Genomic DNA, 576716 nt, shown 5'->3' with positions numbered 1-576716 from the left:
AATGAGTGATTATGGGCTAGGTTGATGTGGGCCCTTGAGATCAACATACCATAAAAATTTCTTCATCCTCGGTGCCACGGTTCAGGTAGTTATTTAGGAAAAACTGCATTTTTTGGGTTTCGGGGGGCCCAGCGCGGAGGGGGAGTGGCCCCCGGGGACCAAACGAAATTTTTCCGTAAAAGTCTAGTGGGGCTACATACCCACCAAATTTCATGTGCCCCGGGTATCGTTGACCAAAATTTCAGGAGGTAGATGACGAAAAAGAAAAAAAAAGAAAAAAAAAAAAAACTTTGACAATCCCTATATGACCGCTTCGCTAGCGGCGGTCATAATAATACCCTGGTAGTAGGCAGACAATCTGTTATGTTTTGCGAGCAAATACATTTAGCAAATAGTATATACACGGAATAAAGCTCCTTAAAAATTCACACAGAGGTCTGGTTTGATAGCCTGGAAAATCCAGACCCTGATAATCTAGGAAGATTAAGGGTCTGGCAAAGATATGGCCCAACTCAAGGGGCGGCAAGCATGCATTTAAAAATCTCACTGCACGCAATTGGATAACACTAGACCATGTTTACTCTGAATGATTTCGGACTTCGACGCAATCAGATACACTACGACCAATGTGTATTGTCCTCCAACGTTGCAGTGCTGTCTTCATCAGTTTAGCTGGTTCCCCGCCCGGAATGCCATAGATATATACACTAGATGTCGCCTTCTGCTTCTCAGCATGCGTCAACACCGCCGCCATCTTTATACAGGGATCTGAAGCGCTAAACTAGTTCTCCTGTATTGTCAGCGTTACCTATTTAGCGACGTTTGGCCATCCCCAGCGATAGAAAACCTTTTTAGCGATTAGCGACAAATTTGGGAACTTCTCACAATGATGGCAGATCGGCTTCTTTGTTGTTGAAACGTAAGAAAATCACCTTTCTCATGGCTTTGTCATTTATGAATTCAGCTACATCTCGTTTGCCCATGGCACTGACCCATGATTATAAAAGTAACGACTGGCGTAGCCTATGTAGTAGCAGAGGTAAATGTTCTACAGATCTACAGCAGCTTCTGGTGAGATTACAATTTACATGAGTAAACGAGACGAGGGGTATGTGGCCTCAACCAGAGCCTGTCTAGAAGAGCCTGTTTACTTTCATTGTATCGAACCTGGTTGCAGTTTACTCATTGTTCCTCTAGGGGCCGCCGCTAGCTAGTGCAGAATGAATGGGAGTCTATGGGGCTAGACGGGTAAAATGTATCTTTATTATCGTCTTAAGCTTAGTTTTCTCTAGACTCAACCATAAATACATGCCTGTCAGTTGGAACAACCCAAAAAACTAGATAATTGCTTGAGATTTTGACGATTTATGGTGATTTTATTTTCGCTAGATCTTTGCCCAGATTGACGCTAATGCATTATAGAGGAGTGGATCACTGAAGCAAGATGGCGTCTCGATTGACGCATTCGTTCCAATGAACAGCAGTAGTCAAGGCGACATCTAGTGTATGTCTATGCCGGAATGCAAGGGGAAAAAGTAACGTGCATCATTGCTCTTTGCCAGAGTGTCTCGCAGAGACAATTCCATTGTGCTCTCGCGAGAACTCTGAATTTCCAGGGTACTGGTTTGAATGACCGCTAGCTGAACCAATAAGACAACATAATTAGCATTTGAATTAACTTAGCTTGGCTGTTTAGCTTGTCTGCTTCCCAGCTTAATCCTTTATCTAAGTTTTGTGAAATGCTCAGATTGGCCCTGGTTGTTTTTGTTGCCGTTTTTGGAACCTGGGCTGTAACGTGAGTTCAGTTGTTTTCCCTCATTTTGATCGCTTTCTTTTTCCTGTTCTTGTTTTTGTTTTTTTCAACCCAACTTGGTTTTCTTGGAGAAAGACATTGCCAGTAGCACAACAATTAGCACCCCCCAGGCTACTAGCGATGCTCAACTACATAAACGAAATGAGATACCTTATGAATCGTTGTGCAGGCGGACTAAACCATTTTGCGCTTTAGCGTGTGAGTGTGAGTGACCTTAGATCAGGGGCCTGTACTACGAAGCGGGGTTTCTGGCTTATCTGGGTAACTTCGAGAGTAACTTGATCACGTGTGGCGTAACTTCCCGATTAACCCGTACTACGAAAAGTGGATAGGTTTTAACCGAGGTATGCTGCCATGGCAATTTATGCTGCATCTCAAACCTGCTCCGACCAGGTTATGTTCTTGGTTAACCCGAGGTTTCCGTTAACCACACCCTTTATAAGTACCACCCCTCCACTAACAATTTCTCCCGAGACATGTCGGCGTACCTGGATGATCCATAGGCCTACGACATTGGAGCGCAAATCGTGAGGGACTCTCTTCGCAGGGCGAGGGGTTTTAGAGACCGCCAGAAAATATATATAGCCTACCCGGACGATATTCTCTATGAAGATATAGATTGTCAGCCGAGGGAATTAGTTATCTTTGTCAGATGATCTAGGAAGACGTCTCATAGCAATGCCCGTACGTGGACATTCATGTATTCAATCGGTGATGCAAGAATACTGTATGTCCTAAAATAAATCGGACATAGGCCTACAATAAATCGGACATAGGCCTACAGTATATAGGCCTACCTTTTTCTTGTTAGCTGTAAAACAGAGGCCAAGTGAAGGCTATAAGCATAGGCCTACATGTTTTCATAATTAAGAAATATTAATGCAAGCTATGACTATATAAACCACTATTCTGAATAATGTGTTTGTGTTTCATTTTCACCTGCTGCCATTTGCGTTTGGCAATGGTGTTGCATCTGAAATGTTCACACACTAAATCAGTCAATGGGGCTACTTAGACATTCAATTATCCTTATTACTGTAATCTATATGCCCACTTCTAAATTGTGTTGCATCTGTAGGCATTTCTATGAACTAAAAATAAGTAATTTAATTATTTCAACTCATTAAATACATTCCGCAAGCTATTAATCCTCCGTAGGCTATTTGAAGAACATGTGGAAATAAAACTTTACTTTTAGGCATTTAGGATCTGCAATACGTTGCCAACAGCCTTGCCAGCTTGCTTTGTTCACTGCCGACGTATTTGATTTTTGTCGTTGAGTGGGTTTTAATTCCTCATAACTTGTCATAAATAATTGTGCATTCCTCATCCGTAAAATAAGGTGAACGCGTCATCACTGAAAGTGGTGATTTGCGCTGCAACCCGCCCCTTTTATGTGAACGCGCACAAACTCCAATGAGGTTAACCCCGGCTCAACAAATCAACTTCATAATCAGCGTCGTAGTACCGATTAACACCACTAAAGATAACCAGGTTTTGTCAACCCCGGTTTAACAAAGTAACCCTGGGTTACATCTGGGTAGGTTAAGCTCCCTTCGTAGTACAGGCCCCTGTTGGCAACGTATTGCAGATCGGGTAGCCTAAATGCCTAAAAGTAAAGTTTTATTCCCACATGTTCTTCAAATATGTGTCACGGAGGATTAGTAGCTTACGGAATGTCTGAAATGAGTTGAAATAATTAAATAGCCTAATTTGAGTTCATAGAAAGGCCTACAGATGCAACTCAATTCAGAAGTGGGCATATAGATTACAGTAATAAGGATAATTGAATGTTTAAGTAGCCCCCATTGACTGATTTAGTGTGTGCCTAATCCTGTGAACATTTCAGATGCAACACGATTGGCAAACGCACATGGCAGCAGGTGAAAATGAAACACAAACACATTATTCAGAATAGTAGGTTTATATAGTTATAGCTTGCATTAATATTTCTTAATTATGAAAACATGTAGGCCTATGCTTATAGCCTTCACTTGGCCTCTGTTTTACAGCTAACAAGAAACAGGTGTCTTCGAACACTGTAGGAGGAAAGGCACCAGAGTGTTTTACAGTAGCAGAGGAGTTGGCCATCGCAAATAATAGTGGAAGGCCGATTATGGAGGGGGTTGAGGGAGGCATTCGGTCGGATTCTGGTGCTGTGGAAATGTGTAGCCTTTATGAGCAGGGTACAGTAATATGACATTCAATTCAACGTTCAAAAGTTTGTTAAAATGGTGATTTTTATTTATTAGGCCTACTGTAGGCTATGTCCGATTTATTTTAGGACATAGCCTACAGTATTCTTGCATCACCGATTGAATACATGAATGTCCACGTACGGGCATTGCTATGAGACGTCTTCCTAGATCATCTGACAAAGATAACGAATTCCCTCGGCTGACAATCTATATCTTCATATGAGAATATCGTCCGGGTAGGCTATATATATTTTCTGGCGGTCTCTAAAACCCCTCGCCCTGCGAAGAGAGTCCCTCACGATTTGCGCTCCAATGTCGTATGTCTCGGGAGAAATTGTTAGTGGAGGGGAGGGGTGGTAGCCTACTTATAAAGGGTGTGGTTAACGGAAACCTCGGGTTAACCAAGAACATAACCTGGTCGGAGCAGGTTTGAGATGCAGCGTAAATTGCCATGGCAGCATACCTCGGTTAAAACCTATCCACCTTTCGTAGTAGCCTACGGGTTAATCGGGAAGTTACGCCACACGTGATCAAGTTACTCTCGAAGTTACCCAGATAAGCCAGTAACCGCTTCGTAGTACAGGCCCTTGCTCTTTCTCTCTTGAAATGCCCTACTTCCATGTTAGTTTTTCTGCTTCTTCCTTCCTGAGGATGGTTTGTAGTGCTAGGTTTAATCAATTTATCATAATATAGAGATATTGCTTATTATTACACATTGTTGAAGACAGCTGGATGTGAATATCTTTTTTCTAATTTTCCCTTCCTACCTAAAACATCTGGGGGGCCGTATAAAACCTGCTGGCGGGCCTGATCTGATCCCGGGCCTTACATATGTTTGACAGCCCTGCTTAGACAGTCTTTTTCACTATTTTTTGTATACAGAAGTCAGTCAGTCAGACTTTACATTTCATCTGACATTCATTTTGACATTTAATTTGTAAATGAAAATATTCAGGTAAAATAAAATATAATCCTTTTAAAGGGCCCTATCTTCCATTGGGGTCCTAGTAATCAGTCCCACTTTCTCCCTACGCCCTTGGATCTGCTGAACTCCTTTCCAACAGTTTCAGTTTCTCTCTGAAACTTAACATGGGCCTGCCTGCCTCAGCTGCCTGTGAGCAGCTTCTCAGTTGTGATGGATTACTGTTCACTGCAAAGCGAGCAAGGATGAGCATGATTTTTCACATAGATCTCCGTTTCCCGAGTTTCATCGAGTAGGCTACTGTGGTACAAAAAACCCCAGACAACAATCGGTTTTACCTACCTTGAGTAGCTGCAGCCAGCAGTTAAGGCAGCCAGGCAGCTACAGCGCTACACACACATGAACATGGGGGCTCACGAACATGCCCCCAGAGTGTAGCGCTGTAGCTGCCTGGCTGCTTTAGCTCCTGGCTGCAGCGACTTGAGCTAGGTAAAAACAAAAAACAAAAAAAAAGTAACTGAGTAACTTTTACTTAAAGGAATTATCCGGAGTACATACGTTGAGTTGACATCAAAATCATATAATTCGGATGTGTTTTGAGAAAGTTCGATTTTACCGTTTTTAGTCAAAACTCGTTAGCCTGGAAGTGACCCGGGCATGTCATTTCGCCGCTACAAAACGCTATTTTTATACCTCTTCTACAGTTCCAAACAACATTACACTTACGTGGTAGTGAGTAGAGGGGCCCTAAAGCCAAACCAAAGTATCCCGAGGTCTTTATGTGGTCGGATAGAGAGTCCAGAATTAATTTCATCAAGCCAGTACCTTTCCGGAAATATTGCTGCAGCAGCTGCCATCTTTAGGGGAAAGTCCGTAGGAGTCGAATGCCGAGTGTGAAGTAACACGCTCTGGAAATTCACAATTTTGTCGCCGTTTTTTTTTTTTTTTTTAAATACATAGTCCCATAGCCTAGAAATCTAGACGCGCCCCTAGCAGCTAGTCTAGCAACTCTCCGTTGACAATGTGAGCTCTAGAAATCGAAACTTAATCTGGCATTGAAATCGTGTATAGAGTTGTTGGGCTTAACATAATGATTGATGGCAGAGTTGCAACGGTTTGGCTTGAATTCCCTGCTACTTGAAAACAAATATCCTATTGCGTCCTATTGCGTGCAGAGGGAATTTGAAAGACAACTGATTATCCCGCACCTCGGACTGAGCACTGCGAACGGTGAGTGCCCAGACCCTACATTTTAATGTGGGTCTGGCTCACCAGGCTAACATAGTCCAGTATTTCTTTCGAAATTGAAATGAAGTTGTATGCAACAGCAAACCCTATCTTACTAACAGGTTGGAATTTTGAAATGTCACGTGACGTGATGTCGACTCCAATCGACTCCTACGGACTTTCCCCTAAAGATGGCAGCTGCTGCAGCAACATTTCTGGAAAGGCACTGGCTTGATGGCTTTGACAACTCCTTTTCCCACAATTCCAACGCTGGACTATTTGAACTTTCTGACACTAAATTAGGATTAATGCATTATCATACCAGATATGTAATCATCCCACCTCTTGTAACTTTCATTCTCTACACCTGACTATCATATGAATTTGTCATGTATACAGACCTTACTGTCCTGTATTTGACCCTAGGCAGATGGGTCAGGCCCTTGAGTCGTGGATCTGCTCGAGGTTTCATCCTATATGTATCTCCAATTCTAGGGAGTTTTTCCTCGCCCCTGTTACCCATGGGCCTTCTTTTCTTTTCTTTTTTTTTTCTTTCTCTGATTGTCTACACTCTGTAAAGCGCCATGATACATGTGTAATGTTTTGCTGCTCTATAAGCACAATTAAATTGAAATTGAAATTGAATTAGCTTACTTGCTTGTGAACTTTGCATCATCATTCTGGGGGATGTTAATTCGTATATGTATGAGAGGAGCTGCAACTTATGAGTATGTCACATTGTGGCATAAGGCTTAGGTAGTTAGCTTGCTAACCCTGGCAGAAATCTCTGGTGTTCTTGCTCCATGTACTTTCGCGTTGCAGCCACAGGGTTGCATCAACAGCACGTAGCCTAGATAGCGTAGATGGATGGAGCCTAGTTGTAGGCAAGATAAGAGTAATTGGGGCGAAAACAAGGATGGATATTCCACAGCTCCTTGAACCCATCAATCAGCAAGTTTATTTTTTTTTATTTTTTTATGTTGACCCGAAATCCTGGAAACCCAGGAACATCACGTTGTTGGGCAGTGAATGGATGTAGGCTTAACTAGATTGTTGTGGATCAATCATATTGCCCTCTTAAATCGTAAAATATTCTGTGGTCTCGGTTTACTGTTGAATGGGTAGGCCTAGCCTATCCTATGCTTGCTCAAAATATATGCTTTGTCTAGTAGAGGTGCTTAAAATTGGCGCTTTTAAAAATCGCCTACTCAGAATATGTAGAAGTCGGGTCAGGGCAATTCCGCGCAAAACTGTCACATCCATAACGCCAACATAATGCCATGGTAGCCTATTTAGTTGGCGTTACGGACGTGACAGTTTTGCGTGGCATTGCCCCCGTATTGTTAGGCTATATAAAGCTCTGTTCTCGCAGTCTAGCTTTCTCCTCTTTGAACAATCAATGATCTGTAAATAACATATTTATCCTAACTTAGATATCCATCTGATTGTTTCTCGTCCCGTCTCCTCTCCTCACTTGTTTCAGGCTATCAGTGAGTGTCTTCACCATAGTAACTTTACTCACTGACTCAACTTTATCAGATTGCACAGATTTCACTGGCTGAGTAGCAGCAAGCGAAATGATGGTTCCTGAAGCTAGAAATGCTGTTATCATAACCTACGAAACATTTAGAGCAGCTTGAAAATCTAAATTAGGCTATTATGGTCCGGGTCCGGATAGGATCACGTCAGGGTCCGGACTCGGACCACGGTCCGCCATTTGACGACCCCTGATTTAGACCTTGGTTACCTGACTGACCTGTCCCCAATTAGCCTACTCAGTTTGACTTGATGGCAGCAAAGATGGCATCATAGATGGCAACATTTCCGGAAAGATACTGGCTTGATGAAATTTATTCTGGACTCTATCCGACCACATAAAGACCTCGGGATACTTCGGTTTGGCTTTTTTTTTTTAAAACTCCAGGCTGATTGTTTTTTTGGGAAAACTCCGTTTGTTCGTTTGCGTCTAAAGAAGTACAAACGGAGATTTATGTGATGAGGCGGAGATTTTTTAGTCAGTTCAAAAGAGAAAGAGGAAGTGATTTGTTGCTGTTGTTCAGCTTGAGTTTCTTGTTACACTGCCACGTACAGGTTTGGCATGTTCTTGAAGGCATATACCCGGGTTATTGTAAAGGAACATTTTTCTAAAAACTGACAAGTGTGCACAATGTTATTTTTGAAAACGGAGAGGGTGAAATGTCCGTTTATGAAAATAGCCAGCCATGTGTAAACATAGCATTATATAGCCTACATTTATACGTGACTGGCTATTTTCATAAAGGTACATTTCACCCTCTCCGTTCTTAAAAACAACATTGTGCACACCTGTAAGTTTGAACTGCAAAAGCAACAGACAAGAAGGGTTTGCACCAACATTAAGTGATTGCTACTCTGAAATCCATGATATCCGTAGAAAATGTAAACATAGGTTGCACTTTGGTGCAGGTGCAAGTTCTGGTGCATACTATGACATTGGCTGCCTAAAACTCTTCTCAGTTTACATGCAAACGTACACACAAAGTTTTCCAAAATCAGATATGTGCCTCTCCTAATCATGTCCAAAGAATAGACACAGGTGGAAGTTGTAGAAGTATCTCAAAGACCATTGATAGAAGTAGAATGCACCAGAGTTCAATAGACCCTATGCACGAAAGGTAGCTCATTTGTTTCCGGTGGAGCGTTAGCTGTGTTGTAACGGCATCTTTTGTTATATTCTGTTCCTTACATGTTCACTCAGACGATGAAAATATTGTGTGCCCAATAATAACAATTTTAACGCACGCCACGCATGAATCCTTTTACATCGTAACGTGGTGATTCACTAGGTGCAACAACCAACCGGGTCTGTGTAGACATTAATTACATTAACAATAGCGATAGCCTACAGGTTCAACACACCTTCACTGGAAACAAATAAGCTAAAAGCCTTTTGTACATAAGGTCTATTGCCAGCATCATAACAAAGGGTCTGAATACTTATGTAAATGGGATATTTCAGTCTTTTATTTTTATTTTTTTGCAATGTACAAAACACTCCAAACACCAGTTTTTTGTTTGTGGAGTATAGCCTACATGGATTTCTATGCAACGTCACGAAAACATGCGTGCGCAACCAAGAGGCAGAAAGCAACATAGAACAGAGCAATGCAAAAGAGCAAAAGAATAAAATGAGTTTTTGTGCTGAAAACTGCACCAATTCGAAATCACGATGGTTAGAGAATATGTTCAATATCCCTAACGGAATACAAAAAAATCTGATTGTAGCTTACAGCAGCCGACTATTTAGGTTAATTTTATAACATTGTGGATGGCCACCAAGCGTCTTCTGCCCCATGTCTGCGCGCACATCTAGTTTTGTTGGTAAACGGGAAACCCGTGTATTGGAGCATTGTATGTGTAGATTGATGGGAAAATAATTTAATCCATTTTAAGATGAGTCTGAAACAAAACAAAAATATGGAAAACTTGAAAGGGTCTGAAAACTTTCGGTTGCACTGTAATATTTTATGACATGCCAAAAAAACTATTTCCCCAACATTTATTTTTGGAGTGAAACTAAATAAGGTTGACCAACATTGCTATTCCAGCTGCTTCAACTGCTTTCTGCATAATAAGATAGCATAACACTACATCACATACCGTAGCCTAGCCTAGCCTACATAACAATGATTCTCACATGTGTGTCAAACATATTGATAGAGCTATATACACAACTGCAAGGCTTAGTTGGGGGTTTTTTTGTACCTTTTAGGGCTGTAACGATAATACCATTCGAAACCGAAATCACGACACTCATATCCACGAACCTGTGTGGTGTGAAAAGGCAGAATATACCCTTTCTATAGCCTAGTGTTTTCACTCAGTGCTTTGCAGCTTATGCGGCCACAAGCAACACATATCCCACTTTACTTAGGCCTACCGGTAGCCTAAGTTGTCCAAAAATAAATAAATACATAATCATTTTTCTACCTTTCGTTGCTTTCATTGTAGACTGTGTTCAACTTTAGCCTACCAAACAGTAAACCCCCTCTCCTTACCGCGCTCTCTCCCTCTTCTGCTTAGCTACTCGGCCAACATAATCCAAATAAAACACTCACAATCGTGAAAGCAAGGACGCATACTGTAGAAGACAACTAGCTAAATTACTATTAAATCCGGGGAGCGTACCTATGTTCCCCGCTTTGTATGGGACCGGGGAACATAGGACCCTTTTTTAAAATCCTAATCATAACCCTAACCCTAACCCCGAGCGGGGAACATAGGACCCGGGGAACATAGGACCTGGGGAACATAGGGATGACCCCGGAATGACAAGGACCGCCCCTATGGCTACTTTGTTGTTCCCACAGCAAGTGTTCATGTGCTTTGCCGTCGGAATGTGTGGCAAACACGGATGCCACAACAAAGGTTAAAACATACACTCACTAATCCTAAATAAACAACTGTACTTGCTTAAAATATAGTGTAAGACGCTTGTGAAAGAAAGATATGCAGCTTTCAAGTGACAAAAACAGCAAATTCCCAAGTTCACATTAAAACTGTTGGACATGAAAGGCCACATGGACTACAAACAAACTACAACGTGACGACAAAAGTGATGACAAGGCCCTAACTGGGCAACTCTGTTAGCAAAATCTAGCCCCAGTTTCCGACCTCTGACCAGAGACTTTCTAATGAGGAGACACAGCACTCAAAAAATCCTCCATAGAAATGCATGGGGTTAGTTTGTAATGCCAATATGTCCGTTTTGCCGTGGAAGGGGCGTGATATGTGTAGACAATGCCAATATGTCCGTTGTCTACACATATCACGCCCCTTCCACGGCAAAACGTCAACATGTGAATACATTGAGCCAATCATGTGCTGTGTTGTGAATACATTGAGCCAATAATGTGGTGTGTTGTGAAGACATCGTGCCAATCATGTGTTGTGATCTCGCCGCTGGAGCAAGATTGGTGTCGTGAAGCCTTGCGCACGCGCATTTGTGCCGAAATGGATGCCCGATGAGTGCCGAAAAAGCATTGCCATATGGCTGCCGAGTGGAGCGACTTTCCTAAAAGGACTTTGCTCTGACTCACACATTAGCCTATGCGACGTGAATGATACGGAATGATGATGTTTTCACTGGGAAAAAGGTTTTTCTGAAGCCCATGAACGCTAGGTAAGTTAGGTTACAACATGGCATTAGTCACATAGCTCTTAACCAATCACAGCTGAAACTGAGTTTGCCAAACTCTCTCCATTTACGTCTCTGGTTGAGACTCACTTTTTGTCTGTATAGCACAAAGGAACCAACCTCAACTTTTATCCATACTTGTATCTCATCCTGACCTGGGGCCTCATGTACAAAGACTTGCGTGGATTTCATACTAAAACATTGCGTACGCGCAAACCTGAAAAGGCACAAAAAAATCCTGATGTATGAAACTGTGCGTACGCAGCATTCCACGCAGCTTTTCTTTGTACATCCCAATTAACGTGAAATTAAGCGTACATGCACGAGCATTACACTCCACCCTCTCTCCTCCCTCAATCACACTCATTTTAATATGCTAACTAGAAGGACATTCGAGAGCGCAGACCTCTGCGAAGACAAAATGGCCTATCCCGCAATATTAATAACAATGAAAACTCATCTGTGGATCCATTCATACTGAAACCTGTTGCAATTTGCAAAGTTTAATAATTGAAATCATCAAATGAATAAAAAGTTTATTTCCAGCGAATGCGAGGTAGAAGTGCTTATCTGACGAAATGGCAAGAATCTTATGTCTTTATATCATCTGTAATTAATTAATAACAAAACAAAAACAGTAGTGGCAGAGCGTGGCAGTGGCTAGGCTGAGACCGTGGCAGAATTATTGGTCAGTCTGCAAGTAGGTGACAGGGTTCGCATAACTGGGTTGAATGCATTTGGACCATGACAACATAACTGCATTTATTAAAAAATCATTAAATAAATCGTGTCCAAGTACCACGCATCGTGCACCCGAATGGAATAAACTCAGTTGATCCAGGCCACCTCGCCACAACATTACGATTTCTGGATCATATCCCTATATTTGCACACAAGTGTGACAATAATGCGAATGCTTACTCAAGGAAAGTCAAAGTAGCCATGCAGTCAATCAGGGAAATATCTTATATTCGCACTTATTAGTCAGCCTATCTATTCACATGCATGATCCTGTCCCATATGTATTTCTTTTAAAATAAAAACTATCGGAGATATGAAGGGAAAACACTCGGCAAATGTTAAGACATGGGCAAATGCGTGAAGCCGACCCCATTTTTCACAGGTTTTGTGGAAAGCTCTTCAGAATCTGAAATGTTTGATAAGCCAGTCATCAACAATCGCGTAACCAAATATCGGGGCTGTGTAGGCTGTTTCACATTCCCTTTTAATTCTTATCCTCTAATAAGTCTACAGTTGTCATCATAGATAGGTTGTTGCATAAGTTAGTAGAATTTGCGCATGATGCATGTCCAAATTTAGAAACATAGGTCTATTTTCGAAGTGTTATCATTTTTAACAATATACTGTGCAAATAAAGGCCTAGACTCGCGATCAACTAATGTTGTTGCGCTGCATTGCCTCTAAGTGTCGCCAACTGACGATACACATTGGAAATGTGCGTACGCCAGACATGAAGTTTGCGTGGAGGACCGCACATTCTCACGTTCAAGTCAGTCTTCGTACATCCGGGCGTGAGAAGTGGCGTACGCAGCATTTTTGTACGTACGCAAGCTTTGTACATGAGGCCCCAGGTATTGCACTATGTAACATTTGTCACTTTTTGATGCACTGCTGTTGTGTGCACTCCACTGCCCCCTGCTGCTCAAGCAGTGACAGTGCAGCAGCCATTTTTGCAGCACTACCACTGTAGATGGTGTGGATAATAGTCCAGTGCTGTATGTTTCCACTTTCTATTTTTACTTTGGGGTAAGGTCACAAGTTTTTTTTTTTTAATACTGTACAATTCATTCTTAATATTAGATAATGTCTACTATATTAAAATGTCAGTGTGTTATAGTAGAATACCTTTGTTTGGAGGAGGATCTGGTGGGGGTCCTAGGAGGCAAAGAGACAGAATTTGTCATGACACTTTGTTACAGGCCACTAAAAAAGTTTCACAATTATTATCAAGTTGTTATTCTTTGCGTGTATTCCTCTGAAGTGTGGCCAAGACTGAGAAGTACTGTACTCATGCCCCAAGTCTATTTGAACAATGAAAGCAGTAATCTAATCAAGTCATTATTACCTCTGTTTAAGTCTGAGTAGGCTACTGGTGAGAATAAGTAGTGTACAATGAAAGATCTTTTCACAAAATAAATCAAAAGTATATATTTTTAGATTGGCATGTGAACACCCTAAAGGGGTGTTCACATGCAACTGCAACATTAGAAGCCCTATACTTGATAAAAAGAACATGCAAGGAAACTTAAAAACCATAAACTACTCAACCAGAGACGTAGACGTTGCCAGTGATGTTGTTGCCAGTGACATTTGTCCCGATGTTGCCTGACACATTGATGTTGCCCCAAGTTGTGGTCTTGGGTTCAGCTACATCATTGCCCTGTGGCGCACTATACAAGGAATCAAACAACACACACAGTGAGGATTTAGAAATGATTTAGTTTGTGACACACCAAGGATCAACATGGATATCATACTGTAGTATGGCATGATCCATATGTAAGTAAAATGGGACTTTCCTGTGCAAGTGTCCTAGAAAATCTGAAAAAGTTATTCTGTTGTCCAACTCCAGACCTACACAACGGTTATTTCAACATGTCTGTACGTTAAGCGGTTAGAGTCGCATTAATTCTTGAAAAGGTAAAAAGAAAAGGTTATAAGAAGAAGAAGCCAGGAGATTTCAAGATAGTGGATTCCATCCACTATGACGGGCGTTACATACATTATCCCGCTTATTATATGGCTACTAGCCAAAATAATAAAAAAAACTTCACTACTGGCTTTATTCATCCTCTCTTTTTACATTAATTTGTTACCGTTTCGTCATGGCCTTTGCTGAGAAACAAATAGTTTGCAATTTATAGACCAGCTGGAGGAGACAGATAAATACTGTACCTGTTTTCCTTTTTCTGTGACATGGTTAGCTGAAATCACCTGAAAGATATGATGGTATATCATGCAGTGTTATATGATGAGCAACAGAAGAGAGAAGGGTTACTACAGTAGTGATAGATTTCAGGTTACGCAGGTAAAGCATGTTGTATAAAACTTTAAAAAAATACCACAATCACCACTGAAGTTAAATGGCATAAACAGACTGATACATAGTAGACATTTCTCCAGCAGATAGTTAATTCTAACTGTCTTACGAATATTATTAACAAAGAAATATGTTACTACAAAGCAGCAGTGCAGAGCATAGTGTGAAGAGAGTTAGTACAGACCTATGTGTTTAGCACTGGAATTCTAGAGTACCTGTCTCTTCTTTCTCTGTGAAGTTGTGATGATATAAGTCCTCGTAAAGTATCTGTGTGTGTGTGTGTGTGTGTGTGTGTGTGTGGGGGGGGGGGGGGGGGGGGGCGGGATTACACGTGGAACAGTAACACTTACAGGAAGACCAGTCTATCAAACATCAGATGTGTCAAATGCCTTTTTTAGACTTTATTTCTCTACATATGTAATGTTTCAATAGCTGGAAACTCATGGACATTACATGTCATTACACAAAAACACTTTGCATCTGAATATTCCAAAGTGGTTATCAATATCCTCTAGAAAGACAGGATTAAGGGAGTTATTATACAAACATAAATATACACATAATCCCTTTTTCTGTTCAAAACCTTCCATAATACCACCAGGAGCAGGTCATTCCGTGTCAAAAAGGTAGATTTTGTTCAAACCTTGTCTATATGAATGGGTCCCAAAACCAAGCCTGTCAAGTTCTCTCTTCACGTATGTATGTATGTTTTCATATTATTTTCAGCCCTGTTTCAGTTCGGTTTTACAGCCTGGAAAACACTTTATCTGGGAAGCAATGTTTGGCATTAATATCATGAAACGTTTTATTCATATAGCCAGCCAAAACATTGTTGGATGGATGGCAAACATGTTCTTAATACCATTACAAGTTTGTACTTGATGACTTCAATGATTTTTCACAAATCCCTATACAGTTGGAAGAAGTGCAAAAAGAGTGACATTACTAAACCTGTTTTGTATAAGCATTTGGTAGCAATAATTTTTCCTTTCTGTACATACAATACAGTATTCATTGGATTAAAATAGTATGTAGCAGGCACATAGAAATATGTGTGGATGTCACTGTAGTGTTTGGGCATGCAGTAGCAATAACTAGTTTTATTTTGCCTGGCTGGGAATAATACTTTGAAATACAGTAATGCCCAAACATGGCCACCAAAATAAGGCATTTCTGAGTGTGTAAAAATTATGATTATTATTTTTTTTTTTTTTTTTTTTTATTTTTTTTTTTTTTTTTATTTTACATGTCTCAGTTTTGAGACCTAAACATTATGTAGAAAAAACATTTTCCTGGATTCTGTTTGATTTGACACAGAATAACTCAGGCCTAAACAGACACCTCATAGAAATAGGTAAAACTTGTATGAGGCTGAAGTCTGATTTATGTAGAAAGTGAAAGCACACACATTCAAGTTAATTAGTGACTAACCCCTGTAAAACAAATGATCAGAGCATAATACCTTGTGTCCTACAAAAAGAGCAGCATATTCTCTATTCTCCTTTATTAAAATTCATATTCCAAAAATAGTATCTACATCCATGCTGGCATACAGAACTCGTCAGTTCAGTTGATTTAAAATACTATACGTGACCCACATACTGTATACTCTAATGTGTACGTGTTCCATTCAGTATGACCCAGGCAGGTGTTGTGATCAGGTGTTAAACGTTATGCCTCTCACCAGGTTAACAACATGATAACAATCAGATCTGTGATCAAATAGCGGCTTTTACTCTGCATTGCATCACTAGATGGCATCTGTAAAATGATGTTTTATAATCCTTTTAAACATGGTCAGCCAAGTTTACACAAAATGCCTTTGTATATGTACTGAAGGCTATTATCAGAGTATACGACTAAAATAATAAGACTCCTCTCTTTAAAGAGCTTTGTGTTTAGTATTGACCATAAAGTCTTGAAGATAAAGTGCCGTACGTACTTATGAAGAGTATTCAGTCGGCATCTACATCAACGACGACCGTGTGGAGAGAGAACACTCCTCCAAGTACCTTGGCATCCTCATCTCCGATGACCTCACCTGGACAGCCAACACTAACGCAACTAAGGCAACTCAGAGGCTTCAGCTCCCTGCTGTTAGCCTGGCTGTTAGCCTGAAGCATGGTGGTGGCAGCATCATGCTGTGGGGATGTTTTTCAGCTGCAGGAAGAAAACCTGCTCCAGAGCGCTCTTGACCTCAGACTGGGGCAACAGTTCATCTTTCAACAGGACAACGACCCTAAGCACACAGCCAAGATATCGAAGGAGTGGCGTCAAGACAATTCTGTGAATGTCCTAGTGTGGCCCAGCCAGAGCCCAGACTTGAATCCCATTGAACCCAGCCAACCTGATGGAAAGAGAGTTTCTGTAAAGAGGAATGGGCGAAACTGGCCAAAGATAGGTGTACCAAGCTTGTGGTTTCATATTCCGAAAGACTTGAGGCTGTAATTCCTGCCAAAGGTGCCACAACAAAGTATTGAGCAAAGTGAATAGTAACTTATGTACATATTATATTTTCGTTCTTTATTTCTAATACATTTCTTTTTTAAAAATCATGTTGCCATTATGGGGTAGGCTATTGTGTGTAGAATTTTGAGGGGAAAAATAATTGAATCCATTTTGGAATAAGGCTGTAACATAACAAAATATGGAAGAAGTGAAGCGCTGTGAATACTTTCCTTATATACAAAAGCAAACGCACACATGCACACACTCATTTACATGCACAAAAGTTGCAAGAGTAGGCGATGGAGATGGAGACAAGTTGACAAGCGTGATATATTTTTGCAGAGAGAATGTGCAGGACTGAGCGGCTGTGATATTTTGTACCACTTTGTGGTACATATAGTTTATTTATTGATTTAGATGTTTATTTATTTATTTATTTGTCTTGTATTTATTTATGTATTTATTTATTTTATATTTATATATTTTTCTCTCAATCTCTCTTGCTACTTGCCCCACACCCCTCAATACAGCTACACCACCCTCACTCACACACACCATTAACCCCCACACACACACTCACACACCATTACACCATATCCCCAAACACACACCACACCTACAGTGGGTAGGGTTGGCACATGCACTGGAATTCCCAGGATTGTTCTCTTTTTTGAGTGACTGTCCCGGATAATTAACAATATTTCCGGGGACACAAATTGTCCCGGTTTTAGGTGAAAATGAACTTCTGACAATAATTTCTGCTAGTTTCAAACGGTTTTGTTCTTGGTTGTGTTTACCGTACATCAAATCCAGTGTAGCCTATGTACACAGACATAAAAGGCATGCTTTTTGTTGATAGGCAGCAAAAATAGAGTTTACAATATTACCTAGCAACTGCCGCGCAACTACAGACCCATTGTAGTTACACGCGCCTGTCTAGGGCTGGGCGATATAAACGGTATAAGCGGTATGCGATAAAAATTTGGCCAACGATAGAGATTTTTGTTATACCGGCATATTGCGATAGGTCATTATGTCATCAAATTGCAACACGCTTGGCCTGCCGGGACCGGCAGCAACCACGAGGAGGCCACAGGTGTGGAAAAATGGCAGCGAGCGGTGAAGGTGTTGTAACGATTTGATAGCGACACAGACAGTTGTCCAATAGGGCGTGGGATCCGCGTTGCATTGTGGGACGTGGCGGCCATGTTGATGGCTACGCGAACGTTAAAATAACTCTGACATAACGTTGTTGAATGAAGATATGTAGCTAGAAGTAGAGTTGAGAAAGAATAGATAGAAAAATAGATAGAAGAAATTTTAAAATCCCGAAAAGGATCTGGAATAATCCCGAAAAGGATCTGGAATTTACCGGGACGCATTCAATAGAGAAGCCAGGTACCGGTATGTTGACAAAATCAGCATTATTAACGGCTGAGAGGGAGTACATTACGCAGTAGTCATAGGCAGTAGTCTGAGTAGCGGTAAAGGAGGCAATCAACATGGCGGAGTAATTACGTCATGACGCCCACACCCTATCAAAAGGTTTAGCTGAGAACGAGAGCAGGGACACAGACCCAGAACACAATACACACGGAGTAGGTCAAGTACACACACACGCTACACATACAGGGGTGGACGCAGCCCCCCACACAAAAAGGATCACACATGAGGGAGAACTAAAAGGGAAACATGTCACGATAAAGACGCTAACTTTAGACTTATAACTTAGGAGAAATACAGACATAAACCCCCAAACAGGCCGTGAGGCCCCTTTGAAAATCAGAGGTTTACAGGCCAAGGTGGCTGTGATGAATAGTCTTAGTTTGATCAGCCACCTGATTGGTTCATGTGTGAACATGTATGAGACATGCGCAAATACGAATAGTTAATAAACTAACAGTTCAGCAACATGGTTGTGCAGCGTGCTTTATGACATGGTGTCAGAAGCGGTTTAGTGCTCAGTCATATCGTCAAAGTTATTGTGAAACGCCTGTCTTAAGTGAAGATGCTCAAGTTCACGCCGCCGGAAAGTTTCCCGTTTGAGAGGCCGAGTGAATGGCCAGAATGGAGACAGAGGTTTGAACGGTACAGAATTGCAACGAAACTTTCTTTAGAAGATGGCGACGTGCAGGTCAGTGCTCTAGTGTACTCAATGGGAAAGGAGGCTGAGAACGTCTTTAAGTCATTTGTGTTTGACCAGGACGATGATAAGGATAATTATGAGGTCGTGATACAGAAGTTTGATGAGCACTTCATTCCCCGGAGAAATGTGATATATGAACGTGCGCGATTTCATCAACGCCGTCAGGGTGAAGGGGAGACAGTGGAGGCATTCGTGAGAGGGCTCTACGAGCTCTCTGAACATTGTAATTTTGGCGAATTGAAAGATGAATACATCAGGGACAGAATTGTTATCGGATTAAGAGACAAATCTCTATCAGAAAAGTTGCAGTTACAAGGAGCACTGACGTTGGCCAGAGCAATTGAGATGGCACGGAGCCACGAGCTCATTAAGACTCAAAATTACGAGCAAAACGGAACTAAACTGGAGGAGGTTAAATTCTCCCAACGAAATCGCGGTAGAGGCAGAGGAATGAAAAATAATGCTGATAGCCAGAGAAAAAGACAAGGCAAAGACAATGAATATAGTGAAAGAAAGAAATGCACAAGATGTAACAATCCACACGGGTTTAAAGAATACTGCCCTGCTAAAAAAGCTGAGTGTCGTAAATGTAACAAGATTGGCCATTTTGCAGTGGTTTGCCACACAAAAGTGGTTCAAGAAGTAACATCTTATGAAGATGAGGGTTCAGAGTTGTTCCTTGGTTCAGTCCAGTGTCAAAGTGCACCAGTTCCACCATGGATGGCCGATATCATATTTGATGGGCAAATTATCAGTTTTAAAATTGATTCAGGTGCAGATGCTACTGTAATGTCTGAAATAAGCTACAAAGGACTGAGAAGTAAAATACCACTGAACAAAACCAATGTCATTCTCAACAGTCCAGGAGGCAAGCTGGAATGTCTAGGCCAACTGAAAACAAAAGTGAGCGCAAATGGAAAGCCTTATGTGATTGATGCCTATGTAGTGAGAGGGGCCCATGTAGGAAATTTGCTTGGACGCAGCACTGCCATACAGATGGGGCTAATTAAAAGAATAGAGGAAGTAAGTGAGAATGTGTTTGGCTCATTGGGATTGCTAGCATGCAAACCAGTTAGAATAATGCTCAAAAGCACAGTCGAACCATATAGCATCCATGTAGCTCGCAGAGTACCGATCCCATTGCTAACAAAAGTCAAACAAGAACTGGATCGGATGGAGCGGTTGGGCGTGATTGAAGAAGTTTCAGAGCCCACTCCATGGTGTGCCCCAATGGTACCTGTTGCCAAAAAGAATGGGGAAATCAGAATATGTGTGGATCTCAAGCGACTAAACGAGGCTGTAATTCGCGAGAAGTATGTGCTGCCAACGCTAGAAGACATTATCTCTAAGTTGTCTGGGGCAACAGTCTTCTCCAGTTTGGATGCTGCAAGCGGATTTTGGCAGATCCCATTAGACGATGACAGTAGGAAATTGACCACCTTTATAACTCCCTTCAAGAGGTACTGCTTCCGTAGATTACCTTTCGGAATCACAAGTGCTCCCGAAATTTTTCAGAAACTCATGACGGAGCTGCTTCGGGACACGGAGGGGGTTTGCTGCTTCATGGACGATGTCCTGGTATATGGCCGCACGCGTGAGGAACATGACCGCAGGCTTGCGGAGGTGTTGCGGACCATTGAAGCCTCAGGGCTAAAGTTGAAGAAGGAAAAGTGCTTCTTCGGTCAAAAGGAGTTGAGCTTTGTAGGCCATCGGCTAAGCGAAGCGGGCATTAGCCCTGACCCCGACAAGGTTCGTGCTATTCGAGACCTAGGTAGGCCCCAAAATCGGACTGAATTGAAACGGATATTGGGCATGATAAACTACCTTTGCCGCTACCTGCCTCACAGTGCTACTGTGCTTCAGCCACTGAACGAGCTGCTAAGAGCTGACTCAGTATGGCGTTGGGACAGGACTCAAGAGGCGGCATTTGCTAAGGTGAAAGACATGTTGGTCACAGCACCAGCATTAGCTTATTATGATGTGAACAAGCCGACCGTCGTCACAGCGGATGCTAGTAGTTATGGGATAGGTGGCGCCTTGCTCCAGGAGCATGATGGAAAGATGCTCCCAGTGGCTTTTTGTTCACGTACTCTCACCGGAGCGGAGAAACGCTACGCTCAAATAGAAAAGGAGTGTCTGGCTTCGGTGTGGACGTGTGAGAAACTGTCACGATATCTCTGTGGCCTGGAGTCGTTCAAGGTGCTAACGGACCATAAACCTTTGGTTCCCTTGATTAATCTGAAAAACCTTGATGAAGTTCCCATCCGCTGTCAGCGACTCTTAATTAGGATGATGCGTTTCAATCCTGTGGCAGTGTATACCCCAGGAAAGTCTTTACTTATCGCGGATACACTGTCCAGGCACCCCTTGACAGAGACAGAGCGGTCCGACTTCGAAGAGGAAGTTGAGGCTTACATAGCCAGCGTGGAAGAACATCTGCCTGCTTCTCCACAAAAGTTACTGGAAATAGTGCAGGCTACCAGCACTGATGAGGAAATGAAAAGAGTTCTCAAATATGTCCAGCAGGGGTGGCCTAAACATTTCAAAATGTTACCTGTCCATTTGCGTGCCTACTTTAACCAGCAGGGGCTCTTGAGCGAGTCCAAAGGTCTTCTCTTACATGGAACAAGAATTGTGATTCCAACCAAAATGAGAGATGAAGTATTGGATCGCATCCACGAAGGCCACCAAGGCCTCAGTAAGTGCCGTGAGAGGGCACGCCTCTCTGTGTGGTGGCCAGGCATTGGTGCCGATCTAAAACGCAAAGTGAGTGAATGCCAGACATGCCAGATCAATAGGCCAACGCAATGCAAAGAGCCGCTGTTAACCACAGACTTACCACCAGGCCCTTGGAGACATCTTGGAGCTGATATCTGTGAAACAAATGGCCAGCAATACCTTGTTGTCGTGGATTATTATTCAAGATTTATTGAAATCTCCCATTTGATGGACATGACGAGTAGGAGAGTGATTGGCAAACTGAAGAGCATGTTTGCGCGGTTTGGCATTCCGGAACGGCTATGTTCTGACAACGCACGCCAGTTTACATCTGCCGGGTTTAAGGCATTTGCAAGACAGTATGGCTTTGTCCATGTGACATCTAGTCCTCACTATCCGCAATCAAATGGTGAGGCGGAACGGGCTGTTCAGACAGCTAAGAAAATACTGAAGCTGAATGACCCTTTCTTAGCTCTCCTCGCATACCGAGCAACTCCAATTGCATCCACAGGCTGCAGTCCATCACAACTGCTTATGGGGAGACACCTGAGGACAACGGTTCCAACAATAGCAAGCAACTTGGTCCCTGCATGGCCCGATTTGAGAAGTGTGGAAGAAAAGGATCGTAAAGCAAAAGAATCTTACCAGTACTTCTACAATCGCCGTCATGGTGCCAGGTCCTTGTCGCCATTGCATCCAGGTGACCCTGTGAGGATAAAGCTCGATGGTGAAAAGGGGTGGACAACAAAAGGAACGGTCAGTCGTCAGGCCGAACAGCCAAGGTCTTACTACATCACAACTGACCAAGGAGAGTTCCGGAGGAATCGTAAACATCTACAAGCCATACCCGGGCAAAGTCAACACGAACCGGTATCACCTGATTGTGCAACGGACGCTGAGGAAGAGGGCCCACCCGTGGTTCTGAGTGAGCCACTACTTGTGAAGAGCAAAGGGACACCCTCTCCCAGAGCCGAGGCTACCATGGCCATTCCCCATACCCCAGAACAGGCTTCGCCCAAGACCACACGCTGTGGACGTGTGATAAGGAAACCACTACGCTTCCAGCCGTAAACAGGACAATGGGAAATCTTTAGAAAGTCTCTATTGAGCTATCCTTAGTTGTAGCCTAGTTTATTTTATTTTCATAAGAATAAGACTGGGGAATAGATAGGTTGTATAAGAAGTGATGTTTAACATATTTGCAGTAAAGCACTCCAATGTGTTGCTTCTTTTGTTTTGTCAGAGATGACAGTTGATCTTTAAAAGGGGGGAGATGTGATGAATAGTCTTAGTTTGATCAGCCACCTGATTGGTTCATGTGTGAACATGTATGAGACATGCGCAAATACGAATAGTTAATAAACTAACAGTTCAGCAACATGGTTGTGCAGCGTGCTTTATGACAGTGGCCTTGGTGCCCCCTTCTTTCAATATTCTGCTTTGCGTCCTACTAATAGCGATTTTTATTTAGCCTGTATGGCCTGTCAAAATAATCTAAGCATTCACAGCGCAAATTAATTGAGTATTTTACGCAGTGGAGAAAGTGACAGTGCAAGAAAGAAAGTTCGTCCAAATTCCATTCATCTCAGTTGAACTACTCGCGAAGTAGCCTATTCATCACACAGACATCACAAGTATCACATGAAAGAGCCTTTTTTCTCAGCTTTTAAACGATGTTACCCGATAATTGCTTAGTTGAACGGTTCGCGAAAAAGTAAATAATATAATTCAATTTAATCATACTGAAAGTTTTGCGTCCCATGATCTCCCAACCCATTCATCTCGGATACTTCACGAACCCTTCTTTTAACACACGACAAACCTCATATCAAAATAAACAGCAGACCTTACAGAACACAAAGGTGTCAGCAGTCCCCTGTACAGTTAGCCGTTCCAGAGTAATCCAGTTTTGAATTTGCAGTAAATTTCGACATGCATGGATGTCTCCAAATTTGGGCTTTAAGTTTTACAATGTGTTTAAATTGTTCCACATGATTTCATAACGGGCCAAATACAAAAAATATGTTACAAATATCGCCTAGATATTGGTAAATCAGAGGACAGCTGACTGAGTTTGTGAAAGTAGCCTTAGCCTAATGATCACAAAATGCTAAGCATGCATCTAGGCTATTTGAGTTTCTTAAAGCTGAGCTGTGGTTAAATTGTTCAATACATGATTTTATAACAGGCCAAATATAAAATAAATGTTATAGCCTAGATATCTGTAAATATTAGATGATCAGATGATTTACAGTTCTATGTAATATGTCATGTTTCATGTTTTTGTAATGTTTCATACAGTGATGTCTACTGCAGTGAATAGGCTAAATAAAACTTTGATCATTTTTATAGCCAGTAAATGTTTAAATAAGTAACAATCTTGACTATTTTATGCAAGAACCTGCTAGACCTATATTGAAATTCACACACCAAATTATACCGCAATATATAGGCTACCGTTTACCGTATGTGTCCCAAATTATACCGCAATATGAATTTTAGGCCATATCGCCCACCCCTACGCCTGTCCTAGTTGCTCTGTAGGCTAATAGAAAGGGACAGCCGCAGGGAAAGGAGTCCAAAGCAAGTGTGTGTGCCTGCGTCAATGAGTGCATCAGGGCAAATATAGGTAAGAAACTATAGGAAATGTTTCAACATTGTATTCACCACGCGCATCACGCACAAGGGCACCAAGGGACAGAGGGGGTACCAAAATATAGCCAATAAATAGCTTTACTGCTAACTGCTTGTCTCTCTTGGAGATGTTTACGATGTCAAAATGCACCAACTTCGTGTTACATGCAAGGATGATAATGCAGCAGCATCTAACTTGAACGTTACTTGCTCTAATTAATTGGGAAACGCATCTTGAGTGCGCATCAGAGAGTGAGAGATAGACTGGCAGGTTCCAGGTGTCATTGTTGATATCACCCTTTTAATAGCCTATATGAAACTTATAACTGCTTGTAACAACTTAAAATTATGCATAGCATAGTATGGTAACACTTTATTTTAATGTGTCGCTGTTACAGTGTACTTACCTAATTAGGTACAGTGGTACAACCTGTGTAACAACATGTACTATCAGGTACTATCATTGTACTTGCATTATGTATTTGTGGGTACCTACATATAGTTGTTACATTGTAATACTGAGTGCTTTTACAAAACTTTGCCAATTTGCCTACATTTTCATCAGAGGCAAAGAGCTGACCTGAGACCTGCTGGATGGGGTAAATCTGGTCATGATAGATTTGATATACAAATCATTCTTAGCTCCAGTCAAGGCCTCATTGTCTTCAGTGTACATGTAACAGCTGTGCTGCTACAACCTTGTTACTCTTTGATACAGTGGAATAAACCTATTAAGTGTACCAGTTAATTACTTACATGTACATATGACATGTATGTTATGTCTTCGATGTCTTGGAGCAGGTCTACTAATTCACATGTACTGTGTGGTGTAACAGCAGACACGTTTCAACACATCAATTACAGGATGCATGACATCATTGACAGGATGTATATAATATGTCCATGTAAGTACTTAACTGGTGCACTTTATTTTAATGGGTTTATTCCACTGTATCAAAAGAGTAATACATGTGTACCAACACAGTTGATACGTGTACTACAGTATGTAGGGTAATGGTAGCCTGGTAAACCAGACCCTGGAATCTTTCAGATTAAGGGTCTGGCCACGAGTAATGAAAATGGCCCAATTTGAGGGGCGGCACCAAGCATGCATTTGAAACTCTCACTGCACGCAGTTGGATAACGCTACGACCAATCACAACAATTCACGGTGTGACGTATCCAGTTCTTGCAAAAGAACGATTTGAGGGCGATTTTCTGCTCCTCTTTTAGTTGAAAAGCCAAATCTAAATCCTTTATTGTAGCGGCCAAAGCCGTTTCAAACAACTGGTGTTCATCGGTAGCTATCTTGCAATGTTTTCTAGATGATTCCGGACATCGCAGCACCGTCGTCATCAGTGCAGCTCGCCTTTGTCCCGCCTACACCGATTTGATTGGTCCCTCTCGCTCGAGAGGTAGAAGAAATTTGGATCATTGCTCGTGGCCAGAGTATCTTGCGGGCACAATTCAAATTGTGCTCTCGCGAGAACTCTGGATTTCCAGGGTAGGGTAATGGCAGACATGTTCCAAGAGACCAATGACACAACATACATGTAATATGTAATTGTAAGTACTTAACTGGTACACTTCATTTTAATGGGTTTGTGTCACTGTATCAAAGAGCAATAAGTGTGTACCAACACAGTTGATATATGTACTATGTAGTGAATTAGTAGACCTGTTCCAAGACATCGAAGACACAACACAACATACATGTCATATGTACATGTAAGTAATTAACTGGTACACTTAATATGTTTATTCTACTGTATCAAAGAGTAGAAGGTTGTAGCAGCACAGGTTGGAGCTAAGAATGGTTTGTACAAATCTATCATGACCAGATTTACCCCATCCAGCAGGTCTCAGGTCAGCTCTTTGCCTCTGATGAAAATTTAGACAAATTGGCAAAGTTTTGTAAAAGCACTCAGTATTACAATGTAACAACTATATGTAGGTACCCACAAATACATAATGCAAGTACAATGATAGTACCTGATAGTACATGTTGTTACACAGGTTGTACCACTGTACCTAATTAGGTAGGTACACTGTAACAGCGACACATTCAAATAAAGTGTTACCCATAGTATTGTATTGTGTTATTAATGTGGCACAAACAAACAAGGCTAGAGTTTTTGGATTAGCCTTAGGCTATATCTTACAAGAGCTGGTGAAAGGGTTTCATGAGAAAGCTTAGACTGAGCGACCTTAAAGTGACAATGCACATACAAGTTATGCTTAAAGACCCAGTCAGTAAAAATGTAAGAAAAAGTATTGATGATGTGACCTAGCAAAACCCCTCCCCTTAAGAGAAAAGTCAAATTCAATATGGCCGCTAGTTGTCAAGACTGAAATTTAATTTCATCAGAGATGAAGTTTCAATTGGAATTGAAGCAGTAGGTCTAATCTACCTTTCATAAAGAAAATAAAGCTACCTTTTATAACCAAAATAAAGTGTTGTAATCAATCTCAATTAGTTGATATTCTTTTTATAAGAGAGTGATGTCAAAGCACAACCGGGTTCATACTGGTGTTTTAAGCCCCCGTCATCTTCCAGGCAGCACTGCATGAAGGCACTAAGGTTAGGGTTATGTGCCTTAAGGTTAGGGTTATGTGCCTTGAAGTTTAAAACACCATTGAGTGTTCATACTGGTGTACATCACTGTCATGTTGGAAGTGTGTCACATGTGCAGATCTACCAAGTGTTTTTGTGGTCATTAAGATTATCCTGTCAGTGTTGTCTTGACCAAGGCGGGTGTTGTTGTCAGGTGTAAGTTACAATCAGGTCTGTTATAAATCGATTGCCTTTACTCTGATCTTGTAAAAATCTATAAGGCAAGAATTGGCATTCAACAATAGTTTCACCTTAGCCAATTGATAGAAATAGGTCAAGATTGTGAAGTAAAAAATCTCAAATAAAACAATAATAATCAAGATATACTAACACACATGCACGGCAAGCGGATAATATCTTTGTTGTGTTAATCATTATCAAGATTAGCCTGTCACTGTTGTCACACTTTCTCTTTCATTCCCTGATATACCCTTGGTTACACTTTACTTGCAGGTATCTACAGAAGAGTGACATGATATTGTCATGAACGTGTCATAAACATTATAAACAAGTCATAAACATTTATGACATAACGCTTCTGTCACTCTGACAAGTTAGAGTTAGTGTTGGGGTTATGACAGTGTCATGTCACTCTTAATGTAGAAACCTGAAGTAAAGTGTTACCTTTATTGCTACAATTATTTTATATGTTCAAGGCTCAAAATTGATTGTGTTTGAACCCTTAGCCATGTCACATTTAAGGAGTCACCTTTGTCTGTGGCTCGAGTGCAGATACTGCATAATCCTTTGACTCATGGTTTACAGTCTTTCTGTCAAAGCAGAGATTGATTGTCTCTGTGCAGAGACATCTACACATAATCCCTGTTTCACACTGCATGAACTGTTCTTCTGTTGTATGTGGAGAACGTTTTGATTTCCAGTGATTTTCATTAAAAGCGAGAAAAGAAAGTGCCTGAAATGTGCTTCGTATGCAGGCAGCATGGATTCTCTATCCTGATATGGGAGCCAAAATAAAAATGAAAATCAACAGGTATCCTGCCATAAAATACAGGCAGTATGAAATGGGCCTCACTGATGGCTTCAGGTGTCTATCTTTCATACCACTGCTGATGATATCTCAAATTTGATGAGGCTGAAGTCTGATAAGTGTAAAAGCACACATGTTCAAGTTAATTAGTGACTAACAGTAATGACTATATGAACTTTTTCAATGACAAAATTGAAACAATTAGAGATAAGATTAATATCCAGTCAGTCTCACCAAATATTCATACTCCATTGCTGAACGGTAGCGAAAACATAATTGAATCACAGATGAGACGAACAACGTTGAATTCATTTACACCTATTGACATATTAGACCTCACTTCCACAATCTCTTCATCAAAATCTACAACTAGTCTACTAGATCCTATTCCTATTCATCTCCTGAAGACTGCTCTTCCTTTCTTGGATAATGCTTTGCTCCAGATTATAAATAACTCACTGCTATCACGCCATGTACCACAGTCGTTTAAGTTATCTGTCATTAAGCCATCCCTCAAAAAGCCTACCCTTGACCCTAACAACCTGGCCAACTATTGGCCTATATCTAATCTCCCTTTTTTGTCAAAAATACTAGAAAAAATAGTGTCGAAATAAATTGGTACCTTGCATATGAATAAAATCCAAGAATTTTATCAGTCTGGTTTCAGAGCTCACCACAGTACTGAATCAGCCTTAGTTAAAGTTTTTAATGACCTCCTCATCGCTGCCGATAATGGACATATATCAATATTGGTCCTCCTGGACCTCAGTGCTGCCTTTGACACCATAAACCACAACATACTACTCCACAGGCTTGAACATTCGATAGGCATTAAAGACTCAGCACTCGCTTGGTTTAGATCATACCTTTCCAACCGCAGACAATTTGTACAGGTTCACAATGAACCATCTACCCAGACTATGGTAAAATATGGGGTGCCTTAAGGCTCAGTACTAGGGCCCCTGTTATTTTCTCTCTATATGCTTCCTCTAGGCTCAGAAATTAGGAAACATGGCATTAAATTTCATTCTTATGCAGACGATACACAACTATACCTTTCCATAAAACCTGGCGAATTGACTCCGTTAGCCAAACTTGACACATGTATACGAGACATAAAGACATGGATGACAAACAATTTCCTGCTTTTGAACTCCGATAAAACAGAAGTCATGGTTTTAGGTCCTAAAAAGATGAGGGATATCCTATCCTCATCACAGGCTACATTTACTGATCTCCGACTATCCTCATCCACATGTGTTAAAAATCTAGGAGTTACAATTGACCAAGACCTATCACTAAGTAATCACATAAAACAGATTACCAAAGTTTCATTCTATCATTTAAGGAACATTTCAAAGATAAGGAAGTCTTTATCCCTACCAGACGCTGAGAAATTAATCCATGCTTTTGTCACCTCAAGGATTGATTATTGCAATGCTCTATACACTGGCTGCAATAACACCTGTCTAAAGAGCTTACAGCTTATACAAAATGCAGCTGCTCGCACACTCACTTGAACTAAAAAAATATGAACATATTTCCCCTATCCTGGCATCTCTACACTGGCTGCCTGTTAGAAGTCGCATTGACTTCAAAATATTACTTCCAACATACAAAGCCATTAATGGCCAGGCACCAGAATATATGAAAGATCTCCTAGTCCCATATAACCCACCCAGACCGCTATGATCACAGAATACTGGCCTTCTTGTAATTCCAAGAATCTCAAAAACAGAGCTTTCAGCTATCGCGCACCCCTCCACTGGAATAATCTTCCTACCTCAATTCGACTATTTTTAAGTCTAGACTTAAAACATAGCTCTTTACTGCCTCCCATAGTTAGGTATGGTGCGTGGAAATTCTCCCACCTCAGGGTTTTTTGGAATGGACCACCCTGCTGAGTCCTCGTGTGACTGCAACCCCAGTCGCGCGTGCAATGGTGGTCACTGACCATACCTGCGCTGGTGTCGACTACCCCTCACCATGCCTTAGTTATGCTGCTATAGCATAGTGCTGTCATGGACTTTTCATGTGTCACGCCGTACAACCCCCCCCTCTCCTCTCTCAACTCTCCCTCTCTTGCCTATTCCCACCATGGTATACTGTAACAATATATAGTACTACTGATTACTTATTGACATTAACCATTTTGATTTTCAGTAATACTAACCCACTCTACATCTCTCTTTCTTCCCCCTTACTGTACCTCACTTGTGAGGTATATCATCACCAGTCATCAACCATCCGTGTGTTGGCCCTCCTCTCACCCATCTCACCTGAAGTCCCATCCTCGACTGCCCTATTACTGCCCCCTACCTGGACTCCTGGCCCGTACAGCCTAGCGACCCACCACCAGCCTATGACAACTCTGCCCGGATTACTGGCCCGTCTGCCAACCCACCACATGCCCCTCAACAACTCCCTTCCCCTGGACAATTCCAACGCGGGACTATTGAACTTTCTGTCACTAAATCAGGAATAATGAATTACCATTACTCTTGTAACTTTCAGCTCAAGTGCTTAACACCATGTCTTATTCTCTACACCCGACTATCATATGCATTTGTCATGTATACAGACCTTACTGTCATGTACTGACCCTAGGCAGATGGGTCAGGCCCTTGAGTCGTGGATCTGCTCGAGGTTTCTTCCTATATATATCTCCAATTCTAGGGAGTTTTTCCTCGCCCCTGTTACCCATTGGCCTCTCTCTTGCTTTTCTTTTCTTCCTTTCTTTCCTTCTTTCTCTGATTGCCTACATTCTGTAAAGCGCCATGATACATGTGTTATGTTTTGGCGCTCTATAAGCACAATAAATTGAAATTGAATTGAATTAACCATCATGACGCAAACAACTTCAATTGTCATAATGTAATACCTTGTGTCCTGCAAAACAAGGAGAATATTCTCTTTTTTCTATTTTATGTTACTGTTCAGCCTGTTGTGTAAACAAATTTGCATGAACGCTTTGCAAAAAAGGAAGTATACCCCAGGCCTTAAGCAAGAATTTTCACCTCATCCAACCGACAAAGAAGGGTCAATAGATTGTGAAGAAATAATGTTTTAATCAGGTTTTACTACCACACATGCACAGCACACTCCAAGCGGATGATGTCTTTGTTGTGCTAATCATTAAAGATTCTGTCACTGATGTCCTGGCAGTGGCACACTTTCTCTTTTATTCCCTGACATACCCTTTGCTCCATGTTATGATCTAAGAAGGGGTCTAGGATAAGATTTATTGCTACAATTATTTTATATGTTCAAGGTTCAGACTTGATTGTCAAGTCAAGTCAAGTCAGATTTATTTGTATAGCGCATTTAACATGCACAGAGTGCAACCCAAAGCGCTCCACATATAAGACATTGTCATTGACACAGACTAACAAAGACAATAGATGCCGGACGGAGCGGCGTAGTCGCCAGCGTACCCGTGACACCAAGACATACAAGACATACAACAAACAAATTAATATATAAAATAAATAAAAATTAAAAATAAAATTAGTCCAATTTCCAACCGGCTGAAAATGTCCAAGGGCAAAGATGACCCGCGTGAAAACTGCGCACAGCTGTGTCTTCACGATGCAACACCAACAAAGTTCTTTAACTGACCAACCCGGAGAATTCACTGGCAGTCTGGAGAGCACTGGGAGGACAAGACAGTCCGAATTTGTGATGGGCGACCCTGCTGATTATCAACTCGGTGGTCCTAGACAGTGACCGTTTGTTGTTTCATGGTTGACGCTGTCATCAGAGTTTCTTAGCACTCAATCCAGACTCCAGGCACCGGTAGATGCTAGTATGGCAGCTCGCAAGTCAGCCGCAGCTCGGTGGTCGTGGCAGCTGCAGATCTCTTGCAGATTGACGTTAGGCCCCCTTGCTGAGCAATCCCTCCGTCCAGACATTGGATGTGCATCGTCACGGATGCATGAGGGACTTCAGAGACATAAGGCAGGCTAGCCAAGGCGCTCATCAGCCCAATGGAAGCTGGTTAACGTTAACTTGACGTTGATGGTGTCAGCCGAGTTTGTTAAACAGAAAAAAGGACTAAGAATAACACAAAAACGATCGAAAATAACATGAATAAATAGTGATTACATTTAACTAGAAAAATAAATACAAAAAATTAACAGAACATTACATAAAATTACGAACATTACATAAATACAAACAAAAACATGATGCCAGACGGAGCGGCGTGTCTCGCCAGCGTCCCCGTAACCTAGCAACGGGATATTTGTGATTTATAGTACAGCGGCTAAGCACCAGAATCGTTCAGTTTTTGTAGAAAGCACAAAACTTGTGCACCCCCTAGTGGCCACCATCTTGAATTCAAATATGGCCATATTCTTAATATCATTGTTGATTCAACTTCAAAATTAAGCAAGATAAAGAAAGTATTTTAAGTTCTAACACTTCATTTCAGGGTCAAGAAAGCTATTGACAAGATTTCCAAACAAACGTGATGTTGGCCATTTTGAAATCCAATATGGCGGATACCAAATGTGAAAATACTGACCCTCTCTATTGTTATTCGTGATTAAAATTGTTTTAAGTTTGAAAAGTCATTTGATCAGATGACCTCAAAAATATCAGAGGCATCAAGTATAATCTGTTAAGATTCCAATATGGCCACCATGTGTATTAGAATAAGACAATTATTTTTGTTGATGGAAGTACCTATATCATCAGTAAATTCATATTTTACCTTCTTCTCTTTCTGAGCAAAATTTAACTCTTACTATACACTGTTCAAAAAAATTAAAGGAATTCTTTGAAAACACAGCAGATCTCAATGGAAAAAACACCATGCTGGATATCTACAGTATACTGATATGGACTGGGTAATGCGTTAGGAACAAAAGGATGCCACAATGTTTTTTGGGGATGAACATAACCAATTTACAGAGGACTGAATTCAAAGAGTTCTATATAAACAAAGTGAAATATAGCCGCAAGCGGCAATGGCGGGCCCGAGCATCTGCGGGCCGCAACCCGTGACATTTCAGAATCCAACAAAGCACCGACGTGGTGCATTTGTAAAATGTACATATTTGATGTGTGTGCTATTTTGCATGTTATTTTCTGGCACATTTACTTGCTTGGCCAGATGGGGGCGCAATGCAAGGCAGGCCCATTGTGTGTCATCATAATCATAATATAAATTAACCTGAGAAATTTCAGATTATTCATTTTAAGCAAAGAACATTTCTGATACACTTTTTGGCCAGATGGTGGCGATATTTTAGGCATTTGAATTGCACATGTGAATATCATCACAATAATGATATTCAATATTTTGCAAAGTTTCAGATCAACCAAGGCATTACCAATTTCTGGCATATTTTCCTGCTTGGCCAGGTGGTGGCGCTATGACAGGCAGGCCCATAGGGTCTCTGGATATCATCATAATTATAATATCTATTAACCTGAGAAGTTTCAGACCATTCATTCAATGCACTGTGACTTTATGACACATTTCCTGTTTATATGGTGAGATATTAAAATCATGACATATTACAACATATCAAAAATCCCTTCGCAATTTATCATCAGCAACATCCTGGCATTTGCCAAATTTCACATGAATCTGACAAACCGTCTAGGAGGAGTATGCTAAAATTGATCATGTGACATCAGTGTAATTGCCATTCTTTCTGTTGCCAGGTGATGGCACTATGCCAAATATGCATTATGGGCATGTGAATATCATCACTGCCATGGTATTCAAAGACCTGTGAAATTTAAAACATGTCAAACCATGCATGGTGAATTAAGACACATTTATTGTTTATGTGGAAGGGTATTCAAATTCATAGTTTCGCCATTTCGTCAAATTACAACATATCAAAAAAAGCTTCACAATTAAGAATCGGAAGTATATTGGCATCATGTATACAACTTTCACATGAATCGGATCAACCGTCTAGGAGGAGTACGTTAAAATAGATCATGTCCACAATGCACAAAATCCCAATTACCTCACTTCCTGTGGGCGTGGCTAATGGCATGTTAATTAGTGATGGGCAAATGAAGCTTTGGTGAACCACTAAACCACAGCAGTGTGAAGCTAGCAACACTAATGAAAAAATCCAATATGGCTGCCACATGTAGATTTTTCAACATAAAAGTCCTTACCCAAACCAGTATATGTAACCAAAAATATTGGTTTGCTAAGGACTTTTATGTTGAAAAATGTATGTGTGGCGGCCATCTTTTTGCTTTTCAGCTAGTGTCGCTAGGTTCACACTGCTGTGGTTCAGTGGTTCACCAAAGCTTCATTTGCCCATCACTAATGTTAATACAAAAGTTGATTGTTTTTGGGAGTTACATACACCCACCAAATTTGGTGAGTGTATCTAAAACTATATGCCAACCACAAGTCACAGTGACATAAGGGGGCTGTGAAAAGGTAGCCCCTCCTTTTCCCCAACTCACCTGACATTCCCCGCGACATTTAAGCTGACTACCTTCTCCTACACGATCAAACACGCTTACATGCACGCACGCATTTAGTTTCAAATGTTTGTAATTACACGCGGTGCCGGCAACCACGACGCAATTCATTCAGGCGCGATCGTTATTTACACATCTGTTACTCACCCAACATCTGCAAACATCATAGCGAACGACGTGGTACCCGTCGATTCTGCTCCATAACCCATTGCATTTCGTTAGTCCATACATTGTGCACACAAACATTAACAATACACTGATAGCTCTTACTTTCACTTCCTGGTCCTGCATCACTTTGTTTCCCCAAGGAACACGATCCCCAGGGCAATGGCTATTTTATTCCCTGTTTGGGACAGGGGAAAGTGTTGTTTTGAGTGGGGGAAACTATTGTTGCAATATAAAGTGATTATCTGCACTGTAGTGTAATTATTATTTAATTATACATATATTGAAATGTTATTATTGTATAATATGGACATTATGTTGAATTATGCTCCATGAATGATTGTGATCTATGCATAAGGGATGATTATCATTGTATAGAGGAAATGACCCTGGTATATTGGTATCTACCAATTAGAGGTGATGGATGGCTTTATTTAAAGCGAGGGATTTTTGCCCTCAGGGTGGAGTCTGGAGAGTATCAGCTTGCTGAGAGGTTGGATACAGAGTGTTATTGGAATTACGAAGTGTGCTTGAATTGAGAAACCGGTTGGTTGAATTTTGTTTATTTTTTTCGGAAAAGTATTTTTTGTTGGCATTGTGCCGGAGCACGTTTTTTATAGCACTGTAAATAAATCTGCACTTTTCACCACAATCCACGTTTGCTGTTTGCTGTGTCTTCACCCCATCACCGCCCAACCTCAGTGTGTCCTTGTCGCCACCATCCTGTGTGGACGTGGGTTGCAAGGCCCATTTTTCACAGGGGCGCTATGGAGTTTCTGGGCCAAGCCCAGTGCCAAGGCTTTTCCCCTGTGTATTCATGGTACCTCTTGACGTGTGCCAAATGTCATGCGTTTTCAGCGATGGGAAGCACCTCTTTTGGCATCAGAATTCATCACAGTTTAGTCCGTACAAAATCCCAAATACCTCACTTCCTGTTGTGCATGGCTAATGCATTGTACGAAAGTTGTTCATCTTGGGGAGATACGGGGCCAAGCCTTAATGTCTGTGTAGCCATTGTGATACCAGATGTGTGTGCCAGGGGGCAGTCAAAGATTCAATTCATTCATCCTCCAGAATCTACCTGCACACTCTCGCTACATGTGGCCGGCCATTGTTGTGCACCAGGAAGAACCCAAGGCCCACTGCACCAGTACAGGGTCAGACAATGGGTCTGAACATTCATGTGGATACTAATTGTTCTTACACATCTTAACTCTGTATTGGACTGTTTTAGTTTGACACAGCATGTTGACTTTCCCACTCACACTCATGGCCACACGTTGGATCTGCTCTGCTCTTCTGGTCTGAATGACATCTCTGTCTCTGGTTCTATATCTCTGGTGTCTCTGACCATAAGCTCATTGAATGCCGTTTTCATATGATCTCTCCTCCTCCCTCCTCTATACAAGAAAACTGGCGTTACAATTCACTCCATGCTCTACACCGAACATATTCAGACATATAGGGATGCACTTAATGCTGCCCGCTCAAACTACTACTCATCACTCATAACCTCCTCCGTGTCCAGGCCAAAAACCCTATTCAGGACTGTGGACAAACTCCTAAAACCCCCTGTCACTGTCCTAAGACCCCTGAGCAGTGACAGGCCTTCTTACACTTCTTTGACGATAAAATTAGCCAAATCTACCACTCCTTCAACCCCAATGCTATCTCTCTCTCTTCTCCTCCTTCTCTGGGCCCTCAGCTAGGGCTGGGCGATATGGCTGAAAACTCACGATATAAGTATTTCATATCGGTCGATATCAATAATTATTGATTTTTTTTTAAATCTATTTCAGATAAGGACCAGAAGGGGAAAAAAAGTTCAATTTAAACACTTTTAAACACTTTTATTTTAAACTTAACCTTCTGATTTGAATCACCTCAGTTATCAATCAAAGCAAACAGGGAAAAGAAATAGCAACACAATCATGAAAAACACTCAAATAATTAATTGTGCACATAAATCTGAATGAGCAGCACTGGTTAAAGCCTGGAAATATTGTAAACAAAGTAATTTGCTAGTTTATCATAGTCTACTGGTTAGACTGTTTAGTTTCCCCACGTGTGTTTAAGTTTCAAATGAATACTTTTTCTCCTTGGGACAGGCCCGTTTGAGTCTTGGAAAATACTTTTCCATTTGCATCGGGATTGAGTTGATTATTTAGCAGTCAATTTGAATGCAACAGTTTTGAACAAATTCGTGCAGCGTGCTAATGATGCTAACCGGATTTAATAGCAATTCAGTCGTCTTGCACGATTGTGAATGTTTGGATTACATACGCATGCTGAGGAGGGATGCACCTAGAGAGAAAGAGAGAGAGAGAGAGAGCGCACGGGGCAAGGACTCATTGAGAGTCTGTGTTGAGGTAGGCCTACTTCTATCGTCTACTCTGGTAGAGTTGCACATACTAGCTACAATGCAAGATATATTTAGCCTATTTATTTATGGACAACGTAAGGCGGGAGGTGTGTGTTGCTTTTAATTATCGAATGTTCTATCGAACACATTTTTTATTGATATCGATTACATGTCTATTGCGGTACATATCGCTATTGTTTTATCGCCCAGCCCTACCCTCAGCTCTCTCATTTCACCGCTACTGTCTCCCTCACCATCACTGACATCATTAGTCCAACTCCTCATCGTGTCAGCTTGACCCTGCCCCCACCCCTCTACTTAAAGCCTGCTCCACATCCCTGTCTGAACCCATTACATTGATTGTTAACACCTGCCTCAACTCTGGTGTGGAGCCTGCTGCCCTAAAGACTGCTGCAGTTACACCCATTCTCAAAAAACCTGACTCCGACCCTACATCACTAATAAACTACCGCCCTATCTCCAACCTCCCCTTCCTGGCCAAGGTACTGGAAAGAGTGGTGGCCTCACAACTACACACCTTTCTTAACCACCACGACCTGTATGAGCTCTTTCAATCTGGCTTCCGCTCATGTCACAGTACAGAGACTGCCCTTCTACACATAGTTAACAACCTCCTCCTGTCTGCTGACTCTGGTTCACTTAACATTCTCATTCTCCTTGACCTTAGTGCTGCTTTCGATACCATCAACCACAATGTTCTAATCTCCCGTCTGTCTGCTATTGGTGTTTCTGGCACAGCCCTCAATTGACCTGTCGCTAAGCGCCACCCTTAGAACGCTGATGAGCCAATGACAGTCCAGCCTCAACTGGACTCGGACATCAGCTCGGACAACTCCATAGGAAACAACAGGGAGCAGGCATAAAATGACAAATTAATGGTTATTTATGGAGTTTATTAACTCAAAAAAACCCAGACGGATAACCATGGTCAAACGTTTTGCATGGGGGACGTGTAATACTGATAGCCGGTACCCCGAGAGGCTAGAAAACGAGGTATATTTTCATCAACAGTAGCCTACAGGATGTCTCTCGCGTTTGCAACAGCTCGACGTAGGCTAATGTAGGCTACTTAGCCAACAACGTGGGCACAGGTTCCCTGTTAAGTCCCAAGATGAAAATGCTCATTAACCAACTACTATATTCTTACTACATCAAATATTAACTTAACCTAACATATCTTAGTATCAATCTTCCACTAGCTAGCTAGCTAGCATTAACGTCAGTGGTTTTTGCACGGTGATTTGCACAGCTACTCGCCACAACTGCTTGTCACCTTGTATGTATTCTAAAGTTTTGAATACACCCCTCCATAGCATAATTAAGTCCCTTTTGATAGCTTCTGGAGGAAAGTAAATCCTTTTATCGATCAAAACGTCCTCAAAGCCTGCCTTCATATACTGTCAGCTGCCATTGTCCACAATGTATTTCTAATCAAGTCTGGTTTGTTTGTCCGAGTTTTCACACGGTAACAGTGGGGGGCGGGGCTTAGCGACAGGTCAATTGGTTTCAGTCATACCTCACCAACAGAAAGCAGTTTGTAACACTTGGTTCACATCAGTCCCCCAAGTCCCCTGTCACTCGTGGTGTTCCCCAGGGTTCTGTACTTGGGCCTCTCCTCTTTCTCATATACATCCTCCCTCTTGGCCAGATTATTCGCAGCCACGGTCTCAACTTCCACTGCTATGCAGATGACATCCAACTCTATCTTACCACTCCCTCTCCCTCTGACCCCTCACCACGCTCCCTCACTGAATGCCTCTCTGACTTAAAATTATGGATGCAAAACAATTTTCTCAAGCTCAACACAGGCAAAACCGAAATTCTGCTGATTGGCCCTAAAAGCATCCTCACCAAATCTCCCCATCTCACTCTCAACATTGATGGCTCATCTGTCCACTCCACCCCTGTTGTTAAAAACCTTGCCATTCAGCTTGACTCCACCCTTAGCTTTGATCCTCATATCAAATCACTCACTAAGATTGCTTTTTTTCACCTCCGTAACATTGCATGCCTCCGACCCTTCCTCTCTGCTAGTGATGCACAGACTTTGGTTCACTCTTTCATTATGTCCCGTTTAGATTACTGCAACTCACTTTTCCTTGGTCTCCCCACTAAAACCCTTCAAAGACTGCAATATATTCAAAACTCTGCAGCCAGGCTCCTCACCCATACCAGACGATCAGCACACATCACCCCCATTCTCCATCAACTCCATTGGCTACCAGTTCCGTCCCGGATCAAATACAAAGTACTACTACTCACCTTCAAAGCCCTCCACAACCTTGCTCCCCCCTACATCTGCGACCTCCTGACCCCTTACACTCCTTCCCGCTCACTCAGATCCTCTGACCAAAACCTCTTGGCTATCCCCCGCTCTAGACTCTCCACCCTGGGTGGCAGGTCCTTCAGTGCCTTGGCCCCCAAACTCTGGAACTCCCCCAACCCCTTCGTGCCTGTCCTTCTCTTCCTTTCTTCAAAGCACATCTCAAGACCTTTCTGTTTAATGATCACTCCTCCTCCACACCCTTCACATAGTTCCACACAGATAACTTGTCTTTGTTGTATTGTTTGTTTGTTTGTTATTGTGTTTCCCTGCCTTCCTACTATGTAAAGCGACCTTGGGTTTGAGAAAGGCGCTATATAAAATAAACTTATTATTATTATTTTTATGAAGATTTCATCCCGATACCTACATGTAAGAGCAGTGAGGGTGCCGTTGTCTTGCCCGTAGAGGTCTGTGCGTCCTTCCAAGGATATGCCTCCCTGGACCATCACTGGCCCACCACCAAACCGGTCATTCTGGATGATGTTGCAGGCAGCAAAACGTCTCATATGTGCTCAGAGTGAACCTGCTCTCAACTGTGAAAAGCACAGGGCGCCAGTGGCGAACCGGCCAATTTTGTATTCTAATGCAAATGCCAATTGAGCCAAAGTGATGGGCAGTGTGCCTCTAAAGGCCATCGGGCCCTCAGGCCACCCTCCTCACACCATTCACACATTTGACCTGCTGGAGGTCATTTTGTAGGGCTCTGGCAGGGCTCCTACTGTTCCTCCTTTCACAAAGGAGCAGATACTGGTCCTGCTGCTGGGTTAAGGACCTTCTACCCAGCTCTCCTAGAGCAACTGCCTGTCTCCTGAGTCTGCTCCTGAGACTGCGCTGGGAGACACAGCAATCCTTCTGGCAATGGAACGTATTGGTGTTCCATTCTGGAGGAGTTGGACTACCTGTGCAACCTTTGTAGGCTCCAGGTACTGGCTTATGCTACCAGTAGTGACACTGACCTTAGCCAAATGCAGAACTAGTGAAAAATCAGTCAAGAAGGATAAAGATGGAAAAATTATCAGTTGCCACCACCTGTAAACCCATTCCTGTTTTGGGGGCCGTCTCATTGTTGTCCTATAGTACACCTGTTGTGAATTTCGTTGACACCAAAGCAGGTGAAACTGATTCACAACCTCTGTTATTATGACCGCCGCACAGCGAAACATATAGGTTTAGTCATTTAGTCATAGTAAATGACTAGTAAATCATAGTAGGCCCTATATTTTTTTTTTTCACATGCAATTTTCCATCAAGGATATCCGGAACACTGAAAGACCGGGATGCACGAAACTTGGTGGGCATGTAGCCCCACAAGAATAGCATGGAACAATTGTTTTTCGTTTTGATCTGTAGCCTCATTCTGGCTTACAATGGTTGCCGGATGAATAAGGCGAATTGCTCAGTGCATAGACCTTTGAAGTTCGCCTATAAAAATGCTGCCATTTTTGAGATCCGGTATCTGCCGATTTTTTTTTATATGGGAAAATAACATGAATAACATGACATGAATTATCGCAACTGTTAAACTCTCGCGGGGACGAAAAAGTCTAAAATGCAGACGTTTTCCTGAACACACTTTTGCCCTCTGCCTTCGAGTACTCTGATCTCCGGTACGTGAAGGCGGCACACTTTGATTTTTGCTATGGCCAAAAATGGTAGCTTTTTTGTAGGCGAACTTCAAAGGTCTATTCAGTTCATACCCACTCATCACTTGACACCTGCAGCTTCAGGGAATTATAGAAAATCACCCAACACCACCATCTAGTGCTTAATAATGAAAACCATCCAAGTAACTGAAAATTGAGGTTGCAGCAGTAATTGAATGCAGTGATTTTAAATAGATCTTCTGTACATTAAATACTGTATGTAAGGAAAGGAAATGAGATAGGAATAAGTTTGAGAAATAAGAAAGGAATAAGTTTGAGAAAGCAGGAGGAACGATAAATTGCACTCCACCCAGGGCTGTAGTGGAGGCAACAACAAACCTCCACCATCATCAGACATGTTCTAAATGCCTCTGCACATGGCACAGTCCAACCTGATCACATAATTCAGTTGCCACCTGTTATTATGACCTCTGCTCAGTGAAGCGGCGGTCAGGTTTAGTCAGAGTTTTTTTCTTCCGGATCCCCACCCCCCTTTTTTTTTTCTTCAGTAATTTTGTGTCAACGATTCCCGGGACACTGAAAGACCAGGGTGCACAAAACTTGGTGGACATGGAGCCCCACAAGGATGACACGGAACCATTTTTTTCATTTTGATCTGTCGTCTCCCTGCTGGACAGGAGGGTAGGGCGGACACAGTTTTCTGTTAATATCTCGAGAACCGTAGGGCCCCCCTAGGAGAACCACAGTTTTTTGTATGTTGGTCTCAAGGGGCCATGTCAACCTATCCCATATAACCACTCATTTGATGTGTAGCGTCACCTACTGTAGATAAAAATGAAAAAGCAAAAGTTAAGTGTTGTAATCACCGGTATCTCTGGTTGACATGGTAAAAACTGCACGAAATTGGAGGTGTAGGATCATTATGACCCTCTCAATGCATGCCAAGTTTCATGGAATTCCGTTCATGGGGGACCATACAATAAATTAATGTGTACATTTAGTGACACTACTACACTACGCATGCACACACACACACACACACACGAATGAACACATGCAAACACACACATAAAGATGCATGAACACACATGCAGGCACACATACACACACACTGTAAACACACACACACAAACAGGTACGCACACACTCACACACAAACACACACACACAGTAGACATGCAGGCATACGTACACACAACGCATTCACATGCACACACACAGGCACGCACGCACAGACTCTCTCACACGCACACATTAAACACAAACACGTACACGCACACATGCACACACATACACACACACACAAATATGCACACACACACACATACAAAACACACACACACCATTACCCCCACTCACAAGCGAACACACACAGAGACAAATAAAACACACACACATGCAGGTGTAACCCCTTCTACTTGTCTGCGTTGTGTTTTCCCAAGAAATGGAAAAGAGACGTGGGACCAGTTCGTCATTTATTGACCTGGCATGAGAGATGACACTTTGGGATTCCGTAGCAAGGCAGCAGCATGGATTTTAACACAGTATGCGCTGGCTCTAATCCTCAAACTATCTCGTATTTATGAATAAAGTAAAAATGCATACAGATATACTAACAAATTATATAACATGTACCTGGCATGAGAGATAACACTTTGGGATTCCGTAGCAAAGCAGCAGCATGGATTTTAACACAGTATGCTAATATGAGAGGGAGAAGAAATATTAGCTATCCACACATGTGATTTGAAACTTTGACGTAAAATGTCTTCTAATGTACAAAAACACTACACAAAATACACAGGTTACATTGGCAAAGGAAGTGCATAACACCTCGAGAGGTGTTGATTTGGAATGTTAGTAATGAATTCTAATTTAATTATGTGGGAGCTCTGTTTACATACAACTTACCGCTGGCTCTAATCCTCAAACTATGAGGAAAGCCACGCAGTTTTACTTGTATGACCACTAGAGGCCAGTACTCAACCAACTGTTACCAGTATGTAAGAAAACAACTCAAAAATGAGTGCAAGTGGAAGAAACCAAATCATCACTGTTACATTCTCCCCCTCTTAATTCCACTTGCACAAAAAAACCAAGAAAACAAATCACCCACACCCCTGCAAAGGACATCCCCTAATAACAATTCTACATGAAATCTCAGCTCATAACATGGAAAAATGACCAGGTACAAAGACAACAGCATTCTAGGCATATACAATTATACACAATACACATCACAAACAACTATCACAGTACATTCCTGAATTGAAATAGGCATCTCTCGCATACCTCTGTCAACCAAAAGGCTGTTCACTAAAGAACTCATGAGGGTTAGTGCAGCGCTAATCACAAACCCTTCAATGAAGACCCATAAAGTGCCATTTACACTTCACATATTCAACTCATCCATAAGCAACTCATCCAGTGCGCCATATCAGTGCCACAAAAGCATCAAGCCACTGTATTCAAACAAAAGAAAATAAACAAACAAACAAAAAAGAAAGAAAGAAGGGAAGAGTTTACCCTAACCAATAGTTCTTACACTGAGAACTGAACTAGCCCATTTCCTAAGTCTATGTGCTGGTGAAATTTTCTGGGCTGACATATTGTAAAGAAGCCTATTTACAGGTCTAATAATACGACCTACTCTGGACCTATGTGTAAAAGTGTCAGAAAGGTGGGCCTGGGCCTGTGAGGAATCAGGGGAATGTAGGAGCTCAGTGTGTGTGTGTGGTGCAGTCTGGCCCAAACATATATCACCAACTGCCTGTCCAGTATCTGTGTCAGAAACACAGATCTCCTGATCCTGCACAGCAATATCAACCTCAACACTATTGGTCGCAGAGTCATGTCCCACAGTTAATACAGCCATATCTTGAGTCTGTGAATGGGTATCACCATCAGGGCTTGTATGCAATCTGTCAGGCTCCTCAACAGGGATCTGAGAAACCCATTCCTTAGTGCGGACGGTTTTGTCTACGCGCTCTGTGTGTTGGTTAGAAGAAACATTGGTGTCACAGTCACCTTCGACACTGCAGGAGGAATACAAAGAGACACCCTCTTCCTCTGCTTCGGCCATGACAGGAAGAAAATTGACACATAAGAGCATGTTGCGATGAACAACTTTAGTCTGTCCAGTGACTGGATTGAGAATTTTGAAAATGTGGGTCTTAGGATCACAGTCAGTCACGGTATAAACAACATTTTCCCATTTATCAGCCAATTTCTTTCGGCCTCTCTCACCCTTTTGTGTCAACGATTCCCGGGACACTGAAAGACCAGGGTGCACAAAACTTGGTGGACATGGAGCCCCACAAGGATGACACGGAACCATTTTTTTCATTTTGATCTGTCGTCTCCCTGCTGGACAGGAGGGTAGGGCGGACACAGTTTTCTGTTAATATCTCGAGAACCGTAGGGCCCCCCTAGGAGAACCACAGTTTTTTGTATGTTGGTCTCAAGGGGCCATGTCAACCTATCCCATATAACCACTCATTTGATGTGTAGCGTCACCTACTGTAGATAAAAATGAAAAAGCAAAAGTTAAGTGTTGTAATCACCGGTATCTCTGGTTGACATGGTAAAAACTGCACGAAATTGGAGGTGTAGGATCATTATGACCCTCTCAATGCATGCCAAGTTTCATGGAATTCCGTTCATGGGGGACCATACAATAAATTAATGTGTACATTTAGTGACACTACTACACTACGCATGCACACACACACACACACACACGAATGAACACATGCAAACACACACATAAAGATGCATGAACACACATGCAGGCACACATACACACACACTGTAAACACACACACACAAACAGGTACGCACACACTCACACACAAACACACACACACAGTAGACATGCAGGCATACGTACACACAACGCATTCACATGCACACACACAGGCACGCACGCACAGACTCTCTCACACGCACACATTAAACACAAACACGTACACGCACACATGCACACACATACACACACACACAAATATGCACACACACACACATACAAAACACACACACACCATTACCCCCACTCACAAGCGAACACACACAGAGACAAATAAAACACACACACATGCAGGTGTAACCCCTTCTACTTGTCTGCGTTGTGTTTTCCCAAGAAATGGAAAAGAGACGTGGGACCAGTTCGTCATTTATTGACCTGGCATGAGAGATGACACTTTGGGATTCCGTAGCAAGGCAGCAGCATGGATTTTAACACAGTATGCGCTGGCTCTAATCCTCAAACTATCTCGTATTTATGAATAAAGTAAAAATGCATACAGATATACTAACAAATTATATAACATGTACCTGGCATGAGAGATAACACTTTGGGATTCCGTAGCAAAGCAGCAGCATGGATTTTAACACAGTATGCTAATATGAGAGGGAGAAGAAATATTAGCTATCCACACATGTGATTTGAAACTTTGACGTAAAATGTCTTCTAATGTACAAAAACACTACACAAAATACACAGGTTACATTGGCAAAGGAAGTGCATAACACCTCGAGAGGTGTTGATTTGGAATGTTAGTAATGAATTCTAATTTAATTATGTGGGAGCTCTGTTTACATACAACTTACCGCTGGCTCTAATCCTCAAACTATGAGGAAAGCCACGCAGTTTTACTTGTATGACCACTAGAGGCCAGTACTCAACCAACTGTTACCAGTATGTAAGAAAACAACTCAAAAATGAGTGCAAGTGGAAGAAACCAAATCATCACTGTTACATTCTCCCCCTCTTAATTCCACTTGCACAAAAAAACCAAGAAAACAAATCACCCACACCCCTGCAAAGGACATCCCCTAATAACAATTCTACATGAAATCTCAGCTCATAACATGGAAAAATGACCAGGTACAAAGACAACAGCATTCTAGGCATATACAATTATACACAATACACATCACAAACAACTATCACAGTACATTCCTGAATTGAAATAGGCATCTCTCGCATACCTCTGTCAACCAAAAGGCTGTTCACTAAAGAACTCATGAGGGTTAGTGCAGCGCTAATCACAAACCCTTCAATGAAGACCCATAAAGTGCCATTTACACTTCACATATTCAACTCATCCATAAGCAACTCATCCAGTGCGCCATATCAGTGCCACAAAAGCATCAAGCCACTGTATTCAAACAAAAGAAAATAAACAAACAAACAAAAAAGAAAGAAAGAAGGGAAGAGTTTACCCTAACCAATAGTTCTTACACTGAGAACTGAACTAGCCCATTTCCTAAGTCTATGTGCTGGTGAAATTTTCTGGGCTGACATATTGTAAAGAAGCCTATTTACAGGTCTAATAATACGACCTACTCTGGACCTATGTGTAAAAGTGTCAGAAAGGTGGGCCTGGGCCTGTGAGGAATCAGGGGAATGTAGGAGCTCAGTGTGTGTGTGTGGTGCAGTCTGGCCCAAACATATATCACCAACTGCCTGTCCAGTATCTGTGTCAGAAACACAGATCTCCTGATCCTGCACAGCAATATCAACCTCAACACTATTGGTCGCAGAGTCATGTCCCACAGTTAATACAGCCATATCTTGAGTCTGTGAATGGGTATCACCATCAGGGCTTGTATGCAATCTGTCAGGCTCCTCAACAGGGATCTGAGAAACCCATTCCTTAGTGCGGACGGTTTTGTCTACGCGCTCTGTGTGTTGGTTAGAAGAAACATTGGTGTCACAGTCACCTTCGACACTGCAGGAGGAATACAAAGAGACACCCTCTTCCTCTGCTTCGGCCATGACAGGAAGAAAATTGACACATAAGAGCATGTTGCGATGAACAACTTTAGTCTGTCCAGTGACTGGATTGAGAATTTTGAAAATGTGGGTCTTAGGATCACAGTCAGTCACGGTATAAACAACATTTTCCCATTTATCAGCCAATTTCTTTCGGCCTCTCTCACCCTTGTTAGCGAGCAACACCCTGTCTCCACACACAATCTGACCACCCTTCACCCGTCTGTTGTAGATTCAAGCTTGATGTTTCTGCTCTCTGCCTGTATTCTTTTCGACAAGAACCATTGCCTCCCTGAGATCTCTTTGGAGGGAGTCAACAAACTTGAGGGTAAGCAGCATCACCATCTTCCCTCAGTACAGACTTAAACAACACATCCACGGGAAGCCGTGGGATGCGGCCAAACATTAGATAGAATGGGGGAAAACCGGTTGTCTCATGGACAGTACAGTTGTACATAAACGCCAGTGTGTGTAGCATCTAAAGACTTTTTCTCTCTGGGTGGAAGCGTCCTGATCATGTTACTGAGTGTACGGTTAAACCGCTCAGCAAGACCATTACCCATAGGGTGATAGGCAGTTGTGTGGGATTTTTTCACGCCCGAGATCTGAAGAAGGGCAGCAATTAGATCACTCTCGAAGTTCGCACCTTGATCTGAGTGTATGCGCTCAGGAAAGCCATAGAAGCAAAAGAAATTATCCCACAGCTTCCGAGCGACCTGTTTTGCCGTCTGGTCTGGGCAGCAGAATGCTTGGGACATCTTTGTGTAGTGATCAGTCACGACTAAGACGTCGACGGTTCTGTTATTCGCATCCTCTGCGGTCCAAAAATCAATGCAGACTAACTCTAGGGGCGAAGTTGTTTTGACACATTCAAGAGGAGCGCGACCCTCAGGCTCTGGTGTTTTGCTCACCACACATCTGGTGCAACATTTCACATGGTGCCCAACATCCCTTTCCATACTGTTCCAATAAAACCTCTTTACCAGGTGTAACGTTCGAAGCTGACCCTGGTGTCCAGCATCTTCATGGCAGCCTTGAAGAACATCTGGCTTCAGGGATTGAGGCACAACGTACTGAAATCTTTTCTTACCAATGGCTAGATCTTTTGACACTCTATATACGATCTCATCTAATAAAGCCAATTTCTCCCACTGCTTTAGAAGCCTCAGTGTAGTCCAGTTCTCCTGTGCCCGTTCATGTCTGGAAGGCCGCCGCTTTCGCCCAACATAAAAAATGACACGAGCAAGGTCAGCATCATCACGTTGCCTCTCTTGTAACTCACATGCTGAGAAGGATGGCAATGTATTCTGACCTATGTCAGTCAATCCCTGAAGATGACTGGCTAAGGGAATAGCTCTCACTCTTGTAGACATCAACCAATCAGTGTGGCCACTTATAACTGCAGCAACTTCCACAGCAGACACTGAAGCAACAGCAGAATGTTGATCGTTCGACCCTCCGGCTTCACAAATATGCTGAGTTGCTTGACAGACTGTAGACTGACGGAACAAGTCCTGTAATTCAGCGCCAGGCAGATGTTCTGATGCTGAAAGAAGTGCAGAGTAAGGTTCGTGAATAAGACGGTGACTCACTGTCTTTGCTGCAAAAGGGGTCCGGCTCAGCGCGTCAGCAACTACATTTTTAGTTCCAGGGACGTATTTGACATCAAATTCATAGGCTGCAAGCTTAGCCACCCAGCGTTGCTCACATGCGTCCAACCTGGGCTTTGTCAGAATATGGGTGAGCGGATTGTTGTCTGTCCATGCTGTGAATTTGTGGCCCTTCAGCCAATGACTAAACTTTTCACAGACTGCCCATTTCAAAGCAAAAAACTCAAGGCGGTGGGCGGGATACTTGCTCTGGGCCTTATTCAAAGTTTTGCTAGCAAAGGCTATAGGGCGGGCTCGATCTTCCCCTGGCATGACCTGAGACAAGACGGCACCCAAGCCATCGGAAGAAGCATCTGTAGACAATATAAAAGGCTTGGTGAAATCGGGGTGTGCCAACACAACATTTGCGAGCAGAGACCCTTTCAGCTGATGCAAGGCTTGCTCACAGACAGGGGTCCAATCAGCTGCAGTTAACTGTCTGGATGCAGAAGTCTGTTTTCTCCTTCCCCCTTTTCTCATCCCGACCCTCTTACATCCAGAGACAAGACTATAAAGTGGCTTAGCTATGGTGGAGCAGTTTTCAATATATCGCTGGTACCACATGACTAGTCCTAAAAATGACTGAATCTTCCTGGCATCAGGAGTCAGTCCATCAGCTTTCATAAGATCCACCCTGGTCACACCAGTGATCGCCTCTACTTTGGCTGGGTCAGTAGAGATACCTTGACTATCTATGACATGACCAAGAAAGCGCACAGAACGTCGGAGCAGAAAGCATTTTTAGGCGCGAGCTTCAGATTGTGTAAACGCAGCCTCTGAAAAATCATTTCAAGCCTCTTCAAAGCCTCTGACTCATTCGGGGCGAATGTCATGAGATCGTCAAGATAGCAGAGCAAACTCATGAAATTTTGGTCACCAAAAATGGACATCATCATCCTCATGAAGCTTGCGGGGCTATTGCAGAGCCCTTGAGGGAGTCTGTTATATTCATGTAGGCCAACAGGAGAGGAAAAAGCAGTAAACTTTTTATCATCTTCATGAAGAGGAATATTATAGAAGCCCGAGGTTAAGTCCAGTGTACTGAAAAACACATTCCCGCCTAATGCAGCAAGGCAGTCTTCCTGGTGGGGCAGTGGGTGCGCATCCTTGACTGTACGCGCATTCAGCCACCGAAAGTCTGTACAGAGCCTCAGATCTCCATTCTTTTTCCACACAAGAACCAGTGGGGATGCAAATTCACTCGAGGACTTTCTAATAATCTCTCTCTCCTCCATTTCATTCAGTACAACTCGAAGTTTCTGATAGTCAGCGGGAGGCACTCGCCTGTATGGCAACCTGAATGGCTTACTATCCACCAAATGGATATGGTGGACAAAATCTTTCACCTCACCACAGTCTAAGCTATGCTTGGAAAAAAATTCTGAATAAGTCACTGCAAGTTTACACATGTCATTTTTCCAGCTCTCGGACACTTCACAAGAATCAATATCCAGATCATTGAGGCCATGCTCTTTTAATGTTTCCGCAATGCTGGCGACTGGCACCCGTGTGTTGCTAATGTGTTGGCTACTAGATACAAGGCGGGACAGCTCACCATCTTGCATGTCCTCCAATGCCAAGCAGGGATGGACATCGGCCACTTTTGCATTTCTCCTAAGCACAACAGGCTTATCAGTGGGATTCATTATTTTCATGGGAACCCACCCATCACCCCATAATGGCGTTACCACACGACCAACTAGGATGTTTCTAGGGACTGCTCGTGATGAGGTTGGCTCAACCATAACTGTGGAACCTGGGGGGCCACGCAAGTTTTCTGGGAGTTTGCCCCAGACCAGATGCTCATGGCCCGGGAGAAGTGTAACAGCTTGGCGGAGCTTCACTGTACCCACTTTATCTGGGAGATCATCACCTTTCCATTGGCGCACGCCAGCAAGCATGGCAACAAAGTCATCCTGGCCGTCTCCAACATCTGAATTGAACTGGGTGGAGACCACTTTCCAATACATGTCATTGTCCTTGAATTTATGGGTCAAAAACTTAATTACATTCGTACCAATGATCAAATCATCAACCTGACCGGGCACTACCAGTGTGGGCACAACAACAGTACATCCATAAAGGTCAAATTGGAGGTCACAGACTGTCTTAGGATACACAAGCTTTCCTCCACAGCCTACTAAGACAATATCAGTGTCGGACTTCACATTACAATCCAAAGAATCGTCCTCAGTTAATTTTCTCTCAACATCTTCGTTTATGGTGCATGTCATCGATCCTGTATCAAGTATGGCTCTCACAGTAGTCGATCCATTTATAACAACGGGAGTATAAAACAAACTGTCACTTGTGCGTAAACGTGATGTATTCTGCATGATGACTGTGGCAGTGCTTGGCAAGGACTGCTTAACTGATTCAAACATGGTCTCTAAATCAAGAGAATGATCGAGGGATGTACTAAAAACGCCCACATTGACCCTCACCGAATGCGGGCTATTTAGTTTAACTGAGGGGATAACGATGGCACATTTGCTGGAGAAGCCTGAGGAGCTGAAGGACAGGACTGTCGCAGGTGACCAGGCTTATGACAACCAAAACACAGGCGGTGGTTTCTGCAGTGTTCAAGTGTTGAGTGAGATCCCTCACCACATATTCGACATCTGCCACGTTCTTTCCTATCACGCCGTGGAGCACTGAAAGTGTTAGCAGCATGGAGGGCATTGAGACTTTCTAGGACTTTACTGAGCATGTCAGTCATGTTGGCCACACCATGCTGTGAAGTGAGCCCAGACTCATCAGAGTTGCGAGGCTGCTCTACTTTATGATGTTTTCTAAACAAAGTTCGGGAGGAGCCTGCGGGATGATTGACAGCAATTAACTCACCCACTGCCGCCGCAGGGTATGCCTATTTAAGCCGACCTCCTTTTCCATACGTCACACGCTCCGACGTTCGCGAAATCATTGGAGTCGCAAAGCCTCGGTAGGCAGACGTAATGGAGCTGGGTTTTTCACTACTAACCATCCGAAAGCTACATCCAGTCCATGGGCTACAGCCACCCGGTTCACCAGCGTTTTCAGGTCACTGCTCAGAGCAAGGGTAGGCTACAACTATCGATTATCCTATAGCCTGCTCACCCCAGCATACTTCAAGGCTCTAACATCAAGCTGCTCCAAGCTCGCGTTTCACGTCGCAAGATTATCCAGGTAACTCGAAATGCTCTAAATTCCACATGGCTCGGCACGCCAAGCGTCTGAAGTTTGTAGGCTATCCACTATCCAGCGGAGGCCTATCTTCCGAAGATCACTCAATCCGTAATCCGTGTTGGCATCGGAAACGAACAGGTCTTGTTAATTCACTCCTCTAGTCGTCCAGTGACTTCTCATAAACTGATACTAGCGTTGTTGGATATTTAAGCTACTTATAACGAACTGACAAGCCTCAACCTTAAGTGCCCAGTATTTCGCTGGCTCGTTCTGCAGTCTGTTTAAACAATGGCGCTGCGTCGCAGACGTCAGCAATTATTAAAGCGATAGTACACCTTGTAATTCGCGTCAGGCGACGCAGAGAGCAAGGACCCTGATTGTCAACTCGTCCTGTGTCGATGGCCGACTATTCATGTAGCTTCTACGGGGTATAGCAACAAGCTAGTTCACTGATATAAGCTTTGCAAATAAACTCAAGTCATTTTGGTTACAATGACTGGTTATTTGTATGTCTTAAAATTAGCACTTCGCCAGCAAGCAGTGCTTTGTGGGCAGTTGCGTTTGCTCTCAGGAGGCCCTCAAACCCCAGTCTACAGCCAGAATATATTAATGAAACTCTTTGAACATCGGTTTATTGTTTCATTCCATGCCAACACCGACAGGAGGGAGTTTACAGTATTGCACTGTAAATAAATGTTTACAGCAAACCCAAAGCAGTTTGCCCAGACAGCCAGGAGATGGCAGCAAAATTCACTGCTTAACACTTGTGTTTTAATGTTAAGACACTACAAGCAATACTACAATTAGTGCTTTCCTGCACCACACGCTCCAGAGCGTATCACTCCGCTGCCTCAGCCACAGCCACGCCAGCGGCCCAGGTTCTTAACCACCGACTTCCTTCCCGCAGCATCTCCGCCGTACTTCCGGATCCGACTCCACTTCTTCAGACGGCCCCGGTAGCGACAGCGTCGCTACTCCCTCCGCCCCCTCTTCCCCTTCCCCACCCACTTCCCCCAGCCAGGACCCGGTCCAGGGCTGCCCCTCTTCCAGTCGTTCCGACGACTGCTCCCTCCCTTCCCCCTTTTTTCCCCCTCCCCATTCCATTCCCGGAGTCACGTCTGTACAGCACGCCACGACTCACGAAGAGGCGTCCATTCAAACTCCCCTCGCTAGCTCCCTATTTTCTTTACAAGTTAGTGAGCACCTGCTCTCAGCCGGCTCCGGTAGCGACAGCATCGCTACTCCCTCCGCCCCCTCCTCCCCTTCCCCGCCCACTTCCCCCAGCCAGGACCCGGTCCAGGGCTGCCCCTCTTCCAGTCGTTCCGACGACTGCTCCCTCCCTTCCCCCCTACCCCTACCCATCCCCTCCCCGGCTCCGCGCTAGACCAGCCCGCCACAGCGGGTTATCAGCACTCCGCGAGTGCTTCGGATCACGACGTCCCATTCCGGCTCCCCAGCCATTCACTAGCCACAGCAAAGGCCTTCGACCACCCAGCTATTCATTGGCCACAGCCATTTCATTCCATCTGGATACCCACCATTCATGCTATTCATGCCTTATCATGCTTATCTGCTTATCATGTTTATGTGTCGTATGTCGTATCATGCTGAATATGTCATGTTTATCAGGTAACGGTATTCTAAAAGTCTCTTCAGCCCAGGTTGAATTATTAAGGCTGCCACAGATGGTACGGAATGAGCTTGGACCCGATGCAACAACAGCTTCAGGGAGACCCATGCAGCAACTGCTCCGCTGAGCCCCTGCTACAACGGCTCCACTGAGCCCAAAGAGCCAAGCTGCAACAACTAAGCCGAGATCCAGGACCCATGCAACTTCGGCTCCACCAAGCCTCGAGAACCATGCAGCAACAGCTACGCTGAGCTCCAAGACCCATGCAATGTCGGCTCCACCAAGCCCCGAGAACGGCTCGCATCCGCAGCACTCTCCATTCCCGCGGCACCGCGTTCCGTAGGTCTGATAGGAAGTTCCATCTCCTCCGCCTTCTAACGCAGTCGGATAGCCCGGTCTTTTCGCCCTCCCGCTCCCTCCCTTTGTTTTCCTCCCCAGACCAGGAAGCAAGCTGCTCCTTCTGGCATCCCGGCGCGGTTCCTTCCGCCGGCCATTCAGCCGGACGAAGCACACACCACCAGCCACCTCGCGAACCGGGCACGCCGACAGCACTTTCCGGCACCACACCTTCAGAGCGTAGCATTCCGCTGCTTCAGCCACAGCCACTGCCACGTCAGCGGCTCAGGCCCATTCCCACCGCATCTCCGCCGTATTTCTGGGTCCAACCCCACTTCGCCAGACGGCCCCGGTAGCGACAGCGTCGCTATTCCCCCCACCCCTTCTTTCCCTCCCCCATCCACCTCCCCTAGCCAGGACTCGGTCCAGGGCTGCCCCACCTCCAGTCGTCCGTCGACTGCTCCCTCCCTCCCCCCTTTTCCCCCTCCCCTTTCCATTCCGGGAGCCAAGTCTGTACTGCACGCCTCAACTCACGAAGCGTCAGTTCGAAGATTCACCTCGCTAGCTCCCCATATCTCTTACGAGCTAGCGAGCACCTGGTCTCAGCCGGCGCCGATACCCCCCCCCCCCTAACCCTCCTTCCTTCCCCGTCCCACTTCCCGCGACCCAGGTTGCTCCCCTTCCGGTCGCGTTAGCGACCGCTCCCTCCCTCCCCCCCTTTTCTCCCTTCCCATTTCTTCCCCGGCTCCGCGCTAGACCAGCCCGCCGCAGCGGGTCATCAGCATTCAGCGAGTGCTTTGGATCACGACGTCCCATCCCGGCTTCCAAGCTATTCATTAGCCACAGCAAAGGCCTTGCCACCGCCTCCTCACGCTGCAGCATTTGAACCACCACCCGTCACAGCGTCCACCAGGAACCTCATTTGTCAGGTGCAGACGTAGACCTTTCTACCATTCGTCCCTCCCTTCCTATTCCCTCTCATAACCGGGAATTAGTTGCGGCGAACTGGTTTGTCTTTAAAACATTCTGGCCCAGCATCAAAGATTCTGTCATTCCCCAAGTTCACCGTAGCTTTACCAACTACACAGAACTCATCTGTTTCATGTTCCCCAGCCGACGCAAAGAGCTAAATGACTACCTGGCCATCATCGCCGGCCTAGCCGTGTCCTACGGGGGAGCCCATTTGTATACGTACCACCGGCTGTTTCCAGCAAAATGCGCTGCCAGAGTCGGCCTCTGGAACCAAACCCCTACTGGGGCGCGCTCGATATGGAGCTCCATAACCGCGCTTTCCTAGGACTCAAGCCATCTTGTCCTCTCTGCAATAGCCCAGTCACGGCGCGGTCGAGTGTCCACTAGTCAACTCATTCCCCAGGGCCGCCCTTTCATCTCGCATCTCATAAACTGCGCCTCAGCAACCCCATCTCTTGAAGATGTCGTATCTCTACATGCCCAGTGTCTGGCCGATATCAAACACTGGAGGATGTTTTAGACGAATGGAATGGTCTGTGCATGTTCTACGACGACTGCCAATCATCTCCAGAAGACCTCCAGTTGTACACCGACGCAGCCCCCCCAACAGGCTTCGGAGGCTTTTCAAAAGGCGCTGGTTTGCATCCCCTTGGCCACTAGAGTTCAGAGAGCTAACAACTGAAAACGAATCGTCAGCCGTGTTCGAACTCTACCCCGTAGCCATCACGGCCCTACTGGGGGAATGAGTGGACCTCCAAGAGTGTGCCAATCCACAGCGACAACGAAGCCGTAGTGCACGTCATTAATAACTCGAGCTCAAATCGCCTGTGCTTTCCCCTCTTATTAGGCGTCTAATCTGGATAGCAGCCAGCTACCAGTTTATTATAAGAGCCGCGCACGTCCCCGGTCGCCACAATGAAATTGCTGACTCTCTCTCTCGTCTTAGCTTCTGAATCTCTGGAATTTATCTTCAGCCCATCACGGCCGACCTAGCCCTTCAAGCCCTCGCACCCAGGACCATGCAGTCCCGGACTGCTTGGTCGTGCTTCAAACAGTTCCACGCAAAGCACTCACTACCATTTCCCAGTTCGATGCTGTCACCATATCATCATTATTACCTACGCCCACACTTCACTCGGGATCAAAGTCTCTTCCATTAGAGTCTACCTAGCCGGCATTCATTTCTTCTACAAACGCCTCCACGGCTCCGAATGCCCTTCCTTCTCCGACACCAGGATAGGCTTGTTATTAAAGGTATCCTTAGGCAACAGCCAGTCCCCCAAGACTCCCGCCTTCCCATTACCTCAAGCATTCTCGCCACCTGCCTCGCTACCCTTCGCAAAGGATTCATGTCACCGCATTCCGATTCCACCATCTCCATTATGCTTCACTGGCCTTTTGGGCTGCTGAGATGTAGCGAGTCTACATGCCCTTCGTCTCTCTTCATTCCCGATGTCCACCCGTGCATCGCAGATCTAGAGCAGCTAGACCAAGACACCATTCGATTTACCATCAAACAGAGTAAAACCGATCAGTCCCGAAAGGAAACTCCATATCCATTTTAACTCCGCCTCAGATCTTCAGCCTTTCCAATACCTATCTCACTACATCTCATATCGGTCAGCTCAAGCTTCGTCTACTAGCCCGCTCTTCGTGTCAGACGAAGGGCTACCCATCACTCGCCACAGATTCCAGACACTCTTAAAATCATTCTAGTCAAATCTGGTTTCCCGCGGATCGCTACTCCGCACACTCCTTCAGGATAGGAGCTGCCACAACAGCTGCGCTCAACGGCTTATCGGAGCAACAAATTAAAATACTGGGCCGTTGGTCCTCGGATGCCTACCAGTCTTACATCCGCTCCAATCTAGTGGATTTATGACTCGCTCAGCAACCACTTATGTACTTGGTAGCGGCCAGCGGCCTTTCTCTGTGATCTTTGGGGTGCAAGCGGTCATCGCTCTATCGCGATATCCGCTCCAGGCACTCCAGGACCACGGACAGCTACCTTGCCAAACACGCACTTCTCCCATACATTCTAGTCTAGCTGAAGCAATCATATCGAAGGGCGAACTAGTGAAATTATGTTTTCTAAACAAAGTTCGGGAGGAGCCTGCGGGATGATTGACTCACCCACTGCCGCCGCAGGGTATGCCTATTTAAGCCGACCTCCTTTTCCATACGTCACACGCTCCGACGTTCGCGAAATCATCCCCCCTCCTCCCCCTACTCCTCCATTTCACCAATTGCCCTATTACTCATCCTCCTTACACAGGGGGTGCAAGCGGTCATCGCTCTATCGCGATATCCGCTCCAGGCACTCCAGGACCACGGACAGCTACCTTGCCAAACACGCACTTCTCCCATACATTCTAGTCTAGCTGAAGCAATCATATCGAAGGGCGAACTAGTGAACTGCCTACAGGACTGCAATCCATAATCTGAAACATTCGCACTGTGGCCCTGTTCATGGCCATGCATGAGCGCGGTGTCCTGCCTGGGCAAGCAGCTGACATTTACACGCTTATGGTCTCTAATCCTGACCTCACTCTGATGCTCATCAATTCTTTCCTGGACCTCTTTAGCCGTCCACTGTTCAACAAGCTTACTCTTGAACACCATGGCGAGAGACTGATCAGGGCAGTGGCGCACAAACATCATTGCCACCTCCTTGTTCATGTCCTCCATCCGCTTATCCTGACGCTGAAGGCACTCATCAGCTACATCTGCAGCCTTGTTCAGGCGGACCCAATAATCAAGAACGCCCTCCTTTTGTGCAGGCAACGTGCTGTAAAAGTCTGCGAGTGGCATACATGAATATGAATTAGCACTGAAGTGCTGTTTAAGAATCATATAGATAACTTCAGGATGCTGGGCTGCATCACGAGAGGGGTCACTTCTAAGTGCTATTTTGACCACGTCCTTAGCCCTGCCCATTAGTTTGCTTAGTATCTCGTCTGCTTTGTCAGCGAGGACAACTTTTCTTTTCTTAAGAAATATCTCCATTAAATCCACCCACTCACCCACAGTGCATTTCTCCGTCCCATCACCACGAAACGTGGGTGGGTCTTTGACCTCCGACTTCACCACCACATTAAGTTGGGACATATCCACCATGGTACTCTGGGGCTGGTGGCTATTATCAGTGCTGTGAACCTGTGGGCCTACATGATTCCGGTCAGAAATCAAATGAGCTGTAACCGTGTCACCTATGTGTTTGCCTATTTCAGCAATCAAAACACCTAGATGTCTCATTGTGGTCTCTGTCTCAGATGAACTGACGGGGGTGGATGTGAGGGGCACTGGACCATTACCAGGAAACAATACACTACCTCCACACGCGCCCTCATTATGCATATTACCAGCATCCACTAAATCTACAGGGCCAGGTGTAGCAGCTAACCACCCAGGAAAACATGGCTGAGCCCCCCCACGACCTCTCCCAGGTGTAGCATATGCCCTCCCTTGACTCTCAAAATGACTTGCCCTCCCAATACCCAGCCTGCTAATATCAGCCCTATTATCCATCACTGAAGGAAAGTAGGGAAACAAATTAGAAAAACGATATATAGGCTACAGCCTATTAATACAGTGGCAAATGCAAAACAAAAAGTAGAGTACTAAATCAGTGGCAAAAAGATCAAACTACACTTAACATATTAACAGTCAATTCAAAGGTCAATGTACATTAACGCTTTATGAAAGTTATCTCAACACTCGTCATAGAACATGCGTCATATAAAAATGCGTAGCTAAACTGTATGGTGTCATTCAAGTTAGCAGTGCTACCAGTGTGTAAACTATCTCGCCTCGGAATCCCACGTCGTCGGATGAAAATGGCTCCGTTGTCCCACGAAGATCAGCAAACGCTGAAGAATTGAAGCGTCCGGGTCACGGCACCATTGTAACCCCTTCTACTTGTCTGCGTTGTGTTTTCCCAAGAAAAATGGCAAAGAGACGTGGGACCAGTTCGTCATTTATTGACCTGGCATGAGAGATGACACTTTGGGATTCCGTAGCAAGGCAGCAGCATGGATTTTAACACAGTATGCGCTGGCTCTAATCCTCAAACTATCTTGTATTTATGAATAAAGTAAAAATGCATACAGATATACTAACAAATTATATAACATGTACCTGGCATGAGAGATAACACTTTGGGATTCCGTAGCAAGGCAGCAGCATGGATTTTAACACAGTATGCTAATATGAGAGGGAGAAGAAATATTGGCTATCCACACGTGTGATTTGAAACTTTGACGTAAAATGTCTTCTAATGTACAAAAACACTACACAAAATACACAGGTTACATTGGCAAAGGAAGTGCATAACACCTCGAGACCATAGGTGTTGATTTGGAATGTTAGTAATTCATTCTAATTTAATTATGTGGGAGCTCTGTTTACATACAACTTACCGCTGGCTCTAATCCTCAAACTATGAGGAAAGCCACGCAGTGTCCCATACAGAAAAATAATATATTCACATATATGCAGCTTGCACATATTCCAGTATAAGCACATCTATGTTAAATAAATATATTTACATCTATGTGAAATATTTCCATGTATGTATCAATATATTTCAAAATATAAGTAAATATTCAATATTGGCCACTTTCTTATATTTTATGCATATAATTAAATATATTTAAATATATGGCAGTAAGAAGCATGATCACATGACCCTTGATGAAGATTCTGATCACATGATCTATATATTTCAGACATATATTTCTCTAATATAGTTCATATTCTACTATGGTTTGATATTTTCCGCATTGATCATTAAATATTTCACTATTGTGTTTACTTAAAATTAACCATAGTATCAGTATAAAGAGGAAGAAACACACAACACTTCTGTTATCTTTTATTCTATTTTATTGAAAATCTTTGTTTTTGTTATGGAACCTCAGTTCTGTCACTTTGGCATTTATTGCCTGGCCCAGCAATCTGGAGTGAGTGTCTGGCCTGGGAACTGCTTCAGGGTGGCCTCTGAATAAGACAGAACATATACAAATAGAACATGCAAAATATTAGTGACACAAATACAGATGCTAAAGTGCATAATTGGAGATAAATACAAAGTGAGTTGGAGAGAAAGACATACAAATAAAATAAACTCACCAATTATCGTCTTAGTCCTCTCAGGGTCCAGGCATTCCCTCTAAGTGCATCCTAAAAAATAGCACAATCAATTAGGACCTCAAATAGTTACAGTTTACTAACACAGAAAAGATCTATGATGGTGAGGCGAAAATGGGAAGCAGTCCACACAGACAGCCTAACACTTTTAAATGAGACAACACAACTAATATATCATATACACAGAAGAGAGAAGCACACAGATACACACTGAAAGGAAAAGTTAGTTTCATCCTCAAATTTTTACTAAACTTGTACAACCAAGAAGCTGCTATTTCATTAAAGTTAAACATGTACATTTTAATGTAAAAGTTCACATCTGTATGAAAACACTCTACAAACCATGTTGAATAAAAGCCTTCAGACAACTTCCTCTTGGAGAGCCATTATCGCCACCTCTTCTGTAGGTGGTTGTCAGTTCTTGGTTATCTCCCACAGCTCACACTCATAGAGAGCTCTACCAGCCTTCTCTGAAACCTGCAAGTAAACAGAATATACAGCATTAATGAGAGTGGCGTTGGTAAAGGGTATACTCGCGTAATATGTAATGTCCTGGGATATTCCCACTCATGAAGTGTCTCCCATCCGAGACTGCTATCTGAGACTGTAGGGAAGCTGTACCAACCATCATAGAAAGATATGGTTGGAAAGGTATATTTTCAGTTCACTTTGTGTTCCCAGTAGCTTGAAGCTAATTTCTTGTCATTCAAAAGATCAAAACTACTCAAACAAATGTATAAATTCTCAGAAACAAAAGGTTATGTTCTGCATTCGAAAATAGACCTTTAACAAAAAAGTTATATTCATAAGTAAACATTAATTTTTGATTACCTTTGGTCTATGTGATGATGAAGCATCAACATTTGTCAGTGAAGCATACTATGGGTTGGGCTTGGGTCGTCTTGGTCTCAGGTCTTCTGGTCCATCCTCCGGTGTCCTTGATGTAGCTTTCGAGTGTTGCCTCTCTAAAATGTAAAAAAAAGGGGTGTCAGTGCTCAAATGCACTACATGACCATACATGGTCCTTTTCAATACAATTCAACTTTTACATTTCCATAATTTAGCATGGGTGTGAATGGTTTTGCAAGAATGTCAGTGCAGTCAAAGCATGACAAAGTAGTTTGATAGTGCACAAAAACAAAACACATTACTTGCAATACCATTTCCATGAAATTAAGCACAGTACTTGTGTCTTCAATTTCTACACGTCCACTCTAATACTCTCCAGCACATAACGTTACCACATTACATCCTATCTAAAAAAAAAAAGAAGCTAATGTTAGCTCTAAGTGTTGTCCATGATGCAACAATAGCAGCTAGCTAGCTAAACCACAGTGCATAGAATGTCTAGCAGCTACACCTTAGGCTAGTAATGTTAACCGTTACATTTTCTCTCTTGCATGACAAATCATAAGTTAGCTTCTATCTATGCCTATCAATCTACATGCCAGAGGCAAATATACTACCAAATATGGCCGGGAGACAGGTTAAATTGGTATTTCACTCTGTCATTACAAGTCGTTTTCATTAATTGTCCAAACGTTTCTCAGTGAATTTATTTTTCAAACCCCTTACAGGTGTAAAAAAATAAAGCTAGCGCTGGCTAATTTATGCTAGTGCTAACGTTAATGTTACAGAAAGTAGCAAAGGTTAGCTCCCAGCTTCCACCAATAATACCATTTTTAATTCGGACATTAACTTCTGCAAATGTTATATGAAAGCAATTTAGCATACAACGAAGATCTACTTACCAGCAATTTTGACCACCATGGCCTCGAAAACCGGCCAACTACCTCTTGGCTGCCTTTCTCCCCTCCACCACATAGTTTCTAGCAAGATGTTGTCCCATAACGTTACAGACCCGTTGAAAAAGTCTTCCTAATTAACGTTAGGTTTACTAATGCAGTCAGTCGGCAAAATGCTGGTTTTGCCCTCATACTTCCCGCCAATCCACTAAACCAGGGCAAACGTTTTACATTTGGACTAGTAGTAGCTGTTAGTTATGCTTATGTAGTGAAAAAGCTGCAAACATTTTAACCGTTATTCCAACGACCTTACAGTACGTTGGTAGTGACGTATTTTGAAGTTGAAGGTAGCCTTTTTTGTAAACCCCACCCATCACTGCCTGTGTGCAAATAAGTTAATTGAATATATTCACCATATATGTTCATGTAAGATATCCACATATATGTTACATTGCTGGGTCCCACATATACTTGCATATATACATTCTTGTACTATATACAGCGGGGAAAATAAGTATTGAACACGTCAATATTTTTTTCAGTAAGTATACTTCCAGTGAGGCTATTCGCATGAAATCTTCACCGGACATTATCATTAACTTAGGTAACGTTAATCCACACATATATAAAAATCCAAACATTAATGTCTAAAAGTAGAGTTATGAATAAAAAAGTGGAATGGCACAGGGAAAAAGTATTGAACACGCTAAGAAAAAGCAGTACACAAAGGCAAGAAATGGCAAGGAACAAACTGGAATCTATAAGTAGTTAGAGAAATTATCCCTCCTATCTGTGCAAATTGATATAAGCTGGGTTAATACATACTGGTGGGCTATAAAAAGGTTTTTTCTTACCAAGGTGTCAAACAAGAAGCATTTCATAATGGGTAAAAGCAAAGAGCTCTCCCAAGACCTTTGCAACCTTATTGTTGCAAAACATATCAATGGAACTGGTTACAGATGCACATCAAAACTTCCGAAGCATCCAGCAAGCAGTATTGGAGCCATTATCTGCATGTGGAAGGAACATCACTGCATCATCACTGGCCATGCACAGGATCTCCTTGCAAGATTTCTGACCAGGAAGTCAGAAGGATAGTCAGAAGAGTAGCCCAAGAGCCAAGGACCACTCGGAGAAAGCTCCAAAAAGACTTGGTGCAGTTGTTACAGAGAAAATCATAGGTAATGCACTCCACCGCCATGGCCTCTATGCACACTCATCCCACATGACTCTATTGCTGAAGAAAAACATGTCAAAGCTCTTTGAAAGTTTGCTACACAACATTTGGACAATCCTATGAAATACTGAGAGAATGTATTTTGGTCAGGCGAGAGCAAAATTGAACTTTTTGGATGCCATACTACACACCATATTTGGAGGAGAAATGGCACTGTGCATCACTCTAAAAATACCCTACCAACAGTGAGGTTTGGAGGTGGTGGCATCATGGTATGGGCTGTTTTTCATCTCATGGTACTAGCAGACTTCATACAGTTGAAGGAATGATGAATTGAGTCATTTTGTTCCGGGAGAATCTTGACCATCCACCAAGATGATGAGGATGAGACATGGCTAGACCTTCCAGCAGGACAATGATCCAAACCATTCAGCAAAGGAAACTCTCAATTGGTTTCAGAGAAAGGAAATCAAGGTCCTGACTTCAATCCAATTGAACAGTTTTGGAAGTAAACTAAAGATCAGGATTCACAAGAGGGACCCCTGGAATCTTCAATATTAAAGGACTATCTGTTGAAAAGAATGGGCCAAAATCACACCAGAATACTGTAACTGGTTAGTTTCGTCATACAGGAAATGCCTTGAAGCTGTCATTACGAATAAAGGCTTTTCCACAAAGTATTTAAGACATTTCAGCAGGCGTGTTCAATACTTTTTTCCTGTGTCATTCCACTTTATTACACATAACTCTACCTATGGACTTTAATGTTTGGATTTTTTTATATGGGTGGATTATCTGAGTTAATACTAGTGTCTGGTGAAAATGTCATGCAAGTAGCCTCATTGGAAGTATACTTACTGAAAAAAATGTTGACGTGTTCAATACTTATTTTCCCCGCTGTATGTATTAAATATATTGTAGCCATCTATTTAAATATAAGCTGGATGTAGCTGCATATGTGAATATATTTTTTCCCTTGATTTTTCTGTATGGGGTTACGTGTATGACCACTATGCCAGTAGTATAAAACTGTGCTGGATAAAACAATATGCCTTAATTTACAAACGGCACCCCATAGTACTCAACCAACTGTTTTCTTACATACAACAGTATAGAAAACAACTCAAAAATGAGTGCAAGTGGAAGAAACCAAATCATCACTGTTACACAGGCAAGCAGACACGTGCACACACACGCACACCCCATACCCACACACACACACAGAGAGAAGCACACACAAAAGCAAACGCACACATGCACACACTCATTAACATACACAAAAGTTGCAAGAATATAGGAGATGGAGACATATTGACTAGTGCGATTTATTTTTGCTGAGAGAATGTGCAGGATTGGGCGGTGGTCATATTTTGTACCGCTCTGCCGTACATCTACCACTAGGCTACTGTCCCACCTGCTACAAATAGCGTATGCTTACATACTCTGCTGAAAGGAAATATGATTGATATGGGATGCTCTCAGGGGTGGTTAAATAAAGGGTGGGTAAAAAATGAATTCTGTGATCATGGTGAGGTGGACTATTGCGCCATGCGGTATCGTATTTGTAGATAAACTCTATAGACCCTTTCAAGAAAGTTCTATTATCAGCATCATAGTTGGCCCCACAAGACTTCCTTTTTAACATTCCATATATGTTATCTTAATGCAGAGGAAGTAGATTGGGGCCCAAATAGAATGTTCAAGCATTGTTTTTGTTTTTATTGTTGAAAGGGTCTATTTCTGAAATTTCAGAGGTGGATAAACTGCGTTTAGCCTACTTGCGTTTAGCCTCCACTACAGCCCTGGATGCTCTGCTAAAAAAGTTTCATAGGAGGGTTTATTATCTAATCCTTTTTTTCATGAACACGGTTGTGGTTTTGTGCTGTAGCTCCAAGCAAAGACGCGGCGTATTGACGTCTGATCTTTTATTCTGCGAACTGCTGCTGTAGCAATGCACTCCGGAAGTCATATTTGACATTTTGGTCACGTGGCCTTCTACGATTGGCAAGTTGCATGAGCTGCTTGCTGACGGTGATGGTACCGTATCATTGTAGTAGATTTTGTACGGTATAACAGATATCTCAGGGACGACAACATCAGGCAAGTTGTTAAGATCTACTTGTATGGTGCAGGTGTAAAGGTACAAACTCATTGTGATGTTCGTCATTGATATCTCGCGTACATGGCCAACTTGATGCTAACTTGCGTGGTTAGCTAACTCATTTTGGGATCTTCTTTATAACGTTACAGTCTATGGTTAGGAGGATGCATTTTATCTGACAGTAGATAGATAGGACGTAGACATTGTAAAACTGGTCGACCCAATAGCAAGATGGACAATTTATCATGTTGTTCCACTGACGAAAAAAATCGGTGAATTATCTCTTGACAGGCTTTCTTGAGCATTGCTGTACCTTGTATCTATTTAGAATGCATACCTTTACCGCAAATTAACTCACTGTTAGCTGAGCCTCCAGATAGTGTCATCTACCATTGTGGTTGTTCACTAGACTAGCGTTACCAAAGGGATCCTGTCCTATCGCCTGTCTGCATGTTAGCTGAGGCATATGTAAATGTGCAGGTAAATGAGATATACTGTACACGTCTCTTTTGAACAGGAGTTGAAATGAGAGCAATATTAACGTTAATAATTGTGTACTACACATCCTCGTCGCTGGTCGGTGCCACCTTATCCAAAACAGATGGCAAAAAGGCCTCTAAAGCACAAAACACAGAGGTGAGTTTTAAACTTGATTGGTTTGATTTTGTGTGTGAATGTCATTTTAAAATAGTATCTGAGTGTCTGACTGTTCTCTCTCACACCATGTGTGTTTCAGACTTCAGTAGCTGACCGACCGGTTCTGGAGCGAGGTCTCATCGTGAACGACCCTCAGTGGAGAGACATTGTCCGAGAGGAGAGAAGGTTCTGTCCTCAGGCTGTAGCCAAGCGCCAGTTCCAAGGATCAGTTCTAGGTTACATCACCCCAGTGAGTCCACACACAGATAGGGAACACAATTTGATTGAAAGCAAGTTATGGTCTGTGTGTGTGTGTGTGTGTGTGTGTGCACATTTGACATTTGGGTGCTTTCACTATGTCATTGGAGTGATAGGTCTTGAAGAGAGCGTTGATGTGATGCCCTGCTTCTCTCTCTCTATCTCTCTATCTCTTAAACTCTCAGTGGAATTCCCATGGTTACGACATTGCTAAGCTCTTTGGTCCCAAACTGACTTCGGTGTCTCCGGTGTGGCTTCAGCTCCGACGTAGAGGTCCTGAGAGCTTCCACATCACCGGCCTTCATGACCATGACCCTGGTACGTACACACACACAGATACACTATTTTTCTCTACTACTCTTAGCTACACTGCATGCAAGTCTTTGCACTCTATTCTACTGTAGACTCAAGTGCTCCTGAATCCAGCTGTGGTTTCATCCCCTAGGCCTAGACTATACACTTCATCCAGCTATACTTTTACTTTCTCACTGGCCTCATTTCCACTGTTCTTTTTCTGGGTTTCAGGTTGGGTTAAAGCTGTTCGAAAAGCCAACAAAAAGAACAGAATATGTGAGTATGGCTGTAGTGGAATACTCTGAGGTCGAACTCCAGACATGAGAAAAGAAATAAGTTACTTGTGTTTTCAGTTGTCATGCACAAATTGTTAATCTTTCTCCCTCTCTCTCTCTCCCTCCCTCTCTCTCTCTCCCTCCCTCCCTCTCTGTCCCTCCCTCCCTCTCTGTCCCAGTGCCTCGTCTGCTGTTTGACGGCTGGTCCTACCAGGACTTCATGAGTGTGCTGGACAGTGAGGATGAGATTGAGGAGCTGGGCAGAGAGGTGGTGGAGGTGGGGAAGGTGGGTGTCTGAGAACCGTTTGGTTCCTATATAAATAGTTCCTGTAGGTGTATAAAGACTGAAACATTTGGTTTTGAGTAAATGGTTTCTGTAGGTGTGTGAAGACAGAACCCTTTGGTCCTGTGTAAAGGCTTGCTGAGGAGAGAACTGTTTGGCTCCTGTTTTAAGGGTTCCTGTGGGTGTCTTGAGGATAAACATATGTCCGGTTACATATGTCTAGACACATTGTGGACTTAGTTGGGCTGTTTGTCAAATGAGAACTGTGTGAAGGAATAAGTGTTTTATACAGACATATTATATGATGGCGATGCTGATAGCATAGTGAATATATATACATGAAAGCATAGCAAAGCAAAGTGCTCCACAAGCAAAGCAGAGAAGCTGCTTTTATCCATTATGCATCGAAGCTATGGAACACCCTGCCTTTATACATCAAACAGGCAATTTTGTAAACATCTTCATAAAAGACCTGGGGCCATATTCACAAAGCCTTTTATCTTACCACTAGCAGTAAAATTTTTTAGCTAGGAGTTTTCTCTTAAAAGTTATTCACAAAGCCTTTCAGATCTACTCTTAGTAAGGAAAAATGACAACTCCTAAACTAAGAGTGAGTCTTCGTTGCTATGGATGACGTCATTACTCATGCACAAGCTTGACTGAAGTGACCACCTTGATTGGCTGATGATTGTAACGCGGGAATGATTCCAAACACCTCCCTTACGATGATGAGCGACCGGTGACAGGTCTGAGAATGCGTGCGCTACACAAGTAGTGTGAAGGACGGAAGATGATGAATAACTGAATAAAAAGGCCTAGCCTAAATGGATAAAGAGGCAAAACAAATAGCCTAGTAGCCTAATAAAACATAGGCCTACGGATTGATGCAGTAGGCTAGGCTATCTTTGCAACATTATTAAATTAATCTGTTACCATATGCCTATGTTTGCAAAGAGGAGAACATTTTAATTTGATTCACAATGAGACGTTACATTTAATTTACATGTTGACAATGAGTAGTTTTGGTTGTTGTTGGTGGCGTTATAGCATCCCTTTTATGGCTACAATGCAAAATTGTTCCCTCGCGATTGGAAGCTCCTGTTGCGCATACCCATTTCAAAACATCGCAATGTGAAATGCCACAAAAAGCTGTTTGTGAATAGGTCTTAGTGAGTTAGGAGTCCTCTCGACTTCTTTTAGGCTGTCCCAGACTTAGGTGCTACTTTTAGGTCTAAAATGCTTCGTGAATTACTTTTAGTGAAAAAAATTAGGAGTCCTTAAGTTAGGAGTGACATGCCCATTTTTTTAGGAGTTGCTCCTAAATTTGCCACTTAGGAGCTACTTTTAGCCTTAAAATTATTTGTGAATACGGCCCCTGAAAACATACCTGTATATGATAAATATCTGTCTTTTAGTTAACTCACTTTTATTTTGTAGCCTATTTCTTCACATTATTTTACATGCTACTGTTGGTATTCACAGGTTCTTCCTATTTTCATTGCATTAGTTGTATTGTATGTGTTGTTGTATCTATCTCCTTACCATCTTGTGAATTCTCATTTTTACTTCATTCTAAATCTCTGATGTTTTATTTATTGTTTTGTTTGTTTGTTTGTTTGTATTATTACAGTTTGTTCTCTATCACTGTGCTAAATGCTCCAAATGTAAAGCACTTTGAGCTACATTCTGTGTATGGAAGGTGCTATACAAATAAAGCTTATTATTATTATTATTATTATTATTATTATTATAGGGATGATAGCTGAAAACATAGAGGTGAAAGCTTAGGGATAATGTTATTTATATTTATTTGACTTTGCAGGGAGAACATTTTGATGGCTTTACTCTGGAGCTGTGGAGTCAGCTAGGAGGAAACCAGAGGAAGTGAGTACATGTGTGTCTGTGGTTTTTCACACAAAATATTTAGTAAAATATAAAGTTATCTTTTTCTATTCTTTTACATTTTATATTTCTTTATATTCCTAGTATTTAACACAGCTGCAAACATGTTTTTTTACATGTGAACATCATTTCTCTGACTCAAAATATGAATAACCCATGCTTGGGTCTACCAGTGGGCTTTGAGATTCTTATGCACCTGGTGAAACAACCTCAAAGGGAACATTCTGCTGCCCCATCGGCAGGATTTTGTTAATGTTTGTGTGTGTGTGTGTGTGTGTGTGTGTGTGTGTGTGTGTGTGTGTGTGTGTGTGTGTGTCACAGAGAGCTGGTGCACCTGATTACACACCTGTGTGAGGCTCTGCAGGCTGGGAAGCTGACCTGTGTGCTGGTCATCCCACCTGCTGTGGCTCCAGGGTAAAACTCACACTTCCAGATACACCCAAAGAGACACTGCTAACCTGAGTGAACCCAGACAAACCTGTTAGCCAATTTGAATTGGCTCTGCAGGTCGGTCTGGAAAAGAGCCCATTGATATCCGCTTTTGAATCACCAAAAACCCAGGAATGTGTATTTTCTTTGGTAAGATGTAAATGTACAAATTTAAGTCTTAATTTCTCTGCTGGTTACGCCCCTGGAACACAGGAAGTTTGTAAATCAGGAAGTTTGGAAAAGGCGTCAACGGGATCCTTTCCAGACGGGACCTGCAGAGCCAATTCAAATTTGTTAACAGGTTTGTCTGGGTTCACCCAGGCTAACACTGCCTATTTTGCTTATGCACTGAAATATGGGTCACACTATGGTCTTTGGTACATATAGTAATGCTCATGTTCATTCTTTGCATATCTTTAGAATCACATCTTCAGTGAAAGGATGCTGTGTATTGTGTGTGTGTGTGTGTGTATGTGTGTGTGTGTCAACCCCCTCCAGGTCAGGCCAGCCAGGAATGTTTGGGAGGGAGGAGTTTGAGAAGTTGGCCCCTGTGGTGGACGGCTTCAGCCTTATGACGTATGACTACTCTAGCCCTGACAGGTAAGACACACACACACTCCAACTCTATTACTCACGCACTCACACTCAGGCCCTTTCTGAAATTAATCCCTACCCACTCCCCCTCGATTACCGAGTGAATGCGGGTGGGAAGCACCCTTGCAGCTAAATTAAATTCCCTTGATTAGCGCGTAATACTGCACGAACTACACTCTCCCTGGCGGAAGCTGGTAATCACCATGGATTTGTTTACAGGCATGGGCTACTCACGCGGAACTAACAATTTGAAACATCCTCCATGACGTGCCGTATTAATTGGCACACACCCTCGACAAGTGACCATCGGTGTTCACTTGGCGTTGAAGGCTTTATAACACACTAGCACTTAACAGTAATTGGTTTGGGATGGCCCTTCATATGGCGGAGCCTCCGTGTGAGCGTGCAAACGAGGTGTAAGTGGCTAGGGAGAGGGCCAAGTCTCTCGTTTCAGAAAGGGCCTCATTCACTCACTCACTCACTCATTCATTCACTCACTCACTCACTCACTCACTCACTCACACACTCACTCACACACACACTCACTCACTCACTCACTCACACACACTCACTCACTCTCCTCTCCTCCTTCGTGTGCTGTGAGGCAGGCCGGGCCCCAGTGCTCCGCTGCACTGGATGCAGGACTGTGTGCTGCAGCTGGACCCGCACAGCCAGTGGAGACAGAAGATTCTGCTGGGCTTAAACCTTTACGGCCTGGACTTCTCTACACAGGGCGGAGCAGAACCACTGCTGGGGAACCGGTTAGTCTCTCTCTCTTTCTCATTCCTACAGACACACACACACACACACACACACACACACAATTAGGGTGGGGGTTAGTCTCATACATTTATACAGACATACATACCGTATTTTCCGGACTATAAGTCGCACTTTTTTTCATAGTTTGGCTGGTCCTGCGACTTATAGTCAGGTGCGACTTATATATGAAAAAAATTATATAATTGAACATGTTTTTAAATGTTAATTTATATTAACTGACATGAACCCTACATGAAACATTATCGTCTACAGCCTTGAGAGAGCGCGCTCAAATGCACAAGTCGTGAAACACACGAATCCTCAAATTACTGCCATAGCTGGGCCTCAGATTCGGACAAATAAAAGCCAGTATAATTTTGTTTCAATTTAACAAATTAAATTTTTAATTTTTAACAATTAAAATAGCTCTTCTTAATAATTTATATTGTTGGTTGGTTTAATATTGTTGCCAACAAAGTCATTGTCCTACACCATGAGTCTCCAACACATTGCTCTCAAGCTACCAGTAGCACGCAGCCCCAACACAATTGTTGCTGCCAGGCATCAGCCTACGAATTTTATAAAAAGTAAATCATGCATAATTTAAAAAATAACTAAATTTAGGCTATCTTAGACCTCTTTGGCTATACGGAATAAGGTTTCCCTTGCAGCACAGCACACGTTCCATGAATAAATGAATGAATGAAAGCGGATGCCTTATCTCGCAATAAGCGGATGGACATCCCGACACTCTTTCATACATGAAACTTAATAGTGACCCAATGCCATTGATAGCCTACCGGTATGCTGCTCCAAACGAAAAGTATAGGCCTGTGTCTCACAGTAAAACGCAAGAAATGAAGGCCTATAGCTGACTCGAAGGCTACAAGCCATGGTCCAAATAAAGGTGCTGTGCTTTGCCCAGCCATAAATTCAGGATTCACGATAGTCTGTCCCCTAAACATTCCTCACCCGTTATCTGGACATGCATGAAAACATTTGGAAACAAAACTCACTGCCATGTAATATTTGATCGCTGTTTTGCTACTAATTATCTTTCACGTGAATACGCACAGAAAGTGAAAGTAGGCCTATGCGCTCCGTGTCTGTAGCTGTCTGTTCACGTCCGCAATCGATTATAACGTTCCTCAAATGGAGAACACATCCATGTTCTCTCGCGTTATATTATAGGCTGTCATGCTTCTGTGTTTGCGGTTCCTGATCGCTAAACGTTTGTTTTCCTTTCCTGTCGATAGCGGTTGATGTAGAAGCACGTAATAGGCTATAATAATTTGACTTTAGCGGTGATAAATCCTGCTGAGAGAGAGACAGAGCAAAGAGAGAGAGGCACCCCCAAAGTGGTCCTGCGCGCGCGTGTGTGTGTCTCTGCATGGGGTTCATTTGAAGTCAGAGTTGGTCCGCTTTCAGGCCGCTCCATTATTAGATTAACGTCAGACAACGCTGTAAAATGTGTGGGAATTTCTCGCATTATAATGGCTAGCGTTGCGGGACTTTTATTAGTATGCTCAATATTTAGTAATAATTTATGCGCAATCCCGCGCTGAAATTTAGGCCCTGGTTTTAGCATCTTTTTTTCTCTCGCTCTCTCGGCGAGCATTTGTTCTGCTTCCAGCTTGTGCCAATACGCTATATCGTCCAAAATGCTTGATTGCATTGCATTCTCCACATTTTTAGCTAAAATTTCATGTACCACATCAGCATTTTTGTTCAGTAAATCTTTTGTAAATTGCTTTACAATAGCGTCGGGCACTTGTCAGCAGCCTTCGGCTTGCCTCTTGCCACTATTCACTCCTTAGTCTTCAATATTCCCTGTAGAATTCTCAATATTTTTGGCCTCAATTTGTTCAGTTACATAGTCCGACTCTGTCTGTTCTTAGTCTTGGATTTTGTGAAATAAATTTCTAAATATCACCTGCTTGCTGCAGCTTCGGTCTGCACGTCCTTTTAAAACCGCATATTTTTCTCTCTCGAGCATTTAATCTGCTGCCGGCTTGTCTCTCCACATCGTCCAAAATGCTTGATTGCATTGCATTCTCCACATTTTTAGCTAAATTTTCATGTACCATATAAGCATTTTTGTTCAGTGAATCTTTTGTAAATTGCTTTACAATTACCGTCGGGCCTATATGCCTATTGCCTGGCTTGCCTCAGCTTCGGTCACGTCCTTTTAAAACCGTCTTTTTCTCTATCGTGAGCATTTAATCTGGTGCCAGCTTGTGACTCCACATCGCCCAAAATGCTTGATTGCATTGCATTCTCCACATTTTTGTATCATATCAGCATTTTTGTTCAGTGAATCTTTTGTAAATTGCTTTACAATTACCGTCGGGCCTGGCCTATCGCCTGGCTTGCTTCAGTCATGTCTACAACTGCATCTTTTTCTCCCTTATGTGAGCATTTAATCTGCTGCCAGCCTGTGACTCCACATCGCCCAAAATGCTTGATTGCATTGTATTCTCCACATTTTAGATACATTTTGGTGTACCACATGGTATTTTCTTTCAGTGAATCTTTTACCTTCCTGTCCTCCTCTTGGCTGCCTTCACTCCTTCGTCTTCATTATTAATCTTTTTGGCCTCAATAATCCAGTTACATAGTCTCTGTTTTTGGTTTTGGATTTTGTGAAATGCATTTTTTGACTAATGCGACTTATACTCAGGAGCGACTTATAGTCCGGAAAATACGGTACATACATACATACAGCGGGGAAAATAAGTATTGAACACGTCAAAAACATTTTCAGTAAGTATACTTCCAGTGAGGCTATTTGCATGAAATTTTCACCAGACATTAGTATTAACTTAGGTAATCCACACAACTTATTAAAAATTCCAAACATTAATGTTCACAAGTAGAGTTATGAGTAAAAAAGTGGAATGGCACAGGGAAAAAGTATTGAACACGCTAAGAAAAAGCAGTACAGCAGTTATCCCTCCTATCTGTGCAAATTAATGTAAGCTGGGTTAGTACATATTGATGAGCTATAAAAAGGTTTTTCGTTACCAAGTTGTCACACAAGAAACATTTCATGATGGGTAAAAGCAAAGAGCTCTTCCAAGACCTTTGCAACATTATTGTTGCAAAACATATCAATGGAACTGGTTACAGATGCATTTCAAAACTTCAGAATCATCCAGTAAGCAGTATTGGAGCCATTATCTGCAAGTGGAAGGAACACCACTGCATCATCAATCGGCCATGCACAGGATCTCCTCACAAGGTTTCTGACCAATAAGTCAGAAGGATAGTCAGAAGGACCACTCCAGAAAGACTTGGAGGCAGCAGGTTCAATTGTTACAGAGAAAATGCACTCGGTAATGCACTCCACCTCTATGGGCCTCTATGCACGCTCATCCCGCATGACTATTACTGAAGAAAAACATGTCGAAGCTCATTGAAAGTTTGCTACACAACATTTGGACAAGCCTATGAAATACTGAGAGAATGTATTCTGGTCAGGTGAGAGCAAAATGTAACTCTTTGGATGTCATACTACACACCATATTTGGAGGAGAAATGGCACTGTGCATCACCCTAAAAATACCATACCAACAGTGAAGTTTGGAGGTGGAGGCATCACGGTGTGGGGCTGTTTTTCATCTCATGGTACTGGCAGACTTCATACAGTTGAAGAAATAATGAATGGAGCCATTTTTTTCTGGGAGAATCTTGCAATCCACCAGGACAATGAGGATGAGACATAGCTAGACCTTCCAGCAGGATCCTAAGCATTCAGCAAAGGAAACTTACAATTGGTTTCAGAGAAAGGAAATCAAGGCCCTGACCTAAATCCAATTTAACAGTTTTGGAAGTTACCTAAAGATCAGGATTTACAAGAGGGACCCCTGGAATCTTCAATATTAGAAGACTATCTGTTTAAAAGAATGGGCCAAAATCACACCTGAATACTGTGACTGATTAGTTTTGTCATAGAGGAAATGCCTTGAAGTTCTCATTACAAATAAAGGGTTTCAGTAGGCGTGTTCAATACTTTTTTCCTGTGGCATTCCACTTTTTTACTCATAACTCTACTTTTACTAATGTTTGGATTTTTTAATATATGTGGATTACCTAAGTTAATACTAATGTCTGTAGAAAATTTCATGCGAATAGCCTCACTGGAAGTATACTTATTTTCCTCGCTGTGCATACATACATACATACATACATACATACATACATACATACATACATACATGCATACATGCATGCATACACACAAACACTCTCACACAAGCACACACACATGCATGCACACTCAGGGAGGACAGTTAGTTACATACACACACACATAGTTGCGGTAGTGGGAGTTTTAACAGTTATGTCACCTAAAATGGAGTTCTACATTTTTACAACTTTGCATGTCAGCTCTATTGACATCCTCAAATCATCTCTGATAACTGTCTGTCTGAATGTACTTCTACAGATACATTGAGCTGCTCATATTGACATCCTCAAATCATTTCTGATAACTGTCTGTCTGAATGTACTTCTACAGATACATTGAGCTGCTCATATTGACATCCTCAAATCATCTTTGATAACTGTCTGTCTGAATGTACTTCTACAGATACATTGAGCTGCTCAGAGAAATCCGACCGAAAATCCAGTGGGACGAACAGGCAGGAGAGCATTACTTCAACTACAAGAGGTGTGTGTTTATTTGTGCGTGTGTGTGAGAGAGAGAGAGAGGTGTGTGTTTGTTTGTTTGTGTGTGTGTGTGTGTGAGTGACAGAGAGAGAGAGAATCTGACCTGACCTGCTCTTCTTGTTTCTTTGATTCTTCACATTTTAGCAGTAACGGGGTTAAACACGTGGTCTACTACCCAACACTGAAGGTAAGAGAAACACTCATTTAAGAAAATGTATACACTAAAGGGAACTTCTCCACTATTCTTGGTGAAGAGAAAGATAGTGCAAGATTGAGAGTTAGAGATTGCGAATTGCGATTGTGGCATACTGTAGCTGCAGGAAGGTGTGAACTCCATTATGTGTCTTATGTGAGTAGTCTTCACTAGTAGAAGGCTTATGATTAATGTGAGGATGTACAAAGGAAGTGTCCTAAGGATGCCAGGTCATGTAGAAGAGTATTCCATTTTCTCTTTCTTTCCTTTTCTCCCCTCCCTCTCCTCCCTTCTCAGTCTTTTCATCTCAGAGTGAAGCTGGCCACCGAGCTGGGCACTGGCATCTCCATGTGGGAGCTTGGCCAAGGCCTGGACTACTTCTACGACCTCCTTTGATCAATGGTACAGGGACCAAACACACGTTAGCCGTGTGTGTGTGTGTGTGTGTGTGTGTGTGTGTGTGTGTGTGTGTGTGTGTGTGTGTGTGTGTGTGTGTGTGTGTGTGTGTGTGTGTGTGTGTGTGTGTGTGTGTGTGTGTGTGTGTGTGTGTGTGTGTGTGTGTGTGTGTGTGTGTGTGTGTGTGTGTGTGTGTGTGTGTGTGTGTGTGTGTGTGTGTGTGTGTGTGTGAGTGAGTGAGTGAGTGAGTGAGAGAGAGATTGTTCAGGGATTACCACGGCACCCTAGCTGTCAGGGAGGCCAACTTGATAGCTTCCATGAAGGACAATAAGAAATTAAGACTTGGATACAGATATTATGTGTTATCATCACCCTCACAAAGCATGGTAATAAAACAACAGCTGGGTCATCCAGGAAGTTATTTTCCTTCAGAGCTGGAGCATACCGATTGGAAATAACCCTCACATCACATCCAGTGCTGTTAGAGGAAAGATGTCATTTTGAGTAGGAGTTGTTCCGGACAGCTCAGCCAATCATGTTCCAATATCTATGGTTACCTTGGAAACAAGTCATACATCAGGATGGTCATGTTCATTTTTATTCATTTGAATAAAAATCAATGTTTTACATACAGTGTAATACTGTGAACATGGAGGAAATGAGAGCACATGTATTTGGGCGGCAAACACACACGACTTGATGACACTGGGTGGGGACATAGCGTGATGGTTAGAGGATGTAAGGCTTTTAACGATACTATTAGCTCAGAAGGAAGCTGGTCATCACATGGTTTCCTGTGAAATAGCCACAGAGGAAGTTCATGTCATACCTTTCTTTGCGGTTTTACACCATTTACTCAGCTACGCCAAATACTGTATGTATCTTTCAGGCACTTAACAGAAGAATGGTTGGAAACATTTCTCTCTCTTTTCATTTAAAGATACAGTTGGCAGTTTTCTTCTAGATAAATAATGCACCATGAGGAATAGTATAAAGATGGTCCACGGTATGGCTGTGCAATGTATGTTTCTTGTGTCTTTTGGAGTGTTTTCAATATGAGTAATACAACGCAACCATAAATCATCAACAGTCTAGAAACGCTTTCACTCACTGAAGAAAAACTGCCGACAGCATCTTAATATGCTGATTCAACAACTCCAACTCTAATAAGGAATCATAACTACAATACTGTGGAACACGTGACAATGTCCAAACATGACAAAATTGGTCCTCATATCGGTGTGCGATTGGTCCTGTCTGAATCCGCTGTGCTGTACTGAGTCTGGCGGGCGCAAGCTAGCGTTAGCGGCCGCTATTGCACAGGAGGATGAGGTTGTGGATGGCTGCAGTGGTGGACTGGAGATTCTGACCGGTCACCAGGTGCCTGTCCAGAACTACGTGCAAAGCATCCTCTTGGCTCGCTATGGAAACAAGGTAAAGTGATGAGAGTGATCAGTATAGGCTGAGTGGGTGTGGGGACAAGAACTAACATCTGCAGGGCTTATAGCCTAGTTCTCAGGTACTGTGCCTGAATTCAGCCATAAATGGTGCAGGCCATTTAATATCTACTTGTAAATATATATTATATAATGCCTTTGAATATTTCTTTAAAAAAAACTATCTGAAAACACCTGATTAACTGAAATGCTCCTTTTTTGAAGCCCTGCGTCTGAAACTGACAACATATTTGCTAGTGGCGGTGTATGTTTAGCTTCAGAAATGTTTTACAGGTCACTGGCTTTAGCAGCACAGAGCTGACTCAGGTTTCCATAGTAACAAAGCTGAAAACAAAACTTTAAAAAGTTCCTCTTCCTAATAAACTACAATTTATTTGAGGCATAAGGAGAAATTTGTATCCAACTTGAGCAATTAAAAATGATGGGAACCAATAACAAATTCCCTGTCTTTTACCTATACAAAAATAAATAACGAGGAGGCTATTAGATTCCTTGCAACACTGCAGCAGTTATAGCTTACACCTCCTTGAGTTGAGTCCCTCCCTTACCTGTGTAGGAGCCCCCACTGTCCTTCACAAAGTCTTCTACAATGAGGGGCAGGTTGGCAAAGTCTGGGGAGCGAACAAGCTCAAAGACGGAAGGCTAGAAGAGATTACATCAACACTGAGTGGTTATTTACACATCCATAAATATAGATTTCCTATTTACTAATGACATCTCAGTTTTCAACCAAGCGAGAGACAGGCAGGTCAATCATCTACAGTAGACCAGTGTTTCTCAAAGTGTGGTCCGGGTGGTCTGCGAGCTAAGTATGTAAGTATACTCTTTTGATCCCATGGGGGAAATTTGGTCTCTGCATTTATCCCAATCCGTGAATTAGTGAAACACACTCAGCACATAGTGAACACACAGTGAGGTGAAGCACACACTAATCCCGTTGCAGTGAGCTGCCTGCAACAACAGCGGCGCTCGGTGAGCAGTGAGGGGTTAGGTGCCTTGCTCAAGGGCACTTCAGCTGTGCCTACTGGTCGGGGTTCGAACCGGCAACCCTCCGGTTACAAGTCAGAAGCACTAACCAGTAGGCCACGGCTGCCCCACAAAGCTATCCCAAGTAGTCTGCAAGCAGTCGTGGTAAAATATAATATAGATGAGTTGTTTGCAATATGTTGATCCTTAATGTAAATCCAAACAGTTCTGCAACACTGTCTATGTAAGATATGCCAGTTTAAATCATATGAATCCTCTGACATAATAAGCAAGGTAAAAAGACAATCAGCAAGGTGGTAGGCTACTGTTAAAGTAGGTCTACTCTTTTTTTTAGCTAGGTGGTCCGTAAGGGGTTTTTTTATTGGTTAAGTGGTCCTTGGTCTGAAAAAGTTTGAGAAACACTGATCTAAAACAAAGAGAAACTCTACAGCAGTGGTTCTTAACTGGTCTGGCTTTGGCACCCACAATTTCCCATGTTCATAGTCACGACCCATATCGTTTTTTAGCGTTCAAACGGATATGGTGAGCTACATGGTAAGACACGCAAAGTGCCTGCAGCCTACTTATGTTTACCACTATGTCTAACATGACCCGTCACATAAACATTATCTATGTCCATGGCAATGACTGATGCAGGCTATGAATAAATTATCAAAAAAAAGGTCCAATATTAGATCTGATAAGGTAGCATTTTAAATTGGCGATTTTTTAAAATGTATTTTTAACCATAAGCTCCGCGACCCACTTTTGGGTCCTGACCCACCAGTTAAGAAACACTGCTCTACAGCATGCTGCTGCCCTCTGCTGGTCATCGGGAGGTAATGACTCACCCCAGTGAGGCTGTAGCCGTTGAACAGCCACCGCTGGCCCTCAATGGCACAACACAGTGCTGACACTCCCTGCCCTATGGCACACACTGGCTCTGGACAGACACACACACACACAAACATGTCTATATCACAGTATCATTGTTTCAGTATGTGAGGGGGTAACAGAAGGGGGTAACAGAAAAAGCAAGTGTGTGTGTGTGTGTGTCTTACTCTGTTGGGAGGTGAAATGAGTGAGGATCCGAGCCAGAGAACCGCTGTGAGCAAGATCAGTAAGAGCACCAGGGCAATCTGGGATCAACAGGGCCTGGTAGCGAGCTCCTACACACACACACACATGCACAGACTAGATCAGTCAAAGCACTGGGATACTCTGTGGTCAACCGGCCCCTAAAAAATCATGAAGTGCCCTCTTAGAAGCCCATATTTAATGGATTCAGTGTAGACAGACATACAAGACAGTCGCTCACCCGGATCCTATTAGAACATGGTATTAGCACTGTGCACTATGAAGTGCCCTTGTAATAGAAAGAAACAAATCCTAGTAAAATGAGATGCAGTGCCCTACAGTCTTCCATACCATGTGCCCTCTAGGGGAGGTTTTCCCAAAATATTGTCTCAAAATAATCATGTAGGAAGACTGAGATATGGGGTCTCTCACAGGGGTTATGTGATATGTCTTAATAGGACCCCTCAATCATATACCCTGGGCTATGGTATTCACCCCTGATATCTGAATGAGGCCCCTCAGTCAAATAACACAGTTCATGCTGAGGTGTGATAATCATGCTTTGTAACTGGTATCTTTTTTTCACAGCAAGATGTCTTAAATATGTTGATGTTTATGTCATATTTGTCGTATGTCAATTTTATTTCCACAAAACCCGGCAGAAGTAATCATTTAAGGGGTTATTTTTCTAAATGTGCTGTGCACGCCACTGTGTATGAAGACTCTTTCTGTCTCTCAAGGGTGGTCTCTCACCGTCTATGGACTCCAGCTTCGCTGGGGTGGCGTAAGGCTTCACACTGAAGTCCTGCACCCACCGTGCTGTGCTCTCATCCACACCCACAAAATCAATGGGCTTCCCCTGGTACAAACGCAAAGACAACACACATGCATGCATGAGTTACTGTTGAGGCATACAGTGGACTCCCCAAATACAAACAAACACATGTTACACAAATAAACACTGACTGTTTCATGCCAGGGCACCTAGCTGCAGAGGAACCGGTGTCTTATTAACTTCTTATTAACTTAACTTCTTTAAGAACGGGCCCTTATTTTGTCTTTTCCCCCCAAAATTTCACTGTGCCTACTTCAGAGGGCACTGTTCCCACCTCTTTTGGCCTACCATCAAATACTTGACCATTATAGAATTAAGCAACATAGCACGAGTGAGAGTGGGGTTGGTCATGGATATTCCCACGGGTGTTGTTCGGCCGTAGCCACGAGGCCGGTGAACCCAATTGTTGTATAATATAGAATATATTCTCTGGCAATATGGTTTAGAATATTGGGGGGAGGTGTTCCAATTTTGGAACTGTTCTTTAAAAGGTTAAATGAGTTCTGTGCTCCTCACCCCAGGAGTAGCAGTTTGCAGGTTAAACACAGGGCTGCACAGCGTAAAAGCCTGATGAAACGAGCGAGCATTCACCCCTGGTGGGATGACAAAAAAGTCACTGAAAAACCTCTACCTCTAAGCATAGAAAAACACATAATGTACATTTACTAAAATTACCTTGCTGTCTTTGTATGATACATTATGTATAAATAAATAAATACATATTTTCTAACAACAGAAGTTGACATTCTATATTCTATACATGCTGATTTAGGTATTATGCCAGCACTACCTACAGTTAAGGACAAAATTATTCATACCCCTGGCAAATACTGATTTAAAGTTGATTTTCTCTTGACTTATATGTTTCTCCTGACTGCCACAAGACAAAAGGTTGTAAGACAATGTGGTAGAAGCATGGAATCAAAAAAAGAAGTGTTTTTGTCTTTTTTTAATTTTTTATGAATAATGGTGTGTCCAAAATTATTCATACCCTTTTTAACAATCACTGGAAACATCTTTATTTGCATTCACAGCTCTCAAAATGGTTCATATAATACCTACCAAGCCTCACCATGTCTCCACAATGATTCTAGACCACACCTTTTTAGCAGCAACCAGGTTTTGAGGCAGGAAAGATTATTTGCCATCACTCTGGCCTCGTGCTCACTTTTTTGACGGATTGGGGTTTGGACTATGGCTAGGCCACTCTAAATGTTGATATTGTTCTCTGTTAACCATTTCTTGTTTTTGGCTGTATGTTTTGGATCATTGTGTGGTTTAATGGTCAAATGCCGCCTATTGTGTCAGGGCTCTTGGCACACTGCCTGATCTTTCCCTCCAGAATCTTAACGTAGCCTCTTGTTTTAGTGTTACCGTTTACTCTGAGAAAGTCACTAGGTCGCCCTGGTTGAAAAACATCCCAAAAGAATAATTTTCTCACCCCCACAATTGAAATAGTCATGGCGTCATTTGGGTTTAATGCTTCCTTTTTTATCCCAATCTTAGGCCATGTCCCTGGGTCAAAAAACAATCCAGTGAAAGCTAAATTCTTTGTCCAGGTGTACCAATATAAAGGTTAAGCTGAATTGTGCATGTTTGGAGAAGAGTGATCCATGATCAGTATCCATGATGACCAAGTGATCCATTTTGGGATGGGGTGAAATTTTCAACCACCAAAACACCATCCAAAGTGGAGAGTATCTATAAATGTATTAGTTTTGGGTGTTTTTCAGACAATGGGACTTGGTAAACTTCTCAAAGTAAACGGTAACACTAAAACAAGGGGCTACATTAAGAATATTGGAGGAAAAGATCAGGCAGTCTGCTGAGAGACCTGCCAATAGGCAGCATTTGACCATTAAGCCACACAATGATCCAAAATATACAGCCAAACAAGGCAAGAAATGGTTAACAGAGAACAATATCAACACACTAGAGTGTCAGAGCCAGAGTCCATACCTCAATCTGTCAAAAAAGTGAGCACAAGGCCAGAGTGATGGCAAATAATATTTCCTGACTCAAAACCCGGATTGCTCTTAAAAAGGTACAGTCTAGAATCATTGTGGAGCCATGGCTTGGTAGGTATTATATGAACCATTTTGAGAGCTGTGAATGCAAATAAAGATGTTTCTATTGATTATTTGAAAAGGGTATGAATAATTTTGGACACACCAAAAAATGTCATAAAATTGTTAAAAAAGATGAAAACGCTTCTTTTTTTGGATTACATGTTTGTCCCACATTGTTGTTTTGCAACCTTTTGGCATGTGACAGTGTCATTTTCAGTCAGAACAAACATATCAAGAGAAAATCAACATTAAATCAATATTTGCCAGGGGTATGAATAATTTTGTTCTTAACTGTACTAGACCCTAAACAGGTTTAGGTTAGCATTATGGCGAATCACAGACATTGGTGCTTTCTTGCAACATTCAATGTATTTAAGATAGCAAAACGCTACTCACCTTGAGGTGCAGCACTTGCCACAATAAGACAAGTAGGTTTAGCGGACATGTCAGTTGCCGGAGTGTTAATAAACCAATATAATTAATATATATATTGTATCAAGTTGACTCTCTTGCCAGCAACGTCTCCAGCACTCTCATAGAGGGGACCTGTCAACCTATAACGTTAGCTTAATCATTTCTTCCGTTTTGACGCAGTAAGAGAGCTGCCGCCAGATTCACTATTTACTGCCTAGAGAGTATTATATTCATATTCTATTATAATCCTAAAAGTTAAAAATACAGTCTTAAATCAATTCATACGCATTCAGTTCGTTCGCAAGGACTGCTTTGTGTCAGCTGACAGTGTTATCACTGGTGTTATGATAATGTGATTGCAATGTCCGTCAGTAAATGTCTTCCCCTATGAAACCAAATAGATATATTTTGTTCCGTAAACGGAGTTGGTCAAACGCTGTTGGATACTTTGTAGCTACCAATACCTCCATGGTAGCTACAGTGTAGCCTAATGAAATTCCACCGCGGTTGAAATAACTGTTAAAGAAACATACAACTAAACTATATACACAACTAAAATTATGTAGTGTATGAAGTCACAGCATGATAACCTACCTTCATTTCGGTGCTTTGTAATAATCCTTATGAAACAATGAGACACATTTCAGTAAGAGCTGTTTGTATTTCTGTATTGCCATGATCCTCACTTAGGATGATGTGTTATATACATGTGATACAAAAATCCTAGGATGCATTATCTAAAAATAGAAAGGAAAATGTATAATTTTCTGTGAATTGTAACAGTAAGAATGACAGTACACATCCTGTGACATTCAAGCAAAGCATTCACCAGATACAGTCAATATATGGCTCAGAGGCCAAGTATCTAGTGGGTTATAGCCTAGGCTACTACAGTGTATCCCCACGACTCCATTTTGGATTCACTTGTACTATGAACTTCCTGTTTACGTTAAAATATTGGCAAATATGGCTTTTTTTCTATAGTTATTGTTTTCAGGACCTCGTCTCATTGCAATGTAGACCAAGTTTGTGAAAATGTTGTGTGCCACTCCCTCCAGCAAACATGAAAAGGGATTAAAATGTTCTTAACCTTAATCAAGCAACTGATGTTACTGAACTGGTTGGATAACTTAAGCTATGTTGTTCAATAAGAAATAGCCTACTATAATAAAACTGACAGGCTAGTAATCTGTCATTTTCTGTCATAGCCTACTGTGTACAGTATAAACAGGAAGTTGACTGTCCAATAGGAAGGAAATCCAAAATGTAGTCCTGCATAGAGTCCATTGCTGTCTCTCATTACCTATTTAGAAATTATTCCTGTTAAGCAGCCTTACATGTCTGATAGCAAAAGGGGAATTTTTTATTTAAAGTTACAGAAAGCGTGATTAGTCGTCCAGCAGCAACAATGTTTCATTTTCCTCCAAGGCTTCTCCTCTTTCTGCTTGGGGATTTGGATTTGCTTATTCATGCTGGCCCATCTTTTCCTTCATCTTCCTTTTTGTTATGTACACAACACATTCAGACAAAGAGAATGCTCCAGAAAAGGGGGTTGTCCACATTCTGGAAGGGTCAGTAGGGGTCCTCCTTCAAGCTTTGGTAAAGACAGCAGGTGAATATCATCCCCACCAGCTGACAAATACAGAAGACACAACAGACGCTCAGAAATGGGCTCATATCAGCAGCTAAACTCACACACAGTGATACAAAGTATAAAGTATACAGCAGTGAAAAAAATGGAAATTGAAATTATAGCCAGATGATTGCAATGAATCACTCCTTTTTCCAAGAATATCCAGAATGTAGTAACTTGTACAGAATGCCTCCCTGCCACTGACCAGTATCGGACTCACAGCATAACATAACAGTCGGGACTCGGGATACACCGGGTGTGCAACTGAAGTACTCTGCTCACTGTTTCTAGTGCTCTGCTAATTTTTTCAAATCTACGCGCTGCTCTCGCGTCTGCTGTAGCCAGTTCTATTGATGGCAGTGGGAGCTTTTGTTGCAGCATATACTATGGAACACTTCAGTTGCACATCTGGTGTGGCATGTCAGTGCAGTATATGGCTATTCATAACACCTTCATATCAATGTAGCATAAGGACTGGGTTTGTTGTTTGTGATGTCACTGGTTATAGGCCTACTTAGTTTCTGCTAACTGTACTATTAGAAGTTACTGTGCACAAAGACAGGTTCTCATTGGTTCTGAGGGGATGTACCTGGATGAAGGCAAGGCCGATGCCAACGCCTCCCAGAATCTGCAGGTGCTGCAGCAGGAACTCTTCCAACTTACCAATACAGCCTCCCTGTGGAAGACACGGGAAGACATACAGTACAGTGTGTCATAGTCTCCAGGCAACAGCAACAAAGGAGAAGAGTGTGAGCGCAACAACCACAACAACATACATCCAGACTGACATTTCCACAGTCAAAGATAAGCTCTCATGTATGTGCAGTGTGCAAACTGATTCAGCACATAATGGGTGAACCATTTCTCCATAATAAATTGTTTACGATTAATAACAACCTCATTAGCTGATAATTAATAGTCACTCTTAGCTTCCACACCTCCACATTGTAGATGTTGGAAGGGTGGTGTCTACGCCCACAGCGATCTGATGGGGTCTTGCAACAGCTGTCAGGAACCACCCTATCACCAGCCCGATCCTTGATCCACGCCCCATCCCTCCAATCAGTGTAGTTGATACTGCCACAGCACTTCAGCTACAAGCAGGAAAGCAGAAAGAAAGAAAGAAAGAGGGATGGGTACTTCATTAACAGAAAGTAAAATAATTCCAACACCTGGCTATGTCTTGAATTGAGGTTGGAATTAGCCATGGTTGATCTAGTTTACACAACTGACACTAAATCAGTTATTCTTCAATCTTTCAATGACCTGTTCCTTCAAAAATGCTTATCAACAGCATCTGTTATTGTAGAGGCTTTATAATATATGAGGGTTTGGGTTTAATAAATATTGGGACAATAAATATTCATCATTTTGATATTGGGTAAGCTTTAGTTAGTGTTCTGTATATTAAGTGAAAGATACATTAATTGTGTTAATGATATGGTCCACAACAGACGTATATTGTGCTTGTGAATTTTGAAAATGTGACTACAGATTGGACAAAAGTATGTCAGCATGGTAAAAATCTCTACATATTTAGAAAAATAGGTAAATACATCACAGACGTTATCTAACATGTATAAGACAACATTTAATGCATATCCTATGTGAAACATCCTATGTGACTAGTAATGTGTATTTATGATATTATGATATTAATGTGTATCCTAGGGGTCTGGTCATGTACATCTTATGTGTACAAGATCAATCAAAAACTGAGAAAACTCCATGCACTAAGAAAACACAATGCAACATGTATTGAGCAAACCAACACTCTAACACTGGTAATATGTATGCTGTGGTGTTGGTAATGTGTAGTACTCACATCCTGGTGTAGTTTGTCCACTGCCTTAGTGACATGCTCCTGACCAGGCTGATCATACTTATTCACCATAGTCTCCTTCAGGTTCACTCTCAGCTCATCGCTCAGCTGGTGGAAACACACACAAACACACACACACACACACACACACACACACACACACACACACACACACACACACACACACACACACACACACACACACACACACACACAAGCATGCACATACACAATGCACAACCACGCAGACACATACAAACATATACATACATACACAAACACACATTCACAGCACCCACACAGACAAACACAGTGACATTTTGAAGAGAAACAATGCACTTCTAAAAGATACATGCACAATCAGCTACAATCCACAAATCACAACATAATCATAATTATATTTCTAATTTCCAGCACTGCCTCCAGAGAACTAGTTCTAATAACAGACACTGTATCTTCCCCTGTCACACTAACTCCACATACCTGCCTGTCACCATTACCACACTGAAACCAATCTATTCAGCTGCAGCTAACCAGATAGCTCAGGGCTCTCTTACCACATGCCTCAGTCACCTCCATGCAGCATGCAGGCTATCAGATACCCCACAACACCCCTGACTACCCTGGACAGGATAGGGATGGTATCCTAGCAGGCTTTTAAATTATGGCTGCTGCTCTCCTTACCCCCTGTGGAGATACCTAGACTTCTCTCTGTTGAGGTTATCTTAGCCCTCAGTTATGTTCCCCTGTATGGACTTACAGTCATCAGTCTAAATGGATCACACACCCCATACATCCTTCACTGTCATTCCACAGCCTCAGGCATCTTGAGCTCTGAAGCCTTTTTAAGTGAGACATCACCATCCAACCTGGATGTGTCACTTCATGACATGTGGTCTAAAACTGCACCTCTTCTCTTGCATGTTATCCAGCAGAACCGACGTATGACTCACTAATATAGTGTACAACTTCCCACACATTCCACTGCAAATCTATGCAAACTACTTAAGACCTGAGCATATAACAGAAATTACATGTCTGAAAACTGACAGAGAACATCCACAGAGGAATGAACTGGTGAAGGTGCTAAACAGCAGGTTGGAGATTGAGGACAGATGGAGGACAGATAGGGTGTTTACCTGATAGCAGAGAGGGAAACACTGGATGAAGACGAGGAGGAAGAGAGAGGGGGATGTAGACGAGGACGAAGAGGACAAAAAGGAAGAAGAAGAGAAGTGTTTATAAGAATGGAAAGAACGGGGAGCTGGTTAATGGAAAGCATGCAGATGATGTTAAATGCACAGAGAATAAAAACAAACATTCAAAAACAAAACATGCTATTCATAGAAAAAGATATTCCTGGCTCAGAGCATTTTTTCAAAGGGTGTTAAACACAGTATTATGGGAGTGATTAAAAGCTTGCAGACACTGAATGAAAAAGGGGGGAGGGGCTGAAACAAAATTCAGAAGAAAGAAATTTAGAAAAATAAATAGAAAAGAATGTGCTTAAAACCAGAGGAAGATTCATTGTACATTCGCGTAGCAAGGTGGGGTGTCTCATGCTGTGCCTAGAAAAGACTGAGATTTCCTATTGCTTAGGAAACAAAAAAAACATCTGGAGAAACTTCCCAGTCACTGAGCGACACCTCCCTTCTGCAGCAGGCTATAAATTTATATTATGACACACAGTTAAGCATTCTGAGAGATTCAGCAAACTCCACCCAGAGAGTTCCTGGCACACAAAAGTTCTGTTCCAGAGGAAAAGTCAGGACAGCAGTTGCTATACAGGATGAATGGTTTTGTCTTATGGGAGCAAAAGTGACTTTGGTGACTCAGGGTCTATTGGAAAATAATGTATACATAACTTCACCTGCACTCTTCATGTCCAAAGGATACTAACCCCCTCTATGTGCAATTATTACAGAACGAAATCACACTATACAAATAAGGTCACTGCCTTTTTTCATTACAGGACAAATACAAAACAAATCCAGTGAAACACTTCAAATGGACAAAACATTACATCTATCATGCAGAATAGTTGCAGACAACACACTCCATATGGCACCCTAAAAATGAAATACTGAGTGTAAAATGTAATACTACTAAAATGTTATACTGAGTGTAAAAATGTAATATACTCAAATGTTATACGGAGTGTAAAAATGTTCAATACTACACAAATGTTATGCTGAGTGTAAAAATGTTCAATACTACACAAATGTTATGCTGAGTGTAAAAATGTAATACTACTCAGATGTTACACTGAGTGTCTGCTCTGTGGCACTCTGAGCCCAAATGATCCTGTGCTGAAGGCAAGCCAGAGAGAAGCTGACTGGAATGGGTCAGGCCTTCACCTACTGTGGATCCAGCTCGTTACCGTGGAGACAGGGAGGAAGGGGAGGGAAAGAGAACAATACCTCCTGGTAGTAGACATACGCCAACACCCCAGCCGTGATCTCCAACAGGAAAATAAACAGGAGCAGGATGAAGTACTGCCAAAGAGAAGCGCATACGAATACGCACACGCACACACACACACTTATAAAATGCTAAAAGAAACAATGGCAGGAATACTTGCTCATTCAATTGAATGCTTACATAATTACTCATCATATGGGCTACAAACAGTTCCTATATTTTCATATTGTACTCATATTCATATTCACAACAGATATGAGACACTGAGATAAAACCTCAGTAGTGAGGCCTAGATTTGTTGTTGAATGCAGAGAATAGCAGAAGTACATACAGTATGTGGCTCAACGTGCTCTGACAATCTGTGTGTGTGTGTGTGTGTGTGTGTGTGTGTGTGTGTGTGTGTGTGTGTGTGTGTGTGTGTGGCCTATCAACTGTAAAAAACAGAAACACTTGTGTCGCCTCCTCTCAGACAAAATAGCGCATTCATCACACGCCTTCTCACGTCTCCCTAAACTACTCACACACACACACATTGAAAATGACACTCTCCTTCTGTTCTGACCTAACTTCTTTTCATGTCTGTGGTCTCAGCTGTAGCTAATTTTCAGCTCCTCCTTCTTGTCTTGGACTCTCGCTTTTTCTCTTTTTGTGTATGCCTCAAACACTTTCTCACCTCTATTTCTGTTCTCTCTCACACACCCTCTCTCTCGATTGTTCTAACACTAACTCAACCCTTCTCTGCCTCTCGCCTCTCTCCTTCCTCTCTCTGTCTCTTCCAACAACTTTCTCTCTCTCTCCATGCTCTCTTCTCTCCCTCTCTCTCTCCACTCCCCCACCCCTCTCTCCTCCCCTGACTCCCTCTGATACTTTCCATTCTTTCACTCTGACTCATTGCCCCAATGTGAGCTCTTAAAGACACACAGCTTATAATATCATACACTAAATCCGCTCTACATGTGTGGAGTGGACTGTACACACACAAGGGTGTTTAATCCCCCTGCCCCCTCAGGACCTCTGCTTGCTCAGATGAAGACAGAGTGCAGAGATCTAACACCTCACTGATAACGGATGTGTAGTAGAGCACACACTCTCTCTCTCTCTCACACACACACACACACACACACACACACACGTTGCTATGGGAGAACAGAACACAGAATGCGTGGCATATACCCAATCCTGTCTGCTTGATGTTTTGGGAACAGATGGATTAGATTTGGCCTCTGAGGGTTTTTTGTGACCACTCACTCATGCCATCTTAAAAAAACACTCCCATGCCAACTTTTATTTTCTCCGAGTCAGAGTCATCTGGAGGAAAACCAGTGAGGCAGTGTTCCAACGTTAGAATAAAGGCAGTGTGTGTGTGTGTGTGTGTGTGTGTGTGTGTGTGTGTGTGTGTGTGTGTGTGTGTGTGTGTGTGTGTGTGTGTGTGTGTGTGTTTGTTGTAGGGGGTCAGCTGCAACAGCAAAGTCTGTTGAGAGCTGTAACTCTAACCCCCACAATCTGTGCCGAGATGGTAAAGTATGATTAAACCTGTAGAGCTCATTAGTAAAACACAAGCTGTCATTAATTGCTAGTGGAAAATGTCCCTTCTTGTTGCAGGAAGGGAGGGGACATCAAGTGTGATTATGAATGTTTTCCACGACTATTTTTAGTGTGAAATCTGGGCCAGTTCCTGCTATCCCCGTGCCCTTTCCTCTGCTCACAGATAAGCACAGAGACAGACTCCCTAACGGACAGGGCACATTCTCACCCAGGGGAATCTGAGCTGAGAGTGACACAGCACATTTCAGGCTATGTGTTAAACTCATGCTTTTGTTAGTGTTTTTACAGAGTTGTTTAGAGGAATAGTAGTCCTGTTTCCTGTACTATCTGCTGCTTGTGGTGTATAGTGTCTGGGCAGCACAGACACTACTGTGTTTTCCTAGTCAGTGAGTCTACTCCTGTTTCAGACTTTCATCACAGGGCAGGACACATGAGTCTCTCTCTCTCTGTGTGTGTGTGTGTGTGTGTGTGTGTGTGTGTGTGCACGTGTGTGTGTGTGCATGTGTGTGTGTGTGTGTGTGTGTGTGCCCATGCATGTATGCACGTGTGTATGTGCATGTATGTAACTGTGTGTGTGTGTGTGCGTGTATGTATCTAACTGTGTGTGTGTGTGTGTATGTGTGTGTGTGCACATGCATTTGTGCGCATGTGTGTGTGTGTATGTATGTGTGTGTGTGTGTGTGTGTGTGTTTGTGGCATTGCTCTGTGTCTTCACTTGGAGTGTTGAATGTCCTTGTACACTCCTGCTGCTATTTGTTGAGATATTTAAGCCCATACTGACATACATGACTGCATGGTGACATTGGATGTCAGTTTACTCACTGTGTGACTGTATGTGCATGTGTGTATGTGTGTGTGTGTGTGTGTGCAGATTAGTTGCTAGAGCAATTCTTACCACTATCAGGAATCCCCTGTGCTCCTTAATGGTGGCACAACAACCAAGTATTCCTGTTGCCACGACAACAACCCCTGCCAAGATGAGGACGTAAGCAGAGGCAGAGTATGCACTGGAGGCCAGCAGGCTGATGTACTCGCTCTTATCCACCAAGGTCCACACACCCACTGCAGCCACAGCACCCCCTGCCAACTGGGAGGGCACAATGCAGGAAGATAAATCACAGACCAGGCCAAACCAGGGTCAAGTTCATATGCATTCAAAAAAGCTGCGGTACAGCTGGGGTATTCTGTGAAAGTATTCTAGCACTGACATTGTGTTACATTTGAATTTTGTGTTTCTGTGCAACAAATTGATTTTGTTGAGTTCCTTAAGTAAAATTAAAAGTCTTATAATTTTAGTTTGGAGCTGCACATTGACCTTACAGATTGCCAAAGAAGTATTAGAGATTAGAGGAATCAGCACAACCACAAACACTGAAGTTGTTGTTGTCGTTGTATGCCTTGGATGCAGATCAAACGCAAGATGGTGATGTCAGAGTGCCAGACATGCATCACTCTTGACATTATAATCACTCAGAGACTTCAGCACCACAACGTCATCATGTTTGGTCTGGTAGATGTTTTTAAAATATTCTGATTTTGGTTATATAAACTGGGATGCATAGACTGTTGTTCAAAAGTTTGGGGTCACATAGAAACTCCATTATAGACAGAATACCAGCTGAGATCAGTTGCATTTTTTTTTTTTTTTTTTAATCTGGGCAGCAGTTTTCCGATTATATTATATTTTTTCAGTTAGCCTTTTAAAAATGATATCAGATTAGTAAACAGAATGTGCCTTTAGAACATTGGATGAATGGTTGCTGATAATGGGCAACTGTATAGTTATGTAGAGATAAGCCATTTCTTTCTACAACAGTAATTTACAACAATAATGATGAAAACAAAAGGCATTTCTAAGTGACTCCAAACTTTTGAACGGTACTAACACCAATGCACATACATTTACTCTACTTCATGTGGTATGAATTGTTCTGATGGCACCATATCAAAATTTGTGTTCTATATACTCCCTGTGCTGCATGGCCTACCACCACATGTGCCCATGTGTGCCATCTTTGCGGTCATGTCAACAAGCCATTTTTACTGAAACAACACCAGTGTACTAAAATGCCAATTTTAGACACATGCAAACATGTGTTCACTCTCTATACCTCTCTCTCTTACTTACTTACACACACACAAAATCTCTCACTTACCCAAAAGATAAAGTTGAATGTGAAGAGTAGATATTTCAGGCAGATAGTCCCACATGTGTTTGTCTTTTCTTCCGCCCCCATGCTGAGAGGTAGACAAGATTATTGGACACACAATAACCGCCACATGTGTCAGAGATGGACCATCCCATGAACATATAACCCTACATATCCCCTTAACAATGATGCATGCAGACATTAATATTCATTTATCGTGTTGAGTGCAGGATCATTCGGTTCTGTATTTTCTTTCACACCTGCCATACCATTTGGTGCACTGGGACATGATAAAGACAAATACTTGCATGGTCTCTGGAATTATATCTGAGAGGCTTTATAAAAGGGTACACATTTTCAACATCAGTCAGTCTAAAGCAGTGTTTCTCAAAGTGTGGTCCGGGGACCACTGGTGGTCCGCAAGCTAGCCCAAGTGGTCCGTGAGCAGACGTGGTAAAATATAATATAGATGAGTTGTTTGCAATATTGAACCAAGTTGTATGTAAATCCAAACATTTCTGCAACACTGCCTATGTAAGGCATGCCAGTTTAAATCATATAAATTCTCTGACACAATAAGCAAGGTGCAAAGACAATCAGTGAGTAGGCCTATTGTGTAATTTACTGTTGAAGTAGGTCTACTTTTTTTTTTTTTAGCTAGGTGGTCCGTGAGGCTATTTTTATTGATTAAGTGGTCCTTGGTCTGAAAAAGTTTGAGAAACACTGGTCTAAAGAGTCTCTCCCCTCTCTCTCTCTCTCTCTCTCTCTGTGTGCGCGCACTCAACGGGAAACGAAGGGCAGATCTCGGCGGTGGAATCACTCTTTCACGCTCTGCGTCACATACTCTGCGCTGTCACGTTCTCTTCGCGCGCTCCCCCGCCCTCACCTATGTAACGGGATATGGGAGTCATGCCGAGTGAGACATTAAAATAACTTTACAACCGTGACCTCACCTTTAATTTAGTCTCTGTGTGTGTAAATTCGTCTCTGTCCCCGTAACTGTAGAACATTTCACACGCAATAAAGATGCACTACAACTTTCTACGGTAGGGTAGCCTACACCGCGGATATCTACAAATCATTGTGGCTTTGTTGTGTTCTGCCAGTTCCGTGGTTTCAACAAGCAGGCAGGAAGTCCACGACAGGTAGCTCATTGATTTGTCTCTCTCACTTGTCTGTAATGTCTGTCTGATGACTCACAACGGTTAGGTAGCCCACCCACACCTCTGCTTCGAAGCACGACCTAGGCTACGCTTCCAGAGAAAGTGCATTCAAGTCCAATGGCTAACACTCGGTTGAAGACAAAGTTAATTGATTTGAATCTAATATGATTTGTCATTTGTGCAGGAAATCAGATCAGAATCAGAAAAAGGCCAAAAAATAAAATGCTTTGAAACGTTTAAACCCGGACTGGCTACTTTGATTTACAACAAGAAATGCTTTACGACACCAGTGTGCTCCAGTGGCGAGTTCACAAGGCCGGGAGGTCACTGTTTACCACAATGACCAGTTAATAGTCAAGTTGGCTGGAAAAAACAGTGAAGTTTACCCAAAACAGAACGGGATCTTTTAAAGCATGATATGTTGTTTTTAAAAGGTTTCTGTATAGGCCTAGGCCTACTTAAGTCGCATGTTCGCCAAGTTCTTTAAGAAAATGTGTTGAACGGCAAGATTTGTCAGGAAAAAACACACGTTTGTAGTATACCTCCCCTCACACCACGCCGTGTCAGGAATCCGCGGAATCCAGCCTTGTAATTCATTGCAGATAGCGGGCTGCGCTTTGGAGCGGATCTGCCTCGCCAAATCCTAATAATATATGCCTTCACGTCACGGAAATGTCAGTCTCTAACATCAAACCGAACTGAAAGTTTACATGACAAAAAAAATAACAGTTTTTGTCACATAACAGGCACATTACATTAACTGTTTATAGGTTCGTTTTGTATTTCTTTCCCCCAGTTTCCGCTGCAACAGGCTATTGTGATACCTCTAATATAAAATAGGCTACATTTCAAGTGCCAAAAGAAATATCCAATGTTAAAGCCGCCTAACACGTAGAATAGTCCTAAATAGGACTTCGCCCACAAGCGTACGAGTCAGTTTGAGGAAAAACATATGAGACAAATAACCGTTACCTTGGTCCAAACAAGTATTTCTGTCGTGTCTTTCCAAAGAGGCTTGTCAGCGTGCGTATCCGCCTGTGTTTGTTGTGGGAAGTATCCTACGTCTGACTGTAGCGCAACCCAGCCCCGGAGCGCGAGCGAGCGCGAGTCTGTCTCTTCCCCCCTCGCGCTAAAAAAAGCGCATTTCTGCACCAGACTGGGCAATGCTGCTGTTGACCTGTAGGCTGTGGCGCCAGTTGACTACTCTGGTGGGGAGACATGAACAGCATTATTGCAGCTTGTTTACAGTTTGCTGTCAGCTGATGGCGTTTCACATTTTATTTAGTTGATAACTTATTACAGCCCATTGATTCTTCTAAAAGGGTTTACGATAAAGCGGAATAAACCATAGGGAATTGGAAAAGTTTTTAGGCCCACGTCAATATTTGCTACATGTCCTCGGGTCTGGAGATTTTGAAGGAATTAACACTAGATGCTGGTTCTGCATTGACCTTACTTCAACCTGTAGGCACTGATAGGCCAATAAATACTACAACATATCAAGTTATATGGTAGTGTATAATACCTTTATGATGTTCTGTAATATCCTATTACCGGTATGTAGTCTACGGTGAACGACCGAGGTGAAGTTAGTTTGATATTTGATATTCGGATATTCGACAGATTTTCAAAAATATATTTTATATAATATATAAACTAGGTCACATGGCTTGGGAGGTATTGAAAAAAAGGAGACTGTTTCTTATATGAAATAATGTATTTTCTTTAAAATATTAATGTAAAATACAGTGTGCATACAGTGACCATAAAAAGAGGTGTGCCCGATGAGTCCCATATAGGATAACAATTCTGCATTGGTTTGGAGTCACTAGGTCACATGACCTGGGAGGTATTGAAAAAAAGGAGACTGTTTCTTATATGAAATAATGTATTATCTTTAAAATATTCATATAAAATACAGTGTGCATACAGTGGCCATAAAAAGAGGTGTGCCCGATGAGTCCCATATAGGATAACTATTCTGCATTGGTTTGGAGTCACTAGGTCACATGACCTGGGAGGTATTGAAAAAAAGAGACTGTTTCTTATATGAAATAATGTATTTTCTTTAAAATATTCATATAAAATACAGTGTGCATACAGTGACTATAAAAAGAGGTGTGTCTGATGAGTCCCATATAGGATAACTATTTTGAATTGGTTTGGAGTCACTAGGTCACATGATGTCAAAGCTATTGACAAAAAAGACTATGAAGGTAATTCAGAAGGTACTTTTTAGACGGTCCCTATGGTCGGCTGGGAGCAAGTAGACAGGTCATCTGTTTGTACATTGTCTGCAAACACCTGTTGAAACCGGCCGCATAATTTTTTTTTTGAATATCTGTCGAATATCCGAATATCAAATATCAAACTAACTTCACCTCGGTCGTAGACCGCAGGTATACGCCGTATACCCACCTCAAAATGTTGGTTATTTCAGTATACCCACCTAAAATGTTCAGTATACCCACTTAAAATTTTTCAATATTTAGAATAGCACAGCCACGTTTCATCATCGACCACTTCTCGTGGAAGCCTTGTAATTTAACAACACGATATTACACTTTACAATATTCATTCGGAGATTGCGGCAGTCAATCTCCCATGGATTCTCCGTCAGTTGTTTCCAGATATGAAACCATGCATCGTTGACACTGACACTGCTTTCTATGGGGACGAATGGCTGAATGTCAGATCACCGCCATGTTTAACCGTATTGCCAGCATCAATCACATATTGCCAGCATCAATCAGCCTTCCCCCCGACCCCGAGCTGCCAGGTTAAAGCAGCAGCACAGCAGCGTTCCAGGTTTTTAGTTGGGGACGACGAGGATGGTCAGGCGCAAAGGACAGCAAGACCTTCGGAACTTTTTAAATAAGGTTGCCCGACCTGACGTTTCCGAAGGTAAGTTAAGAGTCAAAAACATCATTCACGCTTTTTATGAGACTTGTATTGCTACCAAGTTACCCTTCTAGGTTGTTTAATTTGTGGACATAACACGGTAATAACACAGGCTAGTCATGCTGTAGCCTAGTCTAGCTTTCGTTCTTCTCTCAATACTAGCAAGCTAACGTACTCTGATCCACGTTACCCTACTTAGTTTTAATTTCTGGGCGTTTGTTTATCTGGGATTCTTCTTTGGGAATAACTCCTAATCGCCATGTAAACGGTCTACATGATGCAGGGCTGCCAACTTTTCGAAAAACCTTGGAGTGAGATTTGGTGGGGCCAACCAAAATTTTGCTGCGGAAATTTTTGTTTGGCTCATTCAGCATTATACCGTACAGTAAAAAAAACGTACATCAGTGGTTCTCAGGTGTAGGGACCAAGCATGGACGGATTATGAACTTTCGGTCCCCTGGGCCCACATGTATTAAGGGCTCCCCACTAATTGTCGCATATGTGGAAAGGGGAATTTTTTTTAATTAGTTTGATGTGATTTCCTGTATTCTGGTGCATTTTGGTAGCCTATAATCTAGACACACCCTAGCGGCAGCAAATTACATTTGCTTCCAGGGCTAGTCTAGCAACTCTCCGTTGACTTGTGAGCTCGAAAAATTAAACTTCTATCAGGCCAATCAAATCGTCTATAGAGTCGTTAGGGGGGCATAACATAATGATTGATGGCAGAGTTGCAACGGTTTGGCTTGAATTCCCTGCTTACTTGAAAACAAAGAAGATGGATATTGCTGTTGGCCAACAGTGTGACATGAGTTAAGCTTGTTTTGAGATGGCAAAAGTTTGAACTAGCCAACTAGCTCCGCTGGTGGGAAAACGCATGGGACTCAGTGCTGTCCTATTGCGTGCAGAGGGAATTTGAAAGGCAACCGATTATCCCGCCCCTCGGACTGAGCACTGCGAACGGTGAGTGCCCAGATCCTACATTTTAATGTGGGTCTGGCTCGTCAGGCTAGCATTTTTGGGATGGCTAATACTAAATTCAATCAGATTCATAGCCTACATCCTGATGTGTTGATATTAAGGCAATGATAACATGCAAAGGCTTGGGCTTCAGGGCCCCCTGACACCTTGGGCCCTGGGTCTGGGCCCGGAAGGCCCGTGCAGTAATCCATCCCTAGGACCAGGGTCCCAGAGTTAAATGAAAATTGGTATAAAAAGAGGGTCTAGCCTACTACTAGGCGTAGTCGGAGGCATTGTGAAAGTGGGTGGGACATTTCAGCGGGGGTTATGGGGGTCATCCCCCAGAAAAACATTTTTGGACGATGCAATTTCCTCAATTCTGGTACATTTTAACAGGTTATTTAGATACTTCTATATAACAAAATAAAGCCAGCCTACGAAATTAATAAAAAGTAAATCATGCATAATTTAAAAATAACTCAATAGGCTACTTGGCTACGCAATAAGGTTTCCATTAGCACCGCGGATGTTCAATGAACGCATGAAAGTGGATGGTTTGTTTGAAATCCCGACTCTTTCACTCGATTTCAGTGCCCATCAGTCCCAACATTTAACAATATAATCAAACAGTCCAAAAGTAAATTAAATATCAAACAAAACCGAAAATGTCATGCTTTTGAAGGCCTACCAGTATGCCGCTCCAAGAAACGCATGTCTCAAAATAAAACTCGCTTAAGAAATAAAGGGCTGTCTCGAATACAATCCTGCCCCTAAAGGCCTGTACTTTGTCTTAAGACCCCGGCCATAATTTGAGGATTTACAGTATCTAAGTAGACAAACTGGCTTCAGATATCCAACAGAGTGAATAGAGATTGTGCAGTCTTAACTGTGGTTAGTGACGTGATGCTGTTAATGGGGAGTTTTACATAGCCTAGCGTAAACCTATAGGTTATTATTTATTTGGCGTACCAATAAGGCTTTTTACCTTATCAAAAGTGAGGGGGGCGACTGATCTCTTCAACACTGCGGGGGATTTGGCGCTTGTCACTGTGTGTGTGACAGAATAGGAATAGGAGAATGCGTGTAACAAAAAAAAAAAGTTTATGAGCGATTTACGCGCAAATGGGAGAATCCAATTCACAGTTCAGAAATGTACAAAAATGTGTGTACATTTCAGCACTCCATGAAATTATGCAGAAGTGGTCACCTGTGTTATTCAGCTAGTTTATTTAAGATAATATATTGGTCATTGTAATGGCCATAGCCTATAGCCTACATGTAGAGATGTCCGATAATATCGGCCCACCGTTATTATCGGCCCACCGATATTATCGGCCCGATATTAGCATAAAAATTTAATATCTGTTAATATCGTTATCGGTATCAGTATTTTGCCTTAAAACCGATAAAATAATGCTTGTGTTACACCCAAATAGTGCCTATGCGCTCCTGAAGTGTTTACCGGCGCACAGATGATGACCTCATCAAGCTGCGTCTTGAAGCATACAAACAAGCGTGGATGGCTGCAGTAACAAACTTGCTCGCTCTGTTTCAACATTATGTCTGTGGTTTGGAATTGGCCATGGCCGTCGTAGCCCCTTGAGTTGGCCGTGACGCCCCTTTGAAAATCAGAGGTTTACAGGCCACGGTGGCTTTGGTGCCCCCTTCTTTAAATATTCTGCTTTGCGTCCTACTAATAGCGATATATATTTAGCCTATGGCCAAATTACGCAGTGGAGAAAGTGACAGCGCAAGAAAGTGCGTCCAAATTAACCCATTCTTCTCAGTTGAACTACTTGCGAAGTAGCCTACTCATCACACAGACATCACAAGTATCACATGAAAGAGCTTTTTCTCAGCTTTTAAACGATGTTAGCCGCTATTGCTGTGGTGAACGGTTCGCGAGAAAAGTAAATAATATCATTCAATCATAAATTCTACTGAAGGTTTTGCGTCCATCTCCCTACCCATTCATCTCGGTGGAATACTTCAGAACCCTTTGTTTAACATATGACAAACCATATATCAGAATAAACAGCAGACCTTACCGAACAGAAAGGTGTAAATCAGTCCCCTGTACAGTTAGCCGTTCCAGACTAATCCCGTTTTGAATTTGCAGTAAATTTCAACATACATGGATGTCTCCAAATTTGGGATTTAAGTTTTACACTGTGTTGTTCCACATTATTTCATAACAGGCTAAATACAAAACAAATATTACAAATGTCGCCTAGATATCGGTAAATCAGAGGACAGCTGACTGTAAGAGTTTGTGAAAGTAGCCTTAATGATCACAAAATGCTAAGCATGCATCTAGGCTATTTGAGTTTCTTAAAGCTGAGCTGTGCTTAAATTGTTCAATACATGATTTCATAACAGGCCAAATATAAAATAAATGTTAAATATAGCCTAGATATCTGAAAATATTAGATGATCAGATGATTTACAGTTATATGTAATATGTCATGTTTTATGTTTTTGTATACAGTGATGCAGGTCTACTGCAGTGAATACAACTTTGATCATTTTTATAGCCTACTACTGTATAGTTAACTTTGGCCTTGGTGCCCTGACATGTGGCCTTTGTGCCCCCCACCAAATATGCCCAACTGAAGGCCAAGTGGCCTTGCCCCTAAAATGGTGAAATTCCAAGCCTGATTGTGGGTAAGGCCCGTTATGTACTTCACCTCAAGCCTGAAGTATTTTTTGTAGCTCAAACAAATGTTTTCAAAATTGTGCAGTATAGTTGCTTGCCACATTGTAATTGACTCATATTTGTGCATTCATTCAATTAAGGTGATTGAGTTTTAGTTAAAGAAACAGTTCATGAAGCATCCTACAAATGCAGGCTCATTTAACACAGAAAAAGGGTAGCCTGTCATACACTATGCCTGTTATTGGGGGCCAAGCAGCGAAGCTGCAGGGCAACCCTTAGTGATTCTATGTTTTCTTCCCTATTATTATTACGCTTCCGCCATTGAAGTCTATGGCAGCCTATAGAACCGACTGGTGAAAAGTTGTGAAATTTGGCACACTGATTGGGGATATGCCAATAATTAATTGCACCAAGTTTCATGCCGGCACCACCAGCGCTCTAGCGCCACCAACAGGCCAAAGTTGGACGTGCGTTCACGCACGTAACATTTGACTCGTATGCCCAATTGCCATTAATGAGGTATCTTTGGAATCCTTGGACCAAGCCGAGTTCAACGCACCCTATGACGTCATTTTCCGCCATGATGGATTTTCCGCCATTTTGGATTTTGTAAAAAACCTTTAAAAAGTTTCACGCCTCACATAGTTTGTCCGATTTTAACGAAACTTAGTACATATGATCTTCAGACCAATCCGCACAAAAGTTATCGATTTTTGTCTTCGGAACTAAAACCGTTCGCCCGTAACAGCCAATCGAAATTTGCGGCGAAGCCGCCAAACAGGAAGTGAGCTCATATCTCAGCAACCCATTCATCTATCATAACCAAACTTAGTACATGGACTTATAACCCCATCAGTAGGGCACTCAAAAAATCTGGTGACCTTTGACCTCTAGGGGGCGCTGTAATTAAGAAATATGCCTATTGGCCTGTAGCTGCAGTTGTGCTTAGAATTAAAACGCACTAGTGGTGTCTGACAATACTGTGGAAGGTCCTTAGGCCGACCCAAGCCAACTTGTGATGTCATCGTAATTGATTTGGTCGCCATATTGGATTTAATCAAAAACATGAATAAGTATTCGCAAGTCACAAATTTCAGCTGATTCTCACCAAAATTGGCAGAGACCATCCTCAGACCATGCCTTATCAGTGTATTTTTTTCTGGAACAATTGACCGAAGCGTTTGCCTGTAACAGCCAATCGAAATTTGCGGCGAGGCCGCCAAACAGGAAGTGAGCTCATATCTCAGCAATGCTTTCATGTATCAAAACCAAACTTAGTACATGGTCCTCAGGACCCACCAGGAGGACGCTCAAGAAATTTGGTGACCTTTGACCTCTAGGGGGCTCTGTAATTGGCAAAAATGTATTTTGGCCTGTAGTTGCTGCATTATTCTGCAATGGAGGTCAATGGCAGCCCATAGAACCGTCTGGTTCATCCTGATGATGCACAAATAATTTGGTGACCTTTGACCTCTATGGGGGCATTGAAATCACAGCAAGCATGATAATATCTCAATCGATCTTTTATTTTTGATGTGAAACTGATGACAGCGAGGTTCCATCCAGTTAATTCTAAAGCGTGCGTGCAAAGGTGGGGTAGGGTGGGACGGGCAGGGGCGATTGCGGCGCTGGGTTGGCTGGGTGAGGGGGCGGCGACACTCAGCCCTGGTTCAGCCAAACAAAATCAGTTATGTTTTGATGTGAAACTTGACCTTGTAACTCAGCCAATCTTGGGTTGTTTGACATGGAACTTGCTGTGACTGCTTAATGCTATATGCCTGATGCCACGGCATTGAGTTGCATGGCAAATCTGGCCTGCTGAACTGCCTGCTTGGCCCCCACATTGCTGCTTGCAGCTATATTTTTAGTTGGCTTTACATTCTGCTATGTTGCACATAGTTGTTCAGGTGCAATGTTTTATCATTTGTGAAGAAGTCAAATTTGCCCTATTTGTTGTGGGCATTGTCAAGATTATCTCAGGGAGAGTGTAATCCAAACTGTTGTTTGAGACAATTAAAAAATAAAAAATAAACATGGCACTTTTTCCCTAAATTAAGTTGAAGTATTTTTCTTATTTTGCACAGACAATGTTAACATTTGGAAAGCCTTGTTGCATTCAAGAATGCATCCAGTGGGGCATCACAATAACATTAAGCATGTTGTGTTAATTCCACAACAGGAGATATGTGATGTTACCTAAATTAGTTTTTAAGAAAAATAACCCACATATCGACATCGGTATCGGCTGATATCGGAATCGAAATTTGAGAGTTGGACAATATCGGCATATCGGATATCGGCAAAAAAGCCAATATCGGACATCCCTACCTACATGCTATTCCTTTTTCAGGATGTACCCATATCTGCATGATGTGAATGTTTGCATATGGCTTATGTCAGGCTTTATATCAATATTTGTGTCTCGTTATTTGATTTTCTTCATATTTTTGCATTAATGTCACTAGGAAGCATGCCAATATAAATATATTCATTTATCTGTAATGGGATTGGCTGGAACCGTTCGGTTACGGGTGTAACCTTTGTTCTCTGAGTGAAGAGACTATCTCTCCACCCATTACATATTCCATATGTATGGGGAATTGATCTACCGGATCATGTAACGTGAATACTTCTTTAACCCTTTAGGCGCCAGAGGTTTTTTTTCGAAACGTTCGATTTTGACATCTTCATTTCAAAAGGCTATATCTTAAAAGTGATAAGAGATACAGACTTTCTGTAAATTAGAGAAATATTAAAGCCTGTGTTGCAGGTTAACCACCACTGTTGATTAATGGGTACATAAAGCACTCAATATATGTATATCATTTTTAAAAATGTCTCCAAATGGTGTTAAATGCCAGTTTTTGTTGTTTTTAGCATTAGCAGGTTTTTTGTACGCAATTCGGTGATGACGTCACTTTGGGGACTACTTGATCTGCGCTTCATTCATTTCAATGCATTTCAATGGACATCGCGTTTACACTTTCAACATAAAGTTTGTATATTTACACTTCGAATTTCGTCACAGCATTTATATCACAGCTACCCTATGATCTACCAATGGTAATAACGGTGCCTGATATCAATTTAGTAATTTTTCTGAATTTCGGGAGGTCTCGTTTTGGAGGGTATGTTTTACATTCATTCCTATGGGAAACGGTCGCGGTTACACTTTCAACATAAAGTTTGTATATTTACACTTCGAATTTCGTTACAGCATTTATATGACAACGACCCTATGGTTTAACAAAGATAACAATGTCTTCCGATTTTAGTTTAATGCAATTTTCTGAATTTGAGAGGCCTCGTTATGAGGCTACATTTAATGTACCTATTCAGTTCAATGTATTATGCTTATTACGACACTTTTTTTGTTACTGTCAGTGAACAGCGCCGAATGAAAGTCAACATTTTCTTTATATCTAGTGATAGTGATCATGTCGTTAGTTCAGATAAGTAGGCTACCGGGCAAACTTAGTCAGAAGATCAGAATATGAAGCATCATGATAGCTAGCTGGGCTAACTTTTTAGTCCCACCTGTGAGCCACCCCAGTTACTTAGCTTCTAGCCGCCGCCGATTAGGCTGGTTGTGTCTTCAGCATGAATATTTTCGATAATTACTGCTCGTGATTGATACTGCTCGTATTCAGTACCGCATCTTGTCGACTATAGTCGACTGTGGCGCATAGAGGGTTAAGACACACCGGTGGCACCGGCCACGCCCTCGATTAGTGTTGTTTAAAACACCTGTGCTGGCGTGAGGTTAGTGCTTAAATATTGATCGACACACCACCTCCGAGCGGCGTAGAGGTGGAGAGATAGTCTCTTCACTCAGAGAACAAAGGTTACACCCGTAACCGAACGTTCTCTATCGTATCGAGACTATCTCTCCACCCATTACATATTCCATATGTATGGGGAACCTCTGTAAGACACACCGTGAGGAGTCAGTGCAGATCAGGCACCCGCGTAAATAGATAGATAGATAAATGAATGAACTATTTACACTATTTACAACCCCCAGGCTTGTGAGCACTGCCAGACGCAAGTGTTCCTACCTTCGACTCAGTCGCAAGACGCTATCCGGGGCCTACCAGCCCTGCAAGACGCAAGGGCATACAGTAGTGGAGAGGTGAAGGTTGCTCAACCCCCCCGCCAGACGCAAAAGGGGTTGAGGTAACAAAAATGGACAGCCCCTAGGGCCATAGAAAGGAAAATTAAGTTTAAACCCCAGGTGCTCCCAACACCCGCTCCCCAAAAGACGGGCTGGCTGCCACATTAAGGGAGTAATACTTTGCAAAAGTTGCTGGTGTTGACCATGTAGCAGCTGTACAAATGTCCTGCAAGGAGGCACCTCGCCATAACGCCCATGAGGCTGCCGTACCCCTAGTTGAGTGAGAACGGATCTCTGGTAGAGCCGGCCCTTCCGTCTCAGCATAGGCTCGTTGTATGGCTTCCACCACCCACCGGGAGAGTGTTGATTTTGAGGCTGGATCCCCCAAGCGTTCCGGCTTAAAACATACAAACAGCTGATCTGTCTTGCGCACTGCCTCTGTGTGCTTCAAGTAGGCTGATAGTGCCCTGACAGGACATAGAACCGAGGCCTGAAGCCCACTGTCGCCATCTGCTTGAGTGGGAGGCAATGAACGTAGGTTGATAACTTGGTTTAGGCTCATGTCACTACAAACCTTTGGGAGGAAGGCAGGGTTTGGCCGAAGAGTGACACCAGTACCACCTGGCGCAAACCTACAGCAGTCCTGGTTCACAGATAGAGCATGTAGCTCACCGACCCTCTTTGCGGAGCAAACTGCCAGAAGCAGAGTGATCTTAAGCGATAGCCACTTGAGTTCTACAGAATCGATTGGTTCAAAAGGGGGCCGTCGGAGTGCTGTCAGCACCCTATCCAGATCCCACTGGGGCACACCTGGAGATCTCTTTCGTGGCATACACCGTTGGGCCCCTTTCAGAAATTGAGAAATCAGTGCACAGCAGCGTTCAGGTAGACTACGGTTTCCTACTCTCGATGCCTTGATAGCAGCTACTATACCTCTGAGGGTAGCAGCAGACTTCCCTTGCTCCAACTGCCCTTGCAGAAACTGAAGAATATGCTGTGAAGTGGATTCAAGGGGGTCCACCTGATGGGTTTCGCACCAAGATGTGAATCTGCCCCAGCGAAAGGCGTAGGCTGCACGGGTCGATTGTGCCCTTGCCGACTTCAATGTTTGGATTACTGGATCTGAGAGGCCTAGGGCCTGAAACTCTGCCCTTTCAGGGGCCACGCCCACAACCTCAGGCCCCGTGGGAATGGGTGAAACAGGGACCCCTGTGCCTGTGTCAACAGATCCCTCCGAATGGGGAGCTCCCAAGGGGTGCCATTCAGAAGCAGAACAATCTCTGAGAACCACAGCATGTGAGGCCAGTTCGGGGCTATCAGGATTACGTCCGCACTCCCGGTCCTGATCATCCATAAAAGAGGATGAAGAAGGCCGAAGGGGGGAAACGCATAGAGCAGACCCAGAGGCCACTGATGGGCCAGAGCATCCATCCCTAAGGGCGGGTCGTCCCTCCTCAGAGAGAAGAACATGGCACAATGAGTCGTCTCCCTCGAGGCAAACAGATCTGCTATGGCGACCCCAAAGCGTCGCCATATCTGCGCAACCACCTCTGGATGGAGTCTCCACTCCCCTGGCTGAGGCCCTCCCCTGGACAACAAGTCTGCCACAGTGTTCAGGGAGCCTGGTAAGTACGTGGCCCTCAGGGACAGAAACCGTGGGTAAGCCCAACTCCACAACTCGCTGGCCAGGCATCCTAGGATAGGAGAGCCAAGCCCCCCCTGCCTGTTGACATAAGCAGCTGCCACTGTGCTGTCAGTTTTGACTAACACATGGTGGCCCCTCAAGCGTGGGAGGAAACTTTGGAGTGCAAGGCGAATTGCTGTCAGTTCCAGTGCATTGATGTGTTGGCTCAACTGTTTGCCGGTCCAGACACCTCTGACCCCGAATCCCGCATGCACCGCCCCCCAACCTTCTTGTGAGGCATCCGTTGCCAGTAGTTGGCGATGCGTCACTGGGCCCAGCCTGCTGCCTCTCTCCAAGTTCCCTGGGTACCTCCACCATTGGAGAGCAGTGGAGAGACGCCCCGTCACCCGAACTCTGGCTGACGAGGGGGACTGGGGGTTCAGACCCAGACTTAGAAAGCAACGTTGTACAGGCCGCATATGCAGCAAGCTGAGAGGAACCACATGAACAGTAGCCGCCATCAGACCCAACAGGCGGAGACATAGTCTCCAGCTCACCTTCCTGTGAGGGCGAAAGAGAGAGAGACAGGACCTGATGGTCTCCTTCCGCACCGGAGTCAGGGAGATCTGAGCAGCCCTGGAGTCCAGAGTCGTACCTAGGAACTTGATGACCTGTGATGGCTCCAGTCTGCTCTTTCTTACGTTCAGACGAAGCCCTAGACTTAGAAGATGTTGTAGCAGCCTGGATATGTGTTCGCGGCACTGCTGCTGTGACTGTGCACATAGCAGCCAGTCGGCCAGATAATTCAAAATCCGGATGCCTTGCCGGCGGAGGGGACCAAGGACGGCGTCCATGCACCTCGTGAAAGTGCGGGGTGCCAGTGAAATTCCAAAAGGCAGGACCATGAACTCGTAAGTCCTGCACCCGAGTCGGAACCGAAGGAAGCGCCAGTGCCCCCTCCAAATGGGAATTTGAAAATAGGCGTCCTGGAGGTCGATTGTAGCGAACCAATCGCCTTGGTTTATGGCCTGACGCACTCTTGGAATTGTGAGCATCCTGCATCGGAGGGGGCGCAGATATTTGTTTAGGCCTCTCAGGTCCAGCACTGGACGAAGACCGCCGTCTTTTTTGGGATGAGAAAGTAGTGTGAGAAGAACCCCACCTGCTGGTCGGTCTTCCCCACCTCCCTGATGGCACCTTTGGAGAGGAGTGTGGCCACTTCTTCCTCCAGTATCTGCCTGTGTCCCCCGTCTCGCACTGGTCGCTGAGGGCCGGGTGGAGAGAGTGGAGGTGGGTGCAAAAATTGAAGTCGATACCCTTCGGTCATGGTAGAAAGGACCCATGGGTTTGCCCCTAGTGCTGCCCAAGCTTTGGCTCGGCCCGACTGAAGGCCTGGGCAGCTGAGGCACTGCGCACCGTCAGGACTGAGGTGGTGGCCGTTGATGCCCTTGGCGACGGCCAGCCTCGCTTCGTCTACCCTGGCGCTGAGTGGTTTGCCCGCGATGGTATTCCAGCCTATGCCTAAGGTCTCCTGGGCCCCAGCCAGGTTGAGATGGTGGGGCCTGGGTCATCTGGGCTCGGGGGTATCGACCCCTCTGACGAAAGGCTGGTGAGCCTGCTAACTCATGGGCATAGCGCCTCGCTGCTTGGGCCTCCTGTAGCATCGTCAATGCACCAGAGCCGAACATGGCAGAGGGTTCAACCGGCGGCCCAACAAGAGAACTACGGTCTGTCAGCTGAAGTCGGGACTGTGATAGCCACAGATGACGCCTTGCCACCCAAAATGCAGCCATAGCTCCCCCTGCTGCCACAGCCTGTTCTTTCATTGCTGTTGCAAGGAGGGAAGAGACGAGCCGAACCTCCTCCATGGACTCCTCAGTGCCACGAGATAAATGCCGGAGGTACAGTGACAAAATAGCTGCAGTGTTGGCCAGTTTCGTTTGAACCGCCATTGCACTGTGCACTCTAAGCAGCAAGCTGTCCATTGTCCTGCAGTTCCTGCTCGGGCAGCTTGTCCGGTCCAATGCCAACTGCGCTGATGATACGAAAGCGGTCAGTGACTGATCAAGTGGAGGTGGACGATCGCAACCAATGCGCCCGGCCCCGCTGACATTGGCTAGCCGCCGGCTGACAGAGGACCATCGTCGTGGTGCTGCTGGTGAGCTGAACTGTGCCAAGATCACAGCCTCAAAGTCCGGCAGGAGGGGGACCCCCGCCGACACTGGCCGAGATGGAGGGGGGTGTGTGTCCTCAGGCAAAGTGAGCTCTAAGGCCATTGCTGCCCGGCCCAGAACCTCTCTGAACTGGGAAACTGCTGGTAGCTCTGGCGGCTCTGGCCCGATTTCGGCCGATGGGCTTCCCTGACCTGCTGCCATCATACTCTGTCCATCAGAAGGAGACAGAGAGAGCACGTCAACATCAGAGTCCTCACCCATATGTGTTTCAAGGAGAGGCTCCTCCGCCGTGGGTGTACCCTGGGAGGAGAGCGCATCGCTCCGGTCAGAGGAGTCATTCCTCTGCCGCTTGGGAGCATCACCATCACCAGGCGGAGAGTGGGGTCGTTTACCCATAAAAAAATGGAAACGGGCCTCCCTTGTGCATGGATTATAAAACAATCCATGCATGTCGCTGGGTTATTCCTTGCGGCTTCAGCATGTCGGAAACCCAAGCACCTAATGCATTTGTCATGTCCATCTTCCATGGGCAATGTAACTGCACATGCCACACAAGCGTGAGTGGGAGGATTGGCAATAACCAGATCCTTTCAGTGCACTGTTTAGAATACACTTACCTGTTTGATTTCCTTATTTATTTTTTTTAACGCCACGCCTGGCCACAAGGGTCTGTTTACCACAAAGTTTGTGTGAGCTTAAGCAGCTATGGAGTCTGCGCGTTCGCAGCTCACTTCTCACAGTCTGTAGCAGGTGGAGGAAAGGCAGGCAATTGCCTGGGCCTCGCACCCAGTCTCCTCGGCCGCGTTAACCACACTACATAATAGTACTTTTAAATTATTGAAATATGCAGATGATATGGCACTGGTGGGACTGTTTCACAAGGACGACAGTATATCTGATTATGTTGAACATGTTTTCAAGCTAGAACAGTGGTGTAAGACCAGCTCACTTTTACTCAATGCAGGTAAAACAAAGGAGCTAATTCTTAATCAAACAGGTTCTCCAACACCACTGACATTAACCAATCAAACTGTTGAAATTGTTAACTGTTTTAAGTATTTGGGAATATACATTGATGATAAGTTGAATTATACTGAAAATGCTGATGCTATAAGCAAAAAGGCCAGCCAAAGACTGTTTTTAATTAGGAAATTGAAGGGATTTGGAGTCAGCTGTAATATTCTTGAGAGGATATATGTCAGTTTAGTGGAGAGCATCCTTACTTATAACATTTCTGTCTGGTATGGTCACTTGACTTTACACAATAAGAACAAGCTGTCCAGAATTGTTAAAATGGCAGGGAAAATCATAGGGCGACCTCAAAAAACACCAGATAATCTATACAGCACTGCAGTACACAGAAAAGCCATGAACATACTAGATGATGACACACACCCCCTCCATTCTGAATTTGAGCTGCTCCCCCTAGGGCGGCGCTACAGAGTACACATGGCAAGGAAAAATATACAAAAACTCTTTTATTCCAAATGCAATTTCCATGGTCAACAAACAATGGAAAAACTAGACAGAAGCGAGGTGTAGCCAAGAGCACTACAAATGGGCTGGAACTGGTGCTTTTTGCCTTGTATCTGATGTGGATGCATGTGTGTGTGGGCCAGAGGGAGGGGATACATGTGATGTGCTGTGTTCATCCTGTGGCTATATGTCTGTGTGTAATGGAATGAATTGTCTACTCTATGTTTCCTATGTGTTTTATACTATTCCTATCAGTGAGACCAAAGACAATTTTCATGCAGGCATGACAATAAAGTATATTCTATTCTATTCTATTCTATTCTATTGGTTAAGGGGTTTATGGCGCGAAATGTTTTGGATACTTGAAGATGAGTCGTGAAAAAAACTTTTCACTTCAGTCGTACATGTTGACATGGACCGCCAGATGCCACCTGCACTTCGTTGGAGTTTACCTCGACTGGAAACCACACAGCTGGATAAACTGAGGTAATATATATTTTTACATCGTTTCTAGTTATGGTTAATCTTAACTATAGAATCTTTGATGGGGCTGTGCCACTGATCTTTATAGATCCGTGGGCTGTGCACAGTAGTGTAACATTTATTCACCATATAATAATAAAGTTGAAGTGGCTCTGCAATGTAGGCTATGTTTCCATTTTTTGGCAGCACCATGTTCCTTACACGACATGGCCCAGTGTCCTTGTAACATGATCATGCATGCAAGTCTATCTAGCACAGCTAATATTAATATAAGTGAATCACACTCGCCTCCCGTTTAAGTTTGTCACCCAACAAAGCTAGACATGAGTTTTTATACATGTGTCTCCATGTCATACTGCAGTCTTTCAACGGATTGTAAATGATTGTAAATTAATTTAGTTCCGTGGCTCTCTAAAAGAGCCTCGTGCTGTAACTTTTACAGTCTTAACAGCTACTGTACCATTGAATTTCTAGACAGCTCCGTTCTGAGTTTGAGGGGCGTAGTAACAATAACTAGGGGGCGTGGCTTTTGTCAATTAACTGAAAGAAGATAAATATTTTTCGTTAGATTTGGAAGTTTATTTTTACGTAGCCTACAATGGCCAGTTCCGACAAAGCCGAAATTAGCCTAGGCCTACTCCTTTCGAAACAATGAGTGAGCAAGCCACCATTTGTATGGTTATATTGCTTGACGGGGGGATCCCAAGTAGCTTTCAACCATAATATAAGGCTACTTTGAGAACATTTCCTAATTCACCCGGCACTGATATTCAAAATGTTGAAAACTATTTTGACATACAAGCAGTTTAATTAAATGTAATTTTCGTTGTAAACAAACGGGCTACTTGGTGAGGCTTGGCACAGATGCGCTCGTGCCTTAGATGGCAAGAAAAATCTTCACGTTATAGGCCTATACATACAGTCTGCAACTAGTCATAATCGTGGTTACCGCCCCCAGTTGCCGTGGTTACCGTGGCTGAAAAGCCCACGAGGGGGAAAACATTTGTTTCGATTGCATGTAATCTAATGGAGGTGCACCGGCTTGAGTACAGAAAGCACCTACAGTATAAAAATATTAAATCTTTTAGCAAACATCACTAAACGGCACAAACACGTTTCAACTGAGAGTTATCTGTGTGTCAAGGAGGTTAAGGGTAACATTAAGTTCCCTCATTTTGCTAATTCCAGTTAAACGGCCAGAACTGTCTCATGTGTACTCATTGTAGAACTGCTTTCAATGGCCGGACTGTGTAGCTCGGTTTAGCAAGCTAACCCTTTTGCCTTAACATCACATACACGTAAGTTGCATCTGAATTTATTCTCACATGAATGCACATTCCCTACAATGGCAGTGGGAATAGTTTTAACAAGTAATGTGTACCAGTTGGTTATGTTACACTGACGATATAAAATTAGCCAGTTAGCAACCTAATGATGCTACCATTGAATATAGCTTCCAGAGAAATTTGTCGTCAACATTGGGCAATCGAGGGTGAATTAAGTTGTTAGCATACACTGGGCAGTTAAGTAAACACAATTCCTTCAAATTATTGTGTTCAGAAACAAGCAGAACTCCACCTGAATGTAAAACGAATGTATAAAGTCTAACTGTTAGCTAGTTCGCGCATTGACTTCCATTGTGTTAGGTTAGCATGCTTTCCCCCTCGTGGGGGGCGGTAACCTTTCCGAACGTCTTAACCGACTGTATCTAATAGACTAACGGCTCCCACACACAGCTGCGTTCCGTCAACGCATTCCAGTGGGTGTTCCCGACGGTAGCTATGCAAATGACTTGAAGTAAAACCGTAATGTGATTGGTTGGTGCCGTCCGTAGATTGGCTTGATTGGCCGGTGCCGTCTGTCGGTGCAGCAACAGCTGAACTCCTCAAGAAACGCGACGCGACGGACCCACAATTCAGTTCGGCAACGGATCACGTGAGCCCATTTAAAGTGAATGGGATGCGTCTCCAGCAACGCGATCAGGGCATGAAATTGGCACCCGCCCACACGCCAAATGCGGGTAACTTTTGTGATTGGCGGGTGAAACTGTCAATCTACCTGCCACGTTGGCGGGTAGCCAATAAGACAACACAACACTGAGCAAGGAGATGCACTGTCGGGATTGCCGTAGGAAATGTACTCTTTACTCCGCTACATTTTCAATTGCCTTTCGTTACGAAAACAAGTTTATTATTGGAGAAAGTATCTCAAGGGAGAAAAGAGCACCTCTCCCCGGTACACAACGGCGTGGGAGAAAAGAAACAGGGCTTCAGAAAGCATTGCTACGTTTCCCCGCGATTATAAAAGTAATGGCTGGCCTATGTAGCCTACTACACAGAAGTAGATGTTCTATATAGCTAACAACTCAGTTAACGCAATGACGGCTGCCAGTTGCTGCATCTTCTGGCGAGGCTGCCAGAGTGCCAACGAGACTAGAGGTATGACATGATCCACATATATTCATTTCTGGCCAGCATCGTTCAACAAGCACATTGGACAAGGAAAGTAGGCCTACAACTTAATTTACAAGCAAAGCAAATGCACTGGAAATCGAGCATACAAGTTAGAAAAAGCCTAGCATTCATTTATGTAGCCTCAATGTTGCAGGACATGACATGAGACGGTCGGCTGAGAAAACAGATAGCCTGCTCTGTCGCTCTGCCCGAGTTGATAGGCTATTATAGCCTAAATATAGGTCTACCCATAATATAGCCATTGTTTTTAGGTTACATTGTCTGTATAGTTAAGTTATAACCAGACTTCTAGCAATGCAAAGCAGAAGAATCAGCTGCAATGTATTGGAAGACTGCTTTTCAATCCATAGCCACTAATGCTTATTCTGGCTATGACAAAGTATATTAAATAAAATATATTTGATTTGGGCTTTTAAAATATGTTTGACTATATGATTAGCCTACAGAGGAGGAGAAAAGCAAATAGGCATAAAGGATACTTTTGTATCCCTTTAAAGGTCCATCAAAAATATAAAAATGTAGGCCTACAAAAAAGTAACTTGTTAGGCCTACTTGAGTAATTTATTAACAAAGTACTTTTTTACTTTTACTTGAGTACTGTAATGTGTATTCTGTACAAGTTCAAGAACCATTCGTATGCATTTTCTGAGTCGTTCACCTTTATTTTTGGGCACAAAATAATTTTGGCTGGTAAAAAACCACTGTGGCAGGTGGATTTCAAAATTCACCTGCCACAGTGGCTGGTGGCCAAAAAAGTTAACTTCAGGCCCTGAACGCGATGCACGCAGCCATAGACATAATCTACATAGACGCTGCATTGGTTGCTGGAAACAAGAAATGCGGCCCCCATCTTGGACCGGTATACTCCTCGTTGCGTTGCAGCAGAAAACACAAGATGACAGCACTGTGCAGCATGTTCCTGCTCAAATCGGCGGACCATACTCGGGGGATTTACTTTTCACAAGTAAGATTTAACATTACCGTACTATTGGTTGTATTTTGTATTTTCGAACAATGTGGCCTGTATCATAGCTACATCTATGACCTTTGCAGCAAAAAAAACTGCGTGAAAATCTGTTCGGTATTCAGTGAGATATGATTAATTAAGTGCGCTGACAGCTCATCGCACCGGCCAAACAGATTACACTGAGTGGAGTGGATGACCGGTCCAAGATGGCGGCTCCACGTCTCGTCAGCGCTAGTAGGGAGTAGCGGTCGATGCAGCGTCTATAGTATATTATGTCTATGCACGCAGCTGTGTGTGGGAGCCGTAACTGACCGCCAGATTCATGTTGGCTGGGGGGCAGGGCATAGCCGTGGGAAGTGGGGGTGCGGCAGCACCCCCTGCAGGAAAGCACGCGTATTTATGTGTCATACCACTCACGATCAGAAAAAAAAGAAGCTCTCCGTCCCCCTGTCTATTATTCTATTATGCACTAAAAAATGTTACATTAGACCTGGGAGATCTAAACAAAAACTAAACAAATTAACAAAGCAAACCTGAGGGAGATATTCTATGACGCTAGCTTTATGGTACGACAATATGCCATATTAAGTAGCTGAATATTACCGTGAGTTTCCCAAGGAGCTGAACACGGGCCGCCTCAATCTTCAGCTTAAAATGATGCATAGTGTTATCGGGGAGTCTTGGTGCACCACGGTGAAAGGTGGCATGAATATTGAGTAAGCTCCATCCACAAACAAGAGCTCTCTTCAGCGAGGTAGATAAACTTATTCATCTGCCTTTGCGTGGCTGTTTCAGTAGCCTCCTCAGAGCGTTCTTTCTCTTCTTTTTGAAAGTGTAGGTTAAAGGCTACACTGTGCGTTTATGATGTCAGCATTTGTTGTAGGCTATATTTGTGATATGTGGATCAATTTAATGTAGGCTAGCCTATGAATATTGCGTTGTGTAGGCCTATGTTATGCATATGTTTTGAGTCAATGTGTTCTGTCTAATATGCTGTGCGATAGGGTCTTTAGCCTGTTTTGACACCCATGTCAGAAGCGTCAATAGCGTTATTACGTTTTATTAATGTTGGTGTTCAACAGTTTTATATTTCACATGTTCACCGTCGATTTCGGTGCAAGGCTACAGCAACTTTGTTACCTTACTAGTGTAGCGTCAGATAGCAGACGGTTACATTGTTTGCGTTAGTATCAATCTGTGGTTTGCGACATTTTGTCACATTTTTTCTGTAGTGTAGCCATAATGTTCTTGACAGTGATGTATGCCTGTGCTGTGTGTCATGCAATGCCAGTATGCTGTTGTCCATTAGCAGAGAAAGGCGTTTAAATAAAATACCCCCCCCCCCCCCGACTAAAGCACCCCCAACCAAAACTCACTTCCCACGGCCCTGGGGCAGGGGGGCCCACCAGACATTTGTGCCCAGGGGTCTATAAATTGTAAATCCGGCCCTGCCCCCAACAAATCGCACCTTTAAACCTCTGGGACAGCTAAAAGAAGTCGAGAGGACTCCTAACTCAGTAAGACCTATTCACAAACCGTTCACGTCGCGATGTTTTGAAATTCTATACGGCTACAGGATCTTCCAATCTCGAGGAAACAATTTTGCAACCACATTTTGCAAAAACAACCAAAACTAGGCTACTCATTGTCAACATGTAAATTAAATGTAACGTTATTTGTTTTGCCTTACTCTTGAATAATATAGGCTAGGACTTTTTATTCAGTTATTCACCATCTTCCATCCTTGTGTAGCGCATGCATTCTCAGACCTGTCACCAGTCACTCATCATCGTAAGGGAGGTGTTTTGAATTATTCCCGCGTTACAATCATCGGTCAGTCAAGGTGGTCACTTCAGTGAAGCTCGAGTAATGATGTCATCCATAGCAACGAAGACTCACTCTTAGTTTAGGAGTTGTCATTTTTCCTCACTAAGAGTAGGTCTGAAAGGCTTTCTGAATAACTTTTAAGAGACAACTCATTTAGTGCGATTTATGAGTACTCCTAGTGGTAAGATAAAATGCTTTGTGAATATGGCCCCTGGTGTCTAACCCAATGCATAGCCCATTTACACAAAATAATGGTTGAATATTACTGATGATATGGTGATCTGAGCCTGGCTCCAGGCTTCAGAGGAGACTCCCGGGCTGCTCTGCAGCCGCGGACTTGGAGGAGGGCCTGGCCTGTGCTACTTCCAAGGCGGGGCCCCTTCGTCGCTACCGATGGCTCAACGTTGCGGCAGCCTGGTTCGGCCCTCTCTGGGACCCCGAGCGTCGAGGTGACTTTTGGGTGGGGAAGAGGGTGGGTGCCCTCTGAACTGCTTGAACTGTGAGCAAGCCGTTGGGTGCCGGCGCCTTTTTGAGGAAAAAAAAGAAAACAAAAAGTTTGTTTTGTGGAGTCCGAAAGCACGGGCCAGAGAGGGGGTCGAGCCTTCGTCGTGGCTGTGATAGAGTGGACCGGCCCGGGAATGGTGGAGAACAGCTCTGCGACAAGGCAGCAAGAGGAGGGACGCTGAACATCGATAGCCTGAGCGTGCAGCGTGGTCCGGCTGCAACGGAGCTGTGATTCGCCTGCCCCGGCTGGCGAGACGGCAGAGTAGAGCAACGGAGGTGCGGTGCCAGCTGACCCGGGTGTTCCGGTGCTCAGTGCCAGGGAGTCTTGGGCAGTGGAGGCCACTCTGGGCCTCGCCAGGTGTTGGAGGAGCGTTGCGGTGTGGCACACCTGAGGGCGATCGCTGGAAGGGATCTGAGGACTTGCGACGACAGCCAGGTGACTGCCAGCACGCCCGCGTTGGGCCGCTGGTGGTTGTGCTTCCCCGGGAATGTGAGAAGAGCTCCTGCGGTGTGTGCACCCCATGTGCTGTGTGGGGGTGCCAGAGACTCTGTTGTGCATCCCATGTGCTGTGTGGGGGTGCCAGAGACTCTGTTGTGCACCCCATGTGCTGTGTGGGGGTGCCAGAGACTCTGTTGGACTGTGTGTGAGAACGCCCGCACCGACGTTGGCTGCAGGGGGCTGTGTAACGTTGGTGCGCTGGACTGTGTTGAAGGAGCTCCCACAATGCACTGCTGCTGGATTCCGGGAGAACTTTGGAGGGGGGATTATTGTTTTTTTCAGTAGTGTGTATCCCTCTTTGGTTCTGCCTCTTGTGACCCTTCTTGTCGGTGTGCCTGTGTTCAACCATGTGTGTGTAATGTATGAGTGTTATTGACTTCCCTAGCGTGTGCTATGTTCTGTGTCCCTGCTCCTGACCTAGCAATAAAGCTTTGTGTTTTGAAACAAGTGGGCAATCACAGATTCCAAACAAACAAGGGAACAACATATCACAATGCAAAAGTGAAACCGGAGTTTTCCAACATATTCACTTTGGTACACACAATCAATGAGCGCGGTTCTATGCAGCCAATAAGCGGTTTCGAATCAGTTTATTGGGAATAAACCGAATATGCGTGTGTCTTGTAAACACCTTATTCTGATTGAAATAAACAGAAAAAGGCTATATTCGGTTTACTAATAAACCGTTTGCACACCCTAACATATGCCTGTTTTAAACAGAATATTGGGTCATGAAAACACCTTAAACGGAATATTCTCCCAGAAGGAAGAGTAGTAGGCCTGCGCATGCTCAATTCGAATTAGGATAAAATGAACCAATTGTCTCTCAAGCACTTTCCTAATCATGGTGAAACAACACACACACTTTTGGAAAAACGAGGAGACAAACTTATGTCTTGCAAACATGCAAATGTCATGGAGTTCATCGATGGGAGAAAATATCGTAATAGCGAGGTTTTTAAAAAGATTTGTACAAACCTTAATGAGGCTGGCTATCGACATACGCCTGAACAAGTGAAATACAGGTGGAAGACCCTGAAGACGCTGTATTATTCAGCCAAAAGAGGGAATTCCACCAGCGGAGATTTACGTCATGACGTTGGGAGCCTATTTGTGGGCTGCGTTGCTGACTTATTCGGAATAATGTCGATTGCTATGTAAACAGGAATATGCTCAAAATGTGACATTCATGTAACACATGTGACTTGCATGTAAACAGGTTAAACGGAATTTTGGCAATAAACTGATTCAAAACAGTTTATTCCCGGCATGAAAATGTGCTCAATGTGGGATTCTTTGGACGCACAAAACATTTCGTGACATTGTGTCCATAGGGGGTGCTACAGCTGCCACATGTCTAAATCTCATCTCAATTCACAGAGATATAAAAATTGGTGTGCTAATACTTATACTACCCATTTCCTCGGTGACCTTCAACCTGCTGGGCAGTTCCCGATTTACCGAATTACCGATTGCAGTTATATTTTATTATTTTGTTTGTGTGTGGTTTAGGTGAATGTTGTTAGCAAAGTTGTCAAAACGTGGGAAGAGGGTGATGTTGTTGACAGAAAGTGGTCATGACAAAGGCTACATACATTATTGCAGATGCCACTGCAAGCATCCCGCTGACCGTTTGGGGCAACACTGTCCTAAATGTGGACCATTGGTATGGTTTTTCAAACGTGTCAGACGTACATATATTTGTAGGAAACACAGTGATCACAACTACAGCTGAAACAACCATTAACACGGTGGAAGAGCAGGCTGCAAGTGTCATTGTGAATGAAGAGGCCATCAAGATCATCCATGGGGATATTGCTTCGTCTGAAACAAAAGTTGTTTGTCCAAGGCGACATGAATTGACATGAATTGAATTTTTTTATTTGATCTCCGGGATCAGCAGCAAAAGGAAAATACGAGTGGGAAATTGGGAAGCAAGCAGACAATGCAGTGGGCTACAAAAATTGCACTGTAAATTAATTGGGGGAAAAAATGGTCTGACGTGAAGGTGGAGGAACTACTGCTCAACAGCGAGGAGTGTGTAGGGCGGCCAGCGGAACAGGCCTGGCTGAGCTCATGCCATTTGAGCACCAAGTTGCAGCTGTGCTAGGCGACACTGTCCTCTCCTGCGTGATGTCCGTAGACAGATAGGCCTACTCCAATTACACCCACAATGAAGGTCAATTGTTTTCCATTTACTTGCTGAACTTTCCTGTAACCTAATAGCTTATATTTGCCTTGATGGGTTTTAATTAATAGCCGCCCAAAAGCATACAGGATGGTTTTTGAGATAATTATGACAAATGATCCCAATTGTGCAGAGCAGCATCCAGTGGCACACACTCCACACCTCTCCACTCCACTCCACACACTGAAGCAGACCCTCCGGACTAGCCTGGTGTCTCCAGTGTTTCCTGTGCTCTTTCCACCCAGGTGAGAAAAAAATATGCTTAAATATACTAAATCTTGTCATTGTCATCTTGTCATTGTCATCATGTCAGTTTCAGTTTCTAGGTTGATAGGCTCACAGCTCACCGCCTAGTTTAGCCACGGCCACTGTACTTATGTATTGTACTCACCTGCCAAAGTTCAGTAAATTCCACAAAAGGAGGATTCTTTGTCGTGTGAAGTCATTTAACCCACGTCAGACAAGCAGCGCATTGCTCATCCAAGCAGTCACAACACGACAATATATTGCATGTTGTACTATATAGGCTACTTTTTAGGTGACCAGTGCACGAACAAAACCAGTAAACGGACAAATATTATTAAGGCTTTGAATGTTTCCGTGTGTGCACGGGGGTGTCTGTAGATCAGTGTGCATAGCATTCATTCCTGCAGGCCTGTGACCATCCATGCGCCCTTAAAATAGCATCTGAATTTGCGCCACTGACTTTAGACCATGATTTTCCTGGTCTGTGGCGGACATTTTTTTCTGAAACGGAAAAAAATATAAACAGGGAACGTTTGCGCCGGAACACGCCTCCTCTTTTCGCTGAACCGCCCCCGTGGGCGCAATTGCATTCCCTAATTTACCGATGTGTGCCTGTGGAGGGAAAATTCCAATATGCGCTGAATGCAAAATAGGAAAGACAAAAGCGCCAGTATACAAAGTCAATTGCGCTCGAGTGCACAATAAGGCCCTTAAGCTCAAGGGTGCATTTCTAGAAAGGGTTGTTGTCTAACTTCCATCACAATTACTGTATATGGTAGTTAGAACCATCGTTCATGCATTTGGTGTTTATAGAAAGGGTAGCCTAGTCCGATCAAACACAAAAAGTTTGGTGGTTGGAATGACAGATCGAGACTAGTCGTTGAAGCGTAATTCATGGATATTTCACAGTTGTTAACGCATTTAAATTGCATTAATGTGACAAGATTGACCATCTATTTTAATACTTGAACAATGGTGGTTAGGCACAAATGCGTCCACAGTATCCACTCATTCATGCTTGCCCATGGGCAAAGGTTGTAGTAAATAAAACATTCGGACAATATTGAATACAATTTTCTTCCAGTCATATAATGGTTTTGCTTTCTCAAAAATGTATGATGAACTCAGGATAATTTATTTTCACTGGACAGTGTTTTAAACAACGGAACTCACTATTTTCAACCAACAACAACACTTTCTAGACACAGCTGTTGAAAGGATGTTGTTTCAGCGAAAGTTGTATCGCACCACGGTGGTTTAGCAATGACAAAGCTATCTTTTACAAACACACTTGAGGAGTTGTTGTTCCAATCTCCAAACTTTGCATCCGTGTTTGCGATTAATCATTGGAACTTACCTTTCTAGAAACACCAAATCCAAGAATGACAGCTATTACCATCAAGATTGTGATGGAAGTTAGTCAACGACCCTTTTCTAGAAATGTATAAAAGTGATGTGTTAAAATGGCTCATCGTGTGTGAGCTCAGGGACAACACAATATCAATTTCAACACAGCAATTGTGTGGCTGGGTTAAAGGTTAAAGATAAATTTCAGCTATCTAACAAAATGTATCTTTCAGCCAGCCACACAATTGGCGTGTTAAAATTGACACAAAATGTGTTGTCCCTGAGCACACTCAGCAGTGTCAATGTGTCATTTTCAACACATCACTTTTTAGAGTGTACCCCTGGCCTGTGTGTGAGCAGAGGCTGTACTTTAGAAAATATTGGGAGATGACAAATATCCCCACCCAAACACACAACTTACCCCACACTCCCCATTAAGTATAGTATAAGTACTCTTTTGATCCCGTGAGGGAAATTTGGTCTCTGCATTTATCCCAATTTGTGAATTAGTGAACACAGCACACAGTAAATACACAGTGAGGTGAAGCACACACTAATCCCGGCGCAGTGAGCTGCCTGCAACAACAGCGGCGCTCGGGGAGCAGTGAGGGGTTAGGTGCCTTGCTCAAGGGCACTTCAGCCGTGCCTACTGGTCGGGGTTCGAAACGGCAACCCTCCGGTTACAAGTCCGAAGCGCTAACCAGTAGGCCACACACCATATCCCCCCATACTCACACAATATATATACCTTTTTAATTACTACTTTTGATTTATTATTTAAAGTTTAGCTGGCTCTTGAGCAACATGACAGTAAACTACTTTAACTTGAGGGCACTTAGAATGCTACACTTCATAGGATTTCTATAGAAAATAGACACGGCCAGCACAAAACAATTGTTTGGTGAACACAGGCCTTAATGATATCTCAGTAATGGATAAATTAAACACGGCTATAACTTTACAATAACGGTCCATCAAAAAAAGATTTGCATTAAGACAAAACAGATATTATTCCCTAATACACATTACACAACTAAATATGAAGAGGATGTGACACTAAATAAAGTTGTGATCAAACATTGTTTAGTATTAGTAATGCACTAAAGTATGTACATCTAATGCATTTAATTCTTAAATAATAAGACTATTCAATATTACAATAAGCTACATTGGTAATTATTAACAATCATCAACAAACTATAAATATATGAATCTTTTCCCATGAATATACTTGCCATATGGAGGGCATTTATCTTTATAAAGTCTGCATTTGGGCATCTGAGCACTAGGGGGCAGTATAGTAGAGGGTATGTGAGTTGTTTTGTGATGCATCTTGAAGGAAAAAGTGTGTGTATGTCCCAAAACAGGATCTAAATAAAACCAGGCCCTATACCCCTATACGTTTTTTCATTGCAAAATATCCCTTTTCATAGAAACTCTGGATTCCTTATATAATTCCGTTTTAATTTGAAGTTGTATCAATAGGAAAGATTCTTTAAAGTTGTATCGTTTATGTCTGAATGTTTACCATCCCCTCTTTCAAAAAAATCTCCCAATTAATAAAAGAAAACAGGTCAAATATTAGGTATGTGATCTGGTTACAGGTATGAAGGCTTTTTATGCAATGCCCACACTTGAGAAAGGCCAATCAAAGATATACTGGTAACACATTGTTGCTGCTCTTCTAAATGCTTTAAGAGAGAAAGTGTCAGTTAATAAGCACACTATTAGAATACCACCAGCCAAGAAATGTGTCAAGAACTACAATATATCAACACTTGTGTGAGTAACTGACCGTTGTCTGATTTTGTGTCATTGAATATTCATTTGATTTGTTTTCCTGTTTATGTTTCAAAATGTATGTTTAAATGGACCTGTGATAGTTTTATATGCCATCCATGTCATGATGATTTAATCATTTTCAGATGGTTTCGTCTATGTCCAGTTCAATTTGGGTAACTTTAAAATTAGACCTCCCTTCTTCTTTCCTCTCTCAACAATGAAACACAACTTTCTCATTGGACTGCCATTCTTACAGATGTTTACAGGTTCAGGAGACTTGACCACAACACCTCTTTCAAATTGAAACAATGTGGCCTGTTGCGTTCAGACCAATTTTTTGTGAGACCTTTTGAACTGAAAGTAACACCAGTAGCCACCTTGTCTCATTGAGAAGCCCTTTATATGGGAAGTGTCTGAGTTGATTCAGGTCATAAGCTTGCTGAGTGTTGAACAGCTGCTAAATGTTAGTGGTCAGCTTAGCCTCCTAAAGCCAGTTTTTAGCATGTAAGCTGAAGAGGAATCCCCTGAGCATTGTTTGGGTCAGATCACACACGCTGTTCATTAACACAAGGGTCTATGCCTTTCAATCAACCTGAAATTAGACCCAGTGACCAGAATGGTTACAGTCTGGGATGCCTAACATTACAGTGGAGCTCTGTAGCCATAAATTCACTGTATAAACACATGGGCGATGGTGCAGATCTGTACTGGGAAATAGATAAATGAAGATACCTTATGAGGAACCCGTAAACAAACAACATAAGCACTTTTTGATAGCTAACTTCTGTCAGACTTGGACACCAAAGAAGTCCATCTTTGTGGACCTTATACTGTAGTGCACCTGCAGAAGTACAAGTGATGCCAGTCTCCTTTGGGATATGCGATTGGCCCATTCATAGCCATAAATTAATTGCTGGAGATAACAGGGCCCAGGGGAATCCCAGAGAACCTTTTTGCGGTCGCTATCAAAATGTAATGTCTAGCTTCATCACTTATCACAGCTGACACTTGGAAATAGCCAACGTTATTAACTATTTAAGACATAAGTGGAGTAACTCATTCAAATTCAGTAATTCAAAGTGTTACTAAAATAGTATATGTGTCCTTGGTAGAGCACACCTGAACTCAATACCCAGATCTCTCTCAACCCAGGTCATTGTAATTCATAATTCAGTAATTCATAGTTTGTAATTAAGTATATTTTTAAAATACTAAATCTTCCGCTATGAAACCTTTCAGTGGAATATCAGGGGTTTTATTTAATCATGAATCATAAATAAGTAAGCATGTTTGCAATGCCACACATGCATGATGTGTGTCATCATCTGTAGTTAGAACAGACATATTTACCTTCTTGGCTTTGCCAACACCAGTGATCTTGTAAATAAATACCAATCATCTTTCTCTAGAAGAACACCTTGATATATTCTGTACAGAAAGCTCTTTGATTATGTAATCCATTTACTCCACTATACTTTTCCCAGTAAGAAAGCTTGTTGGGGTCAGTTGATATAACTTTAACAGAGTAGAATTGTATGTTCATTTGACAATTTATGATATGCAGTACAAATGAAATACAAAAATGTCTCTTTCACCAGGTCTCTTATCCTGACATCCAGTGGTAATGTTTGAAACCACAGCATGTGCTGAGGCATGGGAGTACAGCGAACAAAAACAAATGTAGCCTGTGGTGAATCAGCAGATAAGCTCACCATTGACTAAGGGGAAGAGCATGGCTGCCACAGAAGAGAGGCTAGTGTTGTGTGGTGAAGAAGAGGTGTTTATATGGATCCTACTTGAGTCACAAGAAGAACATTCACCAGAGCACATGTCTTTGGAATGGGTTACTTTTTGTCATTCAACTCCTTCCCTCTCTTTTGTGGTTTAAGGTTCCCTTTTTGCCACAGATTTGTTGACATGGAATGCACAGACATTTGAGGTTGACTGTTTCATACTTGTCTAAGCTGGAAACGATGACAGCTCTGTCTAGGAGACAAACTGTCCCACAGCACTAGCCATGCTGTCCTAACATGGTGACACATATTTGTGTGGCTTTCTAACTGTCACCAGAACTGAGTTAAGACCGCCAGCAAATGCATACAATTGGACAGGACATTAGTCAGATAGTGTCTCATTAGATTTGTGTTGACTTGTCATTTGTTTAAACTAAGCAGTGCTATGTGTACAACATGGTTAGGTGAACGTGTAAAGGCACACATAGGCACATTTTTATGTGTGATAGAATACAATATCTGTGTGAGTTGAAATGCACTTTATGTAAAGAAGTTTCACTTTTATTTCCATAGTACGGGAACCAATGTGATCAGTTTTGTGCTAGCCTACCAAGTGAACCACTAAATAACATAATAAATAATGTAAGCCCATACCATTCAGCCCATCAGCATCTGAGTTTTATGAGAGAAATGATTGATGGTGTGCAGATACCCTGTGTGCTGAGGTGGGTTTGGCTGGCAAACCCTCTGGTTACTGGATGCTGAGTCATAAGAGTGAGGAAGGAATGTGGATGTGCCTCCCATATGAACTGCTCTGTTTGAAGGTTATGAAAACGCCTTTTACACATTTCCTTTTTTCACTTGTCCCAACTACCAGAGACCGGCAAAGACACTGATCTTATGGTTCCATGGCCACCGCTTCTACTCACAATCCCTGTCCAGCAGCAACCCATAGGCGAAGCATTTTACAATTTTAAAATGATCTATTGTCATGGTGACTGCTCATGGTGTCATCTTCTCTAGTGTTCATTTCCTCTCTTGGTACCACCCTGCCCGTCGGGAAGCAGAGAGAGAGAGATTGCATGCACGAGTTGCCAAAAGGTTAACGGCGCTGTGTTTTTGACCTTTGCCCCTCCTGGAGGGGAGTTGGGTATGTTGTAGGACCATGCTGAGCGGGACTGCACTGAGGCACTCTATAAATCAGACCCTCTCCGCATAGCACAAGCCCATGTGGGTAGTAATTGAAACCACATTTGAGAAGCAGAAGATGTGTCAAGAGGAGGCAGCCAAAGGGGGCTTCCCGTGCATGGGCCCTCCGGACCAGATGCTGTTATGGGTGAGGCGGGTGGGAGCCATAAGGACGAAAGGATCCGTGCCTGTATATCTGGAGAGGTGCATATCTCTTACCGTGCCTTACTTAATAAATGCTCCTCACTTACGCTCAGTTGGGCACATGTGCATCATTTATGTGTGCTGTGTATTTAATCTTAGCACCGTCATGAAGAGCCAACATTTTTATTCTTTTTACTTCCAATGAATAATTCCACTGCACTGGTGGCCCAGGGGGAGGGGTTGTCCTGTGAGGTGCTTTTCAGATTAAATGAAATGTCTAAATGTAATTTTTTTTTTCACATTCAAGATCTACAATCGATGTGGAATGAAGAGTAGATTCCTTTATGCTCAACAGTTATATTCAGCAGTCTTAGGGATGGAATTTGTGAAGAGAAACTGTATTTCATGGCAATGTAATTCCAGAAAATCTGGACATCCTTTGCATATACATTTTCAGATACTGAGACACAAAAATCCCAACAAATTCAGGCTACCCTCACTGTGAAGTTAAGGTACTGTTGATATTCTTGCCCCCACTCTGGTAACATAACATAAGTTGACACTATTTAGTGGTATCATATTACCTTGACCCTACACGTCATTACCAATTTTGGGAGAAGGACAGATGAGTCCCTTTGAACACCTCACTGCTCCCTCCACTTTCTTTTAGCAGTGGTCATTTCACATTATTCATCCTGCGGTGGAAGCGGTGTAAACAGCACACATATTCTCTTTTTCCAACCCCTCCCCCTCCCCCCCCCCCATTCTCTGTAGGGGTGCAGAATGTTGCGCTATCTTTATGCATGGGAACACATGGAGGTGTGAGTTTTGTTTGTGGTTTCTGCAGCTTTGCCAAACCGCTCAGGCTTATGTTTGATGAACAATGACGAATGGCAGTCCTGTATGATGAGACAACCCCACACATTTTCATAAGTCCAGTGGCTTAATCCAGGGAGTGTTGAGAGGCTTACACAATAATTATCTCACAAATGTGTACTGGTGTCGCCAAGTCTAAGATTTTTCTAGCTACAATCATCTGATATGTTAAACGGTGTCCTCATTTTATCCGTGTTTAAACAACCAGTCACTTTAAAAATGATCAGCCCTGTTTTCTATTCACCATGTGATGAATTTCACAGTAGAGACCCACAATTGTGTGGATTATTTATCCTTTGTATACCTCCTTCTGCAAGCTAATGTACAGAGATGAATTGAACACAAACAACATCATGTCATTATGATTATGAGAGAAAGTGGTTAGTAGTAGTTGTGTCATTCATGAGGTATAGAGGGTTTACCATCCTCACCCACCACTACAGCACAGTGTAGTTATGTTCATCTTGTTATTTTCACTATAGCAAGATTCAGGACTGTATTATGTCTGATAGATTGAACAAATGAATGTGTTTAAGTAAAGAAAGAAGAAAGGCATGTAGCAAAAAGTAAGACCTCCTTGTCCAAGCGTTTGAACACAGGGGGCAAGCTGATATGAAGTACATATTTGGGAATGATATAGCGTCTGGAGCTGAGCCAGAAGTCCTATTAGAAGCCATCTTCTCTGCAGACTCCATTCAGATAACTGGTTGGATTGAGATTTCCATTGCTGCTGCTCTGAGTAGCAGAGGTGGCAGAAGTACACACTTTCTATACTCAAGTTGAAACACAGATACTTGTCTTTAAAAAGACTGTTAAAAGTAAGAACTGATTTTTACTCAAGTGAATATAACTAAATATGGGGTCTAAGTATAAGTACATAAGTAAAAGGTATCCTTGCCTTCCTAGCCTACCTGTAGGCCTAATCATTCATCCAGACTTCTCTTTCGTCTCGCGTGCATTTTCCCTTTTCTATTCTGTGCCCTTGATATATTCAATTTATCTTCACTGGTTCCATCTTGAGTTAAACATTGTTTTTAAGATGACATACAACAGTAATTTTGTAGCATTGCTTCGTTGGAGCCAGTTATGGAGTGCATGCCAAATACAGGCCTGTATCTGTAGTTAAAATAAGAAGTTAAAGATAAATGAATGAAAGCTATGTTTTCCATTGTCACATAACCATTGTTTTGGCATCCCTGCCCCTTAATATGTTGTGCCACTATCAATTTAGGTTGATATTGATCTATATGTCTGGATTAAAAAAACACCAGCAGTAGAGTGAAACGGCAGCAGAGTACAAAGTATTCCCTGTAAACCTTCATTACTCTCCTTCACTTTCTTCCAGTGTGTCCTCTGTTGCTGTACTGCTCCGTGTTCTCATTCCATTCAGTCTCACTGGAGGGGGTTAACATGAACTGCAACTAGTGGTGAGTCCAGCAGTAACACCTAATGACACGTAGTAAATTACTGTCTGCAGTTCTGTTGCATATGTGAGGAAGCATCCCTATTCAGTCCCAATCATTTACTTTGCTGGTTTTATAGTCATGACATAAACCTTTGATCTTTTCAACTGCTCTGTTCATAAAATTCTAACATTTGTTATGGATAATCAAATATTGTTTATACACTCAGTGTGATCTAGACTTCTGTGGCCTCATTTACTGAGTCAGTGTATTAAATGCTAAAAAATGTAATTTTGTGTCATTTTGCATAGGTTATTTTATAAATTGATTGTTAAAACTAATAATACTAAGGCAACTTCATTAACATTAAATATTTGGAAATCAAAACCATGCAATTTTCATAATTTCCTCCTGGGAGAAATGTTCCAATCAAGGAACTACTTTTTAGCAGACCTGTCTTTACTTTTCTTTACAAGTCTCCATACATGCGTTTCCACCAATTTCAGTCACTCAGAATCTTCCACCTCAGACGGTAAGGGGACCCAGCTTCTTTAGATTTACAATGTAATTTCTCTGGCCCTTATCTTCTGTTTTAACATCAAACTCGAGACCAGTTAACAGAGGAACTCCCTTAACTGTCAGGTCTAAAATATGACCTTTTTGAGATCTGTCTCACAGAGTCGATGGTTATGGTGATTTAGCACCACTGTGCTTCTAACGATACCTCTTAACAAGGATGGAAAGAAACACTGACACAGTAACTGGATATTATATCCTTTTATGCAGAGCCTCGACCAGGGCAGACAGCAATGGGGTGAACTTTGAAGTGCCCTAATGGTCTTCATGGTCCCTCGACCATGGGTGTTTTTATGAAAAGTGCCATTGGAGCCTGGCTGAAGCAGCGTGACCCATTAGGTTTAATTGGCACTGGTCTTCGGTCAGCTGGTTAAGTGCTCCAAACACTCCAAACACTGAGCTCCACTTACTCCCCAAACACTCTGTTTATTTATCCCAAAATGCTCTTCCAATGAAAGTGGTCCAGCCCTCGCGTTCGATCGTATCAGTGGCGCTTTGGCTCTGGGTTTTATTTGTCAGACTTTCATTCTTCATCCCTCAATGTAAAAAAAAAAAATCCTCAGAAAAAATGTGACTTTCTCATCTCAGTGTTTAGGTTGTCATACGGGGATGAGAAGCAAACCTGAGGGACCACAGTGAAAGCCAAAAACCTACAAAAGTGCTCGAAGAGATTCTGGGCTGCCAGCAAAGGAGTATACAGCACATTGCCAGGCCATTTTCCCAGATGGATTTATTTGGAAACCTTCCAGTCCCATTCGGAAAGCTGTCAAGTCCTGGTGGCGGCTTTATTGGGTGACAAGCTCTGCGCTGGCTGTCTGCTGTGCAGTATGGAATGGCTCCCAAAATTACAACAGTGAAGAACAGTGCGATTGTTTCTGTAGCCAATGAAGAATGTTGGATCACTATACTTCCATTCCTTCATGCCCTGTCAGTTTAGGACATGAATTGCTATGGTTTGTTTTCTTGACTCCAACTTTTTTAATCTCCTCTTTCATTTGTAAGAATGCAGTTCCTCAGATGAAGTGGCCTACTAATAATAACATGAAAAGCCGCCTGTCCAACTCATTCTTCCTCTTTTTCCTTTCTCTATTCTTTATCTTACCCTTTCTGACTCCTGAAACCAAGAGAAGAATTTTGTCTTGTGACTTGAAATCTGATTCAAAGGGCAGAGCTTTGATTTGTTTACTTTTTGAACCAGGGTTGCGAAGCCACTGACAGCCTCTCCTGACATTGTCCATGGCAGCAGTTGTAGGATATCGATCACATGGAGGCATTTAGGGGCCTATCAGAGCAATTCGGCTAAAATTGTGGATAATGGTATGAAATAAGAGGCAACCCAGGAGAGTGGGCTGCTCAGATTAGGGTTGCTTGAGTGTATTTAGGCCACAGTCTTGAAGCGCTTGATGGAACTTCAGCCAAACAGCAGTGACCACGATCTCTGCCTGTGTCTTTATCTCAGTGTGGAAAACCCACATTAAAGTCTCTCATCTGATCTTTTCTTCTTCCACATACCATATGGGCCAATTCAGACATGGAGAGTGTATTTGGTGGACCAGGTTCCGTTGGATCTCTGTTTCCATGCTATTAATGCCTGTTATGTGTGTCCTTGAGACTGGTGGAAAGAATGGGTCTTTCTCTGGACGAGTGGTACGTTTTTTTCCCCCCAACAGAAACAGTACTTCAACCATGGCCTGGTGGATTGACTAATAGCCTACTATCTTTTATGACCTAATTAGTAACCTATAATATGTTTAATGAACATGTTAGAATATTCTCCCTCTGTGTAGATTAAATGTGTTCCCAACAACAGCTGTGCAGAGAAATAAAAAAGGGAGAATCAGGGGTCCACTTATTTTTTTCTTGACATTTTATCTGATTATTGTCCATTTTTCTACTATACGGTCATATTAATTATAATTACTTGATAAATGTGTTCTAACACATTTACACATGTACAGTGTTTTTATTGATTATTTTTTAAGTAAAAAAAAAATCACATTTGTTAACATACGTGTGAGAGTATGATTAACATGAAAACATTATGTGTGCACTTATTTGACTACCACAAGGTTATACTCTCTGTGTGTTTCAAACATAGATCAGATGGTTCAAAAGGTCATCTGTAATCCTGTCTCCAACTGCTTTATACTATACTTATACTATACTTATGGAATTTCTTTAGATGTCTGTTTGAATGAGGTGTACTGTGAGTATATGGGTTTTGGTGCAGTTTAGTAATATTTGACACTGCATTCCAACCATAGACTGTATAAAGAAGATTCCACACAAAACAATTTCTAGAGAAGCATTACAAAGTTCTGCGGAGTTTTATTTCAGTTGACATTATTTTATGCTTCTGAACCTGAAGTCACCAAGTTCAAATTGGGAGAATGGTGAACTTCCAGTGACAGCACACCCATACGCTGCCTCTTCATAAGGGGGCAACATTCGATCCTCTCAGCACGGCACTGATGACCACTGAGTTTGACGTCTGATCGTGTTAGAGGCCATTTGGCCAATCAAAGGCAGTTTTAAAAATAGCATATGAGTCAGTGGTAAATGTCTGAGAAACTGTCACTCTCACACCCATCACTGTGAGCTATTTTCTGGGATCACTTTACATTGACCTCATATTGGCACTTCTACAAAGAATCCCTCTGGCTTTTTCATACACAAGAAAAAAAGCATTTTTAAAGACCCTGAAATCTGGAATTTTTAGATTAATTTTGCTTTGCTACTTTGTTCATACAGCACTTTTCTGCCAGCATTGTTCTCTTCTGTTTTATTTTGGTTGCTTATTGACATTCAACTCTTTGAAAAATGATTTCTTCACCACAACCACAGTAGGTTCAAGTTAAATTTGTTTTATTTTTCAATTTTGCGAAAATTCTCACTTTTTTCTTGTGAGAGACAAAATAAGATGTTTTTTTTTTCATCCACTGAAAAGTAAAATGACCGTTTCAAATGTATAAGTGCAATAACTTATTACAAGGACATACAGAATTACTTAAAGTCACAAATAAGATTAGAAATATCAGAATATTATTTGGTAGCAAAAACTCAAAAAGCCATGAAGCAAAAAAGAGTACTTTAAATCCACAAAATCTGGCTAATGTCCAGTCAAACAAAACAAACTGTGGAATCGTACTCAAAAGCAAATTAGTTACAATGTAAAGCATACAGATCTAACACACTTGAAGTTCATCATTTGTTAATGTTACACAAAAAAGCTGATTCGTAAAAATGCACATCCTGTATAAACACATAAAAATGCAATCATTGTCAACTGCCCAGTTTCAGTAGTATCAAAATGAAGGGGGATTCATAGGAGCAGTGCTTTTCATTGTAAGATAGAGGGTTGTAGTCAATGGAGATGGTTTGACTTTCTTTCACCAACAAAATATAGACTATACCTTAAACAAGATAAGTATGGCTTCATAGAGGTGATGGCTTTCTACAGGGTCAATATTTCACAAAGAGAGGGAGAGAGAGACAGAGCGGGAGAGAGAGAGAGTCTGTGTATATGTCTCTGAAGTTTTGTACAGGAAACTTATATGTGGTAACGTGAAACTCATGGGGATCAAGGTTCTTAAGTGTTGGTGGAGTTTTCTGGATTCTTTAAAGTGCTCGCTCTCTCTTCTGATTGTTGACTTTGGAGGCATCCTCCACTGTACTCATTTAATATATGCATGCAGGCTTGTGGTCCAGTTTATAAAGCTGACAGTAGTCAAGACAGGTTAATGATATCAAGAAAGACACTAATGGGTTGATTGTGATACAAATGAATGTGGGAGAAGCAGAAAATGTCTGTTGCTCAATAACGAATGTGGTTTTCATTTAGAAGTTTGGAAATGGGCTCACAGACCAGAGATGGAGTATCAGGTTTGGCCCCAAATTCGAAACAGCTTTGTTTCACCTCTATCAACATCTGATAAAAACGGCCAAAAACATGGAGCATAATTGAGTTTCCTCTCCCCTCCGTCACCACCCCGCTCACATCATCTCTCAGTGTACTGAAACGCCGGTCAGCTTATGATATGTCCTGATAAATCCATGGCGTTCCCAAATCTGGAGGTGAACCTCAGCGGGGGAGCGAGGAGGAGTAACCTGCCCTGTCCAGCGCTCCTCTAAGTGGGGTGAAACTGGACACCGAAGCTGGAGGCCTCCACGGGGAGTGCAGGCCAGGAACTTTAATGAAGTCAGCCTCGGGTCCCAGCTCCGGTGACAGCACTGTCACTCTGGTAAAGGCAGAACATTCTCTCAGCATTCCCCTAATCAACTGGGCGACGGTGGGCTTATTACCTTGGGTTCAGAGAATGCGGAGCATGTTCAGGGTTGTGGAATGGGTATTACCAACACCCTGACAGGGACGGGACACCCAATACTCCGTGTGGGCAGCTGGTGGGTATGTCATTGGTTGATTCGCTGGGTTTTTGGGCATGGCATGAATTTCCTGTTTTTGTCATCAGAGCTTGCATTTGAACTGCATTTTTTTGTATGCCCTGTTGAAATGTGTTATGAAAAATGTGTGCTTGGCTACTTAATAGGTGATGATCGAAAATGACTCCCAGTTAAATGCTGCTTGGAACAAAAGAATCAAATTCTCTGATTCGCTGATGTAAAAAGAAAAAAAAAATACTTCTTGGTACATGATCTGGGACTTGCTGTGGTTGTCTCAAAAATTTGGAGTGCTGATTGCGACAGGTGCCCCTGCGGGGATTGCCCTTTCTAAACAAACTCTCTTGAGTCTGAATTGATCTCGACTCGCCGAGCCTGAAATGCGGCCTGGCTCCATCGCGCGATGCTGATTGGGAGTGTCTGTGTGATGCTCGTCGAGGCCGTCTCTGCGAGCTGGCGCTGAAGGCTGCTGCTGTGTGTTATTCCTGGCGACGGGGCAGCGGGGACACAGTTTCCTGTAACACTAGCCCCTTGCACAGGGAGGGGGACCTGAGGATATGGCCTCTGTGGGGAAGTGACTTGTTCACTCGAAATCACTGCCAATCTCACACCCTCTCTTTCCCTCCTCCTCCTCCTCCTCCTCCTGAAGTTTGCCTCTGTGTGTCTCCCCACACAGTGAGTGAAACTTTGGTGGGGGACAGAATACACCAAAGCAGGCACAGACCGTATAAACGTCTGCTATTCAGTCTCCTACAGTAAGAGAAGTGAATTAAAAAAGTCACCAATGAAAAAGCACTTACATGCAAATGCCACCACTCAAACCCTAACATGATACCGTGTTGCGTTAAAGCTGTGCTGACAGCATCCAGGGCACCTAAACTGAATGGCTACTAATACTGAGAGGAGGAGCTTCTGGGGATCCCTGGAACGGAGAAGGTGGCTTTGGCCCACGTCCGAAGCAGCTGCAGCAAATTGTCACTGACCTGCAGCCATGCAGTTGAACACACACACAACGTTCAGTGTTATATATATTTATATTTATATATATATATATATACGTCTTCTCAACCGTCATGTGTCATTCCTTCGTGCACTGTACACAGGGATGCCAGTAAAAGCAAAGTAGTGCAGACGTTAGTCTTAGCCCTGTGAGGTCACATCCTTGCAGCCTTGGCAACAACCTCACCAGCCAAATCCACCCCCCCCCACCTCTCTTACACCCCCAACCCCTACCCCCACCCCTACCCTCACCCCCACAACCACTACAACAACAACAACAAAACAGACAGACTACTCTCTCCCCTTCCTAGTAAAAAGTAAACTAAAGAAAAAAAAATGTTGACCACTCTCTTTTCATCTCCCTCTCTCTTTCTATAAACATTCTTAACGTAATCCTCCTGTAATTACTGCCACTCTCTCTCTCTATAGTCTGGCTTGCGATTATATTTCAACTGAAAATCCATGGAGCTGGGCATAGAGAGGAAGCTCTGTTGACAGTCGGAGGGCTGGGGGGTAGGGTGAGGGGGTGTCTGTGTGTGTTTGTCCCAGTCCAGGGCATCATGTGGCCCAGGAGATGGCCGCGCTGTGCTCCTTGGCCTTCATTCGCAGCGTGGCGATGCTGGACGACTTGCGATCGGGGTCCACGTTGAGGTCGTAGCCATTGATGGCTCCGCCCATGCCAGGGCCCCCGAACAGGCTGCCCATGTGCGTCTGTCCCATGTGGCCCCCTGGGTTGGGCACGCCCAGGAAGTCGCTCACGCCGCTGCCAGGGTGCGGGTGGGGGGTCATGCAGGGCGCCACGCTGTCACAGGGCACCACGCAGCCGGGGACTGGAGACGCACCGCTGCTGCCTCCTATCCATGACGGATTCTGGATCTGGCCAAGAGAACAAATGTTACGTCAGACAAATTTGAGCCCTCAGCCATGGGGTCAGCTTTATACACACTTTTATATGGCTCACAGAGCTCTCTACCTAAACATGGCTGCAAAACAAGGTAATAACTCATCTTGTGCATCTCACAAGCTTATTATTGCCATAATTGCTCATTGTGGTTGACTTTTCATTGTGGTTGACTCTTCGTTGTAGATATAGCCCTTGAAATGGGGCATGAAGCTGTACCTGTGCATAGTTCTCTGGTCGGGTGAGTAGAGGCAGCTCATAGGCAGAGGAGAAGTGAGTGCGGACCTGCTGCATCTGGCCAAAGCGCTCTCGCTTTCTCCATTTTGCCCGGCGGTTCTGGAACCATACCTGCAGATGAGAGAGAAAAGTGAGTATGTCAACATTACACTGTAGATCAAAAGATAGTTCATGTATTCATTGGATTTACGACTTGGCAAGCAAACATTTACAACTTACAGGCCTGGGGTAAGCAGAACCCAATTGATGCAAATAATAGCAAACAATTATACGCTTTGGCCCCAGCAGTGGCGCGACTGGCTGGGGCACCTGCACCGTACGCCGGCGACCCGGGTTCGATTCCCGCCCCAGATCCCACCCCGACTCTCTCTCCCACTCACTTCCTGTCAATCTCCACTATCCTATCTGATTAAAGGCATAAAAAGCCCAAAAAATATAAAAACAAAAAAAAAACATTCATATGTATACAACATATGGACAACAACGTACAAGATGTGTCAACTCTCAAGACATTTAATCTGTCATATAATATTGGTCACATATGACATGCCACACTCGTGCCACACAACAGTACCAGTTTCCACCATTCACTCAAGTCAATACCTTAATGCACATGACGGCTTTTAATCAATGCTACTTTATTGGAACCTAAATATAAAAGCAATGTTACAGTACAGTTCAGTAAAATATCCGACATTTAAACAGCTCTTTCCAACGCTTGACACAAGTTCAAGCAGAGCTGCAATGCGGCTAGGTCGTAAATAAGCCGAGACTGCTGGTGCTGGGGTTGGTTGGTACACTAGCCATAGATCTCCGAGCTGAACCACACTGTGATGGATGAGGACAGGCTGCCCTCAGTGGTGGCTCTGCAGAGCTGAGTTGGTGAGCGCTGGATGTGAGGTGCAGAAGCCTCTCAGCTGTCTGTCACATGCGCACCATCTTCACTAGAGCCATTTTTATGCAGTTCAGGATGTTATTGTACCATTTGAGAGCGCTGGACATAGGGACTAGACCATAGGAAGTGGATCATCTGATGTCATTATTTCAAGGATCTACAGTATGGATGTTTCTCTCATGTGCAATCCATTAACATATGTTTTATGACTGCTGTGCGTTATTGTTGATGATTGTGTGACTCCTCCATCTGCCGAAGACAGCTTATACCCGCAATCAGCTGTAGATCACCGGAGATGGCCGTGCGTAATGATCTAAACCAGGAAATTCCTTGACTCTCCGACGGGTCCGAGGCGAAGGAACAGGAGAGGGTGAGAGCGAGTAGAGCTATAAATTATCCTGCACTTGAAAGCCCCGCCACAGGTTCCCCCCGCTTGACATCCGTAATCTGCTGTCCACACTGAGCTATTTATGCGCCGCTCTGAACTCTTCCCCCGTCCTCGGCAGCAGCAGCTCGGCCGCTGGCGCTTTGTTTTTCGGGGGTCTTCTGCTTCCCCTCAGCCATCGGCTGCTGGCTGCTCTGCGTCTGGGGCCGCCGTGGCCCATTAATCACCCGGCCGAGCGCAGAAAAGCACGCTCTCTCTCTATCTCTCTCTCTTTCACGTGCACGCGTGCACACTTGCTCTCTGTCTCTCTCGCCAGTCAGCATAGAGAAACCAAAGCCACAGTATTTGCAGGCTAGTGGAACACATGAAAATGCCAAGGTGAAAAAGGTTATTCACTCGTTACAAATGCAGCGCAACTCATCTCAACTAGGTGGCAGTGGTTGGATTCAAATGGTTCTGAATGGAGCATGCTGGTCCTTAAGAAAGCATGTGATGAAATGGAATGTTGTCTAAAATAAAAATCTATGAGGAGATCATTGTTCATAGACAGCATGCATATGGGAGGCAGACTGTGCTGTGAATGTTTGTGCATGTGTGTGTGTGTGTGTGTGTGTGTGTGTGTGTGTGTGTGTGTGTGTGTGTGTGAGACAGAGAGATTATCATAACGTCCAACAAAAGTAATAACAATAAGGAAAGTATGAGTATTTTGAGAAGGCAAAATGTATCAAATGTAATAAGTCAAATATAGTGATGTCTACCTGTAACATTAGTTCTAAAAGTATGTCATGCATTTATGTCATCTAATGTCATGTCCACAAAATATAATCCTTAAAATCTATTTCATTTTTAGATTGCTTGAGTATTGTATGTACTATATGTCCAGATTATAGTTATTCATTGGTCAAGCAGCCAAGTTCCAAAGTCACCAGATGTTATTGTCTCACAGTTGGTTTTCAAATGTCAGAATTGTAACTCATAATTGTAGTATCACTACAGGATAACATTCTGCAGTTTAGCCTGGATGGATTGAATGTCTGAATACAGCCTCCACCCACCTAGCTGGTATTCATCACTATTGGGACTGGGATGTTTGGCTTCAGAAAGATTGAACAGACTATCGTCACATATGGGAGTTCGTCCAGCACAGCACTGGACAGGTCGGCAGAATCATATTAAGATAGCAAGTAGTGGTGCATGTTTTTTATTCTTCTGTGTATCAATCTGATTTTGTAAGTCCGACCTAACAATGTCAAATTCTTCATTCGTCAAATTCAGTCTTCACAAATTCAGTCTCCACAGTCACCACAAAATCAAGAGTCCTATTTGATTTGATATTTTTTGATTTGATATTTTCAGAAGTAAATCATGTGTAAGGTGCATTCAGTAGGAGTAAGACTGAGCTCATTCGGTCCTGGAGCTGTAGGCAAATGGGGGATAGAAGAGAGGATGTGGAAGGAGGAGCTCTAGTGAAACAAAAGATAAAGATAAAGCCACAACGCCAAGCTGCAGCGCAGAGCTGACACAGAGGAAAGACATCCCTTTAAATACTTCTTGCTCAATACAACCAAATGACAGGAAGAGTAAAACACTTAAAGTAGATCCTTTCCAGACAGACCAATCATTTCTCCCATGTGCTACATAATATTATAATTTAATAATATCTTGAACTAACCTCCCAGAGTGAAGTCTCTTATTACAATCCAATTCTCAATAACAGTTACCAGCAGGAATGGAGGAGTGGCAGCCTAGTGGTATAAAACGCTGGCCTGTCTTTGTAGAACCACCACCATGTATGAACACTCATGCTAAAAGAGTGCACACACCCACTAATGCAAGCCTGCAAATATGCTGTCTTTATTTGACAGCCTTTGGCTCCCAGTGCAGGGCTGCTTAATGGATGCTTTCGCCTCTCATGTGGAGGATGGTGATCTCCAGTTATTAAAAGAATATTATGCTTCTTTTTATCTGCCATATTACCCTTCACCCTAATGCCATAAAAACAAAGCCGCAAATCGTTACTCTTTCTTTATTATGCATAAATGCGAGTCAGCGGACGGAGAGCTATGCAAGAGGGAGAGTTTACGTGCCACTTGTGGGAAAGTGACAGCGACCACGTCATCCTCGGTCACATGGTCAGGCACACTGCATCGTCGTTTTTTCCTCTGCTCCGAGGGATTCCGCTGAGCAAATTAAAGAGAGAGGAAAAATAGCTGGGGTTCTTTTTTTCTTTTTTTGTTTAGCTTTCATTCATTCATTTGTCAATTGTCTATAAGTCCTATTCTCCGGAGGGGGAAAGGGAGACATCTTCAAAGCCAAGACGCAATCTCGGCCCGACACGGAGTTTGAACTTGGATTGTGGGATGAGCCTCTGCCCAATCAAAGTGTGGTTTTCACCATCCCTGATGGGCAATTTCCCCTTCTAGCATGCAACACTCTCCCAACCTACTCTCTCTCTCCCTCTCTCTCAAACACACACACACACACACACACACACACACACAACACACACACACACACACACACACACACACACACACAGAATGTACAGGCTGTAGGTAGGAACAACAAGTTAACATGGACACTTTTAGCATAGGGCTCATAGTAATATAAAGCAACAAAAATGTTCTTGGGCATAAGGCGGAAGGGTCATCTGTCATGTTGTCTAACAGCTGCACTCCTCATAGATGATAAAGAAGGACAGCACCCCTACACACACCCCACCCGTTCCCCCAGCACATGCTGACTTCAAGCGACTGCATGGAGACATTCACCATGATGGCTCACATGTTTGAATTTCTGTCAGAGGAGATTTTGTTTGAGGCTGGCAAGTTTTTGGCTCAGATTGTGTTTTCTGCTGAGTCGTCTCTTCTCGTGAGATGTTACACGAGCCCATCGTGTGTTGTGACTGAATTCTGACGTCACATGTTTTGAGTGGCTTTTGAAATGTGACTCTGTGGTCACTTTTGTTTGGACTGGTCAGGTCATTTTTCTGTACGTGAGCTGAACCAAGGACTGAAAATACCCCAACTTGATGAGCGACCAGTTCAGTATTTGCACAACGTCTTGCTGAGCTTATGAGTTCTATCTCCAAATATGTAAGAAAGAGTCAAATGACGAGAATCCTGCCCGTACAATGGGGTTTGGCTGATAAAAAATCTATTCAAATTCCCAGCTTCTCTCTCCCTCTATCTCTCTCTCACACACACAAACACACACACACAAACACCCACCCACCCACACACACACTCACTCTTACTCTCTTTCTTTCGTTCTCTATCTCCCTCTATTTTGCTCCCTTTTCCCTCTCCCTTTTCTTCTTTCTTTCCTCCTCTTTAAGTCTGAGAGGAAGTGGGGATATTGGAAAGTGAGATGGGAGAATGTTCAAACTGGGGCTTGTTTTCATTTCATGTTTAATTTCCTGACGCCTAAGCCCCCGGCTTTCCATGGCCGCCCCCTCTGACCTCTGAGAGACTCACAGACAAGAACAGCGCAGCAGCAACACAGACAAATACACACACACACACATACTGTACACACACGCGCGCACACACACACACACACACACACACACACACACACACACACACACACACACACACACAAACCAACCCACACCGCGCATATGCACACATTCATAATCATTACACACACATAGTGATGCATTCAACCTCACACACAAATGAATGCACAAACACAATCACACAATCACACCCACTCATGGGCACACACACAGATGCACAAACATCAACATATCTACTGTCAGACAAATAAAGATGAATTAACCATTACTAAGGTACACCACCATGACTTTCATACATTTATAAACATTGTCATCGTGCCAAATAGCTGAGAGGAAAGATCATCGATACATTTGGCAAGACTGAGTGTGTCCTATTCATTGCTCAGCCGTCTCTCCGCATAGAACAGCAGCTTGTCACATGTCATCCCAGCATTCTTTGGCTTTTAAAGAGTGTGCAGTAACAAATATGCACCTCTTAATTATTGTATTTTTTTATTTGATACATGCTGGGCAGCAGAAAACTGGAGAGAGATGCATTGAAGACTGAAGTCGCTGACTACCTACCAAAGCCATTAAAGAGCTTTATTTATGTTCCTGCTATGGGAGTGAAGGGGGGAGAAAACCCTTTGAGCTTTGAAGTCTGAAGTCTGACAGGCTAACCCCAACTCTCTCTCTCTCTCTCTCTCTCTCTCTCTCTCTCTCTCTCTCTCTCTCTCTCTCTCTCCCTCTATCTCTTTCTCCTTCTGCCTGTCCACGCTGGGAGCATGGCAACTGATAGATCGCCGCTGCTGTCATTCAAACGCAACCTCTGTTTGACCCAGTCCAGAGCGAAGTTCAAGTCCAAAGCTGTGCACTGCAGTGACAATGCCTTTCAAAGACCGTGGACAAGTAATAGCCAGAATTTTGTGATTAAATTAAAAGGGAAGGGGAAAAAAGCTTTGATGCTTTGAAATGATTGTCCCACGAATGGTAGCATTTAATCTGTTGTTTCCAATTCCTAAATTCTGAAATAATCTTTTGCAGGATGAGAGTATAGAGTTTGGGACAAAGCTGGGTAAAAGAGAGAGGGGTGGGTGGGGGAGGGGGGTGGTCTCTCTCAGCTACAATCCAAAAAGGGAAAAAGTGAGGGCTTTTGTGTGGATTGCGTATGTCTGTAAGGTATGTTTTTGAAATGCGGGTCAAACCCCACAGTCACTCAACAGAGTCTGCTGTGTGTTGTCAGACTGCAGACTTAATTAGATTCATCTGGAGGCACGGATGGCCCTGTTTGGATTCCAAATGAATGCAGTTATTTCACTGTACCCCCGACGCAGGGCCAGGTTCCCCCTCCTGACAGTGTCTCTGTGTGCACATGGAAATTGGACGTGGCATCTAAAAGTGTTTTTTTTTATTCCCCAGCCAATTGGCTTTGATGTTTTTCTGGTTGCCCCTCGAACATCGTGCGGTGAGGCAGCCCGAACACGGACTGGAAGTTTTGAAAAATGTTTGACCCTTGGCCTTATGGTGGCGTCTGGAGCATGTAGAGTGAAATTCTCTCACCAGGCCAACCACTCACCCCCATGTCTCTTTCTCTCTCTCTCTCCCTCTCTCTCTCTCTCTCTCACTCTCTCTCTCTCGCATACACACACAAACATGCACACACACACACATACTCTCACACACGCGCGCACACACACACACACACACACATACTCACACATCCACACATGCACATGCACATGCACATGCACACACACACACACACACACACACACACACGCACACACACACACATACACACACACACACACACACCAAACACTCTTGAACCTGGCAGGCAGTACTTGCATACAAGACAACAATGGTCTCCAATGGATTCCTGCCAGTGTTTGAGTTAACCCTCAGTTGACCAGATTTAAGCAGTCCCCGAGCCCTCCAAAAAAGCCCTCATACTGCGATAAACTAAACACAGTACTGCGAATAAACAGGTCCAATAGTTAGAATTCAGAAAACAGAACTCGACTGACCTGTACCCGGGCCTCTGTGAGGTCAGTCCTCAGGGCGAGCTGCTCGCGGGCGTAGACGTCGGGGTAGTGCGTCTTCTGGAAGACTTTCTCCAGCTCCTCCAGCTGGTAGCTGGTGAAGGTGGTGCGGTTGCGCCTCTTCTTGCCCTTGTTGCTCTCGGCCTCGCTCTTCTCCATGGGGCTGGTCAGCTCAGAGCCGGGCCGCTCCGAGGGGCCTTTCACACCCGGGTCCTTCACGTTGAGGTAACTGCCATCCATCCCCGTGGGGTCAGAGCTCGGGGGCAATTCTGAGTCTGTCAATCCAGTGCCGTCTTTACCTATATGGGGTCATTAACAGAGATGTTAGGAGAGGACACAGTTGGTTGGTAAGTTGGTTACAAAAGTAACCAACTTACCAACAAAAGATTTTTTGGTGTGAATGTGTCAGCCATGTGGTCGATAGTGAGAGATATATCCATAAACATCCATTGTAAAAACCAACAACAAAACATAAAATTGTACAGATAAATAAGGGCATGGACAACCAATCACATTGTTGAGTCAATATGAATTCTATTACATAGGCTGGAGAAGCAATCAATGCTGTCTGCCTATGCTCCAGTGCCCAGTATCTTCCAACTGAGTCAAATGCCACTATAGTGCCACTTTAAGCTCCATGCCTACTCCGCAGTCAAAAGCCAAGCCTCCTCCACACACGCACTGCTTTACTTTTTGTCACCCGAGATTTCAAGAGAGACCGTTCTGTCACAGACCTCTCTTTGTCCCGCTCTTTTAAAAAATACAGTTTTATATGGCTGAATCAAGCGCCCTCGCTCTGTGTACACAAATAGCCGTATAAATAAATCATCCAGGAGGGGTCTGGTTTGGATTCGGGAGCACAGCACTTTTCTGTCAGACGCCGCAGAGGCTGCAGCCAATTCCTGCAACCTGTCAGAAACAGAGATGGGAGTTTTTTTTTTTTGAAACTGTACTGGCCCCCACAATGGCCCCACCTGCCCAGTGCTGACGCATCCTGTTGCCCCTGGTGGAAACAGGCATATTTACATGAATGTATTTTTTCCTTGTCCTTTGCTTCTTTCAAACATAAGTGTTTACTCAACTTTACTCAACTGCAGTGTAGTAGTAGTGAGGGACATGGTGAGGGAGAACTAGAGACCCGGAATGGCTGTCTCCTGTCTGTTGTTGTGTGCTCCACCATATTTGGAGCAGACCTTCTCTCCTCTCCTGAGGAGTAGGAGCAAGAGAGGGAATGAAAGACTGATTCTGTCTGCTCCTCCCCATGTCAAGCCCAGCACAGACAAGAGGCTTGCTTTTGTCTGTTCTCAAATGTGTGGCGCCTGGCCGTGAGAACAGTTTCATGTGGGTCCAAGCGTATAGTTGGGGCTTTAGCGGAGATAGAGCGAGAGTACCGTTTTTACTGCTGTGAGGTTCCCCCCTCTGTTCAGACACCTAAGTGATCCAGCAGGGGTGAGACAATCCCCCGGAGGATAGGGAGAGTACAACTCAGGACATCCAACTGGATGCAGTGACGTCATCCGCATGTCTGTCACTCACCTACGCTGACCACACATGCTAGCCTCCTATCTAAATTACCTGTTTCCTCTCACTCTCATTTCAACACCTTTAATCGTTGGTTCATTGTACTTCTCTTACTTCCTCCCTCCCTAGTTTTCTCTCTCTTTCTCTGAGACTCTATCCCTCTCTCACTCTTATGGTTTGGATACTAACTGAAGCGCAGAGAATGCACATTGTCTTCATGAATATTTCAAAGGTGCAACCAGTGAGGACCAGCCCTGCATTCCCCCTCCTCAGTCCCTTTCCCCTCCAAAGACTTCCTCTGCCTTTGCTCGGTTCCTCCAAGGATTCCTGGCATGGCAGCGTGAGGATGCTTGTGGTGAACTCTTCAAATCCCCACCCTTTAAAGTCTCAGAATCCGCACATTGATAGTTGTGCTGAATCTGCTGCAACCAAACAATGTGTTGAAACAGACCCAGAGCACATTTTTCACTCGGAGCCGAGGCTCCTAAAGTGTTGCTTCAAGTTCTCGCACTGACAGCAGACTAAGTCAGGATTTGAGAGCGATTCTCTGAACATTTAGAGTTTTGTAGGATCCAAAAGAATGCCATTCCTACACTCCAGATGGATCAATTAGCTGAAACCAGTGTTGAGATGAACATGGAGAAATCAATTTTCAGATGAGGAACAATCACTGCCATCTGATGAGAAATGTGGCTTTAGGTTTCTAGATAGATCTCCTGAAATTACATATGACAATGCTTGATAATGAACCAGCCTGTGTGCTATCTGTGGAGGGTATTTTCATGCACTTGTCATTCCTTGGAGGAAATGAAATTATGCCGTAAGGGAACCGTCTACTTCCCAAGTCCTCTTTCGAATGATGTATTCCCAGTTTAAGCCTTCCAATTGCTCACAAACTGGAGATTGGCAACTTGAACCTGAGAGAACAATGGCGGCGAGGCTCACCTCTGTACGTTGGCAGACCCTTTGAGTTAGCATAGGTCAAATGTTTAAGGAGGTCAGACATTTAATCACTGTTAGAAACAAGAGGAAAACATCAAAGTGTAATTTAACTGGCTGTTAAGCGGCAGGACGTCCCCTCTGCTTTTATGGAGAGTGATGGGCAGGGTCAGCTAAAGGCAAATTAAAGAAACGCTATAAATTAGGCACTCTTAAGATGCCTGGGAAGGGTTAATGACCTACCATTCCAAAATTAAAGGACGTTTTTAACACACATATAAACGTAGGGCTTTTTTTCTTCACCGGTGACTGTTAAGCGGGCATGGACGGCCCTAGATCATCTGGCACAACTGAGAAAATATGTTAGCAGTTCGGCAACTCTGTCTTTTTAGTGTGTGGTGATTTCACAAATAGTTTTCTAAGATTTGTTTCTTTGCTGTCATCTAGTCAGCCAATCCTATAAGTCTGGGGAGACTGCGTGTTGCTTCATACAAGAATGTGTTATGACTTCAAATCCTTGTAAAGCTACATTGTTTTTTCCTTCACTGCTGATGTGCAAGGAAGGACTCCATCTGAAATTCCTTTGTTCTGTTTCTGTCTCAGCCTTACAAGATGCAGTAAAACAAGTTGCTATAGTCAAATGTATGCGAGCAAGACACAGGTAGTTCTGAAGTTCCCAGATGTTTCCAGCAGAAGATCTATGCCAGCAGATTGCACAGGAATGCAGATTCCATGGGAAACGAGCGGTGTTTCCGTTAAACTGCAGAATGTGATAAATTGCCTCTCATAAGACACCCCTGTCCTATAGAGATCTCACCCAGTCAGCTTTCAGAACATGACTGGCATTGATCCAGCATGCTGTGTCCATCTATTCAACAATGAGGAGCATTCTAGGACACAAAGCAACAAAAAGAGCTGGTAAGAGGTGTCACTGCTGAGTTGTCCTGCATGTGTTCAATGTTCCCCTGTTCTTACAAACAAAAGGTGATCTGTGGCTCCGATAAAGGTGGAATTTCTTCATCAACGTCAGGGGTATTTGTTGCAGGTAGCAGTCCATATTTGATTTATCATGTCTTTAAACCATTTACAGCTTACTGTTATGACATCATGCAATCATCAAGCTCAGGTTTTTGGAATACTTCCCAGTGTGCTTTGCACAAACAATTTGTCTACTCCCATCGAAAAAGAATGTATGGAAAACGCAATTTAGCCTCCAGGGCTTTGGTAATTTGTGTGGTTTTGCACTCACTTGAAAGTTCTGGTCCTCTGATAGCATTCTGGTATTGTACTACAGCACTGCACTGCCCGCGCTTGGCTTGGCTGAATTTGTGCAAAATCACCGGAGCTGGAGGGGAGCATGGAAACTTCTGTGGGTCCCACAAAAAATGCCAATGTTAACCCAGAGGACAGGATCTCTGCACGTTTACCACCTGGGTAGAACTACAAAAATCACTCTTTCTCTGAGAAAACGAGGGAAGAGAGAGAGGAGCAGTGTATTTCTGATAGAGCAGTTCTCAGAGAAGCTGAAGTCTCACCATGCCTGAGTCATGACGGGCAGGAAGGCAGATGAGCAAGAGACAGATGAAACGGTTATTGTTTTGGAGTGGTGGAGTATGTGCATATGTGTCAAGTGGGGATGGCAGGCCGCCATGCTTTGTTAACACTAAGAGTGAGAAGACACTCACACACTCATATGGTGACATACAGTAATAAACATACTGTATCTAAACACTCCTGACCTTCCCATACACACACACACACAAACACAGACACACACACACACACACACACACACGCACACAATCAATATATCTGTGATCTGCAAAAATAATTATTATAATACTATGGCAGACAGCTCATCTCCAAAATTAAAATGCTTGATAAACATCAATCAATAATGTACATGACTACATGGAAAACATGGAAAACAAACAAGTTGCTCTACATTTTCCAAAGCTTACTCTCATATGCCACAGATGATCAGAGGAAACTTGCTAAAAGTTGTCAGTTTTGTGCGTTGAAGCGACAACGTCTATGATACCTTCACCTTATCCTACTGCCCAAGTCTTTTCTCTTAATCTCTTCCCTTGCCTTTTCCTTTGCACATATGTTTGCCTTCGCTGAGTCTACATCACATTTTTCTTTTTCACAATATGGTAGTCATCAGCACATACACTACCCCTGACATCATCCTCCAGATCCTTAAACACATACTTACAGTGTGCCCTTTTGACAGGATGTCTTTGAACTTATGCTTTGTGAAGCTCCTCCAGCTCCCACGCTGGTAAAAGTATGTATTCTACTCTGTGTCCCATTGAACATGCATTGGCTTTTGAAGATCATATGTGAAGTTTAAGAATCCTATCTTCAAAATAAATATGATTTTCTGGGAGCAGATATCTCCCATCTGCATGACCAACCGCTCACTGAAATGCACATGAAAAACTCAGAAATTCATATGTGAACCAAAATGTGCAACTTTCAGTTCAATGGCTGGGTTTAAAATAGTAAATCCTGTTTGTATTCTCCAGTCACGGTTTCTGTCTCATTAATATTGTTTTTAGGGTATCAGGAAAAGTGACTTGTTTTTGGTCCGAATAGTGTAGCTGCAGCTTCTCTTCTCAACCATCTGACAACAAGCCAAACAGGCGCTCCTCAGTATTTCCAGTGATGCTTCAACTCTGCAAGCATTTTGCTGTTTCTGCGCCTGTCTTCGCTCTAGGCTCTCAGTCCAGCACAGTGACAGCTCAGAACGCTTCTCCTGATGTTACATAAATACCGTGTACCGTGATGTAAGGGAAAGTGCATGTTCATATTCACACAGCCCAAAAATACAAATAAAAAATAAAAATGCAGAAACACACACTGGCGCATCTGTCAACCAAGGCTGCATTAACATCTTGAGGAGCCTGTTTGGATTTCTCCAATCACTCCAAAGTAAGCTCTCCCTAAACAACCTGTCTCTAACTGTGTTTATTGATGTGGGGCATTATTTACGGCAGGGTTACGCAAACCAGTCGCCCCATGTCATTTCAGGGGGAGTCCCTAAGGTATTGGGGGGGCTATACTCTTTGAGTATGAATAATGGTTTTGGGAGCATGAGCTATGATCTGCCACAGATTAATAGCAAACTCTCCTGTAATGTTGGCCTGCTTTCCTGTCTACTCCTGAGTGCTTGACCAGTCTGTGCCTTTAGATTTTAATCAGCACTCTGGTCAGGTACATGCCGTCGCTCTGCATGAGACTCCTCCTGTTCGCATTCCTCATCCCCACAGGTAGGAGTTCCATAGGTGTACCACCCACTTTTGTCTGCTATGGCATCAGTGTAGCAGTTTCACAAAGATCTTTGGCCTTCCATCGAAAGTCTCACACTCATTTGACCTATTCGATATCAGAAATGATGAAGCTTCACAAATAAAAGAAATAGCCACAATGACCTCGCCCATACATGCAGTCTTTAAAACAAAACTTAAAACGTAAGCGCTAAATAGCACTGAATGAAAAGCATCATTTGCCAGGATAATTGTGGTGCAGGTGTGCTCCAGCAGAGGTGTGAACATATAGTAATACCCACTTGCACTCCCATGCCAAGTGCTCTACATTTACCAGTGCTGCTATTATTCTTAATTCACAGCTCCCTGCAATAATTGTGAGAAATGTGTTTCCACTTTTGTCAGGCAGTACAAAGCAGAGGCTCAGCACATACTTAATCCTTAAAGTCTAGCTTGTCTTCCCGTTTAGTCTCAATTATTTGTTGAATGCAGAACTTTCTCCTATCAATTATAGTTACCCCTGCCAGGTGGGACCACGATGTATTTTAAAGGTTGTGCTGACCACAGGTAGGCCTATGGCAGCATTTCTCAATATAGCCCATACCTCCAGGCAAAACCGGCCACTTCCTGCAGGAACCATGAGCATTTCTTTTTTGGCTTACAGGGCATTATTCAGGTGGATGTCACTGCACGGGTTGAGTTCAGACTAGGCCTAGCAGTTGTGCAATAGTCTATCTTGCAGTGACTCCAAGACCACAGTTTACAAAAAGCCTGTTAACGCTTGAGGCTTTGGCCATCTCCCAGCACAACCATCCTCGCTAAAAAGATGTAATGCATGCATCTGGCTGACGCCTTGACTCCACTTAAATACAACAGCATAACGCTCCACATGGGAGACGTTCCGTCAATAATGACTGCAAATCGCTAATTGTGCTTGCCAAATATCCTGCTGTTGAGAGCTGGCTTGCTCCACTTTTGCTAGTGGTAGCACAATGTTATGAATTCATGGCAAAAACACTCAGAAAACAAATAGTGATCAAAATTAGGCTATAGAACATGGTTAGAAAATTTGTGAGAGGGCAGTTGTTCATTGTATGACAAGTAATGACAAAACCAATCCATTCTTAATGATTAAGTATAAAATGTCAATGATAGCTGAAAATGATCAGTATGATTTTATAACACTGCAGTTTGACGCACCAATCGGAATGTAACGTCTATCTATCAATAACAACATTTAGGCTTATTTACTTTTTCTATATATTTTATTTCGTTTATTTTACGAATCCTATAGCAGTTAATTAGCCTGAGCCAAACACTGAATGATAATGGTTAACAACATCAATAATAATAATAATAATAATAATAATAATAATACATATTTCAGTTTTCAGCCACCAACACTCCATAAATTGAAGAGTTAATTCGCTATTCCACATTTTTTTTATGTATTCCTGTCTTTAGTGGCTTCAACTTAAATCTCCCAAGGCCCTGTAAAAAAAGATGAAGTAATTCAGGAAGATAAGAGTCGTGCATTCTCTTCAAATGTCGCGTATTTGTTCACCAATGCGCGGTCTATTAAAATAACATCTGCACAACAGTCCGCCTTTAAAACGCATTTTATACTTAAATGTAAATGAAGATGAGAGACAAGAGGAATTGATTGGTTTTGCTTTATATGGTAATTAAACGTTTATTAAAATACTCACACTATTGATATTGATATTCACAATATCTATTTTGCTATTTGTTCATATTGCGTTAGTAACCCTTATTTTCTTATTTAACTTGTCTTTTATTATTATTATTATTATTATTGTTATTATTATTATTATTACTAGCCTAATAATACGAATAATGATAATAATAATAATATCAAGGTTATTGCCTTGTGTGAAGTGTAACAGCCATAAGGAACTGCCTTCAGCATGGACATGACTAATGGATCATTTAAGGCGAGAGTAGCCCCACTGCGCATAATGCTGTCAATCCCAATGATTTATTGTGAATTTCGCGACTTCATCAGCCTGCTTATTGTATTAACAACGTGAACAGGATTTGATTAAAAGGGAGTAGCCTATTCATCCCTTCCTTTTACAGTAGGCTAACTTTAATTTATATAAAGTATTGTTCATATATTTACTTAAAGAAAACAAATAGTGATCAAAATTAGGCTAACATGGTTAGAACATATGTCACTTTATGCAAATAATCCTAAAATGGCCCTGCATCTTCTCGTGTGCTAACACAGGAGTTTATATTAAGCATGCAGTTTTCGTTGGGTCATGATAATTGATATTGATCACAGGTCTGGTCCAACAACTAAAAATGTTTTTTTTTTCTACTCATCACATGAATGAAACGGGTAGTGAATTGTGAATTGTGTTTTGCTCTGTTTTACCGTCATGCAGTTTATTTCCATTTCATTATATTTCCAACATTATGCAATTTATTTCCATCTCCATTTTGAATATTTCCATGCGTCTAGGCCTGCTATTTTACATACATTTTAGACCACAAACTAATATACTTTTATAAATCAATGATTGTTTTACCTTTCATCCATGCATTTTGTGAATTGCAAAGCCTGTCCTTGCACTTAGATTTCAACTTATCAAATCAGAAGCGGCAAGCAAAGATGATTTCAATCCATAATCTAAGCCGAATTTTCATGCATGATGGATATACCCAAATAGGCTTGGCACATAGGAAAAATGTATGAATGTTTGTAAGTAAGCCTGTGTGTAACAATAGAGAAAATACGCAATATTATGCTATCGGCTATATTATAATTGTTCTATAACCTGTTCCCATCTGCTCGCATTGACCAACTTTTCACACGCCCCTTGTTTGCTTTCTATTCTTAAGGGCCTCGACCTTTTAGGCTATGGTCAGTCGTCTTGTTTTTATGTTGTCGGGATTAATACTAGCATATTTAAAGTAATGTGATGTTAGTAAAATTGTTACATTTCGAAACGTATCTTAATTTTCTGTTGAACTGGTGGACACACTAAACCTGCGTGTTTTACATTATCTCCTGATTTATGACCACGGTGAAGGGTTTCCATGCTCTTTTGGTCCTCAGAAGATCAGATGATCATGAGAACATGCCATTTTCTTTTGTGACTGAAAGAAACCATATTACGTGGAGACGCTTTTCTCTGTGCACAGGCAAAATCAGAGTCGGCAATAGCTTATCCGTCTTTTAGGCCTTTTCGCTGGCCTGCTCTTTCCTGACAAAGCTACTAAAATGAGCATAGTAAACATCTGTGTAACAGATATAGACACAGTCAATCATTGTGCAAATTAGCCCAGAGTGTGTATGGCAAATATATCATTTCTGAATAACATATTCACCGCCATGATAAATCAATTGCATCGGCTTTATTGCTGTGGTAGTGATTGGGCACACTGCATGTACAATATAGCGCCAAAAGGACTCAAGTGGGATGAGCGAAACAACACGGGTAAAACAACGATAGCCAATATGTTATTAAGTTCAACAGTGGGCCATGGTGACTGCAAACTATTATGAATCAACACTATTGCCAATTCTATTTCGAAAGATGTTTTAATATATTAAAGTAAAGTTCAAGTGAAAGCCTGTGCTACTTGTTACCACGCCGACGCATAGTGTTTCTATTGCTATCTGCAAACTTGTTAATTCAATTGTCTGATTCATTTCCAATAATGAGGATTGTAGTCCAGATTATCGCATTACTTAATTCAATTTCATTGTCGAAGAGAAACGTCAATGAAGTCAATGATGTCGTCCACATAGCGTTAATTGTGTTGACGGCTAAATGAGGTTGTACAATAAAGTAAATATGATTAGATGCAGCAAGTGAATGACAGCCAACGTAATGATAGACTACTACTGCGAAATCGGAAAATAGTTGCAGGCGGAATCACATTTAAAGTCCCCGGCCACTAAGAAATCCCGGGATAACTTCTGCGAGAAGCCATTACCATTTCGAGCCAGACATATTCTCACAATAACAAAGTTCTCGTATACAAACAGTGAGCATAAAAACCCAGTATCAATGCAGTTTTACTTAAGAAGGAGTCTGGAAGAACGTACCATAGCAGGAGATGAGTGCGCCGTTGTGCCCGCTGTCCTGGTGGAGTTTGTTGCCTTCCGGGGGTGTTTTGCAAGTAGGTCTCTGCATGAAGAGGTGGTATTTGTTAAAGGTGCCTTCCCCACCCGGAGCATCCAATGACTGGCACTCCTGTTGGAAAGGACTCCGCGACTTCTCCCCGTAAGCTTGACCTTTGCTGGGGAGGAAAGCGGGGCTGTATTTGTTGTCACTTGGCTGGAATGTCCTGAAAGGATTGGCCTGCTGATCCCTACCTTGCGCCGTGGACGGGCTATAATATGAATCCATGGATGTCATATCGCAGTATGAAACGCACGTATCTGCGTTCATTCCTAAAAAACTTGGTAGCAAGTACGTCCAAACTTTTTTTCTGTCTTTCCTGAAGAACGCCTCACACGCTCATGCACAGACAACCACGCACTCGCATGGATTCACACACGCACGCACACACACACTCACACACCCACACTGGAGCAGCAGCTGGAGTTGGTTAAAAATGATTCAGATGTTTTCCAGAGACTAGGCTGAGCAAATGCTAAAAAGCCCCCTTAAGGTTTAGTGGGGTAACAAAATGCGTGTCTACAGAGGATGCTGCGAATACGGCCCCTACCATACTACTCAATGTACCACTCGAAACTGAATGAAGTCTTTACCCAATGTTGCTGTGTAACTTAGACGCGATAAATAGGGAGGTTAGGCCATTGCACACAGGAAAAGAGGGACACTATTTTTTCTACAAACACGTGGGACACACAACACATGACATTAATGCGATTAAGACTGAATATATAACTGACACAACTTGCAGAGGGAGGGCGCGTGTAATCGTTCTGAGATTCTGAGCTTGTGTAAAAATAAATCTGTATTAGAGACAAGAGAGGATTTTTGTACACATTTGGATGTGACTGTTTTTTGTCATTCAGTGTCAAAAGGAATACTCAAATCCCACATTTGTTTCATAGGAAACAACATGTTGGAAAGCGGTGTCAATGTTTTAAATTTGGGCGATGCTTGAATAATCTTTCAGATGTAGCCTAACTTTGTTTTTACGCAATCCGCAAACCCCACTTAATGCACGTTGCATGTACGCGTCCCTCATAAATACGCCATAGGGTCCGCTGATAAAGAACCACCTAACCCTGCATTTGGGCCCATTAGGCCTATATTTTCAATTATTTTTTTATTAAGGTAAGATACAAAGTACCACAACAGTAGCACTTTTAAACTTACATAGTCGATCAGGTGTTTAATTGATGACAATTACTGTCAAAGGCATCACATCTAAACATGCGTTGCGTTATTTGCTTCTGACTATTGAGTATGAAAAATACTTTTCCAGACATTAATATATAAACGACAATCTTGGCTTGTGGTAGCCTATTAATTGCCAAACAATTTGCAAAGACCGACGCGTATGGCACGTTTAGGTTTCTTACTGGTGCCCCTAAAATCCCAGTGCAGATTTGGGCGCAGCTAGAAAACACGGCAGAATTATAGGATTGTAATCTCTCATTTATCGTCTTCAGTAAGAAGGTTACTCGACAAAAACATCAAATGTAGTTTCTCAGCATGTCACCAGTCAATTTCCCTAATGTCATTCTGCGTTTGCAACAGAACACTCGGATTCTTCTCATTTTCTAATTTATGATAAGATGCTTTAGTGAGTGGAGAACCAATTGGATTGCAGATTGGACTGATCGGCCACATTTTGTCCCTGTCTAATCTTTAGACTATTTGTATGATCACTTATTAACTAACCTTTAACTAAGACTGACGGGAATATAAATAATCATATGTTAATCCACAAAAAACCTTTTGACATTTCTTCCTTTTTGTCGGCGACAATGGGTTACTATTTTGCAGAACCAATTCAACGAATATTACTTGTGTTATATTTAATGCATTTGATTAGTGTTTCTTCAACCAGTGTATCACTTCGCAAGTCAAAGAAATAGGGTTATTCTGCTATTGTATGGGTTTGTTATTCCATGTGCATTAGCTCCGTGTATTTTAATGTAAAACGACAGAACACCCTTATTAGCACACTTGTATTGTTATACCGGCAATAAATGTATTATTTTACAGCCCTCTGCACACAAAATGTATCGCAAAAAACAAAGTCGCAAATGGCTACAGCTCTTGTATCTGGTCTGATGTGATTATCTGTCTCTGTTTTATTATGACATGTCATGTGTAAACGTTATAAGCATTATAAGGTCTTGCGCTACACAAATTAAATGTAGGCCTATTATTATTATAATCTTAATAGACTACACCATACTATTATAGGACTATTGTGTTCTGTACCAGTTTCCTAATTTAAATGAATAATAAATAAAAAGCAATTTATAAACATAACATTTTATGTCTTAGGAGATACTGTCATCCTATTTATAGGTATAGGTAGGAAGCTGCTCTTTTATTAGTGGACTGTTGTCCTCCTAGATTACACTGGAGCAGATTAGATCAGTCCAGGTTCTCATTTCATTTGTCACTGGGCTAAATCTGAGCAGGGAAAACAACTGCCAACGAGGGGGTCGTCAGGAGTTTTTCACTGAACATGGCAGCTGTGTTTCTTTAGGTTCTCCATTACATCTGTTACTTTGTATATTTGTACTACAACACTGGGTAGTCTTAACCAGGGCTGCTACTAACTGTTTGTGATATATGTTATTCATTACACATGTATGATCAACATAACCGTATTCAGTTCCATTTATATCTTTACTAGAGCATAGGCAAGCTTGCCGTCATCTGAATGGTGGTAGACATTATGCAATTGTTATTACGTATAAATATGATGTATATCATGATGTACAATTCTAGCTATTCAGAATGAATCATATAAAAACATTTTATATTGCTGATGTCTAATACAAGGTGAGGGTATACACTGTCTATATGCTTTTGTTCAAATCAATATAACTTTACTTCCCTCCTGTAAACATCAAACTACATACAAAACAGCCTCCTTAAATTCTAACAAATAATATTTTTTGTCAGAGCATGAAACTTATTCATTGGAACCAATAATAACAGCACATAAACCACATTTGCCTCATTGTTCTTTTATGCTTTTCTGTTTCTTCTCTTATTTATTTATTTATTGAAGAAGTATTAATTTTAAAGGGGTATAGTCATTAGAATAGTGCTACCCATAAGCCTGTCTGGGAAGAAATGCTTTGGTTAAATATAAGATATTTGCAGTGAAAGAAAAATGGTGAAAATGGTTGGTCCCTTGCCCACAGTGGAGTCACTGGTATTACTGCTGGCACCTCTCATGCTGTGCAGGTATTCATTAATGAGGCTTTGAATGTATGTTGTTTTTCTATAATTGCTGACCACCATTAAATGTAGTGTTTCCCCCAGCCAACATAATGAGACAGATTTGGCAGTAAAGGTACAATTCTCTTTTTGTTTTAGTGATGAGTGTACCCGATGTTAGAAGGTCACAATGCAGCATTGAGAATCCATTTGTTGTATGTGGCTGCAGTAGGAAATGCTAAATAATGGAGTTCAATATTCAATGTTTTCAAATACTGTGTCCACTTTATGATGATAGGAGTTTAGCAAATTCTGAATAACATTAGAAAATAGTCTCCTTCTGTATTTTTACGACAGATCTGGACAGAATGAGGAGAACGAAGCCATTTTTTTTTTAAAAGGGAACTCTGTGTCTACTTACAGAAAACTAGCCTTTATGAAGTGTACTGTCCTGTTGCATACAGCAATTTTACTTTTATGTAGAATCATGAAAAGGGAATCAAGAGGACAGGTTGTTCCCATCAGTTTCTCAGCAGTGTCAGCCTACTCCACCAGGTCAGAGACCAGCCCAGCGCATTGAGCAATAGCCTGGAGCACAGTTGTCTTTCTCTGGCCTATGACTGCAATAACAATCCAATGTTACAGGGAGGGATTCATCTACAGTGTTCTACATCAGTAAGACTCAGACGATTAGCTTAGAGGACGCTAATTAACAAAGAGACAAAACAAAGATTTAATGTGTGTAACACAAACATCGTAACAAGGAACTATGATGAAACTGTAAGTTACCATAAGGTTTTGTAGGCCAGATATTTTCCTTCACTCTGCTAATAAGTCCTCCCAAAAGATTGTGGAGGGAAAGCTAGTCAGGAAAAAACAAAGAAAGAAAAATATTGTTCTTTCATTACATTTATTTAATGTTTCTATAATATTGCTACTTTAATATTGCTAATAATAAAAGCTGTAATATACTGTGGTCTTTCCCCTTATAGTTGAGGTCTCTCAGCTTTTTACAAAGACTTAAAAGGTATACTTAGAGATGATTACTTGGGACGAGTGTTTCCCAAACCATCTCTTAAAACGTAAGATGTTTACTAAAGACATTGTTTTCTTAGTGCCATGACCGATGCCTCTTAATCGAGTAGGCTACTACAGGACTGAGGTAGGAGCTCATTTAGTTTATGAAACCACAGCCACATCGCTTGTGTTGGGTCAGACATTATTGTGTGACTGAAAGGAATACCTCAATGCGAGAGAGGAACTGCAACTGTAGGTCCTTTGAAGAAAGCATTTGTTTAAAATATCATGGTTGAATGACACACTGATCTGTGGTGACTTGGTTATGACCTAGTGGTATGCTTTGTGTTAACTCACTTTCTTTCTCTCTCTCCCTCCCACTCTGTCTCTTTCCCTACTCTGTATATGTGTGTGTGGTTAGTATGTAGGCCCCTAAAGTGCAGAGACAGAGAGAGATTGGTTCAAGGATTTATATGATACCTTGGAGCAGGGTAGGAAGTCAAAACAGACACTATAAGTGAACATCTCTCAAGGCATCTCAGCTCTGTACATATGCTCAATGATAATACTGCTCACATAAAATTCATAGTTTAACACAAACACACTCAATTTTATTTATGTAAAGGTATTTTGTTCACACATACACAATCCCATTCAGGTTCCATTGGAAAGCAATTCAAAGTTTACAGTATTAGATGTGTGTTTCCTAGAGCCTTCTTGACACTGCTTCATTTTAAGTTTCCCAGAGCATCTTTGGCCAAGATACACCTTCTGTAAGACATGCTTCTGTGGTAGGTCGGGATTATTCTTATCTATGTTTTCATAATTAAACCGTTTCAAGCTGTGTCAATCTCTAGTGCTATGCATTGAGTCTAGTGCCAATCTGAGTCATGCCCATCATACTCATGCACACTCAAACCCAATTGGAACTTGATCGATTTCAGAAGCATGCACTCAGCCTCTTCAGGTATATGTTGGAAGGTGTCTCTCAGAAAAACACGGACATGTTATAGTTGTGGATAGTAAGAGCGAATGCTTCATAGTATAAACAAACACCTATATTCAGTCTTCATGGGATAGATAGTGTTGTGATGTGCTCATATTATAATACATTCTCAAATAGATTAAAAGTCTGCACGTCAGAAATTGTCCATCAGACACAACACCCTCACTGGCCTTGGCATCACTGTCCCCTCTCACTGGGACAGGGAGGAAGACATAGCCAGGGAGGGAGAGGGAGAGCAAGAGAGAAATGAAGAAATATGTTCCCTCTTATGCCAGTGACAGACACCAGGACTGGTCTTGGACTCTGTGAAGTCAGGCCAGCCTCAGCTCCTGATGTCGGACTAATTAAAGGAACGCTGAGAATTTGTGAAATACCAGCTGAACTTCAACAAATAGCCATTCAGTCCGCGCCCAATATCCCCGCACAGAGGAGGCCTATATGGGCCAGCACAGATAGAATCAGTCAGTCATTTGTACCCGGCTTTATTTGATACTGGCCTTTCTGAGTTTATCACACTCCACTTAAGTGCTATCTTGACCTTGTTTTGTTCTACCAGTCTGCATGAGCAATCACAAGAAAAAATGTTTGATGTGCCCTCAAAATTTCCATTGGCAGCAATTCAAGGAGCAAACATTAGCACCAGGCCACATCCTAATTTTAACCTCTTAACGGGTAGAAATAGTATTATGCGTTGGACAGTAGCTACTTTGATACTGTAGTCAAAGCACTCACTGAAATCTTGACAGAAGCGTTCATTCTATAAACATATGAATTTCTCAGGAAAATTATATTTGTATATGTATCTTTAAGACTTATTGTGATTTAATAACATTTTGAGATCAGATTGGAATTAAACATCTACTGTGCTTATCTTGAATTAATCTATGCAACACAATGTAAGACATATGCAATTACATCTCTTTCAATCAAAAACTGTAAAACTAAATAATTAATTTATTATAATTTCAACATGAAAGATCTGAATATATTTTAGGTTTATATAATGACTGATTATTAGGAGCTGTTAAGTAATCAACATAATCTCATAGAGTATACATATGATAACACATTTGAAAAAAATGTATTCTGGATTCATTGATGGTAACTCTTCTCTTTTGGTCAACTTCATGCAAAAATCCAACACAGATCAATATGGTTCCAGCTGATTAAGGAGTTCATTTTGTATGTGATAAAGCAATCATTTTAGTTGACTTCATTTGATTTATTAAATCGATTTTTCCAGATAGCTGTTTTATCTGGATGGCACAAGATAGACCCATTATATGGTGGCAGTTGGACATATATTTTTCTGACTAGAAACATTGATGATAGTTTGTATTATGTTTCATTATGTTTAATAGTGTTTTTAAATCAAATTGAGACAATGTCTGAGAAGACTAGTGTTTCTCACAAAGGTGGATGTTATTGTGTGAATTTAGCTGAATTGAACTTACATAAATACCACAATGCAAGTAACACACATGGAATCTCGCGCAAAAATAATTGAAATAACCACAGAGTGCCTCCGTCTGGCAAACTGTTAAGTAGCCTCCCTAGCTACAGTGTTGACTTCTCACTGTGGTAACTAGACAGGCCAAGACATAACACAGGGCATCACACGCCTGTTTATCGGCATCCCAAAGCCAACGTTGCTCAGCGATGCTCATTACTTTGTCATCGTTGACTATGTAGTGCGTGTCATCATCACAATCGCCCACCCTATGCGCCTTTGTTGACGACGCTGAGATCATGCTGCGATTTTTCAATTTGTGCATCCACCATACACAGTGACAATCTGTGTGCAACTTTAATTCCCCGCTTCTTTGAGGGGCTTTTCAAGTGCGCGATATTCAGTCAGTGTCTGATTCATCACAGAAAAAGGACTCACTCTGTGTCTGTGTGGATGACAAGCGGATGCTGCGTAGGATGCACACAGTGACCTCTACTTACATGGAACGCAAAGATCTAGCCCAGGGTGTGCTTTTTTTTTGTTCACAGGGCTGGGCCTTGTCCGGAGGGGCCCGTAGCAGTCAATCCCACTCCCCTCTCTCTGTCTCTCAGAGAGGGCCGTCTCACTGCCCCTCCATGCCGATTCTTATGTGAAGCTGAAATTGGTTTCACATGAGTTGGGCACAGACTGCGTCAGCAGATTCTCTGATCAAATTAAACAGGGAGGAGGGTGGGGGGGTGGGGGGTGTTGAGGGAGGGGAGAAAAAGAGCCAGTGGTTGTACTGATCTTTAATTTAATAAACAGTGCCAAGTCTAGAGACAGAAAAGTGCACTATTCTGTCTGCATCTGAGCACTCGTACACAAGCAAATATGCCTTAGTGGAGAAACACACAGGGATGCTCTATGTCTTACCTCTTAAGTACAATTGTAACTTCAAGTTAAAAATAACAGAGACCATTCTCATATCATACTTAGTTAAGTTCCTGAACCTCACATACTGTGGAGGAATCACTTATAAGAGAACTGACAGACAGGTCTCACTTGCAAAAAAAAAAGATGTTTCCCATATGTGGCAGGCATTCTCATTTTGGCAGCCCCCCCCCAAGTGCAACAATCCCTACAGTGATATGATCTGTTGGGGAAATCATCGAGCTTCATTAAATTCAGAGCACACACCACTCAGAGGCACAGAGAAATGAACAGACGAGGGGGGGGGGGGGGGGCATGTGCAACAAATTGAGGTCTTGTCATCTGTATTTTCTTTTCCACTCACCAGAGATCATCAAAGAGGATGAACAGTACAGTATAACCCCTTCCTCGCCAGCACCTTCGAGCAACTGTTTGCTTTAGCGTAAACTATTGCGCATGTGTTAAGTGCCCACTGAGAAGAACTCAGTTCACTTGTGTTGTGAAGCAGAGACAGAGTGGACAGAGAGGTTCATGGTTAGGATTGTTTTTTTATTCACAATATTTGACTAATATGACTAATTCATGATACAATGTTGCTTAAATGTTATAATTTGATCATTTGACATGATCTTCAGTGTTATTCAGCAGAGCGTTTTTTAATTTACAAAACACCTGTCCAATGGAATCACTATTATTGTAATCACTTCAGTTAGTATGTGAATTGCCTGTGATTTCTATAATGGCTTTAATTTTTGGAGAGATCAGCAGGCAAATTGCCCAGGAAATCCCAAGGCTTGTTCAAGTGCTTTTGTTTTTTACCTCATGCTTGAAAAGTAGTAGAAGCTTCAAACAGGCATTTTATAAATAATATTCCCTAAGCACTAAGGCATCCTCAGTTTGAAAACAAAACTCACTTAGGGAATTAACTGTAATAATTACAGTATGCAAACATATATGATATTTATCTCTTCTTCAAGCATTTCTTTGTCCCAAAAGACGACCCCAAACCTATATGCAGTGTACATGGGAGTACAATTATGTCTGTTTTTAGACTGAAAGAAAACAGAAAACTCTGGGACATCACAAAATGTTTACTTTTGGTTGCAATGAGTGTCATGTGATTTTGCTGTACGTCCTTCTGATAAAAAAAAACATTTAACTGTATCAGAAATGTTACTTAATTGTTTGAAAATATATACATAACATTTAAAAGAGCTGTATTTTCTCTGTCTCTTTCTCTCTGACTGTGTCCTCCCCTGTGTGTGTGTGTCTGTGTGTCTATGTGCATGCGTACCACATGTCTACAAGTATCTTATGTGTACACCTAATTGGTATGTGTGCGTGCGTTTTCTGTGGTATCTCTCTGTGTTATGTGTGTACCATTGTCACATTCAAGTACTGTGCTGTCATACATGTATATTATGTAGACTGGATAAACATTTACTGGTGAAATCATTCTAACATGTCCTTAGTAAATGTAGAAGGTTCACTATTCTAAGTCTGTGATGCTGTCAGATAATGTGGAAAAGTGGAAACGGTGAGCTGAGTTTATGCTCCTCTTAACTCATCATTAAAACCTACAGTATATGAACGATTCAAGCCCACAGGCATAAACCACCCTCAGACAGTCACCAACAGACAAGGTAAGAGCTACAAACAAACATCCAAAATGCTCTCTGTGTCCCTGGTTGTTCTTCTTACTTCATGTGATGCGGCCCTTCCTGTGTGTTTGGACGGTAACTGAATCCTGCTTGTGTGCCGACCCGGCCTGATCTTCCCACAGCAGTGGAGGGCCGAGGGATCCGCTGGGTACTGGAGAGGCAGGGTGGGGAGGGAGGCCTGGGGCCCGAGGAGCAGGCCTCTCAATTAGAGTTCAGCGTGGCCAAACAGAGCCTGTCCAGCACGCCTCCACACAGACAACGCTCTGCATTCCCCCAAAATGAGCTTCTTTTGGGATAAAAGGTCGGTGTGATCTCACAGGGTGACCCATAACCCTGCTATGTTTTCATAGAGGGAACCTTGATCCCAGGAGCTTTTCTTCTCTCTCCCTGTCTGCTCTGTGAGGCTCTGTAGCAGGTTCTGAGAGAGAGACAGAGGCTGTGCTGAGGGTGGTCAACCTGACTAATAAGATCCTTGTCCTGTGTTTGGCTTGTGGCACAGGAAGACAGGCCCAGAGCCTCCCAGATAGGCAATCAATAGCCACAGGGCTGACCTTCAACCCTATAGGTCTAGAGTCTCGATCAGAGGTTGAGGTTGTGACCAGTCGACAAATCTCAGAAAGAGAACCTCTAAAAAGGTTGCAAAAAGTGACCACATTACAAAAAGAACAATTAATGTGAATGTCCTTCATATTAATTGGTTAAACTTTTAAAGTGAAGAAACGTGATTTTCCTTTGACAATGACTTTTTGGTTGGATTTTACAGTAACATGTATGTGTAGACATGAGCACCGTGACAGAACACAAGGAAGGAGGCTGTCTGTGGTGGTTTACATGTCAGTTGTGTGGAAAGGACCTGTCAGCAGGAAGTTGTTAGTTAGGGTTATCTCCATGCCATAGAGAGGCTGCTGACACCATGATGTACACAGCTACTGGTAGCCCACCCTTGTATGAAGAGGAGACTCTCAAAAGATTGCTCTGGGGATTCCTTCAGTGACTGCCACACATGCTTTTGGTATCTGGGCCAAAAGGAACCTCTTACCTTGTTCAAAAATGTAAGATCCAGAAACATAGCATTCTTGCTACTGACAACATATGACAGCCATTTATGTGTAACTTTGGGGACAAAAGTGCCCCCATTAATGTACAGTCTTTTCTCATTATGAGTTCTCCAGGAAACTCCAACATGTTCAGAATATGTACTGTATTGCATTATCAAACATGAATAAGCCTTTAACCCTAACCCAGAGAAATCAAAAGTAATGCAAATTCCAGCTTTATTAGAAACAGTCCGGGGAACTTCCTCCACTGCCACCAGGGCTACCATCACCCTTCACAATCCAGCTCCAGGGCCTGGGCTAATCAGATTAGGGATGGGGCCTCTTGTGTGGGTTTAGCAGGAAGAGGATGCCCATCAGGGGCAAGTCAGTCAATCAAAAAGCTCAGACTCAGTACTCTCCAATTTAGCATCTCCAACGTAGCATCATCAGTTCAGTGCTTAATAACTATTCTATTGGTTAATTGATATTTTATGAATATTCAACTATGGTATTGTTTGCTTCAGTATGTTGTTACCTTTTTATATTAGGTTGATTATGTATGTTCTTGAATCACTTGAATCCTTAATTTGTCTATATAATGTCATTAGACACAATACTAATTGTTAGTGCCTTGCAGCAGAAATCCCAGTAATCTCAGTAATTACATTAATACACAGGATTAGGTTATAATCCCTTGTGCCAAAATCCAAGGTAAAAACACATGCCCCTGCCCTAATCAACTTTAAAAAAAGCACGCTAACCACCAATCTGCCAACCAATGGTCACAAACACAAGACAAATGGCCCATCTAACAGCAGTATGCAGCATGCCATTGGGGTTATCAAATAGGCACCCTCATTCACCGATGTTACGTTAAGTTAGGCCCACGACACCTCATGAAGGCTTAACAGTGAAACCAGCGTCCTGGAAGACACTCCCCTACATGTTGCCACCTTTGCCACATTGAAATATCCAATATACTGTATATATCCAAAATACTCTTACCCAACCTAGGCATGGTCTAGGTTGGTTAGGTTGGTCCATATCAGAATTCACAATTACTGTATCAGAAATCAACTTGTGTTAAATATTTCCAACTTGACTAAATGTAAATTATGAAAAGAGTGAGTTTTGTGTTGTGCTCAAAGATTCTCATATTTGCTTAGTAACAGTCTCTCTCATTTCCACACTCATGCTATACAACTCTTACCCAGAGTTGTTTATTGTCTATTTCCCAGATTGAAGCTCAGTGCTGCCAAGTCTCAGACACACCTTCAAAGAGTATGAAAAGGTGTATTATAACTTTAAGTATTCTGGCAGTGTTTAATGTGACTGAGCAAATCTGAGTTAAAGTGTTCCTTTGGAGATGAGATAGCCCACTTGTGTAAAGCCACAGACTTTCAGATGGTTGTTTGTTTTTTCCTGCGGAGATTTTAATTGGCACTGTTAAACTCTCTCACATACTTATTTACGTCTGTAAAGTGGTGTTGCTCCCAGTTAATGACAACACAGGCAGCAATTAGACATAATAACACTTTAAAACAAACACAAAAAGTAAGTCTTTGAACAGAAAAGATAGCCTCCCATTCATTGTAGCATTCTCTCTCCTCACTCAAGGGTCCTATTTTATACATAATAAAACAAGTACAACTAAAGTGGTCACAGAGTTTGAATGGAAAAATCTTGCACAAGTTAACACAGAGAATTAAGTCATAGATCATAGAAGTGATCAGTCTATCTACATGTTTTTATATTTCTATCTATTTCTCATGATGTAGTTCTGAGGTGAAAGGTCAATGGATCTCATCCTCTTCATTCCTGAAAGAGTGAAAGGGATTCATGTGTCTGCCCCGCACCTGCACATTCATTTGTGTTGTTTTTTTTGCCTGCTGAATGGCCTCTGTCTGTTTACCCATCCGAGTTGCATGTTTGTACTGATGGGATCATATGGAGCCAGGCCTCTCCTCCGCGCTGCTCCAGGTACTGCAACATCACTGACCCCTGGACCCGAGGTCGCAACGAGAGGAGAGAACAGAGGAGCCTTCTCATGCATCTAATGCCTTGGAATGTCCTGAGAGAGACAAGAAAGGGCCTCTTTCATATAGGCCATAATCAGAATCATGCTGCTTGAGTTAATTTTGGGAGGACACTTGTTGAACAAGTGCCTTGTCTCCATTCAGATGGCTGAGAAAGGGTAGCGCAGGGAGACTGATGCGTTGTGTCCCGCTCACCCCTAGACACTGACATAAGACGACTAATGCCCACAGAGTTTAACCCCATCAGTCGACCACCCCCAAACTCCACTCGCTAGACTTTGCCAATTGCGTCCAATACCGGACAGACGCCCGAGCCAACATTACATTCTTCCGGCAAAATTCCATAGGCATACAATGATCGTTGTCCATTTACATTCAAACAAAGGGGCGGTATTGCTTGGCACAGTTTTTAACAGGAATTACAGCAACACTCTGGTGCATTAGATTACTCTTGGAATGAAGGAGATGATCCAACTTTTATATTTAGGCTGAGAGCTACAATCATTTGTCCAAAGCCTTGTAATAATGGCCTGCCTGGCTCCTCGGAAAACAGCAGGAGAGTAGTATGAGTGTACCCTAAAAAAAGCACTAATGGTATCCAACATTCAGGTTTCCAAGCAAACGGAGGTCTCGCAAACTTCCAGGGGTTGTGAGATGTATCAATAAAAACTTGGGGGGAAAATCATCAATTAACATAGTGAGATAATGTTCATGCTGTTTGGGGAAAATCTGTTTTTTATTACTTTGTGTGTTTGTTTTCTTCCTTGTTTGTTTTGCTGGAGTATTTCGGTCATAGTTTGTAATGGGCTTGTTATCATGTCAGCTATGTGGGGCTGGCCTATTGTTTTCTCTTGTCAAATTAGGGAAAGTAAACATAAAAGAGTTCTGGGCTAAACAAACAAGATATAGAAAACCTCTTCCAGGTGATTCAACTGTATGTTGAAATCTGTTGACGAGTCATTACTCTGAAATTCTTTAAACATAATGTGGCAAAACATAGATACCACTGAATGATAATAATGCACGTATATGGAATCACTAGAGTCCTCTGAATCCTCTCATGGATTTCAGGTGTTAAGCGCAGTCTCAGACCCAACCATCTGTCTTCAACCATTCAGCCATACTGCCTTGTGATGGGCAAGGCTTTAATGACAATAATACAAAAATAACTACAATATTCATTCCTATGGCTAAGGTCCTGTGTGTGTTGCTGGTAAAGGGAATTGCATTTTGAAGCTCTAATACTTTTCCCAAGCCTCCCCCTGGCCTCAAACATGTCAGTTATTATGATGCCGAGATCAGAGCGCATAGGGCACGATTTGGAAAACCCATAATGGTTACGAGAGCGAATGCTTGTGGAAACACCAAGCCACTAACATTCCCCAAGGAATATCATTCAGACGCCAGTCAACAGGACCTGATCATGGGCCCGCCGACAGCTGAGGGGAAGTGGATGCCGCCGAAGCGTGAACTATACGTGTTGGGCTCCAGAGCGGGTCACGATGGACAGAGGCATTTAGGTGCAGTCTGGCCACTGGCCAGTTGCCCAGCAGGCCCCATGATTCAGGCCTTGAGGTTGCAGCCAAGGCCGGGGGTCACAAACAAAGGGCTCACTGAGCCGTGCTCCCTGCTTTACGCCTCAAACTCACGCGCACTGCCCTTCGATCGCTTATTGAATTACACTTAATCCCTCAATTGATGTCACATGGAAGCACAACGAGAAAAAAAGGTCCTCAGCCAAGCCACTGGTCTTGAAATAACTGTTTAAGTGCTACTTGAGAGCTGTTTTGGTTCTGAAAGTTTGTAATCCTCCATATGAAAAATAGCACGGGCAAGTGCATTTCTGTCACAGTTCACCTATACGATAAAATTATATATGTTGTATTCTGACTATGTATGATTATGAGCAAGCTCACACACATTGCATATGTCTTTGCATATATTATATGAGATAGAATAAATCAGACGTTTAAAAAATACACTTGTATTATGTATTCCATCCTTCGTCTGCATCACATGGACCTGCCTCAGACCCTTTGAGGCAAACCAAGTACAAAAGTGATCAGTCAGCTGAGTGTGTACCCTCAGCTTTGCATAGTCACTGTCCTCTGATCTCGTAGGTCTACATCACATATTTCTTTTATATGAATTACTGATGACATATTGATGTAAATACCATGCCTCAGTGAATTTCTGATATCATCAAGTTACTTTTATGACTTAATTTGCTTGATTCATTTTTTAATAGGAGACTGTATAATGTCACAAATATTGCAACCTGGCAAGATTTTTTCAAATAAAGTCAAATAGCTAGAATATGCTAGAATAAGCTAGAATCTTGAATGGTCCTCTTATTCCTCCCAAGATATAATTAAGTAATGGGGGTATATTTATCCAGCAGGCTATAGCAATGGGCAAAAGACGAGCCAACAGTCTCTCTTAAACAGTGTTTATGTCAGAGAAGCTGTTTTGCTTGTGTGATCATTTTGGATTGATTATTGAGAGAGAGCCTTGATTGTTTTCAGGTTTATATCATTAATTTGCTCTTTTCGACCCAAAACAGTCCTTCAGAGTTCACAGAGCCAAATTAGTCCAAATTCCCTTGTATTAGTGTTCTGGTTATAAAACATTTCCTATGACTGTAACTCATTTGATTTCTGGTATGTCACCCTACATTTACTGAGCTATTCCTTCACCTGCCATATGGGCAAAGTTGAAGAGACACAATACCTCTGAGCAGAGCTTTACATCACTGGCTAACTTTTCTGTGGACAAAGGTTTCAATTACTGTTTTCATAGCTTTTCTAAGCAGGAGTGTTCTTTGAAATGGTTCACTGCCATTATGAGTCTTGAATCCAGGTCTGTTAGTGGAAATAGATTTTTGGAAAAAAGCTGTTGTGTTTTAACTGTGCTGTTCCTGATCAAATAGGTGCCCTAAGCCCTTACTGGTTTATTAACAGGGACAGAACAGAAAAGGGAAGTTTTCCCCCTGGCCCCTGCCACATTAGTGCTAATTCTAGGGGGGTGAAGTTCAAGTTCAAGCTGGGCTCTGTAAAGCACCTTTAGATATACCCATATGTTATGGTAGCCTGGCAGACACAAGACTGATTCTCAAATCTCAACTGAGATTTAGACTTGGTCTGGGGGTGCTTCACCTCTGGTTTCCAAAGGGTAAAGTAAAACCTAAATTACATTAAACTCTTACCAAGTATTTTTGGAAACACAGTATACACATCATCTCTTGAATGCAATTGTTGACTCAATTCTAAAGAAAGCACAAGTCTTTGTCGTTTAACACTGATGCCATAAGCACAGCCATAGGTACTGATCAACACTGCTTACCTTACTCCTCTGTCTGTCATCATAAGAAGCCCGCCCCATGCCGGATAAGCAGTTATGATTGGTTCCTGGGTTTTTGATCATTTGGAAATCAGCTCGAATGGGAAGGTGGTCAGATGGACCTGTAGAGCACATTAAACTGCGCTCATGGATTTGCCTGGGTTCACCCAGCAATGTTATGTTATGTTAACCTGTATAGATACAAATTGAATTGTAGTATTGGTGTGGTCTATTTTTGGCACTATATTGTTGAGTTACACCACCAAAGGAGATCATTTGGATCTGCACACATTACAACCTCGGCCTAAAGGGAGCAGAGGGACAAAACAAATAACACAGTGTTGTGCTTAAAAAAATAGTTCAACATGTCCTCAGTCCCATCTCAGATGAGAGAGAGGGGCCGTGTGAGGGGTGCTTTGGGAACATACCTCCCACTGCGCGAAGGTCGGTTGGAATCTGTTCCCTGGTTCCTCCAAGTAGTTTAACTCAACTGTTTGCCAATCACTGTCATATGCGTCAAACTCTAAAAGTTCAACACATTTGCCATATGGTCTGGTATGTACACAGTCTCAACATGCGTGATGGACAGATAGAGCATCTGTGACGATCTGCCAATTCATACACTTTGTTGAGTTGAGTGCAGAAAAAAGTGCCTTTTGTTGTGTGATTTTTTATAGAACCTTCTTCCACACTGCTTGTCAAGAACACCATGTGAAATGCTTCCATGCCTGCAACTTAAAGTGAGTTCTCATGAATTGAAAAGCCAGTTCTCCTACAAAAGGTCTTGCCCATACACAAATATGTCCAGTATATAAGTTTGGTATCATCCTCCCTCCTCTGTCCTGATCTGTCTCTCCCCGTCGCGACCTTTTCTCTGTCCATGTGTGTGCGCCACATGCTCTCCGGCGCAGCCCCTAATGAGAGAGCAGCCCGCTGCTGCTGCTGCAGGGGTAGCGCTCACCGCGCTGGGAGGAAATGGGGCCTGGCATGTTGACTCAGGAGAAAATCCCTGTGGACCTCTCAATGGGCCGCTATTAAAGTTTAATCGCCCCACTCATCCCCGAGAGCGGAGGGGATCGCTGGGTGGCTGGGCCCGGGGAGCATCTTTGCCGTGAACCCACTGTGGACAGAACCACTGACCAAGGATGAAATGCAATATCGGAGATTTCAGCAAGGACTCTCAGTCTTGTTCTCTCTCTCTCTCCCTGTTTCTCTCTCTCCCTTTGTCTCTCTCCCTCACTCTCTCTCTCTCTAACCACAGCTATCAGTGCCGCTGTGAAGCCAAGGACGCTCTTCTTTGCAGGCAAAGTGGGTTTTGCGGAATGAGGGGAAGATGTTTAACGTCAGAACCAGGCCTGTTCTGCAAGTCTCTGTTTGGTGCATCTGAACATTGTTGTGAGAGCCTTTGCATAATGGACACTGATGGGTCTTAATTCCCCTCTGTGCTTTTGTGTCTGAAGATTGCGCAGAGCCATTTTCCAGGGCCATGGCATATGCCAGAGAGGAGGAAAAAGAACCGGGCTTTCATGTCAAGACACTTTGATTGTGTTACAGATTGGTTCCAGGTGAACCAGCTCCTTAGGACGTGGTGAGAGGAAAGTTGTATAAGATTGGAGACAGGATAGTATTCTTTAATTCCAATGTTGTGTTAATCAGTGTGTGTGTGTGTGTGTGTGTGTGTGTGTGTGTGTGTGTGTGTGTGTGTGTGTGTGTGTGCTCTTACTTGTGTATTTGTGTGTGTAAGCATGCAATTTAATGTGTGAACTTAAATTGCAGGTGGTTGAAAGTATCAGTGTCATATAGAAACTGGTGAGAATTTATGGTTCAGTTTAAAATTTCTATATTTACCATTTGTGTGTGGGGGGGGGGGCAGGGGTGCTTGAGTGAGTGAGCATGAGTGAGTGGGGGTGTGTCAGCCAAAATTGCACAGGTACATAGACAGTTTGGTGATCAAACCAGCTTTCATGGTCTTCTGAAGCCCAGAGCGCCTTTGCCTGGCACGCGAGGTCCAGTGCTTTGTTTTAGGCTGATTAGAAGCAGGTCTAGCGTGGGAAGTCCAATTAGGAAGGGAAATTGCAGTGTGCCCAAATGCAGCAATGCCAAGCCCTTGCCATTTACCATCACTTACCTGCACTTGAAAATGGTCCCAGGCACTGCAACATCTGTATGTATTTTGAGGAAAGAATAGCCTTTTTCCACAATCCTAATTGGACCTTCCCCTCACTTCAGTGAATTACTTATGCCCCATTTTTTTTAAGAGAACAAGAAAGGAGAATGAACAAGTGATTATTTCTTTTTATATTAATGATATGGTGGGGAAGTCATCAACTGGACTTCAAAACAAAAGCGTCCACCATAAAATATCCCTGTGAAAGTCAACGCGAGGAGCATAATTCCCTCTGTCACTATGGCAATTCCCTACTCCTGCTGTCTCACTGTGGCTTGGCACCTCAGTGCAATCCAATTAGAAGCTGTTGAACTAGTTATCTGCAATATTGTTTTAACAGAGCTATTGCTGAGGAGAACAAAGATGAATACTGTTTGGGGATGGTTTCTGTCTGGAAAGGTGATGGAACTGTCTTCCCTCTTATACATTTCTTGTTTATGGGAGACCCCCCCCCCCCCCTCTCTCTCTATCTCACTCTCACTCATTCTCTCTCTTTCTCTCTCCCTGTCGGTCTCTCCTCTTCTTTCACAATGACCACTGCACAGCAAGGCCACACAAACTACAGAGACTGTGAGACCTGCTATTGTTCAAAGAGCAGTCTGGGGATCTGGAGGGACTGATCCGGTAATGAAAAGAAAATAAAGGCCTTGTTCCCAGGACAGCCAGGCCAGGGCAAGTCCCACAGCCAAGGTTCACACCTCTGGTCCTGCCAGAGTCATATCTCTGGCTCCAGCATCGACATCACTGATGAAGTCATTTCCTGTATGAGCTTACTCTGATCACACATAGAGTCCCAGATGTCGTGATCAGGAGCCAGTCTACATGCAGATGTTGGGTCCATGCTGAAATACCCACACTGTAGATCAGGATGGGATGAATGCCTGAATGCCTTTTTACCAAGACAGGTCATTTCAATGGTTGGATGAATTCTTAAATATGGGTTATTATTAAATGGGTATAGATTAATTATGTACATATGCATTACACCTAACAGTCTATGAATAATAAACTGATAACCTTTCCTTTAAAACACTGACATTTGTCCTGTGAACACAATACATTTTAAAGGATCGTATAACATATTACAAGAGCTTTTGACTGCTTGGCAACTGGCGTAAGGCATCTGGAGAAGTTTTTGGATGGATGTAATGGTGAAAGCTGAGATCATGTTAAATGGCCTTTTATATCTAATATTAGCAAGCACTGAAGTGGAGATGAGCAAACAATGAAGCAACCTGTCACAGTGACATTGTGATGGAGGAGGTGTGTGATGACGGAGAGAGATAAGGATGAGGAACATCAGAGAGACCCAGAGTGCCGCAGTGATGGGCTGTGCTGGTGAGGAATGGAGAGGCCCAAGTGATGGATCGTACAAAATTCCCAGGATAATGAAAACCATTTATTTCGACATTGTTGGACAGAGCCGGGTTTAGCACTGTTCTTCTGACTCTGTAAATCCCGGTCCTCACGTTTTCAACTTTGACCTGCAACCAATTTCCGCCTTGGGATGGCCGCAGACTGTGCGGTGCTTAAAGGAATGTTTAGCGTGTCGCCATAGAAAGAATAAAATGTAGTCCCTTGTCCAAGTATGCAAAATAATAACTCAGTGGTTCCCAGAATACCTCACAAGACCTCCCTTGATTACAGTATTATCCATATTTTGTGTGGTCTCCCCGGTTCAAAGGAGCGCAGATGCATGTAATTATTACTCTACGAGAAGACGCTCTGCGAACAAACAACATGGGGGTAGTGTGTCTTCTGTCTGTGTGTGTGGAGGGTGTGTGTGTGTACAACTGACTGCACATGTGAAGCACCACCACAGAGAGACTTGATTTTTTTTCCCGTTTAGCATAGTTTTAAGTTCAGTCTAAAAAACGTCACTAAAAAATGTCCCGAAACGTCACATGTGGTGAATAAAAAGAAAAAAATTAATGGAGCTCTAGTGTGCGGACTTTTTTGTCATTTTGTCATTTTAAGTTCAGTCTAAACCAATCACCCATCGCCCACACACCTACCATGCCCAGGGCTTCCTTGGCTGTTATCTGGTTCAATCTTCAGACACAACATTACGGGTGACCCCTCCATGTGCTCCTGACTCAGTGGTGGCAGCTGACTTTCTAATCACACAGGCAAATCTGTGGAGGTCAGACCCTTTCAGACAGCCTGCCTGACTGACCTGAGACCTCACGGAAGAGAGGCGTCTCACACCAGCCCACTAGTGCCAACAGCTGGAGACAGCAGCACCAAACCAAAAGAAGCAAAGACCCACCCCAAACTGACATGGCTGCAAAAATTGACAAAGATTCATCCCAAATTGACGAGCACAAGAAGCTTCTTGTGTGGTGGAAGGACCCACGCCAAAACAGAGCAGTATTTTTCCTCTGTTTGTGTATCCCTCCAAAGGTCACCCTGATTCAGCTGTCATTTCTTGTGTGCCCAGATTGGTATGATTAGAATTTAAAAACTACATCACAAAAATAGAAAACAGGGAAATATTAACACTGGTATCAACAACAACAAAACTGCCATACTGCCTGCTTCGGATTGAGAACATTGCAATATTCTTGGCAGGGTCTGCTGTTGTTGATGTTTACAATAAGATGCTTTGTGTCTCAAGGGAAACTGTATTTCTTCTTCTACTGAAAAAAACCTTTGAACATGCTCACATTTTTAGCTGAATGAAGCGTCTGGTATGAATCTGTTCTGCACACAGTCAGAATCCAGTGATGTTGGCGGTCCCAAGTCATTCCTTGAAAAGGAAAGGGACACAGTAATTTTGCCTCTGAGAACACAGACTAGAAAGGTGCTCTGAGGGGCTTATCCAGTAGCACAAAAGCTCTAGCGAGTCTCTGAACACTCTCTCCTCGCTGTGAGGGGGGCCCAGGGGCTGAATCTCCATGCACACTGTCCTTGGGTCAGCTGGAGCCAGCAACCCTTCACATATGGTGATCATTTGAGAGAGAGAAAACGACTTGCTATCCAAGAAACATGTGTAAAAGCCATCGACGGGATTGTGAGAGATTTACATCCAGCGGCAGAGCCGCGTCAGCATTTGTTCTCATCTGTTAGACCCCCCCACGCCCATGTTTGTGAGAGAATGGGTGATAGTGGGTGGGGGGGTTGATAGTGTCATTTGAGCCGTCATCCTCTGAAGTTGATGGGAGTGTGAAAGCCTGCCTACTCTTGTCTCACACAGACACACACACACACACACACACAACCATCAATGATCCTAAAATGTCCACTCATACACTTAGACACATAGCCGCCCGAGTACACATGCCTATCAACAGTGATGTCAAAACTGATCACCTCAAATCATGCCCTTAAACATTAATCCCTCCAGAAAACTCTCTCTCTTTCTCTTCTCAGCAAACACCCCATCCCCTACCCCCACAGTCACACACACACACACACACACACACACACACACACACACACACACACGCACCCAATCATAAGCAGGGGAGTACATTTCACTCTTCAGATGCCTGGTGTAGGGCCCTACTTGCTTTATCACTGGGGTGATGATGCTTTGAGAGGGAGAGTGAAAATCACAGCCTAACCGCATGCTAATGGCCTGGCCCGCCTCTGCCTTCTCCGTTTGCACGCGTATGGCTGCGCGCTGTGTGATGGATGTCTGTGGTAATCATGGTTATCCTGCCCAGTCCTCCAGCTGGGCACCATGTCAGACCAGACAAGCCTGGACGCTCACATGTGGCAGGCAGCCACCGGCTCCACATAGTGATTATCTTTATAACTTCTGTATTATGAGAAACAGTCAGCAAGAGATTTCAAAGATTCATTTTTGCTCTAATGCAAGTCCAGTGTGTTTCAACCAGTCCTGTAGAATGTGCACAGCTGTCCATGGACGCATGCAGCTATCTTGCTTGTAGATTTATTTGTCTGGTCCTGAAGAAGCGATTCTTCCAAAAAGACACAAGGGCGCTGTCAGAATGCCTCAGCTATGCGACTTGGGTTTCAGATGATGTCAAAGAAGCCCTTCATGTTGTGTTTAATTTTTGTCTTCTTGATACTCTGAGGATGGATTGAGATAGGATGAGGAAAGAAAGCAAAAGAAAAGACATACATCAAGTGGGAGAGATTGGAAATAATCAATTAGAGAAAGACAGAAAATAATGTGCGCAGACTTGTGCAGTTTCAACTTTTAGGGAGTATTTTCAGGAAAAACAAACGAAGACAAGAGGTGTGAATGTGAGCCAAAGGACACAAATGAGAGAACACATAAAGAAAGACGCACTGCTTGGGGAAGGGAAACTGGAGAGGGCTGGGGATAAGATAAGAGCGCTAGAAAAAAAAAACGAGAAAACCCAGAAGAAGACACTGGGGCCCCACCATCACTTATAACTCTAGCGCAGTGCACAGTCATTGGGTTCAAACATATAACAGTGAGAGCAGTGCATGATGAACTATTATTACTCACCACTCAACACTGTTAATGCAGAGAGATGCTGTTTGCACCCAGCAGCATGCAACGCGCCATCTAGACTGCTCAGTTCAGACTGCTGCTGCCTCCAAAGTTAATCTGAAATAGACAAAGGAAGACAATGTCTGAACGAGAGGACCCCCACATTCTCCCTGTTTTTTAACTACATGGGACTCATGAAGTGCAAATGCAAATTCTGAATATGTTCTGAAGGATTACTCTGATGTTGTCAGTTTGTACATGCTGCAGATCAGTTATTTGACATTGACGATTGCTAAATCTATAGCACTGACATTTGCCTAGGCATGTGATTTGGATTCAGGAAAGGGATATAAATATATAGGTATATATATGTATATGAATATGTAGGTTATTCAGTCAATCATTCACAGCTAATTATCATATAGGCAAACATGTCACTTGAGTTTAAATAAGAACAAAACAATTCACAGACACAAAACCTTTTTCATCCATTTGTATTAGTAATCATTCATACTGCATGTATATCACATAAAAAACACAAGAAGCCTAAAATCACACCACCTCAAATATTTGTTAGTCAGAGGTATTGTATTGTGCCCTCTGCTGATCAAAACATATATTTGTGTCTACCTTGAATATCTTGTTTTTAGTTCTGGCTCTCATGTGTTTCTGTGTGTGTGCGTGTGTGTGTGTGTGTGTGTGTGTGTGTGTGTGTGTGTGTGTGTGTGTCTGTGTGTGTGTGTGTGTGTGTGTGTGTGTGTGTGTGTGTGTGTGTGTGTGTGTGTGTGTGTATGTGTCTGTGCGTATGTGTGTGTGGTGTGCCTTTGAGTGTGTATGTTTTTGTGCCTGGCGACACAAGTAGACAAGCTGCAGGCCTCTCTTGTACACACAAACACGCAGCTACACTCCCTTCCTTGTGTGCAGCTGTGGCAGGGGTGAGAGAGAGAGAGAGAGAGAGAGAGAGAGAGAGAGAGAGAGAGAGAGAAAGAGAGAGAGAGAGAGAGAGATGACACAAGACACACAGTGAAGGAGCTCAATGTCTGAGTCAGTGATGGCTTCTGGTAAAGCTCAGCTCCAGCCTGGTGGTTAGAGAAGCAGATCCATAGGATTGAAAGCAGCTCCCCATGCAAACACAGACCCACCCACCCAAACACCATCCCAATGCTGCCCTCTGAGTCGGTGGCAAACCCAAATGGATCCTGTGGCACGATGACAGAGAAACGAGTCTCCAAGTCACCTTGAACTTCATGAACTCCAGGGATGGGTGGGCCAGCAATATCTGGATCAAGGAACCTGTCAACATACATACAACAGATGCAGAATGGTATGTTTAGATGTCACCACACGACTCCAGGTCTTCAAATTCAATCAATGAGATCTGTGTCTGTGGGTGTTTTTGAGTGATCTACAACAGAGTTACTTCTTGCTGTACTGGTCATATTTGTACATCGAAATACAATGTATGTACTATTTATGTATATGTAATATTTATTATTTATAATACAAGATCTTGTGTGTGGCTATTCAACACTGTATATATTTTTTGTCTACGTTGGGATGGTGCGATATTTTTTGTCTACGTTGGGATTGTGCAATATTGATATTTTTAACACAACATGTTAGAATTCACTAAATTGATTGTGTGCGGATCATCCCATATTATTTGGAAACCTCCAATACAATCCATACTATTACACACACACACACACACACACATATATATATATATAACAGTAGAGAGAGAGAAATAAAAGCTATAATAATAATATATATATAAAGACATATTGCTAAAACATTACTTGGCATGTTTCACAGAACAGGGGAGAGGCCCTGGACAAATGGAATCAAATCAAGGAAACAAGCACACAGGAGTAAGATGGATGATACTTTTATGGACCCAAAAGGTAATGATGATTTCCTGTCAAAGCCATCACTTTGATTATTTGCAGGCTGTGATCGCAGTTTCTCTGCGATATTAGACATCTGTGTGCAGGGCTCAGACCAGCACTGAAACAAACCACTCTTCCTGCTTTACATGCCAGTCACTGCAACCTCTATTGGATGTCCTGCAAAGCCTGTTTTAAAATACACACAGAAATATCTTAGAGCTGATAGCTAAGTAGATTCCCTTTGTGTTTCAGACTTCTCCTGTCTCCTGAACTACTGCCTAAAAACTAGCTCCAGAGAGAGACGACTCAAGTGTAGCTCCAGTCTTGTACATCCAAATCTTCAATTGCTTGATGGCATCTGTTGGTTTTGCCACTTCCTAATATTGTGACAGAGTCACAACTCCTCACAGGACCTTGCATGAACATGCTGATAGACACAATTTGCTATGCAAGCACTTCTCTTCCCGTTAAGAACTGAGAGCTGATTGGGTGTTATTCATTATTACATAACATTGGACAGATGATAGCATGGTCAGGTGGAGCTGAAAGTAGAAAGGGTCACCAGTACAAAGATTAGCAAAGTGAGATCTGGTTGTAATGACATGGCAGGAAGTTCATCTAAGTACTGAGTTTCATTTCTCTATTTCTGAAGTAGCTGTCTTTAAGCGTCCCCCTCACAGGAAACTTTTGACCAACTGGGACCAAGAGTTTGTATGTTTCAAAGTCAGGCAATGCTTGAATTGTGAATTTAAAGTTACTACTGAAAGGTTTCCCCTTCATGTCCCTGATTATGGACTCTCCTCAACAGTGTCAGTGGTCATAAATCCGCCTCAGGATGTGATGATGTCTGAAGGTAAACTGGTGTGAACTCCTTTAAAATGTAAGACAACTATGGAAATGCAGACAGCAAGGACTGGGAAGCAGGGGAAAATCTCCCCTGCAATTATTTATCTTCAAAAAGACATTTGCATGCAGCGAGAATGTTTAATTTACAATTATAATTTAGGTGAAACTTTCCTTTCTGTTTAATGATCACTTCCCCTCCACACCCAACACATAGCTCCATACAGATAACTTGTCTTTGTTGTATTGTTTGTTTGTTGTTGTGTTTCCTTGCCTTCCTACTATGTAAAGCGACCTTGGGTTTGAGAAAGGGGCTATATAAAATAAACTTATTATTATCATTTATTATAAAGTCAGTTTCATGGAGGATTTCCACATTAAATTACAGTGAGGAGAAATACCCATGACAACACAAGATTTTGTAGTAAAACAGAGATGCCAAATAAAATCCTCTAGTGACCTCCTCTGGTGAATGAAAGAATAGCAGGAAGTGCTTCCACAGAATGTTGTACTACATTCTTCTTTTGAATGATAGTGATTTTGGTAGATGCCATGTTTTTCATCCCTACCAGTAAGTTAGCAATTGCATATTGCAGGCATCAATCATAATAGTAAATATGACAAAATAACAAGATTATTTTCCAGCGCCATGTCATTATATTTTTTAGTATTTTGCTAAGAAATAACATTATAAAAACAAATAACTGTAAACTTATTTATTTGAACATTTTAACAAAGTTGTTTCAAATGTTATAGACAAGTTATAAGGACACTCATCAGAAGCTGTCATCTCTTACAATATTTACATCTTTCAACAAAACTCAAATGACTTGCGATGCAGCATTATTGCCTATATCAAAGCACTGTCCTTTTTGCATTCAGAAAGACAAGCCTTTACTAGGGCCTCGTGTCTTGTGGTGTGAGTGCTGGTGAACATTCTTGTCAACCTGGTGACAGGCCAGCGCTGAAGCTGCCCAAGTTAGCTTCTTTCGGAGATTTCAAAAGTAGCACACTTTTCATACCGCTTCTTCAACACACCGCTATGCATCTGAGGTGGCAAAGGGTTAAATGGAGAGGCGACACGATGCAAAAACATTCCCCTACATATTGCTGTTGAGCTTTGTCCACTCAAAAATATCCTGCTCACAAACAATGTCTGTGTTGATGAGCAGGTAACGGTCTCCCACACAGAAATGCTTCTGGCAGGCTGCACACTTGAAGCACTCCAGGTGGTAGACCTTGTCCCGCACTCGCATAGTCATCTCAAAAGCACGGATCCGCTTATCGCAAGACGCACAGAGCCCATCCTGACCAAATAGCCTGCAGGAATAAGAGAGAGTGTGTTAGGATGAACACTCTATATGAGATTGGAGCAAATCTTTTGCATATGGTTATTCTGGGTTTGAATATGTTGATTTATTGATACTTTTTCATGGATTTCAAAAAGATTCCAAGTATGTAACCTTTGTTCCACTATTGAGTACAGTAAAACACAAGTATCATCAACCTGTCACAGCACATTGATACTAGGCTTGTGCAACACCCTATCCCTAGAGATTAGTCCTTATCTTTTTATGCAAACACAATACGATTTATTTACTTACTCAATATATTATTACTCTGTTACTCTACAACAATAGTCATATCATCACCAGATTCCTTATGTCTCTACCTTCCAGGCCAGACTAGAAGAATTCTTAACCCCTCTGACTTAACCCTTTTTCATATCATCAACATGGCCTGCATTGCCATCTTTCCAAAATAAAGCATTGTCCATTCAACAACTTGTCCTATCAGGTGCTTTGAATTACAATATAGGTTTTATACTACAGTGTATGTTTGTTCAGGTTGTCATAACCAATCAACAACCCATTTGTCACTTTGTCAACAAGGAGAAATGCATAGAGACTTAAGTAGAAGTACAGACAGACTATGGTCAACTTTTGTTCTCTATTCATTGCCAGGAAGTTGAAGGTTAGGCAAGCTTTTGACAAGCATGTGTAAAAAGCTGATAGTTAACTTCTACTTTTACGTGTATGGGCCATAACAAATCTTTTGAAATGTATCAAATGTGTGCAGGAGACAAAGCATTTCAGAAGAACCCAGCTGTGAAAAGACTTGAAACAAAGAGATATTAGTTGTAAGTAGCCTACCTCAGGTAATCTCGTCGGCACAGCTTGCGTCCCAGTTTATAGTAGAGCCTCCGGCCAACCTCGCCAAGGCGGCATCCACACAGGTCACAGCTCAGGCAGTCCTCGTGCCAGTACTGTTCTATCGCCTTCAGGAAGAAACGGTCGCCAATGCTCTGCTGGCAGCCACCACAAGTCAGCAGCGATGGCGGCATCTGGAGGACCTCATCAACTGGCTCCCTGAGAAAATGAAGCCGGTGTGAATGAAGAAGCCACAAAAGATTCACTGTGCTCCTACTATGCTTGAGCTATATGTTGAGTTCATGTCATTAATGTTTTCCCTTTATTTGCATTGAATGAATAAACACAGTGACTGGTTCTCTCGTGCTTCCTACAGCCTATGATGGTGTAACCAACAGTTCATTTCACTTTAAGGAAGTTCAGGTTTGTCAGACTAATTTTAATATTTCAGGGTTGTGGTACATGAAACATAAGTTTCAAAATAAAAATGTTGAATGCTGGATTCAAATGAAATTAAACAGTTGATCCATATACTTAGGCTACATAAGTAGGCTTTATGGTCAGTGTAATATGCTATCATATTTCAAGAATATTAATTTTGTCAGTTCAAGCTTTTCTTCATGTTCTTCTTCCTTCTGATAGTAGCCTATCTGTGTTGTATTAATTGTTCCATGTCATTTCAATCAAGTTTTTGAAAACCTTTTCATAGCCATGGTCCAAAATTCTGTAGGCCTAGTTAAGTAGCTGCAGTAAATGCGCAGCTGAAAATGTGGACGCTGAGGTTCACAGAAGAGATATGAAACAATGTAGGCAGCTAGTGGTTAGGCTATATCAAATTCTGTGACTTCGTTGTGTTGACCACTGGCAAGCTCGCAGGGCAAACACAAACTCTACAGCCTATGTCAAGTGCAGTTTAGATGGTCCCTTATAACCTGACATGCATTAGAAAAATTAGACTACGTTACTACCAAATGGTTCTGGTACTCACTCGTTTGTCTCCAATGTCTTTCTTTCAATTGTAGATGCCATTCCAAAATGCTTCCGACAGAGCATCAAGCTGCTCTCTGAATAATGTTGCACACTGAGAGCACACCCCCTTTCTCCTTTACATTTAATTTCACGATTTAAAATCGCGGCATGGCATAACGCATCCTTGAGTGTAAGGTGCGTTTTTGAAAGCAAATAGATAGAAGAAAGCACCTGTCCAGTCACCCGGCTACTCAGCAGTCAGTGGATGTCATGATTCCGTCCCTGTAAAGAATTAGATCAGTTAATTATTGCTCTATTAAGAATAAGTGTTCCCATTGCAATCCGTTGTTAACACGGTCAACGTAATGTCTGTCTAGCTCTGTGATAATTGATAGACTACCGTATGCCAATTTCCCTCAAGGGTCAATTTTGTGTTTTGACCAGGGGTACCTGCGATAGGCTATTGACGAATAGACCCGCGCGTTTTTTACGTCCTTGTTATCCCGCGTAATGTTTCTCTTAGAGAGGAAAATCTGTCCCAGTTATTCTACATCAGGTATTTTTAAATGGCCCTGCCCCCTCGGGTTCTGGTTTCGTTCCCCTCTTCCTGCTCACGACTATTTGACAATGGCAGGAAATTGCTCTTAAAGAGGCAGATAGCCAAGCTACAGACTGGCAATGATCACACAGAAATCGGCTATGGAGTCGAGTCGTCGTGACTAGGCTACTGGGTATGCTACAGCCTAACAGATCACGACTTCAGATCTTATGTTCAGCTGCTGACTGTATGTTCAAAACTTGGTTGTAGGAGGCTCAGATGTGAAGCGATAGATTTGCTTTTTTATTATGCCCATCACATAGCTTAATCGACTACTAGCCTGCCTAATTCACTATTGATATTTTCTTAGGCCTCCACAGAGATTTTAAAGTATTTCAAATAACGTTTTAGTTGCAATGGAAAAGTCACTAATTTCACATGGGTGATGTGTTTTGCTATAGGTTTCCATGTCATTACAGCTGCAGCTTCCTATGCTGTTTCCTGTTTTGAGTTATTGTGTTTATAACTTTATTTTCCTGATGATATTTTTGTTTCTCAGCCCTCATATATCAGCAACATCCAGACACAATGAACTTAGCATTTATCAGCACTCAGCACATAACTGCCTGTATGGCAATATGTTTCATTAGGCTGACATGAATTTAACAAATACAGTAGCCTAGATTTATCAATCCATTTGACAGGCCTAATTGTAAAGGGGTCTAAGGGTATTCATATTGCATGCAAAAGTTCTGATTTAACTGCTTTAAATGTATTTAATGTAAAATAATTTGTAGATTAGGTTGACAGTATCACCACACTAGGCCTACTTGTTTTTCAAAACACATTACTGTTATAATATGCTCATTCAACAATTCAACTTATCAAATACCATATCAAATACACACTTTCTGCTACCGAAAGAAACAGAAAGAGTAAGAGTTGTTTTTTCAGTGTGTGTGTGTGTGTTTTCTTTTTTCAGTCTAATCTATCACGGTACACTCATCTTCAGTTTGTGCTGTTGGGGGGCAACCTCTGTTATCTCCTGCCAGACCCTTGGGGCTGCCTGATGGTGTTGCGGGCTGAGTTTGCTGTTAAACTGGGCTTGCCGATAAAGAACCAGCCATCTAAATGCTTAAGTGATCCCATACACTGGACACCAGTCCATGCCAGCTCCTCTGAGCGAGAGAAGCAACAAGAGTGGCCAACTGGGATGTGCAGCCAGAGTCCAATGTAGATCAAACAGATCCAGGAGTTTTCCACTTCCACTTGTGTATATGTGTATAATTTACATGAACCTGTATGATGGAAGCTTGAAAGTCCTTATACAGATGTCTTGGTGCAGGGGTGGGAGTGGCATACAAACCAAACCTTGAGCAATAGCAAAATACTGTAATCATACATTTAGCTGTATTTGGGCAAAATGTTTATTACCTCTAGAGGCCTCATAATATTGAAACTAGAGACTCAAAAACTGTTTCCTGCTGGACAGAGCAGCCTAAAAAGCTGTACAGGATGCGAGAACACATGAGTTTTGGCAGGGGGTGGCCTGAGACTTCCTGGTGTCCTGGCCTTGCTATCCTGCTTCATCCTGATAGGCGGGGTTCACCCCAGATGGCGCACCTGATAGGAGCATTGGGGCTTCAACCAGTCCCACAGAAACCCCTGTCTGTCAGTCTCGCTGTGTGGTTAGGAGGCGGGAAAACCCTTCTCTGGCCCTCCGATTTCCTCTTCATGTCACACAGGAGATGATGGGTCAGAAATGATGGATATTTTCTTATGCTGAGAGTTGACAGTGCTATAACAGAAACTGGTCTGACCAGCAAGAGGGTTGGACAGAAAGGATGTGACAGGGGGTGACAGGTGAATGATAGGTGTGTTATATATGCCATAAACCATTAAAATTGGTTTAAAGATGATGCAAACTTTGGTTGCCTTTAAAAAAGTGGTATAAATGGCTATGATACCTATATTATTATCAAGTGCTTTACAATGTCACTGAGAGAATTTACTTTGCATTTCACAAAATGTTGGATAATGACAATGAAATAAACAATGCGTTAAATAGGATTTTCATCTGATACACATAAAAAAAATAAGGATAGACTTTCTCTCAGCCTATTATTATTCCTGAAATGAGCTCTAGATTGGTCACATTGCTTTGGGCCAGTGGAAGAGATCATTTCACACGTCATTGTTACTTTAGATGACTTATTGTTTGACGCTGCATGGAATTTCCGGCCATGCGCCTGTGGAAAAAATGAAAACAGTTGCATGGTGACATTTTCAAGCCTATTTTTTTGAAGGTGTGATGGTAGTACTTGTAGGACTCAGTGCTAATTACATATTTATCAGTTGTTTTGGCCTGGAGGAGATGTGGTAATCCATCACTAGCTGATTAGAGTTAACAGACTCCTTTCCTGTAAGTAGCGGGCCAAGCATATTGTTGACTCTCCGATAGCACATTCTCTGGAACACAGCAATTGTGAAGCAACTGTTTCCTGTCTAATCTGAAGTAAGATGATTATTGGCTCCACATTGAGTACTGTGTCACTTGACCTGGCAGCTTTGATGAAGGGAAGACCCAAAACTGATCATTCTCCACCCTCTCCGGTCTGCTGTAAGCAGGACGCCTGGACAGTGGGTAGGGGTGCCCTGCACTCTGATTGAAACAAAGCCTGCGGAAATGAGTCACTCGTTGAAGGGAGTTTCTCATGGGATTCTCCACTAATCTGTATTATCCCCTCAAAAACATGCTTTCAATAGGACAGTGCAATCAAAGAGCAGTGCAGCCATGTTAACTGTTTCCTGTATTTGCCAAACTCTCTCATATGGGAGCAGATTCCACATTCCTTGTCTCTGTCTTTTATTTGCACAGCAGAATTTCACAGACAATAAAAGCCCAAATCTAAATTTCAAAACCTTACCATTATAGATAGATAGATATACTTTAATTATCCCACAGGGAAATTCAGTTGTTTCAGCAGCCTTAAGAACATACAGCAAGCACACATCATGTATAGTCATAAACAAAAAATTACTTTCACCCACAAGACATAGCATGTGGTAGCTGTCAAGGTACCATACACATCCAAGTACTAAAGTGTAACTGCCTAATAAGACATGAATCAAGACAATTGCCTCCATATTAGATATAAAAGATTAAAAGATAAGTCGTCTCTCTCTACTCAAAGGAGCTATTGCTGTGGGTAAGAAAGTTTTCTTATATCTGTCCTTACTGCAACTGAGTTGGCGAAACCGCCAACTAAAAACACTTTGTTATTTTGCCAGTGTACTGTGTAGGGGATGTGATGCATTGTGCATGATGTGTAACAATTTCTGCAACATCCTCCTGTCCACCACCAACTCTAGAGGCTCTAGTAGTCCCCAGCACAGAGCCTGCTTTACTAATCAGCTTATTCAGTCTGTTAGAGTCACTGGCCCTGATACTGCTACCCTAGCAGATGACAGCAAAGAAAATTGCACTTGCTACCACAGACTGATAAAACATCTTAGTGCACATCATCTTAGTGCACACATTAAAAGACTTAAGCTTCCTCAAGAAATAGAGCCTGCTTTGATTATTATAATTATTTGAAATGATTATTGTAAAGCAAATGCTCTCTATATCCTTTTTATAAAAAATGTTCCGTTGTTTCAGCATGGTTTATAAAATACATAAGTGCATTGATTGTTGAGAAATGGGAAAAAACATAGCAGTTATGCTATCAGGTTAAATCAAATTTTACATTGTAAATAGAAGGATTAATAATAGAATCAACTCATCCTAAATTCTTAAATCTGTGACACAACTTCTCATGTCCAGATGGTTTCAACTATTCATAAATACATTTCAACAATGATTCCAGGAGACTTTTTCATGAGAAAGAAACAAAAAATGTAAAAATATTTTATTGAACAAGATTGCTTCCCAAATCACACTGTTTCACAGAATCCACACTTTTTAAGAAAAACATCATCAGACAAAATGTTATAATATTAGACAATATAAGGGAAACTGTCAATCTGGAGGTTCCCATGAAAGAGATTGTGTGGCTTAATCATCACATTACAGATTATACTGAAATATATGAATCATCACATAGAGATTATACTGAAATATATGCATGCAACCTAATTTGTCATATCAGGTTTGTTTTATTTGCATCATGTTTTGTCTCATTTTTCAATAATCTGTGAGAAGTTATTGGTAGGGCAATTATACTGTCAGATTCCCGCCTTCTTCAATATGCCAATACTGTTGACATTCTGAAAGCAGTCAAATTGATATGAGTCTGCACAGCCATAGCAGGCTGCCATATAGGCACCTGGAACAGCTCTCTACTGCCCCCTGGTGACTGTGAAGCTGGCAAAATAACACTACAGTCACCATGCACAGGAACCAATGAAATCCATTCTGTTGACAACAAATGTGATAATATTTTCATTTTATCATAGCCCCTATTTATTATTTATTTCATTATATGTATTTATTATTATTTATTTACTTATTTCAATCACACAGTTTTCATAGAACATGCTAACTTTTGGGGAAATTAGCTTATTTGCCGTATACTTCAGAATTAGATAAAAAGATACACCCTTCTCCTCTCTGTGCGTGCAATAACCCACGGAGTCTGACACTAGCCTAGCTGAGCATAATTAACAGGAAGTGGGTTACACCAGTTAGCATATAGCTCCCAGCTATGAAATAAACAACAATGAAAATATATAAAAATAGACAAATATGGACAACAGTGCATAAGCTAGAAAACAAACGTGTACTAAAAATGGTACACGTTTGTTTCGTAAACACGAAACACGTTCGTTTGGTAAACGATTCCCGGGACACCAAAACATTGGCGTACATGAAACTTGGTGGGCATGTAGCCCCACTGGACTTTTACAGAATTTTTTAGTTTGGTCCCCAAGGGGCATTTCAACTTCTCAGCCTCTGGGGGTATGCCAAGTTTCGAGGAATTTCATCCATGGGGGGGCCATACAATAAATTAATTTATGTGTACATTTAGTGATTGACTGTACACCCATCAGCCTGTAGATTTAACAGGGTGTAGCGAAGGGTTGCTGGTAAAGGAGGATGATGTTGAAATGTACTTACTACGGCAGGACTGTCACACACTCTCACACCAGTGGCGATTGCTGCTCTTTGGAACAGGGGAAGCTCTGATAAAAATGGTAAATTATTAAATTAATATTATTAAGGTGCTATATTGTTCTTTGAGGGCAAAAAGTATCCCAAACAGTAGGCTATAGAGTTGGCATGGCAGACATGGCATGTAGCCTACACACGCTACCTAATTTAGCCTAAATACACAACTGGAACAAAAGCAAGTCACAAACTCTGTAACTCCACATTACGGATTTTATTTACAGTATGCTATTTACAAAGACAAATAGAAACCGACTGTATTGCTCCCAAATTATGAGAATTTGAGCTGTAACTTGCCTTGTCTCGGCTTCACCTGCCAACACTAACGTTAAGCATCCCTGCCTTGAACTTGAACCACTTCCTGTCAGATCGCGACATATGCTGTCAATCAAAAAGAGCCAATCATCATACAGAAGCTCGGCGTCCGGGCCGCGTATTTTTTTTTTGTAGGGTGGTAGCGGAAGATTCATGAATATTCATTAGGGAACGTGTCTCCGATTGGCCAGTCAGCTCTAAGGTTCTGGTCGACTCAATTACGTTACGGTCGAAGAGTAAACATGCTACAGCCTCGTTTGTAGCGCTTAACCTACCGTTAAACATGCTACAGCCTCGTTTGTAGTTACTCGGTCAAAACCATATGAGTACTTAACATTGTAACCATATTGCCAGCATTTCCTCCTTTGTTAAGGACCAGAATTGTTCATTAAATAAATGTTCGCTACGTAATTAACTCGCAGCTATAACGTTAGCTTATTCATTTGAACAGAGAATGGGAGACGATGCAAGCCTCTTACAAGTCTACTTTATTTACTGTGTGTGTGTGTGTGTCTAATACATTTGATGTAGAAAGCACAGTGTACAGAAATGCTGTGAAATAAACCATTTTGCTTGCTTAAAATGCATATGTGATCATCTTAACTGCTGCCAGGAGAAAGTATAGAACTTAGGGTATTTGGGGATGCGATTTTAAGTGCCTAAAACAGTGAAGAAATACTAGGTCTACATTAATATAACCTAATTGATATACAGTAACAAGTTTACGCTATCAGTAATGAGTCAGTGGTGTCAAGGTGTCAAGATGTCCTGCTGCCTACTGTGGTCATCTGAAATAGTGGATCCCAGCATCTTCAGATCGGTCACCGACAATGGGGAAAAAAGAAAGGTAAGATTTAACACATGCGTTGTGACAAGCACTTTGCATTTGTAATCTATGATCAGAAAGCACAATTAAAATTACGACAAATGTGTATCACGCTAATAGATGATTGGAAAGACTACAACTCAAGCACTGACATCATCTATGCAAAGTCAATCACATGAAGATAAACTCTGCTGCAGACCAGAATCTCCGCAAAACCTACATCTGTCAATGTTTACTTCTTAGACCAATCTAAAACTCCACTTAAGGAAACAAATTAATTACTGAAATCTGACATCACCTTTGCCCTGCTTTCCAAAACGCATCATTTAGCCTACATTGTGGTTATCCTACACGAGACATATAGACTGATTCTATAGATCGTCTCGTGCGATATAGTCTGCTTAAATATTCAGTAAGTTAAATTATTGCTTTTGTGGGTTTTGACGGTTGGAGAGAAACATTTGCAGATAGAGAGACTGAGATATAACGTTAGATAGCATTATATTAGGATATGTTATAGATATCATTAAGAGATAACATATTAGGATAAGTTACAATAGGTTATAGTCATAATATAGTCATACAAGTTTTAGCATTTTAAGTAAGCACTTGTACTTAGATTAGAAATTAGATAGCTAACGTTAGCTTCTAATTTTTGTTATAGTGATAACGTTACTGTACTATACTAGTGTAGTATAGTATATTATTCATTCCATTTCTGTGTCGTTGACTTGTCAGATCTAAGGTAAGTGATATGATACAGAAAGGTATTTTGTTATTCTAGTGATTTGACATTCTCTATGACGCTAATGGTAATAACCTTCGGGTAAATCTCTGACATAACTAGCACTATGAGGCTAGCTTCAGTCAAAATCATAACGCTAACGGTAGTGTGCATCCATGACAACTGCCTTTGGTCTTGTGTCCTCTTCAACGTCATTTAAGCTAACACATAGACTGTATATATAGAACTGGACAGTGTGCCGTCTGTTAAGAGTGATGCGAGCGCTAGTCCAGAGCCCCCTGGTGGCTGGTTGCAGTACAATGTGTAACTCCGCCCATCCCCATGTATTTCAATGGCCAAGTAGCCAACTTTCCGTGTCACTTTTCTCACCTAAAACTATTTTTGTATCTACAACTTTTTATTCGAAAAAATAGTTTTCAAGATGCTTCAATACACACAATTTTTCTTTTCTCGCTGAAATTATTTTTTTTAATGTTATATTAACAAATCTAAAAAGGGCGTGTTTACACCTATGATTGACAGCTGCCTGGCTGCAGACACGACGCTTTGTCCATTATGTTTTAACGTCTAGGCTGCAGACACTACCACGTCATCGCTCACTTATTTTAACGACACCTGATTTCGACACATAATCTAACCTAAATAAGTGTTGCTGTCATTATCATTAGGCTATATCTTATCACAGTCTGACTAAATACAAAATTGATAGTCATACATTGTGTAGTTGTTTGTAAGAGACATCGTTGTTAGTTGTGACAGATTCTTTGTGAAAAAAGATATGTGCTGTTCTTTCGTAGATGCTAAGTATATTAGCTCATAGCATGCTACATCATGCTAGCATTAGCCAGTTGATAGGTAAAGTAAAAGGGCTCTGCTATATTGAAGTGACGTTAGCCAGTCACCATCATTTACAGTCCTACTTGTTTCAAATGGTTTAACGTAACCAGTGATTCCCGCCATCATCGTTGCAACTTCATTTGAATACACTTAAGTCACTGGAGAAGGCGATGTTAAGTTTCATTAACGTTAACTCTTGCTTAGTTTTGCGAATGGCAATAAACGCCACCTAGCCTGCTAGGTCGACAACCTCGGTATGCCCATTTATGAATCAGCCCGACAAATAACGTTACTTGTGTTTTAGTGAACACATTATTGGACCATAGCTTAACGTGAGGAGGGATTCAAAGTTACAAATGCTTAGTATGCTCAGAACAGCGGTATCTGAAAATGCTGTTAAGGTATCGTTGTTACCTGCGATTGCACTGCTGGAGAAGCATTTTGCATTGGTATGATTTGATCAGGTCTTGCCAGTGATGTGTAATCCTCTCGTAGACGTACATCATTTCAAAATAATACGTCTAAATGTAAAACTGTGACAATTCATTGATAGGCTCTCTCAATATGTCTGTAATCGTATGCCTCTACCACAGGCTTGCTAGTCAGAGAGGGTGCTCCATTATAAATCAAAAATGTAATATTGCAGCCTTCATGTCAGCTGTAAAAATATGAGAACATGGACCTACTACATCAGGATACTCTGTAAACATCAGGAAGCTACTTTGCTGTTCAGTGTGTGATGTGTTTAAAGTGGTACTACGTTTAAAGAAAGATTTTTATTCTTTGTTTCAAGTGCATAAGAAAATACCACATTATGATGATGGTTATGGTTACCCTTAACAAATACAAAACAATATAATACTTAAAACAGGGATCAATCAATAGCCTAATGAAATAAACAATTAAAATGAGGGGGGAAAGCAATAATAAATAATAATGCCCATTCAATCAATAATATAATAACAATAACATGGTAAGACTACATTAAGGAGAATATCAATAATAAACAATGTCAAATTAATCAACAGCCTATAATGAAAATAAAACAGTACTACTGCATACAAACCATAATGTATAAGAAGTGCTTAAAAGACCAAAAACTATCACAAGAACGAAGAGCACTGGGCAACTCATTCCACCAACATGGAACCACTGAGGAAAAGAGTCTTGAATTTGACCTAGCGTTTAAGACTGGTCGACACAACAGAAGCTCATCAGAAGACCACAGTGGGCGGTTGGGGATGTATATCTTGATCATTGAATTAAAATAACAAGGAGCAGATCCAGTCAGTGTCCTATAGGCCAAAGTGAGAGATTTAAATTTAATTCTGGCTACTGTAGGGAGCCAATGGAGAGTAACTAGGAGAGGAGTTACGATGTGTCCTCTTTGGCTGATTGAAGACCAGTCATGTTGCAACATTCTGAATGATATATCACACAAAAGAAATTAAAAAAAACCATTCAATATTGATTTAGTATCAACCAATAATTATTCTGATATTAATATTCTTGTAACGTCTACATCTTTGTGTAGGCTACAGTTAAATACTAAGCAATGGCCTCTGACTTAAATACCAAGGCAGTTAAATGACCGTGGTATGGTATAGTCTACGTGATACACAGGACTACACAGTAAACCCATTTAAAAAGCATCATCATCTCAGTATACCCATTTAAAATAGGCAAGGATACGTATTCAATAACATTTGGGGTTGCTCACAGTATACCCACCACTGCAACTAACTAACTAGACTACACCACTGGTTAAATGGCGCATTGCAATTTAAAATTTGTGTGAGTTCAGGGGCATACAGAAAGTTGAAGTTTGGGTGACATCAATAAAGAAAATAGAAACAAAGGGATGTGTACAGCCTCAAGTATGAATGATGTCACATTAACAGAAGGTTCAGAGCAGCGGCAGACCTTTCTTGGTGCCACGCAAGTTATTGAAAGTCATGTGTTTTCATAACGTAGTGGTGCTGTGCCATGTCCCATGTATAAGGGGCTTCAGGTTGATCCAGTGACGGTGGGTGATGTCAGGGAGATGGATGTCAGGGGACTTGGAGAAAGGAGGAGGACATGCCACCTCAGACCACCCCACCCAAACCACTTCACGTAGGCATTCCCTTGCTTGCAGACTAATGTAGACCATGGAGACCACCTTGCCGCCACCTCCAGTACATTCAGCCATCTTACCTGCAAAAAGGAAAGTTACAATAAAGTTAGTCAGACAATTTTACAACATTACAAAGCATCTAATCAGGCACTCAACACCACTAATACCAATTAATTAAATATATGTGTGCAATAAACTTCACAGCCTACCTAATGTTAACTACACATTTAAATATGCGGTGGGAATGTTATTAACTTGCGTCAGCTTGAAAAATAACGTTATCAGTATGACTGATCATGGACGTTAGATGACAAACTAAGGTCTTTCTCAAATGTTCACCGATATCCCTGGGAAGTGACTGGTTCTTGGCGTAGTGTTTAATGCAGGCATTTCATTTATCAATCATTCACTTATGCGGTCTACAACTATCGACCTACCGATCTATTTTTTACAGTCTATGCTACCGACCTACCATCACAGAAGTAGCTCTAACAGAGGTGTCTGTCGTTAACGTTAGAAAAAAATGCAACGCTGGCAAACTGGCTAGTAGTTACATTAACATGACGGGTTGATGAGGTCCATGCTTCACATTACGTTAACGTTAACTTGCGTTGCTTTATCACATCATACCGTTGCTTTATCACATCATATACTGTACTGACTGTCTAGTGTTATTAATCCCCATGTACAGTCAATGGTTACTCCATGTTGAGATGGCATACATTAAGATTGAGATATTTGAAAACAGCAACAACTAATAAAACCAAGTATATCATGCATCGACTGTTACGGGAGCTGGGTGCTAATCTTCACTTCAACGACTAACTTAGCCTTGTAGCTGCTAACGTTAGCATGTAATTCGCTGTCCGTATTTCTGTTGTTAGCTCATTAGTATTCACCATACTAAATTGTCACAGTCTATAATCAACATAATAAGCTCTCTTAGACGTATTTAAGAACAACAATAGACAAAAAAAACTTTTCAGTTGATACGCAACACTTACCAGACAAGAACAAACCGATTGTTGATTGTACTCTTTAGCTAACTCACAGCCGCAAAAAATTCATCCAGCCAGCTAGCCTTCGGCGCCAAGTCGACCTGCGTTGTGGAAAGGAGAAGGGGGCGGGTTTCACTTGACAAGGGGCGTGTTTAACTCGCTGAGTGGCAACTGAGTGGGCGTGCCTGACCGCGACTCCTCTTCACTGCGCATGCTTCAACTTCTGCTGCGCAGCCGCACTTCAAATTGGTTGCAAATTTTCCAAGATGGCGTCGCCTCGGCGGCTTCAATTCCATAGAACACTGCTGAATGCAACCACACTGTCCAGTTCTATATATACAGTCTATGAGCTAACATTAGCTATTGCCTAGGAGCTGTAACTTAGCGCGAAAAAAACGTAATTTATATAAGGACAGTTGCACAATGATGCTGATCTAATATTAATAACACTGTTCCCCAATGGTGAAAATTACCCTAACAGCTAACACTAGCTATTCAATATTTGCCCTACAGTTCATTTCAAAGCTAAGTAACGGCGATCAAGTGACCCAACTGGCTATCGGAGTTGGCCACAGGACATGTCGGTCCATGCTATAATTAGCGAATCTTATAGCACATTAGCTAGAAGCTATACTAAGAGTATCTAGGCACATACCACAAGTGTATATTCCGTTACTCGGCACGCCTTCACCTTACTTCATTCAGCAGGTTACACCAAACTGCAAAAAAGTACAAAGTTAGTAAGCAACAGTATACTGTTAAGGTGAATACTACCTAAAGATTTTTAAAACAATATTTGTTGTTCGGTCTATCGACCAAATGTAATCAAGACTTACCTGTATTTTCCAACGACATTGACCGCAAATCACCAAGGATTCTGTTTGCTGCAAGCTATTCGCGGGAATGAAGGAGGGGTGCAAACATTGTACGTAGTTGATGCTGATGTGACGTCATGCTTTAGGAAAAAGTTCTACCAATCACATTAATCCTGAATTATTACCTCCGAGCCAGTGACAATGTTCTTAGAAATCTACCAAGATTACCTAAAAGATTATCCTTTGCTTTTAATGATTTCAGTGTCAGAGCACCATAATTGTTAACTGTTGTCATAACCTTGTAACAGGCCTACAACACACTAATATATTTAACTAGGTTACTGGTAACAGTTGCCCTACTATTGTCAACAACAGGCCTAAATCTTAAATCATGTCATTAGTTTGTCACCATAATCAGATATATGTGATGCAAGCCTGTTATTATTTTAAAGTGTCTATGTATTGGTTTCTTCCATTCAAGGGTCCATTCTGTTGTTTCTAGAAGTGGAGCATAATGGCAGGATTTATTAAAGCTTGCAACATTTGCCAGACACTTTACAACTTTGAGGAAATGAAGCTGCTGGAGGTTAGATGTAGATGGATAAGAATGAAATGAAATAAAATGTTGAAGCAAGGTTAATGTTAAACGTCTTATCTTAATGGTGCTCCATGTCTCATTAGGTCATTAGCAAACACATATCATTATTTATTTTATATGTACCCTAGCAACGCTATATACATTTACTGACCTGACCAACATATGTGTGATTTTTGGCTAAAAATTGAAAATGGCTAAATGTCAAATAGTCAAAAAAGTATTTTTTGCAGACACAATGCTTTATGTTACAGCTAAAGGGATGAAACTTTGCATGCTCCATGTGGGTCATGTGCAGAAGGTCTGACTTGAATTTCAGCCTCATAGCTCCATGCTACCACCCACAACTCCACCTCTGAAGTGGGAGTGGTCAACTTTTTTAATGTTTTTCCTTCACAGTTTTTTTTGTGGGTGTTTCAGAGATCCCACCTTTGGAACAGTTGTCAGGGGCCTCAAGGCGGTTCCTTGCGTCTTGGTCCCATCCCTCTAGCACCTAGCGTTACTGTGCCAGAAGAGGGAAACCTTGTACATTTCGAACTCTTTATCTCCTACCTGGAATAATCCATTGACTCCAAACTCAGTCTAGCTTGTTTGTGATGTCCCGTTGTTCAACATAGTCTGATTTCATATTGATCGGACCAACATAAATGAGTTTTTTCGCTTAAAATGTAAAAATGGTTAAACGTTACCAATTCCACTACTTTGTTATTTTGCATAGCAACAACCATATGTACCCTAGCAACACCTTGTATAATGTCAAGCTAGCAACCACCATAGCAACCAACATGCTTACCCTAACAACCACCATAGCAACCGTGTTATTTTGCATAGCATCCACCATATCTACCCTAGCAACACCTTAGCAACCATTCAAATTACCCTAGCAACAACCACAAAATGTCCATAGTAACCACGACAGCAACCACGGTATTTAGCATAGTAAACGCTCAAGTGGCTGACATCGGTGTTCAAACCTCTTTTGGGGGGTTCGCTCCCAAAACTCACTCATTCACTCAATGGGTTTTAAATGTATAGGTCATTTGCATAGTGTATTTGGAGGCTATTGGGCAAAAGCACCACCTAAACGATTTAAACAAACATTGACATAAGTAAAATCAAAGCAATTTATGCCATCCGTGCATGGAGCACACTCACTTAAAGGCAGAGATAGTTTACAGAATGTAATGTTACTTTCAGATGTTACTTTCTCTACACCATATTTGCTTACTCTTTAATTGTCTTTGGTGCTTCAACAGAAACTTTTCCCTGAGGACTATGAACATCATATCTGCTCATTCGAGCCTCTTGAGGGCAATAACTGCAACATTTCCCTAAAACTAAGGGTACACACTGAGGAGGAGGTTCACAGATGGCTTCAAGCCTTTCAAAAGTCATCTCAAACAACATGGCGGGTGAACAAAACCTACCCTGCGGAACGTCAAAGACAGAACATGTACAGAGTAAGTCATTGCATAGTTGCATTCATTTATTTTTGCAAGGGTTGAGCCAAAACTTAATTGAATGTGTTTGAAGGTGGACCTAAGATGCCAACACAACACGCGTCATTCAAAAACCTCAAAAAAAAATACATCCTGTCCTGCTGTGATGTATATTGTCCTGAAGAAGGAAAGCTTTTCGCAGAACAGAAAGTCCAGGTTAGATCTAAAAATATTTGTTCTACCAAAAAATAACAGGCTGCTTGCTGTTTTGTGAAAAAGTCACTCTCTGTCCAAAATACTTTAAATAATGTTTTTAAATAATGTAATAATATATAATATAATAATAATAATATATACAAATAATAATATATAATATATATAATAATTGTATTGTTCTCAGATCTGCTGATTTACACATACATGAAGGACTGTGTCTCTACATCAACCTAAAACTTCGGCATAATCACCTGCTCATGTGTGCTGAGGCTATGGGGTACCGCGATGTAGCACCTGACACAGTACAGAAACTACAAAATCTTTTTCAAAGTGGACACTCTCCCTCTTCTGCTTTAAGCACGCTGAAATATGACCTTCAGGAGGAGATGGGTGACTCCTATGTGTTTGCTTCTGCGGATCGCTCCATCTGCCCTGATCTGAATTTTTGCTTCAGGTGAACTTTATGAGAATTTATCATTTGAGTAGTTTAACAAGGAGCATATTCATGTAGGTGCACCTATGTGAATATGTCGAAAATGTTTATTACTGTGATTTAAGATTTAGGATTGTCTATTTGCTGTTGGCTAGACATAAGCTGTTATTTAGTAAGTTGTGTGTGTTTTTTTTATTACCATTACAGACTATACTACAACATATTCAAAAGAGCCTATGGAGAACTTGGTGGGGATGCCATGCTCTGCAGCCTCCAGGTATCTATTGATGCCTACAATGAGCAACAGGGAGAGGTATGCGCTCAAATGAAACAAGATGACAATCAAACCATTATTGCCATCTGCAGTCCTCTTATGAAGCGTGTGCATGCTCTTGTTCGGCACAGTGCCGAGATTGTCTTCGTAGACTCGTCTGGTAACTGTGACCGAACCAACAGCCGAATATTTCTCCTCCTAACACATTCGGCTGCTGGTGGGCTGCCCCTGGGAGTGGTTATCACAACCTCCGAGTCGCAGAACACCATCACTGCAGGACTGAAGTTGCTGAAAGCCATTCTCCCACAGGAAGCTTTTTTTGGGAGAGGAGACCTTGGCCCACAGGTAGTAATGACCGATGACTGCCAAGCATTGCGTCAGGCTATTCTGGACACCTACCCTCAAACCCACCCCATTCTCTGTGTCTTTCATATATTACAAGCGATGTGGAGATGGCTTTGGGATGCCCATAATGGGGTCCCAAAAACCCACCGTCAGCATTTATTGAATTTATTTAAACAACTTGTTTATGCCAGGTCCCCATTGGACCTGGAAGCCTCATATAATCTGGCAGTCCAGGACTCCATAGCAGGCAGGTATTCAAAGTACACAAACCATCTGGCGGCGGTTTTCAAGAGGCGAGAGTTGTGGGCACTCTGTCTACGTTCCCATCTCCCAACACGAGGGAACAACACCAACAACTTTGTGGAGAGTGCAATGAGAGTACTCAAGGACCAGATCTTCTACAGGCTTAAAGCATACAACATCACGCAACTGGTGGACTTCATCACCTGCAGGCTGGAAGCCTACTACAATCGAAGGCTTGTGGATATGGCTAACAACAGAAGCACAAAAAAGCTGCCAAAACCAAAGGGGCATGTGAGCACAGACGGCATTGTCAAGGTTTGAAATTATTAGTTGGTCATTGCATTCTTTAACCAAAAAATTATATTATTAAGCAATGCATTCAAATCACTTATGCTGTGTGATTATGACATTGTTTGTCACAATCACACAGCATAAGTGTAATAAATAATATGCTTCTCTTTCTTGTGACACCATAGGAGGATGAAGTGAATTTCACAGTCCCCAGTGCCTCAACTAATGCCACATACCACGTAAATGTGTCCTTGGGGACTTGCACCTGCCCAGATGGCAGCACTGGTGCTTTCTGCTCTCACCAGTATGCAGTGATGCAGGCCTTCCAAATGCAAGACAACAACCCTTTCATAATTGCCACACCTGCCGCAAGGAAGTTGTTCTACCAGATCGCAACAGGTGTACTGTTGATTTACTCTGCCTATTTTCACAACTGTTGATTACTTTAACCACAACGGTACAGCCCAAACAATGTTGTTATGAAATGACACAGCCATAAATGTATAGTAGGTTAGAAATAGCAAACATAACTCTTACTTTTTGCTGTCTATGTTCTTCTCTCCTCTCTCCAAAAAGGAAAGAACAATGTGCCAGACAACTGGTTCATGAGTATGGAGGAAGTGGAGGAAATTCCATCTGATGCAGGTGACCATGTCTCATTTTGTTATTTATGTACAAGAATAACAATTCATAATGTTCACTTAACAGCCTTATACAACTGCAGAATCACTCACTCACTTCACTCTCATTCTTCTATTTAGATCCCCAGAAACAGCAAGCCTTATCCACTGAAGGGTCATCAGCGGATGAAGACACGGTTAATTGTTCGCCTGATGAGAGCTTGCTAGCTGTTGAAGGCTCATCTGCCCAAGTGACAGAACTTGAGTCTCGTGCCAAGAGTATGTTTGAGGGCCTGCTGGTAAAAGTAAAAACAGATTCGGATTTCCAGACAGCAGTTAAAAAAATGGTTTGTTCTTACGAGAAGATGACTGACAGTCAGCTAATTTCAGCTATGTCCACGTTTGGCAAATCAGGCAAAAATACTGCAGCCAAACTGCTTAAGAAGAGGGCAAGAAAATGCTTGCAGATGAGTGTGGCAATTGGCGTGCAACCATCAGCAGTGGCTCGCCGTAAGGCCCCACTTGGAGGTAGACGCGCACTAATCACTGGGCGTCCTCCTAAAAGTGCCCGGAGAGACCACAGCTACGGGAGAGTTGTCGGGGCAAATGCACTGCCCAAACGGCCGGTGCCACACTCATTCGCTCAATGTGTTTCTGACTGTGTGACTCTGGGTCGTAAACACAGCAAATAAAATATTTGTGATGTATTTGCCTGTAATGTCTTTTATAATGTGGTAAATGGTACTCAATGCATTTGTCTGTACACGTACGCAAACATAACTACATGCTAGTAATATTGCAGTTCTAGTGATAGATAGATAGATAGATAGATAGATAGATAGATAGTGTACAACACTTTTATGATATTCTGTAATGCCTCTATAATATCCTTCATCATCATTGCTTTCACCTCCAACAAAATAATCATCAATAACAATGTGAATCATTTTTTATGGGTTTGACCAAGTAACTATAAACAAGGCTGTAGCTTGTGTACACTTCAATGAATTTCCCCCTAAAAGTAGGCCTAACATGCATCACTGAATAGGGTAAGATGTAAGATTTAATTTGGTATATGACACATAATCAGGAAAACCATGGATCAGAGGTATTGACATTTTAAAAGTCTACTTCACTCTTTACTTTTACTTTTCTTCACGTTTACTTTAACGTTAAATCCTCCGGTTTGGTCTGAAGACACAGCTGTAGCTACATATCATTGCCATTGGACTGAGTGGGACTAACGTTAAGTTAACACGGACTTTTCTTTATTTTATTTTCTTATTTATTTTATGTAAAAAAACATAAAAATAACATAAAAAAATGACATGCAGGGTCAGATGGTATTGCATGGTTACTGGTTATTGTTTACACCAATATCAGTGGTAGGCGACTAAATCCTTCCTAGAGTGGATTCGGTGCATAAACTCATGAGAGGTGGATTTTTTTTAAAGGTATGCTGTGCAAACGGTGTTTACTTGCGTTCAGTCTCAACTACAGGCTTGCGTGACCTAGGCTTGACCACAATTCTATAGCTACCTTTCTGTAAGTGACAAAACAAACGTTATCGTGATGCTAACGCGTGCAAAAACAATGTCTGTAGGCTACATGCCTTTTGAGCACGACCCCGTAGGTAACATGTCAAGTGGGGATAGCGTAGACTGTATATGCAGCGATCTGAAGACTGCATCAAATCCATTAACAAAACCAGAAAACAATTCGCTGCCATAGTGGGGATAGCGTAGACTGTAGAAAATACGCAGCGATCTGACATATAATTGTTTGGGGTTACCATGGTTTCTCGGAACGTTAGAGTATTCTTCAGAATTCTTTAGAACGTTAGCACATTCACCTAACGTTCCCTAATGAATATTCATGAATCTTCCGCTACCACCCTACAAAAAAAAAATTCGCGTCCGGGCCATCCCACTGTCCCATTAGGGGAGTTCGACTTGCGGCAGATCCAAAGATTGTTAAGGCGGAGCAAGATACTTCATCAGGAGCCACTTCCGGGAACCCGGATCGCACGAGGGGGGGTCAAAAATCCCCCTTTATGCAGAGCAGAGGCAGCGACTGCTCCATTGAAGTCTATGGGCATAGCTCAGAATTTTACCACATATGCTAAGGTCTTAGTTCTATAGAGTTAGGAATGTGAATTTCGGGCACGTTTTCATGATCCTCAAACCCTTGTGAACATTTCAGGTAAATTTTTAGCATTTTTGAGCATTCCAGTCTGGAGAAAATCGACTTTATATCAGGTGTGCGCCGGTTATTTATGCCGCTGCTGTTGGCGGGTTGCAACGTACGCTCATCAATACGTCATCAACACGCCTCTTTATGCAGACAGGATTCGAGCCCCATTTCGCGCCCATAGACATGAACTACGACGAAGTATCTTGCTCCGCCTTAACAATAGGCTTGTTTGACTTCGGCTGAGTCTGACTTGGTCTGGCTTACTACGTAAACGTGATCTTCAGAGCCTAGCCGGGAGAAGCTACAACAGAGGGCAGCTCATCCCGGACAGAAAGGCTACAGTCTGCCTGACGTGACTCGCGGGAGACATCGCGGGAGATATCGCGGAATGTTGTTTGCAATAAACACAGCAGAACTTTCATTCTTACTCATTAAAATGAGCATGATGACTGACGAAATGAATTCTTATGATGTAGTTTAAATAAACCAATGTTGTCATACAGTTAACAGGCCTGCATTGTAGCACATAAATTCAATATCAAGTGTTTTCCCTATATGTGTGTCTATCTATTTAGCCAACAGCAGAAAATAACAGAATATCCAAACGTTTTCAGTAGGCTAGCCTACCATTGTTGCAGAAATCACGTATAAGAAGGTATCCCTTCGATTTCTGTTTATTTTCGCATATTCCAACATAAGGAGGCAGCATGAGCCTCTAGTCATAATCGTCATGAGGACATTCCTCCCAAATGGCCCTATCACGTCTTTGAACTGACGTCATGAGGGCGTGTTTCAGCTCGTGCAGCTCGTGGAAGGCAACTGCAAGATCTGTCTGCAGGCTAAGGGTGCATTCAGAGCACCTCGGAATGACAAGGACCGCCCCCATGGCTACTTTGTTTTTCCGACAGCAAGTGTTCAAGTGCTTAGCCATCGAATGTGTGACAAACACAGATGCCACAACAAAGGTTAAAACATACACTCACTAATCCTAAACAAACAATTGTATTTGCTTAAAATATAGTGTAAGATGCTCGTGAAAGAAAGATATGCAGCTTTTCAAGTGATAAAAAGGGCAAATTCCCAAGTTCACATTAAAACTGTTGGACATGAAAGGCCACATGGACTACAAACGAACTACAACGTGACGACAAAAGTGATGACGAGCCCCTAACTGGGCAACTCTGTTAGCAAAATCTAGCCCCAGTTTCCGACCTCTGACTCACACATTAAGTGACGTGAATGACGCGGAATGATGATGTTTTCACTCGGAGAAAGGTTTTTACGAAGCCCATGAACGCTAGGTAAGACTCCCGCGATATTTTAAGGCCATGTGACATGGTGTCACGGTGGTAAGTCCTTCCCCGGCTGACAGAAGTCGGACAGAATTTCTAACCAGTATGCATTGCGTCCATCCCAGTATGCATTGTGTTCAACCCAGCATGCATCACATCAAGTCAGATCTGCACAGATCTGCCGCAAGTCGAACTCCCCTACTACATGTCAATGATATAGGATGGCCCGCCAGGCTACTAGCTAGCCATTCAGAGCTCCGGAAAGTTCCCAGCTATTTTAACACCTGTTAGCAATATCTGATGTCGGAATATTCGATGGCTACCCGACAATATCTCAGTGCAAACTCTAAAATTGTTCGTCTATTAAATTTTCCACGGTTCAACACATTAGCCTACTAGAACATCGTTTGGCTGGCTTTATTCATTTCTGCCAGTTAGTGCTTTTCCCCCTGTGTATAAGTTACACTACATGCATTATTGTGTTTGACACTGAGGATAGCCTATCTGAGACGGTGGTCTAGTTTAAATGAGTTACGTTGTGAAATTGAGAATGGCACAGACTAAATCGTTTAGTCTATTTCTTTGTATTGTGAAATTAAAATGAGATATGGACTATTACAATCAATAATATTTTGAAATTAATTAAAAGTAATCAATTTCTATGAACAATCTATGTCTGTTGTGTGCGTGTGTCAAGGTAAAGCCTAGGCCTACCGTGCGCATATACTGTACTGCGCAAAAGCGCCACTTGCACCTAGGCTATTTCATTGTATCGCCTTGTTAGGCTATGCGCGGGGTGTGCCAACTTTTTATGAGATAGAGAGACCCCCTTAAAGACAAAAAGATAATTCGAGCCCTGACACACATGCATGCAAACACACCAGTGGTGGAATGTAACGAAGTACAAATACTTCGTTACTGTACTATAAGTAAATTTTCCACGTATTTGTACTTTACTTTTGACTTTTGACTTTTATCTGTACTTTTACTCCGCTACATTTCTACAACACCATCGTTCCTTTTTACGATACATTTTATGATCACATTTATTTTCTCTCTGACAAACACGTTTGTTTTAGCAGGGGGCGGGGTTGCTATTCTGGAGCGCTATGTGCCCAGCTTCTAAATCTTTGAAACATAAGCTTCTAGTCTAGACCAGGCAAAGCGTGAGCTTGTAGCCATCTGCATTCGGTAGGCTATATTCACCAGACCCATGGCTACACTGGACATGCAACTGTGTTCTGTGCCTTTCTCTGTCTGTTATCTGCAGCGTTAGGGCCTCCTCTCCGATGAGATTGCTATCCGCGGATCAGCGAAGTTACAGGCTATGCCCATGCTTCTGTCACACGTCTGATCATTTGCGGCACAAATGAATGGTAGACTATTATAGAACCGCTGGCCGAAAAAAACGTAGCATTTTCCAGATTAGGAAATATTTCTTAATTGTGTGTGTGATCAAATAAAAAGGCATAGCCTACAATTGGGGGCTAGAAATGTGAGCGCTCATTCAATGTCTATGTGCGTCTGCGCAAGTGAAACTGAACCTAATCATAAAGACACCTTTCTCAGCAACTTTTCTGTCCAATCAGCAGAATTGGCATTACGATCCACCCAACGTTTCCCTGGTCTACCCCGTTAAACTTCAGGCTCTCGTGTTTTGCTGAATGATATACTCAGCAGATCACCCTAGTAGATAACCAGAATTACAGTCTCTAGAATTGTAGGTCAGAATGTAAACTGGGCCACAGATGGTAAGCACAATTGCATTAGCTTAAAACTATCTAGTCGAGTATAACCTAAAACTAGCTTAATTAAAATGCCACAGCCCATACAAATTTTTCTTTTAGAATATAGATATTAAGAGAATAAATCATTATGCAAATACTTTTACTTTTAATACTTAAAGTACATTTAAAAGCAGGTACTTTTTACTTTTAGGGTTGTCATTGTGGTACTTTTACTTTTACTAAAGTAAATATTTCTCTGTGTATTTGTACTTTTACTTAAGTACTGAGATTCAGTACTTCCTCCACCACTGAAACACACACACACAGGTACATACACACACACAAAAACACGCCGCACATGCACACATACACACACACACTTAAAGACACACGTGTGTACACACACACACATGTATGCATACACATGCACGCATGCTCACACAGGCACGCATACACTCACATGCACGCACACACACACACATAAACACACCCACACGCATACACACATAAAGACACACCCACACATAAACACACACACACAAGCACACACACACACACACAGACAAACACACACCATTACCCCCCCCAACACATAGACACTCACAAGCAAACACACACACATACACACACACACACAGAAGCACACATATACACAAAAGCAAACACACACATGCATACACTCATTTACATGGAGTAGGAGATGGAGACAAATTGAGAAGCGTGATATATTTTTGTGGAGCAAATGTGCAGGACTGAGCGGCGGTCATATTTTGTACTGCTATACAGTTAACCTTGGTCATTTTGCAGACGTTTTTTATCCCAAGGAATTACCAGAGCATGAAAATGCAAAAAATATGATTTAAATATCATACGGAGTAAAAACAAATATCAGATATAGTTACAATAGTGTGTCTAGGGTACATACGATGGTTGTTATGCCAAATTAAGTGGTTTCTATACTGGTTGCTAGGGTAATCCTGTATGTTGCTATGGTGGTTGCTAGGTTGACATTGTGGTGGTTGCTAGGCTGTTGCTAGGGTATTTATCATGGTTGCTATCCTGTTGCTAGGGTACTTGAGGTGGTTGCAAGGCTGTTGCTAGGTTAGTTGTGGTGGTTGCTATGCTGGTTGCTAGGTTAAACTCATTGGTTGTTATATTGGTTGCTAGGTTGTAACTGTGGAAGTAGTTGCTAGGCTGTTGCTAGGGTATTTGACATGGTTGCTAGGCTGTTGCTAGGGTACATTAGGTGGTTGCTATGCTGTTGCTTGGGTACTTGAGGTGGTTGCTATGCTGGTTGCTAGGTCAAACTCCTTGGTTGCTATGTTGGTTACTAGATTGTAACTGTGGAAGTGGTTGCTAGGCTGTTGCTAGGGTATTTAACATGGTTGCTAGGCTGTTCTTATATTTTTTTATATTATATTGCTAGACTGTTGCTAGGGTATCTGACATCGTTGCTAGGCTGTTGCTAGGGTAGTTATGGTGGTTGCTATGCTGTTGCTAGGGTACTTAAGGTGGTTGCTATGCTGTTGCTAGGTTAGTTGTGGTGGTTGCTATGCTGGTTGCTAGGTTAAACTCATTGGTTGCTATATTGGTTGCTAGATTATAACTGTGGAAGTGGTTGCTAGGCTGTTGCTAGGGTATTTGACATGGTTGCTAGACTGTTGCTAGGGTATCTGACATCGTTGCTAGGCTGTTGCTAGGGTAGTTATGGTGGTTGCTATGCTGTTGCTAGGGTACTTAAGGTGGTTGCTAGGCTGTTGCTAGGTTAGTTGTGGTGGTTGCTATGCTGGTTGCTAGGTTAAACTCATTGGTTGCTATGTTGGTTGCTAGGTTATAACTGTGGAAGTGGTTGCTAGGCTGTTGCTAGGGTATTTGACATGGTTGCTAGGCTGTTGCTAGGCTACTTGAGGTGGTTGCTATATTGGTTGCTAGGTAGATGAAGTTTAATGTAGTTGGAATGACTGAACAGTTAAATAGGTGGATCGTTTAAATGGTTATATTATTTGCTAGGTAGATGAGGTATAATATAGTTGGAATGCCTGAACTAGGTAAATGAGGTTTAATATAGTTGGAATGACTGAACTAGGTAGATGAGGTTTAATATAGTTGGAATGACTGAACAGTTAAATAGGTGAATAGTTTAAAAGGTTAAATTATTTGCAGATAGTTGGAATGACTGAACAGTTAAATAGGTGGATAGTTTAAATGGTTAAATTATTTGCTAGGTAGATGAGGTTTAATATAGTTGGAATGACTGAACTAGGTAGATGAGGTTAAATATAGTTGGAATGACTGAACAGTTGAACAGTATTTTTGCATAAATCTATGTATATTTTAACCCTACTTTGTTTTTAGGGAATTTTCACTACCTTTATTCATAAGGATTTATTCTGGTCATTGTATGTGCCACACACATCATATATAGGGGGGGTTTTTCAGCAGAATCTAGGCTATCCAGATCTGCCATCATGTCATGTATTAGTACTAGCATTGATTTTATTTTGATTTTTAAAGAATTAAAATATAAAAAGCGTATTATAAAAATTCTTATATTTTGATATGTATCTCACCACAGCAAGCTAGCTCTACATGCATTTCATGTGTGTGTGTAGGGCAGACTGTCCTGAATCTGGCAATGTCATTGCCATGGTGGAGGAATTCTCTGGGGCTGAGCAATTTACAGACATATGTGGTATGTGCCTTACAGAAATAGTGATTAGTGATTGAATGACTTTTCGGCGCTCCATATCTGTGACACGAACTAACCCGACCCGACTTGACCCGAGTTTACGCGTACTCATGATTCTCTACAACTTTTTACTGCATTGCCATGAACAAAGTAAAGACAAAAAAGGTGTTTCTTTGCCGAACAATTGGGATGCAATACGAGCCTTGAATTGGATGCCATGCAGGAATTTGGTAGGATCTCAAAACGGGATTATGAACATTCTTTGCCATAGAAAACACACAATAGCGGATTATAAACATGCTTTGCTACAAAAACAGACAAAAACGTGAGGTAGTCGAGCTATATGAAGTTATTATTTTGCTGTCACTTCGTCTGTTTTATAACCCAGAAGGATGTACTTGGTATCAAATGATAGCTCCGTGTCTCCTCTTTCATCTGACATGCGTGGCATATCTATCCGATCACATGTCCGCGAGTAATTCAAACGAGAGTAATGGGTGTGCAGCATTGGTTTTTGTACATGACGTTATTATTTTGTAGTCACTTCGTCTAATTTCATAAGCCAGAAAGATCAACATACTTGTTATCAAATGATAGCCCCATGTCTCCTCTTTCATCTGATATGCTTGTCATATCTATGCGTTCACGGGTTCGCGAGTAATTCAAATGAGAGTAATGGGTGCGCAGGTGAACGCAGAGAAGTAAAGACTGTAAATATGGTGCAATTTGATTTCATTTCATGATTTTTATTTTCATACTTTAACGTACAGACAAGTGCGTTGTCTCATTGGAAAGCCCAACTTCAGCTCTGTCACACAATAAAGGTTTCATCTCACTGCGATGAACAGTTGCGGAGCAATGTAACAGAGAAGAAAGGGTGTGTTTTTTTACGCACTTTGCGTCAATCGGGTTCTAAGGGTTAAAATCTCACGTACCCCCTGGAGTGCCTTCACGTACCCCCAGGGGTACGCGTACCCCCATTTGAGGACCACTGGTTTAAAAGGTTAAATCATTTGCGAGGTAGATGAGGTTTAATATAGTTGGAATGACTGAACTATGTAGATGAGGTTTAATAAAGTTGGAATGACTGAACAGTTAAATAGGTGGATAGTTTAAAAGGTTAGATTATTTGCTAGGTAGATGAGGTTTAATATAGTTGTGGAATGACTGAACAGTTAAATAGGTGGATATTTTAAAAGGTTAAATTATTTGTGAGGTAGATGAGGTTTAATATAGTTGGAATGACTGAACAGTTAAATAGGTGGATAGTTTAAAAGGTTAAATCATTTGCGAGGTAGATGAGGTTTAATATAGTTGGAATGACTGAACTAGGTAGTGAGGTTTAATATAGTTGGAATGACTGAACAGTTAAATAGGTGGATCGTTTATATGGTTAAATTATTTGCTAGGTAGAAGAGGTTTAATCTAGTTGGAATGACTGAACAGTTAAATAGGTGGATAGTTTAAATGGTTAAATTATTTAGGTAGATAGACCATAACTGACAATTTGAATGGCTTTAATGTTTGCTAGCAGTTATGCTAACTATGTTAACAAAGATAATAATGTTAACCAAGTTACTTAGCTAACTTAGCTAATGTTTTCTAGCAGTTATTTTTTTTTAAATGCTAATAATGCTAATACTGTTAACTATGCTAACAATGTTAACTATATTAACCATGTGACTTAGCTAACTTAGCTAATCATTTTCTTATCTCTCAGTTATGCTAAAATGCTAACTATGTTAACAATGCTAACATGCTAACTATGCTAACCATTTGACTTAGCTAACTTAGCTAATAATTTTTAGCAGTTATGCTAACAATGTTAACTATGCTTACATGTTAACTATGCTAACCATGTTACTTAGCTGACTTAGCTAATGTTTTCTAGCAGATTTGTCAAAAATGTTAACTATGCTAACCATATGACTTAGCTAACTTAGCTAATAATTTTTAGCAGTTATGCTAACAATGTTAACTATGCTTACATGTTAACTATGCTAACCATGTTACTTAGCTGACTTAGCTAATGTTTTCTAGCAGATTTGTCAAAAATGTTAACTATGCTAACCATATGACTTAGCTAACTTAGCTAATCATTTTTAGCAGTTATGCTAACTATGTTAACTATGTTAAAATGTTAACTATGCTAACCATGTTACTTAGCTAACTTAGCTAATCATTTTAGCAGTTATACTAGCAATATTAGCTATGCTAACATATTAACTATGCTAAATATGTTACTTAGCTAACTTAGCTAATGTTTTCTACCAGATTTGTCAAAAATGTGAACTATGCTAACTATGTTAACTATGCTAACCATGTGACTTAGCTAACTTAGCTAATCATTTTTAGCAGTTATGCTAACTATGCTAACTAAATTAACAATGCTAACTATGCTAACCATGTTACTTAGCTAACTTAGCTAATCATTTTTAGTAGTTTTGCTAAAAATGCTAACAATGTTAGCAATGCTAACTATGCTAACCATGCTAACTAGCTACAGTAGGTAGGAGTCATAGTTGATGACAAGTAACAGTTACAATGGCTGAACAGTTAAAAAGTTCAGTAGTTTAAAGGGTTAAATTGTTTAACAGTGAAATATTGTAGTGAGGACTTTTATTTTGAAACAGTTTTTGGCAGAGGAAGCAGTTGAACAGGATGTGTAGTCTTAATAGAGCCAGTTTGTATGCTTAAAGCCTGAGACTGGCAGTTGATCCAGGTGGCCTGACCACCTGGCATAGGATTCTAATTGCTTAATGGCTCTATTGTGATGTCATCAGCCCAATGTTAAGTCTATGGGGAAATTTTGAGTAGTTTTTAATTAATAGTTTAAAAAGTATAAAAGTTACAAAGATGAAACATACATAGCACTCATGTCCTAAGTAAGACCTACGTAACATAGTTTGAATGAAGTTTCTACGTTAAACGGTTGAAGCTGCATTTAACGCGTTAGAAGAAGAAGAAGAAGAAGAAGAAGCCTAGGAAGAACAGTACAGTGCATTTTTTATGCACTGTAATAAGAACAGCGATAATAGTCCATTGCATTTACATGCAATGCAATAAGAAGAACAGCGATAATAGTCCATTGCATTTACATGAAATGCAATAAGCAAGGTGGTTCAGTGAGTAGGCCTATTGTGTGGCTATAGCCTACTGTTGAAGTAGGTCTAATCTTTTTTTTTTTTAGCTAGATGGTCGGTCCATGCTTTTCTTTTTTATTGGTTGGATAAGTGGTCCTTCGCCAGAAAAAGTTTGAGAAACACTGTACGTAGACCCAAGTATTAATGTTTTACTCCGCCATGCTAGATGGCGATATGCGCCCAAACGCAACACATTCCCCAAACACTCCATATAAGCTAACTTGCTAGCGAACTTTCCATATTAGCTTACTTGCTAGCAAACTTGGCATCATCAGTGTAACTAGTTAAATAGATGACATTATTTGCTAAACATTTTCTTATGGACATTCTGGGGATGTTAATTTGTATATGTATGAGAGAAGCTTTAACTTCTGGGTATGTAGTTTCGTGTTGCAGCCACAGGGTTGCAGCAACAGCACGTAGACTAGCCTACAGGAAAGCTGCTGCGCATTAAGTCGTTCGGAATATTTTAAAAACGTAACAGCTAGATATTCTGTCTTCTCATTTTGTAGACGAAAATGAAGAGAGATTTTATCTTAGTTTTTATTTCATGCAAAGTTTGTCTGAAAAAAAATGTTAGTCTCATCTTTTTTCGTCAACAATAATGCATCTTAGCATGCATCTTAGTCTGTGTTTTAGGACATTAGTGCAGTCTCGTCATCGTCTCACCTTAGTCATGAAAAAAAAAAGGTAATTGACATCTCATCTGACAAAATTAACACTAGCCTACATTTCTGGCCAGGTCTGAACTGGAGTCCTTTCTTGAAATTGTTAAAAGATTGGATAACAAAAAAGCTACAACATTGCTTAAACATTACAATAATGTTCTTGTTAATTCCCCTTGTTAATTGTCTTTTTTCTTTTCCTGTTTTTTTTTTTCATTTATTTACTTATTAATTTTTGTCTTTGTTTTGTGCAACTTGTAATTTTATTTTGTATAATTGTAACCGTACTGTTTCACTTTTGTATTATCTTCATTTGTATATTTGTATTATGTCTTTAATGACATTGTATGTAGATAGATAGATAGATAGATAGATAGATACTTTATTGATCCCCAGGGGAAATTCAAGGTAGTAGCATACAGACAACACACACACATTCACTGACAGCAGAAAAAGTAATTAAAAGTATATAATATAAAAAACACAACTAAGCAATAAGGAAAGCAGAATATAAAGAATATACTAAATATACTAAAATACAAATTATACTAACTAACACTTAATCTAAATCAACTCTAAAAACAGTATCCACATAGTGGGTGATTAATCAATCAAGAGGCGCTTGCAATGACTGAGGCAGGGACTGAGCCTGTGATTCTCTGTGCATAGTAAGGTAAGGTAAGGTGCTCTGTGTGAGTGAGTGCCATGGTGATAGTGCAAATGAGTAAGTCCAACAGTGCAAGAATAAAGTCTATATATCTATATATATAACTATATTAAAGGGGTGATAGAATGATGATATAGGGTATTTTGTGCTGGTCCTTGAAGGTCTCTGAATAGGGTGTGTAACATTGGTTGGGCTGAAAATGGCATATGTGCTGTTCTATGTGCCCTAATGCAAGCCTGGTTGAAAGCCCTAGAATGAAACGAGAGGTTTTCTTCCTTGTATGGTATGCTCATGAATATTTATATAAACTGCGTGCTGATTGGTTGGTTTACAACGAGGGAAGCTCCCGAGCAAAGACGCAAACATGGCCAACAGCACTCACTGAAACAGCCAAGGTGGAAATACTATGGAGACATAGGTGTTGAACAGCATATTTGACCCTGAATCAGAGGAAGAATCTGAAATAGAGGAGCAACCAGTCGCCCAGAGATTGGAAATGACTACTTCAGAGTGGTAAGTTTTGTCATTTACTTTTCGCCACACGTAGCCCAGTTAGCTAGCTGTAATACTACGTTAGTGTCGTAGACTAAGCTAAACATTAGGTTCATTTTTAGCATTGTAAGCAACAGAAGTTATTTATTTGCACACAAACAAATGTTTTACAACTTGTACCCTTGTGCAATTTTTGTCGAGATGTCCAGTTAGAAGCTAGCTGAAAAGTTCGTAGCCAGTCGTGGGCAGTTCAGGCTATGCTGTAACGGTAGTGAAAGGAGTGCTGCTTGCAAGGAAAGTAGCTGCTACTCGTTTTAGTCAGTAAGTAACGTTATATTCTCCTGCTGAATAGGTAATCTGATTAGGAGTTACATACATTATTGTAGTGGTAATATGCGATCTTACAACAGGACGTCCAGTTAGCTGGGCAGGAGCTCTGTGCAGTTCGTAGGCTATATGGCTGAAGTGAAACGAGTAGCCTACTGCTCGCGTCAATGAAAATATTACGTTTATGTCAGTAGGTCTAATGTACTCGTGTAACTATCCTGCTGATTAAGTCATCTGATTATCGAGATTTTTACCTTCTTTCCATGTATACTGTATGATCTTACAACGGGACGTCCAGTTAGCTGGGAGCTCTGTGCAGTTTGTAGCCTATGGCTGAAGTGAAACGAGGTCAACGAAGATATTACTAGGCCTACTCTCGTTTGTGTCAATTCAAAAACACTTTTATTTATCCCCATTTACATACCATGGAGTAGAGTACAATAATCAAAAATCCTATAAATATCACTGTTTAAAATACAGTAGGTACAGTCAGTAGGTCTAATGTAATCTTGTAACTATCCTATTGACATCTGATTGAGATTATTACCTTCTTTCCATGTAGTAGCCTATGTGATCTTACAACTCTGGTAACTAAAACTGGAGACATTTACTTAAGCTACTTTGTGCTTCCTGCTCATTCAAAATTACGAAATAACAGCAGGGAAATTATGTTTGTTTTTACAGGTTATGAGAATGGCCCAGGTTCCTGAGGAGCTGACCTGAATGACCATCATGGCCTCGATCCGTTGTGCCTCTATATTTATTCTTTGCAAAATGCAATGAATATTTACAGAGCTGACCATGGCCGTTTGAGAATCAGAGGGAAGGAAAGGTGAGGACAATTTGATACAAGTGTTAGCAGTTACAGTATATAAATAAAATATTTTTAACCAATACACATTTATTATTGGTTCAGCATATTGCAAAAACACAGTTTGATCAACAAACAAAATGACAAATTTGCTTTTCCACCCTGTTCTCGTTGCAGGCAATGAAGTGACTTGGCCTACAGGTCTTTTGTGAGCAGGTGCTGGGGTTTCCTTAGAAGAAGCGTCCGTGTCATGATCCCCTTGTGTGTGGTGCTACGTATATAGAGGGAGCGTCCGGATACTTCAGGACAGTACGTTGGATTCAGACCCCTTGTCGACTGAACCGAGACTCATGTTCAGCAACAGCATCCTCCATGGAAGGTCTGTCATGCTGAGCACACCAGTCTTGGGGCACAGGAATCCGCTGGACGGCATCCCAATCAGGAAGAGGGTCTTTGATGATCTCGAAGAGGACAAGAAAGAGGACTTATATTGGATACTGTAACACAGTGCATTGTAGGCTGTATACTGTACAATAAACAAATTATATGGCCCTGAACATTGTGCTTTGTTTACAGTACTGACGATGATTGACACCAGTAGCATCAGGTCTAAGACAGCCTGTTGTGTGTGAATCAATAAGTTATTTTTAGTGCCTATACTGTTGCACATTTTGATTTGTTGTTTGTGATAAAAAAAGTATATTTTATTAAACTTACAAATTGTTTGGCAAGTCTGTACATAGTTTCTCCTTGGCTGTCTTCTGTTGTGGGGACTCAGCATTCTCATTGAAGTGCATGGCTGCAAGATAAAAACCTAAACCAAACAACAGAAATGTTGTAACACAAGTGAAAGTCACTTTTGCATGCACACACCAAGCTGTTAACTCACAGCAAAAGCATTTGCTAATATTCTAAGCCCCACAAGATGCCACACTTGGAGCATCTGTTTGGCATGCTGCGTTTGTCATGTTGTCATTCTTGTAATGTTCTAAAATAAGAACGTGCAAATAAATCCATTGTATTTAGACAACACAGTTTTCAACATATCGACTAGATATCATTTGAATTGATAACGTGAAGTTGTTTCCACTTCTGACGTCAAAAACGTAGCAGCTATGTGGGTTATATTACAACTTAGCAACCAAACTATCGTGTTACTCAGCTTCAGTTAGCTATCTTGCTGAGAACATAACCTGTCAGAGATCTCGACAAACATGCATAGTAAAATGTAGGTTAACATGACAACACGGGTTTTATCCGAATGACACACAGGAAAATTAAATAGCCTTGCCAATGAACTAAATCACACATTCTACTTCCTAGATACACGTTAGCATAACTGCTTAGCGACAAAATAATACTTACAGCATGCGGTTGTGATGACCTTACGGTCGGAACAGCCCCTCGTTTCAGTAACAGCAGCTTAGCAAATCCATCTTTAAACTGTCCAAGGTTTTGCAAATTAATAACGGAGTGTCGAACTTTGCAGGGATCTTCTGGTAGAAAAACATTATCCATGCCCCTCGAACTTCGAATCCTTGGGAAGACTATGGAGTCTCCGCTTTCTTTGTAGCCTAAGTTTCAGCCTGGAACACTGCATTTATGACCGTGGCTCATTTTTCGATATTCTTGAAGAACTGTCTGCTTTATAATTCCTGTGGAAGTAAACGAGCAGGCAGCTAAACTAGTGTTTGTCTCATCTTCGCTCTCCATTCACGTTCCTGGGCTCAGAGCACCAGTGGGCTGGTCTGTATGTAAATTTTGAGGCGTGACAAATGTACAGGCCAGAGCCAAATAAGGTACCACCTGCGAGTTTGCGTAAACTCGCAGCTTCTTTTGGATTCGCCCGTTTTATGGCGGGAGTTTCGAATTGTGAGATTTGCATAGGAAGGAGGTGTCGATGGGGTTTTGAAGTTCTCTGTATCTCCATTTCACCCACTGAACTATCGCTATTGATCTATGACAAGGTAAACTCGGTTTTGCATTCTATGACCCCTTTAAGAAAAGGTATAAGTGTGGCCACAGTTTGGCTGTGGCATGGAGGGAGGGGTTATGCATATGTGCTAATATAGCACGCAAACAGTGAGGCAGAAAGACAGTGGTAAAAAGTGGCTAGTGGACAGACAGTATCCAAACATGGAGGGGGTGAAGAGGCAGACAGACTATGCAGATAAGTCTATCTCTCCTCTCCCCTTAAGTCAGTGTTTCTCAAACTTTTTTTCTGGGGACCCACTTTTTGAAAATGACAGACTATCGCGACCGTGACTGTGGTAGTTAACAAACTAGATCCTTATAGAAAGCTGTTAGCTTTCCTAAGCTATATAAGGTATAAGGAACCAATGAGCTAGACAACAAATTCTCATTATGTTATTGTGTAGCTAAGTACCCTGTGAGTGAGACAGCTATAAGTTAGTGTCTTGAGAGTGAGACAGTTGTCTGCGTGACTTTCTGAGTCACTCCTTAGAGCAGTGGTTCTCAAACGTTTTCTTTCATTCCCCACTTTGATCAAGGGGGCATTCTCGAGCCCCACCTGTCCCTCATCGCACTAAGAAAGTGGTAGGTCAACCTTAAAATTGTCAAATTTATTGAAATAATGACAAGTTCTAAATATATCCTCTTCAACAGAGTTAAAATCAGCTGGTGCTGCAGATATAATAATAAATAAATAAATACATAATAACACACATATTTCTGTTTTCCAGCAACATATTAGGAAACATAGGCCATTTTACAGCATTGTACAATATATTCAATGAAATACCAACATGATGCATTAAATGGATCCATAATCCAGTCATACAGAGCACTGCTGGTTGGGAAATATTTGAAATAAACTTTGCAGGGATGTGATGTAGGCCTACTGTTTAACACATGGGAATCACAAGAGGCTCCCGAATCAGACGTTTCAGCGATTTCGCTCAGAAATCTCAAAGGCATAATACTGTCGCGATCGAGGCGCCTGTCCCATACCTCAAGTTTTTTTGGTGAATGCAGTAATCTTATTTGCTAGGTGAAGTAGGTGCTTGTCTTTGCCTTGTAACTGGACATTTAACTCATGTATCGCTAAGATATATCAAATATATCGCTAAGATAGGCCAGCTTCGTCAAGAAATGTTCATTAGTGAACGTGCGTGCAGATTCAAACATGCGCTCTTCCTCCAAGAAGAGGCGACTCGGAGCTCAAACACGCACGACAGCACTTTACCTCGGGAAAGCCACCTTGCCTCGCTGTGAAACAGTACAGCCTTTTGGTCAGCTACCATCTCTTCGCAAAGTGCGGAGAATAGACGCGATTTTAAGGACCGGGTTTTGATGAAATTCATCACTCTCACAACAACGTTCAAAATCTCATGTAGGTCGGGACTAACTAAGCTGCCTTGACACGAGCGCTTCCCTATGAATAACACAGTGCGTCCATTGCGCATCGGGTGCTACCTGGGCCTAGGCTACAAATAAAAAATAAAATAAAATAAAACTCCTGGCCCTGGGGACAAATTACTTCCTCAGTCTGTCTGTTGTGCAAGGCAGTGAGTGAAGTCTCCAGCTGATCAGGCTCTTCTGCTTAACAATAGTGCTGTGGAGTGGGTGACACTCATTGTCCAAGATGTTGATCAGTTTGTTCAGGGTCCTTTTGTCAGATATTGAAGTGATGCACTCCAGTCCAGCTCCCACTACAGAGCCAGCTTTCCTTACCAGCCTGTCAAGTCGCCCCGCATCCTTCTTCTTTGTGCTTCCTCCCCAGCATACCACTGCATAGAAGAGGACGCTGGCAACAACAGACTGGTAGAACATCCCGAGGAGCTTGCTGCACACATTGAAGGACCGCAGCCTCCTCAGGAAGTACAGCCTGCTCTGCCCTTTCTTGTAGAGTGCGTCAGTGTTGGCTGATTGTCCAGGTGGAGACCCAGATACTTGTAGGTGCTTACCACCTCCACATTGACCCCATCAATGGGGACTGGTAGCAGAGTGGGCTTAGACCTGCGGAAATCCACCACCATCTCCTTGATCTTTGAAGTGTTGAGTTGAAGATGATTGAGTTTGCACCATTGCACCAAGTCCTCCACCAGGCTCCTGTACTCCTCCTCCTGCACGTTCCTGATATACCCCACAATTGCAGTATCGTCAGAAAACTTCTGCATGTGGCATGACTCGGTGTTGTAGCAGAAGTCAGATGTGTACAGGGTGAACAGGACTGGAGAGAGCACAGTTCCCTGTGGCGCTCCGGTGCTGCTGATCACAGTGTCAGAGACAGTTCTTCAGTCTGACGAACTGTGGTCGCTCGGTCAGGTAATCTGTAATCCAGGTTACCAGGTGAGCGTCCACACCTATCTGCAAGAGCTGTCTCCCAGTCTGAGGGGTTGGATGGTGTTAAAAGCACTTGAGAAATCAAAGAACATGATTCTCACAGCACTTTTCCCCTTGTCTTGTAATTCTCATACATTTGCAACACAACACACAGTGATATCCCTGCCCATAGTGTCCAAAAAAGGTTAATAATGTTTGTGTGCACAAGTGAATGATACAGAAAGTTATTATGTTGTGTGCTAAAATGAGTTATCTTGTGGGCACAAGATAGCCTATAATACATCTTCTGTTCCAGCCATCTATGTGTCTGATTTGAACTTTGTTTCTGTTTCCATGCCTAAACGTTTGGGGTGGGCAACTATCAAACAGGCATCACAAAATATTTGCAGTTACAGTAAATGTTTAGGTTTAACCAGAGAAACTATGCAAAATCATTAAGTCACTCCCATAATGGCAGCACGGCAAAAGTAAGTAAGTAAGCCTACTTCAAATGCACTTCGCTACTTGTGCAAATACAGTGTACGTACTTCATCCTCCTTGCCAGTCTGGCAGTAATAATGCCATCAATTCGAGTTAAAATAATTTCAATTCATTTCGTGGAGAAAATGTAACACCACACGCGCATATGAGAAAGACGATTTACGAAATGTCCTACTTCAGCTCTGGCACATCGAGGGCAGCTTTCCAAAGGGCCCTTCTCGTTATAAAGCGTTTACTCCCCCTCCAGTCGATCTCAGTTGTCGGTGAGGCCGGCGGGGCGGATCCCACAGAAAATTGAAAGAGAAAATAAAGCAACACAACTAAAGCCAAGGCTATTTTGACTCCAGTCGATTATTCAACTCCCTTGTGGACAGATTGACCAATAAGGTAGTAATGGGTACAAACTTAGTTACCCGTTCATCAGTAGTAAACTGGTAGTGTTCAAAATGTGAAAAGTAACATTGTCAAAACGTTGCTTGTTAGCATGTATGGCTAGCCTATTTGCTACTAACCATTCTGCTAACATTAGCTTGCTAGCCAGTTTGACTTCGATGAGCGCATTGCGTTTTATGTTAAATCGTAAGACATGTCGCTGAAATCCAAGATGATCGTGTTACTGAGATGTCTGTGTTTGTCATACTAATCACAAGTTAAGTGTTAATGAACGGTATATGTAACATGTACTTTAAAATTAACATTAGCCGGTAAAGTAAAACTACCCGATTAATATTAGCGTCTTCGTGCTAGTTAGCACAGCATGCTGTGGCTACTAGATACCATTTGGTAAAGAATGAGCTAGAACCTTGTGTAGGATTGGACACGCCGAATGTGGACACTGGACATACGCTTCTTTGCGGGATGTTTCCCCTTACGTTTCGTTAACACCATGAAAAGGCTGTTCAGACAGATATTACAATTATTTTTTAAGTTTGACGTCAATGAATGGCTAGGAGTGAAAATAGAAGAACTGATGCTTCTTCATCGATGATGGCTGCAGTCTTCAGTGCCTCGCGTCAACGCTAACGCTATCGTAACAAAACGTAGTTTAAGATCCTCAGAATTGATTATCGTTTTAATACAAAATTCTGGATCGAGCTATTTATGCGTATCTACAAGTGAAACAAAACGAATTTTGTGTAATACACTTGATCCTGAATTAGTAACGGGTTCGTTTAGCTTCAACTGGCCTTTGGGAAGCCAGCATCCACGGGATTGCGCATTTGGGCATATCGCTTTGTGTAGCCAGTTACGAATACAATGATGTAGATGGAATGGTGTGAAGGCCTTCTGCTGGTTTAACCTTAACTCATCCATCTACTTTTATCAAAGCTTTTGATCGGAGCGGTGATCACGTTTGATTCGGCTATAGATACATGGTCATAGATACATTAAAGTGGAGTGCCTTTTAAATGTTTCAGCAGCACTCTGGATTTGATCGACATGAACACTGCTTGTCTCTTCAACTTAAAGTGTTTTTGGATACCTTTCCATTCTGATCTGTCAATGTGTTCACAGATGCCCTCAGCGACAAATGGCACCAGGACTGTCAAGTCCGCCAGCCCGGAGGTGGGATCCGCTCCTGGATCAGCGGGCCAGATCCTCATCAATAACCAGACATCTGGAGGCCACACAGAAGCCATGAAGCAGGTGTTGGGTATTATTGAGAAGAAAGTCCGCAACATGGAGAAGAAAAAGGTATGTGCTTTCTTCATGCGTTTGTAAGAATGTCACATCATTACATGTACCACAAGATGGTCTTCGATTAGAGAAAAAGTGCTGAAGTTAAATCTGACTAGTGTAGATTTAGCTAGGCTGCTAACTAATGTTAGCCAGAACTACACGGAGTGACATGGCTCATAGTACTTTATCAATTGTTTACATACGAAATATAAATGTGTTGCAATCAGCATACTGTATATGACAGCTTTGTACGTTTTGATAAGTCTATCATTTGGTTTGGAACTAAGCGCTTCGGGAAAACGGCACATGGGCCAAAACTAATATGGCGGCGCCTCTCCCCCAAAACACGAATGATGTATGACTATTTCGATTAGAAATAATGTCAAACTATTGGAGTAGTTTTTAATGTATGAATTAAGGCAGCGCTACGCATTCAAGGTAGACAGTGATTTAGCTGATAATTGTAATCTTTTCGCTGTGAGTATGATGTGCGTACGACGCTGTGCTGAGATGCCAAGTCTCTGAATAACAGTGCTGTATTACGGCAGGTGCGTGTGTCCTCGTACGTAACGAAGTTAGACTGCTTAAGCGCCTTTGGGCAGCATTCTGTGTTTGGCACAGATCTGCAGTCAGGAGTTTCAGCATGGTTACATTGCCATCTTTAAATTGTTCATAAAGCTTCCCGTGTAAATTGGTGTCTGCACTACACACACTATATTTTGCACAATACAAATGTCAAGCTTTGTGTTCCCGCTCTAGCTGCATTGCATTATCTGTTCAGGTGTATTTCCATTAAACCATTCACTTATTTTATTTAAAATATGAATTCTGAAAATAACTTTTATAAACTCGTAAAAAGTTTTATTTTAGTTCCCAGTTTTAATGGTCTAATTTTATGTGTGTATTGGACTTAAAACTGTGTTCATAATTGCTTATAGTGGCTCTGTAATTTCCTGTGACCAGGTGCTCTTGTGTAAGCCGCTTGTTCTAACATTTGGCTCATATGCAGTGCGACAACATTTAACAGATATGTTTCAGTGCATTGTTTTTTTTGGGTTTTTTTTTTGCTGCTCACACAAACTGAGAGTTCACAACATGTTCATAATGGTCCTTTGTGAGTATGAGCAAGTGAGCAAGTGCGCTGTGTATCACGGGTTGATCTTCCAGACAGAGGCTTTTCCTCAGATTTACTTGCCAGTGCTGCTGATGAGATTATCTCGAAACACGCTCTGCTCGGCCCTGAGCTTTTCATTTTCACTGCAAAAAGTTTTAATTTGATCTGAACAGACTTTTTCTCCATCCTGCCATCTGAAATAAATATTTGTTTGGTTAACCCCTTGCAACAATTTAATAATTCTGTTGTCTTGAAACTACATTTTATCTGTCAGTATTGCGGTGTACTGGTTTGATCATACTTGTTGTGTGATATTATGTCAAAATATAACTTTATTTGAGTGTTAATCTGAGCATGGTGCCTTTCTCTTTGTAGGGCAAGCTTGATGACTACCAGGCCAGGCATAACAAAGGAGAGCGTCTCAACCAGGACCAGCTGGTGGGTGAAAAAAACTATTGTTCCATGGCAGGTTGTCCTTTGCTCAGCTTCAGTGAGCTAAAAAGCTTCCCCTATGTACATGCTTGTGCTTTATGTGAGAACTAAATATAAAGCTAGAGCTCTTTTAAATGTTCATCCGTCATTGATTACTTTGGTAATGAAATGTCTTGATTTGTATCATTTCATTTCAGTCATTTCGTTAATTTTAGTTGAGAGAAACTCCTGACTGCTTGGAAATGGGGCAAGCTAGTGTCATGTGGTCTCACAGCATTTTGTAACTTCTGTGCAGTCCATTAATTCTGCTGCCGCTGTTAATGCTTTCTAACCTTTTTCCTTCTCATCTCATCCTTGTAGGAAGCTCTTTCAAAGTATCAAGAAGTGACTCATAACCTGGAGTTTGCCCGGGAGCTGCTGAAGAATTTTCTGGCATTGGGGCAAGATGTAAGTACATGGACAAGGAGTGGAAGTTGGAAGGTTCTGGATTTCTATCTGGCCTGATGTGAGCATGTTACTGTAGGTTAGAAATAGTCTGGAGGAATATCTGTATTCCACACTTTGATCAGACGGTTTGTTTCTGGTTTCTGACAGTGTGTTCTGATTTTGACTTTGGTTCATGACCTAATGTTTTCAGTGATGTTGATAGGCATACAGCATTTTTTTAGCTGCACTGGCTTCTTTGAAATAGCTGTGTACACTTCAAGCATCGTCTTCTGTCTCACAGCAAATGTCTTGAAATCTGAATTGTTTTGTGAATTGATTACGTAAGGGATAATGGACGACATGGTGGTCTGTTCACAGAAGTTAATGCACCATTATGTTATACCACCATTAGGTTATGGAGTCCATTATCCCGCTTATTCCACTGTTGCCACTTGCGTTGTGTTCATTTCCTGTTACAATTTAAACGTTTTAATCGCTAAAACTGTCTTGTTTGTAGAACTAATTTCTTCCGACACATATCAACTAATTTCTCAACTTGCAGGACAAACTGCCACTACTGTTACTAGTTCTAAATGGATAGTTGCTACGGCCAAAGGCCAGTCGTTAGTTCTATCTCTCCTGTTGTCAAGCGGGCGTATCCCAAGATTCGGATGAACTTTAGCTTTGAAACATCGCTATTTTACTTAGCCTGCTGTCATCCATCTAGCTAAAACAGGGTACCCGCGGAGTCTTAAAAGTATTAAAAAGTATTACATTTCATTTTCCTAAATTAAGGCCTTAAAAAGTATTGAATTTCACCTCAAAGTCTGGAATTTTTTCAAATCAGTAGATTTAGTCTAATATCCTCACGTAGCGTAAATCACAAGGATTAAAGTTCTCCGTCGTACGACGGATTTCCGTCAAATTGATTTTAGAAATGTCATATTTGAGATCGATGCAGATCCGGCGAGAAAAAAAAATAGGAGGGGGGGGGTCGTCTATCACCTTTTCTTTTCCTTTTTTTAAGGCAACTACAAATATTAGGTCCGATGAATGAATGTGTGTGATGGTAAATGTTTAAAGACCTAATAGTGTTCTTGAGAACTTTCTGTGTCTCAGAGATCGCTCAAGAAGATACGTCAGCTATGAGTTTCGCTTTGTTTATGTTGTACACGCTTGTCTCATTGGCCTGGGGCGGTTGCTTAAAAAAAAAGAACACGTCTGGAGGACGGTCTAAAAGTTGGATTATAGTGACACAATTGAGACAGCTGATGAGGTTGCCCAATCAGTTTTTTTTTTTTTTTTGGATAGGCCTATGCTATTGTGAGCTCTGTGCGAATTCGGAGGCTGTGTTCTTTCCATGCATCAATGTAGACAATTTCTTACTATCGCGAACTCTTGTCAGGGGAGGTCATTCATTTTGGGTGTCACCTATGACTTGAACAGATAGCCTGCTATGCCACCCGATGTACTATTATTGTTACAGTTTTTAATCAATGCAACTAACATTATGTGTAAAGCGACGCAATATTAACCGTAGCCTATGCCTCCCGTCTGTTATGACATGTACAACAATGTTTTTCACAATTTGCGACGGAAGGTTTTGACTGAGCGTGTTAACAGTTCGCGACATTATTATTTTATGTTGAGTAAGGGGGTCAGTCGTGTTTATGACGCACAGACAGCCTTGTAGCCTGCTTAGGCCTCACTTTTAACGACAGTAGGAGCGTATGTTGACAAAAAAAAACCATGCAATTAAAATAGTCAACTTAAAACTTGGCTATTATTAATGTATAGCACAAAACCATAACCAGTAGGCCTACCAGAACCTCTCATATTAGCGTCATGATTTGTGTACGTTTATCTATGGCTGATTTTTTTTACATTTTTGCGCTAAGTAGGCTACGCATGTTCTTTCATAGCGCAACACGACCTGTCCCTCACCATATCGCAACCTCTTGTCAACCTTATACAATCTGTTGCTGAAGACAAAAGCGCCCTCTCCAGATTGTCGTTATCAGATGCGCAGACCTCCTGCATGAGCACACACAGTATTGCTGCTCATTGGAAAACTGAGTTGTCTAAAACTCAAAATTACCATGTTTTCATTAAATGCGGATGAGGCAACAAATGGAAATATGAACAATATCTAGACTGTTCTGATTTGTTACTTTGATGAGGAAATGTGAAGTCTTGCAAACTTGATTTTATAGATTTTACTTGGTGTTGAATTGCATATTAACAAGAAAAAAAAATCTCCCCTTTAAATACTTTTGGCCTGAAGTAATTAAATAAGAGTGTAAGTTAAAGCTACAATATTGCTGCAGTAGAATAGAAAAGCAATGGCTAATCAGCAATGGTCAGGGATGGTATTGAAATATTATTTTGTTCATCAGGAAAACTCAATCGCAATCAAGAACACTCTCAATTCGCTTATTCACATGGCAGCCATTGGCAGCTAAAACGAGGCTACAGGGTACACAAACCATAGGATTGTTATGTTCTATGCATTCACCTGTAGGTGGCATTAATTATATAGTAACTTAAAAGTACCCTGTAGCCTCGTTTTGGTCTTTATTTGGTGCTTTACTTTGCTGTTTGCATCTTTTTTTTTTTTTTTTTTTAAAGTATATTTTTTGGGCTTTTTTTTATGCCTTTACTCAGATAGGATAGTGGAGACTGACAGGAAGTGAGTGGGAGAGAGAGTCGGGGTGGGATCCGGAAAGGACCACGGGGCGGGAATCGAACCCGGGTCGCCGGCGTACGGTGCAGGTGCCCCAGCCAGTCGCGCCACTGCTGGGGCCGCTGTTTGCATCTTTTTGTACATTAAAAACCAATAAGTCGCGACCGCAAAAGGGGTGCTATCTCTATAGGTAGATATGAACAACGTATGACTTATGGCTTGAAAAAAGTTTTTTTTTTTTTTCACTTTAATCCCTGAAATCAACTAGGTTCTATTCCGTGTAAATTTGTCCATGAAGCAGGACATTCAGTCACGTTACTACCGCGACAAATCTTTGCGTTGCCACTGCACTGCTGTCATGTTCATGTTGGCATGTTACACAACAGTAATTATCTGCAGGGATGGATTACTGCACAGGCCTACCAGGCCCAGGGGCCAAAGGGGTCAGGGGGCCCTGAAGCTCAAGCCTTTGCATGGAATCATTGCCTCAATATCAACAAATCAGGATGTAGGCTATGAATCTGATTGAATTTAGTATTGGCCATCCCCAAAATGCACCAGAATACAGGAAATCACATCAAACAAATTAAAACATTTATGGGGGAGGACCCCCAAAACCCCCTCCCACATATACGACAATTAGTGGGGGGCCCTTAATACATCTGGGCCCAGGGGACCGAAAGTTCATAATCCGCCCATGATTATTTGAGGTTTAATCTTACCTTTAATATTATTTATTCTATCCGAATGGGTGCGATGTAGGTATTAAATTTCATCTGAAGTGGTATTAAAAAGGTCTTTAAAAGTCTTAAATTTAGGTCTGACAATTCTGGGGGTACCCTGTAAAAGCCACCTCCGTCATATGCTACAATGTTGCCATGTTCTGAACGTCTGCATTTTACAGCTCGGATGCAACGTGACGGTTCATTTAAACTTCACAACGAGTTCGGCGAATTAATATACAAGTGTGATAGGGCCAAAAAAATGGATCTACTTCATAGGTGTGCAAATAACATACGGTTAATGGTCGTTTTAAATTACGTAGGACAATGGGAAATTCAACCAAGCAGTGGAATAAGCTGTGGTTATATTTGACTCATATTTTATATTAAAAAACGGGGCCCTTTTTTCTCTTTGGGCACACTTTGTTGTCCCCCTCCAAATATGTGTACTTCCTGCGGAAACTCAGGCGAGCAAGTGCTCCACCAGCCATCATGACCACATTCTACCGAGGCACCATTGAGAGCATCCTCTCCAGCTGTATCGCTGTGTGGGGCGGAAGCTGCACTGAATACAACAGGAAAGCCCTGCAGCGCATAGTGAACACAGCTGGAAGGATTATTGGTGCTTCACTCCCCTCCCTGAAGGACATTTACACCACCCACCTCACCCGCAAGGCGACCAAAATTGTGAGTGATGCAAGTCACCCCGCTCACAATCTGTTTGATCTACTGCCCTCTGGGAAGAGGTACAGAAGCCTGCGCTCCCGCACTACCAGACTCACCAACAGCTTCATACACCAAGCTGTTAGGATGCTGAACTCTCTCCCTCCTCTCCCCCCTCCACCCTCAGCTACATAACATCCTGGACATTGGACCCACAAATGGCCGCCTGCACCACTCCACTTGCACACTTGTACACTTTGCAACTTGTTGTTGTTGTCCTGGAAACACAACACTTCTGCTGCTCTTACATAACTTGCACCACTATGCCACTTTATTTCTTACTTAGGTCAAACAGAACTACCTCAGCCTCTTATTGGCCTGACTTTGCACTAGTATTTTATTTTATTGACTGTCTATGCACAATTTCAACCAAATTTTGCTGCTCTTATTTTTTCATTATATGTGCCCTCTTATTTACTTATTTACTTACTTTTTTGTTTACTTGAATGTTATGTTTGTCTGTGGACTTAAAATTGTTAAAATATGTCTTGTCTCCACCGTGGGATAGTGAGAAACGTAATTTCGATCTCTTTGTATGTCTGGAACATGTGAAGAAATTGACAATAAAGCTGACTTTGACTTTGACTTTGACTTTGATGTGTGTGCATGGCTTTGGTTTAATCTGTGTCTGTGAGAGGCAGATGGTCACTGTCGCTCCTGTCCCCACCCAGATTCAGAAGGCGGTAAAGAAGACGAGCAGGCGGGAGCAGCTGCAGAGGGAGGAGGCCGAGCAGAAGCGCCTGAAGAAAGTTCTGGAGCTGCAGTTCCTCCTGGACCGCTTGGGGGAGGAGAGTGTGAGGCAGGAGCTGTTGCAGGGGGCAGGGGGTCCCTCACTGCTCAATGAGGGGGACCTTACCGCTCTGGACGAGTTCTACAAGTTGGTGGGGCCTGAACGTGACCAAAACATCAGGTAAGAGCAAGGGGGTATTCCATCAACCTCGCTAAAGGCCAAACCTGGCTTATTTTGATAAGTCTCGCTAATTTTAGTGAGAATTCCTATGGAATTCCGTAAATGAGGTTAACGTGAATCCCAGCTTGGTAACTATGGGAATTTATGCCACAGAACTAACCTGCTCCGTAGCAGGTTAACGTTAAAGCTAAATTAAGCTGTGCTGCAAAAAAAACCAATCAGTCAGAAAACGAGTCCAGAAAGATGGTTCCGTCAACCTGTGCTTTCGTCACCTGTAGCCTACAACTTCAAAAATAGAAGTAGACAGTGTCACCAAGCATGGATTTACACATCCACTTGCTCCAAATAATTTATGAAGATTATGCGACTGAAAATGTTTTAACTTCACGTGCGTGTGGTTCTAGGGATCTTGATAGGCCTACTCTACGCATACGTTCTGTGGGGGTGTAACGTGCAGCGAGACGATCCAGCAAAGGAGTTATATTCTTGCGTGTTCACAGGTTCGCTTCCCATACGAAGTATTAAGGCTACATGGCTTATCACCTTGATAATGACATTTTTAGTTTAGATAAAGGGTCATGCACATTTGGTAGGCTGTTCATTGACAGTAGTATGCTTTGCCAGTGGGCTATATTATATCTGATGCAAGCCAAAGGATAATTCTGTAGCCTGTAGGCCTATAGGCAGCTAATAATTAAAACTGCTTCATGTGTCGACGATTGTTCATGAATGTCAAATCAACTGTGTGCTACACAGATTAAATACTAGGCATAAACAAAGTCCTTTTAGGCAAGTCCCTCCACTCGGCGGCCATATACCAACGTTTTATGGGCACTCATCGGGCACAGTCTTTGGGTCGAACTGCGCACTTTGCGTCAATCAGGTTCTAAAAAAACGCGTATGCTTGGTCCTTACTGCATCGCGATTAACATGTTATGGCAGACAGCCCTAATACAAACCTAGAAACGTTAACCATCTCCTTGCTTAACTAGTTGTAACTGTTGCTAGCTAGCTGAAGTTTACTATTGTAGATGTAGCAAACCATGTTCAATCTTTCTGCCAATTAACATTAGCCTACTCTAACTTCATTGAGTAGCCTAGGCTAAATGCCGAACTCCGATGTTGATCCGTCATCACTGCACCCTCGATTGACGTTTACCACAGTAGCCAAAATATGTGCGGATTCTTTGAACTCTTTTGAACACAGATCCGCTGTTTATAAGGCCATAGCATAGGGCCTACATATGTACAGATGTACTGTTTGTACAACAACAGGACAGGAGCACGCAAAATACATCGTTCAATCTCTATGGACGAAAATCTCACTTGTCCCACCGGCAAACGCGCTAAAGACCAGGTCGGGGGCCCCCTAGCGGCTCGAGGTTCCAAGCAGTTGCTTGGTTTGCCTGTTGACAAGGTGCTCCTCTGGTTCTACCTCGTGCACGAGCAGAGATGAAGCTGAACTAAACCTTGCTTGAATAAACGAGGCCAAGATGCTGCTAACTTCAGTTAATGGAACAGCTTCAGCCCCAAGTGAAAGTCTACGCTAGTTCAAGCCAGGCTATTTCTGTTAAGCGCCGCCTTCATTAGCAAGGTTGATGGAATACCCCTCAAGTCTCATTTACACAGTTATGGCTACACATCAAATCGTGAGTGTAGCTAAAGCATTTTTTTAGATGGACTTTGGATCTGTTTATTGTGTACAAATAAATCACTTAGCAGATGGACAAAGCTTTTAGGTTGGTATAAAGTGTACCAGCTGTTCAGATGAGAACCTTGCACATGTTGACCCCACCCAGACTCATACTGTTCACTTAGTGGTCTACTTAGGAACCAATTAAACATTTTATAAAGACAGAACTGTTTCATTTTGTCAGTGTTGTGTTACATTTTGTCAGTCAGTGTTCCAAAATTTAAATCCGATTCATGGTGAATGAATCTAATTTCACAATGGACTGCTGTTCTGCTTCCTGTCCAAGCTAGGGGTTTTAGTTGCATCATTTATTGCTACAGTTTTGGCAGTGTCTTCCTCTGCTGCTGCCTATGGAAAATTTGTGGCCACATCCAGTCAAAAGCGATCTTATCAGAGGACTGTGGCCTCTTATCTGCAGTTACAGGCCCCTTGACCTGGATGTGTGTAATTGTGTTTAAGGACACAGCTTGTTTGACAAATCAAGTTTACTGTGATATGTGCAAGTGACTGACAAATTGACTTGATTTGTTTGAAGTTATAGAAGTTACATAGTTAGAAAAGGGGTTGATATTAAAAGATCAATCCAAGCAGTTTTGGACCTGAATCATTTGTTTACCCCTGATTTCACAGTTAACTGCTCATACCCCTTTTTTAATTTTTATTTTGAAGTGAGTAAATATTCTTGTTTGTTAAAGGTGGTACAAGGAAACATTTGTTTTTGTTCCTGAATCTTGTGATTTGGTAGATGGAACAAGACGAGTGGCTGGTCTCATTGTTCTTGTTTTGGTAATGCTGTATGTCTTTTTGCCTACGGTTTTGTGCTATCTCTGTTTACCACTCTCAGGTTGACTGACCAGTATCAAGAGGCATCACAGCACTTATGGGAACTGTTGGAGGGGAAGGACAAACCTGTGGCAGGAACCACATGTAGGTCAAAAAGCTCTATTGCTCCATCTGTTCTGCAGGGTTTCCATGGTCATGGAATTTCTAGAATATCATGGAATTTTGGAAAGTCTATTCCAGACATGGAAAATCAGGGAATTTTATCATTTTAGGGCAAAGTCATGGAATATCAGGGAATTTTGTTGTAGCAAATGAACATTTACTTGCCAAAATACATTAATACAAATATTTCCATGAAGAACTGGTGTAAATCTTGTTATTTGCTTTACTGCTTCCTTGAGTATTCCAACTTTGTTTATTCAATGCCTGTTTATTCAATGCCTATTTATACCTCCCACTTAAAAAAGTAAAATATTCTTGAACGCTATACGTTAGTAAATAGCAAGTCATGAAATTTCAGTTTTTTGTCAGGGAAAAGTCATGGAATTTTACATTTGACCCTGGTTCTGAAATGCCAGTCGCTACCTCTTAAATGTTTGTTACTGTTGGGGAATTGTTCTTGACTTTGTCAAACTCCCTTGTGTGTTGCTTTTAGATTTTAAGGCTTTTTTCAGGTCTACATTAATCTTTCTTACACTTAAATCACAAGCAATTTCAAAGTTAAAAAGAGAGCACAATACAAACATATGAGATGGATGAAACCGATGATCAGAGCTTTAACTTGTAATCATTAAAAGGTGTGTCACTAAGCCTTACTTCAGATTCATCATACTGGAACAAAGAAACTGGGGATTTGCGGGGGGAAAAAAGAGTTGAGGTAGTCAATGTGCATGAAAGACCAGAAGGGAAAGAATGCGTGCCATGGAAGTGGTCATGGAGGTTTTAAGAATCATGGAGTGGTTTGACTGCACTCTGGTAGATCTTGATATTGAGGATTACGGTTGTCCAGATGCAAAATAAGTGCCTATAGGCCCTAATCTTCCTGCTATGATTTTAGTCAGGTCAGCATGTAGAGTTATGAGAGTACTGCTGATTGGTTATCCATTATATACCTTAGATACAACGATGATCCATTATTTGCACTATACTTCTAGCAGACTTGCATAATTTCATTAGGAACCATGTTTGAATATTGACAGCAATAACTGCATCACTTCTATACGGCCATAATATGAGGTGTGGTAAGGTGTTGAACCCATCATCACTGTAACCTTTAAAATAGTGCTGCTATCCTCATGTAGGTCAAGTGCCAGTGGGTACAATGTGCTATTGTAGGAAAGGATGGCTCATTGAAAAGCATCATTGCTTTTACAGGAGTGTGGGAGAACTCCTGTATAGAGTCAAACGCATCAAACGTCTTGTCTTATTCTCTTACGGCTTCTACACAAACTGAATTGTGGGTCCGTTGCATCGCATTTCTCCTTTTGCTCGCGTTGAGAAGTTCAGCTGTTGCTGCACCGACAGACGGCACCGGCCAATCAAGCCATTCGACGGACGCCACCAACCAATCAAATTATGCGTTGATGGAAATCAACTGTGTGTAGAAGCCGTTACAGACTCTGTTTTCTGCTCCGAATAGACACCATGTTGGATACCACAGTGTTGCATTCTGAAAGTATTGGGGTCATAGAGATTAGTATATTGTATGTCGCAACCCATTCCCCTTGTAAGCACCCGGTGTGGAGTGGTATAGAGGCTTTTCTGGCCGAGCTGAGCGGCACTGTGTTGCATTGTGCTGGTGGTCAGTGTAAAGGCGCCCGCCTCTCCTGACTCAGCACGGGGGCAGTGTGCCAGCTGCCTGTGCCCAGAGGCCTGGCCGCACCGGACCAGCACGCCAGCAGAAATAGGACCAAAGCATCTTTTAGACCATCCTGCTGACCCTAGATGGCCTGACCAGGCTTGGCCTCTCTCACTCTGCTCAGATTCCCCCCACCCTGCCACTCGCCATCCAGGGATAACTCCAGCAGGTGTTGGTGTCTCGGGGAGAAATATAAATACATATGGAGGACGTGGACAACATGACCGTGCCTCTTTGGACATGAAAAATGCTGACGTAGGAGTAGTAGGAGTAGTAGGAGTAGTAGTAGCACTTTAGCAACAAATCAAGTTACTTTGTGGTCTGTTAAATGAACCTTAAATCAGTCTAGCAGCTTATCTTGTACAACGAATGAATTGGCCATGTTGTTGCTCATTTAGGATGTGCTCACATATGCTCGTTCAAATTGAACTCCGCAGTGGAGCAATTTTTCTTAATATGCCAGACCTAGAAATATTGCCTCTACAATGTCCATGGAGCACACTGAAAGGGACAGCGTGGCATATCAACAAAGATCAATGATTATTTTTCTAAACACACATTGTGTAGTGTAAGGAGAGACTTATCCACTCAGTGCTTGGTGTAGACTGGTTGTACAGATCAACAAAAGTGCTGGCGGAATGGCAGCATAATTGGATTTCCAGGTTTTAGGTCTTGTCCTCCACGGTGGAACTCATGGCCTCCTTTCATGGTTCACACCATTCACTAGTAAAATACTTCACCATTCCACCGCACCTTCCCAGTAGAACATGTGACTATTGTCAAGGGAGGAGTAACGGAGATGTGTCTGGATCCATTTCTCACCCAAATGACTGAGTGTAGTTATGGCAAAGACCAAAGTATGATAAAGATGTCATCACAAACAAATAACGGATATGCTCTTGACACAACTAAATAACTCTAAATTACTGGTTAGTGAGGTTTTTTTCTTTGTATTTAGTCTATACCTTATGAGATTCTTCTCTTCTCTACCAGACAAAGCCCTTAAGGACACCCTGGAGCGGGTGATGCAGAGTGGTTATTTTGACACGGCACAGAACCATCAGAACGGAGTGTGCGCGGAGGAGGAGGAGGAGGAGGAGGAGGAGCAGGTGATGACTACGGCTGTGGAGTCTTCAGAAGCGGAGGAGCAGGCTGTGGACACAGGTCTGGTTCAAGACTACTCATGAGCGATGGCACTTTAGCACAGTAGTCTAACACAGTAGGACTTGCATACAATAAGCAGCATTAGGCTCGTCATAACAATGTATTTAAATATGTACTTCCTAGTAGCACTGTTTCTTGTAGCCTTTCACCTTCTCAAATATCATTGTATTATTTCCAGAGGGTGAGCTGGTGGAGGAGTATGCTGAGCCGTTAGCAGTGGAGGCAACAGAGGTGAGTAGTGTTGAGGGCTTATGTTCCATTCTTCTCTTCCTCTATTCCATGAATACACCAGCATGCCATGGCAGATAGCATTTATCTCTCATAAGTATGACATTTTTTCCCCTTTGTAGCCTAATATTGGTGTTCTGCTTGCAGTTTGTTAACAGACAGTTCATTCCAGAGAGCACGTACAGCAACAGCAACCAGGAGCAAAGCGAGGAGTGGAGTTCTGAATCAGAGGTACACCTACCCATTTGTGTTAACACTGAAGTCACCTATCTATTCTCACAATATGACATAAGGACAAATGTATTGTCTTCTGGTGGTCAAACATGGTCTGCTCTGGGAGATGGGATTGTGTAACTTTTGTCCTAGTCCTATGCCTCATCTGATCAGGAATTATCTTGGATTTTGTAGGCGGTGAGTTCGCTGCAACAGCAACCGCCCGTTCAGACGGCCCCTTCTCCCGTGGTGTCTGAACCCCATCCGCTGACCACGGTGACTCCCACGCCCCCCGCGGACCCCATCCTGCGGAAGCAGGTGGTGCAGGACCTCATGGCGCAGATGCAGGGGCCCTACAACTTCATGCAGGTAAGGGAGCGTCCTGACGGACCAACACATGGTGCATTATCTGGCCTGGCATTATGCTGTCAACTCTTATGATGATGCTAGTGTTATTCTGGCATGTTCTGGCACATTCCCATAGATTTCGGGCAACGTTCCTTCTGGAGAACTTTAATCATCATCACATTATCACATCGCAAATTACACACAAGAACTGGTATTGTGGTTGCCCATGAAGTTGCAATGTATCATCTGTAACTGAACCTCCCCTGTTTCCCTCCAGGACTCTATGCTGGAGTTTGACGGCCCACCCATTGACCCTGCCATTGTGTCCGCACAGCCTATGAAGCCTGCGCAGAGCATGGACATGCCCCAGATGGTTTGTCCCCCAGGTTGGTATTGCAACTGGTTGCGTTAGTAGGACTCACTTTTACCTGTAATGATTTTGCCATTTTTTAAGTTGTGGTGGTGATGGGATTTGTGTCTCTCTCGTAGTTCATCCAGACACGCGCCTTGCACAGCCCAACACTGTTCCTGTACAGCCTGAACCAACACAAGTGAGTGGAGAGAAACGCTATATACCACATAAGTCTCAAATATGTTTCTGATGTATAGAAGGGAATTAAGAGATGTCCTCAGTATTTGATTAGGTTTTCTTGTTGTCCAGGTCCCCATGGGCGCTCCCTCACCAGAGGCCTTCTCCACACCATCCCCCATGTATCAGTCTCCCCACCCTGCTGACCCACGACCACAGCCTGAAGCTATCGACCCAATCCAGGTAAGCTCTCTGGAGCACATGGCGCTAATTGAACGTTTTCTCGTTTGGGACAGGCTTCTTGTCTGATTGTTTGATTGTCTGCTATAACGTGTTCTTTTGGTCTGTGTATCCAGGCCTCCATGTCCTTGTCCACAGAGCAGCCCCCTCCCTCTGCTCTGCCCCCCGCCTCCCAGACACAAGTGTTCCAGCCCAGCTCCAAGCCTTTGCACAGCAGTGGCATCAACGTCAACGCCGCACCATTCCAGTCCATGCAGACGGTGGGTGGAGTCACATCATGTATTCTGTCGTGTGTGTGTGTGTGTGTGTGTGTGTGTGTGTGTGTGTGTGTGTGTGTGTGTGGGGAAAACATGGCATGAGAATTTAATTGGTATCTTAACATTAACCTAATGTTTAAACATAATATAAATACTATCTGTGTACAAACTAATTGGTAAGCCTGCAATGCATTTATTTGGTCACTTCTGTTTTAATTTACTTCTAATCTTTTATTTTAACTGAAGTGTTCGTCCACAAAATGTCATTCAAAATATTTTGTATTGGACTAGTGACTCTTGGTGTCTGTGGACAGTGGTCACCCACACATGTGATATCAAACTGTAAATCACTGATAATTACTGACCCTTTTTTGATGTGATGTGTGTCTAACTGCGTTTATCCACCAGGATTTTAAGTGTTTGGTCAAATCTGTAAATGTATTTCAGGAGTATGGAAGGAAGGGTGTAATAGGGACTTATCAACAACATATTGTAAAACTGCACCGTGAACGGCATCTTTAATGTTGATTGAAAAGTGGTGTTGCTATTGCTTTTGCGTTGGTGGATAAGAAGACTGAGTTGGAACAGCAGCATTTTAGTCCAGATTTTCCAATCCTGGCAACATCTTAGAACAGCGCTGAAACTGAGCTCATTTGTCATCTTTGGTTGTATAAAAGGGGATTTTGATGATCCAGACAATGCTTATCTAAGATTATAACTTCAGAAGAACTTGAGCCTGATTATACTATTCAGTGTTCCCACGCACCCTGAAACACAGGAGGTTCAGTTCAGGAAAACCCCTCAACCCTAGAGAGATAAATGGCAAATATCATTGTTATATCTTGTTAACAAATTAATGTCTTTATTTCTATAACTCTTTTGGTTGTCCATAATGACTAAATTTTCTGATTTGTTAGAAATGGATGTTTTATTGTGAACAGTGATCACCATTTTTGCCAATTTCCTCTAAACAGTACCTGTCCCTCTGACCCTCTCAGGTATTCAATCTCAACGCGCCTGTGCCTCCGGCCAATGAGACGGACTCCCTGAAGCAGCCCAGCCAGTACCCGAACAGCTACAGCCAGGGATTCAGCAACCAAACGCAGCACCCACTGGAGCAGCCAGAGATGCAGCCGGACCAGCTGCAGTCTGGTGAGCAGGGTCTGTCCCCGAGCAAAAGATGACAACTAGCCACTTAAATACCCTAATGCAAGCTTATTTTGTGCACTTGCAGTGCAGTATGTTTGCTTTCATTTTGGTGACCAAAAACCCTCTGGTGTGCATGCGGATTGTCTCAAGTGTTTAAAATGAATGAACGATGTAAACACATATATCTGATATGGGCCACTCTTAAAAGTAGATGTAAACAGGCAGTCCAAAAAATCGGATATAGGCGGAAAATTGGAACAACTGCATCAGGTGCATCAAGGCCTGCCGGTGTAAATGCAGCCTTTGGTTCTGCCTATGTGGGGTGATTTGTCAGCATCTATCTATAAATTGCAGGAACGTGTGTGTGTGCCGCTTATCTGACAAACTTCGCCCGATTGATTTCAGACTTACCAGGTGTTTCGCTACGGGCACAAGTAAGTGCAGTGCCAAGTTTGACGTTTTGGATAAGAAATGCAAAAGATATCGGTAAATATATCTGTAAAATAGGCACGTATTGGCTTTCGCCACTCTACTGTAGCCACTCCCCCATCTGTGAGTTTGTGTGTTAACCACCGCACATGTACACACATAGGCACGCACACATAAAAACACACATGCAGGCACGCACACATAAAAACACACATGCAGGCACACACACATACTCCATTACCCCCCCACACACACTCACAAGCGAACAAACACACACAGAAGCACACATACACAAAAACAAGCACACACTCATTTACATATACAAAAATAGGGGATGGAGTAGGAGATGGAGACATTGACAAGCGTGATTTATTTTTGAGGAGAGAATGTGCAGGACTGGGCTGTCATATTTTGTACTGCTCTGCGGTACAACTACTTATAATATAATATTCAGTTTTAAATGCTTAGCTGAAATAATGTTTTCCCCATCATCTTATTTTTAAAGGTCCCCTGTGTAACGTTTTCAGATGTTTGTTAACAAAATCAACATTTCCCATACATAAATGTGGCCCCATTCATGTTTAATTACCACCACCAACAACTCGAAGCATACCTATTGGCTTAGAAATCCTCATTTACATTTACATAGCGCCGTGTCGACTCGCTATGTACGTGCGCCATGTTAAAATACCGGTGGCCAGCAAGGGACATATGCGAAATACAGCTCAGTCTGTCCGACAATGAAATTGTATTTTCCAATGAAATAAATAAAGAGAAAAATAACTTTGTTTGTGATCTGTCACCAGCTCACTTGATCTCTAGTTTCTAGACCCAGAGACAGTTTACAACCTAACCTAACATAGTTATGCTAGGACTAGTAGACCACAAAGTTGCTGAACGTGTTATTTCAGTTTAGTTTGCAACAATATACAAGTCCTTAGCTGCAGTTCCCATTCACTTTCGGTTTACTGTGCTAACGATAGCTAGCTAGCGAGCTCGGTCCGAAAGAGTTTCATTGGCATCACACACAAGCAATGGCAATAAAATAGTACACAATGTTATTAATATGTTGTTATTGCTTATTCAAGCGTAACTCTCACCAAAATGCATTCTAGGGTGTTTTTGCTTTCGTGAATGGGCGTCGTAGGGGCACTACTATTTTGATACGTGGTTGCGTCAAAATTGCTATTTTTAAAACACTAAGAAGGCTCGACACCTGAAACTTTGATCGAAGTATCAACACAGTGTCTCTACACATGAACTTGAGCATTGAGAACATTGTTAGTGTACACATAGTTTACTAAAAAGAAAGGTTTTTGACAACTCATTCCTTGACTGGCATGATGGCTACGAGCAGAAAACCCAAGTGAGTTGGTCTAAACCTTTCTTTCACACTGTGTACACGAACAATGTTCTCAATGCTCGAGTTCATGTGTAGACACTGATGATCCTTCGATCAAAGTTTTATGTTGTGTCGAGCCTTCTTGGTGTTTTAAAAATAGGGATTTTGACGCGATCATGTATCAAAAAATGGTTCCCATTCAAAACTCCATTTGACCTAAAAACGACAACACGGACAAGCTTGAAAGTGGCGCTTCAGACGTAATTATGCTTTTAAACGAAAGTTTGACTTGTGTACATTCACAAAAACACCCTAGCGTGCATTTTGGCGAGAGTTACGCTTTCAGAGAGAAGTTTATGCTTCAACGTGCTAGGAGTCCAGAACTAGTGTCAGTTTTGATGTGTGACTGCTCCCGTAGTTCTAAACGAGACAGCGCTTGAGAGGTTGGTTGCTATATAACTCCTAACCACTAGATGGGAGAATTTCTTACACAGGGGGGCTTTAAAGCAGACCTACCTGCGGCCATATAATTGGGCTACAGGTTTTCTACAGGAATATCATGTTTGAACGGACACTGCTCTAGTGTATTGAATTCCAGCACAACTCCTTGAACTTGAGATTTTGTTCCACAAGTATGCCCCCTCACATGGCAGTCTGAACAGACCTGGTTCTAGTTGCTAGTTAAAGGGTTAATGTCCCTGGGTGACCTTCTCAAGGCTCAGACTGGAGTCCCCTCAGACAGTCTGTTGAAAGGCCTGATGTTCATGGTTCACTGATTCCACCCAGTGTAATAAAGCTTGAGCAATCTACAAAGCACTTGGCAAAAACAAATGTTCAGAAATGGCAGTCTGGGCCATGAAACAAAATAGGCAGTTGGGGTGTTAGTGGAGTTTTGATTTGTTTTAAGGGTTGTTTACATGATATTTAAACCAGCAGAGTTCATGTCTGGAAAAAAAACTGGATAAATCATGGAATTTGAGGCCTGGAAACATTTTTGAAAAATAAATACACCTGTCAAGTTTTGGGGGGAAATAATGGAGATTTGCCTCACACAGTGTAATAATAAGTGGTTAATTTATTCAATGAGAAATCTAATTTTGAACAACATTGTGACAGATCAGGGTGCACACTTCCTTTACACTTGGATAAGTATAAGATATGTAGTGTTTACCATAAATCTGTCCAGTGTATTTGAACTGTTTTGTCGTTGTGTCCTTTCCCCTGTAGTGGTTGGAGCTTTCCACTCTCAAGACCAATCACTCCCCAGTGCAGGAGGCCACCAAACCATGTCTCCGCAATCTGCGGGACAGGGCACCGGGTTCGGCCGACCCGCCCAGTCTTTCTACAACAGCAGAGCCATGTCACGTGGCGGGCCCAGAAACTCCCGTGGCATGATTAATGGCTACAGGGGACCGTCCAACGGTTTTAGAGGTATTAAGCCAAATGGCAGACAATCTAGAATTTGTCCTTGGAACTTTTTTAATTTGTTTTTTTATCAACACTTTCGCTCCACAAACTGTAGATGTTTTATGACTACTCCGCAATATTTACTTTCTAAAGCATCGCTCTTAAGGGTTGACTGATAAAAACGTTAAAAATGTACAGAAATTAAGTGAGTGAAAGTAATTTTTTTCTGTGAAATCTTGCAAAACATTTGCTGTATAGTGTCTATCAGCTTTTTTAACGGTGTTCTGTATCCTCTTAGGCGGGTATGATGGTTATCGCCCTCCCTTCTCCAACACTCCAAACTCTGGCTATGGACAGACCCAGTTCAGTGCACCACGGGACTACTCCAACAGCAACTATCAGAGGGTAAGTGCTGCTCTTGATGGCTCCTGAACACAGTGAAGAATGCTATTAAAATTGTCTCCTTAATTCCAAATGGAGACACAGTTGACCGAGTAGATTCCAGAGTAGTTAAGAGCAGGTAAAACTGGCTTGCGAAAGAATAGTTCTTTATTCTGGATGTAACAACAGAGTTCTGGTAACCCTGTTGTACTCACAGCACAGCACAGTGTTGCAAGGTGAAGCCAAGGTAATGAACTGAAGCAAAGATCTGGGAAACTTCTGGCTAATTATAATACCAGAATATACATTCACGTCTGGGGTCAAATTGGAGGGGGGGAAACAGGCAGTGATATAGCCTTAGGGCCTGTCCACACGGAGACGCTTTTTAGGTTAAACGCAGAGGTTTTGCTTCGTCTTGGCCGAGCGTCCAAACCAGAGGTGGGACCAAGTCACTGTTTGGCAAGTCACAAGTAAGTCCCAAGTCTTAGCAGTCAAGTCCAAGTCAAGTCCCAAGTAAATACAGAGAAGGGCAAGTCGAGTCCAAGTCCAAGTCACATCAAAGCCAAGTCGAGTCCAAGTCCAAGTCCCAATCTTTTTCAAGTCCTGAACAAGTCATCAGGTACTCTTCACTTAATAATGCCATTATTAGACTGTCGATCATAATTTTAGCACTTCCATCTAATCCACAGTAGTTTTTGTTTATAAATACAGATTAAAATATGTTCAATGTTTCTGTCTTGTAATCTTTTACGACATATGCATGTGCATACCTGTGTAATATACACATGTGCATACCTGAGTAATCTGTAAACGGATAGCTACATAACACTCAGCACAGCTGCAAATATATATATATTGTTTTTCCAAATTTGCGGAGCCCACTGTAAGGATGAGTAATAATTTGACTGACGGCAGTTCACTGCGCTAGGCCACAGATTTGCCTGCAAACAATTGATTAGGCTGTCTGGCAGTGGCGACTCATAAGGGAAGCCAAGGTCAACACTTTTATATTATTTAAAAGATAATAATGACAGTAATTTTGTTTTAAAGTATTCATTTCTACTACACATTTGATGCTGTTTATCTCATTTGTAAATGGTGCACTGTCACTTTAAGCCCATTGTGTCATTGTGTGCCACTGTCCACACGTTCTCATAATGATCTTTTTTTACCAGCTCCGTTCAAATAGCCTATAGCCTAGGGCTAGTCCACAAACTCAAACATTGTTTGTGCCACATGTATAGCACAATATTAACAACTAGAAAAGCATTTCCTGAAGGAAATACAGTGCATGAAAATGCAAAAATATGATGAGTTCATATGGTTAAATTATTTGCTTGGTAGATAAGGTTTACTATAGTTGGAATGACTGAACAGTTAAATAGGTTGATAATTGAAATGGTTAAATTATTTAGGCAGATAGTTGACGATAACTAACAGTTGGAATGGCTCCAATGTTTGCTAGTAGTTATGCTAACTATGTTAAAGATAATAATGGTAACCAAGTAACTATGCTAACTAGCATGCTAACAATATTAAAATGTTAACTATGTTAACCATATGACTTAGCTAACCTAGCTAATAATTTTTATTAGTTATGATAACTATGCTAATTAACATGCTAACATGCTAATTATGTTAACCATGTGACTTAGCTAACTTCGCTTATCATTTTTAACAGTAATGCTAACTAGCATGCTAACATGCTAACCATGTGACTTAGCTAACTTAGCTAATCATTTTTAGCAGTTTTGCTAAAAAATGCTAACTAGCATGCTAGCATGCTAACTATGCTAACCATATGACTTAGCTAACTTAGCTAATCATTTTTAGCAGTTTTGCTAAAAAATGCTAACTAGCATGCTAACATGCTAGCATGCTAACTATGCTAACCATGTGACTTAGCTAACTTAGCTAATCGTTTTTAACAGTTTTGCTAAAAATGCTAACTAGCATGCTAACTAGCATGCTAACTATGCTAACCAAGTTACTTAGCTATCTTAGCTAACTAGCTACAGTGGGTAGGAGTCATAGTTGATGACAAGTAACAGTTACAATGGCTGAACAGATAAAAGTTCAGTAGTTTAAAGGGTTAAATTGTTTAACAGTGAAATATTGTAGTGAGGACTTTTATTTTGAAACAGTTTTTGGCAGAGGAAGCAGTTGAACAGGATGTGTAGTCTTAATAGGGCCAGTTTGTATGCTTAAAGCCTGAGACTGGCAGTTGATGCAGCTGGCCCGAACACCTGCCATAGGATTCTAATTGCTTAACGGCTCTATTGTGATGTCATCAGCCCATGTTAAGTCTATGGGGAAATTTTGAACAGTTTTTAATTAATAGTTTAAAAAGTATAAAAGTTACAAAGCTGAAAAATACAAAGCACCCATGTCCTAAGTAAGACCTACGTAACATAGTTTGAATGAAGTTTCTACGTTAAGCGGTTGAAGCTGCATTAATTGCGTTAGAAGAAGAAGAATAAGAAGCCTAGGAAGAACAGTACAGTGCATTTTCATGCACTGTAATGATAAGCATGATATTAAGTTGGCACAAAGAGCTTTCATTCCCTTGGAAAGAGAAGCATGTATGACATGATGCTTGCTTGACATTTTCTGTTTGCAATTAAAAGTGAATTATGAGCGCGGTAGCCAGTAGCCACCTAGCTACAGTAGCTGAGTGAAATGCGTTTCAATCGGCATATCATGTGCTTCATGTAAATAAATTATTGAATACTTCAAGACTCACCAGTTCCATTACACAAGGCAAAGACAACTCTTCATAATATTCTTGTCCACTTTCCAAATCACAGTGAGTGCAGCTATGTCATAGTGACCTGGATCTCATAGTTTATAACAGTACAGTAGGCTAGGGAGAACCGGATAAATTAACAATCTCCTCTAATCTCGTATTTGTTGCCTTCACGATTTCCTTTTATATGTTTCTTATATTTAAAAGAAGATATCAATCATCATCAACAATGACAAGCCAGCTGGAACCTACTCATTTTCTCTCCCTCTCGTGCGTGCTTAGATGCGTTCTCAATTAAATGCAGTATAGGCTAGCATAAGTTCAAATTGGATCTTAATGGAGAGGACTCGAAAAGTATTAACTTTATGTAACATGCTGTTGGTGCTTTTTGACATTAAACGTTCTCTAACAAGAGTGCAAATCAGTTTGCAGTAAAGCTACTAGTGATTGGCTAAATGTTGGTCCTTCCTCTGTCTGGTCCCCTACAAACAGTGCGTAACGCGTGTGGGGGTAGTGGCAGTACTGTACTGTGCTCTGGCCGCTTGTCTCCGCTATTTATTTTTTTTTAGTCGCGGGAAAGCGTCTGTGGGGTGACTGGTCCACGATCAGGAAATTTAGTTTTTGATTCGAGACATGTCAAGACATCACAAGTCAAAGAGGCAAAGTCCGAGTCAAGTCTCAAGTGAATAGTATTCAAGTCCAAGTCGAGTCGCAAGTCATGGCGAATTTTATCAAGTCAAGTCTGAAGTCATTAAAATCATGACTCGAGTCTGACTCGAGTCCAAGTCATGTGACTCGAGTCCACATGTCTGGTCCAAACGAATCCTGTAAACGCACTGCCCGAAACCGCACTTTTTTGAAACCTGGTCCCAGAGTGGAAAAATCTGAAAACGTAGCCCGTTTGAATTCGTTTAGACAGCGAAACCGCACATCCTGCTCGCGTATCGATGATGTCATTGCCACACCTCAGCTGCCCTGGACTTATAGTATTGCCTAACAATACTAGTTTTCATACATGACATTACCTACGATTACACTTATAGCTTATGACTTGGTGGACTGAACACTGTTTTTCCCGGTGTCTTTTTATGCATTCTAGCTACTGTCAGTGACGCGAGAGAACTTAAGTTATTAGGAAAGTGCGGTGTAAGTTTAGGCTACATTAATTTGTGCGTAGTACCAGTGTCATTCATTTATTTTACATGTCTTACAACATATATACATGCATTCACAGTCGAGTGAAATCAGATATAAGCATACAAAGACGCTTAGAACTCACGTTAAGCCGATGGTAGCACACTGAATGCGAATGCGCGATTTGATGCAGGCAAGGTTTTATAGCAATATTATAAATGTGGCGGCAGAATAGCCTAGAACTTGGGTAAGCCTTGTGTTTAGTAGCCTAATTGCGGTGATGGCCAAAACTAATGTGAATCACGGACTCCTACAACCAAAGAAAGTAAAGGTGATTAGTAGGCCTACCTGCGTTGGCCAAATAAAGGACGGGACTGCACCCTTCACAAACCGTAAAATAAAGTTTATTAGTTTTACAGTTGACTACAGTTGACAGTTCACCATCAGTCCACACAAACAATTCTGGTTTCCTTGCACTAGCCATTTCGTCGTAGCCTATTCTGTCTGTAAAGCTCAAGTTTTGGTCAATTTCTGTAAAGAAACAGTGCCACCTATAGGCCTGGGGTATGAAGTAACGTGTTGAGTCGTGTTGAGATGGATCCGTTTGGACGCAAATATTCTTGATACGGTTCCAGGGAAGACGGAGGAAAAAAAGATCAGTTTGGTACGTGTGGACTAGGCCTTATTCAATTAAGATGTCTCTTGTGGGGGAACAATTAGTTAGGTACACCATTTGCTATTGTAAGGTGACAACATCCTGTCTGCTTACAATAAACGTCCTGTCCCTGCAGTATTAAACAAAGAACCAAAAGAATGACATACAGAAAACCACTAAAATCTAACAACAGTGAGGACTTCAATTTGAACGATTTATTCCAAAGTTTTGAAGAATGAATTCAGGTTTGTGACAATCTCGCTGTAGCTGAAATGTGCTCTGTGGCTGCTCATGTTGAATGTGTGACTTGGGGGTTAATCCGCTTCTTTTTCTCTCTCACCAGGATGGCTACCAACAGAACTACAAACGTGGAGCCGGCCCGGGCCCACGTGGCTCTGCTCGTGGCAACTCTCAAGCCATTCGCACCTGAGGACCTGGCAGACTGACCACTCAGCCCACATTGAACATTCAAAAAATTGCATTTTATCCCAGTTCACCCCTTTTCTTTGTTTTTTGTTTTGTTTGTTTGTTTTTATCATCAGTGGTATCTTTTCTCTTCTGGCACCTCTCGAGTAAGCCTGCTTTGACGGTATTTAAGAAAAAAAGAGAACCATTTTAATGAGTCTGAACACAAGCAAAGCTGAGGATACTCAGTTTCAATATTTTAAGCCTGTGTTTGTATCAAATATTCCTGTAAACTTGAAAGATTTCATTAATTTATTTTTTTGTATAAAATAAAAGCAAAAATACCTACCACTGCTGGTCTAAACCCTGGGAGTCCTTTTTCTGTTTTCCCCCCGTTTCTTTTTTTTTTTTTTTTGTTCTTGCCCACTCGTTTTAGTTCTCAACACATTTATTTTCTTTTTGGTACATTTTGAAGAAGCTCCCAATCTCAGTTTGTAAATTGATGTTGCTTCAGAAGTTTCAATAAAGATGTGTTGCATTAACCACTGTCTCTGTTTGCTGTGCTGTGCACAAGGAAGTTTATTGTCACATGCATATAGTAACTGGAAGTAAGAAATGCAGTGAAATTATGTCTGGTGTCATCCTATTTGTGCTTTAGATTGAGTGGCAAGGGCTGCATAAGAAAGGTGGGGGAGGATTGGGATTGGGGGGGGACCAACAAGGAGCAGTTTTATTGAATTTTGAATTTCTTGTTAGCCTAGAAATCTAGACGCACCCTAGCGGCGGCAAATTAATTTGTTCAGCTTGTACGTCTAGTATCGAACCATAGGAATTTCTATTGGCTTAACACCGTGGATGACGGCCAATCACAGCGCTCTATTTCGTTAGAGAGTCTTAAGGCGGGCTTAACAGGATAACGACATCCTGCGACGGTGAACAAGGAAGCTGGCTATGGCAAACGAAGAGCGGTTGTTTGAATCGGCGTTGGCGTCAACTTTGGAGGAGTTGGACTTGTGCTTTTCTTTGAAAGTAGATCAACACAATGCACTTAAGTCATTCCTTTCGAAGAAGGATGTATTTGCCGTTTTGCCGACCGGATACGTATGGTCGTAGCGCTGGCCTATTGCATGCCTAGGCAGTTTGAAAGACAATTCTCTGCCCGCCCCTTGGATTAAGCGAGGTGAATGATTCGATGCCAGACTATACATGTCAATGATATAGGATGGCCCCGCCAGGCTAATTTCTTGTAGTTTGGAAAGTGAGTTTGACGTTAGACATCACTTCTGTTTTGTACAATAAAAAAAAGCAAGTTGTGTACAAATCACTTCAACAGAGTACATATAAATATTGGAAAAGGATTGCGACAGCTAAGATGGCCAATATGCAGAAAGATGAATAAAATGCTGCCCAGCATTCTCTAAACTTCAGGGAAGTTCCCAAAAGGTTCCTTGACAGTTGCACAAAAACAGCTGTAAAAGGACGTTTCAGGAACGTTCTCTGAAGGCTACACAACAATACCTTTAGAGGATGTTCCCAGAAGGTCTTCTAAAGGTGCACAGTTATGTGCAGAATAATAGCAGTATGTTTTAAAAAATTGAATAAAGCTCAAAATCCTTAGAATAGCTGTTAATTCCATCATATCAAGCATTGGGAACACCACATTCAATTTCAAATCAAAACATGACCAAAATTGATCAAGTTTGTGTTATACCTTTACAGAAAGTGAAGAATAAGGAATGTTAGGCTGTTCAAAAAAAGCAGTGTGTCTCAAGCTTTACTTTGAATCACTGCACTTATCTAGTTGCATTACCATTATTATGACCGCCGCGCAGCGAAGCGGCGGTCATATAGGTTTAGTCAGATTTTTTTTTCTTTTTTTTTTTTTCGCATGCCCAAATTTCTGTCAATGATTCCCGGGACATTGAAAGACCGGGGTACACGAAACTTGGTGGGCATGTAACCCCACATGGATAGCATGGAACCGTAATTTTTCGTTTTGATCTGTAGCCCCCCGCTGGACTGGACCCCCCGAAAGGAGGGTAGGGCAGACACAGTTCTCTGTGAATATCTTGAGAACTGTAGGGCCTAGGATGACCATTTTTTTCCGTATGTTTGCCTCCAGGGGTCATGTTAACCCATTTCATGTGCACACATGTGCACAAACAGATACACACACACACACACATACATTCACAGTAATCATACGTATGACACATACTCACACAGTAGACATATGTACGCTTGCATGCACAGGCACATACGCAGGCATACACACAAGCACGCACACACACACACACACACACACACGCATAACATAAACATGTACATGCACACATGCACACAATTCAAGAATTTCTCAGAATTATGAACAGGCAAGATGGAGGTGGGGTTGTATAAAATGAATTTTACATGTGAAATCTATGAACTAATCATGTTTTGGTACTTGTTGTCTAGCAGATACCAGTGAGAATTGAGTGTGGATAATGCAATTTAGTGAGATAGTTAGAATCATATAGGCCTTTCAGCGTGATTTATTTTTGTGGAAAAAATGTGCTGGACTGGGCGGCGGTCATATTTTGTACCGCTCTGCGGTACATCTAGTTTCTGAGAGTTGCTGCAGATCTGTGTTGCATGGAGTCGACCAACTACTGGCACCTGTGAACAGGTATTCCAGCCCAGGACAAATTGAACTACATTCCACAATTCCTCTGCATTTTTTGGGTTTTGCCTCAGAAACCGCATTTTTGATGTCACCCCACAAGTTTTCTATAGGATTGAGGTCTGGGGATCGGGCTGGCAACTCCATAACGTCAATCTTGTTAGTCTGGTTTATGGTCTGGAACCACTTTGCTCGCGGTGTGTTTTGGCTCATTGTCTTGTTACCCTTTTCAAAGGCAGTTCCTCTTCAGCATAAGACAACATGACCTCTTCAAATGTTATGATGTACCGTTATTGAAATTGATCCATGATCTCTGGTGTGCGATAAATACGTCCAACACCACAGTATGAGAAACATCCCCATAACATGAATTGATGATTGAAGATAATGCTTCAATCTAAGCGTCCTATTTCCCTGATATAGCCTAGGCCTATTCTAAACATTTGGAAATGTAGGCATAGCCAACATAGGCTACATACAGTCCAGTAGAGCAACAGCACTTTCATTCCAAGTGAGAATCCGTCTAGCTGACTGGAGTCTGTTGCCTACACGCCCCCATCATCCATACTACGCTCGAGGGAAAACCGTCTGCAGTTTGTCTCCACGGTTTCTATGTGGATGGAAACATGGATCTACCTGAGCCGTTAAGGCAACGACTGGGAGGACTCACAAGAACCGTGTTTATTGACCAGAATCGTACACAACCAACGCCAGAAGATCAATGTGTTTTTCTGAGTAAAGGTAACGTTAACTTAACTGCAATTCGAAATAAAGATAACCAGCAGAGGGACTCATAATGAGCTCAAGTTAACTTAGGCAGATGGGCTGCCTCGGCAGCAAAATAGCAATTGCTAGCTGGCAGATTTGTGTAAAACTTTAGTGACCTGTCACATTTGCTGATTTATTTGTCGTGGCTCTTGAACGGTTAACGAACGTTTAAGTTGGATAGCGTCAGCCGGCTAGTAGCTATGACTATGGACCAGGCAAGCTAAGCTAGCCTGCTATACTAGTTGGTTAGCATGATAAACATTGGTATCCCTAACAATAAGCACTCCCCATGTTCTGAACTTCTTAGACGATGAAGTTGTCTCCAGTCTCCCTCTTCAGATGTCCCTTTACTTTAACCTGTGGTTTTTCCCTATGTGGTGGGTATGTGAAGTCATCATGCTCCACCTAAAGGTACGGATAGGCTATTTGTCTGTTTGTTAGTCCTGTCCTGTTGATTCACAACCTTTTTGTTTCCAAGGCCACCAGCTGTGTCCACCGAAATATTCCATATGTGCACACTTAGAAGTCCAATGCAGTTAGTTAAACATTCAAAACCAACTTTCTTCGTTCCAATAATCTTCAAATATCACGACATAATTTCCACATCGACAGATCATAAAACGTCTATTGTATGATATATGTATTCGTTTATTTCAATTACGTATTATCCTGCTTGAAACTTTATAAAAAGGGTCTCATTTGTTACTTTGAAAGTGCATAGGTGCTACAATCTCAAATCAAGGCCTCCCTTGCAGCTACCCGAGATCCCCCTGTGAGTCAGACCCCCATGTTGAGAACATTAAGAACCCTGCTGCACAAAATGGATCTCCATGTTACTTGAATTCCATCTAACATGTTTCTCCCATGCAGTATCCAGCCCTTCCTGACTACTACAAGTTTATTCTGGTTACTGTCCTAATATTGATGACCCTTATTGAGGGAATTAGGCTTTACCTTGGCTATGTTGGAAACTTACAAGAGAAGGTACATTTATTTCTCTAGAGTAAATAATTGTTCGTCAAATGAAATAAAACTGAAATCGTTTAACATCTGGTGCTTCCTCTACAGGTACCAGAGCTGGCTGGCTTTTGGTTGTTGAGTCTACTTTTGCAGTTCCCTCTCATTTTGTTTCAACTTTTTAATGAGTCCATCCTTGTTCAGCCACTGGAAAGAGGGGTCCATATAGTGCTGTCCTTGTTCGTTCTTACAGAGGTAACGGGCGATTTGTAAGCTGGTCAGTTCACTCTTCAAAAAGTTGATAGTTTTTAGTTATAATTTTTTCAAGTTATAATTTCACTCACTTTTTTGATTGATGGTGTTAATGCAGAAAACTAATTATGTTTCTTATGTAAAAGATAATTGATTTATTTTTGCCTTTTATCTGTACAGGCTCTGTCAGGTTTTGTGGCCCTTCGAGAAATGGTACATCACACAGAAAGCCATTTCCATCTTCAGCAGTTCGCTGGTGTCCAGGAGCTGAGAACATGATTGAGAACTATCAGCAGTAGAGATTTAATAACAGAACGATCACTCTGCACTAATTAAGTGTCCTTGTCATTTTTACATAAATCATTCATGGAGAATGCATTAAACATTTAAATAGAGCTTTTACATTAGTTTGGTGAAGGTCATATTGCCAATGAATTTCAGTGGAATTGAACAGAATGGCTTCCAAGGAAATTCATATCCACATGTAAATATCTGAGTGGCCAGCAAGTATCAAAGGTTTTATTTCTTAATTTAATATTGTAAAATAAATAAATTTATTTGTTGAATACAACAGGGAAAAATAAATCATAATAATGTTAAATAAACAGACCAACAAACTCAAAAGCAATGGTTGTGTGTTTATTAACAAAAATTAAGTATAGTCTACTGCATACCTCAACAAACAAGTCCTGTGTATTATACAAATGTGCATTTACCCAAATTATAAAATAAAATCTACCTGGAGGCAATACCAACACATGCATCTGTGCCACCCTTACCTAAAGTACCAGTAAGACTGAGATACACACCGATGATAGACCATGCTGGCAAACTTGATCATCAACTCAGTACTTAACAACTTTGTCTATCTGTGTTGCAAAAAGTTCCTTAGGAAGTGGCTGTTCTCCGTTTTTGTCCGGTTTATAGGGTTTGTCACACTCTGCAGATGTGTCAGGGGAAGAGTCACCTGCGATAACAGAAATGTCTTATGGTCATCTGCCAGAGGTCTTAAGGTAAACCTGTGTAAAGAAATGACACTTATGATTTGCTTACTTTATTGCAAGAAAAAGAAGTTGGGTTTAAAATCATTGGACCAGCCTAACCAAACATTTTGATCAGTCTGGGATTCCAAATGTTCCTTCCTACTTAACACCTTGCAAGCTGATGATAACCCACATTGGCAGTAAGGAAACAATGTATTTAACTTTTAATGTATACATTTACACATTCTTGTTCTTTGATGTTTGCTGGCCTTTCTATTACTGTTATATTGATTTGTCTAGCTCTAACACTGCCACCACTGATTTGAATGTGTGAACTGTTCACTGCAATGGCATCCTCACTGGTCGCTGATTGGTCTATCCTGGTGACTGAGTGTATGCTACTACTGTGTCCAAGGCTGCTTAGGGTCTGTGCTGCTGAACTGAGGGAGCCACTGAAGCACATCTTCAACCTGTGTCTCCGTCTCGGAAGAGTCCCAACACTGGAAGACATCATGTCTCATCCCCGTCCCCTAGAAGCCACACCCAAGTGAGCTCAATGACTTCAGGCCGGTCGCTCTTAACATCAGACGTGATGAAGACCATGGAGCGACTGGTTTTGGGGATACTCAGACCTCAGGTACGCCATTCACTAGACCCGCTACAGTTTGCATACCAGGAGAAAGTGGGCGTGGACGATGCCATCACATATCTCCTACACAGGACACATTCTCCCCTGGACAAGGGGAAAAGTCCTGTGAGAATCATGTTCTTTGACTTCTCCAGTGCTTTTAACAGCATCCAACCCCTCAGACTGGATGACAAGCTCCTGTAGATGGGTGTGGATGCTCACCTGGTATCCTGGATTGCAGACTACCTGACAGAGCGGCCACAGTTCGTCAGACTGAAGAACTGCCTCTCCGACACAGTTCAGCAGCATCAGTTGTAGTGTATGTTGTGTGTGGTGTCTTAAAGGTTGTATCAGCGATAGCGGGGATACGTCACTTCTGTTGATGTTCAAACAAAACAGAGAGCTAGCTCGCTACTCCCTCCCCCTCCCTCCCATGCAATTAAAACTCCGCTAAACGTGCATCTCGTCGGTTATTGGTTGAAACACTTTATTTTGCCTTTGAGTGGTTGCCACCCTTGTTGGTAGCAATTGTTTTTGTGTACAGATCTTGGAGCCTAGGCTGCCTACAGAGACGCGTTTTTTGACGGCCTGCTTATGGGGCAGACTGCTAGCGGATCGTTAGGAAAGATTAGATGAATGTGATCATTTATGTTTGGGCCTTTTTTTGGGCTTGAAATCGCTGATACAACATTTAAAGGTTGTATCAGCGATTGCAGGCCCAAAAAAGGCCCAAACATAAATGATGGGACCTTGAATTTCCCCTTGGGGATCAATAAAGTACCTATCTATCTATCTATCTATCTATCTATCTACAGAAGGACAGAGCCAGTCTATTAAGTCTAACCCTTTATCATTTATCTCTGAAATGTTTGGCGGTTGTTATTGTACTTCCCATAACTACACTATATACACTGATTACTGTATACACAAGCCTCAATTCATGATGACTCAAGGTCATTCTGCATGGCTGACAGTGGAGTAACTGACTCTCCCTGCTTTAATCATGTATGGAAGAGTTGTTTTTAGCCAAATAGTGAGCTGGGTTTCTTTTGTGATATTTGTATCATCCCTGTAACTGGATAAGAACATGAGCACAATGGCCAGGTTTCAGTTTCAGTGTGTGTTCAAATCAGGGGTCTATTCACAGACAGATGAATAGGAAGCTCTTTGACAGTACCTTTTCTCAGATGGTGCTAGGACCATCCTTGGAATGTTCTGACCGATGCTTCCCCTCAGTTCTGTTAATTTTCCTGTGTCCAGCTTGATCATACCCAATCCTGCCTGGTCACCTGGCGGTTGACCATGGCTGAAAGAGACAGTGTTCGGAGAAAGATAAAAGTTACAAAAACATGGGGAGACAAATTAGTTTTACTTCCCCAATGGGGCATATATGGAAGAGCAAAGTTAAACACTAGCAGAGAAAACAAATGCTACATTCTAATGTTCTATGACTATTTTAATGTTGACAATTTGCGTGTGGTTACCATGGGGGAAAAAAGTTATTCCATAGCTGCCCCAATTTCACAAATTAACAGCTCTCAAAATTGGCTAAATGTTTCTCAAACTATGACTGTATCTAGGACTAAGCTTAAATTAGTGATAAAGCGCTCAAAACAAAATGCAGCTAAAAGGACACTCGGTGAGTGCAGACCTCCAAGGGGCAAATTCCCCATCTCGCAATGTTAATGTAAAATTGCACTGCACTTGCCAAGAGTGAAAAATTATTTGTGGAGCTTCCTCAAAATGTAATGGTATCTACCCAGCAAACAATTTTCATTTTGGGGGACGTTTCGCAGACGTTCGCTGAAGGATGCGGCAACGTTCGCTGCTAACTTTCCCTCAAGGTCATTCAGAAAAGTTTTCTTGACAGTGCCGGAACGTTCCTTGAAAAATCGATTCCGTGAATGTTCACGGGACGTTCCTTGAACCGTGTTTAAAACTCGAGCAGAGAAAAAATGAAGTCTACTGAGCATGATTTCATTTGAGAGATAGCCTATATCAGCCTACGATAGGAGAGAGACGAAGTGCATATATGAAATTTAATTGTCATTGATTTATTATTAATATTTTTCCTGCTATTTGTGAGTGACAGGTGCTTGAGGTGCTTACCTCATGCCAGTGATAGCGATAACTGCACCACCCCTCTAAGTTATAAAGGCAAAGAATCAGCTGGATATTTATACCAGGTTATACCTAGTACTTTCACGTTTACGATGTCTTTCTTCACAATAAACTAGCCTAACTAAACCATTTTCAATGGGCATATGCCGTCATGTTATTGTTCAAAACACCAGCAAGGGAAGGCTAAACTGTTTCAACCATAAAATCAAAACAATAGAGCATCACAGTCCCGCCCCTCCTCCGAGAGAGCTTAGTTTCCGGAAGTAAATTTCCCATTCATTTCTCCCATTGACGTTTTGGAAAAATCCGTATCTAAAGAGTTTTAGAGCATGTCTTAGGCTAATCAGCTACGGCGTAACTCATAAGCATACAACATATCATTTCGAGTGAAAAAACGAATAGAAAGTTCAAAAAAAGTCAAAGGTACAAGGCTGTGTACATATTTTCATTTCTGAGCGAAGGAACTACTCATCCCATAAACCACCGTGCCTCACTGAAAAATATATAAGCAGCACGAACCAGCTGGAAATCATTCATTTCCAACCAGCGACAGCAGCGAACCCTCTCCTCCAAACAATGATTTTTATATAGTTAATAGCAGTTATTTCAGGAGTAATCATGTAAATAATAGTGTTTTGGTATTGAATGTTATATTTACCATCGTGTATTTTATATCGTGTGTGTGAAAGCGGTTAACGTTAACGTTAGCAACATTGTGCAGTGCTTCGTATCTGACTGCCATCCTGATGCATGGACCGGTGCATGGTCTGCTCTTGGACCACCATATTCAGTTTATTAACTTGAATTATTACACAAAATGTTCATTAAATGTACGAAGAAGTATTTCTAGGTTAATGATTGATATAGCTCGTACAGTATGAAGGCTACAGTAGCCTAGCTAATGTTAACTAGCATTACCAACCTCCCTGCAAAACTCACCACACAACTTCGTAAGTTTGATAGGTCTTGTTCCTCATGCTGGCCCATACAAAACCCACAAGCTGACCCTCAACACACAAGTCAATAATGTGACCCGATTTAAAGTGGTTTTCACCCGCTGATCGCTTTCATCGCTGATTCAAGTTTCAAACTATCACTGAACGGCCTTTCCACCAATCAGAGGCATCACTGTGGGATTGTTCAGGATTGTGGGTAATGAAGTACTTACAAATATGTGTATAGAACTTTTGGTGTCTATATGAGCATACACAATCGCTTAGTACAGCCGTAGCTGGTTTTGAGTCTACCATGTGCAGTTAAGTTTTTATGGCTTATACCCGAATTGTCAATGGAGAAATTGCATTGAATTCTTACTTCCGGAAACTCCTGTGGGCGGGACTGTGATGCTCTATAAATGCGGCAACTGACTTTCAATGCATGCTGGGAACTAATAGGCCTAAAAGGCCTAAAGCTAAATTATTGTAACCTCAACATGAAAGACGCTTCCAAATCAGCACAGCTCCGGTGCTTTAGTGAATCCATTGTCAAACCAGACAGAGAGCTAAAAGTATAATGCTCGCCTATCTTTGGTTGAACCTTTGGGTCGAGCTAACATAATTATTGTTGTCAGGCAACCCCCACGACGAGTTTCTCTCTCTCTCTCACACAGGCACGTTAGGCAAAATCAGTTTCGTATGACACGATGATAGATCTACTCCAACGATTATACAAAAGTTCGACCTTAATTAATCCTTCAGGGAACGTTCCCAAAAGGTTCCCTGACAGTTGCACAAAACTATACCTTTAGAGAACGTTCTGGGAACGTCAGTTAAAGGATAAAAAATGTATCCTTAATATAACCATCAGGGAACATTCCCAAAAGGTTCCCTGACAGTTGCACAAAAACAGCTGTAAGAGGACGTTCCAGGAACGTTCTCTGAAGGCTACACAACACAATACCTTTAGAGGACGTTCCCAGAACATCTTCTAAAGGTGTATTTTTGTGTGATCTTCAGGGTACTTTTAGGAAACGTTTCCGGAACATCGGGTGTTTCCTGGGTTCCTTGGCTCATGTTTCTTCATAGCCTCAGAGAACCCGGACAAACCTGTAAGCAATGTCAATTGAGCAGTCGGAGGTGCGTTCTAATTACATACAGTACATACTTATAAACATAGGCGAACGTTTGCAAACAGTTTGCCTTGAGTTCTCGGCGAACACTTGTGAACACTTGCAAACAGTATGAGAAGGTAGTTTTCCATGAATATACAGTGGAGCTGGACAAAGTGTTACTGTTACAATGGAATGTAACAAATCGTTAAAAAAAACTGTTCAGAGAAAACATATTCAGCACAAACGTTCGTCACTGTTTGATGAATTTGAATGCACCTCTGGTGTCATCCAGGCTTGTTCACCAAATGAAATGAAAAATGGCCCAGTGTGTGCAATCTTGTTGACAAACAGGCAAATCAAACCGAAAACATGATCTCCTTGGCGGAGGTAGTGAGATGTACCTTTTACCATAAATGTCCATGCAGTGCAAATCAGGAAGGAAAGTGCTGCTGCATATTTTAGGTTTACTGCTGGCAGCTTCATGGGTCTTTGTCATATTTAAGTCTTTGTCACCATTCTTCACAGTCATAGACTGGGAGAGACCTGTAAGGAAACATTTAAGGAGATGTCTAGTATTTTGAACTTGGGCCCTGGTTGTTAATTACTTTTTGTGCCTAAATTTTTGCTAGAGACACTAACAGACAATACTGGTCTGGCATTAAGTTAGAACACTGAAACTGTCAACCTCGGGAAGGCTAAGAAAGCACATGGGGAAATGTCTAAGTATACCACCAGTTTTTGCCACTGACCAGGCACAAAAATTTTACAGATTTACACAAACTGAAAATTAGGGTTAAAATAGATTATGTTATTAGAGAGGATGTCACTAATTTCTATACACATATTTGTATATTTATACAGGTTTACACTTTAAGTACTTTATCATCAAGCTAGCGGTATCTTGTACTGTAAAGTACACATTAATGCTCACCCATAGTATAATTTTCTTGACCTGTCCCGTGTTTTCCCCTCTGACGGATGGAGTTGATGGCTGGTCCTGACTCAGGTAAGTAGTATCTGATGGAGACTTTGGCTACAGTCCTGTGTTTATTGCAGGGAGGTATCTGGCGCTGAGATCTGGCCAAGTAGAAACAAACCGACCTGCAGGTCCCCAGCCAGCTGCTGGGCATACTCTCTGGGACCACCCTGAGACAGTCACAGACAAACATTCAAATCCAGAAACTGGTAACAAGTATCTCAAACAGTGAAGTGCATTTGTGTCTACATATCTGTCCCATATGCTAACAATAAAACCACATCTACTTACCTATGTGCTGGGAGAGTATAATGTCGAGGCTTTCCTGAAGGGGGTAGAATACAGTAACTGTAACAATACAATTGTACTGTAAACTGTAACAATAATTAACATAAAACATGTATGCATCAACTGTGGCACAAATTTAACTGATACACAATGACAACCAAAAAAGCAAATTTGACTTGAGTCACTTGAGTGCCGGAAGAGAATAACAGTCATAACATCCATAAAATCTGACCTTGGTGGGCTTTAACTCGGGGGCAGAGCGTCATGGCAGACAGATGCATTGACTGTAACTGCCTGTCCTTAACTCCAGACTGCTTTACAGCACCAACGCTGACTGGGCGACGTGGGACAGAGGGCGCAGCCTCATCTACTCGTTTGGGGACCGATGACAAACCAAAAACATTCTTTTAACGTTAGTTATGTGGATTTGTCAAATACACCTATGGGCCCTTATTTGAATGATGGGCAACGTGCGAAGTCTTCAATCTAACTAAAGTTAATTTTATAAAAAGGCAAAATCAACTTGCAAATTTAACACCATGGGTAAGACTTTAACGTGTGAATGGTGATAAGTCTGTTGCAATGCTGCCACATGCAAAATTATATTTATAGTTCTTGCATGAGAACTTTGTTATCGCACTTTGCCCACCTTTTAAATTAGGGCCCATAAGTTCGATACAATATGTACCAATTTCTCAAAATTCTCAACATGTAAATACATCAGTACCCCCAGTTGCTCCACCTCTGCACAAGTCGTGTGTTGTCTCAGCCCCCTGCAACAGAGTTGATGTTTTCAAGTGCCACTCAAAATCACTTGAGAGGAAAGTCATACAATCACCAATCAAAAACATTTCTATTCTTCCTTGAAGGTCTCTGCACTATTCTTATACACCAACACTTGAGAGATCAGAAAAGGACTGTGAATGCCCCTGGCCACTACTGTGGTCAGCTACATTGACATGGTGAGGGATCCATGCACTTCCGCTCTGTTGTGCTGCACATCTCAAGCGAAGACCACGGTGAGCACAAATGGTGCAGTGTGGTGTAAATGCTTTTGCATACTGTTGATAACCACAAATAATTATGTTTTATATTTGAAGAAGTATAAGTTGTATCTGCATCATTCTGCACATGGTTTAACACATATCACTGAAGCAGTACCCAGATAGCAAGAGGCTGGCGGACCGCTGGCATTTTATCAGTTCTCTGGTGGTCCGCTGGCGGGTTGCAGACAAATTGCCAAATATTTTGCCACTAATAGTCTAAAATATTTTTAATTTGTTCAGTTATACTCCATATATCATTTTATTTACTTTTCCTAATATTTATGACAAGTTAAATTTAAGAGATGGTGGTCCAATGGCAGACCACAAGTGGCACGCCACCGGCGGCATATCACCAGCGGTCCACTATCTGCCAATCTGATTTTGCTATCTGGGTAGTTGGTCAGACAAACATAACAAACCACACTTCCCCTACCATCTGTCTGGTTTCTGTCTCTTTCACCATGGCCAAAGTATCCTGAGCCTTTTTCACAGGCACACTGCAGGGTGGAGATTCCTGTACAAAATGAGTATTGTTCATTTAGTCCTGATAAATGTAGAATAGTTGTACTGAGTATGTTGGTGTGAATAGTTTCTGATTACTGTGTTTTTTTGGACAGCCTTAGATATCGTCTTGCGTCCTAGACTGTGATGCAGCCGATCTCTTTCCTTACGACTTCGGAGGTGCCTTTTCTGTGGCTGGATTTTATTTGAACACAGAAAAAAACCTAGTAGTGTTAGTACTGAAATGCTGCTTGCAACCAGAAGAAATAATAGTTTAGAAAAAAGGCACTACATACCTGATCTGGGGTATTCATTAGGTGAACTGGGGGGCCATCTGACTCTGAACTGTTAGAGCCGCTGGTGCTGCAGAAAGACAATCCAATTTCAGTCTGATTCATGTGCCTGATCATTTATTGATCAACATAACTTCTAAGTGTGTAAGGGACAGTGTTGGGCAAGTTACTTCAAAATCATAATGTATTATGTATTACTTATTACTGTCTTTTAAAAGTAATTTGTTACATTATAATATTACTGTCTCTGAATTGTAAGGCATTACACTACTATTGCATTACTTTTAAGTTACTTTCACCAAAATATCTAGAAATATGGATTTGCCATTCTAAATGCAGTTTATTACGCTCAATGCAGCTTGCTCTTCCAATGGAGGGAGATGTGGTTTAGCATAATGAGTGAGCTAGGTTTAAGGCTAACAACAGTAGAATGCAATAGGCGCAGTGCTCATGATGCAATACAAGGAACATCATAGTCAGAATTTTGTTAAAAACCAACAAAAGGTCAAAGTCTGCTAAATTGTGATAGAAATACTGTAACTTTAAGGCCTAGGCCTACTCATTAAAATCAATAGAGAGCCTACTATATTGTAAATCAAAGCTTAAAGGAACCGTATGTAAGATTGTGGCCAAAACTGGTACTACAATCACTTTCAAATTACTGTAGAGCGGTGTATCCCCTTCCCCTCCCCTCTGACTGGCAGAGTTGGCAACCGGATGACGAAACACTACTGACTTTGTGATTAGTAGATAGGTGGAGGGTGGCGCATTAGGCCAAAACACAACATGACAACATCAACATCAGTTGAGGGCTGCAACTTCACTTTTTAAATGACAATATCCTGGCCAGACTACTGTTGTCAGTGATGTAAGTATTTGAAATGAACATGATATCTTAATGTCTAGTGACATATCAGGGCAATTTTATGATTCATTGAAATACATTTTTTACATACGGTTCCTTTAATAAAGACATGTCAAGATGGTGGCCTGCTGGCCATTTCGGTGCCCTAAGTGAGTAGCTTTGAGTGAGTGACATTTAAATGATAACTCAAACACTCAAACACCTGTGTGTTTTTAAACATTAATTTCTGAAGAAATTATGTTTTACCTATAAATGGTGCACTTTCACTTTAAGAGCATTGATCTTTACGTTGTCATAATGCCCTTTTGCCAGCTCTTGTTTAGGCTACAAGCCTTATTTGTTTGAGTTACATTGATAGCACAATATTAACAATAATATGCACAATGTTAAGTTGTTTGAAGCAACCTTCATTGCTTTGGAAATGGAAGTATGCAATGACATGTTGCTTCACATTTCGTTTTGCGAATACAAGTGAATGAGCCTGGTATCCACCTAGCTATCTGAATGGAATGCGTTTCAGTCGACTCAGCATATCATGTGCTTCATGTAGCCTAAATGCTTGGAAAACGAATTATTGAAGACCCACCAATTCTAGTAGGCTACAACGTGGTGATTGAGAGAACCCAAAAGGTATCAAACTTGCATGTAACATCGTGTTAGTGCATTTTGACATTGTAAACGTTATTGATGAAGAGTGAAACGCAGTTTGCAATAAAGCTACTATTCATTGGTTACATTTGGGTGCCCCCTCTGTCCTTTGGTGCCCAACGCAACGTGCGTGATGCGCGTGGTGGGAGCGGTGGCACTGCCAGGCTACACAATCTTTTTCTGCATTTCTATCCCGTTATTCTCTTCAATTCAAGTTCACAGCACAAAGCTGACATGCACAACAGCATAGTTTGTGTTTTATCAAGAATCAAAAAGATTAGCGTGGCACTACTTTAGATGTTTCATTAATTTACTTGTGCTATTTCGCGAGGCATAGAGAGATCTTTCGGTTTCGCACACAAAGTGCACTAACTATTATGTTCTTCATAGCCTTGTCTCTGACAAGCTGAAAATAATGAGCGTAGGCTTATGTCCATCCCGCAAATAGAGTCCGCCTGCGAGTTTGCTGCAGCAATCATATTCAACCAGTATCAGGAGATAACGTTCTACTATTTTGCGCTGATTTTTTCTCCTCTGTTGTTCTCGCGTGGTGTGGTGGCAAATATGTATCAAAACAAAACAATTTCGGGTTAAATGCATTGTAACGCGCGTTACTGAAGTTTGTACCGAGTAAAATATTACCCAATTTTTTTTTGTAATGCCTTACATTACCACGTTACCGCAAACAACAATATATTACAGTAATTACATTACTTTTGTAACGCGTTACACCCAACACTGGTAAGGGATTTTCTTTTGAGGTAAATCTAGATGTTGTCATTACCTAGATTCAATGTCAGAGACTGAGACACCACCAAGGGATAAGCTGGAGTCCAAATCCTGACCAAGCCTCCTTCTGATATCCAGCCTCAGCAAGGCACTCAGCTCAGCTAGACACTGGTTTGTCTGAGAAAAATAAAAAATATTTCTAAAGCTGTTCCTTCTATAATTACTGTCTTACTAATTCAAAGATGAACAAAACAAACTCAATAAATCACAAACCAGCCAAAAACAAACATATACCAGTATATAACTGGTTAAACAGGTTTCTACTGAAGGCACAATGTTAAAATGTGACACATCTATAGACAAGCTCATAATAACGCACATACGGTTTGATATAGTGCATAAACTTGGCTACCTTGGTTGTATCTGGGTCACAGTAGTCCAACAGTGTGTCGCAAAGGTAATACCCTATTGACTTCAGGTCTTGAGTGGTGAAATGTGTACCTGTCCTATTACCTGCAAACAGACCATAACTATCAGTAGGAAGACTTCTTCTTATGGTCCTCCTAACTGTGAAAAAAACATGATAATGATGACATGATAACTGGTGAACCCTTAACCACCCTACTACAGTGTAGCCTACATCCCACTACTGAAGCTAACGGAGGGCTTCAATGCTAAAAAGAACATTAGAAGATACAAAAGGAATGAGAATAGTATTTAATAGTAGAAGTTAGTGACACCCTACCAAGTGTGGAGCCACCAAAGGTTGACTCCATGGTATAGCTGTTTCTAATTCCAAGCTTCCACATGACAATGCGGCCAGTGCCTTCTTTGCTTTTCTGAACTTTAAACTTACAACTCCTGAAAGAGAACTAGGGGAACAAAAGAAGCACAATTTCACCAAGATCCAACATCAGCATGTAAATCAATAATATCTGTAGTACTTGAACTATGCAAAACAGTGGGCCTTAATTTAAATACTGGGTCTAAAGTCTAAAGTCTAACTAAAGCTTGATTGCTTAATGACTATGCAAAATCTATTTACAAATGTAATATCATGAGAAAGGTCCTAAGCAGAAACAGTAGTGGGTCAGCTAAAAGCTGTCTCACATGGTGCCATTACTTCATGCACAGGAACTTTGCCCATAAACTGACTTTGCACTTTTCCCAGAATTTATATATATATATTATATAAGGCCCTGTATCTTATGAACTCATAAACACAAAGTAAACAGCAGGAGCACACATTCTAGCATGTTTATGTTTCACCTTGTCATGAGCATTCTTGCTCATCATCAGAGGGAAGACCCTTTCCTGGAGGTTTACTGAGCTACTGCTCCTACTGTCACAGCCATACATGAAGACATTGTTTTTCCTGCTGTGTCCATGAAGGTCACAGTACAGTACAACTTCTCTTTCTGACAGCAGCCTGGGGATCAGAGGAACAACTCAAGTTAAAAGCCTAGTCAAATCCTCTATACACAAAACATAAACCCTTTGTCCAATGCCAATGCTATTACAAACAATAGGCAGCAGCTCCTAAACCACTCAATCATGCCACTATCTAAAACCCTACAACCAGCTGTCTTCAGTGTCAGGTAAAAGCACAATCTTCGACATCGTAAGCTGTTTGTTTTCTACCACAGCTGTCCATTCACCTTTTCACCATATTGCGAGTATGCCAAACACAGGGGAAGGACTCCTGCAGCAGTGTGCGATAGTTGCGGTTGAGGTCACGGCCAGCCAGTGAGCAGCGGTAGTTCCCCACCACCACTCCATCAGGGTTGAGCATGGGCACTACCTTTAACACACAGAGGCACACTGATCACCATGAACATGTGAATATTCATTTATTGCTCGGCAAAATGAACATTGCTTTTCTGACCTTGAAGACAAACATCTCTCGAAGCAAACAGGCATCAGGAGAGTCACCAAGAAGGAAGTCGAGGAAGCCCTGCATTATCCACGAGCTGTTGGTCTCTCCTGGGTGAACCCTCGCCGTCACCACAACAGCCTGCTTAACGTGTCTCTCACCCAAGCTGCCGCCTGGGGCCGTGATGGTCAGCACATAGACCGGGTTTCCTGCCAGGCTACGGCACAACACCCGCAGCTTGCAGCAGGCCGCTTTGCTTGGCTGCCGCATCACGCTACACAAATAGCGCTGGAGGTCTGAGTAGGTATAAGGGTAGCAGTGTGCCAAATAGCACGTGTCCCCCTCATGTGGGAACTCCAAGGTCCAGGTCAGGGAGTACAGAGGTCGGCCATCCTGCTCCCGATTGTTGCGGTAGTACTTGATGCTGGCCCCTGTTCGGGTCCATCCTTGGCCATGCTCCCTCGCAGACTGCTCTGAGTACAGGAGTGGACGCATGCCTGAGCAGTACAGGCTACTAGACTTGAGCAGGTTGATGATGGTGAAGCGGTAAGTAATGCCAGCTTTCATGTTCTGCACCCGAAAGTAGAACCACTGTGTGTGCTTAGTAGTGTAGAGATCGTGCCGAAGTGTGAGCTCGTAGTCATGGACACCTCTGGACAAAAAAGCAAAATAGATCTATGATTTTAAGTCCTGTTTGTCTTCCAAGTGTAAACTGGCTGACTGCAAAGTCTTGCACTTACACCTGCACTGCTTTCTGAAGGTTGCCACTCTCAAAGCGGGACTCAAAGGCCAGGGGAGGCTCCTGGCTGCTGGAACAGTGGACGTCCTTTATGGGGCCCTGGCTGCCTCCCACACGGGAGCATGTGAAGTGAGCCGTCTTTGTAGCTGTAGTGTCAGCATGCAGGGATTCACACAAACAAGACAAACTGATCATCCAGGAGGACATTTTGTTATAATGAGAGAGGCAGGGCGGCTCCATACTGCGAGCGATTAGTCACCTTTTATGTCCAAATTTGTCTAAGATACAAAATAAGAACTTTTTTTTTTCGAAAGGTTGCACCTTGTATGACTGCAAAGTCATGTCTTACATCACTGTAGAAATACTAGGGTTTCCATTTGTAGCCTATGGTTGATGTGTTTTCCCAAAAGCCACTTTTGCAGAAAAAAAAACCCCTATGTTGTCAGCTAGATGGTGCAGCATTGGATGTGTCTGAGGTAAATACAGATGTCATTTGTAAATGTTGTGGATCATGATAAATGTGAATATAAAACATCATACCTGGATTGATTAAATAAACTACATTTCCTTTTTCCTCTCCTACGGTCATTGGTGTCCTTTCGTGACCAGTGCACTGGTAGAAAGGCTCTGCCTTTGGTGGGTCCCATTCTACAGAGTATAACATGGTTATAAATGTCATGTGAAACCCACGTTAGAACACTCCAAATATGCCTACTCCATCGCTCATAATTGACTATATTCAGGGTTCCCTAATAGGCTAAGCAATATCAAGTAGAAACTGTATCACACTGTCGAAATCCATAAAAGAGTACAATGTCATTCATTCATTCATTCTCATTAGACCTATATGCTAAATTGCATGGCTTGTCCTTCACATTCTGTGAATTTACAGCATTTCATGACTTTTTCAGTCCTGAAAAAGGGATCTTAAAATGCCATGACTTTTCCAGGATATCCATGACAAGATTTTAAATCTACATTTATTAATTTGGCATTCTATTGAGTTACCCCATAATATGCAGACTTTTGGTTTGGTTTACTCTTACAAAAACACAGACTATGTTCTTCCTGTTTTAAGGATAACAAAGCTCTATTCAGAGGCAGCTATTTATTGGACATAACTGTAGTCTCTGACACAGCCTGCCAACAGCCCTCAGATATTGAGTTCCAATAGAAGCCGTGAATTGCATTGTCTATGAAATGTGCTGTTCAACTGACAGCTTGACTTGCTGACAGACTTACTGATTAATGTCAATCCTTTTTTTTTTGTTACGGACTTCCCTTAAGTATCAATTCATATCAGTAGCCTACCTGTGTGGTAGATGTGTCCAACAGTGACTTCACACTCAACAGGCCAGCGCACACCCTGAAATGGACTGGAGCAGGATGGAATGGCGAAGAGATCACGAGGCTCCCGGAGACGAGGAATGGGGCGACCCCCATCAAAATCAATCAGCAGCTGCCTAGTCCTGAGAGCCTTGGGCAGACGCAAGGGGACTAGCAAAGATGCAACACAGAACATGCGTTAAATAGTCGGTCAAAGTAAGGTAACACGTAACATACTAATTAGCTTAAAATGCTGACGTAAAATGATCATCTTGTAAAGGTAATCAGCAACCTCTAAAAGACTAAATCATTTTGATATCCACAACCAGACACATTTGACAAAGAACTGGCAACAGGGTCCCCAGCCCGCCAGTGAAAGACTAGCAAATCGACACTAATATAAACTACTAATTTCTAGACTGAGCAGTAATTTCACAGTCACAGTCAGTCTGTAGATCAATAAAAGGCCGATGTAACATTAAGCCAACATAATTCAACATCAAAACACACAAATGGAATGGATACATCCTCATCCCATGGCTTCAAAAAAGGCCACTAACAGGTCGATCAATTAAAGCCCTCACATGTTTTTTCTGTATCTAGTTCATCCCCTGAATTGGAGTCCGGGCTGTCAGGTGAATGGGTGTCAGACTGACAGTCTTGACTAACTGACCATCTGTCATAGGATGGAGCACTGGTCTGAGGAGGACAGGTAACCCTACCTGAAGAGAATGAAGAAATTAAAATGCTGAGAAAACATGATACACAAACAGGCTGCAACAGACCCCCCACTAAAACCAAATGAGGTGCAACATGCAATACAGAGAATTCACATCCGACTAGGTCTAGCCATGTAACCTTAAAGTTACTACAATAACTCTGGAATCCTTTCAGAGAGATCTAATAATGCCTCATGCCTACCGGTAAACAGACCGTAGTGCTGAAGGTGTCGTAAAATGAATTTGTCGTATGCATCATCAGAGGTCTAGATCAGACAAGAACTGCATTGTTATAATTGTCAAGCATTTTGTATTGTGAAAGCATTTTTTAATGTTAGACTATACTATAATGGGTCCACATAGTTTCGAAATTATCTTGTTTAAACGTAAATTAGACCCACCTGCATTGAAGAATCCGGTTCCAACGCGGGATTCATCCTCGTTTGCAACGGTAACGTTATGCCTGACGGACGATCTGTTGCAGATTAGCAGCTAACAACTTTTGCATGACCCAAATGTCCTAAAGCCAACTCAACTCTTTAACGTTAACTTTGGGTACCATTAAAAAAAAGGTTGATAACTTTAGCTTGCTATGGCGATGCAGCATTGTCTGAGTTCCAAAACTCTAAGCTTCCGCATTTAAGGTGCCTTCAATAGTCCAAATATGAAGTTTACTGGATACTAGCAACTCCGTTGTTTTAATTTTAAAGTTGCTACCAGATTGAACGTCTACCCTTGTCTTCTCAGTTCACCTCAACAGAATCAAAATCTTGCCTGAACACAGTACGTTGCTAAGCAACCATGGTAAAGTCACGTGGTCTATGCAATTACAAGCGCCCCCTCTCTAGATTTTTAAGAACTACTGAAAGCATGACGGGAATAAGTCCCAGTGTTAATAATCCCTCAAACCTTGGAAGGTATTGGAAAAAGCTGTACTTACTCAATTGTCCTTCACAGCACAGAAACTAAGGGTTTATCATCATGCATGACTTCTTGCAATGTTAATGCATGTAGCTAATAATGACCTATACCTGTAATCAGTGTTGGGTGTAACGCGTTACAAAAGTAATGTAATTACTGTAATATATTGTTGTTTGCGGTAACGTGGTAATGTAAGGCATTACAAAAAAAAATTGGGTAATATTTTACTCGGTACAAACTTCAGTAACGCGCGTTACAATGCATTTAACCCGAAATTGTTTTGTTTTGATACATATTTGCCACCACACCACGCGAGAACAACAGAGGAGAAAAAATCAGCGCAAAATAGTAGAACGTTATCTCCTGATACTGGTTGAATATGATTGCTGCAGCAAACTCGCAGGCGGACTCTATTTGCGGGATGGACATAAGCCTACGCTAAATGCAGAAAAAGATTGTGTAGCCTGGCAGTGCCACCGCTCCCACCACGCGCATCACGCACGTTGCGTTGGGCACCAAAGGACAGAGGGGGCACCCAAATGTAACCAATGAATAGTAGCTTTATTGCAAACTGCGTTTCACTATTCATCAATAACGTTTACAATGTCAAAATGCACTAACACGATGTTACATGCAAGTTTGATACCTTTTGGGTTCTCTCAATCACCACGTTGTAGCCTACTAGAATTGGTGGGTCTTCAATAATTCGTTTTCCAAGCATTTAGGCTACATGAAGCACATGATATGCTGAGTCGACTGAAACGCATTCCATTCAGATAGCTAGGTGGATACCAGGCTCATTCACTTGTATTCGCAAAACGAAATGTGAAGCAACATGTCATTGCATACTTCCATTTCCAAAGCAATGAAGGTTGCTTCAAACAACTTAACATTGTGCATATTATTGTTAATATTGTGCTATCAATGTAACTCAAACAAATAAGGCTTGTAGCCTAAACAAGAGCTGGCAAAAGGGCATTATGACAACGTAAAGATCGATCAATGCTCTTAAAGTGAAAGTACACCATTTATAGGTAAAACATAATTTCTTCAGAAATTAATGTTTAAAAACACACAGGTGTTTGAGTGTTTGAGTTATCATTTAAATGTCACTCACTCAAAGCCACTCACTTAGGGCACCGAAATGGCCAGCAGGCCACCATCTTGACATGTCTTTATTAAAGGAACCGTATGTAAAAAATGTATTTCAATGAATCATAAAATTGCCCTGATATGTCACTAGACATTAAGATATCATGTTCATTTCAAATACTTACATCACTGACAACAGTAGTCTGGCCAGGATATTGTCATTTAAAAAGTGAAGTTGCAGCCCTCAACTGATGTTGATGTTGTCATGTTGTGTTTTGGCCTAATGCGCCACCCTCCACCTATCTACTAATCACAAAGTCAGTAGTGTTTCGTCATCCGGTTGCCAACTCTGCCAGTCAGAGGGGAGGGGAAGGGGATACACCGCTCTACAGTAATTTGAAAGTGATTGTAGTACCAGTTTTGGCCACAATCTTACATACGGTTCCTTTAAGCTTTGATTTACAATATAGTAGGCTCTCTATTGATTTTAATGAGTAGGCCTAGGCCTTAAAGTTACAGTATTTCTATCACAATTTAGCAGACTTTGACCTTTTGTTGGTTTTTAACAAAATTCTGACTATGATGTTCCTTGTATTGCATCATGAGCACTGCGCCTATTGCATTCTACTGTTGTTAGCCTTAAACCTAGCTCACTCATTATGCTAAACCACATCTCCCTCCATTGGAAGAGCAAGCTGCATTGAGCGTAATAAACTGCATTTAGAATGGCAAATCCATATTTCTAGATATTTTGGTGAAAGTAACTTAAAAGTAATGCAATAGTAGTGTAATGCCTTACAATTCAGAGACAGTAATATTATAATGTAACAAATTACTTTTAAAAGACAGTAATAAGTAATACATAATACATTATGATTTTGAAGTAACTTGCCCAACACTGCCTGTAATGCCCCTCATATGGATTTTTGCTGCCAGAGTCCTTATATCAAGCCCTAAAGAACTTGGGTGTGATCATGGACAGGGATCTAGCATTTGCCAAACAAATAACCTCTGATCAAATCTAGCTTTTCTCCTTTGCTTTCTTGCAAATGCATGAACCCATTCAAGCCTCCCTTCACTGGCTCCCAGTACATTATAGGATTAACCTAAGAATCTTACAGTTAACTTACATCTTTGAAAGGTCAAGCCCCCACCTAACTTTCAGATTTGTTACATAATTATACCCCAGCAAGAACACACAGATCCTCTGACCAATTTCTCCTAACTATCCCCAAAACTAATTTCAAATATCGAGGAAATCACACTTTTGCAGCTGTAGCCCTACAACTGTGGAATAATCTGCCCTTTCATGTCAGGTTGGCCCCTACACGGTCCTCAATCAATAAAAGGTAATTTTTTGAGTGAAGGTAGGCAAATTCAGAATTTTACCAGCATGTTAATGCATTACATCATGCACACACATTTCTTATTGCCTCCTCAAGAACAAGTTTATTCCAAAAAATTATTTAGAAAAATCTCAAATGCATCACTCTAGGTGCCACATCTTAAAAATAAATACAATGCACATAAGGTTAACAGAAGTGGCAAAAACTTTATCGTTATTTACACATTAAAAAATGTTTCTTGGCGTTTTTAATAACACAAGTTATCTTACTGTAAATAGAGTATAATGTGAGACATACAATGTCAGTGTCCACTAAAATAACATCCTTTGCGGTCTTGGTGTTATAAGGTGGAAATGGACAGAAAAAAAAAATGGTTCCAGCAGGCATTGGCACATATAGAAGTTGCTTGATACATTCTGTTCATTTGAAAGTGGATAATGGAATTACGTGATATATCTGTGAAAACAGTTATGATTTCCAGACAAAGCTTGTTAATGTACTATTGTAATTGACACGAGAAATCACTGCATGTAGATGTAACAATAGTGAGTGTTAAACTGGTCCTCGTTTACCTTTAACGTCATAGTTGTACTAATAAAAGTAATATATCACCAAAGAGATATTACTTCAAACCAATGTGGAGTGTGTGTGTGTATGTGTAAAAGGTAATGGAACCCTGTAGAAAAAAATAATCAATTGCTTCATGAGTATGGCATACCAACTGCATAAAAGACTAGGAGCCATAAGTAACTTGAATAGGGCTCTAATGCCTGATGGACACTAAACAGTTATATACAGTAAACTGAACATTCAGATTTCTTCAGGCATATCCTTAAGATACGTTGGGTGACTTGAGCAGGCCACAGAAAGAGTCCACTGATTATTAGTACAAGTATGTGAGCAATTTGATCTGGCTTTCATTTTTACAAACTCTGCATCATTTTCCTTTTCTTCAGCAGGCGTTCCCTCCAGTCGTCGGGTAGGACCTCAAAGTTAGCGTTTTTCTCTGCTTTCCCCCTGCAAAATTGAACATGCCAGTTGAACATGAAATTAGTCATTCAGTCACCACAACTAAGTGCCACTTTGCCACAATGCCACATTGTAATTCCATTTCCATTATCTGAATCTCTCTCCATGGTAATAAAGGCAAGTATATGATGTCGGGAAAATGCATACGTGAGGAGTTGCTGGTGCTTCCACTCTTCAATGCGCCGGCTGTTCAACTGGTCACGGTCTTCATCACTAGAGCTGCTCTTCTCCTCCTCATCAAGCTCTTTCTGGATGTTCTGCCACTTCTTCACTAAGGATGGCATCTTAGTCTTGCTTTTCTTTGTCTACAAACAAATTAATGTGATGTATAACAGCATAATCATCCTATCTTCTCAGTAGCATTTAGCTCTAGTAAGGGAGAACTGGGGAAGTTAAGACACTATTTTCTTAGGTTGACCTATAACTATGGGAGTATGAGGCACAAATAAGACTAAAGCATACAATACATAGGTGTGTCTTCAACCAAATCCTTAGCAGTGTGCCTGACTCAGAGACAAGATAAGAGCAGAGACTTTCTAATGGAGACAGCACTCAAAGAATCTCCAATAGAAATGTATGGGGTTAGTTCGTAACGCAAACACGGCAGTCGTCTACACATATTCCGCCGCCAAAAGTTGCCATGTGAATACATCATGCCAATCATGTGGTATGGTGTGAATACAACGTGCCAATTATCTGTTGTGATCTTGTAGCTGGAACGAGCTTGATGCCGTGAAGCCTTGCGCAAGCACAGTTCTGCCCGAAAAAGATGCCTGACAAGTGCCCAAAATGCGTTATCATGTTCAATATAGATGCTCAACTGTTTGACAACATTAGCAATATTTATAAACAGATCATAAATAACATCATGCTCTGAATATTTGCAACTGAAAATGGCAAAACAAGACAGACGTTGCCCGCAAGATGGTAAAAAAAACTAGGGCTAACTACTAACATAGCACTATGGGCCATGGATTTTCTTCTGTCATTTTGTGGCACAATAGCTGCTATGCCACATTTAAAATATGAAAAATAATGTTAGTTTGTTATGGGTAGAATGCGACACACAATTTAAATATTTCACTTAAATGTATGTAAACATGAGCTGGTAAGAACGACCACTGGTTGGCTTAATAAGACTCACAGCTATGAGGTTGGGAAAAGTGCCCACATAGTTCACACATACAGCAAGTAATGTCTAGAACATTTCTAATGTCTAGAAAAAGGGAAAAAGATTCACGCTAAATTCACAGGGCCCTACAAGGCATCGGCGGAGAGGTTTACTCATTGCGCAGCTCTGTACCCAGTACCACTGGCTACCGTAACAACTCCTGCTGGTATCTTTCCCTCGAAATATCGACTGCTCGCCATTAACATTGGATCAAACTTTAGGTCAAACCTAGTGTAGATTTCAAGCACTAACGGTGCTTACACACAGTTGCGTTCCGTCACCACATGCCAGTGGGTGTTCCCGACGGTCAAGGGTGTGTAGCCTACTATGCAAATGCCTTGAAGTAGGCCTATAACCATAATTTGATTGGCTGGTGCCTTCCGTTGCTCTCCGTCAGTGCAGCAAAAGTTGAACTTTTCGACGGGGGCGACAGGAGCAACGAGATGCAACGGACCCACAATTCAGTTCGGCGTCGGATGATGTAAGCCCATGTAAAGTGGACGAGATACGTCTCCAGCACTGCACTGCACGCAACTGTGTGTAAACACTAACTCAGTAGCTGCAGAGCAAATCCCAGTCATTCTCATCCATTCACAAACACACACCTTTTCCTTCTTAGACTTCTTGGTCTTGTCCACCGGCACTGCCTTGGCCGTCTCTAGTTCCGGAGCAGCTGGCAGCTGGGAGGCTGGAGGCGGGGCTTGAGCTGGAGGAGCTGGGGGAGCAGCGGCCTCAGGGAGCACAGCTGCAGCAGACACTCCCCAGTAGGCCCCTCCAGCCAGCACAGGAGCTGCAGAGTACAAACAGCCCATGAGAACAGTGCAATACTGCAGCAGCACAAACAGCCCATGAGAACAGTGCAATACTGCAGCTTGTGTGCCACAACTAGAAATATTGAAATTGTAGAACTACTTGTCCGTTTCTCTGAATCTTGTTAATTATCTAAATAATAAAATGAAGGTGTATTAACTTCAAACGTACATTTCAGATTTAAGATTACTTAGTTAACGGTGATATTGGGAATGACATGGTAAGAGCCATTTGTCTAGCTGGAGCTTTACATTTTCAACCAATAATCTGTACTTTTATTTGCTTAAAGCGGAGTCAACCATGGCTATATGGGTAAGCACTCCAGAAATGTTGTGTAGCTATAGACTACAACCTTAATCTGGCAATATAGTCTGTCAGGACCTATTGTACACTCATTAACACTTCATGACGACCCTCACCTGCTATGGTAGATGACTGGGTATAAAGGACAGCACTGCTCCCAATGGTGACTGTTTTGTTTGTCTGCCCACTGCCAGGGGCTTTGCGTTTCTGAGCTTTGACCGTGATTCCCAATGAGGCTGCTGCTTCTGCAGACTGCAACACACAAACACAAGAACACATTCATTTTGTTGAGTCTTATCAAAATTTCCTAAAGTATGGTACAAATATGAAAACTCTGATCAGTAGGTATGCTTCCCATGACCTTGGTGTTGTTCACACCATGTTCAACCAGTTGACCTACAGGAAGACAGGCACACCTTTATAAATGGTCCCAGTCTACCCCTAGTAGCGTTGCAATAACATCATACCTCTGCGTCATGTCAAGCTACACAACTTGACATAGATACGAAATTTACTGCATCACCTGGTCACCAGGATTTTCAATCCCAGGGTCATTGCTTGACAAATCAGACAGAGTCCAGGAAAATGGTTGCCGCAGCACACGTTTCACTAATGTGATCATGTTTAGATATTACAATTAAATTCCAATGTTTTCATTATTTTTTTTCACCCTCAATTATAAACCTGCATAAACCTCATCTTAGGAACTTGAGCTAAGATTATTAGAGCACAGACAGACCTTGCTGTCTTCTGTTCCCGGGGCTGGTGGCTCTCCTTCTTCATCCTCCATCTCCACTTCTTCGATCTCTCCATCATCACTGAGGGGGGGAGGGGGAGGAGGGGGAGGCGACTCTGGGGGTGGCGGGGGAGGGGGCGGAGCCTCAGAGGGAGGGGGGGGGTCCTCTGGAGGCAGAGGTGGCTGTGGAGGCTGGGGCGGCTGCGAGGTTGGAGCCATTGGCCAGTAGGATGTTGGTGCTAAGGCAATAGATGAGGGGAATGTTAATTATAAACTTTCAAAAGCATTTCTCACATAAAATAACGGATTTATATATGACTGCAACATGTGTTAACACATCAGTGGAGCGTGCCCCCAAACTGGTCTGCACCTGTCAGTGCACTGGTGGAGTTGGTCAGTGCTGCTCCATCTTGCTGGGTGCTGGAATTGGCGGTTTTGTTCCCCTCTTCCTCTTCCTCTTCCTCCACCATGGGGAAGTCCCACTGGGAGGCATTGGTCCGGTCATTCACATAGAAGTATCGCCTTTGTTCTCTAGAGGTGGAGAGACAGAGACACAGGTGCATCTCAAAAGCTGCACTCCCAACCAACCACTTGCACCAGAGCAGGAGAATAAGGGGGTGTCTGTATTACCCCACTGAACTGTGGTTGAAGTGTAGGATGTGCTGAGAGGGTATGTTCCAGCCCAACATAGGAGCCAGGAGGATCGGGGTAAGGATGCTGGGGATACCAATTGGCAACCCACCCTCTAATGTTTTTCTTTTTTTAAATTAACCAAAATAATAATAATAATGAAGAAAAAAAAAAAAACATTTCCCTGGAGGGCCTGAAAAGCTGATTGACATAACATGTTCAAAGTTTGTTGACATCACACAGTCAGTTTGAAATCATACTCACACAGACAAGCACACAGTCCCCCAAGATGCCGAGAGAAAGCATCTTCAAAACGCGCAGGGGGGGGGGGGGGGGGCAACAGGAGATTTTTTTCTTTACAATGGCATCATGTAAAAGCAGTATGAAACAATGTAAGAGAATTTGTCTGACCTGTTGGATTCCACGTCAAGGCAGTCTTCGGTTGTGACACGCCCCTCTTCCAGGAAGTCACTCAGTGTAACCCAATCTCCTGCATTTGTAGGGGGGGGGGGCAGTAGTCCTGCAAAGTGCAAAGCTTTCGCACGCGCAACCACCTCTGCTACGAGCTACCACAAAAATTCTGTCCTCTGACACACGAAAGGTCTAGGGGGTTCCTCTCTGTTCTGCTTGGCCAAGAAGGCTAGCCATTTTTGATGCTCCCTTACGTCAGCTAGAGCACACCACCACCTCAAGTGTCTCTTAAAAATCCACCGTTCGTTGACACTCCCCTTTTAGGTATGTGAGCACATCGTGGTCAGGGTTTACTTTCTGCCCGCTATCAAGGGCAATCATATCAGAGGTCACAGTTGTACGGGAGGGGCGGAGGGTTCGGGGGAGGGGTGAAAGATGTGAAAGGTAAGGAACGCGTACCTGTCCCAGTGGCAGGACCAGCCTTTAGGGGCGGCGTTAAGTTCATAATGTTTTATATGCTCGGCAGCTTCCTGCAGCCTGCGCCGGAGGTAGGATCCATTCAACGCACCCTCTCGCCAGTCTGCTATGCGCGTCTGTAGAGGGGACAGGGAGGAGGAGGAGGAGGAGGAGGAGGAAGAAGCAATGGTTTTAACATAACAAACAGAAGAGTAGGGAGGGGAAAAAGAAGGAGGGGTGGAGAAGTGGGAATGTCAAAACTGCAATATCTGAAATAATTTAACAATGTCTGTTCAACAGGGATGCTCCGATCAGTTCTGGGGCCGATCACTGAAATCAGTATCTGCCGATAACGATTACCTATCACAGGATGGGCATAGAAAGAGAGTGCAGAGCTCTACATTAACTTTGTGTTTCCAGGAGCACTTGTGCCAAAGTTAGCAAATTTAGGCATACAGTCCTGCACTTAACAACTTACACATAATGTAACATTACACTGCAGCGACCAGGTGCAATGGATTAAGAATGACTGACAACATTTACAGGAAACAAAATTTAAGCATATTAATGCCTACTTTATTTTTGGTCAGTTTTATTTTTCTATATTTTGTTTTAATATCATGAATTCTCATATATTCAGTCTGTCTATCAAGTATCCTGCAAAATGTAATATATTTGTGAATCCATCTGTGGCAAATCCAAATGTCCATTGTGATCCATCTAATTCCATACTGCAGGCCTACTACTACTACTACTACTACTAAAATAAATAGCGCATTTTCCCTTCCACAAAACCCAGCATAGCCTAATCAAAGATATTTATTTTAAATGACCCCATAACAGGTTCTTTAATTTAAGCAATGTATCTGTTTATAAATAATATTCTTGATAATGTAGGCCAGATGTGTTTATTCCAAGGTATTTCCAAGGTAACAAGCGCAGAATCAAAAACGTAGAAAGCTAAAGGATTTGGGTTTAGCAACAATGACATCAACTGTAACCTAGCAAACTAATCAACTAATAATCATGTCCGTTCTTTGCCTTAGGCCTAGCCCATTCCAAAATCTTTATTAATCTCATTAGCTCTGCACACACAATGGCACAATAAGTCATTTTTATGATTTGTTTTCACAGACACTAACTTACATTGACATTGGCAAAATATTTTTTCATTTATGTACTTTTGCTGAAGCTTTGGCTTTCCCCCTAAACTCTAATTATTTTAGTATAAAGATCATTTGGGCATGTATCATTTGGTCATTTTTTTTCCACTCGCAGGCCATCATTTTTAGTGAATGAAATGGGCGCAGTGTAGAGCGTCCAGAATTTTGCATCATTTGGTCGGCTTTTCCAATCGGTCTTCAGAGAGTACTCCGATCAAACTATTTTGAGTGAATATCGGCCGATAATGATCAGCAGCAGACTGATCGGAGCATCCCTACTATTCAACCAGTGTCTTGACAACAGCTCACCTCTGTCTGTAGCAAAAGGAGTTGAAAGTTAGATATGGCCTTTTTGTTGATCCCCAAAAATTCCATTTTGCTGGTTAAAGTGTTAGCAAGCTCTCCAATCTGGAACTGAGAATAAGATACGAATCAACAACACAGTTACATAGTTACCTTCTTATTTCCACTACCGTTATTGATAAATGCTGAATTTAGAAATAAATTCTGGTTAGCAAGCAAACCAGAAGAAACCACTGTAGTGTAAAATTAAAAATGAATTTGATTAATTCTTGAATCCATCACATTACTAAAGAGATAGTAAATTAAACCAGTAATTGATACAACGTCTGAAACAAGCCCTGGGTCTAAGCCCCCAACATCGTCTTCCAGGCAGCGCTGCATGGAAGGCACTAGGGTTATGGTTAGGGTTAGGTGCCTTGAAGTCGACGGTAGCAGCGCTGCCTTGAAGTCAACGGTGGGGGCTTAAAACACCATCAAGCCTGAAACTGCTATTAGGCCATGTTTCAATGAGATCATAAAAGTAAGAAAAAAGTGTTATGTTTGATATACAGGTCACTTTAGGTCAGGCAAAATCTCACAGGCTCATCTGTAAATTGCACATTTCTGGTTACGCCCCTGCTATAGACTACCATTGCCCAACCGTTAAAGTTGTATGTTGCATATGCCCACTAAATCAACCGAACAATATGTAGAATTTTCAAGACTCAATAATGCATCAATAAAATTATGTACAGACTGGTGTCTGGTGATATGCATGAATTGTATTAGTGAGATCATATTGAGTTTGAGTGTGTTAAACTTAGAAGTCCCTATGTACTAAGGCAGGGTTCAGAAAGCATCATTAGACCGAAACATGTCATAGATTCATTACACCCCAACAAAATATGACAAAGGCGTGCAACCACTCTTACTGCAGTGCTATAAACAAACCAAGCGATGATGAGATCTACCTTGAGGTCTGCAGGCTCTTCCTCTTCTTTGGGCTGCAATCTGGAGATAACCTTCTCCTTGTCATCCTCATCGGGCTTGTCCAAAGATTTGGAATGTGCTGGACAGAAGACAGTAGATGTATCAATACCATGCGGGCAACATGGATAAATGTTGTATGCTGTTGATGTAAATGCTTACATTTTGAGACAGATGTGTATTAATATGCCAAGGATTGTTCATTGCGAAGATAGAGGTACTGAGGTAGCCTTGCTCAGCCAGTTTTTTGTCAGAATCATTTGGATTTGATTATGGTGAGTGTTTCAACCTTGCCCGAAAGCCAACACAAATTTACCCCACCCCATTTGAGGATGTCAAATGCCTTAATCACTGTTTTCTGTTCGTAAGTTATTGCGCTGTCAAATATCTTGTAGAACAGAGGCTGACAGAATCTAATCATCTCGTTTCTCCAGTGGCAGCGATTTTGTTGTCAACTAAATCAACTCAAGCGTGCTAAGGTGACGTAGATCAGTGGTTCTCAAATGGGGGTACGCGTACCCCTGGGGGTATGTGAAGGCACTCCAGGGGGTACGTGAGATTTTAACCCTTAGAAGCCGATTGACGCAACGTGCGTCAAAAAACACACCCTTTCTTCTCTGTTACATTGCTCCGCTGTTCATAGCAGCGAGATGAAGCCTTTATTGCGTGACAGAGCAGAAGTGGGGCTTTCCAACGAGACCACGCACTTGTCTGTACGTTAAAGTATGAAGATTAAAACAAATCATGAAATTAAATCAAAATTGCATCATATTTACAGTCTATACTTCTCTGCGTTCACCTGCACACCCATTACTCTCGTTTGAATTACTCGCGAACCCGTGAACGCATAGATAGAACGCAAGCATATCAGATGAAAGAGGAGACACAAGGCTATCCATTGGTACCAAGTATGTCGATACTTCTGGCTTATGAAAACAGACTAACTGACTGCAAAATAATAACATCATGTACAAAAACCAACTGCACACCCATTACGCTCGTTTGAATTACTCGCAGACCTGTGTTCGGATAGATATGCCACGCATGTCAGATGAAAGAGGAGACACATAGCTATCATTTGATACCAAGTACATCCTTCTGGGTTATAAAACAGACGAAGTGACAGCAAAATAATAACTTCATATAGCTCGATTTACCTCACGTATTTGTCTGTTTTTGTGGCAAAGCATGTTTATAATCCAACGCTATTGTGTGTTTCTTTATGGCAAAGAATGTTCATAATCCGGTTTTGAGATCCTAGCAAATTCCTGCATGGCATCCAATTCAAGGCTCACATTGAATCCCAATTTGTTCGACAAAGAAACACCTTTTTTGCCTTTACTTTGTTCATGGCAATGCAGTAAAAAGTTGTAGAGAACCATGAGTGCAGAACGCGAACACGTAAACTCGGGTCAAGTCAGGTCAGATCAGATCAGTTCGTGTCACAGATATGGAGCGCAGAAAGGTCATTTTTGATCACTAAATAAAAAAAATGGCATTCATTTCTGTAAGGCGCACACCACATATGTCTGTAAATTGCTTAGCCCCAGAGAATCCTTCCACCATGGCAATGATATTGCCAGATTCAGGACAGTCTGCCCTACACACACATGAAATGCATGTAGAGCTATGAGCTTGCTGTGGTGAGATACATGTCAAAATATAAGAATTTGTATAATACACTTTTTATATTTTAATTCTTTAAAAACCACAACATATAAACAATATATAATATGGGTGTGTGGCACTTACAATGACCAGAATAAATCCTTATTAATAAAGGTAGTGAAAATGCCCTAAAAACAGCTTAGAATCCATGCAAAAATACTTAAAAAACAATTATTTAATAAATATATATTATAAATATATATTAAATATTGTATGTGTTTATCAGTTCCAAAGTTTAATAAATTAGACACTGATGGCACAGTGCTCTGTTTTAAGTCTTTTTTTCAACTAAAAATGCTTTGCGCTGGTTAGGTAACAACCCATCCAAACGATCTGATTGGCCCGAACACATCCTATTTGAGCATAGAGACTTCTTGATGGAGTGACTCCAGACCAAATTTCCTGCCCTCAAACTTTGCGGGTGGGATAAATTCGGGCTGACTTCCAGGCTAAGACAGTGGCACAAACACTACAAACTTACTCAACAAAACAACAGACAGAAGGAAAGTGAGACGATATCTGATCTGATAAAATTGTAGGAGCTGAAGGAGCAAACAATCAGTGTTAATAATCTAATAGTAAAGTTTGTGTTTGCCTGATGTTATCCTCTTGCACTAGTTAGTAGATGGAATTGATTAGCTATAATGTGCTATAAACAGGCGTATTTTGACTTTAGATTAGGCATCTTGCCATAACTTCTCTTGAGTAGTTTGGTCACCTCAATTGACCGATCCCAAGCCCCTCCTCCCACTGTCAGTCCCATAGTTACTGTTGCTAAGTCGGACAAGTTTGCAGGAAAGTGTGCGAGAACGCGTGTTCAACATGGGGACGCAGCACCCCCATTTAGCCGAGTGCAACAGTATGCTGGATTTCTGGGCGTCAAGTAATATTGATATATTCAAAAAACAGAGGTCAGAAAAGCCTTCAGTATGCAGATGGACACATTCACAATGTCCGCTGTTATCAACGAGGTGGAACACCACAAATTGAGGACAAACCAATCCGGTGTCGTCAGACATCCCAACCTGCAAAAAGCCATTTCAGGGAGGTACCCCCCCCCCCCAAAAAAAAATAAATAAAAATAAGTAAATAAATAAAAAATTAAATAAATATCAATAAAAAATTACTTTAGCCTTCTTAGATACTGAAATAGTGATGAATAGCCTATGTTTGTTAATTAATTGTCTCTACTCAGCACACCAAATAAGGAAGGCCTATTAGAAATTGTGATAATAAAATATGTAGATTTTGGTAGTTTGGTCTTTATGTAGCCTTGGCAAATAGCCAGTAGGCTAGTCTGGAATAATATGCAGATGAAATGACACTTGTTAAACTCACCTCAGCATGTCTTTTGCAATCATTTAACCCGCCAAAGTCACTGTTAGCCTACAAACAGTGCAGCATGCAAGACTATTGTTATTTTGAACTCTTATGAGACAAGGGTACACTTTCGTGTAGTCTGATGTGAAATGGGTCCTTTTTGGGGGGCACTCTGCCTCTGCCATGACGCTCCTGTTCCTACTGAACAGAACATGAAACAGGCCAATCAGGATGCTCTCTGTCTTGAACAGCCACACACGCACTACATCTCTCTCTCCATCCCCGTCGTGTGCGCGCTACACTCAGATGCACACACGATTTGAAGTTTCGGTCTCGTGTGCGCGCTCTTGCTCGCTCGCTCTAGATTCCGGGAGATTTTATCTAATTTGCGGGCATCAGGGAGCCGTTATCAATATGCGGGAGACTCCCGGAACTTCCGGGAGACTTGGGATGTCTGTGTCGTGGATCTTATGGGATGCATGTTAACTGGGGATAAACAATTAGCACGTTATCACGAGCAGGTAGTTTACCGTATTTGCTGCAGATGTGACTCTGATTCAATAAACAGGTCTGTGCAAAAATATGTTGTCGACGTGTCCATAACAAAATCTAACCATATTTCGAGGATTAATAAGACGGGACCAAGTGCTGCAGATCCAAGTTCCCACGCAACTTAGGAGAGTGACTAGCCTGTTAAGCAGCTCATGTTGGGGTGGAGAGATAGCTTCTCTTCGGTAGGCCGATAGCCTACTTATTATTTTGAATGGCTGCTTTAGAAGGAAGAGTTCAAATAAACATGATACAAGTGTATTGAAAAGAAACCACTCCGAGTTCAAACCCATATCACGCATGACATATGTTTGCAGACGTGATTTGTCTTGCACTAGACTTCATCAGTGCCCGCTTATGCTATAATTAATTTAAACATAGGCAATGTAGTAGCCTAGGTCTAATATTGGCGATTTCGAGACTGCATAGCCTATATAGCAAGGCATAGTTTTAAATTTGCACGATTCGATCTTTAGAAGACATTGGCTATCTCTCGTTCAGCCATGCAGTAGGCTATTATTGCGTTCATGTGAAAAAATGATCGTTAGCTTATTTCTGTGAACAGTCTTCTATCCCAAGTTAAACATGGCAAGGTAGCAAAGCTGAAAGTAGGCTTATTCTTGTTGTGTGTAAGGCAATACGTGATTGAAGGTGTAGCCTTTTGCGCGTCTTTCGTATGAATGTGCGAGTTCAGTTCCTGCAAGGTAGGTATAATTTTTTGCGTAGGCTTATGTTGTCGTTTCATCAGTGGAAACCAGATTTAGTTATGTTTTTGTGTGTAGTTATGAACACAAATAAAGGCAACATTTTCGTACACACTCAGATTTCTTTACTGAAAAGTAGCTATCCAAAGTTATGCAAAGTTAGGCCTATGCTATGTGTGTTAACGTTTCACACGGTCAGGATATCGGATGTCACTTCTACAAGTATCCCAGGCTTATCTTTGAACCTTTTTGAGCTCTTTAGTTATTTAGTTACTTAGGCTACTCGCAAAAGAAGCATTATAGCATTCGCATAACCGGCGTATTGTCATACAGAATGGACACTAGAAAATTCAAAATTGACCGAGGTCCTCCGAAGTCCTCATTGTGACATAGTAAAAGGGGGCGGGGCTTGGGATCGGTCAAATTGACATTTGAATAGAGTCCCGAAGTGTGACGTAGCGGCAGAATCACTGGATCTAAACAAACTTTCGAAGTGGCACAAATAGCATTGAATGTAGACATGTGGCATCATTTCTAGCTAATAAAAATAAATATATCAATTTAAACGTGTTTTACCTGCTAGGCAGCAGCTTAGCCACATAACACGGGTTCCCTGGCAGGTGTAATAGAAAGAAACAAAATTCCAGTGGATATTTCACGTCTTCTCAAAGACTGGCGGCTGTTAAGAGTGACATTTTTTGCCAAAAAAATAAAGCCAAAACACGTCCGTGAATTTAAGGATTTTAACCGCATGCTGTGAAGTTACATGCAGGTCTCTTTTACGGAGGAAACCCATGCTAAAATAAAACTCTGTAGTCACGAATTTGATCGTGTTGGTATGAATACATGTTGTAGTATGTGATTCCTACAGTGTAAAACATATATACTAACGTCTTAGAAACGTTGTAAAATTATTGAAATAGATTAAGAAAGCCACCGCTATGGTGATTTCTAATGGTAGATTGATTTGTTTAGATCCAGTGAAATTGCTGCCTTGGCAACGCTACGTCATGGCTTCGGTACTCTATTAGAGCCCGACCGATCTATCGGCGGGCTGATATTATCGGCCGATATTAGGCATTTTCCAAACTATCGGTATCGGCATTTATAATGGCCGATAAATGAATATTTTAAAAATAAAATAAAAACGGACGAAACACCCTTCAACCATGTCATGAGTGTTGGCGTTGTATAGTTTGTCCTCCAGAGGGCACTCTACACCGTCCCTGCTGGCAACACTCGTGTATAACGCGCCACACATCCTGCAACCTGCTGATCCAGCCAGAGTCGGGCAGAGAGAAAGTTATCCGCAAGTGAGGTGAAGTGTGTTCATGGTGATTTGGTCACGAGACATACATTGCTTGAAATAACAATTAAAAGAACATCCCCATCAGTTCTCTTAACTCAAATAAGCATGACAAAATTCGTGAAAACAAAGTCCAGTTTTGCTGCTGTTAAATAAGCCGAGAGTGAAGCGGAATTAGCTAGTTACGTTGTTACAGTGTAGTTGACTGTCTGTCCTTTTAACTTTTGACAATGTGACTGAAGATGTATTTCTTTAATAGTGTGACAGTTATAGCAGTGAGACGTATCATCTCTCCCCGGCCTGTTATTTTGAAAGCGTATGTTTTACAATTTGCAGTATGACGTTATCCATTGCTAAATTAGTGCTCATCATAGACTAGCTAACCACAAAGCTAGCTAATGCTATGAATATCAGTGGAAGACCGCTAACGTTAACAAAATGAGCTTGGAAACCACAACGAACTTATTCTGCCTAAATAAAGTAATGATTTATTACTAGTATATCTGTAGTTACAGTCCCTGCATTGTAAAATGTAAATTAGACGTGAAAGGAGTGAACATTTAGACATAGAGAAAAAGTATCAAACGTAGCTTGTGCAAAACGTAGCTTGTGCATAAAAGTTAGCTTTTCTTTTACACGTGTGTGAAATCCAATGATGCAAAGTGTGCATTTCAGACTGTCGTTCAGCCGCAGCAGAGTTACATAATGGATTTAGATCACTAAATAGTAGGTTTTAGAAGACAGGCAGCAACAGATGATTGAAAATGGTTTGATGTAGCTTGATGGAAATAATTTTAAAAGTGCAGGTAAAGGGATAAGCAAGCTGACATTGTAATTATAAGGTAGCTTATAAAAGGCAATAGGGACTAATTATTACACACGCACACTCAAACATTTAAGAGTGACCCTTATCTTGTTTAATGATAATACAAATGATGATGATAGTAATAATGTCATCATTATTTTTTCTTGTTAAGTTTCTATTTTTATACATTTTATTTATCAGAACTTTAATATATTTCGATGTTCCTCTGTTCCACTGTGACAATATTATTTAAAAATTTAACACGTTTTTGAAATGCATTATCATATTATTTTAGTCAATACTCATAAATAACTACAAATAACTAATGTTAGGGAAATCTGTTAATGTTTTGTTGAGCGTTTCTGAAAAAAAAATATATATATCGGAATATCGGATTTTTAAATCAACAAATATTTGTATCGGTATCGGCCTTCAAAATCCTTTATCGGTCGGGCTCTAATTTGAATGCAGTAGTTATAATTTCAGCGTGGTTCATGATGCTACCTATTAGTGAACCGACTGCACGAGCACAGACACACACACAACCCAATCTGCTTGAGTGCAGCTTAAAGAACCAGTGTGCTGCAGGAGTTGATATTGTATCTATTTCTAAAACGCTATTTCTAAAAAGAATGTTTTTTTTCCTTGATCCTTCTCTTACTATAAGCTCGTAAAATATACATTTTGGTGTTATTCCAGATCTAATTAGACACCAAGATATCACAAAATCAGTGCATTTATTCTTACTACTGTCACTCTGTTCTTGTGTGTCCAACCCAGTCTTGTCAGAGCTTCGGCTAGTGGAGTCTGGGCTCAGGGGACGCAAGAAAGTCTTCCACTTCTTCTTGGTGGCCAAGTTGTGGGGGCCTTCTTGACTAGCTTCAGAGCAGGGGCTGGAGCCTCCAGCACTGCCATCCCCTTCTTCAAGAGCACGGAGCTCAGCCTACAGTTTTGAAAAAACAAAGGTACGTTTACAACTAATTATTTAGCAGACACTCTAGTCAGAACGTACATAGAATATCATACAGTATCTATGTACATTATTTGTCAAGACCCTTGCTCTATCAGCTACAAAAACATGTCCTTTCCATTTTACAGTTTATCAATTTTACATTTTGGACTCCAAATATATGTCTAACCTTTTTCCTCTCTAGAGCCAGCTCCAATTCTATTGTGTCTTCCTCTGCCTCCGAGTTCACTGGTGACTGACTCCTGCTTGGCTGGTTGCTACAGGAGACGCTGTCCAAGTCTCTTGGTGCTGGTGACCCAGAGGGGTGGGTACCATCGTCATCCCCATCTGTGTTGTCCATCTTCCCTTCCACAGCAATCACTCTCTTCCTCCATTTCTCTTCCGCCTCTTTTACCTCATCTGGAATTAATGGTGCAAGGAGAGAGGCTGCAACACCTCTCCTCTCCTCCTCCTCACTGGTTAGGGCCACAACACTCTCCATCACTTCCTAAAAGGAAATTAAACAAAAATGTATAAAGCTAAAAGCTTCTGAAATGAGTAAAAACTGAAATTTGAAATTGAAGTCCCTAATCAGTCTATGCATAATGAACACCATTTGTGTACAGCATGTAGAATTTCTGATGTGTTCTTTTAATGTGTATAATGCAGACGTCCACAGTGCTGATCAGGGGTGTGATTGGCAAAGGTAAAAAACTTTAGTGCATTGGTTCCCAAAGACTGGGTCGCAGGAGATTTTATTTGGGTCGCCAGCATAGCCTAGTGACAATTTATGTTGTGTAATAGGCCTAGCTTTCTTTTAGGATCTAGTTTGTTAACAGTCACGGTTTTGTCATAACTCCTTCTGTGCATTTTTGCATTTAGAATAGCTCTAAAACTAGGGGGCGAACACATTGCAGAGGGGACGCCAGAGCGTGGATATCTCACTGGCAAAATTAAACAATATTTCTGTCGGGCGTTATTTGCTGTTTACATCGGAATTGTCCACGGTGTTATGGATCCATTTGTCTGCAACGCAACATAGGCTACAAGAACATCTAGAAATACAAGAGCAGCTTACTGCTGAAGAGTGATGATTGCGTAGCATGCCAGAATATCCCCAAACTCTTGGATGTACATTAAAATGGATCTTTTTGGTAAGCTAGTCATTTCCAAGCTGATGGTGCTCAAAATGCAACACAACCGTGTTCAAAGCAGGATGAGGACAACCTAAGGTTGTGTGTGTGTACAAAACTGAGCTAGAACATGAACTGAATATATTTAACATTGTCTCATGAGTGTAATTGAGATTGCAGAATTGTGGGAAAACTGAGGAGCCAGTGCATCACCAAACCCTAGTAGTGGGCCAGACCAGGCGCTAGATATCTATCCAACCACTTAGATATGGCACTGTAGAAAGGTTATAGAAAAGTTTGAGAACCTGTGGCCTAAAACATCGACATTTTGGTCAATATTGGTGCATGGTTGCATGTTAGGTCTGAAGTGAATTGGGTCGCGATAGTCTGTCATTTTAAAAAAGTGGGTACCCAGAAAAAAAGTTTGGGAAACACTGCTTTAGTGTACTATAGTGTTGGCTACCGTATATATAATTAATTTACCTATCACCTACACTTCATAAAATACATGGGGGAAATCCTATGCAAGGTGGCACTAGAAAAGGGCCTTAAAGAAAATATATTTGGGGCATATGCTAGGGGGGTCCGCCCCCCCCCTTAAAAAAAACTCATCGGATCTTTACGAATTGTGTGGGTCTCATTCTCAAACGGAATTCCGTTTAAAAACGGAAGAATCACACCCCTGGCTGATATCATTTGAGCTTTTCAACATAGAACTTCAGTTTGTGCATCAGCACTTTATGAACATCAACACATTGTAATATTAATAACCAAGAGAATTTGTCACTGTAATCCCTATAATCATGATAGATTTTCGTACCATTTTATTGTTAACACACTACAAAACCAAGCTTAACAACAACCACTCAGCAATACTACAACTTACTTTCTTTTTTGCCTCCTTCTTCACGATTGGGTCGCTGGCAGAAACGGCCGCATGTTGTTCAGAGTAATATGCTGCAGTTTGCGATACACCATTACCATTGACTGCGGAGCTGTGGAGCCACAAGGGGAACTCATCTTAACACAACATACTTTGCAAATCACTATCCACAATACGTTATGTAGTCTAATCAAGTTGAAGGTGCAGTCAGTGATTTTAACTCAACACCTTTACCTTCTATCCGCCTTGTGGACTCACCTGTCTGTGTAATGCTGTAGGTCCTGTACCTGGTGGGCTAGGTAATGAGGTAGTTCCCATGCTACCTCATTAGTCTGGGTGTTCCAATAGTAGTAACACCCAGTATTCTCATCCCATACCTCCTGCCAATCACCCATCTCAACACCAACTGCAAAAACCAAACATTTTTACATTGACATTAATTGACAGATGTTATCCAAAGCACCTTAGACAAAATGCACTCCAACAAGCTGTACAGCTGCAGCTCCCTGGGTATTGAAATCATGTTTTAAGTGTAGACAGCACTTTTCTGTAGAGCTACAGGAGCAAACTAGAATGGCACTCCGTAGGGAGCATATCTGTGCCAACTGCACCTCAGATCTACTGGCCAGATTTTCATGAAGGATAGTGGAAACTTTGCTTTCTGTAATTCTACTGCCACAGTTTCAACTCATGACGCAAGATGGGTATTGATCTTTATCCATTTAATTACGCATTTACAGAGACCTATTACAGTCTCACTGGAGCAACTTGTGGTTAAGTAACAGGAATCAAACCCATGACTTTTTGGCTTCCGCTTTGTTATAGCAAAGCCAAACTATGTACACATTTACCCCCACATTCTTCTTTCCCCACATTGTTAGCCAGCTTGCATCATGCAAAGAAATGCAAAGTCAATCATGTCAATCCTTTCCTGAAACTGTCCGTTTAGATCCTTGCATAATTATGCTGAAGTACATTTTTGAGTATAAAATCCATTGAAGTTTTGCTTTAATCTTTCATCATGGCCGGAATAGTCTTCAAACAAGTTGAAGTGGAATGGCCTGCCTACAGTACTGCCACCTGCACTCACCACCAGCCAGTGAATACTGCGTGTTGTACTGGAACGCTTGAGCTTCTCCGTTCTGCTCATGTGTCTGCTGCTCTGGTTTGGGTTCAGGGCGTGGAGGAGTAGGGGCTGGAGCAGTGCTCTCAGCAGGAGCCTCATCTGGTGGAGCTGGCTGCGTAGTTATGGCATCAATTTCCTGCACATGACATGACATTTGCATTTACATTTATCCAAAGCAACTCCCTGGGTATCAAACACTGTTCAGATCACAATTATTCAACACAATTACGCAAAAAAAAAAAAAAAAAAGTGAATTAAATTTAATTTTAAACTTAAGCTCAATTCAACTGAAAAACACATTAAAAAATATACATGCAAAAGAAATAATGCACACAACAGTTACCGGTGGGAAAAGGGGTGCGACAAAAGCAGGGTATTATTGCAAAACAAAATGCACCAAAAGCATTGTTATATTTCCATCATGTTGTATTCTTAATCAATGAAAGTAATAATTGACGAGTAATCAATTCATTTCATCAACTACACAATCCCAAAGCAATATTGAATTTGACATACAAACAATGCTGACCCTCAGGCTGGGGAAAAAAACATAAAATTCCCATCTATATAATGCAGAAAACGAATTGGAATATCAAGCAAATTACTAATTCAATCCGATCCATTAAACCAGGAATGCCAGACTCATAATTCAGTGGGCCGGTTTTGTTGGAATAAGAACTAGTGAGGGCCGTCGCTGTCAGTCATTCTCATGGTCGTCATCAATTTTTTGCATGGGTATCATATTGTTGATTGATAATATACTCCTTTACTATACCCACATACGAGCAAACAAGGCATAAAGGTACTGCGATATAAAGAATAAAGAAAAAAATATTAAAAAAATCTTTGTATATTCCCACAAGGTGTTTAGGTGCTCTGAAAATGAGAACCAAAGTGATTTTTTAGACTTGTAAGGTCTGCTGTTCAGACCCTGAAGGAATTTATTTTATGTTCATTGTTTTTTGTGAGAGTGTTTCTACTTATCTCAGTAAGGAAAATAAATCAAGAGCCTATGTTGAGTACAAATATGTCTTCTGAAGGCTTAAACAGAGCCCAGCCAAAAACTCCAATAACATTTGTATCAACTTTGAGGGACAGCTATGACCATGCAGGATTATCCAGACCAAACTTGACGATTTTGCTACATACTATTCCTATTTATGTACCAGCATGCAAAATTTGAGCCTCCTACATGGTTTAGTTCTTGCGCTGTGGGCTTGTGAACTTTGACAAAAAAAGAGCCCGAACAAAATCGACACCCCCCTCCCTCTGTAAAACTGGCTGTATCTTGGAAAGTATTGATCTTACATAAGAGTAATTTTACAGTGTGTCTCCTGAGTAACATAGGTACACCTGGTAATTTTTTCGGAATTTTTTGAGACCTAAGTGCGTGGGCCCTGGTTGAATTGACGTGGAATGACCCAACTGGATGTAAATATCAAAACCATATGTGTTTTTCCCCCCATATGGACAGTACTCTGTAACTTCAAACAACAGGGCCCTATGTTGAACACAACAGGAGTTCCGCTTGAAGTTATTGAATCACTATCAGACCTATGGCAGACAACAATTCGGAGCAACTAGGAAATTACTTTTTGCAGGTTAGGATGTGCAACAAATGACATGGTGTAATCATACTTACAGCCATAAAATTAGCTAAGGTGCTGTCGATGTCTGCTGACTGGTTGAGTTTAGTCTTTGGAGCAGATGGCTGGATATCCACTTCATCCTCTTCATCACTATCTTCATATGCCCCAAGAAGGGATAAACCCTCTGAAGAAAATAGAAGTAATCTCAGATAAACATACTTTTCATAATTTACATCAACCATTTTGTTCGGCTATGAAACAGCCTACATTTTCTTTTATTATTATTATTATTATTATTATTATTTTCAGGAAAGGATAACAAAAGTGGATTATTGCATGATTGTGCCCTAACGTTAGCAAACACCAAAAGTAAGATTAGATTAGATAGTAGGAAATAACCAGGAGACATCAGGCTTTGGGGTGAGAGAAATCACTTCGAGGAGAATGAAGGGGTTGATGTGGCGATACTCACGTGTGGTTTTCACTGCTGGTGTATTCATCTCTTTAATAGTTTCTCTCAAGATTTCCTGTCCATCACCTTCTTGTTCGTCTGAAAAACACATTGTTCTTATTTAACAACATCGACCTCTTTTTTATAGGCTCTTCGTCAAACGATGCCAGAGGCTGTCGCGACACCGTAGAATACTGTCAACGTTAGATAACAATTAACTGCTACATGTGGTAATAATGGTTATTTTAATGCATTTCCTGATAGATAAAATGACAAGTGAGGCCAAATGTTACAATGTTACAGCTAGTTATCCCGGCGCCTTGCTTCGCAAAACCATGCATAGGTAATGTTAACGTTGACTTATCAGCTTGTTAACTACTCAATGGATTTCAGAGAAATGCCGAAATAGCTTCTACAGATCTATATTAATGTAAAAATGATTGAAAATCACATTGATTTGAAAAATGCGTAACGCCATTTACCAAATTAACAGGTTTTTGCATAACATTACAAAACACTAACGTAAATGTTACGTTACACTAAAATGGTCATGACTAGCTTGTCGGTTTAGTAAACGTTAGCCAAACTGCATAACTCTGCGCCCATTAATGTAATTTTAAGAAAACAGCTGTACATTATGGACAGACTAGAAGTAAACGTCACTTGTATAATATACATATATATAAATATAAGTGGTATTGGGCACAATCTAGAGCAGCAAAGGTTGGAACTTACATAGTGTTGGCTAAGCTAGGCTTTGACAAGAGGCCCAAATAGCCAACACAGCATTCTTTTCAACATCGCGTGCTGATTCAGGTTAGCCAACTTCAAGCGTAACCGGTGGTCTACAACGCAGCTTTTGTTAAACGATAGATTACGAACGATTCACTAATGTTAGAACTAGTTGTGAGTGGTCCGCATGCTAGCTAGCAACGATCTGCATTGACGAACTCGGCTATCTGAACTTCCTACATCGCGGCCTAGCATGAACACAGCTAAGTTGTGTCACTTGCTAACATTAGCTGCTAGCTTCTAAACAATAGCATGGAGCGGCACTCGTTGCAAGCTGCTGTTGAATATCTTAGGCCTGGTCTTGTATTTGAGACCAAATACCACATATAAGCTAACGCAGCATAATTCACAACAAAACAATAATCTTTACTGAAGTAACTTAACATTAGCTACCATCTGATCCTGATCCCAACACGTCTTCTCGTCCACTCGACGTGCCTGCGCGATGTCCAGGTGGAGAGAGCTGTAGAATTGTTCTTCGCCCAGTTCCTGAGCGATTTTTCTTCCCCATAGTTGAACCTCTGAAGCAAGCCGTCAGATGTCGATGGTTTCGGTCTGAAATTGACAACATCTGTGATGTTCTTCATTGACCACTAGAGGGAGTTGGTTCTAAAACCAATTGTGTAACTGCGCAGGTAATAAATAGGCCTAGAAACTATTTATTCCCACATTTCCCAAACTACTATCATGTGTGTCACCCTTGCCCGTCGTTTTGTGCCAATGTAGCCTAGCCTACCTGCTATTATGTTAGAATGGTAATGGCCCTTATGGCGAATTATATATTGTACAACCTAGTGATGGGGACGAGACCGCCTATGCCGAGTCCGAGTCAAGACCGAGTCTTTGAAGGGTCGAGACCGAGTCTGTTGGTTTTCAAATACAGTCGAGTCCGAGTCAAGACCGAGTCTTTGAGGAAGCAAGTCGGAGTCGAGACCGAGTCCTTTAGGAGTCGAGACCGAGTCGAGACCAAGACCATAAAAAAATGTCAGTTTTCATATTCATAATTTAATATCAGCCCAGTTAATAATCAACCATTAGGCCTACAGACTAAGCTAGATTGGGAATTGTTTAAAGGAGCAGTCTTAACGTCTTAATATGGACTATGCTGACCTACAGACACTCACCGGCAGCAGAGCCATAGAGATAAATAAACGGCTCTGATGGCAGTATCTTTGCATTGCACCATGGGATGTCATTTTCAAATAATGCCGGTCAACATTGCATTTTATTATTATTGTTGTTATGTGTTGTGTGTTTTTTTATATGAACATAAAAAATGTGTTGGTCTCGAGGACTGAAATTACGAGTCCTTCTCCTCCCACTGTGGTCCGAGACAGAGTCAAGACCGAGTCTTTGAAGGAACGAGTCCGAGACGAGACCGAGAAAGCAGAAATTGGTCTCGAGACCGGACTCGAGTACTACATCACTAGTACAACCCCAAAACAGAAAAAGTTGGGACGTTGTGTAAAATGCAAATAAAAACAGAATGTCATAATATACAAGTCTTGTAAACCCATTATTTAGCAGCAAAAAGAACATAGAAAACATATCAAATGTTGAAAATGAAAATGTGGACTATTTCATGGAAAGTATATGTTAATTTTGAATTTGATGCCAGCAACATGTTTTAAAAAAAGTTGGGACGGGAGCATGTTTACCACTGTGCTGCACCTCTTCATTTAACACAATTCTATAAATGTTTAGGAACTGAGGAGACCATTTGCTACAGTTTTGATAATGAAATGTTGTCCCATTACTCCCCGATATAGGATTTCAGTTGCTCAACAGTATGGGGTATTCTTAGTCATGCTTTCCATTCCATTATGCACCTAATTTGACAAATCTGGACTGCAGACAGGCCATCTTAGCATCTGGACTCTTCCTCTATGGAGAAATACTATGTGCAGAATTCATTTTGTCATTGTTTTCCTGAAATATTCAAGGTCGTCCCTGGAAAAGACATTGCCTGGATGGCAGTATATGTTGCTCAAAACCTGTATACATCATTCAGAATTGATTGTGCTTTGCCAAATGTGCAAGATGCCCATGCTGTAGGCATTAATGCTCCTCCACACCGTCATAGATGTTGGGTTTTGAACTGAGCACTAAAACAAGTTGGATAGGTTGGATACTTGGATAGGCCCTCTCCTTTTTAGCCCAGATGAGTCCATGATTTCCAAAAAGAATGGCAAACTTTGATTGGTCTAACCACAGGACCTTTTTCCACATTACCTCAGTCCATTTTAAACAAGCTCAGGCCCAGATAAGAGGGTGGTATTTTCTGTATCATGTCTCAATACAATTTTAGCTGTTACAATTTTGGCTGCAGTTTTTGAATTGAGTATCAAACTGGGCACATAGACAATGGTTATCAGAGGTTTTCCTGAGCCCATACAATGACAGGTCTGGAAACAGGTCTGGTGTTGATGCAGTGCCATCTGAGGGTCCAAAAGACCACGGCTATCCAATTTGTTTTTCAGCTATTTCCCCTGTTTGCAAAGATTTCTCTGGACTCTCTGAATATTTTAATAATAGTATGTCCTGTAGATGATGAACTCCCTAAATACGTCACAATTACATGTTAAGAAGCATTAAAATGACATTGTTTCATCATTTGTGCACACAGGTTTACACAGAGTGATGAATACCCCTACATCTTTACTTCTAAGAGACCCTACCTCTCTGGGATGCTCTTTTTCATACCCAATCGTGTTGCCAGTTACCCTAATTAGTTGTGAAACATTCTTCCTTTTGTTTTCTTTATCTTTTTTTAAACATGTTGCTGGTGTCAAATTCAAAATTAACATATATTTTCCATGAAGTAGTCAAATTTGTCATTTTCAACATTTGATAATTGTCTGTGTCCTTTTTGCAACTAAATATGAGTTTAAGAGATTTGCAGATTATTACATTCTGTTTTTATTCACATTTTACACAACGTCCCAACTTTTTCTGTTTTGGGGTTGTATATTATATTATATTGGGGCAGCGGTGGCCTACTGGCTTTGGGCATGGAACCGAAGGGTTGCCGGTTCGATCCCCGGCCCACTAGGAAAAATGTGGGCGGGGGAAGTGGTTAAGCACTGCTCTCCCATGCCCACATCCACGGCTGAAGTGCCCTTGAGCAAGGCACCTAACCCCTCACTGCTCCCCGAGAGCGCCACTGTAGCAGGCAGCTCACTGCTCCGGATTAGTGTGTGCTTCACAGCTGTGTGTTCACTGTGTGTGTTTCACTAATTCACGGATTGGGATAAATGCAGAGACCAAATTTCCCTCATGGGATCAAAAGAGTATATATACACTTATACTTATATATAAACACATAATAGGCCTAGGCCTAAAATACTCTGACTCTCTTTCGCCTATAGCACGATCATTGCCTGTTTTCAAGACATCAGTATAATGTTAGCTTAGTATTATTTATGATGACTATGAATAACTAACAGAATAGGACAATAAAGACTCTATACTATACTACTATACTATACTATACTCCAGCCAACACACTTTCACCCTCTCCGACGATCTATACCTTGCTGCAAGAGCATTTGTTTTAGATAGTATGTTCTTCCACAGCATACATGTTTCTCCCAGTACCTTTTTTCATCTACGGAATATTGCAAGATTACGTCCCCCAGCCCTCTCTCAGCATGGTGCAAAAGTGCTGGTCAATGTTAGGCCTGACTATTCCATCCTGTCTGGCATCCTTAATAAACTAGCCTACTTCACAGGCTCTAATTGAAAATTCTGCAGAAAGGATCATCATGCCCTCCAAATCAACCAGCATCTTACACTTTCACTGGCTTCCATGTTGCCTATAGTTTTAAATTAAATTTAAAATCCTGCTTCTCACATTTAAGGCCCTACAGTACATAGACCTCATCATGCTCCCACAACCTCCATGGAGAACAGCACTGCCTACCTGCTCATAAGGATCCTCTTCAGTATGATCCGCACAAATACCAGCCATGAACCTCAACACCATGGATGGAAAATCTTTTTGTCCCACCAGATACGGCATTGTGAACCTCTTCAGAACCCCTCCAGACTTGAAAAGGAATATAAAAACCTAAGAAATCTACAAATCTAGCATGTTCATCATGGTTACTTACAGTATTACTTCTTTAATTAGTATCACTTGTATTTCTGCTGTATTTATTATATAATAATAACAACAACAACAACCATCATTATTATTATAATTGTTGTTATTGTTATTCATATATATATTATACATTTACAGAGATAAGGAAGTCAGGGGCTCATCAACAAAGAACACAAAATGAGAAGATCATAAAAATGCATAATTCAAAGCTCACCCCCAAATCTGTCTACCCAGGCTGTCACACTTGTACTATGGGTCTGGAAAAGATTCATTGACCTATGACTTCCAACAGGGGCTTAACTAGCAGTGAAATTAAACTTAAATTGGTACATTAAACTCTACGTTAAATAATTTCAAAAGTGTAGCAATCTTGTAAATGAAGGTTTGAAATGCAGTTGCTTACTCTATCCCCAAAAAATACACGTCCATGCCGGATTAGCGATTGTATTTGCCCATGTTTTGCCCATGTTTTAGGGACATTGGAAATGGGCTTCAATGGCCTCTTGACCAGGCGGACCTGCAAAGCAAATCCCAAATTTGTCGAAAGGTCGTATGGGTATTCCCAGGCTAAAATCTGTCAAGAATTATACAGGAATCAAGATTACAAATACACAGTAATGTAGGTTAAGTCATCCATTAATGCTGCACACAGGTCTGTTGAGGAAGAAGGTTCTGAGAACAATTTATTTAAATCAAAGATGTTTGTGTCACTTTTGCATCCTTGAATATATTTACCTAGACAATATTGCACATGGTTTAGTAAAATAATGTAATCAAATGCAATAAATGTATAATGCATAAATGTATCATGATTTGTGTCCAAATCAGTTGCATGAAGGGTTACTTTACTATTTGTAAATTAGATTTGATATTTGGGCATACAAACAAAATCATACAATTAACATTCTGATTACTGATTTGCTTGACTACTACAAAAGTTCATTGAGGTCAGGGGCTACCACTGTCTCTGATTTTGTGTCATTTTCTGGAATATGCTCCTTTGCCTCCCCAAAAGGCTCTGACAGCACTTTTCCCATATCCTCATCATCCTCATCATCATCGCAGTCTGCCCAGCGGCCAACTCGTCTTACACCCTCTCCAACCACTGGTACATTCACACAGGGGTTATGGTCGTATATAATTAGCTTCAGCGCTTGCAAATGGGACAGGCAGGGAAAGTGACGAATGCGATTGCGGTCCACATCAATCACTTCCAGGAAGTGCATCTCCAGTAGCACTGTTGGAAACTCACTCAGCAAGTTGCCTGCCAGCCAAATACTGCGCAGCTCTTCCAGCCCGCTTAACTCAGTGGGCAAGGTACGGATTTGGTTGTAGCCCAGATGGAGTGTCTTGAGGTTTGGGAGCTGACAAATCACGTCGGGAAAAATAGTGAGGCAGTTACTCTCCAACCACAGGGTCTTCAGCTCTTTCAGTTTTGTCATTTCCTGAGGAAGATCAGCCAAACGGTTGTTACCAAGGTAAAGAATATTAAGCTCTGGCAAGCTACATATAGCAACAGGAAACTCTTCAAAGCAGTTGAAGTCCAGGGCCAGCAGTTGTAGCTTGCACAATCTTTTCAAATCTGGCGGAAGGCTGCTCAGATGGTTGTCACTTAGGTACAGCTTAACCAGCTCATTAAAAACACAGATTCTGTTTGGAAAGTGTCTTAACTGGCGGCAACTCAGATCCAGTGTACAATCCAAGGGCATCTCCTTAATGTCACCCACCAAGAATTGCTGACAGCGCTCTGTGGGTATGAAGGCCACAATACCACGCAGGACATTACCCATTCTACCCACTAAAATGCATTGTTTTAAAAGTCAAGTTTCAAGAAAGAGATTGAAAATGTCTCATTTAAATGCTGTTCTCATGTCTACATAATTCTGACTTGTAAGCTCAAAATTAATTCCTTTCCATTGTCACTACTTACTAATGTGGATGATTCCATATAAGTTTATTCCAGAGTTAATTCTTCAGAAAAGTTGCAGATGTTGGCATTTACATCAACATTCTCCTCTGTTCTCTGCTCCTGTAAAAGGTTCAGTGGGGAAAAATGTATCCTTCTTCATGAGACCTGCTAAGACCACTGTTTCCTTGGTTCCTATGCCTAAAATATGAGCAAATGATGATCGAACAGTAAACTCCTTCCTAACAGCAAACTCCTTCCCACTGCCACAGGGTCCTGCCAGCAACCAGACTCACACTTAACCCTTTGGTAGGATTGTCCCAGAGCCAACTAGCGATCCCAAATCAATCCCATCAAATAATGCACCTCTTTTCCAAAAGGATGTGAACAATCTGAATTATGTGTCCTATAAGCACACATTTTCTCATTCCATGTTGACATTACACTAATAAAGTTTGACTCCCAAACTCTTTGCTGCTGGATTTGACAGTGCGAGAGTTTGGTTTTGCACTGCACCTCTGTGGGTAGAGGACTGTTGCTACCCTCCTGCTGTAAGTGTTTGGTGATGACATTGAAAGGGCTTAAGAGCAGTCAAAAGTCACATGGCGTCACACTGAACAATGGTGACATATTTTGTCTTGAATTAGCCGACACCTCTTCAAATCATTAAAGTTATAAAATGTTCAACAGCAAAATCAAAGGAACAAACAAAACAACTTCAGTGAATGTGTCTCTGTGGTATCAGCAAAACAGCTATACTCAAACATCTCAGTGACTGCTTAACCACCCTTTATTCTGTCCTAATGGTGTGCTGCATTTATTAATATCTTTAGTACTGTTATTACAGCAATTTTCCAAGTTGATAAAACAGAGGAATTCTGTTTTCTTTATCAGGGCTGTGTCTCAGGTCCTTAGCCTATGCTGATAGACTGTTTTTAGCTGCTACCACTTATAGCTCATAAGAGCATCCCTGCAAGGGCCTCTGTCCCACATGGAAACTGATAAGAAAGAAAATGTAGATAATGTCCAATAAGTGGCTTGTCTTTTTTTTATCATACATGCTTAAACTGCATCATGTTACAGAAATATGAGCAAAACAAAGACGTCAAAGAAGACAAAGACAAACAAACAAACAAGTCAATAAATTCCTTTAAATTACAATAAATCAGAAACCATAACAAATAATGCGGCATTGTGCCAAAGTCTTTAACAAAAGACATGATCAAAAAGGAAACAATGTGCATGCATCCTTTATACCTTGCCATTTCATGACATGTGCTAAGATAACAGAAGCATTCATTTCTGAATCACCCTGAGGCTATGACTGAAATCAGCAAGTCATAAACTGAACAAATTTGTAATATCGAATTTATATCACAATTATATAATTTATATATAGTTTAATTGAAATATGTAAGACAAATATGAAGTTGCGTTGAATGTTTGGAAAGTGAACCTGGGATCAATAAGATGCTTGTCTTCATTGAATATACACTCTTCTTGGGTACATCATTTTTTGTGAAATGTTTAGGCTTCATCAAAGAATAATCACAGACATCCTCTCTGTGAATCCTCTGCTTTTCCCAAGAAGCTTGGAAATTGGACTGTCAATCTAGAGTGGTGCAGGCCTAGTGTCTATGTCCAAATGATGTCTAGGAGAAATGTATCAAACCAAGAGGTCATGTAGGCCTAGGCTATAGCCTACTGTGTGTGTCTGTGTGTGTGTGTGTGTGTGTGTTATTAAAGAAAAGTAGACACTAGATGCAACATCACAGCAATACTCATTGAAGGAGTGTGAAGGTCATGTATAATGTTATGATGGGGTCAAAGGGTAAAGGGTGCTCACCCAGGATTCTCTATCGTAGAATCCACAGCCATCTTGGATCTGCGAGAAGGGAAATTGATGTGGTGAGTTCCATGTCTTTCTTTTATCCAAAACGTTCACGCTTTTAGGTGGAGGGACACAATTGCTACATGGTCATTCAGAGCCGTTTGTAGTCAAATTGCGAGTGATGTATAATCGGAGTGAGTGAAGTGAGTAAACATTTCTGAGCATTAGAAATAACAGTTTTGTCTGAGGTACCTGGTTAGCTTGATAGCTAGCTAGTTAGCTACTGTTAGCATGCTTACGAAGTATTGCCTCGAAGCAGGCCTTGCATTTTGAAATATCTGTTTAGTGTATTTAGTAAAAGACGATGGTAGTGTGAACTATTTAAACTCACATTAACTTACTGTCCTAACAGCTGATGAAGAAACTTAGTTGGAGTCACGCGGACCAGTTGCATTATCCGATAACTAGCTTGCCATAGCTGCCTCGGCACTTGTCCCATCCATAGCTTGGTGTTTAGCTAGTTAGCAACGTAACTACTGTTGATCTGGGCTATCTGTTATGATGGGGTTGTGTAATGTTTTATATGAATTCGAATATAACCAGTAGTAATGTTTTTAGTTAATGAGGCAATCAGCTTGTCAAGTTAGTCACTGCAGCTCTGTCACTTATGCTGGATTGTAATCGTGTTTGGTTTCATTTGGTATGACAGTATTTTGATGGGTCCTAAAAACAGTGGCAGCTAACGTTAGCCCACTGTCACTGGACATTTCAGCTATCTTAGCTTTGTGAGTTAGCTTAATTCCACTGAAGCCTCAACATGGTTAGATAACTTTTCTTTATTGCAGAGTACTACCTTGATGATTGTAGTGTGGTGGCTGCTTTCGTAGTTAAGTAGTTTAGTAGCTTATATGGCATCTGCATTTGTAGTAGCTGCTATTTGCATGTTCACTACTTTACCTATTGTGTGTTACAAAGAGTTAGCATGTTGCATTTGCAATCTCCGATTTGGTATCAACCCAGAGGAGTCCACGTTATTATTATGTTAAGAGTGATAATTCAGTCCTATTTTAAGTTACCATCAGTTAACTTGATCAAAGCCGGTGTAGGTGAAGGATGCCCTAACTTTAAACAAGTAGTATTATTTATTATGATTACCGGCTGGTGTATACTGATGTTACAACTCATTTGTTGTTATGGCTGGTCAGACAATTGATTCAATTGAATCAATTTTAGTGTTCGCCATATTTCCATAACAAACAGATGGATTAATGCTTTCTTCAGTATACCCATGAGTAAGGAATATAGATGATGTAGCATTTAGATGCTTAGGCGAACTCCAGTTTACAATGTATCTTAATAACGGTCTCCTATAATTAGCCCTCTATGGCATGAATTTTATTTATTTTTTTCAGAAAAAAATGCCCCACCTTTAGAGAGCTTGGGGGTCCCTGTTGACATATCAATCATAAAATTAATAAAATAAGATCATTGTTAATGATGGTTTGTATTACAAATTAATGAACATGTTTGACCTGTAGTGGTTTTAAGGAGGCATGTCAGACATTGAGTTTCACTTTTCCTCATTTCTAATGGAGTACTAGGCCCTGTAATGGAGTACTAGACCCTGTAATGGAGTACTAGGCCTCTTCTCCAGAATGAGATCAAGCATGCAGGTTTTCTAGTGTTCCCTTCTATCTTTTTTAGTTTTGAATTACGCAATCATACACAATCCATAATTTTTCATGTGATTTATAGTGCTAGTGTCACTTATTAATACATATATTTTATAAGGCATGTATTAGGCCTAATTTTATAACTTTGACTGTTATAAAATGTAAAACCTGTTCTCTGGGCTTATGTTGTGCTGTTTTTAATTTAATAATCTTTTTTTTTTTTGAAGATCAATTAATAAGACCAACTGACTCAACATTTTATTACTAGGTGACAAACGGCATGTTTAGTGCTACAAGAAAGAAGTTTGGAGAGGGAGTCGATAGTGACTACCCTGATGACAGTATGTACTATGGCCAGCCATCAATGTTTCAGCATCGATCAGAAAAAGACGTAAGTACAGGCCTGTGTGTCCTTATTATTTTGTATTCTTATAAGATCAAACATAAAAAGTAAAATATTAGGTTAGTGTTGCCTCACATTACATTGCCACACACACAACAGTAGCTTATATATGTCAAGTATATGTATAAGTGCAGTGTTAGCGCCTGATATTCTATGGGATGACTTTTCCAGTAGGGAGAGAGTCTATTATGCTGTGGTGTAATGAACATCTCTGTTGTGTCCTCTCTAGATGCTTGCATCTCCTTCACCCTCATCATCAGGACAGTTGTCACAACTGGGTGCAAGTCTATACGGGCCCCAAAGTAAGTCAAACCTTGCACGTTATCTGTCTGAACCTCTTCAGTTAACTGGCTTTCAATTAATCCTCTGTGGATGTCTTTTACAGTGATTGCTACACATTGCCATCTAGTTTGCTGCACATTAAATTTAGTCAGTTTTGTTGGTAAACTCACAGTAGTTTGTTGTCTGTTCCAGGCGCACTAGGGTTCTCTATAAGGGGCATGAGCAATAATACCCCACAACTAAATCGCAGCCTAACACAAAGCGTCCAACTACCGAGCCATATTACTCCAACAACAGGGGTTCCAACAGTGTCCCTCCATACTCCACCCTCACCTAACAGGTAAGTATTATTAGTTTATTATGGAGTTGAATGCCTTGTTGTAGGGGCTCATTCTCTTAAAGATGTTAAAAGGTTAAAATACAAGATCCTTCTATGAAAGTGCACACAACTATCAGAATTGTTGTAGATATTGTTTATTCATAACCAGAATTTTCACCCCAAAATCCTGGTGTGGTCAACAGAGGGATCCTGCCCATGAACACCAGAAACATGATTAACCACTCGCAGGTTGGCCCTGGCCTGGGCATGAGTGGCAGGACCAACAGCATGGGTAGTTCAGGACTGGGCAGCCCCAACCGTAGCTCGCCCAGCATCATCTGCATGCCCAAGCAGCAGCCAGCACGCCAGCCATTCACCATCAACAGGTAAAGCTCACACACACACACACACACACACACACACACACACACACACACAATGCATGTTGGGAAAGCATGAATGACACCAAAACTTCTACATTTGCACATTGCACTATGACTATGCCTAATAGGTCAAGTCTATTGGAGTTTGTTATTGGGTTGGTCTTCTGCATGTTCTATAAAATAGTACGAGGGTAGGCCATTAATTGAAATGTATTTAATGGAGCCTATTTATGCATGCTATATGCAATAGTTTAAGAATAAGCTCAAAAACGATTTGGCAAATAGTCTCTTACACACCAAATGTTTGAGAAATTAATAACTGGCTGTAAGGTATTTTTGTCTGGGACTGTTTCAGTCTGTGATTTTGAAATGTTAATTTTAGATTGAGCCCTGTTTTAAGAAACATTTCATTCTGTAAACGTACTTAATGCATGCCTTGGAAAGTGTCCAACTTGTTTTATTTAAGGAATGGTTTGACTGTTGCTGTCATTAATAGCCGATCATTTGTGTTTCCCATAGTATGTCTGGGTTTGGAATGAACAGGAACCAGGCATTTGGGATGAACAGCTCTCTATCAAGTAATATCTTCAACGGAACAGGTTAGTGTCCAAGTAGCAGAAATCTCAGACCCAATTTATGGTTCCATTACTGACTCTTCTGAGTTCAAACACATTCTGAAGGCACACATTTTTAAGAGTGAGTATGGTTAGAGAAACGTATCTGGTTGTTAAGTCATGATGCAATAACGTGCCAATAATTCTTTCTCCGGGTCCAACTGCTCCCAGTAAGTAATAAAAAAACGTTTTTTTTCAGCTATTTAAAGTTAGCCTGGCCACGCTCGCTTAGTTCTCCTTTCAGGGAGATACTAGCCTGGAACACCATCGTTCACTAACGTTTCCATTGGTCGGCAGATTGCCTGCCCAATCAGCAATGGGAGAGGATGACGCTATAGTTTTGAAATCGAAAGTGGCTGTGGTAAACGGTAGTAGCAACGCCTGCAAACATCAAAAATTGCAGTTGGTAGAATGTGTAAATTTATTTACAGCAAAGGTAGGCACACATACATTGTTTCCTGACTGCCGATGCTGTTTATTGTCAGTTTGTAAAGTTTAGGTAAAGTAGGAAGTAACGTTTGGAATCCCTGATTAATGTCACTAGTGCAGTGCCTGTTTAAACATGTAGAAACTGTAGAAAACCCGTAGCCCAATTACATGCCCGCAGGTATGCCTGCTTTAAAAATAGAATGATGGGGAAAAACATCATTTCAGCTAAGCATTCAATAATGAATACTGAATATTATAATACATTAGCCTATAATAAATGTGCAGTGAGCATAATTTAGGCATGGCTGCATGTGACATTTTTACAGATCAAAAGGACATAAGCCTAACAGCTGTTTTGAGTTAAGGCTATATGTTTATTGTTAAGCTTATTGAATAACTTCCTGATCGAGAGGACAAACCATTTTGTGGAATGATGCATTATTGTATGAAATTTGCAACGATTTGAATCCAAAACAATCTGTAGTAGCCTATAAGTAACATCACGTTCTGTCTGCCACTCGTCTATAGCTGATCAAAATGACATAAGCCTACATGTAAAGCTTTGATGTAAGGCTATATGTTTAGCCTATTGAATAACTTAATGATATAGAACAGGGGTTTTCAACTGATTTGGAACCAGGGACCATCATTCTGACTAATTACTTAACACCTGGACCACCACTGAATAAAAATACTGTCCTCGTGGTGTGTGAGAGAGGGAGTAGCTACAGTAGAGTGGAGAAAGCCAATGTGTGCTTCTTTTACTGATATATTTAACAATATATTTTGCATTAATTATTCAATTATTATTGGCTCTGCACTTACTCATGCCTGTAGCACCAGGCTAATTCAGAGTAGCGATAAGAAAATTGGCATTCTACTACTCACTTGCTCCCTCAACCTTACAAAATCCTATTTTTCGTGGAGGCCTGGAAGACGTTACCCTTGATTATATGATATGGCTACAGCTACACTAATTACTCTGTTTTTTACCTTCACTAAAACGGAGATGATTGGTAAAACCGGTTTGCCGCGCTAGTAAACGTTTGTGGACGAAAAAGCTGTTGGACCTAGTACCAGTTACTATTAACAAAGCTAAAGAGACAACGTTTAAATTGTGTAACACAGTTTTTTTTTTTATGTTTCTCATTCTGTGACAGATGGGAGTGAAAATGTGACGGGACTAGATCTTTCAGACTTTCCAGCTTTGGCAGACAGAACTCGGAGGGAAGGAGGTGGCAATCCTACTCCATTGCACAACCCACTGGCGGGGAGAGCCCCCTATGGTACGCATACATGGATGTGTAATGTTTACATTTAGTATGTGCATTTTTTTTATTGATTTTAATGGTGATTGTATAGATATCTGATTACACATGGTCTCTTTTGGCTTTAGTTGGGATGGTCACTAAACCATCAAATGAACAGTCTCAGGATTTCTCCATCCACAATGAGGACTTCCCTGCACTTCCTGGGCCTAATTATAAGGATCCCACATTAACCAGTGATGACAGCAAATCAGTAAGTTATACTGTACCTGTATATAAAAGCACCCTAAAGGCAAATGTGTTGTCCAGGTGACAAGTGATGTTTGTCACCTGGACTACAAATTGACCTTTATACCAAACTCTTTTTCTGTTCGAAAACTTATTAATTAGCAAGCGAACATAGTATTGACAGACCATCATGAAATTAACCACCACACTTTCTTATCATAATCACCTATAATGAGAGAATTTAGAATTAATTAACATCAGTGTTTCCCATACATTGGCTTATTTGTGGCGGCCCACCACAATATCAACAGTGACCACCACACAATGATTTTCCATGTTGTACTGTTTAAATTGTATGGAATTCGTTCTTTGAAGCGCTATGTACACCTTTGCGCAGCCTCTCCTTGTCTCTCAACAAACCTACATTCACATTTAAAGAAAACATTAACAATCCTGCAATTGTTGGCATAAAAATCGACTGGCTAAATTGTGCTTAAATCTGCATCATAACCACGCTGCGCTAATTGGTTAAAAACTGTTGCTTTCAAGTTAATTCTGTAAACCTACCACCACAAATAGAATTGAATTCTGTGGGAAACACTGAACATAATGTGAACACAAAAGCAATGGTTACAAAAATGGACCTTTGTATAGACACACTCATGTATGGCTCATTTTTATTTTTACATTGTAGAACAAAACAAAAAACTCACTAAACTAAATAACACAAATGGGGTCATGTTTCATGAATCAGATTCTTTGTTTACCTTCATGACTGCTTGGTCCACCATTGGCATCATCATAAGCAGATTCATGAGATGGTCATCAACAATGCTTCTGCTTTGTTTACTACATAACCCCACCTGTGCTATTTTATAGCTTTGAGTTTTGACTTCTACAATGTAAAAATAGTGAGAAAAAGAAAGACCCATAAATGAGTAGGTCTGTCCAAACTTTTGACTGGTAGTGTACATACATTTCTGCTCTTGTTCACACACTCTGGCAGCATTTGTAAAAACGTGTACCATTCTTTTAAGAAGATATATTTATTTGTAATTATTTATTTATTGGTAGGGATTAAAAGTATCACAGCATAGATGTAGTATTAATTGCTACCTAAGGTTTGCTATGCATTGGAGCTTGAATGTTTTTCCTTATTTTTGTAAGTGGCTTTGCATAAAAGTGGCTGCTAAATGAGAAAGTGTAAATGTAAATGGGACATCATTGGCACAGAAATTACTTTTTCTAAGAACCCAACCATGCTGCACGTTTATGTGCAAGTCCCTCCTTATTGTGGAAACAGTCACCCCACTTGCTTGCCTGTATTTTAGCTTGAGGATTTTTCTTTGCATCCTGACCAATTTTTTTGACAGTTGAAGCTGAAATCTTTGTTTATTCATGTAGCGAAGTGCTCTCCCTAGCAGTCACCTCACTGGCCTCAAACCCAGATGAACCAAACCTGCAGCTTGAGCGCAACAAGATCCAGGCTTGTTGATGTGGCAGTGGGAGCGCATACTCAACCATACTGACTGCACTCAGTCATACTACCTTCCCCTTTGTGAACCGTGCCCATGCGCACACTGGCATCTCATACACCCACCAGCCATACTTCTCTCATCCCAGGGTGCCCCCTACACTAGTCCCGCATCTCTGGGGTTCCTCACACAAGGGAAGTCGTGTGGGATGTTGCAGGATATCAGCACTCATGGAATCCCTGTCGTCCAATCCGATATTAATAAATATTTAGATTGGACCTAACTTTTGTTTAGTATCACTTATTCTTTTTTTTATTATCATGCTTGATTTCCATTTTAGCTTTCATTTGATGTGAAGCAAGCCATGTCTATTTCTCAAAGTTAATTTACAGTACATTTTGTATGGTCACAGGTGGTGGATTTCTTTTTTTTATGCTCAAGGGTGACAAAGTGGCTTTGATGCCTTTGATCAACAGCAACTACTGGTTTTCAGGATGGTGATATACAGGGTTCCCACGGGTCATGGAATTTCTGGAATATCATGGAAATTTGATAAAGTCTATTCCAGAAATGAAAAGTTAGGGAATTTTTTCATTTGTGGGGCAGTCATGGAATATCTTGGAATAATATATTGTTAGCAGTTCAATATGTACTTAACAAAATGCATTAATGCAAATATATTTCCAGGTAAAATTTGTGTATATCTGGTAATTAGCTTTACTGCTGTCTTAAGTGGTTGTGCACTTGCAAATGTGCACTGAAGCATAGCACAACTGTGTTACACCAAAGATGATGCTTATACTCTGCATTAAAACTGCATTGCACAGAGATCACACTTGCAGAAGAACTAGAATTGCAAAGTGCGTGTAAATGCAATTCATGTGCATGCATGTGAATGAGCAAGGCTTCGCAGTTCGCACATCAACTTTGTCCAGGGCATCGCCCTCCCTTCAACAGCCCTGGGTTCCATATATGAACCAGGCTTAAAACACTTTTGATATACTTAACAAGTATGTCATTTAGGATTAATAGTGTCCCTGAGCCATGTTATGCATAACATATTGTTTGTGATTAATGACAGTGAGTCCAACATGCCCTTTTTTCCGTTGAACAGAATCTAAACTCATCAGGCAAGAACAGTTCTAGTGTGGATGGTCCCAAGTTCCCTGGTGATAAGGCATCATCAACACAGAACAACAACCAGCAAAAGAAAGGAATTCAGGTTTTACCTGATGGTGAGCTGTTGTCTAGTAAACCATTAAAACAAGAGTACATTCTAGTAGGTAGTATTAAAAAGTTGTATGCTTGTGTAACATAGCTGGTAGAGAAAGGTGTTTAGAACACCAAAGTCGCAAGTTACATGTCAATGTATCCGACATATTGATTAAATGTACAGTATATTTTTACCACTGTAAATTGAAAATGTCATGAGTAAATTCCCTGGTCATGTAGCGTAGATGTAGTAGATGTAGCTGTATTAGTGATATGATAGACAGGGAATAATACAGATAACGCTAACCATAGATGGACAGCTAATTTTTTTTTGTCTGTCACTACTATGATGCTTAGGCAAGGTGACCAACATTCCCTCTGGGATGGTAACAGACCAGTTTGGCATGATTGGACTGTTGACCTTCATCCGGGCAGCCGAGACAGACCCTGGGATGGTTCATTTGGCACTAGGAAGTGACCTAACAACACTAGGACTCAATCTCAATTCACCTGAGTAAGATTTATTTGTGATATATATGCACCACCCCCTCATAATGGCCATATTTACACTGATCTTTAAAAATGGTGCTTCTGCTGCCTTGGCTAAGTTGGCTATTGTGCTTGACCAATCAATATGTAAGTATGTCAGTCATGGTTTCTATGTCCAGGGAAAAGACCTTACCCTGAAGTAGAAGCTAAAATAGTTATAGGAACTGCAGTCAGAGGAACTACAATCGCCCCCAGTTCCATGCAGTGCGAATGCGCAGAAAATGGGTAATTTTTCAAAAGGTTCTATGGACTGCATAAAATCCGCCCAATACAAAAACGCCTATATTTTTTTCCTTACCGTTTTCACACCTTTAAAGGAATGTTCCGGAGCAAGGTTCAAAATGTTGTTTGAGAGCATAATTACGTTAATTTGTAGAGTTTTGAACAATAACATTGTTTGCATTAACACCAAATTGTCTTACAGTGAAAGCGAACCGGGCATAAACACGTCAAAAACAAACTATTTTAACTAGTATTTAATACATTGTAGGTGTGTAGGTTTAAGTTTAGTTACTGTCACTTTAAGATTGTCTAGGTAGTGTGTAGGTCTAATTGAGTGCATGTCACTTTAAGACTGTTGTGAGGGAGGAACTCTGTAACTGTATGTTTTTAACCAGAGCCTGTCTACGGAGAGCCTGGCCACTCCGTATTAAAGGAAAATTCCGTTTTTTAGCACTTTAAGGCCCTTTTCTGGTTTGTTTTGGATGAACTAGAGTGGTGGACACCGAAATTTTGACGATTGGTCCTGTCTCGACTTTTCTGACTCGTTTTGAATCGCCTTTTCACCTCTCAGGGTGGCTGGCAATGGGCATACTGTAGTAGGCTACTCAAACATGTCCTAAAACAACCCTTAACGTTCGTTTTCAAAACTGTGCAACTCACCGAGTGGTTAGTGGTGTTCGTTGATGTTCCAAAACAAGTAGCGTAGCGAAATACAGTTTCTGTCGTCTTTTATTTGGCATTTTGTAAAATCCCATTGATTTCTGTTGGAAGACTCATTGCACGTTGCGCCACCGTCTATGCTTCAGGTTCAAATACGAATCATACATTGCGCCGATATATTTGCTTTTAATAGTCAACGAACTCCACTAACCACTCGGTGAGTTGCACAGTTTTGAAAACGAACGTTAAGGGTTGTTTTAGGACATGTTTGAGTAGCCTACTACAGTATGCCCATTGCCAGCCACCCTGAGAAGTGAAAAGGCGATTCAAAACGAGTCAGAAAAGTCGAGACAGGACCAATAGTCAAAATTTCGGTGTCCACCACTCTAGTTCATCCAAAACAAACCAGAAAAGGGCCTTAAAGTGCTAAAAACCGGAATTTTCCTTTAAGTCCCATTGTACCGAATTTTGGTTGCAGTTGCACTAGAGTTCCACTGGGGGCGATCTCCATGAGTGCAGAATGAATGGGAGTCAATGGAGCTAGACGGCTAAATTTGTCTCTCACCTGATTGTCGTTGACAAATCTCAGATTTGATTGTAGTTTGTATAACTTCAACATGGGTTATAGGTCAAAAGTTAAATGAACGAGTACTTATGTCCTTTTGATTTCTTACAGGTTGGGTCGTTGTTGCCCATAACACGCTAGCATTGTGCTAATGAATGACGTCATTGACACGTTTGAAAGGCTTTTTAGAACAATTAAGTGACTTTAAAAAAATATACTCAACCAAGTGTATTTTCTTTGCCTCCCCTTTCGAATACAATATTCAAATTACTTTTTAAAAAATTATAACCCGAGAAAAGTGGATTTTGAGGGGTACAGCTCCATAGACCTCCATGCATTATGCACTTGTGGACGAACGCCCTCATGTGGAACCACAGAAGGAACTGCAACCAGTTCAGAAACCGGAAGTTTTCCGAGAGTGGCAGTTCTCCCCTTATTAGACATTCTCTGGTTTTAACACAGTTAAAGGCTGCTGATATGTGTGGATACAATTCATAATGTTTTCTATGTAGTTAGTTAAAATAAAGGTTCATACATATTCTCCTTGGGATAAGCACTTTTGAGTCTTGGAAAACACTTCCATTTACATTGGGATTTTGCAAACATTCAGTGTCAGAGTCAATAAAATGAATAGAGCCCGGCACAAGTAACCTAGTCGAAATTGACTAACTAAGCATGCTAAGCTCGACATCCAAACAGTATTCTAAGGTTAGCTTAGAGATACGGCTTGATTGCATAACTTAACTTACAGTAACTTCCTGTGTATAGAGAATAGAGAAAGAGAATTTTTTAAGCCTTAGGGGAAGGCCCAGGAGAATTTTTTTGGCCTGGGGGGGCGCCGAGGAATTTTTTTTTTTCCTGATCCATGATATTTTTTTTCCCTGATCAATGATCCGTTTTCGATATTTTAAAAGGTTTGTAGGCCAAAACATGATTCACGGCTCTTTGACAGAGTGGGCGAGTCCAAAAAGTCGCAACCCTACCTGAATCTCCCACAACCCCCCTCGTAAGCTTGTCACCCGCGGTTATGAGTCATAAACAAAATATTTTAATGATATTCGGGTCATTTGCGGGCGGGTCAGTTAAAATTAATTAAATATATATTTTCTACAAATAGGCCTACTTAAAATATCACGAGAAGGCTAGCATCAATACAGTAAAATAAGCGGATCGGATCGCGGGTCGGGTATAATTTTGTCCTAATTAATATTCACGGTCCGAGTTGCGGTCGGGTTGATTAAAATATCGGGCGACTGCGGGCCGCTTGTGACCAAACCCGCGCAACACTGGTGTGTAGCCTACCCGTGTGTGTGTATGTGTGCTTATGACATTTGCTGGCCGTTTTAACCTTGTAAACGTTATTTTTCGACCAGTTTTATTTGATTCACGTATGGGGGAGGGCCTAGGAGAATTTTTTTGAGCCGGGGGGAGGCCCCTGGAAAAAAAAATTTGACCAGGGGGAGGGCCAAGCAGAAAATGTTTAACCCGATCGTCTGGCGACCGGCCCTCCCCCCGGTAAATATCGTACAGTCCCTTAGCCTGTTGTTTTCTATGCAATGCTTCTATGTGCTTCTAGTTCTATGCTTCTAAGTTAACCGGTGGTTTTTCAAAGGTCATAGGTTACACAACTTATTTTTATGCAATGAAATATTTCTGTATTTATTTTGCAAGTACAGTAACATGTCACCATAACCAGAGTCTCCTTTGACAGAAATCTGTACCCCAAGTTTGCCTCTCCTTGGGCCTCGGCACCGTGTCGACCACAGGACATTGGTAAGAGCCGATCCTATCTACTCTGAGCCATGGGAGGCTTCACATTTATCAACTTATTCAACATAAATTATTTCATGTCATGTCAAACCCGTTCAACTTTTATATTTTTATTTTTAAGACTTTCATGTCCCGTCAGAGTACTTGACCAACATCCACATAAGGGATAAGGTATGTGTCCAATAGTATTTGCTTGTTATTTGGTAAACCTATTTGTTTTTAAATGGCTATGTGTAGAATTTGAGTCTTAGAATTTGAATGCACTATTGCTTGCGCTGCAGCAGTCTTCTATGTATTGATAAAGCACCTCTTCAGGTACAAAGTGGTATTACAAAATGAGTGCAGCCCAAAGCTAGCTGGTTAGCATGCTTACTTTAATGGATCTGAGCAGCAAAGAGCAAATTACTTTACATTCTGTTGCTACTGTATTTCTAGGTCATTTTGAACGTTTTAAACTAAAAACACATAGTCACACATAGCAGAATCAATGAACAGCGTTTCCTCATGATTATGGAGTTATGCATGTTAGGTTATTTTCAGTTTAAAGTGAATATGCTGAATACAGACATGCCTAAAATCACAGGGAATATTTCTAATTCACTCTGTTTCTACTCCAATAGCTGGCTGCCATAAAGTTGGCTCGTTATGGCGAAGATCTTCTTTTCTACCTGTATTACATGAATGGAGGAGATCTCTTGCAACTCCTAGCAGCAGTAGAGCTGTAAGTGTAGTTTTGTTCCAAATGTTCACAAGTTGCCAGGGGTGCAATGCACCGATCCAATATCAGATATTAGTATAATACTGGTTCAAATAGCTGGATTGGGATCAGTGACACTGGAGCCAATTCATGGGCCCAATCTATTAAATTGAATTCTATGTTAATATATGTACACGTACTGCATCCAGCATCTGCACTACTTTTGCTAAAAGGAGAGATAACATTGCATGGAGGGAGCTAAAAATATTTTAAATAAACAGTTCTATGTCTAATTGTTATGGTTATTTAGTCTTAACACTAATAAAATGCTGGTATCAAATAGGTACTTGGAATCAGTTGACCCAAAGTCGGGAATGGAAAAGTCAGATTGGTCCACCATCATAAAAAAGTAAAAAGAAAACAGTATATCATGGTACAAATCGTGGTCTGAGCTTACACTTCCCAATAAAAATAAGCTTACTATGTACTAACTGCATATTTTAAATGAAATTGGAACTGGTTCACCATATTGGATATGCATTAATAGAATATGTCGAGACCAGCTGTATAAGCATGGACACCTCGGCCCTAGTTTACGAGACAAACATACAACATAAACAGGCATTTGGTTGTTTCCACACAAAGCCTGGCATTTATCAATCTGGACATGAGTGGAGGCTATAATGAAAGTCTAAACTCATGTGCACACGTTTTTAATTTGGCATGGGCTTGCGGTACAGCATATTAAATCTGGCGCAGTATTGTAGAGTAGGAGAATAGTTAGTTGGGCAGTTTCTTATTTTTTGGAATCCATCTGATTCCAAACCTGTTTACTCAGTAGATAAAGGCCAGCCTCAGAGACCAGATTAGCTATTCTATTCAAAGTATAGAATTTCAAAGTAGCCTCCATTACTGCTCATCATCAATCTATGCAAACATTCCAACTGATATGTGATCAGTTATGTACACCAGACTTTGTTGCCAGTCAGCTCATTTCTGCTTAAAAACAGTATTGCTCACAGATCATTTTTGGTATTGTTTGGCCTTCTGTGCTTAAAGTTTCAATAGGGACTGGAGGTACCATAAGGAGGAGCGGGTTTGGATCACAAGGGCCCCAGGCATGGAGCCCACACTGAAGACCAACACTTATGAGAGGGGGACATATTACTTCTTTGACTGTCTTAACTGGAGGAAGGTAGCTAAGGTAAAGCCAATGACTTTGCTTTTCTTCCCCAACACTCTTTTCCCCATACCAGGCAGTGCATAGAGATAGGTTGCCTAGAAAACTGATCTCTGGACTGGAGAGTCCAACTGTGCCATGTCTTCTAATCTTTGTTGGCAAAGATGGCAATGACAACAATAAATGATCACAATTGTTTGTTGTCAAGCTAATTAAGACACAATGTTAATTAGTCACTCATTAAACACTGAAAGATCAAAGTAGTTTGTTGTATGAGCATTTCTGACAATTTTCCCCAGTATTCAAAGTGCAGTGTATTCACATGCACGATTCTGCAGATAGAATCATATAATAAGTTGTTTGGATTACTCAGTTTACTGGTTTGTGTGTTGTGTTATGACTCATACAGTAGATAGTAGAGATATTTGAAACATTGCAGTTAACAACGTACAAACATTTAGAAATGGTAATAAACCTCATAGTATCACATAAGGCAGTTATTCACAATGTTTGCCATTCAAAGACTTTGAATCAAATACAAAATGTCTTTTTGTGTAAAAAAAATTATCCATCAAATAAATGTCATAATCAAGACATTGATTAATAGATAAGTTAGAAACAATGCCTTACATTTGACATGGGTTTGTACTCAAAATCCACTTACAGCAATTACATCCTTGTAGACCTTTGACATTCTAGTTATAGTCTGCCAAAATGTCCCCTAGTGCTTCCTGAAGCACAGCCCACAGGTTGAATTGGCTTGATGGGTACTTCATTGGATCTTCCAGTCAGACTGCTAAGTGGTTCTTGTGACTGCCTGTTTCAGACTAAATATCAGCTGACTGATTCTACACTAAATACTTCATCTTCAGATGCACAGACATAACTGTGAAACACTTTTATTGTAATTACTTTGGCTTTTGAGTGAATATTGTAGACAATATTGATATTCTGTTTTTTAAAATCCGGCATTTACAGCTACACAAAAGGGGATATACATGTCATTTTGTACTGTAGTGGTGTATATGATCCGATAAAACTGTCAAAATGTTTTTGTGGCTTGAAATTTAGTGTGTGAATTTGAGTAATGATCATGTTTACAGTATAAATGTCTATCTCCCAGGAATTTCACCTTGAGTATGACAAGCTAGAGGAACGGCCACATGTTCCAACAACCTTTAACTACAACCCAGCACAGCAGGCCTTCTGAAGCTGCCCTGCTGCTGAGATGGCGAGTGTAAGCAGAGGGGCTGCCCGCTCAAAGACCACTGCTGCTCAGTGCTTCTGGTTGTAAAGTCCACACCAAACCTGGTAAAGGACTGGGAAGGGCATGGCTGGACTGGATTACCACCAAAGGGGAGAAAGGCCCTGCCTCACCACCTCCATGCTACTCTCCAGCATCCCATTCATTCATTTTTTAATCCCCCCCCATCCCCCATGTTGACTTCTCATTTCAGCAGGGTCTGTGTTTTGTTTACGCCTCAAGCCAGATGACCATCTGACTCAAGGCACAAGAAATGACCGTATAGCACATGCCTAAGTGACGGAACAAAAGCGGTATGCTTTAGTTTTTCAAAGCGTACAGAACTGAAATCAGCAGCACGGAGAAGTACAGCAATTACAACATTGTCAAAACCGATGGGTTAGAAGACATGCAGTGTTCATTGTTGCTCTACTTGATAATAAAGGAACACGAAAGTTGTCCTTTTTTTACGTGGGAAAATGTTCAGTTCTCTCTTTCATCTTTACTTCTTCCTGACCTATTAGTGTGACACATTCCCACAACTCAGCAGTATGGTCCCAGAAGCACTCTGTGGAGGAACTTGATCTGAATGGCTACTCAGCCCACCTCAAGTAATTACAAACCAGAGACTGTTTAAGTGACCGTTTCACACAACCTGTGGACAATCCTTCATGGAAAGGTTGTGAAATCACCAAGCGTCATCATTGCAGACTGAATGATAAACACTTTCCAGTCTTTGTTACAATTTTGTAATAAATGTGTACATTTTTTAATTTTTGGACATCACATAAATAAAGATATGTATGTATGAATGTGTATATATATAATATATAAGTATATATATATATATATATATATATATATAGTGATATCTATATATATTCAATGTCTATTTTGGAAAGAAAAAAGCCCTGCCGCCTCGTTTTTATGAGGGTAGCAAGGTTGGCATTATGTTGTTAAAAAAAGGATATTGGTGGAAGTGATGGACAAGTGTTTGCATCAGTCACCCTGTGCACTTATGACCAAGACAATTACGCAAGACTGAAAGGAAGGCCTGATTTAAGCTATCCAAGGACATCTAAATCCAAAGTGATCAGGTCGGAGATGTTTCATGACCAGCTTTTAAATTGGCAGCCTTTCATAGGTAAAGCAGAATTGCTAGTACTACTTAAAAAAAAAAAACAATCTTGTATTTTCTGGCCACGTTCCAAGTTCTTTTATTTGTAATAAAGCTACAAGTTTTCCTCAATGATTGTGTGAGTTCTATTTTTCAATCTCATTACAAGGTTATAGTATAGGGTTTTGTTCTCTGATCATGACATGTCATCAGCATCATGTTCATATGATGTCTATTTGTTCTCATTCTTGTGTCAAGTGCTTAATGAAATAAACATGTGTTTACCAAGCTGGTAAAAGAGGATTCACAGATATGCAATCCCATTCTTTTTCATTGATTCTTTACTCATGTTATTTGGACAAATAGGCATATAAATATTTTCAAACATTACAAAAGGCAAGAAAGAAATACTTCGGAATGTTATGGAACAAACTACCCAAAACAGTTTGAGCCAGCAGGGTACTTGGTAGCTATGTTACGCAAATGTCATTAACTATTCATTCATACGTTTTTTTTTTCTGATCCACTAGTATGGCCGTGAATAAAATAATTTATTTAATCTTCCAAGACCAAGTGATGCTGAAGAATAAAGAATAAAGGTACATAAGGCATCCATAGAGAGAACAAGAGACATTTTACACAGACAGCCACTCAACTCAATCTAGGACAGACATGGAGCCCATAGCTCAATGTAGTTTCGGAATGATCTAACTGTGATGTGTTAAACAACACTGAACAAAAAAAAAAAAGTATGTAAAAGTAACCTGATTATTTGCTGCAATAGCTCCGGTGTATCCTGTTGTTATAGATAGAAAAAACAGCAAATACATATTCAGCATATAAGTTCAAATAACTGATTACTCAAGTCTAACACATTTTGTGATGGAAAAGGTTTTAAATCATTTGTTTGAGCAACTCCCAACAGTGCTTTGATCTTGGTATATTTAATCTTGATATCTGAAGTAGAAAGTATTATTTGACTATTATGTCAAAGCAGGAGTTCCCCAGACATGTACATGTATATCCGTTTGGACATGGGGCTATCAAAAGGACAAACAAACAAAGCGTCAGTGGTACCAGCTAATCATCTTTTTAGTAGAACTTACCAAATTACAACAAATGAGCAGAAGCACTGCATACAGACAGAATGATCAAGAAAGAATGTACATTAATATATATAGTCAAAATAGTCTATTAGTCAAAATCTTCATCTCTCTGATCCAACTGAGAGCTCAGGAACACTTGCAAAGTTAATTTGTTTTTTCTACCCATATCAACTCAGATTTTCCTGTAAGTCTTCCTCAGAAACTATCTCTGCTCAGGCAATTTTGACCCAAACTACCGGTGTGTATTGGTCTTCACATTCATAGGTCGAGTCCATTCACAGTTCTTAGGCAGTATTGGGCAGAGTTGCAATCATTTTGTGCTTGACTCAGAAGATGTACCCTCAGTAGATGTAGCGCTGCTTTTTGTGACTTCTACAAGGAAACAATCAATTTATTCAGTCATTTACTCAAATCAGTGTATTATACTGAACAATTTCACTGCAAATTCTTTTTTGACTATTCTTTACACATACAGCCTCAAAATCTTATACCAGTAACATGAATTGACACAAGGTAAAATGAAAACATGCCTTGCTGACGTGAGGTAAAATGAAAACATGCCTTGCTGACGTGAGGTAAAATGAAAACATGCCTTGCTGACGTGAGGTAAAATGAACACGCCTTGCTGTAGAACACCTCACTCACCTCTGTCCTTTTTTTCTTGTGTCTCTTCAGCTGCCGTCTTGTCAGCCCTGAAGAAAATCCGTGCACTACTCAAGGAGAAATAGAGTAGCTCAAACTCCTGTAGGCAAAGAGAAGGGTTTGTAGTCCAGTCCATCAATAGTTTTTATTTAAGTTTCACTGAGCCCAATTTTGAAGAGTCTGTCATCACTAGTACAAACACAGCATCAAGCCAGAAGCCACAAAAAAAAGCAATTTTCTTAATTTCATAGATGTAACAGATGTGCCGTGGCCTACTGGTTAGCGTTTCGGACTTGTAACCGGAGGGTTGCCGGTTCGAAACCCGACCAGTAGGAAAGGCTGAAGTGCCCTTGAGCAAGGCAACTAACACCTCACTGTGTCAGGATTAGTGTGTTCTGAAGTGCCCTTGAGCAAGGCACCTAACACCTCACTGTGTGCTGAGTGTGTTTCACTAATTCACGGATTGGGGGATCAAAAGAGTATATATACTTATACTATACTGTAACTACTGTATTGACTGAAAACACCCTTCACCCTTTCCTCAGTATAAGTGCTCCCTGGGTATTGAAGCCATACCCTTGCATGTTGTACTACTCAGTATAAGTGCTCCCTGGGTATTGAGTACATACTCTTGCATGTTGTACTACTCAGCATAAGTGCTCCCTGGGTATTGAGTACATACTCTTGCATGTTGTACTACTCAGCATAAGTGCTCCCTGGGTATTGAAGCCATACCCTTGCATGTTGTACTACTCAGCATAAGTGCTCCCTGGGTATTGAAGCCATACTTATACCCTTGCATGTTGTACTACCAGTTGTGCCACAGCATTATTCTCTTCTCATGTATGTCAGATTCCTACCTGCAGGTAGATATCCAGCCTCTTCTGGGTGAGATTCATAGTCTGCATGAGCTTCTCATCCTGGCTGGTGGCCTGGACATTTTGCTCCTTGACCACAGCATTCATCTCCTTCAAATACTTATCCCGCACTGCCTGGAACCAGTGGAGGGAGTCAAACTCCTGGTACTGGTCCAAGAGCTTCAAGATGTAGGCCACTCCTATGGCGTTCACAAACATACATGGCATATCAACCACTGAAATGTAGGACCACTGAAATGCATGCTGAATAGAGAAGAATTACTATTCAGGTCACACACAACCTGGACACAAACAGTTTACTTACCCATGGCAAAGCCATCATCTGTGAAGGCTGCCCCACCCTTGTTTTTCTTGTTCAACTTCTCTTTGCAACCAATTGAGTGCTCAACAAAATTTACAGTCTGAAAAATAGAGTATGGTAGATTCAAACAGAGTCTGAGTTCTTGTCTATATCAATCAACAGGATAAGAAGTGCAAGACTAACCAGAGGTGGGACAATCATGTAGAAGTTCCTGAGGTGCATGTTCTTCACACTGCGAAATTCTGGAGAAAACACTCCTACCAGCATCTTGAAGTATTCAGTGCCCTCTGCAGAGTTACTGGTCAAATCACCAAGGACGGAGTCTAGAACACTGGAAGTCACAGGATGCTTTGAATGCCACTTCAGAAACATTTAGATGGACACACCCATGTCTTTGGGCAACTACTCAATGAGAATTACCTGGCAGCTTTTTGAGTCTCCTCTGACAGGCCTTCCTCTTTAACCAGTTCCTCAAAGTTTACTATATCCTCCAGGTCTGGAACAAATCTTTTAAAAAGTCCAAAAATGCCCAAACTTAGCCTAGTCAACATAATGTATGTGTACATTTAAATGTTGTAAGCGAATGGAATGGGAAACACTTTCTTGAAGACGGTAAGAAACATGTTGGTGAGAAGATATTATAAACAACCCTTTTTTTAAATCAATTGATCAACAAGGCCTTCCCTTTACTTACAATTTACCTGATAGGACACCTTCTACAGAGTATACACTTTAGACCAACATAAAGACATTTTTAGAGATTTTGTTTTTAGAGAGAAAAAAATCAAAATAAGACTGACCCTTTCACACTCATCTCTGAAATTCATTTGAATTTATTTTTACCTGATAGCACTGCTGCAGCAATGTAGGCCCCCAGAGCGAATCATCCGCACATAGCCCATCGCATTGCCTGTAAGACACAGAGCCATTTAAAGAGACAATGTAGAGTTTTATAATAAGGCAATATATTTGGCCACATTGTGCTGTAATAACCTGGACAGCTAGAAGGAACATACAGTCTCTTATCATATCCATATAACAGCAAAATCTATTTTAAGGTAAAACTACAAAGAGTGTCTAAAAATATGTAGTTTCAATATAGGAAGGGAGTAATGCTGAGCCATTACAATATGTTATGATCTGATTATGTGTGTCAGCTTAAAGCAACACCAAAGAACTTTCCCTCTGTCGCACGCACGCTATTTGTTTATCCAGCACCGGCTTTGCGAATAAAGTCCACAGACAAGGTAGAATATTTTGCATGACTTATAAAAGTACGATGTATTGCGACATCAGATGCAAGTCAAATTTGTAGTTTCTTATGTCTCATTCCATCGAACTACAGATCCGCTACCCGATCTGGCAAACTTACATAGTGCGGTTATAGCCGATAGAGGGCTGCGAAGCGAATGCAGAAGTGCCGTTCACCCTGTTACGAGTTGATGAACCACTGAAACGATTTTGGAAACATTATTTTAAGGTATAAAAAACTCTTTGGTGTTGCTTTAATAGTGTTCTGCAGTTCACTCACCTATCTGGCTAATCAGCTGTCTGAACTGATCCAGGTAGCTCTGGCCATCTGGTGTGATGCCCAGCTTTCTGATGCCTCGGTTGAATTTCTCTGCTCTCTCAAAGGGATACTATAGAACACCCAAAATAAAAAGAAACAGAAAGATCAACCGAGAATCAATCATGTGACTAAAAACAACTATATCAACAGACCATAATATCATACAAGAAAGAAAAAAAACACAAAATATACTTGAAACAGGAACTTGCCTTCTGATCTGACTCATCTTTGGTCTCCCTGAAGAAGCGAATGTCCTTGATGAGTCTGGACTTGATATGCTCATCATACATGAATTGACTGAAAATGTAGAACTTCTTCCGAAGAAACTGGTATGTGAAGTTAACCTAGAGATCAAAAGCTTGCTTTAGCAGGGTAATGCTTGAACCTACAGTACTCAGGCCAATAAGTAGAACACATGTCTAATTTGCTGAATCTGAACTAGTAAATGATGACATTGGACTATCTGAACTATGTCATCTTATCATTATGGCTATGCTCCCATGTCTATTTATTAAAACAAGTTACTGTGGTGTTCATGATTCCAGTTCCATGGGTACGGATAGAGTTAGCAATGTGTCGGATGTTGATTGTGTTCAGATGCTTATTGTTGCTTGTCTTCTCAATGAAGATCTGTATGAAAATAAAAATAAAAACATTGTAAGCTTCTATGTTTATTATTAGTTAAAAACATTCAAAATGCCCTAAATCAGCAACAGAATGTGATGAAATGCTTGTACTGACCTGGTTGTTGAGATTGTAGTTGTAGCGTGACACAAATACGTGGATATTTCTCATAATTTCTAAGACATCCAGTCCCTATTAGAAGGTAACAGTACCGAGATTAGAACTTGATAGTAGAATGCAACCATGAGTCATGATTCATGAGTCTCTCGCTGGCTGACCTGTTCTAGGGTTTGGCTGGGGAGATGGGCCTCAGTCATCATCAGTCCATAGCGCTGAGTAGCAAGGTTCCTCATCTCACTGTATGTGGCCCAGTCATGCAGAGCCACAGTAGTAAGATTGTAGAAGGTTTTGTCCAAGTAATGAGTTACATATGCTGTAAAGACAAGCCATTTACAACCATATCAAGCAACCTCCTGAGTCTGAACAAACTCATGAATTTGTGCTCCACCAAAAAAAGATGGCCCAACAGATTCCCTTTCTAGAAAGTGTTGGCGATTAAAAGTTTTAAAGAGAACTGAGAGTGCTGTCCTTGCTTACTTCATACACTTTCTAGAAAAAACACAGAAGTCATTGCTGAATGAACAACTAACTTATGAGTTATGTTGTGTCCCAAAATGTCCCTACCTTTGATATCAATGAAACGATTGAAGAACCGGATGGGTTTCAGGGTGAAAAAGTGGGCCAGGTCTTTCAGGCCCACTTTGAATGGGTTTCGGTCATCTAGTTTGAGGTGTGTATGCACAGAGAGGCGCAAGTCCTTTTCAATTTCCTTGCAAAGCTTGTCCAACAAATGCTGGAAAAGACAGGAGAGGATGGAAGAGGAGGAAAGAAGGAAGAGAAATCAAATGTAAACCCTGAAATCCTGATTGTCCTCCAGAACATTGCAGGTTGCCTTATGCTATTTCTTTCTTGTCTCTAACCTCCTTGAAAACGTCCATGATTTCAGTGTCATAGCTTTCCAGCAGCTGATCACACGAATCCATGTGCTTGGAATGCATCATTGTTGGCACACTGTCTCTGAGGGCGCTGAACATGTACTAAAAAGTCAAAGAGATAGACAAATGACTAAAAACATTACAGAAACCGAGTGGAACAACTAAACGATGCTTTAAATAGCCTTACATGTATCCGTGCAGCGTCCACAGCATGGTCATACACATCGTCCAAGTAGATGGGGAAAACTGCACGGTGCCAGTACAGAAAACTGCAATCACACTGCACTTTCACCCTGGGAGAAAGAGAGCTCTTAGTCTGCAATGTTGTATCTGAATATTTGTTATCTACCATTAATTATTTAAAATGGTAATGAATTTATCACAGTCAAACAGTGTCTGACTTCACTGTGGAAGTGACTTTTACTGCCTTCTACCTTTCTCTTAGTTCACTGATCAGGTCCAGCTTCTTAAGAACCAACTGTAAGGGTAGAAGCTCTTCATCTCTGAAGGTTTTCTGTAATAGAATAGTATTAAACAAGGAGACTATTTACATCTAGTCATGGGAAGCAGCTGTTATACAAAGTGAGCAACAGTACAATCAGGACAGACATGATCAGTATAGCATTTCCTAGGTATTGATCCCATAAACTTGCTGTTTAGGGACCTTGCAGAGAGAAATGGTTGTAGTCCAAGCTAAAGAATAAGCATGGACTGATAGGAGGTGTGATATGTGTATGTGTGTATGTAGACTAACCAGATAATAGTATTGCACAGTATTTATGTGCATTCTATGCTTGGTGGTTCTTTGTTTTAGGTGTTTCCTAGGGATTTATGATTTATTTACTTTTGACCAGAGAAATGTAACCGGATGCCATACAAGGCCTAAAACAAAAAAACAAATAATGTGTAGAAAACTATTTAGATAGATAGATAGATAGATACTTTATTGATCCCCAGGGGAAATTCAAGGTTCATGTAAGGTTGTGATTTCATCACACCCTTACAATCACATTGCTGTTTAAACCCTATGGGCCCTATTTTGGCAATCTAAAACTCAGAGCATAGCGTATTCTTATCACAACGCAAAGTTTATTCCTATCTTACACTCAAATTTTTCGCCATGCCCTTCTCCTTTATTACACAATGTGCCCAGGGGTATGACAATTAACAACCTAAGGTCTGGTCCGGCGTGTGATCTAAAAATCGCTATTTTACACCATCTAAAAAGCATTATGCCACTGACCAAGAAAACCCTAGTCTATAGCGAAAGGCGCATATGAAGCACAGCTGAAGAAGACGCACTGTCACGAGATGTAAGCAGCAACTCCTCTGCAGGATAAATGTCCTTTGGTTTTTTATTCAGTCATAACATTATTGGGGTAAGCGTTGCTTTTTTCGATGGTAACCCATTGTCAGTCAATAGTGAAAGTAATTAACTGTGTATAACTTTTGTTGTTGACTATGACACCACAATGAAGTTAGTTTCACTTTGCTTATGAGTTAAAATAATAGACGAGTACAGATGTGTGTAGGCTATACTCTGCTAGGTTTTAGTAAAGCATGGTTTAGTGGAATACCTGTTCTGTATGGTGTCACGTGCAAGCAGATTCATTCAAATGTGCCGCTGACTATCAAAATACCAATGCGCTTTTTGAAGTTGCGCTGCTTGCTGTTAAAGGGAATGACAGATGTAATTTTCATTGGTTTAAAGGATGTTACACCCAAAACACACCCATGACTGATTACGAAACATAAGACCAACCTTTTTGCACTAGGCGCCCGACGTTTGATAACAAAACCACCCCCAATGTGGACTGAACACACCCCTAAATGTATTTAAGCTATTCGCCAGTGACCATGCGTTTTAGATCGCCAAGATAGGGCCCTACATGCTTCCCCACGGTCCTCACAGGAGCAATGCCTTACCATCTGCGTTCCCACACTGAGTGCCAGTGACACCACCAGTCTACGCTCCTTGGTGCTTGGCCCATTCAGAGTGTTCTCAGCCAATACCAAAGCAGAGAGAACGTCCAGCCGCTGCTCACTGTACTTCTTGTCTGATATTACTCTTTTCTGCCATGGGATTGAAGACAACATGTGAACACTATTTGGCCAGACAACATGAGATCAAAGCACATCTGCTCATTAGCAGGAAACGACTATTGAGCTTTAAAAAGTGAGTGATTTTAGGTTTGCAGTTCTAACAACCAAGCATTCTTCCACATTGCAAATGTTTGGATGAAGAATATCTTTTCTCAGATGATCTCAGGTGCAGTTGATGCTCACCTTGGCAGTGGCAATGGCTGTGAGGGCCTGTGACTGCAACTGCTGGGTGATGTGAGACACAGAATCAGCCACAACCATGGAGCGCCGGTGAAACGTGTGTTCTACCGCCTGAAAAAAAAACACCAGTCATCAAATACTCCGACATGCAGACTTATTTGACAATTTACTTGCTTACCCACTTTTTTATTTACTTAATAAGATATCAGTAACCATGGCTTACTTTCAACAGCTCCACCAGCCGACATAAGGCTTTCACCGAGGTCTTGGTCATGGGCCTCTGCATGGACATGTACATGTTCATGGTGGTTTTGATGATGGTGCTCAGGCTGTAGGCATAAAGGATACCCTAGAAGGGGGGGAGGGTTAATGAGGGTAACTGTGATGAAATACTACGTACATGTTTCTGACATTGGGCATTTGTGCCACTGGATTAAAACCATTAAAACTAATTTTCACTCCAAAAGTACAACCTAAACATATGACTAATAATGTATCCACAACCACACCAGATAACAGCGGAAATGGCAACAGCACTCTACTCACCTGCACAAACACGTTGCACCTGCTGCTCAGATCCTCTGCCAGTTTCTCAGGCCGTTGCTCTTTAGATAAGATGGACTCCATCTTCATCATCCAGGATGTCACAAAGACATAATAAGACTGGACGTCCCTGTGTAAGGAACAAAATATGCTGTAGAAAATGCCACTGGAATCTGTCCATTTAATCCTGAAAAGTTTTTTTAGACATTTTTAAAGAGTTGCTGGTTTGTTTTTGTTATTTCACCATTATATAAGTACCTTATATAAACACTATATCTTTAAGTCTTTTGGAGTGCAGTTGTGGGGAAAAGATTTGGCAGTGACACACATTTTGTATTTTGCAAACTTTGTAGCTTCAGTTTATGTGGTGGTGATTCCCATTGTTTCTAGATTATTGTGCAGAGTGATCAGATGCATGTTACCAGTTATTCATTGCAAATAGCTTCATTAGCATAAAATTCAACTTTTTTTCCCTGTAGGGGGAGTCATTCTGACTGAATTATACAATTATTGCTAAAAATGGAGGGAAGTGCTTAAAATCAATCAAATGCTTATAATTGTTAGTATTATAAAATAATACCTGTAAAATGGGGGGTAACCCCAACAACCCAGTTACACAAACTTTACTGAAGCAGTAACTTTTGGCAACAAAAATAACAGCAGCAGGCAAGCCATATGGAGCGGCGTGGCTCAGCTGCTGTAACGTTAGAAGGTAAGAATGTCTTATTTCAAAGTATTCTGACCATTATACTGGTATTTTGTCCTTTAAGACACATTTCCTTTTCTACATAACTAAAATACTTCTACCTATTTCCAAGGCTGGAATAGTTAATGGAAATGGAAACAAAAAGACAATGATCAACTACAAACATCTTCTGCAGGAAGGGCTTTCACTTACTTGGTGAGGGACTGTGCTTTCTGCTGTAAAAAAGTGTCTCTATGTGCGCGGATGCTCTGTAAACTCTTCTTGTCCATCAGTTTGGCTGCAGGAGGAACCTTATTGATGAGAAACGCATCAGGGAACCAGATGATGTTGGCTGTCAGAGTCACTGCAGGGACCTGCAGAAAGGATGTGCAGAAAAAATAAATACTAATACTGTACATGTAGAAGAAAACTCACACACAAATATTGAAGTAAAATTCCACAAAAATAAACACACTACAAACTTTTTTGCAAACATCCAGCAGAGATTTGTACAGCTTCTTGTCCACAGTCCTGAAAATGTGAAAATGCAGAACAAACAGGCCGGAGACTCCAGCATACTTGTCCCGCTGGTCAATCTCTGAAGGCTCCCCTGAATAGTTCAATCCAAGCCACAAAAGAAAATAAATATTTATCAGAAAGAGTCATTTAAATGAATTCTCAAACTGCATGGCTGTTTGTTATTTTACAAAACACTTGGGTTATAGAATGCCAAGCCCAAAAATGGTGTTTAACAGTTATTTTCTGGACCAAAATATATTTGTGGGGGTATTTCTCGAGTGTACACTTACCAAGCTTTGACTCAACATTGGCAAAAATTGTGCGGATGTTATGACCAAACTCCTCAGCAAACAAAGTGTTTTTAGAGACAGACACACCTTCCCCTGGATCATCAAACCTCTGGTCCACACAAGCCTATTTGGAAAACCATAGGGTAACATTAAGGCCCTGTATCCAGTATACTGCAGTACTTCTACAGATCCAGTATACTGGGTTTGTAAGGGCAATGGCAAACCCACCTGAAATATCATGCCATCCAGCAACTGTCCTTCTAGCTTCAGAAGCAGTTTCTCAAATGGCTTTAGCTTCTCTTCTGAGATGGCAAACTTGGATGGGTTGTGATGCACTGATTTCAGTAACCTGAAAATGTTTAAATACAAAGAATGAACTGACAGACTCACCTGGCAGCCATTTTGATCTTTTGTACCATTGGATTGTCTTGTAATGGGGACGTTGAGAATAATTTTGCTCTGTCATGTTTTTTTGTTTTGTTTGTTTGTTTGTTTTTTGTTCGATTTTCAGCATTTATAATATTATTTTGTTCTTCTACCAAATATCACTATAACATTACCGTAGACCTGCTGTGCTACTCCACAGAGCTAAACTGCAAATATAGCAGTACTCACCTCTTGTACATCTTCCAGTGGTCTTTCAAGGTTGTGTGATTCTCCATGATCTCATCCAAAGTAATGAGAATCACAAGCAACTCACCCAGGTGCTCATATACTGTCTGCAGACATGAAATTGTGGATTTTACATGAAAAAGCATGTGTAACACAAACTAAATATGCCAATACACTAAACTCATTTTGTTACATCCACTATTTGAAATCTAGAGGACATAAATAGAGGAAACATATCACAAGTACCTGAAAGTGAACACCAGTAGACTCAATAATTTTTGTGGCAGCCCTACAAAAAACACAAAAATTAAATGTGTGCTTAAAAAACACTGGTTTCAACAGTTAAAACAACCAAATGCAAACACACTTACTTATTACTGTTGTAAAGAGCTGCTAACTGATGAACCATGTTGACCACAACCTCGAAACAGCGAGACACAAAACATGACAGCTCCTGAATTGGACACAGAAAAGAAAGATTTTTCAAACTGTCCAAACATTACCTAATGAAAAATAATATCGACTCCATTTTCCTCAGGCTAAAACATATCAGCAAAAAAATCTGGAATTCTGGAACAAATCACCAAAAAAATAAAATAATAATAATACATTCGTGCCTTCAGAATTATGTAAATGTAGATCACATTATGAACCCAGTTGCTACAATACTCACTTGTAAAAAAGAAATGAATCTGCCCATCTGGATCTGTGATTCTCCCTCCACCACACTGGTATCTGATGCTGTAATACATCAAGAACAACTTGTGAACTACACGTCCGCTAGGGTGCATCATCCACCTTGACGTATGCAAATTAATCTGTCCCTATGCTTATTATGTTCCAATTATCGAAAAAACATTCCTGGTAAATTTTGAAGTAAATTGGATAATATTTAGGTGGCCCACCATCAACCTTTATGAATGGTCGAAATCGTTGTCAAATTCAGGAAATCACCTCACAATATGAGGATCTATGGGGGTATATTTCACATTATTTCACTATTATCATTTTTTTAGCCAGTAGTTATTTGAATAATAACTGTATTAAGGGCATAAAGCACACAGCTCATTGGATAAACATTGGGTTTCTTTATGTTGTCATACATATTTTGGTGATTTTTCTTAAAAAAAATTTTTTTTCTATTTTGAATATGTTATTTGATGAAAAACACATTAATGTGTATTGTAACAATTGTCATTAATCATTTAATTTAACTGTTGTTGCTTTGGTGTTATAAAAATCTCATAATTCCAAATCAGATATAGTCTACATGCGTGGGACTATTCTGTTTAGTGTAGAGTAGTAGTTGTATCACACAGGATTACATGAACTTTCTTGCAACATGGCTTCTAGTGGAGAGTGTATTAGTAATGTAGCCTAGAAATCTAGACGCACCCTAGCGGCAGCGAATTACATTTGCTGCCAGGGCTAGTCTAGCAACTCTCCGTTGGCTTGTGAGCTGGAAAAATTAAACTTCTATCAGGCCAATCAAATGCGTATAAAGACGTTAGGCGGGCTTAACATAATGATTGATGGCAGAGTTGCAACGGTTTGGCTTGAATTCCCTGCTACTTGAAAACAAAGAAGATGGATGTTGCTGTTGACGAACAGCGTGACACGTTAAGCTTTTTTTTAAGTTGGCAAAAGTTTGAACTAGCCAACTAGCTCCGCTGGTGGGAAAACGCATGGGACTCGTAGCGCTGTCAGCACTGTCCTATTGTGTGCAGAGGGAATTTGAAAGGAATTTGAGGAGAAGCAGAGGCAGTACAAGGGGCTACTGGAAGAGTGGCTGGCGAGTTTGTCCTCACAGGAGAGAGCCACCTACAAGGAGTATAACTCACAGAAAAGATTACTGGGGATTATCCCACCCCTTGGACTGAGCACTGCCAACGGTGAGTGCCCAAACCCTACATTTTAATGTGGGTCTGGCTCGTCAGGCTATTAGTAATGCCAATCCACAGTCTTCAAAATTTACTCTGTCTATAAGACAATCGTCTTGGATATTTGGTTTGGGCAGTGGCCTTGTTCAGGATGACTCGATTATCACTGGATCCCGTCTTCCAAACTGTCGCCAAGTTCTCAGTTGCTTTGTGTGGTATCTTTCGGATGGTTCATCAGAAAACAGGACAAAGTGGGAATCAGCAAATATCGTACTGTCCCAGGTGTCCAGCTTTTATAAAAAGGCCAACATTCCTTTGATATCAGAAAGGAAAGCCTGTGAAAAAATCATCAAACTTTTAAGTATAAGTATATATACACTCTTTTCATCCCGTGAGGGAAATTTGGTCTCTGCATTTATCCCAATCCGTGAATTAGTGAAACACACTCCACACACAGTGAACATACAGTGAGGTGAAGCACACACTACTCCCGACGCAGTGAGCTTCCTGCTACAGCGGCACTCGGGGAGCATTGAGGGGTTAGGTGCCTTGCTCAAGGGCACTTCAGCCGTGGATGTGGGCACCCTTCGGTTACAAGCCCAAAGCCCTAACCAGTAGGCAGCGGCTGCCCCCAAATGGCATGAATGGCATTGATTTGGATGAAAATGCCACTCTGAGCTATCCCACTGAAACGACGGACCAGCCCATCTACTGGAGAAACTTCAGAAGATGGAGAAAAACTGACAAGTTTTGCTCTGTGGCCAGAGAACGCTGAACGCTTGGTGAAGAACAAGGAGGACTTGTTATTTCTGGAGTCTATGAAAAATGACCGCCAGGCCTCATTTGGTTCATTCGATAAGGCATTAGCTGACCACATTAATTTTTTTCCAGCCTTCAAATTTTGGTACTGGCAAAACCCATGACAGCAAGCTTTTATTGATAGTTTACTTTCATGTTGTTTATTGAAAATGCCTGGCAAAGGCATTTTTTATTGCATCTTCCCCGAAAATGTACACTACTGCCATATCTCAGGAAGTAATAAAGATAGAGACACACGACTCACACCAAATTATGCGAAAATTCCATATTTATATTCAACTTCCATTGACATTATAGGACTAGACCCATTATTTTTGGCGTTATTTAAGAAAAAAGGATATTTACAGCCTAGCTTTATGGACGTCTTTAGTTGGAAACTTTAGAGGCTCTGTGGGCCACCTAAACATCAATAGAATTCAATAACATTTCTCATGGAAGTTTTATTTGGTTAAAGGAACAAAATTATTCTAGGGCCAGATTGATTATCAAATTTTTTTCAAAAAATGAGGCGGATGATGCACCCTAACGTCCGTCAAACACTGCATATTATGATCACAGCAGGCTGTTGCCTCCAACAATATGAATGAAATAGAGTATACCTCTATGCACACGGGTGTGTATGTGCATACGTGTATGTTTACATGTGTGTGTGCATTCCTGTTCCTCTGTGTCAGCTTTTTGGTGAATAGATGATAACATAGAATGGAAAACTGTTTCCACCTTGGCTTTGCTGTATAAGGAGTTTAGTGCATGGTCACAATGCCACCATGAACCAGAAACACTGTTTTTCCTTCTCCATAATCAAATCTTAGACTTTGAAATGACTACTAAAAACGGATAACTCTGATCACACTCTGACACTCTGACTGTGACACAGACTGTTACGTTACCACTTGAAGTTGGATATTCAAGTTGAAGTCGCCTATGGAACAGCGTAAAGCTTCCTTAATTATTAATTTGGGTGCCAGATAAGCATGAGGGGCGCTAGATCTATGCACCTGAACATGTTTTGCCAGACCACATTTGCATACCCTCTGTGTTAACATCAGAGAACAAGGTCAAATACTCTGTTCATCCATTCTCTGTCATCTTTAAGAGTATGTTGTATTCTGTATGTATTTTTCATTCATGTATTCTCACCCACTCTCCCCTTCTTCTCACTTTGGAGTTCTGAGACACTTTTAGGGTGTCTTGTCTACACTTCATGTTAAATATTTACACCTGTTTCAATTATGCTTGTGCATTATGGAGCTTTGGTCTAAATTCGAAAATGCCCTGTAGCATTCTTTTCCTTTACTTAACTTTTTCATTACTTTTTTCTGAAGTTGTTCAAAGTGTATTTATAAGTATGCTAGGGATCACTTGTCCTATTGCAGAAACCATCTTAAAGACTTCAGTGACTTGAGTGAGTATGCTACTGAAGGTTATCGAAGGTTATCAAATCTCAAAGAAGAATAGATTCAACTGCATGCTTAACGGCTATCAATAGGTTATTTTCATTCAATGTTGCTCCTTTTTATTCCAAATATATCTTTGGTGATTGTGGCCAAACAATACCAATTTAACAATTTCAACATTTCACTTATTTCGTAAAGCACCCTGGCTTACACAGATGTTGCTTTGCATATTTCACACATTGATTTTTGTGATTAGGTCTGGTGATTAGGATTGGTAAAGCTCTCTGATGACCCTTGCAGACACAGTTTTGTGTGAGCAATAGGCCTAATGCACTGGAGGGGTGCACCACCACACTTTTATCAGGTCAACTCTCCTGCAGGTCAATGAATCATATGAAGGGTGCCCAACAGACACACACATATTTATATTAAAGTTTTCTTCCAGATCTCATGACAATAATATCTTAGTTAGATTTTAGTGTGCTTTATTAGCATCAAACAGCTTCAATGCTTGACCTGACTTAGAAGTTCCAAAGAGTCAAATAATGCCTACTGTATGTTCTTGTCTTTCGAAGTGTAAGAGTGCCCAAAGCATTGCACATGATAAAATAACTTTTAATATTTTCTTATTTTTTCTATTACCATGAAATATGCAATCATGCATAAACATTTGGTATGGTATGGCCATGCAAACATTTAATCCATAATTACATCCAGATTTCAGTAAAAGGTCTCATTCTCTCTTTACACACAATGTTCATTTTGTGGTATGCTGTGGTACTTTTGGCATAATTTGGTTGCATATGGTCAAAGACTGTTTAAAGGACTTGTTTAACACCAAAACTCTGTAATGTTTCTTCAATGAAATGTGCATTCATTATTGCACAATGTAGCGAAGGGAGAGAGCAGTGACCCCACCCAGTCATCAACCCGGGTCTCCGGGGCACTAAACCTGCAGCTTGACCGCAACGCTAAAGAGCCAGGCCCGTTGGTATGGCAGTCAGAGCACATACTCAACTGTAGTGACGGTACACACAACAATACACACACAATAATATCAACAGTAAAAATGTAACAGATGACAACACATCAGTGGGAAAAAAAATATTACCTCCTTCACCATAGTAGAGTAGACCATTATAAAACTTATTCTCAGCCTACAGAGGAAATAATGAGATGTTCATTTATCATGATTCAGGTGTCGAAAGCCACTATTATTTATTATATTGATAATTTGTCGTTTATGAAAGCAATTCCATACCTCATATTTTAGCTTCTTTACTTCGCTGCACAAGGCGGCATACACAGTGATTACTTTGTTGAGTACCTTAAGAAAAGAAAAAAACACAGGCTTGACAAAAGGAAGAGATCACAATAGTGCCATTATTAACCTTGATGTTACAATTGACCAACAGAAATACTTTAAGGAGGATATACCTTATTTTCTGTTTTAATCAACTCCAACAATGATGACTGTTCATGTGGTACAAGCTGTAGGCGAGAATAGATTAAAAAAGCAAATCATGCAAAAGTTAGACCAAATTTTTATGTCAACTGTTGGTTCCTGTTTTTTCCTGGTTTTACAACAGTTAATACAAAAACAATTAGCTGAATGGCAATTTATGAAAAGGCAACAGTTTTTTTTTTTTATTGCAAAAACATTTCATGGAAGATAACACATTACCCTTACATTACCAAGTGGCAAATAATATGAATAATTCCTATCTGAGTATTTAGGAGTCATTATTTAAGGCGTTTTACCTGTAGTGCAATAGGGTCTAAGGTGAAGTCCCACACATCACCAATAGTATCATCTAAGGCTTCCTCGATGCCCTTAAGTTGTGATGTGTATTCTTCCAGGAACTTCCCATAGTTCTTCAATTGCACTTCGGTGTGTATTTCTTTAAACAGACGATGAGACATATTAGTCCATATTAACACGTAGGTGTTATATTTTCAGTGGTATGAACTTTTGGTGGCGTTAATTACTTTGTGGTGTAGGCTTAGCCTCATTGCGATGCTATGTTGGCCTTTACAACCTGAACCGAATCAGAAATATGATACTATGTACAAGCGGTCGTTTCGACAACCTGGCTGCGATGTCCGTGGCGCATCATAAAATTTGCAGTATGGTATTTAAAAGTCATTTTAACCATTAACGTTACCCTGAAATATCAACAGTTAACATCGCAAAAGGTTAATGCTATAAAATGAAGAATTGCTGCTCACTGGTATTAAATACCGTGACTGCTGCACGAACTGATCACGGCAACCAACGTTTGGTGAATGGCAGTGAAAGGAAAATAGTTACCGTCAAATCAACCTGTCACCTGTTCACTGGCAGGTTAATTGTCCTGTGACAACTTAACGATACCAACCACCACTAGCTGCTAGCTAGCCTACAATGCAAGCTGGCATGTTAGCTCCCAAGTTAGCATTTAATATTTGGCATCTGCCATACCATAGCCAAGTGTCACTTCACAATAAAGACTTACTCTGTGAACCATCATCAAAACGGTCAAATTCCCAGTCAGGGGAGATAGCCTCCACAGCCATGGTGTTGTTTGACACAATGGGCTAACTATGTCTACATCTAAATAAGATAGGCATACAAAACAGACTTCTCACTGAAAGCTACGATGTGACCACAGGACGTGACGGTCCCATGATTTAACCCATGACGAAAGAATTGGGAAATGTAGTTTTTTTGCTGAGCACATAGTCTAATTAAAAGTCCTCGCTTGCAAGTAGTCTACTGGCCCACACGTTCTTCTGTATTTTCAATATGCTGGGCTAACCTACATGCAAAAATGCACCACATCAATTATTATCATTATCATTATTATTATTATTGCAGGCCTACGTTTAGCTTATGTCAGGAATTATTCAGTAGGCTAGGCAGCATACATGTATATCTATGCTAGGCAGGCTATGCGACGCTCCTCATGAATATAAGAAGTTATAGAACTAAGCTGGAGTAGCCTACGCCTTACAACAAAATATGGGCGTGTACTTCAGTTAGGCAAGTTGTCACTTCAGGACTTGTCATTACGGCCGTAAGGAGAAACGAAGAATCCACTAACTTTGATACCAACATGTCGTCAGGTCAGAGATTTTTCATTCAGTTTGTATATTAACAATAATCTTTTTTTTTTTTTTTTCCGCAAAATGACTTTCTAAAGCTGACTAAGTGTAACTGTTATTTTGGATTGCCTTTTCAAATACATTTCCCATGAGGATAGGCTGTAGCCTAACTATTATTTGACGGACCAAATTTGTGACCAGGTGTGATAGGCTAGGCAACTAACGCAATTTGGGTGGTTCAGTATCATTTGGCTTCATAACCTTTAGAGGGAAAAACGGATTGTAGAAATAGACCAAAATGAAGGCATTTAACTATTAAGAATACCCGGCTACATGATAGACAACCCCAAAAATGAATAGCCTATAATTAGCTATCCTAACCTTATTTGTTCAATTGATGGAATTATAACAGAATTTCCGCCCGGTTCACATTTCAACCTTTTGGGGGTGTAACAGAGCCATAGAATGATTTCTTTATAGTTTGTAGACCTTGATGGTAAGACCTAGTTATCTAGCATGCAACCTAAATAACAGTGTGTGGACTCTAACAGGGTGGAAAGTTTTGAGTCATCAACGTTTAACAAATTGTCCCTCTACAGATGAACATAACTTCTATAGGCCCTATACCAAATAGGCTATGTTTTCTTAAATGTTCTGATTGGATCAACATTCTCCATAGGGTGTAACTTTAAGAGTGCTCCAATATGGATAGCATTTCAAAAACTACAACAAAAAGGTTAGAGTGAAAGTTTTCCAACTGAAAAAGAATGCTATCACTGTCTGAAAATAGCCAGTAGCCTAGGCTAAACGAAGAAAATGTTGATTTGTATGGAGTCTATCAAACATTTAAAGAATATTTTTATGTTTTTATTACATTTTGGTTAATAGTTCTTATGGAAGTTGATTTGCACTGCATACCTAATACAAATGTAATGCATTGCATAGGCTATCATTTAGCAGACGCTTCTATCCAATCCATTTTACAATAGTGTGTAAAATGAGAAAATATGTGTTTAAGTGATCCCCAGGGAAATATAGGATAGGAACCCATAACCTAGTGGGGCTATATAGCCTAACCATCAAGTCTCATGTTCCCAGGTGGGAATCGTCTACCAAAAATTGGTATGAAAAAACTTTGACAAAACCCAGGCCTATATGACCACCATAGAGTAGCCTAAATCATTGGAACCAGGATACCAGGAATCACCCTTTTGCTGTTTGATAGTTAATAAGGCTATAGCCTAGGCTTACAATATTTAGCAAAGGAAAACAAAAAGTTCCTGAACATACTCCAGTGGAAAAAGTCCACAATTTATTCTACAGGCTTAATCACAACCATTATGAAGACAGTAGACCAAGACGAGTCGGCCACAAAGTCAGGTGGGGAGATGTCAGGTGTGTGGGAGCATTGGCCTACACCTCTTTGCATAAAGGATCTGCGTGTGGTATTTTGGCAAGTTATTGAACTATTCATTCATTCATTCATTTTCATTCATTCAACCATCATTTATTGTCGGAGGTTCATTGAGGGTAGTCCTCATTTTCAGTGAACCCAAGATAAAATAGAGAAAAATAGCCAAACAGCATATGGAGCAGCAAAGTCGCCAGTGTACCCGTTAGGTAATCAACATAGGAATTAGATAGGAATTAACCTACGTCATTTTTGCTTGTTGCCTGACTTTTCCCTGTAAATTTAGGGTCCAGTGTATTCATTTAAAAGGTGTTTCTTAGTCTATATTGTGTTCTGCAATACCTTAATATTGCTTCACCGCTAGGAGGCACTGCTGTATTATAAGTGTGCATGTATTTACGCAAAAAGGGAGAAGAAGAATGAATTAAGATGGTGGCTATGTATGAACCTTTACCAAAGTCCTTTTAGGCAAGTCCCTCCACTCAGCGGCCATATTGTGATACTTTTTGGGCACTTATCGGGCATCTATTTCGGCAGAAATGCGCGTGTGCAAGGCTTCACGACACCAACCTTGCTCCAGTGGCGAGATCACAACACGTGATTGGAACAATGTATTCACAACACACCACATGATTAGCACAATGTATTCACATGTTGACTTTTTTGACACAGAAGGGGCGGAATATGTGTAGACAACTGCCATATTGCAGTTAAAATCTAACCCCATGCATTTCTATGGAGGATTTATGAGTGCTTTGTTTCGTCATTAGAAAGTCTCTGCCTTTACTGCTTACAGAAGACACTACAATGCCACAGCCTATAATTAAACACATGTACCTGTGCTTCCTTTGTGTTTCAGATAAACATCCAACATATAGGCCTACAAATGAGGACAGTTGCCATGAGGAAATGTAGGGAGATAGCCTCCAGCTTTGTGTTTGTTGCCTAATAAAATCCCAGGCTAGCCCAAACCATGATGGAGAGATGTGTTTGACTGATTGGATGCCCTTCTGATTGACAGTATGAGCACAGCTGTGGCTTATCATGAACTAGAAGAGGCTCTTGAGGGTCCTGAGACACTCACAGGCGGGTCCCTTAGCCTCTCTGATCATAAAATCAGAGACTACTCAGAAATTGATCCTTTGCTGCGAAGTAGCCGTTCACACAGGCTGCAGTTGGATAATGATAATGATGACCACAGCTCACTTTCTGGGCATATGCCCAGTGAGTCTGTTCGTGCCATGCTGCTTCAGATCCTGGTGCCCTTCCTGCTTGCAGGGATTGGCACTGTGTCGGCTGGAATGCTGCTGGATGTGGTTCAGGTGAGTTCTGCGAGTGATGTTTCAGAGTGTAGGGTATTGACAACTGTTTATGAACCTGTCTTTCTGTTTGTCTTTGTGTCACAGTACTGGGATGTATTTGTGAACATCACAGAGATCTTCATTCTGGTACCCTCTCTTCTTGGTCTAAAAGGAAACCTGGAGATGACTTTGGCCTCAAGGCTGTCCACGGCTGTAAGCAAACTTAGAAACACACACACACACACACACACTCATAAACAAACTGCCTGTTACATTCTTTCATTTGCATCACATGCTCTCTGCTCCCCTCTGTGAAATCTAACAGAGACTTGTTGAGAAAACAATGTGGCTATGCTGTTAAGTTTAGGAATATAGCAGGAGCAGTATAGTTTGGTTGTAAAAGCAGTAGGCATGTTCCCCAGGTAATAAAGACAAAACTGGGGGGATTATTCCAGTGTCTGTCTGTGTAATGAATCTGCATTTTTATTGTCAGGTTAATGTTGGAAAGATTACAAATCCAAGAGAAATGCGTAACTTGGTCATTGGGAACCTGGCACTCAAGCAAGTAAACAGTTTTTCCTCATTGTCAATCTGTAATGTTATTTTGATTCCAAAATGAAACACATACTGTAACTATGAATGTAGATCTTTTGAGTGGCACCACATGCTTTTGTTTCCGAGGTGCAAGCCACTGTGCTGGGCTTCCTGGCTGCTATAGCTGCCTGTGTCCTGGGCTGGGCTCTGACAGAGGACCTGACCGTTAGCCATGCAGCAGTGTTGTGCTGTTCCAGTGTGGTGACCGCCTTCACTGCCTCCCTCTTACAGGGTAGGTCCCCCTCAACTCACTGCCTGACCTGTCTGCCAAACCCAGTGACACAGCGCATACAGTTTTGTGCTCTTTAGGATAGCAATCAATGTCTTATATCTGCACAGTAGTGCCAGGTCAGTAGACTCTATGCCACATCATGGTCGACCACTTCAGCAGTTCTACAATGTTCAACAATGTACCATCCATCCCTTACCTTTTAAGGAGAGACTCTGATTTCCCAATAGGCATCCTCATGGTGGGAGTCATTGTTGGGTCCAAGAAGATGGGTATCAACCCTGATAATGTAGCCACACCAATAGCAGCAAGCTTTGGAGACCTGATCACACTAACAATTTTAGCATTTGTTGGTCAAGGGCTGTATGACTGCACTGGTAAGAAGAATTGGATAAAGATTGAGAAAGGTCATTTAATAAATAAAATACTCTCTCTCCCTTCATTACTGTCTTTTCTGCTCTCACTGTTTGTTATAGGTTCGTACCCCTATGTTTCCTATCTACTTTGTGTACTCTTGCTCTGCCTGATCCCAGTATGGGTTGTAGTATCTTTTCTACACCCTGAGAGTCGAAAACTGCTGTATACTGGCTGGGAACCAATCATCACTGCTTTGTTTATCAGCAGGTCAGTAATTCACATTTTCTGACAGATAGACTTTGACAAGTAAAATCAGCTGTAGTAACAATATTTTGGATCATAAAGTTATGTTTAAATTGCCTGTCACTATGTAATTATGTTTTATATGAATAAAGTGTGCCCCATACCCCAAGAGCCACAGTTCATTTACTTTTTACCACAGCATGGGTGGACTTATTCTGGATAGAACCGTGTCAGACCCAAACCTTGAGGGAATGGTGGTATACACCCCTGTCATCAATGGTAATGTTAGCAAACACATCAAATATTTCCACAGGAATATCATAACACAGGCCATGCATCCATGTTTTGACTTTGATTTCAGATAAAAAAAAAGTTACACATTTGGGCAACAAGCACTGAAAGCACTTTTTGAGACAACCTGCTAATCAATCTTGCTGCTGGCAAAGAGCATGGGGGCTGTTTTATCCAAAATGACTGCATCAGGTCATGGAAAATTAAGTAGAAATTCGCAACCATATGGAGAATGTAAAAAAGGAATCACAGTTGTCATGTATAATATTGCATGATAAATCTAAAGAGCTTACTATACATTTTATACGATAATGCCCTCCAACATGCAAGGTAGGTCACAGAACATGTATATTTGTATATGTCACTGCATGTGAAAGGGGCCATAATTATGCCTGTTAATACATTGTTATAGTATACAATATAATAATGAACCTATACAGTTTTTCCATTTGTGTTTTTCCTTCATCATCCGAGAGTCAGTAAATGTGATTTACTGAGTAAAATCAGCTTTGCTGAGCTGATCCAATTACTTTAGACGTTGGACTTTATTTGGATTAAAATCGCAATTAATCTGTCCAAACCAAATAAATCTGATATGGCATTTTAGGCCAGCAAAATATTGTAGTATGATTTTGTATCACTGGCTAATATCATTAAAAACTATTATCCCTTCCTCTTGTCCTCTCACCAAGGTATTGGTGGTAATCTTGTCGCAATTCAGTCCAGTCGCATTGCCACATATCTACACTTCCACTCTGTCCTTGGAGTCCTGCCCACAGATGCTAGAGGCAACCATTGCCCTTGCCATACCTTCTGTGGCAAAGGTACAGATCTTACCAGTATGATATTATTTGAGTATGTTATCTTGCGTATGTTAATGTATGTATAGTTATAGTTTAGTATGTCAACTTCTATCTGCTAGTTGAACAGTTGCAAATACCCACATTCCATGTTTTCTGGATTTCTGTTGTTTTTGTCACTAATGGAAGTAGGCCTCCTAGCAAATATTAGTGCTTGAAAAGTACCGGAACTCCCCTCTAAATTGAAATGCAGGTCAAGTGGTTGCAAGGACCAACATCCTGATTGTGTATCATGTGAAGGTCAGGAAGAGCACTGTAATGTTCAAAATGAGTCTTAATCAATTTTGAAGCTGCTGTATGTTTTTGTCAGTCTTTTATCATTCACCTTTATGGCACTACTTCTTTTCTGAGAGGATTTTCAGCAGAACCTGATCTGTAATATATAAATTAACCCAGTGGTTGTTCAATCATCTTATTGCTTAGTACATTAATCTTATTGTGTATCATTGCTGTCAGACCAAATTGTGTACTGTATGTGTATCATAAGGCCCAAACCAGCGGTCTGCTCAAGTTCTACTGCTGTTGGTGATCCCAGGTCACCTGATCTTCATTTATGTCATTCACCTCATACAAAGTGGCCATACACCTCTGACGCCCATCTTCATTACACTCTTCTTGACTGCTGCTCTTATGCAGGTGGGTGTACTAAGTGTTCTCAAGCTGTTTTAGTCATTTTAAAGGTGCCAGGGCAAGGTTTTGTAGCCTGTCCTTAATTAGTGATGTTGGTAAAAAGCAAAGATTAGTTATGCAGGGATCACTGTGAGACATGTTTGGTGAGTTGCTTGCCATGCTGACATGCATGGGTACTCTATAAACTCTTGTCGTTGTGGTGTATGCAAGTGTTAAGCTGACCAGATATCCAATTGGAAAAACATTACATTAAATAGATAAAGCCCATTTTGAAGGATGACCACTGTGGCCAGATTTCACTTGAGTGAGAACACTGAGCAGACATTCAGGTTGTGGATTTGTATGTATTTCTAAAAATGCCTTCATTTATTATCCTCATCAGGTGTTCCTACTGCTGTGTATAGCTAACTGGATGGTGCACTGTCTGTGGCGAATTAGAAGAGACCCAGATACTTGTTCCATTCCCTATCTAACAGCTTTGGGAGACCTCTTAGGGACTGCTTTCTTAGCTTTAACTTTCCACCTCCTGTACATCATTGTGGACAAGGAAAGTGACACAGGAAACTGAGCTGACTGCTTGTGAAGATTTACAGCTGCACACAGCATGATCTGTACTCCATCTAGACATTATTCTATTTGTACCTAATGTCTTCCTATTCAGGTAGCATACTCCTGGTTTCAAATATGACTATGGACTTCAACATAACACAAACATCAGCGGTTTTTGGGGAAAAAACATATTGTTTTGTGTTATCAACCTTGTCATGTGTGTCCTGTGGAGGAAATATTTAATTGTTGTGTGTTTTTATGTATGAGTGGTCAGCCTTACACACTGACAAGGCTGATCCTAGCTCACCATGTCTCTGTATCTACCTGTGCCTCCACATCCCAATGCTTGTCTCTCAGTTTTTTTTTATTCCATGCTGTATTCCGATGTAGCAAATCAACGTAATATCTTGTATAAGCACATCTTCTATCCAAATGATATATTTGTAGTTCCTTTTTTTGAACAAAATGCCATTTGTAACCATTTGTTTGAACAAAATGCCATTTGTTAGGTTGGGCCTGCCTGGGGCTCAGTCCTGGCACCCTACAGTTTACTGGTTATCAGGCCCTGCAGGGGACAGTCATTCTTGCACATCCTCTGTAACACACTTTTCTCGTCCTAATTATGCTAATATAATATTATTATAATAAGAACGAGATATAATAGTTATAGTTATAATAATACTGTATTCCTTATTGAACAATATGAACAATAGTAATACTGTAGGATATTATCCCTAAATACTCCACCGTGTTCTTTTTCATAAGGGTTAATGGGTTAGTATCCTTCCATAAAATGAAAATTGATGAAATTTGATGTTTGTAATTTCACCTCACAAAACATGATGGTGTGATTTATCATTACTTTGAAGTAATATATTACATTGATGGTATTGATGATGTGATATTGAGCATTAATGGGATGTTTGATTTTTTTTTTGATTTTTAATCAGATTATTTTATTTAAATCCACCATTATTTTATTTAATAATCCACCTGTAGTAAGTAGCCACGTTTACATGGACAGTTTTTTTGTCATTCTGATTAAACTATTCCGATTGAAAAAATCGTGCCGTCTGTTTACATGGGGTAGAATCTTTTCTGATCTCTCAGTGCTTTAGAATCTTTGATCGGAGGCCATTGTTGCCTACTTTTCCTTGAGAAGACACAGCAGTCAATCTGAATGACCGTATACATGGGTGTTAATTCGGAATAGGAGCAGACTACACCACCTCTTTCATTCCGATTAAAATTCTGATGAGATCAGGAATTTTCATTCCTATTGAGGTGTTTATAGAAGTGTCCATGGCTACTGATTGTAGTGATTTTCAATCTGTTGATACCAAAAACATAAACAGATCTTACACTTGGTCAAAAAGTTATAGTACCTAATTACATAATATTTGTGTTGCTTTATTTATACTTTATGTGTTATGGTTTCATGAAAGGTTATTGACATTTGACCTCAATAGGCAAATAAAGCATCTCTCTCTTCCATGCTCCTGAAGCACCATGTTGATTGCTGGTTATGGCTTGGTCTGAGTCACTTCATAATGAATACTGTTAAGAGGCAGGTGTGATACAGTTCCCAGAAATTTGTTTTCTGCATTTCACCTTTCTGTCAACACTCATATTAGATGCACACAAGGAGCATGCATGCAAGAGGAGTGAGTGAGTACACATAGGCTACACCTGGAGCAGTGGGGAGCCATTGCTGTGGAGCCCAGGGAGCAGTTGAGGGCCTTGCTCAAGCCTTTAGGCCATGGCCCATTCAGGCAGGACTGTGAGAACACCTGAATAGACAGGAAGTGGAGTGACCATTTGTCCAGACAGTCCAGCTTTCAATCCCACTGATCAGACCTGCTGAGGTGGAAAGTTCAGCTTCAGAAAGTAAAAGCTGATTCTAATTAGCACAACTCTTCATCCAGGTAAAGCAGCTAATTGGTGAGATAACCTGTTTAGTGTAGGCTACAGGTAGATCTAATACATGGTTGAACTTTTACTTTCTGAAGCTGGATTTATTGTTAGGCCTATTGCTGTTTATTCTTATGAAGTAAATAGGACTTCTATTTTGACGAAATCAATTGAATACATGCAGCTGGAAGTCCGCTCATTTGACGTACTGGCAGCTCCGCCCGCAGGAGCGTTTTAAATTCCATTCATCGTGTAGTAGCCTACCTGTTTCAATATTCTTTGCTAGATGGAGGTCCAGTCACTTGTAGATTTGTGAGTATACAAACACTAGGCTACACAAATATGTTCACCTATCCGCTAAATAGTTAAAGGCTAGCTACATATTTCATAGCCAGCCTAACTTAGAGCAAACCACCTAGCCTACTAGCTTTAACATTATTGAAATTATTACTGCATCCTACTGCCAAGTGTGTTGTTCTCTTTACACTTTGCTGCAGCAGGGGTGTCAAACTCATTAGGCAGTGGTTAGATTTGTTCGAATGAGGCCTCGTGGGGACCGTCATTCATGGTGATTCTCAGTTTTCTGCATGGGTGTGTTAGAGTGTTAGCTTTATATATGATATAGCTATGGCGTTATTTAGCTGACTTAATTATGCGAGTGTAACGCTGTTTACCGATAGACTCTGGGTTAGCACTATTATCAAGTACATTCTGTAATATCTCTCGGTGGATTCACTCAGGAGGGGCGCTGCTAGATAATTTGGGCCAGACAACTTTGAAACCACATCAATGCATGCACGCCACTCAGTGGGGATGAAAAAAAAACAGCCAGAATAATTTAAAAAAATAAACCAAAACTGCTCTTCTTGGAAATCTTCAAGGTGTCAGTCACAACTTCTAGTTTATCCTATGAGTTCTGTGTTGTATCTATGCGATTATGAGCTATTGGTCATAAATCTTTATCAAATATTTTTGTGAAATCTCCGTATCTGGTGGATGTTGGAATAGAGAGGGGAAATAAAGTATCGTTTCTCCTTAAGAGGAGTGTCCGTCTGACAATACCCCATTACTAATACTAGTCTAAAGTGAGGGACTATTCACTTTTAAGTTGGTGAAACTAATGAGTGTCACACGAGCGCATAAAGAATGAAAACAAGCGCATACAAGAATCAAGAGCGTTACAGAAACTGTATACAAGTACACAAGTGTAACAATTATGATCGAGAGAGCACAGAAATGACATTCGCATTGCATCTGTGCTCATTTTCATACTTAAGCATAAGCTCGCATAATTAAGTCAGCTAAATAACATATATACCCAATTATGAGCAAACAAGTAGAAATCATGTACTGCTGTCATATACTACTCTTTCTCTCTTGAAAAATACCCTATGCTCATGTCATTGTTTCCAGCCTCTTCCTTCCTGAGTATGGTTAGGTTTAATCAATTTATCATACGATGTAGATATTGCTTATTACACATCGTTGAAGACCACTGGATGGGAATATCTTTTTTTTTCTTTCTAATTTTCCCTTCCTTTCCCAAAACTTCTGGGGGGCCATATGAAACTTCTGGCGGGCCTATGTTTGACACCCAGCTATGTTTGACATAGCTTTACAGTATACTGGAATGATCTAACTGCAGCATTAACACAATGTTACATAAGTGCACCACAGTGATGATCCTGTTATAACTGACTAATAGAATATGCTGACTTCTTTTTCACTTGTATGTTTGGCAACTTAATTATTTTAAATTATATCCACAGGAGCGTTGACTATGTAGCCCGGCGCGCCGAAAATTGCTATAAAAAGGACCTAAGAGATTTGCCTGAAAACATCAAGGATAAAGTAGTGCGCATTATGAGCCTCCGTGGAACACTTACCGACTCCAATATCAGCCAGGTAGATCCTACTGAAAACAAACTGGCCTTTAAAGGCCCTGACTTGCATCATGGAGGGAGTATAGTGCCCAGGGTTCTGTTCCCTACCTCTAACTAGGATGGGTTTTATGTTCTCACTTTATTTCCCCCAGGCCAAATGTTGAACGTAGTTTGGATATGCTATTTCTGTGGATCAATGGGATCCAAATCTCCCATCTAGGATATAGATTTGCCTGACAGATTAACCTGTCTTGAAAATCACATTCTGGGGGAGCTTTGGTGCAACTGGCTACAGTGACTGTACCGAATTTGGGTCCAAATGCCCATGGGGACACAAGTTCACGTCCAACCCGGGTCATTTCCTGATCCCACTCCGTCTCTCTCTCCCACTCACTTACTGTCTCTCTCTTCAATGTCCTGTCACAATAAAGGCAGAAAGCCCAAAAATATACTTTAAAACAGAAGAAAATCACAAAATTAAAAGGTCAAGTGTAATATGATATAGGAGTCTTTGGAGGATGTGTTCTTCTTTTTCTTTTTTATGGAAGAGAAGAGGACTTTATTTTTGGCTGTGGTGGAGTCATGTACTTATTGGTGTTTTTTTATTTTTCTCATCTTTTTTGTGTGTGTGCAGGGGTGGGGTAGCATGGGAAAACCCAGACGAACCTGTTAGTCTGACAAGGAGGCCATACCGAGCGTTCATGGGCTTCGGAAAAACCTTTCTCCGAGTGAAAACATCATCATTCCGCGTCATTCACGTCACTTAATGTGTGAGTCAGAGGTCGGAAACTGGGGCTAGGTTTTGCTAACAGAGTTGCCCAGTTAGGGGCTCGTCATCACTTTTGTCGTCACGTTGTAGTTCGTTTGTAGTCCATGTGGCCTTTCACAGGGCTGCCAACTTTTCAAAAAACCTTGGAGTGAGATTTGGTGGGGCCAACCAAAATTTTGCTGCGGAAATTTTTATTTGGGTCATTCAGCATTATACCGTACAGTAAAAAAAACGTACATCAGTGGTTCTCAGGTGTAGGGACCAGGCATGGACGGATTATGAACTTTCGGGCCCCTGGGCCCACATGTATTAAGGGCTCCCCACTAATTGTCGCATATGTGGAAGGTTTTTTTTGATGTGATTTCCTGTATTCTGGTGCATTTTGGGGATGGCCAATACTAAATTCATTCAGATTCATAGCCTACATCCTGATGTGTTGATATTGAGGCAATGATTCCATGCAAAGGCTTGGGCTTCAGGGCCCTCTGACACCTTGGGCCCCTGGGTCTGGACCCGGAAGGCCCGTGCAGTAATCCATCCCTGGTACCAGGGTCCCAGAGTTAAATTAACATTGGTATCAAAGGGATCTAGCCTACTACTAGGACCATGGGCGTCGGAGGCATTCTGAAAGTGGGTGGGACATTTCAGTGAGGGGTATGGGGGTCAGACTTGCTTATTTTTATGGAAATATTTGAGCTGTAGCCTAAGCTATTTTGCACTTCAGAATTATAACCATGCATACACAGGTGGAATAGTTATGGCGATATTGCAATAAGTTAACAACCACAAAAACATATGCTACATTTCACAGTTCAGAAATTTTCAAAAATGTGTGTACATTTCAGCACTCCATGAAATTATGCAGAAGTGGTCAACTGTGTTATTCAGCTAGTTCATTTAAGATAATATATTGGTCATTGTAATGGCCATAGCCTATAGCCTACATGCTAGTCCTTTTTCAGGATGTACCCATATCTGCATGATGTGAATGTTTGCATATGGCTTATGTCAGGCTTTATATCAATATTTGTGTCTCGTTATTTGATTTTCTTCATATTTTTGCATTAATGTCACTAGGAGGCATGCAAATATAAATATATTCATGTATCTGTTTAAGTGGGATTGGCTGGAACCTGACAATATAAGAACTGCTGACAAACTGACAAATAGTTTACATCAGAATACATTATAATTTCGCACCAATGAGGCTATGTAGAAATGTGTTGCAATTTCAAAACTGGATTACTCAGGAACCACTTATTGCACAGAGGCATGCTTTATATCCTTGTATTCGGTATGGTTTGCTGTTTATTGTGATATTGGGTTTGCCACGTGTTGTGTGAAGGGTTAGTGAGATATTAAACCGAGAGTAATGGGTGTGCACTGTGTGCAAAATGCAAATATGATTAGCCTAAATTGCACGTTGGTTCAATGATGATTTTCTCGCGAACCATTTATCACAGCAACTTGGCGCTAATATCATTGGAAAGCTTAGATTAGAAGCTTAGGTTTAGTTTAGTTGAACCTCATCATGGTTTCCCCGTGAAATTTCACCTACCACAACAGTCCCTCGCGCAGAATATTGAGTCAGATGCCACACTCACTTCTGCAGACACCAGAGATCTGCCCTATAACTTGTTCACTCTGCAGTTTTGATGACAATAAATGGAAGGCTAACGTTAATGATCTGCTTTACTTGCATCTCTCAACATGGTGTTGCTAACCTACATAGGCTATGAAAGTAAGTTAATTAAGGCTTACTTGGTTTACTGACATTTGAGTAGGCTACAATATGCAACCAATTGGCAAACGTTTACACCTGGAGATGTCCTTTTAGCGCGTGTCATGTTTGCTAGCTTGTGGGCTCAGTTTGTGTAGTGCTACCAAAATCATAGAAATTAATAACATTGTAAGAAATGTACCTCTTCTATGATCCAAGAATGATTTCATACGAGTTATTTTTTAACATTTATTTTAACTAATGACAGAAAACCATCCACATATGGTAATGCACTAAGCAAAAAGTTATTTCCAGTCGTAGCCGAACACAGTGAGACGCAAGCGTTCCAATCCACTTAAAAATGTTATTACGCTACTCACGTCCAACACACCACCCAAAATCAGTAGTAATATATGTTCTTACCTTAACTTTCACGAGTTGAGTCATACCTCTCCCGCGTCGGTATGTGCACTCAAACGCTCTGGCGCGCGGCGAGAATGTGTTAGCATGTTGCTATGCTAGCGGGCTCTGCCGTAGCCGTAGAGGGAGTAAGATGGCATTAATCAAACACATCCACATTTTCCCTACTTAAATACAGTTGCTCAAGTAGTTGATTAAAAATGTTAGGTCACACAACATGAAACGTGACGATTTTCCAAGCGAATAAACAGGAGAACTACAACGTCTGGCGCAATAGCACTTGGGAGTACTTCGACCTAGGTAGTAATATTAATTAACACCTAATTGTAGATCCACCACAGAGTTTAGAATCCATGCTTGATCAACCCCTCAGCCTCCCCCTCCCCTCTGAGCGAGAGAGAGGCACACACACTAGAGATGCGCTGATGGGCTATTATTTCAACCATAACTGCATAACAAAACTTAATCCATCCATCAGTTTTTTGACCAATTTTCATAACCGCACCCGCCCCGCCATCCGCTGTGTTTTAATGTATATGGGATGCGGCGCTGACGTGAGGCTAGAAAGCTCTTGTCTGTTCTTTCTAGAAAGACTGATCCAATGCAGCAAATATATTAAAAGGCTAAAGTCCTACATTGGCTATGTTGTAGCCTATGCCCAGAATATCAGCAGCAAACTCAGTCTCTGTCTCGCAAAACAGTCTCGCACATCGGCCTGTTGCCTAGCCTATTCTGTATGCCAATATAGCCTATCGTCCAAAATGCTTGATTGAATTGCATTCTCCACATTTTTAGCTACATTTTCATGTACCACATCAGCATTTTTGTTCCGTGAATCTTTTGTAAATTGCTTTACAATTACTACTGATTTTGGGTGGCGTGTTCCTTTAAAGTGGCAGGCAGTCAATTAGACTTACACACCACCAATGTAATAACATTAAAGAAAAGTGTAGTCTAATAGTTTAAATCAATATGAAATTACTAGATACTTAGTTGGCTATTAGTAATTATGCAAATCACAGAATATGAATTATTAAAAATATATGAACTTAATATGAATTACAACATATATGAATGTATTGAAACATATGATATGATGCTATCTCTTTAGGGGCTGTCTTTTTTGGACAGTTCTACGAAAGGTTATACCGCTTTGTCAAAATGTTTACACAAAAAAAGTAGGCCTCCTTTGATTTTCTGTTACTATTTACCTTTACTTATCCTTTTTAATAAGCATCAAGATGATCAGTGTAATTTTGGTCTTACTAACCTTAATTATCCTCAGTTAAAAAATAGGAATAAAAAAAAATCGCAACTATTTTTGCAATTTTCACTACCTCTCGCAATTTCTTCACAACAAACAGCTAAAAACACTAACTTCCATCGCAATTTTTTTAGAAAAGTTGTTGCGAAATCAGGCATTTTAGATCGCAACAATCACAAAAAATCCTCGCGAAATCCTGGAGGGACTGTCTATTGTCACCCATTTCCAATGTTCTAAAAACCCAGGCACCAATCACAATCGCTAATCTGGCATGGGGCAGGCCACCAATAACTGTGCCGATGGCGACAGGGTTAAACCGATATGGACTTGCATTGAGTAAACAACTGCATTTGAAACCTTCATTTAGAAGAAAGATTTGATTGCTGCACTTTTGAAACAATTTGGTAAGAGTTATTTGAACCCAGGGTCTTTTTCACCATGACAAGTCACAGTGAAAAACGTATTTTTAATAAAATCCCGGTACACTTACTATGTTCTTGATGCTTCGTTTTATGTGTAGGGACCCTGTTCATACTACTGCAGAAGTGTGGTGCTATTTTGAGCATTATTAGTGGTTAAAAATGGCAGTTTGGATACGTTTTTACGCACTGTCCTTAGTACTTGCACTTTACACTTTAATGCACCAATTTATGTTTAATTTCACTGGAAGCCATAAGTCCCATAATTTAGTCTTCCAGACCCACTCTCAATCTCAACTGAGATACGATCTGTTGCCAATGAGGCTAGGGGTGGGGCCCTCCGATTCCTATTGCAGACAAGTTTTAGCTCAGTGCTCCTTCACTTGGCAAATGGATCAGCACTTGAACATGAGCAGGACAGTATTGAGCAGCCCAATATTGTATAGGACTAGTGTACCCCCACAAACATTTAAGTGAAATTACAAACTAATTGTTACAACTACACAGTCACAGTTTTTTGACAAGTAGCTAATTATTTTATGCCAAGTAAGAAATGTTACAGTAATATAATAATAATAATAATAATAATAATAATAATAATAATAATAAGCTTTATTTGTATAGCACCTTTCATACACAGAATGCAGCTCAAAGTGCTTTACATTTGAAGCATGTAGCAAAATAATAGTCAGTCAGTCATTATCAATCACATTTCTTCATTGCTGGGGCCGTTTATGATCCACTCAGCAACATATCAAAAATATAGAAAATGACATGTCATAAGACTGGCAGCCTTAAACCTCTTACCCCCCACAAGCACGCCATATGGCAACTGTGGCAAGGAAAAACTCCCATATTCCAGGAAGAAACCTTGAGCAGAACCTGACTTAATAGGGGGAGCCCATCTGCTTCTGGCTGGCTGCGCCCTCCAATAGCAGCAGATGTAGAATAATCTGAAAAAGTAGTCTACAGGATAAGACGAGTTAACTAAAAGCTTTCCTGTACAGGTATGTTTTCAGAGTACATGCCTCTGTACATGTTGATGTACAGAGGCAGGGTGTTCCATAGTTTGGGGGCATAATGGATAAAAGCAGCTTCTCCACTTTGTTTGTGGAGCACTTTGGGTACGATTAAAAGATTAGAATTGGATGATCTAAGTTTCCTTTGTGGTTGATAAGATATTAAAAGCTCAGAGATATATGAAGGTGCTGTGCCATTCAGAGCTTTGTAAGTAATTAACATAACCTTAAAATCAATTCTATAGGAAATAGGGAGCCAGTGCAGTTCAGCCAACACAGGGGTGATGTGTTCTCTCTTCTTAGTCTTAGTTAAAAGTCTAGCCGCAGAGTTCTGTATGAGTGCCAATTTCTTTAGATGTTTTTTGGGAAGACCAGTGAAAAGTGCATTGCAGTAGTCTAACCTGCTAGTGATTAAAGGCGTGAATTAGTTTTTCTGCATCTTGTTGAGTTAAAAAGGGCCGCACTTTGGCAATGTTTCTCAAGTGGAAATAGGCTGTTTGAGTAACTTTACTGATATGGGGCTTAAAACTTAACTCTGCATCTAAGATGACACCGAGGCTTGTTACTTTTGGTTTGACCTGGTGTGCCAAGTTCCCCAGATTACTAAGAACAATATCTCGCTTAAGTTTTGGTCCCACCAAAAGTACCTCTGTTTTGTCATCATTTAGTTTCAGAAAATTTTTGCTCATCCACTGATTAATGGAGGTTAGGCATGCAGTCATTTTCTATATTTTTGATATGTTGCTGAGTGGATCATAAACGGCCCCAGCAATGAAGAAATGTGATTGATAATGACTGACTGACTATTATTTTGCTACATGCTTCAAATGTAAAGCACTTTGAGCTGCATTCTGTGTATGAAAGGTGCTATACAAATAAAGCTTATTATTATTATTATTATTATTATATTACTCAGGGTATATGCAGGAATCATAGAGTTGAATTTACTACTTTTTACTACCTTTTTTACTACCTCCACAATATTTTTTACTACCAACACGACATCAAGCAGCAGCCCTTTTTTTTGGGGGGGGGGGGGGGGGGGTGGTACCACTTACTAAGGTATAAATCATAAATATTAGGTACACTAATAATTTCTAATTGTGATCATTAAGTATGGTCATTGTCAATGACAATGTTTTTTTGTAGTGTCGAGGAGTTCAGTTTCAGTTGTCCTTACCTTAACCCTAGCTCTTGAGTTATCCTAACCAGCCCTTAGCCCTAATAAGGTGAATGATAACCTTGGCACAAATGACGCTAAAACACCAAACATGTGTGGTGAAAAATGAAGAACAAACACCGACTACCCCGCCCCCCCCCCCAAAAAAAAAAAAAAAAAAAAAAACAACTCCAGTCTAAGGATAGGCCCAGAAATCTATTTATATGGATAAAGCCATTATTATTGATATGGTATTGTTGTTGCACATTTGACACAAAGCAGTCCGTGAAAACATGCACATCAGTGGACTGCTTTACTGATGCAAAATTGAAAACTATTATTTCATTGCATTACTCAGCATGGATGCACGATGCTTGCATGATAAATACTTCCCAAAACAACAGTTAGGTAGGTAGGTAAGGATGCCATTTAGGAGTGTAAATCAAGTTTAATCACAATTTGATAAAATATAGATTCTTTAAGCCATTGATGATTCTTTTCAATACTTCAAAATGTGTAGCAATGCGATTCGATGCATTACTGGTCTGTTGTCGATAGGAAATGATAGATTTTGGTTAGTTTTCATGGATTCAAATGCCAATATTATAGGCTAAATTATAGGCCAAATACTGAACATTGACTGTGGAATCAAGTAGGTTACAGAGTTTCTTTCCCCCCCTAAAACCTCCTGTCACTAGCTAGATGCTTTCAAATTTAACATGGTTTTAAACTCATATGTTGCAGTTTTCTGTCACTGCAATAAAACTAGCCTATTTGGAATATTTTGTAGGCCTGCTGCTCCTTTTATGAGAACAATTTAACTGATCAAGTTTTCATAGGCTATTGAATGATTTAAATGTGAATGCCATAAACTTAATTCGCCATCAACTTTAGCGTGGTTCTTCACGCAGTTGTCATCTAAATGCAGTGTTTTGTAGGCTATTCAAAGAATTTCACGTTCATCACTCAGTTGTGGTGTAGGTCTGTCTTGAGTGATCGCTGTCCCTTTAAATGTCTGGGACTTTAAATAACGGGACTTTTAAACTGCATGCTGTTTTTGTTGATGCACCGTCTTTGATTCAGTTTTCTACCGTTTTAATACATGATACGCGCACTTGCGTGGTTAAAACTAAGGAATTGTTTTCACTCGTTTTCTTGCAATTACGTAACATTAGATACTAGGTCTAGGTTACGTTAAAAAAATGTTGTCGGTTACTATGTCAGTGACTAGTTCGAACTTTGTTACTGATGGGATAGGTGGAATTTTATTGCACGGTTCTGGATGATCACAGTCAGATGGCAGCGCTACCGTCAGCTGAACGAAAGCTTACACTAGTCAAGTCCACAGTTGTTAAAACTTCCAGCTGAAGTAGCCTAGTGTAAACCGAGAGAGTTGCCTCCTAACGGAGTGAGTGTAGCCTATATTTTTTTAGCTGCTATCAGAGTGATAGGCTAGCCTAGGCCTACATCTACCGCTCCTTTGTTACATGAACAAATATTATTAGATGAGTGACAGAAGCACCGGACACCGGACCAGCAGGCCCATATGATAAACGCTGGTCTGGTAGCCTGCGGTAGGGCCTAGATAGATGACGTGAAAAACGCGAGAGTCGCCGAAAAGCATCCCTGCATCCCTGGCCCCTAAAAAACTCTTCGGATCTGCACGATTCATATAAGTCGCCCAAAGCAACGTGAAGGAGTCACCGAAAAGCGCGTTGTTTGTATCCCTGTAATATCAACTGAAGCAAAAAGGCGAAAATGTTGTTTGTTGGCGTCGCTGATAGGCTGTCAACCACGGAACTCTACACAGTTTACTTCTACATCATTGCTATCGACTCCGACTCACTCAGGTCCTGTTAGCACGTATATATTTTTTAATTAGGCAAGATGCAGTTAAAACATGTAGACACAAATATTAAGCAAAAAATGTAAAATCATATATTGAGGTGGTGATGAAAAATTTACTACCAAGTCAAATTGCATTTATTACCTTTTACTACCTTTCAAGGGCCTTAATTTTGGTAGATTCTATTTACTACCTTTTACTACCTTTTACAACCGCGCGGACACCCTGTTACTGTAACATTTCTTACTTGGCATAAAATAATTAGCTACTTGTCACAAAACTGTGACTGTGTAGTTGTAACAATTAGTTTGTAATTTCACTTAAATGTTTGTGGGGGTACACTAGTCCTATACAATATTGGCAAAGGCCATCTGGGTTAGTTGGCTCCACAGAAATATACAATTGGGTATCATCTGCGTAGCTATGGAAGTTTACATTATGCTGACTTATGACATTTCCCAATGGAAGCATATATAGGGAAAATAGCAGGGGACCAAGGCAGCTCCCCTGGGCCACACCAAAAGGCAAGTCATGTTTTTCAGATACATGATCTCCTAGACTGATATACAAATCTCTGCCAGTAATGTAGGTTTGAAACCAGTTTAGAGCATTATCAGAGAGACCCACCCACTTCGCAAGGCGGTGAATTAGGATGCTATGATCAATGGTGTCAAATGCCGCACTCAAATCCAGAAGAATAAGGATTGAGACTTTGTTTGAGTCAGTAGCCAGTCTGAGATCATTGACTATTTTTACTAGAGCCGTTTCTGTGCTGTGATTTGATCTAAAACCTGATTGGAATTTTTCAAGGATACTGTTTTCGTTGAGGAAGGTATTTAACTGATTACAAACAACTTTTTCAAGTACTTTGCTCAGGAACGGTAGATTTGATATAGGCCTGTAGTTGCTCAGATTGGTATGGTCGAGATTTGACTTTTTAAGTAAAGGTTTCACAACAGCGGTTTTAAAAGCAGTTGGAAATATACCTGTTTCTAATGAGGTATTTATTACCTTGAGAATAAAGGGAGCTAAGCTATCATATACTTTTTTGAGGAATCTAGTAGGGATTGAATCTAAAACACATGTTGAGGAGCCGGTTTGAGTTATAATTTTATCAAGCTCAGATTGAGTAATATTGCTAAAGGACCTTAATTTTGGGGGGCTGTTTTTGGGTGTACTATCAAACATATTACTTGTGTTACCAATAGCCTCCCTTATAGAAATTACTTTGTCTTTGAAGAAGTCTTCGCATCTTAGAGAGGATGCCTGACTGAGTGTATCAAAAGGTGTTTGATGCAATAGCCTATCAATGGTAGAGAACAACACCCTAGAGTTTCCACTGTTTTCAGCAATTACCTTAGAGAAGTGGTTCCTTCTCAGTAGCCAGTACAATGTCTTGTTACAGTAGCATGCGGGTAGATTGCTGTGCCCTATGGATGTATCTCCCACCCATTTAGCAGATGTTTTTATCCAGAGCATCGGGGACTTACAATGTAACCTGAGCCAACCTTTTTTCAGACAGAGAGGCTACTGCTCCACTATACCTCTAACTACTTAAGTAACTAGCTGCCTCTCCATTATTTCTGCTGCACTGTTGTGCTTTTCCATGAGTTTTCAGATCATCCAATTTAAGATGGGCAACACAGGACACAAAAATAGAGAATCCCATTATCATAGAGACAATACAAAACTGGGGAACAAATCCTGAGAGCATAAAACAGAACATAAAAGACCCCCTCATGGGTGATTTCATTGGCTAAGTAGCACTTATATGATATGATACACTGTCTCATATATTTAAACAAGCGTAGGAATAGAAATATTCTCCTTTTGTGTCTTAAGGTGTTGCATTCAGGAATAAAAACACTTGACTTGCACAACTGCAGGCTTTCTGACGTGGCATTGCAAAAAATCTCCTGCTGGCATTTAAATCGAATATGCCTCTCCAACTCTACAGAAATTACATCAAGAGGTAGGCTACTAGAAAAATATTTCTTTTTTTACTTATTTTATGTAGGCAAATATTTCCTACATTTTCCCAGGAATAACCTTAAATTAGTGAGAAGATATATACATATATAAAAAGAAATGCAATAAAAATATGAATGAATGAAATTACTTGTGTCCCCACAGGCTTAGGAGCGCTTGCATCCTCCTGTCCAAACCTGAAATGGGTAGACCTGTCTGGCTGTGTGTCGGTGACAGATTCAGGTGTTCAGGTCCTGGCACGCTGCTGCACAGGACTGGAAGTTATCTGTCTTGTGGGCTGCACAGCTCTAAGTGACAAAGCCATTCAAGAGCTAGGAGCTAACTGCCATATGCTCCACGCAGTTTCTATCTCAGACACCTTGGTAAGAGATATTTGAGCTACTGAGACTGTCTAAAAACAGTTGTGTTTACTTACAGCCAGAGCCAGACAGTAATGGAGTACATTTACTTGAGTACAGTACAATTTTGAGGGATCTGTACTTTACTCGAGTATCATTTTTGGGGAGTACTCATGACTTTACTCAAGTACATTTGAGAGGCAAATATTGTACTCTTTACTCCACTACATTTCTATCCATAAATGTGAGTACCCGTTACTTCTAAAAAAAAAAGGAAAAAATAAAAATCTCGGAAACCCTCAATTTGTTTTTTCCCTCTCAAACGTGATTGGATTGTGCAAGCACCACTGATTTGGGATAGCCTATCAGCAATCACCTTCAGCTTTCCGCCAAAGTCAACTCCATGTTCAGATTTAGATAAGAGACGAAACCATGGACGAAACAATGGATGAAGACGCAGCAGGTCCATCCCGGGAATGTACCAACCCCGTGGCCTCACCTCACCAGACTATTTCAATTTTCTGAACAATTTCATGATAGTTTTCGCTTCAAGTGTTTCAATTACAAAATAGTATTTTCTATTTGAAATACGTATTTTAAATACATGTATTAGAAATACTGCCCATCCCTGGCAACATGGTAAAAAGATGAAAATGACTTTATTTTACTTTCAATTCCTTTTACATTCTCCAGGGTATTAAAATTAACATTTTTCATAACTCCATGTAGGACGTTTCTGTACATAAATGTAAGCACTGTGGCAGTAGTAATGCAATATTTAGAAAATGTAGGCTACTCTTGATACTCAAGTACTTTTAAAAACAAGTACTTTAGTACTTTTACTTAAGTAGACATCTGACTGTTGTACTTTTACTTGTACTTGAGTAAAATTTACCAAAGGGTATCTGTACTTTTACTCAAGTAATGAAGCTGTGTACTCTGTCCGCCTCTGCTTACAGCAGAGGAATGCTTGAAAGCTGAAACCATCAAATAATGCTACTGAAACCTGAGTATTGTGTAATAATGTAATCATTATTATTCCTTTTGAGTTCTTTGTTTGTAATGCACTCCTTTTATTTTCTCTGATCCCCAACCAGTTTTGATCTATAACAAATGCTCATTAAGGAGAGTGTGTCATAATGCTGTCTTTTCTTGACATGCATTAGTTTACAGATGTGGGTGTCATCAGCCTTGCAACAGGAGTGTGCTCCAACAGTTTGAAGGTGAGAGTATGTGAGGGATACAATGCCTTGCAAAAGTATTCAACCCTTTGTCAGTAGGCCTAAATTCTCAATTATAAAAGATAATTCACTTTATTCACCTGGCGGCTATTTGTAAACCTAAACAAGGCTGAGGGCCGGAGGGTATGAAAACCAGGAAGTTGTTTAGATGCGAGTCCAGAGTGCGTCAGTCGCACTGATCTATATGTAGCACCATACAAATGAACTGATTCCTTCGTCAGTTTAACTTGTATTGTATTTAATAATCAAATTAGAACATTACAAAGCAAAGATGTAAGTCATGTGTGGCGTGAGATCGAGTGAGCCAACTACTGTCCAGGGGCTGGGGGACTGCCTTGATAGGCTTGTTTTAGTGAGGCAATGCATACATGCTTATCCAGACACAAACTATTAGTGGCAGGGTTCCCACGGGTCATGGAATTTCTGGGGCAAAGTTATGGAATATCAGGGAATTTTGATGTAGGAGTTTAAAATGTACTTGCCAAAATACATCGCATATCTGGTAATTTGTTTTACTGCTTCCTTGAGTATCCCAACATTGTTTATTCAGTGCCCATTTATGAATCTCTCACTCTAAAAAGTAAAATGTTCTTGAACGCTATACGTTAGTAAGTAGTATCATAAGTCATGGAAATTCATTTTTTTTGTCAGGGAAAGTCAGGGAAAAGTCATGGAATTTTACATTTGACTTAGAGTGGGAACCCTGTAGTGGTGACCATGTGACAAGGGTCAGGTTGAATACCTTTGCAGGCAAAGTGTGTGTTGTATGTGTGCTGTATGTGTCCTCATACTGATGAAAATAAATATATGTACTGTACTAAATGAATACATCTAAATAATGAATCATCTAAATAGTGATTCAGATGTTAATGGCTTGAACATTTGATGTGGATTGATAATTAAGAGACCTCATGGTATTGTGGAATACATTTTGTGACTTTTCCCTATATGTGTTAAACCTTTTGTTTTTCCATTAGGCTGTACAATGCATATTATTTTAATTCAGGCTTATTTACAATATGTTACATATGGGAAGAATTGGTGTTCTCTATTTCAGTATCTCACTAATGCAACACACATGTCTGGGTATCCAACCTGCGCTCTCCAGGAGCTGCTTTGTAATATGATCAAGATGATCATGCAACGCTCATTGTTAGAATAGTGAGGGCTTTCCTCTTGGCAGGCAAATGACTATGTGTGCATTGCCTATACTTCTCCAGACAAAAGTTGATGAAATGTAATTAACATCATGTGATGCAGCCTACGATAGTGAAAGGATTCATATGGTCTGTTGTGCTTGAGTTTTCTATTGTCTCTGCTGGAAACTACAGAGTAATACCTGTAGTTGTGGGGTTTTTTATCCATGAAGTGTCCATGAATTGTCATAATATTATGTATGTATGTAAGGGTTTTATCTACAAATTTGTGTGAGGAACTGGTATAAGATGGGTAATCTTGTGTTGCTGGTAACATGTCTTCGGTCCTGATTGCCTTGACCATCCCCAATCATATGTATTGCAGGAAATCCATATGTCAGGATGTACAAAGCTGACAGACGAGGCAGTGATTTTTGTTCTCACAAATTGCACCAAGATCAGAACATTTGTCTTCCATGGATGTCCACTAATTACAGGTTGGAACATGTGATAATTTATGCTGGTACCTTAAAAATCATTAAAATATTTTGTATACATTTTTTTTTTAACTACATGTACTTTTGTTCTTTGTCTCATGACCATTCACGTCATCTTATGTGCTTTCAAGATCGGTCCAGAGAGGCCCTACAAACCCACACTGGTAGGGACAAGATAAAACATGTGACCTGGACAATTTACTGAGGAAACATCCATGTGCTACAATATTGTTCATCAGTTCCCCTTTCTGACTTCTGAGTTCAACTTAAACATGTGAAGACGTGCCGTTTGTGTGCATTCAATAGTGGGAATACTATACATAATGGTGACTTTAAATATGCATGGTAATTTTTGATTGTGCACTGTTCTCATTAGAAGCATTATTTATTTGAAGCTTTTATTGACATGATTTATATTAATTTAAACATTTATTGTGTAACATATAAACACATGTATATCCTCTGTTATTTTGTTCTGGTATTATCTGTTTCATTCCAATTTATTGCCATGACTAACTGTGTGCACAATAATAAAATATGAGCTGTCTACCATGGTATAGAGGGAAAAATATGTTTTTAGGTCTGGCAGGTAACTGCCATGATACCTTCTGTTTGAGTTTGTGATTCACAAAGTTAACATTGAGTTTCTAATTTACCCATTGCAATGGTTTTAATGGTCTTACTTTATCCTTCTACAGGCGCCCGATACTTGTGCAAAAGCTAAAAAAAAGAATCCATCAGAACTGATTGACCTGCTCTAAAGAGAGAATTTGGACAAGTGCACGCAAGGGTTACACATCTGGTTTGTAAAGCCAAACAGTACTACTGGTTAGTCCATAGTTCTCCTCTCTAACTGATTCTGGTAATGTGTACTGGGCCAGTAATTTGATGAAGTTTTTAATCCTGTGGTTTTCAAACTCTGCACGTCCAGGGTCACCAATGTACACTTGCGTGTTGTGGACTTTGATGCACATCTGCAGCCAAGTATGCAAACTGTCAGCCAGGTCTTCATCATAGAACATGTCTCCAAGCAAGATGAGATCCCAGTGCTCAGGTTCAGATCCAATGAGATTGTCAGTGACACAGGGAATCGGCTCCAGATTGTTAAATTCACAGTTCAGCTGAATAGCTACAGCAGCAACTGTCATGAGAGAACAGACTTTCATCCTTAGATACAACATGCCTCAGATTTATCTTTCTTTCATTGGCAACTGGCCTACAGGACATAGCCGAGTATTTACATTTGGACCACATTTGTCTTCAAATGTCATTGTTACATGCAAATTTTGTGCAACTTGGCGACTGGGTTTTACCTGTATCTATGTCATTGGCAACCACATGAGCAGCACTGCACATCTTTGCAGCAATAGCTGATGCTCCACAACCACTACCGAGATCCAGCACTTTTTTCCCTCTGGAGACCTCAGGGTTATCTAACAAATACCTGAAGGATGGATTTGAATCCAAGTTAGATACAGTCAAATGTTCCAGAACTATTACTTAAGTGTAAGAAGACATTTAAAAAAAGACATAATGCGTTAAATGCATTAGTAATTATTAAATTACAGACGTTAATGCGTTAAATGCATTAGTTTTATAATGACAGCCTCTCTGTCAAAACATAATTCAAATTCATACCTTGAAAGCGCTTGCCCTCCAGGCCAGTATATTGCCCAATAAGGGTCTGAAAAGGGCCATGTATCTGGCCGTGCTTGCCAAAATCGGCACTTGGGAGTGAAGAGGCTCAAACGGATTTCAGGGGTTAAAGTATTGTCGCTAACAATTTCGGTGTTTTCCATGACAAATTGATTAATGTCAGAATTCCTCGTGTAGATAAAACGATAGAGTCCCCTGAAAAGCCGAGTGTCAGCTATCGAATGTCTGAAACTGGCCAACATAATTTGAATCTCTGAAAACAAAATCAAATTCGCGAATTGTCTGCGACCATTACTGTCCGTACTGCACATAGATACGGCACCGTAGCCTCGTGCATTCAATCAGAAAGGGCTCAGGTTCTAAATGTTACTTTTATGCTACATTCCATCCTGGAAATTCTGAAACATTAGGCTCATTCAACTTAATACCTTGCTGCGCAGACCTGGCTGAACGTAATGTATAGCATGGACTTTTACACAATAGAAACATACTTTGTGTTATTGTTTCTTTTACTTTCTATGGTGTTTTGTCCTGCATGCATCACGTTCAGACCATAGACGGTATCAGTTGCATGAAGTCGAATACGCCTAGTGTATGATGACTCAAAACTTCCGGCTTGAAGACACTATACCAAAACAAAAGCAACTACTGGAAAATAGTCAATAAATGCCACACAATGATCACCAAAAATAATGCAAAACAAACCAACTAGCTGGCAATAATATGCTAAAAGCTAAGGAAAGCTAAAAACAAAATATGCTGCTCGGATGAAGGGGGGGAACCTGACAGCCTATATTATGAAAAGTTCTTGGCCTGATGGCATATATCGGTCCTTTTCGTTCAAAAAACAAACTAACTATACAGGCTATAGCAGAGAACTTCTAATAAGAGGACTATGTGACCTATATAATTACAATTACAATTATATAGGTGTTAAAACTGCTTAAGCAATGCTAAAACTGCTTAAGGTCCCTGGTCGTCTTACATTTTGCGTCACATGATTTCTAAAGGAAATGTGTCTTCTGCTACTGTCGGTGGTTGGTGCTCTTAAACAAGCTTAACAGTTTTTGGCAGTGTTAGCGGATACCGATTTGGACACAGTATATGATACAAAGGTACGAAATACACATTAAAAGCAGGTATACCCATTTATTCACTTACCATAAAGGTAATTTGCTAAATTGGTAACTTTGAGCAAGGTAAGCTAACTTGCGCTAGGTCAGACTTCCAGTCACTCATACGTCAAAACACCGCCGTTTTCTTTAGAGTTAATAACCTTGCAAAATTGCCCCTGTAGATTTTTAAATCGGATATATGTTCTGTGTTTGACGAATTTTTCTACAGGGTTTCCAATGGATCCAACTGCCTCGGGTGTCTTTTGCAGCAGAATGCTTAGCATGGTCAACTCTGAGGATGTAAATGCTATCATTCAAGCACAAAGACATATGTAAGTTCATAATGCTACATTTAATGTTTTGAATCGAACATGGTTGCGCTCTGATAACAACAAACGTAAAGTTCAGTGTGTGTGGGGAAATGTGATATGTGTGATTTTATTATTATCAGAGAATGTCTAATAAGGGGAGAACCTTCACTCTTTAATTAATTAATAGAGTGGGGAGGCTCTCCGTAGACGGGCTCTGTTATTATGTTCATTTGTATACAATATTACAATATTGATAACCAAAATGTTGGCGACCTAAATTCTGTCCGTTTCAGTTCCCCTTTAACGTTAATGTTTGATTCGTTGGCCTATCGCTGTCTCCAGTGTCTAGGCAGAGCCCGTCTACGGAGAGCCTCCCCACTCTATTAATCCCATACAAACCGAATTTGGCTGCAGTTCACCTAGATGGCGATCGCGGGCGAGTCCAAAATACATGGGGTCCTATGGAGCTACCCAGCTAACACACAACTAAACAGCCACGTTGCCTATAAGTTGCCAGTTGGTCACGGCCAACTAACATTCTGGCAACCTTCCTGCAACGTGGCCACAACGTTGCCACTATGAAGTGGCCATTTGGTGACTTGAGCAACGTGGCCACAACGTGGCGCTAAGGTCATTTGGTAATGTTGCCGTTTGGTGGTGTAAATAACGTGGCCATAACGTGGCCCTATGGTCATTTGGTAACGTTGCCATTTGGTGACTTGAGCAACGTGGCCCTATGGTAATTTGGTAACGTTGCCATTTGGTGGTGTAAATAACGTGGCCGCAACGTGGCGCTATGGTCATTTGGTAACGTTGCCATTTGTTATAGTATACTACTTAAACGGCACCGACAATCAAAAAATCCAGTGGAAACTATATGGCAGAAGTGTGTAGGCCAATCTGCCCACCAGCTTTTTCAACTTCGCTACCTACAGATGTTTTACCGGTATGATACGCACCCGACCGGTAGCGCGACAATGTGACGTCAAAATGACGTAGATCTCTCTGGCGCGCCAGGGTTTGGGCCGTGTAGCACACGGTAGCGCACCACTCATTTTTTTTCAGACGTGCGCGACAAGGCGGAAACAGGAAGATGGACTAGTTCGAGGGCAAGCTAGAGTTGCAGTGTTTTGTTACAGTTGTGAATTTTTAATAGTTTGCTGGATAAGTTAACAAAGTTACCAGCGAGAGTTGCAACACATGGAATTAAGAGGAAAAAATATAAACTATTTATTTTCAAACAAAGGATATCTAATAAGGCCTGAACAAAATCTCTTTCCACTTCAGGAAATTACACAAACTCAGCCAGCTGCTAGCTAGCTAGCCAGCTAACTAAACTGTTTAAATTATTAAAATTTCCTAAAAGTTACTAAAGTATCTATCTATATATCCATCTATCTATCTATCTATCTACCTGTGCACACACCTTGGAAACTAGATGATAATGATGATGGTAGTTGTGAATAGTAGCAACCAAAGTCTGAAGTACCATCACAGAGGCTAGCTAATAGCAGAGCCCGTTTACATTCTCTGCTACTAGTGTTTCTTAATGCAGCTTCTTCTGCTGTGTAACGTAGTTAGCGTTAATCTTTTTACAACAGCGACACCTCTGTTCAGGAGAATATTGCAACTAGTGTCGCGACCACCACGCGCGAGTATAAATGGTTACGGCGCTTCTGTGACGTCACATTGTCGCGCTACAGGTCGGGTGCGTCGAGTATGTGGCGCACTTAAGAGGGTGGCGATAATGCACATAAAGTCCTTCCCTTATAACAAGAAGAAGAAAAAGTTGCTCGGGAACACGCATGGAGTCCGAGTGGAGTCGCCCTGAAGCGCAACTTAATTTCATTGGATAACACAGCGGCTCTAACTAAGAGCGGTCTGCCTGCTGTCCTGCTGCAATGCATTTGAACTAGGGATGTCCGATATTGGCTTTTTTGCCGATATCCGATATGCCGATATTGTCCAACTCTCAAATTTCGATTCCGATATCAGCCGATACCGATGTCGATATGTGGGTTTTTTTTCCTCAAAACTAATTTAGGTAACATCACATATCTCCTGTTGTGGAATTAACACAACATGCTTAATGTTATTGTGATGCCCCACTGGATGCATTCTTGAATGCAACAAGGCTTTCCAAATGTTAACATTGTCTGTGCAAAATAAGAAAAATACTTCAACTTAATGTAGGGAAAAAGTGCCATGTTTATTTATTTTTTTTTTAATTGTCTCAAACAACAGTTTGGATTACACTCTCCCTGAGATAATCTTGACAATGCCCACAACAAATAGGGCAAATTTGACTTCTTCACAAATGATAAAACATTGTACCTGAACAACTATGTGCAACATAGCAGAATGTAAAGCCAACTAAAACTAGATGTACTGCAGAGCGGTACAAAATATGACCGCCGCCCAGTCCAGCACATTTTGCTGCGCGGCGGTCATAATAACAGGCATAGTGTATGACAGGCTACCCTTTTTCTGTGTTAAATGAGCCTGCATTTGTAGGATGCTTCATGAACTGTTTCTTTAACTAAAACGCAATCACCTTAATTGAATGAATGCACAAATATGAGTCAATTACAATGTGGCAACTATACTGCACAATTTTGAAAACATTTCTTTGAGCTACAAAAAATACTTCAGGCTTGAGGTGAAGTACAAAAAATGAAACATTTAAGGTGTACAAATCTAAGCAGCCTGTGTCCCTAGCCCATTACTTGGGCTAATGCAATCATTTAAATTATAAACTGGGCTCAATCAGCACTGCTCTACATGAGCAACAACAAAGAGATGCAACATTAAGGTAGTGTGCAATAAGAACAAGGAAGGCACAAAGTTTCAGTCCAGACCTTCCAGAGTAGTAAACAAAGTCCTCCTTTAGTATTAGTCCAATGAACGGGGCTAAAAGACTGACTGGCCTTCATAACGGGCCATACCCACAATCAGGCTTAGAATTTCACCATTTTAGGGGCAAGGCCACTTGGCCTTCAGTTGGGCATATTTGGTGGGGGGCACAAAGGCCACATGTCAGGGCACCAAAGCCAAAGTTAACTATACAGTAGTAGGCTATAAACATGATCAAAGTTGTATTCACTGCAGTAGACCTGCATCACTGTATGAAACATTACAAAAACATAAAACATGCCATATTACATATAACTGTAAATCATCTGATCATCTAATATTTTCAGATATCTAGGCTATATTTAACATTTATTTTATATTTGGCCTGTTATGAAATCATGTATTGAACAATTTAAGCACAGCTCAGCTTTAAGAAACTCAATAGATGCATGCTTAGCATTTTGTGATCATGAAGGCTACTTTCACAAACTCTTATAGTCAGCTGTCCTCTGATTTACCGATATCTAGGCGACATTTGTAATATTTGTTTTGTATTTGGCCCGTTATGAAATAATGTTGAACAATTTAAACACAGTGTAAAACTTAAATCCCAAATTTGGGGACATCCATGTATGTTGAAATTTACTGCAAATTCAAAACGGGATTAGTCTGGAACGGCTAACTGTACAGCTTTACACCTTTCTGTTCGGTAAGGTCTGCTGTTTATTCTGATATATGGTTTGTCATATGTTAAACGAAGGGTTCTGAAGTATTCCACCGAGATGAATGGGTAGGGAGATGGACGCAAAACCTTCGGTAGAATTTATGATTAAATTGAATGATATTATTTACTTTTCTCGCGAACCGTTCACCACAGCAATTAGCGGCTAACATCGTTTAAAAGCTGAGAAAAAGCTCTTTCATGTGATACTTGTGATGTCTGTGTGATGATGGGTTAATTTGGACGCACTTTCTTTCTTGCGCTGTCACTTTCTCCACTGCGTAATTAGGCCATAGGCTAAATATATATCGCTATTAGTAGGACGCAAAGCAGAATATTTAAAGAAGGGGGCACCAAGGCCACCGTGGCCTGTAAACCTCTGATTTTCAAAGGGGCGTCACGGCCAACGCAAGGGGCTACTACGGCCACGAGCAAGTTTGTTACTGCAGCCATCCCATAGAGCCATCCACGCTTGTTTGCATAGACAGTAAAAGAAATTGCTCATTTTGTTTCATAAACGAACTACAAAAAAGCCACGTGACTTTACCCTTCCACGTTACTCACGTAGCATGGTTTGTTTAGTAGCCTGGTTAGCATTGCCACTTAACACTTACTGCCAGCTCTTCATGTGAGTAGAAGCACAACACTAGTTATCCAGACATAAAGGTTATCACCACGCGGTTTACATCACCTTCCGTTATTACAAAAATATGTAAGCCAGTTAAGCAAATTGCCGTATTGATCAGTTAGAGATGAAGCGCCCAAACCTGTGACGTCACATGCAACTGTAGTTTGTTATCACCATGTTACGACAAAGACTCAAAACAATTCAACTGATCCTAAAAATAAGGTATGACCACTTGAAGCAATAGAGGTGACCCCAGTGCCTAACATATGTAAGGCATTAAATTAAGATCCCAATGTGCACCGAGATATATTTTTTCTAAAAAAAAAATCCCATCCCCTCCACTAAACTCTAGGAACGCAACCACTAGATGGCGATGAGATTACTTTCCCTCCCTATAGGCACTATTTGGGTGTAACGCAAGCATTATTTTATCGGTTTTAAGGCAAAAAAAATCCGATAACGATATTAACAGATATTACATTTTTATGCTAATATCGGGCCGATAATATCGGTTGGCCGATATTATCGGACATCTCTAATTTGAACATGACGTGAACTATCCGTAGTCGAACTATAAATAAACTATTCGGTTTTTAGTGCCAAGTGTAGCGCATTTTTACAGTCTATGATTAGTTTTTATTTTTTATTTTATTGTTTGCCATCTCATAGCGGGTGCTCTAAACGTATTCTAGCGTTGGCCCATGACCAAATCAAGCCAATAATAGCCAGTAGCCACAATAATGACTAGAGCCAGAGCCCTCAATAGCCACCCTGTTTTGAAAATAATATTGAAGATATTCAATATTATTGAAGATAGTATTGAAGATAACGCACAGAACGGTCAGCCTGAGCGGACAATTACGTCCCCAACTCATCTAAAATGTGGTGTCTTTACTTTGAGTTGTAGGCTACACCGCAGATGGTAAAGTAACAGTTAAAGAGAATGTTGTCTGCAGACTCAGCAAAAAACAGTTTACTTACGCATCCACGACATCCAATCTTCGCGCTCACCTGTGGAGTTACCATCCAAATGAGGCAGCGGTGTCAGAGGCACAGTAGACGGCCAGAGCATCGCCAGGCGTCCAACATCGTATGATTGCATACTTTCCGTAAATCCTAAATTATGTCCAGGGTCTGCTATTTACTTAGGCTGCAAAGCACAGGTATTTATTTGAGGTAGGCTTATTCGAGGCAGACCTTTATTTCTTACATTGTACGTTATTGTGAGACATGCGTTTTGTTTGGAGCGGCATACCAGGCTATCAAACGCAGACGATTTTCGGTTTTGGTATGGGATTTAATTTACTTTTTGACTTTTATTATATAGTATATTATAGTATAATGTTGAGACTGATGGGCATTTAAATCTAGAGGGTATTTGATGATCACTGTAAAGTTTCGTGTAGTTGAAAAAGTGTTGGAATTTCCAGCTGTTTATTGCGAGACAAGGCCTTTCCTTCATTCACTGAACGTGCGCTATGCTCTAATAGATTAAGATTACATTACATTTAGCAGACACTTCTTGATCAAAGTGACTTACATATGTCAGCTATATTACAAGGGATCACATTGTCCCCGGAGCAACTTGGGGTTAAGTGCCTTGCTCAAGGGCACAACGGTGGAAGCCGGGAATTGAACCGACAACTTTCAGACTACTGCACGCTAGCCCAACCTTATTGCATAGCGAAGTAGCCTAAATTGAGTTTTTTTTTAAATTATGCATGGTTTACTTTTTGTTAAATTCGTAGGCTGGAATGCCTCGCGGCAATAATTGTGTTTAAATGTAGTAGCCTAGTGCTTCAGCCTCTGGCAAGCTCCAAAGGGGGCGGCTATAGGTTGAGAGCAACGTGTTGAAGACCCATGGTGTAACGAGACAAGGTCTTTATGCCGCCGTATAATTTATTGTCTTTAATCATGTTTAGGCTATGTTTGTTTGGGACAAACAAGATCAATACAATTTAATTTATTTGTTTATTTGTCATATGATGGATAAACAACCATAATATTGTAACAAACGGCAAGGTTGTCTCAGAATGGTTTTTATTGGTTATGCACCAAAACACACGAACACGTAATTCTGGGCCAGACCTGGCCCTTATGCTCCAGCACTAAACATCTATCTTAGGCTGTATCTAAAACACACACCAATCAACCCTAGTTATGAACAATGTAACCAGCTGCAAACATAAACACAACAGACAGAACGTACAACGTTGTCAACCCACCTGGTTTAGAACATAAACATTACACACATACACACACCGCACAGCATCATGGGAGCACAGTCATGAACAGCTAGGCTCAGATCATTACACAGCCCCCGCGAGACTTAGTCCATGTCCCCTTGACTCAAGTCTTACCCTACATCAGTCCGTGAGCCTGGCTGGGACGCGACGCTGGCGTTGTGGGCGCCCCGCTGTCGCGGCGGTGACTTCCGGTGAAGGCTGCACGGTGACCGGTGTTAGAGCCACAGCTCCATTGTCACCAAGTTCCACAGAGTCAGTGTCAAAGTCTCCACGACCCTCAGCTGAGGCCAGGGGTCGATACGGGGCCAGTCGATCACGGTGGAGAGCCACAACTCTCCGACGCTTAATCAGTCTTACATGATAAACCACATCAGACAGCTTCTCTAAGACATCGCACGGCCCGACCCACTGGCTAGTGAGTTTCGGGGAAATGCCTTTCTTTCTCTCCGGGCAGTACACCCACACTTTATCGCCGGTCTGGAACTCCTGGCCGCGACAGCGCGTATCGTAAGCTCGCTTTTGACGTATTCCAGCTTCACCCATAGCCTGCCTGGCCAACTTGTGTACTCCTTTCAGTCTCTCGCGTAGCTGCTTGTAGTATTCCAGCCCTGGCTTACCTCCAATCTCCGCTTCTGGAGGCGAACCGAACACCAAGTCCACCGGCGTGCGTAGCTCTCGCCCGAACATCAGAGCTGCCGGTGTGCATTTCGTTGACTCTTGCACCGCTGTGCGATATGCCCAGAGCACCAGGGGCAAGTGTAAGTCCCAGTCCTTTTGTCAGCGGTCGGCCAATATGGCCAGCTGCACTGCTAGCGTCCGGTTAAACCGTTCCACCAGCCCGTCGCTTTGTGGATGCAGAGGTGTTGTTTTCGTTTTCCGGATGTCCATGCGCTGGCAAACCTCAGCAAACACCTCTGCCTCGAAATTCCGCCCTTGGTCGCTGTGGAGCTCTTCTGGTGCCCGAACCGGCAGAACATCTCAGTGACCAGTCTGTCCGCTGTCGTGTGGGCGCTCTGATCTGGCACTGCATACGCCTCCGGCCACTTAGTGAAATAGTCCATGGCCATGAGCACGTAGCGATTTCCCTGCTCTGTGACTGGCAGTGGGCCCATGACATCGACGGCTACCCGCTCCATGGGAGCCCCGACTGCGTATTGCTGCAGCGGAGCGTGCGAGCGTCGCGTGGGGCCCTTCTTTGCTGTTCAGGCGTCACAGCAGTGAACATGCAGCAGTTCAACGTCCAGCCTACATCCCGGCCAATAGAAGTGGCCTCTCAGCCGACGAAGAGTCTTTGCAATGCCGAAATGAACCCCCACTGCCCCATGCACATGTTCCAGTACACAGGCTCGTAATCCAGCAGGAACCAGTAACTGGAAAATGTCAGATTGTCTATCGGGAGCTCGCCAGTGTCTATACAACAGTCCTTGACGTGCTACTATTCCCGGCCACTGTGAATAAATCGCTTTGGTCTCTGGATCGAGTGCTGATACGTCAGTCCATGGCGGTCGCTGACCGGCTTCGATCCATGACCACACTCGGCCGAGCGTGGCGTCTTCCGATTGCGCCTTCCGGATCTCCTCCCTCGACATCATGTCCACCGGCAACTGCGCGTCCGTGGCCCCAGCTGCCGCTCTGCAGTGCTGCGTCGTGGTGTTGGGCTGCGGTGCGTTGTCTCCGGTCTCTCGATCACTGTAGCTGGTAGCGGAAGGCGGTGAGACGACCTCGGGGTGCTGCTGGCGGGCGTTGACTCTCTCGCTGGCGTAAAGCTGGCGAGCGGTGGCTCTCTTGATGGCGCGGTGCTGGCGAGCGTTGAGTCTCTCGCTGGCGTGCTGCTGACGAGCGTTGGCTCCCTCACTGGCGTGCTGTTGGCGAGCGTTGACCCTCTCGTTGGCGCGACGCTGGCTAGCGTTGAAAACAGCGACTCTCTCTCTGCCAGCAATGCCAGGCACTTTTTCGGGTGCGGTTTGAGCCCAGCACCTCGTATGGCGTCGAACACCTTCTCCGGTGAAGTCCGTTGCATCACACAGGATGTCGTCGAGGTAAACCACGCAGCATGTTCGTGGAATGCCCGCCAGGACACGCTCCATCAGCCGCTCGAAGTTCGCTGGCCCGTTGCATAGGCCGAACGGAAGTACCCGGAACTGCCACAGCCCTTGCCCGATGGTGAACGCTGTCTTCGGCCGAGCTTCCGGGGCTAGCTCAATCTGCCAGTAGCCACTGCGCAAGTCCAGCGAGCTAAACCAGCAGGAGCCGGCAATGCTGTCCAGCGCATCGTCAATGCGGGGAAGCGGGTAGGAGTCTTTCCGGGTTACCTGGTTGAGGCGCCTGTAGTCAACACAGAACCGACACGAGCCGTCCTTCTTCCGGACGAGTACAGCTGGCGCAGCCCAGGGACTACTGCTTGGCTCTATTACTCCTGCCGCGGCCATCTCCTTTATCTTTTCTTCAGCTGCTTGTCGTTTGGCGAACGGTAAGCGATGAGGTTGAAGTCGGATGGGCCGGGCATTTCCGGTGTCGATATCATGTTGGACCAGACTCGTTCGGGTGCAGTCCTCATCTCTTGCGCCAAAGATGTCGGTGTACGCTGCTAGTAGCCTCCGCACCTGGCTACCCTGTGCTTCACTCAGCCCCTCACAGCTACGAGTGCAGAGTTCATTTTACGGCTTGCTTTGTCTCTACAGAGGGCCGTGCTCTCTGAGCGGAGAGTGGTGATTGCTCAACCCGCTCTCCTGGCTCCTCTCTAGTGGGCGTGAGCTGAGCAGTGGCGGACTCAACAAGCGGACCTGGATGAGGCCTGTTGTTTTCGCGGGCTTGAGTTTCGCGGGCTTGTGTGGGGAGGGGCGGAGACTCCGCAAGCGGACCTGGATGAGACCTGTTGTTTTCGCGGGCTTGAGTTTCGCGGGCTTGTGTGAGAAGGGGCGGAGTCTTGGATGGCGAGCACTCTTTGCGAGTTTGCTTTCTGCGGGCTTGTGTGGAGCGAGTTGGAGAGTTCTTCGTCGCGCCAGCTCTCCGCACTTCGTGCTCTGTCTTCCCCGCCGTGTGCAACACTACGCTGCTCGTCCCTAAGTGTAGTGTGAACCGGGAAATGTCCACCACAGCCCCCCATTTCTCTAGCACGTCCAGGCGAGCTGGCGGCTCGCCGTCTCACCGTTGATGCACACACACACCACTTTTTGTCCATACAGTTCCGCTCGCTCTTCGGTAACTGTGGTGATGCGTGTTTTTGTCTCTTCCCAGCCGCTGGGTCTGGCTACCAGCGTGCCGGGTAAGAGACCGGGGCGCACCAGCGAGATGGTGGAGCCAGTATCGATCAAGGCGCGACACCGAGTCCCGTCTAGCGTACAGTCCACATAGAGTCCTTTTGTTTGGCCGATCCGGCCCAGCCGTATGCAGTCCATAGCCAGGGAGGTAGTGAAACTTGAAGGTGGCATCCCTCCCGCCGTGCCACCTCCCTCTAGTTTGACTGGGGCGCGCGCGTGAGGGGTGCTGGGGCGGGACAGTACCTCGCGATGTGCCCCGGCTCGCCACACCAGTAGCATCCGTCTCCACTGGCCGGCCTCTTCCATTCGCGTGGGCGGTGCTGTAGTCTGTCGCGTCGTCTCCAACTCCCCCCCCCGTCTTCCTCCATCGATGTCTGGCGTACGCAATGCCTCGACTCCGTTGTGTGGAAGATGTTTTCCACCCGTTCGGCCTCCGCCAGCGCCACGGCCAGCGAGCTGGGGGCGCTCAGGCGAAGGTGTTCTCTCAGCCGCTCCGGGTGGATGCCTCGCACAAACGCTTCCAGTGCCATCTCTTCATGTAGACTCTGGCTGTACGTTGGGTAGCCCCGCCGGCCATACAGCTGCAGGTCAGCCGCGAACTTGCCCAGTCTCTCGCCCTTGTGTCGCCGTCTGGAAGCGAGTTGTTCTCGAGCATCGCTGGTGAAGATTCTCTGGCCGAATCGTCATTGCAGAGCGGCTTTGATTGCGGTCCAGCTTGCTTGCTCTGCCGGTGGCAGGTCTTCTAATACTTGTAGCGCTTCCACCTCCAGAGCCAACGCCACCTGTACGCCCGTTCTCCCCGCCGACCAGCCATTCAGCTCGGCTGCCAGACGGACCTGCACCAGGTATGTCGCCAGCGGCCTCTCACCATTGTAGCGGGGCAACTTGGCGTTGGAGCGCCCTTCCGCCGCCGTCGCGCCGGGGACCGGCCGATTTCCCTCGCTCCCGTGTGGAGCGGGTTCCAGTGGCGGGATGCCGCCATCAGCCCGGTTCGTCTCCTCCTGTGGCCTGGGGCGGGCTTCTTCGTTACGGTCACGATGCAGGCTGGCTCCATCTGCTGGGCCCAGCAGGTGGCCATGAGCGAGCGCGCTGTCGAAGAGTCGCCTTGGCAGGAAACTCATCATCGCCCGGACATCGGTTGCAGCTTTCTCCTCCCGTCCAGTAGGGGTCGACATCCCACTTCTGACACCAATGTAACAAACGGCAAGGTTGTCTCAGAATGTTTTTTATTGGTTATGCACCAAAACACACGAACACATAATTCTGGGCCAGACCTGGCCCTTATGCTCCAGCACTAAACATCTATCTTAGGCTGTATCTAAAACACACACCAATCAACCCTAGTTATGAACAATGTAACCAGCTGCAAACATAAACACAACAGACAGAACATACAACGTTGTCAACCCACCTGGTTTAGAACATAAACATTACACATATACACACACCGCACAGCATCATGGGAGCACAGTCATGAACAGCTAGGCTCAGATCATTACACAATGCACGTCTTCTCATAGGATCCTCAAGAAATACGCACTGAATAACGTTTGGCTGTAGCCGCCGGATAGGTACCCGCCCACCAACATGTACGCGCATGAGAGCTCGTGCCCAACATGGATTTTCGTGCATGGAGCTGGTTCCAAATGCTCCATGCAGCGCCATATTTGAAAATGGCGTATGCTAACATGCCGAAGCTAATCTGCACGCTCTTGACCCCCTGCCTAGCATAGAGCATCACAGTCCCGCCCGCGATATTTTTTTCCCCAGGATGGTAGGGGAAGAGTCCCGCCCTACCTGCCCTGTGATTGGCCGGCTACTACCTTGTCCGTTTCTATGGAGATGGGTAGTAATAAAATCATCATTCTGGTCGTGGACGTTGAACAATTTTAACGCAACTGATAGTTGAAGTTGTCAACCAAAGACTGTGAAATAGGTTGAAAACGCCCCTCCTCCGAGAGAGCTTAGTTTCCGGAAGTACATTTCCCATTCATTTCTCCCATTGACGTTTTGGAAAAATCCGTATCTAAAGAGTTTTAGAGCATGTCTTAGGCTAATCAGCTACGGCGTAACTCATAAGCATACAACATATCATTTCGAGTGAAAAAACGAAGAGAAAATCCAAAAAAATCAAAGGTACAAGACTGTGTACATATTTTTATTTCCGAGCGAAGGAACTACTCATCCCATAAACCACCGCGCCTCACTGAAAAATATATAAGCAGCACGAACCAGCGCGAAATCATTTCCAACCATGTTTCCAACCGACGACAGCATGCGAACCCTTTCCTCCAAACAATGATTTTTATATAGTTAATAGCAGTTATTTCAGGAGTAATCGTGTAAATAATAGTGTTTTGGTATTGAATGTTATATTTACCATCGTGTATTTTATATCGTGTGTGTGAAACCGGCTAACGTTAACGTTAGCAACATTGTGCAGTGCTTCGTATCTGACTGCCATCCTGATGCATGGACCGGTGCATGGTCTGCTCTTGGACCACCATATTCAGTTTATTAACTTGCTGTGAATTATTACACAAAATGTTCATTAAATGTACGAAGAAGTATTTCTAGGTTAATGATTGATGATATGGCTCGTACAGTATGAAGGCTACAGTAGCCTAGCTAATGTTACCTAGCATTACCAACCTCCCTGCAAAACTCACCACACAACTTTGTGGGTTTGATAGGTCTTGTCCCTTATGCTGGCCCTTACAAAACCCACAAGCTGACCCTCGACACACAACAGTCAATAATGTGACCCGATTTAAAGTGGTTTTCACCCCTTTGGACACTCTTGATTTCGTCCTTGAAACAGTGAAATATTCACGGGGGCATGGACGGTTTGCTAACCATTTTACTGCATTGTCTAGCCGGTGGTAGCATCCAGCCTGTGCTATCAGCTAGCTAGCTAGTTCAAAGGTTTAAGTACTTAATGGGGATATACAGGGCTTTTCAAGCCTCGACTAAGTTGATGTTTCATATAAACAACAATTCATATTCATAGAAACAACAAGGTCACTAAAACATAATATATTTCATACCTGTGTTGCAGCATGTAGGCTAATGTTAACAGCATTATAATGACATTCTAATGTCTGAAAGGCTAATGATTAGCCTGTCGGCTAACTGAAAAGTTAAGTGTTCAAACTAGCATTTCCAGTGTTCTATTTGATGGTGTATTGGCCCTGACTAAGTTCGTGTGATATATAAACCACAATCCTTGTTGATACAAGTACCAATGTTCGTCTAGAAAGTTTTTATTCACATTAAGAATTTAGCCATAGGCAGTAAAAGACTCCGCCATCTTTGTCAATAATTTTCGCTGATAACGTTTCAAACTATGACCTTAACGGCCTTTCCACCAATCAGAGGCATCACTGTGGGATTGTGGGATTGTTCAGGATTGTGGGTAATGAAGTACTTATCCAAGACATCGCGAATAAAAGACATTTATCTCAAAACAAGGTTAGTGCCCCGTGAACTTTTGGCGTCTATATGAGCATACACAATCGCTTAGTACAGCCGTAGCTGGTTTTGAGTCTACCATGTGCAGTTAAGTTTTTATGGCTTATACCCGAATTGTCAATGGAGAAATTGCATTGAATTCTTACTTCCGGAAACTCCTGTGGGCGGGACTCTGATGCTCTATTTAGGTAGAGTGTAAAATCACGTGTTTGCGATGTTGAACGCTAATCTGTCTGTCTGATATAACATTAACCTAATCTAGGATCGAATTGGCTAAGGTAAGCTACCTTTTAGTCGACTTACAGACAAGGGAATGGATGAATTAAACCAACTCACACAATACCCCCAGCCCCCCACACAATAGTTTTGGGGAAATCAGTCAGTCTGTATCAGTCTGTAACTAGAAATGCAATTCCGAGGAATTACACGAGGGGATGCAGTCTGCTGGTTAGAGTGTTGGTGAGGCTGTTGAGCTTGCTGCTAGCTGGTTGGTAGGGTAATTGTGATAACCTGCAAAGGTGCTTTTGGAGTAACCTAATTTGAATCTTGTGTGACATGGCATTCTTGAGATATCATACTCAAGGTGTTTTTGACCTTGACATTTGACCTTCAACCTCCAAACTCACTTCATCTTTGAGTCCATAAAAACACTCGTACCAAATTTGAAGCATGTACGTCAAGCCGTTCTGGATATATAATGCTGAATGCATGAGATATGGCTGGGACTTTTATTTTGACACACAGGAAACACTTTAACAGGATGTGTAGTTCAGGTAGAGCTAGATTGTATGCTTAGAAGCTGAGACAGTTGAATTCCTCACAGGTGACACCTGTGCCAGTGTTCTAATTACACTTTTAATTACAAATATCTCAAAAAGTATAAACTTCTAAAAAATGAAAAACGGATAGGACGGTAAAGCCTTGGAAGATCTACGGAACGGTGTTTGAACCAAATTTGTACGTTAAGCGGTTTGGGCTGAATAGCGCGCACAAAAAGGTAAAAAGAAAAATAATAATAATAATAAGTAGTAGTTTTCGGATTTCAATAGAGGGGATGCATCCCCTCTAATTATGCAGTAATAGTCCAGGCAAAGTAAAGTCTGACCCAAAACTAATTTCAACTGAATTTATTTTCACATTTTTATATTTCAATTGGTGATCTAAACACCATAGTTAAAGTCCATGAAAGTTGTGGAAGTACAGTATGTTAAAATTAGGGTTGTTTTTATGCATTACCCTTCAGCAAATACTCACAAAATTGTAATTAGAATGTCGTAGAATAAGCATGCTAAAGAATATCTGACCCCATCTTACTTAACATGGAATTTTAGAATCTTGCATTGTTGAGGAACATTCTTTTATTTTCAAAGACTGAATTTCTTGGGCTTATTTCAGACTGGTTTGTTGCAAAATGGGTGTCTATTTTTACATTTTGGAATAAATGGAAATGGTTGTTGAGTCTTTAAATAGAGCCAGTGTGTTTTTGCATACAAGTGTTCCACAATGCTAAAACTGTACAAACACATAGGGCTATATTTTGGGGCACCAGCGCATGGCATACAGTTCGTTTTTCAGTCGCGCGAAGTTGAATTCGGTATTTTGCGCCTTTATTTTTTAAGCATTGCGCCCAGGGGTGTGGCAATTAACAACCTAGGGCGGGCCCTGGCGCGTTGTCTAAAAATCGCTATCATACACCACCTAAACCTGGTCAGAAGTCAATGGCGAGTTGTTCATATGCTATTTTAAGAGCGCATGTCAACAGTCATATTGGCAGGTGCACGCACCATCCTTCTATCATTCATGAACGCACACCAGCGCACGTCCATGCAAAGCATTACAAATTGCACGATTACAATGGTAAACATAATTAGAATAAAGATATTACGAAATACTGTACATCTCATGATGAGTAGTTATTCACCATCATTTGCAAATTGGTAATGACGGTTAAAAGTGATTAGGGGAGAGGCGAGAGACACGTATGGAGCACAGCTGAAGACGCACTGTCACGAGATATAAGCAACTCCTCTGCAGGATAAATGTTGTTTTATTCAGTCATTTGAGCAACATTAGGGTAAGTGTTGCTTTTTCCAGCCTATGTTTTCGATGGTAACCCATTGTCAGTCAATAGTGAAAGTAACTGCATATAACTGTCTTGTCGTTGACTGACTCCTTGGTGAAGTTAGTTTCACTTTGCCAATGAGTTCAAATAATAGACGAGTGCAAATGCGTGAAGGCTATGCTAAGTTTTAGTAAAGCATGGTTTAAGAATGACTATTCCATACGGTCTCGCAAGCAGCCTCCTTCAAATGCGCCGTTGAATGCCAAAATACCGATGCATTTATTTGACATATCGCGCGTTGCGCCGTTAAAGGGAATGACAGATGTCATTCTCATTGGTTTAAAATGATGTTACGCCCCAAACACACCCATATGACTGATTAAAAGACCTAGGAACACCTTGTTACGCCATGCGCTCCACTTTTGAGGACGAAAACCCTCCCAATGTGAACTGGACATCCTACTAAATTTGAATAGACTTTTGACGAGTGACGATGCACTTAAGAATGTCATGATAGGGCCCATAGTTTTGTATAACCTTGGTTCGCTGAAGAACATGAGACGTTAACCAATGGATAGTCCATCTTTGATGATATCATCGATCTGAACCACTCTCCAATCACCCATCTAGGGGAATATTTTTGCACTATATATATGTAGTGAAATGAAGTGTATGTGAAATATTCTTCCTCTTTCAACATTCTGAAGTGACAGGCAGGCCGTTAATGACTCATGTTATCCTTCAGAGAACCGAGGTTATATACATAACCATACATTCTCTTTCAGCAGAGTTCACTTGGCACTACACATATAGCCCTTGTGATTGTGGCCACATAGTTCACTGAGAACCTTTAGCAAAGTGTATAAGCATTCGCCTCTAGTAGAGTAAGTCATTAGCGGAGTCTATCATGTACGCATTCTGACATAACTAATAGCAGAGTGGTCCCCTACTAAATAAGTCAGCAATACAGCACAAACAGGGCTGGCGAGTGTAAAGTGACAGAGACAATTATTAGCAAGTTGAGCCTGTAACATCCGCATAATTTTAATGAAGCAAATGGCAGGTTGTCAACAGGACCAGCTCTAGGCAGGGGCCAGGGTGGGCTAAGCCCACCCAAGCATTGTGTCTTGCCTCCCAAACAAAGTCAAGCCTCTGCCTCTGGTGTCCCACGAACCTCAAGGTGTAGGATCATCGAGAAGTTTGCAAGTGTGCTACTATTCGTCCACCCCTAAACAATGCTCACAAGCAGAAACGGTTGCAGTGGGCTCAGGAATACATGAAGACTAATTTTCAAACAGTTTTTTTTACGGCCGAGTGCCGTGGCCACCATGTCCCAACAAGGCTGAGACTTCAGCAAGGAGGTGGCGGAGTCATGTTTTGGGCCGGAATCATGGAGAGAGAGCTGGTAGGCCCCTTTAGGGTCCCTGACGGTGGGAAAATGACCTCGGCAAAGTATGTAGCGTTTCTGACTGACCACTTTCTTCCGTGGTACAAATAGAAGAACCGTGCCTTCCGTAGCAAAATCATCTTTATGCATGACAATGCACCATCTCATGCTGCAAAGAATACCTCTGGGTCATTGGCTGCTTTGGCAGGAAACAAAGGAGTGCGTACACATCACAAGAGTGCAGGTGTTGGACCAAAAAAGTAACTGAGAAGAAATGATAAAGGTCCACACACTGATTAAAGCTCCCAAACGTGGATTTATTTAGCACAACATTTCGGACATGTTGTCTTTCAGCAAAAGTGCAATTAAGTTCTTCTCATTGGCTGCTATGGGCATAAAAGGAGAGAAACTCCTGACCTCAACCCTATTGACAACCTTTGGAGCATCATCAAGCAAAAGATCTAAGAGGGTGGGTGGGAGACAGTTCACATTTCAGTTCAGCTCTGGGAGGCTATTCTGACATTCTGGCAGCTCTGGGAGGCTATTCTGCAAATACATTAAAGCAGAAACTCTCTAAGAACTCACAAGTTCAATGGATGCAAGAATTGTGAAGGTGATATCAATGAAGGGGTCCTATGTTAACATGTAACTTGGCCTGTTAAGATGTTTTTGATTGAAATAACTTTTTTTTTTAATTTATATGACCTAATGCTGCAAATTCAACAAATGACCATTTTTAGTTCTTTACAACCTATAAAATGTCTTAAAACTCTGTTGTGCATAATAATTTGGAACAGTGCATTTTGAGTTTTTTTATTTTTGAAAAACATACTGTTATCATTGGGAGGTTTGATGACTGATGAAAATTATACTGACTGTCATTTGCATCAACTATTTAGGAAAATCTGAGAAAAATGTAACTTGCATAATAATTTGGAACGCAGTGTATTAGCTCTCAGTCTGGTATAATGTCTTTGTAAATTACGTTTCATTAAAAAGTGTTTCAATCATCCCGGCTCTCCCCTATTTAATATTTTAAGAAAGGCTGCTCCAGGAGCCTGGGTAAACCCAGATAAATCTGTGAGCATATTTAAGTGAATTTGCTCTGCAGATCTATCATCCAATTCACAGCGATTTCCAAAATCACTGAAAACCCAGGAATCACAGCTGCTCTTTTTTATGAGGCAGTGATGGGTGAAGGGGTATGATTAGCACAGTATGGTTAAACACATGTTAATGTTTTTCTTCAACATCTCATTCTTACATAACTGCAGTTAGTTGGATTCACACCTGCCTGGGCATTTGTAACCTGCTTCAGTTCCCTAATACTAGGTTCCAACACCACCCCTTTTATGGAAATGTGCACAAAAAAAGTCTGCTTATGTGTAACTTGTTTCTTAGTTCACCCCTCTGTTTATATCTGCCAGGCTTGACCGTTTTGAGAAGACTAACGAAATGCTCATCAACTTCAATGGCTTGTCCAATGTGAGACTTCAGCAGATGAACGACAACTTTCTAGTTCACACTCGGACTCTGCTTGAGATGAAGAAAGATCTAGACAGCATATTCAGGAGGATACGGTCAGTTTCTTGGAATTTGTGTTTGATTTTGTTTGTGTTTTGGTGTACCAACTTGGGCCTTATTTCCTTTTTACCCATCCAGGACATTGAAAGGAAAGATCGCTAAGCAGTACCCTGAAGCATTTAGCAGTAAGTTTGAAAAATGTATATATATATATATAACTAATTTTAGTAATTCTAACATTCTACTAAATACTTCAAGAAAAGTTAAAACATCATTCTTGTAAATTGTTGGATTTGAACCATACAACTCAAAATACTTTTGGAGATTGTTTTCTTTCCAGTCTTTTACATTATATTTGAATTTACAGATATTCATGAATCCCCTGTCCTTGAGGAAGAGGATGAAGACTTTGATCCAGTCCCACCCAGTATGGCAACAACTACAACCACTGCCACTTCGGAACAGAGCACAGAATCTTGTGATTCAAGCCCTGATGTCATCTCCCCAACTGTAAGCCGTTGCTCTGATGACCTCTCCCAAGAGCAGCCAGAAACTCCTACCCTTAGTAGTCCTGAAAGAACTGAGCTACAGGATGAAGGTCCAGATTAATTTGAAAAATACAGTCTATTAAAAGAACTTTGATGTTTTGATCTGATGTTTGCTAAGTGTCCACGGTGTGGCCATGCAGCCACTTGTTGCAGTTTTTGTGAAAATGTTTATCGTGGTGACCATGCTAAGGTATAGTGTGTTGTTGTCACTCATATTTATGTCCAGTATTGGCCATCTGTGGTAAAAGCATGAATTTATTTATTTAACATTTATTGACAACTAAGCATGGCTGGGTTCATTTTCATTCAAAATGGCTGTCTGGTTTGTTTCTGAAGCATACTGACACATTGTAATTAAATTTAATTAAGTTGTACAACCTTGAAACATTTCTGTCTGAGTATTGTTTTAAACAGAATATTTCCATTACTCTGGAATCATTAGAATTTACAGAGGAGATTCTTACTGTTGAACTGTGAACATATTTCATTTTCATATTTAAGAGTTATAACCCTGTTTTTTTTTTATAATAGTAGACTAATGAAGGTAAATTAAGCTATTTTAAAATTACAGGCTTCTGTGGATTGATTGCATATTTCTGCTAAATTTGTTTAATACATTGAGAAAATGTAAATCGAATGGATTTGTGTAAGTACTATTTGAATACCAAAGAATTTCTGATCAAGTCGAAATGTCAACACAGGTGCTGCATGAACCATGGAAGAGGGAGACTGGTGACAGTTGTCTTTTTAATGACTTGTAGTTATTGCAACATTATATCCTTAATGCTATGGAATGTCTATAACATGGTGGAAATTGACAAGAAGTTTACCTACTATGACCGCCGTGCTAGCAAAGCTATAGGTTTAATTTTTTTTCTTCAGAATTTTTTTTTTTTTTACATTTCTTTTCTGTAGTAATTTTATGTCAATGATTCCAATCCTGGGACACTGAAAGACTGGGCTGCATGAAACGTGATGGGCATCTAGCCCCACAAGGATGACATGGAACCATTGATTTTCGCCCACCCACCGCACCTGATCCCCAAAAGGAGGGTAGGACAGGCACCATTTTCTGTGAATATCTCAAGAACCGCAGGGCCTAGGATGATTTATTGTATGTTGGTCTCAAGGGGCCATCTCAACCCATCCCATAACCATTAATTTGCGGTATAGCGCCATCTAGTTAAAAATGAAAAAGCAAAAATGAGGTGTTGTAATCGCATGTATTTTTGGCTGACATGTTCAAAACTGCACGAAATGTGAAGCGTAAGATCATTATGACACCCTCTAAATGCATGCCAAGTTTCATTGAATTCCGTTCATGGAGTGCCATACAAAAAAATATTTATGTGTACATTTAGTGACTGTACACCAATTGGCCTGTAGATGGTGCTAATTGAGCGAAGGGTTGCTACACGCACACACAATCACACTCATGCGTACACACAAACACGCTCACACATGCAGACACACATACACGCATTAATTAATGTGTAATGCTACTTGGTTTCTGACAGAAATTACGTTTTGTGCCAACATATTGTAGCGAAACAATCACGGCCTTTATTTGGTGAACGGAGGTGCAAATCTCTTTACTTTCTTTGGTTATTATAGTCTACGATTTACTTAACCACAAGTGCATACAAAACGTTTTGCCTTCGCCACATAAATTAAATACATAATTTATATACTATAATGCATTTACCTTCTTATCTAGTATTACTTTTTGCTTCGAATCGCAACATGATTTCCAAGAGGCCTATACAGGCTCATTTGACTTCACTAGACTATTAATGCATTACATCGGATAGCCTATGCACAAATTCATAATTCACTAAATGGACACAGAGAGACCTCCACTATCCAAATTTCGCTATCGTTGCGTATTAGTAGGGCCTAGTTCAACTCCAACGTAGTGCCAATTTAGGTTGAAACTGAACTAAGATGGAACTTAACGTTCAACTTACGTAAAAATTTAATGAATTGTAACTTGTGTAATGGGCTGAGAGGCAGGACTACAGAGCGAGCGAGAGATGCAAGAGTGGAGAACAGCTCATGCGCTTGCTAGAAATTACATTTACATTTACATTTAAAGCAACACCAAAGAGTTTTTGTACCTTAAAATAATGTTTCCAAAATTGTTTCAGTGGTTCATCAACTCGTAACAGGGTGAACGGCACTTCTGCATTCGCTTCGCGGCCCTATCGGCTATAACCGCACTATGTAAGTTTGCCAGATCGAGTAGCGGATCTGTAGTTCGATGGAATGAGACATAAGAAACTACAAATTTGACTTGCATGATGTTGCAATACATCGTACTTTCATAAAATCATGCAACATATTCTACTTTGTCTATGGACGTCGTTATTTGCAAAGCCGTTGCTGGATAAACAAATAGCGTGTGTGCGACAGAGGAAAAGTTCTTTGGTGTTGCTTTAAAGGGCCAGTAAATGACCTCGCGGGCCGGACTTGGCCTGCGGGCCGCCAATTGAATAGCCCTGCCCCTGGCCTACACAATGGCATGGCGAGATTTTTTTTATTTGGCCTTTATCATGTTTTGGAAAAGAGCTCTTCAAATGTTCAACAATAATCGGCAGGGGGCGCCACCTGCACGAACACCTCTCAATTTCCGGGTTCTTCGAACACTGAATCGCAAGCAGGAAGAACTGTGAGTGTTGATCTGGTGTTGATGTCCATCTTTCACTGACCAACATGAAGTTATGAAGACCACTGAACCACAGTTGGGATAGCGACAAATGTAAACCAATACACGCGTTTACAGGTAAAACTGGTTGTTGAGACTGCAACCCGGTTAGCTGCTAGCCTACATTGTGAATCTAATTCATTGTAATGCTAAATCAATAACGCCAGAACATGTTCGTAAACGTTGCAAGGCAACCTGGTAGCTATATCTAGCCCACGTACACCAAACACCTTTATAGGTAATTCAAGCGACTATCTTATTCTAACTAATTAGCTTTGGGTCTAATTTAAATTGTGTAGTTAACGTAGTAGAGGTTGTGTAGAGGTTAACGTTAATGTTATTTGCTTGTTTTTCTTTATCATAGCTTAGCATTCTAGTTACTTCGGAAGTTCCTGACGTTAACCTTGCATCCACAGGCATAGACTTTGACAAAATACAACGGAATTCATGTGGGATCTGTAGGAGAAACCACATGAACGATGAGGAGACTGTCTCGCAAGAAAGCTCTCAACCTGGTGAAAGAACTGGATGCTTTCCCAAAGGTTCCAGAAAGCTATGTGGAGACGAGCGCAAGCGGAGGAACTGGTAAGATGACTTATGTTTACAACATATCATTATTAAATAAATAGATACTACCAGGGTGTATTTGATGTTTATTGCTTATGTAGGCCTAACCTTCAGCCGTTGGAGCCCACTTGAAATCTCATTTTGTGCAGATAACGATGAATGACATGTCCTTGATAGGAGACATCAGCTATAGGGCTAGTGCACACAAGGCATAGCCTGGGTAAAACAAGACCAACCTGTTAGCAAATTCGAATTGGGAGAAGAGTAGGAGAGCCCCTGGAAAGTTGTAGGGGGAAGTTCGGAAAAAAGGGATCATTTTCAGACGGACCTGCAGAGCAAATTCAAACTCTTCACCCAGACTACACTTGGCAGGAAGGAATGGATGTGATGGTGCATTCATTTGCTCAGAAGTATGGCGTGAGGTACTTGTGATAGAAAAACATGCAGCTTTTAAAGGAGAATTCCGGTGTGATATTAACCTAAAGTGTATTGAAACATGATACCGAGTGTGAACGTAGTTTCTTCCAGTAGCAGCAACTGGAATCCATGCATTTCCACGGAATTATTTTTGGAATCTGATCCCTTATCATACCTGTTAATTCTTACTCGTCGCTCGACTTATCGTGACTAAATTCAAGATTCGTTTCAAATGTCAGGGCCCTCGGAAGTCTACCAATGAAGTGTGGAGATACATTGAGCCTCGTAAATGGTGTAAAACAGTGATTTATTTGCATGGCTAGCCCGATGCCGAAGCACCACAATTGAAAAAGCTGTTGGTAGCATCGGCTAACTAGCGCCAGATTTTGGAGTGCAGGGGACAAGCCGAGATGGGCTATGAGACATACGTTCACACTCGGTATCATGTTTCAATACACTTTAGGTCAATATCACACCGGAATTCTCCTTTAACTGAGAAAAAATACAAATAGCCAAGTTCACATTAAAATAGCTTGACATCAAAGTCCACATGGGCTGCAATTGAATTGCAAAGTGACAACAAATACACAAATGGGGAACTCTCTGAGCAAAATCCTCCTCAAGTTTCCCAGGTTTGTTCTTATATGAGGTGGCATTTATGAGGACCATTGCACTGGGATGCAAAATGTTTTGCCCTTTATTCCCAGACCCCATGAATGCACCATTAGTCATTTGGCACTTCTAAGCAGTTGCGTACTAGCCTGACGTAGCCTTAGGCTACTCAATTCTATTAAGAATGTGAGTCTGATACTGCTTGCATTGGGACGTGATTATGACTGTGTTTCAACCGATACAGTGGGGGGGGGATACCTCTGCGCACAATTGGATAGACCTAACCAATCAGAGCAGCGGAATAGCCTACCATGAATCCTGTAGATAGAACAGCCAAAACATCCTTCTTCTCGACAAATGCCTGTTTTCTGTTCATTTTATGTTAAAGTTATGGCGCTGTCAATATATTGTACAACAGGTGGGATAGCAACATCTAAACATCTGGCTTCTCTAGCGACAGGGTTTTTGTTGTAAACAAAATCAATCAAAGCGAACTCAGTTGACATGAATGACGAGGCACCGTTGCTTACAACGTTGCTATATGGTTGCTCATCTATCCATCATCGTATAAAGCACACCCAGACAATTGTATTGGTCCGCACAGTTCTCAAGTTTTCATAGAAGCTTTCAAAGTCCAGAACGAATTTCCAGACCTCAAATTTTGTGGGCGGGTTAAATTCGGGCTGGCGCCCCAGTTGTGGCACAACTGGCTGGGGCACCTGCACCGTACGCTGGCGACCCGTGTTCAATTCCCACCCCCGTGGTCCTTTCGGGATCCCACCCCGACTCTCTCTCCCACTCGCTTCCTGTCATTCTCCACTGTCCTGTCACATTAAAGGCATAAAAAAGCCCCCTAAAAGATATATAAAAGATGAAATTCAGGCTGGCTTCCAGGCTAATTGCATACACACCTGGCATTGAAATGTGGTCTAACATGCATAATTGAATCGGATCTCACGGATGGAATTTCAATACGGAGGTTTTGGTGCATGGCTACAAAGCTACCATGAACGGGAAACATGGTTGTTTCCTCCTTCATATGAGGGACCACATAACCTGGGACCACAGGCTGTTCAATGGGACAACTCGAAAGTTGTTTTTTTTTCCCTTATCTTTAGGGTTGGGCACCGAAACACGGTTCTAATATGGCACCGGTGCCGACGCAAACGGTAGTAACTGCATCGAATAACAGCGTGGATTTCGGTGCCTCATTTTGGTTTTATTTTTTTATATGAGGCATCACTGCATTTTATGCGCCATCTCTAACGTCTTGCTCTGATAGCAACACATAAACACTGGATGTAAACCAGAGGGGTGCACCCCAGGCGAGTGGACAGTGTTTGACAGCTTGCGTGAGCCCAAGTAGCTTACTTTAAAGCGATATCGCAAGCTCCTTTCAATATCTAGCAGTGGGCCTAACTACACACAAGCAAAAGGCTATGAAACAACATTAACAGTAGCCTATACACATTATCCTTGCTAATGCAACTGGCATTTATTTGAAATGTTATCAGCATAAGGTGAAAACTTTATTTCACGGTGTGTTCTAAACAACATAATGGCATATTAAACTTTCATCTGCATGAGGCCCATGAAGATCATGTTAAAGTTGGCTGGCAAAAACATAAAGGTTACATACCTGATGTCACTGAGATGTCTAAGGTCCATGACCTGGCAGTTTTATGGCAAGCGGTTTTAACATAGCCTACCTATGGCAAACCCCCTACACTGGGTAAACTTGAAAGCAGAGCTTAGCCTACCGTTATGTGTGCATGCATGGCAAGTTGTTTTAACATTTAAATGTATTATTCGTAGGAGCAATGAGATATTGATAGTAAATTGAATATAACAGATCAATTTCATGTTCAAATGTGTCTTATAAAAAAAAAAAGCAATTCATGCTTTAGACCATTTTAATTTAAAACATTTTAAAAAACAAAGTACCGGTTCAAGCACCGTTTCGGCACCGGCATCGTTTTAAAAGTATCGATTTAGCACCTGTATCGGATAAAACCCAAATGATACCCAACCCTAACAAAGATGCACCAGAAAAATAATAAATTGGGTAAAAGCCAACCCTTCTGGATATGGACCACTCCATATCATCCAGGGAACCATGAATTCTCAGGCCTATCAATAAATTCTTGATCTGAACCTCATGTCAGTCAGGGAGATGAAGCTAGGGAGGAAATAGATTAGGAACAGGACAATGACCCTATAAGCATTCAAGCAAAATGACCAAGGAATGGCTTAAGATAAAGAGAATTCATACTCTGGATTGGCCTAGTCAAAGTCCAGACCTCAATTCAATAGAAATGTTTTGGCTAGAAGCGGGCAGTACATGCCAGTTGACCCTCCAACCTCTCTCAACTGGCTTAGTTCTGCAAGGAGGAGTATGCAAAATCCACAGAACCAGATGTGAGACACTAGTTAATGGGCACAGAAGACGTTTGGTTGAAGTAGTGGTTGCAAAAGGAGGTGCTATAGGAAATTAACTACATGGGTTCACACATAATTTTGCAAATGTCATATTTTTGTAAAGTTTTTGTAAACTAAACCACTTTTGGTGAATATATAATGAAACTATATAACTTTCTTGTTTCTGTCTTTTATTTGGAAGGACAGCTTTGCAAATTGAGGTTTGGATGTGCATTAAATAAGGTTATTTAGATTTTGACCACTGACCATATCTGAGGGTTCACAAACTTTCAAGCAGCACTGTAGTAGGTCATGGAAATTCAGTTTTTTTGTCAGGGAAAAGTCATGGAATTTTACATTTGACTTAGAGTGGGAGCCCTGGTTATGTTAGCAAGCGAACCACCCACAACTGCCCACAGTGCTGGTTGCTGGCTAAGTGTTGATTTCAAAACATTACTGACAAATACACACTGTACAATCTGATACACATTAGATATATAGGCCCTGTACATCTAGGTATATATTGCACAGCAACTTACATTAGCTTTCTCTATTTTCAGTGTCATTGATTGCATTCACGGCCATGGCTCTCTTGGCATTCTTCGAATTTTTTGTGTATCGGGATACATGGATGTCCTATGAATATGAAGTCGATAAGGATTTTACAAGGTAAAATATATCAGCCATGTATAGTATACAGTTGAAAAACATGCAATATTCTGTTTAACATGTATAACAAAATATGTTTTACATATATTTGTGATCGATAATGTCTTGAATAAAGTTTGGATAAAGACGTATCTTGTTTTCCCACCTTTTCTCTCTTTCAGTAAATTACGAATAAATATAGATGTTACCGTTGCCATGAGGTGTCAATGTAAGTTCCACCACCAGTACCAAAAACGTGTATACTCGTACAATGTTACTGAAATGTACATTGTACAATGTAAATTGGACTTTTTTAACCAGGAGATATTGGCTGCTCTGTAGTTGTAGGTGCAGATGTTTTGGATTTGGCTGAGACAATGGTAGCATCTGATGGTCTTCAGTATGAACCAGTGAGTATTGATGGAGAAAGCGTTTGTTGTCATTAATGCATCCAACTTATTAATTCCGCCTAATAATTATTCCACTATCCCTTTGTATTTTAAAACTATTTAGGTTGTTTTTGAGCTGACCCCCCAACAAAGGATCTGGCACAGGTAAAAATGCACTTTCTATCTAGACTGAGTACAGGGACGTCAATCTGTCTGTTCTTTAGGTATCTGTTGAACCATTTATCTGACTGACTTCACATTTGGCAGGTGTCTTGCTAAAGGTCTTTTATTTCACCCCCTTTTCCACAATTCTAAATAGTTTCTTGAGGTCTTGCGTATGCGTCTTTGCAACAAACTATAAATATAACTCAATACAATATAGAGGGAATGCACCGACAGCAGTCTGTAGAAAGAGAGAGGGGGGAACACAGTGTTCCTACCCGAACAGCAACTTCCTAAGACTATTTTACAAGCGATAAGACCTGGTCAGAGTGCAGCAGAAGTGCTGTTCGCCCTATTAAGAGTTTATGTGCCATGTAGCACCCACTAACGTAATAACTTCCCACCAATGTAATAAACCGTCTAAGTAATAAAAATATGCACATTTTCAATTTCAATTCAATTTCAATTTCAATTTAATTTCACTTATAGTGCGCCAAAACATTACACATGTCTCATGGCACTTTACAGAATGTTAGACAATCAGAGAAAAGAAAAGTTTTAAAATGGTTTTAAACCCACCAACGTAATAATTTCCCACAAACTTAATAATTTCCCACCAAAGTAATAAACCAATAATTATTACTTTTGCCAGAAGTTATTACGTTGGTGGGAAAATTTAAAAAAGTTATTTCTACCTTTACTTATTATTAATCACCTTTACTAGGAGCCAAGCAAAGCTACATGGACAGGTCCCTGACTCTTAATGCAAAGTTGCTTTGGCATTCATTATGTTTTTGGGTACACAGCTTTATGGTCATGAGATTGGTTTAGATGCAGACAATTGTTGACAACTATATCCTTACAACTGATAATATAACTGCATTTCGTTGTCTAACTGCATTTCGTTGTCTTTGTACCTGTACTCTGCACAATGACAATAAAGTTTAATCTAATCTAATCTAATCTACTTAAACAGACATCATTACACTTTTAAGGTAAAAAAAAAAAATCTTTAGGGGGCCTTTAATAAAACATCTGTGTCATACTTTGGAAGAGGCACAACAACACCGTTTCAACCCTGTCTGAAAAGCCCTGTTCTGTTGCATGATTGCTTTGCTTCGACATATTGGTGACTGGTCTCAATCTTGTGGGATAAAACTTTTGTTCAGTCGTAAATGCTAAGTGGAAACTTATTCCAGATACATACAATTGAGGGTTTTATTCAACAAGCTGCACAATTCTGTCACATTGTGCAAGAAGTACTGTACAGCTCACTGAATCACATGTTTCCATACCTATACCAATAAACAAATGACTGGATTCTGTTATTTCAGTGTTTTTGCATTGCTAGCCATCCCAGATACCTAAAATGTAATGATATAGGACCTTTTAAAATAACCATTTATTTGTTCTAAAATTCTGAAGTTTCTTGAGCTGGTGTGTTAAATACAGAATTGAAATCAACGAACAGGACATGAAGTTGTTTGGTGTCTGGAGATGATGAAGGAGGGTGTGGACATACTTTCCTGTCATTTATAGATAAATTACAACCCATTAGTTGAAAATACATAATTATGTTTACAGTGATATATAAGAGGGGATTTTACTCAAAGTGGTGAAGTCCTGATTGCTCTGTCCCTCCTGGGATTTCCTAACCCGACTCTCGCCAGATGAATTTCGTTCCGCCTAGCTCCACTCATCCATCCAAATGCTTGCATATGATTGAATAAGCCACTTGTCCGTCATCTATTGACGTGCTACTTCAACCACTCACATCGAAGGCAACCCGTGACGCTGATAATAGTCTCACAGTCGCTTCTACGCTATGTCACATCTATGAAACTCCCGCCCTGCGTCCTGATTGGCTCTACCATACAAGCTCATGCTGAAATCACTCTCAATGGAAGAGGTCCCAGATGGATGTGAGTGAAGCTAGGCGGAGCTAAGCGGAACGAAATTCATCTGGCGAGAGTCAGGTTAGGGATTTCCACCACTGGCTTGGTTCTATTCACTTGCATTTATATCTGAAACTTTGGAAATTAATGCTAAAGACATTATAAGAGACTTATATATGTGTTCACTGTCTTGGCAATCCACCAAAATGTTAGTAGTATTTCAGAGGAAGCCAACATTGCACTCTTTGATAACAAAAAAGATGGTATTTCTCTGGCACTTCTTGTTGTAGGACTCTGCTGCTCATTCAAAACCGTCTGCGAGAAGAACACGCTCTTCAAGATGTCCTGTTCAAAAGCCTTTTAAAGGGAGGGCCTACGGCACTGCCCCCACGGTCAGTGGTTATTATTGCCTGCTATCTCTAACCTTTCCAACCAAATGGACACACTGCACCCATTTTCACAACCCACACCTTTCATAACAATCATTTCTTGAAACATTTTATAGTATACAATCTGCTGACTGATTGTTTTTAAAAACAAACTAAGCTTTGACTTCTGGTTATTTTTAATAAAGGAATGTTGCACACACCATCATGTGCTAGAAGTAATGCAGAAGAAAGTTTACAGTTGGCATTGGAAACCTTTTTGTTTTCACCCTCAGACAATAGTACATATTTGTTAATATGAAATCTTTATCGGCAATATGCCTAGCCTTTGAATTAGTTTTTAATTTTTCATTACTTTTTCATTTCCTTAGCCACAATGATGTTTTGTATTAGTGCTGTGACATTTCATTTAAATTAAGCAATTTATTTAATTTGGATTGAATTGAATCTGATAATAATTACTCATTAAATGGAAATTGACATTATGCATAATACATCAAAAAATGTAAACATAACCAGGAGTACCCCTGTCACAAAGAGAACCCTTGCACTGTGGTGCAAACTGGGCAACAGGGCAGAGGGAGGCAGAAATCTGGTGTATATGTCCATGGTTATGTTCACATCGATAGCTAAACGTGCCTCAATTCCGATTTGTTATGTTCACATGTAGCACAGATCAGATATGTATTATGAACATGTATATAGCAAACAGGGACACTGGTTGCTATAGGTTATTAGACTATTTTGGGGATGTTTTTATGCCTTTAATCAACAGTGGACAGTGAAGAGAGTGACAGGAAACGGGCAGGAGAGAGAGGCGGTACGAGATCTGGAAATGACCCGGGTCTGGGTCCTCATGGGCATTTGGACCAGAAGGTGGCACAGATGCTGCAGCCTCCTGTGCCACAGTGACCCCCATAAGACAATTCTGATAGACAAAAATATGTCATTAGATACCATGCCTGCCATTTACATGTGTGTGCTTTTGTGTGTCAATCTTGCAATACTGTAAGATATGGTACTCATTTTCATTGAATCTGCCCTTATTTTGTTCATGCTAACTGCATTTCTTTATAGATATGCTTTATCCAATTATATATTTGCATCTAACATACTGTTTTCATTTCTGTCTCTCTCTCTCAAGTGAAGTGGATCCTAATCAGTCCCCAAATGCATGTAGGATACATGGACACCTTTATGTCAATAAAGTTGCTGGGAACTTCCACATCACTGTTGGCAAGTATGTTTAATTGTTGAGACGTTGAGTTAATTGAGAAGAAACAATAAAATTGTAGTATGTCTGTCCTTTTGGATTTCGTCAGTCTAGCTGAAATTAAGTGTTCCGATTCTAACTGTGATTCAGAGTTGTTACACACACCTAACAAATTTGGTGTGCGTAGCTGAAACTATATGCCAACCACAGTATGTCAAAATTGTTCATGTATATCTCACTTCCTAGTGAGTCTAGTTAGCACGCAGAACTTCTCAATTGTAATTGAGAGTTGGTCTGGGAAAGGTTCATTGACTTGCGACTTTCGGAAGGGACATAAGGGGGCGCTAAGACACTAAGTGACACAAGGGGGCACTATGGAGTCAATAGGCCACACCCGGGGCCAAGTCTTTGTCCATGACAGCTTAATCCGGCACCTGTTGTGTGTGCCAAATTTCATGAGTTTTCGCCCATGGGAACCACCTCAAAAAGGCAAAGCGCGGCAGGATACCGCCAACTATAATATTAACAATCCTTACAGAAACAATAGGGCTTTTGCACCACACAACAAGTCATAAGCAAAGCAGGGCTCTCAACTCATACCGTGGAACACATCCCAAAACACGCCACATATGCCTTTTTTATCACGTTAATTTTTAGTCCATGCTTTCTTCCTCCAATGTAGATAATAAGAGTTGAGCTAATGACAGGATCTGTGAATTTTGTTCACGTAATTTACAGACTACGTGAATGAAACCTACAATGTGCATATGCGTTTCAAGACACAACACTCAAAACGAGGGAACAATAAATCAAATGTAGCCTACGCATCACTGTTTTAGGTTACTTATCAACAAATAACCAAACGACTGAAGTCATGGACGAGAAGCAGAGCCCTTGGGAACATTCCCGGTGGTCCTTAACGTTTTGGGCCAGTCTGAATATTGTGAGCTTAAATATATTGTTTTAGACATTCATTTGCTGCGCCCTCACGGCACTTCAGCAGCCTGGGCTGTGCAGTCGCAGAGTTCTTGTCTATGTCGCAGCCCCTCTTGCACTCTCTCCAAATATTAACCAAGTAGCAAGCACAAAATCTGCACAAAAAGTCGCCAGCAGTAATTTAGGGGAGTGAACCTGGAGGAAGAATTTAGGTCACCCAAATAGCAAGTCCAATATCTTTGGGGAGGGGAAAGATTTGTGTATATAAAATTAATTAATAATTGTGATAAATAATCATGATCTCAATATAGATCTGCAAATTCTGATACAATAAAAAGTAGAGGTGGGACAATATATTGATGTCATAGTATTCTTTCGCAAGGTGTTTGTGATGTATCGTGTGACTGGATATCTCCATATAATTTTTTGAGTGAGTGAATAACGAGTAAATACCAAATGGATATAGTGCATAACGACTGGATAACAAGTGGCTCGCTTTGAGCTAACTAGGTGTGAAAATAACTACTTTAACAAGGGCTCATGTGTTTGCATATGGTTTTATTAGAAAACTTTCAAATGAAAGATTTTGATGTATTTGAAGCCTTTTGTCTTTGCGTCATAGTCAAACCTGCTCCATTAGTGGCATATAGAACTAAGGAGTGCCACTTAAGTACAGTTACAATTTCTCTAGCACCCATGGAAGAATGGTATGTTTAAATTACAGGTGTGATGTCTATCCTTGAACATTTTTCTGTGAAGTCTGTTCTGTATAATTTCACTCTGTCCTGAAATCCCTGTCTTGCCCTCTCCCTGACTGACCACACCAATCTCCACCATCCCTGGTGACTGTCTTTGTCTGGTGTGTTTTTCACTGCCATGTCATGTCTGTTTTGTTTAGAGCTATTCCACATCCCAGAGGACACGCCCATCTGGCTGCTCTCGTCAGCCATGAAAGTAAGCTGGTTTTCTATAGCTATTCATGGATCTGATGACTAGGTTGTTGTAATGATGGCTACATTTATTCATTGAGTTATTCATAGACCAACGTAACTGAACAGCTACACATTTCCATCAGTATGTGTGCTCTGTCAGCACTGAATCCTTAAATGTGGTGAATTTAGCATAGTGCTCTACCATTTTAGCTACCAGAGAGGACACACCTACAGTGCTGCTCGAAAGTATGTGAACCCTCAGACATGTCAGTTGTTTTTTACAAAAACAAAATGAAATAACCTTATTTAATGCACATCCAAACCCCAATTTGTAAAGCTGACTTTCCAAATAATAGACAGAAACAAAATAAAGTTATATATTTTCATTACCTATTCAACAAAAGTGGTTAAGATACCAAAAACTCAAAAGTATTTTGTACTTTTGTACATACATTAATTCCATGTTTCATGATTTTTTTGGCTTCTCACACAATTCCCTCTAAACAAGTCCATGCATTTGATAAATTAATATACACACCTGACAATTCATATTTAAAAGAGATAAGAAAATCATGATAAAATAACAGACAACTCCAAACTGTTCAATGGGTTCACATACTTTCAAGCAGCACTGTATAACTTTTGACTGACTGTTTGTTAATGAAATTTAAACTTTGTTTGTTCAGCTTATAACTTCTCCCACCGAATTGATCATCTGTCCTTTGGGGAGGAAATCCCAGGTGTCATAAATCCACTGGATGGCACAGAGAAAGTGTGCACTGACCGTATGTATAAACTGACAGCTGAGGTTCACAAATGCTCCTTATGTGTGTGTGTGTATTTATATTAATATATGATGTTCTCAATCTCTGCCCACCTTACAGATAATCAGATGTTCCAGTATTTCATCACCATTGTGCCCACTAAGCTGAAAACCTACAAGATATCAGCAGAAACTCACCAGTACTCTGTCACAGAGAGGGTAGGTAGACAAAAAACTAGGAACATTTCTTCATTTATGGTTATGGCTCTTAGCAGATGCTTTTGTCAAACGTAATTTACAAGAATAAGTCAAAAGTAATTAGTCATATAGCCCACAATGGTAATAGTATCAAAATAATAATAGCAAATCATCATAATAACCATTACTATAAACATATAAATGTTGACTCTGCAAGAAGAATGAATCGGTTAGATACATAGTACTGAAACTATCAGTAGAATGAAGAGAATTGGGTAAATCATTCCACCACCAAGGAATCACAGACAAAAAGAGTCTTGACTGACCTATTTATGTTAATGGAAGGCTGACATCATAGACGCCCTTTGGAAGACTACAGTGGGCCAGAGGGGGCATAAAGCTGGATCATAGAATTAAGATAGCAAGGTGCAAATTCAGTGTCAAAATCAAGTGTCCTGTAGGCCAGAGTAAGGCTGCTATAGAGAGTCAATGAAACATAACTAGTTACATGTGTCTTTGGCTGATTAAAGACCAGATGTGCCGTGGCATTTTGAATTCTCTGAAATGGTCTCACTGCACAAGCAGGCAGGCCAACTAACAATGCATTACAATAGGCCAGTTTGAAAAGAACCATGGTCTGCACAGGAAGTTGTGTGGCATATTGTGTAAGATAAGGTCTGAACCTCTGAATATTGCACAGCATGAACCGATATGACTTTGTGACAGGTTACATACACCTAAACAAGTTCCTCTGGGAATACTGAAGGGAGGGATGAGCTGCCTCTCTGGTGTTTTGTTTGCTCCTGGATTCAAATGTAATGTACATTGTTTTGGACTAAAGCTGCTGAGACATTTAAACAGAAACAAATGCAACGTCATGCACAATCGCCGACGGCACATTTGAAGTAAACATTTGCATCAGTATTTGTTGTCCCTGAGGGACTGATCTGCCTGATTGCTTGTATGTGTGAAACATAGGAACGGGTGATAAACCATGCTGCTGGTAGTCATGGTGTTTCTGGAATCTTCATGAAGTATGATATTAGTTCCCTCATGGTTACGGTCACGGAGCAGCACATGCCCCTGTGGCAGTTCCTGGTGCGCCTTTGCGGCATTATTGGAGGCATCTTCTCAACCACAGGTCAGAGTTATTCACAATCTACTGCAGAGCAGTTCACAACTAACTGCTTTATGCTGTATGTACATAAGTAATAAAGCAATCATGGGATATACATTTTCGCCTTCACCTTTCAGGCATGCTCCATGGTCTGGTTGGATTCTGTGTGGACATCGTCTGTTGTCGCTTAAAGCTGGGCGTCTATAAACCCAAAGAGGCAAGTTCAATTGTCAAATGAGAGCCATGAAAGGCCTGGTTTTCCATTACATCACGACAAACCAAACCCTTATACAAATAAAGGTTACTTTTTAAGTATAATAATTAATCCAATTAGTTATTTTCTATATCCAGAGTCAGTTGATTATTTTTCCAAACTGTGAGAGGCATATCATTTTATAAAGCTGAATCGTCAACATGATGAGCATGAAAAGGCCCCTTCGATTTATGTAATTTGTTTGTGCGTGACAAGGATAAGAAATGCTCCAGGCATTCCAATAGGGCTTTTAATTTTTTTTTGTATGCGATTTTGTATGCGATATTTTATACACGTGCGGAAATCTTGTGCCCTGAATATAAACATAAACAAAGGGAACTTCCTGTGCAATCGCTGACTGCACATTTAACAAGTGTGCTAGCCTGCTAGATACCTAGTGCTGAATCTCCATAAAGGAACCTTTTTTTTTAGGTTCAGTAGCTTATCAAAACTTACTTATGGTTCTTCAGTAAGATTGTGTGCTACTGTAACAGACAACAATGTGTCCAGTCATATTTCCACTACTGAGCTTTACTCAACAAAGAATCTTTGCTTCCATACTGTACAATCATCCTCAAGGATTTCGGTCATGAGGATTTCATACATGATCGTCTTTTATTGTCATGGTTAAAACCAATTACAAAAGGACTTGCTTATCAGTGGCACTGTTTTGCTTGTAGTACTTCTGAGACAAAAACAAAGCATTTTGAGCAAGTTATCGACATAATTATGGTTTTGAAAATGTGAAGGATGTAAAGAATGATTCAAGATATGCACCAAGGCATCTGAGGAAAAACTAAAATAGCTTATCTCTTCTCATTTTTTAGGTTGGTATTCTTGATGGACACAGCAGCCAAACACCATTACTTACAGATACCAATGAACAGGAGTAAGCTGGCTCATTTGTGGTGGTCTTGTTCCTGAACTGTGTGGCGGCCTACTAGGGTTCACTGCATCCACCTTCACCTGATTTGGTGAAATAAACAGCATTTACAGGGATACACATCCCAATTGAAGACTTTTCACTCCAATAAACTACATAAGGACCCTATTCAAGAGTCACTCAAATTATGTTAATATTAATTTGGTGACATTGGGCTTTTATTGTTTTGTCATCTATGGATTGTGAACATACCTGCTTAACATAGCATCCATTTTCACATGATGAGCATGTAGTGATTATGTGCAAGGCACAAAAGAAATAGAAGCATACTGTATAGCTTGGAAGTGGTTCCGAGTCCTCTTTCAAATGAACTCATAATGTAAATACAAAAATTCCATTTTGGTTTGGTCCACTTTCTGGTCCCCTTTTAGTGGACAGAGTTTGGTTCTTTTAAAAGGGACTAGGGTGTTTTTACATATAGTCCCTTTTAAAAGAACCGAACTCAGTATCTGCATAGAAAATGTGACCAAGGGGGAGAATGTATAAGCAAAATAAAATTGGTACACCATACTTAACAGAAGATTAAGAAGACTCAGAAGATTAAGAAGACTCAGTTGTTCAGAGACCCAGAACCTTCTATTTGACGAATAGGATGTAAATCATTACAATCCAGTACCAGATAATCCCACCCAATGCCTCAGCCTGTCTAACAGAATGCAGTAATCAATTGTGTCAAAGGCCACACTAAGGTCCAGAAGTATCAGGACAGAGTCCAGGCCATCATCGGCTATTTTTAAAAGGTCATTGGTAACTTTCAGTAGTACTGTTTCAGTGCTATGATGTTTTAGGAAACCAGATTGAAACCACTTTTAAAAATGTTATCAAGAGCAGAAAGAAGTTGATTGGACACTATTTTTTCAAGAATTTTAGATATAAAAGGTCATTTGGATATAGGGCTGTAGTTTTGAAGAAGAGGGATCAAGCCCAGCCTTTTTTAGCAAAGGGTTCACACAGGCCGTTTTAAAATAATCAGGGACATTACCATTACACAAGGAACTGTTTAAGATGGAGAGCAGGCAGGGCCCAACAGATTCCATTACCTCTATTAAGAAACTTAGTTGGCACAATATCAAGAGGGCTGGAAGACACTTTCATATGAGACAGTTTCTAAAAGTTCAGATTAGGTGATGGGATCCAACTTGTTCAAAATGTCTTGTTCAGAATGGGGTACCTCAAGTAACTTGGATCAGGAGTAATAGAGGCTCTGAAAGCCTCCACCTTCTCAGTAAAAAAAAGACAAGAATTTTCACAATCAGCATCACTTTCAACTGGGGCACAAGGTGGGTTTGGGTTTACCAGATAATCTACTGTTTTGAATAAAAACAGGGTTGTTATTATGGTCAGAAATAAGTTCTGAAAAATAGTGTGATATTGCATTCTTAACCATGTTGTTGTATTGTGATAATACATCTTTCATAATGTATATTGGAGACCAGACTTTTTCCACCTCTGCTTTCCTGCATTCCCGTTTACAGCTACGACTTGGTCCTAACCTTAAGAGGTGCTATTGTATAAATAGAAGATAAACAGATGGAATTAAAATGCTCAGTCAGATCATTAGTACAGTGATGTTCAGATAAGGTTGGACAATCACTATCAAATAAAGCACACAATTTTGAGGCACTAAACTCATTAAAGATACGGGTGCGAAAGGAGCAGGGTGAGCTATTGTCAATAGTAAGTGGTTCACAGCTACATACTATTAATTTGTGGTCAGAAATAATCATATCCAGGCAATTGACAGAGGATATTCCTACACCCAGGGTAAAAACAAGGTCCAGTGTATGGCCTCATTATGCGTTGGCCCACGCACATACTGAATGAAATTCAAAGCGGTAACAGTGTTAACAAAATCAGTAGCATAAACATTAGTTGAGTCATAAACATGGAAATTAAAATCACCACAATGAAGAATTCTGTCATACTTCAGAATAAGATTGGAAAGAAAGTCAGAAAACTCTGCTAAAAAGTAGCTAGTTCATTTTGGTGGGTGATAAATTGTAGCAAAAACAATAGGGCAGAGACCACCAAGTTTAAAAGTAAGAGCTTCAAAGGAACTAAATTTCTCACAAGGTACTTAATAGCATTTCAAATTCTTCCTGTAAACGCCCACTAAGCCACCACCACGGCCACTAGCCCTTGGTTTATTGAAACAATCATACTGTGGAGCGCACAGTTCAGTAAGCTGACAATGATCATTCATTTGCAGCCAGGATTCAGTAAACATAAACTTCAGGTCAGCAGATGAAATAAAATCATTAAAAAATAAATGTCTTATTGGATAGAGATCTCACATTGAGAAGTGCCATTTGAAGAATTGACCTGTTTGCGGGAGGAGTGGGAGAGTTCAAATTGTCACGTGATCCCTCTGAAGCAGCATAACTTTTGGACACAGAAGCCACAGTCCGTATTTTGATCAGATGTTTACGGTGTGAATGCTCTAGAAACCCGCGGTGAATTGGCAGGAGATCCCGTGGAGATGATGCTGTTGTCAGAGTGGGGATGCTTTCCTCTGTCGCTTGTTGGATGATGAGAGATGTGTTATTGTATGGACAGGAGACCTCTAATGCAAGATATATTTTTTCAAACACTGTACTTCCATGATTTGTGCAATTAAATGCAGTTGTGAAATTCCATTTTTCGGGAAATGAGGGTAGGTAGGGTTCCCACGGATCATGGAATATCATGGAATTTTAGAAAGTCTATTCCAGACATGGAAAGTCAGGGAATTTAATCATTCTTGGGGCAAAGTCATGGAATATCAGGGAATTTTGTTGTAGCGGTTTCAAATTTACTTGCCAAAATACATTAAAACAGATATTTCCCCGCAGAATTGGTGTATATCTGGTTATTGGCTTTACTGCTTGTTTGAGTAGTTGTGGTTAGCCCAACTTTGTTTATTCAGTGCCCATTTATTCATCTTCCACTCTAAAAAAGTAAAAGATTCTTGAACGCTCTGCAGCTGCTCTGAAATCTTTGGTTGGTATGTTATACCATTCATTATATAGTAGTTCATGGAGACCCAGTTTCAATGTACAAAAAACAACAGACAAAAGACAACAAACTACAACAGCATGTTGATAACAACAGTTATCCTCACAACAAATGTAGAATAAAGGTCAATTAAAATAGTATGGGTGGTACAGACACACTGACCATTTTGTATTCTGGCCACAACTTGAGTGCTGTGGGCAAACTAAAGTATGTGACATCACCATCCTTCAATACATGTACACATTTTATACAGGAAAGTTCGTATTCCATTCCAGTGCTCTACCTATAAAGATGCAGGCTTCTGTCCGAATTGTGACCGATGAACTTAAGATAAAGGCCTCCATCATTTGAAAAAAATCTCCCTCACAAGCTTCAAAGAATCATCATCAGATGGAGTATCAGGATGCTCTGTCAAAATACTGGTTACAGAGTTCTCATTGCCTGATTTGTGCCCCTGGTCATTACTACCATAAGGGAGAGTCTCTAGGTCTGCTGTGTCCAACCATGTTTCTGAAATGCATGTCCTTGCACACATTAAATCAAAGGCACCCTGCTCACAAGAGTTGATTCCTTCTTGTATTCTGTCCTCTGGAAGATCCGTTTTGAATACCTAAATAGATTAGTGAAAAGATTTGTTATAGTCAGGAAAACATGGTAAAGTAAAGCTAATTGTTTTTTGTGGCAGCGACACATAAAATTAACCTACATTTGCTGTTTTAACAGATATGCCATCTTTATCTGGGCACCCTTGAACTCAGACAATACATTTTCAAGAGTATGCAAAAAGGCAAGTGACAGTCAGCCGAGCCCAATACCTTTTCTGAAAGTCCTTTACATATTCGGTCTTCCACGTCCCCGAAGACGAGAGCGCTTTGCACGAGTTCACGTTCATTCAGAAGATAGACCGTCATCCTACCAGACAAACATATTTTCAGGATTTCTTTCTTAAAGGTATAGGAATTAAGTTACTGCATGAAGGCAAACCTTCTGGGAAATATTGGAATGAACAATAGTTACCTCGGAGAGAGCTTCTTTTTTGCTTTAGTTGTAACTTTTTTGGTGAAGCAGTCGCCTTCTTTACGCATCCTTCCCATCCAGGATGGGAGTTCTCGTTGTTTGTTAGCCATTTACACCTGTGTTTGTTTGGAAGGTCTATTCAGTCTGCATCATTTATTATGTAGCATTGAATTGTAACAACCGTACAAAACCTGTCTGTAGCCTATGCCGGTAGGCTACTGGAATACGCTAGTAACAGGAATGGGACCCAGCCGGACCCAGCTGTGACCAGAGCCCTTCTAAGACATTCTCTGCTGTGACCAATCATTAAATTAACAACACACAAAAAAACGCATTTCCGTTTCCGTTTTATTGGCAGTTGTTTAGGCTACTGGTGTTTTTTCAAGCTTCCAGACTCCCTTTAGATAACCCCGTGTTTCGGTTTCACGCCATAACACTAAATTGTAGGCTAATTCCCTTGAAGACCTCAAGCACTTCACAATTTCGCAGTGGGACAGCCCTAAACCCTCACGAAGTTCGTGGAAACGCGCCTTAAAGTGTGTGAGTGGAGAGATGGGATTAAACCTAGAACAGTTTACAGCAGTAGCCTAACGAAAATACGATGAACCTAACGAAAATAACGTTCAAAGAAGATACAAAGGGTAAAACTTCAAAATAAAAGCCGGAATTTCAAAATAAAAACGGGTTGCAGGAAGATAGCTTAGCCTACGATATGAAATCGATCAAGAACTTGGTGGTGGTGAAAATCTGAAATCATTGAAATAACAAATTATTAAATAAACTAAATAGGCAAAATTACCTTTCCCTTAGGCTACAATAAAAAACGATTATAATTGTTTGATAAATAAGCCTACAATAGCCTATTATAGGTGTTGTTTATGAACTTAACACTGCGATTTATTTACAGATTTTATTTTTGTATACATTTACAATGTAAAGAAATGTACAAAAACAAGAAAAGATTGACATGTTTTATCACCCAACAAGGTCATGTGACATTGCAGCCTACCTGATTTATTCACCTGTGGGATTGGGGGATGGTGCAGAGTGAACCTGATGAAGCACTTAGCGAAACACATTGTTTGCTCCAAATAAAAACAACGGTAATAGTGAGTGCGGGGATTTTGATTTTTCAATTTTTGGATTATACTTACCTGCCTCACCTGCACCTGTATCACTAAAGGCTTGTGCACAGGGATGTATACCCATTGTATGGTTAGGCTACATTAAATCCACATAGCCTGCAGTAACTTCTATAAATAGGGATGCAAACAGGTAGGCCTGAACTTTGTTTTATAAATATTGAGTTGTACTGAAATTAGGTGGCTATAAATACAAATGATTGGGAGTCTCTGAGGGGAAGCCCAGGTCTTGATGAATGAGACGTCTTACCAGTAAAAGATTCTAAGCCAATAGTCACGATCAGCCAACTTTGAAGTCAACCACTGAGGAATACACAGTGCTCCAGCTCTCTCTTTTCATCTTAAAGTCTGCTGTCCTACTGAGAAGCACCTGACTGCACAGTCTCCAAAAGATGATGTGTGGAATGCCCTACTTGAATTAGTCTGTTAACTTGGCACTATGTTCTGTTTATACCTAAGTATTGTGCCTATGGTCATGATACATGTTCTATTACCAACCAGGCTCATATGGCTGGTAATATTGAGAGAGACCATGCGAGGATCACGATTTATAAAATATGTTTATTAAAGTAAATAATGATGCAGAAAAAAGGAAATGTCAGGATAAGTGTGGTAAGAAACAAAAGTGTAATGCAAGTCTGTATGAATGCAGTGTAGTATAGAAAGCAAAACAAAAGAAACGCAAAAGTGCGATGCGGTCTAAGTGGAGAGGAGGGACACTACCCAGCCGCCAGGTAGCCCTTTTATTCTCCAACCAAGCAGTCAAGGCAAGATGACCCAGATTGTTAGTTTAAAGAGGGGAACCCATGTTGCTGATGATTACAGTGATCACAGTAGTGTGCGTGCGATAGAGAGAGAGAGATGCATCTGGGTTATGAAAATGGCCAAGAAGGCATGTTCCTTAGGTACCAAGTTAGAGTAGCAAAATAATTTCCTTTATAAGTATGGACCCCCTTAGAAAGCCCTGCCCACCCTCTGGCCAACCCTTGTATAGAAGTCTAGTTCCGTTACTCTCTCTATTTTACCATTCCGTATAGACAAGTGCGTAATTCTGCATATTCAGTATAAAGTTTAACAAATAAATTTGTATGTTGTACAGAAAATTCTCGCCTGTCATGCAGTCAATTGGCTACAGTGCAGTGAAGAGTTTGGAACCAAAGCATGGGCCATACAGTTGACCAAGCCTCTATTTCTTGTAGCCTACCTGTTAAAGGGAAACTGTGCAGGTTTTGACCACTTTCCGCCGATCTGCAAGATAAATAAAAAACAGACCTTATTCATCCATTGTGCCCCCATACAGAAAGTGCAACCCCCACTTGCTGCAGCTAACACCACAAATACAATTCAATTATATGGGAAACCCTGGGTGCTAAAGGTGAAATAAATAGGTATATGAGGAAAGAGGAAAATAAGGTAGATTTGTGACAGTGTTGTGAAGAATTTTTGTCATCTTTTCCTAACAGTGGCCTTACAGCAGCACATTTGAATTATATAGCTGTTTTTTTTTTTATCTCGACGTTAAACTCAATTATTTATCTTACTGTGCCTTACACAATCTAGAACACATTAACTCAGATGAGATTGGCAGAAATTCGGGACGGTTGTAGGCCTACATAGACTATTATAAAAGATAATGAATTTTCAAACCTGTACCAAAACATATTTTTATTCAAACATCAAGTCTGCCTCACAATACAGTCATTGTGAAAAAAAAAAAACAATGACTGCGTAACTACTGCGTGCAAATCAGACCTAGAATAAGGATAGGCTAATAGCCTAACGCAAATAACAAGCCTTGCCAAAACGGGTCATTAAGTAAGAATACAAAATAATTGTTTATAGATTAAGTAGATTAGGCTATGTTAAAACGACATCGGACATTAGGCCGAAGGTATTTTTTTTGCACACATGACGCCTCCCCTCCGTGAGAAACACGAACTCTCTTCTACACTTTGCAGAATGCTTTCATCTCGTCGCTTAAGGCTTTGTCAATCCACGGGTACCTCCACCCACTCCTCCCAGTAGCCTACCTGCATAGACGCTTTTGCTTTTTAGCGGCGTGTTGGGGTTCCGGTACATCAGCCATGTCAAGGAATTTGAAAATGAGCTAAAATCAGTGCATATTCGCGCTTAATTATAGAACATCAAAAAAGAAACAAAGTAGCCGGGGCTGCATCCAGACACTTAGCTGCCGTCGGGGCTGCATGCAGCCGACTCAACCTCTCTACGGACAGTTTCAGAAAATAACTACTCAGTATTCTGATTGAGTATAATTTTCGGGACAATTAGGGCAGGATTCGGGATTCGGGACAACTGCTTCGATATCGGGACTGTCCCGAATTTTTCGGGACGTCTGGTCACCCTACATTAACTGTTATAGTGCATCAAAACATTCCACCACATGGTCTCGCATGTAGGTATAGCAGGCCCAAAAGAGTTGTTTTTGTCTTCATCACGTTCCTCCATTTTACATTTTATTCCAGCTATTTCTGACACCAATATTATTGCAACTTCACTTTGAATTGTCAGACACATGTATACTCACAAATCTTTATTGGAATGAGTTGTGGCATTCCCTATGATAGATGGTGGATAGAAAGAGACTGCCATGTTGTTTTCCTTGCATCATCCCACTTGGTGTTGGCATATTGTTGTCAAGGGTCCCATTTGAACCTAAATAAAATTATCAATGTGCACATACACACAATATAGCATTGTTACCAAATTGTACAAGCAGGTTGTAGATAATTATATTACATTGTTAATGAGAATACATGTGATGTTTACCTGGGCCATAGTTCGGTCAGTAGCTTGATGCTCATGATGGGGATGGTAATGAGGTATTGGTGTTGCTGCTGCTGGTAGGGGATCATTTGACCTGTGCCAATGTAACTGATGCCAGCTAGCTTAGCTGTGCGTGTGGAATGTTGGTAAACCTCACTCCCCTACGCCTCAAGAGTGCTGCTGGCATGAAAGCTAGTAGCCTGGGCTTTTAGCTCGATTGTCAGCACACTCGACTCCCGATCCGAGATGCTGCTGTTTTGCGGGCTCGAGTCCGGGCGTATGCAGGGCCAAACCACTCAGGTTCAACACAACGCAGGTTACACCAAAAAAATTAAAAATAAAATGTTACTTTTACAGTGTGGTCATTTATCAAAACTAAAAGGAGTGATGTTAGGCCAGAGACTTTCTAATAAGGAGACACATCACTCAAAAAATCCTCCATAGAAATGCATGGGGTTAGTTTGTAACGCCAATATGGCTGTTGTCTACACATATCCCACCCCTTCCTCGGCAAAACGTTGACATGTGAATACATTGAGCCAATCATGTGGTGTGATGTGAATACATTGAGCCAAGCATATGGTGTGTTGTGAAGACATCTTCCCAATCATGTGTTGTGAACTCGCTGCTGGAGCAAGATTGGTGTCGTGAAGCCTTGCGCACGCGCATTTCTGCTGAATAGGATGCCCGATGAGTGCCCAAAAAGCGTTGCTATATGGCCGCCGAGTGGAGGGATTTGCCTAAAAGGACTTTGGTTAGGCTCTTTAATCTAGTCTGACATTGTAATTATTGTTCTCTTCCGTGTGTAGAATAACCGACCGTTTGTTGAGAAATAAAACAAAGTTTACTAGAAATAATAGGCTGATAGGCCTATGAGATAAGGCCACCAGGAGGATAGCATTCTTGTCACTGATGTTGAAGTCAAAGTGATAGAGAAGCATGTTTTCCCTGCTGCTAAGGCTTGGCCTACTTGCCTTTCCTTGTAGAAAAAGCATGTGTGAGACGGATTGTGCAGTTGTGTAAAAGGTGTTCAGTTCTATGTGCAACTGCAGAATGGATCAGTTCAGCTAGCATGGACGGGCAACAACAAGGCACTGCAGCTCCTCTCCATCACAAGCTACAACATGCCTGCATGGTGTCACATCGCCCTGTGTAACTATGACCTGTTTCCTTATCAGAATGTGTGAATAGTTTAAAGATTTAAGATATATCTAGATCTGATATGTGATATGTTCTATTGCAGTCAATTAAATGTTGGGCATAATGACATGGTAACAACTAGATGTATTGTTACTACATTATTTTATGATGTAGCCTAGGCCTACCTTAAAAGTAGGTCCACTTTCAATCCATTACACTAATTCAGTGAATTGCTGTCAATTCAGCGTAAGTCAATGTGTGCATTGAAAAGAAGACTTCAGTGTTTGTACATCGGTAATCGCTGTAAAAGGCAACAGACATAGTGTCTCAGACCAAACCATAAACAATTCTAGCCAACTACCGTATGTTGTTTCAGGAGCATGGAAGGAAGGGTTGTTGAACTCAAATACCAGCAATCCTATGCCAGAATCGCAGACTGCATCTGTAACTGCAAATCTTGTCCTCCTTTGTGAACAGAATTGACCTTGACTACTCTTACCTTAATTTTCCACCAGAGGTCCCCAGTTCACAAGAGTTTTCAAGGTAGACACCCATTATCAGTGAGCAGTAAGTATGTACAAGTATGTACTCATCATTTTTGGTCTAATTGACCGTAGCAAGACCTTGTCATTGAAGTGAACATTTTGACATGCCCCTGCACTTCTACGTCTTTGTTCATGCCAACATAAGAAAAAAAGGTTAAATGAGGATAAACAGCAAAACTTTAGCTTGATTTTATTACAATAATGAATCAAGGAGAAGGTGTAGAGTTAAAAGTCTTTAACAGAAATGCACAAAAACTCCATTCCCCATCTCTTTGGACCAGCTTATGAGAATGTGTTGACTGCTGGAGTTTTATGGATTTGTTTAACTTGAAGGAGAGAGCACTGTGTCCAGCAGTCAGAGCATTCCAAAGGCACCTACTCACCTGGTAGACACACCCAATGCAAGCTTTCCCTAACAGAAGCACATGTCCCTGCCTGAGGATTGGCTGGAACTATAGTACTCAATTATCAATCTGATTGTCTCACACACAAGCACAAATTACACAGGAATGAAACAATGCAGATTTTATCAAACATGATCTTAACAAATACAGTTATTTTACAGACACATATTAGCTTGTTTTGCTCGATAGTGAATAATGCCTACATGTTCAGTAGCAATTTTGAAGAGAAAAAATGATTACTTGCATCACTTGTTAAAATGTTGTTAAAGCTGTACCTTAATAAAACTGCGCATATGTACATCATCAGTCACAAAAAGTAGTCAAAAACCCTTAACTACAAGCAATATACATTCATATACAGTATGCAAGCCTTCATTTACAGTGCTGTCACTTGAAATGATTTTCAACATGCTTTTGATCATTCAGAAGTCAAGTACTGATAGTACAAACATTCAACACAGAAACCCATTTGTTACAGAAAATAATTAAAGATCAAATGCATTTTTCCATACCTATGACAAGAGGGTTTTTTTCTTTTCTCAATATCTCCCATGTGTTTTATGAACCTTGATACTTTGTTTAGGCCTCTGTCAGTGATTACTTATCAAGATTCTGGCACTATTAATGAACTGACATTTGACTGAACTCCTGGCAGAATATTGGCCATCCAAACAGGAGGGCACTACAGGCTGTACTGGCTAGATTTGTGTGGCTATTAAGTACTGCAGCCTTGCTCTCCAACTGTAATTATAGCCTAATGTACAGAGCACTACAACGTCCTTATTAAGATAGGCTTAAAACACAATATTGCTGTTTCATGATGAGAAACCGATATATTTTCATAACCCAATGCTACAGCTATGTTCATACAGCCTGAAGTCAAATTCTAAAAGGCTACATTAGGTCAGTAGCTGCCTACATTCTCAAACCCTTTCTTCCAACCAAAATATTTGCAGTTACCTAAAGCATAAAAAGGGTCAGATTCATTCTGTTAAACATTTAATATATCCAGTGTACTACACAAGTCAAGCAACATTTTAGCCGAAATTCTGACCTTGTGGGGAAAATCTGGACTTGCAACAACCTAAGGTCTATCTGTGGATGATAACAATCTTCCTTTGGGACCAAAGTATTTTTACCTTTGTAATTGTAAAAAAGGGTATAAAATATGTGTAGTCAGTACATTCACCTTAGCCTTCTTCCAGTCGCCACCATCTTGTATGGAGAAAGTCTGTATAAGTCGATTACCAAATGTGACACTATACTGTAGCTACTGTCAATGGACCCAAAAAGAGGTAAGTTCAGTAATAGACTTGCAAAGTTGCATGTTCTGCTCTTACTCAAAAGTGCAACATGTGACGTTGTTTTGGTCCTAAACTAAAATTTACACTAGTTGTCATCCAAAAATAGACCCTATGTTGTTATTAGACTTGAGTTTGCCTTAAACTTGCTGAAATTATATAAAATGAATGTGAACGCATAGTAATATGTAATGAGACATGCGCACCATATTTAACAATGGGGGAAATATTGTTAAGCACATTCACCTTACCTACATATTTATTGAATTATTATAGTATAAAATACTAACAGTAGAATACATTACCCGACAACTTAGTCTATGACTAAATAGTCAAAATAAGTTGAGTATACTTGATATCAACTACATCTAGCAGAGTATGCTTGAAGCTGACCATCCAGAGTATGACTGCTTTAGAATCTTGATTTGCTTTGCTACAGACACCAGACTCTTTCTGTCTGAAGGGAGGACAGTCTCAATAGGGGAGTCAGTATGGACCTCTACAACAAAAATATCATCGTCATGTGAGGGGGCATATTTCTGAAATCCGCATCACAAGCTTTGTTACTGTTGCAGGCCACCACACTCTGCTGAACCCTTTGGCACTGCATGTCCTCATCAATGTCGCCAAAACACTACCCAGGTAAGAGTGCAGATGTTCCAAAATGTTCCTTTGCTCCAGTAGCCTTCATGTACATGATTGTTCTTTGAGAGAGAGATAAAGCATTCATCTAAAAATGGGGTCCAGTGTGTATAAAGACAAACAGCAGGTTTGAAAAGGCATGTTTCTCTTGAGTCCATACAAGCCCCCTAACCCACAACGTCCACTGTCTTAATCTCCTCTCAAGTGCAGCAGTCCCGGTCCAAATTGCCTTGAGAGGAGATTAAGGAGGGATATGGTGTCATCTTTTCAATATTGACGTAGGTTGTGTTGAGGAGGACATAGTGCTCTCCACTGAAGCTGGAGAAGATAGCGGATATCCGGTGGACCAATTCAGAAAAGGTTGGCCGCCTCTCTGGTTTAGGGTGCCAGCATTCAATCATCACATTATATCTGTGTAATGATAAAGTATAAACACACACTGAATTACATATTTCATTATAGGGTCAGGTCTTCAGAACTTTTGTAATAGTGCAGACCTATTTTGCTGCCAAAAAGTGATAGTTGAAATTGAATAAAGGGTCATAAAATAATGGTTAAACCCCATGAATGAATTCATGTCAAATACTCACAGTCCATCAGGGCAGAACTCTGGTTGAAGTAGTCGTCGTCCTTGCAAAAGGAAAACGGTGATGTCAAAGGAATTGACATCAGAGTATGGTGGAGCTCCTCGGGTCATGAGCTCCCACAGCAACACCCCAAATGACCACTGCATAATAAAGGTATAAAGGAATAATCACAAATGATTGTGTGCTTTGTATGAGTGGACAAATAAGTTTCAGGGGAAATCTTACCATATATATACAGCCAACATTTTTGAACACTTTCTAACATTTTAATTATTGCTCTAGAATTATCTCTGTCAAATATGTTATATGACATTATAAAAATCTTGCATGCCATCTACATGCCATCAGTCACCACCAGTGTCATTGTTCAGATAAATGTGGTTCTTGAGGACTGGGACACAAAACACCCAGCAATTGTAACGGCTAGCAGTTTTGATAACTTATATGTGAAATCTAATCAAGAATGATCAAGGATAATCCATTTTACATGAATACCTGTAATGGCTTGATTTTGTTAATGGCAAAACAGCAATATGTTTCTCTAAAACATTTACATAGGCATAAAGAAAACATACAAAAGAATAACCAGACAGAGTGTTACTTACAACATCTGACTTTGAGGTGAATTTGTGTGTCTGTAAACTCTCCAGAGCCATCCACTTTACAGGCAGCTTGACTCCACTCTTATTGTGCACGCTGTAATATTCTTTGTCATACACATCTCGGGCTAAGCCAAAGTCTGCAACTTTCACAGTATAACTCTCATCCAACCTAGCAAGGGGGGAAACACTGGTATTGAAACTGGAAAATTATGTACTACAAAATAGAAAAGTGTATGCAATTTATGAACCCAAACGAAATGAAACATAAACTACCATATACCTTAAAGGGGTTATATGTAGAATTCTGTATTTTGAGTTAGTCTCAAACGCACCCTTATATTTGTGATGATGCTCGTCCAGTGGCTTGCATTGTGCTAAAAAGTGGTAGGCTACTACAACAGAGTATGGCTTGAACAGAGTCTAAAGCTAGCTGTTAAGCATGCTAACTTTGGTGGAAATGTGGGCAACACAGAGCATAGAAGTTTCTATTTCTGTATTATTTTTGAATGTTTTGAACTACAAAACGTATAGCCCCTTTAGATTTAACGTCAGTAATATTTGGCCAAAAGTATTTTCTCATATTTTGTATAATATGGCTAAAATATATTTGTGTAACTGATTGACAAGCCTGATCCAGAATTGGCTTGTTCTTGCCTGGTTTTGCTAATACTAGCTTATCACTTCATTGTTATTACAAAGTAAAAAGAACTACATTGTGTTTCTTTAACAGTCATACTTGCATGTAAATTTTGTAAACATACATGCAGTTTCTTGCTGCTAGGTCTCGGTGAACAAACTTCTTGCTAGCAAGGTATTCCATCCCTTTCGCAACTTGCAACCCAAATCCCATAAGGTCTTTTACAGTGGGGTTCTGTAAAATATTAAAACATGTTAAAACATGTTTGAGCATTCTCTGATCAATTATAAATTATAATTAAGACCTATTAAAATATAGGGCATATATAATATGTGTATATATATATATATACACACACACATTACAAGATCAGAATGCCTAACTTACATGAGTCTCATCCCTGATGAAGTTACGGAGATCCCCATGCTTCATGTAAGGCAGGACCACCAAAGGGGAGCCCTCACTTGGCAAACAAATGCCCAAAAGAGATAATACATTGGGATGGCTGAAATCTTTCATGATGATTCCCTCCTTCAGAAACTGTGTCACTTCTTCAATATCTGTAATACCTTAAACAAACAAAAACTTGAGGTTATTTGTGTACTGTAATTTCCCGCCTTGTAACCAATGTTTACATTGATTTTGCTAAATTTATTCCGCTATGAGGTTAATACAAAGGAAAGGACTATACATTGGAATACAAATCTTTTCTTAATTCTTCTTTCTGATTAAATCACTGATTTGATTCTAATTAATTGGGCTGTTGGCCACTGGGGTTAGTACACAGGTGTGGCTAATACACCTCGGCGTAAACCTAAGAAGCCTTTATACTAATATGCCAGCCCAATTTGGCCAGCCCTCTACATAGGATGGTTACACAATTTTGTCATGGTTATTCAAAAACAAGCACATCTCTTCTTGACTTAGCATAGCGTCACTTAGCACAGACATTTCATCTATGCCGTCAAAGAACCAGGGTATGCAAGTAACCTAAAGTTCTCAGGCATTTGATTTAGTGTCTCGCCATGGGATATCAATTTAATTCAATTTCAATCTTTACTTGGTTGCAATTGCCCTGCCATTAGCACAGCCAAATCTTGACCACACCCCACCACCTTATTCCAAACTCTTTGGAGAGTGGCTTAAAAATTATAATATCGTGAAAAAGTTCATTTTCACCCCCTAATTTAGTGACTCCACTACATATACTCTTCACTACATATATTCATGATCAGAGCTAGTGAGCGGAGCAGAACGCGAGCGAGCGAGGAGCGGATGGAATTGTGTTGACGCGCAGAGTGCTTTTTAATATAAAGGCCGGAGCAGCTGCTCTGTTCCGCTCCAATTTCGCTCCGATACCGCTCACACCATGAGTCTGAGGCATGCCCAAATCCACCAAGAAATAATTTCTTCCTAATAAAACCAAGGCTGTTAAATGTAAAAAATTGGCCATTGTAAGCTTGTTGATGGGGATGGAGTTCGCTAAAAATTTTAGAAAGTAAACTGATAAGTCTACAAGTGTACTGTTCTTACAAAACAATGACCATAAACCCTTAAATTATGGCCGGGATTCTATTTAGTCGGGCCTCAGATAATAGCGGGGCCGTGGTCGATTCGGACAAACAAAGGACGGTCCACAAATACAAGCTGATTGCCTACCAGTAGGGCCTTATTGCCTTGTCTTGCAATTAGGGCTGGGATAAACGATTATTTTTTAAACGATTAATCTAGCGATTATTTTTTCGATGCATCGATTAATCTAACGATGGAGCTCCAGTGGAATTTTAATTTCACGACGAGAATTCTCGGTCTAACCGTCCATGTGCCGTTGAAACGGTGTAAATAGGCGACCCATCAGGCAAGCACTATAACTCCGAGCGTGGTAAACAAAATCGGATATTTCAGGCAGTAAATGCTCCCGTTAAGAACCAAACCAGATTTTGTTCAAATCTACAAACCTATGGCTACTGAAAAATGTAAGGTTCATTTAGTAAATGTTATTTTGAAGTGTTGAAAAACATCGTTGTTTTAGAATTTCTGAACAAAAGTGGTGATAATTGGAGGTGTTACGATGAATTCCTTAACATTGCAATATATTTTTGCTCTTAAAATTCCAAAATAAAAGACTATACAAGTGCAAAGTAATGCATTCTTAGTCAGAGGTAGCATTCAATAAAGGTCAGTAGTGTATTAGGTCTAATTGAGTGCCTGTCACTTTAAGACGTTCGTGAGGGAATCCTTGCAATTGTAACATTAACACAGTTAAAAGGCTGTGGATGTGTGGATGCCATTCATAACATAGTTAGTTCAAATAACGGTTCGTACTTCTCCTTGGGACAAACACTTTTGAGTCTTGGAAAACACTTTTCCATTTACATCGGGATTTTGCAAACATTCAGTGTCAGAGTCAATAAAATGAGCCCTGCATGAGTAATGAAATTGACAAGCAGCTGTAAGTAAGCATGCTAAACTTGACATCCAAACAGTATTCTAACGTTAGCTTTGAGATACTGCTTGAAGTACGATGTATTGCGACATCAAATGCAAGTCAAATTTGTAGTTTCTTATGTCTCATTCCATCTAACTACAGATCCGCTACCCGATCTGGCAAACTTACATAGTGCGGTTATAGCCGATAGAGGGCTGCAAAGCGAATGCAGAAGTGCCGTTCACCCTGTTACAAGTTGATGAACCACTGAAACGATTTTGGAAACATTATTTTAAGGTACAAAAAACTCTTTGGTGTTGCTTTAATAGCAATTTAGCACGCCGTGTTCTATGCAATGCTTCTATGTGGCAACAACAATCCTTCAACAATCGTGAATATTTTGTTAAATGCACATGCAGAGGAGGGGCAGCGGGCTCGTTACGAGAGAGAGCGGGCGGGGCAAGGAAAGGCCGCGTGCGTAAAAAGTGCAGCTCAATGAAAGGATTTTATCTTATCTTTAATTTAAATAGTACAACATAGAACATCAATCAATGTGTGGTGGTCGGTTTTGATTTGGTGGCGCCCAGCCACAGATTAGTCAACGTATGGGAAAGACTGAAGGTGTAAAATGAAAAATATTTAGCGGCACACGTTATGCTTGACGAATCGACGCGCATATTTTGCATCAACGTAATTTTTGCATCGACGTCATCGATTACGTCAACGCGTTGTCGCAGCCCTACTTGCAATAAACAGCGGGTGGAAATCCCCACACTAGTGAACCATCAAATAACCCCCAGATTTCAGTGCACATCAGTCCAAACATTTAGCAATATAATCAAACAGTCCAAAAGTAAATTAAATCCCAAACCAAACCGAAAATCTTCTGCTTTTGATAGTCTACCGGTATGCCGCTCCAAACGAAATGCATGTCTCACAATAAAACGCACGTAAGAAATAAAGGTTTCAAATACAAGCCTGCCTCAAATAAAGGCCTGTGCTTTGCAGCCTAAGTAAATAAAAGACCCCGGCCATAATTTGAGCCCTAGCAATGTAGAGCAAGAACAACCACGTGGTGACACTGTTTCAGTGAGTAAAGATTAATTTTGGAATCTATGAAGACATTTCGCAGAAACATGCGAGTGTGCTACGGGAACACACGCAGAGCAAAGAAAAACTTTGTTCGTTGTTGCACTTGTCTATGTTTTAAAATAAATGTTCTATGAGTGAAATATATTGCCGTTGCTCTTAGTTCTTTAGGATTTACGTTTTTTGTTTAAAGTGACAATTCGGCTTGTAGATTATTTCCCCCTCTTTTAAATTGTTGCGAGCGTGGAGCGACTTTACTGGAGCAGGAGGATTTTTAAGTGGAGGGGGGAGCGAAATAGAGCGGAGCGACCTGACGCGAATTTGAGCGGAGGAGCGACCGAGTGAACAGCCACCTGAGCGAGGAGCAGGATATTCGAACCACTCAGCTCTGCTCACTTGCTCTGTTCATGACATATAAAATAAACTATTTCAAGCCTTCTTTGTTTTAATTTTAATGACAGGCTTATAGCTCATGACAAAACAAAATCAGGTATCTCAAAATATTGGAACAAAAAGTTCATAAAACAGAAATGTTCAGAAAAAATAATAAGTCGATAAGTTGAGTTAAAGGCGAACTATGCAGGTTTTTTAGCTTAATATGCAGGTTTGTTAGCTTAATTTATCTTAACTTCGGCTTAACAGCTTCGGAGTCATTGAAATGGTTATATAACTTTTTTCGGGTTGAATGGTGGCCGTCTCGCTTCCCCCTAGCGCAGGGCTCCAGAGTGCGACCAATTTGGTCGCATATGCGACCTAATTTTTCAAAAGTGCAAAAAAATCGGAGGTCGCACCGGTGCGATCAGCTATTCGAGAGAGGAAAACGTGTCCGCATTGAAACTCTCTACCTTTGGTTCAATAACAGACACATATTTGGCCAATATCGTGGTTTAAACAAATCACAGATAGAGAAGGGCGGGACCTCCCCTCTGATTGGCCGTGGCCGAGTGCCTGTGTGTAAATTTGAAAATGCGTGTGCTGCAGAGAGAGAGAGAGAGAGCGAAAGAGAGAGAGGTCAGTGACCCGTCAGATAAACAGTGTGGATGTAGTTGTAGATGTGCATTACAGTGTGGTCACATAGGCCGAGATAAATGTCCCCTCTCCCCACTGCCTTTCGGCGGCTGGCAGCAGCAAACCGATCAGACGAGCCCGAGATGATGATCAAGTTTATCATTGCCTACGATAGGCCTAGTGAAACTTCCCTTCACCAAGTTCAGTCCGAAATAATTATTCATCAGAAAAATAGTTTGCAGTAAACCCGACGTACAGGAATGCCACGAACAATGCATACAAGGCCATCCTGAATGAGAGAGATACAGATATCGCCGAAAAGGAGTGCGTCATTGACCGCAGTTACATGCAGGGAGTAACCCGGTTTTCAACAGCAATATTCGTTTTGCGCGTGAGTTGTGTAAACTCATTCTGATGGCATCAATCAATTCAATCCGGTATTTGGCGCAAACCGAATATCGCTGCTACATTTAAACCCCGAATATTCCCTGCATGTATAACTGTGATCATTGTGTACGGTGAATCGAATGGACACATTTAGATCGAGCATGGCAAGTCATTGCAATAGCCTATAATAATAGGCCTACCATTTCGTTACTGCATTAACCATAGTGATGTTCTTATTGAAAAATTTAAAATACTAAAATTAAAAAGTAAATTGCATTGTGGGGCTGTCAAATGATTATTGCAATCATCATTGCAAAATCACATAAAAATCCCCCAGGCTTAAGTTACTTTTCTTGTAGAATTGAAAATCATAAGTCATAGGACAACCTATATAGGACAGTAATTAAGGGAAAAAAGTGAACCTGCTGCGGTGTTAAATGCGATGTGGTTGAAAATTTGGGTGCACCTAACTTTTGTGCTGGTGCACCTAAGAAAAAAAGTTAGGCGCACCAGTGCAACCAGTGCAAAAAGTTAGTCTGGAGCCCTGCCCTAGCGCCTGTCAGCGGGAAAACCACCCTTGCAACTTTGGGCTGCCGGGCTGGCGGCCTCAGTGTCAGGGAGTATAACGAGTGTAAGAAATTGCTTTACTGCATTTAAATAATAATAAGCTTTATTTGTATAGCACCTTTCATACACAGAATGCAGCTCAAAGTGCTTTACATTTGGAGCATGTAACACAATAATAGTCAGTCAGTCATTATCAATCACTTTCACTTTTCTTCATTGCTGTGGCCGTTTATGATCCAATCAGCAACATATCAGAAATATAGAAAATAACATGACCGAGAAAACAGCAAAAAATTGTCAATACTGCATAGTTTCTCTTTAAGATAAGTCAATGTTTGCGCTCAATACTTGGTTGGGGCTCCTTGTGCCTCAAAGCAGCGTGGCATGGAGACAATCAGCCTGTGGCACTACTGAGGAGTTATTGAAGCCCAGGTTGCTTTGATTAATGACCTTCAGCTCGTCTGTGTTGTTGGGTCTGGTGTGTTTTCCTTTTGACAATTCCCCAGGGCTCAACATTAATAGTTGCCCAGTTGCCCTTGGCTACCAAATTGTTACAAGTGGCAACCTGATTTGGTTGGCTTTGGCAAACCTGGTTGCCAAGCTGGCAATCACTTTTAAAAGTTAACGTTGAGCCCTCCAATAGGTTTTCTATGGGGTTCAAGTCAGACGAATTGGCTGGCCAATCAAGCACAGCAATACCACAGTCAGCAAACCACTTTGTGGTACTTTTGACACTGTGAGCAAGTGCCAAGTCCTGCTGGAATAGGAAATCACCATCTCCATAAAGCTTGTCAGCAGACGGAAGCATTAGGTGGTCTAAAATCACCAGGTAGACGGCTGCATTGACTCTGGACTTCATAAAAGACAGTGGACCAACACCAGCAGATGACATTGCACCCTAAATCATCACTGACTGTGGAAACTTCACACTGAACTTCAAACAACTTGAAAGCTGTTGTGCCTCTCCATTCTTCCTCCAGACTCTGGGACCTTGATTTCCAAATCAAATGCAAAATTTGCTGAACAATGGTCCAAATCTTTCTATCCTTAGCTCAGGTAAGACGCTTCTTACGCTGTCTCTGGTTCAGGAGTGGCTTGACATTGGGAATGCAACACTTGTAGCCCATTTCTTGGACACGTCTGTGCGTAGTGGCTCTTGATGCACTGACCCACTCTGCTCTGTCCACTCCTTGTGAAGCTCCCCCAAGTTGTTAAATCGTCTTCACTTCACAATCCTCTCAAGGCTGCAGTCATCCCTTTTGCTTGTGCACCTACCACACTTTTTCCTTCCAGTGAACATTTCACGCAATTATCTTCTGTGTCTTACCCTCCTTGTGGAGAGTGTCAATGACTGTCTTCTGGACAACTGTCAAGTCTGCAGTCCTCCCCATGATTGTGGTTGTGTGTATTGAACCAGACTGGGAGATTTAAGGCTCAGGAAACCTTTACATGTGTTTTGAGTTAATTAAGATGATTAGAGATTTTCTTATGTTAACATTTCTGTTTTATGGACTTTTTATTTTGAGATAGCTGATTTTGGTTTCTCATAAGCTGTAAGCCGTAATCATCAAAATTAAAACAAATAAGACTTGAAATAGTTTACATTATGTAATAAATATATATGTTGTTAATTGTCACTTTTTGAACAAAATTAGGGGGTAAAAATTTACTTTTTCACTTTTTTAATGTACAGAGTTCCCACTCTTAAGTCAAATGTAAAATTCCATGACTTTTCCCTGACAAAAAAAATGAATTTCCATGACCAACTTTATAATGAATGACCAAAAAGAGCAGCTGTGTAGCGTTCAAGAATCTTTTATGTTTCTAGAGCAGGAGATGAATAAATGAGCATTAAATAAACAAAGTTGGGCTAACTACAACTCAAGCAAGCAGTAAAGCTATACGATATACACAAATTCTACATGGACATACAGCATAATTGTATTAATATATTTTGGCAATTAAATGTTAAACTGCTACAACAAAATTCCCTGATATTCTATGACTTTGACCCAAAAAATGATACAATTCCCTGACTTTCCATGTCTGGAATAGACTTTTCAAAATTCCATGATATTCCAGAAATTCCATGACCCGTGGGAACCCTGAATGTAATTATTTCATTAACCTTACCCTGCTAGGGAAGATGGTAAAATTAGTCATAGAAACCAATGGTAGTGAAAGGCAAAGGCAAAAAATCTAGTTAATGATTAAATAAAAATGAAATGGAAGCTAAATATGGGAAATTGAATAACACCGTTGAATATACCGTGCTAAATACTTGCAAGGAATATCTTTCAGTTTTTATTCTATTAGGCTATTGAAACATATGTTTGAGTGTAAAATTGCTATTGTTTGACCAGATGCTAACAACCTGATGTAACTGTCTGTGTGATTCAAAAACTTTAAACCATGCAACAGCCAAAATTGTATTGAGACCTGACACAGAAAATACCACCGTCTTATCTGGGCCTGAGATTGTTTAAAGGCACAATGTGTCTTTTTTGTGAACTTTTGAAGTGTAATGCATTCAAAAATCAACTATACATATCAATAGCATGTGAAGAAATAACACTACTGACATTTTCTAATCGAAGAATATGCATAGCATTGCAGAGATCTCCTCCAGAATTAGCGTGCTAACCGACTAGCCCCGGGTCGTCCTGTCTTGCAATACCAGTTTATGTCTGAGGTGGCGACAGGGAGTAACATACCGGCCAAACCGTCTTCAGTGCAGCCCAGAGCAGTCGAGAAAGAGACAACGCAATTACGCACGCTCCCCTCCCCCACAGAGTTCAAGTTCTACAGTGAAGTGTACTGCGAGAATGGCCGAAAGTTCTAGGAAGAGACCGAAGAGACCTCCATCGCCTCCAGCTAAAAAAAACTCGATCTGAGGCGAAAAGAATATCAGATGGGAAGCAATCAAATACACGTTAATCTAGGGAGTGCTTTCCACCGATGGAGACAGCTTGGATAGCAAGGAGATGCAGTTCGATTCTGAACTTGCGACATTTCTTCTTGACTGGTAAGTAAACATCTGTTAAACATAATTCATAATTTTGATTAAGCAAAGGAGATATTGTAGAATTAGCTCTCGAGCCACTAGGTAATGTTTGTCAGCTGTAGATCGCGGTAAACTGACTTCGTTCGACCGCCATTGCTAACGTTACCAACCTAGCGATAGCGTCCTTGCTGCATATAAACAGTTTGCCAAATACTATTATTTGTACGTGACCAAGTTTTGTGTCCTTCTCCAAACGCCTCTGCTGGTCAGCGCGCTCTCTGGCTGCTCTGACAGCTCGAGCCGTCCCTGTACTGTTCTCTCCAGGTTTGGGACTGACACTAAACACCCAGGACTTTTCTTCTTTGCCTGGCCCTTACGTTTGCCCACTCTTGTCTGACTCGATGCAGGGGGAATGTAATCTTCGTCGTCAGTCTCCACCCGAAAAAAATACCTTATTACTATTTTCAGTTTTATCCATCCAAACAATCGCTACTACACGCAGGCTAGGCCTAGCCTTTGCTAAGACTCGCTTGCCAAATGCCGCTAGCAAATTTGTATTTATTTCTCAAATGTCTCATTACCAACAATACCAGTGTGAAAAGCAAAACGTTAATAAAAACTGTTATATGTAGTGATCGGGTAAGGGTGAGCCGCTTGAAGAAGATATTTTCCGGATTTAGGAGTTTTTTTTTCTAGGCGGCGACCATAGACACAGAGACATTCTCTGATAGACACATAGGGATAGACAGTAGCGAAAACGGAGACGGGGGAGGGAGGAGGAGAGGAGGGCATGGGCAATGTGCGTTTCGTTGTTTCTACCACTAGCAAATCATTGTGACATTGTTTTCCTACATGCTGCCCCCAACTGGATTGGCGTGTGGAGCAGGGTTTCAGTTGTCCGGTAATTACCGGACATTGGCCGGAAAAAAAATGAAATGTCCGACAAAATTAAATCTTTCCGGTCAAATTGTCCGATAGAAATTGGCTAATAATCCCGTCCCCTAACGCAATCTGAATTTGAGAATAAGCCTTAATAGTAAGCCTATATTATACATCCTCTGGCTATGTTTTTAAATGAACAGGCTCTACCGTTTGAAAAGTAAGCTATTAAACAACACACATAGCCCATGTTGCTTTTCAAATAGGAAGCGCACGCTTAAAACGTCCATGTTAAACAACGAACATGAGTGAGGCGATTCAAACATGGCCAGGCCCAGGCAGACTAGCCTTAAAAGTTTTTTCAGAGGCCATACGCGATGGATGATGATAAATTGGTAACGTCCGAAGCCTCAGATGTCCGGTCAACTCCACCACCACCAGATAAAAAGCAGAAGTGTTGGGCGTATCTGTCGGAATCAGTGACATTGGAAGTGGAGTTGCGGGGGGTGCGGCCGCTCCGAGACACTGTCATTCTCCGTGTACTAGGGGTGTGAATCTCTCATGTAAAAGACGATACGATTCACATCTAGATACATGGGCACGATTCGATACAAGAAAAGATTCATGTTCATAAAAAACGATTCAGTACGATGCGATGCGATTCGATGCAATTCGATGCAGTTGAAGAATGGAAAGCATTCTGAAAGATTTTTTATCATTTGCTTAACCCTTACAAGCCCGACCGTTCTAATTTCGTTAAAATTTTAACGATGACCAATCATCTAATATCTCAGCTGTCCAATGACTGATTTTATTTCTGAAATCTTCCCCGTAATGCTGACAACATAAGCTTCAATTTGATATGATTGGTTAAGGGGTTTATGGCGCGAAATGTTTTGGATACTTGAAGATGAGTCGTGAAAAAAACTTTTCACTTCAGTCAGTACATTTTGACATTGACCGCCAGATGCCACCTGCACTTCGTTGGAGTTTACCTCGACTGGAAACCACACAGCTGGATAAACTGAGGTAATATATGTTTTACATAGTTTCTAGTTATGGTTCATCTTAATTTGTAGTCATAAAATCATGTAATTTGACAGTAATATGCTTTCTCATCAGCGTCAACATTATGGCATAGAGGGGGCTAAGTGCATCGTCATGTAACTAGCTAGCTGCATTACTCTGAACAGCTTGCAGTATTCTCGTTTGCTTTTGATATCAGTTATTTTCATTTGACAATTTCATTTAAAAACCTGTTAGTATATAACCTGTAAGTAAGTTTGTTTTCTAGTACTAATTTGCTTGTTAGGTAAGCATTATATTGGCAAGTCAGTATAGCATACCAAAGCTGAATAAATCAATGGGCGCCGCGTTTCTAAGTTTCGTTCTCTTACATGAAATAAGTTGAGCGATATTTTTACTCCTCTCAATGTAGTTGTAAAAAACAAGATGTGAAATCACGGATTCTGTCAGAAATGTAGTGCTAATTAACTTATTGCCTCTCCTCGGGTTGTTACCTCGCCAGGCAGTTTGTAGTGAACTGTTTTACCTTGCTAACTTCTAAATGACAAACAGACGTGCTTGTCTCAACATTTTCTAAGATGGCATGACTTGATATTCTACTCTTCTCAATATGTAGTTATAGAAAACATGATGTGAAATCACATATTATGTCAGAAATGTCATTATTGCATTTCAGCAGTTAGTTACTAGGTGAAATGTAATCTGTCTTTATCTTAATGCCAGCCAGGCAATCAGATTTAGGGTAGCTAAACCCATGTGTAATAAAATGACTTTTCATACTTCTAAATATTTTTGAGTTCTTGAATGCTTCAATAGTTTAGGCTACCTCTTCTTGTGTATGTATGTGCACACACGCACGCATCTGTAGTTTTGTGATTTTATTTTTTAAATTAATAAAGGTATTACATTTGTATGATTTTACTGTTCAGATGGAGGATGACAAGACCTACACAGACCTCCTTGCAGGCCTGAAGAGGTAGCTGACTGCTGATGAGCTTGCGCTCACAATGTTGAAGACCATGTGAGGATGGAGGAAGAAGGTATAGATTTAGGTGGCGTGCTTAGGTTGGTGTAGACTGCCACTAAAACACTGTGAAATAGACTTGTTATGTTGTTTTTTATATGTTGTTGTCCCAGGCATATGTGGTTTTACCAACCGGAACGGGTGGGAGGTTGTGCTTAGTAGGCCGTCGTATGCAAACACACAGTGCAGGGGCATGGGACGAAGAGACCCCAGAAGAGTTTCACAGTTTTCTGGGATTGATCATTGACATGGGACCACTTCCCTCCCTAATATCCATTGCTACTAGGGAACCAAGTCTCTGAAGGGATCAGGGAGCGTTGACCAAATGAGAAATACATATTGTGTACACTTTTTCTCCATTGACATTGCCGTTGTCAGTAGTTTCTTATTATTTCAAGTTTGGCAATGCAGAATCTGGTGTTGAACCTAGGTTTGGTAGCTACAGCCAGAAAGACTTTGGAGAAAATCTATCACAACAGCTTTCAGCCTCGCCTTCAGCTGCTCCAACTACTACTTTGTCGTCTTTTCATCAAGTACATATTCCTGTACAGCAGGAGCCAAAGAAAAATTGTTGGCTTTGTTATAAAAACAATACATAATAACACTAAAGTAGCTTGTATGGCCTGGAGTTTAGCGGTAGGTGACTTTGTTTTTTTGGTAAACAAAATTGCTGTCAGATTTGGCATTCTACAGAAGGGGATGCGTTTCGTTATGAGTCATAGGTCTTCTGTGTTTAACCTTCAGGTTCCCCACCCCACCTTTCCCTATCCTCCTCCTGTGTGTGTGTGTGTGTGTGTGTGTGTGTGAGTTTGTGTGTATATGTGGCAGGCTTGTTCTATGTAATCCACTTTCAAATGTTTAGAACACATTGATTTTTGAGTGTTGTTGAAGTTGATTGCATTCCTAGCTTTTCATAAATAATACATTTTATAGATGTATATCATTTTCATATTACACTAATTTATATAAGGAAGTTGTATCTGTTGAATCAAATGTATTTTATGTCTCTATTCAGAATTGATCTTCAATAAATATACAGTATACTTACTTCCTGTATTACTGGTAAGGTACATGTTTTTCTTTTATATATCATTATTATTGACTGTAGCATTTGCTTATATACAAATAAATGGTTTATTCTTATGGACCAAATAAATCTAAACCATTGTGTCTGACTTCATTATTAGTTTTTATGCATACTTTTATGTTTTTGGTGAGAAAGAGAATGTGAATTCTGTCAACATTCTAAATCCCGTTTCCTGCATTTTTTTACACTGATCACTAAATTTATCATAACTTTTGAAAGGTTAATGATATTCCAATTCAGTCTTTTTTGTTAAATAGCCCACAACTTGCTGAACATGTCATACACTCTATATTTTTCTCTATCTTGTATAGAAATATGATGAAAATTAATTTTTATGTGAATGAAATTAAATTTTAACAAATTTCGGTATACATTTGGAGAGGATTTTCAAAGACTGTTCATTACTGTATCAACATTACCATATGTATTTTACATCATTTGATAGAACTGATCCTTCTGATTACAATGGTATGTATATCCCATTGATGGTATGTATTATACTCAAGTAATAAGGTTTTTTGTGTAAGGAGGTCATCCAGCACCAAAAATGGAATGTTCGGCACGGGCACGAAAGGGTTAAGGTGCACATTCATTTTATATTATCAATTATCCTGGTCATGTCGATTAGGCAAAAACAAATGTGTGAATATGATTATCTAAACTGAGGTTTGTATCATATACTGTATTGAAATGAAAAAAGAATAGTCTACATTTCAGTCAAACACAGCAGCCAAATACAACATAAAAATACATTTTTATAGACTTTATAGATTTTATAGAGTTATATCTGATTGTTTTCAAGGAGCTGTAGCCTATTCAGTCCCTCCAGGATTTCGCGAGGATTTTTTGAGATTGTTGCGATCTAAAATGCCTGATTTCGCGACAACTTTTCTAAAAAATTGCGATGGAAGTTGCGGTGTTTTGTTGCGAAGAAATTGCGAGAGGAAGTGAAAATTGCAAAAATAGTTGCGATTGTTTTTTTTATTATTATTTTTTAATTGAGGGGTAATTAAGGTTAGTAAGACCAAAATTACACGGATTATCTTGATGCTTATTAAAAAGTTTAAGTAAAGGTAAATAGTAGGGGGTTACAGAAAATCAAACTTTTCTTTAGTTGTGTAAATACTTTGACTGGTGTAATTCACAAAGCAGTATAACCTTTAGTAGAACTGTCCAAAAAAGACAGCCCCCTAAATAGATGGCATAATGCCATATGTTTCAATACATTCATATATGTTGTAATTCATATTAAGTTCATATCTTTTTAATAATTCATATTCTGTGACTTGCATAATTACTAATAGCCAACTAAGTATCTAGTAATTTCATATTGATTTAAACTATTAGACTAGCCTGGCGGGCCATTCTATATCATTGACATGTATAGTCTGGCATCGAATCATTCACCTCGCTTAATCCAAGGGGCGGGCAGAGAATTGTCTTTCAAACTGCCTAGGCATGCAATAGGCCAGCGCTACGACCATATCCGTATCCGGTCGGCAAAACGGCAAATACATCCTTCTTCGAAAGGAATGACTTAAGTCCAACTCCTCCAAAGTTGACGCCAACGCCGATTCAAACAACCGCTCTTCGTTTGCCATAGCCACCTTCCTTGTTGTTCACCGTCGCAGGATGTCGTTATCCTGTTAAGCCCGCCTTAAGACTCTCTAACGAAATAGAGCGCTGTGATTGGCCGTCATCCACGGTGTTAAGCCAATAGAAATTCCTATGGTTCGATACTAGACGTACAAGCTGAGCAAATTAATTTGCCGCCGCTAGGGTGCGTCTAGATTTCTAGGCTACTATTAGACTACACTTTTCTTTAATGTTATTACATTGGTGGTGTGTAAGTCTAATTGACTGCCTGCCACTTTAAGGACGTGAGAGTAGCGTAATAACATATTTAAGTGGATTGGAACGCTTGCATCTCACTGTGTTCGGCTACGACTGGAAATAACTTTTTGCATAGTGCATCACGATATGTGGATAGAATTCGGGATGTTTTCTATGTCATTAGTTAAAATAAATGTTAAAAAATAACTCGTATGAAATCATTCCTGGATCATAGAAGAGGTAAATGCCTTACAATGTTATTAATTTCTATGATTTTGGTAGCACTGCACTACACAAACTGAGCCCACAAGCTAGCAAACATGACACGAGCTAAAAGGACATCTCCAGGTGTAAACGTTTGCCATGCATATTGTAGCCTACTTAAATGTCAGTAAACCAAGTAGGCCTTAATTAACTTACTTTCATAGCTTAGGCAGGTTAGCAACACTAGGTTGAGATGACAGATGCAAGTAAAGCAGATCATTAACGTTAGCCTTCTATTTATTGTCATCAAAACTGCAGAGGAGTGAACAAGTTATAGGGCAGTCTCTGGTGTCTGCAGAAGTGAGTGTGGCCTAGGTCAATATTCTGCGCGAGGGGCTGTTGTGGTAGGTGAAATTTCACGGGGAAACCATGATGATTGGTCAAATTTGCGAAAAAGTTGCAGTGTTTGGACAAAATTGCGAGGTCGCCCAGAATTCACGAGGATTTGCTGAATTTGCGTTAATTGTTGCGATCGCAACATCGCAAATTCCTGGAGGGACTGCCTATTGTTGAGGTAAGACAATACCGAAATAAAATAAAACAGTGCTTAAGACAATCTTGGCCTTTTCTCATATAGCCTACAATAATAAAATAGGCCTACATATCAATGAACTGGGCCTATTTTGTTCCAAGTCTGAGTGAATATGAACAAATGAATAATAATTTGTGCATCGTTTTAGCAGCAAGGGCCAAATTATTCTTTAACATTAAGGAAATCCCTTCATCAAACGTAAGGCTACTCTGCAGACTATCGTTGCCATTTAGGAATGCTATAGTAAGTGTTTAATTTCGCTCTGGATTTTGAAAAACAAAAGAGTAAAAACTGTTAAACAAACGACCGAGTGTGAGTTGTCACGTGCTTAAGTTGCAGTAGATGTATGGGTAATGAAGTCCTTTGACAACTTTGGGCAATGAATGTAGCCCAAAACGGGATGAACGCGCTGCTTGCAACGTAAATGAGAGTCTGAGCGAGCAGAAAAGGTTGTGAACTAATTCGTAACAAGTAAATCGATATAACGATCGGTTCATTTCAGTTTTATTCCGATATGGGGCTTCACATATCGATGTAGCCGTACCTTACACGTTAAAAACGGATACCGATACGTATCGGTTAATCTTTACACCCCTACCGTGTACACCTGACATGCAAAGTGTTCTTTACACAAAGCATCCAGTAGGCCTATGCATTCTGTCAATGATCTGCAGGGCCTCCTCGACGAGGCGATTACTGGTCCGCGGATCATTTCTGGCACAATTAAACGGTATCATTGAACCGCGGCCGAAAAAAAAAAGAAACTAAACATTTCCCAGAATAGGAAACATTTCTTAATTTATTGTTATCAAATAAAGAGGCATAGCATTAGGGGGTAGTGGTGTGAGCGCTCATTCTTGTGTGTGCGCATCTGTGTAAGTTAAACAGTCACCACTGGAGATAACGTGGGTAGCAGCAACAAACAATGTAGCCTTTTTAAAACGACGAACAAAGCGGACTCTTGCTGTCCATGAAAGATACTGGCTAGATCTTGTTAGGCATGTTTAAGTTAGGCTAATGAACATGTTGCATTCTATACAGCCTGATTATGTCATTATTTAAGCTACATAGCCTGTCTCCAGTTTTCCTCAATTTGACTAATTAAGAAGGGATAATAGGATATTTGACCGGCATATCATCAAAATGTCCGGAAAACGAAACCTCTGCCGGTCACTTTGACCGGCACCATTTTTTTCTAGCGGAAACTCTGGTGTGGAGTGTGAATTAAATAAAACGAAATCCTGACGGATTGTGCCTTTAAAATAGACTGAGGTAACGTGGAAAAAGGCCCTGTGGTTAGACCAATCTAAATTTTCCATTATTTTTGGAAATCATGGACTCATCTGGGCTAAAGGGGAGAGGGCCTGTCCAAGTATCCAACCTATCCAACTTATTTTAGTGCTCAGTTCGAAACCCAACATCTATGATGGTGTGGAGGTGCATTAGTGCCTACAGCATGGGCATCATGCACATCTGACAAAGCACAATCAATTCTGAATGGTGTATACAGGTTTTGAGCAACATATACTGCCATCCAGGCAATGTCTTTTCAGGAAAACAATGCCAAAATGATTCTGCACATATTTAAACAGTATTTCTCCGTAGAGGAAGAGTCCAGGTGCTAAAATGTCTGTCCTGTCTACAGTCCAGACCTGTCAAATTAGGTGGCTCGATGGTGTTTTAAGCCCCCACCGGCGACTTCAAGCAACACCAAAGAACTTTCCCTCTGTCGCACGCATGCTATTTGTTTATCCAGCACCGGCTTTGCAAATAACGATGTCCACAGACAAGGTAGAATATGTTGCACGATTTATAAAAAAAAAAGTAGCTTACGATGTATTGCGACATCAGATGCAAGTCAAATTTGTAGTTTCTTATGTCTCATTCCATTGAACTACAGATCCACTACCCGATCTGGCAAACTTACATAGTGCGGTTATAGCCGATAGAGGGCTGCGAAGCGAATGCAGAATTGCCGTTCACCCTGTTACGAGTTGATGAACGACTGAAACGATTTTGGAAACATTTTTTTAAGGTACAAAAAACTCTTTGATGTTGCTTTAAATTTAAAGATGATTTTAAAGATGCCACCAAAGTGTAGCACTGTAGCTGCCTGGCTGCTCTAACCTTCATTTTTTCCGTACCAACAGTACTGGGTGACCTTGAGATCTGTCTGAAAAATTGCTGGAGTTCTCCTTTAAAGATCATAATCGTAATACATATTATATCAGGATGATAATTTCAATCACAAATTAAGTGTTGGCTGTAGTTGGTGCTAACCATGTCCTTGAGCTATTGCACAGAAAAGAGGCAATTATAGATAGTTTATGAGGCCCTCACAGCAAGTACTGTTTGACTGCTTTGAGAGTGTTTTTACGGTAAATTATGTTTTTATGTGAATGGCAATTTAAACTTTTCTCGGAAATATACTGAATGTGGTGTCTTTACTCACGATTTAGAGATTTGACTGCACAGTGCTGTTTCTGTCCATCTGGGTCAAGCAGGGTCCCGTGGAAAACACAGCCAAAGTGACCTGAGTTAACAGAAATGAACCCATCAAACAGAGTTCCAGTGTGTTCATTGTTAAGGGCTTACAAAACAATATGGAATCCCCAAGACTATCTTAAAATGTGTTGGTTCTGAACAAGAACACCATTGAAATAAATGTTTTCCTCTTTCTCTCTCTTCCTTTTTTTCAGTCCATCTGTCAACTATGTTCCAGTGCTTTGTGAAAGAAACAATAATGATATAAACATTAAACACTAAGATATTATCATTAGTTGCAATTGTTTCTGTATCTGTGTCCATACATATTAAGTAATTTTTGAAAGCTCGCTCTTCCATTACTGAGATATTATTCACATAATTTATTCACTAAAATAATAAATATGAATTGATAAAACTTGACATTTGATAGTAAATTGCCAATTGAAGTTCAGAACAAGAGGGGAAAAAACACCAACTGCAAAGGAATTCATTTAATGCTTATGTATGTTTTCTTAATGAAGGATGCATCAATACAAAGTTAATGTATCCCTTTGCAGTGCTGAGGCTGGTGTGTCACACATACGTATATATATATATATATATATATATGTATATGTGTGTGTTTTCTTTCTTATGTTGTTTTGCTGTCACTTCAAAATAATCAAGCATAGTACAATCTCCCAGCTGCCCTCAGACACACATCCTCCCAGATGGCCATGGAGTCAGATTTCCAGAGCGGAGCTCCAAGACAGTTCAACAATGAGCTGGGAATTTAACACTGGAACAAATCATCCTACACCACACATCGTACTTTCCATCACTCCCTAGAGACAGAAAAAAGGAGATTTTGTCCAGAGGGCCTTGCAAGTTTAGTGTGGCAGGGTGCTCTTTTTGAAAAGCTTTGCCTGGAGTGAGGCAGACAAAGTGGGGGAAAGCTTTGTTCAGGTTTTGTACCTCAGCTGGATACGAATTTGATATACATATATGAGTTCACACCCCCACTTTTGCAATACAATGAAATGTCTTGATCAGTTGGCAGTTTAATAATATCCATTAAGTTATTTCAGTGTACCAAACAGTTATATCACTTTACCCATACTTGGTGATCATCTGTGACAGTCACCTTTTCATACTTGCATTATGCTGCCACACACACTGATTCCAAATTGACACCCTTACATACTGTAGTCTTTAGAATATGAGTGCACTGATTGCCTTAAACATGTGAAAAAATACAATGAGATTAAGCATTATTTATGGGAATACATTTAGTTAATTCAGTAAATGAGAATAGTCACACCTCTCCCAATAATCTCATGGACGTGTAACAGGAGGTCCTCCCTGGCAATGACAACATGCTGGACCTCTTTCAGCAACTCTGGGTTCAGGCTGGCCAGGTCTATGGGAGCACTGGTTGGCAGCAAAGGGGAGGCCAAATCTCCTTCACCTCCCAACAATATGGGAGAAAGGTCCACATGCATTGGAGAGTATGGGGGCGGCCGACATGACTCTGCCTGTGTCATGGTCACACTCTGGTCTACAAACAAAGAAGTTAGAGGTCAATTACTGGCAAACTAACACAAGACGCTGACAAAGATCATCAAACAAAGTCTGATGTCTGCTCCGGCCGCTGCTTCAAAGGAAAAGGGAAACCCTAAACCAAACCAAGCAGAAAGGCTGAAATGATCCCCTCTGAGTAGCATAAAGGGACACCAAGATAGAGCAGAGCAACATGCATGAAACAGACACAAAAGAGGGACTTGAAATAGCTGAATGTAAAACATACCCTCAAGCAAAGTAGTTCTATAGTCCACAGATTCGTGGGACACCATTTCATTAGTGGGGCTGACACTCCTTGCATTGGCCAACATGTCCAAATGAGGAATGTGTGCCCGGCCATCGTACCAAACCATAGCCTTGCTTAAATCTACAACCAGAGAGAGAGGGACAGACAGATGCTTAAGAGGACAGGCCACCACAGCAGAGTTGGACTACTTCACCATCAGCCCAACACAATAGAAACACTGAAAATGTGTAACAAACTGATGAAACAGAAGTCATTTAAGCCATACTACTTCATTTATAGGCATGTGCATCTGTGTAGGCTCTTTCTTGAAAGGAATACTGGCATAGATTTTTCACTTGCCCCAAATGCAGTAGATCATCCAAATATTACAGTCAACAGGTTTTAGTTAATTTTGTTGAGTTAAGTTGTTTTATACATAGTTAAAGGTATCCAATGTTGAGTTAAGTTGTTTTATACATAGTTAAAGGTATCCAATGCATTTTTTTGCTACATGGCTTCCCCTACAGCTGCAGAGTATTTGTATTTTATTGTCGTACATACCACTCATGGCTGGCACCCTGGACACGGTACATGTGGATTTGTTTACAAAGATAATCTCCAAAGAGCCATGTCGACTGACAATTGCCGCAAAGCAATTCATGATTCCCCGGGTTGGGAGAGCAAGTTGCAAGGCTGGTTCTCTGTAGCTGGCTAGGCCAGGGCTGCAGATTGCGGGCAATGCTCTCTATTACTAGTTAGTTTAGGTAAAAAACTGCATAGGATGCCTTTAAGTGGATCTTTATCATCCTCTCTACCATTATGTTACAGGATAATCAAGTGAAGTTTATCTTATTCCTTACTTGATGCAGTTTGGTATAGGTATGTAATTTCAAAATCTAATTTTCTCTGGAGCTGAGCGCTCCTATTATCTATTTTCACTATGTCAACGTCAATACCAAAATACCTTTAACATTTTTGGATAAAATAGTTGATAAAGCATTTGAGGTAGGCAGAAAATCTTTGAAAAATATTAATTATTCTTGCTGGAATACAAAATGACTATCTGTAGATAAACCCAACAGAAACATAAGCAGTAAAAAGGGTTAGTAAACCAATCAGTCCAGGGAAGTATATTAAATGCCAGTACTGGAATGAAGCTACCATATCAAACCTGCCGCACAGCTCAAATCATCCAAAGCATAAATCATATTATGTATAACCATAATCATTAATCATAGTCATTAATCATAAGCACAAAATAACTTGAGACTTTATCTTTTGTCTAACAAATATAATAATCTCTAGAGAGAAAGATACATTTTGAGCAATACAAAATAATGTAGAAGTTGTCTGTGTGCCAGTCTGTTTGTCTGTCTGGCTACTAATACATTGGGTACATATCTTCAATCATTTTCATACACCGGTTCACAGATTTAAGTTCACCTTTTTTTATTTGGTTTTACCTTCAATATGCTTTCTCCTTTTGACCCAGATGAATATGGCAAACAACAACAGTAGGAATAGGGTGACACAGATGACACCGGTGGTCAGGCTGGTGTAATCCTGCTCATGAGCCAGCATTACACGGCCCAGGCTCACTGAGGAATTGGCCTGCCTCCACTATACAGCCAGAAAAAAACATACAGTTTGAAAGTGATACTGTCTAATGGAAAAGGGCAACAGACAAAAATAAACAAATTTGAACGAAAATTGTGTTGCATAAGTCTCTCACAGGTGTGTGTGTGTGTGTATGTGTATGTTTGGGTGTGTGTGCGTGCTTGAGTGAGATGCATAACTTCACCTTAACCTCCAACTCCTCACTTGCAGCTTGAAACTCTGTGGGAACAATACACTCCAGAGTGTCCCCTACCAGAGCAACAGATTCACAAGTTCTATTGGACACCATCAAGACCCCGCCCTTCACCGCTTCTATGTCCATTTGGGGTACCTGCAAAGTAAGCAGAGAATGATCATCTGTATGAAAGTCTACACTATCTGCCCAATGAACATAATGTGGTGTCTCAAAAGTGATAGTGGCCCCTGACAATCATACACTTCAAAGGCAATAAGTGTGGCATTTAGGTAAGGGATAAGTAATGTATTCAAATATAATATAATTAATGGATAAATAAAGGTTGAATAAATGAAAGAAAAAGTTGTTTATCATGTTTTTTTTAGTTACCATTCATTCAAGTTTTCGGAGCATTGATATAAAATCGTGACTACACTTTTTTATCTACTTCATAGGTTTCAGTCAGAAAATAGTACTTCTCTCCGGGGTATAACTAAAATCGTGTTATCTTTCTGTATACTACAATAAGACATCTAAGCCATGTTTGTTTCCTACGCAATGGTGCAATGTCTTAGTCAAAGATTGAACTTTAGATTTTTAGGGCCCTATCATGACATTCTAAAGTGCATCGTCACTCGTCAAAAGTCTATTCAAATTTAGTAGGATGTCCAGTTCACATTGGGAGGGGTTTCGTTATGAAAAGTGGAGCGCATGGCGTAACAAGGTGTTCCTAGGTCTTTTAATCAGTCATATGGGTGTGTTTGGGGCATAACATCATTTTAAACCAATGAGAACGACATCTGTCATTCCCTTTAACGGCGCAACGCGCGATATGTTAAATAAATGCATCGGTATTTTGGCATTCAACGGCGCATTTGAAGGAGGCTGCTTGCGAGACCGTATGGAATAGTCATTCTTAAACCATGCTTTACTAAAACCTAGCATAGCCTTCACGCATTTGCACTCGTCTATTATTTGAACTCATTGGCAAAGTGAAACTAACTTCACCAAGGAGTCAGTCAACGACAAGAGAGTTATATGCAGTTACTTTCACTATTGACTTACAATGGGTTACCACCGAAAACATAGGCTGGAAAAAGCAACACTTACCCTAATATTGCTCAAATGACTGAATAAAACAACATTTATCCTGCAGAGGAGTTGCTTATATCTTGTGACAGTGCGTCTTCAGCTGTGCTCCATACGTGTCTCTCGCCTCTCCCCTAATCACTTTTAACCGTCATTACCAATTTGCAAATGATGGTGAATAACTACTCATTATGAGGTATTTCGTAATATCTTTGTTCTAATTATGTTTCCCATTGTAATCCTGCAATTTGTAATGCTTTGCATGGACGTGCGCTGGTGTGCGTTCATGAATGACAGAAGGATGGTGCGTGCACCTGCCAATATGACTGTTGACATGCGCTCTTAAAATAGCATATGAACAACTCGCCATTGACTTCTGACCAGGTTTAGGTGGTGTATGATAGCGATTTTTAGACAACGCGCTAGGTCCCTCCCTAGGTTGTTAATTGCCACACCCCTGGGCGCAATGCTTAAAAAATAAACGTGCAAAATACCAAATTCAACTTCGCGCCGGTGAATAACGAACTTTACGCCATGCGCTGGTGACCCAAAATACAGCCCTTAGACTTTTAGCCTGTTTTCTTCCAAGCAAAAGTTCAGGTAGAAATAAAGAAATCTCTCTGCCACATTCATTTGCATTTTCATGGCAAGTACATAAATGGAGGGATGCATAAATCAATGACAAAGATCTTGGCTAAACACCAGATAATTTGCTGCCCCTGGACACAATCCTAATAACATATAATGCAGGCTTCTTTTTCCAGTGGCGATTCTAGACATTTTTAACAAGGGTGGCCCTAGTGGGGCACTGATTAATTCAAGGGTGGCATGAGGCAAAACATCCAGATAAACAGAAACAGGCTCAAGATGTTTAATTAGCACAAATACATTAGGAAAACCATGCACCAAACACCATACTCATCATTTGAAGGGCAAAGACCATACTCTCACATACAATGTCTTTGTTTTTGAATAAAATGCAAATACAAATGGGCAATTCCACAGAAAATTGACTTTTTGTCACATCCATAACGCCAGTGAAATTCCTTAACATTTGTATGATGTGAATGATAATATTCATTTTTTGTGCATTTTTTCTCATGTACGTTCTTCAGCAAAAAATAGCAAATGCTCAAATTTCATGTAATCATTCACATCATACCATACCATCACATTTTATTGGCGTTATGGATGTTACAAAAATTTTTATTTTCCATGGAATTGCCCAAATAAACAAACATATTAAATCTAAGTTGTCTATTAATGGGTTATGCTGTGCAAATACAAATAAACAAACATATTAAATCTAAGTTGTCTATTAATGTTAATGTGCTAAAACAAATTCCATCATGGGGACATTAAAATATATTCTATTCTATTCTATGGCTATCTATGGCCATCTATTTCTGTAGCTGTTAACATAATTTGACCTGCTTTTTTTGTCTGAGCTGGCAAAGAGCTACAACAAAGTCATCCAGAATCAACAAACACCTCTCAACTAAATGCTTAAAATACTTTTGTATGAAACATGAATGAAATAAACACCAATTAAAGACTAACCTTAATCTAAACATAATGTTACATTCATACAGACCCTAAGGCTCAATCCCATTTGTCATTCTTCCCCTTCCCCTAGCCTACCCCTTGTCCCTCGAAACAGAGTGACAATACATAGGGGTGAGGATATTCCCCTTGGATGTAGGACACCTGCCTATAGGGGACAGCTGGGACGATCAAAAGACTTTTTAATTAAACATTATTTACAAAGAGACCACACCGAAAGTTAATATTTTGTCACTAGCAATAACTTACATCTGTCTTTTGTCAAATACAGTTGCACTTTCAGCTCTGAACAAAACCGTTCAGAATATATTTAAGTATATATTTTAGCAAAAGTGGAACGTGCGCAATGTTTCATTTATCCCTCCTGGTCGGGACGAATAAAACAGGCATGGGGGACGAAAGAAACATACAGTTTAGCCTAAGCTACATAAACTTCCCAAAATGTAAATATTTCACAACAAATCCTTGACTGGTTGAATGGTCACCAGAATTCATAGGCACTGGCAGATGCGATAGGTAAATAGATATCTTTGCCTGTTAGCAAAAGCCGTAGCCTGTAGGCCTAAACTCACATGCTAAAAACAATAAGTCATGTATAATGGCAAGCGTGTTTGCCACTTTCCGACATCTGTCTGACACTTCAAACTAGCGCTGCAGGTGCATCAAGAAAGGTCCCGCCATAGACCGTCATAATGGCCAACCATAGACTAGGATTTTGGGGTGGCACCTGGGGTGGCCAGTCAAATTTTAAGGGTAGCCTGTGCCACCCCGAGCCACCCCTCTGGCTCTGCCCCTGTCTTTTTCCTATACAAGATTTGATCATGCAAGTTTCCTCCAAAATCTCTAACACAGCAGGGCACACATTTAAGAGTTGTAGTCTCCTTATGACACACCGACCTAAAATCCTGTTAAGGGTCAGGGCATAGGCTACTCTTGAGCTCTAAAGCTCTTAAAGAGAGGTGAGAGGAAAAGTTGCAAATGCAGTTACATTTAATCTTATCTAAAAAGAGTTATCTTGTCTAACCATGCTATCTTTGAAGGATATGTGGGGAAAATACCTCTACTAACAAAACACAAGGTTTAACCCAATTCCTTTATTTTGAGGAAAGCTTTGCAATTGGGAAGTTGAACATGTATGGGATAATGGACACGGTGTTCAGGCATCTTAAGTTAATGGATTTGAGGTGGTAATGCGGGCACGATGCGAAGCATGGTGGCCATTACACCCTGAAGTGCAACACAATGGAATCTATAGTACCCCTTGACATTAATAGTCAACACCATTTAGCACTAAGATGAGATTCAGTTAGTCATAAAATGACTAAAAGGGTTACGATCCTACCCGTTACATAGTGCAATATCACTCTTTCTGGGTGTGCACTGGCAATGTCAGAGACTTAATTTTCCGTATTAGTCAGTGTAGCATCAGAATGAGTTTGAAGCCGTTATTGTACTGCATTGTGTTCCTTTAACTTCTGATACCTGAACGCTGTGGAGTGTGCTGGCTGAGAGTCTTCCATGGGATATAGTCAATTTCCAGCCTTTCATTGTTAAAACTGTATTGTAGAACTACTTCTTTCTGACACACATCAATGCATTTCTCAACTTAAGGACAAACTGTCCTTACTAGTTCTAAATTGATGGTTGCTACAGGCAAAGCCTAGTTGTTAGTTCCATCTCTCTCATCAGTCACGTGCCACAATGTTGCTACGCTCTGAACATTTGTCAGATCGCTAATTTGTAACTCTGAGTTGCAAGTGGTGATGTTGCCTGTGATGTCTTTTAGGAAAATAAAACATAAATATGGCATGTATTAGGGGTGTAACGGTTCATGTATTCGTATTGAACCGAAACGGTACGGGCGTCACGGTTCGGTGCATGAATTTACACGGAGAATACACGGTATAAAAATACATAAAACTCGTGTGCGGATTAATTAATGTCATGCGCAATTACTGTTAAGTAGCGAGAGTTACGGGAGTTCTTTAGCGACACCTAACGCTAATCTGTAGGTCGTCAGTCATTAGCAGCACTAAGGTTAGACCCACAAGAGTTAGAGGATCCGCTGGTCTCTTTAAGATCGCAAGTTTGAGAACTTCAGTTACAGTAACGTTAGTACAGGCGAAAGAGTGGTGGATAAGATGAAACTGTGTGTCGGCGTTGTTCAGCAGTTGTTGGGTATGTGAGTGGAAAAAATGCTACACATATTCGAAGCCATCACCCAGATGATGTAGGCTACCAATCACTGAAACGAGGGGGAAAAAAACTTCCCCTGCGCTTCAGCAGCCTTTGGATACACATACAAATAGGGCCAAAACCTATGGCTTAAATTAAATGATTTCGTAATGACAGAAAGCTATGTAAATCGCGTGGTAATTACCTTTATGTTGGGGTAACTTGTAACTTCTCACATGAGGAGCTGGTAGTGTTAAGTGCATAGACAGTAAAATAAAGTGACAACGCTAACCAGGCTAATAAACAAACCATGCTACGGTGAGTTAACGTCAAAGGGCAAAGTCACGTGACTTCTAGTTGTAGTCTGTTTATGAAATGAAAGGAGCAATTTCGTTTTTTAAAAAAAGGCAAAATAGTGTGATATTTTCACAGTTAGTAGGCTAGATTATTACTTTACACACAATGAAAAATATTGAGGCAAATTGTAGACCCTTCCATATACAACTAAACACAGATGTTGAAGGTCTTGCTTAAGTGGATTTTTAAAAATCATTTTTCTATGTAATTTGCACTTTCAGAAATAAGAGATACTGTAGGCCTATTTTCAGTTTTATAGCTGATTGTCTTATTTTGTTTACAAGTTACAGATGGAGTCTGGGTACTTATTGTACTGTTTAGCCTACATCTTACACACTTCAGGCTGTTGCAGATAGCTCAGGGAAGAGACTGTATGACACTAGATGGTACAGCCTGAGACATGCACAATAAAAAAAAAATGCTTTCTGCATTTTTGTTTTGCTTTTCCCTCCATTGTACCGAACTCGTACCGAACCGTGATGTCCGAACCGAGGTATGAACCGAACCGTGACTTCTGTGTACCGTTACACCCCTAGCATGTATACAGTTTACATATTCTTGAAGCTGAACTTGTAGTAAATATAAAGACATTAAATCATTTTAACATGGGAGCCACAGTGGTGTAAAAATGTCTGAATCCCAAAAGAGCCTGAATCTGGCCCTCAACTCCAGAGGGTTCCCAGCCTGCTTTTCGGCTTTTCTCGCTCTATTGCATTAAGGAGCAATAAAGGGACTCACATTCCCTGCCTGACAGTCTCAGCTTTTCAGATTTGACACACACTCCTGCACCTGTTCCTGAGTAATAGGGGCCACCTGAGGCTGCTGCTGTTTTACTACAGCCATGCAGCAGATAAGTCTCAGTGTCCACTGATTTCTTCTGCCTACTACCATTTCTTCACAGAAATAAAAATATCTGTTCTACATGCAGACCATCTAAAAATGCATATCTTAAATGCTATGCTGCAGTAGTGTGGTAACATTATCTAACATCACTGTGCAATCAAGAGTGGTCGGGGGAAGGGTAGTGGCAGGAGTGGGCCTAGGGGTTACAAGGGGATTAGCAGCCTGGACTAGACTTACATGGGAAAGAGCACACATGGATCTCCAACAACAGCTGCTCTACACCATCACACTGGACTAGAGCAAACCCTCCCGTATTTACTTGCTTAAAAGTGTTTTCTTAGTCCACAAAAGACATCAAACTGCAGTCTTACATCATTACACCACAAACCATATCCTCCTTTAAATAAGAAAATTAGATGTTACAATGTGTGAGCATAGTGCACAATGAACTCGATGTTTGTGGAGGAACACATAGCCTATCTACTTAGAGGAGAATTCTGGAGATTTTTCACATAGATCTCTGTTTCTCAAGGTCACAGAGTAAAGAGAAAATCGGTGCTACCTAGCTCGAGTTGCTGCAGCCAACAGCTAAAGTAGCCAGGCAGCTACAGTGCTACACTCTGGGGGCATGATTTTAAAGATGTCAGAGTATAGCAATGTAGCTGCCTGGCTGTTCTAGCTGTTGGCTTCGGCAACTCGGGCTAGGTAGCACTGATTTTTTTCGTTTTAATTCGTATTGACAGTACTTCGTGACCTCGAGAAATGGAAATCAGAGTTTTTCTTTAAGGCTCAGTATTGTTTCCATAGTGAGTGATATGAATGTCACCTCGTGTGAAATGTGTGTTTTGGCAATCGGAGGGACAGACTTGAACAGGGGAATAACTCACCTTGATCTCTAAGATGCTCTTGTCTCCTTTGATAGTGATTGTTGGCTGCTGAAACTCAGAAAAATCGGGGTCTTCCACATACAGAAGGTCATACTGGTCAGTATAGAATCCATCAAGTTTAAAGGCCACCTTTGTGATGACTGGTGTGCGAATGTCCAGCTCTTTTAGAGAAGGGGTAGTGCACTGAATGCAAGGTCTATCCTTTCCCATCTGACAGAACATCTGACAAAAACATAATGGAAAAAATAAGGTCAAACAGGTTTTGCTAAGAAATGCTAAGTGATTTTACAAAAAGCCAGGCAACTAAATAGACACCGCTGAATTGTTGTTGCCTTCAAAGTCAATATGCACAGGCGAGTGCAGAATGTGTGCATTTAGCAAAATAATATTTGTCTCCACAATTACAGTTCCAGCACAAAATAACTATAGAAGTTAATGTTAATGGACCATTTCAGCCATCATTCTTGCTGAAGTATGCTATGGTGTTTATTAAATGATCCATCAACACAATACAATGGTCTGTTGGCTAGCAATTTATAGAATGTATTCTGGTTAACAATTGTAAAGTTTAGTTTTTTAACCTATTTGGTTACACTTTACTTGACAGTATCGACATAAGAGTGATATGACACTGTTATTAAGTGACATTCGGTTTTTGTCATAACAAGTTAGGGTTAGGATTAAGGTTAGAGTTAGGGTTAGGGTTCATGTGTCATGACAGTGTCATATGTTCATGACAGTGTCATGTCACTCTTATGTCGATAATGTCAAGTAAAGTGTTACCCATATTTGCATATTTGGGGGACATGTCCCCCTCAAAGTACAATACAATCACAGCCTTGGCTCAGGGTCTTAGGGGATAAAATATGTATACCGGTAATCCAAATAACATGGATTAGTCATTGAAGGCAAGAATAGTAGTTTGTAATATGAAAAGTATTGGTAACGCACACCAACTGATTATCAGGGAGGTGCTAGCCACTGGCAATACGTTCAAATGATAAAAAGGTGCCACACACTCTGACTCCAAATGACAAGTCTTTACTTACTGTAACAACGTTTTGGCCTATAAGGCCTTCATCAGATTCATCAGAAGAAAAGTTTGTGAAACAATACTAAATGTAGAGTGTCAACATTTATAGGATAATATATACCCACAGGATAATATATACCCATGTCCTAATAAGTTTAGATTCTATCTACAAGCAGCAATTATCAGGGTCCAGCAGTTATTGAAATATGTCAGTTGCAGTGCCCTCCATAGATGAACTTTGAACTTTTCCGTAATAAAATACTTGCACTGTCAAGTAATTTACTATGTATCCACAAAATGTTGTAGTGGGGAGCTGTGGCAAAGAGGCTGCAGCGTCCACACTACATTTGTGTCCAAGAAGGACCCAGGTTTGAACTCAACCCGCAGTCATTTTGAGATCCCTCCAGTTTCCACCTGTTGCTGTCAAACCCTCTTGTCACAAGATATTGATCACTGAAGTGCTAGATTTTTTGCGCGGAGGGGGGGTTAGCCCCTGGGGTTGAAACTCTTGTTGGCCTTTCAGTAGGTTTCTGCACTGTGAAACACCTTGCACATTTCGTCCTAGCAAATTTGGGGGAAACAGCAATTTGGCTGTAGTGTGAATTATTAATTGTATTTAACAGCAGAATAGTATGGCTACGGTGTTGACTATATCATATTCCCTTACTGCTCTCGTCTCATATTGTTTCATATTGTTATTATATTTTGTTTCATATTGTTATTATATTTTCCTCTTGCTACATACTTCCAAACATGGATGGTAAAGTATTGAATACAGACTTTATAATATACCTAAACAAGCTTTTTACATTCAGATTTGATCTTTAGGATGCCATATTATGTGATGACTGTCATAACTTTCATACTCCACACAAATTGTCCCACAGGAAGCACTGTTTTTCAGCTGGGTTTTCTCAAGGCCTCTTCCTGTATTTTCTCATGCATCATTGCCACAAAAGGCTTGCTCTTGCCTATGCTTCCATTGTGAGCCTTAAGACAATGTGTATTGTTGATGTTTCTATACAAATAAAGTTAATTGAAAATAAAAACATTCAGAATCTTTCCACATTTCAGGCCCAGCTGCCCACATCTGGCAGTGTCAGAAGTATTAACTGTCAAGAAGACATTTGTGTACAGTGGGAAATGAAAACTGCTGTTCAAAGATGGACTTTCCCATAGATGTTATTCAGTCATTAGCAGAGTTTACATGCTATTACTTTTCAATCATTGTTTGCCTTTTAGAGAGCAGCTCCATAACAGCCAATCACAGTTTTTGAAATCAGATAATATCTTTCTCAATTTATGGCAAAGGATTTTTATGGACACCTTCATGGGTATTTTCTTAATAATAATAATAACTAGAAATGTATTTCCTGAGAGAAATATCACTGCTTACACAGCGACAAATGTCCACCGTGTAGTTTCAGACAAAACATAATGTAATGTCCACTGAGTGACTTACACAAAATCTAATGTTACTTTCCTGTTTTACAACAAGGTGTGACTTCCTTGGCTTATAAAATTACAACAACCATCATGTGCAATTCATGACACAACTCAAACAGGACCAGAACAGTCACTAGCCACTGACTACCATTCATATTTTCTTCCAGAATGGACCATGGCGGGACTTTGGCTCTCTATTGAAGTGGCTGTTAGGTTGTTGTAGGGTACTTGAGGTGGTTGCTAGGGTGCAGTGTCAGAAAAGAGAGAAAGGGGGCTGTAGACAGGGAGTGAAAGTTTAAATAATAATAACATTGCCATGGCAGCAAATGATGTGTGCCCAGCAGTTGAAGAAGGCATGGGACAGTGAATAGTAAACACTAGCGTCAGTCAATGTGATCAAATGTCTGTTAGAGGTGTGTAATAAGCCCAAAGAGGCTGTAGGTTTTAGGGATTTTAGAACAGCTAAGGGGTGTTGTTGGTCATGACACAAAGCAAAGTCCCTAATACCTCACTTAGCTGTTCTGAAGCAATTGTATCCTTGCAGGGCTTTATGCTTTTCTAACACCGTTATCTTATATACTTCACACAGTTAATACTCGAAATATAAGTGCAATAAGTCATTGATTTATTATTCTGTCAAACATGGCAGTTCTTTGGCAAAATTTGGCAAATGTTTATCAAATAACAAACAGTTGCAGCAGTTGATTTTTGTTTGGCACATACTAATGGAATGCGTCGCCAGTGTAATTGTTTTACAATGATTTGAGTGAGGTTCAGCATATCTTCATTTAGGACAGGAACATTTTGTTTTAGAGTAAGTGTGTAAAACTATGTTAGATGAGTATAACAGAAGTTCTGTTCTATGTTGTTCTTTATTGTGTTTCATTTGGATAAGATGCACTTGATTTTTCCTTTTTGTGTCATGTCATTTCATGAGATGTGTATGGTTGTTGAAGGCCTATTTCAATGAAGTTTAACTTAAAGCAATTGTGTAATGTTTTCCTATCAATAAGGGATAAGGGATGGCATAGTATTCGGGTATCAGAACTTGCATGCACGTTTGAAGTGGTAATGCTGGTAAAATGGTAGTAAAGTGGTAATGGTTACACCTTGAAGTTCATTAACTTCTGATACCAGAATGCTTTGGAGTCCATTATCCCGATTGTATGCTATTTCCTTGCAAATGCATATTTCAGTCTTACTCAAAACTACTCTGATTAACATAATTTTGGTCCCAAAAGGAAGTTTACACTTGTTATCTTCCAAAATTAGGATGTTTTTAGACCAGTTTTCTTTAAAGAGTTTGCAACAACCTGAACTCACCTCTTTAATGACTTTCCCTTCATGAGAGAGAACCATCAGGGGCTGCTGAGCAGAGTGGAGATAGACCCCGTACACTGACACAGTACTACCTCCGCTGTATGGGAACACATTAAGGGAGGATATTGTTGATGTTTCACACGTTTCATATCATTCTTTTCTCCCACTAAAGGTAATACAAACATTTCATTGTTTAGCCAAAAATAAATACTGATTTTCGACTTACTTCCAGTACATGCCCATACATCTACATACATATATACATGCATACTGCATACATACATACATGCATATATGTATATATATGTGCGAATCTTTATGCTGCATCGTTCTGTTTTTTTATACTAACAATTAATGATTAAGTAAATTCTATATGAGCACATTATATATATATATATATATATATATATATATATAACATTACATTATGTTTTGTCTGAAACTACACGATGGACATTTGTCGCTGTGTAAGCAGTGATATTTCTCTCAGGAAATACATTTCTAGTTATTATTACAGTGCACTGTACTGTTCTTCCTAGGCAACAACTTTTTCTTCTTATTATTATTACAGTGCATGAAAATGCACTGTACTGTTCTTCCTAGGCAACTTCTTATTACAGTGCACTGTACTGTTCTTCCTAGGCAACAACTTATTACAGTGCATGAAAATGCACTGTACTGTTCTTCCTAGGCTTCTTATTACAGTGCATGAAAATGCACTGTACTGTTCTTCCTAGGCAACTTCTTATTATTATTACAGTGCATGAAAATGCACTGTACTGTTCTTCCAAGGCAACATCAACAACTTCTTATTATTATTCCGCTTACCACTTTTTCCATACGCAATTTCTCTTGAACAGTTTAACTTAGAAACTTCGTTCAAACTTTGTAACGTAGGTCTTCAAACGGACCAAGCTGCTATGTCTTTTCAACTTTGAAACTTTTATACTTTTTAAACTATTAAAGAAAAACTTTTTAAAAATCCCCATAGACTTAACATTGCCGATTATGACATCATAATACGGCCATTAAGCAATTAGAATCCTATGGCAGGTGTTCAGGCCACCTGCAGCCTCAGGCTTTAAGCATACAATCTGGGTCAATTAAGACTACACATCCTATTCAACTGTTTCCTCTGCCCAAAACTGTTTCAAAATAAAAGTCCTCACTGCAATAATCCACTGTTAAACAATGTAACCCATTAAACTACTGAACTTTCTACATTCAACTTTTAAACGGTCTACTTTTAAACTATCATTAAACTATCTATCTATTAAACTAGCTGTCTATCAACAACTTTTAAACTATCTACATTCAACTTTTAAACTTTTAAACTATATAGATTCAACTTTTAAACAGTCTACTTTTAACTCTTTCCCGACAGCCCATAGAGAAATCAGTACGTACGTATCATTTTTCTTCACTGAAACCCCGTGAAAACGTCTTTGTATGTCAATGAGTGTCTAAGTTAATCAAATAAATGGGTTTTCCTTGGATATGTGTTGAATTTTTGCTATTGGTTAGATTTTATATTTTGTGATTGGTTGTCAAGCGCCGATCGCGATATTTCAACATGGCGAGTAATGACAATCGACCGAGGTTCAGTGGTAGTAATGACATACTGTTCATCTGTTTTTAAAAGTACATATGCCCATGTTGTCTAGTGATATGAAACTGTGTGGTGTGAGAGGGTAGGGGCCAAATCTGTAGTGTAACTCCGTGTGGGAGGTATCTGAATCTGTTGGGTCATTGTAAGCAACACTGACTCTGTTGGGTCATTTTAACTGTTCATCTGTTTTAACAGTCTAAACTGTGTTAACATGATTATTCCACATTGACCAAAAAAAAAAAACATGATTATTAACCAAAATAATATGTATGAGATGAAATTGTAAGTTATTTTTTTGATACAAATGTGATATTGCAACTAATTTTGATAATAAAACTATGTAATGGTTATTTAGGCTCGTCTGTATACATAATTTCAAAATTAGTTATTTAGAGTTCCTTTCACCCAATTGCTACCAAACTTGGTATTTATTTAGCCAACAGGTGAATGCAACTTTCTGCTATTTCACTTTTTTTATAACATGCTGTGTTGAAGCTGTAGAGCTTCACAAACTCAAAAAATGTGCCCGGAATATGCAAATTTTATGCTAATGTATGCTAATTAGCATATATAAATAATACATAATTGTCATGTCAAACATATATTCGTGTAGCCTAACTATCTGGCTTCAAGAGAAAATGGATGGTTTCTTTGAGATATGCTTAGGTCACCCACAGCAGAATGAAATATCAAAGGAGTCATTTTTGGCCTATTTTGGCCCTGTCGGGAAAGAGTTAAACTATTATTAAACTATCTATTAAACTAGCTGTCTATCAACAACTTTTAACTTGTCATCAACTATGTCAACACTTGTCATCAACTATGATTAGCTAGGTTAGCTAAGTCACATGGTTAGCATAGTTATCATGCTAGTTAGCATAGTTAACATAACAACTAAAAATGATTAGATAGGTTAGCTAAGTCACATGGTTAGCATAGTTAGCATGTTAACATGCTAATTAACATAGTTAGCATAACTACTAAAAATGATTAGCTAGGTTAGCTAACTCACATGGTTAGCATAGTTAGCATTGTTAGCAGGCTAGTTAGCATAACTACTAAAATGATTAGCTAGGTTAGCTAAGTCACATGGTTAACATAGTTAGCATGCTAGTTAGCATAGTTAGCATAACTACTAAAAATGATAAGCTAGGTTAGCTAAGTCATTTAGTTAACATAGTTCAGATGTTAACATTGCTAGCATAGTTAGCATGTTTAGCAAAACTGCTAGAAAACGTTACTTTAGTTAGCTAAGTAGCATGGTTAACATAGTTAACATTGCTAGCATAGTTAGCATGTTTAGCAAAACTGCTAGAAAAGGTTAGCTAAGTAGCATGGTTAACATGTTAGCATTGTTAGCACTGTTATAAAACATTAGCTAAGTAACATTGTTAGCATAGTTAAAAATCTTAGCATAACTGCTAGCAAACATTAGAGCCATTCCAACTTTCAGTTATTGTCAAATATCTACCTAAACACAGCCATTAAACTATTTGAATATCAACATTCATTAAACTGCTAGAAGACGTTAGCTAAGTTAAATGGTTAGCATGTTAGCATTGCTAGCACTGCTATATAACATTAGCTAAGTAACATGGTTAGCATAGTTAAAAATCTTAGCATAACTGCCAGCAAATATTAGAGTCATTCCAACTTTCAGTTATCGTCAAATATCAACCTATACACAGCCATTAAACTATTTGAATATCAACATTCATTAAACTTCCAGTCTGTCAACAACTTTTAAACTATTTACCTTCAACTTTTAAACGGTCTACTTTTAAACTATCATTAAACTAGCTGTCTATCAACAATTTTTAAACTATCTACTGTCTATCAACAACTTTTAAACTATCTACATTCAGCTTTTAAACAGTCTACTTTTAAACTATCAACTTTTATTAAGCTATGCAACCACCATGTCTATCCTAGCATCACCGTAGTAACCATCTCTGTATTATCTGTTTTTACTATACATGATATTTTACATCACAACTTTAGCATTTTCATGCACTGGTAATTCCTTGGAATTGCATTTCTAGTTATTATTATTCCGCTTACCACTTTTTCCGTACGCAATTTCTCTTGAACAGTTTAACTTAGAAACTTCATTCAAACTTTGTTACATAGTTCTTCAAACAGATCGGGTTGGTATGACTTTTCAACTTTGAAACTTTTATACTTTTTAAACTATTAAAGAAAAACTTTTTAAAAATCCCCATAGACTTAACATTGCCGATTATGACATCATAATACGGCCATTAAGCAATTAGAATCCTATGGCAGGTGTTCAGGCCACCTGCAGCCTCAGGCTTTAAGCATATAATCTGGGTCAATTAAGACTACACATCCTATTCAACTGTTTCCTCTGCCCAAAACTGTTTCAAAATAAAAGTCCTCACTACAATAATCCACTGTTAAACAATGTAACCCATTAAACTACTGAACTTTTTGCATTCAACTTTTAAACGGTCTACTTTTAAACTATCATTAAACTATCTATCTATTAAACAAGCTGTCTATCAACAATGTTTAAACTATCTACATTCAACTTTTAAACTTTTAAACTATATAGATTCAACTTTTAAACAGTCTACTTTTAAACTATTATTAAACTATCTATTAAACTAGCTGTCTATCAACAACTTTTAACTTGTCATCAACTATGTCAACACTTGTCATCAACTATGACTCCTACCCACTGTAGCTAGTTAGCATGGTTAACATGGTTAGCATGTTAGCATCGCTAATATTGTTAACATTTTTAGCAAAACTGCTAAAAATGATTATATAGGTTAGCTAAGTCACATGGTTAGCATAGTTAGCATGCTAGTTAGCATAGTTAGCATAACAACTAAAAATGATTAGCTAGGTTAGCTAAGTCACATGGTTAGCATAGTTAGCATTGTTAGCATGCTAATTAGCATAACTACTAAAAATGATTAGCTAGGTTAGCTAAGTCACATGGTTAGCATAGTTAGCATGTTAAAATGCTAGTTAGCATAGTTAGCATAACTACTAAAAATGATAAGCTAAGTTAGCTAAGTCACATGGTTAACATAGTTATCATGTTAGCATTGCTAACATAGTTAGCATGTTTAACAAAACTGCTACAAAACATTAGTTAAGTTAGCTAAGTAGCATGGTTAACATAGTTACTATTGTTAGCATGTTTACAAAACTGCTAGAAAATGTTAGCTAAGTTAGCTAAGTAGCATGGTTAACATGTTAGCATTGCTAGCACTACTATAAAACATTAGCTAAGTAGCATGGTTAGCATAGTTAAAAATCTTAGCATAACTACTAGTAAACATTAGAGCCATTCCAACTTTCAGTTATCGTCAAATATCTACCTATACACAGCCATTAAACTATTTGAATATCAACATTCATTAAATGTTCAGTCTGTTAACAACTTTTAAACTATTTACATTCAACTTTTAAACATTTTTAACAAAACTGCTAGAAAACATTAGCTAAGTTAGCTAAGTAGCATGGTTAACATAGTTAGCATTGCTAACATAGTTAGCATTTTTAGCAAAACTGCTAGAAAACATTAGCTAAGTAGCATGGTTAACATAGTTAGCATGTTAGCATTGCTAGCATAGTTAAAATTTTTAGCAAAACTGCTAAAAAACATTAGCTAAGTAGCATGGCTAACGTAGTTAGCATGTTAGCATAGTTAGCTAAGTAACATGGTTATCATAGTTAGCATTTTTACCAAAAACTGCTAGAAAACATTAGCTAAGTTAGCTAAGTTATATGGTTAGCATAGTTAGCATTGTTAAAATTGTTAGCATAACTGCTAGCAAACATTAGAGCCATTCCAACTTTTAGTTATCGTTAAATATCTACTTATACAGCCATTAAACTATTTGAATATCAACATTCATTAAATGTTCAGTCTGTTAACAACTTTTAAACTATTTACATTCTACTTTTAAACTATCATTAAACTATCTATCTATTAAACTAGCTGTCTATCAATAACTTTTAAACTATCTACATTCAACCTTTAAACGGTCTACTTTTAAACTACCATTAATTTATATCTCTATTAAACTAGCTGTCTATCAACATCTTTTCAACTATACATTCAACTTTTAAACTGTCTACTTTTAAACTAGCATTAAAACACCCATCTATTAAACTAGCTGTCTATCAACAACTTTTAAACTATCTACATTCAACTTTTAAACGGTCTACTTTTAAACTATCAACTTTTATTAAGCTATGCAACCACCATGTCTATCCTAGCATCACCGTAGTAACCATCTCTGTATTATCTATTTTAACTATACATGATATTTTACATCACAACTTTTGCATTTTCATGCACTGGTAATTCCTTGGAATTGCGTTTCTATATTATTAAGATATATATATATATATATATATATATATTATATACAATACTTTGTTTATAAACTGGGCTCTCTTCACTATATTAATTCCCATAAAAGTGGACAAAAGAAAACACAGTTATTGTCCTTGTGTCCTCTACCATTTTATAGCATTCTCCAGGAGAACTGGGAAAGAAAGTCAACAAATGTTCCTTGTATTAAATAAACTCACCATCTTCTCTTATTTATATTTTAAATGTTTTGAAATATCTTACAAAAGACAATAAATAATATGTGTATAAAGTGCACAGCTGGAAGGCAGGTAGAAATACCACACTCCTAGTGACCCACCTGACAAATGAGCTCTTTGGCTGGATGTTTGTAATAAAGGGATCTTCATTGTATGTGAAGCTTTTTGATGCCTTAAGTGACACTCCATCAATCGTAAGTGTGACTGGTTGAGAAGAAGGCGAGACCTGAGGTGCAGTCTTGCATATAAGTGTACTCGCCGACACACTACGGGCAGACAAATAAAAAAAAGGGTTTTAAAAAGCTTTTGGTATTTTGAACCAGGGATTTCGTATTAGTTGCAGCAAGTTGGGCCAAACATGACATCAAAACACTTAATGTGTAGAAAATAGACACAGAGTACCTCAATAATAAATATCTGGGGGATGAATATATTAAAATGAATGATGAATGATGAATGATGTATGATGTAGTGAAGGAGATGAGGTGGGTTAAGTGAGACAAAACAGTGACAATTAATAATTGACTAGGAATTGATCAGGGAGAGGAAGCTAAATCCTGAACCTTAAACTGAAACTGAAAGAGTGGAAACAGCAAGGCTTTGAATCCTGTACTTAACACAAACTATGCCCCTGAGAACAAATTAAAAAGTAGTACCATAAGAGAAAGAGTAAAATAATAAAGAGTTAAATAATCAAGTTTAAAATACATAATTGACAGTCCTAAAACACATAACACAATAAACACAATAATTAAAAGTCGTAAAACAGCCTATGTTAGAACTGGATGCAGTGTGAGCATTTAAAAAATATATATATATATTATTTGGAATTTTGCTCCAGAGCTGAATTGCATTAAAGCTAAACGCTGCTTCACCTTGTTAGGTTTTAACAGCAAATATTTCTCCTGATATCTGAGTGGACTGAACGGTGTATATTGTTGGAGCATGTCTGATAAGTACTTTGATCCAAACCCATTTATTGATTTGTAAACAAACTTCAGTTTCCTTTTTAAGCTGAAGAATGTTTTGAGACATCCAGTGGTTGATTTTGTCAATTCATTGAAATAGAAAGTCTAGGGGACAATAGTCACAACGTATTAGGGCCAAGTAGATTTTGGTGTCATCAGCATAACTATGGTACAAAATGTGATTGTTCTTAACCAAGCAGGAGTGTATAGAGTATGCAATTTAAACTCTCCTAAATGCGCATCTCATCGGTTATTGGTTGGAACACTTTATTTTGCCTTTGAGTGGTTGCCAACACTTGTTGGTAGCAGTGTTTTTTGTGTACAGATCTCGGAGACAAGGCTGCCCACGTTTTTTTGACGGCCTGCTTATGGGGCAGGCAGCTAGCGGATCGTTAGGAAAGATATGATGAATGTGATCATTTATGTTTCGGCCTTTTTTGGGCCTGAAATCGAAGTTGAAAAAAGTTACATTTCTCAGAAAAAAACTCTACGTCAAATGCTTTTTTGACAGCTGACCAATCCAAAACTGAGAAGTGAGACTTTTATTTCCCATAACAATCAGCAACACTGGAGTGAAGATGGTATTGGTCGAGAAACTTATTACGATCAATTCAGAGCACAGAGAGCAATATGATATGACAGTTTGCGTGTCCCAAACATTTCTGGTCAGTGTGTGTGTGTTTATGGCAGTACAACTTCGGCTGCTTTCTGAAATCAATACTGTCAGCGTACTGAAAAAAAGGCCCTGGTCACCTTTTCTACTCAAAAAAAGACAGGATGAACACAGGATAAATATAGTTATCCTATATTTATATAAATATAGTTATCCTGTGTTCACAATTTAAAAAACAATTGTATGCAGACTTCTGTAAATTTCATAATTTCAAACAATTAATTCCCACAATAAACTTTTCCAAAGATTACTTACTTCTTAATCTCACAGGTTGTATTCCCAACATTGACCATTGTCTCAGTCCCACCGTCTAAGAAGGAGCCATGAATGGAGAGTAATGTTCCACCTGACTTGGGACCAAATTCTGGAAAGATCTTCTTGATAGCAGGGTTCTAATGCAGATATAAATAATATTTGAATGTATATTTAAGTATCAGGCATACAAAAATAGAAATATGTAAGATTACACAATTTTTGTTTTGGATATTTCAGTGTATGTGCTGGAAAATGGACTCCGTTATTAAGTTTCACAGATTCTAGGTCTGATGTAATTAAAGTACTCTTCATGAATGAATAAGCTTACCACATACAAGGGTCCCAATTTTTCTCCAGTCTCTTTGCCACTGTGTACTTCCACAATGTGATTTGAGTGGTTTGCATTCACATGATCCGGAGCACAAACCAACCTTAACATAAAGAGCTCATCAGCATAGTGAACAATAAACAAAATACTGCTTGTGGCCTATCAGGATAAACAAGTTGGTAACTGTAGTAAATACAATAATGACCACACTGCTCCACACATAGTGCACATAAGCAATTATCATGGGGGAAATGTACCCCCCCCCCTTCTTCACAATAGACTGGTTGTAAATGAAAGAGTCCTGAGACAGAGAAGTTCAGTTAAATCTGGAATCTGGCAAAGTCATGTGAAATTGGAAGAGCTAAACAGAATGGAAATTTGCCATCTGATTGCCAATTAATGTAGAATCAGTCTTACCGGTGGCTATTTCCCTCTAGTAGCTTGCAAGTTGTTCCAGCTACTGTGATGCGAATCAGCTTTGGGTCAAATCGCTCACGCTTGGTGAACCCAAAGTTTCTCCCACAGATGGTGACTTTTGTATCTCCACCAATTGGAATAGTGGATGGGGATATCTAAAAATGTTTCAAAACAACCCCAAATAGCCAAACAATGATCATTATTGTTGTAGTTGTTATTGTTGTAAATAGTAATGCATTATGCTTCAAAGACAAACATCAAATAATCAAGATTGAGTACCATGCTAATAACAGGAGGACATGAGTCTTGAATCCAGTGTGAATCTGCACACTGCAAGGACCTAGTGCAGCGGTTCTGGCACCAGTGACAGCCCATGAAGGAATAGGCCATCAGACACGCACTGCAAGTCATCATCTGTTCACAGCCAGGTCCAATAAATGGAATCTTTGTAATCTGAAAGAAAACTGTTCTTTAGAAACCTAATAATAACGTAAGGTCAACATACACATGCATAAGAAACAGTTGATTACCGGTCAATGCAATTCAGTAAAACAAAATGTCTCTTTGGATAAATAACTTTGGACAGATGTCTTTGAGTAAATAGCAGCAACATGTATACTTAAGCAATAAGCCATAAGAGGCTGTGGTTTACTGTGATTAGAGAATTCCTCAGGAGAGCTGTTAGGCACGACGCAAAGCTGAGTTGTTCTACAATCACTGTAAACCATTCGTTCACATTTCTTATTTCATTTGTCACACTCAACAAAATGGCTGCCAATGGCCAACTAAAATTCAGCCAAAAGCCAAATCATGCTTGTGCCAATATCTTGTGATGTGAAATTCCTTGGAGCCACAATTAGCCTAAAATATTCACTATCTCAAGACATGCATAAGTCAATCTTGTTCACAGAATGTTCACAGAATTTGACATATCAAATCACTCTCTGGATGCATCTGGATGCAATCTGTGATGTTACAGTACATGTTACATTGGCCGTTTATAGTCACTCCTTACACTCCCTCAGTTAACCACAGACAAATGAAGAGCTCTTTTCCCAAACGCTAAATAACATGACTTAATTATGTCCAATTTACACACACACACACACACACTGTGGTCCCACACACAGAAAAACACATACATACAGGCACACACATATACTGTACACACACAGGCACACAAACACATACTGTACACACACATGGGCTCACAGACTAACACACACATCCACATAAACACACACACAGGAACACATATACACACACAAGCTTTTTAGACTGATACTTAGAAGCCCTCTAGTGCTAATTCTGAGTGCCGCACGAGTGAGTTGTGAAAAATAAGGTTAAAGCACAAGGTTAGATTCACAGCTAGTGAGGGGGCGTGTTGATGACATTTCTTTAATGTGTCTGTGCGGCATGAAACTGAAAGCACTTAAGTGTAAGGGACAACAGGACAATAGCTAGTCTAGGCTCCAGTGGGTTTCGCCGATGACGTGTAGGCGTAGTTTGGCGTATTAATGCAGATTCCACCAGACATAAAACCAACCCAAAAGTACACCAACTCATACAAAAATTACGCATCCTCTGCTGTCCTGTTGTCCACTGTTGCTTGTCAGTCTTCTGTCCTGTACTGTTGTACTTTATATATTTATATATATATACCTGTCTGCAAGATAAGTTTCCCTTTGGGATAATAAAGTTTACTGAACTAAACTGAACTGTCGGCAGATTACTTGCCCAATCAGTGACGAGGGGGGATAACAAAATCGAAACTTACTGTGGTAAACGGTAGTAGCAACGGCTGCAAACATCAAAAATATGTGAACATTTATTAACGGCAAAGGTAGGCACACATACATTGTTTCCTGATTGCCGATGCTGTTTATTGTCAGTTTGTAAAGTTTAGGCGAAGTAGGAAGTAATGTTAGGAATCTAATCAATGTGATTGGTTAGGCTGGACCAATGATTTCAAGTTAACGCAATGTCTACGCCAGTCACCATGCTAGCTTGTAAACAATTGCTTGTAAATGATTCCCAATCGCTAGTGACCAGACTCTATTCACTCATGAATGAGTTTGGTTTTCCAAGCTATAAGATAGGGCCCATAACGTAAATATAATGCTACATATATTTTATTGACAAACTTCAGTGAAATTTTAGAGGAGGCTGAGCCCCCATAACAATGCTGTGCAAAGTCTTGGGATACCCATTGATTTGTTATTTTTATAATGACCACGTGTATTTCTCATTCTCTTTATCAGAACACAAGAAGATACAGGGAATATAATAAACCCAAAAATGTGTGTTAATTCTGGCTCTAGTTTCAGTCTTAGGCCACCATTATATTTGTTGTTTTTGCAGTGTTATAATGACCAATTTCACAAGAGGAAGCTGTTGACTGAGCCGGCTGGTTCTGGTTCTGGCTCTGAGTGTTATAAAAGAGAAGGCAACGATGACAATTTCATGTATTAGATCAACAATCTGAAGTCTCGTCAACACCATATGTGAGTGCATTTTTGGAAAACATCACGGGCCGCATAATGTATCACTTATAGATATATTTGCTCCTGAAAAGTATGCAATACATTTTGAACCATGTTTTTGTTTAAAATACATCTGTAAGGATTTTAATTGGTGGAAAATTCAAACAAAAGATGTATAAATATGTATATTGTTTAGTCTGAACATAAATCAAACCATAACATAAATGCAGAACATTCAAAAATGTTAAAAGCCATTTACCTTGTTTCCTGTGATTAATAATAATGAACCATCCAACTGCTTTTGAGACAGAAGAGCCACTCTTGGAGAGACAGGGTGCATATCTAAGCGGAAATCTACATGTGGCATGGCATCTTTTGTTCGGGAAACCACTCTCTGCACACACAGACAGCCAAAGAAAATGCATCTTACAATCTAAACATAATCATTAAACAGATTTTTCCAAATAATGTATTGTGTAGAACTGATAATTTGTCATTCCTATTTCCTAAGGAGAATCCCTGAACTCTGCTACATTTGTATTTATTCAACCATGTACAAATCTTGAAATACATGTACATTACATACAGTACATGTACACTATTTGAAAATAAAATAAAAACATTACCCCCGAAAAGACCAACTCAAGCATAGATGCCCACAATCACTGAGCAGTGTAATCCTACTATTTGAGCTCTATCAACAAGTCTTTCAAAGGCAACCGTGACTGCTCTAAGAAGGCAGGGCAAACGAGAAGACAAAAGACACTGCTGCAGGCCTGAAAACAGACAAAGACTATCTGGCATGTTGGTAGGTGTTGGGCCACTGGCCATATTCACACACCTGGACTGACATTCATCATCTGTCATGGCACTGCAATTATAGCCATAGGAGCCATTGTGGTACAAAAGCATATTCCTGACAATGTGTCTAGAATTTCTTCAGTTACCCCAACATTTTTTTAATAAAGCCAACTGCCCTAATCAGCCCTCAGCCCTCATGCAACATTTTAATAAACACTTTCATGAGTTTTACTTTCAATACATGAACACACGTTTGTATTCTTGATTATTCTCAAGTCATGCTTTCCTGATTTCTATTAGCTTCCATGAGTACAATACAGGGAACTACTGTTTGAACTACTGTTTGATTAAGTACATTGTCGGAAAGCTAGCTTCTGTTCGGAAACATAATTTCTGTGGCAACTGTGAATTTTAGATTACACTGAATATTAAAATAATAATTTACTAGGATTTACACATCATTCCTATTTCTGTCTGCATATTCTGTGTTTTTAACGGATCTTGAGTGGGGCCCACTCTAGCCTTTAAGTTGTGACAGCTGACCCAAAGCTGGATTCTTCCTGGGCATTTACACAAAGACAATGGGGAGGGAAAGTGCATAAAAAACCCAGCAACAGCTGCGACTGTTCCAAGAAAATTTGACGTGAGGATATGCCAGTGGAGCTCTACACACACAATTAACGCACCACTTCACTCTCCAAAAAAGCTCTTCCGTGCAGCTGTTACCCTTTTTCTGCATCCCCCCTTTTCACACTTCTTCAGTACTGACAGTCATGTACTTACTATTGGGAAAATATGTGATGCACTTTCAGTGACAAAGCTAAATTTCTGCTTCAAGTTAATGACAGCTGCCTATTTTCAAATAAATGAAAACAAAATTACTTTAAAAAAAGCACAGTCTTGGACAGGGACAGTGGCTAGTCTGCAAAACAAGTCCAGGTGACCAGTAAACAATAGCACTAGTCCAGTGAGTGGGGTCAGGGCAAACAGGAAATACCCTACATTTACATCCAGCCTGCCTTGGCATTCTCACATTCTAGTATCACACAGATATAAAAACATATATCTAGGTTTGTATAATTTAGATTTAATATGTTTATTATATATTGTGTATACTATGTATATAAACTGTGTATATACAGAATAAAATCATATACTGTGTATATAAAATATATTATATAATGTGTATATAAAATATATCAACCACATCAAAATGAGAGCAAACATGTTATTTAACAGAAATGACAGTTCACATATAACACGAACATGCTTGCCCTGATACATCAAATCAAATAATACCCACCTGGATAACTCTTCCATCACTAGTTCCCAAACTAGCCACTGTGTGATTCTGCAGGGGGTATACGGCAATAGATGTGATGAGGATGTTGCTAAACTGGCCATTAAAGTAATCCAGCCTTGTGATGGGAGTTGTTATCTCCAGTCGATAGCCACCTTCATGTTTTCCACAGGCATAAGAGTCATCTGAGGAAGTCTGAAAACATAACCAGTCACATTATCAAGCCATACTAGAAATATTGAAGACCCTCTGTGAGAACATTTAGTATTAAACACTCCGAAAAGTATACTGAAATAAAACTGACCATGCAGTAGGGCCTAACTGTAGCATATTGTTTTTGCTGAAAGAGAATCTGAAGTATTTCAAGACACTGACATAAAGACACATAGCACTGACGTATGCAATGTAGTTTTAATTCCAAATCCAGTCCAAGTTACATCAAACCACTAGATAGATTCATTTTGTAATATGGCAAAAGAAGGATACAGAGCAATATACTAAAAAACACTATCAACATTAATCCAGACCAGGACAATCACACAATTTATCATTCACCATGTAATTGACTTATTCTTGTCCTTTTGTGATGGATATATCTGTGCTTCTATGTTTTTTTCTGGTGAACTGGTGAAAACCTAGAAGGGCACGTAATGGGTGTGACTATGCCTTATGACCGCGACGCCTGTAAAACCTTAAATTACCAACCATGCTAAATTCCTAGCAGCTATGAAGTCCAGGGCTGTAGTCTGGTCAAACTCACCAGGTCATGATCCAGCCATGAAAGTCTAATAGTCATCAATTATTAATGAAACTCAACTCTAGCCCCATGACTTAAACACCAAGAGGTTAATCATTAAAAGTGCACTTGCATCAAATTTTATATAGTATAATATTACACTGTATGGTTGAGAGGTCCAGACAAACAAAGTGAAGTGTTCACAAATGCAAATAATATCATGTCACTAGGTTGTGTAAAAGTAGGCTTTAGTCTAAGCAACTTGGCAATACAAGAAGTAACTCTTTGTAGAGCCAACCCTGTAATTTCTCACAGTACCATTGTTCATGATGAGTAAGAGCAGAGTCAGAGTTAGAACGTGACACTAACAACTTTGTTTCAGGGCATCTGAGAAGGGTGGCTTTGAAGTTGGGGAACAATACAGAAACATCAATAAATCAGCTCAGTCTACAACTAGTCTGCGCTCTGTAAGGCAAGCCAGGAACAAATATAACACTGGTAATATTCACAGTTGGCTGAACAGGTAGGGATTAGGCAATCTATCCTCAGTGAAGGGGGGTGTATTGAATCTTGGTTACTGGTTGTTTACAGGGAAAGTTTCAACGCACTGAGCACTAACACATTTAGTATATACCGTAGGTAACAGTGTTGCAACATTCCTTCATGTCCAAATTCACTTTTTAAAAGGTTGCAAATAGAAACAGATGAGTCTTATGATTCGACTGGATTTGCTTACTGCATATTTATTGACTGAAACACTCCATTTTCATTTGGTCCTTTACATTTAATGCAGTTTGATTTATTCAACAGAAATACAGGTAATGTACGTTACTGTCAGCTTGTAGCTCCTATTCTCAGACACTTCTAAGAAAGTCAACTTGCCCTTAAATGGGCTCAATATATGTTCATGACTAATATTACAGTATACTTAGAAAGATAACCTTTGAAATGTCTTTGCCAATTCTCATTTTCACTTGATTACCTGCCTCTGGCTAATAGAGTTACACAGTAATATATCCTCATGAGGATGTCAGGCGCCTAAAATGCATCGACACTTAACTGTGAATGCCTTTCGAGGTGATAGTATTACCGGAATCCATCACAGTATTGTATTTAGCTATGTGGCCTTTAGCACAACACTGAGGAGGGGTATCTGGATGGCAAAATGTTATCACCACCCATTGACAGCCATGCTCTCCAGCTGGTGAAGAGTAAGCCAACTACATGCAGTATGTCACACAGGAATCCCAATAATCTTTTGCATTGTATGCAAAGTCTACCCTGATGAACACACACTGATTTAGAGCTAAATAAAAACTGAAATTGGAGTGATAAATCTTCCACAACAGACGCGATGGCGAAATCTACATGTCTACCGGGATGAATGAAACACTTTGTAATTAAACATAATTTACAAAGACATCGTACCTTACTGAAAGCTAATATTTTGTCACTAGCAACCTACATCTGTCCTCTGTCAAACACAGTTGTATATTCAGCTCTGAACAAAACCGTTCAGGAGTTCCTTTGGTCCGAACCGCTCTGGTTCGGGCATCGTTGCTTCACAACGGAACAAGTCCAGACCGAACTTCCCGACCTCAAATGTTGTGGACGGGGCTAAGTTTGGCTGGCATCAGGCTGGACCAGCTTGTATTTGTTGCCATTTTTGGAGCCTTGGCTGTCCACAGAGACCGTGTTTTTTTAAAAGCGTATTTAGGGCACAGCCAGCTAGTGGATAGTGAGGTGATGTTTGCTGTCTGTGACAAAAAATGTTTTAGCTTAGAAACCGCGTAACATCGCTTAGTGCATCTTCAAAATGTGTAATTCTGTTACCGATATGGTATTGACATTCAACCCCCCCCCCCCCCCCCACCCACACACACACGGGTCATGTTCCTGATTAGAATAACATAGTGCAATGCTATGTTATTTTCCTGGTTAGAGTAACATAGTGCAATGTCCAGCTGTTCTAGGCAGGCATCAGTATCAACAGTGCTACAATTCTACCAATATTAAGTCTCTGTATTATCAAAATTAGTTTGAAGACATTATTTTAAGGCAAAAACGTATTGCATTGCTTTAAGTTGTCTAGTGCACATTTAATACATTTAGTACATTAGAAATATGCCTCTGTAATTTTCAAATTTGATTTTGTTCTCTGTGGTGGTACAGGAGAAAATAGCTTTCCTCCTGACCTTCCAATGAAAACTTCCAGAAAACAAACTTATGGAATGCCACTGTGACAAAGACAGGGACAGAAAGCTATGACAGAAACAGAAAGCTATCAACTATGACAATACACTCTAAAGTTTTTCAACTAGCTCTAAGCATTTTCCTGAGAATTACATTCTGACTTCAGTTACAACTCTACAACAGTCAAGAGTATGCTTTGCTTTTATATGGTAGAAGCGCTAACATATATTTATTTCATCAATTATGTACATTCCCAGTTAATCCAATTAAAGAAAACAGGCAATTTTAAGTAGATAATCAAGTAGCCTATTATAACTAGAAGCTCCCCAAATCCATTTACAAATGGAGCACTTATCTTTTACCAGTGTAGCTAAAAGCTCTATTCATCACAAGAGTGAATACCACAGGAGATCCGCCTGTGCTGCACTGCCTTGATTTTGTCTGCAAGCATATTGAATACTGCAAAGTTATCAACCTTTCCAATTCAGTAGCTACAAAATAGGCATCAGTAACCTCTGTAGCTGGGTATTTGTCATCTACAAATCTAAAACCTGTCACACTCACACAAAAAGTAAAATACAGGCCTGCTGCTATGTGACTCTTAATTAAAAGATGAATAGAAGAAACAATATAATTGTACATTTGTTCTCCAGTACACCTATCTATGGTTAAAAGTTAAAAAGGTCAACAGTCTCAAGTACACACACCATGGCCTTGTATAAGACTCAGAGTGACAAGTTTGCACAGCTATGTTTGCCTGTTCATACTCATATCAGCATTCAGATAGAGGACAGATGAAAGAATTTAACAAACACAATCCAGCATGCAGAAGCATGGGCAAATAAATATTTGAAAGAGATGCATGAACTAGGAGGGGCATAAAGGGAGAGGAACCCATATTGCAACACATCTGGCATGAAGGGACATGCAAAGAAAACAGCAATTCAAAAGAACACGTTATCACATACACGTGTAGGTTTGGCATCCAAGTTGGTGCCATAATACAACCCCACTTTTCAAGCACAGAGCACATTCACAAAAAGTGAGTTTCAATTCCAATGTGAGTTCCAATGCTGACTACTGGCGTTTTTGACGTTTTTCAGATTTATGCATTTGTGAAAATGGCTCACTGTTCACACCACTATTCCCTACGGCTATGCTATTTCAAAGCTTTATCATATTTAAGAGCATGGCTACAACTCTTCAACGTTTTTAATTTCACGTAATGTTTCAGTTTGAACTGTTAAATTAAACTGTAACGTTTGCCACAAAACAAAGAATCAATGTAGCCAGATCTAAGCTGGGAGATGTAATAAAACAGTGCTCCATTGTTCTGTGCTCTCACACTACTGGAATGGCATCTGTTTTAGACCCCAGTTGTTCATAGCACTTATTTTCAATCTTTTGGACCTAGTCAGAACAGTTTACTCTTACGTCACACCTGTTTAGTTTTGTTTGGTGTGTAAACCATGAGGCTAACAGAATTCTTTTTTTATTTCTGTGCTACTTCAATGAAGCCCAAAAACTGGATCACTATGAAAAGCAACACCGTGATGTGCAGCCAACAAGTGTGGGCAACACTACCCAGGCCGTTTTTTATGAGTGAAATCTCCACATTCTAAATTAAATACATCCAAACTAGATGTACCACATGGCGGTACATAATATGAGCACCACATGGTAGAAATAAAGTACACGTCACAAGTGACCCCCATCCTTTACTCCTGCAAATCCTTGTAAAACTCAAGTCTACATCCTCTCTGAAGGCACGACTTTACAACCATTCTAAAGGCCACATATCCTAAAACGATGGATCACTGATCATTCTTGTCTACATAAACACAATGTGAAAATCCACACATAACAGTCCATATTCACTCTTATGCACTCTTGTATGCACTGCCTCACTAACCCTAGTCTGCAACAGCAGTTAATTATACTTTGGTGAAACGATACAACAGCAGCATTGAACTGTATATGTGTGTTTATATGCAATGTGTATACACCTGTGTGTGTGTTTACACGTTTACATTTACATTTATACATTTATTCCTTTAGCAGACACTTTTATCCATAGCATCTTACACCAATGAGAAATTCAACCTACATTGCAAAGGACACCTTAGGTAACAATTAATCAGTGGCAGACCGTCAGGGCCTGCAATGCCTTCTCTGCAGACCTAACTATTTTCAAACAAATAAAAAGTCATAATCTGTGTCTTTAATAAGCGGCTCAATAATACCAAAATAAAACTATTTACATAAACAGTGCCACTGTATTCAACATGCAATAACACACCTCCACTAGTGTACTATGGAGTGATCTTTGGGCCTATGCAGCCCCATTCCCCCCATTGTCTAACTTGGAAATGAGGTCCTATGTCCAAAATCTGGCAACCGACAGCATAGGATGACAACATGGTGGATGAGCTCTGAAACCTCCCAAATCGTCATACGACAGCAAGCTCCCCTGATGTATCTCCTCATTCTCAATAGACCATCACAGTCCAGCCCACAGCCGATGCCGGAAGTAAGAATCCAATGCAAATTCTCCATTGACAATTGGGGTATAAGCCATAAAAACGTAACTGTACATGGTAGACTTTAAACCAGCTACGGCTGGACTAAGTGATTGTATATGTAACCTTGTTTTGAGATAAATGTCTTTTATTCGCGATGTCTAGGATAAGTACTTCATTACCCACAATCCTGAACAATCCCACAATTCCACAGTGATGCCTCTGATTGGTGGAAAGTCCGTTACGTAAGGTTTTCCAGCGAAATCTGGGAAATCGCTGACCAAGATGGTGTAGTCTTTTACTGTCTATGGCTATATATAACACGAAAATCTTAATGTGAACTTTCTAGACAAATGTTGGTACTTGTATCAACAAGGATTGTGGTTTATACATCACACAAACTTAGTCAGGGCCAATACACTATCAAATAGACCACTGTAAATGTCATTATATAACGCAGCTAGCATTAGCCTACATGCTGCAACACAGGTATGAAATATATTATGTTTTAGTGAGTATCCAAAGGGGTGAAAACCACTTTAAATCGGGTCACATTATTGACTGTTGTGTGCGAGAGTCAGCTGTTGGCTTTTGTAAGGGCCAGCATGAGGGACAAGAACTACAAAGTTGTGGTGAGTTTTGCAGGGAGGTTGGTAATGCTAGTTTACATTAGCTAGGCTACTGTAGTCTTCATACTGTATGAGTCATCATTAACCTAGGAATACTTCTTTGTGCATTTAATGAACATTTTGTGTAATAATTCACGGCAAGTTAATAAAACTGAATATGATGGTCCAAGAGCAGACCATGCACCGGTCCAGCATCAGCCCGACTGAGCGGTGATGGCAGTCAGGTACGAAGCACTGCACCATGTTGTTAACGTTAACCGCTTTCACACACACACAATATAAAATACACAATGATAAATATAAAATTCAATACCAAAACACTATTATTTACACAATTACTCCTGAAATAACTGCTATTAACTGCACATTCACTATATAAAAATCACTGTTTGGAGGAAAAGGTTCACGTGCTGTCGTCGGTTGGAAGTTCTTCAAATGGCAATTTGAATTATTATAATTATTATTATAATTATTATTAATTATTCAGTGAGGCGCGGTGGTTTATGGGATGAGCAGTTCCTTTGCTCGGAAATGAAAATATGTACACAGTCTTGTACCTTTGACTTTTTTTGGATTTTCTCTTCGTTTTTTCACTCGAAATGATATGTTGTATGCTTATGAGTTACGCCGTAGCTGGTTAGTCTAAGACATGCTCTAAAACTCTTTAGATACCGATTTTTCCAAAAGTCAATGGCAGAAATGAATGGGAAACTTACTTCCGGCAACTAAGCTCTCTCGGAGGAGGGGCGGGGCTGTGAAGCTCTATGGAAGATTGGTCAAATATAGCAAGTAGAAAAGTTTAAGTGGATGACGTAAAAGTGAAAGTAAGACATTCGAAAGGCCAACGAAAGTTAATTAAGCTTGCTTTGTGTTGTGTTTGACAGGTTCTCTTATTGACGCATTTAAGCGCAAACTGCATTTAACACCTGCTTTTACAAGGCGGAAATATTTAGGCGCAAAATAGAAGTGCGCTTTCATGGGCAGTTTTCGTACATACAGGGGAATAATTAGGCGCATTTTACGCTTCTCCTCCCTTCTTTTTACACGAATCTCCCACTTTTCCCTGACCCTCCTGCATGCATGAGACGGAAAAACGCAATTTGACATTCTCAGCTCCCGCCACAGGCAGTCTGCACTTGTTTGTACAAATAAGCCTGAAGTGGCCGCAAAAGCAAAAAATTAGGTACTAATGCGCAAAAGCATTAGTACCTCTGGCCCACTCTTTATTGAGCAAGAATAGTGTAGAAATGAGAAGCTAGCACTGCTTTCTGTGTGTTTTGTTTATCTATACCACATATAGCACTAGTAGCAGAATGTAACCAATGTGCTAGTTGATGGTGAGCAGTTGTGCTGTATGCGTAGTAGTGCAACATTTTTCCACCCACACAAGAAACACAAAGCAACCCAACAGTACTCAACAGACAGTTGGCATCGCAGTACATGTTTTGAAGTTGGCTAGGTGTGCATTCGCTCTTAGAAAGTTGGGGTTTGTTGGGGCAGTGCAAGCACCTTAAAAGTCTGTTTTACATGTCCACATGTATACACACAAACCAGCATTTAAACAAATCTTCCCTTTGTATATTTGTGTGAGCTAAAACACTGTTTCTGTGTGGACGGAATGGCATAGAAATACCCAGGTATGTGTATACAGGGCCTAAGCAAACCTATCTTCATCAAGAAATGTGTTCCAGTCCTTCACAGTAAATCCTATAAAATCATTGGATTGACTCCAAGACAGCAGGTTATCAAGATGCCAGCTGTGACAATGTAATTGAATATTTACCTACCCCAACCTCCTCAAACACTTCCAAATCCATCAATCTGCCTGTCCCTCTTATCAGGTTCTCTTTCTTACCAGGAACGAGTAAACTGAACCTTTATCATAGTGAACCTTTATAATAGTAATTCTTTGTGAAGAAAGTTCCAAGGGAGAGGGATATGCACTAGATTCTGAAGCATAAAAACCTCAAATAAATTACTGCCTTTTAAGATCAACTAAAATGGCTAGTTCTTATGTTTGCAATCTCATAGGTGTAATAACATGGCACATTCTTGAGAGTTTTCTGTATTGTTTTGTATTAATAAAAAGAAACATTAAATTAAGCTATCATTCTGTTATTATAGGGCCACTGGCACACATATGGCTCCCCACACAAGACAGATGTCAAGAACAGACATTGCACAGCTTATCTATTTTATGGCAGTGCCCCCCGCCCATAAAATGTGATAAAATCCAGATAATCTGATGTTATTCCTGAAAAACATATTTAATAAAATACCCATATACTGAAAAATGAAAGTGTGATACATCTGATTCTTAGATTTTCCTGTAGGGCAAGGATTTTATTTTTGCTGGCCAGTGTTTATGGACTTCCAAGGAGGATCTTACGGGTGTAAAATTGATAGGAAGGTAAATGAATAATAGGGATGGGGGGAAAAGAGAAGTAATTTGCACCTGGATGCCAGATGTCACACTCCTAAAAGTCCTATATTTATTCCAGAGGCACGAACGTTTCTTTGGAGGGGCAATAACTATAGACACACACACACACACACACGTGTGCGCGTATACACACACACACACACACACACACACACAACAACACATACATGGGCATACACACACACACACAGACACACACCTGTGAACGTGTGTCCTTGTACACCTGCACATGGGTTTGTCTAAACAATTATAGGACTAGCCCTGTGGGATACAACAAATGTCAGGAAAACATTTAATTCACTTCGCTTTGGGGTCCTTTTTGCCCTGTCGGGACTCGGGACTTATTTTTTCGATAATGACCAGTGGACAACACATTATCCTCTACTTATTATGTGAAATTCTAAACAACATATAAAAAATAGAACTTTCATCACAAATTGTATATATTGTCCCTCAAACAGATAAACATATTTGCCACAGACATTTATTGCCTGAAAGGCCTGACTTAAAGTAATATGTTGAAATATAAGGAAGTCTGTGGATTTATCATCACCAAGGTACATCTGCGATATTATCGAGATTTTTGTCCTAGGTTATATGACAGCTTGGTTGGATTACTGTACCTATTATTGTTTTAGAGTGTTACCCATAATTTCCCTACTATAAACCTAGGTTTATACACAGATTTTGCCAAATTTCAGCTATGAGGTTAATACACAGGGCGGGAAATACATGCATTACTTTTGTTCATTCGTCTTTATGATTAAAGTGCATCTAATTGTGATTCTTTGGTTTATTTGGCACTGCATGGGTTAATACACGGGTGCAGTTAATACATGGCTTCATTTCTTTAATTTGCATAAAACACTGTCCAGTGGTTTATATGAAATGACTTCCCCAGCTCTTCCCTTCTCATTGTCTACATCGGTAGTTTTGTCTTATGCTTTGTCCATATACCTTTGTTTTTCTTTGTTTATGCATCCTTGTCCACATACCCTGTGAGTTTGTGTGTATCTACAGTATGTGAAAACTGTAAAGGGTCTTTGAGTGTCTTGAAAAGCCCTATACAAAAGAAATGTGTTATAGTTATTATTATTAGTAGTAGTATTATTATATTATATACAAGTACATGGGAAATACTGTAACAAACTTTTGATATTTACATACTGTACGTATAAAGTTGTCCCAGTTTTTGGCCATACCTGCATAGCATTACTACCTAATGCATAGGACTTGCAAAGTAACTCAAATGTGCAATATTTATATTTTATACAATATTCAATATTTTCTGCTAACGTTACCTGAACACCGTGCTAACCATTATCCCCTAATTCTCGGTATCTCATTCAGAAAAGTCAAGATCTTATAACCATCTTATAAGCAAGCATTACCTTAAAATCTAATTCTGTCAATCAAGTATATCTCTGGGTACATTACACACAATCATCCATCAAGTCTAATCTCAAACTCAAAAGCCATCAGCAATCAATTTGGTTTAATGTGATAAAATATACTGATTGTTGGCAAAAGAGAAATTTGAGCTCACAATGTTCAAATGTTTGAACATTGCATCATAAGCACACCGAAAGACTCATAAATGTAAATGTATTTTCACATTACAATCACTGTGTTACATTACATTCAAACTTCTAAACCTGCTATGTTCAAATTTCTATCTATCTCAGTGGACTGTAATAAAAATTGAGTTGAAAATACCCTGTGTAGGTTATTAACATAGGCTGCAATGCAATATGTATTATAAAACAGTTCGGTCCTGTCAAACTATGTATTAATTTCTGATTGGACGAGAGGCATTCTATTAGTCATCACAAGTATCTCAGGACATCCTCACTTGGGCGTTTTGCAGCTAGTAATCACTCCACATATAAATTGCAGAAACTTCTGTCTGTGTGTCAGTGTGTGTGTGTGTGTGTGTGTGTGTGTGTGTGTGTGTGTGTGTGCCGCATATCTCTCGAACCGTTCGATTTCAAACTGGGCAGGTGTCTTGATATTGGCACGAGTAAGTGCAGTGCCAAGTTTGACGTTGTTTGGATAAGAAAAGCAAAATATATTGTTAACTAGAAATGCAATTCCGAGGAATTACACGATTAGCTCGATTACACAATTGGGGATGTTGAGATTGCTGCGAGCTAATTGGTAGGGTAATTGTGATACCTGCAAAGGTGCTTTTGGAGTAACCAAATTTGAATCTTGTGTTACATGGTATTCTTGAGATATCACACTCAAGGTGTTTTTGACCTTGACATTTGACCTTCAACCTCCAACATCAACTCACTTCATCTTTGAGTCCATGAAAACACTCGTACCAAATTTGAAGCATGTACGTCAAGCCGTTCTGGAGATATAATGCTGAATGCATGAGATATGGCTGGGACTTTTATTTTGACACACAGGAAACACTTTAACAGGATGTGTAGTTCAGGTAGAGCTAGATTGTATGCTTAGAAGCTGAGACAGTTGGATTCCTCACAGGTAACACCTGTGCCAGTGTTCTGATTAGCCTGGGAACTGCTCTGATAACTACTTAACGAGCACAGCTGGCTCTATTATGACATCAGAGCCCCCATTCAAGTCTATGGGGTAAAATACACTTTTAATTACAAATATCTCAAAAAGTATAAACTTCTCAAAAATGAAAAACGGATAGGACGGTAAAGCCTTGGAAGATCTACGGAACGGTGTTTCAACCATATTTGTATGTTAAGCGGTTTGGGCTGAATAGCGCGCACAAAAAGGTAAAGAATAATAATAATAACTAGAAATGCAATTCCAAGGAATTACCAGTGCATGAAAATGCTAAAGTTGTGATGTAAAATATCATGTATAGTAAAAACAGATAATACAGAGATGGTTACTACGGTGATGCTAGGATAGACATGGTGGTTGCATAGGTTAATAAAAGTTGATAGTTTAAAAGTAGACTGTTTAAAAGCTGAATGTAGATAGTTTAAAAGTTGTTGATAGACAGTAGATAGTTTAAAAATTGTTGATAGACAGCTAGTTTAATAGATAGTTTAATGATAGTTTAAAAGTAGACTGTTTAAAAGTTGAAGGTAAATAGTTTAAAAGTTGTTGACAGACTGGAAGTTTAATGAATGTTGATATTCAAATAGTTTAATGGCTGTGTATAGGTAGATATTTGACGATAACTGAAAGTTGGAATGGCTCTAATGTTTGCTAGCAGTTATGCTAAGATTTTTAACTATGCTAACAATGCTACTTAGCTAATGTTTTATAGCAGTGCTAGCAATGCTAACATGCTAACCATGTTACTTAGCTAACTTAGCTAACTTTTTCTAGCAGTTTTGCTAAACATGCTAACTATGCTAGCAATGCTAACATGCTAACTATGTTAACCATATGACTTAGCTAACCTAGCTTATCATTTTTAATAGTTATGCTAACTAGCATGCTAATAATGTTAACATGTTAACTATGTTAACCATGTGACTTAGCTAACCTAGCTAATCATTTTAGTAGTTATGCTAACTATGCTAACTAACATGTTAACAATGCTAACATGCTAACTAGACTAACCATGTGACTTAGCTAACCTAGCTAATCATTTTAGTAGTTATGCTAACTATGCTAACTAGCATGTTAACAATGTTAACATGCTAACCATGTCAACCATGTGACTTAGCTAACCTAGCTAATCATTTTAGTTGTTATGCTAACTATGCTAACTAGCATGTTAACATGCTAACTATGTTAACCATGTGACTTAGCTAACCTAGCTAATCATTTTTAGCAGTTTTGCTAAAAATGCTAACAATGTTAGCGATGTTAACATGCTAACCATGTTAAACATGTTAACCAGCTACAGTGGGTAGGAGTCATAGTTGATGACAAGTGTTGACATAGTTGATGACAAGTTAAAAGTTGTTGATAGACAGCTAGTTTAATAGATAGATAGTTTAATGATAGTTTAAAAGTAGACCGTTTAAAAGTTGAATGTAAAAAGTTCAGTAGTTTAATGGGTTACATTGTAACAGTGGATTATTGTAATGAGGACTTTTATTTTGAAACAGTTTTGGGCAGAGGAAACAGTTGAATAGGATGTGTAGTCTTATGTATGCTTAAAGCCTGAGGCTACAGGTGGCCTGAACACCTGCCATAGGATTCTAATTGCTTAACGGCCGTATTATGATGTCACAATCGGCAATGTTAAGTCTACGGGTTTTTTTTTAAAGTTTTTCTTTAATAGTTTAAAAAGTATAAAAGTATAAAAGTTGAAAAGACATAGCAGCTTGGTCCGTTTGAAGACCTACGTTACAAAGTTTGAACGAAGTTAAAGTTAAGTTAAACTGTTCAAGAGAAATTGCGTACGGAAAAAGTGGTAAGCGGAATAATAATAAGTTGTTGATGTTGCCTTGGAAGAACAGTACAGTGCATTTTCATGCACTGTAACTAGAAAAGCATTTCCTGAAGGAAATACAGTGCATGCAAAGTTGTTGCTAGGTTGGTTGCTAGGGTAATTATAGTGGTTGCTATGCTATAAAAGTGGTTGCTAGGTTGTTGCTAGGGTACTTAAGGTGGTTACTAGGTTGTTGCTAGGGTATTTAAGGTGGTTGCTAGGTTGTTGCTAGGGTACTTAAGGTAGTTGCTAGGCTGTTCCTAGGGTAATTATAGTGGTTGCTATGCTATAAAAGTGGTTGCTAGGTTGTTGCTAGGGTATTTAAGGTGGTTGCTAGGCTGTTGCTAGAGTCATTATAGTGGTTACCATGCTATAAAATGTGTAAATAGTAAAAAAAAGTAAGAATAGTTAAAAGTTATTGAAATTGGGAGAAATAGAGAGATAGATAGAGAGAGTGAGAGAAAGTAAAGAAAAGGAAGTGAAAGAAAGTTGGGATGAGAAGTGAGCTATTCAGTTGAATGGAGAGGGACACAGAGAAGAGGTTCCATTGAAGTTGCTGCAGGCAGTCAGTGAGAGAGCACAGGTGCAGTTGATTGCATTCTATTTCCTTAATAGCCTATTATGATGTCATAAAGCCAATGTTAAGTCTATGGAGATTTTAAGTTTAGTTTTTATTTAATATCTCAAAAAGTAAAAGTCATAGAAATATGAAAATTTGGTTCAAGAGCTACGTGTAGAAGTTTGAACCAAGTTTCTACGATAAGCGGTTCGAGTCAAATTAGGGCCTGGAAGAATAATAATAAATAGAAAAGCATTTCCTGAAGGAAATACAGTGCATGCAAAGTTGTTGCTGGGTTGGTTGCTAGGGTACAGTGGTTGCTATGCTATACAGTGGTTGCTAGGCTGTTGCTAGGGTAATTATAGTGGTTGCTATGCTATAAAAGTGGTTGCTAGGTTGTTGCTAGGGTACTTAGAGTGGTTGCTTGGCTGTTGCTAAGGTAATTATAGTGGTGGCTATGCTATAAAAGTGGTTGCTAGGGTAATTATAGTGGTTGCTATGCTATAAAAGTGGTTGCTAGGTGGTTGCTAGGTTGTTGCTAGGGTACTTAAGGTGGTTGCTATGCTGTTGCTAGGGTAATTAAAGTGGTTGCTATGCTATAAAAGTGGTTGCTAGGTGGTTGCTAGGTTGTTGCTAGGGTACTTAAAGTGGTTGCTTGGCTGTTGCTAAGGTAATTATAGTGGTTGCTATGCTATAAAAGTGGTTGCTAGGTTGTTGCTAGGGTACTTAAGGTGGTTGCTAGGCTGTTGCTAGGGTAATTAAAGTGGTTGCTATGCTATAAAAGTGGTTGCTAGGTTGTTGCTAGGGTACTTAAGGTGGTTGCTAGGTTGTTGCTGAGTACTTAAGGTGGTTGCTATGCTATAAAATGTGTTAATAGTAAAAAAATGTAAGAATAGTTAAAAGTTATTGAAATTGGGAGAAATAGAGAGAGGGATAGAGAAAATGAGGAAAAGTGAAGAAAAGGAAGTGAAAGAAAGTTGGGATGAGAAGTGAGCTATCTAGTTGAATGGAGAGAGACACGGAAAAGAGGTTCCATTCAAGTTGCTGCAGGCAGTCAGTGAGAGACCACAGGTGCAGTTGATTGCATTCTAATTCCTTAATAGCCTATTATGATGTCATAAAGCCATGTTAAGTCCATAGAGAATTTTAAAGTTTAGTTTTTATTTAATATCTCAAAAAGTAAAAGTCGTAGAAATATGAAAAGTCATAGAACGAAACTTTGCAGCAAGAGCTACGTGTCGAAGTTTGAACCAAGTTTCTACGATAAGCGGTTCAAGCCAAATTAGGGCCTGGAATAATAATAATAAGTCGAAAGAAGCCCGTGGAATAACAATACAGTGCATTTGCATGCACTGTAACTAGAAAAGCATTTCCTAAAGGAAATACAGTGCATGCAAAGTTGTTGCTGGGTTGGTTGCTAGGGTAATTATAGTGGTTGCTATGCTATAAAGTGGTTGCTAGGCTGTTGCTAGGGTAATTATAGTGGTTGCTATGCTATAAAAGTGGTTGCTAGGTGGTTGCTAGGTTGTTGCTAGGGTACTTAAGGCGGTTGCTAGGCTGTTGCTAGGGTAATTATAGTGGTTGCTATGCTATAAAAGTGGTTGCTAGGTTGTTGCTAGGGTACTTAAGGTGGTTGCTAGGCTGTTGCTAGGGTAATTTTAGTGGTTGCTATGCTATAAAAGTGGTTGCTAGGTTGTTGCTAGGGTATTTAAGGTGGTTGCTAGGCTGTTGCTAGGATAATGATAGTGGTTGCTGTGCTATAAAAGTGGTTGCTAGGTTGTTGCTAGGGAAATTATAGTGGTTGCTATGCTATAAAAGTGGTTGCTAGGTTGTTGCTAGGGTCATTATAGTGGTTACCATGCTTTAAAATGTGTAAATAGTAAAAAAAATGTAAGAATAGTTAAAAGTTATTGAAATTGGGAGAAATAGAGAGAGGGATAGAGAAAATGAGGGAAAGTGAAGAAAAGGAAGTGAAAGAAAGTTGGGATGAGAAGTGAGCCATTCAGTTGAATGGAGAGGGACACAGAGAAGAGGTTCCATTCAAGTTGCTGCAGGCAGTCAGTGAGAGAGCACAGGTGCAGTTGATTGCATTCTATTTCCTTAATAGCCTATTATGATGTCATAAAGCCAATGTTAAGTCTATGGAGATTTTAAGTTTAGTTTTTATTTAATATCTCAAAAAGTAAAAGTCGTAGATATATGAAGTCATAGAACGAAAATTTGGTTCAAGAGCTACGTGTCAAAGTTTGAACCAAGTTTCTACGATAAGCGGTTCAAGCCAAATTAGGGCCTGGAATAATAATAATAAGTCGAAAGAAGCCCGTGGAATAACAATACAGTGCATTTGCATGCACTGTAACTAGAAAAGCATTTCCTAAAGGAAATACAGTGCATGCAAAGTTGTTGCTGGGTTGGTTGCTAGGGTAATTATAGTGGTTGCTATGCTTTAAAGTGGTTGCTAGGTTGTTGCTAGGGTAATTATAGTGGTTGCTATGCTATAAAAGTGGTTGCTAGGTGGTTGCTAGGTTGTTGCTAGGGTACTTAAGGCGGTTGCTAGGCTGTTGCTAGGGTAATTATAGTGGTTGCTATGCTATAAAAGTGGTTGCTAGGTTGTTGCTAGGGTACTTAAGGTGGTTGCTAGGCTGTTGCTAGGGTAATTTTAGTGGTTGCTATGCTATAAAAGTGGTTGCTAGGTTGTTGCTAGGGTATTTAAGGTGGTTGCTAGGCTGTTGCTAGGATAATGATAGTGGTTGCTGTGCTATAAAAGTGGTTGCTAGGTTGTTGCTAGGGAAATTATAGTGGTTGCTATGCTATAAAAGTGGTTGCTAGGTTGTTGCTAGGGTCATTATAGTGGTTACCATGCTTTAAAATGTGTAAATAGTAAAAAAAATGTAAGAATAGTTAAAAGTTATTGAAATTGGGAGAAATAGAGAGAGGGATAGAGAAAATGAGGGAAAGTGAAGAAAAGGAAGTGAAAGAAAGTTGGGATGAGAAGTGAGCCATTCAGTTGAATGGAGAGGGACACAGAGAAGAGGTTCCATTCAAGTTGCTGCAGGCAGTCAGTGAGAGAGCACAGGTGCAGTTGATTGCATTCTATTTCCTTAATAGCCTATTATGATGTCATAAAGCCAATGTTAAGTCTATGGAGATTTTAAGTTTAGTTTTTATTTAATATCTCAAAAAGTAAAAGTCGTAGATATATGAAGTCATAGAACGAAAATTTGGTTCAAGAGCTACGTGTCAAAGTTTGAACCAAGTTTCTACGATAAGCGGTTCGAGTCAAATTAGGGCCTGGAAGAATAATAATAACTAGAAAAGCATTTCCTGAGGAAATACAGTGCATGCAAAGTTTTTGCTGGGTTGGTTGCTAGGGTAATTATAGTGGTTGCTATGCTATAAAGTGGTTGCTAGGCTGTTGCTAGGGTAATTATAGTGGTTGCTATGCTATAAAAGTGGTTGCTAGGTTGTTGCTAGGTTACTTAAGGTGGTTGCTAGGCTGTTGCTAAGGTAATTATAGTGGTTGCTATGCTATAAAAGTGGTTGCTAGGTTGTTGCTAGGGTACTTAAGGTGGTTGCTAGGCTGTTGCTAGGGTAATTATAGTGGTTGCTATGCTATAAAAGTGGTTGCTAGGTTGTTGCTAGGGTAATTATAGTGGTTACTACGCTATAAAAAGTGGTTGCTAGGTTGTTGCTAGGGTACTTAAGGTGGTTGCTAGGCTGTTGCTAGGGTAATTATAGTTGATGCTATGCTAAAATAGTGTAAATAGTAAAACAAGTAAAAATAGTTCAAATTTATTAAAATTTGGAGAAATAGAGAGAGGGATAGAGAAAATGAGGGAAAGTGAAGAAAAAGAAGAGAAAGAAAGTTGGGATGAGAATTGAGCTATTCAGTTAAATCAGGGGTCTCAAACACCCGGCCCGCGGGCCAAACCCGGCCAGCGACGTATGTCAAAATAATAACGTAATCCGGCCCTTGGGACTTTTTAATTGCGACAAACAACTGATTAAATACTGATTAAAATAGACGATAGTTCCAAGTATGGTGACAAATCTCATTTGTACTCTGCTCCACTATGTGCTAGACATCCAGAGCTTCATTCAAACCCAAAATCGCTGCGCAAAGTTTTCAGGAAATACTTGTATTACACGCGAGAAACACAAAGACGTGCATTTGTAATGACGCGGAAGCAATGCAGGCCATATGTTGCATAAATTGAAGCAGAAATAGGCCTACACCAAATGTTGAAAAACGTTTACGTGTGATGAAGTCTTAGGTAGGCTATGTTCACCTATTCTAAATCTGAAGGAGAATATCCTTTTGGAGATTATGATCGATCGTCTATTGAATGGAGGTGCGTGTATACGACTAAGCATACCATGCTTATTTCGACCCTCTGCCCAACATAGCTTGTTGGTTGCAGTGGTAATCGTGATGATAGTGTCCGTAATGGACGTGGTACAGACAGCAGGGCTAGTAGAAATAGGGCTCTAAACTACAAAGTCACCCGCAATATGATGCAAACTTCTGGGTACTCAGATTACCCGCGATAGGAACTGATTTGACCAGAATACTTTATTGTAGGCCAGGCCTTGTGGTTTAGAAACCATATACATCTTAGGTGTTGGTACATCTTAGGTGTTTTCCTGTTAATTTGTTATGTGGGTAATATGAAAAAAGGAAAGTAAACCTGCTCAAATATGTTCATCCAGTATTTACTGAAAGGTGCAACATTTGAGGTGCTTGCCATCCAGTAGCAAATTAGATGGGTAAATTTACCCCCTTCATAAACTTTTGTTTTACTCAAAGATTTTTACATTTACAGTAGGACTTTATCTCTGACCACTTTCAAGCCATGGCCTTTTGAAATTTTGATATAAAAATCCAATGGTGTTGCTTTCTTAACCCTGACGCCTATAGTTTGCCAGGTTTAAAAAAGTTATGAGAGGAAAATATTTTTATTTGGTGTGAAACACACACATACCTGTTTTTATGCTTTTCATTTGTTTTAGAATTTGTATTAATATTTATTTTATCATTATTTTATTTATAAGCTAAGGTTGCTAGCACAGGTGTCTAAAACTAGATAAAAACACTTGCACTTTCTGTTTGCAGTTTTGTGTGGTATTTGAAAAAAAGAACATTGCATTTTCAGAAATAGCCGGCCCTCCAATCAGATGACGTTGGCAGAATTGGCCCCCAGCTCATTTGAGTTTGAGACCCCTGAGTTAAATAGAGAGGGACACAGAGAAGAGGTTCCATTCAAGTTGCTGCAGGCAGTCAGTGAGAGAGCACAGGTGCAATTGATTGCATTCTAATTCCTTAATAGCCTATTTGTTTTGGGGCAGCCATGGCCTACTTACTGGTTAGCACTTCGGACTTGTAACCGGAGGGTTGCCGGTTCGAACCCCGACCAGTAGGCATGGCTGAAGTGCCCTTGAGCAAGGCACCTAACCCCTCACTGCTCCCCGAGCGCCGCTGTTGTTGCAGGCAGCTCACTGCGCCGGGATTAGTGTGTTCTTCACCTCACTGTGTGTTCACTGTGTGCTGAGTGTGTTTCACTAATTCACGGATTGGGATAAATGCAGAGACCAAATTTCCCTCACGGGATCAAAAGAGTATATATACTTATACTTATACTTATACTTATACTTATCCTTATTATGATGTCATAAAGCCAATGTTAAGTCTATGGGAATTTTAAGTTTAGTTTTTATTTAATATCTCAAAAAGTAAAAGTAGAAATATGAAAAGTCATAGAACGAAAATTTGGTTCAAGAGCTACGTGTCAAAGTTTGAACCAAGTTTCTACAATAAGCGGTTCGAGTCAAATTAGGGCCTGGAAGAATAATAATTATAGAGAATAAAAATAAGTCAGAAGAAGCCTAAGGAATAACAATACAGTGCATTTGCATGCACTGTAATAATATGTCGAAAGAAGCCAAAGGAATAACAATACAGTGCATTTGCATGCACTGTAATAAGAAGTCTCCGGATTTCAATAGAAGGGATGCATCCCCTCTAAATATATTGGTAAAAGAAACACATATTGGCTTTCTCTGCTCTACCGTAGCCACTCCCCCCCTTCACATAGCACAGCACAGGACCAGAGGCAGAGAGGGTAAGCAGAGTTTTGGCAGCACTGAATCACGGGTTTACTAAGACGTAAGATGTTTGGATGATTATCATGTCTGACCTCAACAATCTCACGTGATGCATCTTTCTACAAAATGGTTTGTCTTTTATATTGTTAAGATATTCAATAGGCTAAACATAGCCTTACATCAAAGCTTTAGGCTTATGTCATTTTGATCAGCTGACAACGAGTAGCAGACAGAGCATGATGTCACTTAGGCCTAGGCTACCCTACCAACCGAGTCACATCATTGCAAATTTTAAACGATGATGCATCATTCCACAAAATGGTTTGTCTTTAGTATCAGGAAGTTATTCAATAAGCTTAACAATAATACAACCTTAACACAAAGCAGCTGTTAGGCTTATGTCATTCTGATCTGTAGAAATGTCACTAATGCACTAAATGCACATTAATAATTCTAGGTTAATATAATATATTATCATATAATATTTAGTAGTCATTATTGAATGCTTAGCTGGAGTGATGTTTTCCCTATCATCCTATTTTTAAAGCAGGCATACCTGCGGGCATGTAATTGGGCTACGGGTTTTCTACAGGAATGGCATGTTTAAATGGGCACTGCACTAGACATTGAATTAGCATTAGTGCAGTGTGTAGGGTTGTGCACGTGGTATTAAATTAGCAAAATGACTTTGCCTAGTATTTAAATTAGCACTGTTAATGCATGTCGTACTTTAGAGCCCATTGTATCAAAATTGGCAACATCAGACATTCACACATTGTACAATATACAAGAACCTTTCTTGTTACCAATGTGAAAATGAGCAATGCTGCTTGCAGTTTATTTACATACAAACGTACACAAATATAGCCTATAATAAACATGGTAATATCTTACAATCAGATACAAAGAGGAAAGTTACATGCAAAAAGGAAGGATTGTCAATGTTCCAAGTGTGTATATAAAATCCAGCTCTCAGCTAGGTGTCAATAACACTAATTTATAGATTAGGGTGAAAAAAGGAAGTGAGGACTGTAAAAGAACCTCATAAGTTAACTGCTCTAATTCCCTGATGAAGTGGCACCTACCCAATCTCTGTTTCCAAGCTTCAAGTTCTATCCAAATTTCTACCAAATATGCAAAGCACCAAAAGAGATCAACTGCAATCTCATGTGCTTTCATTGACCATTGGCTAAGGAGCTGGGCTAGCATGCAGTAGCCTGAAAAGTTGTGGATTCAGAGTTGCTCCGGGGACAATGGCCCTTGTAATATAATTGATATATGTAAATCGCTTTGTTGTCTGCTACATAAACCTCCAGCTGAAAACACTCTGTTGTCTGACCAGTAGTTTGTTCAGTGGATGTGAGGTGTTATCCATAATGTTAAGGAGCTTTTGCAACATCCTTTTCTCAACAACTAACTCTAGGGGTTCAAGTGTACTTCCAATTACAGAGCCAGCTCTTTTAATCAACTTGTTGAGTTTTTTTGGTGTCATTTGCCCTGATACTGGTGCCCCAGCAGATGGCTGCAAAGAAAATGGTACTAGAAACAGCAGATTGGTAAAACATGTTCAACATCCTACTGCACACATTAAAAGACCTAAGCTTCCTCAAGAAGTTTAGTCTGCTCTGTCCCTTCCTGTAAACAGCCTCAATGTTGCACTTCCAGTCCAGTTTGTTATCCAGATGTATACACATTTATTTGTAGTTTTCCACTACCTCCACCTCTTTCTCCATGATGGAGACAGTGTTCAAATTTGTCCTAGCCCTCCTAAAGTCCACTACCATCTCTTTGGTCTTGGCCACATTAGTTCACGTAGGTGGTTGTTTCCACACCACGCCACAAAGCTGTTCACCAGTTCTCTATACTCAGTCTCCTCCCCATCCTTCACACACCCCACAACTATGCATCATAAGAGATGATGAAAAAGGACTCATGAGATTAAATGTCATTATGCACCATGATTCAGAACCACCTTTTCTTCAGAGGTTCCATTGAGTTCAATTAGAGTTTACTTCAATGGTCACATCTGTACACCAAAAATTACACAACCAGAAGAAACAACCATTTTCACGTAATGCGAACACCTAAAAAAAACATCTTTGCCCTGTGTTGTCCAGATATCCTGGCTACGGGCCAGTTCTCTTGTTATACCACTTAGTACCTTGTGTGGTGCTGTATTAAATACATTGCAAGTCGATGTGGTTGTGTTCAAGACAACTCGAATCTTACAGAATTCCACATAGCTCTATAGAGAAATGGTGCCACCAACTTAAGTCAGTAATATCAACCACATAAGTTAGTAGCACCAGTGCAACCATGATGAAATGTTAGTCTGGAGCCCTGTCAGTTGAGTGTGATACATAGATGTTCTAAATTTTGTTCAAAATCTTACTGTTATTTTAACACAATAAAACAAATTCTCTCTTACCATGTTGTAGCATTGCTTTTCATCTGAGCCAGTAAAATGATAAAGCTGTCTTGTTTGGCACTCCTGGATGTAGGTTCTGAAAAAGTGGTTGATATTTCCCAAGGAAATGACGCAGACAGCAGAGCTGTTGGTTGGTTCAGGTGAGTTTGGTTTGCTGCGGGCAAAAACAGCAAACAGTACATCTTCATCCTCCTTTATGTCAAGTATCTGTCGGAGGTCATGACCAGCTTTGGAAACATAGGCTGCCTGCAATACATTGAATTCTGTCATGTCTGATCTCTTCTTTCTTCTCTTTTCAGTGAGGATACAGTTGAAGGGTATTTCGACATAACGCCTTAGCTCACGGTCAGACGAACACATGCGGGCAATACGTGTGTGATAGGTATTGGAGTCTCTGTCCCTCTGTACAGTAAGAAAATATGCATGGGAGCCACTCTGGAAAGCATAAACATATTGCAAATGGTAATTGTCACGAAGGCCTGGCACTAAGTCCATATAGGATTGTTCTGAAAAGAAGCCGAAGCCGTCTTGTGTCTCTTTCATAGCTCGCACAGATATTGTGTGATAAAAATGTGTCAGAGATGAGTTAGGGTGGGCAACAGTAGCTGAGGCCAGACTAATACGCTCAGAGTTCCCCACAAAGAATCTGACCACACCATCACTTTCCACACTGAGGATCTGTGCACCTGCAGGGCCAGCAACACAGTCTGGGCAGCCGTGACGACCCCAGTTAGTGTTTGTTGAATGCATCCATTTTACTTCATCATCAAGTCTTCCCTCCGTTAGAACATGGCGGCGACAGAGGCCTTGGCCTGTTGAACCACAGCTGAAGAGTTCATCATCATAGTAGGTCTCAATAAGAAGGGCTGCGCTGACATCTTTGAACTTGTGTTTGAAGCCCTGGCAGAAGGTGCAGGTAGGCTCTGGTTCTATTTTGTACTCTGTTATCTTCTTAAGGTCCCCAGACAGAGAATAAAGCTTGTCAGTGGAGGCCACATAGACACTTCCGTTAAACACAACTATGTCTTGTACTACAGTGTCTGATATGAAGTATGGAAGATCATAGGTCACTGAAAGGTTGAGCTTGGCATTCTCCGTTGGTTCATCACAATTCAGTTTGCACTTGACATTTATGCAGAGTGCAAACAGAACTGTCAGGGTGCAGGGGAAAGTAATCTTCAATAAGACCATTTTGTCCCTAAAAAGAGTACAAGGGAAAGTAAATCAGATTATTAATGCACATTTACATCTCAAACCCAACTGTTCATCTATGTACATGTGTCCCTGTCAGCACAAAATGATCCAGTTCGTTTTACATTATAATCCTATGGAGTAGACAGTGTTTTCAAAAAAGTCCTCAGCTTTTTTTAAAACACTGTCACCTGCATTTTTTCTGCATCTCAAAGCGCCTTTTTAAAGTTGAGAGAAGGTCAACTTCTCAGATTAAAGCGCCCTGCGTCACACGTTTTTTTGACAGCTGACCAATTACAAGCTGAGTAATGAGAAGTTCAGATCCAGCAGAACTGGAGACGGTAGCAGTGAAGAAACTTATAGAGAGCCGAAGTCCCGCCCTTCCGTTTGCCACCATGGGACCTATCTTCGGAAACTTATGAACAGTAGTCAATGGCAAAAGATAAATAATTTTCTGGTCCCCATCGACTTGTGTCTTGAACTACGTATGCTGTTTGCCAATTTTAAAGACAATTTTTCATGTAAAGAAAGTTGCAGTTTGTCTCATACATTGTCTCAACATTGTGAAAGTTCGTAATTCCAATGACTACAATCCCACCAGTCGCGCTAGTGACATTAGCCCATTTACAGCCTTACCGGAATGTACAAGCATACCACCAAAAGGTCTTACTTGGGTTTCCCTGGCCGATGAAAAGACCATGAGTCAGAGGATAAAACACATCAGGTATTTGTCCATAAACTGTACATAAACTACAAATTTTCTGGTCAGCGTACATGTCTATTGCAATTGTTTGAAAAACTAGCATGAAGAAATGTCCCATTCTTCCAGCAGCTGATCAAGTCTGGAGTCTTCTGAAATCAATACGCATACAAATTCGTTCAAGGGACTGAACTTGGAATGAATACACACACAGGGGATAAGGGACTAAATTCTAAAGTTTATTTTGATGTGCTTTATTTGTTGCTTTGAAGAGCTCTTCCTTTATTTCATTTCTATATCTTAAGTTTTTGTCAACTGTTCAACTCATCAACTCTTCTTGTGAGTAGGGCTGGGATAAACGATTATTTTTTAAACGATTAATCTAGCGATTATTTTTTCGATGCATCGATTAATCTAACGATTCATTTTTTCAGTCCGATTCGATTCGATTCGATTATCGATTATCTCCCCATTAATTCACTAATAGCAACTTATACATGTTTATTTACATATCTGAATGAAAAAACATGACTTCTTTAACATTGCAATATATGTTTATTGCTCTTAAGATTCCAAAATAAAAGACTGAAGTGCAAGTAACTACAAGTGCAAAGTAATGCATTCTTAGTCAGAGGTAGCATTCAATAAAGTTCAGTAGGCTAGTGTATGTCTATTAAAATCATGTCATTTTAAGACGTTCGTGTGGGAATCCTTGCAATTAACATTAACACAGTTAAAAGGCTGCTGATGTGTCTATGCAATTCATAACGTAGTTAGTTCAAATAACAGTTCGTACTTCTCCTTTGGACAAGCACTTTTGAGTCTTGGAAAACACTTTTCCATTTCCATCGGGATTTTGCAAACAGAGTCAATAAAATGAGCCCTGCACGAGTAATACAAGCAGCTGCAAGTAAGCATGCTAAACTTGACATCCAAACAGTATTCTAACGTTAGCTTTGAGATAGGGCTACTGCTTGATTGCATACTGTAACTTAACTTCGTTTCGTCTCCTCAATGTACTATGTTGTGATAAGACCTTAGCAGAGCTTTAACTTTAATGCAGCGGTTTTGAACAAATTTGCGCAGCATTGTCACGATGCTAAGCGGATTTAATAGCAATTTAGCCCACTGTGTTCTATGCAGTGCTTCTATGTGGCAACAACAATCCTTCAACAATCGTGAATATTTTGTTAAATGCACATGCAGAGGAGGAGCAGCGGGCTCGTTACGAGAGACAGCGGGCGGGGCGAGGAAAGGCTGTGTGAGTAAAAAGTGCAGCTCAATGAAATTATGTTATGTTATCTTTAATTTAAATAGCAGACCTACAACATAGAACATCAATGTGTGGTTTTGATTTCGTGGTGCCCAGCCACAGATTAGTCAACGTATGGAAAACACAAGGTGTAAAATTTAAAATATTTAGCAGCACACGTTATGCTTGACGAATCGACGCTCATATTTTGCGTCGACGTATTTTTTGCGTCGACGTCATCGATTACGTCGACGCGTTGTCCCAGCCCTACTTGTGAGTTAGTCAAGGCATAGCCTACCTCTCTCCCAAGCCTAGTTTAGTGCTTTATACAGGACTACGAGAGCTACACAAAACGTGTTTTATGTTCCATGATGCACCTAATGTGGAGGTGTTTGGACTGTAGGCAGGACTTTAGCACATGGTAGCTTCTACTATGGAGCCATAGCCTACTGTTGTAAAAAATTTTTTACATATAATAATACATATGTGCAGAATGCAGTTTGGCATTGTTTTCCTAAAATATTAAAGCTGCAGTTGGCAAGTCTGACAGATTGAGGGGACTTAGCCAACATTTTGAATGTTTACAACTCTCATGCCCCTCCCCCACTATCACCGAGCACCCTCTCATCGAGTTTGTGCTCGTCAATGCGCACCAGACTGTGATTCAGTCAGATCTCACACAGCCCTGCTCTGATTGGACCAGAAGAACCGGGAGCTGTGGATTTTTGCCAAACAAATAACAGGCTCTAGGTGGAGGTAGAAGTGCTGTTTTTTTCTAAAACCGGCTGATTTATGTTGTTCTGTCGGAGCATAGTGTCGGTTTCAGTGAATATGATCAAAAAAATCTTGCCAACTGCAGCTTTTAACGCCCTTCCCTGAAAAAGTTATTGTCTGGATGGCAGTATTATGTTGCTCAAAACTTGTATATATTCAGCTTTAACTGTGTCTTTCCAGATGTGCAAGCTGCCCATATACCCCTATACCATCATAGATACTGGCTTTTGAACTGTGCCCTATTAACAAGTTGGATTGTCCTTCTCCTCTTTGGCTCAGAGGTTGTAGAGTCCATGACTTCCAAAAAGAATTATGTTGATTCACAATCACAGGACAGTTTTCCACTTTGGCCCAGTCCATCTTAAATGAGCTTCCGGCCAGATAAGACAGCAGCATTTCTGGATCATATTTAATATGTTTTCCTCTTTGCATGGAGTCTTGACCAGCATTTGTGGATGGAGCATCAAACTTTCCTGAGCCCATACAATTATTTCCTTTACAGAAATGACTTTAAGTGCCACCTGGGGCCCCAAAGATCACGACCATCCAATATTGTTTCGCAGCCCTCCCTTGTCCCTGTTTACAAATAGGCCTAGGCCTACTTCTCTAGATTCTCTGAATATGTGAATGATATTAGGCCTACTATCCTGGATGATGAAATCCACAAATTCTTTGCAATGTAACTTGTACACATGTTCTTACAGAGTTCATGAATATCTCCCCATCTTTACTTCTAGGAGACTTTGCCTCTCTGAGGTGCTTTTTTTCCCTCGTTGTGTTTTAGGCTAGTTACAATCACATCGTGTTGCCATCAAATTCGAAATGAGAATAGGCTATAGGCTAGGTTAGGCTATTTTCCATGAAATATATCATTTTGCCAGTTTCAATATTTGACATGTTGTCGGCTATGTCCTTTTTGCACCGGTTTAGTCTGCAAGATTAGGAGATGATCACATTCTGTTTTTATTTTCATTACACATTACACAGCGTCCCAACTTTTTCGGAAATGAGATTATAACGAACGTACGAATTAAGTTTTCCCTCCATTCATACCATTGTCGACACAATTAAACAAACCAACACGAATAGTATCGAATAGGCTACCTAGCACCATGAGAAAACAGCCTACTTTTTCAGATGTTCTCATTGCAAAACCTGTGGTTACGTGGTAAAATCAGCATGCCTAGATTTAAACATCAAAGTTCCGCTTTCGGTTCAGCTTTTGAGCATGTCTTCAAGATGCTAATAAACAGGTGACAGGCCTATCCTATATTATGGTTAGAGGTTATAATTCAAAGTAACATATTCCGCAGTAGAATACCGAAAATAATAATAAAAAAAAAATAAAGGAACAAATAGCCCCATCCAATTATGCGAAAAAGTGAAATTTGATGGAGCTGCAACTTTGGCTTTCATGGCGATGATTGTTAAGTGTTTGGTCTAGATAGCCTAGATTTTGAGAGCTGATAAACAATAGTGACCTAGGTGACCATTTATAGATTTGGTAAAAAAAATAGGCTACAAAGCCAACTCTTACCTATTCACAAGATATTCATAATGTGTGCAGTCCAAAGCATAATTTCGTGAAGGTGTCACAAAGCGTTCCCACTGGATCATTCAGAAAGGTTGGTTTTGTCAGAAACTTGCCTTAGTCCACTGGAATTCGTCTCACAGGATGCGAACATTTATGACTCATTGCCTAGGCTACCGTGAATGACACTTTCGTTCAACCCTGGTTCAACCCCCCCTGTATTTTCTTTTCACTTGCCGTAGGATAAAACGAGTGCCCCGCACCGCACTTGGAGACAAGTTGGACGGCGACGATACTCTGGTCGTAAAGACCACGTCACACGTGATGAGGCAGTAGGGTCAGTTTCATCGGTGATTCAGGGACAGTCCAGGGAACTATTCAGCTTCACGATAGACAACATAATTTAAACAGGCTCTGACGATACTGATCAGGTTCAGATCATATGAAATTAAGAATACCGGATGAAAAGTAGCCTACCGGATAATGCCATTGCATGAGACAAAACGTGAAACATTCTAAGACGATAAAAATAAATTGAAATAAACTGTTTCATCAGCCGAGCATGCCGTTGTCCAGAGTGATCCTTGAAAACTCAGAGCATGAAGTTCAGAGTAGCTTGGCTAGCCTATGAGAAAGAACCTTAGAAGATTACTGACCCTCTGGCTACTCAACCAAGCATCTAAAGAACAAAAGATAGGCCTCTACAGCATAGGCATAGCCTACCCAAAATTAAAGTGTCTTTTAACTAAGCCTATGTTCTTTCCATTAACATATGCCTGAAGTAGCCTGACACAAGTAATCGTTTGTAGGCTAGGCTATAGCCTAAGCAATTGTGAAATGGTAGAAATGTCTCTCTTTTCAACCTGTTAGGAGATTTGCACCTTAACGTTTCACAAGTGGACACAGGCTACGAGATGCACGAGCGCCACCAAGTGGTTGTGGGGCTTATATCTTTTATCCTGTTTGCATGGACCTCTTCAGTGAATGTTATCTTTCAGTTGCACAAGTAATTGGCTTAGAAATGTTGACTAGTCTAGGCTGCATGCACTCTTTGCTGGTCTTGGTTGACCTATTTGACCGGACCCATTTGTCATTTGAAGTCTGCAAGCACAGGCATTATGTTAAATGCTGACAGCGCTCCTGTAAGACATGATTTATGCTTTAGTCACTAGAGGTCTCTTGCTGTTCATTTAGTAAATGCACTCTCTATTTTGCATGTATTACTATAACACTGATTACGTTGTATAATCAATGCCTGCCCTGACAGAAAAGTATTTGAAAAAGATGTAACAATTAGGCCCAGGCCTAATTCAATAAACAAGCAGGTCACGTTGAAATAAATACAAACATCAAATCAGAGAGGCCAAGAAATCATACTTGGCCAGGCCATTACTTCAGAGTCGAAAACAATAATCTTGAAAGGTTTTTAAATGATGCCATTTTAAATTATTAATAGCCTGAGGTTAGATTGACATGTTTTCAAATAACTTATTGAGTGTGTCACTGTATGACTACACTCATGTTACAATATCAGAGTGCATTTTAACTGCTTAAAATATAGATCAGGTGGGATTAATGCAGTGATTCTTCCAGTCAACAACTGGAAATAGCCTATGGATGCTTGAATGTGTGAGAAATACAAGTGTTCTTCAGCAGAGCAATTTTTTTGTGTCAGCCCTTTTTATGTGTTTCTTTATATGTCCAGGCCTTCTAGATTGTCAACCAAATTTCCCTCATGGGATCAAAAGAGTATATATACTTATACTTAGGTGAAACATATTAAAACATATAAAGCTATCATCACACACTGAAGACACAGGAGCCATCCCGGGAATGTGCCAACCTATGTCCCCACCTCGCCAGACTATTTCAATTTTCTGAACAAGTTAATGATAGTTTTCGCTTCAAGTGTTTCAATTACAAAATAGTATTTTGTATTTGAAATACGTATTTTATATACATTCTCCATATTAACATTAACATTTTTCATAACTCCATGTAGGACGTTTCTGTACATAAAAATGTAAGCACTGTGGCAGTAGTAATGCAATATTTAAAAAATGTAGGCTACTCGTGCTCTTGATACTCAAGTACTTTTAAAAACAAGTACTTCAGTACTTTTACTTAAGTAGACATCTGACTGTTGTACTTTTACTTGTACTTGAGTAAAATTTAGCAAAGGGTATCTGTACTTTTAAAGGGTATGTTGTGTACTCTGTCCGTCTCTGGTCATCTCAAATCGAACACCAACTCTGTGCACTTAACCAAAGTCCTTTTAGGCAAGTCCCTCCACTAGGGTATCCTATTCGGCAGAAATGCGCATGCGCAAGGCTTCACAACACCAATCTTGCTGTCTCAATGTATTCACATGTCGACGTTTTGCCAAGGAAGGGGAGGGATATGCGTAGACAACGGCCATATTGGCGTTACAAACAAACCCCATGCATTTCTATGGAGGATTTTTTGAGTGCTGTGTCTCCTCATTAGAAAGTCTCTGACTTAACGGAAACATTTAAGTTTAACTTTATTGGTGTCCTCTATTTGACAGTGACATGGTTGTACTGTGTCAAAACATGAACAGTTTTTGTTCTAACTGCATCTGTAAAGTGTGTTTTCCAGCTCCAGCTTCCTCAACCGTGATTATCACCATTTTGGGGCACAACACTGGGTAGGCTACCATTTGGGATATCCATGGCCCTGGAGCCTACCAGAGCAGGCAGCACAAGCTCCTGGTCAGCTTGACTATGGGGACACCAAGGAAGAGGCCATCAGTGATCATCATGCAAACTGTATGCAGCTCAATGATGCTGCAGAGTCAAGGAAGTTAATTTTCATGGGGGTGTTGTACTGTATCTGCAGATGGCCTCAAGGCTTACCCTGATGAGGTCAGAGTGATCCTGGATATGCCCAAACCTACAAAAGGCTATTTGCAGTTCATTCCCTGCCTTTCCGAGGTCTGTGTGCCACTATGGCAACTGTTATGGCACACTATTTTACAGCAAAGGGCTAAATACATTTTAATATATAGGGTAAAAGAGAAGAAATTAGTTTATACAAAAAAGTGCAAATGAGAGCTTCTAACCAGAGCCATCAAATATATGGAGATTAATTTGTGCCATTATGTGCAAACAATACTTTTTCAAATTCAAAAAAAATTAAATGAATCAAACAATAAACCAATTAGGATCCTAAGATGGGTAATGGCTTGTGTTTGCTCAGTCTCCTGCCTCAAGAATTGTGTAGTCAAAAATCACGCTCACACCTGGGCAGAATTTATAGAATAACATTTAAGATAGTGCAGATGAGACCATTAGGAATTACCATTGTATCTGTCAGTAGTACTAGAAGGTAGGAGTGCCTACTGCCTACATTATAAGTACTAATCAAAGTGTGGTAGGAGGAGGTAGAGGAGAGGATGGAGGTAGAGGAGGGAAGAGCATGGCAAGTGCACATCAGCACATCAGAGAAGCGCTAGGACAAGAGGTTTCCTTGAAGAGTACTGTAGCTGTGCAGTTGCATCTAATCCCATGTACTTGATCTTCTGCCTGCAGTCCTGCTGAAGTCCCACAATAACTCTATACAGAGAAATGACAAGAGATAAACCATGCTGAGCAGTATGACCAAAAAGGCTAAACACCTTTTTTATTATTATTTTGAAGTGCATTATCATTTTTGCATAACCCTTTTGTTTTGAGTATGGTGTCAGAGAGGCTAGTTAGTAACAGTAAACAGGATGATGTATTGGTCAGGAGGATACACGGAAATGCATTGTTTTACTGAACTTCGTATTATATTCCACATGTGAAATTTGTGCCAAAACTGCCAGCAAAAAGATAGGCAGCGTAAACGCAAGAGCCAGAAACGCAACTGCAAAGCCGGCAGTAAACAAAAGAATGTTGTCACTCAGAAAATTGACTGAGTAAGCTCTTTTACAGCAATGCCCTAAGTTTACAAACATACAACAACAATAATTGAAATAGCAAACAAGAACAATAAATGTGAATTTATTACCGTATTTTCCGGACTACTAAAACTACTTTTTCATAGTTTGGCTGGTCCTGTGACATATAGTCAGGTGCAACTTATATATCAAAATATATATAATTTAACATGTTTTTAGATGTTAGTCAGTATGAATTGACATGAACCCTACATGAAACATTACCGTCTACAGCCGCGAAAGGGTGCTCTAGGCTTGTGGAATGAGATTGTGAGCTTGGTGAACTTGGGACAGGTCAGACATTTTTTCGTACTTAAGCCCAAAAGTTAGAGGGGGTTTGGGGGTGTCACCACTGGGAAAATGTATTAAATATTGTTATGTAAATGCACAAGTTCTGCGCACTTTCAGTCAGAGATTGGGGATTGCACTATGCCTAAAACACACATGTATAGGCCTACCGTAAATCCTCAAATTATGGCTGGGATCCTATTTATAGCTGGGCCTCAGATTCGGTCAGAAAGGCAAGCCCCCAAATAGCCTACAAGCCAGGGTAATAATTGCCTAGGCCTACATTGTTTCAATTTAACTCAATGAAATAAAAGAGCCCTTCTTCATATTTTATATTGTTGGTTGGTTTAATACTGTTGCCAATGAAAATCGTTGTCTTACACTGGGTCTCCAACACGTCACTCTTAAGCTACCAGTCGCTTGCCGCCCCCTTCTGAGCTTGCCAGAGGCTGAAGCAGCCTACATTTAAACACAATTGTTGCCGCATGGTATTCCAGCCTAAGAATTTAATAAAAAAGTAAATCATGCATAATTAAAAAAAAACTCAATTTAGGCTACCGTAGGCCTACGCAATGCGTATGTTCAATGAATGAATGAAAGCGGATGCCTTGTCTCGCGATAAACAGCCGGTGGAAATCCCGCCACTCTTTCAACTACATGAAACTTAATAGTGAACCATCAAATACAGTACCTCCCAGATTTTAGTGCCCATCAGTCCCAACATTTAGCAATTAAACAGTTCAAAAGTAAATTAAATCCCAAACAAACCGATATTTTGCTTTTGATAGCCTACCGATATGCCGCTCCAAACGAAACGCATGTCTCACAATAAAACGCACGTAAGAAATAAAGGCCTGCCTCGAATACAAACCTGCCCCAAATAAAGGCCTATGCTTTGCGCAGCTTAAAGTAACTAAAAGACCCCGGCCATAATTTGAGGATTTACGATAGTCTGTCTTCAACATTCCTCACCCGTTATCCAGACATGCACGAAAACATTTGAAAACAAAACTCAGCCATAGGTCTCTTCAGCATTGTCCTAACCATTAAAACAAGGCAGATATGACGAGGCATTGCAACATTGTTTACAGAGATACACTGTAAGGGCTGCAAAGATTATGCAGACTGTTACGATTGATTGACACACGCGTGCACACACACAAATTATTGAAATCATTTAGGCTATAGTCTTTCTACATGGGTTTAGTTAATGATCGGGCTATAATAAGACCACACTTTAATAGAGGTTGCGTAAACCGGGACACGCAACTCAAAATCTGGACTGTCCCGGTTAAACCGGGATGTCTAGTCACTCTATTCTGTGTGGTAGTTGAATAACTTCGCTTTCCAGATTAAATGTCCAACAGTGAACAGTCTCTAAAATAAGGGTAGCTTCCTTAGTATGGTCGTTGAAAGTTCGCACATTCTTTAAAACGCTCATCTTTTTTCACTCTCGCTCTCTCGGAGGTAGCCTGCTGAGCATTTGCTCTGCTGCCGGCGTGTGCCTCCATATCATTCATTCTCCACATTTTAGCTACATTTTCATGTACCACATCAGCATTTTTGTTCAGTGAATCTTTTGTAAATTGCTTTACAATTACCGTCGGGCCCTCATTGGCAGCCTTCGTTATCGTCTGGCTCGCCTCAGCTTGCAGCCATTCACTCCTTCATCGGCATGTTCTTTTAAAACGCGTATCTTTTTCTCTCTCGTTCTCAGAGGTAGCCTCTGCTCTGTTGTTTGCTCTGCTGCCTGAGCCTCCACATACAGTAGCCTAAAATCAGGGGCGCAGGAGATATTTTCAAAGTGAGGGGGACCTAATTGTGAACACAAACCCATAGTGAGATCAGACTTCCAGATATCGGATCGCCACCTCTGGCCCACTTTCGACCATCATATTTTAAACTTAAACTTAAAAATGTTAAATTGTCAAAACTGTGAGATGAGCACAACGCCAGATCTGCCCTTAGACAAGCTTCTTGCTATGTGGGAGGTCTCAGCTTTTAAGATTATGCAATTCTACTTTTGTTTTATTTTTTTAGATTTATTTTACACTGCTTGGGCCAATGGTAGAATACTCTATAAGCAACATGGGATGTTGATATTTTATGAAGCCATGAATGAACAAAAGTTCTATATCCAAGCATACGTGATTAAATAGTTAGGTCTACTTAAATTGTCTGGTATAAACCAAATCAACATGCACTCTCCACTGTGTATGTGAACATTTGCCTTCTGACAAAAAAATTTGATGCATTTTTGTTTTTTGCTGGATTCATTGAAGAACTCCTCACGTTTGCGACAGGCAGAAGTAACACCGCTAAATTCTCCGCTTGTTTAGGACCTCACACGTATCCCCCGCGTCCCCCTTGCCACCGGCGTGCTTGCCCAAAATGCTTGACTGCATTGCATTCACATTTCTAGCTACATTTTCATGTACCACATCAGCATTTTTGTTCAGTGAATCTTTTAAATTGTTTTACAATTAGACCCTCCCACCTTTGTTGTGCCCAGCTCGCCTCAGCTTGCTGCCATTCACTCCTTCGTCTTCATTAACATTCCCGGTAGAATTCTTAATCTTTTTGGCCTCTATGTGTCCAGTTACATATAGTCTGTCTGTTCTTGGTCTTGGATTTTGTGAAATCAGATCAAACTTATAGTCCGGTGCGACTTATATATGTTTTTCCTCTTTATGATGCATTTTTTGACTGATGCGACTTATACTCCGGAGCGACTTATAGTCCGGAAAATACGGTACATAAATGGCAGGAGTTACAGATATTTTGTCTGGAATCATGGTCTATTGTCTGATGAAATGAAAATGTAGCTCTTTGGCAAGAAACAATGTGGGATTAGACTATACTGAAAAGAACCCCATGCCTAATGAGAGTTGGTGGCGGGGCTGTAATATTGTGGGGTTGGGATCCCTGTTAAGGTGCATGGTATCATGAACTTCGAGATAACCATAGATAACCATTCATCAGATCAATGAAGCAAAACACAGATCAGTCATTGCCACCTCTGTCCCCTTTTTCTAAATTCCATAGAGTTTAGTAGTGGGGTCAAGAGGAAGATGCTCAAGTGATGACCTACTGTAGGAATCTGGACGATCTGGAGAGATTTCATAATGTCCAAAGCGGCCCTCAAATTGGCCCGGTACACCTAATACAAAATCCTTGCATTACCCTTAAATATGCGTATCTTTTGAACTAAGTGTCGTGGAGCACTGAAAGTGGACAAATGTTGGCCTCACTTACTATCTCTCTGACTCACTGGTGATCAAAGGTAGCCATAAAGCACATGATCTCCATATCCAATTATAAATAGGCCTACAAGCAATTCTGAAAGAGTCTCTGCTAGAATTCAAAGTATCATTTTCAAACTATGCAATACATTTAAACTAGATACAATGCTCAATTGATATCATAATGTTACTGTTTCTGCACTACAATGGTACTGTTACCACACTGCACATAGCTGTACATACTGTACATATATGTGGTTTATACTGAATATCCATACTTCTTCTGTTTTTCTCATAATATATTTTGTACCGGTACACTGCATATATCTATATTATTCTTACTGCTATTATATTGTTACTGCTACTACATTGCACATATCTGTACATGTTGTTCATACATTGTTCATATTACATAGCCATATTTGTTCTGCTCTCATAGGTAACTGCTAATACACTGCACATATTTATTACTCTAAACCACCTTCTGTAAACCAACTGCATACTACTGTCTACACTGCATTATATTTCTTTTCTTTCTTTCTTTGTATATCACATTGCACTTTTCTGCTCTTTTGCACTTCTGGTTAGACACAAACTGCATTTCGTTGTCTTTGTACTCGTACTCTGCACAATGACAATAAAGTTGAATTTAATCTAATAGCAGCACCAAACAATTACTGCATTTGCAAAGAGCTAAATTATCCACAGGTTGTGGTAGGCCTTACTGTAATTTATACCATATGCCTATCCAGTTACCACTATAGGGCAACAGAAACAACACAAAATAAACAAAATCCTGTTGCTTGAAATATGTTATAACTGTAGGCTATATACTACCTACATTCCTGGTACATTTTGGAACAGTACATGAACTCTTTTGCTTTGATGTCTTCAGTAGCTTAGCCTTGTGCATGATAATGACTTGAGGTTTTGCAGCCTAATCTACAGTACATGTCCGTCAGTCTGCATTCTTTTAGCCTTCTGGAACCCTTCCGAGATACAACCCTTTTGACGCTCTACTACCACTCATGTCGTCGATTCACTGTTGAATTTTGACGTCTGTCGGAAACTGATCAATCTGACCAACAGTTAATGTCGATTTGACTCTCGTTTGCTGTTCGGGTTTGCAAATCATTCACATAGCAAACTTATGTTGTGCTATTTGTTAGTGTGATCACAGCTGTGGATGACGGTCTTAGGCCTACTTTATGTTATAATTACCATACCATGAGCCTATATTATCTTATCACAATTAATTTGTCATCATAATCATCATTGTCAGCATGGCATGTTACACATACCTCCATCACTAAGGCCCCGTTTACACGTACATGGTTATTTTGAAAAACTGAGACATTTCCCTTCGTTTGTGCACTTCGTTTACACTGAAAACTGAGAATTTGCCTCTGAAAACGATTCTTTCTAAAAACTCCCGCCAGAGTGGAGATTTTGGAACTTTGGTTGCACGTTTGCAAACTGACAAAAACGAAGGTTTAGGCAGCCAACTTCAGGTAGGCTTATGCGCCAGAACTTAAATCTGCGCCAAAAGTGCAACCTATGTTTAGCCTGCATTTTCTTTTGGCTATATGGTGATCATGGATGCATTCAGAGTAGCAGTCGCATTTATGTTGGTGCAAACTCTTTTCGTCAGTTTGCAATTGCAAATACAGTTTAAACAGTGTTGCCAACTCCTCAGTGAGAAAAGTAGCTAAAGGCTGTCCTAAAAGTCGCCAGAAGTCGCTAAATGACGTAATGACGAATTTAACCCTCCTCCTTTACCCGGGCATAGGACCGGCAGACGTAAATTAAGACACGCTGGCAGAGTTACTTTTTTTATGGTTTTGTGTTTTTTGTAATGTTTTTTTTTTAATTTTATTTATTTTTTATTGGTTTTTAACCCACTTTTATGAAAATTTCTAAATGTATTGATTTACAACTAGGCCTATGAACTATGAACTATTCAGAACTCCTCTGCTCCCAACACACACACACACACACACACTAAACAAAGAGTAGGTCATCCTCATTTTCACCCTCTATGGCAGGTTCAGCAGCTGAGGGACCTGCCTTGAAAGAGTAAGTTCCAAAAAGCTGTAAAACATTATCAGGTAGCTGGTGTTCATAGCAAGCCTCACCAGACAGCTTCAGGCCATAACGGATGTACAAGATGGAGTTAAAGGGGTGGTTCAGGATTTTGGACATAAGACCTCATTTCCAAGTAAGCAAGTGTGATATTTATCAGTGGAGACCGTTTTCAACACGTTTCATCCAGTCCTTCTAATTGCAGAGTTCGCAGGTGCTAGGCTAGCGCAAGTCAACGGTATGTGCTAGCCTGCCACTAAAGACAGTCTTACCCACTCCAAAGTACACCCGAGGCAAATTCCAAACAATCGATGTAAATGTCTGTGTTGATAGAATAGTGTGAGAAATACAACTACCCTCGCATCGCGTTGCAATAGTTATACTTTGGTCCCTGAAGTTGGTAGTAGTCATTTTGCATCTCAGTGGCGGACTGATATTACCAAGGCTACTACTAGGTATCCCCATTGGAGTGCGCTTTACCAGAGCCCGTCTACGGAGAGCCTTGCCACTCCGTATTAAGTCCCATTGTACCGAATTTTGGTTGCAGTTCCACCAGAGTTCCACTGGGGGCGATCGCCATGAGTGCAGAATGAATGGGAGTCAATGGAGCTAGACGGCTAAATTTGCCTCTTTCACCTGATTGTCGTTGACAAATCTCAGATTTGATTGTAGTTTGTATAACTTCAACATGGGTTATAGGTCAAAAGTTGAATGAACGAGTACTTATGTCCTTTTGATTTCTTACAGGTTGGGTCGTTGTTGCCCATAACACGCTAGCATTGTGCTAATGAATGACGTCATTGACACGTTTGAAAGGCTTTTTAGAACAATTAAGTGACGTTAAAAAATATAATACGCAACCAAGTGTATTTTCTTTGCCTCCCCTTTCGAAAACAATATTCAAATTACTTGGAAAAAAATTATATCCCGAGAAAAGTGGATTTTAAGGGGTACAGCTCCATAGACCTCCATGCATTCTGCACTCGTGGACGAGCGCCCTCATGTGGAACCACAGAAGGAACTGCAACCAGTTCAGAACAGTTTAGAAACCGGAAGTTTTCCGAGAGTGGCAGTTCTCCCCTTATTAGACATTCTCTGGCTTTACTGTTTACTTTTCGGCGCAGTACTACTAACCGGAGCAAGTATAATTCCGCCGCTGCTAAGAAACTAGTCCCTCAAAATGTAATGCGATCGTTGAAATGCAAGGATAGAATAACGTTAGAAATAACACTATCAAAACAGACATTTACATCGATAGTCTGGCGTTATAATTTATTTGCCTCGGGTGTACTTTGGAGTGGGTAAGACTGTCTTTAGTGGCAGGCTAGCACATACCGTTGACTTGCGCTAGCCTAGCACCTGCGAACTCTGCAATTAGAAGGACTGGATGAAACGTGTTGAAAACGGTCTCCACTGATAAATATCACACTTGCTTACTTGGAAATGAGGTCTTATGTCCAAAATCCTGAACCACCCCTTTAAAGGTCTGCAAGGACATCCGATTACGAAGTTTGGTTTTTACCACACTCATCTGACTGAATGCAAATGATCAGATATCACGTTAGTTAAGACGTTAATAATTTAATACAGAACGAGAATGGCAGATGACGGACAGGATAATCAGACCGGTCTGTGATGCTCGCTTGCATAGCCTACGGCCTGCAGTGTTTCGAGCAGCCTGAATCCAACCAACTGTCTCGCAGCAGCACACACTGCCACTGAGCAGAGCTATATCAGCTGAGAGAGGGTGAGACAGTAGCGAGGGAGGAGGGGCAATCACACACAGCACAGAACTCACTGCTCACTCAGAAGAGTAAAATGGGACAGTACATGCAATCACGACAGAGTCTCCAAAAGTCTCCAAGAACGCCAGAAAAAGTCGCTAGATTTGTCGCTAGTCGCTTTTAAAAAATAAAGTCGCTGGGAGGACCTGAAATCCCGCTAAATATGGCGACAAAGTCGCTAAGTTGGCAACACTGGCAGCACTCTCCACCAGCTGCTCACCATCCCTCTGCTCTGCTCTGTAGGGAGGCTTAAGAAGGTATTACAAGCAGGGCTGCAAATAATTGTGAGAGAAGTGGTTTTGTTAAAAATTATTTATTTATTTATAAGATTTTTCCTTTTTCTCAAAATAAATTTGCTTCCCTCCATTGTACTATTTTTGTATAATAACAATCAAGATTTCTGATTTTCTCATTTCATCATGACGGGCCATATGCCTAGATGCACAAACTTGAGCAGCTTCATGAGCCACTGTTACACTGAACTCATAGTGATGCAACTCTCTTTCTACATGACTCTGCTCCAGCTAGTTCATTCTATCAATAAACTAGCAAATGACCAAAGAGCCCTCATTCTTGAATTTCCCCTGGGGATCAATAAAGTAAGCTATCTATCTATCTATCTATCTATCTCTGCATGATCAACTTGAGAGACTGGCCACACAAGCATACAAGCATTTTTGGCTGGCTAAAACAGCATGTCCCGGACTCCCAGTGGTCCTGGTCCACCCGATCAAGGCCAGCTTAATTGCAGGTAGGGTAGTAAAGCTTGGACCCTACAATCTCACTATAGCGAACCTGAGGATCGCTGTATGCGAAACGCGTTGTTCGCTCCTAATAAAATTGAGTAAAAGTTAACAATGCGGTAGAGCAATCTTATTTTTGCTATATATGTATAAATAAGATTGCTCTACCGCATTGTTGACTTTTACTCTGGTATATATATATAGGCTATATATATATATATATATATATATATATATGGAGGTTGTTTTTTCTTTTTTAGATCTAGATTCATTTACATATATATATATATATATATATATATATATATATGTATGTAAATTAATCTAGATCTAAAAAAGAAAAAACAACCTCCACCCCATTGAATCTATCCTTGTCTGGTCTAGTTCCCTTGCGTTTTTTTCCATTAGCCTATTTACATTTCATCATTGCAGCACTTCCTCTTTTCCTTAAGGGAGCATTGAAAGGAAATGAATGATAAGTGGGAATCCACTCCTGTTACTCCTCCCTCTCTCTCTGCATCGCAGGAAGCTGATCTCGCCAGGCAGCAAGCCCCCATGTGAGGGGCGACCATGAAATTTAGGTTGGGAAACTAAAACTATAAGTTTAGTCGAGGTCGAATGAAAATGGAACAAGCACGAAAAGCTATTTTCTGATGCATGGCCTGTCCGTCTTTAACGTAGGCCTACAAACTTTGAAAAACAGGAAAGGAGAAAAAAAAAAGTGCTCGTTTCCTACATTAAACCTCCACTGTTAAGCAGATTTCAAGACGGATGTAGCCGATGGTTTGCAACTAACGTTAACACGAAAATGGGTTGGTTGTAGGGTAATTTAACTGCGACGTTTGATTACGCGACTGTTACTGTCAGACATCAGTCACGTTTAACCTAAAGGGACCATCTTTACGTCTGTGTGGAAACGATTGATAAATCTGTGAACAACGTAACATTAGCTAGCACTGCTACATCGAACGAACCGCTGTCAGGCCTCATAGATAACTATTTTGACATGTTATCCGGGTTATGTCATGCCATCAGATTTGGCATAAGAGAAAGTAAACTTAACCTTAGGGGTAGATGTTTGCTAGGAAAGACATTCACAGCTTTCTGTAAGAAGTAACGTTAGACAAGATTGCAACGTTAACGTTAGCTGACACTACCAAAGTGAAGGATGGCAACGATTTTAACGGCAGAAGAAGAACAGGTAAGTTGGTTAATGTTAGCATGTCTAAATGGTTAGCTAATATTATAGTATTTAACGTTAGGTTAATCTACTACTGGGTTACCATTTAGTTAACCGATTCCTTCTAAAATCTGTTCCGATTATCGCTGCTAGTCATATAGAAGCTACCTTGTTGATATCTTTTATATTTTGTCACAGTGGTTTCCCGTGAATATTTTCATGTTCCACAGGAGGGGTTTGGATACGTTAGAGTATAGTGTCCTAGTATCCTAGTCTAACGTTAGCAGCATCTAGAAAGTCATTGAACTGAATCTAACCCGGTTTGCTGTAACAGCTAGCCGTGCGATGATAGATTATAATTTAGGGAATGCTAACGTTACCTTCCTATAATATGTAACGCTAGGTCCTACGTGACGAGATTTTGCCATGATTGAAAATGCTGGCTTGGCTGGATTTATGGTAGAACTAATATTATCAAGCTAGCGTTAGCTTACAAAGGTAACGTTGACTTAACGATATAGCTTGGGGCCCCATAAAAACTTACGTTAACTTGTAGGTTAGACGCCATCATGTATGTATCTGTTAACGTTATTGCTATTTCTTTCAAATGCAAAGCTGATGATTTTATTCTCGTAACTGGTAAAATCAGTCTCAATATCGCAGCGGACACTGGACTTGGACGCTGTGGTACTAGAGCTGTGGTAATAGAGCTGCACAGTCCCGCCCACAGCCGATGCCGGATGTAAAAAGTCAATGCAATTTCTCCATTGACAATTGCGGTGTAAGCCATAAAAACTTAACTGCACGTGGTAGACTTAAAACCAGCTACGGTTGTACTAAGCGATTGTATATGCTCCTATAGACACCAAGAGTTCGTGGGGCACTAACCTTGTTTTGAGATAAATGCCTTTTATTCGCGATCTCTTGGATAAGTACTTCATTACCCACAATCCTGAACAATCCCACAATCCGTCCGTCCTCTTCAGCTCATAGTCAGGTGAACTATGTGTTTTTGTGGGAAGTTTTTGGGGATTATGTAAACTATACATTTTTGGAAAGGTTATTGTAAAAGGAGTCAGAAAATCAATGTTTGCATTTGCCCAGATGTTTATGTGGCTGCCATATTGATTTTTAAAAAAAATGGCTGCCGTAAAACTTTAGTTTGTAATATCTCGGCTTCTGAATAAGCTAAAATGTTGATTTTAACTGCTAAACCTGTATTTTTAGGGTCACTTAAATACAGCAGAAATAGCACTTACAGCAGAAAAAGTAATATGCATATAAAAAAAACTCCACTGTACAATAGAGACAGTAGAAGATAAACATGATACTAAAATACTAAACTATATAAACTACATCAAATATCCACATAGTGTGCTTAAGGATGATCAAGCATGACAGGGGAGGGACTGAGCCTGCAATTCAGTGTGCATTGTAAGGTGCTCTATGAGAGTGAGTGTCATGGTGATGGTGCAAATAAGTAAGTCCAACAGTGCAAGAATAAAGTCTAGAGACCAGCATAAAATAAATATGGACATATAAGAGAATAATGTATAATGTAGACAAGGTAATATAAAAAACTATATTAGTGCAAGAGTAGGTTGAGGTAATAGGGTTACAGCCATTGGTCAAGTATTAAGTATAAGGTATTAAGCATCAAGTACGGCCACAGTCTAGGCTGTGGGAGGGAGGGAGGGGTTGTGCATATGTGCTAACATTGTGGCAGTAAAACAGTAGGCTAGTGGACAGTACGTACACAAACATGGAGAATGCAGAGAAGTCTATCTCTCCTCTACCCTTAAGTGAAGCATTGAACAGTTTAATGGCCCTGGGGACAAATGACTTCCTCAGTCTGTCAGTTGTGCATGACAGTGAGCGAAGTCTCCAGCTGATCAAGCTCTTCTGCTTTGTAATAGTGCTGTGGAGTGGATGACATTCATTGTGCAAGATGTTGATCAGTTTGTTCAGGGTCCTTTTGTCTGATATTGAAGTGATGCACTCCAGTTCGGCTCCCACAACAGGACCAGCTTTCCTTACCAGCCTATCTAGTCGCCCAGCATCCTTCTTCTTTGTGCTTCCTCCCCAGCATACCACAGCATAAAAGAGGACGCTGGCAACAACAGACTGGTAAAACATCCTGAGGAGCTTACTGCAGACATTGAAGGACCGCAGCCTCCTCAGGAAGTACAGCCTGCTCTGCCCTTTCTTGTAGAGTGCTTCAGTATTGGCTGAACAGTCCAGTTTATTGTCCAGGTGTAAGCCCAGATACTTGTAAGTGTTTACCACCTCCACATTGACCCCATCAATGGAGACTGGTAGTAGAGCGGGCTTTGACCTGCGGAAATCCACCACCATCTCTTTGGTCTTTGAAGTGTTGAGTTGAAGGTGGTTGAGTTTGCACCATTGCACAAGTCCTCCACCAGGCTCCTGTACTCCTCCTCTTGCTCGTCCCTGATACACCCCACAATTGCAGTATCATCAGAGAACTTCTGCATGTGGCATGATTCAGTGTTGTAGCAGAAGTCAGATGTGTACAGGGTGAACAGGACTGGCGAGAGCACAGTTCCCTGTGGAGCTCCGGTGCTGCTGATCACAGTGTCAGAGAGACCGTTCTTCAGTCTGACGAACTGTGGCCGCTTGGTTAGGTAATCTGTAATCCAGGCAGAGCCGGACAGTAATGGAGTACATTTACTTGGGCATAAAAAAAAATTTTCTTGGGTTCCGGTTTCCGACCGACCCTGTCAATTTATGTGCGACCCAAATTTATTTTATGAGCTTGGGGAAGAAATAACACTAAATAGTCTAGGCTACATTAAATAAATCCACAAATAAAAGGCGAACTATAATTACATTAATTACCCCTTGCGTTGTGTATAGGGATAAGCGTATTCTCTCTGTTACAAAGTAGCCTATGCACAGCTGTTCACGAAGACGATTGTTTTCGTCACTTACCAAGGCACTCGCAATTTTGTCCAAACACCGCAACTTTTTCGCAAATTTGACCAATCATCGTAGTTTCACTATGAAATGTCACCTACCGCAACAGTCCCTCGCGCAGAATATTAAGCCAGGTGGCACACTTACTTCTGCACCTTCTGCATATGACACCAAAGACTGCCCTAAGTGTTCGTTCCTCTGCAGTTTTGATGACTATAAATAGAAGGCTAACGTTAACGATCTGCTTACTTGCATCTCTCAACCTGGTGTTGCTAACCTACCTAGGCTATGAAAGTAAGTTAATTAAGGCCTACTTGGTTTACTGACATTTGAGTAGGCTATGCAACCCATTGGCAAACGTTTACCTGGATATGTCCTTTTAGCTTATGTCATGTTTATGTCAAGCTTATGTTTGCTAGCTTGTGGGCTTAGTTTGAGTAGTGCTACCAAAATCATAGAAATTAATAAAATTGCAAGACATTTACCTCTTCTATGATCCAAGAATGATTTCATTCGAGTTGTTTTTTTTAACATTTATTTTAACTAATGACATAGAAGACATTCCCAATTGCATCCACATATGGTAATGCACTATGCAAAAAGTGATTTACACTCGTAGCCGAACAGTGAGATGCAAGCCTTCCAATCCACTCAGAAATGTAATTAGGCTACTCTCACGTCCTTAAAGGGGCAGGCAGTGAATTAGACGTACACCACCAATGTAATGACATTAAACAGAAGTGTAGTCAAATAGTTTAAATCAATATGAAATTACTAGATACTTACTTGGATATTAGTAATTATGCAGGCCACAGTCTATGATTTATTAAAAAGATATGAACTTAATATGAATTACAAAATATATGAATGTATTGAAACATATGACATGATGCCATCTCTTGGTTTGATTTTCTACTTTGATTTTCTGTAATCCTTACTGTTTACCTTGGATTATCCTTTTTAATAAGCATCAAGATTATCAGTGTGATTTTGGTCTTACTAACCTTAATTGCCTTAAATTTAAACTATTTTTGCAATTTTCAATTTCTCCACAAGAAACAGCTAAAATCACCGCAACTTCCATCCAGGCATATTAGGTCGCAACAGTCTCAAAAAACCTCGCGAAATCCTGGAGGGATTGATTTTCAACCTATCCCTTACTGCCACTGAAAAAAAAAAAAAAAAAAAAAAAAAAAAATTCCCTACCGACCCATGGCCTCAACAGTCAACCAACAGGAACCAAACCTTTTTTTTTTTTATGCCTTGAGTACAGTACTTGAGTACAATTTTGAGGGATCTGTACTTTACTCGAGTATCATTTTTGGGGAGTACTCATGACTTTACTCAAGTACATTTGAGAGGCAAATATTGTACTCTTTACTCCACTACATTTCTATCCATAAACGTGAGTACCCGTTACTTCTGAAAAAAAAAGGAAAAAATAAAAATCTCGGAAACAATTTGTTTTTTCCCTCTCAAACGTGATTGGATTGTGCAGGCACCACTGATTGGGATAGCCTATCAGCAATTACCTTCAGCTTTCTGCCAAAGTCAACTCCATGTTCAGATTTAGATAAGAGATGAAACCATGGACGAAACAATGGATGAAGACGCAGCAGGTCCATCCCGAGAATGTGCCAACCCGTGGCCTCACCTCGCCAGACTATTTCAATTTTCTGAACAATTTCATGATAGTTTTCGCTTCAAGTGTTTCAATTACAAAATAGTATTTTCTATTTGAAATGCGTATTTTAAATACATGTATTAGAAATACTGCCCATCCCTGGCAACATGGTAAAAAGATGAAAATGACTTTATTTTACTTTCAATTCCTTTTACACTCTCCAAGGTATTAGAATTAAAAATGTTCATAACTCCATGTAGGATGTTTCTGTACATAAATGTAAGCACTGTGGCAGTAGTAATGCAATATTTAGAAAATGTAGGCTACTCTTGATACTCAAGTACTTTTAAAAACAAGTACTTTAGTACTTTTACTTAAGGAGACATCTGACTGTTGTACTTTTACTTGTACTTGAGTAAAATTTACCAAAGGGTATCTGTACTTTTACTCAAGTAATGAAGCTGTGTACTCTGTCCGCCTCTGAATCCAGGATACCATGTGAGCGTCCACACCCATCTGCAAGAGCTTGTCTCTCAGTCTGAGGGGTTGGATGGTGTTAAAAGCACTTGAGAAATCAAAGAACATGATTCTCACAGCACTTTCCCCCTTGTCTAGGTGAGAATGTGTCCTGTGTAGGAGATATGTGATGGCATCGTCCACGCCCACTTTCTCCTGGTATGCAAACTATAGCGGGTCTAGTGCATGGCGTACCTGGGGTCTGAGTATGCACAAGACCAGTCGCTCCATTGTCTTCATCACATGTTGTGTTGATGTTAGAGCGACTTTTTAGAGCGAGATTTACACTTGCATTGAACCAACTCAAGGATGGCCTTTGGGGCTGGGAGGACCTCTGTGGTCACTGGTTTGAGCTAGTGTTGCACGGTGTATCGATACTAAAAAGGTATCACGATGCCTTCACGCAAAAAACTATACGATTTCCGACGTTTTTAGAATCGATACTTTATTAAAATAATAACGTTCTGCTCTCACTGCTCCTTGCACGCATCTAGGCAAGTGGGCGTGTCAAGCAGGCATCTCTGAGTGAGTGAGTGCGCAGCTAACGTCAGCATAGTTCTTTGCCGACAGTACTCTGCCTTGTGGATAAAACAAAAGGTGAAGTGAAATCTGGAACTATATGGGATACATCGGGAATAGTGAAGGCAAGCCATCAGGGGGAATAGTGAAGGCAAGCCATCAGGTACAGAGGCCCGTTTGTAAAATATGTTTCAAAGTCATTTATAAGCAGTAGCCTAGGCTACGCATGGCTAAACACCTCGCAGACATATCCCAGCATTTTTAAAGAGTTCAAAGAACGACAGGTTAACGAATATGCTATAGAAAACACGACTACATGGTTAGTGCCAAGTTCTTCTCTTCTGCTTTAGTCTAGCCTAAGTAAAACGAGTATGGTTCTCTGGGATAAAGCGAACCTTCCTTCATCAATGAATTTTGACGAGACATAACGAGGTAATCATTTTGACGAGACATAACGAGCTGTAGCCTAATCATAGGGTGCTAACGTGATGAAAGCGCAATGTTCACGTCAGAATATCATTACCATAACTTGTAAACAATCTATTTCATGTTCGGTCAGTACTACTGATAATATTTATCATGGCATGTAGACTGCAATTTGTTAAATAATTATTGCCCAGATGTTGGATAGGCTACCCAAAATGCGCTAATTAAAGCCCACAGCATATTACCACCAAAGCGTGTTGAGTCCTGATAACAATAGCGGCTTATTGTTACGTGGTAGCAAATCATGTTATCAAAGAAATAGACGTAATGTAGGAATGCACACAGATATATTGCAACAGGTAATGGTGTAGGCCTATCTGACGAAGACCTGAGTGGTTGGAACGTCGTACTTGTACACTGGGCGCAAAGAAGACCATCCTCCCATTTTTCCCTTTGCAACTGTCAAAGAAATCCCATGAACACGGGAAGGCCTAGGGTAGCCTATACTGTACATCAGATGGCCTAAAGATTAGGCCCCTCTGCATAGCATTCAGTGATTTGCATGCAGTAATTTCAACACTGACCTTGATCTAGCCTATTTTGGCTATTTAAAGCTACTTTATTGCCAAAACACAATGTAAATGAACTATAACGAACAATAAAGGACTTAATCACACAAAGTAGGCCTACTATTTTACTGACTATAAAAAAATTATTATTATGTAGGAAGTTTAGAATTTTAGAACCCAGAATTGACCTGCACACTACAAAAGTGCACTGAATTCAACACAAATGACCCAATACACTTGGAGGAGGTATGAGTCCTTTCTTTTCCAGATATCTTAGGATTTCACCGTAGTATCGTTTCAGTATCGAGCATCGTGATATTTATGGCAGGTATCGTATCGAAGTCATAATTTTGGTATCGTGACAACACTAGTTTGAGCATGCCATCCGAGTGTTTGAAGTATCCATTTTGCAGAGGATCCAGATGGGATTCTGCAGAGCAATGGCTGCCTGTGCCCATACTCCTGTGTCCTTTTTGCAGAAGAAGCATTCTTTCTTAACCAGTGGATTTGTATGGGATTGTGTGAATGGCAATGAAGAACCAGATGTTGAGGGGTCGGGCTCAGAGGTTTCTGTGCTTCTTTTTGGCAGTGTAGTGTCCTGTAGCTAAACCATGTGCATTGCGATCTCTTGCACGAAAAATCACTGCAAATAAAATCTATCAACAGGAGCTACTTTGCAATGTGCATGTCTTTGTAATAATTCCCACAATAAATATTAAATGTTTTAATGAGTGATATAAAAAGTCTTTATTTTTTGAATAACAGCGGGAATATGAAACGATAACTTTTTATTACAAAGATATTGCAAGAAAACAACCACATGGGGTCATTTTTTACCTACTCATGCACTGAAGGGTTAGTATGGTAAAGTGTAAGTAGCACCATTGGATTCCTTGACCCTTACAGTGTGGGTTTAGCAGTAAAAATCAACATTCCAGTTTATTCAGAAGTCGAGATATTACAATTTTAAATTTTATGGCGGCCATTTGTTAAACTTCAATATGGCTGCCATATAGACATCTGATCAAATGCAAACATTGATTTTCTGACTCCTTATACAATAACCTTTCCAAAAATGTATAGTTTACCTAATCCCCAAAAACTTCCCACAAAGGTAAAAATCTGAATATAAGGAACCTGACTATCAGGTTATCTGCCTCAAACTTTCACAAAGTGCGTACAAGCAGACATATTTCCCGGCATGTGCACGGAATCCGAATGAGTAATTATCTGAATGAGTTTGGATTCTTCCTAAAAGTGTTATTGTCTGATATGTAAAATGTACAGTATACCAAGTAGGCTACTATGCAATTCTTTATTGAACGCTTCCTTCACAGACTAGACAATTCGGATGAGACATCATTCCGAATTAGGAGAAAACTGGAATAGCTCAGCGGCTAAGGCCAGATTTTTTACCTGAATCGTTCAGTTTTTGCAGAAAGCACGAAACTTGGTACAGGTATAGTACTACCCCTAGTGATCAAAAATTGAAATGGACCCCAACACATAGTGCCCCCTAGTGGCCCCTATCTTGACTTCAAATATGGCCACCAAAATATGCCCTTTTTTCTACATTTATAATGCTATGCTGCTTTTAACACATAATATGACGTGTCTATAGCCATCTTTCAGCATTATGAAATACATAATGAGACAATCATGCATTTAAAATGGCAGACATTTTGGATTTTAAGGAAGTAGCCATACATTCTGGCTATGTGTGAAGTTTCGACTGTGTGACTAAACCCTGCACTTGCCTGGGCTCAATCCTTCTAATTTGCCCGCTAGAGGCATGCTAGCAAGGAGGCTAAAACCCATGGATGCTAGCGTCTGTCAAGTCTCTTAAAGAAACATATGCTGCCTATATGAGCTATTTTGTCTTCTGTCCTAGAGTTAGATAAATTAGTACATACACCCAGTCAGAGTTAGATAAATTAGTACATAATCAGTCTAACACATCCTACTGTCCTACAGCCTAATCCAATTGAGGTGGGTAGGGGCCAATCAGCATGCTAAAGTTTCTTTTAAGGCTCATAGTGATTGTTTGAAAAGATCCATTTTGTTTTATTGTAGTTTAACATTTTGCATCCCATAAAATGATTATGCCTGTCAATGAAGCTAATTTAAATGCGTAATACCTTATGAGTTTAGCTCCCTCCTGACCCATTAGGGCTCATGCTAGTCAGTGAACCAGCACTTTTAGGACACTGGCTAGTGCGTTCAGCGCCCAGTCCTTGGGTGTGCTTTGTGGTGGAAAAACCAAAAGCTCAAGACAGGTAAAGTTGAGTATCGTCCGCATAGCAGTGATGATCAAATTCATGGGAGCGAATGGTCTCACCCAGGGAAGTGTGTAAATAGAGAAAAGTAGGGGCCCTAATACTGATCCCTGAGGCACACTTGTGGTGAGGTCATGTGCCCTTTAAGGTAGGATTTAAACCAGTCAAGGGCTTTCCTAGACATCCCAGTTCAGATAGTGTAGAAAGGAGAATGTCATGGTTAACAGTATCGAAGGCTGCAGATAAGTCTAGTAGAATGAAAACTGATGACTTAGCAACTTAGATGAAGACTTAGCTACTCTCAATGCTTCGGTCACAGACAGAAAAGCAGTTTCAGTAGAATGACTCTTGAAAACAGACTGCATAGGGGTTGTTCTGATATAGTAAGTCCAAGACTTGCTTGAAGACCACTTTCTCCAAAAACTTTGACAAGAAAGGAAGAAGGGAGATAGGTCTGTAAAAACAGGAATGGTTTTAGAGGTGGTGGCAAATTATACATTTTCCATCTTTATCCTTGACTGATTTTTCTCTAGTTTCACATTTGGCTAGGGTCAGCCAGTACCTGGAGCCTACAAACGTTGCACAGGTAGTCCAACTCCTCCAGAATGGCACACCATGCGTTCCATTGCCAGAAGGATTGCTGTGTCTCCCAGCGCAGTCTCAAGAGCATGTAGGAGATTCCAGGAGACAGTTGCTCTAGGAGAGCTGGGCAGGATGGTAGAGGGTCCTTAACCCAGCAGCAGCACCTGTATCTGCTCCTTTGTGCAACAACAAACAGTAGGATCCCTGCCATAGCCCTACAAAATGACCTCCTCCAGGCCGCTGGTGTGAATGTCTCTGACCACACTGTCAGACTTCATGAAGGTGGCCTGAGGGCCCCTTGCCATAGAATACAAAATTGGCAGGTTCACCATTGACGCCCTGTGCTTTTCACAAATGAGACCAGGTTCACCCTGAGCACATGTGACGTCTGAAAATGTCTTGGAGAATGTAATGCTGCCTGCAACATCATTCAACATGACTGGTTTGGTGGTGGTGGTGTGTCAGTGATGGTCTGGGGAGGGATATCCTTGGAAGGACGCACACACCTCTACGGGCAAGACAACTGCACCCTCACTGCTCTTAGGCATCAGGATGAAAACTTCAGACCCATTGTCTGACCCTGTATTGGTGCAGTGGGCCCTGGGTTCCTCCTGGTGCACAGCAATGACAGATGTAGTGAGAATGTGCAGGCAGTTCCTGGAGGATGAAGGCATTGATACCATTGACTGTCCCCCCACACTCCCCTGACTTAAATCCGATTGAACACACGCAGGGACATTATATTTTGGTCCATCCAACAGGTTGCACCACCGAATCTCAGGGAGCTCAGTGATGGCCATGTCCACATCTGGGAGCAGATCCCCTAGGATATCATCTACCGTTTCATTAGGAGCATGCCCCGATGCCATCAAGCATGTCGGGGCCATACGAACTACTGAGTACCATCATGAGTTGCTGCGCTGAAATTCAAGCAAATTGGACGAGCTTGCCGCGTAATTTTTTCCACTTAGATTTTCAGGGGTCTTTGAATTCAGTCCTCTGTGGATTGATAATTTTCATTCCCAAATAACGAAGTGGCATCCATTTGTTCCTAACATATTACCCAGTCTATATCAGTTTGAATCCTACCTCACAGGATGCTTGTTTAATGTATCATGGCTTGGACAGCTGTCCGCACCTTAGCCTCCCACCATAGGGGTCCCCCTGGGCTCAGTTCTGGGCCCTCTTCTCTTTGCTATCCACACCACTTCTTTGGGACAGATTATCTATTCCACCACTGCTATGCAGATGACACACAGCTTTATCTGTTCTTTCCATCTGATGACCCCTTCAGTGTTTCCCATACATTGACTTATTTGTGGCGGCCCACCACAATATCAACACTGACCACCACACAATGATTTTCCAGGTTGTGCTAAATTGTGCTTAAATCTGGTTAGCATCATAACCACGCTGCGCTAATTTGTTAAAAACTGTTGCATTCAAGTTAATTCTGCAAACCTACCACCACAAATAGAATTCAATTCTGTGGGAAACACTGCCCTTGGATCTCGGATTGCCTCTCAGACATATCTACTTGGATGAAGGCACACCACCTCCAGCTAAACCTCTCAAAAACCAAACTGCTGGTCCTCCCAGCTAAACCTACTGCTCCCACCTACTTGAATGCCCTCATACAGGCATATATGCTACCCCCCGACCGTTGCGCTCTTCAGACAAACATTGTCTAGCTCTGCCACCGGTACGCTCAGGTCAATCCAAACTTTTTTCATCTGTTGTTCCTCGTTGGTAGAACGCGCTACCAGTTCCTACTAGAGCAGGGACATCCCTCTCCATCTTCAAAAAACTCCTGAAGACCCAGCTCTTCAGAGAATATCTCCTCTCATAGCATTACTTACAACTAGCTAATTCTAGCACTTACCACCTATATAAAAACAGCACTCACTGATGCACTTTTCCCTATTATACTCTACCTTTTTGAATTGTTTTAAATTGTTCTAGAATTGTTGAGAGAATTGTTTTAAAAGCGTTAAACTGTTTACCAGGTTGTAAGTCGCTTTGGCTAAAAATGCGTCAGCCAAATGTAATGTAATGTAGATATCCAGCGTGATGGTTTTTCCTCATTGAGATCTGATGTGTTATTTTTTTAAGTATAAGTATATTCTTTTGATCCCGTGAGGGAAATTTGGTCTCTGCCAATCCGTGAAACACACTCAGCACACAGTGAACACACTGCCTGCAACAACAGCGGCGCTCGGGGAGCAGTGAGGGGTTAGGTGCCTTGCTCAAGGGCACTTCAGCCGTGCCTACTGGTCGTGGCTCGAACTGGCAACCCTCCAGTTACAAGTGCGAGACGCTAACCAGTAGGCCACGGCTGCCCCTTAAGTGTATAATATTTTTGAGCAGTGTATAGTAAGAGTTAAGGTTTGCTCAGAAAGAGAAGAAGGTAGAATAAGAATTTATTGATGATGTAGGTAGTTACTTCAATTAACCAAAATATAGAATAATTGGCTTATTTTCTTACACATAGTGGCCATATTGGAATCTTACCAGATTATACTTGATGCCTCGTTTATTATTAAGGATGTCGTGATAAAATGACTGTTCAAACTTTGAAATTGTTTTTGAATGTTATTTCTATCATGAATAACAATAGAGATGGTCTATATTTTCACATTTGGTATCCGCCATATTGGATTTCAACATCAAGTTTGTTTGGAAATCATGTCAATAGCTTCCTTGACCCTAAAAATTGAGTGTTAGAACTTAAAATACTTATCTTAAATACTTATGTTTATCTTTATCTTTTTTTATCTTTATACTTTTTTAATTTTGAAGTTGTATCAACAATTCTATTAAGAATGGTAGCCATATTTGAATTCAAGATGGCGGCCACTAGGGGGCGCTATGTGTTGGGGTCCATTTCAATTTTTGATCACTAGGGGTAGTAGTATAAGCCTAACTTTGCCAAGTTTCATGCTTTCTGCAAAAACTGAACGATTCCGGTGCTTAGCCGCTGTACTAGAACGCAGCATAAGCAGAGACTTTCTAATGAGGAGACAGCACTCAAAGAATATCCCATAGAAATGTATGGGGTTAGTTCATAGGCTAACGCAAAAATGGCAGTCTACACATAGCCGCCAAAAGTTGACATGTGAATTAGGGATGGGCGATATGGCCTAAAATCCATATTGCGATATATATTGAAGCCTCTTGCGATAATGATACGTATCGCGATATAAAAATGATAATAGTGAAGCCTTGTGCACACGCAGTTCTGCCCGAAATAGATGCCTGATTGTGCTCAAAAAGCGTTACAATATGGCCGCAGAGTGGAGGGACTCGGAAAACCTCCAGTTTCTGAACTGGTTGCAGTTCCTTCTCTGGCTCCACGTGAGGGCGCTCGTCCTCGAGTGCAGAATGAATGGAGGTCAATGGAGCTGTACCCCTCAAAATCCGCTTTTCTCGGGATATCAATTTTTGTCAAGTAATTTGAATATTGTATTTGAAAGGGGAGGCAAAGAAAATTCTTGTTCTAAAAAGCCTTTCACACGTGTCAATGACGTCATTCATTAGCACAATGCTAGCGTGTTATGGGCAACAACGACCCAACCTGTAAGAAATCAAAAGGACATAAGTACTCATTCATTCAACTTTTGACCTATAACCCATGTTGAACTTATACAAACTACAATCAAATCTGAGATTTCTCAACGACAATCAGGTGAAAGAGACAAATTTAGCCGTCTAGCTCCATTGACTCCCATTCATTTTGCACTCATGGCGATCGCCCCCAGTGGAACTCTGGTGGAACTGCAACCACAATTCGGTACAATGGGAATTAATACGGAGTGGCCAGGCTCTCCGTAGACGGGCTCTGAACCTACTGGCTTCAACAGCCAGCATGCTAGTTATTGTTCTTATTTTGATTCGAGTGCTTGCAAAAACGATGACTGCCAAACCACAATAAATGTCTGATCGTGAATGTGTAATTTACGTCCATGGTAATAAGTTCTGAAGATATAATGTTGGCAATGCACACATTTCACAGCACTTTTATGTAGGCTACAGTGGTAACAGATAATTTCGCTTCTCAACTGTCAGGGGACTGTGAGCAACTCTTCTTTAATGCTGCTTTAATGTGAGTATTGAACAGTTTTATGCCATTGAATAGAAACTGTCCCGGTATCTCATTTTGCCCATGTGGAGAGACCTGAGCCTCTTATCAGAGGGCAGAGAGAAATTGTAGGATGACTGCATTCTTTCTTGAGGTGCCTTGTTTTCCTGTGGCAGCATGTGTGTCCTTAATCATATTAAGGATACATAGAGTCTAAAACTCTAAACCATTGAGTGTTTTATAGACCAATGGGCTACTTGCTCGAAGGGCTCTCAATGTGGCCGTTTTGTTTTCCGGTGGAGCGTAAACTGTTGTAACGGCATCTTCTGTTATATTCTGCTTCTTACATCTTCACTCTGACACTGAATATCTTGATTGCCCAATAATAAATATTTTGACACACATAAATCCTCCTTTATCGCAACGTGTTGATTCACTAGGTGCAACATCCAATCGGGTCTGTGTAGACACTAATTTCATTAACAATAGCTTCAGGTTCAACACACTTGGCTCCACCGTTTCACAAACAAGCCGCATGCAAATAGCCTATAGAAGCACTGTAAAATGTAGGCCTTCAGTGTAAAGGCTACTGTAAAACCAATGCAAGGACCTAAGAATTGGAGGAATGTGCTCTGTTTTCTTGGTCCTGGATAGAACTGGAGCATTTTAATGAGCTGTAGTTGTGGGAACTATGCAACATTTTCAACTTAATAAATCAGTTTAGAAATCATTGTGATGGTTAAATGACCTGTTGTGGCAAAAATGGCGGCTTTCCCTGCTCCTAGCGGAAAACCAGCCTTGCAAGATCTGCACTAGCGTCCCGGCAAAGTCTGAATCAGGAAGTTTTGAGAGAAGCGAGAACGAGCAACAGAGAGCAACAGCGATATATTCATTTTTTAGATGTTCATCATGGCAGAACTAGCGAAAAGAGACGGTTGTGAAATATGCACTCCAAAGCTGTAGGGGGGGAGCCCTGTAGAGAAAAATGCAACAACAAAGGTGAGAAATCGGTTAAGAAATGATTAGAGTTACAGAGCCTTTAAAGGAGAATTCCGGCCATTTTTCACACATCTGTTTCTCGAGGTCACCGAGTATTGCTTAGTATAGCTTGAATTGCGCTGGCTGTATGTTGTCAGTGAAGGCAGTATTGAAATTCAACATATTTCCTTAATCTCTGACATCATGGTAATTTTGCATGTTGCATGTAGCTGTGGAAATGATTGGGTTAAAAGACAAAAAGGCAGATTTTGCTTAATTGTAAAGAAATTGGAAATCCCTGATCCCTGGAAATTCCCTCAGAGAGGCTGTGTGGAATGATGCAGAAATGAAAGACATTGGATTTTTTTTATGTCCGGCCTTAGCAGTTGAATTTAATGTTATAATCTTTGTAAACTATTCAATTAATATGCAATCTTCAATTACAGTTGCAGTTTAAAGATCAATACTATTGCATGGTACACTACATGTATGTACTTTTTGTAAAGTCTGCACAAATTTGTGTCCCTTTATTTAGGCTACAAAGCAGTTTCTTGAGGAGATCAATAAATGGACCACGCAGCATGGTGTTTCACCTCTATCTTGGGAGGTGGCCATCAAGTTTCTCATGGCTCGAAAATTTGATGTTTTCAGAGCCATAGAGCTTTTTCACAGCTACAGGGTATTTGTTTATTTCTATGAATTTGGGATTTTTATGAATGTATTAATATGCTTATTTCAGTATGAATACATTATGGTTACAATAAATATGTTAAAGCAATGGTTCGGAGTAATTTCACCCTAGGGTCCTTTGCACCATGACCGTGAGCCAAACACCCCTTCAGAAGCTTTTTTCCCTTGGCCGAACATTGGTCGAGTTAGCGTCAGGATAATAACTTAGAGTAGGTGCTAACGGAACCAGCGATGCCCGGAATGGTAACAAACTTCTACAGTAGTACAAATATGTTCTGTACTCATAAAACAAGGCATTGGAATGTTTGTAAGTACACCAGGAGTTTATTTAAATAACACTTCTTGATGGCTTCTACTCTGCTGCTAGCTACTGCTGCATCGACGTTACTTCTGTGATTTGGGAAAAGCCCGTAAAAGTCCTGGCAGCAGGGTAATTTATGAGGTACATCGTTGGTTCCGTTAGCGCCTGCTCTAAGCTATTATCCTGATAGCGCTAACTCGACCAATGTTTGACCAAGGAAAAAAAGCTTCTGAGGAGGTGTTTGGCTCGAGGTCATGGTGCAAAGGACCCTAGGGTGAAATTACTCCGAACCATTGCTTTAAAATATCAAACCTACTCTTTGTTTGTTTGACCAGGAAACACGTCTAAAGGAGGGCATTGTGAGACTTCAACCACAAGAGGAACCTTTGCGTTCAGAACTACTCAGTGGGAAGTTCACAGTTTTGGTGAGTTGTTGTGTACATATGTAAATGAGTAGTGACATTTTAGAATTTCAAAACAGCAAAAAAAAAAATCAAATCCAAATCAGTTTTAACACATCTTGTGTGAATGTACTTGTCATTTTTAATTCAGTAGGTGCCCCTTACCAGTGGTGGTGCGTTCAGTGGTTAGGCCTTCAATGACGAAAACATTTTTTGACCGAAATAATATTAATACGGGGTACCCCCCTCCCCCCCCCACCACCACCAGAACATTTCAGCGTTTAAATTTACAATTTCCCAGCATTTTACGGTGGGGAAAAAAACAACAGAGCATTTATAGCCTACACATTTTGTCACATAAGTTGGTGAACTAAAATGTGCAATTACTTGAGTGACTCTCACTGTCTACCATCGCTATAGCTTCACTTGATGCACACATTTTTTTTGTGGGAAATTGCTGATGAATTGGTCAGATTAAGCGAGCATACTAGTTAATGGTGACGTTAGTCATCATATTAATGCAATGCTGTTTGGCGAATGCATTTTTTTCAAGAGAGCTCAATGTTGTTCGATTTTTAATGCCACCAAAGTAATAAATAACATGTTTTTTAGAGGAATTGTTAGTCAGGCTAGATGTTTTGAACACATCTGTGTTTTGACTAGCAGGTGTTTTATAGGAGGAAGAAGTACAATTGGAGAAACGAGGTTCTAAACTAATCGATTTAAAGTGTGCGCAATTAAATCTGATATTTTGGGGATATCCCGTTAGTTGCTTCGAACAGTATGATTTGTGTTCGTTTCCCATAGGCTAAACGAAGCAATTCTAGATATGGAGTCTTGGTTGAGCATGTTCCTTTGATCCAAAAAGTCCTCCAGTTGTGTTACCAATTTATTTTAACAATGACTCATGCACAGATGTTGCATGCATCCAGGTATCTATTAGCCTGACACCATCATACTCAAATTCTAGTCTGAATATGAGTCTAATACTGCTCCATTGGGATGTGATTATTTGGCGTGTTTCAACCGATACAGGGGTTGAAGTTATTGCACTGTCAATATCCTCTACAACAGACGTGATGGCGAAATCTAAATGTCTACCTTCTAGCAACAGCATTTTTGTAAGAGAGAACCGGGGATGAATGAAACACTTTGCTCCACAACGAACAAGTCCAAGTCCCTAAAATGTTGTGGGCGGGGCTAAGTTTGGCTGGCATCTAGGCTAGTATCTATACAACTTATCAGCCTGAGTTGGTGCTACATATCCTAGGTGCTACATTGTCACCACAACACAGTCAGGAAACCATTCTAACTTCAAAACTGCCAAATCCAGTCTTCACTCAAGTTCTCTTCTCGACACCTATTAATCTCATATCGCTAATTAGTTTTAATTAGCTAATTAGTTAGTATTAATACAGTGACTTCAATGACCTAAAGTAAAACATGATTAATCTTCTATTAATAATGAAATAAGCATAAAATTCACAAATGCAATTGGGCCTACAAGTTGTATTAGCCTATCTGACAGTCAGCAGACATGTCGCAACGTGTGGAGGAAGAATCTACTGCACTAAATCATAGAAACAAGGGACTAATTTAAAGTCAGAACATGAAGATCAAAGACATGGCCGCAACATGCATGTAGATCAGTTCTATGCCTTTTTTCAATAGTGACAGTTTTGTGGCCGGTAGAAAAAATATTTTGGGCCGGTAAATTTTTCTGTTTACCCGCCATTGGCAGACAAGCCAAAAAGTTAAGTCAATAGGACCCTGCCATCATCCTTATCAGCTGCAAAGTGAACAGGTTAGGCCAGGGGTGGGCAAACTTTTTGCCTGAAGGGCCACATTGGGTTTTGAAAATTGGCCGACGGGCCGCACAACAAACAACCAATCCCCCCACCCCCACCCCACAACGAGACACACATAAAAAAATAAAACTTTTTATAGCCTATCATTTTAAAGTATTTGTTTTAAAATATGAATTGCTTAAAAATTACTGCTAATTTGATGCTGTTTAACACGCTTTAAGAACAATTCGCGTTGATTTCTCAATGATCTTCTGCCCGCTCCGCTATGGCTAGTCCTGTACCTGGGCCCTCTCACAGTTTTTAAATGGTCAGTAGTGGGAACTACCGTTGCCTTCATGATTTCCTTTTAAAAGTTTCTTATAAGAAGGAGACATCAATTATCAACAATGACAAGCCAGCTGGAACCTGCCACTCTCTTTCCCTCTCGTGAGCGCAGACGAATTCCCAATTAAATGGATTGCATAATGTTCACGTTAGATCTGCTGCAAAGGAGACAATTACAGTAAGATAGGCTTATCTCTATTTAACATGATGTTTTGACATTGACATTGTAAACGTGCTCTATGGAGAGTGCAGTTTGCAGTAAAGCTAACCAACGTCGTCTCTATCGCAGGAAAAAAATAGCGAGCAGCCTGATAACCAAATTAAATGCTCAGCGGGCCGTATGAAAGTGCTTGGAATCCGGCCCGCGGGCTGCAGTTTGCCCACCCCTGGGTTAGGCTATTTATTTACCACCAAGATTCATTACTGGAAGGCAGCAGGCAGCAGTTTGTAAAGATGTGCAATTTAGGACGGGTCCTATTGAAAGTGAACACCAAGTGCACTCAAACATCGGTTTGTGCAGACTACTTTGAAATATTTAGGCTAATGGTTGCCTACTAACTTTATGTTCATGACTCGCATGCACACCACTGGCATTGACATGGGTCCACAATGATGTGTCCAAATAATTTATCTTTATGGTTTAATCTGACATCAGCGAACTTGCTTCGGACGGTTTGTAGGGTTCTCCGATTTAGCTGTAGTGCAACTGTTCTAATTGCACAAAAGCTAATGTGGAACTACAGTAGGCTATCCTATAGTGTTTGCCAAACATTTTTTGCATTATATCATGAGAAAATGTCACAACACACCACCATAATATTAAACATAAAAGTCACAAAATGTATTTCCCCAATGATGAAAAAACCTCAGTATTTTGAAACATTTTGGATAGTGGAGTTGGAGAGAAACCAAAGAGATTTATGTCTCTTATAATTTATAATCAAAGAGATATATGTCTCTGACCAATTTTTCTATACAATTGTAAGTTTTACAACAGGGTCTCAAACTCAAATAAGCTGGGGGCCACTTCTGCCAATGTCATCTGATTGGAGGGCCACGTCAGTGTTAAAGAATAATTTAAAAAAAGAATGGCTATTTCCTAAAATGCAATGTCACCTGTGCTAGCAACCTTAGCTTATAAATAAAATAATGATAATAAATATTGATACAAATTATAAAAACAAACAAAAAAGCATAAAAACAGGTAGGCATATGTGTGTCTTTCACACCAAATAAAAATATTTTCCTCTCATAACTTTTTTAAACCTGGCAAACTAGGCGTCAGGGTTAAGAAAGCAACACCATTGGATTTTTATATCAAAATTTCAAAAGGCCATGGCTTGAAAGTGGTCAGAGATAAAGTCCTACTGTAAATGTAAAAATCTTTGAGTATAAACAAAAGTTTGTCTAATTTGCCACTGGATGGCAAGCACCTCAAATTATGCACCTTTCAGTAAATACTGGATGAACATATTTGAGCAGGTTTACTTTCTTTTTTGTCATATTACCCACATAACAAATTAACAGGAAAACACCTAAGATGTATACCAACAATAGTAAACTATTACTAAACCACAAGGCCTACAATAAAGTATCCTGGTCAAATCAGTTCCTATCGCGGGTAATTTGAGTACCCAGAAGTTCGCATCATATTGCGGGTGACTTTGTAGTTCTTTAGAGCCCTATTTCTACTAGCCCTGCTTTCTGTAGCCTACCATGTCCATTACGGACACTACAGTGGGTCCCAGTTAAAAATTGACACTTCATTCACGATCATGGTGAATGGTGAAATGTAAGTACAACTGCAGCCGCTTGGGGGCAGCATAGTCCGCTGTGGAGTTCCACGGTCGAACCAGACGGCGCATTCGACAGCAAGGGCTGTGATTGGCCGAGTTTTCAGTGCGTTTCTCTGTGTTTTTAGCAGCCCCTGCAACATGCTAGTCCACTGTAGCCTAAGCCTTGTACATAATGTTAAACATAGTTTTGGATTCAGTGGCAAGATTTCTTGATTGTACAGTGTCTGTCTCTCAGTAATGTTTTAAAATGAGAGCTTCGTCAGCTGGCAGTAGGCTACTTTGTCGGTAGTCATGAGAAGTTCGCTTGCTAACAGAACATAAATATGCTGCCCAGAAACCTTGTGAATAGTTCTGATTTTTTTTACTACACTAACGAGGTTGAAATATAGACTTTGCCTACAGCATCTCCTTAACAGTAATGTTAACAAAATGACAGCATTCATATGACAAAGAAAAACGAATTCGGTCACTCAAGACTGTGCCACAGCAACCAGTGTAGGCTACAGTCCTACCCAATAGGCCTACTCGAAGCAGATAGCGTTGTCTGACGGTCGAGTGGGTTAATGCACGTATTACCAGAACAGGTCTGCAACTTTCAGGCAGTTCTGAGTTCGAATCTAGGCAGGAGCAGAGCCATATAAAGGCCTAGGCCTATTGTTATCATTTTTTGCAAGGTGTTGCTCCTGGCAATACTTGTTTATAAGACGTTTGGTGATTAATTGATAGCTGTTTTTGGGACACGTTAAACGTTCTTTATAATGAGCGCGTCCGGGGAGTAAAACGACTGTTACAACTGTAGGCTACAATGATTGCAATACAAAAATATGCGCGTGTTAGTTTAGTTAGTTTTGTGATGTTTTGGCAAGATTGACCTTGGTTAGACTCTGCATATGTTATTTCTCCGTATGGAAAATAAAGTAAATTTTCGACACACGTCTGTTATTAGTTCAATAACAAGTGTTGCTTGTTAAAACATGTGACTAGTGAAACTCAAATGATTTTAGAAATATTTAGCCAAAGCCAAAAAGTGTTAGAGAAGGAGAGACGCCGGTGCAGCTCAGATGTCTTCTTAATTTTCTTTATTCTTTAGTAAAAGGTGCAGAACATTATTAAACTTTGACTAACGTTTCGATGTTCGTTAGTCAAAAACATCGACACATCGAAATGTTAGTCAAAGTTTAATAATGTTCTGCACCTTTTACTAAAGAATAAAGAAAATTAAGAAGACATCTGAGCTGCACCGGCGTCTCTCCTTCTCTCTAAAATATCCGTCCTGGCCTGGTTGCAACAGATTGTGGCCAAACGACAGAAGCGTGGAGAACCCTCCTTTGTCTACCAGTACAACGAGTCGTTTTAGGCTACAGGCCTTCATAATGGTAGGCTACAGGAAGTGGGGGGAGGGTATGGGATGACCAGAGCCGTCATCTATCGTCTTTCCAGGCACACAGCTTGTTATATAGCCTATCGACTGCCTTAACAGATAGGCTTTGCTCTTGGGTTTGGCCTTACAGCGAACTCAATGCTCTGCTTGCAGTTTGTTAAATAAAGCGATGCAGATTACATTATTTATTTCTGATTAATTGCGTCTTTTGATGTATTTTGCAACATTTGCTTGTTAGGCTGGGCTACTGTCAATGTCCTGTACAGGTCAATGTTCAACAATTGCTGGTGTAGGCCTAGGCTATTAATCAATTAGGGACTGTTCGTTATTTATTTAATTAAGGGGCTACCGGAGGAGTTTTGGGAGCGTTAGTCAAAAAAGACGTGACCCTCCCTCGCCAGCAAGAATTTTTTCTATGACCCTCCAAAGTGATTGAGAAAAAACGCATGACCCTCCCCAGTCCCAACAATTTATTGATGCCTTAGGCTACTGGGTCAATTTGGGAGCTTGCATGCTACGACTCCTTCCTTGAAATGCCCTGAAAAGGCTGTCGTTTGCACAATTTCACAAATAATCACGGGGACCGAAACAAACCTGTCAACTTTTCCCGGGTTTATCGCGTATTTTAACTTTTTCCTCGCTGTCTTAGGAGGAGCTGCAGGGCTGTCGCAAGGGGATGCGAGGCCCTGTGCAAACTTGACAGATGCAAGGCCCTTTTCACTTACGTGCATGAAATCATGCGATGGCTTACTTTACACATAGCCAAGGCTACCGTCGGTGTATTTTAATAGTAGCCTAGTCTAATAAGCTACACCAGCTTGCCTTTAAGAGGGGAAATTCAATTGTATAGCTTATAACATTAGCTGAGTCACATATTTGGCCATATGGTGTTTATCATAGGCTACATCACGAAACCAAATAGTGTAACAAAGGCGAACACTTTAACAGGGGGAATTAATTGGGCATGAATCATTGTGCTGAACGGTATTTGTCAATGAGCAGAAACACACACGACATTCAAACTATTGATAAGATGTACTGGTCTGTATCTATAGGCTAACATTGGACAAACTAGATGTACCGCAGAGCGGTACAAAATATGACCGCCGCCCAGTCCAGCACATTTTTTCCACAAAAAGAAATCACGCTGAAAGGCCTATATGATTCTAACTGTCTCACTAAATTGCATTATCCACACTCAATTCTCACTGGTATCTGCTAGACAACAAGTACCAAAACATGATTAGTTCATAGATTTCACATGTAAAATTCATTTTATACAACCCCACCTCCATCTTGCCTGTTCATAATTATGAGAAATTCTTGATTGTTTGTGTTATGTTTATGTTATGTGTGTGGGTGTGTGTGTGTGAGTGTGAGTGTGAGTGTGAGTGTGAGTGTGAGTGTGTGAGTGTGTGTGTGTGTGTGTGTGTGTGTGTGTGTGTGTGTGTGTGTGTGTGTGTGTGTGTGTGTGTGTGTGTGTGTGTGTGTGTGTGTGTGTGTGTGTGTGTGTGTGTGTGTGTGTGTGTGTGTGTGTGTGCCTGCGTATGTGCCTGTGCAAAGAAGCGTACATATGTCTACTGTGTGAGTATGTGTCATGATTACTGTGAATGTGTGTGTGTGTGTGTATCTGTTTGTGCACATGTGTGCACATGAACTGGGCTAACATGACCCCTGGAGGCAAATATACGGAAAAAATGGTCATCCTAGGCCCTACAGTTCTCAAGATATTCACAGAGAACTGTGTCTGGCCTACCCTCCTTTCGGGGGGTCCAGTCCAGCGGGGGGGCTACAGATCAAAACGAAAAATGACAGTTCCATGCTATCCATGTGGGGGTACATGCCCACCAAGTTTTGTGTACCCCGGTCTTTCAGTGTCCCGGGAATCCTTGTTGGTGTACGTCACTAAATGTACACATAAAATTGTTTTATTGTAAGGCCCCCCATGAACGAAAGTACACAAAACTTGGCATGCATTCGGAGGGTGTCATAATGATCCTACACTTTCAATTTCGTGCAGTTTTGACCATGTCAGCCAGAGATATTGTGATGAAAACACCTAATTTTTTGCTTTTTAATTTTTAACTAGGTGGCGCTATACATGAAATAAGTGGTAATGGGATGGGTTGACATGGCCCCTTGAGATCAACATACAAAAAAAAGGTGGACCTCCTAGGCCCTACGGTTCTCGAGATATTCACAGAAAACTGTCTCCGGCCACCTACAGGCCAGTTGGTGTATAGTAACATAAATGAATTTATTGTGTGGCCCCCCATGAACGGAATTCCACGAAACTTGGCGTGCATTCAGAGGGTGTCATAATGATCCTACACTTCCAATTTCGTGCAGTTTTGACTATGTTAGGTCACAGATACCTGCGATTACAACACCTCATTTTTACTTTTTTGTGTTTAACTAGGTGGCGCTATACATGAAATGAGTGGTTATGGAATGGGTTGACATGGCCCCTTGAGATCAACATACAAAAAAAAAATGGTCCTCCTAAACCTTACGGTTCTCGAGATATTCACAGAAAACTGTGTCTGCCCTACCCGCCTTTCGGGGGGTGCAGTCCAGCGGGGGGGCTACAGATCAAAACGAAAAACGATGGTTCCATGCTATCCATATGGGGTTACATGCCCACCAAGTTTCGTCTACCCCGGTCTTTCAGTGTCCCGGGAATCATTGACAGAAATTTGGACATGCGAAAAAGAAAAAAAAAAAAAAAGAAAAAAAAATAATAATCTGACTAAACCTATATGACCGCCGCTTCGCTGCACGGCGGTCATAATAAATGACACTGACTCGCCATATCCTGACTCAGGAAAAAAAAACATTTTCTTGCTTTGCCGCAAACTCAGCAATGAAATCATAGACCAGTTTGCAGGTAGCCTAACGTCTTTTTCATAGAAGGGAGAGCCCAGTCTCTCCTGTGACATGGAGGTGCGCAAATAGTTTTTAATAGCCTGTTCAATTTCGAAAAGCTTCGTTCACCCGATGCCAGTCACTGATCGCAATTTCAAAGTTCGGAAAGCTTCATCTTTTTAAGTTTTAAGTGCAGTGGCCCCTATCTGCCCCCTTTGGAATTATTGCTGGTGTACAGGTTATATAATCAATTAGCTAAATCATTTGTCCAGCTGTTTAAAAAAATTTTCGTGCTACATTCAAACGCAAAAGGTGCTTTGATATATTTTTCGTTTGAACGTCGGCAAGCAGGCATGCTTTGGTTGCAATGAATGAGGATAATTGCTTTTTTTTGCATTATTTTGAATATGACTCGCTCCAGTCTCAACAGCACATACTTTTTCCACACGCTAAGTTCTAACACACATAGGCCTATCCCCTCTCGCTTTCTCTCTCTCTATCTCTGCACACGGTGCTTTCTTAAAGGAGCTGCACCATTTTACAACAATTGCATCTACATTTTCATATTAGAATGTTTTGTCAAGTGTAAGCTTAAACTACCGTGATCAATTTAAGTTCCCGTGCCCCCGCTGCGTCATGGAAGCAGTAAGTCAGTCGCATCAAAAATAGTAGTGGCACCCAAGTGACACCTTGTGGTTGTTTGTGTCAACTGCAGTTTGTGCCATTTCTGCTGAGAAAATGGGGTGCGTGATTCATGAAGGAACCCGTCCAAACTTAACGGGGACCCACTGTATCATCACGATTACCACTGCAACCTCCAAGCTATGTTGGGCAGAGGATCGAAATAAGCATGGTATGCTTAGTGGACACCGTCGTATACACGCAAAGACGCACCTCCATTCACAGACGCACCGTGACTATCACTGTCAATAGACGATCGATCATATTCTCCTTCAGAATCAGAATAGGTGAATAACATAGCCGACCTAAGACAACATTTGGTGTAGGCCTATTTCTGCTTCAATTTGTGCAAAACTATGGCCTGCATCGATTCCGCGTCATTACAAATGCACGTCGGTCTTTGTGTTTCTCGCGTGTAATACAAGTATTTCCTGAAAACTTTGCGCAGCGATTTTGGGTTTGAATCAAGCTCTGGATGTCTAGCAAATAGTGGAGCAAATGAGATTTGTCACTGTACTTGGATCTATCGTCTATTTTAATCAGTATCGTTGTTTGTCGCAATTAAAAATAGCCTCAAAGGCCGGATTACATTATTATTTTGACATGCGTTGCGGGCCGGAATTGGGCAAGGCCGGGTGTTTGAGACCGCTGTTTTACAGCTTGCGGAAGTAGAAATGTGTGTGTCACGCCATTGACCCAAATATGTATTCGTGTCATGGTAGAATCCCTCATTTTTACGTTTGATTTTTCTACACCTGCCCAAAGGGTGGTTTGTCCTCCCTTACTTCCATTAACCATCATACACAAAGCCAGAACTTTTAATAGGTTAGCCCTCGGTAGTGTTAATTTTGTCACCTATTTTTAATTTAGTCTTAGTCTTAGGGCTCTGTCTCGGCGATCTAAAACGCATGGTCACTGGCGAATAGCTTAGGTGTTTGTCCAGTCCACATTGGAGGTGGTTTTGTTATCAAATGTTATCAAACATCGGACGCCTGGCGCAACAAGGTGGTTCTTATGTTTCTTAATCAGTCATGGGTGTGTTTTAGGCGTAACATCCTTTAAACCAGTGGTCCCCAAACTTTTTCTTCCGAGGGCCAGCTCAAAATGCCTGGCTCTAAGAGAGGGCCAGAGAATCGGAGTATATCAGTAACCATAAATAGCTTAGTGCTGTGAACAGTCTACCTTAGTTGAATATTCCATTACATTTGATCATAGGCTACTGTAATTTAATACCATTGCTAGCTGTGTTTATATTGCTATCATGCCATATCAGTGTCAAATGTAGCTCAAATGAAATATTCAAAATGTGTGAACTCTGAACTCTGTGTCTTTGCATAGCTCAAATTGTGAACAAGCAATATCCTACAAATAATGTAAAGTTCTCAAACTATGAGAGTTTTATGAAGTGCTGGCAAAAACATTAGAAATCACCACTTTCACTCACCTGATGAGAACTTTGTGAATTGTGAATTTGTATGAACATTTGAACGAGTGGATACAAAATAGAAATAATTATCCCAGAAAGTCCCAGAAATATGACTTGAATAGAAGTTAGTTAGCTATTAGCAATTAATTGATAAACTTTTAGAATACTTTGAGCACTGATACAGTCAGCATAGGCCTCTTACATTGTTTGCAAGTAGGCCTACATTTCATTCCGTTTTCGATGGCAAACGCGAAACAGCGGCAAAACAACCACCAGTGGACAAAAAGAGTATTACACGTGTACTGTTAAGACTCGCTATAGAGAATGAATGGGGGAAATTACGGAGGTTATAGTTTGACGATGTCATACTCCCATGCGGGGCAGATGCTATATACCACGGACATGTTTTGGGGGGCCACCCAAAATGAGGTGGCGGGCCATATCCGGCCCGCGGGCCGTAGTTTGGGGACCACTGCTTTAAACCAATGAAAATGACATCTGTCATTCCCTTAAACAGCGAGACTGTATGGAACAAGTATTCCACTAAACCATGTTTTACTAAAACCTACCAGAGTATAGCCTACACGCATCTGCCCTCATCTATCATTTGAACTCATTGGCAAAGTGAAACTAACTTCACCCTGGTGTCATAGTCAACAACAAAACAGTTATACACAGTTACCGTATTTTCCGGACTATAAGTCGCTCCTGAGTATAAGTCGCATCAGTCAAAAAATGCGTCATGAGCAGGAAAAAAACATATATAAGTCGCACCGGACTATAAGTCGCATTTATTTAGAAATGTATTTCACAAAATCCAAAACCAAAAACAGAGACTATGTAAATGGATTATTGAGGCCAAAAAGATTCATGTTAATTAAGACGAAGGAGTGAAGGCAGCCAAGAGGAGGGCAGGAAGGTAATTGCAAAGCAAAAGATCCACTGAAAGAAAATGCCATGTGGTAGACCAAAATGTATCTAAAATGTGGAGAATACAATGCAATCAAGCATTTTGGGCGATGTGGAGTCACAAGCTGGCAGCAGATTAAATGCTCACGAGAGAGAAAAAGATTTTAAGGTTTTTTAAGGTTTTAAAAGGAGGTGACCGAAGCAAGCAGGCGATAGGCCTATAGGCCCGACGGTAATTGTAAAGCAATTTACAAAAGATTCACTGAACAAAAATGCTGATGTGGTACATGAAAATTTAGCTAAAAATGTGGAGAATGCAATGCAATCAAGCATTTTGGACGATGTGGAGAGACAAGCCGGCAGCAGATTAAATGCTGGAGAGAGAGAAAAAGATGCGGTTTTAAAAGGAAGTGCAGACCGAAGCTGCTGCAAGCACGTGATATTTAGAAATATATTTCACAAAATCCAAGACCAAGAACAGACAGACTATGTAACTGGACACATTGAGGCCAAAAATATTGAGAATTCTACAGGGAATGTTACTGAAGACGAATGTTTTATTGTGAGACATAGGCCTACTTTTTGTTTGGAGCGGCATGGGTAGGCTATCAAAAGCAGATGTTCAATTTGAGATTTAATTTACGTTTGGACTGTTTGATTATATTGCTAAATAAAAAAGTGGACTGATGACCACTGAAATCTGTGGGGTATTTAATGGCTTACTATTAAGTTTCATGTAGTGTCGGGATTTCGATTGCCATCCACTTATTGCGAGATAAGGTATCCGCGTTTTCATTCATTCATACGTGTGCTGTGCTGCGAGGGAAACCTTATTCCGTGTAGCCAAAGAGGTCTAAGATAGCCTAAATGTAGTTATTTTTTAAATTATGCATGATTTACTTTTTTTATAAAATTCATAGGCTGATGCCTGGCAGCAACAATTGTGTTTAAATGTAGGTTACTGCTTCAGCCTCTAGCTCAGAAGGGGGCGGCATGCGACTGGTAGTTTGAGAGCAACGTGTTGGAGACTCATGGTGTAGGACAATAACTTTTCATTGGCAACAATACCAACCAACAATATACAATATTGCGAAGAGCTCTTTTATGAGTTAAATTGAAACAAAATTATACTGGCTTTTATTTGTCCAAATCTGAGGTCCGGCTATAAATAGAATCCCGGCCATAATTTGACGATTTAGGTATGCACGTGTGTTTCAGGCATAGTACAAGCATTAATCTCTGACTGAAAGTGCACAGGACATTTGAGAGCGTTCTCTCGCGGCTGTAGACGTAATGTTTCACGTAGGGTTCATGTCAGTTAATATAAATTAACATTTAAAAACATGTTCAATTATATATTTTTTTTCGCAGGACCAGCCAAACTATGAAAAAAAGTGCGACTTATAGTCCGGAAAATACGATAATTACTTTCACTATTGACTGACAGTGGGTTAGCATCGAAAAGATAGCCTGAAAAAAGCAACACTTACCCCAATAATATTCAAATGACTGAATAAAAAACCTAAGGACATTTATCCTGCAGAGGAGTTGCTGCTTACATCTCGTGACAGTGCATCTTCAGCTGTGCTTCATATGCACCTTTCGCTATAGACCAGTTTTTTCTTGGTCAGTGGGGTAATGCTTTTTAGATAGTGTAAGATAGCAATTTTTAGATAATGCTCCAAGACCAGACCTTAGGTTAATTGCCACACCCCTGAGCGCATTGTTCAATGAAAGAGACGCGCATGCTAAAAAAGTGTACGACAGGAATACGCTTTGCGTTGAGTTTTAGATTGTCAAGATAGAGCCCTTTCTCTTGTGGTGAAATGTACCTTTTACTGTAGTCTTTGTCATATGTAAGGGATAATGTATAGAACGCCGGTCATTATTGGGAAAATAAGTCCCGACAGTTCCGCTCTGAAGGGACTTATTTTCTCAATAATGACCGCCGTTATATACATTATCCCGCTTATTACACGGCTACTTGCCAAAACAAAATAATAAACTCCCCACGATATGACTTCAGCCTAGCCTATTTGTTACCGTTCATCGTGGCATTTGCTGAGAAACAAATAGTTCGCAACAACACACGCTGAACTTGAATCAAATATTCTTTAGAACACAGCTGATCAACCGTCTGCTTTCATTTTTGAATTAAGTTCCAGTCCTTCCGTAGTGATATGAAATACCTGAATTGGAAGCACAAACTCCGTTGCCATTGACAGCGGTCATTATTTTTTTCAGAGGTCCTTTCCTCAGAAATAATGACCGCTAGAACTTTGGGAATTATTTCTGATTACCATTTCACTCAAATAGGGTTTCACATATCTCAATTTTTCCCCAATATTTTATGTCCACAGGGCTTCTCGTCAGTTATAATTACCGTTTAGGAGTTGTAATTTTTCCTTACTAAGAATAGGTCTGAAAGGCTTTGTGAATAACTTTTAAGAGAAAACTCCTAGCTAAAATATTTTAGTGCGATTTAGGAGTACTCCTAGTGGTAAGATAAAAGGCTTTGTGAATACGACCCCTGGAGTCTAATTGCTGAAGGGTAGAAGTTGTTGAGGTGCGTCGTTCCAGTCTTCAGAGATCTATAGCATCTTCCAGAGGACAGAAGGTTGGAAGGGATCATGGCTCAGATGTGAGGTGTCCCTGATGATCTTGGTTGCTCGGTTCAATCTGCGTACTGCATACAGATAGTGGACTGACATACTCACATACAGTATAATAGATGGGGCTTTGGTGTTAGGCCACCTTCTCATGTCCACAACCATTTCTAATAGCCTAATAACCGGGATACTAAAGTGCATGTAAACAGTCATTGTGTGACGGTCAATGTTGATATTGTGGCGGGCCGCCACAAGTAAGTAAATGACTGTTTGAAACGTTGAATATCTAACAGGGGAGCAAGGCAACAAGTGCTGTTCGAAACCGATCTAACTATCTTTTCCTGCCTTCTAAGATATCTTACAAAGTCTTATCTTATGAGAAAGCTCTTAGTGAGGCAACAAGGCAGCAACTTTCCCTTTCGAACGGACGCAATGTATGGGAAACACTGATCAGGACGGGTAAGGAAACCGCTATCCAAAAGACCAAAGTTTGACAGATCTTCCTCGCATAGAGAACATTGCTAATGTAGGATTGGACAATAGCAGTCATTATTCGAATCTACTGTGGGAACTTATGTTGAAGCAGAGACTGATCAACAGGATGACATACAGTAAGGCCCTTTCGCACTGTAGGAACTTTATGCAGAGTTCCTTTGCACTAACTATTTGCAGTAACTATTTGAGCTCCTACTTAGGGTAGGGTATTTTCCCTGTGCATAGGAACCATGACTGATGTGCATGGCAAGGCAGCAGAAGCACCATTTTTAAAAAATGTGAAAAAAAATGTATGGCCCCAGCTGTGGCGCAACTGGCTGGGGCACCTGCACCGTACGCTGGCGACCCGGGTTCAATTCCCGCCCCGTGGTCCTTTCCGGATCCCATCCCTGCTCTCTCTCCCATTCGCTTCCTGTCACTCTCCACTGTCATTAAAGGCATAAAAAGCCCAAAAATATATACTTAAAAAAATGTTTTAAAAAATAATTCACCTTCTGTTTAAATTTGCTTACATAAAAACTGCATGAGAAGGCTGCAGAGACTGACTGCGGTCACGCAACAAATGCCTTCTGGATAGATGACAAGAACATGTTAATTATGCTTTCTGATACTATAAGCTTCAATAAACTTCAGTAGCTAGTAACTAAATAGCAATGCTGTCCATTGTTCATATAATAATTGGGCTACTAATGTGTGTGAAGTCAGAGTTCCTACTGTGTGCGATTGCAAGCAGAAAGAAAATCCTAGGAACTGTGTAATTCTAGTTTGCCTCTCCAGTTGAGCAGTGGAGCCCAGAACAGGAGCCATGCCCACAGGAAGCAGAAATAGTGGGCGTGACAGAAATAGTCGTTGACAAATCAACTAATCGAAAAAATAACTGACAGATTAGTCGACAATCAAAATAATTGCATCCCTTATCAACAGTGGATACTTGGGTTGGGCTACATGCTTCATATTTTTTTTTTACAGTTTTTGTGCTGAAACACTTAAACTGACTGCACCTTAATTTCTTCTTACAGAGTGTGCGGGATCCTTCTGGGGCTTCCATTGCCCTTTTCACCGCAAAGTTGCATCACCCGAGCAAAACTGGCAATCATGTTGTGCTTCAGGCACTCTTCTATCTGTTGGACCGAGCAGTAGAAAGGTAAAATATTTTTGTGTGACTGGTTACAAGAGTTTCTTTTGCAGCACTTATGGTAATTACAAACCATGTGGCACCACATTATTCAGCATTATGACAAAATGATTTTGTCTTCTATGTATTACAGCTTTGAGACTCAAAGGAATGGACTGGTCTTTATCTATGACATGGCTGGCTCAAATTATACCAATTTTGAGTTGGACCTTAGTAAAAAGATACTCAACATGTTAAAGGTTAGTTGAATCAGTTACAGTCTTGATAATTAAATAATAAATGGTAAATAATTGATAGCTTTTTTTGCAAAATGTTAAGAAATCAATGAACTGTGAGTGGATTCTTTCATTATTTTAGAAATTAGAGCTTCTGTTGCAATTTGTCTACTGCCTGGTAGTCTCATTTTCTTTATTCACATTGATTGGAATCTATCCCAGCTCAATGGCTTGCTGGTGGCAGAATTTGTATCTTTTCTTAGCAGTCGCAGCTGATGGTTAAAAGAAAATTATTAAGTGCAAAGTTGCAAACCGAACAATGTTGAAGGGGTCTGGGCGTGCCAAACATGCACAGACGGTTTGAATCCACGGGTGTCGTTTGAGATTTCTTTTCTATTAAGCACTTATTCATTTGCTTAAATGGACGAGCTCTCTGCTTCTTAGATATTCACCAAGAAGTGGGGTAAATGCCATTGGTTCCCACAAAACCAATGTCACATTTCTCCCATATAGAATTTGGAAACAAACTCACTTCAGCTTACATCAGACCACTTTGCAACAGTTTCCTCCTGTTGTTATCTAATGTTTTGTAGTCCCTGATGCCTGTCACTCTATAGCCAACTATATGATCAATCACCATGCACTTCTGTGCCATTTAAACAGCAGCGTTTTGTAGGGCAATAGACAGACACACTTGTGTTTCAGACTGTTCAGAAGGTCTTTCACTACATAGTTTTCTGCTTACAAGCAAAACTTCCAATAAAAGCTTACAAAAAGCTTTTTCATCTATTAACGCAATATACAAGCTAACCTCCCTAGCTTTTCTCCTTTGCTAACATGGCAGAAGCAAAAAGGACAATAATTCCTAGAGAGAAGAGAAAAAAAAGCTAAATAACCGATTAATCCAGGTAGTGGTGTTCACTTGGCAGATGCTCTGTGATATTAAGACTGCAAGAAGTTGCTGAGCTCTTCTTCACTTCACTTCACTTGTAAGTAACATTAGCTAGTTTGGTGTGTTTGATTTCCTTGCAGTAGCTTGCTGTTGTAGCTGTTTGTAAGGCTAGTGGCTGTTGGCTGTATCTATACGATTTTAGCTCGCTGGTATTAGGCAGCCTGGATAAGATCCTTGTGAGAGTTGTCATCTGCCTGCTATAGCTACCAAAACTCACCTGGTCAATAGCTTGCTTGCTTATGAGAACTTCCAAGTCTGGTGTTATACTTTGTTATTTTACCTAGCTAGCAATTCACCCAAGTTTATTGCCAGGATTATTCTGTTTCAGGCATTTTGTGCAGCTACGCCAACCTCCTCAGAGGCAATCTTACAATAAAAAAGTAACAACTTTAAGACCTCACAAATTACACTGTACAGTATCTAATTTACTAAATTACAGACATAGTTTTTGATACAGCCTCCAAAGGCTTTTAATTTTATTATTCTTATTCTGATAGTCTGACCATATTAAAGATTAATACAATATGTCTGTTGGCAAATTAAGTATTATTTTCATGAAACAAGTTCATGGAGCTCATCTTTATTCTGGATTAAGTCAAGGTTTATCTATTAATCCAGTTGCACCAAAATATTCAGGCCCACTTTTAAATAATTATTTTATCTAGGTTTTAGTTTTCACAGTAAATGTAGATTCATTTTAATCTTGTTTCACCACTATGTTAAACTCAGACACACATCTGTTTTGAATTCACCTTAAACTGGGGGTAGTTTAAATATCCAAAATGGCATTAGATGTTAAGGCGTTGTTAGACCACACCGCTATGAATACAGTTATAGGAGCTACCCACTATAGAAGCTTTTTTCAGTTTGCACTGTCAATAGGAATGCAGAGGTGATGTAGCACATACAGTACATTAATAGATCACTGACTGATGGAGGACCAGACTTTGTACAATTTGTGTGTCTTTCCCCCCTTAGATTTCGCTATAGACCAGGTTTTTCTTGGTCAGTGGCGTAATGCTTTAGATAATGCGCCAAGACCACACCTTAGGTCGTAAATTGCCACACCCCTGAGCGCATTGTGTAATAAAAGAGAAGGGCGTGGCGAAAAACTCGAGTGTACGATAGGAATACGCTTTGCGTTGGGATAATAATACGCTTTGCGCTGGGTTTTGCGTCGCGAAAATAGGGCCCTATATCTTTTATAATCACATGTAGAGCCATTGGTCTTTCGCTCTCTACGGTTTAGATCAGCTGATTAAAATGTTCACCTAAAGCATGGCTATGCTGCAGTTCCTGTTGTCCAATCAGCTGGTTGGTGGGCTTCCCGTTTTAAAGGATATGGACATAAACTATCTCACATTCCTTATTCGATGCTTCGGTTTCTCCATTAATCATCATTGGCAGGTAGCAGCAGGCACCAAATTTGTCTACGAGGTTGGATGACTCTCAGTTTTGTTGCTACTGTGCATGGAGGACAGACCAATTATGAGTTCTGTCCATCACTGATAGGCTTAGAAGCATTTTCAGCAGTGCAGTACAGTACTGTGATAATACTGATAACCATGGTAATTTTGGTCACTATAATCGTGATGTTACTTTTTCATACTGTTACATCTCCATGTAGCCAGCTACAACATTGCCTACTAAATATTTCTTCCCTCCATTCGATCTCCAAGACAGACTAGCGGTCAATGTGGGCAGCCGTGGCCTACTGGTTAGGGCTTCGGGCTTGTAACCGAAGGGTTGCCGGTTCGATCACCGACCAGTAGGAAAAATGTGTACTGCTCTCCCATGCCCACATCCACGGCTGAAGTGCCCTTGAGCAAGGCACCTAAAACCTCACTGCTCCCCGAGCGCCGCTGTAGCAGGCAGCTCACTGCTCCGGGTTAGTGTGTGCTTCACCTCACTGTGTGTTCACTGTGTGCTGTTTGTGTTTCACTAATTCAAGGATTGGGATAAATGCAGAGACCAAATTTCCCTCACGGGATCAAAAGAGTATATATACTTATACTTACTTATACAATCAATAAGACATCAGTGGTGGGAAGGACAGTCATTTCAATGTGATATTACAAATCTACACATGCTACTACCTCAGTCAGGGAAAATGTGCTTTTGTTAAGAGGAAAGGAATATAAAATGTCTAGCCTAAATGAAAAGGCACATATCAGGAATCAAATAAGATATCAGGTTGGACATTTCATATGATAGCCATAAGACATGAGGGAATGTTTAGACAAAAAATGGAAAAACTCAGAGACCATGGTATCAAGGCGTGAACTGATATGCAATGACCTATAACAGGGATGGGCAACTTTGATGATCGAGAGGGCCACACAATTTTCTTGTCGCTGTCAGAAGGCCAGATGTGACCGCACACGTCCACCACTGGGATATCAGGAATCAGTAAATATATATACAGTAGCCTATGTCTGTACGGTTTATTAAACCAACATGCATTAATTTAATATTTTCTATACTCAAATGCATTTTTAATAGGGATGTAACGATTACCGGTATAATGGTAAACCACGATAAAAATGTTGACGATAACAATTACCGTTTTCATTTCAAATATCATAATTATCACGGTTGATTACCACAGTGTGGAAACTGTGGGTGTGTTCCAAACGGGTAAAGTTGCTGCCTTTTAAGATATCTAACTGGGGAGCAAGGCAGCAAGAGCGGTTCGAAACCGAAAAAACAAATTCTGCTGCCTTTTAAGATATCTTAGAATTCCCAAATAACGGTCATTTTTGAAGGCAGCATCGATGCACACTTCATGCTCCCTCCTACCCATAATCCCTTGCGGCAATGTCTGAAACAGCTGTGAAAGGTAAACAAACATGGCGGATGACATCGGTAATGGCTGCTGAATCTGTTTAAAATGTCATTTGTGTGACCTTATTTTGCTTAGATTTGTAGATAAGAGATGAAAAATCAACAACTTACTATCTGATTATGCCATTGTTGTAACCATTAATAGCGTCTGGTCTGATATATCTGCCGGCCGTAAAACTAATTTATACCGTTAGCCTGCTAGCTTACGTAAGCTAATTTAGTTTAACATCAGGCCTTTGCTAACGTTAAGATGTTAACCAAAGAAGTGTTAACCAAAGATTCTAGAGTGCTACGCTCATTTTTAAAAGATGCATTTAATCCAAAGTCATGTCTAGTGAGACAGCTCTCTATGTAGGGAGGGAGGCAGTAGGCAGCTTTCTCCCGTTTCGAACACACCCTGTGTGTTTAATCCTTCCCAGCTTCATCCAAGCCTGCTTTTGACATACAGTAGGCCTGGTACAATGAAACAAAACTGGCACCCTACTGATTCTGTTGTCTAATTGATGGATTTAACCGCGATTCGGATTAGGCTACACCTGATTTTAAAAGGCGGAACATTTTCACAGCAAAACATGCACTAGATCATGTAGCCACTCTGTCTTTTTATGTTCTCACCCACATTAAATCCATTCCTCTCACGTTATCAAGAGAATACAGTAGCCTTAAGTTTTATTTCAAACACTTAATTTGGTCTCACTCATTGGATCCAAATAACAGAAATATCAAACTCAGAAAAAGTCAGGGTAGGTTAAGGTAAGCTATAAGCACATAAGCAGCTAAACATGACCAAGGAAAAAGTAAACGGGACACTTTTTGAAACTATTTCAGCTTGTCTAGGCCTATCAGTGCTTTCTGAACATATTGAACACACTTCAATATATAAAATACCGCGATAATACCAAAAACCATGATACTTTTGGTCACTATAACCGTGGTTAAATTTCCATACCGTTACATCCCTAATTTTTTTTAATATTGCTTCTATTCACCAATGAACTTGAAATAAACTAAAAAATATTACACATTCACAATAAAAAAATGTTCCACTGTAATGGGTAATAGTGACTTGTAAAAAGGCTCTGTTGTTAGTGTATGTTTACCAGGGTTCCCACTCTAAGTAAATGTGAAATTCCATGACTTCCCTTACAAAAATCCTGAATTTCCATGACCAATCAGAAAATAAAAATGGGCATTGAAAAAACAGGTAGGGCTAACTACAACCACTCAAGCAAGAAGTAGTAATGGAAAAAGCTAATAACTCAATAAACACCAATGCTGCGTGTAAATATACAGTTTGTATTAATGTATTTTAATTCAATTTTAAACTCCTACAACAAAGCTCCCTGATATTCCATGGCTTTGCCCCCCAAATATATAATTCCCTGACGTTCCACGTCTGGAATAAGCTTTATTAAAATGCTTATGGTATTCTTGAAATTCCATTACCCGTTGGAGCCCTGCTTGAGGTCAGCTACGACAGCGGCTCTAGCAGCTCCGATGTAGCCTACTTTTAGTTATCTTCGTGCATGGTGTTGGTGGTGACTTAAGTTGAAATCTTTCACGGCTGATTTCGTTTCTAAGCATAGCCTACTAAACACATAAGTTGAGCAGCTAAAATGTGAGCAACCGGTAGTGAGAAGTGCAATGCTGGTCTGCAGAACACGAGTCTGAACTTCAGGGCTGCTTTGAAACAACTGATTGGTCTGTGTTCAAAAACTCCTGCGGAGCTGGAAGAGTACGCCAACTTGGTGACAGATTATATCAGGTTCTGCATGGACTTGGATGGTGTGTGCCTTCCCGGACCATCCGAACATTTCCCAACCAGAAGGAGGTTAACAACGCTGTTCACCTGAGCCTGAGGGAGCGGACCGCAGCTGTCACAAGTATACACTGACATCTTTAACTTGTCCCTGTCCTGGTGCACAGTGCCTTTGTGTTTCAAAAAAACAACAATAATACCAATGTCAAAGAAAAGTTCTGTTTCTTGCCTTAATGACTACCGGCCCATCGCCCTAGCATCCGTGGTGATGACGTGCCTGGAGAGACTGGTTGCAGCTTACATCAACACACACCTCCCTGCTTTCCTGGATCAACTCCAGTTTGCATACAAGCACAACAGGTCTGTGGATGATGCCATCTCCATCGCCTTGCATACTACTCTAGCTCACCTGGACAAAAATAACACCTACTGTATGTTAGGATGCTGTTCATTGACTATAGCTCTGCCTTTAACACTGTTGTACCATCAAAACTGGTGTTAAAGCTCAGAGACCTGAGTCTGAGCAGCCCCATATGCAGTTGGGTGCTGGACTTCTTGACCAACAGGCCCCAGTTAGTTAAAATAGACAACAAGAAATCATCCACGCTGATCGTCAACACCGGCGTCCTTGAAGGCTGTTGCCTCAGTCCTCTGCTATACAGTCTGTTCACTCATGACTGGCAAGGCAAGAAAACAACAGCATCATCAAATTTGCAGTTGATACTACAGTGATTGGCCTCATTAGCAACAACAATGAGGCCTCCTACAGAAAGGAGCTGAGAGACCTGACTGCCACAACAACAACCTCTCCCTGACCATCAGCAAAACTAAGGAGATAGTCATCAACTAAAGTTGATGTATCCTCAAGAAGGCACAGCAGAGACTGTTCTTTCTCAGGAGGCTAAAGAGCTTTGGGGTGAGAGAACAAAAACCCTGGTGAACTTCTATCGTTGCACTATTGAGAGCGTCCTGACTGGATGCATCACAGTGTGGCTGGGGAACCTGTCTCAGTGTTGTCAAGGACTGTCAGGACTACATCCAAAATCATTGGGGCTGACCTTCCTCAGCTTCAAATGATCTACTCCACACGCTGTCAGAGGAGGGCTAAGTCTATCATCAAGGATGCCAGCCATCCAGCTCACTCCCGCTTCTCTCTGCTTCCCTCTGGCAAGCGCTGCCGGAGCATTACCACCCACCCCACACAATTCAGAGACAGTTTTTTTCCACAAGCTGTCAGAATCCTAAATGTCCCATGTCCAAGAGGTTTTATTTATGCTTTACATGCAAGTATGGTGGTTGTGTATGTGAGTATGTTGTGTGTATATATACTGCTCAAAAAAATGTAGGTAACACTTCAATCATACACTGGATCGGTACTCTGACACTGTTTGGTTCTGAGCACAAGTAAAACTTTTGAGGCTTGCAAAAAATTTAGCAAGAACTGTCAGACATTCTGTGAATGTAGTTTGAGAATGCAGAAAAGGGTGGAAGGTTTAAAAAAATGTGTTTTAACAATTGTGGAAAACTGTAAGTGTTTGAGCAATATATATATATATATATATATAATATATATATATTATATATTATATATTATATATATATATATATGTGTGTGTGTGTGTGTGTGTGTGTGTGTGTGTGTGTGTGTGTGTGTGTGTGTGTGTGTGTGTGTGTGTGTGTGTGTGTGTAAATGTGTGCATGTATGGATAGTTTGGCTGTGTGGTACTGTACAGTCCTTCTTCAACTCCCTTTATTTAAGGTCCCCCCTACTGCCCCCCTGTGTTTATTATGCAACTGTGGCACAAGAATTTTGCTATATTGCAAAGTATATGCGACAATAAAATTTGAAACTGAAACTGAGGAGGACCAAGTAGAAGCCTACTAGGAAGTGTCTGTGGCAGTTTGAGGATAAAAAGGGTGCATTAAAGGGTCAAAATAGTAGCAGCTAGGGTGTAAAGAGTCACCAATACGTACTGGTAGCCGATTTGAACTTTAACGATGCGAGTGCATTGAAAGGCAAATCCCTGGATCGGTTTAAATATACTATGAACTGGTCGATGGCCCGATTTTAAAATGACAAATCAGTGCAGCGGAAGACCTACCGTTACAAATAATACGTTACTTTCAAAATCATAATACCCACCCTGATTCGCTAACACACATCAACAGAGTGTCTAGCCTTCTCCAGCGAGGGTAAATAGCCTCACTGCTACAGTGGCAACAAACTAGTTGTCGAGTTTAGTGAAACACAGCATGGACTAATAGCGTATGTGACGTTAATGTGTTGCAGTATCCTGAATGAAGTCATATATTGCATAAGTTAAGACTAAAAAGAGGAATGAAAATTATCTTTTGGAAATTGATCTTAATTAAAAAATGAGGAAAATCGAACCTTTAAGGACACCAATTTTCTTTGTGAATGAATCGTGTATTGTAAATAAATAAATGTTATTTCTTAAAATACAGTGGAAAGTAAGGAACCCCCTATGTTAAATTCCCATAGAGGCAGTCATATTTTAATTTTTAAAGGCCAGTTATTTCATGGATCCTGATAAAGTTCCCTTGGCCTAACCCTAACCCTTAAAAATTTGGGCATATGATGAGGGAGAGAGAAAACATGGCAGCAGCAGGTTTCGCGGCTTCCATTTGGTGACCACAACCTCCCACCAAGGAAGTAGGTAAACAGGTCCATGTAACACTTATCAGTTCAATTTTCTATTGAAAATTAAAAATTGGAAAATTTGGATTAAATTTTCTAAAATCTTGTTTTTTTGCTCGTCAAATAAATGCATATTCAGGATTTTGGAGTTGTGTCCTGATTCTGTATTTGTGTAACGTTGGATAGAAAATGGATAATTGAAAAATCTGAAAGAACTTTGTTTCTTTTTGTGCCAGGGGCTGCCTGAGAGGGGCAGGGTCCAAGCGCTCGACTCAAATTAAAGCTGATTGGCTGCTGAGGGCCGAGTCCCACTCCTCATGCTTGCATTCAATAGACCTCTGAAGTTCGCCTACAAAAAAGAACCAAAGCTGCCATCTTTGCCCATATAAGGAGATTCGGGTACTAATTGATGCTAACTACCTATGGCAAGTTGCATTGCAAGTTAGCTCTGAGATAGCAAAAATCTAAGTTTGCTGTCTTAACGTACCAAAGATCACAGGAGCCACTCGAAGGCAGAGGACAAAAGTGTGTTGAGTAAAACGTCTGCATTTCAGACTTCTTAGTCCCCGCGAGAGTAACAACAGGTATGATAATTCAAAACCCCCTTGTTATATTCCAATAGGAAAAATCGCAAGATACTGGATCTCAAAGATGGCAGCTTTTTTGTAGGCAAACTTCAGAGGTCTATGGTTATGGGTCGTGTAGAATACAGAGAGTCTGCTCTCTGCTTGAGCATTCAGGCTACTGGCAGAGCATGTAGTACCGTGAAGGAGGGCTGTGATAGATCCTGGTAACAACATGTGGCACGTGTGCGACCGCTGCTAGCCAACTGTGCATTGTCGTAGTATGCTGTGTCATGTTGTGAAGTGTTGTGAAATAGACTTGGTTGTTTATTGGTCACTGTGGGAAATCCCCTACCTACAGAATAAGCAATTTGACCTCTCCTGTGTATATCTGAAAGGGTATATTGAAATTTGTTGGCATAAAATTGCAAATTTGGCAGATGGGGACCATTAAAATTGTTCACAGAGTAGCCACATATGTCTGCAGACATGGATTGTTTCGAACAGCCTTGTGAAAACTTAAATCAGCTATAGCCAATTATGGTAATAAATGGTAAATATTAATAAATGGTAATATTCTGCCTAATTGATAAGTTGCAAGTTTGTTCCTCTGTTTGAGATGTTTCTTCTTGTTTAGGGGGCGTTTCCGGCAAGACTGAAGAAAGTGTTCATTGTTGGGGCACCAGTTTGGTTCCGTGTTCCTTACAACCTATTGAGTCTGCTGTTAAAGGAAAAGCTAAGAGAACGGGTAAGTGCACTCAAAAGGAACAGATGTCCTGTTTTTATGAAGCAACACATTATAAAATATAAGAGAAATTAGGGATCCAAAACCTGCTTGGACCTTTCTATGCCTCTATGACTGCTCTTGGGGACCAGAAAACCTGACCATGATTGCATGCAAAGACAAATATTTTAATGATTGCTGCTATTTAGAATGTATGTTATTGATATATGTGAAGTTTTAGCCAGTACTTCAACAGCTTGTACTTACCTGGGAATATTGGGGCATGTGGCATCATCTGGAGGCACTTCTCTGAATTATATCTTCACAAATGGACACTAGATGAAGTACATGCTATGACGGAAATCCGTCAATTGGGTACCGTAGAGGCCATATTGTAGATCCCAAAAATATGCGCGTCTTCAGGCGCATGTGGTTGGCCTAATAGAAAATAAATAAACTATGGCTTTTATTTTGAAACTTGTCTTCACGGTTCTCATGTCATTCACGCCATTGCCTTGGAGAGTAAAAGTAGCCTTTCATGTGTGAGCGCAGATAGGTGAGTCTGAAATGTCAGCTGGAATAGTGATGTGAGGCGAGGAGATAGATGCCTAGGGATGTCACAGGTGGGCTAGTTGAAGCTTTCAAATTCTGTTAGACAAAGACGTTGGGATTAGCAAAGTAAAGGCATAGGCATTTTCTTCTAATGTTGTTAACATTAGAAGACCGCCAAAAAACGCTAGCGATATTAGACATGAATATAGACATGTCATAACAAGTTAATTCGATGAAGAATATGTGCATATTGAACCATTTAGATCAGCGAAAGGTGAAGCAAATAGGTAGACTTTATCAGTATGGCAAAGGCAACTGTATAGCAAAGGCTAATGTAAATAACTAAACAGTTGATTAATTGCTCCCAAACTGGGCTGGCACGTTTTTCACGTTTTAAGACTAAAGCTCATGTAATGTACATTAACATTAACAACTTTAATCTGTAAGTACATTTCAAATCAATTTTACAAATAAAAGCCTAGTCTACCCTATACGCGCGCGCACACGCATACAGTACACACAAACACACAGCGCCTCAGAAGAACCCTGGTTGCGGCTCATTCACTTTGCCCATTTTCAGTCAGATGATTTATTTATTTATTTATTTATTTATTTATTTATTTAATCCCTGGAGTACAGTTGGTGAAATAACAGTCTTTATCTTGTATACCATTACCATTTACATTGAAAGCTATACTTTTAATGTTAATGCCACATTAGCTTCATGCTGGAGCAGGAACTGATGTTTATCTGACAGAGTTGGTCCATTGCTCTACTCTCTTGCAAACTAGCAACAACAACAATAATCCTACTTAAAAGCATAAGGGGGTCATTTTATGTCAAATCAGATAGAAAGGTTATAATAAGCACTGTTGCTGAAGTCAGTGCATTGCCTTACTTCCTGTTCCGATAGCGTCAAATCGGTGGAGACATTTGACTTCTTGCAGCACTGTGCGGATCTGGCTGAATCTTACAATACAAACATGCATCACGTTCAGTCTTACTTAATGTCTACTTTCTCCCCCCTTTTTATGGCAGACATTTTAGCTCTGTTATCGTTTGACTTGCATGACAGGCTTAATTTTTTAAATTGTGTTTCAGGTGCAGATGGTCAAAATGACCGATCTTCCTCAGCACCTTCCACGGGACTGTCTCCCTGAACATTTAGGAGGAATACTGCCACTGGATGCTTGTGGCTTGAACAAACAGTTACTAGCAACCCAGAATGGAAAGTCTGACCCTGTGGATGAGCTGGTCAGCATCCCAGTGGATGGTGTCTCCATCCACACTGCTGGCCCAGAGGCCTTGAGACTTCAAGACCTGATGGCCCATGTGGGGTCGTTGCAGCGAGCTGGCATCCATGCAGAGTATGAGGAGATACGCAAGGAGCCCCCACCTGGCACTTTCCACTGTGCTCTGTAAGTATGTTACTTATGCCAGTGGATGTGTTGACAAGAACAAGCCCATGGATTTGATATGCATACATACTGATGAAAAAAAAACCCCACAATATTTACTTGGCTGCATAGTTACTTTGGTACTTATTACAGCATAGTAAGTCACTCTGGATAGAAGTGTTGTAACAACACATTATGTACTAACACTGTATTATGTAATAACTTGACAAAATGTAATACATTTTCAATTCATTATATAATAACTGCCGCATTTTGTAATAATCTGCCGCATTATGTAATAAACTGCTTGAACGCAATATGTAATAAATGTCACTGCATTATGTAATAAGTTATTACATATTGCGGTTGTTAATACAAAATGCGGGTGTTGCGAATTTTTTTTTAATAATATGGTGCATTATGTAATAACCAACCAAAATTGACAGCTGCATTGATAAGAACAGCATAACAATGTGTATTTGAATCAAAATTCATTGTAATCATAGGCGAGGAGTTGTGAAAGTGTTCAAATGTAGCTTTAAACAAACTAACTTTGTAAGTGTACAGACAGTTTATTAAAAAGATAGTTTAGAAACAGTACCGTTCGTTCACGTACGTATACAGGCTGGCATCATCTTGGGAAAACAGTCACGTGACAATTCAGCTCGCTTTGCTCCAGTCCAACGCTATGGTCCAACGTCGTGCAACGTAAGTGACTGTTTTCCAAAGATGATGCCACTAATGTCGGGGATTCACTGTTCACTGTGCTTTCTGTAGAGGCGTAGGCCTACAGAAAGACTAATAAACACATTTCTTATTCAATAGCACTATTGTTTTATTTCTTCATTCAGAGCTCATGACAGCCAGTCAGCCTTTGCGTAAAGAAGTAGTCTATAGCCTGATTTTGAACACTTTCACAACTCCTAGCTATATGATTACAATGAATTATGAGTAAAATACACATTGATTTGCTGTTCTTATCAATGAAGACGTCAATTTTGGTTGGTTATTAAATAATGCACCATATTATTACATTTTCATCCATTTTTTTTTTTTGCAACACCCGCATTTTGTAACAATAACATTGTACATATTGCATTCAGGCAGTTAATTACATAATGCCGCAGATTATTACAAAATGCGGCAGTTATTACATGCGTTGTTACAAGTGTCTACCAAATAAGTACAATATACAACCCCAATTCCAAAGACATTGTAAAGTGTTAATAAAAACAGAATGATTTTGCAGATTGATTTGTGATAATTTGCCAATCATGTAAACAAATTATAATTAATTGAAATATATAACATAGACATAATATGCTGAAAATTAAATTTTACTGAAGTGTATGAAGAATATAAGCTCACGTTTCAAAAAAATTGGAATGGCAGTATAAAAAGCTTGAAAAGTTTTCTTATTCTAAAAACACCTGGAGTGACATCTAGGTTAGTTGGCAACATGGATGGGTATGAAAGGAATATCCCTGAGAGGCAGTCTCTCAGAAGTAAAGATGGCGAGGTATGCACCACTCTGTGAAACACTGCATGGGCAAATGGTGCAACAATTTTAGTCAAATCAAGTGACCTTTACAGTATATAGTGCATTTCATACAAAGAGGTCGTTCAATGTGCTTTACATAAATACAAACAAACAGGAATAGCTAATAAAAGCATAAAAGGGCAATAGTCCAAGAATAGTTAAAAAAAAAAAGAAAACGAAAACATCAAACACACAAGGTAATAGTACATAAAACACAAAATGTACTGGTTTTGGAGCAATACTTGCTGCCATCCCGATTTCTTTTTCAGGAAATATTTCATTAAGATAATGCCAAACTGCATTGTGCATGTATTGCAATAGCATGACTCCATAGTAGCAGCTAAAATATTCTGTGTGCATCCCAGGCCTGTCACATTTGCTGCATCATTAAACTAAAAATATGACAAAGAATAAGCCGGCTGAAATACAGTAGGCAAGAATGGGACTACATTTCATTCTCAGAACACCAGCAATTGGTCTTCTCAGTTCCCAGTTGTTATAAATTAAGAGGTGATGCAACACAGTGGTAAACATACCCCTGTCCCAGTTTCTTTCAAATGTGTTGCTGGCATCAAATTCGAAATAATCATATTTCCAAAAACAAAAACATTGATTTGTTATCCCAACAATTTTTTAAATGAGTTTGTAGTTGCCAATTAATTGTTTTTTGAAGAATTGTCTTTTCTCATGAGTGATGTGTAATAAGTGCAAATATAACCAAGCCTGGGTTTTTTAACAGAGCCGCATACAATCAGGACAAGAATCGGTATGCAGATGTTCTTTGCTTAGACCAAACACGTGTTTGTCTCAAAGCCCGAAGAAATGAGGTATGTAGATCAAGCCTTTATTTCTGTTCAACTTGGAATTTGTGTTGAGTTGCTGTTGATAATTGCATTTCTGTATTTCTTCACTGTAGTGATAGCCCATGTATTTATGGATCATTCCATATCAATTCAAACAGACATGATCTCAGATTTCTGTCCAAAGTGTCTACTATGTTGTATTACTATCATCATAGCCATATATCTTATTCCTTTCTTTAGGTATGTCTTTTCAATCATGAAGAGACATGCCTAGAACATTGCAGCCAGAACCAGTGTTTCATGCGTAACACTTGAATTCCTCAATTGTTTTCTTTAAACCATATTTTTTCTGGAAATGGGCACACTGGGGTAGGCTTATCTGTAGATATCTAATATGTAATTGAAATTCCCAGTGATGAGGTGGCCGAGTGGTTAAGGCGATGGACTGCTAATCCATTGTGCTCTGCGCGCGTGGGTTCGAATCCCATCCTCGTCGGTTGCATTTGCGAAGGGGCAGCCATGGCCTACTGGTTAGGCCTTCGGGCTTGGAACCGAAGGGTTGCCGGTTCAATCCCCGACCAGTAGGAAGAAATGTGGGCAGGGGAAGTGGTTGAGCCCGGCTTTCCCATGCCCACATCCAAGGCTGAAGTGCCTTTGAGCAAGGCACCTAACCCCTCACTGCTCCCCGAGTGCCACTGTTGCAAGGCAGCTCACTGCTCCGGGTTAGTGTGTGCTTCACCTCACTGTGTGCGCATTGTGTGCTTCACCTCACTGTGTTCAAGGGATGGGATAAATGCAAGTCAACAGCATTGCACCAAAGTGCTTTACATAAAATAATAATAATAATAAATAAAATGACCCTTATAATAATAATAATAATTGGGGAAGAGGTGAAGGGGTCAGGGAGTGTTAAAAGCTAGGGAGAAGAGATAGGTCTTTAGGTTGGATTTAAAGCTACTGATAGTGGGGCAGGATTGGACATCATCAGGAAGGCTATTCCAGAGCTGGGGAGCATAGACAGAGAAAGCTCTGTCACCTTTAGATTGAAGGAAAGCAGAAGGAACAACAAATATTTAAAAGATCAGAGATATTGGGGTGCTAAGCCATTTAAAACTTTGTAGACAAAAAGCAGAATTTTCAAATTAATTCTGTGTTCCACAGGAAGCCAGTGCAGTGTAGCCAACACTGGTGATATGTGGTCACGTCTCTTAGATCCAGTTAACAATCTGGCTGCAGCAGTTTGGACCAGCTGGAGTCTATTAAGGGTGTATTTAGTTAGACCTACATACAATGAGTTGCAGTAATCAAGCCTTGAAGAAATAAATGCATTGATAAGAATTTCTAAATCACTGTAAGCGAGGAAAGACTTTGCTATCATTCTTAGCTGGAAAAAGCTTCCCTTGACAACACTTTTGACTTGCTTATTAAAAGTCAAAGAGGAGTTTAGGAAAACACCTACAGTGGGTCCCTGTTAAGTTTGGACGGGTTCCTTCAGGAATCACGATCCCCATTTTCTCGGCAGAAATGGCACAAACTGCAGTTGACACAAACAACCACAAGGTGTCACTTTGGTGCCACTACTATTTTTGATGCGACTTGACTTACTGCTTCCATGATGCAGTTTCCAAGTCAGTAGAACAATCAGAGAAAGCTGAGCCATTACCAAACATATATGATAATACAATAGCGTGAGTTTATATATCTTATAGGGGAGAGCCGGGACAGTTGAAACACTTTTTAATTAAACATAATTTACAAAGCGATCGTACCACACTGAAAGCTAATATTTGGTCACTAGTAAGCTACATCTGTCCTCTGTCAAATACAAATGCATTTTCAGCTTTGAACAAAACCGTTCAGGAATTATTACAGCAAAAGTGGGACGTGCGTTTTGTTTCATTCGTCCCTCCTGGTCGGGACAGTTGAAACAACATAAGGGGACGAATGAAACATACAGTTTAAGCCATAAACGTCCCACAATTTCAAAATGTTACTACATATCATGAATGGTACTCCCAAAAGGTGTTATTTTAGATAGATTGTTGCAGGGCTATACGTCTTCGTGCATGTCTGTTAACAATTCATTGCCATCATCGTGAAGCGTGTATGAAGCGGTTTTTGAAATATCATGTCCTGTGGATGATTCTGCCATGTTTATAGCTAGAATGGTAAGCTTTCCCATTTATATCATGTTTATATTGTTGAAAATGTCGTTTCACTAGGTTTTTACGTGGGTTAGGCCACTGCACATCCAAATAAGTAGGCTTAACGACCCATCGGCTGTCAGTCTCCATAGGATAACATGGGAAAACTCAACCCCCTACCTAGTGGGCCCAGATGTATTTTCATCTTCCTAAAACTGTTTTTCCATGTCTCACCTCCATAGATGATTGTTTAAACACAGATATTTGTGCATTTAATTAAAATACATGGAGGTACAGCCTGTTCGGGACGATTGAAACACTTGTTTCAATCGTCCCGACACAGACATATGACACTATAGCTTGTTTTGCTTTCCATGTAAACAAGCATGCGATATGAAAGTCTGGGATTGTGGAGAACACTAAATGGTCTACTGAATAAGCATTAAGTCGAACCTTTAAATGAAAAACACTGATGAATAATCGAAAAAATGTAACCGCTAATGAAGTTTACTTTTGCGCATCAAAACTCGTTTATCGCCTGTAACTCCGTGATAAAATGACATAGCAGGAAGATATTTGGCTGATAGAAGGAGGTTAACATGATCTATGTTTTGACCAAAGGACGTCTGTCTATCATCATTACACTCGGAGAAAACTGGATTGTTTCATTCTCCCAGCTCTCCCCTACCCTATTTGTCACGGTTACTTATAGATTTAGAGATTTATAGATTTATAGATAGTGAAACGATAAGCGCATAAGAGCATAAGAGACTTTCAGCGGGGGCACGGGAACTTAAATTGATCACGGTAGTTTAAGCTTACACTTGACAAAACATTGTAATATGAAAATGTAGATGCAATTGTTGTAAAATGGTGCAGCTCCTTTAAGAAAGCACCGTGTGCAGGGATGGAGAGAGAGAAAGCGAGAGGGGATAGGCCTATGTGTGTTAGAACTTAGCGTGTGGAAAAAGTACGTGCTGTTGAGACTGGAGCGAGTCATATTCAAAATAATGCAAAAAAAAGCAATTATCCTCATTCATTGCAACCAAAAGCATGCCTGCTTGCCGACGTTCAAACGAAAAATATATCAAAGCAACTTTTGCATTTGAATGTAGCACGAAAAAATGTTTAAACAGCTGGACAAATGGTTTAGCTAATTGATTATATAACCTGTACACCAGCAATTGTTGAACATTTACCTGTACAAGTACATTGACAGTAGCCCAGCCTAACAGCATGTTTTGTAGGCCTACTGTAGAAATTTCACTTAAATTGCAACCGCAACATGCCTGCTTGCCAACGTTCAAACGACAACGAAAAAGATAATAAAACAACAAGAGGGTTGAGTCTGAATGACACTGAGTTTTTAGACACTGAGTTTTTGTAGTTAAGAAATATTTTCGTATAAAAAAATGGTCATTCTTCAATCTCCTTCACTGACGCCTATGGAAAAGGCTTAACGTCCCAAAACAACGATCAATGATCATCAAATTTTTCTCTCACATTGCTCCTCAACCATCTATAAAAAAGTGTTTTTTCTTTTCTTTTTGAGCACATCCGAATCCCAGGACATAACGCAGTGGACCTTATAATAGGCTCGAGATATAATTCCAAAGGGGGCAGATAGGGGCCACTGCACTTAAAACTTAAAAAGATGAAGCTTTCCGAACTTTGAAATTGCGATCAGTGACTGGCATCGGGTGAACGAAGCTTTTCGAAGTTGAACAGGCTATTAAAAACTATTTGCGCACCTCCATGTCACAGGAGAGACTGGGCTCTCCCTTCTATGAAAAAGACGTTAGGCTACCTGCAAACTGGCCTATGATTTCATTGCTGAGTTTGCGGCAAAGCAAGAAAATGTTTTTTTTCCTGAGTCAGGATATGGCGAGTCAGTGTAATTTATTTGTCCAATGTTAGCCTATAGATACAGACCAGTACATCTTATCAATAGTTTGAATGTCGTGTGTGTTTCTGCTCATTGACAAATACCGTTCAGCACAATGATTCATGCCCAATTAATTCCCCCTGTTAAAGTGTTTGCCTTTGTTACACTATTTGGTTTCGTGATGTAGCCTAGCCTATGATAAACACCATATGGCCAAATATGTGACTCAGCTAATGTTATAAGCTATACAATTGAATTTCCCCTCTTAAAGGCAAGCTGGTGTAGCTTATTAGACTAGGCTACTATTAAAATACACAGACGGTAGCCTTGGCTATGTGTAAAGTAAGCTATCGCATGATTTCATGCACGTAAGTGAAAAGGGCCTTGCATCTCAAGTTCGCACAGGGCCTCGCATCCCCTTGCGACGGCCCTGCAGCTCCTCCTAAGACAGCGAGGAAAAGGTTAAAATACGCGATAAACCCGGGAAAAGTTGACAGGTTTGTTTCGGTCCCGGTGATTATTTGTGAAATTGTGCAAACGACAGCCTTTTCAGGGCATTTCAAGGAAGGAGTCGTAGCATGCAAGCTCCCAAATTGACCCAGTAGCCTAAGGCATCAATAAATTGTTGGGACTGGGGAGGGTCATGCGTTTTTTCTCAATCACTTTGGAGGGTCATAGAAAAAATTCTTGCTGGCGAGGGAGGGTCACGTCTTTTTTGACTAACGCTCCCAAAACTCCTCCGGTAGCCCCTTAATTAAATAAATAACGAACAGTCCCTAATTGATTAATAGCCTAGGCCTACACCAGCAATTGTTGAACATTGACCTGTACAGGACATTGACAGTAGCCCAGCCTAACAAGCAAATGTTGCAAAATACATCAAAAGACGCAATTAATCAGAAATAAATAATGTAATCTGCATCGCTTTATTTAACAAACTGCAAGCAACAAGAGCATTGAGTTCGCTGTAAGGCCAAACCCAAGAGCAAAGTCTATCTGTTAAGGCAGTCGATAGGCTATATAACAAGCTGTGTGCCTGGAAAGACGATAGATGACGGCTCTGGTCATCCCATGCCCTCCCCCCACTTCCTGTAGCCTACCATTATGAAGGCCTGTAGCCTAAAACGACTCGTTGCCTTTTTGTGACATTAAGCTTTTTCACGTTAAGCCCCCCTCCCCCATCCCCTTCTTTCACAAGCAGTGGGGGAGCGCGGGGCACAAAGTAACACTTTTTGGTAGACAAAGGAGGGTTCACCGCGCTTCTGTCGTTTGGCCACAATCCGTTGCAACCAGGCCAGGACTGATATTTTAGAGAGAAGGAGAGACGCCGGTGCAGCTCAGATGTCTTCTTAATTTTCTTTATTCTTTAGTAAAAGGTGCAGAACATTATTAAACTTTGACTAACATTTCGAGATGTCGATGTTTTTGACTAACGAACATCGAAACGTTAGTCAAAGTTTAATAATGTTCTGCACCTTTTACTAAAGAATAAAGAAAATTAAGAAGACATCTGAGCTGCACCGGCGTCTCTCCTTCTCTAACACTTTTTGGCTTTGGCTAAATATTTCTAAAATCATTTGAGTTTCACTAGTCACATGTTTTAACAAGCAACACTTGTTATTGAACTAATAACAGACGCGTGTCGAAAATTGACTTTATTTTCCATACGGAGAAATAACATATGCAGAGTCTAACCAAGGTCAATCGTGCCAAAAAAGCCCTCAAACCTGAAAACACATGAGGCAAAAGTGCAAAACATCACAAAACTAACTAAACTAACATGCATATTTTTGTATTGCAATCATTGTAGCCTACAGTTGTAACAGCGCGTAACAGTCGTTTTACTCCCCGGATGCGCTCATTATAAAGAACGTTTAACGTGTCCCAAAAACAGCTATCAATTAATCACCAAACTAAATAACCTAAATACCTACCTAAAAACCTAAATAAACAAGTATTGCCAGGAGCAACACCTTGCAAAAAATGATAACAATAGGCCTAGGCCTTTATATGGCTCTGCTCCTGCCTAGATTCGAACTCAGAACTGCCTGAAAGTTGCAGACCTGTTCTGGAAATACGTGCATTAACCCACTCGACCGTCAGACAACACTATCTGCTTCGAGTAGGCCTATTGGGTAGGACTGTAGCCTACACTGGTTGCTGTGGCACAGTCTTGAGTGACCGAATTCGTTTTTCTTTGTCATATGAATGCTGTCATTTTGTTAACATTACTGTTAAGGAAATGCTGTAGGCAAAGTCTATATTTCAACCTCGTTAGTGTAGTAAAAAAAATCAGAACTATTCACAAGGTTTCTGGGCAGCATATTTATGTTCTGTTAGCAAGCGAACTTCTCATGACTACCGACAAAGTAGCCTACTGCCAGCTGACGAAGCTCTCATTTTAAAACATTACTGAGAGACAGACACTGTACAATCAAGAAATCTTGCCACTGAATCCAAAACTATGTTTAACATTATGTACAAGGCTTAGGCTACAGTGGACTAGCATGTTGCAGGGGCTGCTAAAAACACAGAGAAACGCACTGAAAACTCTGCCAATCACAGCCCTTGCTGTCGAATTCGTCTGGTTCGACCGTGGAACTCCACAGCGGACTATGCTGCCTCCAAGCGGCTGCAGTTGTACTTACATTTCACCATTCACCATGATCGTGAATGAAGTGTCAATTTTTAACGGGGACCCACTGTAGGTTCTTAACAACACTGTGATGGTTAACAGATAGAGGGCCAAGAGCCTTGCTTACAATGTTGACCGTGTTTGGTGGTCCAAAGATGATTACTTCTGTAATATTGTCATTTAGCTGTAAAAAAATGTTAGCCATCCAATTCTTAATGTCATTGAGACAAAGAAAAAGGTTGCTCAATGAGCAGGAATTTTCAGGGGCCACAGGTATATAAAATTGGGTATCATCTGCGTAGCAGTGGCATTGAATATTCTATTGATTAAAAATGGAGCCCAGGGGAAGTATGTATAAAGAAAATAATAGAGGCCCTAAAATAGAACCCTGGGGGACACCCCACTTAATGGGAGCAGATGATGATAAGGCATTACCTAGATGCATTGAAAAAGATCTATCAGTTAGATAAGATCTGAACCAGTTTAACACAGTGCTTTGCAGACCATCTTCAACTCCCAGGCGTTTTAAAAGGATCTTGTGGTCGTTGGTGTCAAAAGCAGCACTAAGATCTAGAAGGACCAGGAGGGCACGAGCCAGAGTCAACGGAGAGCAGTAAATCATTATGGACCTTAAGTAAAGCAGACTGTGCTATGAAGTGGTCTAAAACCAGATTGAAACTTGTCAAGGATATTTGAGTTTAAATAGGAAGAGACCAGCGAGCGAACAACTTTTTCTAAGATCTTTGAGAGAAAAGGCAGTTTAGATATGGGCCTATAATTTTTCAAATCCAAGGGATCAAGGCTAGGCTTTTTCAGGAGAGGTTGCACAATAGTGTGTTTAAAACCAGAGGGAACTACACCATTTGCCAGAGAACTGTTAATGGTGCTCAAGACAAAAGTGCAAATGGCTACAAAAACTTCTTTGAAAAGGTGAGATGGATGAATATCAGAGTGGCAGGAAGAGGGCTTCATATGAGAGACCACATCTGACAGCTGTGCGGAAGAGACTGGTTGGAACTGTTGGAGGCGACCAATTACAGACTGATACAAAGCAGGATCAGAATTTGAGGGTGAGATATGAGACTTTATGTTGTCAATTTTGTCAATAAAGAAATTGAGAAACATCTCACAGGTTTCTGTTGTAGCAGGCAGAGAGGATATAGTGGAAGGAGGATTAATGATAGAACTAATTGTGTTAAACAACACTTAAGGTCTGTGAGCATTGATGCAATGCAAATGCAGAGACCAAATTCCTTGTAAACGCAAGTATACTTGGCTTATAAACCTGATTTACATTTACATTACATTTACATTACTGTCCTACTGACCTGTGATGCTGATCAATAGTCAAATTGGAGAAATTCATATTCATACCAGTTTCTCTCCTTTTATGCCCATAGCAGCCAATGACCCAGAGATATTCTTTGCAGCATGAGATGGTGCATTGTCATGCATAAAGATGATTTTGCTACGGAAGGCACGGTTCTTTTTTTGTACCATGGAAGAGTGTGGTCAGTCAGAAACTCTACATACTTTGCCGAGGTCATTTTCACACCGTCAGGGACCCTAAAGGGGCCTACCAGCGCTCTCCCCATGATTCCGGCCCAAAACATGACTCAGTCACCTCCTTGCTGACGTCTCAGCCTTGTTAGGACATGGTGGCTATTCACCAACCATCCATTACTCCATCCATCTGGACCATCTAGGGTTGCACGGCACTCATACGTAAACAAAACTGTTTGAAAATTAGTCTTCATGTATTTCTGAGCCCATTGCAACAGTTTCTGCTTGTGAGCAGTGTTGACTTAAGTTCACGGCTGATGAACTCACGTTTCTAAGCATAGCCTACTAAACACATAAGTTGAATTTGAATGCTGTGATAAGATCAGCTGTTTCCCACCTTGTCTGAACCTTTCCCACCTTGTCTACGATTCTGAGTTTTCTTTACCAACCGCTCTGTGTCTCTTCCTCGCTCGCAAGTGAAGAAAGCTCGACTCCGATTTTTTATATAGGAAGCGCCCCTATCGGTGAACCATATAATTACAATAAGGATCCTGTTACGTGGTAACCATGTGAAACGAACATTTTAATGACATTTAAAAATTGATCCGCGGGCCGCACTGAGTGAGGAGGAGGGCCGCATGCGGCCCGCGAGCCGCCAGTTGCCCATCCCTGATCCACACCAAACTGGTGCACAGTCATGTTGGAACAGGAAGGGGCCATCCCCAAACTGTTCCCACAAAGTTGGGAGCATGGAATTGTCCAAAATCTCTTGGTATTCAGAGTTCCTTACACTGGAACTAAGGGGTCAAGCCCAGCTCCTGAAAAACAACCCCACACCATAATCCCCCCTCGACCAAACTTCACACTTGGCACAATGCAGTCAGACATGTACGGCAGTTTGGTGTGGATGAAATGAACTGACCTCTGATGAGTCCTGACCTCAACCCTATAGAACACCTTTGGCCAATTGTGTTAGCACTTTGCTATCCAAAGGCAAGGCAAGTTCATTTATATGGCTCATTTCGTACACAGGGAAAAAATAAAATTGTTTTAATGAGTAACCTACATTCAAGCCAACATTCAGAGCTTCTACCTCTTGAAGAAAACAATGTACATTTACTGTATTTACATGTACTGTATCATCTTCCAGTTTCTTCAGTGTATTTCTTAATGAAATATACACTTGTGCAAAGTTTTGAAATTGATCACTTGAGAACAAAAATATTTTTATTTTTTTCAGATTTCTGAAGATTTATTTGAACTTATTGATGAACTTTCAAATAAATCAATAGGGCACCAATGAAGGGTAGGACAGTCATTTCAATGAGAGATTCTAAACTTTTATGAACCAACCTAGTGTCTAGCTATAGTTTACTGTAGTTAATTCACCCTACACCCTCAACAACAAAATTAGATATCTGACTGAAATGTTTGTATGATAGTGATGAAACGGTAGACAAAAAATGACCCAAATCTGAGACCATGCTGTTGAATCCAAGATCTCTGTGTTAAGTATAATTTCATATCAACTCATCTTATTTCTCACTGTTGGTATTTCCTAACAGAGATCAGACTACATCAATGCAAGCTTTATGGATGGATACAAACAGAAGAATGCTTATATTGGCACGCAAGGTGTGACCATTTCCTTTTTTTTAACTAGCTGGAAATTCATTCAAAATGTAATTTATTTGTGTGTCGTCTTTGTTGTAAGTCTTTAAGCTTGACTTACCCTCCATAAAATATAAAGCACATGACCATACACTTTTTATGACTAAAGAAGACATGAGGGAATTCTGAAGCAGGAGTCATTTTATTGCCTTTTACAGTGTTATACACAGCAATACAGTTTCTTATAACTTTTGTTTTAGGTCCCCTTGAGAGAACATATGGGGATTTCTGGAGGATGGTGTGGGAACAAAATGTTCTTGTCATTGTTATGACTACAAGGTAAGTACAAAAACTATAAAGCAAAGATCTGAGTTAAATATCTATGAGATGATAACATCTCAATACAGGGGCTCCAACCATGTTTTTTTAACCAAGAGCTTCTTTTACAGGTGTCATTCTGACACAATCTACCAGTCCATGAAGGTTGTAGCAATAAGTAACCTCCAGATGTAATAAAATGTAGGTTTTTTATTAAGGCACACACATCTTTACAGGTGAAATAGGGGGTGTTGAGTGCCTGTCACTTTAAGGTTAGGGAACCCTTGCAATTTTAACACCGTTAAAAGGATGCTGATATATGTGTGAATCATGCCATTCATAATGTTTTCTGCGTAGTTAGTTAAATGAAAGGTTCGTACTTCTCCTTTTGAGTCTTGGAAAACGCTTCCATTTACATCGGGATTTTGCAAACATTTAATGTCAGAGTCAATAAAATGAATAGAGCACGCACGAGTAATCTAGTTGAAATTGACAAGCAACTAAGCATGCCGGTCAGTCTGAGACATGCCGATTTTATGCCAGTCAAATACATTCGCACACTGCAATTGTAACAACACCCAGCTGAGTTTGCAAAGTTTGAAGAAGCTAGCAACCAGGCCAACACTCAGGGCTGGATGTAGGGATACAAAGAAACCGCTAATAGGCTACTGAGTTTTTCTATGCAGCGTGGATGTACTGTGGAGTGGGTAAGACTGTTTTTAGTGGCAGGCTAACATATACTGATGACTTGCGCTAGCTTAGCACCTGCAAACTCTGCAACTAGAAGGACTGGAGGATATGTGTTGAACGGTCTCCACTGATAAATATCACACTTGCTAACTTGGAAATGAGGTCCTATGTCCAAAATCCTGAACCACCCCTTTAAAACCGAAATTTGCTAATATAAATATACCATCGGAAAGGTCATCAGTTTCAACACATTTTCATATGTCCATGATGTCAATTCAGAATTGAATTCACTTGGGTCATGGGATTGGAAATTGTCAGCAGTCACCAAGAGATGGAGACCATGAGATCTACCTTTTACTAAGGGCGTCTTGATGTATCTTCAGCCTTAGGCTAATACATGTGCAATGGCATGAACGAAGATCTGTCTCTGTCTGATATGTAAAACACGTACACGCATACACACACACATAACACATAACACACTGGTCTACAGCTGGCAACAGCTCTCTGATCACAAATCACAATGGCATTAGATCAGTGGGAATGCCACACACACTGTTTGATATGGTTTGAAATGGACCTGGTCTTACATTGCAGCTGGTAAATCAGTCTGCTAAATAACTTATTGACTTTCATTTGAATTTAGTAAGCTGAATTTGGAACTTTTTCCAGTGAGCTAGAGGCTATAAGTGGTTCGCACTCTGAAAAAAGTGACTAGACAAAGTCTTGCAAAAGGAGCAACTTGTTTTAATATGGAGCAAGAGCAGACATTTCAGCCATCTGGCTATTCTCAAGGCTCGCAGTGAATCAACCACAGACATGCAATTAACAAGTACCCAGTGGGTTCAGGGTTCAGAGCAAACAAGAGACAGGTGTAGTGGGAGGGGCTTCGGCCCAGAACCAGTGGAAATACAATTGTTTTTTTTTAAAGTATAGGCATTGTTTTTTTTAGTTTTTTTTTTAAAGGAAAATGAATGGGCATCCCTTTGGGGAAAAAAGCTTTTGTTAAAAAAATCCAAAATGATTTTCTGTAGCAGTTTTATTTTTTTAATCTAAATCCCTGCCTCTCTTTTTAGGTAAAACTCTCTCTATGCCCAGGAATTTCAGATCAGAAATGGAGTGCTTGGCAGATTGAAAATGTCGGGAAACAGACAAAGTTTCATCACATCTGATTGCACTAAAATGTTCCAAAATTCTTGTTCGTAAAGCCCTGATCGTATTGCCTACATACAACCATGGGCAAGGGCAAATTAAAATATAAACCACATGAGTAGATTTGCATGTGATAAACTGCTTGATTTTGTATGTTTTATGTGTGTAAGACTGAAGCTTAAAGTAGTGTGAGCATGACGTGCAGCTTTTGCAGGGAAAAGGAAGGGCGTGGCAGTATTAGCATGGACCAGCCTACAGTATCTCTAAGATTTGAGCTTCTAAAAAAGACACAGAGAGGCAAATCCTGAAAGAGCCCATTCAGTTGATCATGACTTTTAATTATGTGCCAATGAGAATTAACAATGTTTCTGATGTCTCTGCTCAAAGGACTGTAGGTAATTATAGGATGCAGCGGTTCTCATTTTGTTTGGAAGCAAGATTGGTCGGATGTGTACCAGAGGCACATACTTTGTTTAGTGCTGTATCAAGCCAGCTGTTGGGATATCCTCTAGAGCTAAAATCTCTATATAGAAGTCTTGCTTTGACCTCAAAGTCATTTTTGTCAGAGCAGATCCGATGCATTCTGGTGAACTGACTGAAGGGCAGACCTCGTTTCAGAGATGTAGGGTGGGCGCTTGTAGTATGAAGTAAGCTATTTTTCTCTGTGTCTTTCCTGTTCAAAGAAGAGACGATGTGTCCATCAGTAACGGAAATGCCTGTAGGTGTCTAAAACGTTCACACTAGTGGAACTTGCTGAATAGGTGTACTTAATGGATGGTCTTAGGCAATTCATATACTAGACAAACAATTCAAATTCAGATAGTGAACCATGGAAAATCACGAAACAATCATCAATGTATGTCTTGAACAATATCATCTTCTATAAAAAAGGATTATTATTGAACACATACTGTCTTCCAAAAAAACAAGATATAAATTGGCATAGTCAATGGTTATAGTAGCACCCATAGCTGTGCCACTGATCTGAAGGTTTTTTAGGGCTAGGGCTTCTGAATGTGTTTTAACCTTGGATTTTGGCACAAGGGATTATAACATCTAATCCTGTGTATTAATGTAATAAGACTATTGTTTCCTGCGACAATTGGGCAACCTGGTGGATTGGATAGATTTTTGTGGACCTTGGGCAGAATGTAGAAGGCTGGTTTAGTTGGGGTACGGTTGAACAAGTATTTGAATTCTCGTTCAGAAATTAGGGAGGAAGAGTGAGCTTGCTGGAAGAATGACTATTTCCTTTTGAAATTTGCTAGTAGGATCAGAGGGCAAAGCTCTATAATAGGCCAGATCTTGTAATTGTAATAGAGCAGTGTTTCTCAAAGTGTGGTCCGGGGACCACTGGTGTTCCGCAAGCTATCTCAAGTGGTCCGTGAGCAAACGTGGTAATTGCTATAGTTGCAATATTGAACCAACTTGTATGTAAATCCAAACAGTTCTGCAACACTGCATATGTAAGCTACGCCAATTTAAATCATATGAATCCTCTGACACAATAAGCAAGGTGCAAAAAGAATAAGCAAGGTGGTTCAGTGAGTAGGCCTATTGTGTAATATACTGTTGAAGTAGGTCTACTTTTTTTGTTTTTTTTAGCTAGGTGGTCCGTGATTTTTTTATTTTTTATTGGTTAAGTGGTCCTTGGTCTGAAAAAGTTTGAGAAACACTGTAATAGAGCCTCTTGATCATACAGGGTTTTTGGCATAATTACTAAACCCACCTTCATTATCAGCTGGCTTCACAACAATGTTTTGCCAAAATGCAACCTAGGGTCTTTTTGTGAATGTACCCGAGTCAAACTTTCGTTTAAAAGCATAATTAGGACGGAATCGTTATTTTTAAAACTCTATGAAGGCTCGACACAACATGAAACTTTGTAAAGTATCACCAGGGTCTCTACACATGAACTCGAGCATTGAGAACATTGTTTGTGTACACAGTTTACTAAAAAGAAAGGTTTTGGCAAGATGGCAGAGAGCGGAAAAAACAACTGCTAAAGTGAGTTGTTTTGTAAACTCTGTGCTCAATATATTGCTGAATGAACACTAAAACTCTCATGATGTTGTATTGGCTGAAACTTCAGTTTATTGATTATTATGATTATGGTGGTATTCACATGCCCAAAATGCATGTCTGGCATAGTGCCACCGTCTGGCAACAAATATATCAGCTATTTCACTGGTCTTACCTATACCTAATTTTATACTATGGGGGGGGGGGGGGAGGGGAATCATGCATTGAAATCAATGGTTCCCATGGGTGAAAACTCATGAAATTTGGCACCCATATCATCCCTCACAGTCTACTCTGGGACTGAGATTTAGACCCAGGTGTGGCCCAGGGACTCCATAGCGGCCTCTTATGTCATTGAGTCTTGTGGTCAGCAAATAGTTTCACCCTCACACACAAGAGTTGGTAGAGATATGGACCTCCCTAAAACGAATGAATATAAGTGGACTGTATCACTGGGTACAAATGTCATATGGAGAGGGGAGAGCTGTCCTGAAGATCGATACACATACAGAATATGTTCTGTAATTGGTAAAAATGTCTAACATATTGATTTTCAGTATGTTAAAATATGTTGTTAATGCTGAAATGGTTATCTAAACCATTAAACATGGTATTAATATTTTTGTGGTATTAAATCAGCTCGTTTGAATATTTTATATCTTGGCCTTATATCTTACTAAATTTTGGAATGTGTCTGAAATATACAGGACGGATGAAGGTGGTAGAAGAAAGTGTGGTCAGTACTGGCCTTTGGAAGAAGGTGGGCAGGAGGTGTATGGCCACTTTGCAGTAATCAACCAGAGAGTGGATAAGCATTCCCACTATAATAAAACCACTCTAGAGCTGCACAACACTGAGGTAAGGTCAAGACCCTTTACATAAGCTAATAAGGGACTGTAGTTGCGGGATATACAGCTTGACTGCCCTTACATTACATTTTCATTTTCAACACAGATATACGTGCTCCATGGGCATCAGTCCATAATGTAGGCACCTTGCTCTGTTTTGAGCTCAGGAAACAAAAAAATGTGATGCAATGTAACAAATGCGATTCAGCTAGGGCTGGGCATTATGGCCATTATTTTTCCTCTACCTGAAATCAAAATAATACATGACTTGAAAATAATTTCCCTTTTTAAAATTGTAGGCTACACAGTTCCCTAGTAACAAAGGGTGTATGTGTCTTATAGGTCATTAGTGTTAGTATTTAAAACCAGCAGGCCTACCAAGAAAGGTCAGTGGGTGGCAATATGACTACAATATGGTGCCAACGCGTGTATTGATTATTTTTTTACTGAATTTTTAATAGGCTGCAAGAGCCTACTTTGTAAGTGTATATTGAGATTTTATCTACAACTGCACATGTAAACAACAGGGAGCAGGACACATCAGGATGACATTCAAAAGAGAACTGTTAGGGTTCAATCTTCAATCTTGCTTCAATCTTAAATGACCCATTTTGCATTGCTAACAAAAGTAAAAGTCGTCTTCAAAGTTTGATGGGCTTTTCTTGGCTCATGCTGCTCACATCGAACTCTGTTCGATAACTTTTGTGCGGCTTGGTCTGAAGATCATATTTACTAAGTTTTGTGAAAAGACAAACTATGTGAGGCGTGAAACTTTTTAAAGGTTTTTGAAAAAATCCAAATTGGTGGAAAATCCATCATGGCGGAAATTGACGTTGAACTCGGTTTGGTGAAAGGATTCCAACGATACCTCATTTTTGAAGATCGGGAATATGAGTCAAAGGTTACGTGTGTGAAGGCACGTCCAACTTTGACCTGTTGGTGGTGCCAACATAAAACTTGGTGAAATTAATCATGGAGCTGTCCCCAATCAGTGTGCCAAATTTCACAACTTTTTACCAGACGGTGTTATGGGCTGCCATAGACTTCCATGGCGGAATAATACATATCAGCAGCTACAGGCCAAAATGCAATTTTGCTCATTGCAGCGCCCCCTACAGGTCAATGGTCATCAGATTTTTTTGAGCGTCCTCCTAATGAAGTCATGAGTCTATGTACTAAGTTTGGTTATGATGGATGAAAGGGTTGCTGAGTTATGAGCTCACTTCCTTTTTGGCGGGTTCGCCTCCAATTTCGATTGGCTGTCGCGGCCAAACAGTTTTGAATTTTACTTCTGTTCGATAACTTTTGTGTGGCTTGATCTGAAGATCATCTGTACTAAGTTTTGTGAAAATCGGACAAACTATGTGAGGCGTGAAACTTGGTCCAAGGATTCCAACAATACCTCATTTTTGAAAATCGGGCCAACGGGTCAAAAGTTACGTGTGTGAACGCCCGAGGTGCCGACATGAAACTTGGTGAAATTAATCATGGCACTAACCCTAATCAGTGTGTCAAATTTCACAACTTTTTACCAGACGGTTCTATGGGCTGCCATTGACTTCAGTGACGGACGCGTAATAATAAGAAAAGGTACAAACACAATGGGGCTTCTCTGCTTGGCCCCTAATTATGTCTGGGGTAGGCGATAGGTGAGGTAGCCTAACCTAACACCCGGGAGTGTGTGCGCATGCTCGAGAGAGAGGGAGAGACGAGATGAGTGTGTGTGATGAGTCTTTGGTGTATTGCTTACTTGCAATTTTACATAAATTAGTTTACTACTTAAAATGTAGACTACTTAACATCATATCGACTCACGGCATTAGGCTACAGCCGCTGCAAATACCATACGTTCTAACTAGCTAATCCATTAAATCAGCTAACATCAGTGTTTACGTTGCCTTGTGTTAGCGGCTACGCTTGGTGAGCTGGTGTTAACAACTGAATGCTTTCGGCTTAGACGTTGAATCGTCGTTGACGTGCTGTTGTAATGTAATGCCTTTATTTGTCCCCCAGTGGGGCAATTAGTTTTGCAGCAGTACGAGCACACAAAATTACAAAAAATACATAAATACACATAATATAATAAATAACATGGTGCACATCATTATCATATGTTATGGTACGCTAGTTCTGCTGGAGGCCAATCAAATCACGGGTCATGTGATGTACGACCTTATATCATAATCCATGGAGCCGCTGAACAGGTGTTTGGTCTTGTTTGCCCGAGTGCAACTGAAAGTCTAAGTATATAAAAGTATACAGTAAGTATATATACTCTTTTGATCCCGTGAGAGAAATTTGGTCTCTGCATTTATCCCAAAATTAGTGAAACACACACAGCACACGGTGAACTTCTCCGCCCATATTTTCCCTACTGGTCAGGGATCGAACCGGCAACCCTTCAGTTACAAGCCCAAAGCCCTAACCAGTAGGCCACGGCTGTTCCCAAAACAGCTGTTTTCAAGTCAGACATGTATGTAGTGTTGCTGTTACACTGAGCCCAGAACTTGATGCCAAACTTTTCTGGTTTGGCAGGCATGCACATCCATAGCTCTGTTCTGCCTTTAAATCCCTTCATGGCTTTATCAATGGAGAGGTCACGACCATGCTAGTAATACATCCAGAAATGCTGACGTACCATCTCCACAACAGATGCTACTTTTGCTATCGGGTGATAATTAGGATCAGTCCATGTCAGTCGTTCTACAGCATTATTACAGTGTGGATATTGGGATAGCTTTATACCTGTTGACAGTCATGACACGCTGAAAACCGCTGACATTTGCCAGTCTCTTTAAATCGTTCGTCTTTCTTTTCCTAGTTCGGAAAACATCAGAAAAACCCCGCAAAAATGCATTCCTTAATCATATTGGTTAGCCTGATATTGCTGGGTTTCGGCTCTACCAATCTGAGCATCTCTGAGCAACCCGGAACCTGTTCTAATGGTCGTCAAAAGATGTCTTTATTGATAGAATGGAGTGGTCAAAACTCATCATTAAGGATTAACTAGTTCAATGTGACACAACAGACAAACTTAAGCACAATTTATGGTAAGATTTATTCAGAGCCTACACCACCTATACAAATGGACTAGGCTAGTACATTGTAAGCATACATTTATATTTGCTTGCATGGTGTTTCTATGTAGCTCTGCAACTTCAGGTCACCACCAAAATGGTAGCCAGTTGGAAAAACAGTGTCTTGTCAACTAATGGTAACTCCAAACAAGTGCACTATGCATTAATTTACGCTGAAGGTGTGCCGTCATTAACAATGTCACAAAAGATAAAAGATAATTTCATTATCAGCTTTTGTTGAAACATGAACTAAGGTGGTCAGTGATTGAGCAGTGCCAGAATTTGCCAGACCGAAATGTTCTTTGTATGTGAACTTTGGAACATAAGATGCAACAGTACATTATAAATTGCCATCTCTGGGCTGTTTTGAAACATTGCTTGTGTTTTGTCCAGAACTGTGAGCAGCGACAAGTGGTGCATTTCCAGTATCTAAGTTGGCCAGACTATGGTGTGCCAACCTCTGCTGTAACACTCATCGACTTCCTAGCTGCAGTCAAGAGGCACCAGAAGAATGCTGTAATTACCATGGGTACACAATGGAGTGGACATCATCTTGGGCCTCCCGTAGTTGTCCACTGCAGTGCAGGAATTGGCAGAACAGGTTGGTTTTCGTATTTATTTTTCATGAAAATGGATTTGAGGGTAATATTTTAAAGGGGCCATATTATGCAAACACTTCAAGTGCGAAACAAAACCGTGCATTGAGTTTTTGTGGGTTAGTTGAGAGATGTTGATGTCAGAAACCATGCGCTTCTGTGAGCTAGTCTGATTTTCCCCCTATTGTTGCGTCATAGTATGGGAAATTTGAATATTACTAACCCCAGAGCCATATAGAGCGCATAAACACACACGCACGCACACACACAAACACACACATAAAGACACATACACACACGCATAAACACACACACACACACACACACACACACACACACACATATAAACAAACACACACACATAAAGACACATGCACACACAGTAGACATGTAGGTATACATACGCAGGCATGCACATGGACACACACAGGCACGCACGGACAGACTCACACACATACACACACGCGCACACACAGGCATGCACACAAGCACACTGACACACACAAACACGCGCACATGCACAAACACACCTGCATACACACCCATGCACACATACAAAACACTCACATGCAGGCAAGCAGGCCCACACACACACCATTATCCCCACACACCCACTCACAAGCGAACACACACACACACACACATGCAGGCAAGCAGACAGACAGACACACACATACACCATTTTGTGGTATGTATTCATGCCAACAATGTTAATAAAATGATCAAATGCATTGAGTGACACTCATCTCAAACTCATAATTCTCTTATTTTCACCGGAACTAATTTGGCTAGTAGAAATTCTGATTGGCTAGTACTGTAACTGTGATCAAGGCCAGATTATCTCTATGAATGATGTCAATGAAGAGTACAAGAGAATTATGTTGGAAAATAATGCCAGCACTTTATCAGATAACTATAAGAAACACCTAACTGCCCTGGTTACTGAGAAAATACCATATGCAGTCTCTCTGTCTCTCTCCTTGTCCGTGTCAAACAGACACACACACACCAACACAAACATGTCATTAGGTAAATGGCATCTAAAGACCAAGTTCTGCCAGTAGAAATTGACTAATGACCCATTAAGTGCCAATGCCAAATATAAGTTGTGAAAAGCAAAAACCTCACTTCAAGCTGAACGCAAAACTTGACAGCCCTGATTTAGCCAAATTTTTATTTTATGTCCTCAAAAGCAAAAGTAGCCACTAAACACAAAGCTGGCAATCATTAGAATTTCCCCCCATGCAGTGTGTGACACTCGCTGAGGAAAACTTCCCAAAAGAAAAGCTTGTCTGCATAATCTATTAAATTAAGAGGCGTGACTCACCAGCATTCCCGTCACCTAGCAACTCCTGATGATGCATTCAATCGGATCTTTCTTATATGTGATTAGAAGCATTATTAGATTAAACGACCATAGAGCCACCATAAGCTAATAACTGATCACAGCTGGCTGGCTAGGTTATCCTGCCATCCTGTCAATATTCATAACTCCTATGGTTTAGAAATGTCAGAAATCAGGCAAAGAAATTGTGCTGGCCATGACCAACAAGATCTCGTGAAAGTTTGGTTTTAACCAGGTTAGAAAGAAATGGCCTACTCACAGAATGATATCCAACTTCCTTTGAAATAGTCATCTCTTAAAAAAAGTAATGTGACAGCTGTGTGGGGTTGTCAGGTAAACAAATTCTTTAAAATTGGCAGGGCCCATGGGCATTTCTCCTCCTATGTCACACTTTTACACTAGTCTTATAATACCGGTACAGGCCTTGTGATAAATAATATTGACAGATGCAGTAATAATTCCTAGCAAATGTTTCCTCTGCACTGTAGCCTGAATGTTATTCTTCTTCTGTAAGTCGCTTAGGATAAGTCTGCTAAATTAATAAATGTAAACTTAAATGATGAGAAAAGGAGCAGCAGCTATCTTATCTATTTAATTTGGAAGGACTTGCATATCTGAGTAAATAATAACTGTAGCCTATGAATTAATGTAACATGTTTAGATGATCTGGACGTGTTGAAAGCATCCTTTTCACGAACATGAGTTTGAAAGATCGGAAGGCTCATGACATAAGAACATTCTTTTGGGCTAAACATTCTCATTTAAAAAAAAAAAAACATTGGTCCAGCCAGGTCCGGTCTTCGCGAACCTCGAAGACCAGTGCTATGTAGCACAAAGCATTCAGCCCCTGAAACTGGATTCAGCTAGTGTATGGGCTCAGGAAAAGTCTGATAACCATTGTCTGTGAGCAAAGTTTAATGCGCCATTCACAAATCCCTTAGCCTGACGTAGTCATACTCAATTCTAGTCAGAATATGAGTCTGATAGGCTCCATTGGGACGTAATTATGGGGCGTGTTTCAACCGATACAGGGGGGGAATGCCTCTGCACTCAATTGGATAGACCTAACCAATCAGAGCAACGAAATAGCTTACTGTGAGGTGTAGGAAGAAAACACACAAACCATCCTTCTCCACAAATGCCTTAACATTGTTTTCTGGTCTTTTGTAAAAGTTAGTGCCGTCAATAACTCCTAGCCTAGGCCTACAACACTCATTAGCGAAATCTAAGAGATACGTACAGTAGTAGGGTAGGCTATTAGGAAAAAACTGATAGCCTATATCCCCTCTGTTTTTAAAAATAATTCTGTTGAACACTGATATGCTACAAACATGTTAAACAGCTGGGAAAGGCTGTCGCAAATCCCTCAAACAGGTGGTCAATCAGAGATTTCAAACGAACAAGGGAACATGTCGCAATGCAACAGCGCTGTTTTCCCTTGATGAAAGTGAAACCACGAGTTTTCCCACATCTCAACTTTGGCCAAAGTTTTCAGAAATAATCGTTTTCAGTGATAAAACCTCATTAAATAATATGCATTTTCCATATGGGGTCTTAAAAGCCATGTATCCATCTAGCCACAGCGTTTTTGTTTCAAACATAAGCCTAAGTGCTCAGATGACGTGATAGACCAGGCGCTGTTGCTCACCTAGGGCCTTATCCTATCTTAACTTAAGTTTCAAAGATAGGAAAAATCCTATCTTCCTATTACAGAAGCAGTTCCTTAACTCATGGCTGTGTCCTATCTTATCTCAGACCTCCTATCTTATCTTAACTTAAGAAATCCTAACTGTAACTGCCAGTTAGATTATTAAATCGGCAATCGTCCTGTCATGCCTGTTTCTATGATTAGAATGTATACCAGGTCAGGTTGCAAAGACGGTGTTCTAAAGAATATTTGACAGTTGGTTGCTCAAGATGGGAACCATATTCATGTGGGAAGCAAGTGTGTCAATATTGATTCATTTGATGTGCAGGATAAAAAGATGAAAAACTAAAATATATTAGGCTAATAATGGTAAATAATAGCCTAATATTCTGTTATAACAAATAAATATTATTCATTATAACTGTTATAAATGTTCACTTAATTAACTTATTTAGTGTAATATGCTTGAACAGTCATGTTCCTCATCTTGTCATAGGCTAGGCAACAACCCAACAAGACTGTTGCAGTCAGTTTTTTTATGGCAGTTATTTTGAATTTAGGACAGGGTCTGTGCCATCCTAAGTTAGGAAATTCTTGAGTTGGGATGGTTCTGTAATGGCCAAATTCCTATCTTAAGTTAAGATAGGATTTTTTCCTAAATGCAGTTAGGAAACATGCTTCTGTAATTCCAAAAATCCTAAATGCCATCCTAAACTGAGATAAGATAGGATTTCATAGTTAGGAAGTTTCTGTAATGAGGCCCCTGTCCATCATCGTAAAGCCCGATTTGATTGGTCCGCCCTATCTAGGGCGAGCATACTTGCTCCACAAGGAGCAATGCCAGACTGAACTTCCCGACCTCAAATGTTGTGGGCGGGACTAAGTTCGGAATGGCACCCAGGCTACAAATCCCTGGCTTTGTTTTAAAAATAGAAATAAGTGTTAAGCTTTAAAGACATCCTTACGTTATTAACTTGTGAAAATATGTAGCCTGTATGTCGTTTAAAATGTGTAAAAAAACCTAGCCTATGTTCTTTCTTTGAATGCACGTCTCATTCTGCCGTGGCTTGAGTGGACAAGCAAGCAATGATGTCGAATTCCCCATTAAGATAAGTCATGGAGTAAAACAGATCAGTTTAATAATCAATTAAATGCTCGGACGAATTTGTTTGCATTCACCTCCGCGACTGAATTACCGGGATGTCTGATCAACAGCGAGAAGGCACGCAAAAAGTAGCCTAATGTTGAAGACCTCTCGGAAGTAGATCATTCTGAGAACGCAGTTAGGCTATCCATGCAGGCCAATTATGTTGTCATGTAACATTGCGAAAGTTAAAGTTGCCCGGTGATTCTGAACTCGACATTTAAAGGGATATTCCTAGCCTGGGTGTTCCCATGCTGCCTTGAGCGCCATTTGATTCACGCTGCTAAGGCAGCCTGGAGACCATGGAGCAAATTTTCGCCTGAGATAGGAGACCAATCACAGAACAAGGGGGAAAGCAAGATGATGATGAGCTATGCACAGACGCATTTGATAGACATCCGTGGCACCCAATAAACGGATCTGGGCATTTTTTTCAAATACGAGAAAATTAACGTTTGGTTCCCAGACCACGTCTTATTGAGAAGTGGTGGCGCTAGCCAGGCTAGGATATTCCACCATTTGGGGAATTACACTCATTTTCCACCTCCCCTTGAGTTAAATAATTGATTTTTACCTTTCTCCAGTTCATCCAGCAGTTCTCGGAGTCTGGCGATACCACTTTTAGCTCCAGCCTAGCATACTGTAGATCAGGGGTGTCAAACTCAAATTCACAGGGGGCCAAAATTAAGAACTGGGAGTATGTTGCGGGCCAAGCGCAACATTTATTGATTAACCGATGTTTTTATTGAATTAAAACTATATACACACAAGAAAAAAATAGAATGCAGGCATTTCTGAATATAGCCTAATAGAAAAAATATATTGAATATCTGAATAGAAAAAATATATTGGCCTATTTTTTGCAGGTGAACTATAAAAATTGTAAATAACATTTAACAATTATCAAAATTGTAATTGTTAACAAACTCTCCCTCTGAGAATGGCCGTGCTGTTTGCGCGATATCCTGTGCAACAGTAAAACTTGCTTTTGCAGCATCATCACTTGTAACTTGGCTTGGGTAGTCTGCCTTGAAAGCAGACTTGCTTTCAATTCTCCCACCTTCTGTAGCTTAAGCTTCGCATCCAGATCTTTGTATTTGTCTTCATGTTTAGTTTCGTAGTGCCGTTTTATATTTATGTTTAGTGACCGCTACGGTGAATCCTTGAATAATATGAACGTATAATCGTTTTCCCACCTATCTTGAAAGCTCCGATTATCAATCTTTCGCTTCGGCATTTTCGTTGATAGTTTGTCTGGTTGCATGGATACGTGTTTTGTTTATGAACAGAAAAGGCGACATTAACGATGCAACGCATTTTGGGATTTGAAGTGTTATCGATGTACAGTATGTAGCAACTTGATGGGCTGCGTTGCCCTGGGCTGCGCTCATGCGCTGAATAGAATAGCGTGCTGGGCCAGCTCTAAAGCGGATGCGCTGAAGAGAATACTGTCGGGTCAGCTCAGATATGGATGCGCTGTATAAACTACGCGGCGGGCCACTTCTAATACAGATTGAATAATGACCTCGCGGGCCACAAATAAGCACAAATAAATGGCCCGCGGGCCTGAGTTTGACATCCCTGCTGTAGATCATTGAATCACGTTTAAAAGTGACTAAGATTTCTGGTAATTTTCCTATTTAAAACTTGTCTCCTCTCAAATTAGACAGTGTATTAAGACCAACGGAAAATGAAATGTGGCGATTTTCTAGGCTGATTTGACATGGAACTATACTCTCATTCAGGCGAATAATTTCAATATTCTCAGTTAAATATAGAGTTGACATGATTTGTAAATCATAGCATTCTTTTTTTTATTCACATTAAAGATTATTAAACTTCAAGAGTGCTGCTGCTCACTGGGTGCTTGACTAGTGTAATCATTTAATGTTGTTTTTATGTGTTTTAATTATTATTTTTTAATCACTTTTAAATTATTGCCCTTTTTATGTGTTTTAATTATTACATTTTAAACACTTAAACTATTGCCCTTGTATTATTACCTTGTGTGTTTTATGTCTTTTTTCCCCTTAATTTTTAATTTATTTTTTTTATTTAATTTCTAAACTTTTCTTTGACTATTGCCCTTCTATGCTTTTATTAGCTATTCCTGTTTGCTTGTGTTGCTATGTACTGTAAGCACATTGAATGACCTACAGTAAATAAAGTTTGACTTTATTGACTTGACTTGACATTTTACAAAGTGTCCCAACGTCGGATTTCGGGTTGTGTTGTGACAATCAATGGAACCCAGCGAAATCCTTATTTGATTGATCGTGTACAACTTCACACCGGGCCCGGGTGAGACACTGTGCCAACGGGCCTTATACCCTCATCATTTACTGTGGCACTTAAACACATTGTTTTCGTTACAATTTTCTTCACATGGTGCACGTTCCCCGCTGCCATAGATGGCAGGCACACACTTAAAATGATACTTCGATGGTCATGTTTAACATAGCCTTATAGCTTGACGTTATTTCTAGTCCTGAGATTAGCCTATCTCAGGCGCGTCTCCAAGAGTTCAAAACATTCAAAGCTTATCCTTAAAATCCTTCACACTTTCAGTCAGAGAATAGGGCTTTCACTATGCCTAAAACACGCATGCATCTGTGCTCAACTATCTGGCTACAATGAAACATTCTCCACCAACCTGTGAGCCTAGCTAGTCACGTCAGTAGCACGCTGAGGTCCTTCTCATCTGTTGTCATCAGCAACAGGAGAGTCCTCCACTGATATCCTGCTCATCATTGCTTTGATTAATAGCGGAGTGGCAGTGGAGAAGTGTGAAGAATTCCCGGTGGGCCAGTTGCGTATTTGGGCCGGGCCCAGGCTGCTAAAATGTGCATTATATTGCTGTTTTATATTTTTTTTGCTCTGCTCTCCAACAGCCTGCACTGTGCAACTCCTTTCATTTTTAGGATGGTAATTACATCCATAGCCTTACTGTAAGTCTTTCTTCAGTGATTTAGCAGTTTCCAGAAAACTGAAAACTGTGCGTGTTGTAGTTTAGGCTATATGTCAACTGCTTTCCTTTTGCAACCTAATCACTTCAATATGTTATTGACGTTCTATACAGAGGGTTTAGAGAGAGAGATAAGTGTTTAGCCGCTTCACAAAATAATAGGCTGTGTCAGTCTAGTTAAAATGATATTCAGGGCTATGTTCGGCATGGGCCCCTCATTCCCCCGGTCACGGGTGCGACGAGACTGATCCGAATTTATTTTTCATCGCATCAAATTCTGTCCTTGGTGTGTAAAGTAGTGGTGGGTCGGTCGCGAACGAATCAGTTTGTTTGAACGGGTCTTTAAAATGAACGACCTGAACTGATTCGCCTTTCCAGTTCTTGTTTGTTCTTTCGTTCGTCGCTGAACGCACACTGACCTAGTGCTGCTGTGAATGCCTACGGCACAGCTTCCTAGGACGAGAGCCAAACCAATCGTATGCTGTTGTCTGTGTTGTTTCTAAAACATTCTCATCGAACTAGCCAATGAGGGGCATGAAAGCATAGCAACCGTTTCCATGAAAAAAAACAAATGGGGTAGTGAGACTAGTGGGAGAGCATACGATAAAACAAATAATGATAATGGTTTACATTAACAATTCCATTTTACATTTCAATATTGCCATTTATATTTAAATATCTGTCTTATGGTAAATGCATGCTGTCTTTGTCATGCCAGGTTAATAAATGTCTCTTCAATCTGTCTCGTTCGTTTGTTCATTCGTTCGTTCTCACGCCAAGACCCCCACCTGTTTCACTCAGTCACTCGTTCTTGGCTAGAAACAGAGTGATTATGGCTCTGTAGCCTAGGCAAAATGGGAACTTGAAACCTTTTCATCAATATAATCTTTCTGCCAAGCCTTTAAACATGTTTGTCGGCATACTGGGTCTTCGTTCCTTTATGAATTAACACATTTTTTAAAAAGAAATTAGTCTACTCTATTTACCGTCAATTTAATGTCAAGGTGAATGAACACATTGGCTACTGCTGCTTTGTCTAAAAGTACACATAATCATGAAGTTCCAGCTATATATTTGCCGATACTACTACAGTGTTGTGTTGACCGTTTGCACGATTGTTTGTGAACGAAGAGCTGTGAACCTGCATTCCATGATTCACCGCTGAACTACGTTGTACCGGAAATGCGACTGAACGAACGAACGAACGAACGATTCAGAACGAATGATCTTGGCAAACTGAACGACGCAAACTGTGTCATGAGAACGAACGATAAAATCCACCACTAGTGTAAAGGCAAAGAACACATCTTTTAATTACCCACGTGATTTTTTATGAATATTTTGTCCAAAAATTTGGACTTGGTGAAACTCATTGCATCATCGATGCATTTTAAGCCCCCACCCCAAAAAAACAAAACAAAACAATAAACAGCAAAAAAATTATGTCCTTTTTAATGGTCTAACTCCACAATTCAGTACCACACAGTTAACAGGCTTTTAACTAGTTACTCTAGTATCTCTTAAGGATTTGGACATTTATTTTACTTCTTACTTTGGATGCTCTTTTGTTGCTATGTGATTTGATGGATAGTAGAAGAGATGTTTGCTCCTCTCCTCACTAACCTCTCTCACTAATCCTCTCTTTCTCAGGTACTTTCTGTGCTTTGGACATCTGCTTGTCTCAGCTGCAGGATGTTGGAACGCTAAATGTGTTTCAGACAGTTCGCCGGATGAGGATGCAGAGAGCCTTTAGCATCCAGACCCCAGAACAGTATTACTTCTGTTACACAGCCATTATTGAGCATGTTCAAAGACAAGGTTTGCTCATAGAAAGCCAGTGATCTCGCCAGAGTTCCCCTCTCACATTCCACTGGACTAATAGAAGCTGCTGGAAGACTTTTTAAGGTTGCTTCAACTACTTTACGGAGCTAAGTGGCATTTCTTGAATGAAGATGGCAGTGAACTGAAAGCGCTTGTTTCAGCGTAAACCTGCAAATTGGAGGAATTGGAGTGAAAATGATGTAAACTTCTCCTTTCTTCACTACTATAAAGAAATGTCTACTGTATCTGTAATGCTGTGGCATTGTATGATGGGTGGTATATAATTATATGATTTTCCTTTTAATGTGTGTTTGTCACACATGTAACTCTATACAGGTGATCATATGTGTTGCTGCTAGCCATATGTATTGATGGTAAAATAATTATTAGTTAAAGGAAGCTTTAGAGCAGCACATCGCCATAGGCTTTATTCATATTTTTCATGTACCTCTCAGAAAGTGCCATGAATTTATCTTTATGTGTGTCTTGTTTTATTAAACAATACAACATCTTGATATTTTGGCACACAAACAGTATAATTAGGTTGTTGTAGAAATTATTTATCAGCTGTTCCTGACTCCATCGAAATATATTGTGGATTGGATATTCCATTGACTTAGTACAAGGATATCCTTTTTCTGAATTGCTACTTATTTTATTTTGTTTCCTTGAAAGAGAAATGGCCCAATTTTAACCAACTATAATCAACCATTTAGCCACTAATTTTACAGAATAGTGTCACTGCTATGTGTTCTGTTAGTCAAATCACTTATATGTTGTACCAAACTCACTCTTTGTTTTCAAGTATATGCATGTTTAAGGACATTCGCTTTGCTGTAGGTGAAAATTACACAGCGGATATTTAATCCTCAGTAGATGTATACTGTCTAATGCAAGGTATAAAATGAAATGGGCGTAACTATAATTGTGTTGTTTGTTTTTTGTAGTTGCATACTGTGGTGACACTGCTTGTTTTTCCCCCCTGGTACTAGGTGGCACTAACCAAACCATATTTTGCATATCATGTAGAGTAAAAAAAATATAGAATCACTCAATCTTGAGGAAAAAAATATGGAAGCACAAACCTAAAACATCATAATTAGGGGTCCAAGCGGCACTCCTATTGTTTTTTGTTCTGATTTTTAATGAAATTATTTTTTCGCAGCAGAACCGTTTCTACAGCCATTACCGTAATAGGTACAGACTCACGCATGATCAAACAGGAATTACCCATTTATGTCCATAGGGGGCACTATAATAATCACATTTACGTTTTTGCTCATGTCTCCAGAGCCATATGGAATTTTTCCAAAATTCTTCCATCTTCTCCTTCCTTCAGTGCTCCTGCATCAAATGAAGTCTACCACGGCAATTTGACCATTGGTCAATTTTCAAAAAACTCAAAAGTGAAACTAATCTGTCCGATTCCCACAAAATTCGGTACACATCATCTACAGACCAAGCCTAACAGATTGGCTTTTTTTGAGTTTTGATTTATCACCCATTTTTAAGTATAAGTGTCAATTAACATTTGGGGAGTGGTCTATAATGATTTTTTGCCTTTATCTGAACTTGTAAAGGTCCAGTCCTATTCAAACATGGTACACAAAATCATTGACATTCTTTGGATGCACACCATATTTTGTGAAATTCTGTCCACAGGGGGCACTGTCTATATCTCCAATATGTCCAATCTTATCCAAACGTGGTACAGACAATCAATATGACATTCTTCTTCTTTTCCCGCCATTTTCAAAAGACTCAATAGTGAAATTAATTAATCTCCTCCTAGACCGTTGATCCGATTCCTATGAAATTCAGTACACATCACCTTCAGACCAAGGCTAACCGATTGGCTTTTTGGATTTGTCTCTCCGTTTTAAAGTTACGCATTAATCCAATTTTGGGAAAGTGGTCTATAACATTTTTTTTACCAATATCGTACCTTGTAAAGGTCCAATCCTATTTACACTTCATACACACAATCAATACTACATCCTCTTGAAGCACACCAAATTTGGTACAATTCGGTCCCTAGGGGGCGGTACAGCCTCCACCTTCATTCTGCTAAAGGGCACTTATGCCATTTTGCTTGGACTCCCGACAATCTCCGCTTGCGGATATATTTAGTACTTGTTTTGCACCTTCTCTGGCTTTTCTTCACAGCTTGATTTTTCATCTATAAAAATAGGATGATAGGGAAAAACATCATTCCAGCTAAACATTAAATAATGAATACTGAATATCATAATATATTAGCCTATAATCAATGTGCAGTAAGCAGAATTTAGGCATGGGTGCATGTGACATTTCTTCAGATCAGAATGACATAAGCCTAACAGCTGTTTTGAGTTAAGGCTATAAGTTTATTGTTAATCTTGTTGTTTATTTTGTGGAATGATGCATCATCGTTTGAAATGTGCAATGATGTGACTCAATCTCTGGTACAGTGTTTCCCATACATTGACTAATCTGTGGTGGGGCGCCACGAAATAAAAATCGGCCACCACACATAAATATTCTATGTTTAATTTAATTTAAATAGATCAAATCCTTGCATTGCCATTGAGCTGCGCTTTTTACGCACGCAGCCTTTCCTTGTCCCGCCCCGCTCTCTCTCGTAGCCTCTAGCTGCCCCTCCTCTGCATGTGCATTTAACAAAATATTCACGATTGTTGAAGGATTGTTGTAGCCACATAGAAGCATTGCATAGAAGACGTCTGGCTAAATTGCTATTAAATCCGCTTAGCATCGTGACCATGCTGCGCAAATTTGTTCAAAACTGCTGCATTGAAGTTAACTCTGCTAAGATTATCACAACATAGTAGGCTACATTGAAGAGACTAAACTAAGTTAAGTTATGCAAGCAGTATCTCAAAGCTAACGTTAGAATACTGTTTGGATGTCGAATTTAACATGCTTAGCCTACTTCGTTGAAGGGCTCATTTTATTGACTCTGACACTGAATGTTTGCAAAATCCCGATGTAAATGGAAAAGTGTTTTCCAATATTCAAAAGTGCTTGTCCCAAGGAGAAGTACGAACCTTTATTTTAACTATGTAGAAAACGTTATGAATTGCATCCACACATCAGCAGCCTTTAAACTGTGTTACAATTGCAATTTGCAAGGGTTCCCTCACAAACGTGAAAGTGACAGGCACTCAATTAGACCTACACAAGAGCCCCCCCAAAAGGTAAGATACGTTTTTTCGCTATTATAACACAATATGCCAGAAGACACGGTTGTGCTACTCTTAACTCTTCAGATATACCCAGAATTATTAAAACAGGGTCAGGCTCTATCGGGACCTCCAAGATCATAGAGAGAAAATGGAATATGTCGCACCAGAACTCTTGTAATTTGGGACATAGTGTAGCATGAAGTAAGGTAGCATCCACATTTCTCACAGAGATGAGACTTATTTAAACTGTATTAAGCAATGTTGAGCATGAATGGACTCTCCTCCCAAACATTTGGTAGTATTGAGACACCTAGTGCCTTTTCCCATTCTTCTTTTAAATGGTCATTATCTGGTAGGCTCATGCCTTGTAAAGTCTCATATATTTGAGAAATGATGTAGCGTGACTTTGTGCAAACCTCTAACTTATCTGGCTTTGCCTTGTCGAAATTAGAAAGATGAGCTCTGACATGTGGAGATATCTGAAAAAAATATTCTTAGGCAGGTTATGTTTCTCCTGAAGTTGCTGGAAAGATACAAACATCCCTCCCTCAGAAAGGTCGCCAACATTTCCGATCCCCATTAGCTTCCAGATAAGGTCCTGTCCAAAGTGGAGGGGGCAAAGGAAGGATTTGCTGCAATAGGTAGCAAAAATGACAACACGCTGAGCTTGAAATGCTTTCTCAGTTGTTTCCATATCCTTATTGTGTCGTAAATGCTATCCTTATTGTGTCGTAAAAGCATGTTCTATTGAGCGGCACAGGTGACTATATAACTGCCCTAATAGAATATGGTAGACAGTCTTCACGTTCCATCTCTAGCCCATCATAAGGCGACTGGGTGTCATCAACCAATGAGCAACAGAGCGTACTCCAGTGGCCCAATAATACAATATAAAGTTAGGGAGTGCAAGCCCCCCATTGGCCCTGTGTTTGCGGAGATGATCCCTCTGTCGTAATTTTGAGAGATTTATAATTCCATATAAAGGGCAGAATTCCATATAAGAATGACAGAGTCCAGCTTCCTAAAAGAGGATTTAGTAAGGTATATACTGTAGGTACATATTGGAAAAGATAAAGAATTTGAGGCAGAAAAAAAAACATTTTAATATCAGTGATTCTACCCAGCAAAGAAATTGGGAATGTTTTCCAGAATTGAATATTGCGTTGAAGCTTGTTTAACAAAGATCACTGTACTTCTTGGTGACCACTATCCCCATGTAAGTTAACTTGTCTGATGTAACTCAGAAGGGAAGCTGGCTGAGCCATTCTTGATCCTCAACTCGTATTGGTAGTAGCTCACTTTTGTTCTAGTTTATTCTGTACCCAGAGAAAGTGCCAAATAGATGAAATATGTCAGTATCGCTGGAATTGTTAGCTGTGGTTGGGTACAGTGGCGTCATGCCCATTGAAGTTAAGGGGGCACGTGCCCCCTCGGATTTTTCGTCCCTGATAATTTTTTTGATCATAACTTTGTTCCTATTATGCTCCATAATAAGCCAGAGCCTATAACGACTCAAATGTATTCTTCTAGATGTGTAATAAACCGTAGCAAAATAGCTGAAGACCAGAGCCGGACAGTAATGGAGTACATTTACTTGAGTACAGTACTTGAGTACAATTTTGAGGGATCTGTACTTTACTCGAGTATCATTTTTGGGGAGTACTCATGACTTTACTCAAGTACATTTGAGGGGCAAATATTGTACTCTTTACTCCACTACATTTCTATCCATAAACGTGAGTACCCGTTACTTCTAAAAAAAAAAGGAAAAAATAAAAATCTCGGAAACCCTCAATTAGTTTTTTCCCTCTCAAACGTGATTGGATTGTGCAGGCACCACTGTTTGGGATAGCCTATCAGCAATCACCTTCACACTCTAAAAAATGCTGGGTTATTTTTTCAACCCAAACGCTGGGTTGAGGCTGTTGGGTCGTTTGTTTGGTTGTTTTTACTCATATTGGGTCATTTCTGTAACCCAGCTTGCTGGGTTGATAGTTTATCACTGCTGGGTTGATAGTTTAGGGCTGTGCTCCCCCCTGTCCCCCACCTGACGTGGAGTACACTACCCAGCACCAGGGTGACTTCAACACAGCTGCATAGTTATTTGAAGGTTGAGAGAAAAAAAATCGGCAGGCAGGCATATTCTTTCAACTGTCCAGTCCAGCAGCTGTCAACATGCAATGGAAATCAGGTGATTTCGGAAGGTATGTATCTGCTTTTATTTATTTATTTTTATCCAGACGGATTTTAAAAGTCCACCCAGAGACATACCCTTCGTGATATCAAGGAATATTCTGCCTGCCATTTCGTTCAGCTTCAAGCAGGTTAGCAGGTGTCATTCATTCCAGCTAATATTAGCTACTGTTAATGTTAAATCTACACAAAGACAGACTCATAAAACATATTTCTGTATTCACTGGGTAGGAACTGCTGAACAGAAACAAAACAAACTTTTACAACGAACTAACGTTACAATTAGCATACCAGAGGCTGGGAGGTAACGTTAGCAGACTTGGAAACTTTATGCTAATTAAATATGCTTCGTGGCTAACGTTTGTTAACTAGCTAACACAGTCGAAGTAGTCTCAGTCTTCACAACACACGTAACTTACGATAATAATCATGCCAAACAACATCTTATTAAATCATTCAGGGTAGCCTCATATTATAGCCATGTAACTTACTGGGTGGTTCTTGGTGGTAACATTAACTTGGATTCACTAAGAATGTGTTAACATAGCTAGCTAACGTTAGCACTGCTGACAGTCAGCCGAATGTTAGGCTAACGTTAATGGTAATGTTATCTGCTAGTGTTATCAAGCTCATCTGACATAAAAGCACGTTTTGTATTACCTACAACTCCATAATATAAGGTGGTCATGGTTTCCGAGTGTGTTGCACTAATAATTTGTCTCCTGGTGGATTTTTATGTCTGTCAACATCATTCACTGGTAATGGTTCATGCATGTCTTGATATAAAGTTTTGTAGGCTAACCGTGATTAAAATGCACTCTTCTTTTCTTTGATTGACAGGACTGACCCCCAAAACGGACTTTGGAATCTGCCTGCCTTCATGGAAGTATCACATGCATTTTATACTAGGCTATCTATTCAAAAATAAAGAAAACTATCAAATAAATAATTATGTTTAACTGTTTTATTTCATTGCATGGCTTTTGATGGACATTTAATATAGACTGTCTATATCAGGCCTAAAGCTGTTAACAGAAGGTGTGACTTTCAAGTAAGTAAATACAAACTTTGAGTTATTACAAGTTTGTACAAGCAGAGTATTTTAAAAATCAACCAGTAGTTTTGGGGGGATTTGGTTACATAACCCAAACGTTACGTAACTTTAACTAAACAGTTGTGTCAACATAACCCAACATATTGGTTAAATGTCAACCCAGTTGTTGGGTTAAATTTAGTAACCCAATTTGCTTGGTTAAGATAACCCAATGCTGTGTTGGACCACATTTTACTCAGCGGCTGGGTTGAAAACAACCCAGTTTGGGTTGTTTTCAACCCAGCATTTTTTAGAGTGCAGCTTTCCGCCAAAGTCATGTTCAGATTTACAGTAGATAAGAGACAAAACAATGGATGGAGACGCAGCAGGACCATCCCGGGAATGTGCCAACCCGTGGCCTCACCTCGCCAGACTATTTCAATTTTCTGAACAATTTTATGATAGTTTTTGCTTCAACTGTTTCAATTACAAAATAGTATTTTCTATTTGAAATGCGTATTTTAAATACATGTATTAGAAATACTGCCCATCCCTGGCAACATGGTAAAAAGATGAAAATTACTTTATTTTACTTTCAATTCCTTTTACATTCTCCAAGGTATTAAAATTAACATTTTTCATAACTCCATAGGACGTTTCTGTACATAAATGTAAGCACTGTGTCAGTAGTAATGCAATATTTAGAAAATGTAGGCTACTCTTGATACTCAAGTAGGCCTACTTTTAAAAACAAGTAGGGTACAAACTTTTACTTAGATATCTGACTGTTGTACTTTTACTTGTACTTGAGTAAAATTTACCAAAGGGTATCTGTACTTTTACTCAAGTAATGAAGCTGTGTACTCTGTCCGCCTCTGCTGAAGACCAGTCAACAGCCCTTTTCCTAAAATTTAGTCTGGAGTGAGACTATCGTCGATTTCATGCGAGATTTAAAAAAGAAAATGTTAGCTAACAAACACGGGCCACATGCTACACTCTCTCTGACTATAAACGCAAGGTAAAACATCATATTGTTAGGCTACTCTTGCCCTCGGTGGGTTAAATGAAAGACTTGCTGAGGTGAGGTTAACAAGTGTTTACTCGCAAATTTACGTTCCCGCAGCTGGCCGTTTGAATTGCTTTGCGAAACAAAACGATTCTGCACTGAGTGCGATTGTGAATTTAGCTCGGCTTAATAGTTTAATATTGTCTTGGAAAGTTATTGCTAGTTCACGAGTTATTTCATTTAGCATTATATTTTCCATGTGTCGATGATGGTTAGACATGACGTTCTCAGGGAGCGCAGACCTTCCAAGGCCAAATGTAGTTATTTGCAACAAATCTGAAAGTGGACCTAGCAAAATATTTTGACTTGCTCAGTGATGTTTAATTTGTTTGTTTTCTGTGTAGCAGATCATAATTCTTGATAATTAGCGCGCAAACAAGCGAAACCTAGGCTTCTATAGACCCTTTCATGGAATTTTCATTATCAGCATCATAGTTGGCCCCACAAGACTTCCTTTTTAACATTCCATATGTTATCTTAATGCAGAGGAAGTAGATTGGGGCCCAAATAGAATGTTCAAGCATGGTTTTTGTTTACCTTGTTGAAAGGGTCCATAGCAAAGATTCTAGAACAGAGCTCTGTTCTAGAATCTTTGGTCCATAGTACAGTGATTCTAAGCTACACCAGGCGCGTAACTGAAGCGTTCCGTTCGCGTTGCGTTCGTAGAGCGTACTTTTACGTTTAACTGGCTACACCGGCAGCGCACCTAACGTCAAAGTCACAAGCAGAACAACTCCATTAAAAGTTATTTTTAGTTTTTGGATTCATCGTAGAGGCCCTGCAAGTTTTTTCTCCACCGGATTTGAGATGGGTAAGTTAGTAATACAAAACACAGTATTGTTACTAAGCAACCACCAACTGACAAAGTGGAAGTTCAGTGATACAAAGTAACGTTAACATCTGGTTGCTTACAAGTGAATGAATGAATATTGACGTTATAGACAAACTATTTGTAACATTACCAAGTCAGTTGACTTAGTTGATATTTCATTGAGAAGTAAGTATCAAGTTGTAGAAGTAAGCATCATTAGAAACTTCAGCAACGTTGCATTGTAGCTTTTGCTATTTGACTATGTAGTTAGTCTATGGTTAACGTTATGTTACATTTTCACTGTCATGTAAGCTAACGTGAGCAAAATTATTATTTGCAGTGCCTGCTGTAAACAGAAGGATGTGCTACTCTTACATCGAATAAATAGGAGGAAGGAGCGAATTTGGGTCCTTCATATAAATCGACGGAGGAAAGAACAAGGAGTATATCACCAATTAGCTGCAGAGTTGCGGTTAGACAGCGTCCTTCATCGGAGATTTTTTAGAATGACCCCACAACAACTGGATCACATCCTATCGATCATTGGCACACAACTCCAGAGACAAAACACAAACTACAGGGACTCTATTGAGCCTAAACAACGGCTTAGCGTAACTTTGAGGTAAGTCACTTTGAAGTGTCCAGAAATCAACAAGATGCATTTCAATTTATGTTAGGCAAAATATCTTAAATAAAAAATGTATAGTCTCTGATGAATACATATGTTTTATTTATAACACACATTAATGGTAATACAAATATTAATAACAACAATAATATTAATAATGACAACATGAATAGACATATTCAAAACAAGTATAGCTATAGGCTATAGAATAAATCAGTATGCAGGGTTTAGGAAAGTAGTAGGCCTACTCTACAGATCAGTAAAGTGAGTGGCAGATAAGGGCGGAGTGCTGTCACCACCTTCCCCCCAGGTCTCCTCACTTCTTGTTCTTTGAACCATATATCTTTGTGCTGGATTGGATGAAGATTGAGTCATGGGATGGAAGGCTTGGTTGTGGTGGTATGGTTGTTGATATTCAAAGTAGGCACTAAGCTAAGAGCAAAGTAATACATTTCATCTTCCTCCTTTGGCACTTGAGGTTGTGTTGGTTGTGCTGGTTGTGCTGGAGGTTCCTGGACCAAAGCTAGCAGCCTGTCTTCAAAGGCCATCGAAGCCCCCCTACGTGCAGAGGTTCTATCTCTACCAGCTGACTTTCTCTTTTCTCTGGAAGTGCACTGATCTGGAATTAAATCTGGTGACGTTTCTTCCACGTCCTCCATTCCAACGCTCAAATCTATCGCCTCCAAAGAGTCATCAATGACAGGGTCCAGGCTGCTTCTTGAGCTATAACATAAAATTGAATAGGCAATGAATGAGGATGTTATGGTAAATCTAAGTTGATTAATGAATCTATTGATGTCAATGAAAATGTACATTAAGTTCTTATGCATACGCCCCATTTTGAGTATTTTGCCTGACATTGTACATCATCTACTTAGGAGATCATTGCTCCTACATTATGTAGCGTCGGCGCAGAAAGACTGTGTTAGCGTTCTCCTGCGAAAAGCATGCTGGGATACGAGAGCGGACAATCGGGGGGTTTATGTCGTTATTCTCCTAAGTTATAAGTGTAAAGTTGGTGTCTTTATCGTAACATGTTTCCCTTTTAGTTATCCCTCATGTGTGTTCCTTTTCGTGTGGGGGGCTGGACCTCCCCTGTTGGTGTAGTGTGTGTGATTCCTTGACCTGCCCTGTGTGCATTGTGATCTGTGTCTGTGTCCCTACTCTCGTTCTCAGCAAATAAACCTTTTGATTGGACAACTGTGTGGTTCGCTATCAAATCGTTACAATACTTTGGCCTATAATCAAATGCCTGACCTCTTTTGGAAAGCTTAGACACTGTAGTTTCTTGGACAACAATTAGAAAAAAAACTGTGTGATGTACTGACACAGAGTTACAGAGGCTAGAATATTATTTTCTCATTCTGCCGGATAACAAGCATCTCTGAACTGACCACCATTTCAGCCCTCTAGGTCACTTGAGATGACTTACAGCAGAAACACAACTGAGCCCTAGCATCAGGTCTTGTGAAGCTGTGTGCAAAAGTAGATCAATATAGAATGAAAACTACTTACTTTAGACCATTATTTGCCAAGGTATGCTCATGCGTTTTGTAAAATGCCCTTTGGAAACTCCCCATAGGACTTTTGGTTATCCAAAATGCATACTGACAATCAAATGCTTACTGCACATGAACCCCTTTGTGTAGAAGCATAATCCTGGTCTCAAATGAAAGGTTTTTTGTGGACTATTTAGATTGTATGTCAGGTGTTCTAAAATATATAGTACTTGCAAACTTACCTTCTTAGCTGTAGATGGGGTAGCAGGAATGACATCAGTTGATAGTATTTCCACTCTCTTTGGATCCTCCTGCTGATCCACTTTTAGGTGTTTTTTTTTTCTCTCTTACGAATCGGTCTCTTAAGTATTTCCAGCGTTTTTGGCAGTCCTCAGCTGTTGAGACAAGTTGTTTTTATTACTTAAAATAATTAATAGTTGTATGTATACACCAGTAAAATATGTGTCACTTTTCCTACAGATTCCTAGCTACTGGAGAGTCCTTCAATAGCCTAGCTTTTGCCTTCCGGCTTGGACGAAAAACTGTGGCAGACTCAATCTACATGACGTGCAGAGCAATCATCAGCGTAATGATGGAGACCTACATTCCAAAGCCAACGGAAGAAGCATGGAGAAAAATAGCAGCAGGTTTTTGGGAAAAATGGCATTTTCCAAACTGTATTGGGGCTATAGATGGAAAGCACATCACTATTCAAGCTCCAATTAATTCGGGTAGCCAGTTTTTTAATTATAAAAAAAAACTTTTCAATTGTCTTATTAGCACTTGTTGATGCAGATTCGCGCTTTAGGGTGATTCAGGTTGGGGATTTTGGCCGAACCAGTGATGGTGGTGTTTTTGCAAATTCGGCACTGGGGAGGGGAATGGAGGCCCAAACACTACAAGTGCCAAAGGACGGTCCCCTGCCTGGTACTGATCATTATGGTGATGTGCCATTTATGATGGTGGGGGATGCTGCCTTTCCTCTAAAACGATACATGATGAGACCCTATCCTGGACACAATCTGTCCAAGCCCAAGCGAAAATTCAATTACAGACTTTCAAGTGCAAGAATGACTGTTGAGTGCGCTTTTGGGATTCTTGCTGCACGATGGAGGGTGTTCTACTCCAGGATTTGCATGTTACCCTGTCATGTAGACATTGTGGTGATGGCAGCATGTATTCTCCACAATTACCTCCTAAAACCAACTGACCGGCGGTGGTACGCAAAAGAAAGACAGCAGACAGAGAGACAGAGAAACAGGGAGAGTTTAGAAAGTGTGAGGAACATGGGAGGAAATAGAGGATCCAGGGAAGCAGGTCATATAAGGGAGCTGCTCTGTCAATTCATCAACTCCCCTGAGGGAAATACGGTGTAAGCCTATATAGTTAATTAATACAATGTAAAGTTTCACAGTCTCCAGATAGTGAATATCTCCAAATAGATAGTTTTCTTGCGTCACATAAGTTTGCATGGAATAAAAACACCCTGTTAACCAAAAACGTTGTGTCTCATGTATGTATCTAGGCTCCTGGGGGGGCGCTATGACGTTTCAGGTATTAGTTTGTAATGTTTTACTTATCTCATGGCTGGTTCCCCTGTACACAAAGAAATTGCTTTTGTTGTGGAGGACTAACAACAAGCAAAAACTATCTCCAAAGAGCTATATCTACTGACGAGGTAGCATCTAGGCTAACTTAATGTTTATCCTGGCTTAGATAACTGACAGCTAGCTTCTATGCCTACATAACGTTAATTAAAGCCGTTTTGAAATTGTCACTCACCTGAAGCTCCGACTGCCAGTGAAATCTTCCTCCATATGGCATCTTTTTTGAAGTTGTCCTTGTAGTTAGAGTCACTTGGGTCATAGAGTAATGGGTTTAGTTCCACTTCACAAATTAATGCATCATCCATCCTTATAAATGTAGGCTAGCTTCTAACGTTACCTCGATAACTGAATAACCGAAACATGTATCTCCATGGTAACGTTAACAAGTCTTGAGGGCGTTCAAACCAAATATTACAGATCTTTGGTTTAAACTAATCTGGTTCTTGCTAATATATATATATATATTTATGTAGTAGCCTACTCTGTAAAAGGGCCGCGCATACCTCGCGTAAAAAAAAAAAAAAATAGACTAGTCTATTTTTGCGTTTTCAGCGCGTATATACGCAGCGCTTACGCCCCACTGTCACGTCTGGTGTAGCTACTTCCATTGATTACAATGTATTCTAATTGTTGCAGCAGACGCAGCACGAACGGAACGCTTCAGTTACGCGCCTGGTGTAGCTTAGCCCTTAAACTAGGGGTCGCGACCCCAAATGGGGTCGCCAAAAACTTCCATGGGGTCGCCAATTATTTTCTGTATTCAGTCTGAAATTATTATTAGGTGAAACAAAGGAAAATTATATTGGCCTTTTCTGCCTTTTTCTTATTTACACGCAGTTAAGAGAAGAGAGAGAAATGTTTTCGTCTTTCAACGAGATCTGGTTCAGTGTATGGGCTACTGGTCCGCTGATAGAAACAATGTAACTATCTGCTCCCACTATGCAAACTCAACTTGTTCCCGCTATTTTAAGTAAAACAAAACAAAAGACATAGGTAGCCTACTAGCCAAAATGGACAGGTGGCTGCTTAAAAAATGAACAAAAGCTCGGAAGTGCCATCTACCAGTGCGTCTACTCATCCGTGATCCTCAGATGGGACAAGTCTACAGGCCGGTGAGAATAAAAAAGACGGCGCGATCGGCTTTATCAGAAAGAATTTCTGAAATATGCATTCACTTGCCAAGTTAAAGATAACCTCGACCACCCACAATGTGTGATTTGCGGCGATGTTCTGGCGAATGAGAGCTTAAAACCTGTCAAAATGAAACGACATCTCAAAATACAGATGTCGGCTCAGCACCGTGGAGGAAAATCTCTGTCGCCGTATGCAGCATTCCTCCTAGAATTAACTTGCTATGTTCACGGAAGCATGCCCACCCTTCCCATTGAAATTGTTAAAGATAGTAAACCAGAAAAGGGAAATAAAAAATACTGTTATTGTTATCGCCATAAATATAATTAATGTAACGTTGTAGGCCTAATGCTGCATGTGTATGTGTATGTGTGTGTGCGTGCTTGTGTGTGCGTGCGCGCTAGCACATATCGCTCTGATCTGATATGGCGGCAGCCTAGGCTACACTTGTTTAATCGTGATTGTTTGGTTTTCTCGGTTCTTGTTCATATGGAGTAAATAAAACAAATGACTTTGCTTTCTAGTTTTTGCTTGATTTAGTTGTTAACGTTTGAGGGGGGTATTTGAGTAAGGACTTAGAATGGGTTTGGGGAAAGTGGGGTCGCCAGACCTCGCCATACTTTTTTGTGGGGTCGCCAGACAAAAAGTTTAAGAACCACTGCCATAGTAGACTGATAATGCACGTATTGCTGAGACCCGCCCCTTTAGTTGGAATGTGATCATTGCAGCCTCAGTAGACACGAGAGGAGCAGAAAGACACCAACATAAACATGAGGGATAGATGTATTTCTTCACAAAAAAAATATCAAATAATAATGGATTGAAAAGGTACTAATAAACCAGACATGCTAGAATAGAGACCAGAAAATGGACATCCACAGTCCCTTTCTATCAACACCAGTGATTTTTATAGATAAGGATTAGGCTTTAAAACAGATTGTCAACATTTATGTTATTTGGTCTGTTTTTGGCTGCATACATGAAGGCCAAGGTGGGCAATGTGTTTTCCCTGGTTTGAGGTAATACTGACATTTCTTCAAAGGTGGCAGGTCTGAAAATATCTTCTCCATCATTAAGTTATTCAATTAGGCTAAACATGGCCTTTACTCAAAACAGCTGGTAGGCCTACTGTTAGGACTATGTCATTTTAAAATGTAAAAGTGTCAAATGCAGCCATATTTAAATTCTGCTTACTGCACGTTTATTATAATATAATATGATAATATTCAATTATTCAATTCAGGTCTACCTATGTGCATGTACTTAAAATGTAAAAAATTTTCAAATCATCTTCATCTTCAAATCGTCTTTCGGAAATATGTCACCTTTTTCAGCCCTTCTGAGTTTGCAGGTATGAACGTGATGTAGAGGGCAAGAAAGTATAATAGTCTCTCTCGTGCTCATAACTTAGGTTATTATCAGGTCACTTGCTCATGATTTGCAGATAGCAACTTACAAATGAGGTAGCCTATTGCTTGCCATAATGGTCATGAAAAATATATTAGTAAAATATTCAAATATTTAGGGTTAACCTTACTCAGCACTGAAACCTGTCAAACTTCTTTCAAAGTCCTTCATCACATGAATTAAGATTAAAATAATTATGACCGCCGCGCAGCGAAG

At 40.8% G+C, this 576716-nt stretch overlaps 21 protein-coding genes and 3 long non-coding RNA genes across 41 annotated transcripts; 10 read left to right on the top strand and 14 right to left on the bottom strand.

Moving 5' to 3' along the window:
- Positions 1 to 59942: 59942 nt before the first annotated feature.
- LOC143139145 (uncharacterized) lies at positions 59943 to 61366 on the bottom strand. The gene is made up of 3 exons (XR_012990341.1): positions 61313 to 61366; positions 60393 to 60526; positions 59943 to 60038 (listed from the first exon to the last, which is right to left on the bottom strand). It is a non-coding gene; the product is annotated as an uncharacterized LOC143139145 (long non-coding RNA).
- Positions 61367 to 64466: 3100 nt separating this feature from the next.
- Positions 64467 to 75384, top strand: chid1 (chitinase domain containing 1). Of its 2 annotated transcripts, none has more exons than XM_076303559.1 (13): positions 64467 to 64583; positions 65102 to 65220; positions 65321 to 65470; positions 65664 to 65796; positions 66004 to 66048; positions 66227 to 66333; positions 68153 to 68214; positions 68554 to 68646; positions 69160 to 69261; positions 69864 to 70016; positions 74609 to 74689; positions 74833 to 74875; positions 75179 to 75384. In XM_076303559.1, exons 2-13 carry the CDS (start codon positions 65110 to 65112, stop codon positions 75275 to 75277), a joined length of 1179 nt encoding a protein of 392 aa, XP_076159674.1. In that variant the 5' UTR covers positions 64467 to 64583; positions 65102 to 65109; the 3' UTR covers positions 75278 to 75384. The 2 variants fall into 2 exon arrangements, with proteins under 2 accessions (XP_076159674.1, XP_076159683.1); XM_076303568.1 differs by having other exon boundaries at positions 64467 to 64623.
- Positions 75385 to 75857: 473 nt separating this feature from the next.
- Positions 75858 to 82502, bottom strand: gatd1 (glutamine amidotransferase class 1 domain containing 1). The gene is made up of 7 exons (XM_076303546.1): positions 82078 to 82502; positions 80129 to 80205; positions 79531 to 79636; positions 78762 to 78869; positions 78552 to 78643; positions 77283 to 77376; positions 75858 to 76698 (listed from the first exon to the last, which is right to left on the bottom strand). The coding sequence occupies exons 1-7, from the start codon at positions 82124 to 82126 to the stop codon at positions 76580 to 76582; spliced, it is 645 nt and encodes a 214-aa protein (XP_076159661.1). The 5' UTR covers positions 82127 to 82502; the 3' UTR covers positions 75858 to 76579.
- A 244-nt stretch (positions 82503 to 82746) lies between these two features.
- On the bottom strand, positions 82747 to 93956 carry cd151 (CD151 molecule). Its single transcript, XM_076303534.1, has 8 exons — positions 93802 to 93956; positions 91673 to 91754; positions 90412 to 90603; positions 87971 to 88045; positions 85554 to 85658; positions 84667 to 84822; positions 84318 to 84404; positions 82747 to 83727 (listed from the first exon to the last, which is right to left on the bottom strand). Exons 2-8 carry the CDS (start codon positions 91751 to 91753, stop codon positions 83668 to 83670), a joined length of 756 nt encoding a protein of 251 aa, XP_076159649.1. The 5' UTR covers position 91754; positions 93802 to 93956; the 3' UTR covers positions 82747 to 83667.
- Positions 93957 to 132742: 38786 nt separating this feature from the next.
- On the bottom strand, positions 132743 to 150486 carry LOC143139136 (homeobox protein aristaless-like 4). Its single transcript, XM_076299734.1, has 4 exons — positions 150141 to 150486; positions 140313 to 140626; positions 133489 to 133617; positions 132743 to 133244 (listed from the first exon to the last, which is right to left on the bottom strand). Exons 1-4 carry the CDS (start codon positions 150484 to 150486, stop codon positions 132927 to 132929), a joined length of 1107 nt encoding a protein of 368 aa, XP_076155849.1. The 3' UTR covers positions 132743 to 132926.
- A 25418-nt stretch (positions 150487 to 175904) lies between these two features.
- On the bottom strand, positions 175905 to 179132 carry lmo2 (LIM domain only 2 (rhombotin-like 1)). 5 transcript variants are annotated; one of them, XM_076303513.1, is made up of 4 exons: positions 178723 to 179132; positions 178554 to 178604; positions 177357 to 177572; positions 175905 to 176523 (listed from the first exon to the last, which is right to left on the bottom strand). In XM_076303513.1, exons 3-4 carry the CDS (start codon positions 177545 to 177547, stop codon positions 176304 to 176306), a joined length of 411 nt encoding a protein of 136 aa, XP_076159628.1. In that variant the 5' UTR covers positions 177548 to 177572; positions 178554 to 178604; positions 178723 to 179132; the 3' UTR covers positions 175905 to 176303. The 5 variants fall into 5 exon arrangements, with proteins under 5 accessions (XP_076159628.1, XP_076159638.1, XP_076159607.1 ...); XM_076303523.1 differs by having other exon boundaries at positions 178773 to 179132; XM_076303492.1 differs by having other exon boundaries at positions 178342 to 178604; positions 178723 to 179129.
- A 5948-nt stretch (positions 179133 to 185080) lies between these two features.
- On the top strand, positions 185081 to 195845 carry LOC143139123 (uncharacterized). Of its 2 annotated transcripts, XM_076299721.1 has the most exons (9): positions 185081 to 185192; positions 191164 to 191268; positions 192534 to 192737; positions 192811 to 192932; positions 193117 to 193386; positions 193573 to 194542; positions 194704 to 194917; positions 195095 to 195163; positions 195280 to 195845. In XM_076299721.1, the coding sequence occupies exons 2-9, from the start codon at positions 191197 to 191199 to the stop codon at positions 195828 to 195830; spliced, it is 2472 nt and encodes an 823-aa protein (XP_076155836.1). In that variant the 5' UTR covers positions 185081 to 185192; positions 191164 to 191196; the 3' UTR covers positions 195831 to 195845. The 2 variants fall into 2 exon arrangements, with proteins under 2 accessions (XP_076155836.1, XP_076155828.1); XM_076299713.1 differs by lacking the exon at positions 191164 to 191268.
- Positions 195846 to 207667: 11822 nt separating this feature from the next.
- LOC143139118 (uncharacterized) lies at positions 207668 to 211087 on the bottom strand. The gene is made up of 3 exons (XR_012990339.1): positions 210510 to 211087; positions 209862 to 209958; positions 207668 to 209605 (listed from the first exon to the last, which is right to left on the bottom strand). It is a non-coding gene; the product is annotated as an uncharacterized LOC143139118 (long non-coding RNA).
- Positions 211088 to 214190: 3103 nt separating this feature from the next.
- caprin1b (cell cycle associated protein 1b) lies at positions 214191 to 240122 on the top strand. Of its 2 annotated transcripts, none has more exons than XM_076303480.1 (18): positions 214191 to 214316; positions 215445 to 215624; positions 217099 to 217161; positions 217516 to 217602; positions 222381 to 222619; positions 225157 to 225239; positions 227947 to 228117; positions 228296 to 228348; positions 228493 to 228576; positions 228754 to 228927; positions 229184 to 229292; positions 229396 to 229457; positions 229568 to 229678; positions 229792 to 229935; positions 230931 to 231084; positions 234080 to 234283; positions 234558 to 234664; positions 239519 to 240122. In XM_076303480.1, the coding sequence occupies exons 2-18, from the start codon at positions 215445 to 215447 to the stop codon at positions 239603 to 239605; spliced, it is 2112 nt and encodes a 703-aa protein (XP_076159595.1). In that variant the 5' UTR covers positions 214191 to 214316; the 3' UTR covers positions 239606 to 240122. The 2 variants fall into 2 exon arrangements, with proteins under 2 accessions (XP_076159595.1, XP_076159588.1); XM_076303473.1 differs by having other exon boundaries at positions 230931 to 231093.
- Positions 240123 to 242809: 2687 nt separating this feature from the next.
- tmem17 (transmembrane protein 17) lies at positions 242810 to 244869 on the top strand. Of its 2 annotated transcripts, none has more exons than XM_076303451.1 (5): positions 242810 to 242980; positions 243315 to 243418; positions 243878 to 243991; positions 244076 to 244219; positions 244397 to 244869. In XM_076303451.1, the coding sequence occupies exons 1-5, from the start codon at positions 242866 to 242868 to the stop codon at positions 244493 to 244495; spliced, it is 576 nt and encodes a 191-aa protein (XP_076159566.1). In that variant the 5' UTR covers positions 242810 to 242865; the 3' UTR covers positions 244496 to 244869. The 2 variants fall into 2 exon arrangements, with proteins under 2 accessions (XP_076159566.1, XP_076159576.1); XM_076303461.1 differs by having other exon boundaries at positions 244076 to 244241.
- On the bottom strand, positions 244869 to 252370 carry LOC143142503 (uncharacterized). 2 transcript variants are annotated; one of them, XM_076303430.1, is made up of 7 exons: positions 251990 to 252370; positions 251495 to 251629; positions 251266 to 251299; positions 250930 to 251144; positions 250400 to 250541; positions 247005 to 247133; positions 244869 to 245235 (listed from the first exon to the last, which is right to left on the bottom strand). In XM_076303430.1, the coding sequence occupies exons 1-7, from the start codon at positions 252111 to 252113 to the stop codon at positions 245082 to 245084; spliced, it is 933 nt and encodes a 310-aa protein (XP_076159545.1). In that variant the 5' UTR covers positions 252114 to 252370; the 3' UTR covers positions 244869 to 245081. The 2 variants fall into 2 exon arrangements, with proteins under 2 accessions (XP_076159545.1, XP_076159554.1); XM_076303439.1 differs by having other exon boundaries at positions 245107 to 245183.
- A 338-nt stretch (positions 252371 to 252708) lies between these two features.
- Positions 252709 to 260135, bottom strand: agbl2 (AGBL carboxypeptidase 2). The gene is made up of 14 exons (XM_076272501.1): positions 260123 to 260135; positions 259867 to 260004; positions 259268 to 259453; positions 258497 to 258604; positions 257958 to 258102; positions 257230 to 257869; positions 257003 to 257145; positions 256614 to 256773; positions 256090 to 256216; positions 255757 to 255857; positions 255400 to 255521; positions 253106 to 253172; positions 252909 to 253004; positions 252709 to 252822 (listed from the first exon to the last, which is right to left on the bottom strand). Exons 1-14 carry the CDS (start codon positions 260133 to 260135, stop codon positions 252709 to 252711), a joined length of 2160 nt encoding a protein of 719 aa, XP_076128616.1.
- A 3411-nt stretch (positions 260136 to 263546) lies between these two features.
- Positions 263547 to 285167, bottom strand: fnbp4 (formin binding protein 4). Its single transcript, XM_076303417.1, has 17 exons — positions 285007 to 285167; positions 283843 to 283920; positions 283424 to 283554; positions 281746 to 281917; positions 280914 to 281061; positions 280659 to 280767; positions 278830 to 279147; positions 278438 to 278633; positions 271323 to 271420; positions 270379 to 270483; positions 268910 to 269043; positions 267780 to 267940; positions 267413 to 267648; positions 266790 to 266925; positions 266166 to 266350; positions 264537 to 264694; positions 263547 to 264377 (listed from the first exon to the last, which is right to left on the bottom strand). The coding sequence occupies exons 1-17, from the start codon at positions 285122 to 285124 to the stop codon at positions 264284 to 264286; spliced, it is 2577 nt and encodes an 858-aa protein (XP_076159532.1). The 5' UTR covers positions 285125 to 285167; the 3' UTR covers positions 263547 to 264283.
- Positions 285168 to 289184: 4017 nt separating this feature from the next.
- Positions 289185 to 291110, bottom strand: lrrc10 (leucine rich repeat containing 10). The gene has a single exon (XM_076299691.1). The coding sequence runs from the start codon at positions 290506 to 290508 to the stop codon at positions 289648 to 289650; it is 861 nt and encodes a 286-aa protein (XP_076155806.1). The 5' UTR covers positions 290509 to 291110; the 3' UTR covers positions 289185 to 289647.
- A 1367-nt stretch (positions 291111 to 292477) lies between these two features.
- Positions 292478 to 308876, top strand: cnot2 (CCR4-NOT transcription complex, subunit 2). 3 transcript variants are annotated; one of them, XM_076303396.1, is made up of 15 exons: positions 292478 to 292532; positions 294397 to 294519; positions 294761 to 294833; positions 295006 to 295153; positions 295336 to 295518; positions 296035 to 296114; positions 297719 to 297844; positions 297955 to 298079; positions 300644 to 300764; positions 301099 to 301255; positions 304449 to 304510; positions 304629 to 304678; positions 305128 to 305228; positions 306264 to 306408; positions 307508 to 308876. In XM_076303396.1, the coding sequence occupies exons 2-15, from the start codon at positions 294409 to 294411 to the stop codon at positions 307592 to 307594; spliced, it is 1569 nt and encodes a 522-aa protein (XP_076159511.1). In that variant the 5' UTR covers positions 292478 to 292532; positions 294397 to 294408; the 3' UTR covers positions 307595 to 308876. The 3 variants fall into 3 exon arrangements, with proteins under 3 accessions (XP_076159511.1, XP_076159521.1, XP_076159503.1); XM_076303406.1 differs by lacking the exon at positions 292478 to 292532 and adding an exon at positions 292558 to 292658; XM_076303388.1 differs by lacking the exon at positions 292478 to 292532 and adding an exon at positions 292691 to 294128.
- Positions 308877 to 309067: 191 nt separating this feature from the next.
- Positions 309068 to 326554, bottom strand: washc4 (WASH complex subunit 4). Its single transcript, XM_076303376.1, has 33 exons — positions 326384 to 326554; positions 325650 to 325789; positions 325326 to 325379; positions 325150 to 325215; positions 325000 to 325045; positions 320466 to 320533; positions 320164 to 320246; positions 320039 to 320081; positions 319796 to 319899; positions 319409 to 319529; positions 319181 to 319304; positions 318854 to 318981; positions 318585 to 318745; positions 317690 to 317816; positions 317367 to 317492; positions 317147 to 317254; positions 316787 to 316933; positions 315295 to 315374; positions 315048 to 315153; positions 314846 to 314962; positions 314550 to 314718; positions 314144 to 314298; positions 313983 to 314057; positions 313767 to 313871; positions 313451 to 313585; positions 313203 to 313311; positions 312515 to 312581; positions 312092 to 312178; positions 311855 to 312002; positions 311675 to 311771; positions 311353 to 311549; positions 310496 to 310592; positions 309068 to 310222 (listed from the first exon to the last, which is right to left on the bottom strand). The coding sequence occupies exons 1-33, from the start codon at positions 326442 to 326444 to the stop codon at positions 310161 to 310163; spliced, it is 3513 nt and encodes a 1170-aa protein (XP_076159491.1). The 5' UTR covers positions 326445 to 326554; the 3' UTR covers positions 309068 to 310160.
- Positions 326555 to 326907: 353 nt separating this feature from the next.
- Positions 326908 to 334842, top strand: slc41a2a (solute carrier family 41 member 2a). Its single transcript, XM_076299678.1, has 11 exons — positions 326908 to 326993; positions 329243 to 329705; positions 329790 to 329897; positions 330178 to 330249; positions 330366 to 330510; positions 330738 to 330884; positions 330984 to 331131; positions 331307 to 331386; positions 332091 to 332222; positions 332746 to 332894; positions 333271 to 334842. Exons 2-11 carry the CDS (start codon positions 329406 to 329408, stop codon positions 333454 to 333456), a joined length of 1467 nt encoding a protein of 488 aa, XP_076155793.1. The 5' UTR covers positions 326908 to 326993; positions 329243 to 329405; the 3' UTR covers positions 333457 to 334842.
- Positions 334843 to 335551: 709 nt separating this feature from the next.
- On the top strand, positions 335552 to 351514 carry amn1 (antagonist of mitotic exit network 1 homolog (S. cerevisiae)). Its single transcript, XM_076303350.1, has 7 exons — positions 335552 to 335660; positions 337118 to 337253; positions 347690 to 347819; positions 347981 to 348198; positions 349341 to 349397; positions 350937 to 351048; positions 351180 to 351514. Exons 1-7 carry the CDS (start codon positions 335635 to 335637, stop codon positions 351251 to 351253), a joined length of 753 nt encoding a protein of 250 aa, XP_076159465.1. The 5' UTR covers positions 335552 to 335634; the 3' UTR covers positions 351254 to 351514.
- A 99-nt stretch (positions 351515 to 351613) lies between these two features.
- etfbkmt (electron transfer flavoprotein subunit beta lysine methyltransferase) lies at positions 351614 to 353443 on the bottom strand. 2 transcript variants are annotated; one of them, XM_076303328.1, is made up of 3 exons: positions 352687 to 353443; positions 352362 to 352492; positions 351614 to 352189 (listed from the first exon to the last, which is right to left on the bottom strand). In XM_076303328.1, exons 1-3 carry the CDS (start codon positions 353013 to 353015, stop codon positions 351840 to 351842), a joined length of 810 nt encoding a protein of 269 aa, XP_076159443.1. In that variant the 5' UTR covers positions 353016 to 353443; the 3' UTR covers positions 351614 to 351839. The 2 variants fall into 2 exon arrangements, with proteins under 2 accessions (XP_076159443.1, XP_076159452.1); XM_076303337.1 differs by having other exon boundaries at positions 353000 to 353443.
- Positions 353444 to 353580: 137 nt separating this feature from the next.
- kxd1 (KxDL motif containing 1) lies at positions 353581 to 373215 on the top strand. Its single transcript, XM_076303363.1, has 5 exons — positions 353581 to 353819; positions 354049 to 354151; positions 372186 to 372338; positions 372421 to 372467; positions 372650 to 373215. Exons 2-5 carry the CDS (start codon positions 354057 to 354059, stop codon positions 372889 to 372891), a joined length of 537 nt encoding a protein of 178 aa, XP_076159478.1. The 5' UTR covers positions 353581 to 353819; positions 354049 to 354056; the 3' UTR covers positions 372892 to 373215.
- Positions 373216 to 375475: 2260 nt separating this feature from the next.
- ergic2 (ERGIC and golgi 2) lies at positions 375476 to 389491 on the top strand. Of its 2 annotated transcripts, none has more exons than XM_076303298.1 (14): positions 375476 to 375612; positions 375951 to 376119; positions 380109 to 380217; positions 380379 to 380425; positions 380539 to 380606; positions 380710 to 380750; positions 382933 to 383034; positions 384173 to 384268; positions 386076 to 386131; positions 386796 to 386894; positions 386994 to 387091; positions 388049 to 388211; positions 388325 to 388404; positions 389268 to 389491. In XM_076303298.1, the coding sequence occupies exons 2-14, from the start codon at positions 376014 to 376016 to the stop codon at positions 389331 to 389333; spliced, it is 1131 nt and encodes a 376-aa protein (XP_076159413.1). In that variant the 5' UTR covers positions 375476 to 375612; positions 375951 to 376013; the 3' UTR covers positions 389334 to 389491. The 2 variants fall into 2 exon arrangements, with proteins under 2 accessions (XP_076159413.1, XP_076159422.1); XM_076303307.1 differs by lacking the exon at positions 375476 to 375612 and adding an exon at positions 375632 to 375772.
- Positions 389492 to 392441: 2950 nt separating this feature from the next.
- Positions 392442 to 393988, bottom strand: LOC143142439 (uncharacterized). Its single transcript, XR_012990933.1, has 3 exons — positions 393395 to 393988; positions 393193 to 393289; positions 392442 to 392987 (listed from the first exon to the last, which is right to left on the bottom strand). It is a non-coding gene; the product is annotated as an uncharacterized LOC143142439 (long non-coding RNA).
- Positions 393989 to 399164: 5176 nt separating this feature from the next.
- Positions 399165 to 476729, bottom strand: met (MET proto-oncogene, receptor tyrosine kinase). Of its 4 annotated transcripts, none has more exons than XM_076303263.1 (21): positions 475953 to 476729; positions 470499 to 471696; positions 448515 to 448706; positions 446670 to 446804; positions 444207 to 444380; positions 443928 to 444082; positions 443511 to 443613; positions 443183 to 443319; positions 441388 to 441552; positions 435088 to 435181; positions 431286 to 431507; positions 424381 to 424527; positions 424043 to 424199; positions 422580 to 422720; positions 422094 to 422330; positions 420759 to 420839; positions 403566 to 403747; positions 403303 to 403412; positions 402545 to 402710; positions 401943 to 402079; positions 399165 to 401763 (listed from the first exon to the last, which is right to left on the bottom strand). In XM_076303263.1, the coding sequence occupies exons 1-21, from the start codon at positions 476030 to 476032 to the stop codon at positions 401553 to 401555; spliced, it is 4224 nt and encodes a 1407-aa protein (XP_076159378.1). In that variant the 5' UTR covers positions 476033 to 476729; the 3' UTR covers positions 399165 to 401552. The 4 variants fall into 4 exon arrangements, with proteins under 4 accessions (XP_076159378.1, XP_076159386.1, XP_076159393.1 ...); XM_076303271.1 differs by having other exon boundaries at positions 403566 to 403738; XM_076303278.1 differs by lacking the exon at positions 475953 to 476729 and adding an exon at positions 475545 to 475623.
- An 11786-nt stretch (positions 476730 to 488515) lies between these two features.
- On the top strand, positions 488516 to 562868 carry ptpn9a (protein tyrosine phosphatase non-receptor type 9a). Of its 2 annotated transcripts, none has more exons than XM_076303223.1 (13): positions 488516 to 489226; positions 504246 to 504389; positions 505037 to 505126; positions 520416 to 520540; positions 520665 to 520770; positions 530161 to 530271; positions 531901 to 532217; positions 534476 to 534563; positions 544272 to 544341; positions 544578 to 544656; positions 549207 to 549357; positions 552818 to 553025; positions 561773 to 562868. In XM_076303223.1, the coding sequence occupies exons 1-13, from the start codon at positions 489194 to 489196 to the stop codon at positions 561961 to 561963; spliced, it is 1713 nt and encodes a 570-aa protein (XP_076159338.1). In that variant the 5' UTR covers positions 488516 to 489193; the 3' UTR covers positions 561964 to 562868. The 2 variants fall into 2 exon arrangements, with proteins under 2 accessions (XP_076159338.1, XP_076159346.1); XM_076303231.1 differs by lacking the exon at positions 488516 to 489226 and adding an exon at positions 491148 to 491476.
- The last annotated feature ends 13848 nt before the right edge of the window (positions 562869 to 576716 follow it).

The sequence above is a fragment of the Alosa pseudoharengus genome, unplaced genomic scaffold, assembly GCF_046254945.1.
Source record: "Alosa pseudoharengus isolate Yale_2024_CS ecotype anadromous, Long Island Sound unplaced genomic scaffold, YU_APseudo_1.1 YU_APseudo_1.1_scf_10, whole genome shotgun sequence".
Taxonomy (NCBI): Eukaryota; Metazoa; Chordata; class Actinopteri; order Clupeiformes; family Clupeidae; genus Alosa; species Alosa pseudoharengus.
This window is presented reverse-complemented; position numbering and strand designations above follow the sequence as displayed.

Bases quoted from the DNA above. Each gene is read 5' to 3' on its own strand.
- ergic2 (XM_076303298.1), top strand. From the start codon at position 376,014: ATGAGGAGACTGTCTCGCAAGAAAGCTCTCAACCTGGTGAAAGAACTG. The intron at 376,120-380,108 runs GTAAGATGACTT...CTCTATTTTCAG, and splicing joins GAGCGCAAGCGGAGGAACTG to TGTCATTGATTGCATTCACG. The intron at 380,751-382,932 runs GTAAAAATGCAC...TTCTTGTTGTAG, and splicing joins CAACAAAGGATCTGGCACAG to GACTCTGCTGCTCATTCAAA.
- cnot2 (XM_076303388.1), top strand. The intron at 294,520-294,760 runs GTAAGTACAGGC...TGTCCTCTCTAG, and splicing joins AGCATCGATCAGAAAAAGAC to ATGCTTGCATCTCCTTCACC. The intron at 294,834-295,005 runs GTAAGTCAAACC...TGTCTGTTCCAG, and splicing joins AAGTCTATACGGGCCCCAAA to GCGCACTAGGGTTCTCTATA.
- washc4 (XM_076303376.1), bottom strand. From the start codon at position 326,444: ATGGCTGTGGAGGCTATCTCCCCTGACTGGGAATTTGACCGTTTTGAT. The intron at 320,247-320,465 runs GTGAGTATTGTA...TGTCCAATTCAG, and splicing joins GATTCATTTCTTTTTTACAA to GAGCTGTCATGTTTTGTGTC. The intron at 319,900-320,038 runs GTACTTGTGATA...TCATGTCTGCAG, and splicing joins CTACTGGTGTTCACTTTCAG to ACAGTATATGAGCACCTGGG.
- amn1 (XM_076303350.1), top strand. From the start codon at position 335,635: ATGGAGGTCCAGTCACTTGTAGATTT. The intron at 335,661-337,117 runs GTGAGTATACAA...TTATATCCACAG, and splicing joins GTCCAGTCACTTGTAGATTT to GAGCGTTGACTATGTAGCCC. The intron at 348,199-349,340 runs GTAAGAGATATT...GACATGCATTAG, and splicing joins TTTCTATCTCAGACACCTTG to TTTACAGATGTGGGTGTCAT.
- lmo2 (XM_076303492.1), bottom strand. From the start codon at position 178,406: ATGCTCTGTCGGAAGCATTTTGGAATGGCATCTACAATTGAAAGAAAG. The intron at 177,573-178,341 runs GTGAGTACCAGA...TCATTTTCTCAG, and splicing joins AAGACATTGGAGACAAACGA to GGAGCCAGTTGATGAGGTCC. The intron at 176,524-177,356 runs GTAGGCTACTTA...TTATTCCTGCAG, and splicing joins TGCCGACGAGATTACCTGAG to GCTATTTGGTCAGGATGGGC.
- chid1 (XM_076303559.1), top strand. From the start codon at position 65,110: ATGAGAGCAATATTAACGTTAATAATTGTGTACTACACATCCTCGTCG. The intron at 66,049-66,226 runs GTGAGTATGGCT...TCTCTGTCCCAG, and splicing joins CAACAAAAAGAACAGAATAT to TGCCTCGTCTGCTGTTTGAC. The intron at 66,334-68,152 runs GTGGGTGTCTGA...TTGACTTTGCAG, and splicing joins AGGTGGTGGAGGTGGGGAAG to GGAGAACATTTTGATGGCTT.
- ptpn9a (XM_076303223.1), top strand. From the start codon at position 489,194: ATGGCAACGATTTTAACGGCAGAAGAAGAACAG. The intron at 544,342-544,577 runs GTGTGACCATTT...CTTTTGTTTTAG, and splicing joins TGCTTATATTGGCACGCAAG to GTCCCCTTGAGAGAACATAT. The intron at 549,358-552,817 runs GTAAGGTCAAGA...TGTTTTGTCCAG, and splicing joins TAGAGCTGCACAACACTGAG to AACTGTGAGCAGCGACAAGT.
- etfbkmt (XM_076303328.1), bottom strand. From the start codon at position 353,015: ATGTGCAGTACGGACAGTAATGGTCGCAGACAATTCGCGAATTTGATT. The intron at 352,493-352,686 runs GTATGAATTTGA...TCCATCCTTCAG, and splicing joins GGAGGGCAAGCGCTTTCAAG to GTATTTGTTAGATAACCCTG. The intron at 352,190-352,361 runs GTAAAACCCAGT...CTCTCATGACAG, and splicing joins TGCCAATGACATAGATACAG to TTGCTGCTGTAGCTATTCAG.
- LOC143139136 (XM_076299734.1), bottom strand. From the start codon at position 150,486: ATGAACGCAGATACGTGCGTTTCATACTGCGATATGACATCCATGGAT. The intron at 140,627-150,140 runs GTACGTTCTTCC...GACCCCATATAG, and splicing joins CGCACTCATCTCCTGCTATG to GTAAAGACGGCACTGGATTG. The intron at 133,618-140,312 runs GTCAGTCGAGTT...TCTCATCTGCAG, and splicing joins TCACAGAGGCCCGGGTACAG to GTATGGTTCCAGAACCGCCG.
- lrrc10 (XM_076299691.1), bottom strand. From the start codon at position 290,508: ATGGGTAATGTCCTGCGTGGTATTGTGGCCTTCATACCCACAGAGCGC.
- LOC143142503 (XM_076303430.1), bottom strand. From the start codon at position 252,113: ATGTTTTTGATTGGTGATTGTATGACTTTCCTCTCAAGTGATTTTGAG. The intron at 251,630-251,989 runs GTACTGATGTAT...CCAAACGAGTAG, and splicing joins CAGAGGTGGAGCAACTGGGG to ATGAGGCTGCGCCCTCTGTC. The intron at 251,300-251,494 runs GTCAGATTTTAT...TACCCCCTTCAG, and splicing joins CCGAGTTAAAGCCCACCAAG to GAAAGCCTCGACATTATACT.
- agbl2 (XM_076272501.1), bottom strand. The intron at 257,870-257,957 runs GTAAGTGCAAGA...TTTTTTGTCCAG, and splicing joins CTTCAGAAAGCAGTGCAGGT to AGGTGTCCATGACTACGAGC. The intron at 256,774-257,002 runs GTGAATGGACAG...TCTGATCCCCAG, and splicing joins ACTCGCAATATGGTGAAAAG to GCTGCTGTCAGAAAGAGAAG.
- cd151 (XM_076303534.1), bottom strand. From the start codon at position 91,753: ATGGGGGCGGAAGAAAAGACAAACACATGTGGGACTATCTGCCTGAAA. The intron at 88,046-90,411 runs GTAAGAATTGCT...TCTCTTTGGCAG, and splicing joins ACAGGGGATTCCTGATAGTG to TACTTCATCCTGCTCCTGTT. The intron at 83,728-84,317 runs GTACATCCCCTC...TGTATTTGTCAG, and splicing joins TCGGCCTTGCCTTCATCCAG to CTGGTGGGGATGATATTCAC.
- slc41a2a (XM_076299678.1), top strand. From the start codon at position 329,406: ATGAGCACAGCTGTGGCTTATCATGAACTAGAAGAGGCTCTTGAGGGT. The intron at 329,898-330,177 runs GTAAGCAAACTT...TTTTATTGTCAG, and splicing joins CCTCAAGGCTGTCCACGGCT to GTTAATGTTGGAAAGATTAC. The intron at 330,511-330,737 runs GTAGGTCCCCCT...ATTTCCCAATAG, and splicing joins CACTGCCTCCCTCTTACAGG to GCATCCTCATGGTGGGAGTC.
- gatd1 (XM_076303546.1), bottom strand. From the start codon at position 82,126: ATGTCCGCTAAACCTACTTGTCTTATTGTGGCAAGTGCTGCACCTCAA. The intron at 79,637-80,128 runs GTGAGGAGCACA...CGTTTGTACCAG, and splicing joins TGCAAACTGCTACTCCTGGG to GGGAAGCCCATTGATTTTGT. The intron at 78,644-78,761 runs GTAAGACACACA...GTGTCTGTCCAG, and splicing joins TCATTTCACCTCCCAACAGA to AGCCAGTGTGTGCCATAGGG.
- fnbp4 (XM_076303417.1), bottom strand. From the start codon at position 285,124: ATGGGGAAGAAAAATCGCTCAGGAACTGGGCGAAGAACAATTCTACAG. The intron at 283,555-283,842 runs GTGAGTATCGCC...TATTTTCTTCAG, and splicing joins ACCAGCAGTGAAAACCACAC to AGGGTTTATCCCTTCTTGGG. The intron at 271,421-278,437 runs GTAAGAATAAAT...TCTTCTGTCCAG, and splicing joins ACAAGAACAGAGTGACAGTA to CACATTCCAAATCTTTGGAC.
- kxd1 (XM_076303363.1), top strand. From the start codon at position 354,057: ATGGATCCAACTGCCTCGGGTGTCTTTTGCAGCAGAATGCTTAGCATG. The intron at 354,152-372,185 runs GTAAGTTCATAA...TATATCTGCCAG, and splicing joins ATTCAAGCACAAAGACATAT to GCTTGACCGTTTTGAGAAGA. The intron at 372,468-372,649 runs GTAAGTTTGAAA...TTGAATTTACAG, and splicing joins GTACCCTGAAGCATTTAGCA to ATATTCATGAATCCCCTGTC.
- LOC143139123 (XM_076299713.1), top strand. From the start codon at position 185,082: ATGAGTCAGTGGTGTCAAGGTGTCAAGATGTCCTGCTGCCTACTGTGG. The intron at 185,193-192,533 runs GTAAGATTTAAC...GTGCTTCAACAG, and splicing joins ACAATGGGGAAAAAAGAAAG to AAACTTTTCCCTGAGGACTA. The intron at 192,933-193,116 runs GTTAGATCTAAA...TATTGTTCTCAG, and splicing joins TCGCAGAACAGAAAGTCCAG to ATCTGCTGATTTACACATAC.
- tmem17 (XM_076303451.1), top strand. From the start codon at position 242,866: ATGGATCTACCTGAGCCGTTAAGGCAACGACTGGGAGGACTCACAAGA. The intron at 242,981-243,314 runs GTAACGTTAACT...TGAACTTCTTAG, and splicing joins ATGTGTTTTTCTGAGTAAAG to ACGATGAAGTTGTCTCCAGT. The intron at 243,992-244,075 runs GTACATTTATTT...CTTCCTCTACAG, and splicing joins TTGGAAACTTACAAGAGAAG to GTACCAGAGCTGGCTGGCTT.
- caprin1b (XM_076303473.1), top strand. From the start codon at position 215,445: ATGCCCTCAGCGACAAATGGCACCAGGACTGTCAAGTCCGCCAGCCCG. The intron at 217,603-222,380 runs GTAAGTACATGG...GTCCCCACCCAG, and splicing joins TTCTGGCATTGGGGCAAGAT to ATTCAGAAGGCGGTAAAGAA. The intron at 228,349-228,492 runs GTGAGTAGTGTT...TTCTGCTTGCAG, and splicing joins TAGCAGTGGAGGCAACAGAG to TTTGTTAACAGACAGTTCAT.
- met (XM_076303263.1), bottom strand. From the start codon at position 476,032: ATGATCCAGTGGGAACGCTTTGTGACACCTTCACGAAATTATGCTTTG. The intron at 444,083-444,206 runs GTACTCAATCTT...AAACATTTTTAG, and splicing joins GTCCTCCTGTTATTAGCATG to ATATCCCCATCCACTATTCC. The intron at 420,840-422,093 runs GTGTGACTATTC...CTGTTAACTCAG, and splicing joins CCATGAGATTATTGGGAGAG to GTCACTTTGGCTGTGTTTTC.